Source organism: Bactrocera oleae, chromosome 3, assembly GCF_042242935.1.
Source record: "Bactrocera oleae isolate idBacOlea1 chromosome 3, idBacOlea1, whole genome shotgun sequence".
NCBI lineage: Eukaryota > Metazoa > Arthropoda > Insecta > Diptera > Tephritidae > Bactrocera > Bactrocera oleae.
The window spans coordinates 52238402-52724955 of NC_091537.1; the positions used below are offsets into that span (position 1 = coordinate 52238402).

Here is a 486554-nt window from a genome sequence, read left to right on the forward strand (position 1 = left end):
AGTAGACCTATATCACGCATATGCAGCACTAAACACGTGGACTCATATTATAAAATTTTTAAAAATCATATAACATAATAAAATAATATATGAATAAAAAAAAACTATATCAAAGAAACAATACAACTCATAATCAAATATCATGATTTTAACTTTTTAAATGCAAATATTGTGAATTTTAAACAAAGAATAGCAAACAAACTTTAGTTGCACGTTATTCAAAAGTATTTGTGTCGTTCCGTGAAATTTCGTTTCGAAGTGTTTTTGTCAGATAATTTTAGCAGGTTTATTTCTGGCAACCCGCCTTTTTTAAATCAGCCGTTCAAAATTCCCTCATCTTCATAATCAGGGAAAGAGATTGAGACCTTGCTTTAGGTGAACAAAACTATTATACGCTGTAGCAACATGCTGCAAGTGTATAAAAAGCAGCTATACTTGTAGTATTAAAAAAATAAGAAATGCAAAGATCATAAAAACAAGATCACACTCAACATTTTCATGAATAAATTCGTATTATGGACCATCAAGATCTGCTAAGATATCCATAGCAACAATTAAATTTTTGTAGAGCCTTTTGTGGGTGTACGATGCAGTACTAGATGCTTGACTTGAGCTCCCAGAAAACTCAGAAAACTTTAAACTGCCTCTATCAATATGAAACCACAAAGACAATGATATTAGACTAATTAAACTTATTAAGGTCGTTTAGAGCCACTACTCCTCCTCCGAGAGTAGTTACAACTCCCAATAAAGACTTAGATACAGGTATATTTTCAAAAGTACCAGCCTATAATGCTAAGGTTTTTTACGGAGGTTATGACCAAAAGGCCGTCCTTCCAGGACATGTTCGCTGTTTACATAAACCATCCTAAGTTTTCAGAAGCGCAAAAGCTTTTCAATCTCAGATACAAAACAAAGCGGAGGTAGGCAGTATCGTCAGGCGTTTCGCTTTGAATGACGAAAATAATCTGGCTTTAGATGCACTAATCGAAAGATACGATAATAATAAGAGTACTGGTAGATAACCAAATATCCATTTTAATTAATTTACCAAAAATTCAACAAGAAATCATGAGCAGTATACACAAGAGGGTATAAACTACAATCTTGAGAAAAGTTTAAACAATTAAAAATTATTGAAAGAAATAATTTTGTAGTCAGCAAACTGAGGTAATGGAGGTTCATCCAGAACTGCTTGCAAATACAGCATCCTACCAAAACGAGGGAAGATGAACGCGCGATAATGCTAAACACCTTAGACTAACAAGCCTCACCTTCTTGACATTTAAAATTCCAGAAAGGCTAATATATATACACATAATCAATCATAACGAAGAGCGGATATGGCAATCAACAGAAACAGCCATACACAAGATAATAAATGTAATCGAAAAGTCATAACATCAAAAAGAGTACACAATGGCTGTCTTACATATAGATGGCATGATTTGCAGATCAATACAATTGATGCTTATGAACAGAATGATTATAGCATTAAATGGCTCAGGGAAACAAACATGTTACATATGTAATTAGAGAGACTTCTCAAGGAAGTGTCCTTTCCGCGCTTTCTTTGTTAGTGGCGCTGAACGAAATACTGCTTCAACTCAACGGAGTAGAAGTGAAAGCAATACCACATTCAGACAACATAGTATTGATAGTATCAGGGCTATTTCAAAGATACTTCTATGGGCCACTAATAACCGACTAGGTGTTAACCCTAATAAAACGGTACTGATGTTATTCACTAGTAAAAGCAAAATACCTCAATGGTATAAAATATCACACATAACCTAACCCCACCAGATACCCTCTGAAGGTAACAACATAAACGGTTTATAATAATCTGGAAAGCTGGAAATCATTATACACGTCATATTCTGGGCTTATGGCATTAACCTTTGACGTTGTTAAGGTATACTCGAGAACATATATTCATGCAATTTTGTAAGAAAATAACTAACACACTGACCGATATATTCGGCATCATTCGATTTGATTTATTTTTAGCATTACTACATATTGCGGTTGTTTAAAAATCCTGATATTAGTTATATAAGGGCTGTGGCAATTTCTGACCCGATTTTAGCCATTTTAGGCACACTGATGCACTGTTATTAGAAAAACACGCCCACTCAATTTTATTAAGACAGTTCACATATTAGACGATATATGCAGTATAAAGTTAGCCGTTAGTTCGAAAAGACTTCAATTAGGTATACGGGGTCTAATAGACATATTGATCTGATTCAATCCATTTTTGACATACAGTAAACGATAATTTCAGAAAAAGTGAACAATGCTGTGAATTTAACAATTTTTAGACTTCAGATGGTATACTTAGAAGGCACTCTTGTTACAAAGTTTTATTTTAATGCATTCGTTAGTACTTGATTTGAGTACTGGTAAATCAAAAATCAGAGGGAATTTAAATTTGTATTATTGTGGGAAATAGGCTAGAATGCCGGTTTCACCCATTTTTGCATTGTCACATAAGCATGACAGGATAATATTACCAAATCTGGTTAAAATCGGTCTGGGATTTCACCTAAAGGTGGGCGGTACCACGCCTATTGTCCAATTTTTGTATTGGCTCCGATTAATACGAATTAAACCACCTTATGTGTAAAATTCAAAGTGCCTGACCCGTTTGTTTAATGAGTTATCGCACTTTTAGTAGTTTAAACAAGTAAGGAAGGGCTAAGTTCGGATGCAACCGAACATTTTATACTCTCGCAAAGTCGAATGGTATACTCGTTTAAGATTTATTTGTGGGTTGACTGATATTTTCGGTAGAAGGTCAACTATAGGCACTGGGGTCCACATATTTAGCACTTAGGGGCTTGAACAGTTTTGGTTCGATTTAGACAATTTTTGGTCACAAGGTGGCATACTTTAAACGTATTATTCACGCAAAGTTTTACGCCGATATAATCATTGTTGCTTGATATGCATAGTGGAAAGTGAAAGAATCAGATGGAATTGAAAATGGTGTTATATGGGAAATAGGCACTATAATATAGAAATATAAAAAGAACGTTATGCACCGAATTCGGTTGAAATCGGTTAAGCAGATCCCAAGGTATTGGTTTTCACCTAAAAGTGGGCGGTGCCACGCCCAATGACTAATTTTGAACGCGGTTTCTATAAAGTCATGCCATACCATCCCAGAGATAAATTTAATGTCTCTGGCGTGTTTAGTGCTTGGTTTATCGCGCTTTTAGTATTTTTTAACAGTACCGTTATACGGGGACTGGGCGGGGTTGCCACCCGATTTATTCCATTTTTATACCATGGATAGAGGTGCTAAAAACATTTGTTCTCAGTGACTTTTGTTATTATAGCCTAAGCGGTTTGGAAGATATGCAAATTAAACCTATTAGAGGCGGGACCACGCCCACTTTAAAAAAAAATTGTAACTGCAGATGCCCCTCCTTAATGTGATCCTGTGCACCAAATAACAGTCTTGTATCTTATTGCGGAGCTTAGTTATGCCAATTTATTTGTTTTTGATTAATTGTTGTTGTAACAGTTTTGTGGACGTGGCAGTGGTCCGATTACGCTCATCTGTAATACCAACCGTCTCACGGTACCAAGAAACATGTCTACCAAGTTTCATAAAGATATCTCAATTTTTACTCAAGTTACAGCTTGCACGGACGGACGGACAGACAGTCACCCGGATTTCAACTCGTCTCTTCATCCTGATCATTTATATATATTTAACCCTATATTAAACTCGATTAGTTTTAGGTGATTCAAACAACCGTTAGGTGAACAAAACTATTATACTCTGTAGCAACAGGTTGCGAGAGTATAATAAAAACCGTTATATGATGAGTATGCAGGGTTATCACCCATTTTCACACTGTCGGTAGGGATGCTAAGAGTTGTCTTGAGTGAATTTGATTATTATAGCTGTAGTGGATTAGTAGATATGCTCATTAAACCTCTTAGACTAACCGCGGCCACGTCCACCTTTTAACATTTTTTTAACTGTGAAGCGTAGTTATGTAAATATATTGGTTTTTGAATAATTTCGTTTTGTGGGCATGGCCTGGGTCCGATTACGCCTTTCTACAATACCAACCTTATGGCGCCAAGAAATTTGTGTACCAAGTTTCATCGAAAATTTTTTAATTTTTACGCAAGTTACAGCTTGCAGAAAGGGACGGACGGATGTAAGACATGGGCTGAAAAGTCCCGGGCCTAACAAAGAAAACACGGGTTTTTTTGTTCAAATTTTATAACATTTGTTAATCATGCCACTGTCGAGAGCAAATATTGATAGAGTATTTTTGCACTTTGATATTATTTTAAGTTCCTCGTTTCCCGAGTAGACCTATATCACGCATATGCAGCACTAAACACGTGGACTCATATTATAAAATTTTTAAAAATCATATAACATAATAAAATAATATATGAATAAAAAAAAACTATATCAAAGAAACAATACAACTCATAATCAAATATCATGATTTTAACTTTTTAAATGCAAATATTGTGAATTTTAAACAAAGAATAGCAAACAAACTTTAGTTGCACGTTATTCAAAAGTATTTGTGTCGTTCCGTGAAATTTCGTTTCGAAGTGCTTTTGTCAGATAATTTTAGCAGGTTTATTTCTGGCAACCCGCCTTTTTTAAATCAGCCGTTCAAAATTCCCTCATCTTCATAATCAGGGAAAGAGATTGAGACCTTCCTTTAGGTGAACAAAACTATTATACGCTGTAGCAACATGCTGCAAGTGTATAAAAAGCAGCTATACTTGTAGTATTAAAAAAATAAGAAATGCAAAGATCATAAAAACAAGATCACACTCAACATTTTCATGAATAAATTCGTATTATGGACCATCAAAATCTGCTAAGATATCCATAGCAACAATTAAATTTTTGTAGAGCCTTTTTACTTTTGTGGGCGTACGATGCAGTACTAGATGCTTGACTTGAGCTCCCAGAAAACTCAGAAAACTTAAAACTGCCTCTATCAATATGAAACCACAAAGACAATGATATTAGACTAATTAAACTTATTAAGGTCGTTTAGAGCCACTACTCCTCCTCCGAGAGTAGTTACAACTCCCAATAAAGACTTAGATACAGGTATATTTTCAAAAGTACCAGCCTATAATGCTAAGGTTTTTTACGGAGGTTATGACCAAAAGGCCGTCCTTCCAGGACATGTTCGCTGTTTACATAAACCATCCTAAGTTTTCAGAAGCGCAAAAGCTTTTCAATCTCAGATACAAAACAAAGCGGAGGTAGGCAGTATCGTCAGGCGTTTCGCTTTGAATGACGAAAATAATCTGGCTTTAGATGCACTAATCGAAAGATACGATAATAATAAGAGTACTGGTAGATAACCAAATATCCATTTTAATTAATTTACCAAAAATTCAACAAGAAATCATGAGCAGTATACACAAGAGGGTATAAACTACAATCTTGAGAAAAGTTTAAACAATTAAAAATTATTGAAAGAAATAATTTTGTAGTCAGCAAACTGAGGTAATGGAGGTTCATCCAGAACTGCTTGCAAATACAGCATCCTACCAAAACGAGGGAAGATGAACGCGCGATAATGCTAAACACCTTAGACTAACAAGCCTCACCTTCTTGACATTTAAAATTCCAGAAAGGCTAATATATATACACATAATCAATCATAACGAAGAGCGGATATGGCAATCAACAGAAACAGCCATACACAAGATAATAAATGTAATCGAAAAGTCATAACATCAAAAAGAGTACACAATGGCTGTCTTACATATAGATGGCATGATTTGCAGATCAATACAATTGATGCTTATGAACAGAATGATTATAGCATTAAATGGCTCAGGGAAACAAACATGTTACATATGTAATTAGAGAGACTTCTCAAGGAAGTGTCCTTTCCGCGCTTTCTTTGTTAGTGGCGCTGAACGAAATACTGCTTCAACTCAACGGAGTAGAAGTGAAAGCAATACCACATTCAGACAACATAGTATTGATAGTATCAGGGCTATTTCAAAGATACTTCTATGGGCCACTAATAACCGACTAGGTGTTAACCCTAATAAAACGGTACTGATGTTATTCACTAGTAAAAGCAAAATACCTCAATGGTATAAAATATCACACATAACCTAACCCCACCAGATACCCTCTGAAGGTAACAACATAAACGGTTTATAATAATCTGGAAAGCTGGAAATCATTATACACGTCATATTCTGGGCTTATGGCATTAACCTTTGACGTTGTTAAGGTATACTCGAGAACATATATTCATGCAATTTTGTAAGAAAATAACTAACACACTGACCGATATATTCGGCATCATTCGATTTGATTTATTTTTAGCATTACTACATATTGCGGTTGTTTAAAAATCCTGATATTAGTTATATAAGGGCTGTGGCAATTTCTGACCCGATTTTAGCCATTTTAGGCACACTGATGCACTGTTATTAGAAAAACACGCCCACTCAATTTTATTAAGACAGTTCACATATTAGACGATATATGCAGTATAAAGTTAGCCGTTAGTTCGAAAAGACTTCAATTAGGTATACGGGGTCTAATAGACATATTGATCTGATTCAATCCATTTTTGACATACAGTAAACGATAATTTCAGAAAAAGTGAACAATGGTGTGAATTTAACAATTTTTAGACTTCAGATGGTATACTTAGAAGGCACTCTTGTTACAAAGTTTTATTTTAATGCATTCGTTAGTACTTGATTTGAGTACTGGTAAATCAAAAATCAGAGGGAATTTAAATTTGTATTATTGTGGGAAATAGGCTAGAATGCCGGTTTCACCCATTTTTGCATTGTCACATAAGCATGACAGGATAATATTACCAAATCTGGTTAAAATCGGTCTGGGATTTCACCTAAAGGTGGGCGGTACCACGCCTATTGTCCAATTTTTGTATTGGCTCCGATTAATACGAATTAAACCACCTTATGTGTAAAATTCAAAGTGCCTGACCCGTTTGTTTAATGAGTTATCGCACTTTTAGTAGTTTAAACAAGTAAGGAAGGGCTAAGTTCGGATGCAACCGAACATTTTATACTCTCGCAAAGTCGAATGGTATACTCGTTTAAGATTTATTTGTGGGTTGACTGATATTTTCGGTAGAAGGTCAACTATAGGCACTGGGGTCCACATATTTAGCACTTAGGGGCTTGAACAGTTTTGGTTCGATTTAGACAATTTTTGGTCACAAGGTGGCATACTTTAAACGTATTATTCACGCAAAGTTTTACGCCGATATAATCATTGTTGCTTGATATGCATAGTGGAAAGTGAAAGAATCAGATGGAATTGAAAAGGGTGTTATATGGGAAATAGGCACTATAATATAGAAATATAAAAAGAACGTTATCCACCGAATTCGGTTGAAATCGGTTAAGCAGATCCCAAGGTATTGGTTTTCACCTAAAAGTGGGCGGTGCCACGCCCAATGACTAATTTTGAACGCGGTTTCTATAAAGTCATGCCATACCATCCCAGAGATAAATTTAATGTCTCTGGCGTGTTTAGTGCTTGGTTTATCGCGCTTTTAGTATTTTTTAACAGTACCGTTATACGGGGACTGGGCGGGGTTGCCACCCGATTTATTCCATTTTTATACCATGGATAGAGGTGCTAAAAACATTTGTTCTCAGTGACTTTTGTTATTATAGCCTAAGCGGTTTGGAAGATATGCAAATTAAACCTATTAGAGGCGGGACCACGCCCACTTTAAAAAAAAATTGTAACTGCAGATGCCCCTCCTTAATGTGATCCTGTGCACCAAATAACAGTCTTGTATCTTATTGCGGAGCTTAGTTATGCCAATTTATTTGTTTTTGATTAATTGTTGTTGTAACAGTTTTGTGGACGTGGCAGTGGTCCGATTACGCTCATCTGTAATACCAACCGTCTCACGGTACCAAGAAACATGTCTACCAAGTTTCATAAAGATATCTCAATTTTTACTCAAGTTACAGCTTGCACGGACGGACGGACAGACAGTCACCCGGATTTCAACTCGTCTCTTCATCCTGATCATTTATATATATTTAACCCTATATTAAACTCGATTAGTTTTAGGTGATTCAAACAACCGTTAGGTGAACAAAACTATTATACTCTGTAGCAACAGGTTGCGAGAGTATAATAAAAACCGTTATATGATGAGTATGCAGGGTTATCACCCATTTTCACACTGTCGGTAGGGATGCTAAGAGTTGTCTTGAGTGAATTTGATTATTATAGCTGTAGTGGATTAGTAGATATGCTCATTAAACCTCTTAGACTAACCGCGGCCACGTCCACCTTTTAACATTTTTTTAACTGTGAAGCGTAGTTATGTAAATATATTGGTTTTTGAATAATTTCGTTTTGTGGGCATGGCCTGGGTCCGATTACGCCTTTCTACAATACCAACCTTATGGCGCCAAGAAATTTGTGTACCAAGTTTCATCGAAAATTTTTTAATTTTTACGCAAGTTACAGCTTGCAGAAAGGGACGGACGGATGTAAGACATGGGCTGAAAAGTCCCGGGCCTAACAAAGAAAACACGGGTTTTTTTGTTCAAATTTTATAACATTTGTTAATCATGCCACTGTCGAGAGCAAATATTGATAGAGTATTTTTGCACTTTGATATTATTTTAAGTTCCTCGTTTCCCGAGTAGACCTATATCACGCATATGCAGCACTAAACACGTGGACTCATATTATAAAATTTTTAAAAATCATATAACATAATAAAATAATATATGAATAAAAAAAAACTATATCAAAGAAACAATACAACTCATAATCAAATATCATGATTTTAACTTTTTAAATGCAAATATTGTGAATTTTAAACAAAGAATAGCAAACAAACTTTAGTTGCACGTTATTCAAAAGTATTTGTGTCGTTCCGTGAAATTTCGTTTCGAAGTGCTTTTGTCAGATAATTTTAGCAGGTTTATTTCTGGCAACCCGCCTTTTTTAAATCAGCCGTTCAAAATTCCCTCATCTTCATAATCAGGGAAAGAGATTGAGACCTTCCTTTAGGTGAACAAAACTATTATACGCTGTAGCAACATGCTGCAAGTGTATAAAAAGCAGCTATACTTGTAGTATTAAAAAAATAAGAAATGCAAAGATCATAAAAACAAGATCACACTCAACATTTTCATGAATAAATTCGTATTATGGACCATCAAAATCTGCTAAGATATCCATAGCAACAATTAAATTTTTGTAGAGCCTTTTTACTTTTGTGGGCGTACGATGCAGTACTAGATGCTTGACTTGAGCTCCCAGAAAACTCAGAAAACTTAAAACTGCCTCTATCAATATGAAACCACAAAGACAATGATATTAGACTAATTAAACTTATTAAGGTCGTTTAGAGCCACTACTCCTCCTCCGAGAGTAGTTACAACTCCCAATAAAGACTTAGATACAGGTATATTTTCAAAAGTACCAGCCTATAATGCTAAGGTTTTTTACGGAGGTTATGACCAAAAGGCCGTCCTTCCAGGACATGTTCGCTGTTTACATAAACCATCCTAAGTTTTCAGAAGCGCAAAAGCTTTTCAATCTCAGATACAAAACAAAGCGGAGGTAGGCAGTATCGTCAGGCGTTTCGCTTTGAATGACGAAAATAATCTGGCTTTAGATGCACTAATCGAAAGATACGATAATAATAAGAGTACTGGTAGATAACCAAATATCCATTTTAATTAATTTACCAAAAATTCAACAAGAAATCATGAGCAGTATACACAAGAGGGTATAAACTACAATCTTGAGAAAAGTTTAAACAATTAAAAATTATTGAAAGAAATAATTTTGTAGTCAGCAAACTGAGGTAATGGAGGTTCATCCAGAACTGCTTGCAAATACAGCATCCTACCAAAACGAGGGAAGATGAACGCGCGATAATGCTAAACACCTTAGACTAACAAGCCTCACCTTCTTGACATTTAAAATTCCAGAAAGGCTAATATATATACACATAATCAATCATAACGAAGAGCGGATATGGCAATCAACAGAAACAGCCATACACAAGATAATAAATGTAATCGAAAAGTCATAACACCAAAAAGAGTACACAATGGCTGTCTTACATATAGATGGCATGATTTGCAGATCAATACAATTGATGCTTATGAACAGAATGATTATAGCATTAAATGGCTCAGGGAAACAAACATGTTACATATGTAATTAGAGAGACTTCTCAAGGAAGTGTCCTTTCCGCGCTTTCTTTGTTAGTGGCGCTGAACGAAATACTGCTTCAACTCAACGGAGTAGAAGTGAAAGCAATACCACATTCAGACAACATAGTATTGATAGTATCAGGGCTATTTCAAAGATACTTCTATGGGCCACTAATAACCGACTAGGTGTTAACCCTAATAAAACGGTACTGATGTTATTCACTAGTAAAAGCAAAATACCTCAATGGTATAAAATATCACACATAACCTAACCCCATCAGATACCCTCTGAAGGTAACAACATAAACGGTTTATAATAATCTGGAAAGCTGGAAATCATTATACACGTCATATTCTGGGCTTATGGCATTAACCTTTGACGTTGTTAAGGTATACTCGAGAACATATATTCATGCAATTTTGTAAGAAAATAACTAACACACTGACCGATATATTCGGCATCATTCGATTTGATTTATTTTTAGCATTACTACATAATGCGGTTGTTTAAAAATCCTGATATTAGTTATATAAGGGCTGTGGCAATTTCTGACCCGATTTTAGCCATTTTAGGCACACTGATGCACTGTTATTAGAAAAACACGCCCACTCAATTTTATTAAGACAGTTCACATATTAGACGATATAAGCAGTATAAAGTTAGCCGTTAGTTCGAAAAGACTTCAATTAGGTATACGGGGTCTAATAGACATATTGATCTGATTCAATCCATTTTTGACATACAGTAAACGATAATTTCAGAAAAAGTGAACAATGGTGTGAATTTAACAATTTTTAGACTTCAGATGGTATACTTAGAAGGCACTCTTGTTACAAAGTTTTATTTCAATGCATTCGTTAGTACTTGATTTGAGTACTGGTAAATCAAAAATCAGAGGGAATTTAAATTTGTATTATTGTGGGAAATAGGCTAGTATGCCGGTTTCCCCCATTTTTGCATTGTCACCTAAGCATGACAGGATAATATTACCAAATCTGGTTAAAATCGGTCTGGGATTTCACCTAAAGGTGGGCGGTACCACGCCTATTGTCCAATTTTTGTATTGGCTCCGATTAATACGAATTAAACCACCTTATGTGTAAAATTCAAAGTGCCTGACCCGTTTGTTTAATGAGTTATCGCACTTTTAGTAGTTTAAACAAGTAAGGAAGGGCTAAGTTCGGATGCAACCGAACATTTTATACTCTCGCAAAGTCAAATGGTATACTCGTTTAAGATTTCTTTGTGGGTTGACTGATATTTTCGGTAGAAGGTCAACTATAGGCACTGGGGTCCACATATTTAGCACTTAGGGGCTTGAACAGTTTTGGTTCGATTTAGACAATTTTTGGTCACAAGGTGGCATACTTTAAACGTATTATTCACGCAAAGTTTTACGCCGATATAATCATTGTTGCTTGATATGCATAGTGGAAAGTGAAAGAATCAGATGGAATTGAAAATGGTGTTATATGGGAAATAGGCACTATAATATAGAAATATAAAAAGAACGTTATGCACCGAATTCGGTTGAAATCGGTTAAGCAGATCCCAAGGTATTGGTTTTCACCTAAAAGTGGGCGGTGCCACGCCCAATGACTAATTTTGAACGCGGTTTCTATAAAGTCATGCCATACCATCCCAGAGATAAATTTAATGTCTCTGGCGTGTTTAGTGCTTGGTTTATCGCGCTTTTAGTATTTTTTAACAGTACCGTTATACGGGGACTGGGCGGGGTTGCCACCCGATTTATTCCATTTTTATACCATGGATAGAGGTGCTAAAAACATTTGTTCTCAGTGACTTTTGTTATTATAGCCTAAGCGGTTTGGAAGATATGCAAATTAAACCTATTAGAGGCGGGACCACGCCCACTTTAAAAAAAATTGTAACTGCAGATGCCCCTCCTTAATGTGATCCTGTGCACCAAATAACAGTCTTGTATCTTATTGCGGAGCTTAGTTATGCCAATTTATTTGTTTTTGATTAATTGTTGTTGTAACAGTTTTGTGGACGTGGCAGTGGTCCGATTACGCTCATCTGTAATACCAACCGTCTCACGGTACCAAGAAACATGTCTACCAAGTTTCATAAAGATATCTCAATTTTTACTCAAGTTACAGCTTGCACGGACGGACGGACAGACAGTCACCCGGATTTCAACTCGTCTCTTCATCCTGATCATTTATATATATTTAACCCTATATTAAACTCGATTAGTTTTAGGTGATTCAAACAACCGTTAGGTGAACAAAACTATTATACTCTGTAGCAACAGGTTGCGAGAGTATAATAAAAACCGTTATATGATGAGTATGCAGGGTTATCACCCATTTTCACACTGTCGGTAAGGGTGCTAAGAGTTGTTTTGAGTGAATTTGATTATTATAGCTGTAGTGGATTAGTAGATATGCTCATTAAACCTCTTAGACTAACCGCGGCCACGCCCACCTTTTAACATTTTTTTAACTGTGAAGCGTAGTTATGTAAATATATTGGTTTTTGAATAATTTCGTTATGTGGGCATGGCCTGGGTCCGATTACGCCTTTCTACAATACCAACCTTATGGCGCCAAGAAATTTGTGTACCAAGTTTCATCGAAAATTTTTTAATTTTTACGCAAGTTACAGCTTGCAGAAAGGGACGGACGGATGTAAGACATGGGCTGAAAAGTCCCGGGCCTAACAAAGAAAACACGGGTTTTTTTGTTCAAATTTTATAACATTTGTTAATCATGCCACTGTCGAGAGCAAATATTGATAGAGTATTTTTGCACTTTGATATTATTTTAAGTTCCTCGTTTCCCGAGTAGACCTATATCACGCATATGCAACACTAAACACGTGGACTCATATTATAAAATTTTTAAAAATCATATAACATAATAAATTAATATATGAATAAAAAAAAACTATATCAAAGAAACAATACAACTCATAATCAAATATCATGATTTTAACTTTTTAAATGCAAATATTGTGAATTTTAAACAAAGAATAGCAAACAAACTTTAGTTGCACGTTATTCAAAAGTATTTGTGTCGTTCCGTGAAATTTCGTTTCGAAGTGCTTTTGTCAGATAATTTTAGCAGGTTTATTTCTGGCAACCCGCCTTTTTTAAATCAGCCGTTCAAAATTCCCTCATCTTCATAATCAGGGAAAGAGATTGAGACCTTCCTTTAGGTGAACAAAACTATTATACGCTGTAGCAACATGCTGCAAGTGTATAAAAAGCAGCTATACTTGTAGTATTAAAAAAATAAGAAATGCAAAGATCATAAAAACAAGATCACACTCAACATTTTCATGAATAAATTCGTATTATGGACCATCAAAATCTGCTAAGATATCCATAGCAACAATTAAATTTTTGTAGAGCCTTTTTACTTTTGTGGGCGTACGATGCAGTACTAGATGCTTGACTTGAGCTCCCAGAAAACTCAGAAAACTTAAAACTGCCTCTATCAATATGAAACCACAAAGACAATGATATTAGACTAATTAAACTTATTAAGGTCGTTTAGAGCCACTACTCCTCCTCCGAGAGTAGTTACAACTCCCAATAAAGACTTAGATACAGGTATATTTTCAAAAGTACCAGCCTATAATGCTAAGGTTTTTTACGGAGGTTATGACCAAAAGGCCGTCCTTCCAGGACATGTTCGCTGTTTACATAAACCATCCTAAGTTTTCAGAAGCGCAAAAGCTTTTCAATCTCAGATACAAAACAAAGCGGAGGTAGGCAGTATCGTCAGGCGTTTCGCTTTGAATGACGAAAATAATCTGGCTTTAGATGCACTAATCGAAAGATACGATAATAATAAGAGTACTGGTAGATAACCAAATATCCATTTTAATTAATTTACCAAAAATTCAACAAGAAATCATGAGCAGTATACACAAGAGGGTATAAACTACAATCTTGAGAAAAGTTTAAACAATTAAAAATTATTGAAAGAAATAATTTTGTAGTCAGCAAACTGAGGTAATGGAGGTTCATCCAGAACTGCTTGCAAATACAGCATCCTACCAAAACGAGGGAAGATGAACGCGCGATAATGCTAAACACCTTAGACTAACAAGCCTCACCTTCTTGACATTTAAAATTCCAGGAAGGCTAATATATATACACATAATCAATCATAACGAAGAGCGGATATGGCAATCAACAGAAACAGCCATACACAAGATAATAAATGTAATCGAAAAGTCATAACACCAAAAAGAGTACACAATGGCTGTCTTACATATAGATGGCATGATTTGCAGATCAATACAATTGATGCTTATGAACAGAATGATTATAGCATTAAATGGCTCAGGGAAACAAACATGTTACATATGTAATTAGGAGACTTCTCAAGGAAGTGTCCTTTCCGCGCTTTCTTTGTTGGTGGCGCTGAACGAAATACTGCTTCAACTCAACGGAGTAGAAGTGAAAGCAATACCACATTCAGACAACATAGTATTGATGGTATCAGGGCTATTTCAAAGATACTTCTATGGGCCACTAATAACCGACTAGGTGTTAACCCTAATAAAACGGTACTGATGTTATTCACTAGTAAAAGCAAAATACCTCAATGGTATACCCTTCAGCATTACAATCTCTGTCTCTTACAGCTTAATACCTAGGGGGTAAGATCGATGCGATTGATATCGAATAATCAAAACTTATATGGCCTATTACACTTGCAAGAGTATAACCAATTTTTACATATGGAGCAGCATTAAAAAAACAATAAAATATCAGAAAATTAAATAGAATACATAGAGCAGCCTGTGCAGTCGCAAAAAAGTTATAGACATAACGATATCCTGAACCAGTTCATAACAAATTTTAATAAATTATATATCCTCCCAGGGTTAAATTTCTATGGTTGCTTCCAGGTGAGGATAGTGAATGGGAAGTCGTTTATTAGGGGAGGAGGATATTATCTCAATCTATATGAACGACATGACAAGAACTAAGCACTTATTAAAAAAGTCCATGAAAAGTATATACAGATATAATATACAATACAAGTATACATATGTACAATATATACAGCTAAATTAAAAGGGCATGCACTGTTTGGAGAACATTCGCTAAAAATACAACAGCAAACAAGCAGGGAATAAGAAAAGAGTTTTTCACTTACTCTGTGAATGCCCAGGTACCAAACTTTAAATGACTGTCTACAAAAGCATAACGAATATAAGTAGGCGGAGTAGAGTACCAAAGGGTTGAACGCAATGATGAAACAAGATAGGTAGAACATAAAGGTATTATGATAGTGCACGAAAATTCTGGAGCTAATTGAGCCCGAGGAGGCCACACTCATACGTTACTATCTACTTTTTGTGCTTAAACGCTGCAGTCTTATAAATTGATAGTGAATAAATTTTTAAATTCTTCAATCTTGTCAACAATAAAAAACTTGAAAAACTGTACGTTTGTTGTGAAATTACTAAATTTTAAACAGAGAATTTTAGTAATTTCTTACTTACAAATTAATTCAACTCTACTCATCATTAACTACTTCAAATTGTAATGAACAGAATTGTTCTCTGTCTCTTTACGTTTTATTTCACCATTTTAAGTAGAGTGGCTTCCAATGCAATCATAAAAGCAACTATAATCCACGCAATAGGGGTGTTGATTTAGCCAATTAGTTGAGTTTATATGACATATTGTATGCGATTGTAATGTTTCCGACGCGAAGCAAAATATGGTAATAAAACTAAATCAGTCGTTGTCCTATATTACAAGTTAATAAGATACGAAAGATGATTGTAATCGATTGATGGTTTCGCCCTTTAATGTGTGTTGAACTAATTTGCAAGATTTTGCCGCTCAATGCTCATAAGGCATTCTTGTATTTTAATCTCATAGAATTAATGGGTCGTGCTGTCGGAATGTGACTATTACCTAAATAAATAATTTTTATAAGTTATTAAGGACCACAGGTATAAAGTTGTGGTTTGTAAATTTTAAAATAAGTCATTATACTTTTTCACAGAGCTTATCAAAAAAACTTCGCCTAAAATGTTTAACACTTCGAACTAAAGTAGAAATTAAATATTTAATACTCGATTTCTTTTTTATTCCTTCAACACTTTAAATTGCGTAACATTATTATAATTGACTTAATAATATAAAACAATACTTCTATTTTATATTCAAAATTTATGGAGTAGTAATACTTTGTTTTCACAATTGGTATTTCTATGGTAAAGAAAGTACGGTAACTGCTACTTCCACTATTAGGAAATTTCGATCCACTGAAACTGCTACTGTTGTTGTCATTGTCAAAGTTACTGTGATTGGCATGTTGCATTGCAGCCGGAATTTCACCTGCAAGTAAAAATATAACATAAGATTTTATCATGTCTTATTTATAAGAAAAAGAAGAAAACATGCCTACGACGAACAGACTGGGCTGAAATCAGGAGAAATGATTTTCTTACTAAGCGGGACCACCACTGCTTAATCCTAATACAATACATAATACATATGTTTATGGCAGAGTCGGCGTACATGGGAATACAACATATAATGGGCAACAAAAGTATTCGTATGACCCATTTTTCTGAGTCTGTCTGAATACACAAATAATAGGGGAATAGTAGTGATGAAGTATCGTTTTAGTTACATTTTTATTGGGTAATTAAAAAAACGAACATTTTCTAATATAAGCTTAACAAACTAAACCTTGCCATATGAGTTATGCCGTACGTAGACTTTTATTTCGTCAATTTTTTGTTTATAGAATTTTTGTGAACAATTCGTTAAGATTGCATTGCATTGTTCGTAATAAAAATAACAAGTACTGCATTAATAGTGTTTTCTTGTTTCCAATTATTACCACTCACCGTTAAGGTTTTTCTTGAAATATTGCTTACTTTTATATTAAATTCAATAAATTCGGTATACCGCATAGAAAAATGGCTAATTGCCGCATATATGAATTTGAATTAAAAATAATGGAAGACGTGTACACGAGCTAAAGCAATCTGTCCGTATCCGTTAACGAATCGAAGAAAGAGGGAACGGGATCATTCGCTGATCCCTTTTATTCCTTTTTGTGTGGTGTGCAATAGGATGTCTTCATGGGTGATGTGATCGTGTTTGTTGTTGTATTTGTGTGCGAGTGTACCACGGTAGGGGGTAAACAATCACCATTTATGATGACACAACCTCCAAGTTTGGAGCTTGTTCAGGAGTCTTCCAAACGAGATCTTGTATGGAAGTGCTTTATGTATTCTTCTCTCCATCGGCGACTGAAATCGTGACAGAGAATTTTAATTCTTTCCCACCGATTTAATAAGAATATGACTCCGCGCCTGGCTCAGGTATGACCAGAATGGGTGTTCCTTTGGGAAAATGCCCTGGAGTTGAATGAGAGGCCGTGAATTGAGAACGGCTTCAATTCAAATTACTAATGTCGTGAATTCTTCATAATTGAGTTTTTTTTTTTCAGCTACATTTTTGAAATGGAATTTGAAGCTTTTTACAGCTGATTCCCATAAACCAACCATCTGAGTAGCGCTTTGGGGAATAAATTTGTATTTAAGGCTTTGGGGCGCGTACTTTTATGCAATCTCGGGTGAAAATTAATTGATAAAGTCCAAAAACTGTTTTTCGGTGGCTCTCTCGGCCAATAAAGGTTTTAACATTGTCGGTCACCATCAAGCTAACAAATGCCTCAAGGAAAGCCTCCTTTGTCAGATTAGTACAAAGCTCAAGGTGCACTGCTTTTCTCGTGAAACAGAAAAAGAAAGCCACAAAGCCCTTCATCAGAGTGGAGACCTAAGCATGGACGCATTTATCTGAAAAGGCCCAGCAAAATCGACACCTGTGATGGAGAAAGGCAGAGCGAAGTAGCAGCGTTCCGGTGGAAGTGCTGCCGTAATCTGTGTTCGCATCTTCTGCTTGTGCATAGGGCAGATTTTGCACATGAAAATGCACTTTTTTATTTTGGGCTTGAGTCGGGGAATATAAAATTATTGGCGGACTATATGTTGCATGAGGTGATGTTCGGCGTGAAGCATGAGTATGTGGATATAACTGATCAGTAATGTGGCAAGTCGAGACTTCTCTTCTACAATTATGGGATGGCGTTCGTTATACGTTAAGCTTGAATTCCATTCACACAAATAAGACCTTTCGTGTCTAGGTCTTGATTCTCTCAATAATGTTATATCGCGGCTGAAGTAGCGCGCTTGAGTACCTATATGCAGTAACAGTGACCTTTGCTTTTTGTAAGTCTAGGTGCGTCACTGTGTCGCACTGGAAGTTTGCTTCTCCGTTGACTTTAGTAATGAGTTGGTATATAAATTTGAACATGTAAGCTCGTACTCTGGAGGCTCGGGGAATGATGAAAATTTTTCAGGGATGTCGGTATCATCCAGTGTTGTATGAAAGGTGTCGATTTTTTGACTCTCTGTGTCAATTACGCAGCGCGTGGGCGATTGTGGCCAAGAATAGGGAGGGTGGTGGTGGCAAGGTGCAGGGTTTTGCTTCTTTTTGTACCTAAATCAGCTAGATTGTCAGCACTGGCTACGTGTTGCCAAGTGGCTGATCCCACTAGGTCAAGTGTTTGAGTCGTTCGATTGGAAATATTCGTCTTCCATGCATGTGGTGGTTTATATAATTTCAGAATCGGACCACAGATATAATTTGTAGTTTGCCATGTTTAAATACATTTGCGCCAAGGTTACTAGTTAAGAAAGTAGTAGTGCGCCACATAGTTCAAGTCGGGGTAGATTTATTGTATTTAGAGGAGCTACTTTTGCTTTTGCTACTAGTAAGTGGATTGTCGTCGCAGTGTCGCTTTGTGTGCGAATATATGTATATAGTGGCACAATATGCCTTTTCAGAGGCGTCACAGAAGCCGTGCAGTTCGACTTTGTGCTCTGGGCCATAGTTTACCCATCGTGGAATTTGTATCTGAGAAATGCCATCCAGATTGTTTGCGAACTTGAACCATTTTTCCAAGCGAAGAGGTTTCACTTATTCGTCCCAGTCGGTTCCGTCTAGCCATAATTTTGTATCAGTTTCAATTTAAAACGGATTTTTATGGTTTTAACAGAACAAACAAATATACATATGTATATATGTTTGTCTCCTAAAGGCCAGCTGATTCTATGCCTGTTGCTATTTGTTTGTGCGCAAGCCTCTTCATGTACTTTCGCTGCTGTAGGTGTATTATTGTTGTTGTGATCGCGCCCGCTTTTTTATTTTTATTTGTTATTTTTTTATATATTTTGTAGTTTTGCGCTTTTGTTTTTATGTTTTTGTAACACATGTAATATGTTTTGTCGTTTCACCTTTGCGTTTTTATGTCATATATATATATATGTACGAACATATGTTCGGTCACTCAATTTATTTGTGCATATGTATGTAAGTATATAAGCTAACTTATTTTTTGTTTAACTTAATTTTTAATTTTTCTTCAGTAAAGTACTCGTTCAATTAACAGCCGAATTAAAAGTGAAACTTAATCCAAACTTATCACCAACTTAATATTTTCGACGCATAGTACTTGTAATGTGTAGCGGTAAAGGCGACGCGATGCATTTGGCCGAATTTTATACCTGCATTCCTGAGCATTATTAAGCATAGCACAGTAAACTGTGTCCTCCCTTCTTAGTTTCGAACGTCCGCATTTGACAGCCAAGTGCTTGGAAAGTTTTAGTTTGGAGACTTCAACCAGAGAATGTTAATAAAGAAGGCGCAAGTGTTAAAAAATACTAATTTCAGCTTTTCACATGAGGGAACATGGAAATATATAACTTCTCATTTTTGCAGTGGCTCAGGTTGTAAGCGCGAAGAACCTAAGCCATTATGTATACAAACGCTTACGGGCGAATCCACTACATCATAAATTTACTATACTCTCGCAACATGTTGCTACAGAGTATAATAGTTTTGTTGACCTAACGTTTTTTTGTATCACCTAAAACTATTCTAGTTAGATATAAGGTTATGTACATATAAATCATCAGGATGAAGAGACGAGTTGAAATTCGGGTGACTGTCTGTCCTTCCGTCCGTCCGTCTGTGCAAGCTCTAACTTGAATAGAAATTTAGATATATTTATGAAACTTGGTACACATGTTTCTGGGTACCGTAAGACGGTTGGTAGTGCAGTTGGGCGTAATAGGTACCACTGCCACGCCCACAAAACGTAATTAATCAAAAATAAATAAAATGCCATAACTAAGCTCCACACTAAAATACAAAACTGTTATTTGCCACACAGGATCACATTAGAGAGGGGCATGTGTAGTTTTTACATTAGGTGAAAACTCATATCTTGAGATCTGCCTAACCGATTTCAACCAAATTCGATACATAACATTCTTCTCATACGTCTCTGTTATAATGCGAAAATGGGCGAAATCGGATTACAATCACGCCTAATTCCATCTGATTCTTTCACTTTCCACTATGGAAATCAAGCAAAATACCTCTTGACTTTGTGAGATTATAAAATATTCGGTTACATCCGAACTTAGAACATCCTTACTTGTTTTTATTTTATTTTATTATTTGACCTTTTAGCTGATCTCAATTCGTTTACTTAAATAGCATAGTTCATATATCAGGAAAATATGTTTATATGAGTAGGTTTTTTGAATATTCCCTTATTGATGCGTATTTACACAAATGTGACAATCACACATATAATATATTCACAAGTACAAGAACGCTGATGCTTTCTTCTCCTTGCCCCGCACAAAGACTCTTTTGACACTTTATGCTCTTCGCGAGAACAGCTAAAATGAAGCAAGTTGAACGATCGCAAGCAAAGAGGAGACAGGGGTAGTACGTAAATAGGACCGAAGATATCACTATTTCTCTATAAAAATACAGCAATATATTAATATGATATAAGTAGATCCTCCGTTGAAATGCCTCTGTTCATGGTGGCATGCCATGGAATTTAGGGCGAATTTGCGCCAAGACGGGGCGGAGCAAAAAACTGAGTTCTTACAAAACGTTGAAAAAACCAAATGACAATATGACGCATCGAAACCAAATGTGGTTGACCAGGCGCACAGAAAAAAGAGCGCAATGCAGAATTATAAACGATCGCACTTAGTGTTGTAGCATACGCGCGTTCCTAAGAATAAATTTGTTGTCGTTGTAATATGAAATATTTAGAAAATATTACGCGAGCTTGCTCGAATCTTATTGGCCGATGATGGTGCGTCTGCAATTTTTTTGTCGCTTACGTGAATGTTTGATTTTTTACAAAAGGCATATTGAGGGATATACATACATATGTACATACATATATGTAAATATATTTGGACATGTGAATGAAGGAAAGGTAATTTCAGGCTATCACAGAGTTATATTATATAAATCTTTTTCAATTTCTATTATTTCTTTTTGTTATTTTAATTTTCCTTAATACGCATACCAAAGAACATTTGCGCATACATACATTTGTCGTTCCCTTTTGAGGTGGTGAAAATTTGCTTGGTTCCTTCTTAGAGTGGTGTGGTTTGTTGAATTCCCTTATAAATAGAGGAATGCTCCGTTTTGAAGTGGTGTAATTTTATTTTCGAACTTGCGCATTTTCGATGTTCTCTTATAATAATTTACACTTTAGCACAGCTAACATTTTCCCCTTCACTATTCATTAACATTCTCTGGACATACTTGTAGTGTCATATCATTACCGATTGGCTTCATTCCATAGATTGATGCTAGGTGGTGGTTATTCGCCTCTGCGCAATTTTCCTATTATATTTCAACTATTAGAAATAAGAATTTTACAATTAATTTTAATTTTTGCAAGTGGTCACTAATTACACCCTGAACAGGGTATATTAATTTTGCCACGAAGTTTGTAACACCCAGAAGGAAACGTCGGAGACCATATAAAGTATATATATAAATGATCACCGTGACGAGCTGAGTTGATTTAGCCATGTCCGTCTGTCCGTCTGTATATACGCGAACTAGTCCCTCAGTTTTTGAGATATCGATCTGAAATTTTGAACACTTCTTTTTCTCCCCAAGAAGCTGCTCATTTGTCGGAACGGCCGATATCGGACCACTATAGCATATAGCTGCCATACAAACTGAACAATCGGAACGAAGTGCTTGTATGGAAAACTCTTTCATTTGACGAGGTATCTTCACGAAATTTGGCATGTATTATTATTTAAAGCATTAATCTAATCTCCGAAGAAATTGTATGGATCGGATGACTAAAGCATATAGCAGATCACTATATCATAGCTGCCATACAAATTGAACGTTCGGAATCAAGTTCTTGTAAGGGGCCTTTGTTTTTGTGAAGGGTATTATAGCTTCGGCGCAACCGAAGTTAACGTTTTTTCTTGTTTAAATTTTTTAAAGTATACGAAGTTATAATATTGGCTTTGGTTAGCAGCTTCCTCTTTCCATTTCAATTATAATCTTTTTCGTTCACGAATTGATTTATCTTAGAGTTCCACAAGCGATTCGTGCGTATTTTCTGATTTAAGGCAACGTATTATCAGAGAATGTTAATAAATAGAGAAGGAGCAAATGTTAAATGAAATCTTTTTGAGTACTAATTTGTAATTCCAGATGAGGGAACATCGAAAAATATAACCTCGAAAAAGAAAAATACACCACGCAATGTACGAAATGCTATAAATAGACACAACGAATATTAGTAAATGAAAAATCGTTGCGTATACCTAAAATTTATAATTATGAAAAGCCTTCTGAATTAAAAAGCTGTATTACCGGTAAAAACCGCAGAATTCATAATAAAATAAACATTTAATAGGCAACTTTTCCAACTTATGTATGGGCGTTGCGTGAGTAATTGCTTATTGAACAAAGGATAACAATAAAACGGTAGCTACGTTCGAATCCTAAAACTTATGTAAATTATATTTTATCAAATTTTTTTTATTTTATTAATTGGAATTAATTAGCATATCTCATTTCAATTACTTAAATAGCATATTTTACTTCCTGAGATAATTAAAATATTTCAGTAAAATATGTTCATATGTTTAGGTTTATTGAATATTTCCTTATTATAGGTATTTACACAAATGTGATAATCACACATACATTCTTAAATACATGTAGGCTGATGCTTGCTTCGTCTTGCCCCGCACAAACAAAGACTTTTGTCCACACTTTTTGCTTTTTGTGAGAAGCAAGCTGAACGATCGCAGGCAAGGAGAGGCCAGGGGCGAACTGCCACATAATTATTTCAGATATATCTTTATTAATCGAATTTATTTTAAAAACGATTATAAGTATGAATTTATGTGTATTTATATTTTTACGTATATTATTATTATATTACGAAAATAAATAAAAATCATATATGCAAAAGTATTTTTCAATTCAAATTAAGCAACATAATAATACACTATGAGCCCTCAGTTGAAACGCCTTTGTGTATGGTGTAAGCCAACGATATAACGGCGAGTTCGCGCGGACATTGTCTTGTTGAAAAAAACCAAATGCCGACAAACATACATATGTACATACATACATACAAACGAGCTCGCATACATATTGACGCCAAATTTTGCGCATCGTCGCGGAGTTGACAAAATTTGTTTCAATCGACAATTTTGCGACAATGTCGATCGGCTATGTTGTCTCGTTTGTCCTTTTTGCAGCGCTTTGCTATTGAAAGTTGACTTATGCTCTTTTAAAATATTGCAATTACCAATTGGGCTGCATTTTCATAGCGTCGTATTTGGATAAAATGGGCTAAATCGACAAACTATGAAATAATGATAATAAGTAAACATATAAAAGTACTATGTGCAGTGTGCTTAGAATATATAGAAGTAGTTAGTGATTTCATATGAATGGCAATTTTATATAAATTTTATAATTTAATGCCATAAATAGTGCATAATATGAAAAAATATAAATATTATTTCAACTCGCTAATAGGTCATGTTGCCAATTCTCCTTTCTGAAGTGAACATCAGACAAATTCTTCAATTTCTGATTTTTAGCAAATGTGTGAGGAAGCAGCTTGTGGGCAACATACAAATGCGAGGGGGATGGTAGGATTTTCAGTGGTGGCTGTCAAATTGTAAAATTGAATTTTTCTCGTTCATTACTTAATTTCGTATATGCGTAGGAATTCTATATGAAAACCAAATGTGGCTTACCAGGCGCACAGAAAAAATAGCGCGGCGCAGAGTTATTAACGAGCGCATTTTGCTTTGAAGCAGACGCACGTTCCTTATGAATGAATTAGTTGCCGTTGTAATATGAAATACTTAGAAAATATGCCGCGAGTTCGCTTGAATATTATTGGCCGATGATGGTGCGTCGACGTTGTTTTGTCACTTGCGCGATTGTTTGATTTTTTGCGAAAGACATATTGAGGGACATACATATGTACATATATGCAAATATATTTGGACATGCGAATGAAGGAAGGCAATTTCAAGAATATTCACATATAGACATATGAACATTGAAGCAAGTAAACAACAATAGCCGTTTGAGTTCACAGATTAGACTTAAGAGTTTGAATATTGTTTGTGGTGCTGCTTGTATGGCAGACTTCTTTATTGCAACGTGAAATATTTTGACTAAGTTCGAATCCTATCATATTTTTATATACTCTTTTTTTATTTTTATAACCCTTTTTTATAAAATGATATTTGAATTCTATTTTCATATTATTTCCCTGGTTATTAATATTTTCCTGTCAGAAGTCAATTCCTTTCGTTTTTATTATTTCAATTTTTGTTTATGCGCATATCAAAGAACATCTGTGCGGTGTAGTTCGTTTCGTACCCTGATAGTTGTGGTGAAATTTTATTTTCCAACTTGCGCGTTTTCGATGTTCCTTCATCGTAATTAACATTTTAGAACAGCTAACATTTGCTCCTTCATTTATATTATTTCGGTAAGAGTGGAGTGAAATCTTTCAACTTGATCGTCTGAAATTAGTTTTACAAGAGCGTATCTCGAATATTTATTCATGGCCGTAAGAATGAGCTGTTTGTATCTGTTTGTAACGAAGGGCAAAAATCTTTTGTAATATACCTAGTGTTCTTTAGTCTGTTTTGGGACCATTAATGACCGACGTGTTCAAATATGATTTAATGAGGGCTAATTTTCTTTGTCGAAAGTCACTTCAATTGATGGGTGGGGAAGGGAATTCGAACTCATAGTCAGTGCTATTTCCTACATTGACAATGATTTGGTTTTTGAATACCTGGAATACATGAACAATGGGCGAATGGTAATAAGATCTGTGAGGAGCTTTCGGCGCTGTCATAGAGTTGATAAGTGAGTTGCAGGTAGTTTCTAAGGCATTTCAGAGCCCAAATTATAGCTAACATTTCTCTCTCGTTCGTAATATAATATAATAGGTCTATTTTTCTTTGGTAATACCGCCCCAATGGCGTATTTCGATGCGTTCGTCGTTAGGTGAAATTTCTTGTTATAATCGGGATAAGATAGCATAACGTCTTCTGACAGTAGAGAATGTTTTACTTTTTGGAATGCATCGATCGCTTCTTCAGTAAGGTTAATGTAAAGTCTCTTGGATATACGAATTGTTTCCTATAATCAATAGCGAGACGATATTTTTTCCTTCCTGAAGCTTCAATTTTCTTCGGTACTGTCCATACCGTAGATTTGTAAGGAGACCGTGATGGTCGAATTATGTTATTATCAAGAAGTTTCTTTTCGTTTTTTAACTTCATCTTTTAGGGATATGGGATATTGGTAGTATGCTGAATATACTGAACTTTCGGTAGTATTTGGTTCGCAAATAATGTCGCGTATTGTCTTATTAATCTTTCGATATGAAGTTTTTCTTGTTCAGTCATGTGCTTTATTCTGATGTCAATATTATAATTTTGATTTTGTAGCTATTGCAAACAAGCATATAATTTTCTTTCGAGTGTCCTTTGGTTTAAATAAATTTACCATTGTATGGTATTGAATTTAGGTAGAATATATTATAATTAGGAATCGGTTTTGAACAAGTTTCGGTTGTATGTAATTTCTGTTCGAGTCAGTATCGATGAGAAATTTGAGCAATTCACCACTAGTGGTTTTGCATTCGAAATATTGTAGCGATGAATTACTTAACCTAAAAAATGTATATCTGTAAAATCTTCAGATTCGTTAGGAAATGTTCGTTAAGTTTTTTTCGGTCATATACTAATTTAATGTCTGTGCGTAATTATCTTCTTCGATATTTGGGTATTAGACTATTTTAGTTTCTGAACTATTGTTGTGAAAATTCATTGGTAATATCAGAGAATGTTGATGAGTAGAGAAGGAGCAAATGTTAGCAGTACTAAAATGTTAATTGCTAAGAAGGAACATCGAAAACGCGCAAGTTCGAAAATAAAATGTCACCACAGCTGTCAATTTACGCAACGAACTACACCACTCTATAGGCAAAATGTATATACATACATATGCACAGATGTTCTTTGATATGCGCATAAACAAAAATTGAAATAATAAAAACGAAAGAAATTGACTTCTGACAGGAAAATTTAATAATCAAGGAAATAATATTAAAATAGAATTCAAATATCAATTCATAAAAAAGGGTTATAAAAATAAAAAAGGACTATATAATATATGATTGGATTTGAACTTAGGCAAAATATTTCACGTTGCAATAAAGAAGTCTGCTATACAAGCAGCACCACAGACAATATTCAAACTCTTATGTCTAATTTGTGAACTCAAACGGCTATTGTTGTTTATTTGCTTCAATGTTCATATGTCTATATGTGAATATTCTTGAAATTGCCTTCCTTCATTCGCATGTCCAAATATATTTGCATATATGTACACATATGTACATATGTATGTCCCTCAATATGTCTTTCGCAAAAAATCAAACATTCGCGCAAGTGACAAAAAAAACGTAGACGCACCATCATCGGCCAATAATATTCAAGCGAACTCGCGGCTTATTTTCTAAGTATTTCATATTACAACGACAACAAATTCATTCATAAGCAACGTGCGTCTGCTTCAAAGCAAAGTGCGCTTGTTCATAACTCTGCGCCGCGCTATTTTTTCTGTGCGCCTGGTAAGCCACATTTGGTTTTCATATAGAATTTCTACGCATATGCGAAATAAATGAAATGAGTAAAACGAGAAAAATTCAATTTTACAATTTGACAGCCACCACTGAAAATCCTACCATCCCCCTCGCATTTGTATGTCCACAAGCTGCTTCCTCACCAGCACTTAGAATACACCTCTGGTAAAGCAAGCAAAATCCTCAACGCCTTATCAAGAATGATGGCAAATAAAGGCTGCGTGCGTTCCAGTCGGCGATTTTTACTCGCAAAGGTAATGAGATCGGTTGTATTATATGCGGCCCCAATATGGATCCAGGCGCTAAACGTTAAAGCATATGCCAAACTAATAAACTCAGTGCACCGGCTGTCGGCACTTAGAGTAATCAGTGCTTTCCGAATGATATCCAGCGAGGCTGCGGAAGTAATAGCCAGTATGATGCCCATTGACATCCAGGGTGACGAATTCGCGCGAGTATACGAGTTACCAGAGTCGTCTTTAGAAGCCAAAAGAGCAGAGAGAGTCAAAAGCTTATCAATATGGCAGCAGCGGTGGCAAACCTCACTCAAAGGACGGTGGACCCACAGACTTATACCGGACATCCACCCGTGGATAGACAGACGACATGGGGACCTGGATTTCCACCTTACCCAAATATTAAGCGGACATGGGTGCTTTAGAAGCTACCTGAACAGATTCCATCATGATGTTAGTCCGAACTGTCCGATGTGTACAGAGTGCATAGAAGACTCTGAGCATGTATTCTTTTATTGCCCTCGCTTTTCGAGTACAAGGGAAAAACTTAAAACTTCACTCGGTGGTAGTTTTATGGTGGAAAACTTGACGACACTTATGTGTCAGTCCAGTGAGAATTGGAAAGCTGTCAGCGAAGCGGCAGCTTCAATCATGACAAAACTAAGACATATGGAACAGATTCGGCGTTCGTCAGTCCGTACTATAGAGGAGACTTAAATGTCTTATCACTCCCCCGAACTAATACTTAATCAGGCGGTTCCGTGGGGAGAGTCTTGAGTTGGGAGTAGGTTAGGTTTAGCGGATTAAAGTTCCGCACTTCGGCTTTAGATGCTTCCCCCTACTTAAAAAAAAAAAAAAAAAAAAAAAAAAAAAAAAAAAAGCTGCTTCCTCACACATTTGCTAAAAATCAGAAATTGAAGAATTTGTCTGATGTTCACTTCAGAAAGGAGAATTGGCAACATGACCTATTCGAGTTTAAATAATATTTATATTTTTTCATATTATGCACTATTTATGGCATTAAATTATAAAATTTATATCAAATTGACATTCATATGAAATCATTAACTACTTCTATATATTCTAGGCACAGTCCATATAGTACTTTTATATATTTACTTATTATCATTGTTTCATAGTTTTTCGATTTAGCCCATTTTATTTAAATACGACGCTATGAAAATGCAGCCCAATTGGTAATCGCAATATTTCAAAAGAGCATAAGTCAACTTTCAATAGCAAACCACTGCAAAAAGGACAAACGAGACAACATAGCTGATCGACATTGTCACAAAATTGTCGATTGAAACAAATTTTGTCAACTCCGTGACGATGCGCAAAATTTGGCGTCAATATGTATGCGAGCTCGTTTGTATGTATGTATATAAATATGTATGTTTGTCGGCAAAGTCGTCATTTGGTTTTTTTCAACAACACAATGTCCGCGCGAACTCGCCGTTATTTCGTTGGCTTGCCACCATGCACATAGGCGTGTCAAGTGAGGGCTCATAATATATTGATATGTTGCTTAATTTGTATTGAAAAATACTGATGCATTTATGAATTATTTTCGTAATATAATATATATTATATATATATATATATATATATATATATATACCAATAAATTCATACCTATAATCGTTTTCAAACTGAATTCGATAAATCAAATATATATCTGAAATAATTATGTGGCGGTGCGCCCCAATCCCTCCTTGCCTGCGATCGTTCAACTCGCAAAAAGCAAAAAGCGTAGACAAAAGTCATTGCTTGTGCGGGGCAAGAAGAAGCAAGCATCAGCGTACGTGTATTTACGAATGTATGTGTGATTATCACATTTGTGTAAATACGCATAATAAGGAAATATTCAATAAACCTTAACATATGAACATATTATATTTTCCTGATATATTTTAATTATCTCAGGAAATAAAATATGCTATTAAAGAAATTGAATTATGATATGCTTAGACTCCAATTAATAAAATAAAAAAATTAAATAAAATTCGTTTTAGGATTCGAACGTATAGGCTCGTATTCGGATTGTGCTTAACCCCTTCCCGCTTACGACCTAAGCCACCACAAAAGTGGAAACGTGGCCGCTTAGCCACCGTTTTATTATTATCATTTGTTTGCACATACATAAGTTAGAAAACTAGCTTATTAAATGTTTATTTTATTATGAATTCTGGGGTTTTTACCGGTAATACAGATTTTTAATTCAAAAGGTTTTTCATAATTATAAATTTGTCATATCATAGAAATTGAAAACATAAATCTAAATAGGTATGCGCAACGATTTTTCATATAGGAATATTCGTTGTGTCTATTTATAGCATTTCGCATATTGTGTGGTGTATTTTTCTTTTTCGAAGTTATACTTTTCGATGTTCCCTCTTGTGGAATTACAAATTAGTACTCAAAAAGTTTTCATTTAACATTTGCTCCTTCTCTACTCATCAACATTCTCTGGTAATATTAATGGATTGTGATTATTGGAAAATCTACTTGTTGGTCTTTTCTCTGCGTATTTAGAAGCAACAGGTCTTTTCGCATAGTTAACATTAACTGTTTTTAGGCTTTAATCGATATCCATATTTTGCGGTGGTTTTTTGGCGGTTGGCCTAGGTGGTGGAAGTATATAATCATTATTTCCGTACTGGTATTGGTTGTTTCGTATGTTTGGTTGGAATACCCTTTACAAGGTGCTTTCCAAAGAAACATGACTTTAAAAAAAAGAAAAAAACAAATGGTTTTATCGGAAAAATCAATTAATTTAATTAATAAAATAGTCTCCTTCTGCTTTAATACAGGCTTTTGCACCGCCAGGAGTGTTTGATTGTTAAAATGTGATTTTTGGTCAAATAATCGGCCACAAGCGTCGATCGATGAGACGGCGCATTATCGTGCAACAAACGCCAACTTCCATCTTCGCGATATTCGAAGACTATCTGTGGTAGGTCTTCTGGTGCTTTCATTCCCAGTAATCGCGGCAGGTCTCCTTTAAGACTTCTAATAAAAGTATCTAAAGCTTTATCGCGGTATGTGCCTGTTAGGACATTCATGGACTCGCTACCATACACGGCTTGATAGAATTGTTCAACCGTTTTGTTGCCTTGTGCGAGAATAGTCATTTGGTATACAAGTGTGCCGAGATCGCAGACAGTTCCAGTTATTTTATTTCCCATAGTATTTATAATACCAAAATATTTGGATGTTCCTCTGGTAGGTTCATATAACATTAAAATTCAATCAACGTTCTTCTTCCAAAACTACAATATATTCGATTGGGTTCCCCGTGAATTCCCTACGGCAGCGAACTACTTTGGCTAGTTCACCAATATTTTGCCTATACTCGCTATTAATTATTTCATCTGTACAGCTAAGTTTACTATGTCTGGTGGGCCTGATGTCCTCGATAAGGCATACATGTATGACTATTCTTCTAATCAGAGCAGTTAATTCAGGTATCGCGTTTATATATTTATAGTCATTTTGAGTATTAAACTGTTAATATTCATATCGAAATGTATTTTAATTAATTAATTTATAAGGCTTTTATAGATTATATATTTTTATTTTATTTTTTTTGTTATACATTTTAGACACTTATATTTAATTTAATTTATTATAATATTTATATTATTATATGTTCTTTGTTTTGTTTGGTATACCGATCTCTGGAGAGTCCCCCCGAAGGTGATGAATCGCAGAGAGGTTTTATTTGTTATAAGAACCGTAGAGTTCAAATATTTTTGAGTTATAGCTGTACAAGCCATTAAAATTGTTATTATAAAATCGCAGAGGTATTTTTTAAAATTTTTATTTTAAGGCCTAGTCCCTTTTTTATATAAATTTGCTTTTATTTTATTTTTTTATTCAATTTAGATATAGTTTATCAAATGTAATATCTAAACAAGTAAGGAAGGGCTAAGTTCGGATGTAACCGAACATTTTATACTCTCGCAAAGTTAAATGGTATATTCGTTTGAGACTTATTTATATATTTTAATAATTAGAAGTAGGAACTGTTGCCTTAGTTATTTACGTTTCACTCACAGTGAAAATAATTAGAATTTAGTAAACTAAATTTACTCAAATTATGAGAAATCGTTCTTGTGCTTTTTGTATACGCTTATAATTGATTTTATATAGAATGCTTTACAACTGTATTGAGAAGTATGAAAAGAAATCGTTTTTGGACAATGAATAACATTTTTTATTTATTATATCGATATTATTATACATATTTAGCTTAAAAATAATAAATATTAACAACTTTAAAAATGATATAATATTACTATATTAATATATAATTAATTTGTATATAATATTTACAATATTAAACATAAATTTTTGTAGAGATTCTTATACATATATCCAAATTATATTTCTTTTTTCCTTATACTATTTAATTTCTATCATATATGTACACAATGATGTCATATATAATAACATATTCTATATAGAATTTAAATTTTCTTAATTAAATTATTTACATATTTTTCTTAAAATTGTCTTACAAACTACTGTCAAAATTCCTATACCTTTCCAATTCGATTATATTTGGGAAAAAAATGAAGAACTGTTGCACTAAGTCTGAAAACTTTAGTTCGAAATAGAGACACAAATACCGTCATGATAGCTGTGTACTGTCTCAAAAGTAATTGCATTTACAAGGGAAGGATCCATGTTTGAAAATGCCCAATCAATTTGTGTACCGGCAGGTGTAGTTGAATATTCTGCACCAAGCAGGGAACTAAAGTTTTTTCTTGGAGCAGATTTCTTATTGTAGTCCCTGTAGACATTAAACAAATGTTAAAATCTCCAACAATTAGCACATTTTGATTGCCTAGGTCAGAAGTAAGGACTTCCTGAAGTTCTACAATTAATTGTCAGACAGAGAAAGCTGAATTTCTATATAGAACCAGAATATTAATATTGAAACATTTAAACAAAACCGCTTGTAAAACTTTGCGGCCTGAATAAATTTTCTTTACAGCCTTTGATTCTATAGAGCAAGCAATACTATGCTTTGCATATATTATAATACCCCGTTTATTTCTGTTGGTTGTTTCCGTGCTATCTATCCTCAGCTCGTTAATTGGTGTAAATCAAAATATCAAAATTTTCGCACGGATAATTCCAAGTTTCTACAAAACATAAAATATCTGAAGATAGCATCAAACAGTCGCTTTTTATATCATTAATGTGAGCATGAAGATTCTGAACATGATGGAATAAAATTTGATGTCCTGATGTTCGGGAAGTCATAAAATTGAAACTTGTTGTCAAAGCTTTATTTGTGTTCAATTCGGTCAGTTCCCTAAATACGGGATCCGATTCAGAAAATTTTTTAGGAGGAATAAAATTTCCTATGATGAATAGAGCTTCTGCAGAAGTAGCTCGACTACAAGCGACATATATTGAAGCTCTAGGCATTCTGGGTCGAGTATGAACTACAACTTTATTATATGTGGCACCCTGACTTTTATGAATAGTTATTTCCTCAGCCGGAACAACTGGAAACTGATTTCTTTCAATTGAAATTTGTTCATTTCTTTTATATTAAAAAGATTTTAGAACTTTTTCAATTGGTGTCCAAGAACTTTTTAGAGGATGAGGCTTTTTTGATCGTGCTATCAAACCAACAGAAGGTTCCAAAAATTTAATCCACAGAATTGTTGGAAGAGAACAATGGAAATCAATTTGCATAAGTTGTCCAGCTGCCCCATTAACCAAGCCGTCACACGTGTTTATGTTCACTGTAATCATATATTTGGCGGAGGTTTTTAGTGTCAATTCATACGGCAGTCCCTGCGTTTCAGAAGTTTTGAAAAGTTTTACTCTTTCCAAAATATTATCATTTTCATTTATAACAATTCCTTTAACTAAGTCTTTTGCAGTTGAAAGGAAAGCTTCTGTTGGCATTCGACTGAGCTTAAGAGCATTGAAATTATTTGTCTCTTCATTGGACCAAAATAAATGTATGGCATCATCGGGAACTTCTTCGAAATTAACTACTCGAGTTTCAATGAGTGATATGTCCTCATTTGCCATAGTACCAGATGCCATATGATTTAATGCAATTGCAAAGGCCTGATCCTCCCGTTGTCTCATTATCTCTGTTAATTCAAAGTATTTAAATAACTCCCACAAAGAGGAACCAACTAAAGTGCTGTATGCATCATTGGGATAAGGAGAGAATATCCACCTATCTCTAACGGGTAAGAGTTGCTTCAAATCACCAAACACTATGATCGGTGTACCACCGAAGGGGCTGGCTTTTGAAAATTTGTTTTAATCTCGCATCAACAGAGCTAAACATACGAGCACCTACCATCGATATTTCATCAATTATGATTAATTTTAAATTGATAAGTCTGGAATACAATGAATTAACTGTGTCATTGCTAAGTGGTCTCAACTCTCTATTCAACTGATTAACAGGTAAAGAGAATATTGAATGAAGGGTCATTGCTCCTATTCCGAATGCTGCTTTACACGTAGGTGCGCAAAGAAGAACTTTTAAGGAACTTGGACTGGATCCAGGCGTAGAATTGTAACAATGGTTAAAGGCTTGATATATTGCAGATATCAAATGACTCTTTCCTACACCTGCACCGCCGCCAATGAACTCATAAAATGGGAGATTTGTTTTTAGGTGGTGCATCAAATGTGTCAAATAGGTTCTTTGCTTAGTATTTAGTAGAGAACTAAAGAAAATAATTCCTCAACTGGAATTAAAGGGGGTAGTTTAATAAGTCTAATATTGCAATCAGATTCAGTGCCATTATCTGTTGAATCTTCACCATGCAAGTCCAGCAAATTTATATTTGGGTTTATTTCTGAAGTGCCAACACTCTGAACTCACTTTTCACGATAGGTAGTTTATTTTGAGCACCGTCGTCCAAGTCTATTTCATTACAAAGACTTTCTAGAACATTTTCAAGTTCTCTTTTCTCAAAAACATCATATTTTCTTTGATTTTCCTCAATTATAATACGATGTGTTATGCAAGTCTGCTCATTATCGTTTTCAATGAGATCTTGCTGTTCATTCCGCCAAGAATAGTAAAGCATTAACATTTAGCGGAAATACTCAACTCTGGGCAAATCTGGGTTAAACCTTCTATTCCGAATAATACAAGGTTTGGTAAGTTTTTTCACAAAACCGCTACCGTCTTTAAGAGGCATGACAACCCCGCTTTCTGGTAAATTATCGTCTTCCCTCTCTTCTTCATCATGATCACTATCTTGTGCTCTTCTACTAGATTTAAAATATTTATACCTAGATGCAAAATCAGCTAAACAAAGAGTTTCTCACTGATCGGATCTTTCAACATAACGGTCTAAAATACCGGCTACGAATATTTCAGTCGAACCTGAAGGAAGGTTCTGAAGTTCTGCTCTAGGTTTTACCATTCGAACACGTTCCTCAGGTCGAGAGGTATTTATAAATATTTCTGCATTACTTGCTTCCGAAAGATGGAGTCCAATGCAGCAATATATTGCTTCTTGTGCAGATATTTCTGTGCCTGACATAAATTTGTGACCTATATGTTTAAGTTTTTGCTTAATAGTATAATTTCCAGCATTTACCTCTGATATAGCTTCATTTAAGAGCCTAGAAATTCCCCTGTTAGACTTGTCAATATAATTAATTATATATGATCATAAACATATTTTTGGAACGTTCTTTCTAACAATGGCATTTTTGCAAGTAGCACAAAAATTGTAATTTCCATCATCTGAAGGAAATTTTTGCATTAAAAAGGAGGCGGATGCAGCATTCGGGTGACCTTGCGCAATAGTTTCGAAATTTAATTTGCGAACTTGGTGTGAAAACCATAAGCCGCCGCAGCAAATACATATTTCAGTAGGGCCCTTATTTATATATTGGAAATAAATGTTTTTGAAATCTGTTAAATTGCCACTATTATCAGTTTCTATAACACTATTTTCTCTCGTTAATCGGATTCGTTGGGTCTGCCTTTGGTTTTCAATTTGTCTATTGAGTGGGTTATCTCAACGAAGGCGAACTTGACCTTGTCTAAGACGTCTCTGATTCAAAATTTCTTCCCTCATACCCTTCCTACTCAGCTGTCGACGTTGTGTTTCTCTATCACGCTCCTCTCTTCTTATTTCAGGATTTCTTCTTGCATGTTCCCTTTGCATTTGATCACGAATGCGCTCTAAATTCCTATACTCAGGATTTCTTGCGCGAAGTTCTCTATGATCCCCAGTATTTGCAACTTGCTCAACAGATCGAACCTCGGGGTCTTCACGCCGAGACCTATGACCTCGAGTATTTCTTATTTGCTCTTCAGAGCGAATTTGTGGATCTTGACGTCTTGTTCTATGTTGAACAGTATTTGCAACTTGCTCAACATATCGAACCTCGGGGTCTTCACGCCGAGACCTATAACCTCGAGTATCTCTTATTTGCTCTTCAGAGCGAATTTGGGGATCTTGCCGCCTTGTTCTATGTTGAACAGTATTTGCAACTTGCTCAACAGATCGAACCTCGGGGTCTTCACGCCGAGACCTATGACCTCGAGTATCTCTTATTTGCTCTTCAGAGCGAATTTGCGGATCTTGCCGCCTTGTTCTATGTTGAACAGTATTTGCAATTTGCTCAACAGATTGAACCTCGGAGTCTTCACGCTGAGACCTATGACCTCGAGTATTTCTTATTTGCTCTTCAGAGCGAATTTGCGGATCTTGCCGCCTTGTTCTATGTTGAACAGTATTTGCAATTTGCTCAACAGATCGAACCTCGGGGTCTTCACGCCAAGATCTATGACTTCGAGTATTTCTTATTTGCTCTTGCTCAACAGATCGAACCTCGGGGTCTTCACGCCGAGACCTATGACCTCGAGTATCTCTTATTTGCTCTTCAGAGCGAATTTGCGGATCATGCCGCCTTGTTCTATGTTGAACAGTATTAAAATTTTGTTCAAAAGACGGTACCTCGAGATTTTCCCGCCTGATTCTATGTTGATTTGTATTGATAATTTGTTCGGACAGACGTACATCGGAATCCAATCTACGATTAACGTGACTTACAGTATTTTGTGACTGCTCACTATTTCTATATAAAGAGTTTGCACGAAGAACACTCATACGTCTTCTATTCTGAAGACGACTTAGCAATATAGATTTTCTACTTAATCTAGGCATAATTAATTAATAATAAATGGATTAATATATAAAATACTTATATAATTCAGTACGTCCGGGTGTTAAAAGTTGGATCCTAGGTGCTGCTCTCTTTCACTGTAATTCTTTGTAAGTCCTTGCTATGACTCCTTTCCTGTTCCGTGTATAGGTACTATGGTATACTGGTGCACATATGTATATGTGTTTGCTCGCCACTGTATATAATACGGTTTTGCTCGTCACTGTATATAATAATACTTTAAACACTATATAACTAATACACTAAAATTAGTTCGAATAAAGTTTTGCTGGTAAAGACATCTAGTGAAACTGAAACTACAAACACAGTGTACTGATATTTATTATACTCTTGCAATATGTTGGTACAGCTTACGTACTTTTGTATACCTATATATTACTTAGCTATTCACTAACATAATAATACATAATATTTAGTTATATTTATATTTTAGAAATTAGTAGTTTATTTCATTGTTGTACCAGAGGAGCGGAAATCAGTATATTAGGGTTATAAGGTTTAAACAAAGGCTAGACCAATTTCATTCATATGCAGCGATATACATTATTTAAAAAAAAAAAACTGTCCATTTAATTTCATTAAATTATCAAATTGACGAAAAAAATTATACCATAAGTAGTACATGTGAGCTGGGAAAATCAAAGACCAGAAAATTCCTCCAAACCGTATATTAAAAAATGTTGAATTAAACATCCATTATTAAATGATATCGTGATTAAATTACAATCAAATTTGGTATCTTCTTGACTTATATATAAGGCCATAAACTTAGTCTCAGTTTTATTGCTTGAAGCGAGATATACATAAGTATGAATGTGATATTAACTCCACCAAAGTGGCTAAATTTTATATTATAAGCTTAGGTGGCAAACGTCAACCAGAGAATCGGAATTCATTATATGAAGGTGTGAGGTTTAGACTTAGTATATACTAATTTCATTCTAATTCAGCGTCAAACCACATAATTTTTAAGAAATTTTTTCCATTTAATTTCGTTAAAATATCACGTTGATCAACCGGAACGGTGTAAAGTCAGGTGGAAAGACGGAAATCATATATATATTGGGGATAGAGAAATATATTAATTTTGACATTGCTCAGCTATACTCGAGAACATATTTTGAAGCAATTTTATATATAAAAAAAAATATTAATACTCACTGACCGACATATTCGGCATAAAACTGGTTAGAATAACGAAAAGCATTATAAGTAGTATATGGAATGTGAGGGTAGTATTAACCCGATTTTATTAATTTTTTCCTATACCACATACTATAAACATGCCACAGACTAATAAAATGCTCCCACTGTTTCATTAAGGTACCTCACATACCATCACCAATCAAATGGAGTAAAGTCTGACGAATGTTTGAAAATCCTGATATTAGTTACATGGGGGCTCAGGAAAATTTTCACCAGACTTCATCTTGTTATGAGTAAAACACGCTCTCTCATTTTCATTGAGATAACTCACATATGCGGTATAAAGTCACGCGGAAGTTCAAAAATATTTATATTAGATATATGGAGCTACAAGAATTACTGATCCCATTCAACCCATTTTTGAAACAAAGACATACTATTATCGATAGTTTCATTTATTTATTCTATTATATGAATTTCAATTATAAATCTTACACAATGGTCGATATTTACGGTAAAAAGTCAACTATAGGTACTGGGGTCCACATATTCAGTACCTAGGGGCTTGAACAGTTTTGGTTCGATTTTTGGTCACAAGGTGGCATACTTTAATCGCATTATTCACGCAAAGTTTTACGCCGATATAATCATTGTTGCTTGATTTGCATAGTGGAAATTGAAAGAATCAAGTGGAATTTAAAATGGTGTCATATGGAAAATAGGCGTGGTTGTAATCCGATTTCGCCCATTTTCGCACCAAAAGAATGTTATGTACCAAATTTGGTTGAAATCGGTTAAAAAGATCCCAAGATATGGGTTTTCACCTAAAAGTGGGCGGTGTCACGCCCACTGTCTAATTTTGAACGAGGTTCCTATAAAGTCATCTCATATCCCTGAGATAAAATTTAATGTTTCTGGCGTGTTTAGTGCTTGATTTATCGCGCTTTTAGTAGTTTTTAACAGTACCGTTACATGGGGAGTGGGCGGGGTTGTCACCCGATTTCACCCATTTTCACATCGTAGGTAGAGGTGCTAAAAACATTTGCTTCCAGAGAATTTTGTTATTATAGCTTTAGTAGTTTAGGAGACATGCACATTAAACCTATTAGGGGCGGGACCACGCCCACTTAAAAAAATTTTTTAACTGCAGATGCCTGTCCCTAATGTGATCTCGTGTACCAAATAACAGTCTTGTATCTTATTGCGGAGCTTAGTTATGACAATTTATTTGTTTTTGATTAATTGTTGTTGTAAAAGTTTTGTGGACGTGGCAGTGGCCCGGTTACGCTCATCTGTAATACCAATCGTCTTACTGTACCAAGAAACATGTGTACCAAGTTTCATAAAGATATCTCAATTTTTACTCAAGTTACAGCTTGCACGGACGGACGGAGAGACAGTCACCCGGATTTCAACTCGTCTCTTCATCCTGATCATTTATATATACATAACCCTATATCTAACTCGATTTGGTTTAGGTGATACAAACAACCGTTAGGTGAACAAAACTATTATACTCTGTAGCAACATGTTTCGAGAGTATAATAACGACTTACATAAACTTATCACGTCCATGGCTGATGGAAGTGTCCTGTTTAATCCTTACCCTTAAGTTTTTACTTGGGTTCCCCGTGGCTAGGCTTCTCTTCCTCAGGAATGGGTAAGAGATCAACGATTAATTCGGCTGTAAGATCAGCTTGGAGAAAAATTAACAGCCGAATTTAAAGTGAAACTTAATTCTAAGCTTATAATATCACCAACTTTATATATTCGGCAATGGCAGCGCGAGACGTCAGCAGCGACGCATACTGTTGGAGTCGTGCTAGTAACGTCATGAAATTCCTTTCATTGTAGTTTGACATTCTTGAGGTTGGTAGCGGTAAAGGTGGCTTGATACATTTTGCCGAATTTTATTTCTGCATTCCTGAGCATCAATAAGCATAGCAGAGTATGTGTAACAAAATTCTTAACAATTCTCACCCTGCACAACAATTTTATCATACAACGGGAACAGATGCATTTCTACCCAAACAGAAATACGGACTGGTTAAAATACAAAATGTATCTAAGTTCCCAACTCTCACAGAACTTTACTCTGAGAAAAGCAGAAAATATTCAGTCAGCTATCGAGCACCTCACTGGAACCAAGACTTTGGCGGCGAAAGTGGCAACGCCGGTGAAGCTTGGTTTAAGGAAAAATTATGATCACTACTGTTCAGATATTCAGGGTCTTGTAAGAGAAAAAAGAATTCTTAGAAGGCAGTGGCGATACTCTCCTCTCCTGAAGGCCCAGTTGAATAGATGTATTACGTTAAACATACTGCAGCTGAAAAAAAATCCAGACTTATAAACTAACTTCAGAATTTCGATACAAGAAAGAATACAAATTATAGTCTGTGGAAGCCGTAAGACACATAAAATGTCCTATAACTCACGAATCTTCTTTGAGATTGAAAAACCACACTTGCGCCAAAACCCCGAGAGAAAAAGTTAACGCTTTTGCAAACAGTCTGGAGAAGGTCTTCACACCACATGACACAAATGCTCATATTAGCCCCCCAAACATAAGCAATATGGTTAACGCACCTATCAAATTTCGGCTTTCTTATGTACAGGTCGCTTTTAAAAGCCTTGACGTGGAAAAGTCGGCAGGGCCAGATGACATTACGGGCTTAATGATAATCAATTTTCCCACTTGTGCTATAAGCATTTTACTATTCATTTTAAACGCAATGTTAAGAATTGGTTACTTCCCACCATCTTGGAAGATTTCTACAATTGTTATAATTCTCACGCCGGGTAAAGACGCTAGTCAAATTACAACATATAGACCTATTAGCTTGCTACCAATATTATCAAAAGACAAATAACCGCTAACCTCCATTAGGCCCTCTTCTATATTTAATTCATACATCAGACATGCCCACAAACCCTAACACATACACATCAACAAGGATCTGAAGGAATATCAACACAACTGCAGTCGAACATATACGATTTAGAATAATGGTTAGAAGAGTGGAGATTAAAAGTTAATTCATCTGAGTGAGTTCATGTAACTTTCACACTCAGAAGACAAGATTGCCCACAAATAAAAATAGATAACATTGCTGTCCCTGTCGAACATCACTTCACATACCTAGGAGTCCATTTATACCGGCGTCTAACATGGTCACGTCATATCGAGGCCAAATTAGCGGCCATTAAGCTGAAATCCGCTGCTCAAATGCACTGGATTATTGGTCCTAATTCAACACTAGATCTTGAACACAAGGTTCTTCTAAGCAAGCGTATTATAAAGCCAATATTGACTTACGGCATTCAACTTTGGGGCAGTGCTTGCGCGTCTAATGTCCAGAAATTGCAAAGAAGACAGTCTAGGCTTTTACGGCAAATTGTGCTCCATGGTATACTCGTAACGAAAACATCAAGATCTCACCACTCTTACAATTCACGAAGAAATTAAAAAATACGCGATCAAATACGTCGGTAAGCTAACGACTCATCCAAGGCACCTGCTTCTATTCGAAGGCCTTCAGAGGTTAAAACGAAGTGACACATTGAGCCTCGCTCGATACCCACTCTAATCGTGATTATAGAAAATTTAGATATATTGTAAAATTTGAATACATAAAAGTTGACACGCTTGTGCTAACGCTACACAACACACAGTACAAAAATATCTGTCCTCGAAGCGGACGGCCCTTCTCTCAGCGACTGTCGACCAGCAAACATCGAGCTTTCCTTTGGCGCGTAACCGCATTTTCTTGGCGCGTTTTATTTTATCATCGATAACTTTTATTTTCTTTTAATCACCTCTCCACTGGTATGTGACCAGGGAGTGATTGCGTCCAGATAAGCTTTTTATAATTATCCATATTCAAATAAACCAATTTTGTGAACATTTTCGAAACAAAAAAAAACATTAAACTTTACTTTAATTTGCAAACGCAGAATTGAAAGTGGTAAGTAAGTGGTGGGCTTAACAGTGGCCCTTCGCGCCATTCAGAATGACACTATTGTGAAAAAAAAAAATTAATAAAAATAAGGGTGGAAAACCTTAAACCTTGATGGTGACAAACAAAAAAAAACAAAAAATATATTATATATACATATATATAAACAGCGGTCAAAAGTGATTTAGCAGTGTATACATACATATGTATATATAAACGGAGAAGTCAACAACAAAGTGTACTGCGACAAAAAAAAAAGGCAGTAGACAAAAAAGTGCAGTGACCACAACAAAAAAAATAAAAAAATAACATATATACATATATATATACATATGCTTTGGTGCATAAAACAGTGCAGTGGCCACAACAACAAAAAAAATATATATACATATGCTTTGGTGCATAATTAACAGTGCAGTGACCTAACAAAAAAAAAACGGGCGCGGAAAAACCAAATACAGTCAAATAAAAACGGGCGCGAATTAAAACCCATATATATGTATATATACATATTAACATATAAAACGGGCGCGAAAGTAATACAACAAAAACCTCAAGGAACATCCCAGGAAAGGATTGGATACACCTACAGGCAAATACAGGCTATAGTCCCCAAAATCCCTTGACAGATATTCAAGTGAGTTGTATCGATTCCGTTTTGTACCTCATTACTGCAGGGTATATGTATATTTATTACGGTTTTCAAAAACGGTTGCTAAACTATTGTATTTGCGGTATTTCGGGTTTTACCGAAAAAATGTATACATATATTATATATATACAATATATATATAATTTATATATATATATTTAAATATATATATATTTTTATTGCCTAGGAAAGCTTACCTTCGTGTTTAACACAAATATTCCAAATCCAAATCACAAATATATGATATATACATATATATGAAATTCAAGTACTCTACTTGCAAAAATATCCGGCAATACCCCTTATGCTTGATCAAGTAATAAGCAGGATTGCCTAAAACAAGTAAGCAAAGGCAGAAAAAAAACACATATACATATACCCACATAGCAACATATAACGAATAAAAAGAGATATAAGAACAATATTCTCAAAAAACAAAAAAAATTAAAGAATTTCTTACCTATATGCCAAATCTCTCATTACATGATTTTTAGCAACTTATAATTTTGAGCGCATGCAAATATATATTCGTAATATTATTAACATATTCTACCTACAAAAAAAAAAAAGAGAGAGAAAGGTAAAGAAAATATAAAAATTTTTAAACATATAAAATATACGTACATTATTTTACTTTTATACATACGTACATATTTACATTCATATACCGAGAGTGCATATTTACGAATCGTAGTGCGTATATTTCAAAGACCAATTTGGCACATACTCGGCAATACCCCTTGTTGTTTGGCAAACAAAAAACAAGTAGGATTGCATACATATGTATAAAGTACATTGATCTCTTATACGAGCTCTCATTGACACATACTAATTCGCTTATATGTAGGTATACCCTATAACACATACGAACACAAAAAAGATATAAAAACAAGTAAGGAAGGGCTAAGTCAAATGGTATACTCGTTTGAGATTTCTTTGTGGTTTGACTGATATTTTCGGTAGAAGGTCAACTATAGGCACTGGGGTCCACATATTTAGTACTTAGGGGTTTGAACAGTTTTGGTTCGATTTAGACAATTTTTGGCCGCAAGGTGGCATACTTTAATTGCATTATTCACGCCCTGATATAATCATTGTTACCTGATTTGCATAGTGGAAAGTGAAAGAATCAGATGGAATTGAAAATGGTGTTACATGGGAAGTAAGCGTGGTTGTAGTCCGATTTCGCCCATTTTCGCACTATGACATAGCAACATGAAAAGAACGTTATGCACCGAATTTGGTTGAAATCGGTTGAGCAGATCTCAAGATATGGGTTTTCACCTAAAAGTGGGCTGTGCCACGCCCACTGACTAATTTTGAACGCGGTTCCTATAAACCCCATTTATACCATCTCAGAGATAAAATTTAATGTCTCTGGCGTGTTTAGTGCTTGATTTATCGCGCTTTTAGTAGTTTTTAACAGTACCGTTATATGGGGAGTGGGCGGTTTAGGTGATACAAACAACCGTTAGGTGAACAAAACTATTATACTCTGTAGCAACATGTTTCGAGAGTATAATAACGACTTACATAAACTTATCACGTCCATGGCTGATGGAAGTGTCCTGTTTAATCCTTACCCTTAAGTTTTTACTTGGGTTCCCCGTGGCTAGGCTTCTCTTCCTCAGGAATGGGTAAGAGATCAACGATTAATTCGGCTGTAAGATCAGCTTGGAGAAAAATTAACAGCCGAATTTAAAGTGAAACTTAATTCTAAGCTTATAATATCACCAACTTTATATATTCGGCAATGGCAGCGCGAGACGTCAGCAGCGACGCATACTGTTGGAGTCGTGCTAGTAACGTCATGAAATTCCTTTCATTGTAGTTTGACATTCTTGAGGTTGGTAGCGGTAAAGGTGGCTTGATACATTTTGCCGAATTTTATTTCTGCATTCCTGAGCATCAATAAGCATAGCAGAGTATGTGTAACAAAATTCTTAACAATTCTCACCCTGCACAACAATTTTATCATACAACGGGAACAGATGCATTTCTACCCAAACAGAAATACGGACTGGTTAAAATACAAAATGTATCTAAGTTCCCAACTCTCACAGAACTTTACTCTGAGAAAAGCAGAAAATATTCAGTCAGCTATCGAGCACCTCACTGGAACCAAGACTTTGGCGGCGAAAGTGGCAACGCCGGTGAAGCTTGGTTTAAGGAAAAATTATGATCACTACTGTTCAGATATTCAGGGTCTTGTAAGAGAAAAAAGAATTCTTAGAAGGCAGTGGCGATACTCTCCTCTCCTGAAGGCCCAGTTGAATAGATGTATTACGTTAAACATACTGCAGCTGAAAAAAAATCCAGACTTATAAACTAACTTCAGAATTTCGATACAAGAAAGAATACAAATTATAGTCTGTGGAAGCCGTAAGACACATAAAATGTCCTATAACTCACGAATCTTCTTTGAGATTGAAAAACCACACTTGCGCCAAAACCCCGAGAGAAAAAGTTAACGCTTTTGCAAACAGTCTGGAGAAGGTCTTCACACCACATGACACAAATGCTCATATTAGCCCCCCAAACATAAGCAATATGGTTAACGCACCTATCAAATTTCGGCTTTCTTATGTACAGGTCGCTTTTAAAAGCCTTGACGTGGAAAAGTCGGCAGGGCCAGATGACATTACGGGCTTAATGATAATCAATTTTCCCACTTGTGCTATAAGCATTTTACTATTCATTTTAAACGCAATGTTAAGAATTGGTTACTTCCCACCATCTTGGAAGATTTCTACAATTGTTATAATTCTCACGCCGGGTAAAGACGCTAGTCAAATTACAACATATAGACCTATTAGCTTGCTACCAATATTATCAAAAGACAAATAACCGCTAACCTCCATTAGGCCCTCTTCTATATTTAATTCATACATCAGACATGCCCACAAACCCTAACACATACACATCAACAAGGATCTGAAGGAATATCAACACAACTGCAGTCGAACATATACGATTTAGAATAATGGTTAGAAGAGTGGAGATTAAAAGTTAATTCATCTGAGTGAGTTCATGTAACTTTCACACTCAGAAGACAAGATTGCCCACAAATAAAAATAGATAACATTGCTGTCCCTGTCGAACATCACTTCACATACCTAGGAGTCCATTTATACCGGCGTCTAACATGGTCACGTCATATCGAGGCCAAATTAGCGGCCATTAAGCTGAAATCCGCTGCTCAAATGCACTGGATTATTGGTCCTAATTCAACACTAGATCTTGAACACAAGGTTCTTCTAAGCAAGCGTATTATAAAGCCAATATTGACTTACGGCATTCAACTTTGGGGCAGTGCTTGCGCGTCTAATGTCCAGAAATTGCAAAGAAGACAGTCTAGGCTTTTACGGCAAATTGTGCTCCATGGTATACTCGTAACGAAAACATCAAGATCTCACCACTCTTACAATTCACGAAGAAATTAAAAAATACGCGATCAAATACGTCGGTAAGCTAACGACTCATCCAAGGCACCTGCTTCTATTCGAAGGCCTTCAGAGGTTAAAACGAAGTGACACATTGAGCCTCGCTCGATACCCACTCTAATCGTGATTATAGAAAATTTAGATATATTGTAAAATTTGAATACATAAAAGTTGACACGCTTGTGCTAACGCTACACAACACACAGTACAAAAATATCTGTCCTCGAAGCGGACGGCCCTTCTCTCAGCGACTGTCGACCAGCAAACATCGAGCTTTCCTTTGGCGCGTAACCGCATTTTCTTGGCGCGTTTTATTTTATCATCGATAACTTTTATTTTCTTTTAATCACCTCTCCACTGGTATGTGACCAGGGAGTGATTGCGTCCAGATAAGCTTTTTATAATTATCCATATTCAAATAAACCAATTTTGTGAACATTTTCGAAACAAAAAAAAACATTAAACTTTACTTTAATTTGCAAACGCAGAATTGAAAGTGGTAAGTAAGTGGTGGGCTTAACAGTGGCCCTTCGCGCCATTCAGAATGACACTATTGTGAAAAAAAAAAATTAATAAAAATAAGGGTGGAAAACCTTAAACCTTGATGGTGACAAACAAAAAAAAACAAAAAATATATTATATATACATATATATAAACAGCGGTCAAAAGTGATTTAGCAGTGTATACATACATATGTATATATAAACGGAGAAGTCAACAACAAAGTGTACTGCGACAAAAAAAAAAGGCAGTAGACAAAAAAGTGCAGTGACCACAACAAAAAAAATAAAAAAATAACATATATACATATATATATACATATGCTTTGGTGCATAAAACAGTGCAGTGGCCACAACAACAAAAAAAATATATATACATATGCTTTGGTGCATAATTAACAGTGCAGTGACCTAACAAAAAAAAAACGGGCGCGGAAAAACCAAATACAGTCAAATAAAAACGGGCGCGAATTAAAACCCATATATATGTATATATACATATTAACATATAAAACGGGCGCGAAAGTAATACAACAAAAACCTCAAGGAACATCCCAGGAAAGGATTGGATACACCTACAGGCAAATACAGGCTATAGTCCCCAAAATCCCTTGACAGATATTCAAGTGAGTTGTATCGATTCCGTTTTGTACCTCATTACTGCAGGGTATATGTATATTTATTACGGTTTTCAAAAACGGTTGCTAAACTATTGTATTTGCGGTATTTCGGGTTTTACCGAAAAAATGTATACATATATTATATATATACAATATATATATAATTTATATATATATATTTAAATATATATATATTTTTATTGCCTAGGAAAGCTTACCTTCGTGTTTAACACAAATATTCCAAATCCAAATCACAAATATATGATATATACATATATATGAAATTCAAGTACTCTACTTGCAAAAATATCCGGCAATACCCCTTATGCTTGATCAAGTAATAAGCAGGATTGCCTAAAACAAGTAAGCAAAGGCAGAAAAAAAACACATATACATATACCCACATAGCAACATATAACGAATAAAAAGAGATATAAGAACAATATTCTCAAAAAACAAAAAAAATTAAAGAATTTCTTACCTATATGCCAAATCTCTCATTACATGATTTTTAGCAACTTATAATTTTGAGCGCATGCAAATATATATTCGTAATATTATTAACATATTCTACCTACAAAAAAAAAAAAGAGAGAGAAAGGTAAAGAAAATATAAAAATTTTTAAACATATAAAATATACGTACATTATTTTACTTTTATACATACGTACATATTTACATTCATATACCGAGAGTGCATATTTACGAATCGTAGTGCGTATATTTCAAAGACCAATTTGGCACATACTCGGCAATACCCCTTGTTGTTTGGCAAACAAAAAACAAGTAGGATTGCATACATATGTATAAAGTACATTGATCTCTTATACGAGCTCTCATTGACACATACTAATTCGCTTATATGTAGGTATACCCTATAACACATACCAACACAAAAAAGATATAAAAACAAGTAAGGAAGGGCTAAGTCAAATGGTATACTCGTTTGAGATTTCTTTGTGGTTTGACTGATATTTTCGGTAGAAGGTCAACTATAGGCACTGGGGTCCACATATTTAGTACTTAGGGGTTTGAACAGTTTTGGTTCGATTTAGACAATTTTTGGCCGCAAGGTGGCATACTTTAATTGCATTATTCACGCCCTGATATAATCATTGTTACCTGATTTGCATAGTGGAAAGTGAAAGAATCAGATGGAATTGAAAATGGTGTTACATGGGAAGTAAGCGTGGTTGTAGTCCGATTTCGCCCATTTTCGCACTATGACATAGCAACATGAAAAGAACGTTATGCACCGAATTTGGTTGAAATCGGTTGAGCAGATCTCAAGATATGGGTTTTCACCTAAAAGTGGGCTGTGCCACGCCCACTGACTAATTTTGAACGCGGTTCCTATAAACCCCATTTATACCATCTCAGAGATAAAATTTAATGTCTCTGGCGTGTTTAGTGCTTGATTTATCGCGCTTTTAGTAGTTTTTAACAGTACCGTTATATGGGGAGTGGGCGGAGTTGCCGCCCGATTTCAACTATTTTCACACCGTCAATAGAAGTGCTAAAAACATTTGGTTCTAGTGAATTTTGTTATTATAGCATTAGCGGTTTAGGAGATTTGTACATTAAACCTATTAGAGGCGGGACCACGCCCACTTTTTAAAAAAAAGTTTTAATTGCAGATGCCCCTTTCTAATGTGATCCTGTGTACCAAATAACAGTCTTGTATCTTATTGCGGAGCTTAGTTATGGCAAGTTATTTGTTTTTGATTAATGGCGTTTTGTGGGCGTGGCAGTGGTCCGATTACGCCCATCTGCAATACCAACCGTCTCACGGTACCAAGAAACATGTCTACCAAGTTTCATAAAGATATCTCAATTTTTACTCAAGTTAGAGCTTGCACGGACGGACGGACGGACGGACGGACAGACAGTCACCCGGATTTCAACTCATCTCTTCATCCTGATCATTTATATATATATAACCCTATATCTAACTCGATTAGTTTTAGGTGATACAAACAATCGTTAGGTGAACAAAACTATTATACTCTGTAGCAACAGGTTGCGAGAGTATAAAAATATAGATATTGCAATTTTTGAATAATTGTTGAAATAAACAATACAATCCAGATAAATATTAAATAAATACCGTAATAACGAAACACCCTATCTTATTTAATCCGATTCAAAAAAATAAAAATAAAAATAAAAATAAACCGATTTACTAATTCTCTTATTTAGCTGAAAGAGATTACGAGTTACAATTACGAATTTCGCTTAAATTTAATCATTTGATTAATTGAATTTTTATTAAATGTACGCAGATTCTAAAGATTCTAAATTTACACAATTATTAAAAGTACCAATAATGATTTCGGACGAAAAAAGTCCATGTACACCTGCAGAAGCTACACGCTCAAAGCAAGGTGCTACAAAACAAAAAAGGGGGAAAGACATTACATACAGTAAATTCATTGTGGAGAGTGACAGTTTAATAAGGTACTGCACTCGTTTTTCATCTGCTCCGATTCAAGATAATTCTGAATCGGCATTAGAAATCAAAAAAAAAAAAATCTCGACAATTTTTGGATACGTCTCCAAGCTTCATATGACGCAATAGTAGAATCTGACGAATCAAATCTACCAGAAAATTTTAAGTCCTCGGCTTACGCCAAATAGGAAACCTGCTTAGACCAGTTAGAAGACACTAAAGCAATGATTTCCGATCAGCTGAGGCTAATAAAAGCAATTGCACCTACTCCACATCAGCGAGTAGAGCTGCCACAAGTACAAAGTCAACAGGCAAGTTCAGACATCCATCTCAAGGTGCCCGCATGTGACACAGAAATATTTCATGGTGGTTATGAACAATGACCGTCTTTCCGGGACATGTTTACAGCCGGTCAAAGGTCAAGCAGGCGTAATAGTAAAACAGTTCGCACTAAATGACGATAATTTCAATTTGGCTTGGAAAGCACTTAAATCTAGATATGAAAATGAGAGAATATTGGTCGATAAGCAAGGAACTATACTAATGAATTTGCCTAAGATTCAAACGGAAACAAGTGAAGAGATTATAAAACTGCAATCCACTGTTTCTAGTTGCTTGTTGGTTCTATCGACAAAAAATATTATCACAGACAACTGGGACCCTATACTGGTAAAAATATGCACTGCCGCATTACCAGAAAAATCATTACTTCTATGGGAGCAATCGCTCTCATAACTAAGAAAATGCCCCAACAAATGCTGGCAACAAATGAAAGATTTCCTAATTACCCAGTACGAAATCGCAGAAAGGGTAGATAAAAAAAATGGTCAGAATGAAAACTGTTCAACACGACCTAAATAGAAGCTTCCACAGACCATAAGCCAGTAGCAACAACAATTTAAATAGAAGCTTTTTCAGCAAGCAAACGTTCACATCCGAACAGTACAAACAAACGTCATGCGAACTATGTACAGGGGGGCATAAGCTCAAACCTTGGGAGAGATTTGAAAAATTGAATATTATCGACCGAAACAATTTTGTAAAAACAAAAAGACTTTGTACAAACTGCTTGTCATATGCGCATACACTTAAAGAGTGCGAAAACAAATTTAATTGCGTTTATTGTCATAAACGACATCATTATATACTTCATTATAATCATTTTTCCAGATCACCCCCAAATAGCACAAATATGAAAAGAGCCACGGGTTTAGTAGCAAATTTTGAAGTGCGAAATCCCGAAAATTGCCAAGAAGTACCATGCTGCTCAAAGGCAATAAAAACCCAAACGCTATACAGCGAAAATCAAAGTAGAGTACTACTACCTACAGCAGTCGTCTCCATCGAACACCGAGGAGAACTGTTTAAACTTAGGGCCTTAATAGACCAAGGATCACAACGATCTTTCATAGCGTCTAGGGCTCAAAATAGGGTACAACTGCCAACAAAACTAGCCATCTTTGAAATCACGGGAATGGGCGGAAGAGTAGCCCAAAACTCAAATAAAATCTGCCCCTTTACCTTAATTTCCCCCCAAACGGATAAGCACATACAAGCAGAAGCTATAGTCTTACCGCAACTTACAAATTTGCTTCCAAGCTATCACATTAATAGCAAGCATTGGCAAAAGGTTTCACACCTAAAACTAGCAGATCCCAACTGCAACACTCCTGCTCAAGTAGATCTTCTATTAGGCAGCGATCTCATACCACAGATAATACTCGAAGCTATTGAGAAAATTTCAAATACCCTATTGGCACAAAATACCATTTTCAGTTGGATCTTAAGTGGACTAGTTACGGAACCAGTTACCACTATGACCACTCAAGTTGAGGAAATCTCAAACGAATACCTCAATTCACTATTAAAAAAATTTTGGGAGTTAGAAGAACTCCCCTCCATTTCTATTACAACCCCAGAAGATCAGTATTGTGAAGACTTTTACAAAGCCACAACAACTAGATCAGATAATGGTCGGTACGTCGTACGACTACCACTAAAACAAGAATTTCCCAACACAATCGCCTTAGGTCACTCTCGCACCTCTGCAATACAGCCGTTTCAAAGTATGGAAAAAAACCACATGGAGGAAATAAGCCCATGCGAAAAAATTATCAATGGCAAATACTACGCATTATACTTGCCGCTCCATGCAGTAGTAAAGCCAGACAAAAAAACAACTAAAGTAAGAGTTGTCTTTAATGCATCAAGATTCACTAGTTCGGGAAATTCCCTAAATGATATTCTATTTACGGGACCCACGCTCCAACCAGATTTAATGCTCCTCATATTAAATTGGCGTATATTCAAATACGTATTTAACGGAGACGTCGAAAAAATGTATAGACAAATAGTCGTACATAAAGACGATCAAGATTTTTAGCGAATTATTTTCCGAAAATCTCCCAGTAGTCCACTCCGCGACTACAAATTGAGAACAGTTACGTTTGGCGTCAACTGTGCTACATATTTAGCCATTCGAACACTACACGATTTGGCAGAAAATACCAAGTCAGAATTTCCTCTGGCAACCCAAGTGTTAAAAACACAAACATATGTAGACGATATCTTGTCTGGAAGTCACAGTCTTCCACAAGCATACGAGTCACTATCACAAGTGGTAAAAGCCGTCAAAACCGCAGGGTTTCTGTTGAAAAAGATAACGGCGAACCACCCTAATATTTTAAAAAATATACCACATGAAAATTTGTTAGATACTAATTTCCTTAAATTCGAAAAGGAAAATACAACAAAAACTCTGGGGATCCAATGGAATGCGATATCTGACCAGTTTTCACACACGATAGAGTCAATATCTGCGTTATCCGCCATAACAAAGCGACAAATTCTATCCTCTGTGGCGAAACTTTTCGACCCCGCAGGATGGCTTTCGCCAGTTATAATACAAGCCAAAATCCTAATACAAGAATTATAGCTAGATGGAACCGACTGGGACGAACAAGTAAAACCACTTCTTTCAGAAAAGTGGTCCCAGTTTGCGAACAATCTAAACGATATCTCACAGATACAAATCCCACGATGGGTAAATTATGCCCCAGAGCACAAAGTCGAACTACACTGCTTCTGTGACGCTTCTGAAAAGGCATATTGCGCAACTATATATGTTCGCACACAAAACGACACTGCGACCACATGCCACTTACTAGTAGCAAAAGCAAAAGTGGCTCCTTTAAAAACAATAAGTCTGCCTCGACTTATGTGGAGCGCTACTACTAGCCAAACTCGTGTCCATCGTATAAACGCATTTATACATGGCACAATATAAATTATATCAATGGTCCGATTCCGAAATTGTACTAGCCTGGTAAGAAAAACCACCACATGCATGGAAGACGTATATTTCCAACCGAACGTCTCAAATACTTGACTTAGTAGGATCAGCCACTTGGCGACATGTAGCCAGTGCTGACAATCCTGCTGATATAGGTACAAGAGGGTGCAAACCCCTGCACCTTGTCACCACCACCCTCTGGTGGAATGGCCCCCGATGGTTAACAGAATCTCCTGATTCTTGGCCACAATCGTGCATGCGCAATATAATTGCCCCAGAAAGTCGAAAAATCGACTCCTTTCACGCAACATTGCAGGATAATGACATAATTGAGCGATTTTCCTCGTATCCCCGAGCCCTCAGGGCAATCGCTTACATGCTCAAGTTCATAGAGCGACTCAAAATTAAACTTAAGGGAGTGTCTTCATTACACTCCCAATGCGATACAGTGACGCACCTAGACTTACAAAAAGCAAAGGTCGCTCTTATCGCATCTACGCCAGCGCGCTACTTCAGCCGATAAATATCATTACTAAGATAATCGAAGCCGATAGATAAAAAGAGCTCACTCTTAGTCTTAAATCCATTCATTGACACGAAAGGAGTACTCCGTGCGAATGGTCGGCTTGCCAATTCAAGCCTGACGTATAACGAACGTCATCCCATAGTTATCCCAGAGAAATTGCAACTTGCTACCTTATACCTTAACTATGTCCACGTGCTATTGCTACACGCAGAATATCGCCTCATGCAACAAATCGTCCGTCAAGAGTTTTATATTCCAAGACTCAAGCCCAAAATAAAGAAATGCATTTTCATGTACAAGATCTGCACTATGCATAAGCAGAAGATGCAAACGCAGATTATGGCAGCACTTCCACCGGAACGCTGTAGCTTCACTCTGCCTTTCACCATTACAGTTGTCGACTTTGCTGGGCCTTTTCAGATAAAGGCATCCATGTTAAGGTCTCCCACCCTCATGAAAGGCTATGTGGCTGTCTTTGTCTGTTTCTCGACAAAAGCAGTGCACCTCGAGCTATGTACGAATATGACAAAGGAGGCTTTTCTCGCGGCATTTGCTCGCTTCGTCGGACGACGCGGTTTTCCATCAAAACTCATGAGCGACAATGGCAAGACATTTATAGGAGCTCAAAGAGCCACAGAAAAACAGTTCGTGAATTTTGTCAAACAAGTCTCACCTGAAATTGTACAAAAGTACGCTCCCCAAGGTATTAACTGGCAGTTTATCCCTCCAAGCGCTCCACATATGGGTGGTTTATGGGAATCAGCTGTAAAAAGCTTCAAATCCCACTTCAAAAAAGTAGCTGGAAATTACAAATTCATTTACGAAGAATTTACAACATTACTAATCCGTATCGAAGCCGTTCTCAATTCACGGCCACTTACGACACTGTCGCAGATCTCACAGCCCTAACTCCAGGGCACTTTCTAAAAGGAGCAACCATTCTGGCTATACCTGAGCCAGGCGTGGAGTCACTATCATTACAAAATAGATGAGAAAGAATTAAAATTCTCCATCATGATTTTAGCCGCCAATGGAAGGAGGAGTATATAAAGGACCTTCATAAAAGGTACCGCTGGAAAACTCCCAAAAAGGGGCCAAAGCTTGGAGATTTTGTCTTAATCCATGACGATTGTCTTCCCCCTACAGAATGGCGGCTTGGTTGCATAGAGAAGCTACATCATGGTTCCGATGGTCATATAAGAGTTGTTGACCTCCGTACTCGAAACGGAACGCTAACCAGACCGCTCGTTAAACTATGCTTCCTGCCAATCTCAAATAATAGCGAAAACGCAAGTAGTAAACCATCCGTTCAATAATACCTACAGGCAAAAATCGAAATATCCGTCTAAATAACCGAAAACAGAATTGAAAAACCGCAAATATAATAAGACAAATTACAGTCATATACAAATAAAATAATGGGTAGACTAATACGATCAGCAAACCAATTAAAGTTGGTCACATATAGAAAGATATCCATACTCTATACCAGTGAATCGTAACTAAACATGCCCTTTTCTCCATACAGGTAGATATGGATACAGAGATGCATTCCACCCCAACGCCAACAATGCGATCGGCCATCACTGTGCCTCGCCTTGGGGTTATTCCAACAGCGGCGCCCCGTACATCAGCCGCAACCGCACCGTCAACCACCGCTCGTAGCGGTACACGAGTATCTGCAGCCGTTCCGTCTCCTCCAGAGGCGCCTTATCGCATCCGATGCCCCCTTTGTCGACGTCCACACAAACTGCAGCACTGTAGTCTCTTCAAAGACATGACGCCGACACAACGCCAGCAAGTTGCCCAGGCGCATGGGCATTGTCACAATTGTCTGGCACATACCCACACGACTCAGGAATGCGACTCCGGGACTTTGTGCCAAATGTGTGGCAGGCAGCATCACACGTTGCTTCACCGAACCCCGAGGCGAGAGGTCAGTCGGCAGCCTGCCACACCAATCCGTGGCGCAAACCGACCGCAGCAAACCAATCGCGTGGCAACGTTGCAACAGTTACAACGACTGGTAGGATGAACATTCGCCTAGGGGGGCCGGGATGGCCTAATGAGTTAAGATTCCCGCCCCGAAGAACTCAAACACATCACACACAATGCAACACTGGCACACCCACCACACCTCACAAGGCTAGCTTATGCTACTGTGGGGGTCAGCAGGTGGCGGATAGCTGAACGGCCTCCAGATATGAAGGTTAGCTGCGAATATTTAATAAGCAGTCCCCGACCAAAGCAGCAGAGATGGAGGGTATAGCCTAAAAAGCTATATCTGCCCTACGAAGTTTCTGTGATGGGGTGAATCGACACCGCCCATAAATAAGTGTCAAACACAAAAACCCCGAAAGCGTCTGATTGAGCGGCTTACTGGGTAGCGTCTGCCTCCAGGTTAGGAGCGGCTGAGCAAACCACCTTCTAGTAGGTATAAAATGGTACGGGTAGGATCCAGAAAAAACAAAACATGTCTGGGAATAGTACAGGAAAATTAAAAATTACGGTGCAGGGTGTAAAAAGCCCAGTGCCGGCGGTTTCGGGGGGTGAGCAAGCAGGCTCCCGACCGTCGATATCCAACGACTGCAATGATGCGATGGGGGACCACTTGACCATTGCATCAGATACAACTACAAGTTTGAGTAAACCAGCAGAAACTGATCCATTCAGGCGAGCACCAAAACTTGCCCGATCGCCAGAGAAAACGCCCGTCGAAAAACAAGCACGAGCTCGGTCTTCTTCGCCCGCGCTACAAAAGGAAATCCCAACGCTGCTCCAAAAAAATGATGTCGTGCAAGATTACATGCACGAATTGGGAGAAAACATAAAGAAATTAACAGGTATGATGAGCCTCCCAGAACGCTTCATTAATAAACCCATGAGGGAGCTTCTAAACACGATTGTGAAGCTGCATGCAAGTGCACAGAAGGATCTCTTTAAACTGAAGATTTCCAGTACACAAAACCAGTCCATACGGAATGCTGTAGTAGCCACACCGAAAAGGCTACATGATGAGAGGCAAGCGACGCGAAACACCCCACCAAAAAGGACCAAAAGGTCGCAGGGTGAATACTTGCAAAAGGAAAAGGAGAGCGTAGAGGAAATATGCGAGAAGCCAGCTAGTGTAGGGAAAAAAGAAACACCAAGAGACGAAGCTTGGCTTACAGTAAAATACAAAACTCCCAAAAACAAAAAAGCGAAGAAGGAAAATGCCAAGCTACCGCAGCCATCACGACCGGATGCTCTAGTCATAGCAAAAACTGGAGATATGTCCTACAGTAACATACTGAGACCGGTCAAAAAGGATGGAAACATGAAACAGCTCGGAGAAAACGTGTCGAGGATAAGAAAAACTGCCAAGGGAGAGATGTTTCTCGAGCTAAGGAAATATACAGGATATTAGGACACCAAGCGCAGACTAGAGCTCTGACTCATGAGTTAACTATTGAAATTCGCGATTTGGACGAAATCACAACGAAGGATGACATAGTCGAGGCCATTCGCTCACAAATTAAAGAACTGAATCTCTTCTGCGTCGATTCAATAAAACATGTAAAGAAGGCATACGCAGGTACACAGAAGGCGGAGATAAGTCTCCCAGTGCAACAGGCAAGGCACCTACTAGGCGCACAAAAAATCAAGATTGGCTGGGTAGTATTTAGAGTTCGAGAAAAAGTAAACATAAAAAAGTGTTACCGATGCTTTGAATTCGGGCATGTCGCAAAAATGTGCACCAATCCTGATGACAGGAGTAAATGTTGCATGAAATGCGGAGAAACTGGACACTATGCGAAGGACAGTCGTAAAGAGCCACTCTGTGTCTTGTGTAAAAGCAAAGGAAGAGCGAGTACAAACCATCAAATTGGGAGCCGGAGATGTCCCATATTCTTAGAAGCCTGCCAAAAGAAGAGGAAATGAAAATATTACAGATCAACCTAAACCACTGCGAAGCCGCACAAGAACTGTTGACGCAAACCGTGTTCGAAAGGAACGTCGATGTTGTAATAATATGTGAGCGATACAAAAACCTGAGCTCTGATACGTGGGTTTCTGATAGCACCAAAAAGCAGCAATCTGGACCTGCGGTGATAAAATGATGCAGGACAAACCACTGACACATAAATCCTTCTACACGAGAGTAAAAATCACAATATACAATACACTTTTACAGTTGTTACTTGCCACCAAGCCTTCCACAATCGGTCTTCGAAAAGGTTCTCGATGAGTTGGTTGGGGATGCCCACGCAACCAAATCAAACATAATAGCAGGAGACTTCAATGCATGGGCCTTAGAATGGGGAAGCAGAAGCACAAACCAGCGAGGACATGCGTTACTGAAAGCCTTCGGGCTACTTGATATTGTCCTGTTAAACACAGGCTTTAGGAACACATTCGAAAAAAATGGTCGTGGTTCCATTATTGACATAACGTTTGCCAGTAAATCTCTGGCACGAACGGCAGAGTGGCAGGTGTGTGACACGTACACACACAGTGACCATTTCGCAATTATAATAGATGTAAGCAACTGCTCCGTAAGACAAAGAAGAGGTGCGCGTGTAAAAAAGGTACAAGCTAAAGGGTGGAAGGAAAACACAATCGATGAGGATTTATTCAAACTCGTATTGAATGAAGACATACCCGAATCAGAAGACACCAACCAACAGGCTAAGTTGCTTGTTCAACATATCTGGAGAGCCAGTGACGTCGCCATGATTCGAAGAAAACAACACCCCAATCGAAAGCCAGCATACTGGTGGAATAATAATATCCAACAATTGCGAGCTGATTGTAATAAAGCGAGGCGACAGTATCAGAGAAGTACAGGCACGGCAGGTCACGATGTTTTACGTGAAAACTTCAAGGCCAAACGCAAGCAACTGAAAAAAGCTATTAAAAATAGCAAAGTTGTGTGTTTCAAAGAGCTTTGTAACAAACTCGATGAAAATCCCTGGGGCGGTGCGTACAAGCTGGTCATGTCTAAAGTTCGAGGTCCTAAAGGAAAAGCGCCAACCTGCCCAGCCCTTCTGAAAAGTGTTGTGGAAACACTCTTTCCAACACAGCCCACGCGAGAAGAAGAGCGGTTTCTCCCCGAAGAATCAGACCGCATAGCTATACCAGTAGTTACCGATATGGAGGTTATAAATGCTGCTACACGTTTCGGCAATGCTAAAGCACCGGGGCTGGATGGCATCCCAAATCTTGCTCTGAAGATTGCACTAAAGCAAAACCTAAAATGCTTCACCCAGCTATATACGAAGTGCTTAACCGATGGTATTTTCCCAAAAATATGGAAAAAACAACGTTTGGTCTTATTACAGAAGCCAAACAAAACAGTTGGGGTTCCTAGTGCATATCGACCACTGTGCATGATAGACACAATAGGGAAAATTCTGGAGCGGTTGATCGGTGAACGTCTTGAAACACACCTGGAAGAAGTTGAAGATGGCGACGCAATCAAGAAGCTGACCGGAATAGCAGATAAGGCAATTGAAGGTACTAGGTGGATGCATGGCACAAAAGAATACTGCGCAATCATCACTTTCGACGTGAAAAATGCGTTTAATTCAGCATACTGGCCACACATAATACGAGCCTTAGAGAACCTCCATACTCCGGTATATCTATTGCGGATTATAAGATGCTACTTGTCCGACAGGCTGTTGTTATACGACACTGAGGAGGGGGTGAAAAGTTATGCAGTAACTGGTGGAGTTCCACAAGGCTCTGTTTTGGGCCCAATGTTATGGAATATCTTATACGATGGAATATTGCGCCTTGGATATATAATTGGATATGTGGATGATATTGCTGTGGCAATAGTAGCAAAAGAGCTGCACCAAATCCAAAGCGTTTGTGTAGCTACGTCTCAGAAAATTAAAAACTGGCTCGGCGCCTCAAAACTTCAGCTGGCGGGGCAGAAGACAGAAGCAGTCCTGATCTCGAGCAGAAAAAAACTAGAGACCATTACTCTGAACATTGACGGGCATGAAATTAGAACTCAGCTATCTCTAAAGTACCTGGGTGTCATAATCGATGCGAGACTCAACTACAAGATGCATATTGAAAAAACCTGCGAAAAAGCTGCCCGAGTGATTTCGGCACTAGCGCGAATTATGGCTAACATAGGTGGACCAAATCAAGCGAGAAGGTTACTTTTAGCAAAAGCCAGCCAATCAGTTATGTTGTATGTGGCACCTGTATGGGCACAAGCAGTGACCCATAAAATATATGCCAAAATGGTGATTTCAATGTTCAGACTAAGCGCCATCAGAGTAGCCAGTGCATTCCGCACAGTATCGCAAGAAGCTGTTAGCATTATATCCGGTATAATGCCACCAGATATAATGGCACTTGAGCTCAAACGAATATACGATACCAGCAAAATACTCGGCAGGTCATTGACAATAGAGGAACAAAAAAAGAAAGACAAAAGAGTCTAAACGAGTGGCAAAACCGTTGGGACGAAACAACCAAAGGGCGGTGAGCCGGTGCTTATCAAAAATGTGAAAACCTGGGTGGAAAGAAAGCACGGACAAACTGACTTTTATATGACGCAATTATTAACTGGCCATGGCTGCTTTAGAGAGTACCTGTACAAGTATGGCCATGATAACGGAGTGACGTGTTCCTTTTGTGGTAATAGTAATGAGAATGCTCTACACATCTATTGCCCGCGATATAATGTGGAAAGACCTTGCTAGAACAACAGATAGCAGAACCCGTATCACCGGATAACTTAGTACCACATATGCTGCGGTCTGAGCAGGTGTGGCTCGCCGTAAAAGACCTGGCCGCAAAAGTTCTAATAGAGCTGAGAAGAGCAGAACGGCTGCGAAAGAGAGAAATCAGAGCAATAGATAGAGTATAAGTACACTGAGATGGAAGAGCCCATAGGCTAAGCTAACCTTGCGAAGAAATACTTTACGGTAGTCCCGCAAGGTACATACGAAGCTGACGGAGTTAAGGGCTTAGCACGTAAGCGTACCGCTGCGCGAGTTCGGCATATTAAAAAATATGGACCGGGCGTGGTCCCGAAAGAGGTGCACTTAGCGGACGGTATGAATCGTGCATGCTGTCACTTGTGGCAGTATCTTTCAGAAGATTCCCACCACACCTGGAAACCGCAGAACACCCACACACCACACACAACTCATCATACAGCCGCACCCATACACACACCGACTAGGATCTCTACACAACACACAGTACAAAAATATCTGTCCTCGAAGCAGACGGCCCTTCTCTCAGCGACTGTCGACCAGCAAACACCGAGCTTTCCTTTGGCGCGTAACCTCAATTTCTTGGCGCGTTTTATTTTATCATCGATAACTTTTATTTTCTTTTAATCACCTCTCCACTGGTATGCGACCAGGGAGTGATTGCGTCCAGATAAGCTTTTTATAATTATCCATATTCAATTAAATCAATTTTGTGAACATTTTCGAAACAAAAAAAACATTCAACTTTACTTTAATATGCAAACGCGGAGTTTAAAGTGGCAAGTAAGTGGTGGGCTTAACAATAATATTGTAAATTTCTTAAGGAAAGATTCGATAAAAAAAGATAAAAAACACAAACACCGTTAAGGTTTTTCTTGAAATATTCTTTATTTTACTACTCGAGCGAAAGCGATCTGTCCGTATCCGTTCACGAATGGAAAAAATAGGGAACGGGATCCTTCGCTGGTCTCTTTTATTCCTTTTTGTGTGGTGTACAATATGATAACTTCGTGGGTGTGCTCGTGGTGTTGTTGTATTTGTGTGCGTGTTGGTGCACGGTGTACTGATGTGGAATGTATGGTAAGTAGGTGTGGTGAATGTGGTGTGGCAGTGTCTTATTGTGAAGAGTGACTGAGACTCACTAGCCAAATAGTTTCCTTCTAAATAAGGACATTTAACTCAGACAGATCTTGGAAATATGCGTCGTCCGTAGACTTTAATCGGCTACTGTATATTAGTCATCGCTAATTTTTAACACGACTTACGTCAATTACTTTAGCTACATTAGGAATAGTAATAATTGTAATATTTATAATTATCACTGAAGTGCCTTTCCAAGCGACTCACTGAAAGATGTCAAATAATGTATTCTTTTATATGAGTACGTTCACAAAAAAGAACTTTCGAAAATGTCGAGCAATTCTCATCAATACAATACAACAGTTTTTAGCAAATTTAAGATAAAAAATTTAAGATAAACAAGTAAGGAAGGGCTAAGTTCAGATGTAACCGAACATTTTATACTCTCGCAAAATCATATTTTATACTCGTTTAATATATCTTTGTGGATTGACCGATATTTTCGGTAAAAGGTTAACTATAGGCACTGAGGTCCACATATTCAGTACCTAGGGGTTTGAACAGCTTTGATTCGATTTAGACAATTTTGGTGATTCAAATGCGTTATTCACGCAAAGTTTTATCTGGATTTAATCATTGTTGCTTGCTTTGAATAGTGGAAAGTGAAAAAATCAGATGAAATTTAAAATGGTGTTATATGGAAAATAGGCGTGGTTGTTATCCGGTAAAATCGGTTAAGCAGATCCCAAGATATGGGGTTTCACCTAAAAGTGGGCGGTGCCATCAGTGAATTTTATTGTTATAGCTTCAGTGGTATAGGATATATGCACATTAAACTTATTAGGGGCGCCACACCCACTTTTAAAAAAATTTTAAACTACAGATGCCCCTTCCTAATATGATCCTGTATACCAAATAAGAGTCTTGTATCTTGTTGTGGAGCTTAGTTATGGCAATTTATTTGTTTTATTTGCAGTGGTCCGATTACGCCCATCTGCAATGCCAACCGTCTCACGGTATCAAGAAACATGTCTACCAAGTTTCATAAAGATATCTCAATTTTTACTCAAGTTACAGCTTGCACGGACGGACAGACGGACGGACGGACAGACAGTCACCCGGATTTCAACTCGTCTCTTCATCCTGATCATTTATATATACATAACCCTATATCTAACTCGATTACTTTTAGGTGATACAAACAACCGTTAGGTGAACAAAACTATTATACTCTGTAGCAACAAGTTGCGAGAAGTAAAAACATGTAAGACAAGTTAAGGCCATTAAGATTCACCCGTTCTTGTTGGACCAACGCGATTTGGCACATCGGCACAAAAAATGTACTCGCCCTTGAGGGACTATGGAGACGTTAAAAAGATTTTAAAAAAACAAGCAAGGAATGGCTAAGTTCGGATATAACGGAACATTTCATACAATGGCAACTTGCAAGGATCAAAGCCGGCTAAATACCTTCGGCAGAATGTTGAATTTTTTCAGAAGAAGGTGCTGTTGTACGAAATTGCTGATTCCTCTGCCGATAACTTTCCAATATCACCTGAAGAATAAATGTACTCAGCAGAAGACAAGTTAATTTCTTTGTTGAAAAGATTTCAAAACGGAGCACCAGTTTGAGACTTTATCGGTATTTCATTCAAACAATTCATCTATATTTTATACTGATTATTTTGGCATCCTTTCGCAGGTGTAATGTGATAATGTCATTATATACGTCACACCTATGGATATAGCTGAAAGGTTCATTTCGGCGATGGCTTCTATTAGACTCTGGAGAGCAGGGTACACGACATTCGCTGGACTGTTACTTCTTAGCGGACTCACCTGGGAAGTCGCTGGAGGAATAGTAAGATTTTTCAATACGAATCATAGCTTAGGGGAAAACTGGGAGGGGAATCTTCTGTTGGGAGGTTTTCATCAAAATTTGCTTCAGGCTACCTGACTACCGTTTCAAGCGGAGGAGGCTCCCAAGTGCAGCTTACTTCAAAGAGTTATGCGTTCACTCCGATAGCAAAGCTACAATACTTGCCGTGAGTTGCCGGACAGTGCGCTCAGGATTAGTCAAAAAGTGTTTGACCTCTTCACTAGAAGCATCAGGTTACTTTGTTACTCGACTTGTTTGAGTGCCGGATCACAGCAAATTTGCTTGAAAGTGCAAAGCTTATCAGCTTGATTGAACTTCGCTGCCCTGTTGTGCTCTAGCGGTGGATCTATGGAGTGCTAGTGAGATTGGCAAGACTTGGTTAACAACCAAACCTTACCTGCAAGTTTCTTGTGGAACAGGGTAGAAAGCAATATGTCTTCTAAACTAATGCTTTTAGCAAGGTTTATTTCGCCGCTATAATAATTGTTCTAATTGGGAACTATTCAATAGATCCACATCCGCTGAGACGAACTCTTTGTTCTCACCTGTGTAGGTTTTGTTAGGCGGAGATTGAAACATCTTGGTAGACATACATTCGGCAAAATGGCTGATCTTATTAAAACTTGATACATGCGTTTCTTAGCACTTTGAGATGGTTAGTAATTTAGAAGGGCGAAATCGCATCTCTCCCACGAACTGCTGTCGAGTGTGTTAGTTCTTAGTCACAAGACACAAAAATAATATACAAAACTTTCATTTGGTACAGGGCATCGAAGTAGGACGGACGATCTGTACTAGGTTTACGTAAAAAGCAACTAAACGTAATTAATATAAACGTAACTATATATAAGTACGCGACATAAGTCAGTAAAAGAAATTAATTTATTTCCATTTAATTAAATGTATGATCTAGCGATGTTAGAATGATCAGATTTATTTATTTGGTCAAAGATTGACCGTTTTGTTTTTCTTAACTTGTTATCATTTAAAATGTAAATTCATAATATCAAATTTGCTTGAAAGTGCAAAGCTTATCAGCTTGATTGAACTTCGCTGCCCTCTTGTGCTCCAGCGGTGGATCTATGGAGTGCTAGTGAGATTTGCAAGACTTGGTTAACAACCAAACCTTACCTGCAAGTTTCTTGTGGAACAGGGTAGAAAGCAATATGTCTTCTAAACTAATGCTTTTAGCAAGGTTTATTTCGCCGCTATAATAATTGTTCTAATTGGGAACTATTCAATAGATCCACATCCGCTGAGACGAACTCTTTGTTCTCACCTGTGTAGGTTTTGTTAGGCGGAGATTGAAACATCTTGGTAGACATACATTCGGCAAAATGGCTGATCTTATTAAAACTTGATACATGCGTTTCTTAGCACTTTGAGATGGTTAGTAATTTAGAAGGGCGAAATCGCATCTCTCCCACGAAATGCTGTCGAGTGTGTTAGTTCTTAGTCACAAGACACAAAAATAATATACAAAACTTTCATTTGGTACAGGGCACCGAAGTAGGACGGACGATCTGTACTAGGTTTACGTAAAAAGCAACTAAACGTAATTAATATAAACGTAACTATATATAAGTACGCGACATAAGTCAGTAAAAGAAATTAATTTATTTCCATTTAATTAAATGTATGATCTAGCGATGTTAGAATGATCAGATTTATTTATTTGGTCAAAGATTGACCGTTTTGTTTTTCTTAACTTGTTATCATTTAAAATGTAAATTCATAATATCGCTCTGATCGAAACCCTCGGTTCTATTAGCAAAAACTGGTAATATTAAGAAAACAGATTCCCTCGCATTTGTATGTTGCCCACAAGCTGCTTCCTCATGACTATGCTAAATTTTGAAGAAATTGTCTGATGTTCTCTTCAGAAAAGAGAATCGGCAACATGGCCTATTAGCTATTTAAAAATTTTATTAAAATTTGAGTAAAAACACGTCAAGTGGACCCCCCATTTTCCCCTTGATCATCGAATTTGAATGTGAGTATTTTTTCATAAAGTAGTCACCATTAACAAGTAATCCCCCGCTCAGTTTTTTATACTCTCGCAACATGCTGCTACACAGTATAATAGTTTTGTTCACCTAACGGTTGTTTGTATAACCTAAAACTAATTGAGTTAAATGTAGGGTTATGTATATATAAATGATCAGGATTAAGAGAGGAGTTGAAGTGCGTCCGTTTGTGCAAGCTGTAACTTGAGTAAAAATTGAGATATCTTTATGAAACTTGGTACACATGTTTCTTGATACCGTAAGACGGTTGATATTGCAGATGGGCGTAATCGAACCACTGCCACGCCCACAAAACGCAATTAATCAAAAACAAATAAATTGTCATAGCTAAGCTCCACAATAAGATACAAGGCTGGTATTTGCCACACAGGATTAGGAAGGGGCATGTGCGGTTAAAATTTGTTTTAAAAAGAGGGCGTGGTTCAACCACTAATAGGTTCTATGTACACATCTCCTAAACTGCTAAAGCTATAATAACAAAATTCACTGAGAACAAATTCTTTTAGCACTCCCCATATAACGGTACTTTTAAAAACTACTAAAAGCGCGATAAATCAAGCACTAAACACGCCAAAATCATTTAACACGGGGATCGTATGAGCTGACTTTATAGGAGCCGCCTTCTAAATTATACAATGGGCATGGCACCGCCCACATTTAGGTGAAAACCCATATCTTAGGATCTTTTTAACCAATTTCAACTAAATTCGGTACATAACATTATATTCATATTTCTATGCCATAGTGCGAAAATGAGCGAAATCGGATTACAACCACGCCTATTTCCCATATAACACCATTTTAAATTCCATCTGATTTTTTAACTTTCCACTATGCAAATCAAACAACAATGATTGCATCGGAGTAAAACTTTGCGTGAATAATGCGTTTGAATTATGCCATCTTGTGAACAAAAATTGTCTAAATCGAACCAAAACTATTCAAGTCCCTAGGTACGAAAATATCGGTCAATGTGTAAGACATTTAATTGAAATTCATTTAATAAAATAAATAAATAAAACTCTCGATAATAGTATGTTTGTGCCAAAAATGGGTTCAAGCGAATCAATACTTCCTATAGCCCTCATATACCTATTATAAAGATTTTTGAACTTCCGGGTGACTTTATACCGCATATATCGGTTATCTCAATGAAAATGAGAGCGCGTGTTTTACTCATAACAAAGTATTTTTATGCCTAAAATGGAAGAAATCGAGTGCCGTTTTACGGCCTCATGTAACTAATATCAGGATTTCCGAACCTTCGTCTGACTTTACTCTATATGATTGGTGATGGTATGTGAGGTACCTTAATGAAACAGTGGGAGCATTTTATTAGTCTGTGGCATGATAGTAGTATGTAGTATGTAAAAATTGATAAAATCAGGTTAATGCTACCCTCTACTTCCATACACTACTTCTCGTATGTCGGTCAGTGAGTATTAAAATTTTTTATATATATATATGATTTCCGTCTTTCCTCTTGACTTTAAACCGTTCCGGTTGATCAAAATTATATATTTTAATATAATTATATGATATGTGATATTATAATAGAATGAAAATAGTATATATGTACCTTGATCTAAATCTCACACCTTCATATAATAAGTTCCGATTCTCTGGTTGACGTTTTCCACACAAGCTTATAATATAAAATTTAACCACTTTTCAAGATGTTTTTTGTTTTTTTTTTATATAATTTTCGCTGACGCAAACTAAAATATAGCAATAAAACTAAGACTAAGTTTAGGCCTTTAATATAAGTCAAAAAGATATCAAATTTGATTGTAATTTAATCACGATTTCATTTACTAATGGATGTTTAATTCTTTCTCAACTTTGCCACACCTGAAGGAATTTCCTAGCCTTTGATTCTTGCGAATTACAAGAGTATAAAATTCTTGGTTCCGCCCTAGTACCCATTATCGGGTATATATTGACCCTAGCTCCAACATACTTAATGTAAAAAATTCAAACTTCCGTTTGACTTTATATAAACGTAAAATAATATATTAGATATACAACAGTTTAATGCCGAAAATGTGTGAAATCGATCCGCGAATTTCCCCAGCATACATGTACTACTTATGGTATAATTTATTTCGTTAATTTTATAATTTAATGAAATTAAATGGACAGTTTTTCTTAAAAATAATGTGGTTTATCGCTGCATATGAATGAAATTGGTCTAGACCTTTGTTTTCCTTTCCTTTCGTACAACAGCAACCTCATATACCCCACATATTAAATCTAACTCTTTTGGTTCAGTTTATATTACATATACCATGTTTGAGTTAAATAGCTTCTTTTTGTTAAAGTTAACATGTCGGAGAAAAAATAGTATCTATCTAAAATAGTAAATCTATGATCATTAACATAAGTTAATAAGATACCAAAAAATAATCGAATAATAAATGTTGAATTTTTTCGCAACATTTTTATACTTTCGCAACATGTTGCAACATAGTATAGTTTTGTTCACCAAACGGTTGTTTGCATCACCTAAAACTAATCGAGATAGATATAGATTTCTATATACAAATATTTTTCTAATATTTGGTGATAATCAGTGGATAGGTATATTTTCTCAGCCATCATGTTGAACAAAATATACCAGACAACAATGTAAAAAAGTTTCTTAGAGTGCTGGACTTTGTATAGAGCAAAAATATCTTTCTAGAAAAAATCGCATGAAATAAATATTAGGAGTTTAGTATCAAAAGGGCTAAAGACCCTTTTTACGTGGTTATAGATAAACTGTGACCCCATCGGTTTAAATGCTACTGTCTATTATTTCAGTTTTACGTCCCATTGGTTACATTTAATACGAAGGTCATGAGGTGAACTGTAGCTCAAGGAAATTACATTTTTACCAAGCGCCGTTGGCAGCTTATGAAATGTTTAGATATTAAGACAGAAAAAAGAAAATCTACATACCTGCTCTACATATGTGTGTACCATACTTAATTATATGTAAGTTATTGTTAATTTAACCTTCATGAGCAGACCTTTCAAAATAGGTACCATAGATCCCTGTTTTAAAAAGCGTTAGACAAAAGCACTTTACGGAGGGGTTTTCGGAGCACTTATTTTCAATACAATGAAATAAACTACTAATTTCTAAAATAAAAATATAGCTAAATAATCTGTATTATTATGTTAGTAAATACCTATTTAATATATAGGTTTAAAAAAGTACGTAAGCTGTGTGTAGAAAAATATACCATCACAAAACTATTATACAGTAGCAATATGTTGCAAGAGTGCAATAAATGTCAGTACACTGTGTTTGTAGTTTCAGTTACACTAGATTTCTTGACCAGCAAAGTGCTGTATTCAAACTAATTTCAGTGTATTATTTACATATATAGTGTTTAAACTATTGTTATATACAGTGGCAAGCAAAACCGTATTATATACAGTGGCGAGCAAACACATATACATACATATGTGCACCAGTATACCATAGTACCTATACACCGAACAGGAAAGGAGTCATAGCAAAGATTCAATTACATTGAAAGAGAGCAGCACCTAGGATCCAACTTTTTAGACCCGGACGGACGGAATTATATAAGTACTTTATATATTACGCCATGTATTATTTATTAATTATGTCTAGATTAAGTAGAAAATCTGTATTACTAAGTCGACTTCAGAATAGAAGACGGATGAGAGTTCTTCGTGCAAGCTCTTTATATAGAGAAAGTGAGCAGTCACAAAATACTCTAAGTCACGCTAATCGTAGGTTAGATTCTGATGCACGTCTGTCCGAACAAATTATCAATACAAATCAACATAGAACCAGGCCGGAAAATCTCGAGGTACAGTCTTTTGAACAAAATTTAAATACTGTTCAACATAGGCAAGACGTCTAAACCCCCAAATCCGCTCTGAAGAGCAAATAAGAAATACTTGAAGTCATAGATCTCGGCGCGAAAACCCCGAGGTTCGATCTGTTGAGCAAATTGCAAATACTGTTCAGCATAGAACAAGGCGGCAAGATCCACAAATTCGCTCTGAAGAGCAATTAAGAAATACTCGAGGTCATAGATCTCATCGCGAAGACTCCGAGGTTCGATCTGTTGAGCAAATGCGAAATACTGTTCAACATAGAACAAGACAGCAAGATCCACAAATTCGCTCTGAAGAGCAAATAAGAAATATCCGAAGTCGCAGGTCTCGTCGAGAAAGTCCAGAGGTACGTTGTGATGAGCAAAGTAGAAACACTGGGGATCATAGAGAATTTCGCGCAAAAAATCCTGAGTATAGGATTTTAGAGCGCATTCGTGATCAAATGCCAAGAGAACATGCAAGAACGAATCTTGAAATAAGGAGAGAGGAGCGTGATAGAGAATTACAACGTCTACAACTTAGTAGGAGGGGTATGCGGGAAGAAATTTTGAATCAGAGACGTCTTAGACAAAGTCAAGTTCGCCTCTGTAGAGATAACCCGATCAATAAGCAAAAAGAAAACGAAAGACAGTCCCAACTAATCTGATTGACGAGAGAAAATAATGTTATAGAAAATGATTGTTGTGGCAATTTAACAGATTTCAAAAACATTTATGTCCAACATATAAATAAGGGCCCTACTGAAATATGTATTTGCTGCGGCGGATTATGGTTTTCACACCAAGTTCACAAATTAAATTTCAAAACTATTGCGCAAGGTCCCCCGAATGCTGCATCCGCCTTCTTTTTAATGCAAAAATTTCCTTAAGAAGATGTAAATTACAATTTTTGTACTACTTAGATTAGATCCTCTCCTTTGCACTAAGAAGAAAAATTCGCCAATTTGGGCTTCCAACCATCTTTATCACTTTATCGGCTGCAGTATCTCAGCTTTTGGTCATCCTCTCTAAAACTGTTGATTCTAAAGATATTTCGGAAGAGGAAGCCAACAGTTTAACAACCCAAGATATATATCGCTTAATTCGGTCAGACGCGGTGCTAGATATTTTGACTAACGCTATCGACAAATTCTTAAGCTTTTTAAAGATAATGCCGGCATTTTTGGAGAGCATTTTGTCACAAATTTCTACTGGAGAGTGGAGTTTCAACAGAGAGGTTCCCCGCATGTACATGGCATGTATTGGCTTAATAATGCTCCCACCTTCAAGATCCTCAGACATTCCCTGATGTCATTAGTTTTACTGACAATTATATTTTTACAGATGGCTCGGTCAGTACCATATCCACCAATGCCCTCAACGCAAATACTGTTACCTCTTACAGAAACAAGTCAAAACTCAGAAAGACACAAGGAAAACTTTTTCAAAATTCAAAACCTTTTAAATTCAAATATGACTACAGAAGACATTTCTAATTTAATAGATTTTGAACATTTCCTGTCTGATAGTAGAATAAATATGTCTTTTGATGACTATTTGTTAGCCCTTAGATCAAGTTTAACAAAACCCAAAATTTTTCTAAAAAGAAAATTACAGGATCGTTTTATAAACGTATATAATCCTCTGATTTTGGAACTCCATAGAGCAAATATGGATATCCAATATATACTGGATGCATATGCTTGCTGTTCATATATAATTAATTATATTATCAAGTCTAACAGGGGAATTTCTAGGCTCTTAAATGAAGCTATATCAGAGGTAAATGCTGGAAACTATACTATTAAGCAAAAACTTAAACATATAGGTCACAAATTTATATCAGGCACAGAAATATCTGCACAAGAAACAGTATATTGCTGCATTGGACTCCATCTTTCGGAAGCAAGCAATGCAGAAATATTTATAAATACCTCCCGACCAGAGCAGAACTTCAGAACCTTCCTTCAGGTTCGACTGAAATATTCGTAGCCGGTAGTTTAGACCGTTATGTTCAACGATCCGATCAGTTAGAAACTCTTTGTTTAGCTGATTTTGCATCTAGGTATAAATATTTTAAATCTAGTAGAAGAGCACAAGATAGTGATCACGAAGAAGAAGAGAGGGAAGACGATAACTTACCAGAATGCGGGTATGGAAATGTACGGTAATGTTTAATTTAAGATAGAACTACATAGATAAATGTATTTATCATTTTTATTAAGTTTCACTATTCAAATAACTCATCGGCGAAAATTTTTCTAATTTGTGGACCAACAAAAATCCCAGCTTTAACCTTTGATTCTGATAATTTCGGAAAAAATTTTCTTAAGCATTCAAAAGCTTCTGAAGTTTGATCGAATTTTTTCACGAATTGTTTCATCAATCCCAACTTAATATGGAGAGGTGGTATTAACACTTTTTCTGCTTTCACAATAGAACTGAATTTTACGTTTTGTTTCCCGATACAAAATTCGGTTCTTTCAGGCCAAGACCGTTGAGTGTAGTGCCTAGCATCCGCTCTGCTGTCCCATAAGCACAGATAGCACTTGGTATATCCACTCATACTTTACTGCGTCAAGCAAAATTTTAACACTATCATAATTTTCTTTCATATGTACCGAGTGAGCAATTGGAAGGGATGGAAATTTATTTCCGTTGTGTAATAAAATGGCTTTCAAGATTTTGGTAGAGCGCCATTCGCTAGGAATGCAAGATATGCCAATTTCTTCAAACATACCTTTGATGTCATTGCAAAAACAAAGTCCATCTTCCTTTGTGAAAAACGTTGAAAATGTCTCATGCCTAGTTCGCTGATCTGTTATGTTAACATCATCAAGCAAATTTTACTGTTTTAACAGAGAGCCTAAAAGCTCTGCTTTATTTTTTGGTAAATTTAAATCTCTCATTAGGTCATCATAATCTTATGTAGTCATAAGATGGTAATTTGGTTGTTTTGCGGTAAGTAAAAACTCTTTATCGAAATTACTTTTATATGAACTCAGAGATGAGTTACTTTTTTGAGATAGATTCTTTGGTGGCACTGGTGGCATATGACTTTAACTCATATTTAGTGTCTCTAACTTTCATAAATTCACCACATATATAACAAAATGCATCAGCATCGTATTTACACTTTCTCGATGACATTTTAACGTTTTCTAGATTTGTACGAAACACCTGATCGTTATTTATCACTTGAGTGCCATCTGAAGGCACTCTCTGAATATAAAAACTCCATTCCAATCTCGGGGTATTTTTGAATGCATTAAAACTAATTAAAACTTTTAAAAAATTGAATAAAGTATATTATTATTATAACTATCGCAAAAGCAAACTTTATACCAAAAAAAAGTATTTTCTTTTCGTATTTTTGTCTAAATAATCGAAAATCATAGTATAAAGTTTAGGGCAAACAACAATTATTTTTTTGTTGACTCGTGTAATTAATTATATTAACAAGTCTAACAGGGGAGTTTCTAGGCTCTTAAATGAAGCTATATCAGAGGTAAATGCTGGAAATTATATTGTATTGCAAAAACTTAAACATATAGGTCACAAATTTATATCAGGCACAGAAATATCTGTCCAAGAAGCAGTATATTGCTGCATTGGGCTCCATCTTTCGGAAGCAAGTAATGCAGAAATCTTTATAAATACCTCCCGACCTGAGGAACGTGTTCGAATGGTGAAAGGAAGAGCAGGACTTTAAAACCTTTCTTTAGGTTCGACTGAAATATTCGTAGCCGGTATTTTGGACCGTTATGTTGAAAGATCCGATCAGTTAGAAACTCTTTGCTTAGCTGATTTTGCATCTATGTATAAATATGTTAAATCTAGTAGAAGACAGTGATCATGAAGAAGAAGAGAGAGAAAACGATAATTTACCACAAAACGGGGTTGTTATATACCTTGTATAATTCGGTATAGAAGGTTTAACCCAGATTTGGCCAGAGTTGAGTTTTTCCGCCAATAAACGTAAACGATAATGAGCAGACTTGCATAACACAGCGTATTCTAATTGAGGAAAATCAAAGAAAATATGATGTTTTTGAGCAAAGAGAACTTGAAAATGTTCTAGAAAGTCTTTATAATGAAATAAACTTAGAGGAAGATGCTCAAAATGAACTACCTATAGTGGAAAATGAGTTCAGAGTGCTTACACTTCCAGAAATAAATCCAAATATAAATTTGCTAGACTTGCATGGTGAAGATTCAACAGATAATGGCACTGAATCTGATTGCATTGTTAGACTTATTAAACTACCCCCTTTAATTCCAGTTGAGGAAATATTTTCTTTAGTTCAAAGTCTAAATACTAAGCAAAGAACCTATTTGACACATTTGACGCACCAGCTTAAAACAAGTCGCCCATTTGATGAGTTCATTGGCGGCGGTGCAGGTGTAGGAAAGGGTCGTTTGATATCTGCAATATATCAAGCTCTTAACCATCGTTACAATTCTACACCTGGATGCAATCCAAGTTCCTTAAAAGTTCTTATTTGCGCACCTACGGGCTAGGCAGCTTTCGCAATAGGTGGAATGACCCTTCATTCAATATTCTCTTTACCTGTTAATCAGTTGAATAGAGAGTTGAGGCCACTTAGCAATGACACAGTTAAGTCATTTTATTCCAGACTTATCGATTTAAAATTAATCATAATTGATGAAATATCGATGGTAGGTGCTCGTATGTTTAGCTCTGTTGATGCGAGATTAAAACAAATTTTCAAAACAGACAGCCTCTTCGGTGGTTTACTGATCATCGTGTTTGGTGATTTGAAGCAACTCTCACCTGTTGAAGATAGGTGGATATTCTCTCCTAATCCCAATGATGCATACAGCACTTTAGGTGGTTCCTCTTTGTGGAAGTTATTTAAATACTTTGAATTAACAGAAATAATGAGACAACGGGAGGATCAGGCCTTTGCAATTGCATTAAACCATATGGCATCTGGTACTATGACAAATGAGGACATATCACTCATTGAAACTCGAGTAGTTATTTTTTATTTATTCAATTTAGATATAGTATACAAATATAACATCTAAAAAAGAGAACACTGGCTGCCAGGGCCTACGGCTCAGCTTTTCGAAATGGTATTGTTATTATCATTATGTTACATTATGGTCTTTGTCACGTGCGCAATTTATTTATTTTGATTTATGTACATATATTTTTTAATTAGATTTTCTTGCTTAAGTCTAGTTCCTTGAAAAATTGGTTTATTAAATCGATGTAAGTTTTTGTGATGTTTGTAAGTAAATCACTTGGAGCAACTTGCCCGAAGATTCTTTTTCGCGTCGATTTTAATTTTTTGCAGTCGTGGATTAGGTGGTCTGTGGATAATAATCCTTTGCAGAAGGGACATGGTTTTTTGGGAGTCCCTGTCAAGAGGTGCTCGTGTGTCAATTTACTGTGGCCTATTCGTAAGCGAACCATTATTGTAGACTGCTGCCTTGGGGTTGTTCTTGGGTATGTTGCCCGTGTGCCCTTAGGGTTTAATGTGACGTATCGATGGGGGTCTTGCTGCCACCCTATTTTTTTTATTCAGCTAAACTGTGAGCAATGTAATTTGACAAATCTTTTGGTTCAGTTGTGTGAAAATTTAGCTACGCTGCTTTGCCTGCGGAACGTGCGGCGGAGTCGGCGAATTCATTTCCGCTGATACCTATATGACTTCGTGTCCATATAAGTTTTGTTTTTTTGCTGTATCTGAGAAGAAAATTTCTGATGTTGTTTAATAAGGGGTTGTTGTTGTAAATGTTTTTCACCGCTTCGATGACGGACATGCTATCAGTGCAGTTTGCAAATTTCCCTTTGTTCTGGCTTGCAAAATCCAATGCTTGTTTAATGGCTGTTGCTTCCGCTGTAAATATCGAACAATATGGTTCGAGTATGCCTTCGGCGATCAATGATCCGTCTTCATGTACTACAGCAAATGTTGTTGTAAACTCGGTTTTGGAGCCATCCGTGAATATCATATTCCAGTTTTGATTTTTATATGAAATCGATAAGTCGTGGAATAATTTTCTATGAATGACAGGGTTGACATCGTTTGAATTATTTTTGTGGAGTGTGATGTCGTAGCTCGATAACTCAAGCATCCACGGTGATTTTTGGGAGGTTTTTGCTTTTGTGCCGTGCTTACTGATTTGTAGCATTTCGCAATAACTGACACATCTGCGGATAGTTGATTTTTTTTTATAATTGCGTTTATGGGTAAAGGCGTTAATAAATTCCGTATTTAAGATTTTATTTTGTGAGTTAACCAGCTTTGGGATGAGCTTATAGGTGGCATCACGCAGTCTGTCTTTTATGGATGGTAGTCCGGCCTCCGCTAGGACCCATTTTACAGGAGATGTTGGAAAAGCGTTGATACTACAGCGCACTGCCTGGTGGTATGGGGCGTTTATTTGGTTTAGGTTGGTGTTTGCGCACCATCCGTAAATTGGGAGTCCATAATCAATTTTTGATAGTATTAGTGCTCTAGCGACGTTTATTAGTGTATGAATATTTATAAAAGTTTTATTTGATGTCAGATATTTGATGATGTTTAATCTGGCAGCCAGGTTTTTTCTTATGCTAATACATTGTTTTCTAAATGTAAATCTTTTATCGAAAATAATTCCTTATATTTTGAGATCATTTACAATTTCGATAGGTTTGTTTTTGAACATAAGATTAGTAGGGTGACAATTGGTTTTTTTGCAGATGTGTAATATTTTACATTTTTCTATAGAGAGGGACGCGCCAGAGTGCAGTCCCCACATTTATAGTTTTGTTAGTGAATATGTTTAAAAATATGTTATTTACAGTTTTTATATCTTTGATTTTAGTGAAAATTATAGCATCGTCTGCATAGAGCGAAAGGCTTATATTTTTATGTTTTAGTATTATATTTGATACTTTTTCAAATGATATGATAAATAGTACTACTGAAAGTGGTGATCATTGTGGAATACCATTGTATAGGTTGAAATGGTTTGACAAGGTATTATTTATCCTTACCCGAAAAGTGCGATTTGTCATGAAGGCCTTTATAATGTTAAAGGTTTTCTGACCAACGCCCCACTTTTCAAGCTGTGACAATATCGTATGAATTTCTACCCGATCAAACGCCTTTTCGAAGTCTGTCGATAATACAGTGACATGATTTTTTGTCGAAAGAGCGTTTGACGCGTAATGTTGGATGTAAAGCAGAGAGTCTATCGTGCTTTGCTTGCTTTTGAATGCCACTTGATTATGACTTATTAATTTGTTATTGGTTAAAAACCACATTAGTCTTTTAGCCAAGATTTTTTCGAAAATTTTACTCATGCATGGCAACAGAGAGATTGGGCGGTATCCGCAAATTTCATTTGTAGGTTTATTGGGTTTGGGTATAGGTAAAACAATTGCAGAGCGCCACGTGTGAGGGTAGCGGCCAGAATCGAATATATTGTTAAAGGTGTGTAGGAGTTGTATTTTTGCGTCGGTGGGAAGATGTTTGAGCATGGGGTAGGATATTCTGTCATATCCTGGGGTGTTCCCCTTTGAATGCTCTAGAGCTAGTTCCAATTCTATGAAAGTGATTTCAGAATCTAGATCGATTGCTGTTTTTGATGTTGGCTGAAAAATGTATAATTTGGCTATAGTAACGCTTTTCGCAGCCTTGTACTCTGACGAAAAATTTGAGTAATTTGAGTAATTTGACCACGTTTCTGCAAAAGAATTTGCTATTTCTATTGAAGAAGTAAGTAGGCTTTGATTGTAGTTGATTGACCTAATTGGTGTATAGGGAACTCCTGTTATCGATTTTATGTCAGCCCATAATTTCTTTTGTGTTGATGCCGGTGATATGGAGGCTGTAAATTTTTCAAAGCTTACTTTTTTTGCTTCCTTCACTGTGCGCCTGAAAATAGCATTGTCTCTTTTGTAGCATATAAGATTTTCGATTGTTTGGCAATTTTTGTAGTTATGCCAGCTGTTTTGCTTTTTTTGGCGTAATATATTTAATTTGGAATTCCACCAATGAGTGGAGTTTTTGTGGAAGGACGGACTTGTTTGGGGAATGGATTCGTTAGCAGATTTCTTTGTGAGATTTTTGAAGTGATTTTTGGATATTGATTGGTATAGGCTCCAGTTTGCTCGGTCAGTAATGAATTTTGGGGTAGGTTTGATTTTTCCAAAGTGAAAATTTGTTGAGACGTTAGTTTGTATCGGGAAGTGGTCACTGCCATACAAATTGCTATTGCTCCAGTGACATCTTGGCTGGAGGTATGCCGAGACTATGGTGAGATCGACGTGCGTGAATGTTTTGTGGGTGGAGAAATGAGTAGGGGATCCGTTGTTTAGGACTGCTAGGTTCTCCTTAAGTACTACGTTTTCAATATTGGTTCCTCTACTATTTGTTTTCTTCGATCCCCATAGTGGGCTCCACGCATTAAAGTCGCCTGTCAAGATTATATGGGAATTTACTTGGTAAATAATCGATGTTAAGTCATTTTCTGTGAAAGGTTGGCAAGGTGGAATGTATTGATTTATTACGGTAAAGTTTAGATTTAAATTAATTTTTATTGTTGGTGAGGGATATGGTTTTTCAGAAGAATGGCAATGCCTTGTTTTGCAGATGAAATGTTATTTAAATTAAAAAAGTAGCCAATGTATGGTTTTGGAGTTATTGTACTGCTTGTGTTTAGAGGTAAATGTGTTTCTTGGATGCAGATAATGTCAGGGTTTTTGTTTTTTATTAGTAGTATTAGTTCGTCGTAGTTGTTTATATAACCGTTTATGTTCCACTGAATTATTTTCAATGTCATTTTTTTAAGAGAAAATTAAGAGGAATATGTTGCTTTTTATTATTTTTTTTTTTATTTTATATTTTTTTTTTTGTGTTAAAAATTTTTGTATAAATTAGGTGAGTCTGATGCGTCGCTGTTAGGTGCGTATGTGTTATCTGTAAAATTTTTTCGTTTATTGTTTCTGTTTGGTTTCTAGTGATTATTCCTGTAAAATCTAATGAGTGTTTGTGTGTTTCGATTGAGTTTGGACTTTTGTTTTTGTGAATTTCTGTATTGAGAATTGATTTTGAAGTAGTTGGTTGAGGATTAACTAATTCGTTGCTTTGTTGTTGTCCATAATTGTATATGTTATGTTTTGTGAGAGTGACGTTTGCTGATTCAGCTATTGAATCTATTGTGTTTCTGTTTACTGCCGTAATTGAACGATTATCGTGAGTTGCTGATACCTGAGATTGCAGCTTACGCAGCTTGGATTATTTTTGCAGTGTTTGGTTGTATGGCCAAGAATCTTATCTTAAGAGAGTACCATGAAACGTCAATTTTACTTGGTAGTTTGTGAAGGTCAAATGATAGCAGCACTACTCCGCTAGGTAAAAGGGTACCATTTACGTTTTTTTTTTAATTTGTAGACATCTATTACGTTTTGGACCTTTAACTCTTTAATTATTTCTTCATCTGAGATATTTTTTAAGCAGGGGGAAAGATTGATCCCTTGACAGTATTTAGATTAGTATGTAACTTGCATGAGATAGAGCATATTCCCGGTAATTCTTTTGTACGCACAAAACGATCGGCAATTGCTTTTGATTTTACTAGCAGCAGAAGGTTTCCGTCTCTTATCGGTTGTATTTTTATAATCTCTTTGCTTATTGCGTACAGTGCTCTGTTCACAATGAAGCAAGAGTAATCGGACAATGACGTGTTCAGATCAGCTGCGTACACTACTATGAATTTTGGGGTTTGCTCTTTTACCACTGGCAATTCAGGGAATTCGAATTTTTCGTATGTTTTTCTCTTTTTCATTTTTGGGGTATTATCTAATATTGCAAACCTATTTTCGTTCAGGTTAGGGGGCCCTGGGGCCATTTTTTCCCAAAGAATCGATACGAATTAGATTAGCTAAAAGCGATGCGCGCACCTTAAGATAAACAAAGTAATGAAATAAGGTGGAAGCACGTGATACGCACTAAAGCACAGAAAACTAAATTAGGTTACACCGAGTTAATTATCAAACGTGTATTCGTCGCGAGTGATAGCCGATGACTGTCGAGTAGTTAATTTCGAAGAAGTTCCCGATGATGCCATACATTTATTTTGGTCCAATGAAGAGACAAATAATTTCAAAGTCGAATCCCAACTGAAGCTATCCTTTCAACTGCAAAAGACTCAGTTAAAGGAATTGTTATGTTAATAGTGAAAATGAGAATATTTTGGAAAGAGTTAAACTTTTCAAAACTTTTGAAACGCCGGGACTGCCCCATGAATATATATGAATATAAACACGTGTGATGGCTTGGTTAATGGGGCAGCTGGACAACTTATGCATATTGATTTCCAATGTTCTTTCCAACAATTCTGTGGATTAAATTTTTGGAACCCTCTGTTGGTTCGATAGCACGATCAAAAAAGCCTTATTTTCTAGAAAGTTCTTGGACACCAATTGAAAAAGTTTAAAATCTTTTCAATATAAAAGAAATGAACACATTTCAATTGAAAGAAATCAGTTTCCAGTTGTTCCGGTTGAGGGAATAACTATTCATAAAAGTCAGGGTGCCACATATTATATGATAAAGTTGTAGTTTATACTCGACCCAGAATGCCTAGAGCTTCAATATATGTCGCTTGCAAGCGAAGGTATATTCATAATAGGAAATTTTATTCCTCCTAACAAATTTTCTGAATCGGATCCTGTATTTAAGGAACTGAGGGAATTGAACACAAATAAAGCTCTGCCAACAAGTTTCAGTTTTATGAATTCCCGAATAAAAGGCGACTGTTTGATGCTATCTTCTGATATTTTATCTTTTGTAGAAACTTGGAATTATCCGTGCGAAAATTTTGATATACTAGGATTTACTCCAATTAACGACTTGAGGAGAGATAGCACGGAAACAAGCAACAGAAATAAACCGGGCATTATAATATATGCAAAGCATAGTATTGCTAGCTCTATAGAACCAAACGCTGTAAAACTTTAGTTATATCCACTCAGTAATCCTATTAAAAATCAGACCATTTTAAAATCACCAATCAACTGCCAATTGTACTCGTTATACTTTACTGCGTCAAGCAAAATTTTAACACTATCATAATTTTCTTTCATATGTACCGAGTGAGCAATTGGAAGGGATGGAAATTTATTTCTGTTGTGTAATAAAATGGCTTTCAAGCTTTTGGTAGAGCTGTCGATGAATAAGCCCCATTCGCTAGGAATGCAAGATATGCCAATTTCTTCAAAGATACCTTTGATGTCATTGCAAAAACAAAGTCCATCTTCCTTTGTGAAAAACGTTGAAAATGTCTCATGCCTAGTTCGCTGATCTGTTATGTTAACATCATCAAGCAAATTTTACTGTTTTAACAGAGAGCCTAAGAGCTCTGCTTTATTTTTTGTTAAATTTAAATCTCTCATTAGGTCATCATAATCGTCTGATGTCATAAGATGGTAATTTGGTTGTTTTGCGGTAGGTAAAAACTCTTTATCGGAATTACTTTTATATGAACTCAGAGATGAGTTACTTTTTTGAGATAGATTCTTTGGTGGCACTGGTCGAGTCAGGTCATGTGAAATTGGAGCAGAAGAAGATGCAAGGTCAGGATATTCGACAGGTTTTGCATTTTTACTTCTACGTCGTTTACTCGGGTTAACACTACAAAAGTAGCAATCATGGACATGGTTCCTTTGTTCACGCCAAATTCTTGGTGTCGCAAACTTCATAGACCTTTTTTCACCCCGATACCAGCCTAAACTATAGAATTTAAACCAATTTCTATTACAGTAGATTCGCCGCTCAATTAAAAATCGCTCACCTTCGAAACATCTTTTACAATAACCACAAGCAACATGTGGAGTCCATGATTTATCTTGATTTCGAACAGTACAGTCAAAATATTCTTCATAGGCATCGCAGAGAACTTGACATGACTTTAACTCATATTTAGTGTCTCTAACTTTTATAAATTCACCACATATATAACAAAATGCATCAGCATCGTATTTACACTTTCTCGATGACATTTTAACGTTTTCTAGATGTGTACGAAACACCTGATCCTTATTTATCACTTGAGTGCCATCTGGAGGCACTCTCTGACTATAAAAACTCCACTCCAATCTCGGAGTATTTTGGAATGCATTAAAACTAATTATAACTTTTAAAAAATTGAAAAAAGTATATTATTATTATAACTATCGCAAAAGCAAACTTTATGCCAAAAAAAAAGGATTTTCTTTTCGTATTTTTGTCAAAATAATCGAAAATCATAGTATAAAGTTTAGGGCAAACAACAATTATTTTTTTGTTGACTCGTGTAATTAATTATATTTACAAGTCTAACAGGGGAGTTTCTAGGCTCTTAAATGAAGCTATATCAGAGGTAAGTGCTGGAAAGTATACTGTTAAGCAAAAACTTAAACATATAGGTCACAAATTTATATCAGGCACAGAAATATCTGTCCAAGAAGCAGTATATTGCTGCATTGGGCTCCATCTTTCGGAAGCAAGTAATGCAGAAATATTTATAAATACCTCTCGACCTGAGGAACGTGTTCGAATGGTGAAACGAAGAGCAGGACTTTAGAACCTTTCTTCAGGTTCGACTGAAATATTCGTAGTCGGTATTTTAGACCGTTATGTTGAAAGATCCGATCAGTTAGAAACTCTTTGCTTAGCTGATTTTGCATCTATGTATAAAGATGTTAAGTCTAGTAGAAGACAGTGATCATGACGAAGAAGAGAGAGAAAACGATAATTTACCACAAAACGGGGTTGCTATATACCTTGTTTAATTCGGTATAGAAGGTTTAACCCAGATTTGGCCAGAGTTGAGTATTTCCGCGAATAAACGTAAACGATAATGAGCAGACTTGCATAACACATCGTATTCTAATTGAGGAAAATTAAAGAAAATATGATGTTTTTGAGCAAAGAGAACTTGAAAATGTTCTAGAAAGTCTTCATAATGAAATAAACTTAGAGGAGGGTGCTCACAATGAACTACCTATAGTGGAAAATGAGTTCAGAGTGTTTACACTTCCAGAAATAAATCCAAATATAAATTTGCTAGACTTGCATGGTGAAGATTCAACAGATAATGGCACTGAATCTGATTGCAATATTAGACTTATCAGAGAATGTAAATGAATAGAGAAGGAGCAAATGTTAGCTGTTTTAAAATGTTAATTACGATGAAGGAACATCGAAAACGCGCAAGTTCGAAAATAAAATTTCACCACAACTATCGTACCCTGAAACGAACTACACCACTTTATAAGCAAAATGTATACACATGCATATGCACAGATGTTCTTTGAAATGCGCATAAACAAAAATTGAATTGATAAAAATGAAAGTAATTGACTTCCGACAAGAAAATATAAATAATTAAGGAAATAATATGAAAATAGAATTAAAATATTATTTGATAAAAAAGGATTATAAAAATATTAAAATAGTATATAAAAATATGATAGGATTTGAACTTAGGCAAAATATTTCACGTTGCAATAAAGAAGTCTGCTATACAAGCAGCACCACAGACTACATATATTAGAGTAATTTTGTCTAATCTGTGAACTTAAACAGCTATTGTTGTTTACTTGCTTCAATGTTCATATGTCTATATGTGAATATTCTTGAAATTGCCTTCCTTCATTCGCATGTCCAAATATATTTGCATATATGTACACATATGTACAGATGTATGTCCCTCAATATGTCTTTCGCAAAAAATCAAACATTCGCGCAAGTGACAAAAAAACGTAGACGCCATCATCGGCCAATAATATTCAAGCGAACTCGCGGCATATTTTCTAAGTATTTCATATTACAACGACAACAAATTTATTCCTAACGAACGTGCGTCTGCTTCAAAGCAAAGTGCACTCGTTCATAACTCTGCGCCGCGCTAAATTTTCTGTGCGCCCTGGTAAACCACATTTGGTTTTCATATAGAATTCCTACGCAAATGCGAAATTTGAGTTTATAAAATGAATGAAATTGAATTTGAAGTAGTAGAAGTGAAGAAGTTTCAATTTTACAACTGATCCTACCATTCCCCTCGCATTTGTATTTTTCCCACAAGCTGCCTACTCGCAACGATGCTAAAAATCAGAAATTGAAGAATTTGTCTGATGTTCCTTTCAGAAAGGAGAATTTGGCAACATGGCCTATTAGCGAGTTAAAATAATATTTTAATTTTATTCATATTATGCACTATATATGGCATTAAATTAAAAAATTTACATAAAATTTACATGTATATGAAATCATTAACTACTTCTATATACTCTAAGCACACTCCATATAGTACTTTTATACGTTTACTTATTATCATTATTTCATAGTTTGTCGATTTATCCCATTTTATCTAAAAACGACGCTATGAAAATGCAGACCAATCGTTAATCGTAGCATTTCAAAAGAGCATAAGTGAATTTTCAACAGCAAAGCCCTGCAAAAAGGACAAACGAGACAACATAGCCAATCGACATTGTCGCAAAATTGTCCATTCAAACAAATTTTGTCAACTCCGCCACGATGCGTAAAATTCGGCGTTAATATGTATGCGAGCTCATATGTATATATGTATGTTTGTCGACAAAGTCGTCATTTGGTTTTTTTCAATAACACAATGTCCGCGAACTCGCCGTTATTTCGTTGGCTTGCCACCATGCACAGAGGCGTGTCAAGTGAGGGCTCATAATACCTATATTAATATGTTGCTTAATTTGTACTGAAAAATACTAATGCATTAATGACTTATTGACGTAATATAATTAATAGACACGTAAAAATATAAATACCAATAAATTCATACCTATAATCATTTTTAAAATAAATTCGATAAATAAAATATATATCTGATATAATTATGTGGCAGTGCGCCCCTGACCCCTTCTTGCTTGTGTCCGTTCAACTTGCTTCTCGCAAAAAGCAAAAAGTGTGGACAAAAGTCATTGCTTGTGCGGGGCAAGAAGAAGCAAGCATCAGCGTACGTGTACTTATGAATGTATGTGTGATTATCACATTTGTGTAAATACGCATAATAAGGGAATATGCAATAAACCCAAACATATGAACATATTTTACTGAAATATTTTAATTATCTCAGGAAGTAAAATATGCTATTAATGTAATTGAATTGTGATATGCTGAGACTCCAAAAACATTAAAATAAATTTAATTTACATGAGTTTTGTTTAAGATTCGAACTTATATACTCGTATTCGGATTGTGCTTAACCCCTTCCTGCTTACGACCTTAGCCACCACAAAAGTGGAAACGTGGTCGCTTAGCCATCGTTTTATTGATATCCTTTGCTCAATAACCAATTGCTCACGCAACGCCCATACATAAGTTGGAAAAATTGCCTATTAAATGTTTATTTTATTATGAATTCTGGGGTTTTTACCGATAATACAGATGTTTAATTCAGAAGGCTTTTCACAATTATAAATTTGTCATATCATAGAAATTGAAAACATAAATTTAAATAGGTATGCGCAACGATTTTTCATATAGGAATATTCGTTGTGTCTATTTATAGCATTTCGCACATTGCGTGATGTATTTTACTTTTTCGAAGTTATATATTTTTCGATGTTCCCTCATCTAGAACTACAAATTAGTACTCAAAAAGATTTCATTTAACATTTGCTCCTTCTCTATTCATTTACATTCTCTGGACTTATTAAACTACCCCCTTTAATTCCAGTTGAGGAAATATTTTCTTTAGTTCAAAGTCTAAATACTAAGCAAAGAACCTTTTTGACACATTTGACGCACCAGCTTAAAACAAATCGCCCATTTGATGAGTTCATTGGCGGCGGTGCAGTTGTAGGAAAGAGTCGTTTGATATCTGCAATATATCAAGCTCTTAACCATCGTTACAATTCTACGCCTGGATCCAGTCCAAGTTCCTTAAAAGTTCTTCTTTGCGCACCTACGGGTAACGCAGCATTCGGAATAGGTGGAATGACCCTTCATTCAATATGCTCTTTACCTGTTAATCAGTTGAATAGAGAGTTGAGGCCACTTAGCAACGACACAGTTAAGTCATTTTATTCCAGACTTATCGATTTAAAATTAATCATAATTGATGAAATATCGATGGAAGGTGCTCGTATGTTTAGCTCTGTTGATGCGAGATTAAAACAAATTTTCAAAACAGACAGCCCCTTCGGTGGTTTACTGATCATCGTGTTTGGTGATTTGAAGCAACTCTCACCTGTTGAAGATAGGTGGATATTCTCTCCTAACCCCAATGATGCATACAGCACTTTAGTTGGTTCCCCTTTGGGGAATTAACAGAAATAATGAGACAACGGGAGGATCAGGCCTTTGCAATTGCAATAAGCCATATGGCATCTGGTACTATGACAAATGAGGACATATCACTCATTGAAACTCGAGTAGTTAATTTCGAAGAAGTTCCCGATGATGCCATACATTTATTTCGGTGAAAGAGTTAAACTTTTCAAAACTTTTGAAACGCCGGGACTGCCCTATGAATATATATGAATATAATCACGTGTGATGGCTTGGTTAATGGGGCAGCTGGACAACTTATGCATATTGATTTCCAATGTTCTTTCCAACAATTCTGTGGATTAAATTTTTGGAACCCTCTGTTGGTTCGATAGCACGATCAAAAAAGCCTTATTTTCTAGAAAGTTCTTGGACACCAATTGAAAAAGTTTTAAAATATTTTCAATATAAAAGAAATGAACACATTTCAATTGAAAGAAATCAGTTTCCAGTTGTTCCGGTTGAGGGAATAACTATTCATAAAAGTCAGGGTGCCACATATTATATAATAAAGTTGTAGTTCATACTCGACCCAGAATGCCTAGAGCTTCAATATATGTCGCTTGCAAGCGAAGGTATATTCATCATAGGAAATTTTATTCCTCCTAACAAATTTTCTGAATCGGATCCTGTATTTAAGGAACTGAGAGAATTGAACACAAATAAAGCTCTGCCAACAAGTTTCAGTTTTATAAATTCCCGAATATCAGGTCATCAAATTTTATTACATAATGTTCAGAGTATTCATGCTCCCATTAATGATATAAAAAGCGACTGTTTGATGCTATCTTTAGATATTTTATGTTTTGTAGAAACTTGGAATTATCCGTGCGAACATTTTGATATACTAGGATTTACTCCAAATAACGACCTGAGGAGAGATAGCACGGAAACAAGCAACAGACATAAACGTGGCATTATAATATATGCAAAGGATAGTATTGCTAGCTCTATAGAACTAAACGCTGTAAAACTTTAGTTTCTTGCTCGGTGTAGAATATTCAACTACACCTAGCGGTACACAAATTGATTGGGCATTTTCAAACATGGATCCCTCCCATGTTAATGCAATTACTTTTGAGACAGTACACAGCTATCACGACAGTATTTGTGTCTCTATTTCCAACAAAAGTTTTCAGACTTATTGGAATAGTTCTTCATTTGTTTTTTCAAATATATATTCAAATAATATAAAAAATATAAATGGTATAGCAATTTGGACAGTAGTTTTTAAGACAATTTTAAAAAAAATGTGTAAATAATCGAATATAGAAAATTTAAATTAAATGTATAATTTTTTATTATATAAGACATTATTGTATAAATATAAGATAGAAATTAATTAGTATAAGGAGAAAGAAATATAATATAGAAAAGAAATAAGTATAAGAATCTATATACAAATTTTTGTTTAATATTGTAAATATTATATACAAATTAATATAATAATATAATTTTTAAAGTTGTTAATATTTATTATTTTTAAGCTAAACATGTATAATAATATCGATAAAATAAATAAAAAATTTTATTCACTGTCAAAAAACGATTTTTTTTCATACAAATACTTCTCAATACATTTGTTCTTCATTCTATATAAAATAAATTATAAGCGTATACAGCAAAACACAAGATCGATTGCTCTAATTATTAAAATATATAAAGAAATTTAAAACAGTATACCTTTTGACTATGCGAGAGTATCAAATGTTCGGTTGCATCCGAACTTAGGCCTTCCTTACTTTCTAAACTCTCGCAACCTGTTGCTACAGAGTATAATAGTTTTGTTCACCTAACGGTTGTTTGTATCACCTAAAAATAATCGAGTTAGATATAGGGTGATGTATATATAAATGATCAGGATGAAGATACGAGTTGAAATCCGGCTATTATCTGTCCGTCCGTCCGTCTGTCCGTCTGCGCCAGCTGTAACTTGAGTAAAAATTGAGATATCTTTATGAAACTTGGTACTCTGTTTCTTGATACCGTAAGACGATTGGTGTTGCAGATGGGCGTAATCGGACCACTGCCACGCCCACAAAACGCCATTAATCAAAAACAAATAAATTGCCATAACTAAGGTCCACAACAAGATACAAGACTCTTATTTGGTATACAGGATCACATTAGGGAGGGTCATCTGCAGTAAAAATTTTTTTTAAGTGGGCGTGGTCCCGCCCTCTAATTGGTTTAATGTGCATATTTCCTATACCACTGAAACCATAATAAAAGAATTTCACTGGGAACATAGCATTAAGCATCTCTATCGACGGTGTGTAAATGGGTGAAATCGGGTGACAACCCCGTCCACTCCCTATATAACGGTACTGTTAAAAACTAATAAAAGCGCGATAAAGCAGGCACTAAACAAGCCAGAGACATTAAGTGTTTATCTCTGGGATGGTATGAGATGACTTTGTAGGAACCACGTTCAAAATTAGACAGTGGGCGTGGCATAGCCCACTTTTAGGTGAAAACCCATATCTTGAGATGATGCTTAACCGATTTCAACCAAATTCGGTGCATAACGTTCCTTTCATGTTTCTATATCATAGTGCGATGAAATCTTTCACTTTCCACTATGTAAATCAGGCAACAATGACTGTATCGGGATAAAACTTTGCGTGAATAATGCGATTAAAGTATGCCACCTTGTGGCCAAAAATTGTCTAAATCGAACCAAAACTGTTTAAGCCCCTAAGTACTAAATATGTGGACCCCAGTGCCTATAGTTGACCTTCTACCGAAAGTATCAGTCAATCCACAAAGAAATCTCAAACGAGTATGCTATTTGACTTTGCGAGAGTATAAAATGTTCGGTTACATCCGAACTTAGCCCTTCCTTACTTGTTATTTCTAAAGTCGTTTTCCATGAGACACAATTTCTGTAGGTGTAGGTTTAATAGTAAATTTCTACAGGCCAATTAATTAAAGCATATCGATAACGATAACTGGATCTCAACAACAATAATATAAAGCAGGAACAGAAAAAATTCTTATAGGCAACAATACTGCATTGGTTGGATGGTTGGGTAAATGTATTCGATATAAAAATTTCATGGAATTTGACATAATATATTTGTATAATATTTTAAAGAAATTAGGATATATAAAACATTATATCTTAACTCAGATATGTTAAAGATGATTCAATTCAAATAATATTAGTAGACAATCACAAACATAAAATTGTCCTCAATTTCTCAACTTAGAAACTCATTTCCAACACCAAGAAAATATATATAGATAAAATAATTCGGTCGAACTACATTTAAGATATGAAACAAAATCTTATTTGCGGCAGCAAGCTAGGGTATGTTTGGGCGCCATCAGCTTTGGCATCCGACTGGAGTATACTGGAAACCACCCTTAGGAACTCATAACTTATGACTCTCTTGGTTTTGCTGAATCAGCGCTTGCCGATAAGGTTCCTCGGCTCTCCAAGCTTTATCCAATCATGCGTGGTTAGTGACGGGATACAATATTAAAGGTAAGGAATGGTTCTTCTGGCAATCAAACGTGAGCCCTAGGACAATGCGGTAGGTCCGCTTCGACCACAGCCTCCAATCTGGCTCCCCCTCACACTTTGCGTGGCCTCTCTGACCTTCTTCACGAATACTGCGGAAATAGCCGCCGTCACTCTCTTCCATTCTTTCTGGGAGATGGCTTCATCCTCCCTGCTGCGGTCGAACACGCCCAGCTCTATTAAGCAAGCGAGTTTCGCGATTTCGTCAAAGGTTGGCGCAGCTCCCGTTCGTGGTCTTTTACCAAGGAGGCTTCCACCTCATACGACCTGTGTAGTTTTCGCTCTCGCTCTGCACCTTCATGAAATACTCGAGTGTGTTAGTATGCTGCTCAAATACCAAACTAGCATTGGCATCATTTATCGCTATTCAGGATGCACCAACTCGGAGATCGCCTCCATCCCATTGTATATAGAATATTACACCAAAAATACCGAACCGACGGGACAGAAATAAGTTTGTTTGGAAAAATAAATATAAAAAAATTGTCTTTTTAGTATTATATTTTCCACGCAATTTTTCCATATTTTCTCACCATTTGAACCTTTCCTGGACTTCTACGAATATTTCAAGACTAAAATTAGCCAAATCGGTTCAGCTGTTCTTGAGTTTTATATATATATTGTATATAGAAGGTATTAGGTTCAGACACAAGCGTTTCGGAAATCATATACAATTAATTTCTGTAAATCATATCACATATTTTGACCAAAATGAACAGTTTGAAGTCAAGTAAAAAGTTAATACTTTATTCTTTTAAGTTTGCTAAAATTTCTTATATATTGGCAGATATACCATACGAGGTCTGTTTAAAGGAAAAGGTGAATTTTGGTTTTTCGCTGGCTGTGTACATTCGATTATTGACATTTTGTTTCGGACACATAAGGTTATCATGTGCTTGCATTAGGAGCCAATTTCGAAATTGCAGAGGATGTTGGCAAATTAATCGGCTCATGCCATTAAATTTTCTCGAATGTTTTCTTCATGAAACTTTGACAGCGAAGTTTGTACCAAAGGTGCTAAATTGTGAGCAAAAGCAATGTCGCAAAACTCAGGAGTTGTTGAATTACGTCAACAACAAAAGCGCATTTTAGAAGCGCTTCGAGGATTGGAAAAGCGTTGGCACAAGTGTATTATATCCGAGAGGGATTACTTTGAAGGGGACAAAATAAATATTGATGAATAAATAAGTACTTTTCAAAAAAGTTTGAAACTTTTATAGTAAGTATATGGAGGAAACACATTTAAGTTTCGTCGCGGAGTTGACAAAATTTGTTTGAATCCACAATTTTGAGACGATGTCGGTCAGCTATGTTGTCGTGTTTGTTCTTTTTACAATGCTTTGCTATTAAAAAATTGACTTATGCCCTTTGAAATACTACGATTACCGATTGGGCTGCATTTTCATGCCAATGAATTTAGACAAAATGGGCTCAATCGAAGCTTATAAAAACACTATATGAAGTGTGTTTAACACATATAAAAGTAATTAAAGATTTCATATGAATGGCAATTTTATATAAGTTGAATAATAAATTTTCATATAGGTATATTGCATAATATGAAATAAATGAGTAAAAACACGTCAAGTGGACCCCCCATTTTCCACTTGATCATCGAATTTGAATGTGAGTATTTTTTCATAAAGTAGTCACCATGAATAAGTAATCCGCCGCTCAGTTTTTTAAAATTTTAATTTTAACAACAATTTTTTTTTAATTAAAAAAGTTTACTACTTTTAGTTAAAAAATTGATAATTAGAAAATTTTAGTGATTTTTTAATGAAATTTTCAGGAGCTATAGTTCAATACTTGTACTTTAAGTAAATATGTATCAATTTAAATTTAAACAAGTAAGGAAGCGCTAAGTTGGGATGTAACCGAACATTTTATACTCTCGCAAAGTCAAATGGTATACTCGTTTTAGATTTCTTTGTGGATCTTGCCGCCTTGTTCTATGTTGACCGATATTTTCGGTAAAAAGTCAGCTATAGGCACTGGGGTCCATGTATTCAGTACCTAGGGGCTTGAACAGTTTTGATTCGATTTAGACAATTTTTGGTCACAAAGCGGCATACTTTAAACGTCTTATTTACGCAAAGTTTTGCGCGGATATAATCATTGTTGCTTGATTTGCATACTGGAAAGTGAAAACATCAGATGGAATTTAAAATGCTGTCATATGGAAAATAGGCGTGGTTCTAATCCGATTTCGCCAATTTTCGCACCATAACATAGAAAGGGTTTCACCTAAAAGTAGGCGGTTCCACGCCCACTGACATATTTTAAACGTGGTTCTTACAAAGTCATCTCATACCATCCCAGAGATAAACACTTAATGTCTCTGGCTTGTTTAGTGCTTGATTTATCGCGCTTTTATTAGTTTTTAACAGTACTGTTATATAGGGAGTGGACGGGGTTGTCACCCGATTTCACCCATTTACACACCGTCGATAGAGATGCTAAATGCTATGTTCCCAGTGAATTTCTTTTATTATGGTTTCAGTGGTATAGGAAATATGCACATTAAACCTATTAGAGGCGGGACCACGCCCACTTTAAAATAAAAACTTTAACTGCAGATGCCCCTCCCTAATGTGATCCTGTGTACCAAATAACAGTCTTGTATCTTATTGCGGAGCTTAGTTATGGCAATTTATTTGTTTTTGATTAATGGCGTTTTGTGGGCGTGGCAGTCGTCCGATTACGCCCATCTGCAATGCCAACCGTCTCACGGTATCAAGAAACATGTCTACCAAGTTTCATAAAGATATCTCAATTTTTACTCAAGTTACAGCTTGCACGGACGGACAGACGGACGGACGAACAGACAGTCACCCGGATTTCAACTCGTCTCTTCATCCTGATCATTTATATATATATAACCCTATATCTAACTCGATTAGTTTTAGGTGATACAAACAACCGTTAGGTGAACAAAACTAGTATACTCTGTAGCAACAGGTTGCGAGAGTATAATGAATAATAATCCCAAAGGCTCAACAACCTGATTAGGCACGTAATTTTCTCAAGATATTTAAATAATTTACAATCACGAGTTTTCATTTCATATTTTTCATACCACAAACCAGTTGTATCTTTTCTTGAACGGAAGCTTTGGAAGTTAATGACAAGATTTTTTATAAATGGAGGCGAAACATCAACTATCTTTATTCATTAACCTAACACCCTTAAAAATTCCAGAATAATGAGTAGTGGCTTCTGTTATCGGGGAAATATTTCTATCTCATAAAACTTGCTGGCTTCAGTTTAAGTACCCATCGAGATCCATGAAGTTTCACTTCTATCGGCTAGCTTTTTAGTCTGTTTGGTTTTTTTAATCAAGTTTTTGTACAAATTATAATTAATCGACCAGTTCTTTTAAGCTTAATAATATATATTGCAAATGAGGGGGTAGGCTTTTTATCTCTTTTGTAATATAAAAAATGGAAATTTTATATAACGTTGCCATATAATGATATTCATTGTGAAAAGGAAACGCTATAAGTCATTTGTATTTGATTTTGTAATTCCAAAAAAATCTTAAAATCAAAAAAGGTATATTTAAATGATATCCAGTTTTAACATTCGCATAATTCCAAGATTTTTAACACTTCAGCTAATATTAAGGAAACGTGGATTGACCAAGTGCGATGCAATAATAATAATTATCGTTTTCTACGTTTAGTTGATATGACCCTTGTGCACGAAACCTTACAGTCGCAGATAATTTTAATATCGTAGAAATCGATGTTTTTCTTACAAAGAAATTTGGTAAGTATCTTAAGTAATACCAAGATTGATAGAATACAAGATTACGACAAGTATTTACCGTTACTTTTTCAGCTTAGGCTGTGACAATTGTTACAAAAACAAATTGCACTATGTTGTCATAATCAATTCTTTTGAGATGAGAAGAAGAAGCATAGAACAGCATGTACATATATTGTAAACAAATGTAAATAATTTTGTAAGTTCGTGAGCATCACTACCACGCTCAAAAAATTAAGTTAATCGAAAAACTATAAATGGTAATAATTAAGCAACAAATTATATTCACATAAAAAAATCTGGGAGTGGCCTCTTTTGCTTTAATGCACATTTCTCAATAACCAACAAAATATTATGAAACAAACTTGATGGAGGCAGGTTCATAAATAATGTTGTGTTGAATATGTAGTAATAAAAGTGCGATAACTCACGAAATAAATACATCAGCAGAAATCAATTTCACAGCCAATATGGCACTTAAGGAATCCATCGGAATCGAAATAAGAATTGAACTACGTGCGTGGTACCATCAACCTTTAAGTGAAATCCTATATCTCAGTATGTACTCTATTCATTTCAATTAAATTTGGTGCATACATGAGGAATTATCTGCTATGAGCTGTTCCCATACGGCAAAACTCTTAACTCGGAACTGAACTGTTAACAATTGGAGCGTTTGAAGAAAGCAATCGTCCTGAAGCGGCCAACTTTGGCCAATAGGAGAGTAATTGTGTCGATAGTGACTCGCTAGAAGCTCCGGGAGCTTGGTTGGGAGGTTCTTATGCATGCGGTGGATTCTATAAGAGAAGCATAATGACATTATCTATAAAATGTCGGTTAATCTGTGAGATATCTCAATGAAACTTAAATGTGTTTCCTCCATATACTTACTATAAAAGTTTCAAACTTTTTTGAAAAGTACTTATTTATTCAGCAATATTTATTTTGTCCCCTTCAAAGTAATCCCTCTCGGATATAATACACTTGTGCCAACGCTTTTCCAATCCTCGAAGCACTTCTAAAATGCGCTTTTGTTGTTGACGTAATTCAACAACTCCTGAGCGATATTAATGCGACATTGCTTTTGCTCACAATTTAGCACTTTCGGTACAAACTTCCCTGTCAAAGTTTCATGAAGAAAACATTCGAGAAAATTTAATGGCATGAGCTGATTAATTTGCCAACATCCTCTGCAATTTCGAAATTGGCTCCTAATGCAAGCACATGATAACCTTATGTGTCCGAAACAAAATGTCAATAATCGAATGTACACAGCCAGCGAAAAACCAAAATTCACCTTTTCCTTTGAACAGACCTCGTATGGTATATCTGCCAATATAAGAAATCTTAGCAAACTTAAAAGAATAAAGTATTAACTTTTTACTTGACTTCAAACTGTTCATTTTGGTCAAAATATGTGATATGATTTACAGAAATTAATTGTATATGATTTCCGAAACGCTTGTGTCTGAACCTAATACCTTCTATATACAATATATATATAAAACTCAAGAACAGCTGAACCGATTTGGCTAATTTTAGTCTTGAAATATTCGTAGAAGTCTATGTATGGAAAAATTGCGTGGAAAATATAATACTAAAAAGACAATTTTTTTATATTTATTTTTCCAAACAAACTTATTTCTGTCCCGTCGGTTCGGTATTTTTGGTGTAATATTCTATATACAATGGGATGGAGGCGATCTCCGAGTTGGTGCATCCTGAATAGCGATAAATGATGCCAATGCTAGTTTGGTATTTGAGCAGCATACTAACACACTCGAGTATTTCATGAAGGTGCAGAGCGAGAGCGAAAACTACACAGGTCGCATGAGGTGGAAGCCTCCTTGGTAAAAGACCACGAACGGGAGCTGCGCCAACCTTTGACGAAATCGCGAAACTCGCTTGCTTAATAGAGCTGGGCGTGTTCGACCGCAGCAGGGAGGATGAAGCCATCTCCCAGAAAGAATGGAAGAGAGTGACGGCGGCTATTTCCGCAGTATTCGTGAAGAAGGTCAGAGAGGCCACGCAAAGTGTGAGGGGGAGCCAGATTGGAGGCTGTGGTCGAAGCGGACCTACCGCATTGTCCTATGGCTCACGTTTGATTGCCAGAAGAACCATTCCTTACCTTTAATATTGTATCCCGTCACTAACCACGCATGATTGGATAAAGCTTGGAGAGCCGAGGAACCTTATCGGCAAGCGCTGATTCAGCAAAACCAAGAGAGTCATAAGTTATGAGTTCCTAAGGATGGTTTCCAGTATACTCCAGTCGGATGCCAAAGCTGATGGCGCCCAAACATACCCTAAGCTTGCTGCCGCAAATAAGATTTTGTTTCATATCTTAAATGTAGTTCGACCGAATTATTTTATCTATATATATTTTCTTGGTGTTGGAAATGAGTTTCTAAGTTGAGAAATTGAGGACAATTTTATGTTTGTGATTGTCTACTAATATTATTTGAATTGAATCATCTTTAACATATCTGAGTTAAGATATAATGTTTTATATATCCTAATTTCTTTAAAATATTATACAAATATATTATGTCAAATTCCATGAAATTTTTATATCGAATACATTTACCCAACCATCCAACCAATGCAGTATTGTTGCCTATAAGAATTTTTTCTGTTCCTGCTTTATATTATTGTTGTTGAGATCCAGTTATCGTTATCGATATGCTTTAATTAATTGGCCTGTAGAAATTTACTATTAAACCTACACCTAGAGAAATTGTGTCTCATGGAAAACGACTTTAGAAATAACAAGTAAGGAAGGGCTAAGTTCGGATGTAACCGAACATTTTATACTCTCGCAAAGTCAAATAGCATACTCGTTTGAGATTTCTTTGTGGATTGACTGATACTTTCGGTAGAAGGTCAACTATAGGCACTGGGGTCCACATATTTAGTACTTAGGGGCTTAAACAGTTTTGGTTCGATTTAGACAATTTTTGGCCACAAGGTGGCATACTTTAATCGCATTATTCACGCAAAGTTTTATCTCGATACAGTCATTGTTGCCTGATTTACATAGTGGAAAGTGAAAGATTTCATCGCACTATGATATAGAAACATGAAAGGAACGTTATGCACCGAATTTGGTTGAAATCGGTTAAGCATCATCTCAAGATATGGGTTTTCACCTAAAAGTGGGCTATGCCACGCCCACTGTCTAATTTTGAACGCGGTTCCTATAAAGTCATCTCATACCATCCCAGAGATAAAATTTAATGTCTCTGGCGTGTTTAGTGCTTGATTTATCGCGCTTTTAGTAGTTTTAAACAGTACCGTTATATAGGGAATGGCGGAGTTGCCACCGGATTTCAACTATTTTCACACCGTCAATAGAAGTGCTAAAAACATTTGCTTCCAGTGAAGTTTGTTATTATAGCATTAGCGGGTTAGAAGATATGCACATTAAACCTATTAGAGGCGGGGCCACGCCCACTTAAAAAAAAAAATTTAACTGCAGATACCCCTTCCTAATGTGATCCTGTGTACCAAATAACAGTCTTGTATCTTATTGCGTGGCAGTGGTCCGATTACGCCCATCTGCAATACCAACCGTCTCACGGTACCAAGAAACATGTCTACCAAGTTTCATAAAGATATCTCAATTTTTACTCAAGTTAAAGCTTGCACGGACAGACGGACGGACGGACAGACAGTCACCCGGATTTCAACTGATCATTTATATATATATAACCCTACATCTAAGTCGATTAGTTTTAGGTGATACAAACAACCGTTAGGTGTATAAAACTATTATACTCTGTAGCAACAGGTTGCGAGAGTATAAAAAGCATGAGATTGGCTCAATCGTCGCGAGCGACTGGTTTCGATCACGTAGTATGATAGTGCACCGTGTATATTTCATCTTATTTATTCGAAGAAGTAAACTTACTTATTGCTGCGTGGCAAAAGAAAAACACAGATAACTTTTGATCAAGTGAAAGTTTTCAAATTTTTTACTTGTGTATGGTTCTTCATTCAATCAGGAATAATACGCTATGAAAACACAAATTGTAAAGCCATTGAGAAGTTAACTTTAATTGAATTTGTTTAAGAAAATTGTTTGTATTTTTCACAAACATTGCAAAAAATTAGTATGAAAGAAGACATTTTCACTCATAATCGTTCTGAATATAAGCCAAATCGGTTCAGCCTGTTTAGAGAGATAAATATTTTCAAAATTCTTGCAAAAAAATATGCATAGCAATAACTTTCGAAATTTTTCCTATTTAGAAAAACCGCCGAAGTTGTATTTTTTATTTATCTTTTAGAACCATCCACCTGACCATCGAAAAAAACAGGTAAACAAGTTAGATTTTGCCTGGTCATATGACCAGTTTCTATAATTTTCTTAAGAGCCTTGTGCAAAAATTGATGTAAACAAACGTATGTGTGTGAGTTTGCATCTCTCTTTAATGCGTGGGTATTCGGAATTGATTCACTATATATCTATACTGCTCACTCTCATATCTTTTTCTGAGTCATTGCTGACCATAAATCCATCATAGCTGAAAAATGACTGAAACGCTATCATAGCTGCAATTTGTCAGTTATGACTGTAAATCTATCGCAAGTGAAAAATTATTGTGCGCCGTAGATGAAAATTTTTTTATTTCTTTAATAAATTCAAAACTTTTAATTGAAATTAGTTATAATAATATACATAAATATAAAATAAGAGTGTAACAAAAATATAATTAAATAATAAAATATAAAAATAAATTTTCACTTGATGCCATCTCCTCCTTTCAATAGCTCTACGTACGTCTTCCTTCAATCAGTGGATATTTCTGAATTTAAAAATCCAAATGGAAATTAACTAAATATATAGTTTTATTCGAAACGTATTTAACTTACGTATGTAGTAAAGGATTTAGCAATTTCATTCATGTAAGCAATATGATTTGAAGATGTCTCTGTTTAATACTAACAGTGACGGTCAGCTGACAAGTGAACTGTCCGTCAGTACTGACATAATACATGTGAGTGTTTCGGTGAACCCATCAGCAGTTTCTTGTAGGATAGTTTCAAGTTTTACATACCATTGTAAAATCGTAACAAACCGTGTAATAGAAAGTCATACAAACATATACTTATATTTATTTCCAGTACTTATTATTTATATTATATATAATATTTACAACTAAATATTATTTTTTCATTATAACTATTGTGCCTAGCGCCGTGTGGATTTATTTCAAAAAAGTAAATAGTGGATCTAGTGTCCAGGGTAATAAATGTGCGAAGCAGCTGAAATATAATACGACTAGTTTGATTAGACATCTGAATAGAACACACAAAATTGATTTAACTTTTGCTAATTATAATCGCACTAGAACAACGAGTGAGAAAGACAGTAAGACTTAATAATTTTTGTGTTTTATTATTCAATAAATTTGAATTCCCCGTGGCATTGGGATTTTATATATAAATTTATTAACTATAAAAATCATTGATCTTTTAAATTATAATCGATTGAAAACGAAAGAAACGATTCTTGTGCTCGACTAATTGATTCTTAGGATCGCAAAATATAAAATTGAAATCAATAAATTAACGAATACAACATGAATTGATTCACTCGCTTAGGCGGCTTGTAAGAAACAATTTCAATCATAGGCACAAAAATTACTTACTTTGATTTGATTTGTTAATGTTATGTCATTCAGAAGAACGTAATATATGCTTCAATTAAGCAGGGGAGTAACAAACATAATCTTGATTTTGTTATTTCAATTTTCCTATATCTGTAATAGAACTCGACAGTAAGTATTTAAACAATCTTAATTGATATTTCTTCAGGAGTCCCAGTTCTAGACATTTAAGTTCGGTATGTCGGAACCATCGGCACCATCTCCCCGCGAATCGCTTATCTTTGAAAATCAGGTGAAGTGTCTTTTATTATAAAATATATATGTTTCTGTGCAATTTGTAATTACGTTTTTATACCCTGAACAGGGTATATTACTTTTGCCACGAAGTTTGTAACACCCAGAAGGGCATGGATGATGATTGTCCAAGATATCGCTACAATTTTCGAACGAATTGTTCATATCAGACCACTATATTAAACAGCTATCATTGAAACTGACCGATCAAAATAAATTTTTGTATGGAAGTTTTTAGTATGGATTATTGCTTAAGATGTGATTTCAATCTTCGAACGAATTGTTAAGATCGGACCACTATAGCATACAGCTGTCAGATTTAACCACTATACAAATAATATATTATAAACAAATCAGATTAATTAATTATTTATACTGTGTAATTTGAGCTTTCAATAAAAATTATCTTATATCTGCCAAAAACTGTTTTGCTTGTGCCAAAAGTAAGGTGTGACATGTAGCTAATTGGGACAATAAGTTGAAAAATGTGTTAAGAATAGATACATAAGGAGCAAAAATATTATTTAATTAACCATAAACAAACAAATCCCTAATTATTCAAGATATATTATTATTTATTAATAATAATAGAGAACTATCTAAAGATAATTATTCAGTTTTAAAACCCTAATTAACTGATGGATAGGTACAAACCAAATCTAGGTAGAATAATAGGTAGGAAATAAATAGTTCGAAACGTAGGTAGAAAACATAACCTAGGTAAAAAAAATCTCGATAATGCCCCTTTTGTAGTTAACGCCTTAATATTTCAACTCAAATTACTTGATCAAATTTGGCATGGATCATTGGCCACGGTAACAATAAAATATCCTAAGAAATTTTTCTGATCTGACTAATGTATCACATAGTTGCCGTACAAACTGATCGATCTAAATAAATTTGTAAAGTAGAAAATTATGTTAAGAATATATACATAAGAGTAAGGAGCAAAAATATTATTTAATTACCCATAAAATAAATAAATCCCTAATTATTCAAGTTATATTATTATTCATTAATAATAATAGAGAACTATCTAAGGATAATTATTCAGTTTTAAAACCCTAATTAACTGATGGGTAGGTACAAAACAAAACCTAGGTAGAAGAGTAGGTAGGAAGTAAACATAGTTTGCAAGTTAGGTAGAAAGTATAACCTAGGTAAAAAAGAACCTCTACAATGCACTTTCTGTAATTAACACATTAGTATTCCTACGAAAGTTGCTTGATGATACCAAGAAGGGCAAAAGAGTTTACAGATGTGAAGTCGGGCTCTAAAACATTCAATAAATAGGACCCAACGCATCGGATCACTTCAGTTTACGCGAGCAGCTTAAACTTTCAACAACGCAAATAACTTTCAAAATCAACGAAAAAATCCTTTTTTTAAATAATACGCATTCTTTTAATTATATTATTATTACTTAATTTATTAATATTTTTTAATAATTTTTGAAAATGGCAAGAATATCTAGGCAATCGCAGGAACAAAGACGTCGCAATGCTCTGAATCGAAGCCGACGACAATATAGTCAAAATTTGGAAAATAATAGACAAAGGAACGCTGACTATATTTCAGAATTACGCAGCTCAAATTTGGAGTACCGCAATGAGGAGAGAACTCGTGATAGTTCTGCACGTTCCACTAGACGACAGAACCTACTTCACAGAGCTGAAGAGCAGCAGCGTAATACAGTAGGTCATTCAAATAGACGTTTGAATCCAGAATATAGAGCAGCGGAGCAGGAGCGCAACACAATGGGTCATTCAAACAGGCGCTTGGATCCGAAATATAGAGCAGCGGAGCAGGAGCGCGACACAATAGGACATTCGGTCAGGCGCTTGGATCCGGAATATAGAACTGAAGAGCAGGAACGCAACACCGCGGAACATTTAAATAGGAGAACCAATCCGGAATATAGAGCAGCGCAGCAGGAGCGCAACACAATGGGTCATTCAAACAGGCGCTTGGATCCGGAATACAGAGCAGCGGAGCAGGAGCGCGACACAATGGAACGTTCTGTACGGCGCCAAAATGCAATAATAAGAGAAGAAGAGAGGCAACGAGATGCAGCATTGAGGAAAAGTCGTCGAGAAGATCCAATAAGAAGACGTCGTAAGCAAATTTTAAATTCTTTTCAAAGAAGAGTGACCCGCCAGCAAACCAGTCAACAACTAGCAAACGAGCAGGAATCAACGTTGGAAAGAGTACAATTGCATAGATCGAATCCCGCAAATCGTCAGTTAGAAAGCGAGAGGCAAACCAGGAGGAATATAAGAAGACGTCGTGAACTTTCTCCTGATGCACAGCTAGAAGAACAAGAACGTCAACGTCGAGCTGCCAATATCTTTGATATGTACGCATTGTTGATAAAGAAAGGACCCACTGAAATATGCGTCTGTTGCGGTGGCACTTGGTTCCCTCATCAAGTGAAAAAACTAGAAAAATGTCAGACTTCAACAAAATTTGCGCGCTCAGAAGATGCTAGAAAAGTGAAGAAAAAAAAAATATTGGAGGCACTAAACTATCTGCTGGGTACAGAGCTCTACGTCAAGCATAATATCCAAATGTCAAGTGATTGGCTGGCAAATGCTGGAAACGAGGAAACTGTGCCATTTATTGCGGATCCTGCAGATGAGGCAGAAGTAAGAGACCTTCTTAATGCCCGTCAGGAAAATGTACCGCTTGAAATGGACGAGGATTTAAATCCAGGTGGTCAGGAGACTTTAATGAAAAGACACCGATGAAAATCGATCCATTGAACGGGTTGCAATGGCACCAGGACAAGGTAGATACCCAAGAGACGTTACAACCGACGACGATGCTCAGGAATTGTCGTATCCAACGATTTACTGCGGAAAAAAGAGGACAACTACAACAACTTATAGTAAAATTGCACGTTCTAAAATTCGACGCTATGATCGGCGATGTGTGCGCGTGGACGTGCTCCTGTATATTTATAAGTTCTACGAGTTGGAGCGCATTAAAAATGCAATTTCCATTTGCCTGCGTAAAAGTCTGGATTGAGGAATATAACTGCAGCAAATGTGAGGGATGAAAATTTTGTCAGCAACCTTATCCAGCATGATGAAGGCTATCATGTACTCAAAGGACTTCGACCCTCACCTGCACATTGGGAGGCTGAAAAGAAGAAAGTTTTAGCCATGATCCGCCAGTTTGGTTTGCCAACATTTTTTATCACAATGTCTGCTGCAGAAACAAAATGGCCTGAGTTGTTAGTCATATTGAAGAAACTGGTGGATAAAGTAGACATTTCGGAAGAGGAAGCTACTGCTCTATCAAGCTCTGAAAAGGCGAGACTGATAAGGACAGATGCAGTTACATGTTCCAGGTATTTCGACAATCGATTCCGCCAAATGCTAAAATTATTACAAAACGGGCTATTTGGAGAGAATTTAGTAGTCCGTTACTACTACAGAATTGAATTCCAGCATAGGGGATCACCACATTGTCATGGCATGTACTGGCTAAGTAACGCATCACAATTGGAAAGTGATGGAATCACCAACACAAATGATGTTGAAACATTCATCGATCGACACATCACAACCGATGGGGATGATTTGGACTTACTGGAATTCATTCAGTATCAAAAACACAGACATGGTCGAGCTTGCCTAAGAGACCTACATGGAAAACAAGTGTGCCGATTCAACATGCCATATCCGCCGATGCCACGGACAGAAATACTTTTCCCTCTGGAGAATGAGGAAGGTATTGAGCAACACAAAGCTCAATTCCAAAAAATACAGGAACTATTAACTCTAACGGATCTCCCAGAGGAAGAAATAATACGGTTGAACTGCTTCGAAAATTTTTTGGCGGATGAGCGAATCAACACTGACTATGAAGGATACAAGCTTGCTCTTCGCTCATCTGTCAAAAAGCCACACATTTTCCTAAAGAGAAAATTTTCAGACAGGCTTCTAAATGCCTATAATAAAAATATCCTTAAATTATATAGAGCAAATATGGACATTCAATTCATTCTGGACGCATACGCTTGCTGCAGCTATATCATTAATTATATAAATAAATCCAATAGAGGAGTATCAATATTATTGAGACAAGCCATGGAGGAAATAAATGCAGGGAATTTCTCCATTAAAAGAAAACTGCAGCACATCGGAAACAAATTTGTAAATGGATCGGAAATAACGGCTCAAGAAGCAGCTTATAATATTTTGGGACTGCATCTATCAGAAGCCAGTAATGGGGAAATATTTATAAATACATCACATCCAAACAACCGAGTAAGGATGATAAAGCCCCGACTTGAATTGAATGCTTTACAGGAGGACTCTACGAACATATGTGTGCCGAGTGTGCTGGAGCACTACTCTCAAAGGCCCGATCAATTGGAAGAACTATGCTTAGCAGATTTTGCAGCATGGTTCAGATTTTGCAAAACAAGCAGAAATGTTTCTGATAATAACGAAGAATACAACGAAGTAGAGAACGAGGATGACACGACAGCTGCACTTCCAATGGCATTAAAGGATGGATCAGGATTTCTAAGGAAAAGGAAGCTAGCCCTTATTCTGCGTTGGAAACGTTTTAGCGTTGAAAGTTCAAGAGCCGATTTCTTCAGAGAAACCGCCATGATGTTTCACCCATGGAGAAATGAGGAAACAGACTTATTAAATAATGACGTCGAGAGTATTTGCAATTCACACAAGGAGCAAATTGAGCTGAATAAGCTTATATATGACAAATTTTCATCGAACGAACTAGAACGGATTTTGGAAAACCTTCATGTCACAGCGGAAGAAACAGCTGATGATCGAGCTGCCTCACAACTTTTAGATCCCGAATTTAGAGCTCTAGCCGTTCCAGAGCAAACAGGAGACATTAATGTTTTTCAAGAGCACAACAATACAGAGGAAGAGGAAGAGGCGGTTCGATTAATTAAACTCCCACCTCTAATATTAGAAGACCATTTAATGGCAATGGTGCAGTCACTTAGCAAACAGAGGGAATATTTTGCTCATGTAATGCACAATGTCAGTAAAAGGGAAATCTTCTTCGAATATGTCGGAGGCGGTGCTGGAGAGGGCAAGAGTCGGCTTATAACAACTATATATCAATCGTTGACATTGCGAGCTAATAGTGTGCCAGGAATCAACCCCGAAACAGCCAAGGTGTTACTCTGCGCACCCACTGGCAAAGCAGCATTTGGAATTGGGGGCCTAACCCTTCATTCGGTTTTTTCACTCCCCGTCAACCAGTCTTCCGGCGATCTTCGGCCACTAAATAGTGACACATTAAACACAATTCATGCCAATCTCATAGATATTAGGCTTATTATAATTGACGAAATTTCAATGGTTGCAGCGAAGATGTTTGCATATTTAGATTGCGGCCTAAAGCAAATTTTCAGGAGCACCGCTTACTTTGGAGGCATACCAATTATCGTGTTTGGTGACTTAAAGCAGCTGCCACCAGTAGGAGATCGATGGATATTTGCGCCGAATAGGAATGATCATTACAGTACAATTACAGGAACACCGCTTTGGGATCAATTTCGGTACTTTGAGCTCACTGAAATAATGCGCCAGCGTGAAGATCAAGCATTTGCTATCGCTTTAAATAACATGTCAGAGGGAAATATGACACACGCTGACATCCAATTAATCAAAAGCAGGGAAAAGACCTCTAATGAGATACCGAACGAAGCCATCCATCTATTTTATTCAAATGCTGGAGCAAATGATTTTAATTTAACTAAACTGGCGAACGCGATGACCGAGGAGTTCATTTCGACTGCGAAGGATACAATTAAGTCAAGTTCCCTAACAGAACGCAGCAGGGCAAACATTTTAGAAGCTGTGAAGTGTTTTAAGCCATCAGAAACACAAGGAATGCTTTATACATTGCAGCTCAAGACTTCGATCAAATATATGGTGACAGTCAACATAAGCATAAGTGATGGTCTCGTCAATGGTGCTACGGGGGAACTAATGCAGATTGATTCCGAATCACATAGATCTGAAAGTTCAGTGGTGCGACTATGGATAAAATTCGCAGAATCAAGAGTTGGAAGTTTTGCACGTTCCAAGCAGCCTCACAGTCGCAATGCAGATTGGACACCAATCATGAGCGTGGTCCGATCATTCCAATACAAGAGAAATGAGCAAATAACCATAGAACGCAGACAGTTTCCGGTCATTCCAGGTGAAGCCATCACGATACATAAAAGTCAAGGTGGAACATACACACAAGTTGCTGTTCATCTAGAGGGTAGAGTAAGCAGACCAGCTTTATATGTAGGATGTAGCAGAGCCACAAGTGCCAATGGATTGTATATAATCGGGACATTTTCTCCCTTGAACCCATTTGGACCGCAGGATCCAATTAAAACTCAACTTAATAGGTTGAAGACAGAAGGAGCATTGACGACATGCTACAGATTTTTGACTGAAAAATCGGAACAACGTCTAGATATTTATTATCAAAATGTAAGGAGCCTAAACAAGCATATTGAAGATATCAGATCAGACAAGCTGATTTGTTCTGCTGATATTCTGTGCTTTGCCGAGACATGGGCCTTACCTCAAGAAGAATTCCCAATAGAAGGCTACAGTGTTATTGCACGTCTTGATGGAGAAACAAGTTCATCCCGACGACGCCCTGCCAACGGCTTTATAATATACTACAAGCAAGATAGGTGCCCAGGTCTATCAGAAGGATCATTTTCAAGAAACGACACCGGTTCAACAAACGTTTACCAACTGTTAAACGTAAACAATTCAACAGTTTCCATATCACTTGTGTATAGGAACCCCCGCTATAGACTTCCGGAATTTAGAAACCAAGTGGAAAATAATATCCGTCAGATAACTGAACAGTATAATGGACCGTCAGTAGTCCTTGGTGACTTTAACATATGTCGCCTAACAGCAACTGATGATTTGGAGGCTCGATTGCAACAGTTAGGATTTCAATCTTCATTGGCTAAGGTCGCCACAACAAAACAGGAAACAGCAATAGATTGGGTATGGACAAACATGGATTCTGCAATGACCTCATGTATCACATATGAAACACCATATAGTGACCATGACGGAATATTTTTAAGCTTTAGAAAATAGATATATTATATTATATATATATATAAATTTAAGTTTGTATTATAATATAAAGTGTAAGTCATAGATGTAATTATTGTAATTTATATATCATATAAAAAAGTATTATAGAATAATAAATATTATTATATGTTATATATTTTCTAATTTCTATAAATATTATAATTTGTTTTGTTTTCCATTAATTTAATGTGAATAATCAATCAGCTTAAAAAATTAAAATTTATGTAAATGTCTGAAAGATCTATTTACCTCAATAACTAACTTTAATTCGAATAGAAGATTGTTTATAGCAAAGAACCTGGCTAGAAAGAACTGGGAAAATGCTTTCCGTTGCATGCAAACCGTTGGCAAGTCACGTTTTCAAATGTAGTCATACATATAGTAGTTACTAAAAGAAATGCACCTGTGAAGGGTATTATAGCTTCGGCGCAGCCGAAGATAACGTTTTCTCTTGTTTCTTTTAAGGATTTATCAACGTCGCTATCATGAGGTGATCGGAACAAGCTTATCAGCAACTTGATAGCTGCTATAGCGAAAAGGAATGCTGCTGAGGTGAAGAGGCAACAGCAACATCAGGAGATGATGCAGGCCATCCAAGCCCTAACTAATACCATGACGGAGTTCAAAAGTATTTAAAAAAAAAACAATTGTTCACAATAAAATAATTTATATGAAAATTTTTGATACTTTTTAATTGAAAAGTTTTAATGAATTTCAAAAATTTATTACATGATTTTGTATTACAGTAATTAAAAAATATTCTATTACAATTTTGGATTGTTTGGTTTTTATTCATCCCAATTCCTTTTACAGAGGTGTATTTAAAATTATTAAAATTTATATAAAAAACTAGTAATTCAAGTATTTCAAAAGTCTAATGTGAGAATATTTATATTTTTAAATTGACTTCTGATAAATTTAAAAACTAAAGAGTTGAAAAATATCTGGATCCCGTTCTCTCACCTTCACGTATGTACTGCGAAGAGTAAATATTACTGATTGAATAATTAAAGTCATCTTCAACCCCGTCATCTATTTCGGTCAAAATATTGCCCGCTTTCATCATTAAGTTATCTGAAGTTTCGTGAGAATAGGGTAGAAACTCAGTGCTTCGGCAAGCATCTTAAGCGGGATTTTAAAACACCAAACGCTCTCTCTGCACAGTTCTTTCAGAATTGTGCAATTTGTTGTATTTCTGCTCTTTAGGGGTATTAGGTGCTCCTACTCTTGCTAAAATCCACGTGTATTTTGTGTATTAAATTAATTTTATAAAGGATTCTTCTTCTGTTCAAAATTTTTTAATAAACGAACCCTCGCTTAACAAAAATGGATCGCTAGCATCCCGTAGAGTTTTTAAATGACCCGCGAGTGATTATATATATTTTTATATGTATTGTATATTGTTTTTTTCCAAATAATTAAAATTTAGTTTGAATAAAGTTTAAGAGAAACAAGACTTTATTCATTGAAGTTTGTCTTTAGACTATTTTTACAATAGTTTATTCTTAAAAATGACATGTTCAATTATAAATAGAAAGAATATACAAATAAACATAAGTGGCCGTTTAATACCTTTTCAAGTGTGTTTTTGTTAAGCATGCTATTGCTTATTTGGTTTGTCAGCATTTTTCAAGTGTCATAACAACAAATACCATGGTTCGTGCTTAATTGGTTATTACTTTGACTTTGCTTATGAGAGGAAAAGTAATAACATTCAATAAGGCTTACTCGTAACTTTGAGTTCGGTAACATTTATGTTTTTGAAATTTGACCCACTTCTGTTTTTGTTTTAATATATTTTCTGGATCAGTGACGTTTGTATTTTTGTTATACATGTGTCATGAAATTTGATTTATTTATGAAGTTGTCTTATGGTTTTGTTTTAATACTTTTATATGATATCCTCTACAAGGTGCATTCCAAAGTAAACATGGCTTTTAAAAAAAAGACAGAACAAATGGTTTTATCAGCAAAATCAATTAATTTTATTTAAAATAGTCTGCTTCTACTTTAATACAGCTTTTTGCACGGTCCAAAAGCATGTCAAACGAGTGTTTTAGCTCGTTGCCCGGTATGGCCGCCAGTATGCCGGTGCAAGCCTTTTGAATGGCCTCCACGTCTGCATAACGCTTTCCTTTCATCGGCAAATGCATTTTTCCGAAAAGGTAGAAGTCGCACGGTGACATATCAGGTGAATACGGGGAGTGGTTGATTGTTAAAAAGTGATTTTTGGTCAAATAATCGGCCACAAGCGTCGATCGATGAGACGGCGCATTATCGTGCAACAAACGCCAACTTCCATCTTCGCGATATTCGGGCCGAACACGTCGAATACGGCGCACCAAACGCTTCACAACTCCAAGCTAGAATACCGCATTAAAGATTTGGCCGGGTGGAACAAATTCTTTGTGGACAATACCCTTGGAATCATAAAAACAAATCAGCATTGTCTTCACTTTTGACTTCTCCAGGCGCGATTTTTTGGGTTTCGGCTCATTTCTCATTTACGTCCTCGCGACCACTTTGAAAACGTTGAAACCACTCGTGCACTCTGCTACGGGATAGGCAATCATCAATTGAAACGTTTCGGTAAAAGTTTTACCAATTTTAAAACAAAATTTAATGTTGGCTCTTTGTTCGAAGCTCATTTTCGCACCGATGACAAAAACATACTGACACTTAAAACGCAATAACTTCACTTCCAATATATGAAATGTCATGAAATTTTTACTGGAAGTCGATAAAGGATAGTAGATTCTAACGCACTTGTCGACATATAGTTGGCGCCACTAGAGTTTACTTTGTTACTTTTTTACTGTTTACTTTGGAACGCACCTTGTATATTGGAGATATCGGATTCATGTTTATATGTAAGTGTTTGGGGAAGTACATACGCAACTCCTCCATCCCTGGACAAAGGATTTTCCTGAATTCCTTAATAATTTATTTTGCAATGATTGCACAATTATGTTGTTAAAATAGCTATTGCTACTAGTACTACCTTTGTCGGTACACCGTATGTTACAATTTTATTAGTATATTTTATTTCTTTTAGATTTTGATTCGAAGTTAATTTTCATTCCTCTAATGTGAGAATAGCATTAAAAGTGATATTTTTATATTGTGGTAGTATATGTTTGTCAATAAATATTTTGAAATTGATTGAAAATTTCTGATTTCCTAATTCTATTGAGCAATTATTATATTTTATTACATAATTTCCATTTAATTGTAATGTTTCCAAGCTATAATTATTTTGAATTAGGTAATTTTTTGCATATTTAACATTTATGGTTTCATCAATATTATTAATTATTTCTCAGATTATATACATATATTTGTAATTATAATAATAATAATATCCCAACGATTACCCTCCTCCCGCCCAACCGACTCGAGGGGCACAATCCGCATACGTGCGGAATTAGCGAGTCAGAAAAGGCAAGAGAGTTTTTTAAGTGTAGAGATCCTGCTCAGCTACAGAAACAAAAATTTCAACAGCTAAGATTTATAGTTACGATATAATAAATTGTTACATTTTTATTTATTAAGAGAAAACAATAAAGTCTTTTTAATTTTGAAAAGTGAGTCAGTTAAGTCAAATGTGCTGGAATGAGAATTAAAATCATGACATATACGGCCAAATGGTTCGTTTAGTTCGAAATTTGATCTACAGGATTTTAACAGTAAAGGTCTAAACTGCCTCGAAAAGCGAACCGGGATATTAAATTTAATTTCAGACCGAAGAAAAGAACTGCAAACTGATTCAAGATTTTCACTAAGAATATTACAATATTATTATTTTCTTAAGAAAATTAACTCCACGACTGCGACAGTTATATTTATATAAGAAGTGTGTTCAAAGGAAAAGATGAATTTTTAATTCTTTCGGACAGTACTTATTTATTCATCAGTGTCAATGTCTCGATTAATAATAACATTAAAAGTAAAATATCTTCCATTGCAAATTTATTTCCGCAGTTATGCACAATCAGATGCTTTATTTGAACAGAGTCCTTCCAAGAGCATTTGACATCTGGATAATTTATCAAGAAAAGAGCATTTTATTTTTGACACAGAATTCGAAAATCTTGCTAATACTATGTTAGATTACATTTCAACTCTTCACGAATCAAGGCGGGTCTCACTGCCTTTGTAGATTTATCAAACAGCTGTTTTTGACATTCAATAAATCACATTGTGTCATATCATCATATTGTCTTATTTTTTTATGACTGTCATATCAACACTAATTGTTTCTCATGCAAAAATACGACAAATACAACACGGCGAGGTATATTTTTTGAGTGTGCAATTCTATCAGCTGTATCTGTTTACTTCATTTATTATTGACGTTTAAGTGTCTAAAATTAATAAATTAAATAAATTTCATCAATCTCTTTAATAATATGAAAGCCAGCCACGTTATTCACGTAAAATAAGTTGAAGAGTAGTTAAATATAACAAGTAAGAAAGTTTTACGTTCGTGTGTAACCGAACATTTTATACTCTCGCAACATGGATCAAAGCTCGGCCAATTACTTCAGGTGTTGGCAAAATTTTATATTAAAGAAGGTGTTGATCTGTTTCAACCAATTTTTGACACAAATACATACTATTATCGAGAGTTTCATTTATACATTTTATTATATAAATTTTAATTATATATCTTACGCATTGATCGATATTTTCGGTAAAAAGTCAGCTTTAGGCACTGGGATCCACATATTCAGTACCTAGGGACCGAACAGTTTTGATTCGATTTAGAAAATTTTTGTCCCTCCAATCGGCGAGGTCGCGGCGATGGGATGTAGTTAGTCGACCACTGTCGCGTCTCGCGGTGCGGTGAAGGAGTGGGTGATGTTGCTCACCGCATATCTGACAAAGGCCCCTTGACTCACATGCGGTTGTTGTATGGGTGTGCGCCAAACAATTCAGGCAGTGGCCATGTGCCTGGGCGATTTGCTGTCGTTGGACTGGTGACATACCTTTAAATATGCCGCAATGTTGCAACTGGTGTGGGCGACGACATAGCGGACATCCAAGGCGGTGCTGCTCCGCAGACAGCGATGTTGACGGGGTTAGTGGCCGCGTGCTACTACGAGGAGCGATTGGAGGGGCTGTGGTAGCCGTAGTTCGGGGTACAGGATTTGTCCCAGGGCGTGGCACATTAACGGCCGAACGTATTGCTGGCGTTGGTGTTGGTGCATTTCCGTCCATAATGATCTATATGGGGAAAAAGTTATTTAGATTATAAATTTGTCTCATGATTGAGTTGGAATGGTGGAATTTTGGGCCACGTTAAGTGGCATAATGGGTCGTTAGTCCGATCGACCTTTTACCGGATTTAGGTTTTTGTTTTTGATTTATTAATTTTAGCGGTTTTTGGTTCTTATCGGGTTATTATTTACGGTTGTTCGGTATTATCGGCTGTGGGTAAAAAGCATCGCTTTACGAGCGGTCTAGTTAGTGTTCCGGTTTGCGTACGGAGATTGACTACTCGGATGTGACCGTCGGAACCATGGTGAAGGTTTTCTATGCGGCCAAGCCGCCATTCGGTAAGGGGGAGACAATCATCGTGTACTAGCACGCAATCTCCAAGCTTCGGCGCCTTTTCTGGAGCTTTCCAGGGGTACCTCTTGTGGAGGTCCTTTAGATAATATTCTTTCCATCGGCGGCTAAAATTGTGATGGAGAATTTTGATTCTTTCCCATCGGTTTAATAAGGATAGCGACTCCACGTCTGGCTCAGGTATGGCCAGAATGGGTGCTCCTTTGAGAAAATGCCCAGGAGTTAGGGCGGTGAAATCGGAGGGATCTTGCGAGAGGATTGTGATTGGCCGTGAATTGAGTCCGGCTTCAATTCGAATTAATAAGGTCGTGAATTCTTCATAATTAAACTTGTAGTTTCCAGCTACTTTTTTGAAGTGGGATTTGAAGCTTTTTACAGCTGATTCCCATAAACCACCCATATGAGGAGCGCTTGGGGGGATAAACTGCCAATTAATGCCTTGAGGTGCGTACTTCTGTACAATCTCAGGTGAGACTTGTTTGATAAAGTCCACAAACTGTTTCTCAGTGGCTCCAATAAACGTTTTGCCGTTGTCACTCATTATTTTTGAAGGAAAACCACGCCGTCCGACGAAGCGAGCGAATGCCGCGAGAAAATCCTCTGTTGTCAGATTTATACATAGCTCAAGGTGAACAGCTTTTGTCGTAAAACAAAAAAAAACTGCCACATAGCCTTTCATTAAAGTGGGAGATCTTAACATTGAAGCCTTAACTGGAAAGGCCCAGCAAAATCGACACCTGTTGTTGTAAAGGGCAGAGCAAAGTTGCAGCGTTCAGGTAGAAGTACTGCTATTATCTGCGATCGCATTTTTTGCTTGCACATGTAAATGCACTTCTTTATTTGAGGCTTAAGACGGGGAATATAAAACTCTTAGCGGACTATTTGTTGCATGAGGGGGTGCTCGGCGTGTAGCATCAGTATGTGGACATAATGCAGATATAATGTGGCAAGCCGTGCTTTTTTTGGTATTATTATGGGATGTAGTTCGTGGTATGTCAGGCTGGAGTTGACAAGCCGACCATTCGCCCGAAGCAAACCCTTTGTGTCCAGAAATGGATTTAGTACTAAAAGTGAGCTCTTTTTATCGATTGGCTTCGAATCTTTTAGCAATGATATTTCTCGGCTGAAGTAGCGCGTTTGAGTAGATGCGCTAAGAGCGCCTTTTGCTTTTTGTAAGTGTAGGTGCGTTAATGTATCGCATTGGGGGTATATTGGAGGTGTTCCGTTAACTTTAGTTTTGAGCTGCTCTATAAATTTGATCATGTAGGCAACTACTATGAGGGCTCGGGGGAACGATGAGAATCGCTCAAGGATGTCAGTATCATCCGATGTTGCATGAAAGGAGTCGATTTTTCGATTTTCTGGGGCAATTATATTGCGCATGGGCGCTTGTGGCCAAGAATCGGGAGATTCTGTTAACCAGCAGGGGCCACTCCACCAGAGAGTGGTGGTGGCAAGATGCAGGGGTTTGCACCCTCTTGTACCTAGATCAGCAGGATTATCAGCACTGGCCACATGTCGCCAAGTGGCTGATCTTACTAGGTCAAGGATTTGAGACGTTCGGTTGGAAATATACGTCTTCCATGCATGTGGTGTTTTTTCTAACCAGGCTAGTACAATTTCGGAATCGGACCATAGATATAATTTATATTGTGCCATGTATAAATGCGTTTATACGATGGACACGAGTTTGGCTAGTAGTAGCGCTCCACATAAGTCGAGGCAGACTTATTGTTTTTAAAGGAGCCACTTTTGCTTTTGCTACTAGTAAGTGGCATGTGGTCGCAGTGTCGTTTTGTGTGCGAACATATATAGTTGCGCAATATGCCTTTTCAGAAGCGTCACAGAAGCAGTGTAGTTCGACTTTGTGCTCTGGGGCATAATTTACCCATCGTGGGATTTGTATCTGTGAGATGTCATGTAGATTGCTCGCAAACTGGGACCACTTTTCTAAACGCAGTGGTTTTACTTGTTCGTCCCAGTCGGTTCCATCTAGCCATAATTCTTGTATTAGGATTTTGACTTGTATTATAACTGGCGAAAGCCATCCTGCGGGGTCGAAAAGTTTCGCCACAGAGGATAGAACTTGTCGCTTTGTTATGGCGGATAACGCAGATATTGACTCTGTCGTGTATGAAAACTGGTCAGATATCGCATTCCATTGGATTCCCAGAGTTTTTGTTGTACTTTCCTTTTCGAATTTAAGGAAATTAGTATCTAACAAATTTTCATGTGGTATATTTTTTAAAATATTAGGGTGGTTCGCCGTTATCTTTTTCAACAGAAACCCTGCGGTTTTGAGGGCTTTTACCACTTGTGATAGTGACTCGTATGCTTGTGGAAGACTGTGACTTCCAGACAAGATATCGTCTACATATGTTTGTGTTTTTAACACTTGCGTTGCCAGAGGAAATTCTGACTTGGTATTTTCTGCCAAATCGTGTAGTGTTCGAATGGCTAAATATGTAGCACAGTAGACGCCAAAGGTAACTGTTCTCAATTTGTAGTCGCGGAGTGGACTACTGGGAGATTTTCGGAAAATAATTCACTAAAAATCTTGATCGTCTTTATGTATGACTATTTGTCTATACATTTTTTCGACGTCTCCGTTAAATACGTATTTGAATATACGCCAATTTAATATAAGCAGCATTAAATCTGGTTGGAGCGTGGGTCCCGTAAGTAGAATATCATTTAGGGAATTTCCCGAACTAGTGAATCTTGATGCATTAAAGACAACTCTTACTTTAGTTGTTTTTTTGTCTGGCTTTACTACTGCATGGTGCGGCAAGTAAAATGAGTAGTATTTGCCGTTGATGATTTTTCGCATGGGCTTATTTCCTTCATGTGGTCTAAATGGAGGTATTCTTCCAACACACCATCATATTCTGGTTTGAGTTCGCCTTTTTTAAGTAGGTTTTTTTCCATACTTTGAAACTGCTGTATTGCAGAGGTGCGAGAGTGGCCTAAGGCGATTGTGTTGGGAAATTGTTGTTTTAATGGTAGTCGTACGACGTACCGACCATTATCCGATCTAGTTGTTGTGTCTTTGTAAAAGTCTTCACAATACTGATTTTCTGGGGTTGTAATAGAAATGGAGGAGAGTTCTTCTAACTCCCAAAATTTTTTAAATTGTGAATTGAGGTATTCGTTTGAGATTTCCTCAACTTGAGTGGTCATAGTGATAACTGGTTCCGTAACTAGTCCACTTAAGATCCAACTGAAAATGGTATTTTGTGCCAATAGGGTATTTGAAATTTTCTCAATACCTTCGAGTATTATCTGTGGTATGAGATCGCTGCCTAATAGAAGATCTACTTGAGCAGGAGTGTTGCAGTTGGGATCTGCTAGTTTTAGGTGTGAAACCTTTTGCCAATGCTTGCTATTTATGTGATAGCTTGGAAGCAAATTTGTAAGTTGCGGTAAGACTATAGTTTCTGCTTGTATGTGCTTATCCGCTTGGGGGTAAATTAAGGTAAAGGGGCAGATTTTATTTGAGTTTGGGACTACTCTTCCGCCCATTCCCGTGATTTCAAAATTGGCTAGTTTTGTTGGCAATTGTAGCCTATTTTGAGTTCTAGACGCTATGAAAGATCGTTGTGATCCTCGGTCTATTAAGGCCCAGAGTTTAAACAGTTCTCCTCGGTGATCGATGGAGACGACTGCTGTTGGTAGTAGTACTCTACTTTGATTTTCGCTGTGTAGCGTTTGGGTTTTTAATGCCTTTGAGCAGCATGGTGCTTCTTGACAATTATCGGGATTTCGCACTTCGGGATTTGCTGTTGCAACTAAACCCGTCGCTCTTTTCATATTTGCGCTGTTTGGGGGTGAGCTGGAAAATGTGTTATAATGAAGCATAGAATGATGTCGTTTATGACAATAAACACAATTAAATTTGCTTTCGCACTCTTTAAGTGTATGTGCATGTGATAGGCAATTTGTACAAAGTCTTTTTGTTTTTACAAAATTGTTTCGGTCGATAATATTCAATTTTTTGAATCTCTCGCAAGATTTGAGCTTATGCCCTCCTGTACATAGTTCGCATGACGTTTGTTTGTACTGTTCGGATGTGAACGTTTGATTTCTGAAGAAGCTTCTATTTAAATTGTTGTTGCTACTGGCTTGGGGTCTGTGGAAGCTTCTATTTAGGTCGTGTTAAACAGTTTTCGTTCTGACCATTTTTTTATCTACCCTTTCTGCGATTTCTTACTGGGTAGTTAGGAAATCTTTCATTTGTTGCCACGTGGGGCATTTTCTTCGTGATGAGAGCGATTGCTCCCATAGAAGTAATGATTTTTCTGGTAATGTGGTAGTGCATATGTTTACATATTCCCACTATTGGATACAAGCTGTCAGTGGGAATATTTTGTGTCGATAAAACCGACAAACAATTTGAAACAGTGGATTGAAGTTTGATAAATTCTTCACTTGTTTCCTTTTGAATTTTTGGCAAGTTCATTAATATCGATATTTGCTTATCGACCAATATTTTTTCGTTTTCGAATCTTGATTTAAGAGCTTCCCAAGCCATATTGAAATTATCGTCATTTAGTGCGAACTGTTTTACTATTACGCCTGCTTGACCTTTTGTTTTGTATCGGAGGTGATACAATTTTTGTGCATTTGTTAATTTTGGATGGTTTATGCAAACGGCAGTAAACATGTTTCGGAAGGACGGCCATTGTTCATAACCACCATGAAATATTTCTGTATCACATGTGGGCACCTTGAGATGGATGCCTGAACTTGCCTCATGACTTTGTACTTGTGGCAGATCTACTCGCTGATGTGGAATAGGTGCAATTGTTTTTATTAGCTTAAGTTGATCGAAAATCATTGCTTTAGTTTCTTCGAACTGGTCTAACCAGTTTTCGTATTTGGCGTAAGCCGAAGATTTGAAATTTTCTGGTAAATCTGAGTCGTCAGATTCTACGATTGCGTCATACGCAGCTTGGAGACGTGTCCAAAAATTGTCAAGATTGTCTTTTTTGATTTCTAATACCGATTCAGAATATTCCTGAATCGGCGAAGATGAGAATCTAGTGCAGTATCTTATTAAACTGTCACTTTCCGAAATGAATTTAGTGTAAGAAATGTCTTTACCCCTCTTTTGCTTTGTAGCACCTTGCTTTGAGCGTGTAGCTTCTGCAGGTGTACATGGACTTTTATCATCTGAAATCATCTTTGGTACTTTTAACAATTGAGATGTTTTTGATTCTTTTGAGTCTGAGCTCATTTAAAAATTGTATAAAATAAATTAAAAATTCCTCAGTGTCGACTGATGGATAATTCAGGAAATTTTTTCGTATATAGAAATGTGTGACCGAAAGCTCTTTTTAGTGAATAGAGTTTTCCACTTTGAACAAAATTAAGATTAATTTTCGTATATATGTACAACCGTAAAAAATTTTTTTTTGGTAATTAAAGTTTTTAATTTAAAATAAATAACTGAAATACCCGGATTTAGATGTAATAGATACCGGTTCGTATTTATTTTTATACTCTCGCAACGTGTTGCTACAGAGTATAATAGTTTTGTTCGCCTAACGGTTGTTTGTATCACCTAAAACTAATCGAGTTAGATATAGGGTTATGTATATATAAATGATCAGGATGAAGAGACGAGTTGAAATCCGGGTGACTGTCTGTCCGTCCGTCTGTCTGTCCGTCCGTCCGTCCGTCCGTCCGTGCAAGCTCTAACTTGAGTAAAAATTGAGATATCTTTATGAAACTTGGTAGACATGTTTCTTGATACCGTAAGACGATTGGTGTTGCAGATGGGCGTAATCGGACCAAATTTTATCTCTGGGATGGTATGAGATGACTTTATAGGAACCGCGTTCAAAATTAGACAGTGGGCGTGGCATAGCCCACTTTTAGGTGAAAACCCATATCTTGAGATCTGCTCAACCGATTTCAACCAAATTCGGTGCATAACGTTCTTTTCATGTTTCTATGTCATAGTGCGAAAATGGGCGAAATCGGATTACAACCACGCTTACTTCCCATGTAACACCATTTTCAATTCCATCTGATTCTTTCACTTTCCACTATGCAAATCAGGTAACAATGATTATATCGGGGTAAAACTTTGCGTGAATAATGCAATTAAAGTATGCCACCTTGCGGCCAAAAATTGTCTAAATCGAACCAAAACTGTTGAAACCCCTAAGTACTAAATATATGGACCCCATTGCCTATAGTTGACCTTCTACCGAAAATATCAGTCAATCCACAAAGAAATCTCAAACGAGTATACCATTTGACTTTGCGAGAGTATAAAATGTTCGGTTACATCCGAACTTAGCCCTTCCTTACTTGTTTTTTTTTTCTTTTTTTTCCTTTAACTTCGTTTATTGTATATATGTATGTATATTTATTTTGCCTTTTATGCTTTAAGTTTGACTTTTCCTTTGCTCACATATATTTCGCAATCCTGCTTACTGCTTAATTAAGCGTAAGGGGTATTGCCGGAAAAATTTGTAAGTATTGAAATACTTAAATTTGGGATTTTTTTTGTTTTTGTATATTGTGTTTTAATACACGAAGGTAAGCAGGTAGTCAATTATTATATATTATATACATATATGTCTGTCGTATATATGTATGTGTATGAATGTACATATATAATACAATAAACGGTTTTTCGTTATTTTAACCCGCAATTTAAAACCGGTAAGTTAGACCAAATTGGCACCCGTTACCAAGATATTGAACGGTTTTTTAATGTTTTATTACAGTTTTTTGTACAAAATATAAACTGTAATTCGCAATGAATATACATATGTATGTGCATAAATATAAGAAAAGGAATCGAATGGACTCACTTTGATTTCCTCCAAGGGCTTTTGGGGAATATATGTATTGCGTGTATACTTGTATACAATAGTTACGTGTATGTACGTCTATGTGTTCTTCTGTGTTTCTTTCCAATTCCTTTGTCCTCTGTTGTTTCTGATTTTGCGTGCTAGGTGTTGCTTTTTGTGGTGTTTTTTGTTACTCCGCGCCCGAATGTATATTTGTATATGATATTAAATTTGTTGTTAGGATCGCGCCCGGTGGGATTATTTTCGCACCCGTTTTGTTTTTATTGTTGTTATTTAAATGTAATTTAAAATGTAATTTAAGCTTTTATCTCTTTTTTTTTTGGGTTTTGTCACACCAATTTTTAGCCACTTATTTTTTGTTGTTAATATGCACATAAGGGTTTTTTATTTTTTCTCAAGGAAAACACCGTGTATATGTGTATATATATAACTTTCTGTATATATGTGTTTAATACACTTCACCGCACTTTGTATGTTTTTTGTTTTTCCTCTTATTTTTTTTTTTTTTTTTGTAAACACTGACTGCAATTGTTCGTCTCTGTAGATATCTTTTTGTTTTCACTATCCCACTGCACTTTGCGTTTTGTTCACGTTATGAACGTTCAATATATATATATATATATATTTTTTTTTTTTTTGTTAAACACCCATAGTGCCGTCCACTAGGGCTCGAAGGACCATAGTTAATTCCAACCTTTTGGAATTATTGACTCACCACTCACTAAGTGTATAATAATAAAATGTGCTTAAAAAATAGGCGGGAATCTTCACGTTGACGAGGTGTCTGCTTCGAAACTGATACGCGGCGGGAATCTTCACGATGACGAGGTGTCTGCTTCGAACTTGATACGCAAAAGAGCGGCAGCCGCTTCCAGTGTTTTGGTTTTGTTGATGGTTGGAGGGGTGATCGGCCGGTGTGTTGGATATCCTGGGTAGTAGTGTCGTTATGTGAGGTGTATGTTGCGTAAGGTGAGGTGGTGAATGTTGCGAGAGGTGATGTGGTGAATGTTTCGGATGTGTGATGTAAATTGTGTTAGTTGATGTGTAGATTATGTTAGGTGTGTTGGTGTGTATGTTTTCGGACGACGTAGGCTCATTTAGCCACTTATAATGCTGTCCTCGACAACCGCGGCGGGTATAACCGAATACCGCTTGGTGGACCACAGCTTAGTGCTTCCATGTCGAAGGCGAGGGGCCTGCCTAAAAATATACAATTTATACTTAAAAATAATATTTAACTTTTAACCCACCTGTATTTATTTGTAAAGTTGTGTAATTTGATTTTTATTTCTGTGGCCGTATAATTGTGGCCCGCTGTTCTCATTTGTCTCGCCATCTTCTTGTAGAAGTGGCTGTTCTTCCTGGTCGGCCGAAGTTGTGGTATTTTTTCTTGCCACAACTGCGGCAAATCGACTTCGGCAGTCTCGTCCCACATTACTCTCCTTTTTTATTTAAAATTCCGGTAGCACCACCTTCCATTTTTGCTTGTTTTTTTTTAAAGCTAAATTGGTTGTTGCACGTTTATTTTTAAGTTTTTTCACTTTGACAGTTCATAGTGCTAAAATCAGCTTGATAATTTAACTACTGACAAACCGATGGCGATATCAGAGCATATAAATCAGAGTTACATACGGAGATTTCATGTTGATTAGTTTCAAATCACCTCGGTGAGATGATTAACAAGTGTAATTTTTGTATGTTTTTATTTTGCTAAATCCAGAGGATTAGTGAGATAAACCACTCAACAGCCTAAATCTAATGATTAAGGGTCGGTCGGAACATGGTATAAGATGGTCTATCTTGATAAATCAGTACGATGTTGAATTTGTCAAGTGCACAGAATAGGGGTGTAAGTATAAATAAAAACTATGAATATGTAATACAAGTATATACATATGTATGTTAAGTGATTTTGAATTTGCTTACCTCGTAGAACGTGCACAGTAATACTTACTGCTCTGGCATTTGAAGGAGCACAAGTATAGTTACCTGCATGATGAAAATTTACTACCTCTAAATTCAATATGCTGGATGTAGGTGATAATAAATATGGAAATAGCTGAGACTTAGACATCTTTGTTTTGTTAGTAATATGTTCTTTGTCCTTGCTTTCACTCCGTTCACTGTTAAGTTTTTTATTCGATAGAATTAAAGAGTTTTCTGAATTTTGAGTTCCTCTTGGTATAGCGGTATCCACCACTGCAGTCGAAGTAACAGAAAACCCCTCTTGTTCATCATAGTTAACCATTTTGTTGTTATGATACCTGTAATAAATCAAATGTATAAGCCAATTTAGTGCCGGTAAGGTCATTTATAATGTAAATTATGTATTCTAATAAATTCAATAAATATAATTTTGCCAACTTCTTATGTTGGCAGAATATGAAAATATTTGAAAAGGAAAAATTATGTAATGAAATTGAAAAGTAATGTACATATTTACGTTATTATATTTTATATCAAATTAATTTTTATTTACTTGCATCCGATTTATGAAAAAAAAAATACTTTTTTTGATAAATTAGGAAAACGATAATAAAAAAAACAGGTAAGGAAGTTCTAAGTTCGGGTGAAACCAAACATTTTATGCTCTTGCAAGGATAAAAGCAAAGAAAATACCCTCAGGTTTTTGAAAACTCCATAAATAAAACTTTTGCGAAACAATTCAACATTCATTATTCGACAAAATCGTCAATGGGTTACAGTCAAATTTGTATTTTAAAAAATTGCATTAAGATCTTCTTAAAAAGATATATATGGGATATACACTCAACTGAAGAAGCTGAATTAAATACAGGGTGGCTCACGAATCGTGCTACAAAAACAAACCCTAATAACTTTTTCTTAATCAATGCATTACATTTATTATTTTTTGCTGTTAAGCAAATTTTATTTTTAGACGACAGTGTGTCAAGTTATAGTCTTCTTCGGCCATTTCAATAATTTTTTGGCAGAATTCCAGACGAATAGGCGAATGTAGAGAGTTCAAACAGCTTGTTATTTGAACTTTGTACGGAAACAGGCTTAAGTCATCATACATTATTCGTTGTAATGACCGTCTGCTAACTCCAAGTTGCAAGTGGAAACTCTTGGATTTGCCTGAATTGACGATGCAACATCCGCCATTGTTTCTTGAATACGAACATACGGATTTAGATAGAACGATCTTCTTACGATACTTCCAGATTTAGCAAGCATGATTATTTCTAGATTTGATTCTCTCCATATAAGGCAATTTTGCTCGTTTACATTTCCGTTTAAATCCAAATGGGCCTCACCAGACATAAACAAACAATGTATCAAGTTATTGTCTTCTTCGGCCATTTCAATAATTTTTTGCCTGAATTGAATACACTTCTTGCAATACTTCCAGATTCAGAAAACATGTTTGCATAGTACCGCTGCACTATCCAAACGCTTTTTGTCCGGTATCCCAAGGATTCATTTTTAAAAACCTAAATAATAACCTGCTAAAGAAAAAAACAATTAAGTCGATTACTCACACAGAAAAAAAGTTATTACTGTTTGTTTTGTATATCACGGATTGACCGATATTTTCGGCATAAAGTCAGCCATAGGCCCTGGAGTTCACATTTCCAGTATCTGAGGGCTTCAATATTGCTCCGTTTGGAACATTTTTAGACCTGAGATGGCATACCTTAAAAGAAATATTCGTGCAAATTTTTATACCGATACATTTAGTGCTTGATTTGTATAGTGGAAAGTGAAAAAATCGGATGGAATTTGAAATTGTTTTATATAGGAAGTACGAGTGGTTACTGTCAAATTCCGCCAGTTTTCGCACTGTAAGATGGTAAGATTTGGTGGAAATTGCTAGAGTAGGTTCAGAAATATGTGGTATAACCTAAATGTTGGCGGTACCATGCCCATTGTCCAATTTTAACACTTGCTTCAATTAGGTCATTTTGTGTCCTCCTGGATGCAAAATTTAATGTCTCTGACGCACTTCGTGATCGTAATTTTAGTAGTTTTTAACAAAACACTTATATAGGGATTGGACGGGGTTATCATCCGAGATATAGATTGTTGAGATATATAGATTAAACATATTAGGGACAGAGTCACGCCCACTTTAAATATATATTTATTTTCAACCCACAGGTACTCCTCATTATTTCGATTCGTTGTACCGTGTTATTACGGTTTTGTATCTTAATTTTCGTCCTAGTGGTCCAATTACGCCCTTCTAAAAACTCGTCCTCACTTTTTTGTCAAGCAACACGTGTACAAAGTTTCATTAAGGTGTCTTAATTTTAACTCAATTTATCGCTTGCACGGACGGACAGACAGACAGTCACTCGGATTTCAACTCATCTCATGCTACTGATCATTCATATATATGGTATTTAACTCTATATCTTACTCGATTATTTTTAGGTGATACTTATAGCCATTAAGGTGAACAAAACAATAATACTCTGTAGCAATATGTTGCAAGAGTATACAAATTCCTTACATTGATTTTATACTTTAATATATAATATTTTATGGTTTAAATCAGGGTGATCACACTCTAACTCCATTTAGCTCTCAACAACATCAAGTGACTCCGTTTAACTCCGAACAACATCATTTACAGAAAGCCAGCATTTTTAGGAACAATACGCAAAACAATCACTGCAAGCAAGTGTCTTGCGATTGCGCCATGTGGTTGCTCACTCAAAACTAACTGGACAAAACCCGATCATTGACTTGCATTCATTTTGCCAGAGAATGTTAATGAATAGAGAAGGCGCAAATGTTAAATCAAATATTTTTGTGTACTAATTTTTAATTCCAGATGAGGGAACATTGAAAAACATAACTTCGAACAAGTAAGGAAGGGCTAAGTTCGGATGTAACCGAACATTTTATACTCTCGCAAAGTCAAATGGTATACTCGTTTGAGATTTCTTTGTGGATTGGCTGATATTTTCGGTAGAAGGTCAACTATAGGCACTGGGGTCCACATATTTAGTAATTAGGGGCTTTAACCATTTTTATTTCGATTTAGACAATTTTTGGTCACAAGGTGGCATACATTAAACGTATTATTCACGCAAAGTTTTACCCCGATATAATTATTGTTGCTTGATATGCATAATGGAAAGTGAAAGAATCAGATGGAACTGAAAATGGTGTTATATGGGAAATAGGCGTGGTTGTAGTCCGATTTAGATCCTTAATAAAAAAAAATTGTAAGACGGGTGTATATTCCCGCATAATAAACTGATCACATAAGCCGTATTAGTAAGAAACCAAACGCTGTGTCATCATAAACTGTCATCCAAAGAAATACTCAACGGCTGTGAATCGAGGCAGCAAGGTCAACAAGGCGACCAAATCAATATATAATATTATATACCTATTCTACTTGTATTAAGTTCTTTTTTTGAACTTACATACCTCACCTTAAATTACGATTTTTGAAAATAATTTCCCTAAAAATTAATCGATCTAACTCTAAATTCTAACCAAGATCTTTATACTATAGCTATATATATTAAACGCATTCGATCGCTGTGCTATAGGAAGAACCGCGGCCTCTAAAACATCAAAAATAACACTATTTCTCGACTATTTATTGGATGTTATTATACATAAAAATCATCCACTTCAATCACTCTATCTATTCAAAACAACCGCATCAAAATCGTTTGAGTGGTTATAAGATTTAAGCATACATAGGGATAGGGACAGACAAAGCTTATCATTAACTGATAGCTTGTTTACATATAATATAGGATGATCCATTTCGAGGATCTCTTTTTTTTAAAGAAAATTCAAATTTAAAGAGGAATGTTTATTATCATTCGAAAGCACATTCTTGGGCATTAATCCGTCCAATTTTCAATAACTCGTTCTAGCATTTCGACTGGTAATTGGAGGATGACACTCGTGCTGTTTTACTTCAAGGCCTGAATCGAAGCGGGATTGTCTACATAGACTTTAGACTTTATATATCTCCACAGGAAAAAGTCTAACGGTGTGATATCACACGATCTTGGTGGCCAATCGACCGTCTCAAATCGTGAAATTATCAGCTAATCGAATTCTCAATTAATCCAGCGATAGATGCGATGTGTGGGAAGTGGCGCCGTCTTGTTGAAACCAAATGTGGCCAAGACCACGAGTTTCAATTTTAGGCATTAATTAGTCGGTTATCATAGCGTAATAAGCGTCGCCACAGGCATCATTTTTGAAAAAATATGGACTAATTATTCCACCGATCCACAAACCACACCAAACCGTTGCTTTTTCTGAATGAAATGGCAGCTCTTGAATCTCTTAAGGTTGCTCTTCGTCGCAAATTCGGCATATTTTACTTGTTGACATACCCATTGGTCCAAAAATTGGTCTCATCGCTGACCAAAATTTGGCTCGAAAACGTCGGATCATCTTGGAACTTTTCAAGAGCCCATAGAGCGCAGCGATGTCGCTTGGGAAGGTCGAGCGGCTTCAGTTCTTGCACAAGCAGTATTTTGTACGCTTTCAATTTACAATATCAATGTAAAATGCGCCAAGTTATTCCATACGTCACTCCGAGTTGCTGCGAACGGAAATAAGCCGATGATCCTCATGGTATGTGTAGTGCTTCGGGAAAAGTAAATCTCCCGAATATGCAAGAGCTGCCTCAGCCAATAAAAAATATTTTAACAAATAATCATGTACTATCTGTACATTTAAATCTTTTAAAATAGAAACAAAGTCCGCAATACTTGCAAATATATTTCATATGTCGACGCAGATCAGCTATCGTAGCTCTCTTCATTAACGAAAAAAATGGATCAAAAGATTTAGTACTGCATGGTAGAGGCGGCCCAATTAAAAGGGTCTTTGAATTACACCGATCGTTTATTCCTCTACAGTATTACTTAATGTTTGCAATTTTTTGCATTTAAACTGAGTATTATTATTATTATTTATTGTCGAAATGATGGCAAAAATGATATCAGAAGGATTGAATTACATATATCGTAATCAACAGAGACTGAGGACTGACAAATACATTCTTCTCAGAGACGCTTTAAATCAATATGCAAGTGTAAAACCATGAAATATTGGCCAACGCGTAATCTTGCCATCTTCATTCACGCAAGATGCCATGTCCGAAATTTAGGAGGCTGGAGTTATTTGTCACCTTTACGTGTAACCCCAATGGCCCCAAAGTAAAATGGAAATATTATCTGGTCAGTGGCAGAGTTACAAAACTATCGATAGTCAGACCACACGTTAGTTTCGATAGTTTAAAAAAATACTATCAAAAATATCGCTAGTTTTTCCCCTTGAAATGTATTGACTTTTCGCTGGTAAATCAGGAGACCTTGGCTTTATACACTTCATTTTTATGAAATCATCTTTGGATTTATTAATGAAACAAAACATTAACAAACACTTAAAATACAAACAAAATTTTGCATGTTACTACAGTACCCCTTGCACAATTGATTGATTTAATTGGTTTTCCAGCAAAAGTATGTGTTATAAAAAAAAAATATACATTTAATTTTCCCCAGTTAATTGCCCGGAAACCTTTCATTAAAAAAATAATCTGGCATTGCCGTACATACATATTTCGCAACATTTGTGATAAGCAACAGTTAGCAGCTCTGCAAAGCAATTGAAAACATATGTATAAACATATGTACATATGTATATATGTTTATTGGTGATAATTTTGAAGCTGATGTTGAGGAGCAAAAGAAAGAAGATGATCCTCCAAAGCGTCCGTCAGTTACGAAGTTTTAAAATCCATACAAGAAAACTTACTTCAAACATATTATTATTCAGAAAACAAGTTTTTATGTGAATTCGGGTAAATGGAATAAATTAACATTTAAACAAGTAAGGGATAGTTATAGGATAGGATAGATAATTCCGGGTGCAACCGAACATTTTATACTCTTGCAACGTGCAAATATCACAGCCGGGGAAATGCCTTCAGATGTTGGCAAAACTTTATATAAAACAAGTAAGAAAGGGCTAAGTTCAGGTGTTCATTTAAGACTCTGACGCCTTGCAAGGATGAAAGCCGGCTAAATACCTTCAGGTGTTGACGGTATTAAAAAATTTAGTGAAAGGATTCAATTTCATTATTTGACGAAATAGTGAATGAATTACGACAGAGACTCACTTAGTTTTATTAGTATATTTTACTTCCCGTCGGCGAAAATTCTACTTAAAAGATATGTGATATAAACTCAACTGAAGAGGCTAAATTTAATATATTGATTTGATGTGAAAAACGTCAACCAAATAATCGAAATTCATTACATTAAGGATATGAGGATTAGACCAAGATCAATTTCATTTATATTGAGCGCCAAATAGTCCGGTCAATTTAGGCCTAAAATAAGGAGGATGGTTACAAAAAATCATAAGCAGCTGAAACTCGGCAAATTTGCTCAAAATATAATTATAAAAAAAATCTCAAAAGTCTTCATTTTTCCATTTCATTTTCATTTTGGAATTTACATGAGGTCAAAGGTCAAAAAATGAGTTTTTCGCGACTTTCAGCAAAACCGTCAGTCAGTAGATTACAAAATCTCTACAAACAATGTATAACACTTTAAAAAGTTGGATAATTTGTAATCCCTATCTTGCACACGTTTCCACGTATAAACATCGCTGAAGCTGTAAAGTAACCAAAATTAGTTTGCTATTGGTGATTGTAATTTGCCTATCGAAAATATAAGTTAAACTATAAGAATCTCAGGTATAATGAAACCCAGTTCCTAAATTTATTCTGCATTATGTTGGTATGCCCAATACATGAAATATATGCCGTTAGTTTTGTGCGCCACTCCGTTGTGAAAACATCTAACTTCTTTTTTAACCTATTTCGTGAAGTTTTTAATTTTATAACAAAAATGTCAAAAAATTGTTTTATTTGTACTCATCTTTACTGAAAGAGATGATGGGTATACAAAATTTAAAATTTTGGTGAAGATGTTGATTAATTTGTCTTACTTACTTACAACTGAACATATTATTTATATTTTTAAACCAGAAAAAGCTCAAAATCAATCGAAAATATATTCACCAAAAAGTTTATATACTTTTGCTAAGTGTCAAAATCATGTACTATTTGTACACGCAATAACTGGTTGCGAGACGACAATTGCTTTTTACAGGAGAGGAAAAACAACAGTTTTCGAATTGTATGAAAAAAAAAATTACTTCAATGTGCTGAATTTTTAAAAGCAATAATTCAACTCAACAAGAAGTTATTACCAACGGAATTCAATTTCTTCTTGCTATGTACGAAGCTTTTAAAACTAATTGTTTAGATAAGTTGCGATATGCGTATTTCGTTAAAAACACACGTAATAAAAAACAAGTTCAATTAGCTTGTCTTCCTCAAACCTCAGTAGCTGCACATCAACATCTGTTTCGGGTATACTATATATGAACTATACCTATAAGTAGTTCAACTGTGGCTTGGTAATCAGCCGGATCCTAAAGACTGGGGTTGGAAGTTGGTCGACAACACACTAGAGCCAGTTCAAACTTTACATCCACCAGCACCAGAGAAACTTCTTAACACGTTATTTTGCATTTGCAAAAATGTATGTAATGCCAAACGTGGTTGAAAAAAGTTGGACTGGTTTGTTCCCTGGCATGCACAAATTGTCAAGGCCGGTCGTGCTCTACTGTCGAGTCACCAATTGTTGATGACTCCTATGTAGAGTCCCTATGGGGGCAGTTTACTTGCAGCATGCAAAGTAAAATAGAAGAAGAAAAACAAGAGGAAAGAGAAGAAGAAAATTAAGAGGAAGCAGAATTATTTGAAAACTATGAATCCGAAGAATAAATTTAGCTATTTTTTTTGTATTACACTGTCTTCATTTTTACCAACCCTTAAGAATGATATTATTTTGCCATAGTTTTAATACAAATATAATCACGACATATATATCCCCAAAATTCTTGTTTCTAGAGAGTTTTTAGATCTATTATTTTCTTTGTTTTGCAAAAAAACTCACGGTTTTGCTGAAAATCGCAAAGAACTCTTTTTTTTTTAAATTTGACCTTGTGCAAACTTTGTACTTTTGAGACTTATTTTATAATTATGTTTTGAGCAATTTTGCCGAGTTTCAGCTTCTTATGAATTTTTGTAACCTTAAATGTATAAATTGGCCGGATTTAAACCGTTTATATAATTTTATAACTTTTAAGATAACGTGTTCACTTAATTTCATTTAAATATCACACATTTGGACCAACCTAAACGGTTTGAAGTCAGGTGGAAAGTCGAAAATCATTATAAAGGAAATATTGGGGGCAGAGAAATGGAAGGGCTGATTGCAATAATTTTTGACATTGTTCACGTATACTTGAGAACTTGTTTTGAAGCAATTTTATAGATATATATATAGTAAAGTTAGCCGGATGCTTCAAAATCCGGAATATCAGTTATATGGGGGCTAACGCAAGCTTTAGTCCGATTTTATCCATGTTAGGCACAAAGATACGCTGTTATAAGAAGGATACGTTCTCTCAATTTTGTAGTCTATTTTGGGCCCTAGACGCTAAAAATGATCGTTGTGATCCTTGGCCTATTAAGGCCCTAAGTTTAAACAGTTCTCCCCGGTGTTCGATTTGGACGACTGCTGTGGGTAGTAGTACTCTACTTTGGTTTTCGCTGTGCAGCGTTTGAGTTTTCAATGGCTTTGAGCAGCATGGAGATTCTTGACAATTTTCGAGATTTCGCACTTCGGGATTTGCTCTTGCAACTAAACCCATGTCTCTTTTCATATTCGCGCTGTTTGGGGAAAGCTGGAAAATGTGCTGTGATGAAGAATTGAATGATGTTTATGACAATAAACGCAATTAAATTTGCTTTCCACTCTTTAAGTGTATGCGCATACGACAAGCAGTTTGTACAAATTCTTTTTGTTTGTTTCTGTCGATAATATTCAAGTTTTTGAATCTTTCATAAGCTTTGAGCTTATGCCCAATGAACATAGTTCACATGACGTTTGTTTGTGCTGTTCGGATGTGAACGTTTGATTTTTGAAGAAGCTTCTATTTAAATTGTGGTTGTTACTAGCTTGGGGTCTATTGAAGCTACTGTTTAGGTCGTCTTGAACAATTTTTATTTTAACTCGTTTTTCTACCCATTTTCTGGTAATGCGGCGGTGCATATGTTTACCAGTATAGGGTTCCAGCTGTTTGTGGGAATATTTTGTGTCGATAGAACCGACAAACAATTAGAAACAGTGAATTGTAGTCTAGTAAATTCTTTACTTGCTTCTTTTTGAATCTTATGCAAGTTTATTAGTGTCGTTACTTCTTTATCGACCAATTTTCTTTCATTTTTATAACTTGCTTTTAAAGATTCCAAGCCAAATTGATATTATCGTCATTTAGTGCGAACGGTTTTACTATTACGCCTGCTTGACCTTTTGTTTTGTATCGGATTTTGTGCATTTGATAATTTAGGATGGTTTATGTAAACGGCTGTAAACATGTCACGGAAGGACGGCCATTCTTCATAACCTCGAGGTGGATGCCTGAACTTGCCTCTTGATTTTGTATTTGTGGCGGCTCTACTCTCGGATGTGGAGTAGGTGCAATTGCTTTAATTAGTTTCAGTTGATCAGAAATCATTGCTTGAGTTTCCTCAAACTGTAAGAAGAGGATTTGAAACTTTCCGGTAGATCTGAGCCGTCAGATTCTACGATTGCGTCATACGCAGCTTGGAGACGTGTCCGAACATTGTCAAGACTGTCGTTTTTGATTTCTAATACTGATTCCGAATTGTCTTGAATCGGCGAAGATGAAAATCGAGTGCAGTATCGCGTAAGACTGTCACTCTCAGCAATAAATTTAGTGTATGAAATGTCTTTACCCCTCTTTTGCTTTGTAGCACCTTGCTTTGAGCGTGTAGTTTCTACAGGTGTACATGGAATTTTATCATCTGAGATCATCTTTGGTACTTTTATCAACTGAGATATTTTTGATTCTTTTGAGTCTGAGCTCATTTAAAAAGGTTTGTCGAAATAAATTATAATATTTTCAATGTACGAAATATATGTATTTGAAAATTCCCTTTAAGAAAAGAAGATTTTGTGTTTTGTGAATAAAATTAGTAAATCAATGACTTTCTTAATCTTCGCATAGACTCGTATGAGTAACTGAACTCTTTTAAGATAATAAGAGTTTTTAATTTGATTAAGTTGGAAAATTTCGCGAATTTAGTTTTATATGAGTACCGTTTCGTATTACTTGCGATTTTTTTTTAATATTTTCCGCTTGTTTGTAATTTAGTTACTAATCCGCACTTTTTATTTATTAATATTTTTTATGTCTTATGTAGGCGTATATGGGTACACCCTAATTCGTGAACTTGTAGGTATGTATTTATGTTCTTGTGGAGAGCTCGTTGAAGAGATCAATGCACTTCGTACCTATGTATGCACGAATTGTTTGTACTTTGGTGTGTGTAAGCAACCCTGTTTGTTTTTGTAAGGGGTATTACGAATATATGCAATGTGGACTTTGAAAGTATAATAAACGCACTCCTACTTGTTCTTGTTTTCCAAAGGACCAGGAGTATTGCGGGATGTATGCCAATATGGACTTTGAATATAAAATGTACAAACGTATCTTGTATATGAACCAATATGTATGTATGTATATGATTCACAAAATTATTATAATATTTAATTTATTATTTTTAACTTTTGTTATTAATAATCCGTATATTATTTACCGCATTTGACGATCAATTTTTAGATTTTTTTATTTTTATTTAATTTTAAATGGAACCCTATGTAGGGTATTAAGCGATAGGCAGATTTTCTGCTTTATGTATTCCCAAATGTCCGTATATATCTATATATATACCGATATTTTACCGTATGCACTTATGTATATATGTATCAATTTATAATATTGTACAAGTATATTAAATAAAAAATGAATTTATGTATGTATATACAAATATTGCTCTTGACAATTATATAAAATATATTTTCAAATATATATGTGGTTGTTGTTAGATTAAGTATATTTATATGTAAAAAACAATGTTTATATGCATAAATAAAAATAAATTAATATGCATATATGTATGTACATAGGTAAATTTATGGTTTTGACGCAATCCTGCTTGTTGCTTTGTTAAGCATAAGTGGTATTGCCGAAAAAGTATGCAAGTAAATACTTGAAATATATTGGTATGTTGTTGGAAACGTAATGTGTGTTTTGAATACACAAACGTAAGCATATAAGGCAATCACTTTATGGAATATGTTTTTTTCGATATACGTATATACATCTATTTATATGCATATAGATGTGGAGATATATATATGTATATCTATAATATAAAGTTTGGTTGCCTTGTAATCCAGCTGTTGGTTTATGTGTGTGTATGTATTTTGTATCGCGCCCGCTTATTGGATTAATGTTTTGTATTAAGATTCGAGCCCGTACTGTGATTTTATTGTTATCACTGTGGGTAATATTTTTTGAAATTTGTCAAATATTTTAGCATTATTCGCCTTTGGTTCTATGTGTATGTGTGTATATGCATTATACTTCACTTATTTTATGCACTTATATTATATGTTAATGTATGTATAATTTTCCAGCACTTTGTTGGTTTTCTTTTATAGAACATTTAGAATAATGTTATATAGTATGTATTTATATATATTTTGTTTTTTTGTTTCTCGTAACGAGAATTCAGTTACGTTACTGTAATTTTGTTGTTTTAGGGGTAACTGCACTGTATTTATTATTATTTTTTTCCGTTGTTTGGGTTTTAACTGATTTTTGGCAATGTGTGTTTCACAGCATTTCATTTTAGTGTTTTTTTTTGTCTTTTTTTGTTTTTTAAACACCTATAGTGCCGGCTCGAAGGACCATATATAATTTGGTGCTAATTTGTACAAAACTACTATTTAATTTGGTCCCAATTTGAACAAATAACTTACCAACTTCAATTAAACTCTTGCTCCCGAATAAAAGTATAAAAAATAATGACGAAAAGGGTTTCCAAATTCGCAATTTTAATATCTTTAACAAAATCGTTTTATACAATTAAATGTAAGTTGAATTAATAAAATTATTAAAACAAAAACGATGTAGGTTACCGGGGTTGATTCGCTGAATCACTTTCGACGGCGATCGGTCGAAAAAAGAGGTCGTGTCCAGTCGTCGATCTTTTTTGTTGATTGGACAGATAGAGTGGTAAGATCGTGTGTGGTGTGTACCATCCCTCGGAGGATTGTGTTGAGTTGTATGTGTTGGCGTGTGGTGTTTTCGGGAGTGGATAGTATGTTGTGGTGTGTTGGATTGTGTCAGTGTTGCTTGTGGAGTGGTGTGTGGTGCTTGTAGAGGGACGTTCAATGGGAAGGCTTATAGCTCATTTAGCCAAACCTGTTAAGGAGCGGGACCACGCCAATTTTTTAAAAAAATTTGGGGAAACAGGAGCCCCTTGCTTCTGCGTTAACCTGTGCTAATTTACATTTTCATATTATAATTAAATGCTTTGTTATGATATTTTATATGTTTTCGATCAATGGCATTTTTCCAAGGAACACGTGTGCCAAGTTTCATTAAAATATCTTAATTTTTACTGAAATTATCGCTTGCACAGGCTCATCATCCTGATCTTATATACACTAGGTAGAAAAAGTCTCCACTCACTAATCCGTGGAATGTGTTTCAAAAAAAATATTAATAAAATATATGCGTTTGTGTAAATAATACAGATTTAGATAATCGAAGATAAAATCTGTACAATACTACATTCACCTCCTCAATCACCTGACCTCCAGCAAAGAAATGCTCAAGACCGTTATATTGGACGAATGGAGTAAAATGTCAGCCCATGATACTAGAAAATTAGTACATTCCATGCCTAATCGTCTAGCAGAAGCTCTAAAATTTCGAAGCTACCCCACCAGCTATTAAATTTTTTATAATTACTTGAGATTATTGTGTTCTGGTTGGTGAGCGGAGACATGTTCTGTTTAAGCTAATTGTTTTCAAAATGGAAATGAACTCTTTGGCTTTTGTTTATTGAATAATTTGAAAAAAAGTAAATTTTTTTACGCGAAAAGATATGATTTAATGACACAAAAAAAATTTCTTAATTGGTCAATTGGTCAAACTTTTATTTTAGTTAAAAATATTTTGTACCCAGTGAGCGGAGACTTTTTCTACCTGGTGTACGTATATATATGACACTACAAGTATATCTAACTCCATTATTTATAGGTGATACAAACAACCGTTAGGTGAACAAAACAAGTATACTCTGTACCAAAGTGTTGCAAAAGTATAAAAATGTTGTGAGAAAATTCAATATTCATGGTTTAACAAAATCTGAATGGATTACAATTATTCGCATGAACTAAAATTATAATAAAATAATTTTCAAATGTGATATATTTTATGTATGTGACATAAACTCAACCAAAAGACTAAATTCAATATATTGAGGTGATGTGGAAAACGTCAATCAAAGCATGGGAATTAATTATATTAGGGATACACAAGCATTTTTTTGCCAGTTGTCTTTAAAGAAAATTAACCTCCAAATTCGGATCGATATTCACCACGACAATACGAGCTTTCACACATCGACTGAAACAACTACATTTTTGAGCACTCGAAACATAGAGTAGATGAGTCATCCACATATGTATAGTCCTGATTTGGCACCGAATGACGTCTTTTTATTTCCTTACGTAAAAAAATAATTAAGAGGTCAACGATTTGCAACACCTGAAGAGGCGATTGATGCGTTCAGGACGCATGTTTTGAAATACCTCAATCAGAGTGGCAAAAGTGCTTCAAAGATTGGTTTAAACTTGTATATTATTTTGTAATATTTTGAAAAACAATAAAGCGATTTTCGATAAAAATAGTTTACTAAATCTACTCTAAGCTTACACACAATATCCGCTGACGCATAAGTTCAGTATCTCGGCCACAATGGTCCGCAGCAGTAACCTGACACTTGCTTATGTCGCGAGCGACTGTGCTATCGCTTATGATGAGTCGGCATAACGCAACTTTGTAGTTCAACGTGCTCAGCTTTAGGTTAAGCAGTTAGTCAATTTGTATTCCCAGTTCAGCTTGTATTTTGAAGTTAAAGTGTAACAATAAAATACTAGTTTCGGCACTAGCCGAATCACCTCTATTATTGTGACCTGTTGCTGCTCGTCGTTTTAATTGGAATCCGTTGCTATTCATCAGCTTAATTAAAACAACCAAGAATATAACTTAGTACAAAGACAGTTAATTTTTTTTTCTTTCTCAAATATCCATAAAATCAATATCTCAACTTTCTAGAAATAGTTAATAGGTGAGGGCATCAAAAAGACGCCGAAATGAAGAATCTTCATCAGAAACTGAAAATCGTCTTACACTTCAGAGAGAATGCAATTCGCAATCGCGTGCCAGAGAGTCGAGTATCGAGCGATCGCAGCGGCTTTCTGAACAAGATTATATATACAATATACCACCTCTCACTAGGAAATCGAGCTCTGAGTGTTCCCAACGCCTTCGCAACTAGACCAAGATACAGCTGAAGTCAATGACTAGAGTTCGTAATCGAGTTTTAGCTCATGGTAACAGATCGGCTCTCAGATACGACCCACAGATTAATTAAGCCCAAAAGTTTTCTGTCCAAATCGAAGCCATCAATAAGATCTGCTCAAAGAGTTCTGCAAAAAAACGTGCCGATGAACCTAATGGTATGTGCAGTGCTTTGGGAAAAGTTAGTCTCCCGAATATGCAGGAGCTGTAACAGACAATAAAAGATCTTTTAACAAATAATCATGTACTATTTGTACAATTTTGAAACAACATATGTACCTACGTATATATAGCTTTTTTCAAATGACAGTCGCTTGGCGAGTAAGAAATAAGAGAAGACAATTTTTTGTAGAGACTTGTCCCTCATCATCTTATGGGTATCCTTTTACCACCATCAAGTCAAAGTCATTTGGACCAACCTAAACGGTTTGAAGTCATTGGGAAAGCCTAAAATCATTATATAGGAAATATTGCATTAATTTTTGACATTGTTCAGGTGTACTTGATAACTTATTTTGAAGAAATTTTTTAGATATATATGTACTTGAAGTAAAGTTAGCCGGATGCTTGAAACACCTAAATATCAGTTACATGGGGACTGTGGCAAGTTTTCGCCCGATTCCAAAGATACACTGTTATTAGAAAGATACGCTCTCTTAATTTCATTGAAATAACTAGTACATTGGCCAATATACATATGTTATGTGGTATAAAGTCAATTGGAAATTCCAAAATCTTTAAAATAGGTACATGGGGGCTAAGGGACGCGCTTCAACAAATTTTTGGTGCAAGTAAATATTGATTTAAAAAAACATTTTTCAGTTTCAATCATATATCTCGAGTTGGCATATCTCTTACCTATTTGTGCACAGTTTTGTCCCGATATAGTATTTGGTGCTTGATTTATATTCTGGAAAGTGTAAGAATCATTTGGAATTTAAAATTATGCCATATGAGAAGTAGGAGTGGTTGTAGTCCGATTTCGCCCATTTTCGCATTGTAAAATATAATCGGCAGCATAATGTTATGTTTTACATTGATGAAGTAGGTTCGGAGATATGCGATTTTTCCAAAATATTTAATGTCTTTGATGTATTTACTTGTAGTTACTGATTTATTTCGCTTTTGGTAGTTTTTAACAAAACCGTTAAATGGGGACAGGGTGGGGTTATCACCCGATTTTATCCATTTTCACATTGCTAAAAAGATTTGTCCTGAGTGAATTGAATTACTAAAGCTTTAGTTGTAAAGGAGATATGCACATTAAACCTATTAGAGGTAGGGGCCACGACCAATATCAACCTTCTTACGATTTGAAGGAATATGTGTACCGAGTTTCATCTAGATATCTCAATAACTACTCAAGTTACAGCTTGCATAGACGGACGGACCGATAGTCACCCAGATTTCAAATCGTCTCTTCATCTTGATCATTTATATATGTATATATAACCCTATATCCAATTAGTTTTCTGTGATACAAACAAAAATAGTTTTGTTTTATGAAGTTTCTTACCCGATTTTGTATGATTTTGCCACGTTGATTCCAAATCTGTAATCAGCTTTTCTTTAGCAACCGTAGTTTTCGAAATATGAACATGTAAGATTTTTAGCCAAAAATACTATAATTTTATAATTAAAAAATATATTGCTCTTACTTAACATAAAAAAAACTTTCTTTTAGGTGCTTTTCTTGCATGAGTAGAAACAGTAGTTTTGTTTTGAATGCTCCAGAATCCAGAAATCAGCCATCATATTTGCTTTCCAACGACCCTGGTCTCGCTCTTCCATAGTACGTATATCCTAAGAAAGCGTTCTTCTTGTTCTTCGTTTAAGTTGCTTAAATTTCCTAAGAAGCAGTCTAAATGGCTGAAGTGGAAGTGCATCTTGATTCTCATGTTACATACTGGACTCTGGAAGTGCAACATGAGCTGCTCATATGTTGAATGAAGTCTGGAGACTTTTTATTTCCTAAGTAATTTTGCACAACCCAAATAAATTCAATCCATGCAGATTTATCCTTATCTGTCACACAATCAGTAAAATATTTGAGGAACGTCATAAATAGCCGTTTTAATTTTTCTGTGCTCAATTATGGAAATATTTTACTAATATTTAAACTAACTTTATAAAAAAAGGGGGTAATCTGCTACTAGAGAGGTATTCATCACATTTATACTACTCGGTACTTAATGCACTCCCAAAGGCCTTTTTTAGTTCTGTGTTCTGTCGTGACTCGGACATCCCATAAACACATGAAACAGGGGTATTTGGTATATCCTCCTTTTTGACCCAAAAGAGAGTTTACCATTTTAAGATCGACGCATATCAGACAGTTATGTTTAATTTATTTTATATTCTCCATTACAAATGGGCCCTCTTTATAGAATCAGACGCATTTAAACGGCATTCTCTAAACATATAGTCACCACAAACAGGAAAAAAATGTTTCGAATAATTTAAACAATTTCTTCTTAATGTAGACATAGCGGTTTACTTATGAAATTTAGTAATTTTTTTGCCCTAAAAATTAATTTAAGTAAGCCGAGCAACGATATTTCAAGAAGTACCTGTATCACTAAAACTAGAACTGCTAGAAAGAAACTGAGGTAGAAATCAGCGACGTCAAATCAGTTAGAAACTCTATAAAACAAAAAAGTGTAATTTTGTATATCAGTGTTATACTATGTAAAAACATGTTGTAAGAGTATAAAAATGTAAGCAACGATCTCTAAATATGTGAACGCAAATGCTGCATATATGCAATAATATGAATTTTTTTGTTATTTAAGGTTATTATACTCTTGCAACATGTTGCTCCAGAGTGAAGTTTTATCAACGATATCTAAACCGGAGAAGACGGATATTCAGTTTATCGTCGACGTGACACTGAAAACCGAGGACAGAGTGCTATACTAAATATAATAAAGTAGGTTCAAGTTAGATAATAGATGGATTGTCCCTTATTCTCCACTGTTATGTAGGAAATTTAACGCTCACATAAATGTAGAGTACTGTCTCATAGCCATCAAATACTAGTACATTTGCAAATATATCAACAAATGATCTGTCCAAACTACTTTCAGCGTCAGAAATCCAAATTAAAAGGGTAAAACTTTGTAAATGGCCGGTACATACATAAACACATTTAAGTTTGCCTGGCGAATATTCCGATCCAGGAGCGCATCCTACAATCCTGCAGTTAGCTGTTCACTTAGAAAAAAAGCCAAAGGATGTATTTCACTACAGAAGCGGCTGAACGAGTGGCCCAAAACCCACGTAAAACTGCTTTGATGGATTACTTTGAGCTCCGTAACGAAGATGAATGCGAATGCACAGACACTTCCATATCTCGAAATGACGCATGGAACAACAATACATTTACAAGAAGGTGGCATGGTGAGAACATAGTTGGCCATCCGGAGATAGAAACAGATGTCGCTTAAGGAAGAGTGTACGGAGTACATCCTTTTCAATCAGAGTGTTTTTATCTTAGGATATTGTTACATGACATATGCGGTCTAACCTCGTTCGAGTACTTAAAAACCGTTGTCGGAGTTCTCAAAGCATCACTTTTGCAACGGCCAGTACAAGTGAGGGATTATTTGTGGTTATACTTTTATTTTATAAGCCATCGAAACCATTAAAATTATAGGACAATTTCAAAAACGAATTATGTAATATGTGTTAAGATATTAGACATAAGCTACGACAACAAAATCAAGTCTTCGCCTTTCCGTACAGTGACGACATGTAATGGGTATTCCAATAGGGATGATATGATATCTAAGTGTCGTTTCGGCCATTTCTAATGTCATAATCATTAGTGCACAAATTATAAACAACTTTTTATGGACGCACTTGGGAGAAATTTATCTCGACAACATTTGGTTCCAACAAGACGAGGCTACGTGCCACACAGCACGTTCAACAACCGAATTATTGCGAGTAAAGTTTGGAGATTCGATAATTTCAAGAAATTGTGATATTGAATTGCCTATAAGAAGTTGTGCTTTAACACCATTGGATTACTTCTTGTTGGATTATTTGAAATCAGTGGTCGTTAGCAATAAGCCAGATTCTCGCCAAGCTTTAGAAGTCAATATTGAACGTGCTATTCATGGCATGCGGCTTGATTTAGTGGAAAAAGTACTCGAAAATTGGGTTCATCGAATTCGTTCCTGCAAAATTCCTTGTCTCTTAATATTAATTATGTGGGATGAATGTAACATGGGTCATAGAGTACATATAGAGGCCATGGACAGAACCTTAAAAGATCTTAGAAGCTCATCTGCTCTCATGGGCAGGATTATTTTTGTATTTGCCGGAAATTTGCGACAGACTCTTGTTGTCATTAACAGAGGATGTGTCATCAAAGCATGCTTAAAGTGGTCGCCGTAATGGACTTCGAATGAAAATATAAAACTCAAGACGAATATGAAAGCCTCTTTTTCATGGAAGCACATATAGTGATTTTTCACAGCAACTGCTTAAACTTGGAGAAAGAATTTGCCCACTCTATTTAAGTAAAACTGTAACATTCTTCTGGAATGAGTCTCTATACCAAATAGTTTATAGAATTTTTAATGCATGCAGTATACACTGACATAGAGAATTTAAAATTGTGTTATGTGGGAAGTAGACGCGTTTGTGTTCCGATTTTCCATATTTTCACAAGGTAACATCCGAATGCCAAAGTAATCTTGTACACGAAATTTGGTTAAATTTCCTGAGATAAAGGATTTCACTTTAAGTTTGGCGGAGGCATGGCAATTGTCGAATTTAATACTGGCTTCAATAAAGCTTTTCCGTACCATCTCGGTTGTGGAGTTCAATGGATCTAACATATTTGACTTATGAGTTATCTCACTCTCAGTAGTTTTCACCATACCTGTTATATGGAGAGTGGTCGAGGTTACTTTTCAAATATTTTTTGCCCATAGATACCTCATACCACTGCGATCCCCTACAACAAATTTCAATTTTGTATCTTAATTTGAAGCTTACTTATGCCTCTTTATAGGTTTTCATCATCATCTACAATACTATTCTTTCCATATTTCCAAGAAACACATGTACATAGTTTAATCTCGATGTTTCAATTCTTAATTAAGTTATCGTAGGCGGACGGACAAACAATCACCCGGATTTCAAATCGTCTCATCACCCTATACCTATCTCAGTTAGTTTTTGGTGGGGCAAACAATCGTTAGATGAACAAAATTATTGTATCCTGTATCAACATATTGTGTTTGTGTTTATACATCTACGGTATTTGTTTATCGAGTTATCGTACTTTAAGTAGTTTTCAACAAAATCGTTATATGAGTAGTGGCCGCGGTTCTGATCTGTTCCCAAAGATGCCCCTCTCTGCTATAATTCCCTGTACGAAATTAAAGCTTTGTGTCTTAGTTTAGAGCTTTGTTATATCTTTAATTAGCGGCATTTTGGGGGCGTGACCATAAACCGAGTCCGATCAACTGCAAGACCGACAGACAGTCACTAGAATAGAATTCGCCTCGTGGTCCTGATGACTTATATATATATATATATATATATATATATATATAACTTTATATCTAGGTTAGGTGAACAAAACTATTATACTCTGTTGTAATATTATATGTTGCGAAAGTACTAAAATGTTGCGTAAAAATTCAACAATCACTGTTCGATGAAACCGTGAATGCATTAAATTCATACTTGGATTCTTATTAAGTGACTCTGTAGGCCATAGCCTTACATACGTAGTTTCATTACTACATATATTTCGCTTTGTGTCAGAGATATTTACCTTTAAATCTACCTACTTAACTCAAATGAGAGATATGTATGTATAATATATGATTTATATAATCAAAGTAACAGCGGACTTGGCTCACGGCCGCCTTAAGCCAGGTCCGTTACGCCGCCCCTTTTGATCAACAAAATTCTATACATTTTGATTTAAAATATAATTTTTATATTCTGTTGTAATATGTTGCGAAAGTACTAAAATGTTGCGTAAAAATTCAACAATCATTGTTTGACGAAACCGTGAAAACATTAAATTCATACATGGATTCTTATTAAGTGACTCTGTAGGCCATAGCCTTACATACGTAGTTTCATTACTACATATATTTCGCTTTGTGTCAGAGATATTTACTTTTAAATCTACCTACTTAACTCAAATGAGAGATATGTATGTATAATATATGATTTATATAACCAAAGTAAAAGCGGAATTGGCTCACGGTCGCCTTAAGCCAGGTCCGATACGCCGCCCTTTTTGAGCAACAAAATTCTATACATTTTGATTTAAAATATAATTTTTATTATTTTGAAATATATTAATTATTGTTTAAAAATTACAAATAAATATTTATTAAACTCTTACAAAAAAATAATAGTAAGCATTTTTCTTGTTCGTGCAGAAATATCAACTATGTCATCGTAATCCATTTCTTCAATTAGTTGAGCTTCAATAGACAGCAATGCCAAAGAATTTAGACTATCTTGACTCGTATATTTTCTCAAACCCTTTGTTAAGGGGGGAAAAAAAACTTTCTCCTGAACAACTCAGAGCGGGAATACTCAAAAATATACGTAGAGCAATGTCTGCATTCTGATAAACATCTCGAAGATTTTACGTATGCAATACTTTGCTTATGAATTTTTGAGTTGAAATTGTAAAAGAATACATTAATTCCCTAATGTCTCTTCTAAATCATGAGAATACTTTTCGAGCCGACAACTTTAAATAATTTATTCCTTATTAAATTGTAAACAGTATGTTCAAAGAAAAAATTATTAACAATTGCATCAAAATACTTACGGCAGATGAACCTGATTCACAACTTATCATGACTGCTAAATTTTGTTGAGTTTGTCATAAAATTAGGTATTTATGGGATGTGTTGCAGCAAAATTTTTTTTTTTTGAAGATTCTTCTGCTTTCCACTTACGATAATCTGCACCGATAAGTTTTTTTCGATAGTAACTCACAGTTAATAGAAAATACTAAATTCAGAGCCTCAACAAATTAAAAAAAATGCCTTTTTCACTTCTTAGTTTGAAGTGCAGTCTCTTCTTTATTTTCTGAATATATATTTATTATTTTGTCACATGTGGTGTTCTTACTTTCTTTAAAGATGTGTTTGAGCAAATTTGTTATTCAAATGACCGATAGTTGATGCTTTGAGCTACATAGCTTTAGAGGCATTTCGTGTATTTTTTTTTATGGTGCCTCTCAAACTGTTAGTTCTTTTGTCACATGCCATTTAGTTTCAGTGCTACTAAAAAAAAAGTTAAAGGTGAATTTTTAATTTTTTTGAAAAGTACTTATTTGTTCATCAATATCTATTTTGTCCCTTCAAAGTAATCCCATCATCATCAGCTCTTTCTTCAATTCTGACTTGATCTTATTAATTGTGGCAAAACTCCTTCCTTTCGTTGGTTCGTTCAGTTTTGGGAATAGGAAAAAGGCACAAGGAGCCTGATCTGATGAATACGGTGGTTGAGACATGATTGCGGTTTTGTTTTTGGCCAAAAAATCACGAATAAAGAATATGAAGTTTGGTCCAAGGTCTGGAAAACTTATACAATTATATTGACCACCATAAAACATGTTCGTTTTTGGCAGTTGGAAAGGTTTAGCGCTTTAGGAAACTGTTTGCATTAACTTTTGGCATTGTTCAGGTATACTCAAGGACATGTTGTTTTCAGTACTGTATCGAAAGTTTCTTTGCCGAAATATCTGGAAATATATTAGTTTTCTTTTGTTCAATTTTTTTTTCCCTGCCTCATTAGTATATCTCTGCTACTCTACACTAAAAAAATTATTTGAAAAAAAATAATAATGCATCTGAGAAATCCTTAAAATTGTACACTTACAAAATTGGAAGAGTCGGGAAAATTTTCAAAATTAAATTCAAAATTATTGTAAAAAAACAAAGTAAGGAAGTATTAAGTTCGGAGGTAACCAAACATTTTATACTCTCGCAAGAAAAGCCGGGGAAATACCTTCAGGCGTTGGCAAAACTTTATTTTAAGGAATGTTGCGAAAGAATTCAAAATTCAATTTTATTCGACGAAAGTGTTAAGGATTACAATCATGTCTGATATTTTAAAAAATTCTTATTCTTATATAGGATATTGGTACTAAACTCAACTTACTCAAGTCACTGTGACCGACATTTGCGGCACAAAGTCTACTAAAGTATCGAAGATCATTAAATGTGGTATATGGTAGTATTATTCATTGGTCAATTTTATTAAATTGTAATGTATCCAATGTTATAAGTTAGATTCATTTTATATATACAGGCAAACGGGAATCTTTATATATGAGGTCTAGGGGTAGTACTGATCCGATTTTAGTTCTTCTTGACATTACAATATATTATTACCAGAATAACATATTCTATATATCGGTTAACAGAGATATGGGATTTAACCTAAAGGTGAGAATAATTTGTTGCTACATCTTAAAGCGGAGAAACGAAATAATAGAAACCATTAGGATTATTGGAACACTACTCTAATAGATACAAGGCAATGGAGAGTGTATCAAATCACTAAAAACGATGCCAAACCACTGAAAATGTCAATATCACGTGAGTTCAAGTCTTGCAATTTTCCAATTTTTTTTCAAATCCATCGAGTTATCGAATATAATATTAGTCCACAATAACGGTTTTCCAATAGTGATGATATGATTTCTAAGTGTCGTTTCGGCATGATCTGTAATTTCTTTCCATTATATTCAGCAATATTTACAATTTCATCATGGAAAGATATACTCAAGAACAACGTTTAGAAATTATTCAATTTTATTATCAAAATAATCCTTCCCCAATTGCAACTTTTTCTGATTCTTTTAAGAGAATTATCTTCTCCGATGAGACTCACTCTCATCTGAGTGGTGCGGGAAATAAACAAACTGTCGAATCTAGTGCGAAGAAAATCCATGAATTATTCATGAACATTGGAGGAAGTTGATTTTGACAACATCTGGTTCCAACAAGACGAGGCTACGTGCCGCACGGCATATGCAACAACCGAATTATTGCGAGAAAAAAAAGGGGATACGATAATTTCTAAAAATTGTGACATTGAATAGCCTCCAAGAAGCTTTGATTTAACACTTATTACATTAGATTACTTCTTTTTGGATTATTTGAAATCATTGGTCTTTAGCAATAAACCTGATTCTTTTCAAGCTCTAGAAGTCAATATTGAACGTGCTATTCATGACATACGGCTTGTTTTAGTGGAAAAAGTACTTGAAAATTGGGTTCGTCGAATTTGTTCCTGAAAAAGTAGTCGTGGAGTCCATTGGAATGATGTTATATTCAGAACTTCATTGCATCGTTTGTGCTTCATATTAAATAAAAAACATTTGAATTTCCATAATAATTAGTGTGTTTTTTCTTTTAATCATATCACCCTTATTGGAAAATCTGACTTGCTGAGTGCAAGTTGTTTAACGCGCAACACATAAATATAAGAATTCCGAACTTTCGGTTCGCTTTATACGATATATTATACTTACGAAACTTAGGGGAGCGTATAACACCGGGTATACCAAAGTTTAATGCCGAAAATATGTGAAATCGGTCCAGCTCCCATAGTAGTAATACATATAACGGTATTCTAGCAGACTTTATGTCGAAAATGTCGGTCAGTGTAAAAGTTATTTTCACAAAATTGGGTAAGAACAACTCCATAAATTGATGCGATCAGTTCAGACCTTCGTCTATTTGCAATACGTCCAAAATAGAGATTTTGACTTTTTAGCTGACATTAAACAGCTTTTGTTGATCAAGTGAGATATTTTTTGAGGTTAAGTGAATATGTTTTCATATACCACATATCGCAAACATGATGCAAAATAGAGTAAAGAAACTAGGTTATTTTATGACCTGTAATTTAAATCAGGTTGATACCAAATATGATTGCATTATTCGGTTTCCTCGAACAATGAATATTAAATTCTTGCGTAACATGTTTTAATATAAAGTTTTGCCAACACCTCAAAATATTACCCGGCTTTGATCATTACAAATTGATAGAGTGTAAAACGTTCGGTTCACCGAAATAAGCCCTTCCTATTTTGCGAGTAAAAATATAATATAAAAATTTTTAAAAACCGAAGTATCATACACATCTATTAAGTTTTAATTTGAATTACTTACCAGAAAACAAAAGCAGGATTTTCTGTTGCCTTCTTAAGTTTACATTCTAATCGAAGAGAGGATCCTTCATCAATATGCAAATCCGGTGCTCCGACGATTTCTGCAACAGCTTCTAAAATGTAAAAAAAAATCGTAATGTATAAATAGACAGTACTTAACAAGCAAATAACATACTTATGTACTTGTCTTTACATTGGAAAAGACTAGTTGCTAAGTGTATAGTACTACCATTTTATGAACTCAATGACTACTGACATATCTCTTATCATCTTAAATGGGTATTAAATAACCGCTAGAACAACAATCACAAAAAGTAATATACTTGTGTGATTCAAAAAGCATTGTAACTACACTACCATACATAAACAACACATAAATTTAGTTTAGTTTTTATTAAAATAAATAAGAACACAAGAACGGGTTACGTCACTGTCTTGAAACAGCTGGAACTAGAGATTCACCAAACAGTTCATTAACGCCCTTAAAAGAGACACGCCCCCAATGTATAACAGAAAGCTTTTCAAACTTTATTGTTGGTATAATGTATTGGGATTTTTCAAACCTTGCTTGGTTTATGGTAGAAATACATCATAATTTTAGTTTTGTCACAAAATTTTGTATAACATGGTCCGAATACTCTGCTAGTCTGCCTCTGGAGTGCTATAATTCTAAGCGATTTCCTATTTTCTTGCTGTTAATTACTTATACCTATATTATATGTAAATTGTTTTAAGTTGAATCGAAAACATTTAAGATAAGGTTTTAGGACACGACCTTTTGAGGTAGTTAAAATCAACCAACTGAATTTTATTTTCCTCAATTCGTTTCCCAGGAATTAAAGAATCGGCAAGGTATCGATGATATGCTCTGAACAGAATAGATACAATTTGTCCACTCATGAGAAAAACACACAAATTATATATAAAATTCATATCGCCTAAAAACGGTCCGCTAGGATTGTTCATAATTGTGACTTTTTTCGTGTTTTCGCCTTCTTTCTTGTACCACGGATTACAGATTAATAAAATATTTTTCGTTTGCATTTCAGATTATACTTACGGATGCTAGGACCTCCACTATGAGGACGGTCGCCGTCGCCCTACCTCCATTTTGGTACCCCTTCCCCCTTTACATGGATCACCAAAACAATATGTAAAGCTTCAATAAACTCAACAAGTGTGTTTAAATTTCATTTTTTATCTATTACGCTTACCGAGAAAACAGAACAGACGGTTTTTGGAGATATTAAAATAGAAGCCCCTTTAATGCATAAAATTTGTGAAATTGGTCAACGAATTAGCCCGACCCATTTTCCATGTTCTACATACAAATAATGATTTTCGTTATTCTAACAAACCATATACCGATTACCTGGGTCTGTGTATGAGTAATATACATATATACAAGGTGCGTTCCAAAGTAAACAGTAAAAAAGTAACAAAATAAACTCTAGTGGCGCCATCTATATGTCGACTAGTGCGTTAGAATCTGCTATACATTATCGACTCCCAGTAAAAATTTCATGACATTTCCTTTATTGGGAGTGAAGTTATTGCTTTTTAAGTGTCAGTATGTTTTTGTCATCGGTGCGAAAATGAGCTTCGAACAAAGAGCTAACATTAAATTTTGTTTTAAAATTGGTAAAACTTTTAGCGAAACGTTTCAATTGATGAGACAATTTTATGGTGATGATTGCCTATCTCGTAGCAGAGTGCTCGAGTGGTTTCAACGTTTTCAAAGTGGTCGCGAGGACGTAAATGAGAAATGAGCCGAAACCCAAAAAATCGCGCCTGGAGAAGTCAAAGGGAAGGACAATGCTGATTTGTTTTTATGATTCCAAGGGTATTGTCCAAAAAGAATTTGTTCCACTCGGCCAAAACGTTAATGCGGTATTCTACCTTGGAGTTTTCAAGCGTTTGGTGCTCCGTATTCGACGTGTTCGGCCCGAATATCGCGAAGATGGAAGTTGGCGTTTGTTGCACGATAATGCGCCGTCTAATCGATCGACGCTTGTAGCTGATTATTTGACCGAAAATCACGTTTTAACAATCAACCACTTCCCGTATTCACCTGATATGGCACCGTCCGACTTCTACCTTTTCGGAAAAATGCATTTGCCGATGAAAGGAAAGCGTTATGCAGACGCGGAGGCCATTCAAAAGGCTTGCACCGGCATACTGGCGGCCATACCGGGCAACGAGCTAAAACACTCGTTGGACATGCTCTTGGACCGTGCAGAAAGCTGTATTAAAGCAGAAGGAGACTACTTTGAATAGAATTAATTGATTTTGCCGATAAAACCATTTGTTCTGTCTTTTTTTTAAAAAGTCCTGTTTACTTCGGAACACACCTTGTATGATTGATTGAAAATATACTCTCAAGAATACCCGAGCAACATCAAAATTAGTGCAATCAGCTCAGACTATTTTCTGGGAGTAAGGAGTTGGTGTATACCTTGGTCTAAACCTCATATTCCTTATATTATGAGTTTTGATCCTTTGGTTAGCGTTTAACACATTAATTCATTATATTTAATTTAGCCTCTTCTGTTGCGTTTATATCACACATATTTTATTTGAAGAGGATGAAACTAAGCGTTTTGCCAGTACCCGAAGATATTCCTCCAGATTTTAATTTTGTAAGTTACGAGAGCATATTCTATTCCTATGCCATTCCTTACTTGTTTTGTTTTACAACATTTGGTTATATTTGCAAAAAAAAAAGTTTACAAATGGTCACAAAATACCGTGGTCAAATGATTGATGTTAACTTCGATCAATATCAATCACTTCAGGTGTAGGCAAAATCTTATATTAAAGGAAGTATTGATCCGATTCAACACATTTTTTAAATAAAAACATATTATTATCGAGTATGAATTTTTGTTATTCATTTATTTATTTTATTATCTGAATTTCAAATAAATATCTTACACATTGACCGATATTTTCGGAAAAAACTCAACTATAGGCACTGGGGTCCACATATTCCGTACCTAGGGGCTTGAACAGGTTTCGTTAAATTTAGAAAATTTTTGGTCACAAGGTGACATACTTTAAACGCATTAGTTGCGCAATGTTTAACCCCGCTACAATCATTGTTGCTTGATGTGCATAGTGGAAAGTGAAAGAATCAAATGGAATTTAAAATGGCGTTATATGGGAAATAGGCGTGATTGTAATCCGATTGCGACCATTTTCGCACTATAACATAGAAATATGAGAAGAATATTTTATACCGAATTTGATTGAAATCGGTTAAACAGCTCCTAAGGTATGAGTTTTCGCCTAAAAGTGGGCTGCGCCACGCCCACTTTATAATTTTAACGCCCACTTTATTTTATAACGCGGTTCCTATAAAGGCATATCATACCATCCCAGAGATAAAATAAAATTATCGCGCTTTTAGTAGTTTCTAACAGTACCGTTATATGGGGAGTGGGCGGGGTTGTAACCCGATTTCATCCACTTTCACATTGTCGATATTGCTAAAAACATTTTTCCCAGTGAACTTTTTTATTATTGCTTTAGCGGCTTACGAGATATTTGCATTAAACCTATTAGGGAGCAGTACCACGCCCACTTTTTAAAAAAAATTTTAAACTGCAAATGTGCCTCTGTGATCTTGTATACTAAATAACAGTATTGTATCTTATTGTGGAGCTTAGTTATGGCAATTTATTTGTTTTTATTAATGGCGTTTTTTGGGCGTGGCAGTGGATTACGCTCGTCTGCAATACCAACCGTCTTACGGTACCAAGAAACATGTGTACCAAGTTTCATAAAGATATCTGAATTTTACTTAAGTTATAGCTAGCACAGACGGACGGACGGAGGGAAGGACGTTCAGTCACCCGAATTTCAACTCGTCCCTTCGTCCTTCCTGATGATTTATATATATATAATGCTATATCTAACTCGATTAGGAGGGGTCGGACTACACCTCCGCCTACTTTCCATATAACACATCTTTTAATTTCATCAGACATATCCGGAGTTTTTTTACCATATCCGGAGTTGAGTTAGGCTTCCCAAACTTCTAAAAGCTATCTGTTTTTGAATTTTTGTGGTTTCAATAAACTTTTAATGGTTTCCGGTCCCAGGAAGCATCCAAATTAGAGATGACCGATTTAAGTGAATCATATTACCAAGCACTATTATTACGATATCTGTCTCATTGCCTCTAATAACAATATTGGACCAGTCTGGAATACTGAAAACAAAGCAAATTACTATAAAACGGGATTCATTTCGATGTTCCTCGTTAAAAAAAAAAACTAAATTTACCGTCCCAAAACGAAACAAATCAGCTCACCGAAGTGTTCTCTCAATAAATCCATTGATGTGTGGGAAATGGCGCCGACTTGTTGAAGTCGCCATTGACGGTTACGTTCTCACCAGAATCATTTTTGAAGATATATAGACCGATGATTATACTGGTCCACAAACCACACCAAACCATTGTTGACCATTGAGCCAGAAATGGTTCTCATCGCTAAACAAAATATGGCTCGAAAACGTCGGATCTTCTTAGAACTTTTCAAGAGCCCATAGAACACAACGATGGGAAGGTCGAGCGGCTTCATTTCCTCCACAAACTGTATTTTGTACGCTTTCAATTTAAGATCTCGACGTAAAATGCGCCAAGTCGTTTCATACGTCAGTCCGAATCACTGCGAACGGCGCTTAATTGACTCTCCACGGTCTTCGTGTACACTCTCAACTACGGCCGCTATATTTTCTTCACTGCGTGCTGGACGTGGTCTATTCGGTCAAATATTATCCAATAAGGAATGCTGGGTCTCAATATTGGTGTTGCGAATAGTACGCTAAGTAGGCCGATTAATTTAATCATATGTTGATTCTTTGCAGAACGTTAATGTTCGTAATAAGGTTAAACGATTTGTAAATGTTGTTCAGGCGTAAGTTCATGATGAAATGCGAAACAATACTGAAAAAAAGCAATATAACAGCATGAAACGGCTCACGCGGGATTTGCCAAAAAAAGGCTATTGGAAAGAGTAAATCTACCAGCCTTCTCTTTGTGCAAAGGACAGCAAAAATCATCTCTATCTCACGATTTATTAATTTATCGTTTGTAAGAATAACAGTCACGAAAGTTCAGATGTATTAATTTAGTGCCAAGGAACAGAATTACTTCGCATCTAGTCCAATGTATTATAAAAAATGTATTAAAGCTTTCTTAAATCGGATATTTTTCAACTCCTTGGGGAAATCTGTTGGTCTCACTTGTTTAGGTCCCGAAATTATATACGGCATTTGAACAGCTTCATGCCGTAAAGATCGTTCGTTATTATATTCTCACAACCTGTTGCTACAGAGTATAATAGTTTTGTTCACCTAACGGTTGTTTGTAACACCTAAAAGTAATCGAGTTAGATATAGGGTTATATAATATATATATATATGATCAGGATGAAGAGACGAGTTGAAATCCGGGTGACTGTCTGTCCTTCAGTCCGTACAGGCAAGCTATAACTTGAGTAAAAATTGAGATATGTTCATGAAACTTGGTACACATGTTTCCTGGTACCGTAAGACGGTTGGTATTGCAGATGGGTAATCGGATCACTGCCACGCCCACTAAAACAAATAAATTGCCATAACTAAGCTCCACAACAAGACACTAGACTGTTATTTCGTATACAGGATCACATTAGGGAGGGGCATCTGCACATAAAATAAAAGTATAAATAAGTAAGATACCTTAGCAAAATTTACTGGAAGTATAATATTGGGTATACTATAGTTTAATGCCGAAAATATGTCAAAGTGTTTCACAAATTACCCAAACTATATTATGCTACATATCTTTATTTTCTTTGTTCTAACAAACCATATGGATCTGAAGTTATTTCCCTGGCTTTGATTATTGCAAATTGCGAGAGTATAAAATGTTCGGTTACACCCGAACTTAGAACTTCCTTACTTTTTTTTTATTGATATTGATCGAAGTTAACATCAATCATTTGACCAGGATATTTTGTGACCATTTGTAAAATTTTTGTTTGCAAATATTACCAATGTTTTTGGCACATCTTTCATTGTTTGTAAAACAAAACAAGTAAAGAAAGACTAATTTCGGAAAGTGTTGCAAACACCTAAAAATATTTCCCCGTCTTTTATGCTCTTAAATTGTCAAAGTATAATATTAATTGTCTTGTCTTTATTTATGTTAGAAAAATGCTACAAATTCAGACGTTTGCTAATATCGTTTTAATTTTCTAAGCGGATATGACACTTATTCCTTGAAAAGGAAGGAAAAGGAAGTGAACTAAGAAACACGTACACATACGAGAACATACTAGATATATAAATTTTTTTTAATAATAGAATGCATACATACTTGTAGATCTATAAAAACTTACCAACAACTTTCAGTTCTACAAAAATTGATTCTGTAGGGTATATTGATAACTGACATTCATATAACCCCCGATCGCTGTCACGTACAGACTTTATTCTTAATGACCAGTGCCCCATATGACGCGTGTGCTCGACAAGAAATCTTTTATCACTACTATGGGTTGATAATCCAACTGTTAGTAATTGAAAGTCCTTACGACGAATCCATGAAACCTTAAAATATATTTATAAAGGTATAAGAAAAATATAGTAGTATCGTTGTAATCTGTATTTAAGCGTAAAAGTCTTTTAAATAAAAATACTACGCCTTTGATATACATGTGTATGTGTTTTTTTTGACAAAATTCTTCTCTCATAAAGAGTGCATCTTGATATTATCCCTATCCGGAAAAGTTGATGGCTTTTTCTGTGAACTTTTTGTATCTCAAAAGTAAAAACCTAGATTTGGCATTTCACATACATATGTATGTATGTATTTTATTTCATAAAATTTATTTATAAAGTGTTCATGCGACTTCTGATCCCGCGACATTTTGGAACTCAGCACACAACCCACTGTACAACCACAGAACTAAGAAGAACGAGAAGGTGCAGGTTCGATAGCGAACATTTGTAAAATTTTATCAAAGAGTTCACCTCACACACAGAAGAAACAAATAACATTTCTCGCTTTTATAACAGCGGTAAATTTGTACACATACGCTCTCTTAACATAACCAAACGGCGAATATTGAAGAGAACTATGTATGCCAAACACGGAACATTGATATGACACTTGAAATATATTCCCTTTTATTGAACTATTATTAATTATTTTTTTTAAATTATTTTATGTTAATTAATTTTTACTTTGTTATGAGTTATTAGTAATCAGTTAAAAGTATTTTGATACAATAAATTTCTTACAATAATTCATGTACTTAACATCATTATGGAGTCACAAAAGTACAGAATTGTGTTTTGCCATCGGCATTTTCATATCATGTGTAAAAATATTTGTAAATTTGTTTACAAACAACATATGTATGTAGATATGAACACTCATTACTTCATGTGAAATCTCCGTTTACACGGCCAACCAATGATCGAAATCTCACGTTTTTTGCTTTTATGTCAAAGAGTCAATCTGTCTGAAGGACTGAGGCGACGACAAAGCGTCACAACATTGTGTTGTTGGTAGAAAATCCGAGATGTGCCGAAAAATAAAAGAACGTTCGCCGATTGTCACCGCTTCCCTTGCCGCTCTAACAGCTTTGCCCACAAATCATTGTAAATATGTATGTTTATATATGAACATGCATACATATTGACGCAGATTTTTGCGAGTTACGGAAAAATATTTTAAAATTGTAAAATATTTAAAATCGACAAAAGCTTTGTTGCCACTTTTGTCATTGATTTCTGTGTTTTGTGGGCTTGCAAATTAACTTCCTTCTTTAAGGAAGTGTTAAAAAAATATTGTTTTCGGCAAACTAGCCAGTCTTAAGAATACAAATAAAGAGTACACATTTCACTGCAGCTCAAAGGTATTTTTAATAACTCATATCGTGTAAACGATATTAACTGGGGGCTCAACCGGGATAGCAAATTTTTACTTGCTATCAAAAAAGCCAGGAGACATCCTTGAAAAGACAGGAACTCCGCGATCCTAAAGAAGGATAAAATTAAAATACCACGGGAAGTAGGACTTCCAGCACTAGATTTTTGAAAAAAGTGCTTAAAAATTCAACAAAAAATTCCTGAAAAATTGGAATAACATCGTACTGGAATCGCGAAGCAAACGACAAGCATTCAATTCATCACGTGTATCGTTGGACATAAACTCCGATATGACAACACAGCAGATCGCAAGCCTGAGAGCACAAATCGCTGCTCTAACCACAACGCTCACCGAAACCCAACAAAGAGTGAATTCCTTCGCAACTCACCCATCACCTAACGTCACAGTCACCAACCAATACCAGGACTGTACACCAAACATTACCGACGCATCACAAATCAACCTAGAAGTGTTCAAAACGTTACCAATATTTACAGGTGACGCGAACCACTATAGGTCATGGAGAAAACGTGCCTGGACACACATGGAGAACATCAAGGATTACGTTACTACACCCACATATTACACGGCACTCTCAATTGTACATTCAAAAATTCAAGGAGAAGCGGCCGATATTTTAATAAACCACGACACAAAATTCAATTTTTATTCAATAATAAACCATCTTGATTACACCTATGCGGACCAGAGACCTCTGTATGTGTTGCTCGACGGAATGAAGAGATTAAAACAGGGAAAAAGGACCCTGGCAGAGTTCCATAGCGAAGTCAGCAAGTCACTTAATCTTGCACTCACTAAGGTTGAGATGGACAGCTCAGGAAATCCCTCAGCTATGAAAGAATATGCGAACCAGGAAGCTGTACGGACATTCATTCTCGGTCTGAACAGCAAATATACCAGTGGCACCCTCTATAGCCACAATCCAAAGGACCTAGAAACCGCTTACGCTATCGCAAGTACGATATATCATGACAATATGAACTCACAATTCGACGTTCGACAATACAATCAGCACAGACAACATAATACATCACAGTATCAATACACAAGCAGAAGATATCACGGGGAACCACAAAGGTACAAACCTAACGTGCAGGTGCAATACAATCAAACTGGACCCCGCCAACAACACCAACCAATGGATGTAGATTCATCACAGCAGTACATGAGATCCACAAATTACAACAGGAATCATCCCCCACCACAACAAAACAGCTACGACCGCCAAACACAAGGACTGCCTCCAAATAACCCATTTCGCGGGGATCCACAGAAAAGGGAAAGAAATTCTTCTTCTCTAAACGTACCACAGAAGGTGCAACGTGTCAACCAAACACGCGACGAAGAATTAACATCGCTTGTACCAGAATAAGAAAATGAGGAATACGAAACAGGCAGTGTTTTTTTAGGCGCATGAAAGATTTGCCGTGTCTGCAACGCCACTGCAGGGATACAGGCAAACTTATCAACATCCTAATCGATACCGGAGCAACGAACAATTATATTAGCACAAAGTGCAATATAGGTAAGCCAATTAAAATGAAGCCAGTAAAAGTGAAAACCCTTCATGGTTACTCTATAACCAAATAAAAAAAATTATTACATTATTAGAGCATAATCTTACATTTTTTGAAACAGATGCATTAGAAGAATTTGATATGCTTCTGGGTGAACAGGGACTTAGAAAAATTAAAGCAGAGATCAACCTTTTCGAGTACAAGCTCAGTTATAAATATAGGGCCAAGAAAGAAAGTAAATCTTTGCAAAAAATTAATTATACGGTTAATAGTGAAAATTATAGGGCAGAAGTCGAAGAAATTATGCAAAAAAATGAAATCACAAACGAAGTGCTACCTTATACTACCGCGATACAAGCTACCATTAGGACGAACTCCGAAGATCCTATTTGGACCAAGCAATATCCGTACCCTATGTCAGATAGCGATTTCATTAACGAAGAAATTAACAAACCTTTAGAAAATGAAATAATTCAACCCAGCAAAAGTCCGTACAACTCTCCCATTTGGACAGTCGCTAAAAAAGGTACCGATGAACAAGGGAAACCTAAGCGCAGAATGTTTGTAGACTTTCAAAAGCTAAACGCTCAAACTATTACAGATAGATACCCCATACCTGATGTGGCTATGACCATACAGAATTTAGGTAATGCAAAAGTATTTACAACTTTAGATTTAGAGTCTGGCTTCCATCAGATCCTTATTAAAGATTCTGACAGGGAAAAAACCGCCTTTAGTGTAAATGGAGCTAAATATGAATTCCTTCGTATGCCGTTCGGCCTGAAAAATGCTCCATCAATTTTTCAAAGATGTGTAGATGATATTTTGAGACCATATATCGGCAAGTTCGCATACGTTTATATAGACGACGTTCTCATTTATTCTTCCTCTCCCGAAGAACATATCGAGCACATCCGTATAATAATAAACGCGCTTCACCAGGCCAACATGAAGATCTCCAACGAGAAATCTCACTTTTTCCAGGACTCTGTAGAATATTTAGGTCATATAATTAAATATAACAGGATTACAGTTGATCCTTCAAAAATACAAACCATTAAAGATTTTCCTATTCCCATAACGCTTAAGGAACTCAGATCCTTTCTAGGCCTTGCGAGTTATTATCGAAAATTCATACAGAATTTCGCAGCCATAGTCAAGCCACTTACCACGTTCCTCAGAGGAGAGAACGGTGGCATATCCAAGAATCAAAGTGCAAAAATAAAAATCAGCTTAGACGAACGTGCACTAGAAGCATTAAACAAAATAAAAGAAGAATTAGTAGCCCAGGTTGAACTCTTCCAACCAAATTTTACCAAACCCTTCGAATTAACCACAGATGCTAGCAATTACGCTATAGGAGCCGTATTATCTCAAAATCAAAAACCCATATCATTTATTTCACGAACGCTCAACGAAACAGAACAGAATTACTCCACGAATGAGAAAGAGTTACTCGCAATTGTGTGGTCACTACAGAAACTACGTAATTACTTGTATGGTATAGCAGATTTAACAATTTACACTGACCATCAATCATTAATCTTTTCCATATCAGAAAAAAACCCCCATACAAAATTAAAAAGATGGAAAAATTTCATTGAAGAATATGGTGCAAAACTCGTTTACAAACCCGGACATCAGAACGTTGTCGCTGATGCACTTTCTCGCCAGCAAATAAACAACACTGTAAATTCTGATGACTCCCAACATTCAGCACAAAGCTCCCCAGCACAAAAACTCAAACGAGTAAAGAAGCCAATAAACTCCTTTAGAAATCAAATTATTGTGAATCAGTCAGATCAAAACTCCGCCGAAATATCGTCACAAAACATATTTTCGAACAGCCGACACACGCTTTTTTTTAACACAAAAACTGAATTACTAGACAGACTAAAAACTATAATTAGACCAAAGGTCACTAACGCACTTTTTATAGACGAACAAATATTATTTTACGTAGAAAACGAGATTATCGACACATTTCCGACTGTATCAATTGTACTAGCGCAAAAATTGGTAGACGACATCACCGAAACCGAACAACAACAACGAATCATACAAGACACACACAGACGTGCTCACAGAAACTACAAAAATAACGCACAGGAAATTTCGCTCAGATACTACTGGCCAAACATACGTGACGCTTGTAAAAAAGAAGTACAGGACTGCGAAATTTGTCTCACAAATAAGTATGAACGCCGACCAAATAAACAACCAATAGGTTCAGCACCAATACCGAACAAAGTAGGCGAATACATACACTTAGATTTATTTTTTATGAACAATAATATATACATTAGTTCAACCGACAAATACTCAAAATTCTGCCATTTGAGACAAATACCATCAAAGAAGGACACATACAAATACGTTGACGAAATACTATCGCAAATATACCCAAACGCAAAGTTTGTAATGACTGATAACGAGTCAACACTTACTGGCATATGTGCACAACAAATATACAGGCGGCTACAAATAACGCATACCAAAACTCCAGCCTATCATTCGACAACAAACGGGCAAGTTGAACGGACGCATAGCACGGTAATTGAATTCGCGAAAGTTTTGGCACATGAACACAGTTCGGCACCTGATGAACAGATATTCGAAGCAGTCCAACAATACAACAAAACAATCCATTCGGTAACCAACGAGAAACCCGAGGACATATTTTTCAATCAAAGAGAGTATCCTGACATCAAGGAGTGTCTTCAAAAAAACCAAGAGAGAGTTTTGCGATCCCATAACCGCAATCGCAAACAACTGACCTATAAAGAAGGAGCCGTAATATATTCCAAGACGCACAGAAGGAACAAAAACGTAAAAAAATACGCGAAACACATAGTTAAAGAAGATAACGGTAAGACAATAACAACCAATAAAAGAGTTATTATACATAAGGTCAATATCAGAGTAAAGGCATGTACGGAATAATATCTTATCTCTATCGTACTTTGCGATAGTATAATAGATTTAACCGATAGGAAATATGTACTTGTAGAAACAGATCCTGTTTACATATATCAGGACACAGCTTTCTTATATCACATATCTAACCTTACAAAAATAATCGCGCCGTACGAAAATATAATGAAATCATCATACAATCTAGAAAACCAACCTGAAACTCAAATATTGGTGAACAAAATAGAATCTCTGAAAAATCAACTCATCCCAAATATCTATAGACCCAAAAGATCACTTAACTTCCTTGGTTCCATGTTAAAATTCATCACTGGCACACCAGACCACGATGACCTTGTAGAGCAAAGAACAATTAATTCACAGTTCGAAAGAATTCTCGAAACCCTTGATCCCAAAGCAATAACCGAAAAAATTATTATATCAGAAGTTTATAATGAACTCCAATCAATAACGAACACTATAAATTTTACAAAAACTAATAATTTTTACTCTGGCACACTAAATTTAAAAGATGTATATGATTTAATAAAGCATGAAAAGTTGGATCTTCCATTAATTAATATATTAGAGTATGCAGACATTCATATCTGTTACCTACAAGAAGCAATTATAACCATATACAAATATCCTATCCTCGAAACTAAATGCAGCCTATTTAATGTATACCCTTTAGCACATAAGCATGGTAAAATTAATTTAGACCTTAAGATCGCAAAATGTAACAATTATCAAAGAGTATCTAAATGTAAAAATTATATGAGTACCTTTATTTGTAAATCAGAACCCTCTGACAATTGTACTATAAAAATATTAGAGGACAAATCAGCCCAATGCGATACAATCCATGAAAACAATGCTCCACTCCACATCTTAGAGAATGGATATATTTTGACAGATTACCAGCATACTTGGAACAACATACATATATCAGGCCCTAAATTGATACATTTTAATGAATCCACAAACATCGATAATATCACGTACTACAATCATCAAGGACAACTCAGAGAAATCATACACAATCAACACAGCGAAAAATTTGAAGTACTCCGTATCCTTTCCTCAAATTCAATCTACAAATTCAGTAATATCCAAAAACTCTCAACACTTTTCAAGCACTTAACAGACAAAGGCAAATTGACGAGTTATACGAAATCGAAATGAACCGTCTTCAACAGCAACTCGTAGCAGCAGCGTAGAAGCAGCGTAGCGAGGACGCTCCGTTTTAAGAGGGAGGGGAGTTAACGACATAGCCGCACACCGCATACATATCTGCATACAATATGTGATATCTACACTTCACATACACATCGTACATATACATATGTACATACATATAAGTGATATTGCATATCACTAGCATAAATACACAAAATCGAAATAAGAATATGTAAACATATCTATCAGCTAACACACATTGTTAAATATAAATACTAGAGATAAGAACACATAACAATAGAAATGCACTATGAATAACAACCTAAAGATAACAATAGAAACTAATAGTTTTATCTGTTAGTAAACAGATAACTATCGATACAGCTCAATAGTATAAATAGCACTAAGATTTATGTAAACTAGCCAGTCTTAAGAATACAAATAAAGAGTACACATTTCACTGCAGCTCAAAGGTATTTTTAATAACTCATATCGTGTAAACGATATTAACTCGCGCGGAAGAAATCAAATATGATGGTTTGAGTGATCATGATGGATAACTGAATTTCTTTATTTTAATTTACTCTTATTTATACAATTTTCTTATTTGCTTAATTCTTACAATAAGTGTCAGTTACAACATTCGCTTATGCATTAATTGGTTTTATTGTTTACATTGTATGGGTGGTCTTAGCTTAATGAAAAGAATATTGGTTGCTTAAATAAGCAAAGATGCTTATTAAGAAGCTGTGGTCGTAGCTTTAATGAAAAATAATATTGATTACTTAAATAAGCAAAGATGCTTATTAAAAAGCTGTATTATTGCTAAGTGCAAAGATACAGTTTTGTTTATAATGAGCGTACAGCTACTGTATGGAGGCTGCCGTTAACTTGCAGGGTTATCACTTTTCCCTTCTAGAGGGAACATAAAAAAGTTGTTCAATTTATGATTTCTAGCTTTGACCATCGTCGCGAAAAGACGCTTGTAGGCAAGCGCATGCTCGGTTCATGAATGAAAATGTTGTTGTTGTGTGATTTACTACAAATTTAGGATTTGTCAATTTGGCTGCCATATTGATTTCTGACGCTGCCCATGCTATTTGAGAGAATAGTTGTTTTTGTATAACAACGTTTGTATTTTTTCTAATGGCTCATGTACTCACATTTGTACGCATATAGGTACAAGGTGCAATTCAAAAGTTTCAGGACTTTTATTAAAAAACTAATATTATTTGTTTTTTTTTTTTAAATTTATTGGTCGCCTTCAAAATAGTTTCCTTCCGCCTGAATACAACGTTTTGCACGTTCAAGAAGGTTATCGAATGACTTTTTTAGGTCATTTGTCGGTATAGCGTTGAGGATGGCGGTCGTTGCCTTTTGGATGGCATCAACGTCAGCATAGCGGTTTCCTTTCATGGCCAAATGTAGTTTTCCGAACAAACAAAAATCGCAGGGTGCCATATCAGGCGAATAGGGTGAATGGTTGATGATTTGGTCAAATTGAATGTTGAATTCTGCGGTCTTCTTCGTGTTGTTTCAAAGTGTGTGGGACAAATCGGGCACAAACCTTTCTGAGGCCCGAATTTTCTGTCAAAATATTCCGATTCCATTTATTTAAGCGATGATTTCGGCTCTTTTTTAATGAATTCACGCACAATTTTGACATAAACTTGTTTCATCATTTGATGAGTTTTGGTAAAAGTTTTGCCAAGTTTAAAACAAAACTTAATGTTGGCTCTTTGTTCGATGCTCATTTTCCGACCGACACTACAAATGTAATGTCACATATATATATGTAGATTTGCGTATGCATTGCTTATTTTGCAATGTCATACGCATATATGTATATACATACTTACATATAGAGCAGTGCGCGCACATGTATTTATTGATAGGTGATAATATATTATTATATTATATAATATAACATACTGATGTTCATATGTACATACATAAATTATTAATTCTGTAACAATTGAAATTAGAAAATTATTAAAAAACTAAAATATATTTTGTTTTTTGCAAAATCTTTCGCATTTTATCATGCCTCATTTGTGCAAAAAAACTCATACTTTATCAATTTTTATCATAAAAATCGTTTATATGACAAAAAATAATCATGCATATGTGAAGTGGCATTTGTATTTTTTGTTTAGGGTATTTAATATGTAAGTATGTATGCACAAATATGCGTATGATATTGCAAAATAAGTAATGCATACGCAAATCTGCATATATAAACCAATGCGAACAGCTGATAACTTGATCGTAGTCAATCTGCTATCAACACAAAGCGACACTAAAACCGACCCCATCATAAACATGAGCGAAGGAGAGAACGTACTCACTGCATTGGGAGTGCTCATAGATGCACTAATCGCTCTCACACATGGCCAAAAACAAAGCCATGTGAACCAGAATATGAAAAATATCATATATAGGACATCGCAGCTACAAAAACAAGCACTAGCTGAATTCAAAGGGTCAACAACCCACTCAATCATTCAGACGAAAAGAGGCCGCACTATGCACACTGATGAACCAGTAGCAGATGAGCACACTCAGCATCAAATTAAGCGAACATGCACAAACTCGCCAAAATCTTGCGCAAATACAAATTTGATTGGTCAAACTAAGCGGTCAATAATAACAAATGACCGCGCTATACCTCACACTTTTGAAGGCGCTGTAAACCCACCATCAAAGAGACCTAAGGAAACCCAACAAAATAAAGGTAATCACCCAAATGACCCTCAAAGTTCAAAAACAATGCCGTGGAATATTGTAGCTAGAAAAGCTAAACCACAAATCGCAAAACCCCCAAAAACAAAACCCCAGGCGATATTAATTTCTAAGAATGGAAATCTTACTTATGCCGAAATTCTTAGGAAAATTAATTTCGATTCTACTCTCAGCGAATTCGAAAAGAAAGTTACCCGAATTCGTAAAACACAAGGCGGTGAAATGCTGCTGCAACTAAGTGGTTCAGCAATGTCAGCCGACTCGCAGGAAATAATGAGGAAATGCCTTGGCGACCAAGCAAATATAAAAGTTCTGACCCAGGAGACCAGTATCTTTACTATAGAGTGTAAAGACTTGGATGAAATTACAACCAAGGAAGAGGTACTTTATGCTCTACAGAGAGAGTTGGGTAACAACGATCTGACGATCTCAGCTATAAGGAGCCTAAGAAAATCCTACAGAGGCAGCCAAACAGCGCTTATTGAACTCCCAGTTGAGAATGCAAGGAAACTGCTTTAATCCAAGAAATTAAAAGTAGGGTGGGTAATATGCCGTATCAGAGAATACAGGCAGCCACAATGGTGCTACAGATGCCTCGATTATGGCCACACAGCGAAAAGCTGCGAAAACGAGGACTGGTCTAAACTATGTAGACGATGTGGTGATGTGAATGTAAAAACCAGGCTACGGACTGTACCAAGAAGCCAAAATGCATGCTTTGAAAGCTGGCTCTAGTGAAACCGATCACTTTACTGGGAGCGTCAGATGCCCGGTATACAAGAAAGCAGCTCAAACTCAAAAGTCAACATGAGGTGTTTACAACTTAACCTAAACCACGGTCAAGCAGCACATGACCTATTAAACCAGTCAGTGCTTGAGAAGCAGATCGATGTGGCCTTACTTAGTAAACCCTATAAAATCGTTGAGGTGCCTGGACGTGCGATTCGAGGAATAAAGCGGCGATATGGAAATGCAACCCTAACTCTCTACAGCAGGAAAACCCTTACCCTTCAAATGGCTTTGTTCGAGCAACAATTTGCTATTTGCCTCCCAGTATCAATGACGAAGAATTTCATCGACTGTCTAGTGACTGATGCCAGAAGTAAAACTAATCTAGTAATAGCCGGCGACTTTAATGCCTGGGCTATTGAATGAGGATGCAAAATAACTAATAGTAGGGGTAAAGCCTTTGCTGCCCTTGACCTTGTGCTTTTAAACACCAACCAACCCACATTCAACAAAGATGGGCGGCAGTCGGTGATAGATCTGACTTTCGTCAAATCAAATCTTGTCCATAGATTTAAATGGAAAATAAGTGATCATTATACTTTTAGCGATCACTGTGCCATTATATTTGAAATAAATATCGAACACATACGGCAGAATGTACCGACCCTAGTGAGATGTTCCTGGAGAACTAAAACGTTCGACCATGAGCTTTTTGAAGAGACCTTTAAGCCCACTGTGCTACACGAGAACCCGCTTTTGGCAAATAGTTCCGCCTCTATAATTATTTCCCATCTTAAAAAAGCATGTGACGCATCAATGTCCAAACATACACGACGCAATCATCACTGCGAAAAGCATGCCAGCTGGTAAGACGTTCATATCAAAGGTCACGTGGCACCCCTGACCATATACCCCTCCAAAGACTTTTCAAGGACAAGAGCTATTAAAGCAATCCATTAAGAAAAGCAAACGAGAACACTTTCTGAAACTCTGCGACGACGTTGAAGACAATGCCGTGGGGCTAGCATATAAGGTGGTAATGGCAAAACTCCGTTCTTGTGGGCAAATGCCGACCTCTCCCTCAATGCTGGAAAGAATAGTATCGGTACTCTTCCCAACCCGACCACTGCATTCCCAACTTCATCAAGCAATTATAGAAGTAGCCCCATATATACCGTCTGTTACGAACGAAGAGGTCTGAGAAGACCGATTAAACCCATCTAAAGCCCCGGGCCCAGACGGAATTCCACAGCGATAACTAAGAACACATACCCCTTCCGAGTTATGTATGGCACATGCATTAAAGAAGGTTGCTTCCCTAAGATATGAAAATAGCAGCATCTAATATTACTGCCAAAACCCAACAAGCCTTTGACAAACCTGTCCCATTTCCGGCCACTCTGCATGTTGGACTCCGCTGGAAAAATCCTTGAGCGAATTGTATACCGACGCCTAAACAAAGCAATCGATGACGCTGGCGGATTATCCCCGAATAAATTTGGATTCAGAAAAGCAAGATCCACCATCGACCATTCCTCCATACCTTTATATCATAATCGTAAGCTACTTTAATGAAAGAATTCTGAGCTACGATACAAGCGACGGCTATAGGGAATATAAAGTCACCGGTGGTGTACCACAAGGATCTCTACTCGGACCGTTACTCTGGAACATCATGTACGACTGAGCACTGCGACTAAAGGTACCCAAAAATGTTCACATCATAGGATTTGCAGATGACATTGCTGTTTTGGTGGCAGCTAAGCACATAGAACATATTGTTGCACTGGTTATTGCAACAATATCTTTAATTAATGACTGGCTTGAAACTAATGGACTTACCCTAACAGAGAGCAAAACGGAAGCCGTGCTTATTACTGGCAGAAAAACCCGAGAGAGTGCTACATTCAGAATAAAAGGTGCGTGCGGTAACTACACAACCAGCGCTGAGGTATGTAGGAATTGTTCTTGATGCAAGACTTTCCTTTAAAGAACATTTAGCCTATACCTGCGAAAAAGCTGCAAAAACATGTAGAGCCCGAACACGAATGATGCTCAATACCCGTGGACCGAAGCAAAATAGGAGAAGACTCCTGGCTGGAGTTCTGAAGTCCGTCACTCTCTATGGCGCCGAGGTTTGAGGAAAAACACTCTAAACAAAATCTTACCGACGTGGACCAAAAAGCCTGTAACGGACTTACCACCCAGAACCGTAAAAGGAAATACCCGAGCGGAGACGGTGGAGAGTTGGCAAAGACGATGGGAAGTTAGTCAAAAAGGACGTTGGCCGTTCCGACTGATTCCCAACATTGACCCATGGCTAAAAAGACCACACGGCGAGGTACGTTCTGACAGGGCATGGCTGTTTCCAAGCATATTTGAAACGCTTTCAACACGAAAATGATGATATATGTGATAAATGCGGTGGCGAGACAATTGAAAATGTATGGCATACGTTGTTCCATTGTCCGCAATACGAGCAAGAGAGACGATTCCTCAAGAGTGCATTCGGTATAGACCCAACCCCCGAAAGCTTAGTAGACCAAATGATGGAGTCAAAAGCTAAGTGGGATGCGGTGTGCGAAATAGCCACCAAAATCATGAAAACCCTCAGAAGAGAACTCTAAAACTTAACGGACCACTAGAACGCGGACCAAACAAACGCATTAAAACAAAAGTAAAAAATGCATAAGGGAAGGGTTTGGTGACAAACATTGCACGGGGCGGGTTTCATACCAACAGAGGTGGGGCCAAGTAAATGCAACTTGTAACTGAATGCATGGAGACTACTACAAACGTATGAGCACTCAACTCAACCATCCTCCCGACGGCATACTTGATGGTGGTACCGGGGGGAAAGGTACATGACGGTAGGAGTTTTAGTTGGATTAAAGTTTCACACTGACGTGGGGTTCAGGCTTTCGATGCTTCCTCCTCGTAAAAAACCAAAAAACACAAAACAAAATATATATACATGCGTACAAATGTAAGTATATGAGCCAATAGAAAAAATACAAACGTTGCTATACAAAAACAACTATTCTCTCAAATAGCCTGTGCAGCGTCAGAAATCAATATGGCAGCCAAATTGACAAATCCTAAATTTGTAGTAAATCACACAACAACAACCTTTTCATTCATGAACGCTAGCGCACATGCAATAAGCTAAGTCGTTTCATTCATAAAAGCAAACGCCTTACACATCTCCCCGAGCATGCGTTTGCCTACAACCGTCTTTTCGCGACGATAGCAAAAGCTTGAAATCATAAATTGAACAACTTTTTTATGTTTTCTTTAGAAGGAAAAGTGACAACCCTGCAAGCCCACAAAACACAGAAAAAATTGACAAAAGTGACAACAAAGCTTTTGTCGATTTTAAATATATTACAATTTTAAAATATTTTTCCGTGACTCGCAAAAATCTGCGTCAATATGTATGCATGCTCATATATAAACATACATATTTACAATAATTTGTGGGCAAAGCTGTTAGAGCGGCAAGGGAAGCGGTGACAATCGGCGAACGTTCGTTTATTACAACACAATGTTGTGACGCTTTGTCGTCGCCTCAGTCCTTCGACAGATTGACGCTTTGACATAAAAGCAAAAAACGTGAGCTTCGATCATTGGTTTGCCGTGTCAACGGAGATTTCACATGAAGTAATGAGTGTGCATATTTACATACATATGTTGGTTGTACACAAATTTACAAATATTTTTTTTGCATATTTCTTTACATGTACATATGATATGAAAATCATGGATAAAATGATCCGAAACTCTTTGATTCGAGAGAGCGCTGTCAAAGTCCACATTTTTTATAACATTTGACAGTGGTGCCATTAAGGAAAGAAATAAGTTTTGAGATTTAATGTATTTCTTGGGTATTTTTCGTTTACCATTTTCCAGAAAAATATACATAATTAAAATTAGTTTAACGAGCTAGATATCCTATATGACGTCTAAATATATGTACGTGTATATTTCAATCACAAAAGATTTTCAAAATTTACTTTTAAAACTAAATTTAACAAAATATTTTAATATTTAAAAACACACAAGTTTTAAATAACCTAAACATGATCCTTATTTCTTTTTTATATACTCAATTAACAAATATCTTTTGATAATTTATTGGGAAGTCAAAGTTTACATATCATTTGCTGGGAATTCTAACCAAAATAAGTATTATATATACGTTGACAACTGGTACTGCTAAACAAAACAATACTTTGCGAGAAAATACCCGCTTTTTCTTAAAAACAAAACTATATTAAAACTCTTTAAATAAAGATTACAAATATACATAAAAGTCAACAAAAAATCTGATCTCACAAATTACCCACTGATTTCGCAACTTTTTTCTGCGGGTTTCCACCAAAAATCGTGGAATAACACGAAATGAAAAACGAGTTGCGTAAATAATTTTGAAACCATTTGGGATCTCAAACGTCATATACTCGTTTATAGTTGCTATTTGCGTTCGGTTATTAATCACGTTCCCCTTAATTGTATCTCCAAGTATAAGATATGCTAGTTGAGATTATTAGTTAGTAGTAGAAGTAATATCCAAAATTTGCTTAGAATTTCGTTAACGAATATTTCATAATTTTGTACTTCAACACCTTGTATCCAAATATGAGTGGACGAGTGTGTACTTTGATAACGGCTTTGGCTTTACGCTCTTGTTTTGGTTGTCATCTGTTCAGTAGCTCATGAACTCGTGGTTTTTCTTGGCAGCACTGAAAGTTCATGAGCTCTCTCAGAAGGCGAAGAGAAGAGTTTCGGATCATTTTATCTATGATGAAAATGCCGACGGCAAAACACAATTCTGTACTTTTGTGACTCCATAATGGTGTTAAGTACATGAATTATTTTAAGAAATTTATTGTATCAAAATACTTTTAACTTATTACTAATAACTCATATTAAAGTAAAAATTTATTAACATAAAATAATTAAAAAATAATAATTAATAATAGTTCAATAAAAGGGGATTATATTTCAAATATCATATCAATATTCCGTGTTTGGCATACATAGTATATTCTCTTCAATATTCGGCGGTTGGTCATGTTAAGAGAGCATATGTGTACAGATTCACCGCTGTTATAAAAGCGAGAAATGTTATTTGTTTCTTCTGCGTGTGAGGTGAACTCATTGATAAAATTTTACAAATGTTCGCTATCGAACCTGCACCTTCTCGTTCTTCTAAGCAGAGAACTTAAAACAACGAGAAGGTGCGAATTGAATTTTGTATGATGCTCGATTGGTTGGCTGAAAAATTGAGATCAAGGAGTTCACCATTTTCTGTAATATTTGCTGTTATTTAACAGAAATGAGATTTTATAACAACGTTCTCTGACAAATTACGTATCTCCCAATGTAAAGAGAAAAATGAAGAGAAATGAATGAGAAAACAAATAATACAAATGCCACTTTACATATGCATGATTATTTTTTGCCATATAAACGATTTTTATGATGAAAAATTGATAAAATATGATTTTTTTGCACAAATTCTGCATTGATAAAATGTGAAAGATTATGCAAGAAATGATATTTTACTATTTTCATAATTTTCTAATTTCAGTTTTTACAGAATTAATAATTTATGTATGTACATATGTATATCAATATCTTATATTATATAATATACTTATATATTATTACAATATTATCAATTATCAATGAAAACATGTGAGCGCACTGCTCTATATGTAAGTATATATGTACAAATATGCGTACGACCGCGCAAAATATGTAATGCATGCACAAATCTACATACATTTAAGCGTACAAATGTAAGTACGTCAGCCAATAGGCAAAATACAAACATTGTTGTACAAAAACAACAATTGTCTCAAATAGTCGCAGAAATCAATATGGCAGCCAAATTGACAAATCCTAAATTCGTAGTAAATCACACACCAACAACATTTTCATTAATGAACGCTGGCGCACAATCAATAAGCTACTTAAGTCGTTTCATTCATAAAAGCAAACGACCTTCACATCTCCCCGAGCATGCGTTTGCCCACAAGCGTCTTTTCGCGACGATGGCAAAAGCTAGAAATCATAAATTGAACATCTTTCTGATGTTCCCTCTATAAAGGAAAAGTGACAACCCTGCAAATACAGAAAACACAGAAATCAATGACAAAAGTGGCAACAAAGCCACTGTTATGACTCAATAATGGTGTCAAGCACTTGAATTATTTTAAGAAATATATCAAAATATGTTTAAATTATTATTAATAACTCACAAGAAAGTAAAAATGAATTAACATAAAATAATTTAAAAATAATAATAAATAATAGTTCAATAAAAGGGAATATGTTTCAAATAGCATATCAATATTCCTAGTTTGGCATACATATATATTCTCTTCAATATTCGCCGTTTGGTTATGTTAAGAGAGCGTATGTTTACGGTTTTCCCGCTGTTATAAAAGCGGGAAATGTTATTTGTTTCTCGTGCATGTGAGGTGAACTCCTTGATAAAATCCTACAAATTGTTCGCTGTCGAACCTGCATCTACTCATTGTTTTAAGTTCTCTGCTTCCACTCTTAAGTAATTCCGCGAGCACAAGCGACTTACTTGTAGCAAAAACAAAAGTGGCTTCATAAAAAAACCTACCATGGCTTGAGCTCTGTGGCAGGCTACTACGCTCAAAATTGGTATCTATGGTGCAGGCCCATTTAAGCATGAAAATATATAGATTACAACTCAGGTCGGATTCCGAAATGGTACTAGTCGGATTCGAAAAACCACCATATGCATGGATGACGTACAGTAGGGAGCACAAATGAGTATATGTTGCTGATTCGTATATTTATTCCCGCATAATAGTAGAAGTAGCAAAGAAAACTTTAAAAGTTTTTTTTTCCCTTTAATTGATGTTCAATCATTTTTTGTTGTCGGAAGGGGAATCTTACATAGATACCGATATTTTTTAGTATGCGGTATTCACGATTCGTACTGTCCGCTAAGAGGTACACCTCTTTCGGGACCACGCCCAGTCAGGCGCAGTACGCCTACGTACTGAACCTTGAACTCCGTCACCTGCAGCTTTGGTGAAAGACCCTGCGGTACCGCCGTTAGGCATTTCATCGCAGGGTCAGCTTAGCCTTTTGCCTCACGTCATTTGTTCGCTATTCGCGGCTCAAGCTTCACTGCTTCTCTGTCTTTCGGCTCTTCTCAGCTCTTGGATTATTAGAGCTGTCGTCTTTTTCATAATGCTCCATACATGTCTCGATTCCAACATATAAGGCACTATATTATCTAGAGTTATTTGGTCTGCCACTTCTTTTTCCAGATTCTGTCTTTCTTTTGAAAATTTTGGGCAGTAAAAAAGAAAGATATGCATTGCATTTTCGTTACTGATACCACAAAAGGAGCAAGCGACTCCATTGTCATGTCCGTACTTAGGCAAGTACTCTCGGAAACACCCATGTTCTCTTAGGAACTGCGTCATATAGAAGTCAGTTTCTCCATGTTTTCTTTCCACCCATGCGTGTACATTACCAATTAATCGGTGCGTCCATCTCCCCTTGACTGATGCGTCCCAGCGATTCTGCCATTGTGTGCTGGCTTGTCTTTCCTCTTTGCGTTCTGCCAATGTTACTCCTACTTTATCGTAAATTCGTTTCAGTTCACAAGCCATTATATCTGGTGGCATTATTCCTGATATAATGCTAACAGCTTCATGTGACACCGTACGAAATGCACTGACGGTTCTGATGGCACTCAACCGGCATACCGTTTCTGCCATTCTGGCGTATGTTTTTTGTATTAACGCTGGTTCCATTACAGGTGCGGCATATATTATGATTGACTGGCTAACCTTAGCCAGGAGCGCTCTGCTGCTCTGTTTTGGTCCTCCAATGTTGGCCATTATTCTGTTTAGGGTCGCATTCACACGGGCGACTTTTTTCGCAGACTTTCTCGATATGGACTTTATGACTTAGTCGTGCGTCTGTCATTACCCCCCGATACTTCAAAGATGTTTGTGTCGAGATGTTATGCCCATCTATACTATTCTTTAGGCAACGGGAGACGCAGTATACCATCATACAGTACGTTCCACAGGATCGGACCCAATACGGAGACTTGTGGTACCCCACCCATGACTTTATATTTTTTTGGTCCTTCTTCTGTTTCATAGAGCAGCAAACTGTCAGATAAACAGCTCATTATGATTTTCAGCAGATAAGATGGTGTTCTCTTGTTTTCTAGTGCTTGCAGTATATGGGGCCAGCTGGCCGAATTAAACGTTTTTTTACATCGAAAGTAATGACAGCGCAGTATTGATTTTTGCCGTACATCCACCTATCTCCTTCAATAGCTTTTTCTGCTATCTCTGTCAGCTTCCTGACTGCATCAACGGTTGAGCGTTTTCTGCGAAAACCATATTGGTTGTCGGATAGGCTGCAAGTTTAACTTTCCAGGTGATCTTCTAAGCGGGCGCAGATTAGTCGCTCCAGGATTTTTCCCATTGTATCGATCATGCAGAGTGATCGATAAGAGCTCGGTTCCCCTGGCGGTTTGTTCGTCTTCTGCAGAAGTACGAGCCGTTGCATTTTCCATATCTTTGGGAAGACACCTTCTCGCAAGCATCGTGTATATAACGCCGTGAATGGATTTGTGTTAAGTTTAACTGCGAGTTTCAGAGCCCTGTTCGGAATACCATCCAGTCCTGGTGCTTTAGAATTTCCGAACCGCTCCACCGCTTGTAGTACTTCCATATCATTAACCTCTGGCGCATCTGTGGCTTCTGGCTCTTCAAGGCTTAGAGCTCTACTTTGCAGGTTTTGTGTAGGAAACAGTGTTTCAACTACCTTTTGGAGTAATGAAGGACAGGTAGGTGCTTGTCCTTTGCCCCCTCCAAACCTTGACATTACGATTTTATACGCTTCGCCCCAGGAGTTCTCGTCTACTTTGTCACATAGAGCTTTGAAGCAGCTATTTTTGCTCTGTTTCATCGCCTGTTTGAGCTTGCTTCGTTTTTTCTTGAAAATGTCACGAAGTACCGTATATTCGCCCCTTCCTTGGTTCCGCTGACATAGGCGCCGTGCTTTGTGACAATCGCTTCTCAGTATTTCGATTTCACTGATCCACCAATATGCCGGCTTTCTCCGAGCAGTATGTTTCTTTTTGATCATGGCGGCGTCGCAAGCTTTAGTAATATAATATGATGAACCAGAAGTTTGGTCTGCTGGTCTACGTCATTAGTTTCATTGAGGTTTTCGTCAAGAATAAATTGAAAAACATCCTCGTCCAGTGTTTTGATCCTCCATCCTTTGGCCTGTACTTTTTGTTGGCAGAGGTTCCTTCTTGGCCGTTCCATGTCCTTGTTGATATTTATCATTATTGCCAGATGATCATTCTGGGTATGTGTATCAGACACCCGCCAGTCTGTTGATCGCAATAACGATCTGCTGGCAAAAGATATATCAATAATGGAGCCACGTCCATTCTTCTCAAAAGTGTTTAGTGTCCCTGTGTTCAACAGTACAACGTCTAGCAGACCGACGGCTTTGAGCAATATACTGCCTCTGCGGTTAGTGGCTCTGCTTCCCCATTCTAGAGCCCAGGCATCAAAGTCCTCTGCAATTATGTTAGGTGTGGTGGTCATTGCTTCTTTCACAACTTCGTCCAGTATTTTTTCGTAGTCAGTATGCGATATACATGGCGGTATGTAGCAACTGTAAAAATAAATCCCACATATTTTACCTCGTGTGAAGTACGCATTTTGCGTGAGTGGTTTGTCTTGTATCACTTTATCTCCACATGCCCATAATGCAAACTTATTGGTGGTATCTGAGATCCACGTGTTAGTGCCTTTATTTTTATATTTTTCACAAATTATTGCTACGTCAATATTGTTTTTATAGGCCGTTTGCGTTAAGAGATCCTGAGCTGCCTCGCAGTGGCTCAAGTTTATTTGCAGGATCTTCCCTTCTTAGTTTTACTACATGCTGCTGGGTAGATGAGGCATCTTCGGCTTCCTATTTGGTGGTCAGTGTTCGGTCTCCCACTGTTTTTGCACGCAGTACAAAACGGTTTTTTAGTACAAGTTTTGGCCCGGTGACCCGCTTCTCCGCATTTAATACAGCACCGACTCCTGTCTTCCGTATTGTTGCGGCTTTTCTCTTATTGTGCATACTGTCTAGCCGATCTTTATCTTTTGCGCCTGCAATAGATATTTTGCTTCTTGCACCGGAAGATTTATCACTGCTTTTTGGGTGCCTGCGTAGGCCGCTCTGATGCTTTTATTGAAGTGTCGTTGAAAAGACTAAGCTCTTTAATTTGAAGACGGATCGCTTCTGCAATATCCTCTTTCGTAGTGATATCGTCCATGTCACTCACCTCCACTGTTATCTCCTGTTGCAGTGTTCTAATTTGCGCCTGGTCGCCTAGTATTTTTTCTATGTCCTCCTTGTACCCTTCAGTGCTTCCTGTTTGTGTCTTCTTTTGTTCAAGCAAAATCTCTCCTTTGGCTGTCTTCTTTACTCGGGCGACGTTTTTGCCAAGTTCTTGCAATGTTCCGTTATTTTTTACTGCTCGGAGTATGTCAGCGTACGTCATATCACCATTTTTTGCAATGACAATTGCATTAGGCCGTATGCGTGGTGCGGGGTTTGCATTCTTTTTATTTTTCTTCTTTTGCTCTTTCCGTTGGACCGTGGTCCAGTCCTCTTCCGTTGACGACTCCGTTCTTGAGTATTTACTATTGCTCTTTTCTTCCTCGCAACTCTTGTTAACCACCGTTTTCCCCGTCCGCTCTTCGTGGAAGGTTTTGGTCCTATTTGGTGGCGTCTTTCTGTTTATTTGGTTGTTCTCTCGTGGCCTTTTTGGCGTTACTTCAACAACCGTGTGCTGGCTTGCCACAATTCGATTCTTTGTCTCCTTTGTCTTATGTGATCCTCTTGCGCACATGCTTGGAGCTTTGAGATAGTGCTCAGCAATTCTCTCATAGCATTGTTGATGGAACGCTGTGGTGGCCGCATCATATCCGCTAATTTTTGGATAATTTCTCCCAATTCGTGTATATGTTCCCGTTTGGTTTGCCCCTTCTTTACCGCGATCGTGGATCCCTCCTGTAGCGTCGGTGGTGACGATTTTGCGCGCGTGGGTCTATCCGTAGAAAGCACCTTTACGGGAGATCTGGCCAGACGCGAAGCTTTCTTAAAGGGATCTACTTCTGAGAGGTCGCTCGTACTAGCAGTTCTATCTGCGCCATTTACTAGCTGCTCGCCCGGAGCAACGCAGTCTACTAGTTCTGCGCCCAATGGACACTTCCTGACCAAGGCCCGAACGGGCTGGTTACTGATTCGTGGTTAACACTTCGGCAAAGCAAGTTCACATCACCCTCTCCACAACACCAGCGGTATACAGCTGATGATATTTCGTGGGACTCCCCGTGCGCCCCGGTTTGGACCGGTCGTAGTTACAGCCGCACCTAACATGGTGGACAGACGCTGACCAGTAAGCCGCTCATTGTGAGTCCGTCGCGCCTGGATTTTTGTATTACTCACCACGCCCATGCATGGTGAGGGGGACACCTATTTTAGAGAGGCGGTATCGGCTCGCCTCTGTCGCAGGAGTTTCATCGGCTTAGCTGGCTTTTATACCGCATCCTCCACTCCTGCCGCTCTTCGTCGGGGATTGCTTATTCGTTGTTACTTATTTCGCAATTAACCTGCTACTACAGGCCGTCCAGCTATCCGCGACCTGCCGACCCCCCCGGTAGCTTAGAGCTCAGCTGGAAAAGCCCGATCCCTCATAGAATCAAAAACAACGTAAAAACATACATACCTACAATGATTTGTGGGCAAAGCTGTTAAAGCGGCAAGGGAAGCGATGACAATCGGCGAGCGTTCGATTATTTTTCGGCAAATCTCGGATTTTCTACCAACAACACAATGTTGTGACGCTTTGTCGTCGCGTCAGTCCTTCGACAGATTGACTCTTTGACATAAAAGCAAAGAACGTGATCTTCGATCATTGGTTGACCGTGTCAACGGAGATTTCACATGAAGTAATGAGTGTTCATATCTACATACATATGTTGTTTGTAGACAAATTTACAAATATTTTTACACATGATATGAAAATGCCGATGGCAAAACACAATTCTGTACTTTTATGACTCCATAATGGTGTCAAGCACTTGAATTATTTTAAGACATATATAAAAATATGTTTAAATTATTATTAATAACTCACAAGAAAGTTAAAATGATTTAACATAAAATAATTTAAAAATAATAGTTCAATAAAAGGGAATATGTTTCAAATAGCATATCAATATTCCCAGTTTGGCATACATATATATTCTCTTCAATATTCGCCGTCTCTATACTCCTTGATAAAATCCAACAAATTGTTCGCTGTCGAACCTGCAGCTTCTCATTGTTTTAAGTTCTCTGCTTCCACTCTTAAGTAATTCCGCGAGCACAAGCGACTTACTTGTAGCAAAAACAAAAGTGGCTTCATAAAAAAACCTACCATGGCTTGAGCTCTGTGGCGGGCTACTACTCTCAAAATTGGTATCTATGGTGCAGGCCCATTTAAGCATGAAAATATATAGATTACAACTCAGGTCGGATTCCGAAATGGTACTAGCCGGATTCGAAAAACCACCATATGCATGGATGACGTACAGTAGGGAGCACAAATGAGTATATATTGTTGATTCGTATATTTATTCCTGCATAATAGTAGAAGTAGCAAAGAAAACTTTAAAAGTTTTTTTTCCCTTTAATTGATGTTCAATCATTTTTTGTTGTCGGAGGGGGAATCTTACATAGATACCGATATTTATTAGTATGCAGTATTCACGATTCGTACTGGCCGCTAAGAGGTACACCTCTTTCGGGACCACGCCCAGTCAGGAGTATCGTCCCAAGTTGGACTTGCGGCGCAGTACGCCTACGTACTAAACCCTGAACTCCGTCACCTGCAGCTTTGGTGAAAGACCCTGCGGTACCGCCGTTAGGCATTTCATCGCAGGGTCAGCTTTGCCTTTTGGCTCACGTCATTTGTTCGCTATTCGCGGCTCAAGCTTCACTGCTTCTCTGTCTTTCGGCTCTTCTCAGCTCTTGGATTATTAGAGCTGTCGTCTTTTTCATAATGCTCCATACATGTCTCGATTCCAACATATAAGGCACTATATTATCTGGAGTTATTTGGTCTGCCACTTCTTTTTCCAGATTCTGTCTTTCTTTTGAAAATTTTGGGCAGTAAAAAAGAAAGATATGCATTGCATTTTCGTTACTGATACCACAAAAGGAGCAAGCGACTCCATTGTCATGTCCGTACTTAGGCAAGTACTCTCGGAAACACCCATGCCCTGTTAGGAACTGCGTCATATAGAAGTCAGTTTCTCCATGTTTTCTTTCCACCCATGCTTGTACATTACCAATTAATCGGTGCGTCCATCTCCCCTTGACTGATGCGTCCCAGCGATTCTGCCATTGTGTGCTGGCTTGTCTTTCCTCTTTGCGTTCTGCCAATGTTACTCCTACTTTTATCGTAAATTCGTTTCAGTTCACAAGCCATTATATCTGGTGGCATTATTCCTGATATAATGATAACAGCTTCATGTGACACCGTACGAAATGCACTGACGGTTCTGATGGAACTCAACCGGCATACCGTTTCTGCCATTCTGGCGTATGTTTTTTGTATTAACGCTGGTTCCCATACAGGTACGGCATACATTATGATTGACTGGCTAACCTTAGCCAGGAGCGCTCTGCTGCTCTGTTTTGGTCCTCCAATGTTGGCCATTATTCTGTTTAGGGTCGCATTCACACGGGCGACTTTTTTCGCAGACTTTCTCGATATGGACTTTATAACTTAGTCGTGCGTCTATCATTACCCCCCGATACTTCAAAGATGTTTGTGTCGAGATGTTGTGCCCATCTATACTAAGAGAAATCGTCTCCAGTTTTTTTCTGCTTGTAATAAGCACTGCCTCAGTTTTTTGTTCCGCAAGTTGAGGTTTTGCGCTTGCTAGCCACTGCTTTATCTGTTGTACTGTATCACTAAATATATTTTGGATTTGGTGTAGTTCTTTAGCTACTACTTGACTATAGGCATACAAATACAAAGTATAAGCAGCTCTAAAAAAAGACAACAAAGATAAAGAAATTATAGTAATTGAAGACCAGCTAATAATTCTATTTAATAAAGAGATTTATTGGGGGAAAGATTTATTGGGGGAAAGATTTATTGGGGGAAATCTCTTTATTAAATAGAATTATTAGCTGGTCTTCAATTACTATAATTTCTTTATCTTTGTTGTCTTTTTTTAGAGGGGGAAATCTCTTTATTAAATAGAATTATTAGCTGGTCTTCAATTACTATAATTTCTTTATCTTTGTTGTCTTTTTTTAGAGCTGCTTATACTTTGTATTTGTATGCCTATAGTCAACATGGTAGGGGGTTTTCAGGTATTTATTCATTTAGAGGGGGTAAGATTCGTGAATACTTTTTATTATTGTGACTGCAATGTCGTCGGCATATCCGATTATCTTTACTTCTTGAGGCAACGGGAGACGCAGTATACCATCATACAGTACGTTCCACAGGATCGGACCCAATACGGAGACTTGTGGTACCCCACCCGTGACTTTATATTTTTTTGGTCCTTCTTCTGTTTCATAGAGCAGCAACCTGTCAGATAAACAGCTCATTATGATTTTCAGCAGATAAGATGGTGTTCTCTTGTTTTCTAGTGCTTGCAGTATATGGGGCCAGCTGGCCGAATTAAACGCTTTTTTTACTTCGAAAGTAATGACAGCGCAGTATTGCTTTTTGCCGTACATCCACCTATCTCCTTCAATAGCTTTTTCTGCTATCTCTGTCAGCTTCTTGACTGCATCAACGGTTGAGCGTTTTCTGCGAAAACCATATTGGTTGTCGGATAGGCTGCAAGTTTCCCTTTCCAGGTGATCTTCTAAGCGGGCGCAGATTAGTCGCTCTAGGATTTTTCCCATTGTATCGATCATGCAGAGTGGTCGATAAGAGCTCGGTTCCCCTGGCGGTTTGTTCGTCTTCTGCAGAAGTACGAGCCATTGCATTTTCCATATCTTTGGGAAGACACCTTCTCGCAAGCATCGTGTATATAACGCCGTGAATGGATTTGTGTTAAGTTTAACTGCGAGTTTCAGAGCCCTGTTCGGAATACCATCCAGTCCTGGTGCTTTAGAATTTCCGAACCGCTCCACCGCTTGTAGTACTTCCATATCATTAACCTCTGGCGCATCTTACTTTGTAAGTTTTGTGTAGGAAACAGTGTTTCAACTACCTTTTGGAGTAATGAAGGACAGGTAGGTGCTTGTCCTTTGCCCCCTCCAAACCTTGACATTACGATTTTATACGCTTCGCCCCAGGAGTTCTCGTCTACTTTGTCACATAGAGCTTTGAAGCAGAAATTTTTGCTCTGTTTCATCGCCTTTTTGAGCTTGCTTCGTTTTTTCTTGAAAATGTCACGAAGTACCGTATATTCGCCCCTTCCTTGGTTCCGCTGACATAGGCGCCGTGCTTTGTGACAATCGCTTATCAGTATTTCGATTTCACTGATCCACCAATATGCCGGCTTTCTCCGAGCAGTATGTTTCTTTTTGATCATGGCGGCGTCGCAAGCTTTAGTAATATAATATGATGAACCAGAAGTTTGGCCTGCTGGTCTACGTCATTAGTTTCATTGAGGTTTTCGTCAAGAATAAATTGAAAAACATCCTCGTCCAGTGTTTCGATCCTCCATCCTTTGGCCTGTACTTTTTGTTGGCAGAGGTTCCTTCTTGGCCGTTCCATGTCCTTGTTGATATTTATCATTATTGCCAGATGATCATTCTGGGTATGTGTATCAGACACCCGCCAGTCTGTTGATCGCAATAACGATCTGCTGGCAAAAGATATATCAATAATGGAGCCACGTCCATTCTTCTCAAAAGTGTTTAGTGTCCCTGTGTTCAACAGTACAACGTCAAGCAGACCGACGGCTTTGAGCAATGTACTGCCTCTGCGGTTAGTGGCTCTGCTTCCCCATTCTAGAGCCCAGGCATCAAAGTCCCCTGCAATTATGTTAGGTGTGGTGGTCATTGCTTCTTTCACAACTTCGTCCAGTATTTTTTCGTAGTCAGTATGCGATATACTTGGCGGTATGTAGCAACTGTAAAAATAAATCCCACATATTTTACCTCGTGTGAAGTACGCATTTTCCGTGAGTGGTTTGTCTTGTATCACTTTATCTCCACATGCCCATATTGCAAACTTATTGGTGGTATCTGAGATCCACGTGTTAGTGTCTTTATTTTTATATTGTTCACAAATTATTGCTACGTCAATATTGTTTTTATAGGCCGTTTGCGTTAAGAGATCCTGAGCTGCCTCGCAGTGGCTCAAGTTTATTTGCAGGATCTTCACTTCTTAGTTTTACTACATGCTGCTGGGTAGATGAGGCATCTTCGGCTTCCTATTTGGTGGTCAGTGTTCGGTCTCCCACTGTTTTTGCACGCAGTACAAAAAGGTTTGTTAGTACAAGTTTTGGCATGGGGGCCCGCTTCTCCGCATTTAATACAGCACTGACTCCTGTCTTCCGTATTGTTGCATGCTTTCGCCATGTGTCCATATTCCAAGCATCTAAAACATTTCCTCAGTTGTGGCTTTTCTCTTATTGTGCATACTGTCTAGCCGATCTTTATCTTTTGCGCCTGCAATAGATATTTTGCTTCTTGCACCGGAAGATTTATCACTGCTTTTTGGGTGCCTGCGTAGGCCGCTCTGATGCTTTTTATTGAAGTGTCGTTGAAAAGACTAAGCTCTTTAATTTGAAGACGGATCGCTTCTGCAATATCCTCTTTCGTAGTGATATCGTCCATGTCACTCACCTCCACTGTTATCTCCTGTTGCAGTGTTCTAATTTGCGCCTGGTCGCCTAGTATTTTTTCTATGTCCTCCTTGTACCCTTCAGTGCTTCCTGTTTGTGTCTTCTTTAGTTCAAGCAAAATCTCTCCTTTGGCTGTCTTCTTTACTCGGGCGACGTTTTTGCAATGTTCCGTTATTTTTTACTGCTCGGAGTATGTCAGCGTACGTCATATCACCATTTTTTGCAATGACAATTGCATTAGGCCGTATGCGTGGTGCGGGGTTTGCATTCTTTTTATTTTTCTTCTTTTGCTCTTTCCGTTGGACCGTGGTCCAGTCCTCTTCCGTTGACGACTCCGTTCTTAAGTATTTACTATTGCTCTTTTCTTCCTCGCAACTCTTGTTAACCACCGTTTTCCCCGTCCGCTCTTCGTGGAAGGTTTGAGATTGTGCTCAGCAATTCTCTCATAGCATTGTTGATGGAACGCTGTGGTGGCCGCATCATATCCGCTAATTTTTGGATAATTTCTCCCAATTCGTGTATATGTTCCCGTTTGGTTTGCCCCTTCTTTACCGCGATCGTGGATCCCTCCTGTAGCTTCGGTGGTGACGATTTTGCGCGCGTGGGTCTATCCGTAGAAAGCACCTTTACGGGAGATCTGGCCAGACGAGAAGCTTTCTTAAAGGGATCTACTTCTGAGAGGTCGCTCGTACTAGCAGTTCTATCTGCGCCATTTACTAGCTGCTCGCCCGGAGCAACGCAGTCTACTAGTTCTGCGCCCAATGGACACTTCCTGACCAAGGCCCGAACGGGCTGGTTACTGATTCGTGGTTAACACTTCGGCAAAGCAAGTTCACATCACCCTCTCCACAACACCAGCGGTATACAGCTGATGATATTTCGTGGGACTCCCCGTGCGCCCCGGTTTGGACCGGTCGTAGTTACAGCCGCACCTAACATGGTGGACAGACGCTGACCAGTAAGCCGCTCATTGTGAGTCCGTCGCGCCTGGATTTTTGTATTACTAACCACGCCCATGCATGGTGAGGGGGACACCTATTTTAGAGAGGCGGTATCGGCTCGCCTCTGTCGCAGGAGTTTCATCGGCTTAGCTGGCTTTTATACCGCATCCTCCACTCCTGCCGCTCTTCGTCGGGGATTGCTTATTCGTTGTTACTTATTTCGCAATTAACCTGCTACTACAGGCCGTCCAGCTATCCGCGACCTGCCGACCCCCCCGGTAGCTTAGAGCTCAGCTGGAAAAGCCTGATCCCTCATAGAATCAAAAACAACGTAAAAACATACATACCTACAATGATTTGTGGGCAAAGCTGTTAAAGCGGCAAGGGAAGCGATGACAATCGGCGAGCGTTCGATTATTTTTCGGCACATCTCGGATTTTCTACCAACAACACAATGTTGTGACGCTTTGTCGTCGCGTCAGTCCTTCGACAGATTGACTCTTTGACATAAAAGCAAAGAACGTGATCTTCGATCATTGGTTGACCGTGTCAACGGAGATTTCACATGAAGTAATGAGTGTTCATATCTACATACATATGTTGTTTGTAGACAAATTTACAAATATTTTTACACATGATATGAAAATGCCGATGGCAAAACACAATTCTGTACTTTTATGACTCCATAATGGTGTCAAGCACTTGAATTATTTTAAGACATATATAAAAATATGTTTAAATTATTATTAATAACTCACAAGAGAGTTAAAATGATTTAACATAAAATAATTTAAAAATAATAATAAATAATAGTTCAATAAAAGGGAATATGTTTCAAATAGCATATCAATATTCCCAGTTTGGCATACATATATATTCTCTTCAATATTCGCCGTCTCTATACTCCTTAAATCCTACAAATTGTTCGCTGTCGAACCTACATCTTCTCATTGTTTTAAGTTCTCTGCTTCCACTCTTAAGTAATTCCGCGAGCACAAGCGACTTACTTGTAGCAAAAACAAAAGTGGCTTCATAAAAAAACCTACCATGGCTTGAGCTCTGTGGCGGGCTACTACTCTCAAAATTGGTATCTATGGTGCAGGCCCATTTAAGCATGAAAATATATAGATTACAACTCAGGTCGGATTCCGAAATGGTACTAGCCGGATTCGAAAAACCACCATATGCATGGATGACGTACAGTAGGGAGCACAAATGAGTATCTATTGTTGATTCGTATATTTATTCCTGCATAATAGTAGAAGTAGCAAAGAAAACTTTAAAAGTTTTTTTTCCCTTTAATTGATGTTCAATCATTTTTTGTTGTCGGAGGGGGAATCTTACATAGATACCGATATTTATTAGTATGCAGTATTCACGATTCGTACTGGCCGCTAAGAGGTACACCTCTTTCGGGACCACGCCCAGTCAGGAGTATCGTCTCAAGTTGGACTTGCGGCGCAGTACGCCTATGTACTAAACCCTGAACTCCGTCACCTGCAGCTTTGGTGAAAGACCCTGCGGTACCGCCGTTAGGCATTTCATCGCAGCGTCAGCTTAGCCTTTTGGCTCACGTCATTTGTTCGCTATTCGCGGCTCAAGCTTCACTGCTTCTCTGTCTTTCGGCTCTTCTCAGCTCTTGGATTATTAGAGCTGTCGTCTTTTTCATAATGCTCCATACATGTCTCGATTCCAACATATAAGGCACTATATTATCTGGAGTTATTCGAGCACAAGCGACTTACTTGTAGCAAAAACAAAAGTGGCTTCATAAAAAAACCTACCATGGCTTGAGCTCTGTGGCGGGCTACTACTCTCAAAATTGGTATCTATGGTGCAGGCCCATTTAAGCATGAAAATATATAGATTACAACTCAGGTCGGATTCCGAAATGGTACTAGCCGGATTCGAAAAACTACCATATGCATGGATGACGTACAGTAGGGAGCACAAATGAGTATATATTGTTGATTCGTATATTTATTCCTGCATAATAGTAGAAGTAGCAAAGAAAACTTTAAAAGTTTTTTTTCCCTTTAATTGATGTTCAATCATTTTTTGTTGTCGGAGGGGGAATCTTACATAGATACCGATATTTATTAGTATGCAGTATTCACGATTCGTACTGGCCGCTAAGAGGTACACCTCTTTCGGGACCACGCCCAGTCAGGAGTATCGTCCCAAGTTGGACTTGCGGCGCAGTACGCCTACGTACTAAACCCTGAACTCCGTCACCTGCAGCTTTGGTGAAAGACCCTGCGGTACCGCCGTTAGGCATTTCATCGCAGGGTCAGCTTTGCCTTTTGGCTCACGTCATTTGTTCGCTATTCGCGGCTCAAGCTTCACTGCTTCTCTGTCTTTCGGCTCTTCTCAGCTCTTGGATTATTAGAGCTGTCGTCTTTTTCATAATGCTCCATACATGTCTCGATTCCAACATATAAGGCACTATATTATCTGGAGTTATTTGGTCTGCCACTTCTTTTTCCAGATTCTGTCTTTCTTTTGAAAATTTTGGGCAGTAAAAAAGAAAGATATGCATTGCATTTTCGTTACTGAACTGCGTCATATAGAAGTCAGTTTCTCCATGTTTTCTTTCCACCCATGCTTGTACATTACCAATTAATCGGTGCGTCCATCTCCCCTTGACTGATGCGTCCCAGCGATTCTGCCATTGTGTGCTGGCTTGTCTTTCCTCTTTGCGTTCTGCCAATGTTACTCCTACTTTTATCGTAAATTCGTTTCAGTTCACAAGCCATTATATCTGGTGGCATTATTCCTGATATAATGCTAACAGCTTCATGTGACACCGTACGAAATGCACTGACGGTTCTGATGGCACTCAACCGGCATACCGTTTCTGCCATTCATGCGTATGTTTTTCCCATACAGGTACGGCATACATTATGATTGACTGGCTAACCTTAGCCAGGAGCGCTCTGCTGCTCTGTTTTGGTCCTCCAATGTTGGCCATTATTCTGTTTAGGGTCGCATTCACACGGGCGACTTTTTTCGCAGACTTTCTCGATATGGACTTTATAACTTAGTCGTGCGTCTATCATTACCCCCCGATACTTCAAAGATGTTTGTGTCGAGATGTTGTGCCCATCTATACTAAGAGAAATCGTCTCCATTTTTTTTCTGCTTGTAATAAGCCCTGCCTCAGTTTTTTGTTCCGCAAGTTGAGGTTTTGCGCTTACTAGCCACTGCTTTATCTGTTGTACTGTATCACTAAATATATTTTGGATTTGGTGTAGTTCTTTAGCTACTATTGTCACTGCAATGTCGTCGGCATATCCGATTATCTTTACTTCTTGAGGCAACGGGAGACGCAGTATACCATCATACAGTACGTTCCACAGGATCGGACCCAATACGGAGACTTGTGGTACCCCACCCATGACTTTATATTTTTTTGGTCCTTCTTCTGTTTCATAGAGCAGCAACCTGTCAGATAAACAGCTCATTATGATTTTCAGCAGATAAGATGGTGTTCTCTTGTTTTCTAGTGCTTGCAGTATATGGGGCCAGCTGGCCGAATTAAACGCTTTTTTTACATCGAAAGTAATGACAGCGCAGTATTGCTTTTTGCCGTACATCCACCTATCTCCTTCAATAGCTTTTTCTGCTATCTCTGTCAGCTTCTTGACTGCATCAACGGTTGAGCGTTTTCTGCGAAAACCATATTGGTTGTCGGATAGGCTGCAAGTTTCCCTTTCCAGGTGATCTTCTAAGCGGGCGCAGATTAGTCGCTCTAGGATTTTTCCCATTGTATCGATCATACAGAGTAGTCGATAAGAGCTCGGTTCCCCTGGCGGTTTGTTCGTCTTCTGCAGAAGTACGAGCCTTTGCATTTTCCATATCTTTGGGAAGACACCTTCTCGCAAGCATCGTGTATATAACGCCGTGAATGGATTTGTGTTAAGTTTAACTACGAGTTTCAGAGCCCTGTTCGGAATACCATCCAGTCCTGGTGCTTTAGAATTTCCGAACCGCTCCACCGCTTGTAGTACTTCCATATCATTAACCTCTGGCGCATCTGTGGCTTCTGGCTCTTCAAGGCTTAGAGCTCTACTTTGTAGGTTTTGTGTAGGAAACAGTGTTTCAACTACCTTTTGGAGTAATGAGGGACAGGTAGGTGCTTGTCCTTTGCCCCCTCCAAACCTTGACATTACGATTTTATACGCTTCGCCCCAGGGGTTCTCGTCTACTTTGTCACATAGAGATTTGAAGCGGGCATTTTTGCTCTGTTTCATCGCCTGTTTGAGCTTGCTTCGTTTTTTCTTGAAAATGTCACGAAGTAGCGTGTAATCGCCTCTTCCTTGGTTCCGCTGACATAGGCGCCGTGAATATGTTTCAAATAGCATATCAATATTCCTCGCTTGGCATACATATATATTATATTCTCTTCAATATTCGGCGGTTGGTCATGTTAAGAGAGCATATGTGTACAGATTCACCGCTGTTATAAAAGCGAGAAATGTTATTTGTTTCTTCTGCGTGTGAGGTGAACTCCTTGATAAAATTTTACAAATGTTCCCTATCGAACCTGCACCTTCTCGTTCTTCTAAGCAGAGAACTTAAAACAACGAGAAGGTGCAAATTGAATTTTGTATGATGCTCGATTGGTTGGCTGAAAAATTGAGATCAAGGAGTTCACCATTTTCTGTAATATTTGCCGTTATTTAACAGAAATGAGATTTTATAACAACGTTCTTTGACAAATTACGTATCTCCCAATATAAAGAGAAAAATAAATGAGAAAACAAAAAAAAAATGCCACTTTACATATGCATGATTATTTTACATATGCATGATTTGCCAATAGGCAAAATACAAACATTGTTGTACAAAAACAACAATTGTCTCAAATAGTCGCAGAAATCAATACGGCAGCCAAATTGACAAATCCTAAATTTGTAGTAAATCACACACCAACAACATTTTCATTCATGAACGCTGGCGCACAATCAATAAGCTACTTAAGTCGTTTCATTCATAAAAGCAAACGACTTACACATCTCCCCGAGCATGCGTTTGCCCACAAGCGTCTTTTCGCGACGATGGCGAAAGCTAGAAATCATAAATTGAACATCTTTCTGATGTTCCCTCTAGAAGGGAAAATTGACAACCCTGCAAACACAGAAAACGCAGAAATCAATGACAAAAGTGGCAACAAAGCCACTGTTATGACTCCATAATGGTGTCAAGCACTTGAATTATTTTAAGACATATATAAAAATATGTTTAAATTATTATTAATAACTCACAAGAGAGTTAAAATGATTTAACATAAAATAATTTAAAAATAATAATAAATAATAGTTCAATAAAAGGGAATATGTTTCAAATAGCATATCAATATTCCCAGTTTGGCATACATATATATTCTCTTCAATATTCGCCGTCTCTATACTCCTAAAATCCTACAAATTGTTCGCTGTCGAACCTGCATCTTCTCATTGTTTTAAGTTCTCTGCTTCCACTCTTAAGTAATTCCGCGAGCACAAGCGACTTACTTGTAGCAAAAACAAAAGTGGCTTCATAAAAAAACCTACCATGGCTTGAGCTCTGTGGCGGGCTACTACTCTCAAAATTGGTATCTATGGTGCAGGCCCATTTAAGCATGAAAATATATAGATTACAACTCAGGTCGGATTCCGAAATGGTACTAGCCGGATTCGAAAAACCACCATATGCATGGATGACGTACAGTAGGGAGCACAAATGAGTATATATTGTTGATTCGTATATTTATTCCTGCATAATAGTAGAAGTAGCAAAGAAAACTTTAAAAGTTTTTTTTCCCTTTAATTGATGTTCAATCATTTTTTGTTGTCGGAGGGGGAATCTTACATAGATACCGATATTTATTAGTATGCAGTATTCACGATTCGTACTGGCCGCTAAGAGGTACACCTCTTTCGGGACCACGCCCAGTCAGGAGTATCGTCTCAAGTTGGACTTGCGGCGCAGTACGCCTATGTACTAAACCCTGAACTCCGTCACCTGCAGCTTTGGTGAAAGACCCTGCGGTACCGCCGTTAGGCATTTCATCGCAGCGTCAGCTTAGCCTTTTGGCTCACGTCATTTGTTCGCTATTCGCGGCTCAAGCTTCACTGCTTCTCTGTCTTTCGGCTCTTCTCAGCTCTTGGATTATTAGAGCTGTCGTCTTTTTCATAATGCTCCATACATGTCTCGATTCCAACATATAAGGCACTATATTATCTGGAGTTATTCGAGCACAAGCGACTTACTTGTAGCAAAAACAAAAGTGGCTTCATAAAAAAACCTACCATGGCTTGAGCTCTGTGGCGGGCTACTACTCTCAAAATTGGTATCTATGGTGCAGGCCCATTTAAGCATGAAAATATATAGATTACAACTCAGGTCGGATTCCGAAATGGTACTAGCCGGATTCGAAAAACTACCATATGCATGGATGACGTACAGTAGGGAGCACAAATGAGTATATATTGTTGATTCGTATATTTATTCCTGCATAATAGTAGAAGTAGCAAAGAAAACTTTAAAAGTTTTTTTTCCCTTTAATTGATGTTCAATCATTTTTTGTTGTCGGAGGGGGAATCTTACATAGATACCGATATTTATTAGTATGCAGTATTCACGATTCGTACTGGCCGCTAAGAGGTACACCTCTTTCGGGACCACGCCCAGTCAGGAGTATCGTCCCAAGTTGGACTTGCGGCGCAGTACGCCTACGTACTAAACCCTGAACTCCGTCACCTGCAGCTTTGGTGAAAGACCCTGCGGTACCGCCGTTAGGCATTTCATCGCAGGGTCAGCTTTGCCTTTTGGCTCACGTCATTTGTTCGCTATTCGCGGCTCAAGCTTCACTGCTTCTCTGTATTTCGGCTCTTCTCAGCTCTTGGATTATTAGAACTGTCGTCTTTTTCATAATGCTCCATACATGTCTCGATTCCAACATATAAGGCACTATATTATCTGGAGTTATTTGGTCTGCCACTTCTTTTTCCAGATTCTGTCTTTCTTTTGAAAATTTTGGGCAGTAAAAAAGAAAGATATGCATTGCATTTTCGTTACTGAACTGCGTCATATAGAAGTCAGTTTCTCCATGTTTTCTTTCCACCCATGCTTGTACATTACCAATTAATCGGTGCGTCCATCTCCCCTTGACTGATGCGTCCCAGCGATTCTGCCATTGTGTGCTGGCTTGTCTTTCCTCTTTGCGTTCTGCCAATGTTACTCCTACTTTTATCGTAAATTCGTTTCAGTTCACAAGCCATTATATCTGGTGGCATTATTCCTGATATAATGCTAACAGCTTCATGTGACACCGTACGAAATGCACTGACGGTTCTGATGGCACTCAACCGGCATACCGTTTCTGCCATTCATGCGTATGTTTTTCCCATACAGGTACGGCATACATTATGATTGACTGGCTAACCTTAGCCAGGAGCGCTCTGCTGCTCTGTTTTGGTCCTCCAATGTTGGCCATTATTCTGTTTAGGGTCGCATTCACACGGGCGACTTTTTTCGCAGACTTTCTCGATATGGACTTTATAACTTAGTCGTGCGTCTATCATTACCCCCCGATACTTCAAAGATGTTTGTGTCGAGATGTTGTGCCCATCTATACTAAGAGAAATCGTCTCCATTTTTTTTTTGTTCCGCAAGTTGAGGTTTTGCGCTTACTAGCCACTGCTTTATCTGTTGTACTGTATCATTAAATATATTTTGGATTTGGTGTAGTTCTTTAGCTACTATTGTCACTGCAATGTCGTCGGCATATCCGATTATCTTTACTTCTTGAGGCAACGGGAGACGCAGTATACCATCATACAGTACGTTCCACAGGATCGGACCCAATACGGAGACTTGTGGTACCCCACCCATGACTTTATATTTTTTTGGTCCTTCTTCTGTTTCATAGAGCAGCAACCTGTCAGATAAACAGCTCATTATGATTTTCAGCAGATAAGATGGTGTTCTCTTGTTTTCTAGTGCTTGCAGTATATGGGGCCAGCTGGCCGAATTAAACGCTTTTTTTACATCGAAAGTAATGACAGCGCAGTATTGCTTTTTGCCGTACATCCACCTATCTCCTTCAATAGCTTTTTCTGCTATCTCTGTCAGCTTCTTGACTGCATCAACGGTTGAGCGTTTTCTGCGAAAACCATATTGGTTGTCGGATAGGCTGCAAGTTTCCCTTTCCAGGTGATCTTCTAAGCGGGCGCAGATTAGTCGCTCTAGGATTTTTCCCATTGTATCGATCATACAGAGTAGTCGATAAGAGCTCGGTTCCCCTGGCGGTTTGTTCGTCTTCTGCAGAAGTACGAGCCTTTGCATTTTCCATATCTTTGGGAAGACACCTTCTCGCAAGCATCGTGTATATAACGCCGTGAATGGATTTGTGTTAAGTTTAACTACGAGTTTCAGAGCCCTGTTCGGAATACCATCCAGTCCTGGTGCTTTAGAATTTCCGAACCGCTCCACCGCTTGTAGTACTTCCATATCATTAACCTCTGGCGCATCTGTGGCTTCTGGCTCTTCAAGGCTTAGAGCTCTACTTTGTAGGTTTTGTGTAGGAAACAGTGTTTCAACTACCTTTTGGAGTAATGAGGGACAGGTAGGTGCTTGTCCTTTGCCCCCTCCAAACCTTGACATTACGATTTTATACGCTTCGCCCCAGGGGTTCTCGTCTACTTTGTCACATAGAGATTTGAAGCGGGCATTTTTGCTCTGTTTCATCGCCTGTTTGAGCTTGCTTCGTTTTTTCTTGAAAATGTCACGAAGCTGCGTGTAATCGCCTCTTCCTTGGTTCCGCTGACATAGGCGCCGTGAATATGTTTCAAATAGCATATCAATATTCCTCGCTTGGCATACATATATATTATATTCTCTTCAATATTCGGCGGTTGGTCATGTTAAGAGAGCATATGTGTACAGATTCACCGCTGTTGTAAAAGCGAGAAATGTTATTTGTTTCTTCTGCGTGTGAGGTGAACTCCTTGATAAAATTTTACAAATGTTCCCTATCGAACCTGCACCTTCTCGTTCTTCTAAGCAGAGAACTTAAAACAACGAGAAGGTGCAAATTGAATTTTGTATGATGCTCGATTGGTTGGCTGAAAAATTGAGATCAAGGAGTTCACCATTTTCTGTAATATTTGCCGTTATTTAACAGAAATGAGATTTTATAACAACGTTCTTTGACAAATTACGTATCTCCCAATATAAAGAGAAAAATAAATGAGAAAACAAAAAAAAAATGCCACTTTACATATGCATGATTATTTTACATATGCATGATTTGCCAATAGGCAAAATACAAACATTGTTGTACAAAAACAACAATTGTCTCAAATAGTCGCAGAAATCAATACGGCAGCCAAATTGACAAATCCTAAATTTGTAGTAAATCACACACCAACAACATTTTCATTCATGAACGCTGGCGCACAATCAATAAGCTACTTAAGTCGTTTCATTCATAAAAGCAAACGACTTACACATCTCCCCGAGCATGCGTTTGCCCACAAGCGTCTTTTCGCGACGATGGCGAAAGCTAGAAATCATAAATTGAACATCTTTCTGATGTTCCCTCTAGAAGGGAAAATTGACAACCCTGCAAACACAGAAAACGCAGAAATCAATGACAAAAGTGGCAACAAAGCCACTGTTATGACTCCATAATGGTGTCAAGCACTTGAATTATTTTAAGACATATATAAAAATATGTTTAAATTATTATTAATAACTCACAAGAAAGTAAAAATTATTTAACATAAAATAATTTTAAAATAATAATAAATAATAGTTCAATAAAGGGGAATATGTTTCAAATAGCATAACAATATTCCCAGTTTGGCATACATATATATTCTCTTCAATATTCGCCGTTTGGTTATGTTAAGAGAGCGTATGTTTACAGTTTTCCCGCTGTTATAAAAGCGAGAAATGTTATTTGTTTCTCGTGCATGTGAGGTGAACTCCTTGATAAAATCCTACAAATTGTTCGCTGTCGAACCTGCACCTTCTCGTTGTTTTAAGTTCGCTGGTGGAAAAGGGGCAGAAGCCGTGCATCGTGTGATTTGTAGGTGCTAAATGTCGTTCAAAATATTTGTGAACTGGGACTATTTTTCTGAACGAAGTGGTTTCACTTTTCCGTCCCAGTCGGTTCTGTCTAGCCATAGTTCTTGTATAAGGATTGTCGAGGGCTTGTGTCAGTTGTGATAGTAACTCGTATGTTTGTGGAAGTCTGTGACTTCCAGACAGGATGTTTCTGTTTCTAACACCGCGATTGCCAGAGGAAATTCTGACCTTTTGGTTTCTGTCCATTCGTGGAGTGTTCGGCAATAGGGCACAGTTAAGGCCAAAGGTCACTGTTTTTAATCTGTAGTCACGTAGTGGTCTTGTGGGGGGTTTTCGGAAAATAGTTCGCTCAAAACCGTCTTTATGTACGATTATTTGTCCCGTCAATAAAATGTCAAATAGGGAATTTTGAGGCATTAAAGACAACTCTTGCTTTTGTGGTTTTTTGTCGGTGTTTTCTTCTGCATGATGTATCAGGTAAAATGTGTAGTATTTACTTTGTATGCTTATGTCGCCAGAGCCGATTTCCTCTATGTGGTATTCTTCTAAGACCCTATCATATTCTGGCTTCAGCTCACTTCTTTTAAGTAGGTTTTTGTTCATACTTAAAAACTACTGTATTCCAAATGCAAAAATTAAATGAGCTAAGCCTCCCATACGCATATATGTATGTATAAACCAATTAAACGAGTCCATTATTCGCAAACCCTAATAATACACACCACACCTGATAATATCACACAGGATGTCACCACACGCATAATATCACCACACACGAGAACGCCTCACACGTTTTGGATCATCGCTTCTACACACATTCGCCAAAACAATTCGTTTCGTCAACAGGCCTGAGCGCCACGTCAAACATTCGATACGACAGCTCCTGCGCGCTACTACTTGGTCACAACACCATTCCGAACGGGCCGACGTTACATCTAGCGACCCTTAATCCGAAAATTTGTTATAAAAATTTATATCTTTAGAACTTTATTAAATTAAACAAATTATGCAACCAAATAAACACGTATTTTCAGTTTCTTTTACAATTCTGCACGCTGTGAGTGCGGACAAAGTTTGGTGTGAACCTTTATACATTGGATACAATTTTAATCATGATCAGTAAATTAAAACAGTAGTAAAAAACCAAAAGAGTGCAGTTGAGTAAAAAACAAAGAAAGTGCAGTGTCTCGAAAAATGTATGCACACATACATATATGAGACCAAAATATAAATTACAGGTAAATTACCAAAAATAACACAAGCCTACCAATATATGTTACATATGTACATATGGATCTGTAATAAAAACAAGCAAAAACTCACACAAAAGGGCACGGAACCAAAAAATACCATAAACTAAAAAAATAAGGAAATTCAAAGTTCGGGTGTAATCGAATATTTTATACTCTCGTTACTTGCAAGGATCAAAGCCCGGGAAATCAATTAAGGTGTAGGCAAAATTTTATATTAAAGGAAGTATTGATCCGATTCAACACATTTTTTACACAAAAACATACTATTAACGAGTATGAATTTTTGTTATTCATTTATTTATTTTATTATATGAATTTCAAATATATAGCTTACACATTGACCGATATTTTCGGTAAAACGTCAACTATAGGCACTGGGGTCCACATATTCAGTACCTAGGGGCTTAAACTATTTTAGTTCGATTTAGACAATTTTCGGTCACAAGGTGGCATACCTTTAACGCATAATGCACGCAAAGGTTTACCCCGATATAATCATTGGTGTTTAATTTGCGTAGTTAAAAGCGAAAGTGTCAGATAAAATTTAAAATGGTGCTATATGGGAAATAGGCGGGGTTGTAATCCGATTTCGCCCATTTTCGCACTATAACATAGAAATATGAGAAGAATGTTACATACTGAATTTGGTTGAGATCGGTTAAGCATATCATAAGATATAGACTTACACCTAAAAGAGGGCGGTGCCACGCCCACTGTCTAATTTTGAACGCGTTTCCTATCATGTTGTCTCATACCATCCAAGAGTTATAATTTAATGTCTCTGGCGTGGTTAATGCTTGATTTATGGCGCGTTTAGTAGTTTTCAACAGTACCGTTATATGGGGAGTAAGCGGAGTTGTAATCCGATTTCACCCACTTTAACACAATCGATAGAGAGGCTAAAAACATTTCTTCTCAGTGAATTTTGTTATAATAGCTTAAGCGGTTTACGAGATATTTGCATTAAACCTATTAGGGTAGGTACCACGCCCACTGTCTAAAAAAATTTTAAACTACAAATGCCCCTCTGTAATGTGATTCTGTATACAAAATAACAGTCTTATATCTTGTTGTGGAGCTTAGTTATGGCAATTTATTTGATTTTGATTAATAGCGTTTTGTGGGCGTGGCAGTGGTCAGATTACGGCCGTCTAAAATACCAACGGTCTGACGGTAAAAAGAAGCAAGTTTTATAAAGATACCTCAATTTTTACTCAAGTTGCAGCTTGCATAGTCACCCGGATTTCAACTCGTCTCTTCATCCTATTTATTTATATTGTATATACATAACCCTACATCTAACTATTATACTCTGTAGCAACATGTTGCGGAAGTATAAAAAAAGGTATAAATTACCATTTTCCTACTACATTTAAATCAGTTTACATTTAAAACATTTTAATAAACTTTGACATATATATGTAAGCTTCGTGCGTATATTCAAGTATGCTGATAAGATATGCTGATAACTTGACTCGTGTCGGTGACAGTATAAGATATTCCATGAGCATTGACTCAAATGATAGAATTTAATAAAATTATATAAAACATAATAGTGTTTATTAAATATAAGTAAGATTGGTAAAAAGTTTGTCAGAATTGTTTATAACAATTCTGAATTTATAAAATATAATTAAACTCAGTGATTATTGAGAGATCCGTTAAGCAATAGTCTTGATTGTTGATTCTCTTTATTTTAGGTTAGTTGAAAACGTGCTTACTTGTAATCATTAAACATAGTTGTAATTAATAATAATAAAACTCTTTATTTTAGACGAATCTTATCGCTTTGCTAAACCGATTTATTGATAACCTTATAAATCAACAATCTTTTATTGGGAAAATGGAAAAATTAAGATTTGAGTTTGCAGTAATTCCAAAACCAGATGGTTCCAAAACCAACACTTATGGTCTAATCTCAATTGAAGACAGACAGAAAAATTATTACACAATACCAAAGGAATTTCAACCTATGAATCTACATGGAGAATTACAAAAAAATGAGGTATTTAACTTGATAAAAAATACTATAAAAAAAAGACATGAAAAGAGAGCAGTGTGGACAACTCTTACACCAGAATTAAAAAAAATTTATTTTGATAATGAAAATATGCAGTTTGAAGGGTTTTTACTTGAAAAAGTAGAAACTGAAACATTAAATCATACAGTGCAGACTCATCATGTCGAAAAAAAGCAAAATAAATTAAAACTGGTTGATAAATTCTCAATTGAAAAATTTTCCAAAACAACAACAAATTTTTCACAATGGTTGTATTTTTTTAATAAAGAGTGTCTTCGCTTGGATTTATATACAGACACTGAAAAAATTTAAATGCTAAGATTAATGTTAGATGATGTCTGTAAAGATTGGTACAGCTCAATGCTATTAAAGCACACAGTGGAGTCAGACTGGTCATTATGGGAACTGAGCTTAAAAGAAACATATGCGGATAAAGGATGATCACCAGTTAAGTATGCAATGAATTTTAAATATCTAAAAGGCTCTATATTGGATTACGCATTGAAAAAAGAGAGATTATTACTGGAAATAAATGATTCTATTGATAAGTTTCTATTGATAGATATAATAATAACAAAATTTAAAAAAACAAATCGGAAAGAAAGAAAAAATCCATGCAAAATATGTGAATCAAAAGGTAAAAAAAATAGATTTCATCCCGAAAATTTATGCTGGTATAACAAAGAAAAAAAAAGATGAAGCTTCATTAACAAATACACTTTTAAATGTACAATTATCTGATGAAGATCCAAAAAACTAGATTTGCCCCCGCTAATTGAAATAAAGACACTGTTAGAAGAATCTTTAGAGGTTAAAGGCCTTTATGATCCTAGCTCAAGAATAACAGTAATAAATTCAAAATTAATAAATAATACATTAAAAAAAGAAAAAAGAAAATTTAATATAAAAACAATTAGTGGGCAGGGCAAAAGCTATGGTCTGGTAAAATTAAACGCCGAAATAAATGGAATAAAAAAATATATACATGCCTTTGTTTCTGAAAATGAGAACTTCAAAGATGACCTAATTTTAGGCCTAGATAGTGTAAAAAAATTTGGGTTGACTCATGACGAGAATTTAAATATCCAATTCATAAACACAAAAGAGAAAACAGCATAAAATAATATAAAAATTAATGATAAATATGAAGTAAACTTTAATGAATTTATGGACACAAATAAATTTCAAATAGATACCGATCACTTAGATGATTATAAGAAAAGAAAGATATACGATATAATGAATAATTATAAAAGCATTTTTGCCAAAGACAAATATGATGTAGGAGAAGTGAAAAATTATGAAGCATTCATAGACCTACAAATTGATAAATATTGTTACAAAAGACCTTATAGATGTACAATTGAAGATAGAAAATAAATAGAAGAGCAAATCTCACAACTTTTAAAACATGGTCTGATTGAAGATTCATACAGCCCATTTGCAGCACCAGTAACACTAGCATTTAAAAAAGAAGAAAATAAAAAAAATAGACTATGTGTAGACTTCAGAGAACTGAATAATATAATTGTTCCACAAGCTCAACCTTTCCCGCTGATAGAGGACTTGATGACAAAAACGGTAGGTTGTAAATACTTTACAATACTAGACATAAATTCGGCTTTTTGGGCTATTCCCTTAAGAGTAAAAGACAGAGAAAAAACCGGCTTTGTTACTCAAGAGGGTCACTATCAGTGGAGATGCCTCCCTTATGGACTGAAGACATCCCCAGCGATCTTCCAAAGAATTTTGGTAAATATAATAAAAAAGTATAATCCACAAGGATTTTGTACAAATTATATAGATGATATAATAATTTTTTCAAGAATATTTAAGGAACATTTAAAACATATAGAACTATTATTAGATGCAATAAAAAAAGAAGGTTTGAAACTAAAATTTACAAAATGCAAATTTGCTAAAAATTAAGTAAAGTATTTGTCACCTAATAAAAAACGATACTATTACACCTCTCAAAGATAACATAAAATCCATAAGAGATTTTAAAACACCAGAAACTAAGAAAAACATAAGACAATTTTTGGGTAAAATTAATTTGGAAGAAAATATGTGCCAAAAATTACAGAAATACTTGAACCTCTACATGCCCAATTAAGAAAAACAGTGAAAAAAATGGATTGGTCAACAGACTGCCAAAACGCGTTCGACGAAATAAAAAGAATTTTAAGTTCAGAACCAGTCTTAGCTATTTTTAACCCGGAAGCAGAAACCACCATATACACAGACACTGACCATAAACCTCTAGAAAATTTAAATGTAAAAAATAGAACAGACGAAGAGCTGGGAGATATGGTACATTACATATCTCAATACAACTGCAATATTAAATATAATCCTGGAGTAAGTAATGAAGATCTTTTAAGCAGAAATCCAGTTCTAGAACCGAAAGAAAATTCAGATGATATTTTGGAAACGGTAAATAATGTAACCATAGATATAATAACCCTACAAGAAATACTGGACGACCAAAAACAAAACGAACTGATTATGCAACACACACACAAATTCTCACTAGAAAACGGAGTCTACTATAAAAAAAGTTAAGTCAAGAAAAAAAGTAATACTGAGTGAAGAATTTAGCAAAACTTTAATACAACGTGTACACAACAGCTACGCTCACGTAGGTATGAATCAAACTGCACATAAGAGAGTTACATTTTACATCCCACCAAATTTAAACAAAAATATTGAACACCTACGAAACTGTGAAGTATACATAAAGAATAAAACAAGACTGAACAGAAACTATGGTCTTATGTCACACCTGGGACCAGCAGAAAGACCGTTTCAGAAAATGTCACTGGACACCATCGGTGGATTCGGAGGGCAAAGATCAACGAAAAAATACCTACACTTACTGGAAGACCACTTCACTAGATATGCATACATCTTATGCTCAAAAAGCCAAACAGCAAAAGATTTCATAAACTTATTGAATAAAGTCCCACGCGAGGAAAAAATAGAAACTATACTGGCGGACCAATACCCTGGCATAAGTTCAAAAGAACTTGAAAATTATGTAAAGGAACGAGGCGCTGAAATGATCTTCACAGCCGTGGATGCCCCGTTTTCAAACGGGCTGAACGAGAGACTAAATCAAACACTGGTGAAAAAGATACGTTGCACAGTAAACGAAAAAACAATGAAAATAGCCTGGTCAACAGTGGCAGAGGAATGCAGAAAAAAATATAACGAAACAGACCATTCAGTCACAAGTTTCTCACCTAAATATTTACTGAATGGAGAATCAACCGATGTACTGCCACCAGAGCTGAAGAATAACGAGACATACAGAAGAAACTTGAAAGAAGACAGAAACCTAGCGCTATTGCGGACACGAATGTCTCATAATTACAATAAATCATTATATGATAAGAATAGAATAGACTACAAGTTTAAAGAGGGTGACATGGTCTACGTAATGAACAAGAATAAGCTGAACAGAAAAAAATTAGAAGAAATTAGAACCGGCCCCTTCAAAATAGAAAAGAAAATATCAGACTCGATATACAAGATAAAAACAGACAACAAGAAAACTACGAGAGGTTTATACCACCTCACGAAGCTCATCCCTATAGAGATGTGACCCGACATCAATTCTACAGAAGGAGAATTGACGTCTTAGGGAGGGAGATGTAAGCTTCGTGCGTATATTCAAGTATGCTGATAAGAAATGCTGATAACTTGACGTGAAATCGACGTGTCGGTGACAGTATAAGATATTCCATGAGCATTGACTCAAGTGATAGAATTTAATAAAATTATATAAAACAGTGTTTATTAAATATAAGTAAGATATAAGTTTATAACAATTCTGAATTTATAAAATATAATTAAACTCAGTGATTGTTGAGAGATCCGTTAAGCAATAGTCTTGATTGTTGATTCTCTGTATTTTAGGTTAGTTAAAAACGTGCTTACTTGTAATCATTCAACATAGTTGTAATTAATAGTAATAAAACTCTTTATTTTAGACGAATCTTATCGTTTTGCTAAACCGATTTATTGATAACCTTATATATATTAATACATAATATAACAAATATGATTAATGGCGACAAAAAGCAAACTTCACCTGCAGGAGCTACATGCTCAAAACAGTTTGGCAAATTTATTTCAGAAAGTGTCAGTTTATTAAGATATTGCACTAGATTTTTTCATCGCCTATTTAAAAAAATTTTGAATTGCTCTTAAAGATTAAAAATAAAACTCTCTACAATTATTGGACTCGTCTCCAAGCGGCGCATAACGCCATAATAAAAACCGGTTACTCAGACCTACCAGAAAATTTTAAAATCTCGGCTTATGTAAAATACGAAACCTGCTTAGACCTGTATGACTCTACAAAAGCTATGTTTTCCGATTAATTAAAGCCAATAAAAGCAATTGCACTTACTCCACATCCGAGAGTATAGCTGCCACAAAGACAAAGTCAAGAGGCAAGTTCAGGCATCCAACTCGAGCTGCCCACCTATGACTCAGAAACATTTTATGGAGGTTATGAAGAATGGCCGTCCTTAGGAAACATGTTTACAGCCGTATATATCAACCATCCAAAATTATCACAAGCACAAAAATTGTATCACCTCTTATACAAATCAAGGAGGCGTAATAGTCAAACAGTTCGCACTTTATGACGACAATTTCAATTTGACTTGGGAAGCTCTAATATCTAGATATGAAAACGAAAGAATATTGGTCCGTAAACAGGTAACGACACTAATAAAAATGCCTAAAATTCAAAAAGAAACAAGTGTGGAATTTGTTAAACTACTATCCACTGCTTCTAATTGTTTGTCGGTTCCATCGACACAAAATATTTGACAGACAGCTGGGACCCAATACTGGTGAGTATATGCACCGCCGTTTTACCAGAACCATCGTTACTTTTGTGGGAGCAATCGGTCTCATCTCGAAAAAAAATCCCAACGTGGCACCAAATGAAAGATTTTTTAACTGCCCAGTACCAAATTGCCGGAAGGGTAGATTAAAAACTAATTAAAACAAGTAAGGAAGGGCTAAGTTCGGATGTAACCGAACATTTTATACTCTCGCAAAGTCAAATGGTATACTCGTTTGAGATTTCTTTGTGGATTGGCTGATATTTTCGGTAGAAGGTCAACTATAGGCACTGGGGTCCACATATTTAGTACTTAGGGGCTTGAACAGTTTTGGTTCGATTTAGACAATTTTTTGTCACAAGGTGGCATACTTTAAACGTATTATTCACGCAAAGTTTTACCCCGATATAATCATTGTTGCTTGATATGCATAGTGGAAAGTGAAAGAATCAGATGGAATTTAAAATGGTGTTATATGAGAAATAGGCGTGGTTGTAGTCCGATTTCGCCCATTTTCGCCCATTTTCGCACTTAAACATAGAAATGTGAAAATAACGTTATGTACCGAATTTTGTTGAAATTGGTTCAGCAGATCTCGAGATATGGGTTTTCATTTAAAAGTGGGCTGTGCCACGCCCACTGTCTAACTTTGAACACGGTTCCTATAAAGTCATCTCATACCATCCCAGAGAGAAAATTTAATGTTTATTTATCGCGATTTTAGTAGTTTTTAACAGTACCGTTACATGGGGATTGGGCGGAGTTGCCACCCGATTTCAACTATTTTCACACCGTCAATAGAATCGCTAAAAACATTTGTTTCCAGTGGATTTTGTTAGTATAGCATTAGCGGTTTAGGAGATATGCATATTAAACCTATTAGAGGCGGGATTACGCCCACTTTTAAAAAAAAAATTTAATTGCAGATGCCCTCCCTAATGTGATCCTGTGTATCAAGTAACAGTCTTGTATCTTATTGCGGGGCGTGGCAGTGGTCCGATAACGCCCATCTGCAGTACCAACCGTCTCACGATACCAAGAAACATGTCCACCAAGTTTTATAAAGTTAACGAACAAAATAATATTATACTATAAATTTTGCAACCAAATAAAAGCCCATTTTTGGTTTCTTTTACTACTGTGCAAGCTGTGATTGCGGACAAAGTTTGGTGTGATCCTTAATATCTTGGGTACAATTTTAATCAGTGCGGGAATGATCTAAGGCAGAGAGTGGAACAATTCTGGTTGCTCATTCATTTAAGATCCAACCGAATATAGTGTTTTGGGCTAGAAGGGTAGTTGAAATTTCAACATCTTCAAATCTTATTTGCGGTATATGGTGTGAAATTCTTCCGAGTGTTTGCTATTTATATGATAGCTTGGAAACATGTTTGTAATCTGCGGAAAGACTATAGCTTCTGACTGAATGTGCTTATCGGTTTGGGGGAAATTAGGGTAATGGGCAGATTTTGTTGTGTTTTGGGCTACTCTTCCGCCCGACCCCGTAATTTCAAAATTGCCTCGTTAAGTTGGCACTTTTGTGTCTTAGACGCTATTAAAGATCATTGTAATCCTTGGTCTATTAAGAGCCTAAAGTTTAAACAGTTCTCTTCGATGTAGTAGAACCCTACTTTAATTTTCGCTGTGCAGAATTTAAGTTTTTAATGTCTCTGAGCAGCATGATGCATGGTACGTCGGGATTTCTTGTGGCTATCTTCATATTTGCGCTGTTTGGGAGTCAGCTGGAAAAATTTGTGATATGTAGCATTGAATAATGTTTTTTGTGGCTATATGCGCTATTGTATTTGCGATTCGATTTTTTAAAAATTATTGCTTGCGGTACCGAAAAAAGGGTCCAAAGGGAACTCAGACGGGATTTTGGCGGCAAAAGACAATCCCGGCTGTTGCATCGTCAATTCAGGCAAATCCAAGAGTTTACATTGCAACTTGGAGTTAGCAAATGGTCATTACAATGGATAATTCATGATGCTTTAAACCTGTTTCTGTATAATTTTCAAAAACAAATTTCCGTATATGGAGTGAACTAGTCCTGAAATAATCCACGAGATGGAACTTTACCCAGAACGAGTCACTGTGCGGTGCGCAGTTTCTCCAAGGTGTATTGTCGGGCCATATTTCTTTGAAGAAAGCGGTGTAACAGTAATTGTCAATGGGCACCGTTATTCAAAGATGTTGAATGAGTTTTTTTACCCAGAAATGCGCCGAAGACATATCCCTTTTAATAGCGTTTGGTTAAAGCATGGAGCAACTGCAAACATAGTCAGACCGGTTATTGCGGAGCTTCAACGAAAATTTAAAAACAAATTAATATCAAGAAACTCCACTTTTCGCTGACCCCCAAGTTCACCTGACCTGACTGCACCAGACTTTTTTAAGGGGGTTATGTTAAACAAGAGGTATACAAAACAAAACCCAGAAATTTGACTGAATGTAAGCATACCATTTAGTCGATAGTGAATAATTTCCTAATTAGGTTTCGCATATGTGTGGCTGAGCATGGAGGTCATTTACGGTCCATAAATTTTAAAAATAAATAATAATATAATATAAAATAAAATTGCTATACAATAAAAAAAGTGTAATCATTGATTAACAAAAAAGTTATTAGGGGTTTTTTTGTAGCACGATTCGTGAGCCACCCTGTATTAACCAGTACAAAGTCCCAATGGTCTGTGGGATTGTTTTATATCAATAGAACCGACGAACAGTTTGAAACAGTGGACTAAAGTTTCAGAAATTCTTCACTTGTTTTTTTCTGAATTTTAGGCAAGTTCTTTATTATAGTTACTTTTTTATTGAACAATATTCTTTTGTTTTCGTATCTTTAACTATTTGACTATGACGCCTGCTTGACCTTTTCTTTTTTATTGTAGGTGATAGAATTTGTGTGCTTGGGATATTTTGAATAGTTTATGAAAACGGCTGTAAACATGTCCCGGAAGGACAGCGATTGTTCATAACCACCATGAAAGATTTCTGAATTTGTGTCAGCTATACTATCGGATGTGTAGGTGCAATTGCTTTAATTAATTTTAAGTGATCAGAAATCATTGCCTTTGTTTCTTCATACTGGTCTAAGCAGTTTACGGATTTAGCGTAAACCGAGAATTTAAAATCTGAGTAGTCTGATTCTACTATTACGTCAGTGCAGCTTGGAGATGTGTCCAAAAATTGTCAAGATTTTCGCTTTTGATTTCTAATACCGATTCAGAATTGTCTTTGATTGGTGAGAATGAAAATCTAGTGCAGTATTATATTAAACTGTCACTTTCCGAAGTAAATTTAGTGTATGAAAATTTTTTTTTCTAAAATTGGGCGTGGTCCCGCCTCTAATAGGTTTAATGTGCGTATCTCCTAAACTGCTAAAGCTATAATAACAAAATTCACTGGAAGCAAGTTTTTTAGCACCTGTACCTACAGTGTGAAAAGGTACACTCCCCATATAAAGGCACTGTTAAAAAATCTAAAAGCGCGATAAACCAAGCACTAAACAAGTCAGAGACATTAAATTTTATCTCTAGGATGGTATGAGCCGCCCACTTTTAGCTGAAAACCCATATCTTGGGATCCGCTTAACCGATATCAACCAAATTCAGTACATAACATTATTTTCATATTTATATCTTATATTGCGAAAATGGAAAATCGGACTACAACCACGCCTATTTCCCATATAACACCATTTTAAATTCCATTTGATTTTTCACTTTTCAGTATGCAAATCAAGCAACAATGATTGTATCGGGATAAAACTTTGCGTGAATAATGCGTTTAAAGTATGCCACCTTGTGACCAAAAATTCTCTAAACTGTTCAAGCCTCTAGGTACTGAATATGTGGACCCCAGTGCCTATAGTTGACTTTTTATCGTAAATATCGGTATATGTCAATGTATAAGATATAATATAATATATAATTGAAATTCATATAATAAAATTCTCGATAATGGTATGTTTTTGTGCCAAAAATAGGTTGAATCGGATCAATACTTCCTATAGCCCTCATATACTTAATAAAAATATTTTTCCACTTCCGGGTGACTTTATACCGCGTATATCGGCCAGTATGTGAGTCATCTCAATGAAAATGAGACAGCGTGTTTTGCTCATAACAAGGGATCTTTGTGTCTAAAATGGATGAAATCGGGTGAAAATTTTACCTAGCCCCATGTAACTAATATCAGGACTTTCGAACATTCGTCTGACTTTACTGCTGGTATGTGAGGTACGTTAATGAAACAGTGGGAGCATTTTATTAGTCTGTGGCATGTTAGTAGTATGTAGTATTGGAAAAAATTATTAAATCGGGTTAATACTACCCTCAACTTCCACATACTACTTATAATGTTTTTCGTTATTCTAACCAGTTTGATGCCGAAAATGTCGGTCAGTGAGTATTAATATTTTTTTTTATATATATAATGGCTTCAAAATATGTACTCGAGTATACATATGATTTCCGTCTTTCCACTTGACTTTAAACCGTTCCGGTTGATCAAAATGAGATATTTTACCGAAATTAAGTCGATAAGATTTCGTAAAAATTATGTGGTTTGACGTTGAATTAGAATGAAATTAGTATATACCTTGGTCTAAACCTCATACCTTCATATAATGAATTCCGATTCTCTGGTAGACGTTTGTCACATAAGCTTATAATATAACTTTTAGCCACTTTGGTAGAGTTAATAAAACATTCATACTTATGCATATCTCACTTCAAGCAATAAAACTGAGACTAAGTTTATTCCCTTTTATATAAGGCAAAAATATACCAAATTTTATTGTAATTAAATCACTATTTCATTTAATAATACTTTCTCAACATTTTTTTTAAAATAAGATTTGGAGGAATTTCCTGGCCGTTGAATCTATCTCCAACATACTTTATGTATATAATTAAAACTTCCGTTTGGCGAAATCGGTCCATGAATTTTCCAGCTTACATATACTGCTTATAATAATAATAATAACCCAACGATTACCCTTCTCCCGCCCAACCGACGCGAGGGGCGCAATCCGCATACGTGCGGAATTAGCCGAGTCAGAAAAGACAAGAGAGTTTTTTAAGTGTTGAGATCTAAAACTGCTCAGCTACAGAAACAAAAATTTCATCAGCTAAGATCTAAAGTTACAATATAATAAATTGTTACATTTTCATTTATTAAGAGAAAACAATAAAGTCTTTTTAATTTTGAAAAGTGAGTCAGATAAGTCAAATGTGCTGGAATGAGAATTAAAATCATGACATATACGGCGGAATGGCTCATTTAGTTCAAAATTTGATCTACAGGATTTTAGCAGTAAAGGTCTAAACTGCCTCGAAAGGCGAACCGGGATATTAAATTTAATTTCAGACAGGAGAAAAGAACTGCAAACAGTTCCATTTATAAGTTTCACTAAGAATATTATGCCAGGCATTTCCCTACGACTAGAAAGTGTAGGTAGATTAATAAGTTTTAAACGACTAGTGTATGGAGGTAGACTTACCCTAGCATCCCATCGGAAATGCGCTAAAAGCAAAAAGTAAAAATTGTTTTTGAACCGACTCTAACTTGTCAGAATGGATTTGGTAGCTAGGGTTCCATACAACAGAGCCATATTCCCATATAGGTCTAACCAAAGTTGTATAAAGTGTTTTAGTAATATACGGATCTCTAAATTCTTTAGACCAACGTTTAACAAAACTGAGGACAGCTTTTGCTTTCAAGACCATGGTATCAATATGAAGACTGATATTAAGCTTAGGGTCCATATTAACTCCCAAATCAACATAGTTTAAAACTTGCTCTAGAATATGGTGTTTTATTACATAAGAAGAGTGGTGCACAGATCTACGGGAAAAGCACATCGTCTTACATTTATTGAGATTCAATGGCAAATCATTTCTATCACACCATGCTACCAAATTGTTTAAATCTGTTTGCAACAGACACCTTTCCTCAGTTGAAGTGTATGATTTAAAAAGCTTTACATCGTCAGCGTATAATAAAATTTTTGAGAATTCTATTACTGAAGAGATATCGTTAATAAAAAACAAGAACAGAATCGGGCCAAGATGACTACCTTGCGGAACACCAGAAGAAACATTAATTGTATCTGAAGGTGTATCCTCAAATATCACTCGTTGTGTTCTATTATAAAGATAGGAAGATACCCATTGAAGGAATCTTGGCTGAAAGCCCAGCAGATCAAGTTTATGTATGAGAATCGAGATATTTACTTTATCGAAAGCTTTGCTAAAGTCTGTGTATATAACATATATGCTTATGTTCCTTAAAACCCAATGATACATGGTTTACAAATTCAAGTAAGTTTGTTATAGTCGAATTCCCTTTACGAAATCCATGCTGAGATGAGGAAATTAACGGAGAAATCGAAATCGTTATAGGGTCAGTGATGATAGCTTCAAAAAGTTTTGGTATAACTGATAGTTTTGCGATACCTCTATAGTTTTCAATGTTGGATCTAAATCCACTTTTATGCAAAGGGATTATAAATGACTGTTTCTATATTGAAGGAAATATACCGTGTTTAAGAGAGGAATTAAATATCCTTGTCAAATGCAAGTAAATATATTTGGCACTATTTTTTATGAAGCATGAGGGTATCATGTCTGGGCCATAACTAAAATATGGTTTTAACTTATTTAAATTAAGTAGGACGTCTTCTTTAGAAATAATTGGAACGTTAATTAAAGTATTCGAACACAGCACTTGCTGATAAGAAAAAGTTTTGGAAGTATTATTACAGTAGTTTGACTTGAAAAGTTCTGCAAACATATTGGATATAATATCATTGTCACTTGAAATTATAGATTTGGAAATTTGGAAATCATGCGTTTGGAGTTGACGAAATCATAAAACGATTTTGGATTACTTACAATATTTTTTTTTTACTTTATTTAAGTAATTATTATAACATTTTTTGTTTAGGTCAAAATATTGTCGACGCAATAGAGAATATTTAGAATAGTCGACAAGTAAACCGGTTTTTTTTAAATGTTTAAAGGCTCGAGTTTTTCTGTTTTTCAATTTATATAACTCTTTCGAAAACCACAGACTTATACTTTTGCTTTTATTAACAACTACTATTGGAACATACTTCATAATAATGTTATTAAAATGAGAGACACTCAATTCAATGTCACCATTATAATCAGGCTATGTTATTGTAGAAAGTTCTGTATTTAACTTTTTATACTCTCGCAACCTGTTGCTACAGAGTATAATAGTTTTGTTCACCTAACGGTTGTTTGTATCACCTAAAACTAATCGAGTTAGATATAGGGTTATATATATATAAATGATCAGGATGAAGAGACGAGTTGAAATCCGGGTGACTGTCTGTCCGTCCGTGCAAGCTCTAACTTGAGTAAAAATTGAGATATCTTTATGAAACTTGGTAGACATGTTTCTTGGTACCGTGAGACGGTTGGTATAGCAGATGGGCGTAATCGGACCACTGCCACGCCCACAAAACGCCATTAATCAAAAACAAATAACTTGCCATAACTAAGCTCCGCAATAAGATACAAGACTGTTATTTGGTACACAGGATCACATTAGAGAGGGGCATCTGCAGTTAAAACTTTTTTTTAAAAAGTGGGCGTGGTCCCGCCTCTAATAGGTTTAATGTGCATATCTCCTAAACCCCTAAACCGCTAACGCTATAATAACAAAATTCACTAGAAGCAAATGTTTTTAGCACTTCTATTGACGGTGTGAAAATAGTTGAAATCGGGTGGCAACTCCGCCCACTCCCCATATAACGGTACTGTTAAAAACTACTAAAAGCGCGATAAATCAAGCACTAAACACGCCAGAGACATTAAATTTTATCTCTGAGATGGTATAAGATGACTTTATAGGAACCGCGTTAAAAATTAGACAGTGGGCGTGGCACAGCCCACTTTTAGGTGAAAACCCATATCTTGAGATCTGCTCAAACGATTTCAACCAAATTCGGTGCATAACGTTCTTTTCATGTTTCTATATCATAGTGCGAAAATGGGTGAAATCGGACTACAACCACGCTTACTTCCCATGTAACACCATTTTCAATTCCATCTGATTCTTTCACTTTCCACTATGCAAATCAGGTAACAATGATTATATCGGGGTAAAACTTTGCGTGAATAATGCAATTAAAGTATGCCACCTTGCGGAGAAAAATTGTCTAAATCGAACCAAAACTGTTCAAACCCCTAAGTACTAAATATGTGGACCCCAGTGCCAATAGTTGACCTTCTACCGAAAATATCAGTCAATCCACAAAGAAATCTCAAACGAGTATACCATTTGACTTTGCGAGAGTATAAAATGTTCGGTTACATCCGAACTTAGCCCTTCCTTACTTGTTGAAATTAGCTTTTGCAAAGTTAAACCGAGTACAGAAGCACGAAGTTTGATGATTTTTATCCCGTACATTGCCTGAGATTTCGACAGATATTTCCAAAGCAGGATGATTTGAGTCCTCTGGTAGAACAAGAGGATTACTCTGAATAACGGAACACTTTGCAGAGGTATCAAGGAGCACTTTGCAGAGGTATCTACGCATTTACCAAATTTATTCGGAATCAAATTAATTTGGTTCAGACCCAACTCGGACATTTTTTCGAAAAACTCATTAAATAAATAAAGCAACTATTAACGTATACTCTAATACATTTAAATTCAAATGAGTCGGTTCTGGAACAAGAATATTTTCAGATGGGATAGAGGAATGCACGGCAAATAGAACACCTCCACTGATTCTGTTCAGTCGATCACATCTAAAAATCTGTTTAAAATCTCATTATCAAAAATGTGAGGTTTTAACCAAGTCTCTGTAAATCCAATTATATGGAAATTAAAATTGGAATTGTTCAAATACAAGTCAGTTAATTTTGTATTAAGACCTCTAACATTTTGATAATAAATGCTTAGCGAATTTCTACCAATCAGTTTTTTATATCGGTGGTTGCTTTTGTTAATTTAACAATGTTTTCCTCAGTTTGACTTCTAAGTTTAGGTTTAAATTCGCGTACAAAAGCCCCAGGTGGCCAGAATGAACTATCTAAGATCTTTTTGAATGTTTCACGAGATACGTCTATTTTAAACGATGATATACTTCTATCATAAATGAAGTTAAATTTACGTATATTGATATCATCGATTTTTAAACGTGACGAAATGTAAGATTTAATGTCGTCCACCAAGGTATCTTTGGTATAATTTTTTTCGTTCATTTGCTTTGCGAGAGTATAAACTGTTCGGTTACATCCGAACTTAGCACTTCCTTACTTGTTTTCGTTGATTTGATAATTTAATGAATTTAAATGAACATTTTTTCTTACAAATAACGTGGTATATCGCTGCATATGAATGCAATTGGTCTAGACCTTTGTTTAAACCTTATAACCCTAATATACTGATTTCCGCTCCTTTGGTACAACAGGAACCTCATATACCCCACATATTAAATCTAACCCCTTTGGTTCAGTTTATACCACATATATTGTGTTTGAGTTAAATAGCTTCTTTTTATTAAAGTTAACATTTCGGAGAAATAAATAATATTGACACTAAATAAATCTATGATCAATCATAGAGAACTTCGCGAAAGAAATCCTAAGTATAGGACTTTAAAGCGCATTCGTGATCAAATGCAAAGAGAACCAGCAAGAATAAATCCTGAAAGGAAAGAGAGAGGAGCGTGATAGAGAAACACAACGTCGACAGCTTAGTAGGAGGGGTACGAGGGAAGAAAGCCTCACTGAAATATGTATTTGCTGAAGCGGCTTATGGTTTTCACACCAAGTTCGCAAATTAAATTTCGAAGCTATTGCGCAAGGCCAACCGAATGCTGCATCCGCCTTCTTTTTAATGCAAAAATTTCCTTCAGAAGATGTAAATTACAATTTTTGTACTACTTGCAAAAATGCAATTGTTAAAAAGAACATTCCAAAAATATGTTTAGCTAACGGTCTAGACTTTGATTACATGATCGATACCATACGCCCCGCAAAGATTATAGAAACCTTGCAGTTCTTAGTAAATACCCCTCTGTATCGTGAGCACAATATACATATTTATGAAAACTGGATTTCAGAATTTAATGACCAAGAAGAAGTTCCGTTTGTTGCATCTGTAGAGGATTCCCGATTGGTTCAATATTTTCAGGCAGCACAAACTTCTCATGAATAATATTCCCACGGGTCGTTTACCTTCAGAACTAAATCCAGGCGGTCAAGAAACTCTTTTGGGCAATATTCCTATAGAAAACTTAGACTATTGTATAACCATTTAGTTATAGCACCAGGGGAAGGACAAAGACCAATTGACATAATTCAAGATAATAATTCAGAAGAGTTGTCATTTGTAACAATATAAGTCGGGCAGAAGAGCGTGTACCATTCAAAAGTTGTTCTATGATTACAAAAAATTAGAACTGCTACAAATTAAGAATAGTACATCCATTTGCCTTAGAAAGTTTTCAGGTCACAACCGAGTTACGGCACAAAATCTATTAAGTGAACTCTGTTCAAAACAAGGATTAGATCCTCACCTGCTTACTGAGAAGCTGAGAAGAAAAAGGCAATCGCTATGATTCGCCAATTTGGGCTTCCAACCTTCTTTATCACTTTATCGGCTGCAGAATCTCAGTGGGCTGGGTGCTTTTGGTCATTCTCTCTAAAACTGTTGATTAGATATTTCGGAAGAGGAAGCCAACAGTTTAACAACCCAAGATAGATATCGCTTAATTCGGCCAGACGAGGTTACTTGTGCTAGATATTTTGACTACCGCTATCGACAAATTCTTAAGCTTTTTAAAGATAACGCCGGCATTTTGGAGAGCATTTTGTTACAAATATCTGCTGGAAAGTGGAGTTTCAACAGAGAGGTTTCCAGCATGTACATGGCATGTATTGACTTAATAATGCTCCCAGGATCAACCTTCAAGATCCTCAGACATTCCCTGATGTCATTAGTTTTACTGACAATTATATTTTTACAGATGGTTCGGTCAGTCACTTAGAAAATTGTTTGGGTTATAAAAAGCATAACCACAGTCGTTCTTGTACAAGGGAAATAAGAGGATAACAGTTTTGTCGTTTTGGTATACATATCCATCATCTTGCCCTCAACGCAAATACTGTTACCTTTTACAGAAACAAGTCAAAACTCAGAAAGACACAAGGAAAACTTTTTCAAAATTCAAAACCTTTTAAATTCAAATATGACTACAGAAGACATTTCTAATTTAAGAGATTTTGAACATTTCCTATCTGATAGTAGAATAAATATGTCTTTTGATGACTATTTGTTAGCCCTTAGATCAAGTTTAACAAAACCCAACATTTTTCTAAAAAGATAATTACAGGATCGTTTTATAAACGCAAATATGGATATCCAGTATATACTGGATGCATATGCTTGCTGTTCATATATAATATAATTAATTATATTAACAAGTCTAACAGGGGAGTTTCTAGGCTCTTAAATGAAGCTCTATCAGAGGTAAATGCTGGAAATTATACTGTTAAGCAAAAACTTAAACATATAGGTCACAAATTTATATCAGGCACGAAATATCTGCACAACAAGCAGTATATTGCTGCATTGGGCTCCACCTTTCGGAAGCAAGTAATGCAGAAATATTTATAAATACCTCTCGACCTGAGGAACGTGCTCGAATGGAAAAACCTAGAGCGGAACTCCAGAACCTTCCTTCAGGTTCGACTGAAATATTCGTAGCCGGTATTTTAGACCGTTATGTTGAAAGATCCGATCAGTTAGAAACTCTTTGTTTAGCTGATTTTGCATCTAGGTATAAATATGTTAAATCTAGTAGAAGAGCACAAGACAGTGATCATGAAGAAGAAGAGAGGAAGACGATAATTTGCCAGAGAGCGGGGTTGTCATGCCTTTTAAAGACGGTAGCGGTTTTGTTAAAAAATGTACCAAACCTTGTATAATTGGATATAGAAGGTTTAACCCAGATTTGATCGGAGTTGAGTATTTCCGCGAAATGGTAATGCTTTACTATCCATGGCGAAATGAACAGCAAGATCTCATTGAAAACGATAATGAGCATACTTGCATAACACGTCATATTTTATTTGAGGAAAATCAAAGAAAATATGATGTTTTTGAGCAAAGAGAACTTAAAAATGTTCTAGAAAGTCTTTATAATGAAATATACTTAGAGGCAGGCGCTCAAAATGAACTACTTATCGTGGAAAATGAGTTCACAGTGTTGGCACTTCCAGAAATATAAATTTGCTGGACTTGCATGGTGAAGATTCAGCAGATAATGGCACTGAATCTGATGGCAATATTAGACTTATTAAACTACCCCTTTTAATAACAGTTGAGGAAAAAAGTAAATACTGAGCAAAGAACCTATTTCACACATTTGATGCGCCACCTAAAAACAAATCGCTCATTTATGAGTTCATTGGCGGCGGTGCAGGTGTAGGAAAAAGTTGTTTGGTATCTGCAATATACAAGTATCAAGCTCTTAACCATCGCTACTATTCTACATCGGATCCAATCCAAGGATTCTTCTTTGCGCACCTACGGGTAAAGCAGCATTCGGAATAGGTGGAATGACCCTTCATTCGATATTCTCTTTACCTGTTAAACAGTTGAATAGAGAGTTGAGGCCACTTAGCAATGACACAGTTAATTCATTATATTCCAGACTTATCGATTTAAAATTAATCATAATTGATTAAATATCGATGGTAGGTGCTCTTATGTATAGCTCTGTTGATGCGAGATTAGAACAAATTTTCAAAACAGACAGCCCCTTCGGTGGTATACCGATCATAGTGTTTGGTGATTTGAAGCAACTCTCATTTGTTGGAGATAGGTGGATATTCTCTCCCAATCGCAATGATGCATACAGCCCGTTAGTTGGTTCCCCTTTGGGGAATTAACAGAAATAATGAGACAACGGGAAGATCAGGCCTTTGCAATTGCATTAAAGCGTATGGCATCTGGTACTATGACAAATGAGGACATATCACTCATTGAAACTCGAGTAGTTAATTTCGAAGAAGTTCCCGATGATGCCATACTTTTATTTTGGTCCAATGAAGAGACAAATAATTTCAATGCCCTTAAGCTTAGTCGAATCCCAACTGAAGCTATCCTTTCAACTGCAAAAGACTCAGTTAAAGGAATTGGTATAAGTGAAAATGATAATATTTTGCCAAATATATGAGAACAGTGAATATAAACAAGTGTCATGGCTTGGTTAATGGGGCAGCTGGACAACTTATGCAAATTGATTTCCATTGTTCTTTTTTAACAATTCTGCGGATGAAATTTTTGGAACCTTCTGTTGGTTTGATAGCACGATCAAAAAAGCCTCATTCTATAGAAAGTTCTTGGTCACCAATTGAAAAAGTTCGAGTCGAGCTACTACTGCAGAAGGTCTATTCATCATAGGAAATTTTATTCCTCCTAACCAATTTTCTGAATCGGATCCCGCATTTAGGGAACTGAGGGAATTAAACACAAATAAAGCTCTGACAACAAGTTTCAATTTTATGATTTCCCGAACATCAGGACATCAAATTTTATTTCATAATGTTCAGAATCTTCACGCTCACATTAATGATATAAAAAGCGACTGTTTGATGCTATCTTCAGATATTTTATGTTTTGTAGAAACTTGGAGTTATCCTATGAAAGTTTTGATGTACCAGGATTTATTCCAATTAACGAGCTGAGGATAGATAACAAGGAAACAAGCAACGGAAATAAACGGAGCATTATAATATATGCAAAGCATAGTATTGCCAGAGAACTTAAAACAATAAGAAGGTGCAGGTTCGACAGCGAACAATTTGTAGGAATTTATCAAGGAGTTCACCACAGATGCACGAGAAACAAATAACATTTTTCGCTTTTATAACAGCGGTGAATCTGTAAACATACGCTCTCTTAACATAACCAAACGGCGAATATTGAAGAGAATATAATATGTATGCCAAACTGGGAATATTGAAATGCTATTTGAAACATATTCCTTTTATTGAACTATTATTTATTATTTTTTAAATTATTTTATGTTAATTCATTTTTACTTTATTACGAGAAATATATCAAAATACTTTTAAATTATTACTAATAAAGTATTTTGATATATTTCTTAAAATAATTCATTAATTGTACTTGACACCATTATGGAGTCATAAAAGTACAGAATTGTGTTTTGCCGTCGGTATTTCAAATTCATGCTTCAATTTTTATTTTCAAATGCATGTGTAAACGTATGTAACAGGACATACATATATTATATTATGTCGTTTACACATTTGTATGTATTTTTATGTAGATATGTACACTCATTACTTCATGTGAAATCACACATTGTGTTGTTGGTAGAAAATCCGAGATGTGCCATACACACTCTTACAAACATACATCGCATATGGGCAAGTGCAAAGTCAATGCGTGTGGTTAAATGAGTAATTCAACATAGCATCCCACACACATTCCACACAAACCCTATCATCACGATCACACCACACATGAAGACACACTACACACCACACCGAAGGAGGTAAAAAGAGGACGACGAGCGACCACCAGCCTCTTTGCGCAACGTCATCAGTGATATCGCTATCTCCGCTACCAACCGTCAAGACTTTCGAATCTTAAAATCGTTGTGTTAAATTTTATCAAAAAAAGTTATAAGCTATATTTAAATTTCTAAATAAACAATATTATTACTTTTAGTGCTCAATTTACATTGATTTAGGTGTTAACCCAATAAAAGGATTGTGGACAATAACATTTAATAAAGAAAAAAAATAAAAAATTTTTAATTTAAACCTTAAAAAAAAGCGTTTTGTGAAGAAAGAAACAGGAAGTAATAATGTCATTGGTGAGTGCTAACCTGGTAACAAAATAATCATTGGTCCTTCGAGCCTTAAGGAAAGGCACTATTGGAAAAAAAAATTAATAAAATAAAATAATTATATTAAATAAAGTGCGGAGATCTTACTTACATATAAAATACATACCTAAAGCAAAAAACAGTGTACAGTGAAACAAGCAAGCGCGGTACAAGTGAATATACATCTTATATATATACAAAAAAAAAAGAAATTAAATAAAATAAAAAAAAGTACCGAAGACAAAACTATACATATATATACTTTCAGTGCCGTAAAAATAAATACATATATACAAATTGTGCGGAAAAATAGATAAAAAGATAAGATATAAATACACAAAAAAAAATGTATATAATAAAATACATAAAGAAGTGCAACAAACCTTTCACATACTGTCTGTGAACAAACATAAAACATATAAAAAACGGGCGCGAAACCTATATACAATAACACAAATTAAACGGGCGCGATTACTAAACATAATATATAATACATACCAACATAATTATATAGTAACCGGGCGCGAAATAAAAAATAAAAACACACAAATCTTCTACAACAAACTAAGGAACATACAAAGGACAACAACAGCAAGCTTGGACAGTGGAGAGAGAAACAGACTTTTCGGCATTGGCACACATACACACATCTAAAACCCCCAAAATACCCTTGAGGCGGTACAAAGTGAGTCGTATCGATTCCTTTTACTTATTTATAATTTATTGGCATATATGTATGTTAAAAGTAATAAAATCGGGTTATATTCAAATATAGCGGTTACGGCCAAACTGTTTTAACGTACGGTTAATTTCGAGAAAACCGAATACAGTTTGGTGCATTATATAGATCCATATATACAATATATATATATACTTACCACTTTTTCCGGCAATACCCCTTATGTTTAATAAATCATAAGCAGGATTGCGAAAAATAAGTAAGCAAGGCAAATTGGAAAAATAAATAAAATTCAAACGAAAAAAAAAAAAAGAAAAACATACATACATATATGCACGATTACTTGCCAAGTACTTACAAATATATGCTATATATATTTCATTTAATATACGTTTATATACGTAACTAACAAAGTTACGAAGAGAATAATTCTTAACATATATACACGAACGGTACGAACTATAAAGTGTGTACCTGCACATTGTTTATTTTCTTTTCCCGCGTCATTCCTCTAGCCAACCTAACAAGCATACATACATACACACGGCTTAAAATTTGCCTATGGCTGTATACCCTACACACATTGGGTACAATATTTAAAATTATTTTAATTAAAAATATTGCTAATAATAAAAGACTTTAAACAAAATAATCAGACTTTAAACAAAATAATCATAAACAAAATAATAACAAAATTTCCGAACACTAAGCGTTGCGGTCAATATGTAGGAATTATTAAATTTTTAGACAGAATTAAAATTTATTACAACAAAAAACAAAGACAAAGTTATACTTGGTGGGAATAGCGCATAACTAGCACACACACAGTTGTACATATATTCAAAGACCATATCGGCACTTTTCTTGCAATACCCCTTGTTCTTGTTAAAACACAAACAAGCAGGATTGCAAACAAAACTTTTAAGCATATTACATATGCACAAAAAAAACGCACATAACGTGCACGCTTATGTACAAAGGTTAATAACCTCATTTTTAAGGCGGTAATATACACAATTAAAATACATACAAACGAGTACATAACAATAAATTATAAAATATAAAGAGAAAAAAAAAACGGAACTAAATAAAACCCGATAATAATAAAAACGAAATACGCGTTTGTTATTGGCGAAGTCTGGATACAACAAAAAAAATATACTATTTATCTAAAAGGTAATCTCTTCACTGAGAGAAAGAATAGATAAAATATATCTAAACAAAAAAAAAATTTAATTTTTAATTTTACTTTCATCTTTTTAAATGAACGCAGATTCTAAGGAATCTAAAGCAATTCAACATCTAAAAGTACCAAAAATGATTTCGGACGAAAAGAGTCCATGTACGTACACCTGCAGAAGCTACACGCTCAAAGCAAGGTGCTACAAAACAAAAAAAGATAAAAGAAATTTCATATACTAAATTCATTGCAGAGAGTGATAGTCTAATACGATACTGCACTCGATTTTCATCTTCGCCGATTCAGGACAATTCTGAATCGGTATTAGAAATTAAAAAAGACAATCTTGACAATTTTTGGACACGTCTCCAAGCTGCATATGACGCAATCGTAGAATCTGACGACTCAGATCTACCGGAAAATTTCAAATCTTCGGCTTACGCCAAATACGAAAACTGTTTAGACCAGTTCGAAGAAACAAAAGCAATGATTTCTGACCAATTAAAATTAATCAAAGCAATTGCACCTACTCCACAGCCAAGAGTAGAGCTGCCACAAATCCAATGCCAAGAGGCAAGTTCAGGCACCCATCTCAAGGTGCCAACATGTGATACAGAAATCTTTCATGGTGGTTATGAACAATGGCCGTCCTTCCGGGACATGTTTACAGCCGTTTACATAAACCACCCAAAATTAACAAATGCGCAAAAATTGTATCACCTCCGATACAAAACAAAAGGTCAAGCAGGCGTCATAGTAAAACAGTTCGCACTAAATGACGATAATTTCAATTTGGCTTGAGAAGCTCTTAAATCAAGATTCGAAAACGAAAGAATATTGGTCGATAAACAAATATCGATATTAATGAACTTGCCAAAAATTCAAAAGGAAACAAGTGAAGAATTTATCAAACTTCAATCCACTGTTTCAAATTGTTTGTCGGTTTTATCGACACAAAATATCCCCACAGACAGCTGGGACCCTATACTGGTAAACATATGCACTGCCGCATTACCAGAAAAATCATTACTTCTATGGGAGCAATCGCTCTCATCATGAAGAAAATGCCCCACGTGGCAACAAATGAAAGATTTCCTAACTACCCAGTACGAAATCGCAGAAAGGGTAGATAAAAAAATGGTCAGAACGAAAACTGTTTAACACGACCTAAATAGAAGCTTCCACAGGCCACCAGCCAGTAGCAACAACAATTTAAATAGAAGCTTCTTCAGAAATCAAACGTTCACATCCGAACAGTACAAACAAACGTCATGCGAACTGTGTACAGGGGGGCATAAGCTCAAATCTTGCGAGAAATTCAAAAAAATTAATATTACCGATCGAAACAATTATGTACGAACAAAAAGGCTTTGTACAAATTGCCTATCAAATGTACATACACTTAAAGAGTGCAAAAGCAAATTTAATTGCGTTTATTGTCATAAACGACATCATTCTATGCTTCATTATAACACATTTTCCAGCTCACCCCCAAACAGCGCAAATATGAAAAGGGCGACGGGTTTAGTTGCAAAAGCAAATCCCGAAGTGCGAAATCCCGATAATTGCCAAGAAGCACCATGCTGCTCAAAAGCATTAAAAACCCAAACGCTACACAGCGAAAATCAAAGTAGAGTACTACTACCAACAGCAGTCGTCTCCATCGAACATCGAGGAGAGCTGTTTAAACTTAGAGCCTTAATAGACCAAGGATCACAACGATCTTTCATAGCGTCTAGGGCTCAAAATAGGCTACAACTGCCAACAAAACAAGCCAACTTTGAAATTACAGGAATGGGCGGAAGAGTAGTTCAAAACTCTAATAAAATCTGCCCCATTACCTTAATTTCCCCCCAAGCGGATAGGCACATACAAGCAGAAGCTATAGTCTTACCGCAACTTACAAATATGCTTCCAAGCTATCACATAAATAGCAAGCATTGGCAAAAGGTTTCACACCTAAAGCTAGCAGATCCCAACTGCCACACTCCCGCTCAAATAGACCTTCTATTAGGCAGCGATCTCCTACCACAGATAATACTCGAAGGTATTGAGAAAATTTCAAATACACTTCTGGCACAAAACACTATTTTTGGGTGGATCCTAAGTGGACTAGTTTCGGAACCAGTTACCACCATGACCACTCAGGTTGAGGAAATCTCAAACGAATACCTCAATTCACAATTGAAAAAATTTTGGGAGTTAGAAGAACTCCCCCCCCATATCAATCACAACCCCTGAAGATCAGTATTGTGAAGACTTTTACAAAGCCACAACTACTAGATCAGATAATGGTCGGTACGTCGTACGACTACCACTAAAACAACAATTTCCCAACACCATCGCCTTAGGTCACTCTCGCACCTCTGCAATACAGCAGTTTCAAAGTATGGAAAAAAACCTACTTAAAAAAGGCGAACTCAAACCAGAATATGATGGTGTGTTGGAAGAATATCTCCATTTAGACCACATGGAGGAAGTAAGTCCATGCGAAAAAATCATAAATGGCAAATATTACTCATTTTACTTGCCTCATCACGCAGTTGTAAAGCCAGACAAAAAAACAACTAAAGTAAGAGTTGTTTTTAATGCATCAAGATCTACTAGCTCGGGGAATTCCCTAAATGATATCCTATTTACGGGACCCACGCTCCAACCAGATTTAATGCTACTAATTTTAAATTGGCGTATATTCAAATACGTATATAACGGAGACGTCGAAAAAATGTATAGACAAATAGTCGAACATAAAGACGATCAAGATTTTCAGCGAATTATTTTCCGAAAATCTCCCAATAGTCCACTACGCGACTATAAACTTAAAACAGTTACCTTTGGCGTCAACTGTGGCCTATATGTAGCCATTCGAACACTCCACGAACTGGCAGAAAACACCAAGTCAGAATTTCCTCTGGCAACCCAGGTGTTAAAAACACAAACGTATGTAGACGATATCCTGTCTGGAAGTCACAGTCTTCCACAAGCATACGAGTCACTATCACAAGTGATACAAGCCCTAAATACCGCAGGGTTTCCGTTGAAAAAGATAACGGCGAACCACCCTAATATTCTAAAAAATATACCACATGAATATTTGGTAGATACTAATTTCCTTAAATTCGAAAAGGAAAGTACAACAAAAACTCTGGGGATCCAATGGAATGCGATATCTGACCAGTTTTCATACACTACAGAGTCAATATCTGCATTATCTGCCATAACAAAGCAGCAAATTCTATCCTCTGTGGCGAAACTTTTCGACCCCGCAGGATGGCTTTCGCCAGTTATGATACAAGCCAAAATTCTAATACAAGAATTATGGTTAGATGGTACCGACTGGGACGAACAAGTAAAACCACTTCTTTCAGAAAAGTGGTACCAGTTTGCGAACAATCTAAACGATATCTCACAGATTCAAATCCCACGATGGGTAAATTATGCCCCAGAGCACGAAGTCGAACTACACGGCTTCTGTGACGCTTCTGAAAAGGCATATTGCGCAACTATATATGTTCGCACACAAAGCGACACTGCGACCACAAGCCACTTATTAGTAGCAAAAGCAAAAGTGGCTCCTTTAAAAACAATAAGTCTACCACGACTTGAACTATGTGGAGCGCTACTACTAGCCAAACTCGTGTCCATCGTACAAACGCATTTAAACATGGCACAATATAAATTATATCTATGGTCCGATTCTGAAATTGTACTAGCCTGGTTAGAAAAACCACCACATGCATGGAAGACGTATATTTCCAATCGAACGTCTCAAATACTTGACCTAGTGGGATCAGCCACTTGGCGACACGTAGCCAGTGCTGACAATCCTGCCGATCTAGGTACAAGAGGGTGCAAACCCCTGCACCTTGTCACCACCACCCTCTGGTGGAATGGCCCCCGATGGTTAACAGAATCTCCCGACTCTTGGCCACAATCGCCCATGCGCAATATAATTGCCCCAGAAAGTCGAAAAATCGATTCTTTTCACACAACAGTGGATGATACTGACATCCTCGAACGATTTTCATCGTATCCCCGAGCACTCAGGGTAATCGCTTACATGCTCAAGTTCATAGAGCGCTCTTATCGCATCTACGCAAGCGCGCTACTTCAGCCGCGATATATCACTTTTGAGAGAATCAAAACCTATTGACAAGAGAAGTCCCCTCTTAGTTCTAAACCCATTCCTCGACACGAAAGGTCTTCTTCGTGTGAATGGTCGGCTTGCCAATTCAAGCCTAACGTATAACGAACGCCATCCCATAATTGTTCAAGAGAAGTCTCGATTTGCCACACTACTCATCAATTATATCCACATATTAATGCTTCATGCCGAACATCGCCTCATGCAACATATGGTCCGCCAGGAATTTTACATTCCCCGACTTAAGCCCCAAATAAAGAAGTGCATTTTCTTTTGCAAAATCTGTACCACGCACAAGCAAAAGATGAGAACACAGATTATGGCAGCACTTCCTCCGGAACGCTGCAACTTCGCTCTGCCTTTCTCCATCACAGGTGTCGACTTTGCTGGGCCTTTTCAAATAAAGGCGTCCATGTTAAGGTCTCCCACTCTGATGAAAGGCTATGTGGCTGTTTTTGTCTGTTTTACGACAAAAGCAGTGCACCTTGAGCTTTGTACTAATCTGACGAAGGAGGCTTTTCTTGCGGCATTTGCTCGCTTTGTCGGTCGACGCGGCTTTCCATCGAAGATCATGAGCGATAATGGTAAAACATTTATCGGCGCTCAAAGAGCCACCGAAAAACAATTTGTGGACTTTATCAAACAAGTCTCACCTGAAATTGTACAAAAGTACGCGCCCCAAGGCATTAATTGGCAATTCATCCCCCCATGCGCTCCTCATATGGGTGGTTTATGGGAATCGGCTGTAAAAAGCTTCAAATCCCACTTCAAAAAAGTAGCTGGAAATTACAAATTCAATTACGAAGAATTTACAACATTACTAATCCGTATCGAAGCCGTTCTCAATTCACGGCCACTAACGACACTCTCGCAAGATCCCTCAGATTTGACAGCCCTAACTCCAGGGCATTTTCTCAAAGGAACACCCATTCTGGCCATACCTGAGCTAGGCGTGGAGTCGCTATCATTATTAAATCGATGGGAAAGAATCAAAATTCTCCATCATGACTTTAGCCGTCGATGGAAAGAAGAATATTTAAAGGACCTCCACAAGAGGTACCGCTGGAAAACTCCAGAAAAAGCGCCAAAGCATGGAGATTGCGTCCTAATCCATGATGATTGTCTCCCCCCCACAGAATGGCGGCTTGGCCGCATAGAAAAGCTTCATTCTGGGTCCGACGGTCATATCCGAATAGTAGATCTCCGCACGCAATCGGGAACGCTAACCAGACCGCTCGTAAAACTATGCTTCCTGCCCACCGACCGTACTACCGAAACTAAAATGGTAATAAATTCAAATAAATCGAATCAATAAACCCGCAAATAAATAAAAATAAAAAACGTTAACAACAATTCCAAACCAAACAGAAATGGTCGATCAATATGCCGACCCACGCGTGCCACATCACGTGGCACAATTGCCCATATTCAATTATATGCCACAAACATATACTAAATCGAATCTTTTCATCCAGATTAATATGGACGTGGAAATGCCGACAAATCCAACGCCAACCGTTCGATCGGCTATCAACGAGCCACGCACTGGGCCGATTCCAGCGCCTCGAGCCACCGCTGCAACAACTGTCACAGCTGTCGCGCGGAACACAGCACAACCACCGCCAGCGTCGCCATTGGTGCCACCGGAGCCGCACCGCACCCGATGGCCGCTGTGTCGCCGCTCACACCGGCTATAGCACTGTAGCATCTTCAAATCCATGCAACCCAGTCAACGTCAGCGGGTAGCCCAGTCGCATGGACACTGCCTCAATTGCCTGAGTCTCACCCATACGACGCAAGAGTGTGACTCGGAGTGTTCATGTCAATTGTGCGGAAGGCTACACCATACGTTCCTTCACCGCACCTCCAGGCGCGATGTTCGGCGACCACCCGCACCACGCAGTCACGGCGCTGTCAGGCGACCGCCGCCCAGCCCAGCTGCCGCTCCACAGTATCGTCCAAGGAATGTAAGGAACGAAACACCTGCACGGCGCCGACGGCCGAGACCATCATCCCGCCGCCCCACTGGCCTCAGCAGTGTTGTAGCAACGTTGCAACAACTGCAGAATTTGCTAGGCTAAATATTTGCCTAGGTGGGCCGGGATGGTTAAATGAGTAATTCAACATAGCATCCCACACACATTCCACACCAACCCTATCATCACGATCACACCACACATGAAGACACACTACACACCACACCGAAGGAGGTAAAAAGGGGACGACGAGCGACCACCAGCCTCTTTGCGCAACGTCATCAGTGAAATCGCTATCTCCGCTACCAACCGTCAAGACTTTCGAATCTTAAAATCGTTGTGTTAAATTTTATCAAAAAAAGTTATAAGCTATATTTAAATTTCTAAATAAACAATATTATTACTTTTAGTGCTCAATTTACATTGATTTAGGTGTTAACCCAATAAAAGGATTGTGGACAATAACATTTAATAAAGAAAAAAAATAAAAAAATTTTAATTTAAACCTTAAAAAAAAGCGTTTTGTGAAGAAAGAAAAAGGAAGTAATAATGTCATTGGTGAGTGCTAACCTGGTAACAAAATAATCAGTGTGTACAAAAAATTCGAACGTATTTACGTAAATTCTTCGACAAATACAGTCAATCCCGGTTAAGTGCCAAAACCAAAGATGCAGATTTTTTGTGCTTTGTAGTACATAAGCGATTGTGGCACTTAAGCGAGTGATACCAAAAAAAATTATTTCTATGTATTTAAAAAAAAAATTACCGTTTTCTTTAAAAAATTAAGAAAAAAAAAGTGAGATGCAGCAAGACACCGGCAGATAAGAGGGATTGGAGGAGTGATACTTAACCGGGGTTTACTGTATACATAAATCAGAGGAATATTGAATATTTTCTTTAAAAAGTTTCTTGAATTGTAAATCGACAAATTTACTATGTAGTCACTTTTATTCTAAAATATTTTAATACTCATATTTGAGGGGTTGTCACTTTTCCCTTCTAGAGGGAATATCAGAAATTTGTTCAATTTATGATTTTTAGCTTTTGCCATCGTCGCGAAAAGACGCTTGTAGGCAAACGCATGCTCGGGGAGATGTGTAAGGCGTTTGCTTTTATGAATGAAACGACTTAGCTTATTGCTTGTGCGCCAGCGTTCATGAATGAAAATGTTGTTGGTGTGTGATTTACTACAAATTTAGGATTTGTCAATTTGGCTGCCATATTGATTTCTGGTGCTGATGCTATTTGAGACAATTGTTGTTTTTGTACAACAATGTTTGTATTTTTCCTATTGGCTGACGTACTTACATTTGTACGCTTAAATGTATGTAGATTTGTGTATGCATTACTTATTTTGTGCGGTCATATGCATATTTGTACATGTATTTATTAATAATTGATAATATATTATTATATTATATAATATAACATATTGATGTACATACATAAATTATTAATTCTGTAAAAATTGAAATTAGAAAATTATGAAAATAGTAAAATATCATTTTTTGCATAATCTTTCACATTTTATCAATGTAGCATTTGCAAAAAATAATCATGCATATGTGAAGTGGCATTTGTATTTCTTGTTTTCTCATTCATTTCATTTCATTTTTCTCTTTATATTGGTAGATACGTATTTTGTCAGAGAACGTTGTTAAAAATTCTCATTTCTGTTAAATAACAGGAAAACTATACAGAAAGTGGTGAACTAGTTGATCTCAAATTTTCAGCCAACCAATCGATACGATCATACAAAATTCAATTTGCACCTTCTCATTGTTTTAAGTTCTCTGGTATTGCTTGCTCTATAGAATCAAAGGCTGTAAAGAAAATTTATACAGGCCGCAAAGTTTTATAAGCGGTTTTGTTTAAATGTTTCAATATTCATATTCTGGTTCTATATAGAAATTCAGCTTTCTCTGTCAAACATTTAATTGCAGAACTTCAGGAAGTCCTTACTTCTGAGTTAGGCAATCAAAATGAGCTAATTGTTGGAGATTTTAACATTTGTTTAATGTCTACAGGGACTGCAATAAGAAATTAAAAAATTTAAATTATATGTATAATTTGTTATTATATATGACATTAGTGTATAAATATAATATATGATAGAAATTAAATAGTATAAGGAGAAAAGAAATATAATTTGGATATATGTATAAGAATCTCTACAAAAATTTATGTTTAATATTGTAAATATTATATACAAACTAATATAATAATATAATTTTCAAAGTTGTTAATATATATTATTTTTAAACTAAACATGTATAATAATATCGATATAATAAATAAAAAATGTTATTCATTGTCCAAAAACGATTTCTATTCATACTTCTCAATACAATTGTAATGCATTCTATATAAAATCAATTATAAGCGTATACAAAAACACAAGAACGATTTTTCATAATTTGAGTAAATTTAGTTTACAAATTGCTCTAATTATTTTCACTGTGAGTGAAAAGTAAATAACTAAGGCAACAGTTCCTTCTTCTAATTATTAAAATATATAAAGAAATCTCAAAAGAGTATACCATTTAACTTTGCGAGAGTATAAAATGTTCGGTTACATCCGAACTTAGCCTAATCAGATGCTTCGTGTTCGCCCGGAGTAATGCAAACGTATCTTAGAATTAATTTAAAAATACGCAGTTTTTAAAACAAGTTCAAGTGCTACACTACTTCCAATCAAGTTGCAACTCAAAATATTGCTGTATCGGTTGGGACTCTCCGGCGATGGACAATATGTTCGCAAAGTAGCTTCCTTATTCTGTGTGGGTGATGGAGGCACTATTAAAAATGTAACACAACGAATTTTTAAAGCCATTTTGCGATTAAAAAATGAGTTTTTATACTGGCCCAATGAAAGAGAAAGGCTGAAGATTGCGTCCGCAACTGCGAAAGAAATGCCAGTACAATGCAATATCGACTGAAACCATATTTAATAACGACTTTCCGGCAAAACAGAGTTGAACATACAAAAGAAGAAAGTTATTCATTTAATGCGTATTTTTCCAAATACCGCGTACGAATTGAGAATTCTTTTGGTCGTTTGAAAGAGAAGTTCGTTAGCTTGAAGGAGCTAAAATTTATAATGCTTTCAACGTCAATTAAGAAGGAATGCAATGACTGGATTAAGGTGTGTTGTATTCTTCACAACATGTTAATAAATTTCGAAATAGATAATACAATAGAAACAACAATGAAGTTTCGATGTTAGGTACATTCATTGTAACATGGTTTTCATTGTATTTTCATTTATATACTTCAAAATGTACACACTATTAATATTACAACAAAATTTATAACAACATAAAAAAATATCTTCATAACAAATGTGAACTAAAAATGTAATCAATAATAAATTTACTAATATTTGAGTCTGAGTTCCTTCATGGCCAACCTCTCCTGCAGTTGCAATTTTATATTTTTTATTTCTTTCTTATCGTCAATTTCTCTTTCTTTTAGCTCTATTTAATTTTCCTGCTCTTCCTAACTCTAGTTCTTTTTCTTCAATTGACTTTTCTCTTATCCTTGCTGCCACATTCATCTCTAACTTAACCTTATCTTCACACTCTCGTCATGAACCTCTAAAATATCCGACAAGGCAGTTTTGAAATAAATTCCCTTCTGCCTTCGAATGTGCACATTATTGTTTAGAACATGAATTTGTGTTTGTACCACATCGTCAGCTTCAGCTGAACTGCCCGCTTCAACCACATATTCTTCACCCAATGGACTTGTCGAATCGCTTTCTATCAACGTCATCACTGTCTGTCACTACTGCAGAACTATTCAATCTGCTGCCGAAAATTTCCTCCAACTCCTCATAGAAGAAACACATTTTTTATAAAGTATCTAAAGAAAAAATTATGATCACAACTAAAAAAATGAGATTTCATTCAAGAATTTACTTTTTATTGTGTCGCTTTCCATACTTCCTGGACCTGTCGACCCTTCCCACGCCTATGCTTTATTATAACTAGTGCGCATATTGCGAACTTTTGCGCGCACTACTTTCCATCCTACCGTCACTTGCGTTTCTTCGATTAACCGACCATAAAAGTTTTGAGCCGTTGGTTTTTTTTCAATGAAATTGATTTAACTTTGTTTTTTGTTTAAAAATAGAAATAATAAACCTCAAAACTTCAATTTTCCACTAGGAACTCCACAACCGCTTTTTCTTCTACTGCACTCCACTCATGCACCGGGTTGAAACGGCGGCGTTTTGATTTACACTGCAATAAAATCATTTGCTACCACATAAACAACAAAATATTTTTAGATTTCCCTTATATTCAACTTAATTTACCTGAATATCGTGGCTTGTTTCCATATTACTACAGAAATTAATGAAATTTATTAATTTTAGACACTTAAGCGTCAACAATAAAAACGTAAACAGATACAGCTGATAGAATAGCACACTCAAAAAACATACCTCGCCGTGTTGTATTTGTCGTATTTCAATTTTGCAACAACAACAATGTTGATATGACAGTCGACGATATGACACCTTGTGAATCTATTAGGGTATTCACAAGGTGTCATATTGTGTCATATCGTCGTATTGTGTTATTTTTTTATGACTTATTTCAACATAAAGAAGCTTTAATTTAGTTTTGTCACTTTCCCGTGGGATTTTTGTATTCGTAATTTTTCCTTACCAGCTGGTGAAGTGTAGAAATATTACATAATATGGCATACAACAATTAAGAGGTGCTCACAAGGGTCGTATTTTTTAAACTATTGAAATACATAAGACAAAAAGACGAAGATTTCGAATCGCCTATATATAAATTGAGCAACTCATTGTTGTAATAATTATTACAAATAAAATTTTTGTTACAGAAGGGCTTTCTGTATATATATTTATATATAATATAATAGAGGAAAGTGCCGACAGAAGCATTGACTTCAGGAATCATAGGAAAACGAACTGGCAGGTGCACATTCAAAAGCTGGAAAAATATATCCCTATGATTCTGCCGTTTTAGCCCAATAACAAGGTGTTTAAATGACTATAAACTCCCCTTCCAACTACACCGCTTCATCAGGGTAAATAATGTCACACCCTAATAAAACACACCACACCTTGGAACACAACTCGCACTCACAACATACACGACCACACTGCACACGATGTCACCACAGAAGTTACCACCATACACGATGACTCCCCACACAATCAAAAAAAAGAGGAATTGGATCATCAATTCAACACATTCGAAGTAGTAGCGATCCTGCGCGCATACCATACTTTTCGCAAACCCAAACTCGTTTCGCGAACGTAGTTTTGGATCTTCACCGCCTCCAGTTTTCGGCACGAACATTTGTAGCGTCAATTTAATATTTTAATAGATTAATAAATAATTTAAAGTTTGTACTCGTTACTCGGACATTTTTATTTACGATGGTTTGTGCAAGTGTCTGATTTATTCATGGTCCTTCGAGCCATAGTGAGCGGCACTATGGATTAAAAAAAAAAAAAAATCCACAAAGTTCGGTGACCCAAAACTATATAATATTATATATAGTGGTACAAACAACATACATACAGATAAGTAAACAAGCATATATATAACAAAAATAATACAAAAAAGCGGTGCAAAATAATAGTTACATATTGACAAATATACATACATAGTTAAAAAAGGGTGAAGAGACAAAACCAAAGTGCATGTGAAAAACAAAATATACAAAACTGTATAAGCAAAAAACAAAAAACAACTAAAACACAGATCGGGCGCGAAACCTAAAAGCACCTAAACACAAAACATAAATAAAAACAACTTAAACGGGCGCGATCCCTCAAACATATATACATGAAAGTGTGTGCATCAAAAACAAAATACAAACAATTATAAAGCGATTTTAATGAACAAGAACAACTTAAGGAGGTCGCGAAACTAAAATAATCGGACGCGATCATAAAAACAACAATTTAACACGCATAAGGAGCTAGCCAGCTGGATGCCGAAGAGGACAGACACTGGAACAAAACGCAGAAGGCATAAAGGCAGCATATATATATACATAAGCGCTCCACAAAATACCCTACAGAATCAAAGTGAGCGTATTCATTTCACTTTTATTTATTTTTGCACATATGTTTATCGAAAGGATACAGTTTATCTTTATATAAACTTTTATATTATATGTATATGTATCCACATACATATTCTGAAACATTAATAACAATAAATAATAATTTTTTGTTAATATACGCTTACCTTCGTATATTTAACCACACAAAATTAAACAACAAAAAAATATATAAATACAAGTAAACATACAAACATATATGCATACTTTAGTGCAAAAATATATGTACTTATTCATAATCCGTACATATATTCTTTATACATATAATTGCCAAGCGCAATATATACCATATATGTACTTATATACATTTCAGATATATTCATAACTGAAATTTAGAAACTGCAAAACTATATGGTACATACGTGATAAATACAAATTTGCACAATAAAATATTTACCTATAGCCAAGACGGTAAACTACCTGCGCATTATCAATTCTCTGTTTTCGCTTTATTCGTACCGGGAAAATAATACATATTTACCATATTTATACATACGGCATAGAATCTATGCCTATGCTTATATACCTTACATACATTGGGTCAATTACACTATGAAAATTTAGAAAATTATATAAAAAGTTGTAAAATTACAAAAAATAAAATAATAAACGTTGTAGTAAAATTAACACTATCAGAAATAAAAAATAAATAAATAAATTTGTACTTAATACATTAAAACATATACAATTGTAGTTGTACAAATTTTCTAAGTCCACATTGGCATACATCCCGCAATACCCCTTGTAACAAACAAGCAGGATTGCGTACATAAAAAACTAAAAGCACATTGATCTCTTCAACGAGCTCTCAATTGCATTAGAGAATATACATACATACGCTCAAACAATCCGTGCATACTTATGTACAAAGTGTATTGATCTCTTCAACGAGCTCTCAATTTCACGAGCACATAAATATATACTAACAAGTCCGTGTATTAGGGTGTACCTAAACACATCAACATAAGGACATAATTAGTATTATTAAATTAAAAGTGACATTCTTAATAACTAAATGAAGAAAATTTAAATTACGCTCACAAATATATATTTAAAATAAAATTCATATTAAAAAATTATTTCGCAAGTAAATATTTATCTAGTCCGAAAAAAAATCGTATATACGTAAAATAGTATTCGGTATTAATTATCATTTATTGCTGCATTTAAATCAGTTTACACTGAGAAAATTTTAATTAACTTTGACACATATAGTAATAAATAACAAAACAAAAATGGTTAATGACGATAAAAATCAAATTACACCTGCAGAAGCTACACGCGCAAGACAGGTTACCACAAAGCACATAAAAAGCAAAAATATTTGTGTTGCCAAATTCATTTCCGAGAGTGACAGATTAACACGATACTGCACTCGATTTTCATTTTCACCTATTCAAGACATTTCTGAATCATTATTGGAAATAAAAAAACAAAATATTGACAATTTTTGGACTCGTCTCCAAACGGCTCATGACGCCATAGTAGATTATGACAATTCAGATCTACCACACGATTTTAAATCATCGGCTTACGCACTATACGAAAACTGCTTAGACCAGTACGAAGCTACAAAAGCTATGATCTCCGATCAACTAAAGCTAATAAAAGCAATTGCACCTACTCCACAACAGCGAGTAGAGCTGCCACAAGTTCAAAGTCAAGAGGCAAGTTCGGGCATCCATCTCGAGGTGCCCGCATGTGACACAGAAATATTTTATGGAGGTTATGAAGAATGGCCGTCCTTCCGGGACATGTTCACTGCCGTATACATCAACAATCCAAAATTATCACAAGCGCAAAAATTGTATCACCTCCGATACAAAGCTAAAGGTCAAGCAGGCGCAATAGTAAAACAGTTCGCACTAAATGACGACAATTTCAATTTGGCTTGGGAAGCTCTAAAAGCAAGATATGAAAATGAAAGAATATTGGTCGATAACCAAGTAACGACACTAATAAACTTGCCAAAAATTCAAAAAGAAACCAGTGAAGAGTTTATAAGACTACAATCCACTGTTTCAAACTGTTTGTCGGTTTTATCGACACAAAATATTCCCACAGACAGCTGGGACCCTATACTGGTAAACATATGCACCGCCGCATTACCAAAAAAATCTTTACTTTTATGGGAGCAATCGCTCTCATCACGAAAGAAATGCCCCACGTGGCAACAAATGAAAGACTTTCTTACTACCCAGTACGAAATCGCTGAAAGGGTAGACAAAAAGCTAATTAAAACAAAAAATGTACAACACGACCAAAAAAGAAGCTTCAATAGACCCCAAGCTAGTAGCAAAAATAAATTAAACAGAAGCTTTTACAAATCTCAATCGTTCACATCCGAACAAAATAATCATACGTCATGCGAACTATGCACGAGAGGGCATAAACTACAATCTTGCGAGAAATTCAAAAAATTAAATATTATAGAAAAAAACTATTTCGTGAGATCAAAAAAATTATGTACAAATTGCTTGTCACATGCGCATACATATAAAAATTGCAAAAGCAAATTCAATTGCCTATATTGTCACAAAAGACACCACTCAATGCTTCATTACAGCAAATTTCCCATATCACCTCAAAGAAGCGCTTATACAAAAAGAACCACAGGTTTAGTGGTAACAACAACTCCCAAAAACCGAAATCCCAAAAATTGCCAAAAGACACCATGTTGCTCAAAGGCACAAAAAACTCAAACGCTACACAGCGAAATACAAAATAGGGTATTACTACCCACAGCAGTCATCTCCATCGAACACCGAGGAGAACTGTTTAAACTTAGGGCCTGAATAGACCAAGGATCACAACGATCTTTCATAGCGTCTAGGGCTCAAAAAAGGCTACAACTGCCAACAAAACAAGCCAACTTTGAAATTACAGGAATGGGCGGAAGAGTAGTTCAAAACTCTAATAAAATCTGCCCCATTACCTTAATTTCCCCCCAAGCGGATAAGCACATACAAGCAGAAGCTATAGTCTTACCGCAACTTACAAATATGCTTCCAAGCTATCACATAAATAGCAAGCATTGGCAAAAGGTTTCACACCTAAAGCTAGCAGATCCCAACTGCAACACTCCCGCTCAAATAGACCTTCTATTAGGCAGCGATCTCATACCACAGATAATACTCGAAGGTATTGAGAAAATTTCAAATACACTTCTGGCACAAAACACTATTTTTGGGTGGATCCTAAGTGGACTAGTTTCGGAACCAGTTACCACCATGACCACTCAAGTTGAGGAAATCTCAAACAAATACCTCAATTCACAATTGAAAAAATTTTGGGAGTTAGAAAAATGCCACCTCATATCAATTACAACCCCAGAAGATCAGTATTGTGAAGACTTCCACAAAGCCACAACTACTCGATCAAATAATGGCCGGTACGTCGTACGACTACCACTAAAGCCACAACTTTCCAACACTCCACAAATTGGCACAAGAAACCAAGTCAGAGCTTCTTCTGACACCCCTAGTGTTAACAACACAAATATTTATAAAACAACTAAATCATCCAAATATATAACTAAATATACCAAAAGAAAATAATTTCCAACAATATAAAAATACAGGGGATCCACTAGAATGCAATATCTGACTAGTTTTCATATCGTACTGAGTCAATATCCGCATTATTCGCAATAATAATTTCGACCCCGCAGGATGGCTTTCGCCAATTATGATACAAGCGAAAATCCTAATCACAATTCTCAAATAATCTAAACGATATTCGAATCTCCCGATTCTTGGCCGCAATCGCCCACGCCCATACATAATATCGTTCGCAGTATAGTTGTCCTAGAAAGTCGAAATATCGACACCTATCTTACTATAGTGGCTCATAGTTGCCTCAATTTTCATAATTATAAATAATTCAAAAATCAAGTTAAGGGAGCACCATACTCCCAATGTGAAACAGTGACGCACCTAGATGTACAAAAAGCAAAGGTCGCACTTATCCCAAATATCTAAGCGCTCAGTAGTTTATGGGAAACACTTGTAAAAGTTGTAAACCTCACTTTAAAAAGTGGGCGAAAATCTTAAATCTCACTCTCGCAAGATCCCTCTTCAAAGGTTTCAAAGGAGCATCCATTCTGGCCATATCTGAGCCAGGCGTGGAGTCGCTAACCGTAATAAACCGATGGTAAAGAAGTTTTAAACAAACAAATCGAATAAATGCAAAACAACGTTGCTTGCTTAACGCACTAACTTCCAAATCAAAAAACATAATACCCATTTCAAAATCAAGATTCCATCCTACACGTACAGGTAAATATGGATCTACCACTACTGCATTATCATGCATACCGCGCCCTCGGCTACTCCAACTGCAGTACGCCGTGATACCTGGGACATTCACAGCATATCTGTACTACTAGGCAAAATATTCGCCTAGGGGGCCCAGGATGTTTAAATGACTATAAATTCCCCTTCCAACTACACCGCTTCATCAGGGTAAATAATGTCACACCCTAATAAAACACACCACACCTTGGAACACAACTCGCACTCACAACATACACGACCACACTGCACACGATGTCACCACAGAAGTTACCACCATACACGATGACTCCCCACACAATCAACAAAAAGAGGAATTGGATCATCAATTCAACACATTCGAAGTAGTAGCGATCCTGCGCGCATACCATACTTTTCGCAAACCCAAACTCGTTTCGCGAACGTAGTTTTGGATCTTCACCGCCTCCAGTTTTCGGCACGAACATTTGTAGCGTCAATTTAATATTTTAATAGATTAATAAATAATTTAAAGTTTGTACTCGTTACTCGGACATTTTTATTTACGATGGTTTGTGCAAGTGTCTGATTTATTCATGGTCCTTCGAGCCATAGTGAGCGGCACTATGGATTAAAAAAAAAAAAAAATCCACAAAGTTCGGTGACCCAAAACTATATAATATTATATATAGTGGTACAAACAACATACATACAGATAAGTAAACAAACATATATATAACAAAAATAATACAAAAAAGCGGTGCAAAATAATAGTTACATATTGACAAATATACATACATAGTTAAAAAAGGGTGAAGAGACAAAACCAAAGTGCATGTGAAAAACAAAATATACAAAACTGTATAAGCAAAAAACAAAAAACAACTAAAACACAGATCGGGCGCGAAACCTAAAAGCACCTAAACACAAAACATAAATAAAAACAACTTAAACGGGCGCGATCCCTCAAACATATATACATGAAAGTGTGTGCATCAAAAACAAAATACAAACAATTATAAAGCGATTTTAATGAACAAGAACAACTTAAGGAGGTCGCGAAACTAAAATAATCGGACGCGATCATAAAAACAACAATTTAACACGCATAAGGAGCTAGCCAGCTGGATGCCGAAGAGGACAGACACTGGAACAAAACGCAGAAGGCATAAAGGCAGCATATATATATACATAAGCGCTCCACAAAATACCCTACAGAATCAAAGTGAGCGTATTCATTTCACTTTTATTTATTTTTGCACATATGTTTATCGAAAGGATACAGTTTATCTTTATATAAACTTTTATATTATATGTATATGTATCCACATACATATTCTGAAACATTAATAACAATAAATAATAATTTTTTGTTAATATACGCTTACCTTCGTATATTTAACCACACAAAATTAAACAACAAAAAAATATATAAATACAAGTAAACATACAAACATATATGCATACTTTAGTGCAAAAATATATGTACTTATTCATAATCCGTACATATATTCTTTATACATATAATTGCCAAGCGCAATATATACCATATATGTACTTATATACATTTCAGATATATTCATAACTGAAATTTAGAAACTGCAAAACTATATGGTACATACGTGATAAATACAAATTTGCACAATAAAATATTTACCTATAGCCAAGACGGTAAACTACCTGCGCATTATCAATTCTCTGTTTTCGCTTTATTCGTACCGGGAAAATAATACATATTTACCATATTTATACATACGGCATAGAATCTATGCCTATGCTTATATACCTTACATACATTGGGTCAATTACACTATGAAAATTTAGAAAATTATATAAAAAGTTGTAAAATTACAAAAAATAAAATAATAAACGTTGTAGTAAAATTAACACTATCAGAAATAAAAAATAAATAAATAAATTTGTACTTAATACATTAAAACATATACAATTGTAGTTGTACAAATTTTCTAAGTCCACATTGGCATACATCCCGCAATACCCCTTGTAACAAACAAGCAGGATTGCGTACATAAAAAACTAAAAGCACATTGATCTCTTCAACGAGCTCTCAATTGCATTAGAGAATATACATACATACGCTCAAACAATCCGTGCATACTTATGTACAAAGTGTATTGATCTCTTCAACGAGCTCTCAATTTCACGAGCACATAAATATATACTAACAAGTCCGTGTATTAGGGTGTACCTAAACACATCAACATAAGGACATAATTAGTATTATTAAATTAAAAGTGACATTCTTAATAACTAAATGAAGAAAATTTAAATTACGCTCACAAATATATATTTAAAATAAAATTCATATTAAAAAATTATTTCGCAAGTAAATATTTATCTAGTCCGAAAAAAAATCGTATATACGTAAAATAGTATTCGGTATTAATTATCATTTATTGCTGCATTTAAATCAGTTTACACTGAGAAAATTTTAATTAACTTTGACACATATAGTAATAAATAACAAAACAAAAATGGTTAATGACGATAAAAATCAAATTACACCTGCAGAAGCTACACGCGCAAGACAGGTTACCACAAAGCACATAAAAAGCAAAAATATTTGTGTTGCCAAATTCATTTCCGAGAGTGACAGATTAACACGATACTGCACTCGATTTTCATTTTCACCTATTCAAGACATTTCTGAATCGTTATTGGAAATAAAAAAACAAAATATTGACAATTTTTGGACTCGTCTCCAAACGGCTCATGACGCCATAGTAGATTATGACAATTCAGATCTACCACACGATTTTAAATCATCGGCTTACGCACTATACGAAAACTGCTTAGACCAGTACGAAGCTACAAAAGCTATGATCTCCGATCAACTAAAGCTAATAAAAGCAATTGCACCTACTCCACAACAGCGAGTAGAGCTGCCACAAGTTCAAAGTCAAGAGGCAAGTTCGGGCATCCATCTCGAGGTGCCCGCATGTGACACAGAAATATTTTATGGAGGTTATGAAGAATGGCCGTCCTTCCGGGACATGTTCACTGCCGTATACATCAACAATCCAAAATTATCACAAGCGCAAAAATTGTATCACCTCCGATACAAGGCTAAAGGTCAAGCAGGCGCAATAGTAAAACAGTTCGCACTAAATGACGACAATTTCAATTTGGCTTGGGAAGCTCTAAAAGCAAGATATGAAAATGAAAGAATATTGGTCGATAACCAAGTAACGACACTAATAAACTTGCCAAAAATTCAAAAAGAAACCAGTGAAGAGTTTATAAGACTACAATCCACTGTTTCAAACTGTTTGTCGGTTTTATCGACACAAAATATTCCCACAGACAGCTGGGACCCTATACTGGTAAACATATGCACCGCCGCATTACCAAAAAAATCTTTACTTTTATGGGAGCAATCGCTCTCATCACGAAAGAAATGCCCCACGTGGCAACAAATGAAAGACTTTCTTACTACCCAGTACGAAATCGCTGAAAGGGTAGACAAAAAGCTAATTAAAACAAAAAATGTACAACACGACCAAAAAAGAAGCTTCAATAGACCCCAAGCTAGTAGCAAAAATAAATTAAACAGAAGCTTTTACAAATCTCAATCGTTCACATCCGAACAAAATAATCATACGTCATGCGAACTATGCACGAGAGGGCATAAACTACAATCTTGCGAGAAATTCAAAAAATTAAATATTATAGAAAAAAACTATTTCGTCCCAAAAACCGAAATCCCAAAAATTGCCAAAAGACACCATGTTGCTCAAAGGCACAAAAAACTCAAACGCTACACAGCGAAATACAAAATAGGGTATTACTACCCACAGCAGTCATCTCCATCGAACACCGAGGAGAACTGTTTAAACTTAGGGCCTTAATAGACCAAGGATCACAACGATCTTTCATAGCGTCTAGGGCTCAAAAAAGGCTACAACTGCCAACAAAACAAGCCAACTTTGAAATTACAGGAATGGGCGGAAGAGTAGTTCAAAACTCTAATAAAATCTGCCCCATTACCTTATTTTCCCCCCAAGCGGATAAGCACATACAAGCAGAAGCTATAGTCTTACCGCAACTTACAAATATGCTTCCAAGCTATCACATAAATAGCAAGCATTGGCAAAAGGTTTCACACCTAAAGCTAGCAGATCCCAACTGCAACACTCCCGCTCAAATAGACCTTCTATTAGGCAGCGATCTCATACCACAGATAATACTCGAAGGTATTGAGAAAATTTCAAATACACTTCTGGCACAAAACACTATTTTTGGGTGGATCCTAAGTGGACTAGTTTCGGAACCAGTTACCACCATGACCACTCAAGTTGAGGAAATCTCAAACAAATACCTCAATTCACAATTGAAAAAATTTTGGGAGTTAGAAAAATGCCACCTCATATCAATTACAACCCCAGAAGATCAGTATTGTGAAGACTTCCACAAAGCCACAACTACTCGATCAAATAATGGCCGGTACGTCGTACGACTACCACTAAAGCCACAACTTTCCAACACTCCACAAATTGGCACAAGAAACCATTATTATTCGCAATAATAATTTCGACCCCGCAGGATGGCTTTCGCCAATTATGATACAAGCGAAAATCCTAATCACAATTCTCAAATAATCTAAACGATATTCGAATCTCCCGATTCTTGGCCGCAATCGCCCACGCCCATACATAATATCGTTCGCAGTATAGTTGTCCTAGAAAGTCGAAATATCGACACCTATCTTACTATAGTGGCTCATAGTTGCCTCAATTTTCATAATTATAAATAATTCAAAAATCAAGTTAAGGGAGCACCATACTCCCAATGTGAAACAGTGACGCACCTAGATGTACAAAAAGCAAAGGTCGCACTTATCCCAAATATCTAAGCGCTCAGTAGTTTATGGGAAACACTTGTAAAAGTTGTAAACCTCACTTTAAAAAGTGGGCGAAAATCTTAAATCTCACTCTCGCAAGATCCCTCTTCAAAGGTTTCAAATGAGCATCCATTCTGGCCATATCTGAGCCAGGCGTGGAGTCGCTAACCGTAATAAACCGATGGTAAAGAAGTTTTAAACAAACAAATCGAATAAATGCAAAACAACGTTGCTTGCTTAACGCACTAACTTCCAAATCAAAAAACATAATACCCATTTCAAAATCAAGATTCCATCCTACACGTACAGGTAAATATGGATCTACCACTACTGCATTATCATGCATACCGCGCCCTCGGCTACTCCAACTGCAGTACGCCGTGATACCTGGGACATTCACAGCATATCTGTACTACTAGGCAAAATATTCGCCTAGGGGGCCCAGGATGTTTAAATGACTATAAATTCCCCTTCCAACTACACCGCTTCATCAGGGTAAATAATGTCACACCCTAATAAAACACACCACACCTTGGAACACAACTCGCACTCACAACATACACGACCACACTGCACACGATGTCACCACAGAAGTTACCACCATACACGATGACTCCCCACACAATCAACAAAAAGAGGAATTGGATCATCAATTCAACACATTCGAAGTAATAGCGATCCTGCGCGCATACCATAGTTTTCGCAAACCCAAACTCATTTCGCGAACGTAGTTTTGGATCTTCACCGCCTCCAGTTTTCGGCACGAACATTTGTAGCGTCAATTTAATATTTTAATATATTAATAAATAATTTAAAGTTTGTACTCGTTACTCGGACATTTTTATTTACGATGGTTTGTGCAAGTGTCTGATTTATTCACAAGGAGAATCTCGAAATTCTTGTTGATCGATTCACAGAATCTTACCGGCAAGCATTAGAAGTGACGTGTCCAATAACACGAAGTAGGCCTAGAATTAGGCCCCCCTGGGGGTCTCCCGAACTTAAAAGATTACAGAAAGAATGCAGAAAGCAATTCAATTTAGCTAAGCAATCCCAAGGCGAGTCAGACTGGGATTATTATTACAACCTCCTTAGGTCATACAAAAAGGAAATTAGGAGTGCATAGTATCGGTTATCTTCAGAAGCCAGACCGCGGTTGGACGGTATCCAGTGAAGAGTCACTGGGACTAATGCATACCCACTTCCCAGATATCTCTGAAAGCCATACTGTTGAATATACTCAAGACGGTGGGGCAGAAATATACTACACTCCTATAAACATAGTGTCAGAAAGTACGCTGGGCAATAAATAGCTTCAAGCCCTTCAAGTCGCCGGGAACAGACGGTCTATGCCCGGCTCAATTACAGCAGTCGCAGAATTACATAATTGGCCAGAAACCATTCTTAAGAGGGCGCTTCAATTAAACTATATCCCTTCGCTTTGGAGGGAAGTCAAGGTAATATACATACCTAAGGCAGACAAAAGCTCGCATACAAGTCCAAAGGACTTCAGACCAATTAGCCTTTCTTCATTCCTTCTGAAAACGTTGGAAAGGCTAATAGAACTACATATAAGAAACGAATTAAAACCAGAAAAGTTGGCTGGTTCGCAGTATGCGTATTCTTAAGAAAAATCTGTGGTAGCGGAGATTGAAAAATCTTTGGAAGTTAAAGAATACATTCTAATTGCCTTCTTAGATATAGAAGGAGCCTTCAATAATATCCAGCCTTGGGCCATACTGAGTGCGCTTAAGGATCTGGACATTCTTTGCTTAACTCTATTAGAATTTTTAGTTTTGTAGGAATTTTCTGTACTATCCTTTGATTCCAAGAAAATTTCTTAGTTCCTTAATCTCGAAATCCTTGTTTGGAGCGGGATATTTTATGATAATTTCTACTTTACTCGGAAAAGTTTTTATGACTTTATAAGATACCATGTAGCCTATAAATTCTATTTCAGTTTCGGAAAACTTTGATTTTTCACATAAAATTTTCATGTTAGCCTTTCAAAAAATAGCTACGAGTGTGATTCGCTCTAGGACATTGAGATCTTGTTCATATAAACATGACATATTGTTCCTATGTGTAGCCGTAGGATATTGTCCATAGCCCTTTAAAAAATACAAAGAGCGTTTTTTAAGCCGAAAGGCATACGGAGAAATTTGAATTTACCGTTGTTGGCGGAAAAAGTAGTTTTTTCAATATCATTTTGTTTCATAAGAATTTGGTGAAACCCTGATTCCAAATCTATAGTCAAGAAATATTTTGACTTTACTAAATTGGATAGAATTATGCTGGTATCAGGGATAGGATACCTGTCAAGTATTGTTGGCTCATTTAGTTTTTATAGTCAATGGATTTTGATCTTTTTTGGATACTACCCAGATAGGGGAATTGTAAGGACTGTTGCTAGATCTTATTATGTTGTATTGAAACATTCCAGATATTTGATTTTTACAAAAGAATTTACTGTAAATGGATAGGGATATTACCTACCACATATAGGATTTTCAGTTTCTTTTCTAATTTCAGCCAGTACATCTGTACGGAAAGGTAAGCCAACATCGATTTTCCACTGGATTTTCCATATTTTCTTTTCTATTTATAATAGTTTTTAAAATTTCTTTACGATTTTCATCATTTTAGTTAAAATTAAGTTTAAAATATTCACACTTTAGTCTGGCAGAATATCGAGTCCCCATGCGATATTTTTATTTAATATGTTAGATACTTCAACGACGCATTTTTAGGATTTTTTCCCAAACTTTTATTATACCCTGAAAAGGGTGTATTAGGTTTGCCACGAAGTTTGTAACACCCACAAGGAAACGTCGGAGACCCTATAAAATATATACATATACATGATAAGCTGAGTTGATTTAGCCATGTCTGTCGGTATGTCTGTATATATACAAACTAGCTCCTCAGTTTATAAGCTATCGATCTAAAATTTTGCACCTGTCCTTTTCTTACTAAGAGACTGCTTTTGTCAATTTCATAATGGTTTTTGTCCAAAAATATGAACATAGTGATAATGGGTTTATTATATTAGTGCATGGGATATAATAGTATATCGCGTTTCTTTATTGCCAGATCGTTTTTATTTTTGTAGCTGCCTGTTTTAACAAAGCTGGCAGTGGCTCCTGTATCGATAAGGATATTAAAAGTTTTATTTATTCGGTCGATAGATGAATACAAGGTGCGTTCCAAAGTAAACAGGAATTTAAAAAAAAAAGACAGAACAAATGGTTTTATCGGCAAAATCAATTAATTTTATTCAAAATAGTCTCCTTCTGTTTTAATACAGCTTTTTGCACGGTCCAAGCCTTTTGAATGGCCTCCACGTCTGCATAACGCTTTCCTTTCATCGGCAAATGCATTTTTCCGAAAAGGTAGAAGTCGCCCGGTGCGATGTCAGGTGAATACGGGGAGTGGTAAATTGTTAAAATGTGATTTGTGGTCAAATATCGATGAGACGGCGCGTTATCTTGCAACAAACACCAACTTCCATCTTCGCAATATTCGGGCCGAACACGTAGAATACGGCTCACCAAACGCTTCAAAACTCCAAGGTAGAATACCGCATTAACGTTTTGGTCGGGAGAAACAAATTCTTTGTGGACAATGCCCTTGGAATCATAAAAACAAATCAGCATTGTCTACACTTTTGACTTCTCCAGGCGCGATTTTTTGGGTTTCGACTCATTTCTCATTTATGTCCTCACGACCGCATTGAAACCACATGTGCACTCTGCTACGGCATAGGCAATCATCGCCATAAGCTTGTTTTATCAATTGAAACGTTTCAGTAAAAGTTTTACCAATTTTAAAACAAAATTTAATGTTGGCTCTTTGTTCGAAGCTCATTTTCCCACGGATGACAAAAACATACTGACACTTCACCCAATAACTTCACTTCCAATTGATGAAATGTCATGAAATTTTTACTGGAAGTCGATAAAGGATAGCAGATTCTAACGCACTAGTCGACATATAGATGGCGCTACTAGAGTTTACTTTGTTACTGTTTACTTTGGAACGCACCTTGTATATATTTCTGTTGATCCCATTGATTTTTATTGAACTTATTTGCGTTAGTTTGGTAAAGTTTGGTTTTTTTTTTTAAAGATTAAGTGTGTTGATGGATTTGACGATGAATTGACGATGGACTCAATTTTTGGTTCGCCTTAATTTGGGTTGTTTCCTTTGAGGTACCGCAAATGATTTGTATTAAAGTTTAAATTTGAATTTTTATTAGACGTTGGTTTACGCGTTTGTTCGTTAAAATGTGAGCAAATTTTACCCTTAAATTGTTTGACTCAAGCTCTTGGGATTTGGAGGGTGCGTTTGGTCAGTCAGCTGGTTCTAAAGAAAAAATTTTCAAATAATCATTTTGTTGATAAGTAGTGTTAATTATACCCTGAACAAGGTGTATTAAGTTTGCCACGAAGTTTGTAACACCCAGAAGGAAATGTCGGAAACCCTATAAAATACAATAAATACATAAAGGTCAGCAAGATGAGCTGAGTTGATTTAGAAATATCCGTCTGTCTGTCCATATATACGCGAACTAGTCTCTCAGTTTTTGAGATATCGATCTTAAATTTAGGATTTGACCGTTTCTCACCAAGAAGCTACTCATGTGCTACTCTGCCATACAAACTGAACAATCGAAAGCAAGTTCTTATATGGAAAATTTTTTTATTTGACGAGATCACAAAATTAGGAATGGATTATTATCTAAGGCAATAATGGAATCTCCGAAAAAATTGTTCAGATCGGATCCCTATGCTATATTGTTGTCATTCAAGCTCAAGGATTGGAATCAAGTTCTTCTAACGAACCTTTTGTATTTGTAAAGCTACAATTCATATTAATGTTATTAAAATGAGAGACACTCAATTCAATGTCACCATTATAATTAGGCTATGTTATTGTAGAAAGTTCTGTATTTAATTTTTTTAAATTAGCTTTTGCAAAGTTAAACCGAGTACAAAAGCACGAAGTTTGATGATTATTATCCCGTACAATGCCTGAGATTTCGACAGATATTTCCAAAGCAGGATGATATGAGTCCTCTGGTAGAACAAAAGGATTACTTTGAATAACGGAACACTTTGCAGAGGTATCAACGTATACTACATCTAAGCATTTACCAAATTTATTCGGAATCAAATTAATTTGGTTCAGACCCAACTCGGGCATTTTTTCGAAAAACTCATTAAAACATGACCGATTGCAAATCGGCACGATATAGTCATCGAAAGGTTTCCACGAAGCACACGGTAAATTGAAATCACCTAATACAATTATTGAATCTGCATTATTTGCCATCGAGGTAGCACTATTTATTAAAGAAGCATGCTGCATGTATACAGATAAGTCCGAATTGGGTGGTATATGAGATAGGGTTAAATAAATAAAGCAACTATTAACGTATACTCTAATACATTTAAATTCAAATGAGTCGGTCCCTGGAACAAGAATATTTTCAGATGGGATAGAGGAATGCACGGCAAATAGAACACCTCCACCGATTCTGTTCAGTCGATCACATCTAAAAATTTGAAATTCGCTGTTTAAAATCTCATTATCAAAAATGTGAGGTTTTAACCAAGTTTCTGTAAATCCAATTATATGGAAATTAAAATTGGAACTGTTCAAATACAAGTCAGTTAATTTTGTATTAAGACCTCTAACATTTTGATAATAAATGCTTAGCGAATTTCTACCAATCAGTTTTTTATATCGGTGGTTGCTTTTGTTAATTTAACAATGTTTTCCTCAGTTTGACTTCTAAGTTTAGGTTTAAATTCGCGCACAAAAGCCCCAGGTGGCCAGAATTAACTATCTAAGATCTTTTTGAATGTTTCACGAGATACGTCTATTTTAAACGATGATATACTTCTATCATAATTGAAGTTAAATTTACGTATATTGATATCATCGATTTTTAAACGTGACGAAATGTAAGATTTAATGTCCTCCACCAAGGTATCTTTGGCAAGTCTCGAAATAAATATAGACTTTTTAGGCGGAATAACTATCAAATTATTAACTGATGTTACTAAGTTAATAGGGGGAGCATCTGGAATTGTGAGACACTTATTACTATTAGATAGAGCTTTAGGGGAATTGAGCTCTTTGGAAGTTGACGGCTTATCACCTTGAGGGCAAGGAGAAGAGAGATTTATTAGGTCATTGGGAGGAGACGTTCTTTTCTGAACAGAAGAACTAAGTGTTACTTCATCGGAAGGACGTTTACGCTTAGGAGCAGGTTTGGAGGATTCGTGAGAATCATTCAGGCACTTAAAAGATTTGAACAATTTTTCATAGTGCCTAAATTTTTCAGTGAGGGTTACAAGATCACGACCGATTTCGTTAAAGCCATTGCGTGTCTCCCTATAAACTTTAAATAGATCGATTTCAATAGATCTACAATTTAAACAGGACCAACGCAATCCCTTACAGTCGAAAATAGAATCTAAGATTCTACCAGTCAGTCCAGCACATTTAATATGGGCAAGCCCATCACAAAGCCAGCATGAAACGTAGCGATCTGACTCGCCTTTAATGTTACAATTGGGGAAGTTACAAGACATAATAAACCACAAGAATGAAGATCAAATAAAAGAGTAAGTAGAACAAAATTTAATAGATAAATAATAAATTAGTGTGTTAATAAAATATTAATAATAATAAATTCAATTAAGAACAATTTTTTTTTATCAAAGATTAAAACCAAGACAATTTGAAGAAGCAATATAGCGAGCAGTTTTAGAAGCACTGTAACAAATAAAAAGCTAAACGCAACACAGCTGTGAATAAAGAAGTAAATAAGATAAACAAAGAGAGAAAATAGAATAAAATAAAACAAAATGAAACAAAAGGCTGACTCGGCACCAAAAATTGGAAAGTTTAAACCTTTTAATACCGAACAAAACAGAACATTTAATACTTATCATAAAACTGAGAGTTTAATCACTAAAAATTTGTATTAACTCGGTAATAAAAATCAATTAAACTTCAAGAATTTTTTAAAATAAAAGCACAAATGTACACAGCTAAAAAATTACAGCTTAAGAGCTTGAAGTGTTGCCAGAATATACTATAGCTGACTTTTTACCGAAAATATCGGTCAACATAGCAGGCGGCAAGATCCACAAAGAAATCTAAAACGAATATGCCGTTTGAATTTGCGAGAGTATAAAATGTTCGGTTACATCCGAACTTAGCCCTTCCTCACTTGTTTCTTATAATTCCGTTTATGCGGTAGCGACGGCGTTGTCCACTACCCAGTTACTTTTAGTTTTTATTCTGTTTATGCGGTAGCGACGGTGTTGTTGACTACCCTGTCATTTATGTTATAATTATGTGTGAACAAATTTGTATTTAATACGTTAGGGAGCACATCCTTTAGCAGCACTATCACTTGTATAATGATCCAAAAACAGTTGACGAATCGATTGTGTGTTGCGCGCAGGATCGCTTTCGTATCGATAAGTTAATGTCAAAATGATTGCGCTGTCCAATTGTATATAGCGAATGATGATTTACCGATGTTCCCGTCCTTTTTGTTAGGTGTCTTCGTGCATGTTTTACTCAGGGATTGAGTGTGGTGGTGTCATCATGTGTAGTGTTCTCAATGTTGAGTGCAGTGTGGTGTATTTCATTAGGGTGTGCCAGTTTTACCCGAGTAGAGTGGTGTGTATATGTAGGGGTGGCTTATCTCATTTAAACATCCTGGGCCCCCTAGGCGAATACTTTGCCTAGTATTACACATATATGCTTATATTGCATGTATGTACTTCGGCGTGCTGCTGGTTGCGTAGCCGAGGGCGCGGCATACATCGTGATCCATATATATGTATGAATTTTGGTATGCATTTTGCTGTGCATGCAAAAGATATGTAACTTTATTTTGCGGATTTTGAGGTTGTATTTGCTTTTCGTACTTATTGAATTTGCGGTTGCTTCTTTTATAATTTTATTATTTGTATTGTTTATTTAAAATTTCTTTACCATGGGTGTATTACGGTTAGCGATTCCACGCCTGGCCCAGATATGGCCAGAATGGGTGCTCCTTTGAAACCTTTGAAGAGGGATCTTGCGATAGTGAGATTTGTGATTTTTTGAAGTGAGATTTGCAACTTTCACAAGTGTTTCCCATAACCTACACATTGGAAGTATGGTGACCTTTAATTTTGAATTGTATTTGATTATGAAAATTTAGGTAAGAGATGTTTCGATTTTTGGACTTTCTAGGACAATTACTCGTATGTTGCGGACGATATTATGTATGGAAGTGGGCGATTGTAGCCAAGAATCGGTAGATTTGGATATCCATAAGATTGTTTGAGGATTGTGACCATTTTTCTAATTGAAGAAGAATTAGGATTTTCGCTTGTATCATAATTGGCGAAAGCCATCCTGCGAGGTCAAAATTGTTATTGCGGATAATGCGGATATTGGCTCAGTGAGACATGAAAACTGGTCAGATATCGCATTCCATTGGATCCCCTGTATTTTTGTTTTACTGCCATTTTCAAGTTTAAGGAAATTAGAGTACAACAAATTTTCTTTTAAAATATTTAGTAATACAATATATCTTATATTTGGTTGAATTATATATATTTGTGTTTTTAACACTGGGGTTGTCAGAAGAAGCTCTAACTTGGTCTTTTGTTCCAATTTGTGGAGTGTTGGAAAGTTGTGGCTTTAGTGGTAGTCTTCACAATACTGATCTTTAACGGTTGTAACTGATATAAGGGGGCGTTTTTCTAACTCCCGAAATTTAATTAATTGTAAATTAAGGTATTCTTTTGAATTTTCGTCAACTTAAGTTGTTGATGTGGAAACTGGGTCTGTAACTAGTCCACTTAGAATCCAACCGAATTTAGTATTTTGGGCTAGAAGGGTCGTTGAAATTTTTTCAACCCCTTTAAGCATTATTTTCGATATAAGGTCGCTGCCTACTATTATATCTATTTGAGCGGGGGATTGCAGTTGGGATCTACTAGCTTCAGGTGTGAAACCTTTTGCCAATGCTTGCTATTTTTATGATAGCTTGCATATTTGCAAGTTGCGGTAAAACTATGGCTTCTGTTTGAATATGCTTATCCGCTTGGAGGTAAATTGGGGTAATGGGGCAGATTTGGTTTGAGTTTTGGACTACTCTTCCGCCCATTCCCGTAATTTCAAAATTCGATTGTTTTGATGGCAATTTTAGCCTATTTTGTGCCCTAGACACTACGAAGGATCGTTGAGATCCTTGGTCTATTAAGGCTCTAAGTTTGTAGAGTTCTCCTCGATGTTCGATGGAGATGACTGCTGTGGGTAGTAATACCCTATTTTGTATTTCGCTGTGTAGCGTTTGAGTGTTTTGTGACTTTCAGCAACATGGTGTCATTTGGCAATTTTCGGTATTGTGGTTTTCGGGATTTGTAGTTGAAACTAAACCCGTGGTTCTTTTTGTACTAATATATGTGCTCTTTTGGGGTGAGCTGTAAAATGTGCTGTAGTGAAGCTTTGTGTGATGTCTTTTCCGACAGTAGATGCAATTGAATTTGCTTTTGCAATTTTTATGAGTATGCCTATGTGACAAGCAATTTGTACATAATCTTTTCCATCTTATAAAATTGTTTCTTTCGTGAATTTTTAATTTTTTAAATATTTTGCGAGATTGTAGTATATGCCCTCTTGTGCATAGTTCGCATGACGTATGTTTATTCTGTTCGGATGTGAACGAATTCGTTTTGTAAAGGCTTCTGTTTAATTTGTTTTTGCTAGCTTGGTGTTTATTGAAGCTTCTTTTTAGGTCGTGTTGTACAATTTGTGTTTTAATTAGTTTTTTGTCTACCCTTTCAGCGATTTCGTACTGGGTAGTTAGAAAGTCTTTCATTTGTTGCCACGTGGGGCATTTCTTTCGTGATGAGAGCGCTTGCTTCCATAAAAGTAACTTAAAGTAAAAATAAAAGTTCTTCGGGTAATGCGGCAGTGGATATGTTTACCAGTATAGGGTCCCAGCTGTTTGTGGGCATATTTTGCGTCGATAAAACTGACAAACAATAAGAAACAGTGGATTGTGGTCTAATAAATTCTTCACTTGTTTCTTTTTGAATTTTAGGCAAGTTTATAGTGTCGTTACTTGTTTATCGACTAATAATCTTTCCTTTTCATATCTGAATTTTGTGATAATTTTGGATGGTTGATGTATAGGGCTGTAAATACATCAACCATCCAAAATTATCACAAAATTCAGATATGAAAAGGAAAGATGTCCCGGAAGGACGACCATTCTTCATAACCTCCATAAATGTTTCTGTGTCACTTGCCGGCACCTGGAGTTGGATGCCTGAACTTATCTATTGATTTTGTACTTGTAGCAGCTATACTCTCAGATGTGGAGTAGGTGCAATAGCTTTTATTAGCTTTAACTGATCGGAGATCATAGCTTTTGTAGATTCTTACTGGTCTAAGCAGTTTTCATATTTGGCGTAAGGCAATGATTTAAAATTTAGTGGTTCTACTATGACGTCATGAGCCGCTTGGAGGCGAGTCCAAAAATTGTTAAGATTTTGCTTTTTCGTATATATTAATCTGTCACTCTCGGAAATGAATTTGGCAACCTGTTTTAAACGTATAGTTCCTGTAGGTGTATTTTGATTTTTGTCGTCATTAACCATTTTTATTATGTTATTTATTACTATATGTGTCAAAGTTAATTAAAATTTTCTCAGTATAAACTTATTTAAACGCAGCGATAAATGATAATTAATACCGAATACTCTTTTACGTATATAAGAGTTTTTTTTCCTATTAGATAAATATTTACTTACGAAATAATTATTTATTTTGTATATTATTTTAAATATTTTGTTGTGAGTGTAATTTTAATTTTCTTAATTTAATTATTAAGAATCGCACTTTTAATTTAACAATACTTTTTATGTCCTTATTGATGTATTTAAGTACACCTTAATACACGGACTTGTATGTATATATTTATGTATTATATGTGCTCGTGAATTGAGAACTCGTTGAAGAGATCAATACACTTTTATACATAAGTATGCACGGATTGTTTATGTGTATGTATGTTTATTTTCTATTGCAATTGAGAGCTCGTTGAAGAGATCAATGTGCTTTTAGTAGTACACAATCCTGCGTATTTTGTTTGCCAAAGAACAAGGGGTATTGCCGGATAGTTGCCAATGTGGACTTTAAAAGTTTGTATATATTTATAAATATGTAGCTTTATTTTGAGGGATTTTTTGTGTTTGTTTCTTAATAGTTTAATTTTTAATAAATTCGTTTATCATATATTTGTTTTATCGCCGTTTGATAATTTTCGAAATTTATGATATTAAATAATTTTATTAGCTCCCAAAGTAGGGTACAAAGTTACAGGTATATTAATGGCCGTTTGTTTACATAAATGTGTATACGTATGTATGTTTGTTAGCACAGCGAAGAGAGCGGGAAAGCGAAGTGAATATTATATTATGGTATTCTTCCGTATGCACTTTGGATATAGTATGCAATCCTGCTTATTGTTTTTTTTTTCCAAACATAAGGGGTATTGCTGGAAAATATTAGAAAGTAAATGCTTTATTGTTTTTATACCCTGAACAGGGTATATTAAGTTTGCCACGAAGTTTGTAACACTCAGAAGGAAACGTCGGAGACCCTATAAAATATATACATAAATGATCAGCATGATGAGCTATCGATCTAAAATTTTGCACCTGTCCTTTTCTCACTAAGAAGCTGCTCATTTGTCGGAACGGCCGATATCGGACCACTATAGCATATACATAGCTGCCATACAAACTGAACAATCGGAATGAAGTGCTTGTATGGAAAACTCTTTCATTTGACGAGGTATCTTCACGAAACTTGGCATGGATTATTATTTAAGGCAATAATCTAATCGCCAAAGAAATTGTATAGATCGGATGACTATAGCATTTAGCTGTAATATTAACTGAACGATCGGAGTAAAGTGCTTGCATGGAAGATTTGTTAATTTGACGAGGTATGTTCACGAAATTAAGCACGAGTTATCGCTAAAGGCAACAAATTATTCTCCGTGGAAATTTGTCAGATCAGATCACTATATCATATAGCTACCATACAAATTGAACGTTCGGAATAAAGTTCTTGTAAGGGGCCTTTGTATTTGTGAAGGGTATTATAGCTTCGGTGCAACCGAAGTTAACGTTTTTTCTTGTTTTTATTTATGTTTTGTCTTTGGTTTTCGCACCCGGTTTTTGTTCTAGTTGGTTAAAATATTTGTATTTTTTGCTTTTTAACACGCACTTTATGTATGCTTGTTTTTGTTTGTTATTTTCTCTTCACATTATTACTTTGTATATACATATATATTTTACATACCAATATACAAGTATGTTAAAGCACTGTGTGTTTGTCACCACTTTTTGTTTCACTGCACTCTTTTCGTTGGTTTTTTATACTCTCGCAACCTGTTGCTACAGAGCATAATAGTTTTATTCACCTAACGGTTGTTTGTATCACCTAAAACTAATCGAGTTAGATATAGGGTTATATATATATAAATGATCAGGAGCAAGCTCTAACCTTTGTAAAAATTGAGATATCTTTATACAACTTGGTAGACATGTTTCTTGGTACCGTGAGACGCTTGGTATTGCAGATAGGCGTAATTGGACCACTGCCACGCCCACAAAACGCCATGAATCAAAAACAAATAAATTGCCATAACTAAGCTCCGCAATAAGATACAAGACTGTTATTTGGTACACAGAATCCCATTAAGGAGGGGCATCTGCGTGGTCCCGCCTCTAATAGGTTTAATGTGCATATCTCCTAAACCGCTAATGCTATAATAACAAAATTCACCGGAAGCAAATGTTTTTAGCACTTCTTTTGACGGTGTAAAAATAGTTGACATCGGGTGGCAACTCCGCCCACTACCCATATAACGGTACTGTTAAAAACTACTAAAAGCGCAATAAATCAAGCACTAAACACGCCAGAGACATTAAATTTTATCTCTGGGATGGTATGAGATAACTTTATAGGAACCGTGTTCAAAATTAGACAGTGGGCGTGGCACAGCCCACTTTTAGGTGAAAACCCTTATCTTGAGATCTGCTTAACCGATTTCAACCAAATTCGGTGCATGGCGTTCTTTTAATGTTTCTATGTCATAGTACGAAAATGGGCGAAATCGGTTTACAACCACGCCTACTTCTCATATAACACCATTTTTAATTTCATCTGATTCTTTGACTTTCCACTATGCAAATCAAGCAAAAATGACTGTATCGGGATAAAACTTTGCGTGAATAATGCGATTAAAGCATGCCACCTTGTGGCCAAAAATTGTCTGAATCGAACCAAAACTGTTTAAGCCCCTAAGTACTAAATATGTGTCAATCCACAAAGAAATCTCAAACGAGTATACTATTTGACTTTGCGAGAGTATAAAATGTTCGGTTACATCCGAACTTTGCCCTTCCTTACTTGTTTTTGTTATATATTCTGACACTATAGCTTAGCTTGTTGTATGCATGTTGTTTCTTCTTGTTTTTTTTTTGGGGAGGTCACTGAACTTTGTGCTAAGTATGGGTATACATAATTGTGTATATTATTTTCGCTATGGATATTTGATCGATGTTAAATTGAAACAAGAACGTTTAAAGTGGACTGAAGCTAGTTGTTTAGCTCCAAAGCAGGTGAAGTCTCAACGATCAGCAAAGAAGATTATGGCATCAGTTTTTTGGGATGCAAAAAAAAATTTGTTAATTGATTATCTGCAGAAAAATAAAACAATCAATCTGAACATTATTGCAATCTTTTGGAACAGCTAGAGGAAAAAATTAATGAGAAAAGACCTAGTTTGCAGCACAAAAAAATCATTTTTCATCAAGACTATTAACCTGCTCACAAAGGGTTTTAACAATGACAAAATTAAACGAATTAAAGTACGAATTGCTTGGGCATTCACCAGTTTTGGATCTCAGCGAGAGGTAGTACTCATCAGAAACCTGAAACAATTCCTTCGTGGAAAGCATTTTTCGTAAAATGAAGAAGTTATTACAGCCGTGGACGGGTATTTTGCAGAGCTTCAGAAAGTCATTAAAGGAAAGGCATAAAATTATTGAAGGATCATTGGAATAAGTGTATTGAAGTTAAGGGAGATTATGTTGAATACAAAAATATACTTCGTACCAAAAACAGTATATTTTTATTGCAAACGTCGACACTTTTCAACTAACCGGTATACACAGCTGTATACATTAAACCAAACTGTTTTTGGGTTTTCCGGTATATTATTAACACAGTTTGGTGAACGTTCTATTTAAGTATTTAGTTAATTTTATTTTAAAAAAGCCGCAATTTAACATATTGTATATATGTACATTAAGGTATCCCAAAAATATTAAATTTTTTGAAGTCAATGAGGAAAAATCGATACAATGGTCTTGAAAGCTGCTTTACAGAAATAAGTCCACAAAATATGGTATGTAGGTATGTACCGACGAAATAGCTGTCTGTAAACTAAGAAATTATATGACAAATGGTTAAAAATATCCGTCAATCCGGGGTAAACGCTAAATTCCATCTAAAGAACAACTCTGTAGTTAATTTTAGTTTCAGTAAATAATAAATGTAGTTTCTTATATCTTCCTGTTTTTAATAAATAAATAATTTCCATTTCACTCCGTTTCGGTAATTTCCGTTTTACAAAAGGAAAAAACATCGAAGACTTCGTATCAGTACAAATTAAGCGTCGTTCACCCGGCTTCAAATTGATGATTGTTTTCAAATATGCTACGTACAAAAACACCCGAAAATACACCGACTATAAAAAACAAGCTTAAAAAGAAAATTTTTAGAACAATGTTTTTTTATGTATAATATTGTGTTTTATGTATAATATTAAATAGTAATAAGTTCGAATTTCTAAAAATCTTCTGTATTTATCCGGTACAAAATTTCTTATTTTATGTTCAGCATCAAGTCGGCGGGTTGTTATGATTCAATCGTAACAAAAACAAGTTTAAGTTTTTATGTAACACAACCTTTCATCATTAATTTCACGCCTCTCATAGTACCTACATTCTCACATGTATCGATTAGTCGATACATTTTTTTATCATTACTTGATTTTATTTATTGTGTACTTCAGATCGCATTATTGTCAAGAAATGAGGTTCAATCTTTTTATTAAAATATCTAACAAAATTGCTAATATTTTGTATAAAATCAGGCTACGACCGACGACCTTATATTCGGTACTTGGGGGCTTTAAAAGGTATAGTCCGATTTCATATACGAAGTAGGTTTTGTGACTCAACTTAGTTACAAACTTCATATTCCTCCGATGAAATTACGTGGGATTTGGTCCTCTTTTGCTCACCTCCAACACAATCATTTTAGGTCTGTTGTCGTGTAAAATTAATCAATGTTTTATGTAATAGTTCGAATACTTCTTTGTAATTCCCCAATAGCCTAAAAAAACTTTCTATATCTACGTTTCAAGCCATAAAATATTTCCAAATTTGCGTTGAATTTATAATCAAAATTTCTTAATAATTGGTATGAACAACTTTCATGCTGCACAACACATTGAAAAGTCTTTGGCCTGGCCTACAAATCGCGCAATAAAAAGGTCTCAAGATGACGGTGCCTCTGCTATTTTTTATTTATTCCGTATTTTGATTAAAAAAACCTGTTAAGAAAAAACACCGTTGATGCAACGCATTGGCAAATGTTACATCAATTCCATCACAGCATATTCAATGGTTAAGTACTTTGGCGTCGTAACCGTGCCAGCACAAATGATCCACTCTGCTTAAGAAAACATCGTCATGTTAGCGTGTGCTTGAAATTAAATTTTCGCATCTTATTCACGTATTTTGATAAATCAAAAAATTTTTTGTAGGTTAACTCGAAGATGATATACAATATTACAGTTACAGTGATCGTTATTGGATCGATCTGACTTCCAAATCAAAATTAGGCCAAAAGCTTTTCAGTTCGTTTGCATATACATACATACTTGTATGTTAAAGTATAATAATATAATATAATATAATATAAGTAAGTAATAAATACAATACTTACTGTTGCTGGAGAATTTAGTTTGACGACACATGGTAAAACAGCCAAACCACCTTTCTGTGCTATAACACGAGTGCTATTCTTTGTAGTAAAATGAGATTGACTAGATTCCATGAAATGGTTTTTTATAGGTGACATTTTACTGACGTCTGCAAAAACACAATACGTAAATAGTACAATAAAGTAAAGTTCGCTTAAGGATAAAATTTAAACAGCGAATTTAATATTGGCACGTCTAACTAGTAAGAAAAGACTAAACTGAGACTAATAAAATACTCGAAGAAATTCTCATTCACACTGCACAAGCTTTTATCTGTCAAACTATAAATTTGTAACAGAGCAAAAAAGAGGTATTCTCTACAAAAAGGTTGCTTTAAAGTTTTTTTAAGTGTGCACTGCTCCACCATATTTTTTTGAAGTGAAACTTCTAATGGGAGTTCGGAAAATGTTGCGTTAAACGTTTAACGCGCAGTGGCTAGGGTGTATGAGGCAGAGAGAAAGCTTCGCAACTTGGTGGTTTAGGGAGTGAAGAACCTAATACAAACATACAGGGTGGCGCACGAATCATAATACAAAAAACTTAAAAACTTTAATAACTTTTTTTAAATCAATGCATTATATTTTTTTTTCTTTAGTGTATAGCAAATTTTATTTTATTTTATGTAATTAATTATTTTTAAAATTTTTGGCCGTAAATGACCTCGATACCACGAATATACGACACCTAAATAGAAAATTATACGATATAAAGTATACGTCTTTGGCGCAGTTCGGGGGAAAAAAGATTCATAAATTTGACATCGTTTTTTTCAAAGAAGTATGGCCCGACAATACACCTTGATGAAACTGCTCCCGTCACAGTGACTCGTTCTGGGGGAAGCTCCATCTCGTGGAGCAGAGCAAGAAATTCTAAATCACCACTACAATTTTCGGTCCGTTATTCTATTAATATCTTGTTACTGGGAAATTCTCTGCTTTTTTAAACAAGTTGTAGTTCAAGAGTCAAGCTTGTATGCTGAACAAATCATACTTATCTGGCGTAGAGTTTACCGTGATCATGAAGGCGGTTCGTCCTTAGCAAGACTTGGCAATTGCACTTCAGCTGAGTTGACCTTCACGATAATTCCTAATGCGAATAACTTGTGTGTGTAATTTTTCGTATTATTAATGTGAATACAGCGCTCGCTTAAAGTGAGAATTATATTTAAAACAATACAATTTTGTGTTTGCCAAAAATATCAGGTTTTCCAATCTAATAGTCATGATCTGTAATTATTGTATTCAGTAACGTTTACAGTTTATAGTGGGAAGATATACGCAAGAACAACGATTATAAATTATTCAATTTAATTATCAAAATAATAGTTCTCCAATTGCAACTTTTCGTGCGCTTTTGTCGTTATGGTTATGTTGAGTGGTGCGGTAAATAAACAAAACTGTCGGTTCTGGTGCAAAAAAAATCCACAAATAATTCATAAACAGCCAATACATTCACCTATATTGAGAGTTTGGTGTGGTTTTTGGTCTGGTGGAATCATCAGTCTGCACTTCTTTCGAAATGATGGTGGTGATACCATTATTGTCGGTATTGAATATATGATAAAGAACTTTTTGTGGTCGCAATTTGAAGAAGTTTATCTTGACAACATCTGGTTCCAACAAGACGGGACTACGTGCCACACAGAACGATAAGGTGCAAATTGAATTTTGCATGATGCTCGATTGGACGGCTAACAGAGCTGAAAAACACCGAGTAGGTGTTCTAATGTATTCGCTATTTAGCAGAAATGAGAACTTTAAACAACATTCTCTGGCAGAAATACGTATCTACCAATATAAAGAGAAATATGAAAATTTTTGAAGAAAACATACAAATGCCACTTCACATACATATGTATGCGTGATTATTTTTTGTTATAAAGGATGTTTTTTTTAGAGATATAGAACTTTAAATTGCAATAAAACAACGTTGGATTATTCGATTGACGTGAATTTTATTTATCCGAAAGAAAATCTTGTGGCATTACGTTTTAAATATGATTTCTGGCATATGACCGCCACGGCTGGCTTGGATGTAGTCCAATCTGGACGTCCAATTTTCGTTGACATTTTCCAACATTTGTGGCCGTATATTGGCAACAACACGGCGAATGTCGTCATAGACCAATGACTTAAATAACCCCACAGAAAGTAGTCTAGCGGTGTTAAATCACAAGATCTTGGAGGTCAATTCACAGGTCTAAAACGTGAAATTAGGCGGTCACCAAACGTGTCTTTTAATAAATAGATTGTGGCACGAGCTGTGTGACATAGTGCGCGATACGTATTCCGCACAGAACCATTATTTTCGAAATAAATTGCATTATTTGCCAGCGTTGTTCAGGCGTGAGTTTATTCATGATGAATTGCCAAGCCAAACTGAGAATAAATCACTTGACAACTGTTAAATCGGTCGCCATCTGGAACAGTAATGCCAACTTAAAGTTCTATCCTCGAAAAAAAACCACCCAATATAAGCGATTTTTATGATGAAAAATTGATAAATTTTGATATTTTTTTTGCACAAATATGGAAAGATAAAATGTGAAAGATTCTGCAAAAAATGATTATTTTCTAATTTAAATTATTACAAAATTAATAATTTATCTATCTCCATATTGATGTACATACATATGGAGTCAAACATTGGTTTACAGTCGGCAATTTTGATGTCTTTTGTGTGTATGTATGTATATACTTGTATGTATGTACACATAGAGGAACAAACGTTGTTGTACAAAAATAACTCTCTCTCAAATAGCATGAGCAGCACAGAAATCAATATGACAGCCAAATTGACAAGTCCTAAATTGGTAATAAATCACACAACAACAACATTTGCGTAAAGCAAACGTCTTACACATCGCTTGCTTACTAGCATCTTTTCGCGACGTTGGGAAAAGGTAGAAATCATAAATTGAACAGCTTTCTGATGTTCCCCCAAAAGGAAAAGTGACAACCCCGCAAGCCCACAAAACACAGAAAAAAGTGGCAACAAAACTTTTGTCGATTTAAAATATGTTACAATTCCGATATATTTTTCCGTGGCTTGCAAAAATCTGCTCCAATATGTATGCACGGTTTTTTTTCGAAAATTAAGACTTTATTGTGAAAAAATTGTTATACATTTAATGTTCAAAGTATTACCCATCGGAAGCTACGATGTTTCCCATCTTTCTGGTAGTTTGTGGATTCCATCCCAAAAGAAGCCAATTTCTGATACCCTGTTCTGAAGTGAAACGTACTCCGGTGAGGTCATTCTGCATTGATCTGAACAAGTGGTAACCGAAAGGTGCTATGTCTGGGCTATAAGGCGGGTGAAGTAGAACTTCCCACCCACAGTTTTTCAAATAGTTTTTAACTGGCCTTGCAACATGTGGCGGAGCGTTGTCTTGATGAAAAACTATTGCTTCGTGTCTGGTTGCATATTCTGGTCGCTTTTCCGCGATGGCCCTGTTCAAACGAGTCAATTGTTTTCGATAGAGGTCCCCATTGATCGTCTGACCCGATTTCAATAGCTTATAATAGAGCACACCCTTGTGATCCCACCAAATACATAGCATAACCTTGGCACCATGGATATTCGGCTTTGCTGTAGATGTCGATGGTTGGCCGGGCTTCACATACGATCTCTTGCGCTTTGGGTTACCATAATGAATCCATTTTTCATCGCCAGTGACAATCCGATGCAAAAATTACTTCTTTTGGTGGCGTTGAACCAACGTTTCCGACTTGCAGAATCGACACTCGACGTCTCTTGGCTTTAATTCATAAGGCACCCAATTTCCAAGCTTCGAATATAGCCACAGATGAACACGACGCGAAATAATACTAGTAGAGCCCTCTCTTAGAAAACCGCACGAATTAATGTATACACCCACCCATAACCATAAACATACATATTTACAATGATTTGTAGGCAAAGCTGTTAGAGCGGCAAGGAAAGCGGTGACAATCGGAGAGCGTTCGTTTATTTTTTCGACGCATCTTGAACGCCTTAAATTTCGCGTCAGTCCTTCGACACATTTAGGGGTGTTGTAGAATCTGATAGTTGTCGGAATTGAAACCGATAAAAAATGTAGTAGGTGTAATGAATTCAGATATTATTGGTTTGACGTTCGAAACAGAAATTGTATCGGTTTAGGGTGTCACGGAAACCAATTTTATTGGTTTTGTTATCAGAAACTAAGCAAGAGGATAATCGCTGACAGTTGCGAAATCTAAGTTAAGAAATTACTTTACATTATTGTTACGATTTAAATCATATATATTTTTATATGGTTTATTGGAAAAAATCAAGATAATTTAAGAGGATTTACAAAACGTAATAAACCTAATTTAACACCCAAATACGTCTTTATTTAGTCGATAATGTGATATAAATCTGTAAACATGTAAATATACAAGCATACAAATTAATGTAAGCCAAATTTCACGTGCTGTGATCTATTAGTATCTATCTTTTAATATATCGTTGCTTTCTTTTATATAAAATAAAAGCTTAAATAGCGCAACTTACTGTAAACTTTTGTAGATTTTATTCAGTATTTTAAATTTATCAAACTCTTCCAAATTAATTCATTTGCAAGTTTTGTCACATTAATAAACAACTGCAGTCTTCGACTATCTCTCTTATTGAGCGGACGTGTTTTCTTGACTACGGTTTTCTTATGTGCCTTTGGCTTTGTTTTCGTAATTCACCTTGCATATAAGTGAACGTACTTTTGGTTTGTTTGGTTCGTACGGTAACTCGCGTTGCTAGTGCACAAGGAAAATAGGTTTGCTTTGCTTGCCTTAAATACCTTCAATGGAAAAATATTTTAAAAATAGAAACAGAAAATATTGTTCAATGCGAGAAGCACTAAGGTAATACAAAGTGCAATTACTCCCCACAACCACAAATACAACTACTGACCTTCTTCCACAACAAAAGCAAACTTCAAAAGAGAGCAATAACTGCTATGTAATTCATACCCACCAAAATTCACCAATTGAAACTACAAAAGAAACAACAAACAGCAATTCTAACTAAACGTTTCCCCAAACACAGACAAACTCAAACCAAAAAATTATTATTTTAGCAACCAAACTCTCTCTCTCTGTCTCTTCAGACAAATTCAATCTCTCTTCACCTACTTACTCGTGGAATATCTCTCCTCACATAATTCCTTCTCACTTTTTTCTCATATCGCCAAGAAATGTTCAAATTTCTGCAATGGAATATGAATGGTTTTTACAACAATTACACTGACCTAGAATTACTGATAAAAGAACAATCTCCAAGTGTAATACCATTGCAAGAGACACACCTTTCCTGTAACACCACAGCTGCAAGGAGTTGCTACTCTAATAAAAAAAAGATATCCCACACAAACTTCTTCCTACATGTTTTAATATCGCTACAATAGCAATGAAATTTTTTTTTTGGATTTAAATTAACCATCCTAACAGCTTATATCCCACCACTTCAAAACTTCAATATGAAAGAACTCCGCGATATAATCAGACCCATTCAAACACCCGTAATTATACTTCGCGATTTTAACTACTGGAGTCTTCTTTGGGGCTCCGAATGTACTAACCAAAGAGGTAAAGTCCTAGAAGATCTTATATTAGTGGAGAATTTAACTATTTTCTCCCACACATTTTTCCACTCACAATTCGTTTACGAATGTATACCTGGCCCTTTGTTCTTCTGCTATCGCCCCCAAACTAAACTTCTAAACTTTAACTGAACTATATAACAGTGATAATTTTCCTATTATAACTCATCTATCAACCCCCTTATCCAACAAAGGTTCAAAAAAGCCGAAATTTCTGCTGAACAAGGCGGATTGGTCTAAATTTCAACAACTTTGCGAAAGTTATTCTGCTGCACATTTAAATGAGAATACTATAAATAAAGAAAAAGCTACGATTACCAAAATAATTAAAACCTCTGTCCACGTTTCTATCCCTCAAACGGGTAAAACAAACCTTCAATAGTCATTTGCCTTATTGGTCTACCGAGATTTCCAAACTCAGAGAATAAAAACAATCACTATATAATTTGATAAAATATAAAAAAGCCAATGCAGTGTTTCGAAAAAATATTAAAGAAGCTAAGAGGGCTTGCCTACAAAAACTTACCGAAAGTATGGGCCGACAAAAATGTTCTATCAGGCTCCTATTCGCAATTTAACCTTAAATGTATCAATAGCCCGATTGGCCCAATTTTCGACTCAAAAGACATATCTAATTATCGCATCTGTAGGATCCGACTACTCGAGCGACTCAAATTTCCAGTCCTTGTTTGCATTAAATAAAAACGAACTTCTCAGATATAGTAAAGACACCCCAACTGTATATATTACCGAAATAGACATAACCATTGACGAGTCCGATTTCACAATATCAGGCAAGACTCCCGGTGCAGACAGAATTTCATATCCCATGCTTAAAAACTGACCTACAAGTCTGAAAAATAGATTTATTAAATTATACAACAACATTCTATGTCAAATTGTCTACCCCCAAAGCTGGAAAAATGCAGTGGCAGTAGACATTCCCAAATCCAATAATGTCTCAACAGATGTACTTGGTTACAGACCTATATCACTCCTCTGCTGCAAGGGCAAGGTGTTAGAAAAACTTTTATCAAAACGAATCTCTGGGTTTGCATTAAAAAACAACCTTTTCAGCCGAAACTAATTGGCAGGGCAAGGCACTATAGATGCTTTACTTTATTTCGAAGACTTCGCCGAAACTTCCTTATCGAAAAAAATCACGTATCTACTCTTAGTTTGGATTTAGAAAAAGCTTTCGACAGAGTCGGTTTACACGTTATCTTACGGCAGCTTGAGATTTGACAAAATGGTGAAAAAATATTTAATTTTGTTAAATCTTTCCTAATTAATCGTAAAATCACGGCCAAAATGAGTAATACTTTTTCAAATATGTAAAATATTTACAACGGGATTCCGCAAGGCTCACCATTATCTGTTTATAATCGCATATAACGAAATCAGTGTGATCATTTCTAAACATAAGCCCATCTATATATTATTATGTGATATTATTTATCCGGATGATGTGCTCCTTTTCTCCAAACAAAACAATCTTAATAATGTAAAACAAACTTTCTTAAACATCCTAACTGAAATTTTAAATTGGGCTAATGGTTCAGGTGCGAATGTCTCTATAAACAAATGTCAATTAGTCCATATTTGCAGCAAATACAAATGTAATAACTTCAATCTACAGTAAAATAATGTAAATATTGTAAATACTACTAGACTCAAATTTCTAGGTTTAATATTCGATAAGAGACTTACTTTTAAGGAACATTGTCCACATCTTCGTAAGCAACTAGCTTCTAGGCTTAATATACTTGTAATTAAGTATTTATCGTCAATATATTGTTTAATATATATCACATCACTTATCAATATCCAAGAGCTTTAATTTTATCTAGATAGATAGATTATGGTCTCCCTATCTACGGCAATTGTGCAAAAAGCAAACTCAAGCAAGTCTTTGTACCATATCATGCAGCTGTTAGAAGAAGTATTCGAGCTTTTCCAACATCACCATGTAGTAAAAACCAAAGGGACTGATGAAACAAACTCTAAAATTTGTTCCACTATCTCTAGATGCATCAAACTCGCTACTGATCTAGGTATTGCAACTGTACCGATAGAAAACTCTATTTCAGCCGCACCATGGTTACTTAGAAAAACCTCGTTTGAGCTTCAACTTTAAATACTTCAAAAGAAGAACTTTAACTCCAGGGTATACGAAAGCTTGTTTAAAGAACTCATTGTACAACACTACGCAGCACTTTTATTGCGATTTATATATGCTGCTTTAGCAGAATCGTATTTAAAGCTAAGTAAGCTTTTAAAAGATTTTGAATCCGGAACTTTATAAAGTGGGGCAATTTGCTAAAGTCTAAGAAAACATTCATCTGCGTAAAATAATTAGATATGCAAGTAATTGACAGATTTTCATAAGAATTGCAAACTTTATAACCCGTTTTTTTATAAAAAATTGGGTATGTAATTTAAAAGTAATCTAGTGGTAGAAATACTTTTAAATATAGTAAAAAACAAGTAAGGAAGGGCTAAGTTCGGATTAAACCGAACATTTTATACTCTCGCAAAGTCAAATGGTATACTCGTTTGAGATTTCTTTGTGGATTCACTGATATTTTCGGTAGAAGGTCAACTATAGGCACTGGGGTCCACATATTTAGTACTTAGGGGCTTGAACAGTTTTGGTTCGATTTAGACAATTTTTGGTCACAAGGTGGCATACTTTAAACGTATTATTCACGCAAAGTTTTACCCCGATATAATCATTGTTGCTTGATATGCATAGTGGAAAGTGAAAGAATCAGTGGGAATTGAAAATGGTGTTATATGGGAAATAGGCGTGGTTGTAGTCCGATTTCGCCCATTTTCGTAATATTACATAGAAATATGAAAAGAACGTTATGCACCGAATTTTTAAGCAGATCTCAAGATATGGGTTTTCACTTAAAAGTGGGCTGTGCCCGCCCACAGTCTAATTTTGAACGCGGTTCCTATAAAGTCATCTCATTCCATCCCAGAGATAAACTTTAATGTCTCTGGCGTGTTTAGTGCTTGATTTATCGCGCTTTTAGTAGTTTTTAACAGTACCGTTATATGGGGATTGGGCGGGCTTGTCACTCGATTTCACCCATTTTCACACCGTCAATTGAATTTCTAAAAAGATTTGCTTCCATTTATTTTTTCGACGCATCTTGAACGCCTTAAATTTCGCGTCAGTCCTTCGACACATTTAGGGGTGTTGTAGAATCTGATAGTTGTCGGAATTGAAACCGATAAAAAATGTAGTAGGTGTAATGAATTCAGATATTATTGGTTTGACGTTCGAAACAGAAATTGTATCGGTTTAGGGTGTCACGGAAACCAATTTTATTGGTTTTGTTATCAGAAACTAAGCAAGAGGATAATCGCTGACAGTTGCGAAATCTAAGTTAAGAAATTACTTTACATTATTGTTACGATTTAAATCATATATATTTTTATATGGTTTATTGGAAAAAATCAAGATAATTTAAGAGGATTTACAAAACGTAATAAACCTAATTTAACACCCAAATACGTCTTTATTTAGTCGATAATGTGATATAAATCTGTAAACATGTAAATATACAAGCATACAAATTAATGTAAGCCAAATTTCACGTGCTGTGATCTATTAGTATCTATCTTTTAATATATCGTTGCTTTCTTTTATATAAAATAAAAGCTTAAATAGCGCAACTTACTGTAAACTTTTGTAGATTTTATTCAGTATTTTAAATTTATCAAACTCTTCCAAATTAATTCATTTGCAAGTTTTGTCACATTAATAAACAACTGCAGTCTTCGACTATCTCTCTTATTGAGCGGACGTGTTTTCTTGACTACGGTTTTCTTATGTGCCTTTGGCTTTGTTTTCGTAATTCACCTTGCATATAAGTGAACGTACTTTTGGTTTGTTTGGTTCGTACGGTAACTCGCGTTGCTAGTGCACAAGGAAAATAGGTTTGCTTTGCTTGCCTTAAATACCTTCAATGGAAAAATATTTTAAAAATAGAAACAGAAAATATTGTTCAATGCGAGAAGCACTAAGGTAATACAAAGTGCAATTACTCCCCACAACCACAAATACAACTACTGACCTTCTTCCACAACAAAAGCAAACTTCAAAAGAGAGCAATAACTGCTATGTAATTCATACCCACCAAAATTCACCAATTGAAACTACAAAAGAAACAACAAACAGCAATTCTAACTAAACGTTTCCCCAAACACAGACAAACTCAAACCAAAAAATTATTATTTTAGCAACCAAACTCTCTCTCTCTGTCTCTTCAGACAAATTCAATCTCTCTTCACCTACTTACTCGTGGAATATCTCTCCTCACATAATTCCTTCTCACTTTTTTCTCATATCGCCAAGAAATGTTCAAATTTCTGCAATGGAATATGAATGGTTTTTACAACAATTACACTGACCTAGAATTACTGATAAAAGAACAATCTCCAAGTGTAATACCATTGCAAGAGACACACCTTTCCTGTAACACCACAGCTGCAAGGAGTTGCTACTCTAATAAAAAAAAGATATCCCACACAAACTTCTTCCTACATGTTTTAATATCGCTACAATAGCAATGAAATTTTTTTTTTGGATTTAAATTAACCATCCTAACAGCTTATATCCCACCACTTCAAAACTTCAATATGAAAGAACTCCGCGATATAATCAGACCCATTCAAACACCCGTAATTATACTTCGCGATTTTAACTACTGGAGTCTTCTTTGGGGCTCCGAATGTACTAACCAAAGAGGTAAAGTCCTAGAAGATCTTATATTAGTGGAGAATTTAACTATTTTCTCCCACACATTTTTCCACTCACAATTCGTTTACGAATGTATACCTGGCCCTTTGTTCTTCTGCTATCGCCCCCAAACTAAACTTCTAAACTTTAACTGAACTATATAACAGTGATAATTTTCCTATTATAACTCATCTATCAACCCCCTTATCCAACAAAGGTTCAAAAAAGCCGAAATTTCTGCTGAACAAGGCGGATTGGTCTAAATTTCAACAACTTTGCGAAAGTTATTCTGCTGCACATTTCAATGAGAATACTATAAATAAAGAAAAAGCTACGATTACCAAAATAATTAAAACCTCTGTCCACGTTTCTATCCCTCAAACGGGTAAAACAAACCTTCAATAGTCATTTGCCTTATTGGTCTACCGAGATTTCCAAACTCAGAGAATAAAAACAATCACTATATAATTTGATAAAATATAAAAAAGCCAATGCAGTGTTTCGAAAAAATATTAAAGAAGCTAAGAGGGCTTGCCTACAAAAACTTACCGAAAGTATGGGCCGACAAAAATGTTCTATCAGGCTCCTATTCGCAATTTAACCTTAAATGTATCAATAGCCCGATTGGCCCAATTTTCGACTCAAAAGACATATCTAATTATCGCATCTGTAGGATCCGACTACTCGAGCGACTCAAATTTCCAGTCCTTGTTTGCATTAAATAAAAACGAACTTCTCAGATATAGTAAAGACACCCCAACTGTATATATTACCGAAATAGACATAACCATTGACGAGTCCGATTTCACAATATCAGGCAAGACTCCCGGTGCAGACAGAATTTCATATCCCATGCTTAAAAACTGACCTACAAGTCTGAAAAATAGATTTATTAAATTATACAACAACATTCTATGTCAAATTGTCTACCCCCAAAGCTGGAAAAATGCAGTGGCAGTAGACATTCCCAAATCCAATAATGTCTCAACAGATGTACTTGGTTACAGACCTATATCACTCCTCTGCTGCAAGGGCAAGGTGTTAGAAAAACTTTTATCAAAACGAATCTCTGGGTTTGCATTAAAAAACAACCTTTTCAGCCGAAACTAATTGGCAGGGCAAGGCACTATAGATGCTTTACTTTATTTCGAAGACTTCGCCGAAACTTCCTTATCGAAAAAAATCACGTATCTACTCTTAGTTTGGATTTAGAAAAAGCTTTCGACAGAGTCGGTTTACACGTTATCTTACGGCAGCTTGAGATTTGACAAAATGGTGCAAAAATATTTAATTTTGTTAAATCTTTCCTAATTAATCGTAAAATCACGGCCAAAATGAGTAATACTTTTTCAAATATGTAAAATATTTACAACGGGATTCCGCAAGGCTCACCATTATCTGTTTGTAATCGCATATAACGAAATCAGTGTGATCATTTCTAAACATAAGCCCATCTATATATTATTATGTGATATTATTTATCCGGATGATGTGCTCCTTTTCTCCAAACAAAACAATCTTAATAATGTAAAACAAACTTTCTTCAACATCCTAACTGAAATTTTAAATTGGGCTAATGGTTCAGGTGCGAATGTCTCTATAAACAAATGTCAATTAGTCCATATTTGCAGCAAATACAAATGTAATAACTTCAATCTACAGTAAAATAATGTAAATATTGTAAATACTACTAGACTCAAATTTCTAGGTTTAATATTCGATAAGAGACTTACTTTTAAGGAACATTGTCCACATCTTCGTAAGCAACTAGCTTCTAGGCTTAATATACTTGTAATTAAGTATTTATCGTCAATATATTGTTTAATATATATCACATCACTTATCAATATCACAAGAGCTTTAATTTTATCTAGATAGATAGATTATGGTCTCCCTATCTACGGCAATTGTGCAAAAAGCAAACTCAAGCAAGTCTTTGTACCATATCATGCAGCTGTTAGAAGAAGTATTCGAGCATTTCCAACATCACCATGTAGTAAAAACCAAAGGGACTGATGAAACATACTCTAAAATTTGTTCCACTATCTCTAGATGCATCAAACTCGCTACTGATCTAGGTATTGCAACTGTACCGATAGAAAACTCTATTTCAGCCGCACCATGGTTACTTAGAAAAACCTCGTTTGAGCTTCAACTTTAAATACTTCAAAAGAAGAACTTTAACTCCAGGGTATACGAAAGCTTGTTTAAAGAACTCATTGTACAACACTACGCAGCACTTTTATTGCGATTTATATATGCTGCTTTAGCAGAATCGTATTTAAAGCTAAGTAAGCTTTTAAAAGATTTTGAATCCGGAACTTTATAAAGTGGGGCAATTTGCTAAAGTCTAAGAAAACATTCATCTGCGTAAAATAATTAGATATGCAAGTAATTGACAGATTTTCATAAGAATTGCAAACTTTATAACCCGTTTTTTTATAAAAAATTGGGTATGTAATTTAAAAGTAATCTAGTGGTAGAAATACTTTTAAATATAGTAAAAAACAAGTAAGGAAGGGCTAAGTTCGGATGTAACCGAACATTTTATACTCTCGCAAAGTCAAATGGTATACTCGTTTGAGATTTCTTTGTGGATTCACTGATATTTTCGGTAGAAGGTCAACTATAGGCACTGGGGTCCACATATTTAGTACTTAGGGGCTTGAACAGTTTTGGTTCGATTTAGACAATTTTTGGTCACAAGGTGGCATACTTTAAACGTATTATTCACGCAAAGTTTTACCCCGATATAATCATTGTTGCTTGATATGCATAGTGGAAAGTGAAAGAATCAGTGGGAATTGAAAATGGTGTTATATGGGAAATAGGCGTGGTTGTAGTCCGATTTCGCCCATTTTCGTAATATTACATAGAAATATGAAAAGAACGTTATGCACCGAATTTTTAAGCAGATCTCAAGATATGGGTTTTCACTTAAAAGTGGGCTGTGCCCGCCCACAGTCTAATTTTGAACGCGGTTCCTATAAAGTCATCTCATTCCATCCCAGAGATAAACTTTAATGTCTCTGGCGTGTTTAGTGCTTGATTTATCGCGCTTTTAGTAGTTTTTAACAGTACCGTTATATGGGGATTGGGCGGGCTTGTCACTCGATTTCACCCATTTTCACACCGTCAATTGAATTTCTAAAAAGATTTGCTTCCAGTGAATTTTGTTATTGAGAGATATGCACATCAAACCTATTAGGGGCGGGACCACGCCCACTTTAAACCAATTTTTTTTAACTGCAGATGCCCCTCCCTAACGTTATTCTGTGTACCAAATAACAGTGTTGAATCTTAATGCGGAGCTTAGTTATGGCAATTTATTTGTTTTTGATAAATGGCGTTTTGTGGGCGTGGCAGTGGTCCGATTACGCCCATCTGCAATACCAACCGTCTCACGGTATCAAGAAACATGTCTACCATGTTTCATAAATATATCTCAATTTTTACTCAAGTTAGAGCTTGCACGGACGGACAGACGGACGGACGGACAGACAGTCACCCGGATTTCAACTCGTCTCTTCATCCTGATCATTTATATATACATAACCCTATATCTAACTCGATTAGTTTTAGGTGATACAAACAACCGTTAGGTGAACAAAACTATTATACTCTGTAGCAACAGGTTGCGAGAGTATAAAAATGATGCGAAACAATTCAGTATTCATATTCTATGAAATTTTTAATGAATTACAATCAAATTTGGTATTTTATTAAGTTATATTATAGGTCATAGACACACTTAGTTTTATTACTACAATAAATTTTACTTCCCGTCAGCTAATATTGTATTACAATCATCTCCAAATGAGATATATGGGATGTAAACTCAACTGAAGAAGCTAAATTTAATATAATGAGTTGATGTGAAAACGTCAACCAGAGGATCGCAATTCATTATATATAAGGTTTGGACCGCTGTTTAAGCCAATTTCATTCATATTCCCTCACAGTTTTTTAAGAAAACTTCTTAATTTAATTTTATTAAGGGGGGAAACCAGTTAAGATGATTCAAAAAAGACGATTTTTTATTATTGCATAAATTGTATCACACATTTTGTCAAGTGGAAAGGTAGATATTATTATACAGGCTATATTGGAGACAGAGACAGGGATGGGATAATTGAGTTTATTTTGACATTGTTGAGGTATACTTTGAAATTTTAGAACTTCTGGTAGACGTTTAGGCATGGAATGTACTAATTTCCTCGTATCTTCAGCCGAAATTTTACTCCATTCATTCAATAAAACGGTCTTGAGCATTTCTTTGTTGGTAACCCTATGTGTGCGAATACTGCGCTCCAATAGAGCCCATAAATGCTCAATTGGATTGTCGATTTAAATATATTTATTTATATTATCAAATTTATTCATTATATTTTCGATAAACTCGATGCCACCAACTCCACTTGCTGCCATACACCCCCACAAAATATAATAGAACTCGAACCCCACCATGTTTTACGGTTGAAGTAAGAATTCGTGCTTTAAAAGTCGTACCAGTTTTTTGTCACACCATCTGTCTTCCTTTTATTCCAAATATACAATATTTGGTCTCATCCGACCATAAAACCGATTCCCAGAAAGATATAGGCTTGGTTATATGTTCGTTTGTGAAATAATTGCGCTTCATACGATGATATCCAGCTCTTTTTAATCTTTTTCTTGCTGTGTCGCTGCATATTGTTTTTTTAAATCGTATTTTTACATCTTCTGCTATTTGGGAAGCGGTTAAACGCGGATTAACCTTTACAAGAGATACAACTTTGCGTGTTTCCCGATCAGTCGGACGTCCAGATCGAGGCTTTTAATAATAATTCCCGTTTTTTTGAAAGTCTGGATGACGTATCGCACTGATGATTCCGTTCTGTTGACAACTCGTCCAATTCCACGAAAGCTTTTACCGTCCACCCTTAATTTGAATATTATTTTCCGCTCATCAACACTTATTTCTTTGCCTTTTGCACTCATTTCGATTAAAGCTGAATAGTTCGAAAAATTTACTCACAAATTGAGGATTTTTCCTTCGATTATCTAAATCTGAATTATTGACAACAACGCACAAAAAATTATCAGGCCTTAGACGCGTAGAAACTACAATAAACTATTGTGAGTAGCAGTGAGTGGATACTTTTTTTGCTTATTCTCCATTAGTAGAATTCAAAAAACGCCATTAACTTTGCAAACGCACATAGGAATTCCATAAAATTTGGCGACTGTAATGCTATTAGCATGCGCATTTGATATTCTCAAAAGAACTTCAAAAACGCATATATTTTATTAATATTTTTATTGAAACACGTTCCACGGATTGGTGAGCGGAGACTTTTTTTACCTAGTGTATTAAAAATGGACGAAACGACACTTAGAAATCATATCATCCCTTTTAGAAAAAACGATATAAGCAATTTTTTCAAAAGCACTGCCGTTACAGCTTTATGAACCGTATATACCGGTATAAATTGAGCGCTAAGATACAAATGTGTTGGTAGGGGATTTTTGTTGTGAACGAGTCTTAATTTTTTTTTCTGTTTGGTTGACATGATAACTGATATCTGTCAAACATTTTCAACAAACAACGTCATATTTTTTCATTGTTTTGAAAATTACAAATTTTGTACCGGAAAGTAATGATTTGCGGAAAGCATTAAGAGTCGCATCGAATGCTTGTTGAGGCATATGGTGATCATGCTCTATCAGAAGCAACATGCAAAAGATAGTTTCAACGAATAAAAGAATGATTTTAATGTGAAAAATTAAAAATGTGGAAAACCACCAAAAAAGTTTGAAGACGTCGAACTGCAAGCAATATCGGATGAAGATGATACTTGAGTCAAAAGCAAACTAAATTTTGAGAATCCTAGACGGAGAAAGTCGTCGGTTAATCCGTGACATATCAACATCGACAGCAAAGCAGATCGATTCGGTAATAAGGCAATGCTCCGTGTTTGGTGGGATCAAAAGGGTGTGGTATATCATGAACTTCTAAAACCTGGTGATACTGTTAATATCAATTATACCATGCATCGATCGAAAAACGACTAGAAAGAACCAGAAGACCACCGCAAAGTAATTTTGTTACACGACAATGCACCTGCAAATTCGGTTCAGGTTATAATCAAAGTAATTGGCTGGGGGCTGCAACCCCACCCGCCGTATTCACCAGATTTGGTACCTTCCGATTACCATTTGTTTTCATAGATGGGACACGCATTGGCTGATCAGCACTTCGATTCCTACTCAGAAGTCGAAAATTGGGTGTATGATTGGTTTGCATCTAAAGGCAAACATTTCTACTGGCATGGTATCCACAAATTACCAAAAAGGTGGTCAAAAAGTGTAAAAAGCCATGGTCAATATTTTGAATAACTTTTTTTTTTACTTTCCAATTTAAAACTAGTAGTTTATTATCACAAAAAAAAAAACTTAAGTTGAGGAAACCTCAAACGAATACCTCAAATATAGTAAATTTTGAGAGTTAGAAGAACTATACGAGCTTTTGTTTTAATACATTCTGTGGGGCAGCAATTGGAATGTAAACATTTAGTGGTGTGCTTCCCGTTCAATTGGCTTCCTATTTAACTTTATTTGCTATTCGATGTTCTTGCAGATCTGCCCGGTTTTCGCGCAATATAGCTGGTTTTGTTGTTGTTGTTGCAGCGGCAGAATTCTCCTTGGCCTGTTAAAATGCGGGTTCGTTCCCGTTACGTAGACCCGGCTATCTTTGGAACGGTATAGCTGGTTTATAACAAACTACCTTATTCTCAAATTTGTGCAGGGTATTGTAATTATTAAAGATGTATGCTATATTACATTGCAATTATCTAAATTTCATCACATAAATTTACTTCTGCCGCCAAGTTGTCATGGAACATGTAGCTACTGGAAAATGGATTATAAAATCGAAATATCTCTGACTCAATTTTTGTGAAAGTAGGGAAAATGGAAACAAAGGAAAGACCGAACATTTTATACTATTACAATTTGCACGGAGTTAATCCGAGGTCCCATTTGGGCATAAGTCCATAAGCAGGGGTCGGTGGATAAAATATACTACACATTTTCACGCTTTATCTGGGAGAGAAAGTTTCCAGTCACACTAAAAGAGGATAAAGTGTGAAGGGGTACGCCGCCCACCAGCGAAACTTTCAACTTTTACACGGATCAATGATGGACTGGGTGCCGTGATCTATTGTGCGGAGCTAGATCTCAGGCGCCCCTTCGAGCTACCGGAATACTGCAGTATCTTCCAGGCAGATATATATTTAGAAAATCGAATGTACACAGCCTGCGAAAAAATCAAAATTCACCACTTTCTTCACACACCTCGCTCGTATATACTGGGTTCCAGGCCACAAGGGCGCTCCGGAAATTGAAATAGTTGATGAGATTGCCAAAAGTGCTATTCGTTTGGCTACCGAACTAGTTCAAGAAATACGCAAGTCGCTAAAAAAGATACACAATGAAATTTCAGAAAATGTTGACGGACAGCTCAGGGTGAGGTGCCTTGGGGCATGCAGGATCGCCAAGATCATGTGCAAAGGAGCTACGATCGATCAGTTTCTATGGCAGCTATATGCTATATTGTCCAATCTTAACAATATATTCGGAGATTGTGGCGCTATCTTGGACGTTAACCTATGTATGTCAAACTTCTTGTACATATCTGGCTAAATCAAAAAGGTTTTATAGAACAGCTTGATTTTGATCGGTTAGTTTGTATATCAAGTAAATATATGCTATATTAGTCCGATTTCTTTGATTCCGACAAATGAACCTAGGGGAGCAAGAGCGTGTACAAAATGATATATTGATATCACAAAAACTAAATTTACCCTGTTCAGGATACAAAAATATTGCGTAAGAATTCAACATTCATCTGGGATCAATTACGTGAAAGTATTACAATCATATTTAGGATCTAATTAATTTATATTGAGGTCATATACTCAATTTCATTACTGTAGCTTGTTTCCTGTCTGCGATATTTATATTAAAATCAACCTAATTAACTGAACTGAGGGATGTGTGATATAAGCTGAGCGAAAAAAAATTATTATATTGAGAATACGACAAAAGTCAATCAATATATTGCAATTATATAATATATAATGGGGTCTAGACCGATTTTATTCAATGAAATCATATAAATATATGGGGAATGACAGGACTCGATTTTACCGTGTGGGAAGAAATGCCAAAAAGATTTGTCCTGAGCGAATTTGGTTTACCCTTTTGTTAATGACCAAATTATCCGACGTCTTTTAGCAAGCTGGAGCCCGGGTACCCAATGACCTTATTACTGTAAATATTGTTTGTTGTTGCTAAATATAAGCTTAAGTTTTTCTTAGTATAGTTTGATTTTGGCAAGATTAAATGCCAAATGCCGCAGCTCGTAATACGCTGGAGCAAATAACTCAAATACTGATCTCGTTTTTAATATTTGGCATACCAATTCTTATCCACTGTGTAGCGTAACAATGGGAATATATATTTTCCATAATACTGAAAACTTGACAATCGATGAACAGCTTAATCCTTACCGTGGCAGTACTGGATTTATTCAGTGCATACCGTCAAAATCAGCTAAGTATGGTAACAAAATTTGGTGGCTTTGTGATGCGGAAAAATCAAATCAATTAAACGGTATTATATAAACTGGTAAAACAAATAATACTCGCGAAAAAAGCAATGGTGAAAGAGTGAAGCAATTGGCGGCTCCGTACCGAGGAGGTGGGAGGAAGATCTGTATAGATAACTTTTTTACTACCCTACCCGGCATTCCTTGCTGGCACACTAAAAAAAAAAAAATAAACCATGCAGCAAATAAGTCGCGGGAGCAATATTCATATTATATGTTTTTGGAAAGGTGCCTATGTTTTCTTATGTACATAAAAAAACCAAACTGTCATCGTATTATCGACTATGCATTCAGATGCATCAGTTAGTGATGATACCAGACGGAAACCTGATATGATTATTATTATAATAAATATAAAACTGGTGTTAATGCTATGGATCAAATTGTTCGAAGATACGCAAGTCAACGACGAGATGGCCAATGGCAATGTTTTTCAACATGCTAGACATTTCTTCACTGACATCATATCTGATATAATATGCAAATAATAAAATGAAAGCCAGAAAATATACAGAACGTCGTATTTTTGCGTAAATTGAGAGACGAACTGGCTCTACAATTGATAGAGAAACGCACAGCGAATCCTCAAGTGATGCGACATTTTACTACGAAGATTGTCATAGCGAGTATTTTGGCCATGCAGGAACTCTCGCCTCAAATCCTGGTTCAGTGGTTCATCTAGATAAAACTGCACAATGTTTTAAATGTTATAATTAACATCATATCATATTATTTTATTTTTTTTTATTAAAATTTAATTGGATCCTTTTATAAAACCATTTTCAGTTTAATTTCTATGCTTACTACCGAAGATACCAGGGTACCCGGTTGCTAATGAATAGCTTCAGCTAATTTTAATAATATAATTAAAATTAAAGAAATAAAATGCACTCACATTTAGCTAGTTTTCGAGTTAAATAACTATGAAACGCGAGCTTAAGCTGAAATATTATTTTATTTTACATTCACACTGAATAATTGGGGTGCCAACTATATTCCCCTATTGAACTTTCACAAAGAACAATGACAGCGCTTTAGACGTATACACTTTATTTGACTTAATTTAACTTAAAATTAATTTTACAAAAGTAAAGGTATCGAGTAAGTGTATAATTGTTCAAAGTAGCGCATCGGTGTCGTATTAAATTGACCGGAGCGCGCGGGATTGTTGTCGTGACGTTTATATCCAAAAATTAAGTTGATGAAGGCGAAGGTTACTCTTACGGTGGAACGATATCTATCGGAATCGTTGATATGTTGAATAAGGTTGCGGAACGAGTCTGGTTTTGCGAAAAATATCATGCGCTCAGCACCGTGGATCGCTGTACTAACGGTCTAATAAGCGAATGTGAGGTGTTGACGCGGCGCAGTGTACGAAACGAGTCGGATGGGTAGAGTTGCGCGCAGGATCGCTATTCCGTCGAAAGAGGTGAAAAAGCTGCGCTGATCATCCCTTTTGTTAGCTGGTGATGTACACGCGCGGTGTTGTGGTGTGTTGTACTATCCTATGTGGTGTCATCTGGTGTGGTGTATTGGTGAGTATGTGGTGGGCATTATTAGGGGGAGCCAGTTTTTTCCGAGTAGAGTGGTGTACTTGGAGGAGGGAGTTTAAACTCATTTAAACGTCCTGGGCCCCCTAGGCGAATATTTAGCCTAGCATTACACGTATGTGCTGTTGATTGTATTTCGGCGTACTGCTGATGGAGTAGCTGAGGGCACGGTGATGAAGTAGTGATATCTCCATATTCTGTATACACACAAACGGCTTTGGTTTTAAGAACATATTTTGTACGCATTTTGATGTGCATTTAAGTGCTTTAAGGTAAGCAACTTTATTTTGCGGGTATGTAAGGTTGTAGATGCATTTCGTACTTATTGTATTTTCCGTTGTTTCTTTTATAATTTTATTATGTGTATTGTTTATTTAATATTTCTTTACCATCGGCTAATTAAGGTTAGCGACTCCACTCCTGGCTCAGATATGGCCAGAATGAGTGCTTCTTTGAGAAAATGCCCTGGTGTTAGGACAGAGAAATTAGAGGGGTCTTGCACAGTGATTGTTACAGTGATTGACCGTGAATTGACGGCTTCTTTTCAAGTTAGTAATGTGATAAATTCGATATATTTATATTTGCAGTATACATCTACTTTTTTGAAGTAGGAGGATAGCTTTTTATAGCTGATTCCTATTAACCACCCATATGAGGAGCGCTTACATCGATGCGATAACTGCGACCTTTGCTTTCTGTAAGTCTAGGTGCGTCAATGTATCACATTGGGAGTATGGTGATCCCTTTCCTTTATTTTATAGTTGTTTCATAATTATGAAAATTTAGGCAACTATAAGCCACTATAGTAAGATAAGTGTCGATTTTACGACTTTCTAGGACAACTATGCTGCGAACGATATTATGTATGGACGTGGGCGATTGTGGTCAAGAATCGGGAGATTCGAATATCGTTTAGATTGTTTGAGAATTGTGACCAGGATTTTCGCTTGTATCATAATTGGCGAGAGCCATCCTGCGGGGTCAAAAATGCTATTGCGGATAATGCGGATATTAACTCAGTGGGATATGAAAGCTGATCAGATATCGCATTCCATTGAATCCCCTGTATTTTTATGTTGTACTGCCTTTTTAAAATTAAGGAAATTAGTGTACAACAAATTTTCTTTTCGAAGATTTAGTAATATATCTCGATGATTTGGTTGAATTATATATATTTGTCTTTTTAACACTGGGGTTGTAAGAAGAAACTCTGACAAGGTTTTTGGTGCCAATTTGTAGAGTGTTGGAAGATTGTTTGATCGAGTAGTTGTGGCTTTGTAGAAGTATTCACAATACTGATCTTCTGGGGTTGTTATGAGGGGGCGTTTTTCTAACTCCCGAAATTTCCTTAATTGTAAATTAAGCGATTCTTTGGAATATTCGTCAACTTGAGTTGTTGATGTGGAAACTGGTTCTGTAACTAGTCCACTTAGGATCCAACCGAAAATGGTATTTTGCGCCAATAGTGTGTTTGAAACTTTCTCAACACCATCGAGTATTATCTGAGGTATGAGATCGCTGCCTAATAGAATGTCTATTTGAGCGTTGCAGTTGGGATCTGCTAGTTTAAGGTGTGAAACCTTTTCTAAATGTTTGCTATTTATATGATAGCTTGGAAGCATATTTGTGAGCTGCGTTAAGACTATAGCTTCTGCTTCAATTCTCTTATCCGCTTGGGGGGAAATTAGGGTAATAGGGCAGATTTTATTAGAGTTTTGAACTACTCTTCCGCCCATTCCTGTAATTTCAAAGTTGGCTTGTTTTGTTGGCAGTTGTAGCCAATTTTGTGCCCTAGAGGCTATGAGAGATCGTTGTGGACCTTGGTCTATTAGGGTTCTAAGTTTGTAGAGTTCTCCTCGATGTTCGATGGAGATGACTGCTGTGGGTAGTAATACCCTATTTTGTATTTCGCTGTGTAGCGTTTGAGTGTTTTGTGCCTTTGAGCAACTTGGTGTCTTTTGGCAATTTTCGGGATTTCGGTTTTTGGAAGTTGTTGTTACCACTAAACCTGTGGTTCTTTTTGTATAAGCGCTTATTTGGGGTGATATGGGACATTTGCTGTAATGAAGCATTAAGTGGTGTGTTTTGTGACAATATAAGCAATTGAATTTGCTTTTGCAATTTTTATATGTATGCGCATGTGACAAGCAATTTGTTTATAATTGTTTTGATCTCACGAAATAGTTTCATTCTATAATTTTTAATTTTTTGAATTTCTCGCACGATTGTAGTTTATGCCCTCTCGTGCATAGTTCGCATGACTGTTCGGATGTGAACGATTGAGATTTGTAGAAGCTTCTGTTTAATTTATTTTTGCTACTAGCTTGGGGTCTATTAAAGCTTCTTTTTAGGTCGTGTTGTACAATTTTTGTTTTAATTAGATTTTTGTCTACCCTTTCACCGATTTCGTACTGGGTAGTTAGAAAGTCTTTCATTTGTTGCCACGTGGGGCATTTTTTTCGTGATGAGAGCGATTGCTCCCATAAAAGTAACGATTTTTGTGGTAATGCGGCAGTGCATATGTTTACCAGTATAGGGTCCCAGCTGTCTGTGAGAATAATTTGTGTCGATAAAACCGACAAACAGTTTGAAACAGTGGGTTGTAGTCTTATAACCTCTTCACTGGTTTGTTTTTGAATCTTAGGCAAGTTTATTAGTGTCGTTACTTGTTTATCGACCAATATTTTTTCATTTTCATATCTGGATTTTAGAGCTTCCCAAGCCAAATTAAAATTGTCGTCATTTAGTGCGAACTGTTTTCCTATTGCGCCTGCTTGACCGTTAGTTTTGTATCGGAGGTGATACAATTTTTGCGCTTTTGATAATTTTGGATGGTTGATATATACGGCAGTGAACATGTAGGACGGCTATTCTTCATAACCTTCATAAAATATTTCTGTGTCACATGCGGGCACCTCGAGATGGATGCCTGAACCTGCCTCTTGACTTTGAATTTGTGGCTCTACTCTCGGATGTGGAGTAGGTGCAATCGCTTTTATTAGCTTTAATTGATCAGAAATCATAGCTTTTGTTTCTTCGTACTGGTCTTAGCAGTTTTCGTATAGTGCGTAAGCCGATGATTTAAAATCTTGTGGTAGATCTGAATTGTCATAATCTACTATGGCGTCATTGAGCCATTCCAATAATGATTCAGAGATGTCTTGAATCGGTGAAGATGAAAATCGAGTGCAGTATCGTGTCTCGTAGCTCCTACAGGTGTAGTTTGACCTTTGTCGCCATTAACCATTTTTGTTATGTTATTTATATAATGTTTCAATGAATTATTAATATATAACTTTTATTTATTCTTTCAGTGTCAACTGCATTTACTTGCGATATTATTTTGTTGTGGTTTTATTTTGAATATAATGCTTTATTTAATTTAATTGATAAAAATCGCACTTTTAATTCAATAATATTTTTTATGTCCTTATGTTGATGTATTTAGGTACACCCCAATACACGGACTTGTTAGTATATATTTATGTGCTTGTGAAATTGAGAGCTCGTTGAAGCAGAGAACTTAAAACAACGAGAAGGTGCAGGTTCGACAGCGAACAATTTGTAGGATTTTATCAAGGAGTTCACCTCACATGCACGAGAAACAAATAACATTTCTCGCTTTTATAACAGCGGTGAATCTGTAAACATACGCTCTCTTAACATAACCAAACGGCGAATATTAAAGAGAATATATATGTATGCCAAACTGGGAATATTGACATGTTATTTGAAATATATTCCGTTTTATTGAACTATTATTTATTATTATTTTTAAATTATTTTATGTTGATTCATTTTTACTTTCTTGTGAGTTATTAATAATAATTTAAACATATTTTGATATATTTCTTAAAATAATTCAAGTGCTTGACACCATTATGGAGTCATAAAAGTACAGAATTGTGTTTTGCCATCGGCATTTTCATATCATGTGTAAAAATATTTGTAAATTTGTCTACAAACAACATATGTATGTAGATATGAACACTCATTACTTCATGTGAAATCTCCGTTGACACGGTCAACCAATGATCGAAGCTCACGTTCTTTGCTTTTATGTCAAAGAGTCAATCTGTCGAAGGACTGTCGCGACGACAAAGCGTCACAACATTGTGTTGTTGGTAGAAAATCCGAGAATAGTCCGAGGTAGAAAATATAGATATATCCGAAAAATAAACGAACGCTCGCCGATTGTCATCGCTTCCCTTGCCGCTCTAACAGCTTTGCCAACAAACTATTGTAAATATGTATGTTTATATATGAACATGCATACATATTGACGCAGGTTTTTGCGAGTCACGGAAAAATATTTTAAAATTGTAAAATATTTAAAATCGACAAAAGCTTTGTTGCCACTTTTTCTGTGTTTTGTGGGCTTGCAAATTAACTTCCTTCGTTTATCAAGTGTTAAAAAAATATTGTTTTCGGCAAACGCGCGGAAGAAATCAAATATGATGGTTTGAGTGATCATGATGGATAACTGAATTTCTTTATTTCAATTTACTCTTATTCATACAATTTTCTTATTTGCTTAATTCTTACAATAAGTGTCAGTTACAACATTCGCTTATACAGTAATTGGTTTTATTGTTTAGATTGTATGGGTGGTCTTAGCTTAATAAAAAGTAATATTGATTACTTAAATAAGCAAAGATGCTTATTAAGAAGCTGTATTATTGCTAAGTGCAAAGATACAGTTTTGTTTTTAATGAGCGTACAGCTACTGTATGGAGGCTGCCGTTAACTTGCAGGGTTGTCACTTTTCCCTTCTAGAGGGAACATAAAAAAGTTGTTCAATTTATGATTTCTAGCTTTGACCATCGTCGCGAAAAGACGCTTGTTGGCAAGCGCATGCTCGGGGAGATGTGTAAGGCGTTTGCTTATATGAATGAAACGACTTAGCTTATTGCATGTGCGCCAGCGTTTATGAATGAAAAGGTTGTTGTTGTGTGACTTACTACAAATTTAGGATTTGTCAATTTGGCTGCCATATTGATTTCTGACGCTGCCCATGCTATTTGAGAGAATAGTTGTTTTTGTATAATGTAAGTATGTATGCACAAATATGCGTATGATATTGCAAAATAAGTAATGCATACGCAAATCTGCATATGTATATACATATATAAACCAATGCGAACAGCTGATAACTTGATCGTAGTCAATCTGCTATCAACAAAAAGCGACACTAAAACCGACCCCATCATAAACATGAGCGAAGGAGAGAATGTGCTCACTGCATTGGGAGTGCTCATAGATGCACTAATCGCTCTCACACATGGCCAAAAACAAAGCCATGTGAACCAGAATATGAAAAATATCATAGATAGGACATCGTAGCTACAAAAACAAGCACTAGCTGAATTCAAAGGGTCAACAACCCACTCAATCATTCAGACGAAAAGAGGCCGCACTATGCACACTGATGAACCAGTAGCAGATGAGCACACTCAGCATCAAATTAAGCGAACATGCACAAACTCGCCAAAATCTTGCGCAAATACAAATTTGATTGGTCAAACTAAGCGGTCAATAATAACAAATGACCGCGCTATACCTCACACTTTTCAAGGCGCTGTAAACCCACCATCAAAGAGACCCAAGGAAACCCAACAAAATAAAGGTAATCACCCAAATGACCCTCAAAGTTCAAAAACAACGCCGTGGAATATTGTAGCTAGAAAAGCTAAACCACAAATCACAAAACCCCCAAAAACAAAACCCCAGGCGATATTAATTTCTAAGAATGGAAATCTTACTTATGCCGAAATTCTTAGGAAAATTAATTTCGATTCTACTCTCAGCGAATTCGAAAAGAAAGTTACCCGAATTCGTAAAACACAAGGCGGTGAAATGCTGCTGCAACTAAGTGGTTCAGCAATGTCAGCCGACTCGCAGGAAATAATGAGGAAATGCCTTCTTTACTATAGAGTGTAAAGACTTGGATGAAATTACAACCAAGGAAGAGGTACTTTATGCTCTACAGAGAGAGTTGGGTAACAACGATCTGACGATCTCAGCTATAAAGAGCCTGAGAAAATCCTACAGAGGCAGCCAAACAGCGCTTATTGAACTCCCAGTTGAGAATGCAAGGAAACTGCTTTAATCCAAGAAATTAAAAGTAGGGTGGGTAATAGGCCGTATCAGAGAATACAGGCAGCCGCAATTTTGCTACAGATGCCTCGATTATGGCCACACAGCGAAAAGCTGCGAAAACGAGGACAGGTCTAAGCTATGTAGAAGATGTGGTAATGTGAATGTAAAAACCAGGCTACGGACTGTACCAAGAAGCCAAAATGCATGCTTTGCTTGAAAGCTGGCTCTAGTGAAACTGATCACTTTACTGGGAGCGTCAGATGCCCGGTATACAAGAAGGCGGCTCAAACTCAAAAAATAATATTAGGTGTTTACAACCTAACCTAAACCACGGTCAAGCAGCACATGACCTATTAAACCAGTCAGTGCTTGAGAAGCAGATCGATGTGGCCTTACTTAGTGAACCCTATAAAATCGTTGAAGGTGCCTGGACGTGCGATTCGAGGAATAAAGCGGCGATATGGAAATGCAACCCTAACTCTCTACAGCAGGAAAACCCTTACCCTTCAAATGGCTTTGTTCGAGCAACAATTTGCTATTTGCCTCCCAGTATCAATGACGAAGAATTTCATCGACTGTCTAGTGACTGATGCCAGAAGTAAAACTAATCTAGTAATAGCCGGCGACTTTAATGCCTGGGCTATTGAATGAGGATGCAAAATAACTAATAGTAGGGGTAAAGCCTTTGCTGCCCTTGACCTTGTGCTTTTAAACACCAACCAACCCACATTCAACAAAGATGGGCGTCATTCGGTGATAGATCTGACTTTCGTCAAATCAAATCTTGTCCATAGATTTAAATTGAAAATAAGTGATCATTATACTTTTAGCACTGTGCCATTATATTTGAAATAAATATCGCACACATACGGCAGAATGAACCGACCCTAGTGAGATGTTCCTGGAGAACTAAAACGGTCGACCATGAGCTCTTTGAAGAAACCTTTAAGCCCACTGTGCTACACGAGAACCCGCTTTTGGCAAATAGTTCAGCCTCTATAATTATCTCCCATCTTAAAAAAGCATGTGACGCATCAATGTCCAAACATACACGACGCAATCATCACTGCGAAAAGCATGCCAGCAGGTAAGACGTTCATATCAAAGGTCACGTGGCACCCCTGACCATATACCCCTCCAAAGACTTTTCAAGGACAAGAGCTATTAAAGCAGTCCATTAAGAAAAGCAAACGAGAACACTTTCTGGAACTCTGCGACGACGTTGAAGACAATGCCGGAGGGCTAGCATATAAGGTGGTAATGGCAAAACTCCGTTCTCGTGGGCAAATGCCGACCTACTCTTCCCAACCCGACCACTGCATTCCCAACTTCATCAAGCAATTATAGAACTAGCCCCATATATACCGTCTGTTACGAACGAAGAGGTCCGAGAAGACCGATTAAACCCATCTAAAGCCCCGGGCCCAGACGGAATTCCACAGCGATAACTAAGAACACATACCCCTTCCGAGTTATGTATGACACATGCATTAAGGAAGGTTGCTTCCCTAAGATATGGAAATAGCAGCATCTAATATTACTGGCAAAACCCAACAAGCCTTTGACAAACCTGTCCCATTTCCGGCCACTCTGCATGTTGGACTCCACTGGAAAAATCCTTGAGCGAATTGTATACCGACGCCTAAACAAAGCAATCGATGACGCTGGCGGATTATCCCCGAATCAATTTGGATTCAGAAAAGCAAGATCCACCATCGACCATGCCTCTTTACCTTTATATCATAATCGTAAGCTACTTTAATGAAAGAATTCTGAGCTACGATACAAGCGACGGCTATAGGGAATATAAAGTCACCGGTGGTGTACCACAAGGATCTCTACTCGGACCGTTACTCTGGAACATCATGTACGACTGAGCACTGCGACTAAAGGTACCCAAAAATGTTCACATCATAGGATTTGCAGATGACATTGCTGTTTTGGTGGCAGCTAAGCACATAGAACATATTGTTGCACTGGTTATTGCAACAATATCTTTAATTAATGATTGGCTTAAAACTAATGGACTTACCCTAACAGAGAGCAAAACGGAAGCCGTGCTTATTACTGGCAGAAAAACCCGAGAGACTGCTACATTCAGAATAAAAGGTGCGTGTATAACTACACAACCAGCGCTGAGGTACGTAGGAATTGTTCTTGATGCAAGACTTTCCTTTAAAGAACATTTAGCCTATACCTGCGAAAAAGCTGCAAAAACATGTAGAGCCCGAACACGAATGATGCTCAATACCCGTGGACCGAAGCAAAATAGGAGAAGACTCCTGGCTGGAGTTCTGAAGTCCGTCACTCTCTATGGCGCCGAGGTTTGAGGAAAAACACTCTAAACAAAATCTTACCGACGTGGACCAAAAAGCCTGTAACGGACTTACCACCCAGAACCGTAAAAGGAAATGCCCGAGCGGAGACGGTGGAGAGTTGGCAAAGACGATGGGAAGTTAGTCAAAAAGGACGTTGGCCGTTCCGACTGATTCCCAACATTGACCCATGGCTAAAAAGACCACACGGCGAGGTACGTTCTGACAGGGCTGATAAATGCGGTGGCGAGACAATTGAAAATGTAGAGCATACCTTGTTCCATTGTCGGCAATACGAGCAAAAGAGACGATTCCTCAAGAGTGCATTCGGTATAGACCCAACCCCCGAAAGCTTAGTAGACCAAATGATGGAGTCAAAAGCTAAGTGGGATGCGATATGCGAAATAGCCGCCAAAATCATGAAAACCCTCAGAAGAGAACTACAAAACTTAACGGACCACTAGAACGCGGACCAAACAAACGCATTAAAACAAAAGTAAAAAAAGCATAAGGGAAGGGTTTGGCGACAAACATTGCACGGGGCGGGTTTAATACCAACAGAGGTGGGGCCAAGTAAATGCAACTTGTAACTGAATGCATGGAGACTACTACAAACGTATGAGCACTCAACTCAACCATCCTCCCGACGGCATACTTGATGGTGGTACCGGGGGGAAAGGTACATGACGGTAGGAGTTTTAGTTGGATTAAAGTTTCACACTGACGTAGGGTTCAGGCTTTCGATGCTTCCTCCTCGTAAAAAACCAAAAAACAAAAAACAAAACAAAATATATATATACATGCGTACAAATGTAAGTATATGAGCCAATAGAAAAAATACAAACGTTGTTATACAAAAACAACTATTCTCTCAAATAGCCTGTGCAGCGTCAGAAATCAATATGGCAGCCAAATTGACAAATCCTAAATTTGTAGTAAATCACACAACAACAACCTTTTCATTCATGAACGCTAGCGCACATGCAATAAGCTAAGTCGTTCATAAAAGCAAACGCCTTACACATCTCCCCGAGCATGCGTTTGCCTACAACCGTCTTTTCGCGACGATAGCAAAAGCTTGAAATCATAAATTGAACAACTTTTTTATGTTTTCTTTAGAAGGAAAAGTGACAACCCTGCAAGCCCACAAAACACAGAAAAAATTGACAAAAGTGACAACAAAGCTTTTGTCGATTTTAAATATATTACAATTTTAAAATATTTTTCCGTGACTCGCAAAAATCTGCGTCAATATGTATGCATGCTCATATATAAACATACATATTTACAATAATTTGTGGGCAAAGCTGTTAGAGCGGCAAGGGAAGCGGTGACAATCGGCGAACGTTCGTTTATTTTTTGGCACATCTCGGATTTTCTACTAACAACACAATGTTGTGACGCTTTGTCGTCGCCTCAGTCCTTCGACAGATTGACGCTTTGACATAAAAGCAAAAAACGTGAGCTTCGATCATTGGTTTGCCGTGTCAACGGAGATTTCACATGAAGTAATGAGTGTGCATATTTACATACATATGTTGGTTGTACACAAATTTACAAATATTTTATTTTCATATTTCTTTACATGTACATATGATATGAAAATCATGGATAAAATGATCCGAAACTCTTTGATTCGAGAGAGCGCTGTCAAAGTCCACATTTTTTATGACATTTGACAGTGGTGCCATTAAGGAAAGAAATACGTTTTGATATTTTTTATGTATTTCTGGGGTATTTTTCGTTTTCCATTTTCCAGAAAAATATACATAATTAAAATTAGTTTAACGAGCTAGATATCCTATATGACGTCTAAATATATGTACGTGTATATTTCAATCACAAAAGATTTTCAAAATTTACTTTTAAAACTAAATTTAACAAAATATTTTAATATTTAAAAACACACAAGTTTTAAATAACCTAAACATGATCCTTATTTCTTTTTTATATACTCAATTAACAAATATCTTTTGATAATTTATTGGGAAGTCAAAGTTTACTTAACATTTGCTGGGAATTCTAACTAAAATAAGTATTATATATACGTTGCCAATTGGTACTGCTAAACAAAACAATACTTTGCGAGAAAATACCCGCTTTTTCTTAAAAACAAAACTATATTAAAACTCTTTAAATAAAGATTACAAATATACGTAAAAGTCAACAAAAAATCTGATCTCACAAATTACGCACTGATTTCGCAATTTTTTTCTGCGTTATTCTTAGTGGTAGTTCATTGTTTTGGTTGTCATCTGTTCAGTAGCTCATGAACTCGTGGTTTTTCTTGGCAGTACTGAAAGTTCATGAGCTCTCTCAGAAGGCAAAGAGATGAGTTTCGGATCATTTTATCTATGATGAAAATGCCGACGGCAAAACACAATTCTGTACTTTTGTGACTCCATAATGGTGTTAGGTACATGAATTATTTTAAGAAATTTATTGTATCAAAATACTTTTAACTTATTACTAATAACTCATATTAAAGTAAAAATTTATTGACATAAAATTATTAAAAAATAATAATTAATAATAGTTCAATAAAAGGGGATTATATTTCAAATATCATATCAATATTCTGTGTTTGGCATACATAGTATATTCTCTTCAATATTCGGCGGTTGGTCTTGTTGAGAGAGCATATGTGTACAGATTCACCGCTGTTATAAAAGCGAGAAATGTTATTTGTTTCTTCTGCGAGAAATGTTATTTGTTTCTTCTGCGTGTGAGGTGAACTCCTTGATAAAATTTTACAAATGTTCGCTATCGAACCTGCGCCTTCTCGTTCTTTTAAGCAGAGAACTTAAAACAACGAGAAGGTGCAAATTGAATTTTGTATGATGCTCGATTGGTTGGCTGAAAAATTGAGATCAAGGAGTTCACCATTTTCTGTAATATTTGCTGTTATTTAACAGAAATGAGATTTTATAACAACGTTCTTTGACAAATTACGTATCTCCCAATATAAATGAATAATGAAGCTAAATGAATGAGAAAACAAAAAATACAAATGCCACTACACATATGTATGATTATTTTTTGTCATATAAACGATTTTTATGATGAAAAATTGATAAAATATGATTTTTTTGCACAAATGCTACATTGATAAAATGTGAAAGATTATGCAAGAAATGATATTTTACTATTTTCATAATTTTCTAATTTCAGTTGTTACAGAATTAATAATTTATGTATGTACATCAATATGTTATATTATATAATATACTTGTAATAATATATTACCAATTATCAATGAAAACAAGTGGGCGCACTGCTCTATATGTAAGTATGTATATACAAATATGAGTACGACCGCGCAAAATAAGTAATGCATACACAAATCTACATACATTTAAGCGTACAAATGTAAGTACGTCAGCCAATAGGCAAAATACAAACATTGTTGTACAAAACAACAATTGTCTCAAATAGTCGCAGAAATCAATATGGCAGCCAAATTAACAAATCCTAAATTTGTAGTAAATCGCACACCAACAACATTTTCATTCATGAACGCTGGGGCACAATCAATAAGCTACTTAAGTCGTCTCATTCATAAAAGCAAACGACTTACACATCTCCCCGAGCATGCGTTTGCCCACAAGCGTTTTTCGCGACGATGCCAAAAGCTAGAAATCATAAATTAAACATATTTCTGATGTTCCCTCTAGAAGGGAAAAGTGACAACCCTGCAAACACAGAAAACACAGAAATCAATGACAAAAGTGGCAACAAAGCTTTTGTCGATTTAAAATATTGCACAATTCTAAAATATTTTTACGTGGCTTGCAAAAATCTTCGTCAATATGTATGCATGTTCATATAAAAACATACATACCTACAATGATTTGTGGGCAAAGCTGTTAGAGCGGCAAGGGAAGTGATGACAATCGGCGAGCGTTCGGTTATTTTTCGGCACATCTCGGATTTTCTACCAACAACACAATGTTGTGACGCTTTGTCGTCGCGTCAGTCCTTCGACAGATTGACTCTTTGACATAAAAGCAAAGAACGTGAGCTTCGATCATTGGTTGACCGTGTTAACGCAGATTTCACATGAATTAATGAGTGTTCATATCTACATACATATGTTGTTTGTAGACAAATTTACAAATATTTTTACACATGATATGAAAATGCCGATGGCAAAACACAATTCTGTACTTTTATGACTCCATAATGGTGTCAAGCACTTGAATTATTTTAAGAAATATATCAAAATATGTTTAAATTATTATTAATAACTCACAAGAAAGTAAAAATGAATTAACATAAAATAATTTAAAAATAATAATAAATAATAGTTCAATAAAACGGAATATATTTCAAATAACATATCAATATTCCCAGTTTGGCATACATATATATTCTCTTTAATATTCGCCGTTTGGTTATGTTAAGAGAGCGTATGTTTACAGATTCACCGCTGTTATAAAAGCGAGAAATGTTATTTGTTTCTCGTGCATGTGAGGTGAACTCCTTGATAAAATCCTACAAATTGTTCGCTGTCGAACCTGCACCTTCTCGTTGTTTTAAGTTCTCTGGCGTAACTACAGAAGACAGATTTCCAATGCCAATATTTTTCAACACTTGATTTAGCCAAAGGTTTTCATCAAATTGAATTGGACGAACGGGACATACATAAAACAGCGTTCTCCACTGCAAACGGACATTATGAATTTCTTAGAATGCCCTTTGGATTGCGAAATGCACCAGCAACGTTCCAGAAGCTAATGAACGAAATACTAAAAGAATATATCGGAAAATTTGCATTGTATACATGGATGATATCCTAGTGTTATGTTTTCTACAAGCGTAGAAGAGCACCTGGAATCGTTGAGTAAAATTGTACTCAGATTAAAAGAGAAAAACTTAAAGATACAAATAAATAAATGCGATTTCTTAAAACAAGAATCAAAATTCTTAGGCCATATGATTACAAGAAAAGGTATTAAACCAAACCCAGAAAAAATTGAAGCAATAGTAGAAAAGATTTTACTTCCAAGAAGTGTCAAAGAGATAAAAGCATTTTTAGGAATTACAGGATATTATAGAAGGTTTATCAAATATAACTCGAAAGTTGCATATCACATTATTAAGTATTTGAAGAAAGATACGAAAATTAATCAAAATGATAAAGATTATATAAAAGCATTTACTAAATTAAAAGAGCTAATAATAGCAGATCCAATTTTTATCCACCCAGATTTTTATAAAGCTTTGACACTAGTGACAGATGCCAGCATTTTTGCTTAAGGAGCAGCATTATTACAAAGTGATAAAGTTATTTGTTATGCAAGTAGATCACTAAACGGGCATGAAAAAAAGAGTTACTTGCAATAGTTTGGGCAATAAACAGATCATAGACCAATAGTTTGACTGAACAACCTAGAAGAACTAAAAACTAAACTCCAAAGATGGAAAATAAAGCTGAATGAGTTCGATTTTGATATTAACTACATAAAAAGAAGAGAAATTGTAATTGCAGATGGTATAAGCAGACTAAATTATGTAAATAATAATATTATGGAATTGAATTTTAAATTGCAAAAAAACAACGTTAGATTATTCGATTGCCATGAATTTTATTTATCCGAAAGATAACCTTGTGGCATTACATTTTAAATATGATTGCTGGCATATGACCGCCACGGCTGGCTCGGATGTAGCCCAATGTGGACGTCCAATTTTCGATGCCTTTTTCCAACATTTGTTGGCATGTGTGCACAGAACAATGCCTTTACATAACCCCACAGAAAGTAGTCTAGCGGTGTTAAATCACAAGATCTTGGAGGCCAATTCACAGCTCCAAAACGTGAAATTATAATTAATTATAGTAAATATTATAAATTGTGGCACGAGCTGTGTGACATTTTGCGTCGTCTTTTTGGAACCAAAGCTCTTGGACATCATGGTTGTTCAATTCACATACATACTTCATAAAAATTACGGAAAATGCAATCAATATATATATAAATCAACTTATAATTCAAAGAGCGCATAGACAATCAATATCAAAGAAAATAATACATCAAAAGAAAATAAGAAACATAATAAAGGTAACAAATGAAAGCGATATTTGAAAAATAATGCGAGAGAATCTACCAGAAAAAGGATTATTCGTAATCTACTGCCCAGATGGCAAATTATTTCTTCTTGTACAATTTCAAGAGTTATATATAAAATGTTTCGCAAATAATGCAAGCCTAAAAATAATGAAAGGAAACATAATTTTAAAAGATATAACAGACAACTTTTAACATTGATAGAAGAGAAACACCTAGAAAATAATCACAGGGGAATAAATGAAATATTAGAAGGAATAAAGAAAACCCACTATTACCCTAAATTACAAAAATAAATACAGAAACGCATCAATAAGTTCGATAGAAACCCCATCAAACACAATTTAAATATTACTTAGACTTCTAAAAAACATAACGAAATTGTTAAACAAATTCATAAATAAAATTGAAATTAACTTAGAAAATAATTTCAACAAATACAACAGGAATGACAGGGAAATGTTATATGAGGAAATAAATAAACACTTTATTGCCAATAGAAAAAAACAGAAAACGTAGAGGATTACTGAATATTGTAGGGACTACACAAAAATGGCTTTTCGGAACAATGGACAATGAAAATGGGGAAAACATATTACAATATCTAGAAGTAATAGCAATAAATAACCATAATATAATAAGAGCAGTAAATCAACAAATATACATAAATGACGACAGGATAGAAATACTAAAAACCTTTGAAAAACTAGACAAATCAAACGAACAAAATTATAAAACACATGCTCTACTCCAATCAAATGCTTAGACTTAAGCGCTTAGAAAGAAAAATAGAACAAATTCAGGACAACATAGCTTCAGCAAAGCACAATATATTACACCCTAGTATATTATCAACAGAGGGAATTGAAAGATTCAATATTGATGTTTATAAATTAAAACACGTAGAGACAGGATTCCTCTCATATAAAGATGATACATTACTCTTAGCTATAAAAATATCGATTACATACATTAAAGCAGATCTAACACTAATAACCCCATTACCTAATAGGCAATATTTTGAAATGATAGGAGAACAGAAATACTCAATTACAATAGGAAATAAAACATATTAATATACATAAGGGACACATTTCAAAAATCTGAAAGAAATGAACACTTGTCCGTTCAACCAACGTAAATTTAAATAAAATAATGAAACAATAATCGATGATATCGAAGACGATACAATCCTAATAAAAAAAGCATATAAAATATGAAGGAAATGCACTAATAAATTTTAAAATTTGTAAAACTGAGATACGAAAATCAAAACAATTAAGTTATTGTAGCAGAAAAATATATTCACAATGAAAAAGAAACCGATGTATTACAGTTTAAAAAATTAATAAATTTCATAGAAATAATAATAAACCAAGAGAAAACAAGTTAGGAAGGGCTAAGTTCGGATGTATTCGAACATGTTATACTCTCGCAAAGTTAAATGGTATACTCGTTTCAGATAGGAAGTAGGAACTGTTGCCTCAGTTATTTACATTCACAATGAAATTAATTAGAGCAATTTGTAAACTAAATTTACTCAAATTATGCGAAATCGCACTAACAATACTATTAATAGCAATTGGAATCTTGGTAATAGGTATAATATTATATATAATAAAATGAAAATACAAATGTAAACGTAGAATTGCTAATTCAATCTCCTTCAAATAAAAAAGGCACGTAGGAAAGAAACAATATAATTGGCCCTGGAACGTAGCGTTTGAGGTGGTACCGCCCGGCCGGGGCGGCGGGAGCGTGCCTATAAATAGCTCGTCGGAGGCCGCGGTTCTCCCTATATCACTTTGAATTTAGTAGCGATCGACAGCGTTTATTATCGGAGCTTTCTAGCGAGAAAAATAACAGTACTTAATGAAAACGTGCTTTTCAGTGCGACAACGTATCAATAATTGTAAGTAAGTTACGATAAATAATTGTATGATAGAAGTTTTTAATATAAATGATATTCTATTCTAAGGTTAATTTTTAAATCGGACTTATAGTAATTATAAGTACATAAGATTGGATAAGATTAGATTAAATAAAACCATAATTAATGGATCAGAATTTTCTGTTAAGATCTTGGTTCAAATTTAGAGTTAGATCAATTTAATATTAGGGAAATTATTTTCAAAAATCGTAACTTAAAGTGAGGTATGTAAGTCCAGAAAAACAACTTAATATAATAGGTATCTTTTGTTGTTGATGATTGTTGATTATCTTTGGTTTTTAGTCGCACGAATAGCAAATTATTTTTTAAGTATTTTTAATTTAATTAAATTCGTAGTTTAACTTGAGGTAAATCATTTATATAGATCTGAGTAAATTTTGTACAGAAATTATAAAGTAATGTCTGGAAGACGTCGTCGTTCGAACATAGGTCGTAGTACAGTAAATGCAAGAAGAGTACGTTTGGGATAGGTATAGAGCTGAAAGAGAGAGAGAATCTTCAGTAGAGCATGAGGTTCGTCACAGCTGGGATCGAGATGGGCATACGGTTCAGAGGGACGGAGAATCGTCAGTAAAGCGTGAGCCTAGACTCAGTCAGCTTCGGGATAAATATAGAGCTAAGAGAGAGAAATAAAGAATCTTCAGTAGAGCGTGATATTCACCGAATCCGAGATAGGGATAGACATCGAATACAGAGAGCCAGAGAATCATCAACACGAGTTTCTAATTCATGGATAAATAAAGAAATTCTGCCATGAATTACGATCCTTCGATTTCTTACAAGGACGATTGTATAGTATCAATAGGAACTATGTCAGTAGTGTGTGAACATTGCTTGGCATGGAAATTCAAGGAAGAATCGAAAGACATGTGTTGCTTACGAGGAAAAATTAAATTAGAAGAAATTCTCCCTCCACCTAAGCCACTCCACTCTCCTCTTACGGGTGATCATCAGAAATTCAAACAATTCATGCGCAACATACGCCATTATAATCACCTCTTTTAAGAGTAAGCAAGTCGTTGCGCGTGGGTTCATACCTACATTTAAAACTCAAGGTCAAGTGTACTACTTATCTGGGAGCTACCACTTCGAAATGATGATCACAAATTCCAGCAAATATATTTTATTGCAGATCCAGATACACTGCGATTGAGAGTGTTCCAGCAGATACTCCTGACTTTAATAGCAGTGGTGATAGATGGGCAGCAATTTGACAAAAGAGATATTGTATTGCATAATCGTGATGATAATTTGCAAAAAAATTTCAGAGTAACACAGATCTTATAACAGCTTACAATATCCTTTGATGCTATGTCGTGGGGAAAATGGTTATGCCATTAATATTTCTAATGTTGACCCAATCAGTGGTACACCTCTGAGTAAAACAGAGTGCTGTATGAACTACTATTGCTACCGTATAATGACAAGACGTAACAAATTAAACACCTTGCTTAGATATGGAATGTTAACAAACCAATTTCTATTTGAATCTGAGAAATTGGCCTACATCCGTAATAATCAAACTATAGTGAGAGCCGAAAATAGCATTCATCTTCAGAATGCGTTACAGACGAATGAACACCGCAACGGCATTGGGCAGTTGGTTATACTACCTTCATCATTTCCAGGTGGACCGTCAGAAATTACGGCAAACCTGATTTATTTATAACTGCAACATGTAACCCAATTTGGCCGGAAATAAAAGAAAATATTAACACCAATTTAACTCCCCAAGACAGACACGATATAGTTAAGAGAGTCTTCCATTTAAAAGTACAGAAACTCCTGCACCCCATTTACAAGCCTCATATATTCGGTCCGCCGCGCTGTCATATGTATATAATATAATATAATGACAGAAACGTGGATTGCAACCTGTACACCAGCTGGTGTGTTAGTGAACAATATTAGACCCAACCAAATTGACGGAGTTATTTCAGCTGAATTATCAGATAAAGATGAAGATCCAATCCTGTACGAAATCGTAAAAAAACATATGGTACATAGCCTTTGCGGGACTTTAAACCCGAACTCTCTATGTATACCAAATTCTAAATGCAGCAAAAAATTTCCGAAGTGTGCCAAACTCAACAAGTACTAAAGATGACGGATATCCAAAATATCGTCGACGATCGCCAGAACAGGATGGGCTATCGTTCCCTATAATCCGCTCCTTTTGAAAATGTTTGATGCCCACATCAACATAGAGTTGTGCAATTCAATATGTTACTAAGTACATTAATAAAGGCAGTGATCAAGCCACTTTCAGCATACAATCACCAAATGAAGTGGAAAAATATCAGTCTGGACGTTACATTCGAAGTGCACGACCGGGCTCCCATAATTGTCCACCTTGCAATTCATTTAGAAAATGAGCAAAGGGTATGGTTAATAACCCAAGGGATACAACATGGACAGCATTTTCAAGGTATGTGCTCAAGATGATTTCGCCAAAACACTGGCACATGACAGAGTTCGTCGCTACTATTCATGGAGAGTTCTAAAACTTTTTAACGGCGAAAACAAAGGTTCTGTGGGTGATGGTTTCCCTGAAGTAAAAAAACGGATGCTCCTGGCAGAGTCTACGTGATTCATCCAACAACAGCGAATACTTTATCATTAAGATATTTAGTTGCCGTCATAGTAGCGTTTTGTCAAGTAATTGATTCTGTTAATCTATGGAATAAATTTAAAGAAAATATGGCCAGTGATGTTCAGATTCGGCGGCGGCGAGAATTAAACTAAGATGATGTACAATATAATTAAAACATATTTGACGAAGCATTATTTGAATTGAAAAAAGTAGTGCAATTACTTTCATGTAAATCGATCAAGGATTTTGGGCTGTTGATGCCAGCTTATACTACTAACTCAGATTTAACTAACAGTGCCGAATACACAAGAGAAACATCATATGATCAAACAGGACTTTTACGAAATATAGCTCAAAAGAGCCACGATTAAACATTGATCAGAAAAAAGTATTCAATGCAATAAAGGAAAATGGATTTTGCTTGATGCCCCAGGAGGTACAAGAAAAACATGTTTAATCAATCTGTGAGATCTACCGGAATTGTTAGCTGTTGTGTCATCCGGCACTGCCGCTACGCTTTTGGAAGGAGGCCGAGCCGCACACTCTACACTCAAGTTCCCGCTGAAAACCGCAACCAATGATAATAACAGCATCTGTAGTGTTTCTAAACAGAGCAATACAGGAAAATTGATACGTGACTGCTCATTAATAGTTTGGAACGAAGCTACCATGTCAAACAAGACATCTGTCCTCAGGAGATTTCCGTCATATCCTACCAGTTGTGATTCGAGGAACGCGTGCTGACAAAATAAATGCTATCTTCCCTAAAAAGATCCAGCCTTTGGCCACATGTCAATAAATTAGAGCTTGAAACTAATATGAGAGTTTCGTCATCTTCACGTGGAGCTATTGAGATGCTGATAAAAGTTCGCAACGGAGAGTTAACACAAAGTAAGAGTTAGTCAGCAATGTCTATCCTGACATTGATAACATAAGTTATAAGACAACATCTTGGTTAAAATAAAGAACGTTTCTGTCACCAACTAACGAAAAGGAGATAAGGTAAATAACTTGATTACTTCAAAGATTGATGCGTCGACGAAAGTATACTATTCGGTCGATATTGTTCTCGATTTAGAAAAAGCTGTTCATTTTCCTACAGAAATTCTAAACTCTTCGAACACGTCTGGATTTCCAGCTCACAAAATGGTGTTGAAAGAAGGTTGTCCTATTATTTTATTAATAAACATGAATCCACCGTAACTTTGCAATGGCACGCGCTTTCTGGTAAAATCACTGAAAACTTTCATAATAGAGTGCACAGTACTCACAGAATGTGTTACCAGAAAAGATGTATTGATTCCCCGAATCCCTCAGATACCATTGGATTTACCCTTCCAATTTAAACGTTTACAGTTTCCGGTATAGACATCTTTTGCAATGTCCATTATTAAATCGGAGGTTCAAACCCTCAACGTTGCAGGCTTAGATTTAAGCGTTGACTGATTTTCACATGACCAACTGTATGTCTCTCTTTCATGAGTACCCTCTAGAGAAAACATGTTTGTATTGTCTAATGACAAGAAAGTTTTGAACGTTGTATATAATGACAATCTGTAATATAAATATTAATTGCTGTAAAAATCAAATAAATAGGTAAAAATTTAAAAAGTAAATAAGTAAGAATGTTGTGTATGAATTTAGATATTCCAAAGATAGCAGAAAATATTCTTGGTATAGGGAAAGGGGAATTGTTTTACTCCAAATTTAACACGTGTGGGCCACGGGCAGTAATGAATAAATCAAAACTACTGGTTCGATTTTAATAATTTTTCAGTGAGTGACATAGGCTATATATTGTATACCCCTGCGAATCCGGAACGTTCAAAGTTTTTTGTAGTGTATTTATGATCAGCATTCTACCCGTGCTAAGCCGGGGCGTGTCGCTAGTAATAAAGATAACTAAACATATATACAAATGTCACCGTGCACATACTCAGTTTTATCCAAATTAAAAAATAAAAGTTCAGTCTAAATGAAGATCTGAGCATAGAAGCGTGTTGCTTTTATTTCAAATCAGGATCAGTTACCCAGGATTGTTATAAGATTATCATCCTAAACTGACAACAACACTAAGTTGCGCGACAAAATGATAAGGTCACTTCGTAGTTAGTACAGTGTAAGAAAACGGGAATTCCTTGTAAATGGTAACCATATCAAAAAAAATGTATATCTAAATAAGAGTGAAAAAACTGTTTTGGGATGTATAAAGATACCGTTAAATTTAAGAAAGGTGCGTTTATTTAAATAAGTGCACAATACATTGCGACAAAATGATAAGGTCAGTCTTTAAAAAGCTGTTGATTAGTGCGCTCGATATTAGTTTCGATACAGAAAGCTTTTGTATTTAAAATTTGAGTATTATAAAGAGGAAATGGAACGTGGTAAGTCGCTCTCTAGCTATGAACAAGAACAAATTTTTGCTTTGTATACTCTGCAAATAAGAATGATAGAAATTGCCAAAAGTTTGTGCAGATCTTTATACGTCGTACAAAATTTTGTCAAAAACAGAGAAAATTACCGGAAATTAAAAAGTACAGGTCGGCCAAAGATTCTAATTACGCGTGAAATCCGTGCTATTTCACGAATGGCATCGAACTCTATGAAACGTGCGACAACAATTAAGAAAGATCTTTTGTCTTAAAGCATCCATTAGGACAATTCAGATATCTATCAATGCACAACCACACATTGTACGATCTAAAACAATGTGCCGTATTTAACTTTAAGTTCACTGAAAGAAATATGAGGACCAACTGGCATCAGGTAAGCAATTTATAAACACAAGTACGTTTAATTTAATGCACATATTAAAACAACCTGTACGGATTAATTGAAGAACTAAATGTGGCAATTTGCAACATTTGCTGACAAATTCGCTCTGACGTAATGTAAAACCTTATAAATTCCACGCCCAATAAAGTTTATACAAGAATTGAAAATAATGGAAATTGAATAAATTAATAACTTAAAAATGTTACAATTGTATTAAAATTTTCGTTACCAAAATTACCGACCTTATCATTTTGTCGCAATGCATTGTGCACTTATTTAAATAAACGCACTTTTTGGTATGTATATAGAATTTTTGTAATATTTTTAAAGAATTTCCGTTTGCTTATATTGTACTAACTGCGATGTGATCTTATCATTTTGTCGCGCACCTTATATGCGATGTAGAAATAAAACCCCACCATAACCTTAACTACACAAAAGGAACAATTTACGCAAATTTGTCTTAATGAAATACCAAACGATGAAATCATTGAACATATAAAAGAACAGGGTGTAGTAACAAGGAATTGCAATTTTCATTGAGAAATCCGTAAATTATAAGCAAATTCCTATCGTTCGCCACATCTCTTGCCTAGCTATCGAAATAGAAATTGGATTTAAATTCACAATTCTTAATTGCTACGTCCCATCTCATCAAAATTTTGCAAATAGAGAATTTGACAATATTCTAAATCATTGTTATGGGAGACTTTAATGCATGGAGTTCACTGTGGGGATCACTGACAGTGAATTAAAGAGGCGAAATCATCGAATATATAGTCCTTTCTCTACACTTAGTACCTTTACACCTCTCGATATTATCTTTGCCTCATCCACAATAGCACCCAATTTCTCATCTCATACAATCGATGACCTTCTCTATCATTGGAAAAGCTAACAGCCAATATAAACCTCAGCACTAATCCGAAACAAATATGGTCCGATATAAAGATACTAGCAGGATCCATACATAGGTTTAGTATATCAAATATTAACACGCTATCAGCATCCATTTACACACCTCAATAAATCTCCGAACAATTTGCAGAGACCTGGTTATCATACTCCTCCGATACAAACTTTCCTACTACATTTAACGCAATCAAAAAACGAATAGAAAATTAAACCTATTTAACTCAACCTTCTCCAAATGCACTTCAAGGTGAAGCCGATATTACACTTAACGAGTTCGAAACCACACTTTAGACCCTGAAAGGAAAAACACCCAGGGCAGACAAAATATCCTACGACAAACACCAAATATATAAAAAATCTTCTTTACAGTTTGATTTAAAAGTGATACCTCCACCACACTTGCTCTGACAAACAAGATCGGTCTCACCATACCTGCCTTTGTTTTGCCATTATACTGCTCGGTATTTACAGCTGAAACAGCTTCCATATTGAAAGCGATATTTTTTGCCTCTAGCAATGGAAAGAAAACAGCGACAGCAAATCCACCATAGATGCCATTTTTAACCAATCAAACTATGATCACAAAAATAAAACCCTTATTTATAAATACAACGAAATAATCAAAATTATGTGGATACCAGGGCATGCCGGGATCCAAGGCAATGAAATGGCCGACAAACCAGCGAAAGAAGCAAACAAAGAACCTCTGCATACGTCTCCATACTTTACCACAAAATATATTAGGAATAATGTTAAACAACACATCACCGACTGTTGTCTAAACGATTTGAGACACATCAATCATCACTATAAACTCCCAAACCCTTCCCAGTATTCTAAGAATATAAAAACATTCATACGCACCAGGATACACATACCACATACACTTGCTACACATGGACATCTCATGAATGGTACAAACAAACCTATGTTCTTCTTGTAGTTCGGAAGACTTCACAATACCTCATATCTTCGATAGCTGCCCACACTTACAACAACACAGAGTCTCGATATATGGCGACAACAAACCATCTGATTTACTCAATCGGACAGATGACAATAACATTAACTTTTTTGTAAAATACTTTTAAATCTGCAAGTTAAATAAATATAGTACAAATTATATACTTATATTTGCCTTAGACTTAAGTAATATATTTGGAATATTTTAATCTTTTAATTTAAATTAAGTCGAAGGCCCAGCAGTAAGTGCCTTATATATAAATAAGTGTAATAATTATTTATAATTGTTTCGTTTTTAAATAAATAAATAAAAAGTATGTCTATGTAAATACGAGCATGCAAATTAATACAATAGTCTGGCCATTGTTGCTGAAATTACATTTCGTTGGTTTAAATAACAAACATCAGCGACTTCACTTTTGCCGAAACTAACGGGTGTAACCTAACATTTTATGCTCTTGCATTTTCAAAGGATCAAAGCCGGCGATATATAATATGTATTATATGTACTTATACATAGGTGTTGGCAAAACTTTGTAGTAAGAAATGTTGCGAAAATATTCAACATTCATTATTCGACGAAATCGTGAATGAATCGAAATAAAATTCGGTATCTTATCAATTTATATTAAACTAGTGACATAAACTCAACCGAAGAGGCTAAATTGAGTTGATGTGGAAAACGTCAACCAGAGGATCGAAACTATTTGTATGATATTAGGGATATGAGGTTTAGACCAATTTCATTCATATTCAGTGGTAACCCAAATTATTTTAATTTAATTAAAATATCACACATTTTACCAACCTGTACGGTTTAAAGTCAGGTGGAAAGTGGTAAATGGGGACAGAGAAAGGGACAGACTGATTACATTAATTTGGACATTGCTGAGGTATACTTGGGAACATACTTTCGTGCAAATCTATAAATATATAACTCACGCTGAACGACATATTCGTCATAAGGCTTGTAATATAATAACATATCTCACAGATTGACCGCTATTTTCGATAAATTTCCCTAAAAGCTCACCATTTAAGCCTCATACATAAAAAACAAGCTATTGTGGCAAAAGAGCTTAACGCTGCCGAAAGAAATCAAATATTTAATAAAAATATCCAAATGCGACCTTCACAACAGGTGATATACCCAGGAAACAAGAAAAAAATTTTAATCATCAAACAGAAGGCGAAGAAAATGAGGAAACTGAACAGGTAAATTTTTAGATGGGCCAGTTTCTAGCATACTCTACTTAGAACTTTACTTAAAAATGGAGATGCCCTGAAGTTCCTAATACAGGGAATAATAATAATTTTGTTTGCGAAATCTTAGGGAAAAGTGTAAGCAAACTAAAAAATTTATTTAAGGTGCAATCAGCCACAGGTCAATTACAAATAGCTCACAAAATTCGACGGAAATTACTTAAAAGTATAGGTATCGAACATACTTGTAGTATTAATATCTTCATTTTACCAAAATTAATATCCTTTGAAGTTATCATAGGTGATGATACTTTAAAAGAATTAGGAGATCATAAGCCGGAAAAATTATACACTGACCCTCAGAAATGTGGTACCGCCACTAAAACAACTACAACTCACCCTTGTGGATAGTTCCAAAAAAGACTGGGCCTTCGAGGGAGAGACGATAATGGCTAAGTGCCGTAACCATTCCCGATGTTTACAGTATTCCTGACATATGCAAAGAACACGCTGGCTAGTTTGGAACAGAGTAAGTACTTCACTATCCTTGATCTTACTTCTGGATTTCACAAAATCAGAATGAAGGATTTTATCATAATAGTAGGAAGGGGTAGGGGAGAACACTTGGAAGATGTATTTCACACCTTCAGAAAACAGGTTTGATAGTTAATTTGGAAAAATTCAAATTTTTTAAAGCACAAGTAGAATTTTTATGCCATATTATAACGCAAGAAAGCAGACCCGGACCTAAAAAAAATGTCTGCCATAAAAACATTTTCGGTTCCAGTAAACCTAAAAGGACTGAAAAGCTTACTCGGGCAAGTCTCACACTACAGGAGATTTATCATGGACTTTGCAAAAAAAACTAAGCCGTTCACAAACCTGACTAGAGCCGCAAATGCACAAATAAAAGAAAGCCATCAAAAAAAAGGTATACATTTCATTGACAGATGAAAGGCTTAAAATATTCAGCGACCTTAAACAATTTCTAATGTCTTCAAAAGTCCTGGCATTTCCAGACTTCGATAAATCTTTTAAATCTGTGATTGCTTCAAATACAGCCCTTGGAGCCGTCCTTCTAAAAGTGAAATTGGAGTGGACAGACCAATCCCTTGTGTTTCCAGATCTTTAAACAAAACGGAAGAGAACTATTCGACAGTAGGAAAAGAAATGCTAGCGATAGTATGGGCTCTCGATAAATTGAGAATCTATTTGTACGAAGCAAATGAAATTATTATTAATTCTCACGGACCACCATTCGTTAACGTTCGAGTTGAGCAACAGCAACAATAATGCTAAGCTCAAAAGGTGGAAGGCCCGTATAGAGGATTATAATCATAAACTATTAAAAAAACCAGGAAAGATCAATTTTGTCCCGGATGCGTCTTCAGACTTCCTATTGAAATTAGCGTACTGACATCATCAACTTCTAACTCATAGCACAGTGCCGAACAGGATAGCTAACGGGTGATCCAAGAAGCACTTTTTTCAATAGTATTTTACGTCACCGCAACGTCCCAAAACCAAAATAAGTAATAATGACAAACTACAAGATTGTTGGAGCCAATGACCCAATTGCACCAATAATTCCGATTTCGTCAGAATGACTACAAATGCATTTTCGGCAACGTAAACAAAAAGTGTCAGCAACCCGTATTGCCTAATTAGTTAAGTAAGCATTATTGTAGAATATAAGCGAATAATTGTAATAACAAAACGGGAGAATGTAAAATAAAGCATAACCATTAACAACAAACGAATAATTGTTTTTTTTTTTTGGTTTACGGAGTACATTCGACTTAATTGGAGCAGTCGGTTAAAAAATAATGTATCTAAACATACATAAGAAAGGACAATAGCTGAAGTTATGTCCAGTGCGGAAAATATATCCTAAGATATACAAAAGGACTACAATCAAAATTTAGTCCGAGTGGAAAAACATAGCGAAAGGACAATAATCAAAATTATGTCCTAGTGAATCACAAAATAAAAATAAAGAATATATATAAAAATAAAATTAATATAAATAATATATATACATACATGTATGTATAAATAAAATATACATAAAATATGTAAAAAAAAGCCAAATAAGTGATATATAATATAATATATAACGAAAAATGGCCAACCAAGTCCCGGCAACAGAAGTAATAAAGGAAGCCGCAAGGATAAAACCTTACTATGGCATAAACAAGGGATACGATCTCTCATCCTTCTTGAGAGAAGTCGAAATTATTCTTTCTCTGTTTGATGACAACCCGGCGCTTGAACAATTCATCTGGACTAAAATTCAAGGAGCAGCGCTTCATGTCATCAGGACACTGGGTCCATCTGCAACTTGGAACGAAATTAAAGCGGAATTAATAAAAAGCTATGGAGTCAAGAAAACCTATCATGTCCTTTATAACCAAGCCATTCTCCCCACATATACCAACGTGAGTTATTACTACAATAGTTTAAAGTCTATATTAGATAAATTAAATAATAACTATGAATTCGACCAAACAAAACCTGTAGAATTTTCTCCTAGCGTCAACGAATCATTCATTTAAAAACATTTCTGAACGGCATAGAACAGGTTTACTTTCACGATACGATAATAACAACAAAAGACAGTCACGTACCCCAATACAATATGGGCGGAATTTTAGACCTTCAGGCCATCAAGATCAGTCCCAAGGGCAACACAGCCAACACTACTATAATTCAGGACAACGGGACCGATAAATATTTTTACATTTAATACCTTAAGCGGGCAAACACAAGTTAAACACGAAATTATAACGAAAGAATTTAATGAAGAAACCTAATGAGCTGGAAGCTCACAGATTTCAAAGCAAAAAATTTTGAAGGGATAATAGGTAATAATATCCTTACACCCTTAAAGGCACATATAAACCTTTAGGACGAATACCTCGTAATCAATAACATACGAACGAAATTCGTTGGTACATGCCCATTTAATATGAACGAAGTACATGCACTAGAAACAATTAATGCCGACGAAGATCTTTATAAAAGGCTAATTAGAGAGGATACGAATTCCGAGGAAGCAGAATACATCAAATCTATCATATAAAAAAATAGCGATTTATTCTTTTAGGAAGGGCAAACTCACACAATACAACACGAAATCGTTACAACCATCGATAAACCCATATATTCCTACATATACAGGTATCCCCAAATACACGAGCAGGAAATAAAAAGGCAAATAGCCGAAATGCTTGATCACGGTATAATCACAGAGAGTAACTCACCTTACAATTCACCCTTGTGGATTGTGCCTAAAAAAATAGATAATTCAACACAAAGAAAGTGGCGCATCGTTATTGATTACAGGAAACTGAACGAAGCTACAGTAGGTGATAATTTTCCAATGCCAAATATAGAAAATATTCTCGAAAAATTAGGCCGAGCTCAGTACTTCACTTCACTCGACTTAGCAAAAGGACTTCACCAAATCCTAATAAACGAAAATTACCGAAAGAAAACGGCATTTTCCACACCATTTGGGCATTAGGAGTTCAAAAGGATGCCTTTCGGATTAAAGAATGCCCCGCGAACCTTTCAACGATTAATGAATTTAATATTAAGAGATTTAATTGGCATGATATGCGTCGTATACCTAGACGATATCCTAATATTGTAGGTATTTAGCACTTCTATAGAAGAGCATGTAACAAGCATAAATAAAGTTTTCGAAAGGTTGAGAAAATATAATTTAAAATTACAAATAGATAAATGTAAATTCTTCGCTAAAACAACAGAATTTTTAGGGCACCTATTGACTACAGAGGGAGTTAAACCAGACACAACAAAAACACAGGCTATTCAAAAACTCTAATTGCCAAAAGCACAAAGGCAAATAAACTCTATTCTAGGTATCACGGAATATTTTAGGAAATTCGTAAAGGACTATGCAAAAATTGCCTACGTCTTGACTAGATATCTAAAGAAAGACATCAAAATAAATTTGAAAGACCCACAATATGTCGACTCATTTGAAAAATTAAAAACCCTTTTAGTAAACGAACCAATATTAAAATATCCAGATTTTCATTAAAAGTTTAAAATATCCACCGAGGCAAGTAATCATGCTATCGGAGCTGTCTTACTCCAAGATAATCACCCAGTCAATTTCGCTAGTGAACTGAATGAACATGAAAAAAGATATGCCACCATAGAAAAAGAACTCCTAGCAATAGTTTGAGCAGTAAATTACTTTAGGCCTTTCGTTTATGGCAGAAAATTCGAATTGGATACAGATCATCAACCGCTGGATTGGCTTAAGTCCAAATACATTAATATAAGTTATGTCAAAGGAAAACAAAATAAAGTAACAGACTTTTTGAGCAGAATAGACGTAAACACTGGCGAAATTAATGCAATATCTGATAACACAACTCATAACAATACCATTCAGGGTCCCTCAATAGAAGAGGACAACATTAGTACCAATGCCACTATACATTCGCAAGCCGAGGAGCAAAACCACCATTTCCCCATCCTAGACACAGTAGTAAATCGTTTGCAAACACAAATAATATTGTACTTACGCAACACAAAAGTCAAGATATAAAAATCATAAATTTAAAACGCAAAATTTTCTTTAATCAAGAAGATATAGATGAGAGCAATATACTATAAGGATCTGAAGAAACTGATAGTAGGGCAAAATATGACAGAAGGCCGATTAAACCAAAATTTAAGTATACAGAGACGCCAAGTGAATGCTATCAGATAGTTCACGTAGACGTTTATATTAACAAAAAACACAGTTTCCTAACGTTCATTGACAAATTTTCTAAATACGCTGTAACTGGATGATCGAAATCATATTACCATAATAGAAAAACTACGGCTATATTTTTCACTAAAAGGAAAGCTAAGAAAGTTTATAATGGACAACGAATCCATTAGATAAATTATGATCAAATCTTCCCCCCAACGTTCTCTGATAATAATTTTTTTCATTTAAAAATTTTTGGCGGCTATTTAAAGTGTATACTGTAACTTAAAGATTTTTTAAACGAACAATCAATTGAGGTACACTATACAAAACCAAATAGTCATACAGGGAACGCCGACATTGAAAGATTTCACAAATCAAGAGGAAATGTACTTAAGCTTAGAATGGTACAACAATTCCTTTCACTCAACTATAAAATGCAAACCAACCGAGGTTATAGATGAAAAAGTAAGCAAAGAAAATTCAAAACCTTATAGAAGACACAAAAAAATGTATAATTGATAATAGAAAAAAAAAAAAAATAAGAGTACAATCGAACAGATGAAGAAGGATATGTTATGAACTACAAAGCACTTAGGCAAAAAAATGAACCCAAATATAGGAAATTACACTTAGATAATATACACCCAGCAAATATTATATAAAAAGACCAACTAAATTTTCAGGTACTCTGGACATGAATGCTTTTCACACTAATAACACCACCACAGATAATTAAGGCTACACTCATCGTAGAGAAAATTGAAAACAATGAAGGCCACACAGAAATCTTTTTGGAAAACATAAATTTAATTCATAATTACAACACAATATTACACATCATAGACCTATCCGAAATAAAAAATATCATAAACACTTTAGAATCAAACATTGAAATTTTGACACACAATGAAAACTACGACTATCTTCATAATAAAATGAACACACTTATTTGCAAAATTCAAACACTCGTAACACATAGAAACAAAAGATTACTTGTCAATATATTATTAGTAATATAATATTATAGTAGGAACAGGAATGAAATGGTTATATGGCACAATGGACGACCAGGACAGAATGGAAATAGAGGAACATCTTACAGTAATAGACGAAAACAACCATAGAGACATTAAAAAGACAATAAAAGACGATAGAAAAAAAAATTGAAGCTAGTATACCTTCTGCTCAAATATAAACGAGACTGGCTCAAACAACAAAAACGGTTAATTATTCTTCAATATTTATTTTATCCCCTTTAAAATAGTCACCATTAGAGGCGATACACATATGCCACCTTTTTTTCCAATCTTCCTAACACTTCTGGTAGGCCGCTTTAGGTATGGCTTTCAGTTCCTTCTTCGAATTCTCTTTTATGACTTCAATCGACTGAAAATGCTTTCCACGAAGCGGCAATTTGAGTTTTGGGAAAAGAAAAAAGTCACACGGTGCCATGTCGGGTGAATACGGTGCTTGCGGAACAATATTTACGTTGTTTTTGGTCAAATAATCGCGTACAAGACTAGACGTATGAGCTGGATTTTGGAACAAGTCGAGCAGACACACGTCCCATGCCCAAAACATCGTGAATAATGCTATGAGCGGATCCATTTGATATGTTGAGCTCACTAGCTATCTCTCTTTCAGTCACACGACGATTTTTCAACACAATTTTCTTTACTTTTTCGACGTTTTCTTCGTTTATTGACGTTGCTGGACGACGATCATGGGGCAAGTTCTCCAGCGATGTACGGCCGTCCTTGAACGACTTATACCAATCAAAAATACGTGCACGTGATAGGCAAGACTCCCCATATGCCTTCTGCAACATTTTCATTTCGTCTGTCGCACTTATTCCATTGGAATAACAAAATTTCAAACAAACACTTTTTGCTCAACGTTAATTTCCATAGTAAAATTCGAAAAACACACTCGAGGTTGACTTGTTTATAGAGCCTTAAAAAAAATGTGGAAAACGGTTGGCCTCAAGGGCCATCCCTGCAACTTCCCTCTAATTTCATACGCTAACGTTCAAATTTCGCTTTTTTCACTGCTTTTGAGCTCTTCGAAATTTTTCGTTTTCGATATCTAGCTAGTAAATCAACCGATTTCGACCCGGTTTGCGGCAAACGATGTGTTTCTTCAAGGTTTAGAACTGATTAGTTTTTGGTGTTGATCGGTCAAGTCGTTTGGAAGAAATTCGATTGATTAATAATACTATTCGACCGATTTTGACCCGGTTTGCGGCAAACGATTTATTTTTGAGATTTCTCAAAATCTACTGGTCCGATTGGGTCCAAACTCACACGAAATTCAAGTGCAATGAAACCCTTTGGAATGCCGTTTAGTTTATTCAAATCGGTTGAGCCGTTTAAAAGTTATAAGAGGGTCACATACATCCACACACACACACATACATCCACACATACATACAGACATACGGACATCATCGTAGAAATGTTCGGGGAAGCTTCCTCGACCCTAAAAACGTCGAGATCTGTTGAGAACTCGATTTTTGCAAAATGGGGTGAAACCAATATCTTCCCGATTTTTAGAAAATTTTCAATTTTCTTAGCGGGAAGTTAAAAACTATGTGACAGATTGCGCTCAAATTTGATATGTAAACATATAACAGTCCTGCCAACCTAAGCAAAAAAAGTATGGCCATATGTCATGTCCTTGTCGAGTTATGGATAAAGTCTAGTTTTGCGTTGAGCAGAAGGTAAACGGACTAGGCGTAGAAAATAGCCGCTTGGAGAAGCATATCATATATTCCGATTTATTGTTAAAAGTAAAAATATTAAAAGATAAAACTGATCAATTGCAAAATAATATTGCCGCTTCTAGGCTCAATATAATGAATCAAAATATTTTAACAAAAGATGAAATAAGATATGATATAGACATGTTTAAATTACAAAATATAAAGCTACACACAGCACAGTATAAAAATAGAAAATAATTTCTGTTATTCAAATACCAAACGAAATCACAAGAGTTAGTATTCAGTACAGAAGAAGTTGTAAAAATAGATAATACATACTATTCATTTCAAGAAAATATAAATGTAAAGAAATTAAAAGAATCAAATCTTTATATGCTAAGAAACAATTGTGAAAGCATAAGAAATAATAAAGCAGAGTTAATTGCAATAAAAAACGGATTATTGTAATCAAAAAATGATGAAAAAACATTCATTAATAGTACATGGGATCAAAGAACTCTGCATATATCAGACCACAATTTAATAATATTTAACAATTGCAATGTAAAAATAATGAAAATATTTTTTGAAAATACGAGAATTCAATTGGAAGAACATTTTATAATACTACTAGTTTCAAAGATAATAACGTAAAAACCAAACCGATATTCAAAGAATCAATGGTGCAACATATAGAAAATATAATATAAACAAAATAAAATAATTGGAATATCACAGAAATACACATAAGGCAATAATTTGGACAACATTCGCTACTACTATCATTATCGTTGCAATAATTTTTGCCGTAATAATTTACTTCTACATTTTTAAAAATCGTAAAGTTTCAGTCATTAATATACTTATGGAAACTCAGGGGAGTCTCCAATCAGAGATCGTCAGAATGACTAAAAATGCATTTTCAGCAACGTAAACACAAAGTGTCAGCAACCCGTATTGCCTAATTGTATTCTCAACTTTTAAATTCATTTACATTACCAAATCGCATATTTACCTAAGTAAGCATTATTGTAGAATATAAGCGAATAATTGTAATAACAAAACGGAAGAATGTAAAATAAAGTATAACCATTAACAACAAACGAATAATTGTTGTTTTTTGGTTTACGCCATTTTGTTCAGTATTGTTTGGCATTTTCTTATGGACAGACTGACGCCTAAACAACATGTACAAATTGCTCAACTTTATTACGAAAATTCATGTTCGGTAAAGAATGTGTTTCGCGCGCGCTCAACTTATGGTCAACATAATCGAACTACTGAGCGTACTGTATGCAACACCATCACCATTGGATAATATTCATAGATAACGTCCAGCACGCAATGAAGAAATTATAGCGGCCTAGCTGAGAGTGTACACGAAGACCGTGGAGAGTCGATTCGGTGCCGTTAGCAGCAACTCAGACTGACGTATGAAATGACTTGGCGCATTTTACATCGAGCTCTTAAATTGAAAGCATACACAAGCAACATCGCTTCGCTCTATGGGCTCTTTAAAAGTTCCAAGAAGATCCGACGTTTTCGAGCCAAATTTTGTTCAGCGATGAGGCCTATTTCTGGCTTAATGGGTATGTGAATAAGCAAAATTGACGCATTTGGGATGAAGAGCAACTTGAAGAGTTTGAAGATCTGCCATTTAATCCAGAAAATAACAACGGTTTGGTGTGATTGTTCGCTGGTGGAATCATCGGTCCACATTTCTTTAAAAATGATTCCGGTGAGAATGTAACCGTGAACGGCGGCCGTTATTGCACCATGATAACCGACTTTTTGATGCCTGAAATTGAAGCTCGTGGTCTTGGCGACATTTGGTTTCAAAAAGCCACACATCGCATTAGTCAATGCATGTATTGAGAGAAACTTTCGGTAAGCAGATAGTTTCACGTTTTGGCGGGTCGATTGGCTACCAAGATCGTGTGATATCACACCGTTAGACTTTTTTCTGTGGGAATATGTAAAGTCTAAAGTATATGCGGACAATCTCGCTTCAATTCAGGCCTTGGAGCAAAATATCACGCTTGTCATTCTCCAGTTACCAGTCAAAATGCTCGAACGAGTCATCGAAAATTTAACTCAGCAGATGGACCATCTGAGACGTAGCCGCGGCCAAGATTTGAAAGAGATAATCTTCAAAAAATAAATGCCAAAGAATGTTCTTTTGAATGGTAATAAACATTTCCCATTAAATTTAAATTTTCTGTGTTTTTTTCCTCAAAAAAGTAGGGAACCTCGAAATGGATCATCCTATATAAGCTTATTTCTCATTGCGAAGCATCGCTAAATGTATTTAAGAATCAAATCAATCGAAGGGAAAGAAGAAACAAGCCAACTTTGCTACTGAAACCTTAATAGAATTACTAAAAAACTTCTTAATCCGAACATACTACCGTAAATGGAATCAAAATTCCTGAAAAATACCTTCCGTTACTGCAAGAAGTATACCAAGACCATTTTTCGAAGTTTCGTATCTGAATCGTTCAGAGACTTGTGACAGATATTTTGGGCGAAGAACTTAAGAAATAGTATGGAAAACAAAAAACAAAGACCAGATCTTAGATAAATAATATTTTCCTCAATTGGCAAAGCTTATAAAAAACTACACAAAAGCGTGTGAAATCTTTGGCATCAATAAATATGACCGACATTCACAGAAACCCGAGATACAGGCCACTCCTATACCATTAAATCTCACAGAAATATTACATATCGACATACTCGAAATGGCAGACAAATTTGTAAAATCTTTTAGAATTAAAATAAATCAGTACTGCATATTAGAGATATATTAATGAAAATTTTCCACTACTTCTCTGTTCCAAAAATGCTGGTTATGGACAATGAACGCAGCTTAAGCACTATTTAGAAGGCATAGGGATCGATATATATATCACCACCTCAAAGGAAAGAAGTTAACGGTGCAATAGAGTCCGTTCATTCAACCAGTGATCGCAATAGTCTGGCTATGTAGAATTGTTGCAAAAATAAATTACATTTCGCTGATGGATAAGTTCAATTATAAGTAAGCAGTTTTGTTTAAATAACAAACATCAGCGACTTTAAGTAATAAGAGCATTGTTCGACATAATAACAGTCAGCACAAATTCAGCATTGCGCAAGCTCAATTCGCTGAGAAAGTTCGATCATGTTAAAGTAACACACATCCGCGACTTCACTTTTTGCCGACACTAATCCTAAACAGAAGTGGTGCCGCAACAAAATGAGGCCGCATGAGCCAGAGCTGAGTAGCGTAAATCTGCAGTGCGTTGTGCGTAGAAATAAGTAAATATGTAATCTAGAATAAGCATTATATTAAGAAAGTTGTATAAAATGGGAATTGAAATAAAATGTTTAAGTTCAGTAGACAATCCGACGTGTTACCTAATCCTTTGGTGGGACGCAGCGATAATTTGCACACATATCGAGCCACGCAAAATTTTTTTAGAATAGACAATTTTTTTAAATCGACGTGAGTCACTCAGGGTTGTCACTTTTTCTTTCTCCAAAGAACATGAGAAAGTTGTACAATTTATAGTTTTAATACTCTTTTAACATGTTGCTACAGAGTATAATAGTTTTGTTCACCTAACAGTTGTTTGTATCAACTAAAACTAATCGAGTTAGATATGGGGTTATTATATGCATAAATTATCAGGATGAAGAGACGAGTTGAAATCCTGGTGACTGTCTGCCCGTACATCCGTGCGTCTGTGCAAGCTGTAATTATAGCAAAAATTAAGATAAGACTGTTGGTATTGTAGATGGGCTTAATCGGACAATTGCCAAGCCCACAAAACGCCATTAATCGAAAACCGATAAATTGCCATAACTAAGCTACACAATAAAATATAAGGCTGATATTTGGTGAAAGGAATTTCATTAGGGAGGGGCAGCTGCAGTTAAATTTTTTATAAAAAGTGGGCGTGGCCCCGCCTTCTCATAGGTTTAATGTACATATCTCCTTAACCTCTAAAGCTGTAATAATTAAATTCGTAAGGGCAAATGTAAAATATGTGCAATGGGATGATAACCCCGCTCTCTCCCCATATAACGGTTTTGTTAAAAAGTACTAAAGGTGCGATAAATCTATAAATAAAAGCGTCAGAAGCAAACAAACACCAGTTCCTACTGCGAACTTTTTAGCAAACATATCGGTCAATCTCTATGTTATATTATAGAAATTCTGAGAGAATCCTTTCTTGATTATAGTATACCTGTATGTCGAAAATGGTGAATCGGTGTCCTTAGTCTCCATATACCTAATTGACACATTTTCGAGTTTCCGGCTGAATTTTTACGCATATGTCGGTCAATATCTGAATTATCTTATTGGTATTGAAAAATCATGTTTCTCTTTTGATAATTTATTTTTGTAGTAAAAATAGATTAAATTGGGTGAGAACTTGCCTTAGCCCCCATATTACTCATATCAAAATTTTCAAAAATCTAGTTGACTTAATAAGTTAATAAGATACAAATTTCATTGTAATCTATTAACGATTTCGTGTAACATCGAATGTTGAATTCTTTCGCAATATTATATATTAAGTTTTCCCAACACCTGAAGGTATTTATCCAGCTTTGATCCTTTCAAATTGCAAGAGTATAAAATTTTTGGTTAGGCCCGAACTTAGCTTTTCCTTATTTGTTAGTTTTTGCCATCGTCGCGAAAAGGCACTTGTAGGTAATCGCATGCGGCATGCCAGGGCATATATCGTACAAAATTTCACTTAATATATTGTAGCTACATAATGATATAGTCTGGTAATATTAGATATGAAGTTCAATTTTAAATCCAGATCCAGGTCCAAAATCATCATTTATTTCATTCTTGGCTCGTAACACGTGGTCTTAAATACGTATTAAGATAAATTATTAAAATAATATAAAATTTATTGAAATTAACTATTTTATACAATACCATTAGGTGTAGTTAAAATCATCCGTTCAGCCTTGGATTGGTGTTAAATCGCCCTTTCATCCTAACTTTGGTTGCGCACACGTGGTATTGAATTATATTGTTAGGGAATAATTTTAAAATAATATAAAAGTTATAAAATATAACTATTTTATACACTTTCATTAGGTGTGGTGAGAGCCACTCAAACCATAGTGCCTATTTTATGGTGAAAAGTGTTTTAGAAACTCATGACTCAATTTCGAAAGTACTACTTTGTACGTCTAAGACTCAATAATCTTTCACAAAGTTTTTAAATGTTCGCTGTCGAACCTGCACTTTCTCATTATGGGCGTCAGGGATAAAGGAATAATTTATTCCAGTGTGAAAGCGCCTAAAAAATTAGCATTTTTATAACATATTCCAATGAAGTCATCTCGGACAAAATAATAATTTCGATTAAAAATTATTACATATTGGACGTTTCATAAATGAAGAAACTATTTAAATCTTTTTTATGATTCTATGGTGGTATTAAATAAACTGACTTTTGAACTTTCAATGCTTAATAAAGTGATTGAAGCTTCTTAGCTCTTAATTAATGAATGTTTTTAGTCTTTTAATTGAAAATTTATACTATGATGCATCACATCGCAAAACATTTAAAAAGTTTATCAAATACTTTTAAATTTCGTGTTTTCTTTCGTTTTCATTGTTTTATATTTTTTATTAGTAATCGAGTACGGCGGCAGCAACTGTTCCAGTCGTTTCAATTGCGAAACATCAAAACCTACCCGATCCAAATAAGTTGGATAGGTGAGTTGCTCTCTCATTTCCACTGACAGGAGATTTTGCCCATTTCCAATATGTAACATAAGATTGTCGGAGTAATGTTATGCACCAAATTTGGTTCAAATAAGTCAGGTAGATCCCTCGTTGCCACTTCCGTTGTCCAATTTTGATACGAGGTCCAATGAAATCCTACTGTATTGTGAGGTATGTTTTAGTCTATAACAGCCTCAACCCGTTTTAGGTGTTATATAGAATTAGTAGATGAAAAAACTATTATACTCTTTTTTACAACATGTCACTTGTGTATAAAAATATTGTCCCGGTTAAAATTTCACTTGCACTAAATAATAATATACGAGAAGTATTACTTAAAATAAACAAATCATTAGAAAAATCAAAATAGATTATTAGTTAGAAAAAGTTATAAACTCAAATGTGCAAAAGCAATAAGATAATACGTGCATATTTAATGTTCAAAAATGGGTCATTTGACCGATAAAGTTATGTTTAGTGTTAACATTTACAGCTAATTTTCTTTTTGCGTCAAGTTGGTAAAATTGAAGTTTTATGAAATAGATGTGAGCAATTCTATATAAAAGTTTCTTGAGTTTACAATTGTGAAACTTACCTGATTTTATACCAGTTGATATAGATGAAATAATTAAAACTATATACCAAATAGTATTTAATTTTGCATGTAGCTCAATCATTATACACTAACAAGCAGCCTCGGTTATATGCCATGATTTAAACACACATTGATCCCTTTTTAGTTTTTGACCATATTGCTGAAAAGGGAAAAGTTTAATTTGAATTCTATGAATTAACTAAAAAACGAGAATTTAAAATATTCACATAGCATATTATTCTGTTTCTGGTTCCCTTTTCAAAATTCCCCGGTTAAGAATATTAAAAACAGAAATTGCACAACTTTTACTGACTTCTTTCTGCTAAAAACTAAATATTTTTAATATACTTGTATAACGAAACCTCAACCTAACTGCGAGGTCACCAATCACTTGGGCCCTTTTCGCATAGATAGAAAAAGGAATAAAAAGTGTCAAATATTTACTTTCCGACAATTTTCTTTATATTTAATAAAGCCTATCTGCTTTTTTACATAATTAAGAGAACAAACGCAAAATAGCAAATAAAAAATAAAACAAGTAAGAATTCAAATTGCGCTATTCGAAGAAACCGTATGGATTAGAATCATATTTGGAATATACATATGAGGAAAAAGCTAACTAAATAACCCGAAACCGGAAGTTTGAAATACCAATAATACTCATATATCTAATGGTGGCTAGGGGGAGTATTGTAATATAAATTTTTGGCTTCACGACATATTATTACCAAAAATAAATGATCTCTGAGTTTCATTAAGATGACTCACAGATTTACCGATATATGTATATGATAAATCAACCGGAAGGGAATAATTTACCCGATTTTACCCATTTTAGGGATAAAGACACACGGTTTTTAGATAAAGATGCTATCTTAATTTCTGTAAAATATCTCACATACTATAGACCGCTATATACGTTTAAAAGTCCAGCGGAGGTTCGAAAACTTTTATATTGGGTAAATGAGGAATTCCTATATGAAGTATTGATCCGATTTTATTCAGTTTTTGCCACAAGTACACACTATTATCTGGAAAAGATTCTCTCTGAACTTCACTAAATATATCTCAGAGGTGCACATATTCGGTATATTCGGAATTGAGGTGAAATTGGTCGATTAATTCCTATAATGTAGGATTTCACTAAAAGGTGGGAGGTGCCATGTCCAATGTCCAATTTTTACACCGTCTCCTTTTAAGCGAGAAAATAAAAAATAAGAGAAACAAAAAAAAAACATACATATAAATATTTACAGTACTTTCTTAGCACATATAGTATATGTATAGATATTAGATATACATGTTTATAGGAACATGAAAACATTGCTAAATTAAATACAAAATATTTCAAATTTATATATATATAAGTTAGCGAGTATGGTATATTATCAAAAAGTAAACTCAGGGTTTGCAACAAAGCCACTAAAGAATGAGACCTGGATCGTCGGAAGGAAAAGTCAGGTCGTAGTAATGTAAGACCAATTGCTTATTACAAACTATTATAGCAAAGCAAACTGACAGTTTCACAAATCACTGGTTAACGATTTAATTTTTAATTTTAAATATAAGGAAATAACCTTCCATAACCATATATAAGATAGTACACTATACGATATAATTTTTGATATCAAATAATTTACCTATTCTCTGATTTTATGGCAAGGAAACGCCAAAAGGCACAAATTAGAAATACTTGTGGTTTAAAACGTATTAGTGAAATACTAGTGCAACAACTGCTAATGTTATTAAGTCGGCAGAATTCACCGGTAAATGTAGCCGATCGGGTGGTTGTTTCAGAACATGTCAGGAGTTTCGGTGACCAATATAGGGTACTAGATCTAGTAGATAAATAGATAAAGAGGAAGAGGATATGCACCACGACCATAGATCTAATGTGACCTTTGATTCGTTCACATTATTTCATTAATCTAGCAGGCTGAAGGATTGATTGAATAAATGTGACTTTGCCGTCTGCATGACCCTTAGATGCCACAGTTTTCTTCTAACAATAGCATTGCATTGCCAACATTAAGGGCGCTTCATCTGACTATCGCTGATGTATAGGGTTTTAGCTCACAGGAACGTCAAGTTTCGTCAACATCTTCGTTCGGGTTTTTATTGATTTTTCAAAAGATGACTTTGTGTACATTTGTCCGATTTAAGTCAAATATGCGCCGTTTGTTCGTAGATTTTTTGCCAACGAGATGCCAATTTTCACAGACCTCTCTTGTGGCCAACTTCTCACCATTAAGCGCGTTCGCCATGGACAGGAAAAGATGGTAATCAGGCCATCAGGCCAGGTCCGGACTATAAGGTGGGTGCATTAGGACCTCCCATCCGAGCTCCCGGAGCTTCTGGCGCGTCACCAAAGACGTGTGGGCCTGGCGTTGTCCTGATAGAGATGATGAGCGTTTGGCAATAAAAGATGTTCCTAAACGTATAAAATGTGTAACTAAAAGTAACAACTAATGTTGCTACCATATGCACACATTCCCCTAAAAGCAAGTGGAAGAACGGAATTTAGTTATTAATAAGGTCATTTATATTTCAATGCAAAATTCGCAATCGTGTAGTTTAGTTCATTTTATAAACCTACCAGTTACAAAAGAATCGGCTGGTTTTCAAGAATTTTACACATCTGAGATCACCTGATCGAAATCTACCTTTTTTGACATACAGATATAAATAAAAGAAATGTACTGCAAAAACTTTTTTATGTTGCAAATACCATAGCAATGAAAAACATTAAAGAAAACTTTCAAAAATATTATCGAAACAAAAGTTAGCATACTTATTCCTTTTCTTTATCCCTTCTGAGGATGCAATGTAGGCGCGTTACCGATCTTATTTGGGTGTTCGGTTCCCCAGGAGGCCTATATTCACCCATATACAATAATATGTTATATATGTTACAGTTCTAAATCAATCTACTTGTACAAATACAACTACACAAAAATATATATATTTACCTATAAAGTCAGGTACACTACATGAATATTAATTACATTAATAATATAAGTCAGTTACAATAAAACTAAACTTAAATTTTCTAAAAATTTCCGAAGCTTCTTAAGCTTGAAAAATGTCACTTGAAATGACATTTGACATCATACGGTTGTACGAAATACAATGATTTTACAAACCGTGACACAAATATTCTATAAATATTTTTGATAAAATTGGAGCCATCTAATACTATTTTGATACAATTAATAATAATAATATAGACAAAACTATGTAAATTAAATCTTTTGGAATTTTAATAATCCAAAAATATTTGAATATGTAATAAACACATTCTCAAAGTTATAAATTTTGAAACATAACACGGCAACACACTATAGCAGCTTTGAGGTATTAAGACGTTTAAGGAGTCGAATATTAAGAAGCAACCCGTACCAAGCGTGATATTAGTAGTAGAATATTTGGGGGCAATCCGTACCAAGTGTGACATATTTGCGTATGTGTTTGTGAAAAACTAAGGATTGGTTACTTGCAGATTTATAAAGGGTTTTCCAGTAAGAGGGATATGGTATTTTCAAAAAGAAATAAAACCAACTAATTGTTAAGGGAATTTAAATGTTTAAATTTAATGGGAATTACAATCGATACAATTCAGTTCTGAACATAACATCATTCGAATGGCCTTCACGACCACTTTTTCAGAAACGAATTCGATGAACCCAATTTTTGAGTACTTTTTTCACTAAATCGAGTCGTATGTCATGAATAGCACGTTCAATACTAACTTCTTAAACTTGGAAAAAATCTGTTTTTTGCTAAAGATCAAAGATTTCAAATAATTCCACAAGAAGTAATATAATGGTGTTAAATCACAACTCCTTGGAGGCCATTCAATGTCACAAGTTTTTGAAATTATCGTATCCCCAAACTTTTCTCACAATAATTTAGTTGTTGCACATGCCGTGCGGCACGAAGCCTCGTCTTGTTGGAACCAGAAGTGGTTAAGATCAACTTCTTCCAATTGCGCCAATAAAAAGTTGTTTATCGCTCTCCATTTAAAGTAACGGTATCACCAGCTTCATTTCGAAAGAAGTACGGACAGATGATTCCATCAGACTAAAAACGACATCAAACTGTCAATTAAGGGTAATGTAATGGTTGTTCACGAATAATTTGTGAATTTTCTTCGCAACAGAATCGACCGTTTTGTTTATTTACCGCACCACTCAGATCAAAGTGAGCCTCGAAAATCACACGAAAAGTTGCAATTGCAGAACGATTATTTGGATATTAAAATTTAATCATTTGGAAGCGTTGTTCCTGCGTATATCTTTCCACGCTGAAATTGTAAACATTACTGAATACAAGGGAAAAACATTACAGATCACGAAATATTAAAAATGTTCGAAACGACACTTAGAAATCACATCATCCCTATTGGAGAATCCGATATATCTCGTATACAAATTTTTCAAAAAAAAAAAAAAAACGGACGAATTTTTTCCTGTCTCTCCGAGTTTTTAATTAAAATTTATAATTCATAATTTATAATTCATTGAAAGTAATCCAAAATCGTTTTATGATTTCGTCAACTCCAAACGCAGGATTTCCAAATTTCCGTCCGCAATGAAATACAAATCTATCATTTCAAGTGACAATGATATTATATCCAATATGTTTGCAGAATTTTTCAAGTCAAACTACTGTTATAATTCCTCCAAAACTTTTTCTGATCAGAAAGTGCTGTGTTCGAATACTTTAATTAACACTCCAATTATTTCTGAAGGAGACGTCCTATTTAATTTAAATAAGTTAAAACCATCTTTTAGTTATGGCCCAGACATGATACCCTCATGCTTCCTAAAAAATAGTGCCAAATATATTTACTTGCCTTTGACAAGTATATTTAATTCCTCTCTTAAACACGGTATATTTCCTTCAATATGGAAACAGTCATTTATAATTCCTTTGCATAAAAGTGGATTTAGATCCAACATTGAAAACTATAGAGGTATCGCAAAACTATCAGTTATACCAAAACATTTTGAAGCTATCATCACTGACCCTTTAACGTTTTCGATTTCTCCGTTAATTTCCCCATCTCAGCATGGATTTCGTAAACCATGTATCATTGGGTTTAAGGGAACATAAGCATACGGATGTTATATACACAGACTTTAACAAAGCTTTCGATAAAGTAAATATCTCGATTCTCATACATAAACTTGATCTGCTGGGCTTTCAGCCAAGATTCCTTCAATGGTTATCTTCCTATCTTTATAATAGAACACAACGAGTGATATTTGAGGATACACCTTCAGATACAAGTAATGTCAACATCTTCGTTCGGTTTTTTATTGATTTTTCAAAAGATGATTTTGTGTACATTTGTCCGATTTAAGTCAAATATGCGCCGTTTGTTCGTAAATTTCATGGCGCGTTCGCCATGGACAGGAAAAGATGGTAATCAGGCCATCAGGCCAGGTCCGGACTATAAGGTGGGTGCATTAGGACCTCCCATCCGAGCTCCCGGAGCTTCTGGCGCGTCACCAAAGACGTGTGTGGCCTGGCGTTGTCCTGATAGAGATGATGAGCGTTTGGCAATAAAAGATGTTCCTAAACGTATAAAATGTGTAACTAAAAGTAACAACTAATGTTGCTACCATATGCACACATTCCCCTAAAAGACACATTCCAAGTGGAAGAACGGAATTTAGTTATTAATAAGGTCATTTATATTTCAATGCAAAATTCGCAATCGTGTAGTTTAGTTCATTTTATAAACCTACCAGTTACAAAAGAATCGGCTGGTTTTCAAGAATTTTACACATCTGAGATCACCTGATCGAAATCTACCTTTTTTGCCATACAGATATAAATAAAAGAAATGTACTGCAATAACTTTTTTATGTTGCAAATACCATAGCAATGAAAAACATTAAAGAAAACTTTCAAGAATATTATCGAAACAAAAGTTAGCATACTTATTCCTTTTCTTTATCCCTTCTGAGGATGCAATGTAGGCGCGTTACCGATCTTATTTGGGTGTTCGGTTCCCCAGGAGGCCTATATTCACCCATATACAATAATATGTTATATATGTTACAGTTCTAAATCAATCTACTTGTACAAATACAACTACACAAAAATATATATATTTACCTATAAAGTCAGGTACACTACATGAATATTAATTACATTAATAATATAAGTCAGTTACAATAAAACTAAACTTAAATTTTCTAAAAATTTCCGAAGCTTCTTAAGCTTGAAACATGTCACTTGAAATGACATTTGACATCATACGGTTGTACGAAATACAATGATTTTACAAACCGTGACACAAATATTCTATAAATATTTTTGATAAAATTGGAGCCATCTAATACTATTTTGATACAATTAATAATAATAATATAGACAAAACTATGTAAATTAAATCTTTTGGAATTTTAATAATCCAAAAATATTTGAATATGTAAAAAACACATTCTCAAAGTTATAAATTTTGAAACATAACACGGCAACACACTATAGCAGCTTTGAGGTATTAAGACGTTTAAGGAGTCGAATATTAAGAAGCAACCCGTACCAAGCGTGATATTAGTAGTAGAATATTTGGGGGCAATCCGTACCAAGTGTGACATTTTTGCGTATGTGTTTGTGAAAAACTAAGGATTGGTTACTTGCAGATTTATAAAGGGTTTTCCAGTAAGAGGGATATGGTATTTTCAAAAAGAAATAAAACCAACTAATTGTTAAGGGAATTTAAATGTTTAAATTTAATGGGAATTACAATCGATACAATTCAGTTCTGAACATAACATCATTCGAATGGCCTTCACGACCACTTTTTCAGAAACGAATTCGATGAACCCAATTTTTGAGTACTTTTTTCACTAAATCGAGTCGTATGTCATGAATAGCACGTTCAATACTAACTTCTTAAACTTGGAAAAAATCTGTTTTTTGCTAAAGATCAAAGATTTCAAATAATTCCACAAGAAGTAATATAATGGTGTTAAATCACAACTCCTTGGAGGCCATTCAATGTCACAAGTTTTTGAAATTATCGTATCCCCAAACTTTTCTCACAATAATTTAGTTGTTGCACATGCCGTGCGGCACGAAGCCTCGTCTTGTTGGAACCAGAAGTGGTTAAGATCAACTTCTTCCAATTGCGGCCATAAAAAGTTGTTTATCGCTCTCCATTTAAAGTAACGGTATCACCAGCTTCATTTCGAAAGAAGTACGGACAGATGATTCCATCAGACTAAAAACGACATCAAACTGTCAATTAAGGTGAATGTAATGGTTGTTCACGAATAATTTGTGAATTTTCTTCTTTTCAGAATCGACCGTTTTGTTTATTTACCGCACCACTCAGATCAAAGTGAGCCTCGAAAATCACACGAAAAGTTGCAATTGCAGAACGATTATCTGGATATTAAAATTTAATCATTTGGAAGCGTTGTTCCTGCGTATATCTTTCCACGATGAAATTGTAAACATTACTGAATACAATGGAAAAACATTACAGATCACGAAATATTAAAAATGTTCGAAACGACACTTAGAAATCACATCATCCCTATTGGAGAATCCGATATATCTCGTATACAAATTTTTCAAAAAAAAAAAAAAACGGACGACTTTTTTCCTGTCTCTTCGAGTTTTTAATTAAAATTTATAATTCATAATTTATAATTCATTGAAAGTAATCCAAAATCGTTTTATGCTTTCGTCAACTCCAAACGCAGGATTTCCAAATTTCCGTCCGCAATGAAATACAAATCTATCATTTCAAGTGACAATGATATTATATCCAATATGTTTGCAGAATTTTTCAAGTCAAACTACTGTAATAATTCCTCCAAAACTTTTTCTGATCAGAAAGTGCTGTGTTCGAATACTTTAATTAACACTCCAATTATTTCTGAAGGAGACGTCCTATTTAATTTAAATAAGTTAAAACCATCTTTTAGTTATGGCCCAGACATGATACCCTCATGCTTCCTAAAAAATAGTGCCAAATATATTTACTTGCCTTTGACAAGTATATTTAATTCCTCTCTTAAACACGGAAATACCTTCAATATGGAAACAGTCATTTATAATTCCTTTGCATAAAAGTGGATTTAGATCCAACATTGAAAACTATAGAGGTATCGCAAAACTATCAGTTATACCAAAACTTTTTGAAGCTATCATCACTGACCCTATAACATTTTCGATTTCTCCGTTAATTTCCCCATCTCAGCATGGATTTCGTAAACAATGTATCATTGGGTTTTAGGAACATAAGCATACGGATGTTATATACACAGACTTTAACAAAGCTTTCGATAAAGTAAATATCTCGATTCTCATACATAAACTTGATCTGCTGGGCTTTCAGCCAAGATTCCGTCAATGGTTATCTTCCTATCTTTATAATAGAACACAACGAGTGATATTTGAGGATACACCTTCAGATACAATTAATGTTTCTTCAGGTGTTCCGCAAGGTAGTCATCTTGGCCCGATTCTGTTCTTGTTGTTTATTAACGATATCTCTTCAGCAATAGAATTCTGAAAAATTTTATTATACGCTGACGACGTAAAGCTTTTTAAAGCATACACTTCAACTGAGGAAAGATGTCCGTTGCAAACAGACTTAAACAATTTGGTTGCATGGTGTGATAGAAATTATTTGCCATTGAATCTCAATAAATGTAAGATGATGTGCTTTCCCGTAGATGTGTGCTCCCATCTTCTTATGTAATAAAACACCATATTCTGGAGCAAGTTTTTAACTATGTTGATTTGGGAGTTAATATGGACCCTAAGTTTAAATTTCGCTTCCATATTGATACCATGATCTTGAAAGCAAAAGCTGTCCTCAGTTTTGGTAAACGTTGGTCTTAGAGATCCGTATATTACTAAAACACTTTATACAACTTTGTTTAGACCTATATTGGAATATAGCTCTGCTGTATGGAACCCTAGCTACCAAATCCATTCTAACAAGTTAGAGTCTGTTAAAAAACAATTTTTACTTTTCGCCTTACCACATTTCCGATGGGACTCTAGGGAAAGTCTACCTCCATATACTAGTCTGCTAGTTCTTTTCTCCTGTCTGAAATTAAATTTAATATCCCGGTTCGCTTTTCGAGGCAATTTAGACCTTTACTGTTAAAATCCTGTAGACCAAATTTTGAACTAAACGAACCATTCCGCTGTATATGTCATGATTTTAATTCTAATTCCAGCACATTTGACTTATCTGACTCACTTTTCAAACCCAAAAAGACTTTATTGTTTTCTCTTAATAAATGAAAATGTAACAATTTATTATATTGTAACTTTAGATCTTGGCTGTTGAAATTTTTGTTTCTGTACCTGAGCAGTTTTAGATCTCAACACTTAAAAACTATCTTGACTTTTCTGACTCGACTAATTCCGCAACGTATGCGGATTGCGCCCCTCGCGTCGGTTAGACGGGAGGAGAGTAATCGTAGGGTTATTATTAAAAAAAGGCTTTATATAGGAAAAGAATCGTAACTGTGATATATAAAACTTTTTGTATTGATTAACTTCATCAGAAGCACAGAGTGGTTCAGAGAGGATACAATTTTTTCATCATCTCCAAATATTTTCCTGCCTTTGATTATTGCAAACGGCGAGAGTAAGAAATTTTCGGTACATAGATAAGTATTATAGAAAGTATTCCTTCAGCTTCTGAACCTTTACCTTAATTCTTTCAATATTTTAAAATGCTGGACAATTGATACAACTTTCACTTTAATGACATAAACCGAAGATGGTTATCTATACTTTTGTAATTCAATCTCTACCTATATTGGGCAAAAGTCTGTCAGTGTAATTTTAAAGTACCTTGTTAAAAATTTACGTCTAAAAGTAATATGAAAGGTATCGAATTGAATTGATACAAAAGAATGGTGCAAGTGGTATAACAGATACCTTATATGCTATCAATATGAACTCATATTACTCTCATAAGGCAGGGCTAAGTTCGGATGTAACCGATCATTTAATACAAATGTTGCAAAACTTTATATTAAATAAAAAATGTTGCGTAAGAATTCAACATTCATTCAGTGTTGCAACTTGAGAAATTCTCTGGGTACCAAAATGCCTATTGTTGCACAACTACAAAAGTTTCTTACCATCAAAACATTGGGTTTTTAGATCACATTTGGAAAATATGTAAGAACATACAAATAAACCTTAGAGATCAATTACATTTTGCTACATGCACACACTTTCTTTTCTTCAAGCCTATCAAATAGTTTTAACAATTCCCTACGAAATTTTCGTTTTGAAGGTCAGGTTTTTACAAAAATTCTATATTTCGAAACTCGCTCAACCATCAGAGGGAATTACTATCATCTTATATGCAGATGATTGTACGATATTGACGTCAGGCAATGAAATCGCTGACATGTGTTTAAATAGCTATCTTACCGTTTTTTCTCGCTTCTTCTCTGCAAAGAGCCTGACACTCGCCCCCACTAAATCCATAGAAACACAATCAAGAATGGGTCTTAATATCACAGTCGATGGCGTTAAAATTTTGGCTGTCAACAGCCCTAATATTTTATTCGTTACATTTGACAGTCAGTAGCAGCAGCTTCTAGGGAAAGGACAATTAAACATTGTCGGCAGCCTGCGGGCAATCGGCCTGCCGGTAATCAACTACGCTGCACTCATATGGTCACCTGGATATAGTGAAACGCGGAATACTCCTCTCCGTACAATTACAAGATGATACTTGTTTTCTCCTGTCTCCTATATATTGAGGTCTGCATGTTTCTGGTTAAGGAGCACAATGCACTCCACTCCAAGCAGTTTCTGTAGCTGAGCAGTTTTAGATCTCAACACTTAAAAAACTCTCTTGCCTTTTCTGACTCGGCTAATTCCGCACGTATGCGGATTGCGCCCCTCGCGTCGGTTGGGCGGGAGGAGGGTAATCGTTGGGTTATTATTATAAATCGAAAAATATTTTTCGAATGCGGAATCAGCTTTAAACATGTGTATGAAAATACACTTAAAACTGATGTGATGTGTATTTTTTTTATGAGGGATATATGTTATGTTATACATACATACTTTCCGATTTTCATTTTTTTCACTCTCATTGTTAAGTATATATTAGAGGACTTTCTGCAAAATTACGAGCTCTTAGCTTTTTAAGGACGGCAAAAATCCCCGCTGAACCCTCCCGACTGGTAATAGATACAACAGTTTCACGACGTAAGCAGGGGCGGACTGGCATACGACAATGTCGAGGGTCAACCTGGCTGGGGGCCCTTAAATAGCCCAGTCCCGAACGGAGCTTACGGATACCTGGCGCCCTCCCTGATAAGATAGCCTTACTTACATTGTAGAGTCTTCACTTCATTTAGATCAGTTTACACTGAAAAACATTTTAATGACTAAAAAAAAATAGCACCTGCAGCAGCTACACGTTCCAAACAGGTCGCTACAAAGCAAAAGAAATTCGAATATTTTTTAACCACTACAAATCATATAAGAAAATCTTGACAATTTTTGGACACGTCTCCAAGCCGTATATATAATAATAGAATCTTGAGACACAGATCTACTACAAAATTTTAAAATCTGGCTTACGCAAAATACAAAACCTGCTTAGACCAGTATGAATCTACAAAATCATAGACCATAGATCTACTAAAACTTTTAAAATTTATTTCATCTACTTGACATCCGAGCGTAGAGCTGCCACAAATACAAAGTGAAGGGGCAAATTTAAGCATCCACCTCAAGGTGCCCGCATGTAACACAGAAACATTTCACGGTATTATGAACGATGGCCGTCCTTCTGGAAAATTTTTACAGCTGTTGACATCAACCATCCGAAAATACAAAACTAAAGGTCAAGTGAAAGGTCAATCGGCATTTAATGACGATAATTTCAATTTGGCTTGGCGAGCCTTAAAAGCAAGATATGAAAATGAAAGAATGTTGAATATTGTTCGATAAACAAGTAACGACACTAATAAACTTGCCTAAAATTCAAAAAGAAACAAGATAAGAACTGTTTGTCGGTTTTATCGACACAAAATGTTCCCACAGACAGCTGGGACCTGCACAGCTGGGAATTTGCACCGCCGCATAATCAGAAAAATTGTAACATTTGTGGGAGCAATCCAGAGTAATCCTCTTGTTCTACCAGAGGACTCATATCATCCTGCTTTGGAAATATCTGTCGAAATATCAGGCATTGTACGGGATAATAATCATCAAACTTCGTGCTTCTGTACTCGGTTTAACTTTGCAAAAGCTAATTTAAAAAAATTAAATACAGAACTTTCTACAATAACATGGCCTAATTATAATGGTGACATTGAATTGAGTGTCTCTCATTTTAATAACATTATTATGAAATTATTTGAAAAGTATGTTCCAATAGTAATTGTTAATAATTGCAAAAGTATAAGTCCGTGGTTCTCGAAAGAGTTATATAAATTGAAAAACAGAAAAACTCGAGCCTTTAAACATTTTAAAAAAACCGGTTTACTTGTCGACTATTCTAAATATTCTCTATTGCGTCGACAATATTTTGACCTAAACAAAAAATGTTATAATAATTACTTAAATAAAGTAAAAAATATTGTAAGTAATCCAAAATCGTTTTATGATTTCGTCAACTCCAAACGCAGGATTTCCAAATTTCCGTCCGCAATGAAATACAAATCTATAATTTCAAGTAACAATGATATTATATCCAATATGTTTGCAGAATTTTTCAAGTCAAACTACTGTAATAATTCTTCCAAAACTTTTTCTTATCAGCAAGTGCTGTGTTCGAATACTTTAATTAACGCTCCAATTATTTTTGAAGAAGACGTCCTATTTAATTTAAATAAGTTAAAACCATCTTTTAGTTATGGCCCAGACATGATACCCTCATGCTTCCTAAAAAATAGTGCCAAATATATTTACTTGCCTTTGACAAGTATATTTAATTCCTCTCTTAAACACGGTATATTTCCTTCAATATGGAAACAGTCATTTATAATTCCTTTGCATAAAAGTGGATTTAGATCCAACATTAAAAACTAAAGAGGTATCGCAAAACTATCAGTTATACCTAAACTTTTTGAAGCTATCATCACTGACCATATAACCTTTTCGATTTCTCCGTTAATTTCCCCATCTCAGCATGGATTTCGTAAACCATGTATCATTGGGTTTTAGGGAACATAAGCATACGGATGTTATATACACAGACTTTAGCAAAGCTTTCGATAAAGTAAATATCTCGATTCTCATACATAAACTTGATCTGCTGGGCTTTCAGCCAAGATTCCTTCAATGGGTATCTTCCTATCTTTATAATAGAACACAACGAGTGATATTTGAGGATTCACCTTCAGATACAATTAATGTTTCTTCTGGTGTTCCGCAAGGTAGTCATCTTGGCCCGATTCTGTTCTTGTTGTTTATTAACGATATCTCTTCAGTAATAGAATTCTCAAACATTTTATTATTCGCTGACGATGTAAAGCTTTTTAAATCATACACTTCCACTGAGGAAAGATGTCCGTTGCAAACAGACTTAAACAATTTGGTTGCATGGTGTGATAGAAATTATTTGCCATTGAATCTCAATAAATGTAAGACGATGTGCTTTTCCCGTAGATCTGTGCACCCCTCTTCTTATGTAATGAAACACCATATTCTAGCGCAAGTTTTAAACTATGTAGATTTGGGAGTTAATATGGACCCTAAGCTTAATTTCAGTCTTCATATTGATACCATGGTCTTGAAAGCAAAAGCTGTCCTCAGTTTTGTTAAACGTTGGTCTAAAGAATTTAGAGATCCGTATATTACTAAAACACTTTATACAACTTTGGTTAGACCTATATTGGAATATGGTCCTCTGTGGTATGGAACCCTAGCTACCAAATCCATTCTGATAAGTTAGAGTCGGTTCAAAAACAATTTTTACTTTTCGCCTTAGCGCATTTCCGATGGGATGCTAGGGTAAGTCTACCTCCATACACTAGTCGTTTAAAACTTATTAATCTACCTACACTTTCTAGTCGTAGGGAAATGCTTGGCATAACATTCTTAGTGAAACTTTTGAATGGAACTGTTTGCAGTTCTTTTCTCCTGTCTGAAATTAAATTTAATATCCCGGTTCGCCTTTCGAGGCAGTTTAGACCTTTACTGCTAAAATCCTGTAGATCAAATTTTGTACTAAACGAGCCATTCCGCCATATATGTCATGATTTTAATTCACATTCCAGCACATTTGACTTATCTGACTCACTTTTCAAAATTAAAAAGACTTTATTGTTTTCTCTTAATAAATGAAAATGTAACAATTTATTATATTGTAACTTTAGACCTTAGCTGTTGAAATTTTTGTTTCTGTAGCTGAGCAGTTTTAGATCTCACCACTTAAAAACTCTCTTGCCTTTTCTGACTCGGCTAATTCCGCATGTATGCGGATTGCGCCCCTCGCGTCGGTTGGGCGGAGGAGGATAATCGTTGGGTTATTAAAAAAAAAAAAAAATCGCTCCCATCTCGAAAAACATGTCAAGAAATGAAAGACTCTCTTACTACCTAATACGAAATTGCAAAAAGGGTAGACAAAAAAATAGTCACAACGAATAACGTCAAAACGACCTAAATTATGTCTTAAATAGACCCCAAGCCGGTAGCAACAACAATTTTTTCAAACTTCTATCGTTCACATCCAAACAGTACAAACATATGACATTTGAACTATGCACAAGAGGATCATAAACTTAGATCTTACGAGAAGTTTAAACAAATAAAGGTTACCGAAACAAACAATTTCGTCAGAACAAAATTGCACAAATTGCTTGTCACATGCGCATGATCATCAAAAATGACATAATTCAATCCTTCATTACAGATATGTGCTGTACCCCAAAATCCAGCTTACATTTGTGCAAAGCGAACTAAGGGTTTAATTTTAACAACAAATCCCGAAAACCAATTACTGAAAATTGCCAAGGGACGCCATGTTGCTCAAAGGCATAATAAAACTCAATCGCTACACAGCGACAAAGTACAAGTAGTGTAACACTACCCACAGTAGTAGTATCCATCAAACACAGAGAAAAACTGTTCAAGCCTTGAGCCATAAAAGACCAAGGACATTCATAGCGTCTCGGGCACAAAATAGGCAAAACTGCCAACAAAACAATCAAATTTTCAAGTAAAGAGAATGGGCGGAAGAGTAGTACAAAACTCGAATAAAATCTGCCCAATTACCCAAATTTTCCCAAGCAGATAAACGAGTTAAAACAGAAGCTATAGTCCTACCGCAACTAAATAAAATGTTTCTAAGCTGTCACATAACTAGCAAGCAACGGCAAAAGGTTTCACACCTTAAACTAAGAGCTCCCAACTGCAACACCCCACTCAAATAGACGCTCTATTAGGCAGCGACCTTATACCAAAAATAATACCTGGTGATGTTGAAAAAATTTCAACCACCTTTCTTGCTCAAAACAATAATTTGGCCTGGTTACAAAGTGGACAGGTCAAAGAAAGTTTCCACGTTAACAATTCAAGTTGAGGAAATTTTATACAAACATCTTAATTCACAATTAAAAAAATTTTGAGAGTTAAAAGAACTCTCCCCCCACCACATAACAATTTAAACCTAAAAAGATCAGTATTGTGACGGCTTCTACAAAGCCGCAACTGCTCGATCTGATAATGTTCGGTACGTCGTACGACTACCACTTGGGCCGCAATTTTCCTCAATTATCCACAATAATAATAACAACAAGTAAGGAAGGGATAATTTCGGGTGAAACCGAACATTTTATACTCCTGCAACTTGCATGGATCAAAGCCGAAAAAATACTCATAGGTTTGGCGAAACTTTACATATATTAAACAAGAAAAAACTAACTTCGATTGCACCGAAGATATAATATCCTTCACAAAGATTCCTTACAAGAACTTGACTTTTGTCTAAATCGGACTAAAACTGTTCAACCCACCATATATTGAGTATGTGGACCCCAGTTCCTATAGCGAACATATGATCGAAAATATCGGTCAATCTGTGAGATATGTTATAGGAATTCGAAGATAATCCTTTTCTCTGGTAATATGCCTGTATGTCAAAAATGGTTTGTATCGGGTCAATAATTCCTTTAGCCTCCATATACCTAATGAAATGAATTTCGAACTACTGGCTGACTTTATATCGCAAATTTCAGCAAATAAGTAAGATACCTTAGCAAAATTTACTGGAAGTGTAATATTGGATATGCTATAGTTTAATGCCAAAAATATGTGAAATTGGTTCACAAATTGCCCAAACTATCCTATACTACAATACATATTATATATTGATTTTCGCACCTAAAGATATTTCCCTGGCTTTGATCTTGACAAGTTGCAAGAGTATGAAATGTTCACCCGAACTCTACCTTACTTCTTATATATAAAATTGCTTCAAAATATGTTTTCGAGTATAGCTGAGCAATGTCAAATTAATATCTTGCTCTATCACCACTTGACTGACTTCAAACCGTTCCGGTTGATCAAAATGTGATATTTTAATGAAATTATGTGGATAGTTTTCTTAAAAGTTACGAGGTTTGGCACTGATTTAGAATAAAATTAGTATATACCTTGGTCTAAACCTCACATCTTCATATAATAAATTCAGATTCTCTGATTGACGTTTTCCACAAAAGCTTATAATATAAAATTTAGTCACTTTCGTAGAGTTAATATCACATTCATATTTATGTATATCTCACTTCAAGCAATAAAACTGAGACTAAGTTTATGGCCTTTTATATAAGTAAAGAAGATACCAAATTTGATTGTAATTAAATCACTATTTCATTTAATAATGCATGTTTAATACTTTCTCAAAATTTTTTTAATATAAGATTTGGAGGAATTTCCTGGCCTTTGAATCTATCTCCAACATACTTTATGTATAAAATTAAAACTTCCGTTTGGCGAAATCGGTCCACGAATTTTCCAGCTCACATATTTTACTTATGGTATACTTTTTTTTCGTTAATTTGATAATTTAATGAATTTAAATAAACAGTTTTTCTTACAAATAACGTGGTATATCGCTGCATATGAATGAAATTGGTCTAGACCTTTGTTTAAACCTTATAACCCTAATATACTGATTTCCGCTCCTTTGGTACAACAACTACTTCATATACCCCACATATTAAATCTAACCCTATTGGTTCAGTTTATACCACATATATTGTGTTTGAGTTAAATAGCTTCTTTTTATTAAAGTTAACATTTCGGAGAAAAAAATAATATTGACACTAAATAAATCTATGATCAATAACATAAGTTAATAAGATACCAAATAATAATCGAATAATGAATTTTGAATTCTTTTGCAACATTTGTGTACTTTCGCAACATGTTGCAACAGAGTATAGTTTTGTTGTTGGTTGTTTGCATCACCTAAAACTAATCGAGATAGATATAGATTTCTATAATATATATATTATATGCATATACATATATTTCTTCTAATATTTGGTGGTAATCAGTGGATAGGTATATTTTCTCAGCCAAAAAGAAGAAAATCTACATACCTGCTCTACATATGTGTATACCATACTTAATTATATGTAGTTATTGTTATATATGTATATAAGTTATTGTTAATTTAGCCTACATGGGCAGACCCTTCAAAATAGGTACTATTTTAAAAGTGTTAGACAAAAGCAATTTACGGAGGGGTTTTCCGAGTACTTAATATCAATACAATGAAATAAACTACTAATTTCTAAAATATAAATATAACTAAATATGTATTCTGTATTTTATGTTAGTGAATATCTAAGTGATATATAGGTATACCAAAGTACTACTACAGTAGTATACTATTATACTGTAGCAATATGTTGCAAGAGTATAATAAATATCAGTACACTGTGTTTGTAGTTTCAGTTACACTAGATTTCTTTACCAGCAAAGTGCTTTACTCAAACTAATTTTAGTGGATTAGTTATATAGTGTTTAAAGTATTTTTATATACAGTGGCGAGCAAAACCGTATTAAATGTGGCGAGCAAACACATATACATATGTGCACCAGTATACCATAGTACCTATACATCGAACAGGAAAGGAGTCATAGCAAGGACTTACAAGGAAATGCAGTGAAAGAGAGCAGCACCTAGAATCCAACTTTTTACACCCGGACGGACTGAATAATGTAAGTTTTATCTATAAGTATTTTATACAATAATTCATTTATTATTAATTAATTATGCCTAGATTAAGTAGAAAATCTGTATTTCTAAGTCGTTTTCAAAATAGAAGACGGATGAGAGTTCTTCGTGCAAGCTCTTTATATAAAGATAGTGAGCTAAGTCACGCTAATCGTAGGTTAAATTCTGATGCACGTCTGTCTGAACAAATTATCAATACAAATCAACATAGAACCAGGCGGGAAAATCTCGAAGTATAGTCTTTTGGACAAAATTTAAATACTGTTCAACATAGGGCAAGACGTCTAAATCTCTAAATCCGCTCTGAAAAGCAAAGCAGAAATACTCGGGGACATAGATTTCGGCGCGACAATCTCCTGGTTCGATCTTTTGAGCAAGTGTAAATACTGTTCAGCATAGGACAAGGCGGCAAGATCCACAAATTCGCTGTGAAGAGCAAATAAGAAATACTCGAGGTCATAGATCTCGGCGTGAAGACCGCGAGGTTCGATCTGTTGAGCAAGTATTGTAGTAAATACTGTTCAATATAGAACAAGGCGGCAAGATCCACAAATTCGCTCTGAAGTCCAAATAAGAAATACTCGAGGTCATAGATCTCGTTCGCGCAAGAAATCCTGAGTACAGGACTTTAGAGCGCATTCGTGATCAAATGCAAAGGGAACATGCAAGAAGAAATCCTGAAATAAGGAGACACGAACGTGATAGAGAGACACAACGTCGGCAGCTTAGTAGGAGAGGTATGAGGGAAGAAATTTTGAATCAGAGACCGCTTCGACATGGTCAAGTTCGCCTTCGAAGGAATAACCCACTCAATAGACAAATTGAAAACCAAAGGCAGTCCCAACGAATCCGATTAACGAGAGAAAATAATGTTATAGAAACTTATAATAGTGGCAATTTAACAGAATTCAAAAACATTTATTTCCAAAATATAAATAAGGGCCCCAATTAAATATGTATATGCTAAGGCGGCTTATGATTTTCACACCAAGTTCGCAAATTAAATTTCGAAACTATTGCGCAAGGTCATCCGGTTCTTTTTAATGCAAAAATTTCCTTCAGAAGATGGAAATTACAATTTTTGTACTACTCGCAAAAATGTGATTGTTAAAAAGAACGTTCCAAAAATATGTTTAGCTAACGGTCTAGACTTTCCTGAAATACCGGATTGTTTGAAAGGTTTACCTCCAATTGAAGAACGTCTCATAATGAATAGATTGCCTTTTATGACAATCCGTCTGTTAGGATATCAAGGTCAGAGTTTGCTCAAAGGTGCTGTTGTTAATATACCAATTTCTGTTAACAATATTGTGACATCTCTACCAAGGTCCTTCGATGGGACTTATGTTCTACAAATTCACTTAAGAAGGCGTTTGGAATACTATCATGATTACATGATCGATACCATACGCCCCGCAAAGATTATAGAAGCTTTGCAGTTCTTAGTGAATACCTCTTTGTATCGTGAGTACAATATACATATTAATAAAAACTGGATTTCAGAATTTAATAATTAAGAATAAGTTCCGTTTGTTGCATCTGCAGAGAATTCCCGATTGGTTCAATCTTTTCATGCTTCACAAACAAGCAGATAAACGAGTTAAAACAGAAGCTATAGTCCTACCGCAACTAAATAAAATGTTTCTAAGCTGTCACATAACTAGCAAGCAACGGCAAAAGGTTTCACACCTTAAACTAAGAGCTCCCAACTGCAACACCCCACTCAAATAGACGCTCTATTAGGCAGCGACCTTATACCAAAAATAATACCTGGTGATGTTGAAAAAATTTCAACCACCTTTCTTGCTCAAAACAATAATTTGGCCTGGTTACAAAGTGGACAGGTCAAAGAAAGTTTCCACGTTAACAATTCAAGTTGAGGAAATTTTATACAAACATCTTAATTCACAATTAAAAAAATTTTGAGAGTTAAAAGAACTCTCCCCCCACCACATAACAATTTAAACCTAAAAAGATCAGTATTGTGACGGCTTCTACAAAGCCGCAACTGCTCGATCTGATAATGTTCGGTACGTCGTACGACTACCACTTGGGGCCGCAATTTTCCTCAATTATCCACAATAATAATAGCAACAAGTAAGGAAGGGATAATTTCGGGTGAAACCGAACATTTTATACTCCTGCAACTTGCATGGATCAAAGCCGAAAAAATACTCATAGGTTTGGCGAAACTTTACATATATTAAACAAGAAAAAACTAACTTCGATTGCACCGAAGATATAATATCCTTCACAAAGATTCCTTACAAGAACTTGACTTTTGTCTAAATCGGACTAAAACTGTTCAACCCACCATATATTGAATATGTGGACCCCAGTTCCTATAGCGAACATATGATCGAAAATATCGGTCAATCTGTGAGATATGTTATAGGAATTCGAAGATAATCCTTTTCTCTGGTAATATGCCTGTATGTCAAAAATGGTTTGTATCGGGTCAATAATTCCTTTAGCCTCCATATACCTAATGAAATGAATTTCGAACTACTGGCTGACTTTATATCGCAAATTTCAGCAAATAAGTAAGATACCTTAGCAAAATTTACTGGAAGTGTAATATTGGATATGCTATAGTTTAATGCCAAAAATATGTGAAATTGGTTCACAAATTGCCCAAACTATCCTATACTACAATACATATTATATATTGATTTTCGCACCTAAAGATATTTCCCTGGCTTTGATCTTGACAAGTTGCAAGAGTATGAAATGTTCACCCGAACTCTACCTTACTTCTTATATATAAAATTGCTTCAAAATATGTTTTCGAGTATAGCTGAGCAATGTCAAATTAATATCTTGCTCTATCACCACTTGACTGACTTCAAACCGTTCCGGTTGATCAAAATGTGATATTTTAATGAAATTATGTGGATAGTTTTCTTAAAAGTTACGAGGTTTGGCACTGATTTAGAATAAAATTAGTATATACCTTGGTCTAAACCTCACATCTTCATATAATAAATTCAGATTCTCTGATTGACGTTTTCCACAAAAGCTTATAATATAAAATTTAGTCACTTTCGTAGAGTTAATATCACATTCATATTTATGTATATCTCACTTCAAGCAATAAAACTGAGACTAAGTTTATGGCCTTTTATATAAGTAAAGAAGATACCAAATTTGATTGTAATTAAATCACTATTTCATTTAATAATGCATGTTTAATACTTTCTCAAAATTTTTTTAATATAAGATTTGGAGGAATTTCCTGGCCTTTGAATCTATCTCCAACATATTTTATGTATAAAATTAAAACTTCCGTTTGGCGAAATCGGTCCACGAATTTTCCAGCTCACATATTTTACTTATGGTATACTTTTTTTTCGTTAATTTGATAATTTAATGAATTTAAATAAACAGTTTTTCTTACAAATAACGTGGTATATCGCTGCATATGAATGAAATTGGTCTAGACCTTTGTTTAAACCTTATAACCCTAATATACTGATTTCCGCTCCTTTGGTACAACAACTACTTCATATACCCCACATATTAAATCTAACCCTATTGGTTCAGTTTATACCACATATATTGTGTTTGAGTTAAATAGCTTCTTTTTATTAAAGTTAACATTTCGGAGAAAAAAATAATATTGACACTAAATAAATCTATGATCAATAACATAAGTTAATAAGATACCAAATAATAATCGAATAATGAATTTTGAATTCTTTTGCAACATTTGTGTACTTTCGCAACATGTTGCAACAGAGTATAGTTTTGTTGTTGGTTGTTTGCATCACCTAAAACTAATCGAGATAGATATAGATTTCTATAATATATATATTATATGCATATACATATATTTCTTCTAATATTTGGTGGTAATCAGTGGATAGGTATATTTTCTCAGCCAAAAAGAAGAAAATCTACATACCTGCTCTACATATGTGTATACCATACTTAATTATATGTAGTTATTGTTATATATGTATATAAGTTATTGTTAATTTAGCCTACATGGGCAGACCCTTCAAAATAGGTACTATTTTAAAAGTGTTAGACAAAAGCAATTTACGGAGGGGTTTTCCGAGTACTTAATATCAATACAATGAAATAAACTACTCATTTCTAAAATATAAATATAACTAAATATGTATTCTGTATTTTATGTTAGTGAATATCTAAGTGATATATAGGTATACCAAAGTACTACTACAGTAGTATACTATTATACTGTAGCAATATGTTGCAAGAGTATAATAAATATCAGTACACTGTGTTTGTAGTTTCAGTTACACTAGATTTCTTTACCAGCAAAGTGCTTTACTCAAACTAATTTTAGTGGATTAGTTATATAGTGTTTAAAGTATTTTTATATACAGTGGCGAGCAAAACCGTATTAAATGTGGCGAGCAAACACATATACATATGTGCACCAGTATACCATAGTACCTATACATCGAACAGGAAAGGAGTCATAGCAAGGACTTACAAGGAAATGCAGTGAAAGAGAGCAGCACCTAGAATCCAACTTTTTACACCCGGACGGACTGAATAATGTAAGTTTTATCTATAAGTATTTTATACAATAATTCATTTATTATTAATTAATTATGCCTAGATTAAGTAGAAAATCTGTATTTCTAAGTCGTTTTCAAAATAGAAGACGGATGAGAGTTCTTCGTGCAAGCTCTTTATATAAAGATAGTGAGCTAAGTCACGCTAATCGTAGGTTAAATTCTGATGCACGTCTGTCTGAACAAATTATCAATACAAATCAACATAGAACCAGGCGGGAAAATCTCGAAGTATAGTCTTTTGGACAAAATTTAAATACTGTTCAACATAGGGCAAGACGTCTAAATCTCTAAATCCGCTCTGAAAAGCAAAGCAGAAATACTCGGGGACATAGATTTCGGCGCGACAATCTCCTGGTTCGATCTTTTGAGCAAGTGTAAATACTGTTCAGCATAGGACAAGGCGGCAAGATCCACAAATTCGCTGTGAAGAGCAAATAAGAAATACTCGAGGTCATAGATCTCGGCGTGAAGACCGCGAGGTTCGATCTGTTGAGCAAGTATTGTAGTAAATACTGTTCAATATATAACAAGGCGGCAAGATCCACAAATTCGCTCTGAAGTCCAAATAAGAAATACTCGAGGTCATAGATCTCGTTCGCGCAAGAAATCCTGAGTACAGGACTTTAGAGCGCATTCGTGATCAAATGCAAAGGGAACATGCAAGAAGAAATCCTGAAATAAGGAGACACGAACGTGATAGAGAGACACAACGTCGGCAGCTTAGTAGGAGAGGTATGAGGGAAGAAATTTTGAATCAGAGACCGCTTCGACATGGTCAAGTTCGCCTTCGAAGGAATAACCCACTCAATAGACAAATTGAAAACCAAAGGCAGTCCCAACGAATCCGATTAACGAGAGAAAATAATGTTATAGAAACTTATAATAGTGGCAATTTAACAGAATTCAAAAACATTTATTTCCAAAATATAAATAAGGGCCCCAATTAAATATGTATATGCTAAGGCGGCTTATGATTTTCACACCAAGTTCGCAAATTAAATTTCGAAACTATTGCGCAAGGTCATCCGGTTCTTTTTAATGCAAAAATTTCCTTCAGAAGATGGAAATTACAATTTTTGTACTACTCGCAAAAATGTGATTGTTAAAAAGAACGTTCCAAAAATATGTTTAGCTAACGGTCTAGACTTTCCTGAAATACCGGATTGTTTGAAAGGTTTACCTCCAATTGAAGAACGTCTCATAATGAATAGATTGCCTTTTATGACAATCCGTCTGTTAGGATATCAAGGTCAGAGTTTGCTCAAAGGTGCTGTTGTTAATATACCAATTTCTGTTAACAATATTGTGACATCTCTACCAAGGTCCTTCGATGGGACTTATGTTCTACAAATTCACTTAAGAAGGCGTTTGGAATACTATCATGATTACATGATCGATACCATACGCCCCGCAAAGATTATAGAAGCTTTGCATTCTTAGTGAATACCTCTTTGTATCGTGAGTACAATATACATATTAATAAAAACTGGATTTCAGAATTTAATAATTAAGAATAAGTTCCGTTTGTTGCATCTGCAGAGAATTCCCGATTGGTTCAATCTTTTCATGCTTCACAAACTTCTCATGATAATGCCTCAGGTAATAATATTCCCACAGGTCTTTTATCGTCAGAGCTAAATCCAGGCGGTCAAGAAACTCTTTTGGACAATATTCCTGTAGAATACTTAGGCTATTGTATAACCGTTTAGTTATAGCGCCAGGTGAAGGGCAAAGACCAATTGACATAATTGAAGATAATAATTCAGAAGAGTTGTCATTTGAAACAATATAAGTTGGGCAGAAGCGTACATGCTCTAAAACGTATAGCAAGATAATACGTTCTGAAATTCGCCGAGAAATTGACAGAAGAGCATGTACCATTCGAAAGTTGTTCTACAAGTATGATTACAAAAAATTAGAACTGCTACAAATTAAGAATAGTACATCCATTTGCTTTAGAAAGTTTTCAGGTCGCAACCGAGTTACGGCCCAAAATCTATTAAACGAAAACTTTGTTCAAAACTTGATGCAACACGATAATGGTTACAAGGTTTTGAAAACCGTAAAGTCCTCACCTGCACACTGGAAAGCTGAGTAGAAAAAGGCAATCGCTATGATTCGCCAATTTGGGCTTGTATATCGCACTCCAAGCTGTTTTTTTATACTCTCGCAACATGTAGCTACTAAATATTATATAATAGTTTTGTTGACCTAACGGTTGTTTGTATCACCTAAAATAAATCAAGTAAGATAAAGGGTTATGTATATATAAAAAACAACTAAATTCCATAGCTAAGCTCCACAATAAGTTACAATACTGTTATTTGGTATACAGGATCACATTACAAAGGGGCATCCGCAGTTTAAACTTTTTTAAAAGTTGGCGTGGTCCCGCCCCTCATAGATTTAATGTGCATATCTCCTAAACCATTAAAACTATAAAAATAGAATTCACTGAGAGCAAAGCAGCTCTATCGACGGTGTGAAAATGGGTGAAATCGGGTGACAACCTCCCCATTCCCCATATAACGGTACTGTTAAAAACTACTAAAAGCGCGATAAATCAAGCACTAAACACACCAGAGACATTAAATTTTATCTCTGTGATGGTATGAGATGACTGTTTAGGAACCGCGCTATGCTAAAGTGATCTGATCTAAACAATTACTTCAGTCATGCCAAATTTCTTGAAGATATCTCGTCAAATGAAAAAGTTTTCAATACAAGCACTTGATTCTGATGGTTCAGTTTCTAAGGCAGCTATATGCTATAGTAATCTGATCTGAACTATTTTCTTAGAGACTACATCATTGCCTTAGATAATAATCCATGCAAATTTTCTTGAAGCTAGCTTTGCAAATGAAAAAGTTCTCAATACAAGCCGATCGTTCAGTTTGTAAAGCAGCTGTATGCTATAGTGATCCGATCTAAACTATTTCCCGGGAAATTGCATACAGGCCAAGTTTCGTGAAGATAGCTCCTGAGTTCAGTTTGTGTGGCAGCTATATGCTATACTAGTCCGATATAGGCGGTTCTGACAAATGAGCAGCTTCTTAAGGTGAAAATGACGTGTGCAAAATTTCAGATCGATTTCTCACAAACTGAGGCACAAGTTCGCGTATGAACAGGCAGACAGACAGACGGACACGGCTAAATCGACTTTGCTCGTCATGTTCATCATTTAGATACATATTTTATAGGATCACCGACGTTTCCCCCTGGGTGTTACAAACATCGCGACAAATTTAATATACCCTGTTCAGGGTATAAAAAACACTCATATTCCAAAGGTTTAACATTATTGTTAAAAAAAAATTATAATTAGTAGTACAATAAAAAAAGTAAATTACAAGTATTTTAATATTTTAAAGCCTTTAATTTAGAGAGATCATACACAACTGTTTTAAGCGTTTATGCCACTTCATTTTCTTTGATAATGTTGCCAAGCATGTCAGTCTTAACACCTTGTTATAAATAAATTTAGAACGAAATCTATTAATTCATTTGAACAAATATAATTTTAAAGCCCAATGGTGTACTTTTATGATACATTTTTCTGCCAATAGCTTGTACTTCGTTGCACAAATCTGTTGCATCTACTCATATCCGTCAATTCAACGTGAGTCAGTGATATTTATAATCTAATATCTATCTAATCTTAACTTTCTTTATAATGTTAAAAATCGCTGTGTATCAGTATTGCCCTTCAGAAGTTTGCATCTGATCAATATTAAATAAGAATCCAAAAGTTTTGGTAACTTGTTCCAACTGATCGCATCTTTCATCGACTAAGGACAATGCAGTATCAATAATGGCAAAATAGAAATTAATTTTAAAATTTTGCTTAACATCGCGAATTGGCTCATTTTCTCCCTTATAATTGAACTGTCTTTTCTGTTTTTCAAGCGAACTTTGGTGCCATTTCTGATTCGAATGTTCATACATACATACATACATGAATATGTGTTAGCACGGCAAAGAACATCAACTCCTTAAGGGTCTTGTATAAAAACTGATGTAAACAAACATATGTGTGTGTATATGCATCTCTCTTTAACGTTTGAGTATTCCGAATTGATTCACTATATATCTAACCTGACATTTTGTTTTGACACAAAGGTTCGATGTACGCTTTTATATGAGTACGTTTAGATAAAAAGTTCTCGACGCGTAGCCAAGAAAAATATGGGACAGCTCTCATCTTTTTACGCTTTGCCAAGCAACAGTCAAGTTTTATGTGAATGGGCGTTTATGACTAATAGCCTATGTACATAGAACTTTTGCTTAGCTTCGCGTCAGGCATTTGTTTTGAGTGCCTACAAAGATTCCAGCTTTTCTTTCGCCTCTGAAAGCTTTGGAAAAAAAATTTTCAAATATTGGAAAGACGATTAGGGAACCAGATGATCCCTCCAAATCCTCGGAACTGCAAACTCATTGCTCTTTTTTTCACCGCGATACCACCCTACAATAAAACGTAGCATTATAACCTCATTAATGTTATCATAATAGTTAATAATTATTATAAACAAGTAAGGAAGGGCTAAGTTCGGATGTAACCGAACATTTTATACTCTCGCAAAGTCAAATAATATACTCGTTTTAGATTTCTTTGTGGATCTTGCCGCCTTGCAGATGCCCCTCCCTAATGCGATCCTGTATACTAAATAAGAGTCCTGTATCTTGTTGTGGAGCTTAGTTATGGCAATTTATTTGCTTTTGATTAATGGCGTTTTGTGGGCGTGGCAGTAGTCCGATTACGCCCATCTGCAATGCCAACCGTCTTAAGGTACCCAGAAACATGTGTACCAAGTTTAATAAAGATATCTCAATTTTTACTTAAGTTACAGCTTGCACAGACGGACGGACAGACAGTCACAGGGATTTCAACTCGTCTCTTCATTCTGATCATTTATATATATATAACCCTATATCTAACTCTGTTAGATTTAGGTGATACAAACAACCGTTAGGTGAACAAAACTATTATACTCTGTAGCAACAAGTTGCGAGAGCATAAAAAATAGGAAAGAAGTGCAAAATCCAGAATATTTTTGGTCCGAATTTTTAACAGGTACCTTATAGTAAGCTTAATATGTGTCGCAAATTTTTAAATTTTTACTTAATTCATATAAATATAGCAAAACGAGTCAGCGTCTTGTTTACAACTTCTCGAAGACATTTTGTATTGGTTGTTACAGGAAACAAAATTATGAAATACATTATTCTTCCGCAATTTGAAAACACATACTGTCGTACACAATGAGCGATGCAAACGATACTATCTCCCGTGGTCTTCCCTCTCTTATAACGGCCGGGAAGGCCGACATTATGTGCGCGCGAAAATCAAAAATGATTAAACGATATAATTTCTTAAAAAGGTAATATTTTCGGTTTGTAATCGTCCTTTCTTAATTATATTTGCTTATATAACCAGAATATATTAAGTAAAACCCATGTAAAAAAAATTTTTTGTTGTTGACCTGAGTTATTCTGTTTTATAACAGAAAACGTAAAAAATGTGCTCACTAGTGTCTTTCTTAAGAAGAAAAATTTAATTCAGTTGATATTTTCTACCGAACTTTAATACGATATTTAGGATTTTAATTTCTGTTTAAATAATATATAGGTACATTCGTTATTTGATATCTATCAGCTAATATTCAGCCAGCTGTAAACACTGATAAGGAGAAATATACAAATTTCCACGAAAAGAAACCTCGGAATATTATTGTTAATATTTTTTGTACCCATCAGCTATTATCTAATTCTTAATATAATATGTAAACCTTAAGCTCAAATGAAGAGAAATATACGTTCGACGGAAGGAAACCTCCGAATATTTTTGTTTATATTATTTGTACCTAATAAAACAAGTTTAGTCCTCTTATATACCCTATTACGAAAACATTTCATGTTGAAATAATAACACTTTTGGGACACTTTACTAGAGGACAAGCTTTTTAAAATTGTTTGTATTATTTTGACAACTTTGGCAGAGTGGCATTACAGACATTGACTTTAGACGTCAATAAAATAGTATTGTCATCTTGTCGCTTATACGAAAACGGCAACAGGTGTTAATCTAATCTGTGGTAATTCAACCTTTACTTACAATAACAACCACGACCAATGTAAAACTCAATTCATAATAGTAGAAGCGGGCGCAATGAGCCATCTATTACTTGTTAAGAAATGTTATTGCAATCGGTGCACAAGTGAATTTTCAGTAAAATTTCTTGTTTTCTTTTCGATTATCCATTTCTTTATATTGACTTTGTGAAACTTCCTTCTCTTATTCAAAGGTTTAAACTCACACTCATTGGGTTAGCTCAATAGACGCGATTGTTGAGAATGCGCAATTTAAACACAATTTTATATATTATATATTTGATCATCTCAACAATTGACGAAATCTGTACTCAAATTATTTATTGTTATTAATTGAGGCAATTCGGAAAATTTAGACAAAAATTTGGTATACTTTTGACACCCGAATATTTAATACTTTTATTATTAAAATGTTCTCAATATACAAAATTACAACTTTTTAACTTTTATTTCTGATTTGCTTGATTATTTTTGTAAACTAACTTTTTTGAATTAAGCCTAAAATTCACTTGCAGTACTCAGTGCCTCATGGTTTGTAATATTGAAGAATTGTCTTTGTATGTATATGTATCATGTATGTATGTACATTTTGAAGTAGGGTAATGAAAAAATATTGTTGGTTTCTAATTTTTAGCCTCGAAGAAAAATAACAATTTTTACTCAATTATATGTACATTTATGTATGTACGCACTTAAATGAATGTGTTTTATATACATATATACATATGTATCTGTATACTCTTTTATATTATCCAAGATAAACTTTACACAATATGCTTTTTTCTAATCATTGTGTGCAAATTATTGTATTATTATCTGAAAATGCTGAGAACGCTACAAGTTGCGAGAGCATAAAAAATAGGAAAGAAGTGCAAAATCCAGAATATTTTTGGTCCGAATTTTTAACAGGTACCTTATAGTAAGCTTAATATGTGTCGCAAATTTTTAAATTTTTACTTAATTCATATAAATATAGCAAAACGAGTCAGCGTCTTGTTTACAACTTTTCGAAGACATTTTGTATTGGTTGTTACAGGAAACAAAATTATGAAATACATTATTCTTCCGCAATTTGAAAACACATACTGTCGTACACAATGAGCGATGCAAACGATACTATCTCACGTGGTTTTCCGTCTCTTATAACGGCCGGGAAGGCCGACATTATGTGCGCGCGAAAATCAAAAATGATTAAACGATATAATTTCTTAAAAAGGTAATATTTTCGGTTTGTAATCGTCCTTTCTTAATTATATTTGCTTATATAACCAGAATATATTAAGTAAAACCCATGTAAAAAAAATTTTTTGTTGTTGACCTGAGTTATTCTGTTTTATAACAGAAAACGTAAAAAATGTGCTCACTAGTGTCTTTCTTAAGAAGAAAAATTTAATTCAGTTGATATTTTCTACCGAACTTTAATACGATATTTAGGATTTTAATTTCTGTTTAAATAATATATAGGTACATTCGTTATTTGATATCTATCAGCTAATATTCAGCCAGCTGTAAACACTGATAAGGAGAAATATACAAATTTCCACGAAAAGAAACCTCGGAATATTATTGTTAATATTTTTTGTACCCATCAGCTATTATCTAATTCTTAATATAATATGTAAACCTTAAGCTCAAATGAAGAGAAATATACGTTCGACGGAAGGAAACCTCCGAATATTTTTGTTTATATTATTTGTACCTAATAAAACAAGTTTAGTCCTCTTATATACCCTATTACGAAAACATTTCATGTTGAAATAATAACACTTTTGGGACACTTTACTAGAGGACAAGCTTTTTAAAATTGTTTGTATTATTTTGACAACTTTGGCAGAGTGGCATTATAGACATTGACTTTAGACGTCAATAAAATAGTATTGTCATCTTGTCGCTTATACGAAAACGGCAACAGGTGTTAATCTAATCTGTGGTAATTCAACCTTTACTTACAATAACAACCACGACCAATGTAAAACTCAATTCATAATAGTAGAAGCGGGCGCAATGAGCCATCTATTACTTGTTAAGAAATGTTATTGCAATCGGTGCACAAGTGAATTTTCAGTAAAATTTCTTGTTTTCTTTTCGATTATCCATTTCTTTATATTGACTTTGTGAAACTTTCCTTCTCTTATTCAAAGGTTTAAACTCACACTCATTGGGTTAGCTCAATAGACGCGATTGTTGAGAATTGAAAACCAAAGGCAGTCCCAACGAATCCGATTAACGAGAGAAAATAATGTTATAGAAACTTATAATAGTGGCAATTTAACAGAATTCAAAAACATTTATTTCCAAAATATAAATAAGGGCCCCAATTAAATATGTATATGCTAAGGCGGCTTATGATTTTCACACCAAGTTCGCAAATTAAATTTCGAAACTATTGCGCAAGGTCATCCGGTTCTTTTTAATGCAAAAATTTCCTTCAGAAGATGGAAATTACAATTTTTGTACTACTCGCAAAAATGTGATTGTTAAAAAGAACGTTCCAAAAATATGTTTAGCTAACGGTCTAGACTTTCCTGAAATACCGGATTGTTTGAAAGGTTTACCTCCAATTGAAGAACGTCTCATAATGAATAGATTGCCTTTTATGACAATCCGTCTGTTAGGATATCAAGGTCAGAGTTTGCTCAAAGGTGCTGTTGTTAATATACCAATTTCTGTTAACAATATTGTGACATCTCTACCAAGGTCCTTCGATGGGACTTATGTTCTACAAATTCACTTAAGAAGGCGTTTGGAATACTATCATGATTACATGATCGATACCATACGCCCCGCAAAGATTATAGAAGCTTTGCAGTTCTTAGTGAATACCTCTTTGTATCGTGAGTACAATATACATATTAATAAAAACTGGATTTCAGAATTTAATAATTAAGAATAAGTTCCGTTTGTTGCATCTGCAGAGAATTCCCGATTGGTTCAATCTTTTCATGCTTCACAAACTTCTCATGATAATGCCTCAGGTAATAATATTCCCACAGGTCTTTTATCGTCAGAGCTAAATCCAGGCGGTCAAGAAACTCTTTTGGACAATATTCCTGTAGAATACTTAGGCTATTGTATAACCGTTTAGTTATAGCGCCAGGTGAAGGGCAAAGACCAATTGACATAATTGAAGATAATAATTCAGAAGAGTTGTCATTTGAAACAATATAAGTTGGGCAGAAGCGTACATGCTCTAAAACGTATAGCAAGATAATACGTTCTGAAATTCGCCGAGAAATTGACAGAAGAGCATGTACCATTCGAAAGTTGTTCTACAAGTATGATTACAAAAAATTAGAACTGCTACAAATTAAGAATAGTACATCCATTTGCTTTAGAAAGTTTTCAGGTCGCAACCGAGTTACGGCCCAAAATCTATTAAACGAAAACTTTGTTCAAAACTTGATGCAACACGATAATGGTTACAAGGTTTTGAAAACCGTAAAGTCCTCACCTGCACACTGGAAAGCTGAGTAGAAAAAGGCAATCGCTATGATTCGCCAATTTGGGCTTGTATATCGCACTCCAAGCTGTTTTTTTATACTCTCGCAACATGTAGCTACTAAATATTATATAATAGTTTTGTTGACCTAACGGTTGTTTGTATCACCTAAAATAAATCAAGTAAGATAAAGGGTTATGTATATATAAAAAACAACTAAATTCCATAGCTAAGCTCCACAATAAGTTACAATACTGTTATTTGGTATACAGGATCACATTACAAAGGGGCATCCGCAGTTTAAACTTTTTTAAAAGTTGGCGTGGTCCCGCCCCTCATAGATTTAATGTGCATATCTCCTAAACCATTAAAACTATAAAAATAGAATTCACTGAGAGCAAAGCAGCTCTATCGACGGTGTGAAAATGGGTGAAATCGGGTGACAACCTCCCCATTCCCCATATAACGGTACTGTTAAAAACTACTAAAAGCGCGATAAATCAAGCACTAAACACACCAGAGACATTAAATTTTATCTCTGTGATGGTATGAGATGACTGTTTAGGAACCGCGCTATGCTAAAGTGATCTGATCTAAACAATTACTTCAGTCATGCCAAATTTCTTGAAGATATCTCGTCAAATGAAAAAGTTTTCAATACAAGCACTTGATTCTGATGGTTCAGTTTCTAAGGCAGCTATATGCTATAGTAATCTGATCTGAACTATTTTCTTAGAGACTACATCATTGCCTTAGATAATAATCCATGCAAATTTTCTTGAAGCTAGCTTTGCAAATGAAAAAGTTCTCAATACAAGCCGATCGTTCAGTTTGTAAAGCAGCTGTATGCTATAGTGATCCGATCTAAACTATTTCCCGGGAAATTGCATACAGGCCAAGTTTCGTGAAGATAGCTCCTGAGTTCAGTTTGTGTGGCAGCTATATGCTATACTAGTCCGATATAGGCGGTTCTGACAAATGAGCAGCTTCTTAAGGTGAAAATGACGTGTGCAAAATTTCAGATCGATTTCTCACAAACTGAGGCACAAGTTCGCGTATGAACAGGCAGACAGACAGACGGACACGGCTAAATCGACTTTGCTCGTCATGTTCATCATTTAGATACATATTTTATAGGATCACCGACGTTTCCCCCTGGGTGTTACAAACATCGCGACAAATTTAATATACCCTGTTCAGGGTATAAAAAACACTCATATTCCAAAGGTTTAACATTATTGTTAAAAAAAAATTATAATTAGTAGTACAATAAAAAAAGTAAATTACAAGTATTTTAATATTTTAAAGCCTTTAATTTAGAGAGATCATACACAACTGTTTTAAGCGTTTATGCCACTTCATTTTCTTTGATAATGTTGCCAAGCATGTCAGTCTTAACACCTTGTTATAAATAAATTTAGAACGAAATCTATTAATTCATTTGAACAAATATAATTTTAAAGCCCAATGGTGTACTTTTATGATACATTTTTCTGCCAATAGCTTGTACTTCGTTGCACAAATCTGTTGCATCTACTCATATCCGTCAATTCAACGTGAGTCAGTGATATTTATAATCTAATATCTATCTAATCTTAACTTTCTTTATAATGTTAAAAATCGCTGTGTATCAGTATTGCCCTTCAGAAGTTTGCATCTGATCAATATTAAATAAGAATCCAAAAGTTTTGGTAACTTGTTCCAACTGATCGCATCTTTCATCGACTAAGGACAATGCAGTATCAATAATGGCAAAATAGAAATTAATTTTAAAATTTTGCTTAACATCGCGAATTGGCTCATTTTCTCCCTTATAATTGAACTGTCTTTTCTGTTTTTCAAGCGAACTTTGGTGCCATTTCTGATTCGAATGTTCATACATACATACATACATGAATATGTGTTAGCACGGCAAAGAACATCAACTCCTTAAGGGTCTTGTATAAAAACTGATGTAAACAAACATATGTGTGTGTATATGCATCTCTCTTTAACGTTTGAGTATTCCGAATTGATTCACTATATATCTAACCTGACATTTTGTTTTGACACAAAGGTTCGATGTACGCTTTTATATGAGTACGTTTAGATAAAAAGTTCTCGACGCGTAGCCAAGAAAAATATGGGACAGCTCTCATCTTTTTACGCTTTGCCAAGCAACAGTCAAGTTTTATGTGAATGGGCGTTTATGACTAATAGCCTATGTACATAGAACTTTTGCTTAGCTTCGCGTCAGGCATTTGTTTTGAGTGCCTACAAAGATTCCAGCTTTTCTTTCGCCTCTGAAAGCTTTGGAAAAAAAATTTTCAAATATTGGAAAGACGATTAGGGAACCAGATGATCCCTCCAAATCCTCGGAACTGCAAACTCATTGCTCTTTTTTTCACCGCGATACCACCCTACAATAAAACGTAGCATTATAACCTCATTAATGTTATCATAATAGTTAATAATTATTATAAACAAGTAAGGAAGGGCTAAGTTCGGATGTAACCGAACATTTTATACTCTCGCAAAGTCAAATAATATACTCGTTTTAGATTTCTTTGTGGATCTTGCCGCCTTGCAGATGCCCCTCCCTAATGCGATCCTGTATACTAAATAAGAGTCCTGTATCTTGTTGTGGAGCTTAGTTATGGCAATTTATTTGCTTTTGATTAATGGCGTTTTGTGGGCGTGGCAGTAGTCCGATTACGCCCATCTGCAATGCCAACCGTCTTAAGGTACCCAGAAACATGTGTACCAAGTTTAATAAAGATATCTCAATTTTTACTTAAGTTACAGCTTGCACAGACGGACGGACAGACAGTCACAGGGATTTCAACTCGTCTCTTCATTCTGATCATTTATATATATATAACCCTATATCTAACTCTGTTAGATTTAGGTGATACAAACAACCGTTAGGTGAACAAAACTATTATACTCTGTAGCAACAAGTTGCGAGAGCATAAAAAATAGGAAAGAAGTGCAAAATCCAGAATATTTTTGGTCCGAATTTTTAACAGGTACCTTATAGTAAGCTTAATATGTGTCGCAAATTTTTAAATTTTTACTTAATTCATATAAATATAGCAAAACGAGTCAGCGTCTTGTTTACAACTTCTCGAAGACATTTTGTATTGGTTGTTACAGGAAACAAAATTATGAAATACATTATTCTTCCGCAATTTGAAAACACATACTGTCGTACACAATGAGCGATGCAAACGATACTATCTCCCGTGGTCTTCCCTCTCTTATAACGGCCGGGAAGGCCGACATTATGTGCGCGCGAAAATCAAAAATGATTAAACGATATAATTTCTTAAAAAGGTAATATTTTCGGTTTGTAATCGTCCTTTCTTAATTATATTTGCTTATATAACCAGAATATATTAAGTAAAACCCATGTAAAAAAAATTTTTTGTTGTTGACCTGAGTTATTCTGTTTTATAACAGAAAACGTAAAAAATGTGCTCACTAGTGTCTTTCTTAAGAAGAAAAATTTAATTCAGTTGATATTTTCTACCGAACTTTAATACGATATTTAGGATTTTAATTTCTGTTTAAATAATATATAGGTACATTCGTTATTTGATATCTATCAGCTAATATTCAGCCAGCTGTAAACACTGATAAGGAGAAATATACAAATTTCCACGAAAAGAAACCTCGGAATATTATTGTTAATATTTTTTGTACCCATCAGCTATTATCTAATTCTTAATATAATATGTAAACCTTAAGCTCAAATGAAGAGAAATATACGTTCGACGGAAGGAAACCTCCGAATATTTTTGTTTATATTATTTGTACCTAATAAAACAAGTTTAGTCCTCTTATATACCCTATTACGAAAACATTTCATGTTGAAATAATAACACTTTTGGGACACTTTACTAGAGGACAAGCTTTTTAAAATTGTTTGTATTATTTTGACAACTTTGGCAGAGTGGCATTACAGACATTGACTTTAGACGTCAATAAAATAGTATTGTCATCTTGTCGCTTATACGAAAACGGCAACAGGTGTTAATCTAATCTGTGGTAATTCAACCTTTACTTACAATAACAACCACGACCAATGTAAAACTCAATTCATAATAGTAGAAGCGGGCGCAATGAGCCATCTATTACTTGTTAAGAAATGTTATTGCAATCGGTGCACAAGTGAATTTTCAGTAAAATTTCTTGTTTTCTTTTCGATTATCCATTTCTTTATATTGACTTTGTGAAACTTCCTTCTCTTATTCAAAGGTTTAAACTCACACTCATTGGGTTAGCTCAATAGACGCGATTGTTGAGAATGCGCAATTTAAACACAATTTTATATATTATATATTTGATCATCTCAACAATTGACGAAATCTGTACTCAAATTATTTATTGTTATTAATTGAGGCAATTCGGAAAATTTAGACAAAAATTTGGTATACTTTTGACACCCGAATATTTAATACTTTTATTATTAAAATGTTCTCAATATACAAAATTACAACTTTTTAACTTTTATTTCTGATTTGCTTGATTATTTTTGTAAACTAACTTTTTTGAATTAAGCCTAAAATTCACTTGCAGTACTCAGTGCCTCATGGTTTGTAATATTGAAGAATTGTCTTTGTATGTATATGTATCATGTATGTATGTACATTTTGAAGTAGGGTAATGAAAAAATATTGTTGGTTTCTAATTTTTAGCCTCGAAGAAAAATAACAATTTTTACTCAATTATATGTACATTTATGTATGTACGCACTTAAATGAATGTGTTTTATATACATATATACATATGTATCTGTATACTCTTTTATATTATCCAAGATAAACTTTACACAATATGCTTTTTTCTAATCATTGTGTGCAAATTATTGTATTATTATCTGAAAATGCTGAGAACGCTACAAGTTGCGAGAGCATAAAAAATAGGAAAGAAGTGCAAAATCCAGAATATTTTTGGTCCGAATTTTTAACAGGTACCTTATAGTAAGCTTAATATGTGTCGCAAATTTTTAAATTTTTACTTAATTCATATAAATATAGCAAAACGAGTCAGCGTCTTGTTTACAACTTTTCGAAGACATTTTGTATTGGTTGTTACAGGAAACAAAATTATGAAATACATTATTCTTCCGCAATTTGAAAACACATACTGTCGTACACAATGAGCGATGCAAACGATACTATCTCCCGTGGTCTTCCCTCTCTTATAACGGCCGGGAAGGCCGACATTATGTGCGCGCGAAAATCAAAAATGATTAAACGATATAATTTCTTAAAAAGGTAATATTTTCGGTTTGTAATCGTCCTTTCTTAATTATATTTGCTTATATAACCAGAATATATTAAGTAAAACCCATGTAAAAAAAATTTTTTGTTGTTGACCTGAGTTATTCTGTTTTATAACAGAAAACGTAAAAAATGTGCTCACTAGTGTCTTTCTTAAGAAGAAAAATTTAATTCAGTTGATATTTTCTACCGAACTTTAATACGATATTTAGGATTTTAATTTCTGTTTAAATAATATATAGGTACATTCGTTATTTGATATCTATCAGCTAATATTCAGCCAGCTGTAAACACTGATAAGGAGAAATATACAAATTTCCACGAAAAGAAACCTCGGAATATTATTGTTAATATTTTTTGTACCCATCAGCTATTATCTAATTCTTAATATAATATGTAAACCTTAAGCTCAAATGAAGAGAAATATACGTTCGACGGAAGGAAACCTCCGAATATTTTTGTTTATATTATTTGTACCTAATAAAACAAGTTTAGTCCTCTTATATACCCTATTACGAAAACATTTCATGTTGAAATAATAACACTTTTGGGACACTTTACTAGAGGACAAGCTTTTTAAAATTGTTTGTATTATTTTGACAACTTTGGCAGAGTGGCATTATAGACATTGACTTTAGACGTCAATAAAATAGTATTGTCATCTTGTCGCTTATACGAAAACGGCAACAGGTGTTAATCTAATCTGTGGTAATTCAACCTTTACTTACAATAACAACCACGACCAATGTAAAACTCAATTCATAATAGTAGAAGCGGGCGCAATGAGCCATCTATTACTTGTTAAGAAATGTTATTGCAATCGGTGCACAAGTGAATTTTCAGTAAAATTTCTTGTTTTCTTTTCGATTATCCATTTCTTTATATTGACTTTGTGAAACTTTCCTTCTCTTATTCAAAGGTTTAAACTCACACTCATTGGGTTAGCTCAATAGACGCGATTGTTGAGAATGCGCAATCTAAACACAATTTTATATATTATATATTTGATCATCTCAACAATTGACGAAATCTGTACTCAAATTATTTATTGTTATTAATTGAGGCAATTCGGAAAATTTAGACAAAAATTTGGTATACTTTTGACACCCGAATATTTAATACTTTTATTATTAAAATGTTCTCAATATACAAAATTACAACTTTTTAACTTTTATTTCTGATTTGCTTGATTATTTTTGTAAACTAACTTTTTTGAATTAAGCCTAAAATTCACTTGCAGTACTCAGTGCCTCATGGTTTGTAATATTGAAGAATTGTCTTTGTATGTATATGTATCATGTATGTATGTACATTTTGAAGTAGGGTAATGAAAAAATATTGTTGGTTTCTAATTTTTAGCCTCGAAGAAAAATAACAATTTTTACTCAATTATATGTACATTTATGTATGTACGCACTTAAATGAATGTGTTTTATATACATATATACATATGTATCTGTATACTCTTTTATATTATCCAAGATAAACTTTACACAATATGCTTTTTTCTAATCATTGTGTGCAAATTATTGTATTATTATCTGAAAATGCTGAGAACGCTATCATGGATAAGTGTAACAACATATCTATATATATATTTTCATTTACCTCACTTTCTCTTAATGTAGGATTTGTTTATACACTTAAGACGGGCACATTACACATCCAGCACACCATATTCCGACAGAACATTTTTATAACATTTACCTAAAAATACAAATATAGCCAGTCCGACATTTTATTGAACGTTCAACCTAAACAACATAAAACCACAAATAATAAGAATTTTCGCGCAAGCGCTAATAATTGATATCTTAAATGCCCATACTTATCGAACGCATTTAAGACGACATAGAATTACTACGGGTTGTACCATTAGAATGGATAACGGCTTTTACTTTTAGAAAAATTAGCACAGTTAATTATAATCTCACAACCAAGCAAAGCTATATCGATCAAGTTTACCAAACAAATTTATGTATAGCATGTGTAAAGAACATATAACAGTAATAATGAAGATATCGGTGTAACACTTTGTATGGCAGCTATAGCATATATACATAGTGGTCCTATCTCAACTATTTGTTCAGAGACAGTACTGTTGACTCGGATAATAATCCTTGTCCAATTTCGAAAAGATAACTTTAAAATAAAATAGTTTTCCATAAAAGGATTTGGTTTTGATCGGGTAGTTTAAATAACAGTTGTATGCTATAGTGGTCCGATATAGGCTGTTTCGACAAATGACCGTAATGAAGAAGGCGTACAAAATTTTAGACCGATATCTTAAAAACTGAAGAACTAGTTCACGTATATATAGACAAACGCACAAAGCGAAATCGATTCAGCTCATCAAGATAATCATTTATATACTTTATACCGACGTTTCCTTCTTAGGGTTACAAACTTCGTGGCAAACTTGATATACCCTGTTTAGGACATAATTAAGATATGTTGATAAAACTTGGTATACATATTCCTTGCCACCATGAGAAAGAGACGTAAAATTTTATTCGAAATGGTCACCTTTTGTTTTCACACAAGTCCTCAAACGATTCGGCCATTGATCTATAGCAGTGCGCACAGTTTCTAGTGATAATGCCAAAGCCTTTTTGAGACAATTCAAATTTCTGGTACTGGGTACCTACCCATGTAGTGGGTATTCAACAGGCCATGTCCTTCAACTAGCTAGGAAACCTGGTGTATTGCTTTTAAGCCACTGCTGGGGAGGTTGTGCCTTGTGTACTTGTGTACTGGAACAGAATCTAGCTGGAAGATCCACCGATTACCCGAAAATGTAAAGCGATAAGAAGGTGCAAGATCGACAGTGAAAATTTTTAATCGGGGAATTCACCTCACTACAAAGGAATTCACTTCGTGAAATACAAGCATTGTTTTGCTTTTAAGAGAAAAAAATCTGTTGAGGTTAGGCAACTTCTGTTGTTAACATTATCAACCAGAGAATTTTGATGAGGAAACCAGATAATGAATAATATGTCATATGCATTTCTATACTCTCGCAAGCTGATGCTATAGAGAATAATAGTTTTGTTCACCTAACGGTTGTTTGTATCACCTAAAACTAATCGAGTTAGATATGTTGTTATGTATATATAAATGATCAGGATGAAGAGACGAGTTGAAATCCGGGTGACTGTCTGTCCGTCCGTCGGTCCGTCTGTGCAGGCTGTAACTTGAGTAAAATTTGAGATATCTTTATGAAACTTTTTACACATGTTTCTGGGTACCTTAAGACGGTTGGTATTGCAGATGGACGTAATCGGATCACTGCCACGCCCACAAAACGCCATTAATCAAAAACAAATAAATTGTCATAACTAAGCTCCGCAATAAGATACAATACTGTTATTTGGTATACAGGATCCCATTAGGGAGGGGCCTATGCAGTAAAAAAATTTTTTTTAGTGGGCGTGGTCCCGCTCCTAAACCGCAAAAGCTATATTAACAAACTTCACTACTAATAGCGCGATAAATCAAGCACTAAACACGCCAGAGACATTAAATTTTATTCCTGGGATGGATTAATATGATTTAATAGGAACCGCGTTCAAAATTGGACAGTGGCCGTGACACCGCCCACTTTTAGGTGAAAACTCATATCTTGGGATCTGCTTAACCGATTTCAATTAAATTCTGTACATAACATTTTTTTCATAACTCTTTGTATGTGCGAAAATGGTGCGAAATCGGATTACAACCTCGCCTATTTCCCATATAACAACTATTTAAATTCCTTCTGATTCGTTCACTTTCCACTGTACAAATCAAGCAACAATGATTGTATCGGGGTAAAAATTTGCGTGAAGAGTGTGTTTAAAGTATGCCACCTTGTGACCAAAAATTGTCCACATCGTACTAAATATGTGGACCCGAGTGCCTATAGTTACCTTTTTACCGAAAATATCGGTCAATGTGTAAGATATATAATTGAAATTCATATAATAAAATAAATAAATGAAACTCTTAATAATTTTGCCAACACCTGAAGTAACTTCCCGGGCTTTGATCCTTGCAAGTTGCAAGAGTATAAAATGTTCGGTTACACCCGAACTTAAAACTTTCTTACTTGTTTAAATTTGTATTTAACTAAGTAAATGTATACTAACTTATGAATTAAGAACTATTTTGAAGCAATTAAGTATTTCAAAATTTATGTACATATGTATTGTATGTATTTACATATGTAAATGAGTTTATTCATTACATTAGGAAATATAGCTACATAACTAATATTCATATGTATATCTATGTATGTATGTATAAACTTATATACATATATGCAATATACAAAATACATGGCATCAAAATTGACGAGCTAAGACGCTTCATTAATAAAAGAAATCGTCACACACATCTCTCCTGGCATGCCCGTGCCAGCAATCATTGCATAAACCTATAAGCAGAGAATGTAAAATCAGAGAACGTAAATGAATAGAGAAGGAGCAAATGTTAAATGAAAACTTTTTGAGTACTAATTTGTAATTCCACATGAAGGAACATCGAAAAATATAACTTCGAAAAAGAAAAATACACCACACAATATGCGAAATGCTATAAATAGACACAACGAATATTCCTATAAGAAAAAACGTTGCGCATACCTATTTAGATTTATGTTTTCAATTTCTATGATATGACAAATTTATAATTATGAAAAGCCTTCTGAATTAAAAATCTGTATTACCGGTAAAAACCCCAGATTTCATAATAAAATAAACATTTAGTAGGCTATTTTTCCAACTTATGTATGTGCGTTATGTGAGCAATTGCTTATTAAACAAAGAATAACAATAAAACGGTGGCTAAGCGGCCACATTTCCACTTTTGTGGTGGCTGAGGTCGTAAGCGGGAAGAGGTTAAGCACAATCCGAATACGAACCTATACGTTCGAATCCTAAAACTCATGTAACTGACATTTTATTTAATTTTTATTTTATTAATTGGAATCTAAGCATATCATAATTCAATTACTTTAATAGCATATTTAACTTCCTGAGATAATTAAAATATTTCAGGAAAATATATTCATATGTTTGGGTTTATTGCATATTCCTTTATTTATGCGTATTTACACAAATGTGATAATCACACATACATTCATGAGTACACGTACGCTGATGCTTGCTTCTTCTTGCCCCGCACAAGCAATGACTTTTGTCCACACTTTTTGCTTTTTGCGAGTGGAAAGATCGCAGGCAAGGAGGGATTGGGGCGCACTGCCACATAATTATTTCAGATATATTTTTATTAATCGAATTTATTTTAAAAACGATTATAAGTATGAATATATGTGTATTTATATTTTTACGTATATTAATATTATAATTCGAAAATAAGTAATTTATGCATCAGTATTTTTCAATTCAAATTAAGCAGCATATTAATATACTATGAGCCCTCAGTTGAAACGCCTTTGTGTATGATGGCAAGCCAACGAAATAACGGCGAGTTCGCGCGGACATTGTGTTGTTGAAAAAAACCAAATGACGATTTTGTCGACAAACATACATATATACATATGAGCTCGCATACATATTGACGCCGAATTTTGCGCATCGTGGTGGAGTTGACAAAATTTGTTTCAATCGACAATTTTACGACAATGTCGATCGGCTATGTTGTCTCGTTTGTCCTTTTTGCAGGGCTTTGCTGTTGAAAATTGACTTATGCTCTTTTGAAATATTGTGATTACCGATTGGGCTGCATTTTCATAGCGTCGTATTTAGATAAAATGAGCTAAATCGACAAACTATGAAATAATAATAATAAGTAAACATATAAAAGTACTATATGGACTGTGCTTAGAATATATAGAAGAAGTTAATGATTTCATATGAATGGCAATTTTATATAAATTTTTTAATTTAATGCCATATATAGTGCATAATATGCAAAAATATAAATATTATTTAAACTCGCTAATAGGTCATGTTGCCAATTCTCCTTTTTGAAGTGAACATCAGACAAATTCTTCAATTTCTGATTTTTAGCATCGTTGCGAGTAGGCAGCTTGTGGGAAAAATACAAATGCGAGGGGAATGGTAGGATCAGTTGTAAAATTGAAACTTCTTCACTTCCACTACTTCAAATTCAATTCATCATCAATCATTTTATAAACTTAAATTTCGCATTTGCGTAGGAATTCTATACGAAAACCAAATGTGGCTTACCAGGCGCACAGAAAAAATAGCGCGGCGCAGAGTTATGAACGAGTGCACTTTGCTTTGAAGCAGACGCACGTTCCTTAGGAATAAATTTATTGTCGTTGTAATATGAAATACTTAGAAAATATGCCGCGAGTTCGCTTGAATATTATTGGCCGATGATGGCGTCTACGTTTTTTTGTCACTTGCGCGAATGTTTGATTTTTTGCGAAAGACATATTGAGGGACATACATCTGTACATATGTGTACATATATGCAAATATATTTGGACATCCGAATGAAGGAAGGCAATTTCAAGAATATTCACATATAGACATATGAACATTGAAGCAAGTAAACAACAATAGCTGTTTGAGTTCACAGATTAGACAAAATTACTCTAATATATGTAGTCTGTGGTGCTGCTTGTATAGCAGACTTCTTTATTGCAACGTGAAATATTTTGTCTAAGTTCAAATCCTATCATATTTTTATATACTATTTCAATATTTTTATAATCCTTTATTATCGAATAATATTTTATTTCTATTTTCATATTATTTCCTTATTGATTTATATTTTCTTGTCGGAAGTCAATTACTTTCATTTTTATTATTTCAATTTTTGTTTATGCGCATTTCAAAGAACATCTGTGCATATGCATGTGTATACATTTTGCTTATAGAGTGGTGTAGTTCGTTTCAGGGTACGATAGTTGTGGTGAAATTTTATTTTCGAACTTGCGCGTTTTCGATGTTCCTTCATCGTAATTAACATTTTAGAACAGCTAACAGTTGCTCCTTCTCTATTCATTTACATTCTCTGGTACTGCTAACATTTGCTCCTTCTCTATTCATATACGTTCTCTGACTACACCACTCTATAAGCAAAATGTATATACATACATATGCGCAGATGTTCTTTGATATGCGCATAAACAAAAATTGAAATAATAAAAACGAAAGAAATTGACTTCTGACAGGAAAATTTAATAATCAGGGAAATAATATTAAAATAGAATTCAAATATCAATTCATAAAAAAGGGTTATAAAAATAAAAAAGGACTATATAATATATGATTGGATTTGAACTTAGGCAAAATATTTCACGTTGCAATAAAGAAGTCTGCTATACAAGCAGCACCACAGACAATAACCAAACTCTTAAGTCTAATCTGTGAACTCAAACGGCTATTGTTGTTTACTTGCTTCAATGTTCATATGTCTATATGTGAATATTCTTGAAATTGCCTTCGTTCATTCGCATGTCCAAATATATTTGCATATATGTACACATATGTACATATGTATGTCCCTCAATATGTCTTTCGCAAAAAATCAAACATTCGCGCAAGTGACAAAAAAACGTAGACGCACCATTATCGGCCAATAATATTCAAGCGAACTCGCGGCTTATGTTCTAAGTATTTCGTATTACAACGACAACAAATTCATTCATAAGGAACGTGCGTCTGCTTCAAAGCAAAGTGCGCTCGTTCATAACTCTGCGCCGCGCTATTTTTTCTGTGCGCCTGGTAAGCCACATTTGGTTTTCATATAGAATTCCTATCGCAAATGCGCGATATGAATGAAATTGAATTTGAATGTCTTCAGTAAAATTGGAGAATCAGCCAAATTTCAATTTTACAATTTGTATCACTGAAAATCCTACCATCCCCCTCGCATTTGTATGTCCACAAGCTGCTTCCTCACAACATTTGCTAAAAATCAGAAATTGAAGAATTTGTCTGATGTTCACTTCAGAAAGGAGAATTGGCAACATGACCTATTCGAGTTTGAATAATATTTATATTTTTTCATATTATGCACTATTTATGGCATTAAATTATAAAATTTATATCAAATTGACATTCATATGAAATCATTAACTACTTCTATATATTCTAAGCACAGTCCATATAGTACTTTTATATGTTTACTTATTATCATTGTTTCATAGTTTTTCGAGTTAGCCCATTTTATCTAAATACGACGCTATGAAAATGCAGCCCAATTGGTAATCGCAATATTTCAAACGAGCATAAGTCAACTTTCAATAGCAAACCACTGCAAAAAGGACAAACGAGACAACATAGCCGATCGACATTGTCGTAAAATTGTCGATTGAAACAAATTTTGTCAACTCCGCGACGATGCGCAAAATTTGGCGTCAATATGTATGCGAGCTCGTTTGTATGTATGTATATAAATATGTATGTTTGTCGGCAAAGTCGTCATTTGGGTTTTTTCAACAACATAATGTCCGCGCGAACTCGCCGTTATTTCGTTGGCTTGCCACCATGCACATAGGCGTGTCAAGTGTGGGCTCATAATATATTGATATGTTGCTTAATTTGTATTGAAAAATACTGATGCATTTATGAATTATTTTCGTAATATAATATATATTATATATATATATATATATACCAATAAATTCATACCTGTAATCGTTTTCAAACTGAATTCGATAAATAAAATATATATCTGAAATAATTATGTGGCGGTGCGCCCCAATCCCTCCTTGCCTGCGATCGTTCAACTCGCAAAAAGCAAAAAGCGTAGACAAAAGTCATTGCTTGTGCGGGGCAAGAAGAAGCAAGCATCAGCGTACGTGTATTTAAGAATGTATGTGTGATTATCACATTTGTGTAAATACGCATAATAAGGAAATATTCAATAAACCTAAACATATGAACATATTCTCCTGATATATTTTAATTATATCAGGAAGTAAAATATGCTATTAAAGTAATTGAATTATGATATGCTTAGATTCCAATTAATAAAATAAAAAAATTAAATACAATTTTAATTTTATGTATTTTACGATTCGAACGTATATGCTCGTATTCGGATTGTGCTTAACCCCTTCCCGCTTACGCCCTAAGCCACCACAAAAGTGGAAACGTGGCCGCTTAGCCACCGTTTTATTATTATCATTTGTTTAATAAGTATATTGCTTACGCAACGCACATACATAAGTTAGAAAACAAGTAAGGAAGGGCTAAGTTCGGATGTAACCGAACATTTTATACTCTCGCAAAGTCAAATGGTATACTCGTTTGAGATCTCTTTGTGGATTGACTGATATTTTCGGTAGAAGGTCAACTATAGGCACTGGGGTCCACATATTTAGTACTTAGGGGCTTAAAAAGTTTTGGTTCGATTTAGACAATTTTTGGCCACAAGGTGGCATACTTTAATCGCATTATTCACGCAAAGTTTTATCCCGACACAGTCATTGTTGCCTGATTTGCATAGTGGAAAGTGAAAAAATCAAGTGGTATTTAAAATGGTGTCATATGGAAAATAGGCGTGGTTGTAATCCGATTTCGCCCATTTTCGCACTATGACATAGAAACATGAAAAGAACGTTACGCACCGAATTTGGTTGAAATCGGTTAAGCAGATCTCAAGATATGGGTTTTCACCTAAAAGTGGGCTGTGCCACGCCCACTGTCTAATTTTGAACGCGGTTCCTATAAAGTCATCTTATACCATCTCAGAGATAAAATTTAATGTCTCTGGCGTGTTTAGTGCTTGATTTATCGCGCTTTTAGTAGTTTTTAACAGTACCGTTATATGGGGAGTGGGCGGAGCTGCCACCCGATTTCAACTATTTTCACACCGTCAATAGAAGTGCTAAAAACATTTGCTTCCAGTGAATTTTGTTATTATAGCATTAGCGGTTTAGGAGATATGCACATTAAACCTATTAGAGGCGGGCACGCCCACTTTAAAAAAAAAAATTTTAACTGCAGATGCCCCTCCCTAATGTGATCATGTGTACCAAATAACAGTCTTGTATCTTATTGCGGAGCTTAGTTATGGCAAGTTATTTGTTTTTGATTAATGGCGTTTTGTGGGCGTGGCAGTGGTCCGATTACGCCCATCTGCAATACCAACCGTCTCACGGTACCATGAAACATGTCTACCAAGTTTCATAAAGATATCTCAATTTTTACTCAAGTTAGAGCTTGCACGGACGGACGGACAGACGGACGGACAGACGGACGGACGGACAGACAGTCACCCGGATTTCAACTCGTCTCTTCATCCTGATCATTTATATATATATAACCCTATATCTAACTCGATTAGTTTTAGGTGATACAAACAACCGTTAGGTGAACAAAACTATTATACTCTGTAGCAACAGGTTGCGAGAGTATAACTAGCTTATTAAATGTTTATTTTATTATGAATTCTGATGTTTTTACCGGTAATACAGATTTTTAATTCAAAAGGTTTTTCATAATTATAAATTTGTCATATTATAGAAATTGAAAACATAAATCTAAATAGGTATGCGCAACGATTTTTCATATAGGAATATTCGTTGTATCTATTTATAGCATTTCGCATATTGTGTGGTGTATTTTTCTTTTTCGAAGTTATACTTTTCGATGTTCCCTCTTGTGGAATTACAAATTAGTACTCAAAAAGTTTTCATTTAACATTTGCTCCTTCTCTACTCATCAACATTCTCTGATTTAACATTTGCTCCTTCTCTATTCATTTACATTCTCTGATTTTATCGGGGAGTTCACCTCACATGCACGAGAAACAAATAACATTCCTTTATAACAGCGGTGAATCTGTAAACTTACACTCTCTTAACATAACCAGAGAATGTAAATGAATAGAGAAGGAGCAACTGTTAGCTGTTCTAAAATGTTAATTACGATGAAGGAACATCGAAAACGCGCAAGTTCGAAAATAAAATTTCACCACAACTATCGTAGCCTGAAACGAACTACACCACTCTATAAGCAAAATGTATACACATGCATATGCACAGATGTTCTTTGAAATGCGCATAAACAAAAATTGAAATAATAAAAATGAAAGTAATTGACTTCCGACAAGAAAATATAAATCAATAAGGAAATAATATGAAAATAGAAATAAAATATTATTCGATAATAAAGGATTATAAAAATATTGAAATAGTATATAAAAATATGATAGGATTTGAACTTAGACAAAATATTTCACGTTGCAATAAAGAAGTCTGCTATACAAGCAGCACCACAGACTACATATATTAGAGTAATTTTGTCTAATCTGTGAACTCAAACAGCTATTGTTGTTTACTTGCTTCAATGTTCATATGTCTATATGTGAATATTCTTGAAATTGCCTTCCTTCATTCGGATGTCCAAATATATTTGCATATATGTACACATATGTACAGATGTATGTCCCTCAATATGTCTTTCGCAAAAAATCAAACATTCGCGCAAGTGACAAAAAAACGTAGACGCCATCATCGGCCAATAATATTCAAGCGAACTCGCGGCATATTTTCTAAGTATTTCATATTACAACGACAATAAATTTATTCCTAAGGAACGTGCGTCTGCTTCAAAGCAAAGTGCACTCGTTCATAACTCTGCGCCGCGCTATTTTTTCTGTGCGCCTGGTAAGCCACATTTGGTTTTCGTATAGAATTCCTACGCAAATGCGAAATTTAAGTTTATAAAATGATTGATGATGAATTGAATTTGAAGTAGTGGAAGTGAAGAAGTTTCAATTTTACAACTGATCCTACCATTCACCTCGCATTTGTATTTTTCCCACAAGCTGCCTACTCGCAACGATGCTAAAAATCAGAAATTGAAGAATTTGTCTGATGTTCACTTCAAAAAGGAGAATTGGCAACATGACCTATTAGCGAGTTTAAATAATATTTATATTTTTGCATATTATGCACTATATATGGCATTAAATTAAAAAATTTATATAAAATTGCCATTCATATGAAATCATTAACTTCTTCTATATATTCTAAGCACAGTCCATATAGTACTTTTATATGTTTACTTATTATTATTATTTCATAGTTTGTCGATTTAGCTCATTTTATCTAAATACGACGCTATGAAAATGCAGCCCAATCGGTAATCACAATATTTCAAAAGAGCATAAGTCAATTTTCAACAGCAAAGCCCTGCAAAAAGGACAAACGAGACAACATAGCCGATCGACATTGTCGTAAAATTGTCGATTGAAACAAATTTTGTCAACTCCACCACGATGCGCAAAATTCGGCGTCAATATGTATGCGAGCTCATATGTATATATGTATGTTTGTCGACAAAATCGTCATTTGGTTTTTTTCAACAACACAATGTCCGCGCGAACTCGCCGTTATTTCGTTGGCTTGCCATCATACACAAAGGCGTTTCAACTGAGGGCTCATAGTATATTAATATGCTGCTTAATTTGAATTGAAAAATACTGATGCATAAATTACTTATTTTCGAATTATAATATTAATATACGTAAAAATATAAATACACATATATTCATACTTATAATCGTTTTTAAAATAAATTCGATTAATAAAAATATATCTGAAATAATTATGTGGCAGTGCGCCCCAATCCCTCCTTGCCTGCGATCGTTCAACTCGCAAAAAGCAAAAAGTGTGGACAAAAGTCATTGCTTGTGCGGGGCAAGAAGAAGCAAGCATCAGCGTACGTGTACTCATGAATGTATGTGTGATTATCACATTTGTGTAAATACGCATAAATAAAGGAATATGCAATAAACCCAAACATATGAATATATTTTCCTGAAATATTTTAATTATCTCAGGAAGTTAAATATGCTATTAAAGTAATTGAATTATGATATGCTTAGATTCCAATTAATAAAATAAAAATTAAATAAAATGTCAGTTACATGAGTTTTAGGATTCGAACGTATAGGTTCGTATTCGGATTGTGCTTAACCTCTTCCCGCTTACGACCTCAGCCACCACAAAAGTGGAAATGTGGCCGCTTAGCCACCGTTTTATTGTTATTCTTTGTTTAATAAGCAATTGCTCACATAACGCACATACATAAGTTGGAAAAATAGCCTACTAAATGTTTATTTTATTATGAAATCTGGGGTTTTTACCGGTAATACAGATTTTTAATTCAGAAGGCTTTTCATAATTATAAATTTGTCATATCATAGAAATTGAAAACATAAATCTAAATAGGTATGCGCAACGTTTTTTCTTATAGGAATATTCGTTGTGTCTATTTATAGCATTTCGCATATTGTGTGGTGTATTTTTCTTTTTCGAAGTTATATTTTTCGATGTTCCTTCATGTGGAATTACAAATTAGTACTCAAAAAGTTTTCATTTAACATTTGCTCCTTCTCTATTCATTTACGTTCTCTGACATAACCAAACGGCGAATATTGAAGAAAATATATGTATATGTATGCCAAACTGGGAATATTGATATGCGATTTGAAACATATTCCCTTTTATTGAACTATTATTTATTATTATTTTTAAATTATTTTATGTTAATTCATTTTTACTTTCTTCTGAGTTATTAATAATAATTTAAACATATTTTGATATATATTTTTTAAAATAATTCAAGGGCTTGACACCATTATGGAGTCATAAAAGTACAGAATTGTGTTTTGCCGTCGGCATTTTCATATCATGTGTAAAAATATTTGTAAACTAGCATTTGCCCGCGACTTCGTCCGCGTGAAATAGTGACTTCCGGCAGATTTTTGGTTCTTCCCACATAGTTCCCGTTCTTGCGGGATTTTCGGAATGGTCGAGTTCCCGCAGAATTTTCAGGATAAAACCTATGTTTTTTTTCGAGTTCCAAACTATATCTGTACAATTTTTAAAGTAAATTTTATTATTTTAAAGAACTTCTGCATATACTACATTTTTTGTTTTATTATCTTGTGGCAGAAGAACATATTGATTTTCGCCACAACCCGATCTTGATAACGCGACATATAACTGGCCGTGCGAAAAACAGTCTTGGCGTAAATCGATCCCCACGTGTTTGAATGTTTGCCCCTGTGATTTATTTATTGTGACTGCGAAAGATAATTTAAGCGGAAATTGTATTCTTTTAAAATTGAAAGGTAAGTCGTTGAGTATCATTGGGATGCGGGGTATGAGGACTGTTTGACCAACTGCTGGACCAGTCAAAACTATTGCAACGATGACGTTATTGCGCAGAAATTTTACTTGAAGTCGGGTCCCGTTGCATAAATTTGGTGGTTTGAGATTTCTTAGTAAAATTATTGGGGCACCTATTTTTAACTTAAGAGAATGTGGGGGAAGGCCGCTTGGGTTCAAGGAATTGAGGAACTCTTGTGGGTAATGAACTACATCTTCTTGATCCATCACGGTATCAATGGATGTGTAGGTTACAATATCTCCTGGGAGTTTACTCAAAATGATATCATTTATTTCGTCAACGCTACTATTTCTTGCCGTCCTTGTTTTCTATTTGGCTGATGTCAGGGTATACCTTAGTTACTAATTCCTCGATGTTACCCACTTTTACTCCTAAATCGCAATCAATTTCAATTTTAATATTAGAATGAGGTATTTTCCCGTCTCCTACAGAAAGTAATTTTGAAGGGAAAGGTATACTACCTCCCCCCAAATGTGCTCTCATATTTGTCGATAATTTTAAAATATTTACAAATTTCCATAATGGAGAACTTTTAAGGCAAGCCTTCACAATGTCTGCTCTAGTTCCCCTTACTATTACCGGTAAAGTTTGGCGAAAGTCCCCAGCAAACATAACAGTAATCCCACCCATGATTTTATCACAGCTTCTAAGATCTCTAAGAGTTCTGTCTAGAGCTTCTACGTGAGCTCTATGTATCATGGTACATTCGTCCCAGATTATTAGACTGACGTCTTGTAAAATTTTCCCCAAAGGGCCATTTTTGCGTATAGAGCACACGCTATCTTTCTCTAAAGACACAGTTAGGGGCAGTTTAAAAGTGGAATGAGCTGTGCGTCCACCTGCTAATAAGGTTGCAGCAATACCTGACGACGCTACTGCCAAGGCTAGCTTTCCTAGAGACCTTACTTTTGCTAATATAAGATTAGTGATAAATGTCTTGCCGGTCCCACCGGGAGCATCCAAAAAGAAAATTCTTCCTTCATTAAAACGAACACTTTTCATGACACAAGTATACGTTGTCACCTGGTCATTAACTAATCTTGGTTCATTTTGTGATATACTCATTTAATTCATTTATGTTATATGGTTTTCGCAACGCTACTTCTAACGGGTCCAGAAGCGAATTATTTCTTTTTGCTGCAGGAAGCCCAAAGTCGGTTAGGGATTTATCTGAAATCTCATGAATTTTATCTTCAATTATGATTAGTCCATCATTGTATATATCATCATAATATGCTAATGTCATATCCTGATTCTCATTACGCATTCTGTTTAATATATCTTCAAATAAAGCATCACGAAATTTATTCCATAACTCTAAGGGGTCAGATGGTTGGCAAAATATAAGGATAGTGGTAAATAATTCTCTTAATTTTGTAGCTGGCTCGGATATGATAGCATCGGGTATGGTATTTTGCCAATGTTCATCTCCCTCCAGTAAACCTAATTCCTTGCAAGCGCCTTGGTACGTTTGGAAAATAACACCATTCACGGTTCTTAGATGTTGAAATGACATTGAAATGACAAACATTAAGTTTGAGTTGGATGAATGTTATAAACACGGCCTAAATTTGTGTCTTTTTTTACACCGGGATATCTCTCAACATCTTGTCCGCGTCTTCTTCTAGAAAATGAATTTCTTTGCCAAACGTAATACTGGGGAACTTAGTGAAAATCGTCGCTTTTGCAGAGATCAAAGAACGCTGTAAGTGTCGTTGATGAAGGATTGTTCACACGATCTTGGAGATTTTCATTATTATAAAAATATACTCTTTGTCCATTTTCCAAATGAACGGCTAAATGAACTACTTTTGGAAAACGTTCATGATTAGAAAATTGGAAAATTCTCCAAAACGCCTCCGAGAAACTTATATAGCGACCATATAGATATTTTTCTACTTCATCGTTATTACTTTGTAACGAAAATGTGGCTTGATCAGAACCTTTATGAATATACTTACAGATGTATTTAATAGCTTTGACCGATTGACAAAACTCTACGTTAATGTACGCATTGAAAATTCGTGATAGCAGTGGATTATAGGCAACCACCCAACGATTATCCACGCTCATTTCTGTACCTTTTACACGAATTATAGCTGTGTTTCCACCATTATCTGGAGACCTGCGTCTGTAGGTTGGATAACCGTCATCTCCCGTTTGTGTTTCCGAAATAAAATGCCTAGGGAACTTTTTAGAACAAACGTTTTCTTTCATACATGGTGATGTAGGATTATGAAATCCGCAAGGACCATGTATCATATTTTTTATGACAATATTATGAAGAATCGGATCTTGTTGTATGTCAGGTATTTCAGCCGATATTATTGCATCTATAGAATCTGGTTGAACTTTGTTAGCCAGCCACAATAAAATGTGGGCGTGAGGTAAACCTCTTTTTTGCCATTCTACACTGTAAACAAAGGCTTTCGATGGGCCAAAAATATTTTTCTTCGTTAATAGGTCTATCATTTTCTTAAGTTTTAAATGAAATACCCTAGAAATTAAATCATGTCTATCATAAGAATGTTGATTGGGCAATAACTCACTTTTTATTTCTGGCCATTCGGGGTTACATGTAAATGTAATGAAGAGGTCAGGTCTTACAAATTTCCTGACATATGTCATGGCATCTTGACTTTTTTCATTCATGAATCTGGGGGATCCTTTAAATGACGACGGCAATATAACGTGCTGGTCAATATTAGAAGCGTTTATATGTCCATCATTTACGACGGCATCTGTAAATGAATGTACTCTTCTGCTCTCAATTTTTTTTGATTTCTTTTGATGAAGTCTAGCCTCTCAGAGATCATTTTTGCCGCCATATCAACACAATATTGGTTGATTAATCCTTTGAAATAATGTATACTGTTAAAGTCATTTATTCACATCATGAATCTAAATGCATAAAACTGCATACATGAAACAGTTTTAAATGTAGCCGTAGTATTCTGCTGTGGAATATTAATACAGTATCCGTCGTTTCCAAAGGAAACAGTAAGGGATATTGAAGCGGGTCATAAGATCTATGAATTTCAGAAACTCGTTGAAGTCGACCATCTCTCGCAGTCAATACAATATCACGGGGACCTTTGTCTTCATCTATCATAAGAACAGCTACTTCATCTACTACCGGCGCATTATACCGACCTCTATGCTCATTAGGAGGTTTTACATCAGCACTAATGATAAGTTTTAAATCATTCGGTGGTCTATTTTCTAGATTGTACTTAAAACTTTTATAATACTTTTATACGTATTATGATCATGAAGATATGTTTGGAGAACGTCGATAAGATCGATTTGCAAGCTTGGGTTTAAATTTGAGCGCAAGGATACCTGATCTGCATTAGAAACAAAATATATTTGCAGGAATTCGGGTTGTGCCCCTACAGCTGGAAGTAAGTCACCGATTAAATGATAAACTTGCCCTTGGACTTTAAAAGTGGGCATAAAGTTTTCCCCACCAAATGAAGTCATCTGAAATAATGTTTTATATTGTCTTGAGTGATTTAAGAAATGCTTAGATGATGGATGTGAGCCTGATATCAGTTCCTTTAAAACAGATGTTGGTTCCGGAATTATATGTATTTTTACTTTGCCACCACTACAACACAGTCCAGGAGTTTCAGCTGCCCATTTTTTGCTTGGCATAAGTTGCATATTTTATCCATTCTACCAATATCAATATCATTTAGCTCCGAATAGTCAACGGTACAATCATAAGCAAAAGCAGCATTTAATAAATTATGTTGTCTGCGAGTTCAATTCCTAGTTGATCGGGCATTTTGCTGTGCTAATCGATGGGATCGTTCAGCGCTTGATTCCCGATCGCGGTTAGCCAATGTTCGGGCATTCTGTGAGGCCAAACGTTGAGACCGTTCAGCACTCGATTCCCGATCGCGGTTAGCCAATGTTCGGGCATTCTGTGAAGCCAAACGTTGAGAACGATCAGCACTCGATTCCCGTTGCCGGTTCGCCAAAGTTCGGAAATTTTGTGAGGCTAAACGCTGCGAACGTTCAACGCTTGATTCCCTTGCACGGTTTTGTTCAGTAATTGCTCGTTGTGTAGCCACCCTGTGCATATTTTCATCCTTAGTTTCATTGCTGCGCAAAACTCGCAGCCGCTTTGCAGTAGCAGTCTGCCGAGAAAGCTGAGTTCTTTTTCGCGGCATTATAGTGATGAAGAAAAAACATAGAAAATGAAAACTTAACTAAAGCGTATCTCGTAATAAAAAAAAGAAACGTAAGATTAAGAAGATTAATAATTAGGAACCTAATTACTTTTATTTTTAACGATTATTGCAAAAGAACAACCGTAAAATGAAAATAAGGTAAACTAACTTTATGCTTAAACTTAACCCTAATCTAATGAGAATACCTACAGGTATTATGTACCACAAAAAAAAATATTAGAAACTAAATACTATTTTTAAAACAAACAATACTATACTTATAGAAAACACATACTTATAAATTAATAATCTACATGAAAACAAAAAAGTGTTATTATTGTGTAACTAAATACTATCCTAAAACAAATAAAGTACCTACTATATAGAAAACAACTACAAAATGAAACTGTGTTTAAAAAGTAATATTACGATGGTAATTATATCGCATAAACAAATTAGCGCAATCATACTTTATTTCTCTGATATTATATTTCTTTCGTTTATCCTGGACGCCATTACGCTTCGATATTTGCTTACGACTGGAAAAATATACTGCGTGCATTAGCCCTTTTAAACAAATACTCTTTTAAATCCCAAAAATATGGAGTAAAGAAATTATGAATTTTTGATACATAAATATTAGGAAATTCCTGTTATAAATTTGGCCTTGAAAATATTGAGCAGGTAGGTATTATGCATATTCATGCTAATTCATTGCAAGCAAAATGTGGGACCACCATCCCAACATACAAATGAAATATGCAACATACTCTAAGTGTTGCGCATTCGAACGGCACAAACAGACAGAAAAACTATACTCGAGTCGCTGGACTCTTTTTGCTCGTGTGAAAGCAGAGCATGATGCAAGCGTTTACACCATAAAACATGTTCATAACAACATCATGTTTTTAAAATTTTTTAAAAACCATCACATATGTATGACATACACGAATTTATTATGTTTACACGCTCATTCTTCTCATCACGCCGCACATGCTTGCATACAAAAATGACCGTGTAAAGGCCGCTTACAGGAAAAATCCAATTTTCGCGGATATCATACCGTACGGTCTGTTGTAGCGGACGGTAGAAGCGGTGGTGACTGATCATTTACATTGCGCTCTCATAAGATAGGTCGCATCAGCTGATGCGGGACGCGGTTTTGCGTTGGTGACTGTTTGTGCCTTGAGCCGCGCGGCATGGTATCTCGTTGAGCTACACCCCCCTCCCGGCTTGTCCGCAAGTATCGCCTCTCTCCCGCCGCGCCGGCCAGCGCAGAGAGCGAGTTGGTTTTGTTTCGGAGTTATTTATCATTGTAATCTTTAAAGTTTTTTGTTGAAATTAAGTTATGTCAAAGACAATTTTATTCACAATGAAGTACTCTTAACCAACAACATATTTATTTGAATAAAGATTAATATTATTATGTTGATACAACTTAAACAAATTATTTCGACCAAATTAGGTACCATAAAAACGGTTTTTGTGAATTAATCTTAAAAGATAGACATATACTATCGGTGACTGTTTTTTAGATCATTATTCTTTAATACATATTTTTGTGTATCTTGAACCGTTTTCACGGCGCACGCAACGGAAGGCTTCAAAGATGAAATAATTTCTCCCGTTTTTTTACACATTTACCACTATATCTTTGTTCCTATTCCTTCTGGTCGTAGCGTGATGTTATATAGCTTATAGCCTTCCTCGATAACTGGACTATCCAACACAAAAAGAATTATTCAATTCGAACCAGTAGTTTCGGAGATTAGCGCGTTCAAACAAACAAACAAACTCTTCAGCTTTATAATATTAGTATAGATTTGTATACAAACAGCATATGTATGTAGATATGAACACTCATTACTTCATGTGAAATCTCCGTTAACACGGTCAACCAATGATCGAAGCTCACGTTCTTTGCTTTTATGTCAAAGAGTCAATCTGTCGAAGGACTGACGCGACGACAAAGCGTCACAACATTGTGTTGTTGGTAGAAAATCCGAGATGTTCCGAAAAATAACCGAACGCTCGCCGATTGTCATCGCATCCCTTGCCGCTCTAACAGCTTTGCCCACAAATCATTGTAGGTATGTATGTTTTTATATGAACATGCATACATATTGACGAAGATTTTTGCAAGCCACGGAAAAATATTTTAGAATTGTGAAATATTTTAAATCGACAAAAGTTTTGTTGCCACTTTTGTCATTGATTTCTGTGTTTGCAGGGTTGTCAATTTTCCCTTCTAGAGGGAACATCAGAAAGATCTTCAATTTATGATTTCTAGCTTTTGCCATCGTCGCGAAAAGACGCTTGTGGGCAAACGCATGCTCGGGTAGATGTGTAAGTCGTTTGCTTTTATGAATGAAACGACTTAAGTAGCTTATTGATTGTGCGCCAGCGTTCATGAATGAAAATGTTGTTGGTGTGTGATTTACTACAAATTTAGGATTTGTCAATTTGGCTGCCATATTGATTTCTGGTGCTAATGCTATTTCAGACAATTGTTGTTTTTGTACAACAATGTTTGTATTTTGCCTATTTGCTGACGTACTTACATTTGTACGCTTAAATGTATGTAGATTTGTGTATGCATTACTTATTTTGCGCGGTCATACGCATATTTGTACATATATACTTACATATAGAGCAGTGCGCTCACATGTTTTTATTGATAATTGGTAATATATTATTACAAGTATATTATATAATATAACATATTGATGTACATATGTACATACATAAATTATTAATTCTGTAACAACTGAAATTAGAAAATTATGAAAATCATTTCTTGCATAATCTTTCACATTTTATCAATGTAGCATTTGTGCAAAAAAATCATATTTTATCAATTTTTCATCATAAAAATCGTTTATATGGCAAAAAATAATCATACATATGTAAAGTGGAATTTGTATTTTTTGTTTTCTCATTCATTTCATTTCATTTTTCTCTTTATGTTGGGAGTTACGTAATTTGTCAGAGAACGCTGTTATAAATTCTCATTTCTGTTAAATAACAGAAAATATTACAGAAAATGGTGAACTCCTTGATCTCAAATTTTCAGCCAACCAATCGAGCATCATACAAAATTCAATTTGCACATTCTTGTTGTTTTAAGTTCTCTGGTTATGCCGACATGAAATGAGGTCGTTGTAGCCAAAGCTGAGTAGTCTAAATCTGCAAAGTATGCGTAGTTTATGAAATTCATAGAAATAAGTAAATATGTTTGGGCAAATGAGTTAAGCTTCCCGCCCCGAAAAACTCAACTACACCGCACAACATACTACTCCTGGAAACAGCAGAACACCCACACACCACACAACACATACAAATGCATAACACTACTGGAAGCAGCCGCATACACACACACACTGTAGGTATTATTAACTATTGTATTTTGTTTCATTAAATTTTGATGTTTATAAGTATATTTTTATTATCGTGCTTTTATTTAATTAATATTATCATTATTATTAATTTTCTTATATTAGGTATATATGTAATTATTATTGTGGGTTTCTTTTGATATGTTTTATTTATGATTTAGTTTTTATAAATCATTTTTTCAAAATTAGTTGTGATATTTTTACCAAAAGCGATTTCAGAAAAATCTTTGCTTTTCCTAAGTTTTCAATAGTCGTATTGATCTCGGGAATTTCGTAGCTTAATCGTATGAGCGTCCATTTTCCCTTTTTGGTTTCCCTTGTTTTCGGTACCTTTTTTTGGAACTATTGGTTGGATAATTCCGCCATTTAACAATTTTTCAATTTCTTTCTTGCTGTTTAGTCGAGGTGTAAACATGTAATCTTGTTTCTTAGATTACTGTTGTTTCGTTATTGTTGGATTCGGCGCTGTCCGCTTTTTCAGGATCTGCTTTGGAGTTTGGTGAAAGTATTATCCGCTATTTCAGGATCTATACTTTCTTTTTTGCTTTATTCCACCTTTTTTCAGATCTTTGCAGGATTGCACGTTGTCCGCTAATTCAGGGTCTTTTGTGAACCCTGGTGAAGTCGCCGCTGTCCATTTTTTCAGGATCTGCTGGTGGTTCATTTCTTGAAGTATTATCCGCTGTATCGGATAAGTACTTCTAAGTATTGCCGTTTATTTTCACACTTTTTTCAGGCTTTTAGTGCTGGAAGTCCTACTTCCTGTGGAATTTATTATTTTATTCCTTTCGGAATATGGCTTTGGATAGCATTTATATTAGCCATCCCGGTTGAGCCCCTAGTTAATATCGTTTACACGATATGAGTCGAAAGAAATATACTTTTGAGCTGCACCGGAATGTGTACTCTTTATTGATATTCTTAAGACTAACTTGTTACATAAATCTTACTGCTATTTATATTAACTAGTGTTACTTATTACTAGTTGATAGTTTCTTTACATATAACATATTGTTTGTTTAAATACATTTGCATTGTTCTTAGACAAGGTTGTTTTGTTTAATGTTGTTTTCATACATTCTGTTCATTCAGAGATAAGGTTGTTTTGACGTTTGTTTGTTTAGGATAAGTAAACGCTCCTTAACGCGCGCGTGTCACCTCATTTCTTTCATCAACGATGTTTTATACTCTCGCAACTTGTTACATACATTTTTATTACCTCTCCACTGGTATGCGACTACGGAGTGCGTTGAGATAATCTTTGTGTAATTATTTAAAATAAATAAATTTTGTGAACATTAAAAAAAAAGGAAAAAAAACATATAATCCGAATTTCATTTGAATATACGTGAGGCGTGTAAGTGGCAAGTAAGTGGTGGCGTTAACATTAGTCCTTCGAGCCATTCAGAATGGCATTAAAAACAAAAAATAAAGGTGGAAAAAAACACTTTAACATTTTTTATACAAAAAACAATCAAGTGACAAACAAATATCAGTATACCTATATATGCATATGTAGGGCTACAAAGCTTTGTAACAGCGCACATATCGAAGAAGCGAAAAGTTTAAGCAAAGTTGTAACAGCGATAAAATACAAAGAACCGCGTAATGATGTTATGTGTGGTCAGCTATTAGACTAACTTTATTTGCAAAATTCTTCTCCTTAAATAATATTCTAAGCAATATTTCAATACCGTTAAATACATAGTTTCGTTTTGTATTAATGCATATATACATAAGTATGTAAGTTATATACCCTTAACAGTTCATAAAAGGAGAATAACCCAAGTACATATTTTACGCTATTGCTCCTTGGTATATAATATATTATTGTTATTAAGAAAAAGAGAGATATAAACAAGTAAGGAAGGGCTAAGTTCGGATGTAACCGAAAATTTTATACTCTCGAAAAATCAAATGGTATACTCGTTTGAGATTTCTTAGTGGATTGACTGATATTTTCGGTAGAAGGTCAACTATAGGCACTGGGGTCCACATATTTAGTACTTAGGGGCTTGACCAGTTTTGGTTCGATTTAGACAATTTTTGGTCACAAGGTGGCATACTTTAAACGTATTATTCACGCAAAGTTTTACCCCGATATAATCGCTGTTGCTTGATATGCATAGTGGAAAGTGAAAGAATCAGATGGAATGGAAAATGGTGTTATATAGGCAATAGGCGTGATTGTGGTCCAATTACGTCCATTTTCGACCATAGCATAGAAATATAAAAAGAACGTTGCTCACCGAATTTGGTTGAAATCGGTTAAGCAAATCCCAAGATATGGGGTTTCACTTAAAAGTGGGCGGTGCCACGCCCACTGACTAATTTTGAACGCGGTTCCTATAAAGTCATCTCATACAATTTCAGAGATGAAATTTAATGTCTCTGCCGTGTTTAGTGCTTGGTTTATCGCGCTTTTAGCACTTTTTAACGCTACCGTTATATGGGGAGTGGGCGGGCTTGTCACTCGATTTCACCCATTTTCACACCGTCAATTGAATTTCTAAAAAGATTTGCTTCCAGTGAATTTTGTTATTGAGAGATATGCACATCAAACCTATTAGGGGCGGGACCACGCCCACTTTAAACCAATTTTTTTAACTGCAGATGCCCCTCCCTAACGTTATTCTGTGTACCAAATAACAGTCTTGTATCTTAATGCGGAGCTTAGTTATGGCAATTTATTTGTTTTTGATAAATGGCGTTTTGTGGGCGTGGCAGTGGTCCGATTACGCCCATCTGCAATACCAACCGTCTCACGGTATCAAGAAACATGTCTACCAAGTTTCATAAAGATATCTTAATTTTTACTCAAGTTAGAGCTTGTAAGGAAGGACGGACGGACGGACAGACAGTCACGCGGATTTCAACTCGTCTCTTCATCCTGATCAATTATATATACATAACCCTATATCTAACTCATTTAGTTTTAGGTGATACAAGTAACCGTTAGGTGAACAAAACTATTATACTCTGTAGCAACAGGTTGCGAGAGTATACAAATGGGAACGCAGCATTGCAAGAGGCTGCTTACATATTAAGCTTAGTACATGTTTAATGGGACTAGATATTGTGCACAAACATATATTGATGTAATTGCGTGGATGAAAACATAGCGGTAGCATAAATATACAAAGCAAGAGCAAGCAAGCAAATAAATATGTAAGAATGTACACAATGCAAATACAATTATTAACTGCATTGAGGTGAATTACTACTAATGCTTGCCCTTGAATATTTTAATCAAATAAATAGAGAACAAGAAACACAAAAAGTGTATTAGAACATATGACCGTATAATGCATTGGTTCTCAATCGGTTACCCAACATCCCGGCCCCGTTGAAAGGCATTTCAAACAGGTAGAAGTGCTAGCTTGTGAAATGGTCGCCGAATGATTCCTTTCGTTGTTCGAATGTCCACCACACGCACTTTAGAGCCCTTCCCTGGAATACAGTTTATAACTCTTCCAATGTGCCATTTTTTAGGTGGTAGGTTGTCTTCATGGATGATAACTATTGAGTTGTTGTTGATATTTGGTCGCTCCGAAAACCACTTTGATCGTTCTTGAAGTTCGTTGATGTATACATTTGACCATCTGTTTCAATCATCTGTTTAATGCTTGTGACCTGATTCCATCGTTGTACGTTGCTGATGTTAGCTGACAGTCTCCGCTCTGAGAGCGGATCAATAATAAAGTTAATACTTCATAATCGTTTGGATCCGATGACATTGGTGTTGTTGACCGAGAATTTAACACAGCTTCTATCTCAACCAGGACTGTTGTTAGTTCCTTGGCTGTGAGTCTTGCATTTTTGATGGTGCGATTGAGGTGACCCTTAGCCGATTTGACTGCTGCCTCCCAAATAACGCCGAAATGAGGTGATTTTAATTCAGCTAGTTTGTTGCAAGCACCCACAAAATTTGTTGCGTTATCGTAAAAGATGTCAGAGGGTAGGCCTTTTCTTCCAATCATGCGCTTCAACGCTAAGAATGCGTCCGTGGATAGATCCGATACTAGTTCGATGTGAACCGCCTTTGTCGCTAGACAAACGAAGATCCCAATGTACGCTTTATAAGGTGTTTTGCCTCAAATACGCTGACTGGTCTGCAGAAATCAATTCCGCACCGCGCAAAAGGGCAAGATGGAGTTAATCGCTCCACAGGTAACTGTCCCATTACTTGGTTCATCAGCTTCGGCTTGTAACGTATACAATGGGTGCTGCATCTTGCTAAATCGCGCGCATTGACTATCCAAATCTGAAGTCTTATCAGTGTGACGAGTGCCTTTGGTCCTGCATGGTAGTGTTTCCGATGTAGATGGCGAACGTAATGCACAACAAATTCGCATTTGCCTGACAACAGCATGGGGTGCGTCCTTTCTTCTGGAATATCTGCTGATTCCAATCGACCCCCAACTTTGAGTATTTGAAATCCTTCGGTATACTCGATAAAAGAATTCAAATAACGTAACGGGCCATTTATCGTAAGCTCTTTTGTAAAAGATGAATTTCATTAGCGAAATGTATGTGTTGAATATTCCAAATTATGCAAAGAAAGGCGTGATGTAACTCTCATGGGGAAAGTGTTAACGAGTCATTAAGACTGGCACCGTGTCGAAATTTATTGATGAAGCGGAACATCTAAGCTATTAATCGAAGGCTGCAGGTGTAGTCACTCCGCTGATTCACAATTTCCAAAATGTAATTGGTGCTAACAATTGTATTGAATGCTGATTTTCGTTTCGCCCTATTGACAACTTCCATGTCGATATCGTCTAAGTTTTCCTATAGAATCTTTGGTCCGATGTACCATATTGAATTAACAAGTCCGTACTGTAGTCCGTTGGAACATGTTTTCAATGGACACCTTTGGTTAAATCTTGAATTTCCGAAATTCGATTACCAACAAAAGTCGAAAGTGTTGCAGAATGCATCTTAAGTTAATGTAATACTATTTGTGAGTCTGTCCAAGGAAAAATGTTAAAATATTTGTTAGAAATTGTTGGTAATTTGGGTAACGATTGCTTTTTGGTAGGTGCCACTTTGGACTTCGCAGTGAGTAGACGAATGGTAGTAGTAGTGCAACATTTGTTGATAACTCGAGTATATATTGCGCAGCCATATGCACGAATGGATGCGTCACAAAATCCATGTATCCGAAGAGATTCCACATCTGTCGAAAAACAGTGTTTCGGCACTTTAATAAGTGAAGGATCCGATAAGCAGTTAAGAAACTTTTTCCAAACAAATTCAATGTTCTAGGGCACAGATTTATCCCAATCCAACTTTAGTAGCCATATTTATTGCAACAAAACTTTTGATGTTATAATAACAGGAACCAAAAGTCCAAGCGGGTCAGTGCTAGTTTTGCTTCAAATGAAAAAATAAAGCAATCAAGATTTTGGTTCCATTTTAGTCCAAGTGCACAAGTGATGGATGTACCTACGTTTAGTTCCTTTATAGAGTCGTCTTCTCTGAACTGATGATGATTGGAATGCCATTTTATTAATTTAAATTGTCCTAATTCTAACAGTTGTATTACCTCTTGCTTTATCTGTACAAGTTCGGTTAACGTATCAGCACCACAGAGTAGGTCATCTACGTAGAATGATGACTTCACGATTTTTGGGCCAATTGTAAATTGTTCTGAATGCTGCTCAGCTAAATAGAACAATCTCCGTATAGCAATATATGGTGCAGCAGCCATTCCTTACGTTACAGTATTTAGTGAGTACGTGCGAATATCTTCAGTTGGTGAACTCCTATACAGAATATACTGGAACTTTCGGTAATCTTCATGGATTAATACTTGGCGATACATTTTGACTATGTCGGCAGTGAGTGCAAATCTGTGGAATCGAAAACGAAGAAGAAGAAGAAAAAGTTTGCATTGAATTGTAGGGCCAACCATCTGAACACGTTTAATGATTTTTGTGATGTGGTTCGACAGGGAGCGTCAAATAAAACTCGAAGCTTTGTTGTTGCACTTGTTGGTTTTAGCACACAATGATGTGGTATATAATAATGCGGTTCGCTGAGATGTGGATTTTTTACAACGCTCATATGCCCCAAACTCGCGTAGTCGCTCATAAATTCAACGTATTGTGCTTTCAATTGTGGTGATTTGGCTAATCGACGTTCTTGTGCATTGAATCGTCCCAATGCCGTAGTATATGACTCGCCCAAACACGTCGGATCATACTTGAAGCGTAATTTGACAACTATTCTGCCGCAAGGTCTTCTTGACACAGTTGAATTGTATATGTGATCGCAACTCTGTTGCTCAAGAGTCCATGCCTCTGGTATGGTAGTGTTTTTTTTCCAATTTCCACAAATTTTACATTTTGGCATCTAAAGATTCATTGGCTAAAAATAAACAAGATGGTTTAGATATGTTGTTACTGCCCATCTTGTAGCGCCCCGAAACAATCCAGCCTAAGAGTGTTTTTTGCAAGATGGGTAAATTAGATCCAAGATTGATTTGGATCCCACAGATAGAAGACTGAACAACCAGAACCCAGAACATGTCGATTTTCTTGGTATATAAAATTCATTATCCATGAGCGCTATATTGTGTGGAATATTCCATGTTGAAATATTGCATTCAGGATCTGGTTGATAAGCAAGGTGCGATGTAATAAAAAAAGTCAATGGAAGTTCGAAGCCAGTGACTTGCGACTTGATGTTAGTTGAGGTTTTGAATTTAATATTTGTTGACGATGAACCGATGCTTTGAATCTGTATGTTTTGCCTATTTCTTGGCAGAAGAAACTTTTGCGAAAAAGCATCTGTCATAAAATTTACCTGTGAACAGGAATCTAGCAGTGCTGTACCCAATCTGTAGCTCCCCGAAGCATCACGAACATTTCATTTTTGCTGTTGCAAGGATGAAGTTATCCAACGATGAATTATTCCTGTGTGTATGCGTGACTGCCTCTTGTTTTGTAAATACCTGAGTAGGTGTTTGTTGGCCTGAAGTATAGCCGCAGTGGAGTAAACTGTGGTGTTGTCGTGCACAAACCTTGCACCTGTGTGATGATGGACAATTGGCTACACGATGTCCCTTTGATAGGCAATTGATGCAAAGTCTGATTTTCTTTGCATGATCGAAACGTTGAGTTATGTTCAGTGACTTAAAGCGATCGCAATTAAAAACCTGATGGTTGTTACTGGAACAGAAGGTACAAGTTATGTTGGAGCAGGAAAATGTATACCCTCGTGGTTGATTCCTTGATTTCGAAGTGGAGAATTTATTTGCACCTTGACTTGACGAAATACTAACATGCTTGTTGTCCAGTGATTCCAGGTATTGGCAGTGCCTTTCCAAAACTGTTGTGCAATCCTCCCATGACAGCAGCGTTCTGAAATAGCGACTCCTTCCACCTTTTGTTGGTCTGTTCATCACACTTCTGCAAAATTAAGTGAATAAGCAGAGCTTGCGATATTTGGCTATCGGTAGCGATGTCAAGGAACCATAAATAGCTGAAGACTTATTAATTAAACTTCTTAGCTGAATGTCATTTGGATTCAAAACTGCTGGTTAATCAAATAACGAATTTATTCCTTCCAAAAAAATTAGTGCTTTGTTGCCATACCGTACCTTCAACCGTTTTAACGCCTTCGGAAAGTTTTCATTTGTCACTTGAAATGCATTTACAGTTTCTAAGCCTTGACCTTGGAGCCAATTTCGCAAACGGTTGAATTTTTTAATATTAGTTAAATTGAACTCACGATCAATTATTTGCTTGAACGAGGTGATAAAATTTTGATAATTTGAATACTTGCCATCAAACGTAGGAAGCTTAAGTGGTGGCAGTTTTTAACTTGATTGTACCACGCAAGTTGTGTACGAAAGTGAAACGTTGTTATCTTCTGCCAGTTGCGATTGGATAATCAATTTGGTTGTGATTTAAAGTTCTTCCAGGTCAGCACTCCTCCATCATCAGCATCCAATCTTTCGATGTCAGTTTGAATTGAGAGAATTTGCTTAAAATAGGACTACAGGATGCCCACGCTGCATTTGTATTTCGCAGTTAAAAGAGTCTTTCCACCTGGTCGCAAGCTGGCGTCGACGATATTTTTAATGCACGTAATATTTTTCTTGGTGCTGGCGCGTTGTTGACTTAGCTCATCCAAAGACATTGCAGAACAGGATTTTGCATGTGCTTTATAGAGGCTTTAAAATTATCTTAAATAACAATACTTCTACTTCTAGTGAGTAGTTAAGCAATAAGTGATTAGTTAATATTACCGCACAAAATGTATTAAACCAAGTTATACTTATGTATGGGTATGCAACGATCATACAAATATGAGCTGCAGGAAGTGGTAACGACGAGACTTAGCGGAAGAAAACTGGTGTGCTGTGCTGTGTGCGAGCAATGCTGGTGACTCCAATTGTAAAGATTTCCAACCGTGACTATGTTTAATGGTGACAAAGTCCAATGTCGGTAATTTCCAATGACGATAATGTCCAACGATGCAGTCTAATACTAACCACACTCCGAAATGATGTGCGAAAGAACAAAAAACAAAAGAAATACTTATACAAAAGAAAACGAGCGCGGAAAAACAAAAAATACAATCAACTCAGAACGGACTCAGAATCCATAAATATGTGTATGTACATATTAACACATAAAAGGGGCGCGAAATTAACACAACAAAAAACAACCAAAAACCCCTACGAACATCCCAGGAAAGGAGTTGGATGCATCTAGCGCAAGTCCACATATATACAAGCTATAGTCCCCAAAATTCCTTGACGGATATTCAAGTGAGTTGTATCGATTCCGTTTTGTATTTATATTTCATTACTGCAGAGTATATGTATATTTATTACGGTTTACATTTAATTTCAAGCCGGTTTGAATAACAAAAACAAACACAAAAAAAACGGTAGCCAAGCGGTTTAATTTTTTCGATAAAAACCGAAATACCGCAACTACAACAGTTTGGCATAATACATATAATATTAGATTAGATTAGATTAATTTTGAGGTATGCACCGCGACCTATGGACTAGCTTGCCCTCCCCTAAGTCATATCGTATCATCTAGGCCCAGCATGTTGATAAATTCCAAAATTCTGCTGGGTGCTAGTGAGGCGATACAATCCCTGTGTGGAAACATGGATCCCAGGGCCTTGATTCTGCGTCTGCAGACTGCTGTGCAGTTCATCAGAATATGTTCAGGGGTTTCCGGCTCTATGTCGCAGAACCGGCAGCTTCCAGAAGAGGCTATACCCATGTTGAAGACGTGCTTCTTGAGCCTGCAGTGGCCGGTGTAGAACGCGACAAGTAGCCGGAATTTGTTCCTTGGGAGATTAATTATGGCTTCGAAGCGTTTGAGGTCGTAAACCCCCATTAGCAGTCTGGCATGATACATGCCCTGGAGTTGTTGCCAATGTATCTCCCTGCCTGCTCTTTCCTCCCTACGGAGGAGCTCTTTGATGGTATGTGGACCAACCGCTATGAAAGGTTCCGGTCCTACCATTTTTGGAGAGGCCGCAGAGCGGGCCAACTCGTCAGCTAGTTCGTTCCCAGCTATACCCCTATGGCCAGCCACCCAAATTAGGTGCACTCGGTTGTGCTCTGATATGCTGTTCAGCCGTTCTATACACTCCAGCACTAGAAGAGATCTGACCTCATAGGCAGACATCGCTCGTAGTGCCGCCTGACTATCGCTGAGTATAGCAATACTTTTATTGCGATAGTTGCGTTGGAAGTTTATCCCTGCACAGCGACTTTTAGCATAGACCTCGCCTTGAAAATGCTAGGGAAACTTCCCATGGGAATGGAGAGTTTGGAGTTTCCACTTGATAATGCTTCTCCTTAGCAGCAGGTCCAGTGAAGAGTCATTCCATTCAGACTTGCTGCCAAGGGTAACTTTGAACTTCCTGCTGAAGTTTACTATTTTAGTAATGCTGTCCCTTGGGAGAAGGGCTGTGGTATTTCCTCACTTAGCTCTTTCATCTGCTGGGATGAGATTACCTTCCCTTTGCCAGCTCCCTCTGATGTCATTTGGAGCAGAGTTCGTTTTGTAGTCTGTTTGATTACCAGGTGTAGCGGTGAAAGTTCTAGCATGACTTCCAGTGCTGCGGTCGGACACGTTCGCATTGCTCCCGACGCGCAGATGCAGACAAGTCCTTGCAGCTTCGACAGTTTAAGTCCTACCGAAGTCTGCGATGCTTTAGAACCCCACAATACCGCTCCATACGTGATAATCGGTCTCACGATCATGATGTACATCCACCTGATTGTCCTTGGGGAGCACCCCCAGGATTTTCCAGCAAGTCGGTTGCACACCATGAGCATTGTAGCTTCGGTGAGGGTCTGGTCCATGTGCTGATTCCATCGTAGAGTGGAATCCAGCGTGAGGCTCAGATACTTGACCGTGCTGGCCATCTCCTCCACTCTGCCATCCAGGGATATATTTCTGAGCCCTGGCAGTGACCTCCGTCTAGTGAAGGAAATGATTGTAGTTTTAGCGGGGTTGATGTTTAAGCCAACCCCACTACACCATCCCTTTGCCAGTCACAGTCCCCTCTGTACGATATCGCAGAGTGTGTCTTCGAATTTTCCCCTAGCTAAGATAACAATGTCATCCGCATATCCCTGACAGCGGATTCCATTGCTAGTCAGCCGCTCAAGGAGATCGTCCACAACCAGGCTCCAAAGTAGGGGAGATAGCACTCCACCCTGTTGGCAACCTCTTGTTGTGCCCAGACGGATTTTAGTGTCTTCTACTGCGGTTTCCGCAACCCTAGTGCGCAGTACGGCTGCAATCCAATTGCGCACTGGTGCTGCCACACTTCTTTTCTCCAGTGCTCTTGACACGCTCTCATGAGACGTGTTGTCAAAGGCACCTTCGATGTCGAGGAAGGCGGATAACATCACCTCGCCCCATCTAACGAATTCTGGATCTCCTGGTTAGCTGGTATAGAGCAGTGTTTGTTGGTTTGCCTGCTCTGTAAGCATGTTGCTTCGCATGAAGCGGTGAAGCCTTCAGCACCTTCGATCGTAGTTCGTGGTCTATGATCTTTTCCATACTTTTAAGTAGGAAGGAAGTAAGACTGCTTGGCCTGAATGATTTCGCCAATGAGTAGTCTTTCCTCCCTACTTTGGGTATGAAGATCACCCTTGCAGTGCACCATGGTTCTGGGATATATGCCAGCGCTAGGCTGTCCCTCATCAGCCGAACAAGGTGGAGCAGTAGTACCTGCTCCCCCTGTTGCAGAAAAGCTGGAAAGATACCATTCGCACCCGGGGACTTATATTTTTCAAAGGAGGCCAGAGCCCACTTGATGGAGTCTGCAGTGAAGAGCTGTTTTGCGACTGTCCAGTCCAAGCGTGATGGCTTTCGTTCGACCATAGGTCGGATCTGGTCTTCTTGAATCGTCTCCGGGAAATGCGCTAGTAGGAGAGCCGTAGCTCTTTCTTCTGCGCTGGACGTATAGGTCTCATCAGATCTTTTAATCGCTAGTACTGTGTCCGTCTTGGCTCTAGCCAGAGCCTTATGCAGTCTAGCTGCCTCTGGGGTTGAGGAGACGCCCTCACAGAACTTCCTGAAGCTGTTCTGCTTTGCGGTCCTAATCTCCTTATTATAAGCAGTTAGGCGGCATCTGTAATCCTCCCAGTTTCTGGTGCACTTAGCCTTATTGAATAGCTTGCGTACCGTTTTTCTTAGTACTGAGAGCTTACTAGACCACCAGGAGCAGTTACGGCTCATGGTGGTTGTCTTTAGGGGCCAGCTGCTGTGAGATGCCCCTATAATGGATTGGTTTAGGGCAGACAATCTGCTCTCCAATCAAGAAGCCGTTGCGCTTCTATCCAGCTGCTTCCTACTGCTAACATTTGTTACGAGCGAGTCTCTGAAAGCGGCCCAGTCCGTGTTCCTAGGGATACGCTTGGGAGGGAGTTATTTGACCTCCATCCCCAGCACGAATCTTATGATACGGTGATCCGACATGGAGGGTTCCGATGATACCCTAAATTGTGAGATCAGCCCTGTCTGAGGCTCGTTACTGAGAGCGATGTCAACCACCTCCCTTCTGACACTAGTTACAAAGGTGGGTTCGCACCCCACGTTTGCTATACTTAAACTCATACTGGCTATAAACGCGTCGCAGCCCATGATGAGGGGCAGCTTATTCCGCCTGCAGTACTCTACCAGGTTGCCGACTGCCTCTGGGGTGTGTCGGAGTCTCCCCCGGAAAATAGGCCGCTGCCACGACGAAGTCCGCTCCTTCGTCGTTCCTAGCTTGCACAGCGACCACAACCTGTGTTAGGAACTCTGAAATACAGAAGAAATCAATACCGTTCCTAAGTACTATGCAGGTTCTAGGTCTCTCACTTGAGAGATCCCAGATTACCTTATTTGACTCCATTTTGAGGCTCCTGACCTCTCCTTTATTAACCCATGGCTCCTGGATCAGAAGTATGGCCAGTCCATCCATCGTGAACCTGCAGCTTCTATGCTCGGCCCCACTACAGGATCGGCTCCATGAGGAACTGGTCCTCATTCCCACCGTCCTCCGCGATGTCTCCCGCCAGGTTCGTGAGCCCTCCTGAAGCTCCTGAGCGGAGGGTAGAGCCCCCCCTTGCTCGCCCGTCTTCTCGGAAGGGACCTTCCCTGATGTCTCAGCAGTTGCCGCTAGCTTCTACGTACTTGCGCAGGGATGAGTCGCAACCTCATCCACCTGCATTTTTCCTTCTGCGTCGCCCTCGGTCATCGTTTTAGGCTTGAATGGCCTCAGGACCACCGAGCTGAACCTATAGTTCAGACGGAAGCTCACCTTCCTGACGAATTTGTACGATTCGTCGTCTATGGAGAGGTTGAGCATCCACCCTGAATCCTCCGTATTGCTGCTGGTCACCCGCCAGGCCGAGGTATTAAGGCCATCGTTTTGATTGCAGATGAGCCCGAAAGCAAACTCGTATGGCTTGCCTGCGCATCTGGGGAGGAATACCGTCGTGCTATGCATGGGCGGAATTTCGTCCCTCTTTTTTGCGCAGAGGATGGGTCCATTCCAGCCTGCCAGCTTGGGAGCGATCTCCCTCAGCCAACACGCCGACCTTTCATCCTTGCAGTCAACCTGCAACATGCCTCCCTTAAAATAAACCCCATGGAAGGAGGCTTTGTATCCAGACCCTCTAAATACTTCCTCCATGAGCAAATTTGGAGCACGGTGAGCTCCTCCGACCTCAGCACCTCCGCCGGGTAGTTCAGCGGCAGCACCGCCATACGAATGCCTTTGAGGGCATCCGCATACTTGCGCTGTCCCTCCGCTACCCGGGGGGATTTGGGGCGGAGCGGTGGCCACCAGTCGCCTGTGCAACGTTGCCCCTCTGCCGCTTGGTGTTGGGCGGCTCCTGTGGCGTCAGCTGTCCGGTGGTCGAGGGAGCTGCCCTTTCGCAACATCGGCCTGCGGGCTGAGTACCACTTCAGGCTGGCACCGCTCATACCTTTTCTTCTGGGATCGTCCTGTCCTCCCGGATATCCCGTTGGTGGCAGGGGGGGTAGTCTGCCTCCCCTCTTCCTTTTTCGTTTTCGAGCCCCACCGGAGGTCGCCCGTTGCGACTCCTCTGCATCCGAGCAGTTACTCCTGCTCGAGAGAGTCTCCGTGGGGTTCTCTTTTTCTTTTACCGCAGCGGCCGCAGTCGAAATCGCCTGCTGAACGCCGCTGCACGAGGGCATGTCATCGTCGTCGTCCCTGGCATGCTCCTCGAACAGCGCTCGCTCCTCTGGCGAAAGGGCGTCCAGGAAGCTGAACTTGCGTTTAGCCCCTGATTCGCCCTTACCAGCACCGCTGCCCTTGTCGTTACCATTGTCCAAAGTCGTTTTCTGTTGTTGTTGCCGGGTTCCGATTGCTGTGGTTTTGGTTTTTGTTTTTGTTGTTGTATTCATCCTTTTCTTACGACCCGACGGCTCGCCCTGTCGAGCTATTGTATAGGGGAACAGAGAGTCCGCCACGCCAGAGCCCCTTGACGCGATAAGGCCACCGTTACTTCCCAATGTGTTGGGAAGGCTCCGTTATACTACAGCCGAATTTACCTCCTTGCTGCAAATCATCCAATGGGCACGGGAGTCGCATAACACCCTGGATTAGGAGATGGCAGTTCTTGGTTGTCGCACTTATGCGGCTTCTGACAACCAGTGAGAGGGTGCAAGCACCGCTCCCACCAGTTGGGAGCTGCCGAGAATGCCTTGCGACTTAAGCCCCTGCACCACGGCAAGGTGCCTGCCACTCGCAGAGGATACATACCTATAATATACATACATATATTATATATATATATATATCTAAATATATACATATTTTTATTGCTTATGAAAGCTTACCTTCGTGTACTTAAACACAAAATATTCCAAATACTTAAAACAAATATATAATATAAATATATATAAAATTCAAGTACTCTACTTGCACAAATATCCGGCAATACCCCTATGCTTGATGAGAAATAAGCAGGATTGCCTTAAACAAGTAAGCAAAGGTAAATAAAAAAGAAAAAAACAAAAAGAAAACAAGTAAGGAAGGGCTAAGTTCAGATGTAACCGAACATTTTATACTTTAGCAAAGTCAAATGGTATACTCGTTTGAGATTTCTTTGTGGATTGGCTGATATTTGCTGTAGAGGGTCAACTATAGGCACTGGGGTCCACATATTTAGTACTTAGGGGCTTGAACAGTTTTGGTTCAATTTAGTGAAAGAATCAGATGGAATTTAAAATGGTGTTATATGGGAAGTAGGCGTGGTTGTAGTCCATTTTCGCACTATGACATAGAAATATGAAAAAAACGTTATGCACCGAATTTGGTTGAAATCGGTTAAGCAGATCCCAAGATATGGGTTTTCACCAAAAAGTGGGTTGTGCCACGCCCACTGTTTAATTTTGAACGCGGTTCCTATAAAGTCATCTCATACCATCCCAGAGATAAAATTTTATGTCTCTGGCGTGTTTAGTGCTTGATTTATCGCGCTTTTAGTAGTTTTTAACAGTACCGTTATATGGGGATTGGGAGGAGTTGCCACCCGATTTCAACTATTTTCACACCGTCAATAGAAGTGCTAAAAACATTTGCTTCCAGTGAATTTTGTTATTATAGCATAAGCGGTTTAGGATATATGCACATTAAACCTATTAAAGGCGGGATCACGCCCACTTAAAAAAAAAAAATTTAACTGCAGATGCCCCTCCCTAATGTGATAATGTATACCAAATAACAATCTTGTATCTTATTGCGGAGCTTAGTTATGGCAATTTATTTGTTTTTCATTAATGGCGTTTTGTGAGCGTGGCAGTTGTCCGATTACGCCTATCTGCAATACCAACCGTCTCACATTACCAAGAAACATGTCTACCAAGTTTCATAAAGATACCTCAATTTTTACTCAAGTTACAGCTTGCAAGGGCGGACAGACAGTCACCCGGATTTCAACTCGTCTCTTCATCCTGATCATTTATATATATATAACCCTATATCTAACTCGATTAGTTTTAGGTGATACAAACAACCGTTAGGTGAACAAAACTATTATACTCTGTAGCAACAGGTTGCGAGAGTATAAAAAAACATATACAATACATATACCCATAGCAACATATAACGAATAAAAAGAAATAGAAAGGACAATATTCTCAAAAAGTAAAAAAAAATAAAAGAATTTCTTACCTACGTATATGCCAAATCTCTCATTATATACATATATACTTACAAAAGCAAAAATTTTAAACATATACAATATACCTACATACATTATCTTACTCTCATACATACGTACACATTTACTTTATATACCGAGAGTGAACATCACGAATCGTAGTGCACATACGATTACTTTGTTTCTAATTACGTTTATGCGCTCTTTCTTAATAGAGAAACAACGTCCGCTCGCTTACATACGTACTGATACAAGTACGTACGGGACATATTATTATACCCTACTAGGGTACCACTCAAAGTAAAAGAATTTCTAAAAGCGCATTCAAAAAAAAAAACACCACTTCAAAAGAAAAGACGAATTCTTAAACAATATATATAATACTTATAAATAAAAAAAGAAAAATAACAAGAAATTGTGAGCAATATTATACATATTGCTTTATATACAATTTAATCTAATATATTCAAAGTCCAAATTAGCACATATTCGGCAATACATACCCCTTGTTTCTTGGCAACAAAAAAATACATATGTATAAAGTGCATTGATCTCTTATACGAGCTCTCATTGACACATACTAATTCGCTTATAGGTATACCCTATAACGCATACGAACACAAAAAAGATATTAAAAATTAAATATTGCAATTTTCTAGTAATTATTGAAATAAAAAATAAAATCGAGAAAATAATAAATAAATACCGTAACAACGAAACACGCTATCCTATTTAATCCGGTTTCCAAAAAAAAAAAAATAATAAACCGATTTACTAATTCTCTTATTTATATAAAAGAGAATACGCGTTAAAACTACGAATTTTGCTTAAATTTAATCAGTTTACACTGAGAGAATTCATTTCATTTATTGAACTTTTTTAAATGAACGCAGATTCTAAAGATTCTAAATCTACACAACTATTAAAAGTACCAAAAATGATTTCGGACGAAAAAAGTCCATGTACGCTCAAAGCAAGGTGCTACAAAACAAAAAAGGGGAAAGACATTACATACAGTAAATTCATTGCTGAGAGTGACAGTTTAATAAGATACTGCATTCGATTTTTATCCTCTCCAATTCAAGATAAATCTGAATCGGCATTAGAAATCAAAAAACAAAATCTCGACAATTTTTGGATACGTCTCCAGTTCGAAGAAACTAAAGCAATGATTTCTGTTCAGCTAAAACTATTTAAAGCAATTGCACCTACTCCACCTAAGCGAGTAGAGCTGCCACAAGTACAAAGTCAAGACGAAAGTTCAGGCATCCATCTCAAGGTGCCCGCATGTGACACAGAAATATTTCATGGTGGTTATGAACAATGGCCGTCTTTCCGAGACATGTTTACAGCCGTTTACATGAACCACCCAAAATGATCAAATGCACAAAAATTGTATCACCTCCGATACAAAACAAAAGGTTAAGCAGGCGTAATAGTAAACCAGTTCGCACTAAATGACGATAGTTTCAATTTGGTTTGGGAAGCTGTAAAATCTAGATATTACGCTTAAAACTGCAATCCACTATTTTTATTTGCTTGTCGGTTCTATCGACACAAACTATTCCCACAGACAGCTTGGTCCCAATACTGGTAAATATATGCAACGCCGCTTTACCAGAAAAATCGTTACTTTTGTGGGAGGAATCGCTTTCATCTCGAAAAAAATGCGTGGCAACAGATGAAAGACTTTTGAATAACCCAATACGAAATCGCTGAAAGGGTAGTTAAAAAAATGGTCAAAACGAAAACCGTTCAACATGACCTAAATAGAAGCTTCCACAGACCCCAAGCCAGTAGCAACCACAATTTAAATAGAAGCTTCTTCAGAAATCAAACGTTCACATCCGAACAGTACAAACAAACGTCATGCGAACTATGTATAGCGGGGCATAAGCTCAAATCTTGCGAGAGATTCAAAAAATTTAATATTATCGACCTAAGCAAACTTTTTTGTAAAAACCAAAAGACTTTGTAAAAACTGCTTGTCACATGCGCATACACTTAAAGAGTGCGAAAGCAAATTTAATTGCGTTTATTGTCACAAACGACATAATGCTATGCTTCATAAAAACAATTTTTAAAGCTCACCTCTAAATAGCGCAAATATGAAAAGAGCCACGGGTTTACAGCAAATCCCGAAGTGCAAAATTCCGAAAATTGCCAAGAAGCACCATGCTGCTCAAAGGCACTAAAAACTCAAACGCTACACAGCGAAAACCAATAAAGGGTACTACCAGAGAACTTAAAACAACGAGAATGTATAAATTGAATCAGAGAACTTAAAACAACGAGAAGGTGCAGGTTCGACAGCGAACAATTTGTAGAATTTTATCAAGGAGTTCACCTCACATGCACGAGAAACAAATAACATTTCTCGCTTTTATAACAGCGGTGAATCTGTAAACATACGCTCTCTTAACATAACCAAACGGCGAATATTAAAGAGAATATATATGTATGCCAAACTGGGAATATTGATATGTTATTTGAAATATATTCCGTTTTATTGAACTATTATTTATTATTATTTTTAAATTATTTTATGTTAATTCATTTTTACTTTCTTGTGAGTTATTAATAATAATTTAAACATATTTTGATATATTTCTTAAAATAATTCAAGTGCTTGACACCATTATGGAGTCATAAAAGTACAGAATTGTGTTTTGCCATCGGCATTTTCATATCATGTGTAAAAATATTTGTAAATTTGTCTACAAACAACATATGTATGTAGATATGAACACTCATTACTTCATGTGAAATCTCCGTTAACACGGTCAACCAATGATCGAAGCTCACGTTCTTTGCTTTTATGCCAAAGAGTCAATCTGTCGAAGGACTGACGCGACGACAAAGCGTCACAACATTGTGTTGTTGGTAGAAAATCCGAGATGTGCCGAAAAATAACCGAACGCTCGCCGATTGTCATCACTTCCCTTGCCGCTCTAACAGCTTTGCCCACAAATCATTGTAGGTATGTATGTTTTTATATGAACATGCATACATATTCACGAAGATTTTTGCAAGCCACGAAAAAATATTTTAGAATTGTGCAATATTTTAAATCGACAAAAGCTTTGTTGCCACTTTTGTCATTGATTTCTGTGTTTTCTGTGTTTGCAGGGTTGTCACTTTTCCCTTCTAGAGGGAACATCAGAAATATGTTTAATTTATGATTTCTAGCTTTTGGCATCGTCGCGAAAAACGCTTGTGGGCAAACGCATGCTCGGGGAGATGTGTAAGTCGTTTGCTTTTTTGAATGAGACGACTTAAGTAGCTTATTGATTGTGCCCCAGCGTTCATGAATGAAAATGTTGTTGGTGTGTGATTTACTACAAATTTAGGATTTGTCAATTTGGCTGCCATATTGATTTCTGGTGCTAATGCTATTTGAGACAATTGTTGTTTTTGTACAACAATGTTTGTATTTTGCCTATTGGCTGACGTACTTACATTTGTACGCTTAAATGTATGTAGATTTGTGTATGCATTACTTATTTTGCGCGGTCGTACGCATATTTGTACATACATACTTACATATAGAGCAGTGCGCCCACATGTTGGTATTTGGTAATATATTATTACAAGTATATTATATAATATAACATATTGATGTACATACATAAATTATTAATTCTGTAACAACTGAAATTAGAAAATTATGAAAATAGTAAAATATCATTTCATGCATAATCTTTCACATTTTATCAATGTAGCATTTGTGCAAAGAAATCATATTTTATCAATTTTTCATCATAAAAATCGTTTATATGACAAAAAATAATCATACATATGTGTAGTGGCATTTGTATTTTTTGTTTTCTCATTCATTAAGCTTCATTATTCATTTATATTGGGAGATACGTAATTTGTCAAAGAACGTTGTTATAAAATCTCATTTCTGTTAAATAACAGCAAATATTACAGAAAATGGTGAACTCCTTGATCTCAATTTTTCAGCCAACCAATCGAGCATCATACAAAATTCAATTTGCACCTTCTCGTTGTTTTAAGTTCTCTGATTGAATTATGTATGGTGCTCGATTGGTTGGCTGAAAATTTGAGATCAAGGAGTTCACCATTTTCTGTAATATTTTCTGTTATTTAACAGAAATGAGAATTTATGACAGCGTTCTCTGACAAATTACGTATCTCCCAACATAAAGAGAAAAGTGAAATGAAATGAATGAGAAAACAAAAAATACAAATGCCACTTTACATATGCATGATTATTTTTCGCCATATAAACGATTTTTGTGATGAAAAATTGATAAAATATGATTTTTTTGCACAAATGCTACATTGATAAAATGTGAAAGATTATGCAAGAAATGATTTTCATAATTTTCTAATTTCAGTTGTTACAGAATTAATAATTTATGTATGTACATATGTACATCAATATGTTATATTATATAATATACTTGTAATAATATATTACCAATTATCAATAAAAACATGTGAGCGCACTGCTCTATATGTAAGTATGTATGTACAAATATGCGTATGACCACGCAAAATAAGTAATGCATACACAAATCTACATACATTTAAGCGTACAAATGTAAGTACGTCAGCAAATAGGCAAAATAAAAACATTGTTGTACAAAAACAACAATTGCCTCAAATAGCATTAGCACCAGAAATCAATATGGCAGCCAAATTGACAAATCCTAAATTTGTAGTAAATCACTCACCAAAAACATTTTCATTCATGAACGCTGGCGCACAATCAATAAGCTACTTAAGTCGTTTCATTCATAAAGCGTCTTTTCGCGATGATGGCAAAAACTAGAAATCATAAATTGAACATATTTCTGATGTTCCCTCTAGAAGGGAAAAGTGACAGCCCTGCAAACACAGAAAACACAGAAATCAGTGATAAAAGTGGCAACAAAGCTTTTGTCGATTTAAAATATTTTTCCGTGACTCGCAAAAATCTTCGTCAATATGTATGCATGTTCATATAAAAACATACATACCTACAATGATTTGTGGGCAAAGCTGTTAGAGCGGCAAGGGAAGTGATGACAATCGGCGAGCGTTCGGTTATTTTTCGGTTACATCTCGGATTTTCTACCAACAACACAATGTTGTGACGCTTTGTCGTCGCCTCAGTCCTTCAGACAGATTGACCCTTTGACATTAAAGCAAAGAACGTGAGTTTCGATCATTGGTTGACCGTGTCAACGGAGATTTCACATGAAGTAATGAGTGTTCATATCTACATACATATGATGTTTGTAGACAAATTTACAAATATTTTTACACATGATATGAAAATGCCGACGGCAAAACACAATTCTGTACTTTTATGACTCCATAATAGTGTCAAGCACTTGAATTCTTTTAAGAAATATATCAAAATATGTTTAAATTATTATTAATAACTCACAAGAAAGTAAAAATGAATTAACATAAAATAATTTAAAAATAATAATATATAATAGTTCAATAAAAGGGAATATGTTTCAAATAGCATATCAATATTCCCAGTTTGGGATACATATACATATATTCTCTTCAATATTCGACGTTTGGTTATGTTAAGAGAGTGTATGTTTACAGATTCACCGCTGTTATAAAAGCGAGAAATGTTATTTGTTTCTTGTGCATGTGAGGTGAACTCCTTGATAAAATCCTACAAATTGTTCGCTGTCGAACCTGCACCTTCTCGTTGTTTTAAGTTCTCTGGTACTACAACAGTCGTCTCCATCGAACACCTAGGAGAACTGTTTAAACTTAGTGCCTTAATAGACAACGATCTTTCATAGCGTCTAGAGCACAAAATAGGCTACAAGTGCTAACAACACAAGCCAAATTTGAAATTACAGGAATGGGCGGAAGAGTAGTTCAAAACTCTTTTAAAATCTGTCCCATTACCCCAATTTCTCCCCAAGCGGATAGGAGAATTAAAGCAGAAGCTAACAAATATGCTTCCAAGCTTTTATATAAATAGCAAACATTGGGAAAAGGTTTCACACCTCAAATTAGCGGATCTTTACTGCAACACCCCCGTTGAAATAGGCATTCTATTAGGCATCGAGCTCATACCTCAGATAATACTCGAGGGTGTTGAGAAAATTTCAAACACACTATTGGCACAAAATACCATTTTCGGTTGGAGCCTAAGTGGACTAGTTACAGAACCAGTTACCACTATGACAACTCAAGTTGAGGAGATCTCAAATGAATACCTCAATTCACAATTGAAAAAATTTTGGGAGTTAGAAGAACTTCCCCCCATTTCAATTACAACTCCAGAAGATCAGTATTGTGAAGACTTTTACAAAGCCACAACTACTAGATCAGATAATGGTCGGTATGTCGTACGACTATCAATAAAACAACAATTTCCCAACACAATCGCCTTAGGTCACTCTCCCACCTCTGGAATACAGCAGTTTCAAAGTATGGAAAAAAACCTACTTAAAAAAGGCGAACTCAAACCTGTTGGAATAATACCTCCAGTTAGACCACATGGAGGAAGTAAGCCCATGCGAAAACCTCATCAACGGCAAATACTACTTTTACTTGCCGCATCATGCAGTATCAAAAAAAAAAACAACTAAAGTAAGAGTTGTCTTTAATGCATCAAGATGCACTAGCTCGGGGAATTCCCTAAATGATATCGTATTTACGGCACCCTACTCATTTTATTTTGGCGTATATTAAAATACGTATTTAACGGAGACGTCGAAAAAACGTATAGACAAATAGTCGTACATAAAGACGATCAGGATTTTCAGCGAATTATTTTTCGAAAATCCCCTAATAGTCCCCTAAGCGACTATAAAATAAAAACAGTTACCTTTGGCGGGTACTTTGCTCCATATCTAGCCATTCGAACACTGCACGAATTGGCAGAAAACACCAAGTCAGAATTTCCTCTGGCAACCAAGTTGTTGAAAACACAAACGTATGTAGACGATATCTTGTCTGGAAGTCACAGTCTTCCACAAGCATACGAGTCACTATCACAAGTGGTACGAGCCCTCAAAACCGCAAGGTTTCCATTGAAGAAGATAACGGCGAACCACCCTAACATTTTAAAAAATATACCTAATGAAAATTTGTTAGATACTAATTTCCTAAAATTCGAAAAGGAAAGAACAACAAAAACTCTGTGTATCCAATGGAATGCGATATCTGACCAGTTTTCATACACGATAGAGTCAATATCTGCATTATCCGCCATAACAAAGCGACAAATTCTATCCTGTGTGGCAAAACTTTTCGACCCCGCAGAATGGCTTTCGCCAATTATGATACAAGCCAAAATCCTAATACAAGAATTATGGTTAGATGGAACCGACTGGGACGAACAAGTAAAACCATTTCTTTTAGAAAAGTGGTCCCAGTTTTCGAGCAATCTAAATGATAGCTCACAGATACAAATCCCACGATGGGTAAATTATGCTCCAGAGCACAAAGTCGAACTACACGGCTTCTGTGACACAAAGCGACACTGCAAAAGTGGCTCTTTTAAAAACAATAACTCTTCCACGACTTGAATTATGTGGAGCGCTACTACTAGCCAAACTCGGGTCCATCGTACAAACGCATTTAAACATGGCACAAATTATAAAACTCCAAAGCGCCTGGAATAGACGGTATACCAAATAGAGCCTTAAAAGAAGCCATGACTCTGAGACCCAGTTTGTTCGCTAAAATGTACAATGCGTGTATATTGGAAGGCGTGTTTCCCGACCCGTGGAAGGTGCAGCATTTGGTTCTACTTCCAAAACCTAAAAAGCCACCGGACGAACCTTCATCTTATCGACCATTGTGCATGCTCGACACGATTGGTAAAGTGTTCGAAAGCATTGTAAGAAACCGCTTGGAGTTAGCAATCCAAAAAGCCGGCGGATTATCAGAAATACAATACGGCTTTATAAAAAAGAGGTCCGCTATTGACGCACTAAGAGAGGTCGTTGATACTGCGAAATGTGCAGTAAGTGGCAAAAGATGGAAAGGTGGCACAAAAAAGTATTGCGCGCTAGTTACACTGGACGTGAAGAATGCGTTCAACTCCGCAAAGTGGGCAAATATAATCAAAGCTCTATACGAAATACGCGCTCCCCAATATCTCGTAAATATTATAATGAGCTATCTTAAAAGTCGCATATTGTTATTCGACTCTGACGAGGGCACCCAGAGCTACGCTATCTCGAGTGGAGTACCGCAAGGCTCGGTCTTAGGTCCTCTACTATGGAACTTGATGTACGACGGGGTACTAAGAATACATCAACCAAAAAGCGTGAAAACAATAGCGTATGCGGATGATCTCATAGTGGTAGCAGTGGCTAAACACCTAGATGACCTCAGGCTCAAATGCAATGATTGCATAAACGGTCTGCGCCAATGGTTTGCTACCATGAGCTTAGAGCTGGCTGAGCAGAAAACGGAAGTCTTGCTCATAAGCACAAGGAAGGTGGAAGAAAGGTTATCACTCACCATAGGGGGGTGCGAGATTACTTTACAGCCGCAGCTGAAGTATCTGGGAGTAATACTAGACTCCAAATTAAAATTTAAAGAACACCTGGTGTATACTTCCGGCAAAGCAAACAAAATGTATAATGCGCTATCTAGAATGATGGCCAATAGAGGCTGCGTGCTCTCCAGCCGGCGGTTTTTAATATCAAAAGCAATGAGTTCAGTAATATTGTATGCAGCACCAATATGGATACAAGCGCTAGACATAAAATCATATGCTAGACAAATAAGCGCAGTACATAGGCTTTCTGCAATCCGAGTAATAAGTGCTTTCCGAACGATATCAAGTGATGCTGCTGAAGTACTAGCCAGCATGCCGCCTATTGACATTCAGGGGGACGAATTCGCGCGACTGTACCAGCTGTCAGCGTTGTCTTCAGGAGTAAAAAAAGAAGAGAGAACCAAGAGCCTAACAATGTGGCAGCAACGGTGGCAAACCTCACCTAAAGGACGATGGACTCATAGACTGATTCCGGACATTCATTCGTGGATAGACAGACGACATGGGGACCTGAATTTCCACCTTACCCAAATACTGAGTGGGCACGGATGCTTTAGAAAGTATCTATTCCAAATAAATCATGATGTTAGCCCGTATTGTCCGACGTGTACAGAGTGCATAGAAGACTCTGAACACGTATTTTTTCAGTGCCCCCGCTTTTTAAATATTAGGGAAAAGTTAAAATCTACTCTCGGCGGTTGTGTAACGGTGGAAACTCTGACAACACATATGTGTCAGTGTTCTGAAAAATGGAAAGCTGTCAGCGAAGCGGCAGCTCTAATTATGATAAAACTGAGATACTTGCAACAGATTAGGAGTCAGTCAGTCCGTGCCGTAGAGGAGACTTAAATGTCCTTTTCTCTCCCATGAAGTAATACTTAATCCGGCGGTTCCGTGGGAGAGATATAAGATGGGAGTAGGTTAGGTTTAGCGGTTAAAGTTCCGCACTTCGGCTTTCGATGCTTCCCCCTACTATAAAAAAAAAAAAATAAAAAATAAAAAAAATAAAAAATGGCACAAATTGTACTAGCCTGGTTAGAAAAACCACCACATGCATGGAAGACGTATATTTCCAATCAAACGTCTAAAATACTTGACCTATCCTGCTGATCTAGCTACAAGAGGGTGCAAACCCCTGCACCTTGTCACCACCACCCTCTGGTAGAATGGCCCCCGATGGTTAACAGAATCTTCTGATTCTTGGCCACAATCGCCCATGCGCAGTATAATTGCCCTAGAAAGTCGAAAAATCGACTCCTTTCACACAGCAGTGGAGGATACTGACATCCTTGAACGATTTTCATCGTTCTCCCGAGCCCTCAGAGTAATCGCCTATATGTTAAAGTTCATAGAGCGACTTAAAATTAAAGTTAAGGGAGTTCCCTCAGATTATCCCCAATGCGGTACATTGACGCACCTAGAATTGCAAAAGGCAAAGGTCGCTCAAATCGTATCCACTCAAATGCGCTACTTCAGCCGCGATATAATATTATTAAGAGAATCAAAACCCATTGACAAAAGGAGTTCACTCTTAGTTCTTAACCCATTCCTAGGCACGAAAAGTCTGCTTCGTGCGAATGGTCAGCTTGCCAATTCAAGCCTCACGTACAACGAACGCCACCCTCTAATCACACCAGAGAAATCTCGACTTGCCACTTTATTCCTCAATTATATCCACTTTCTTATGCTCCACGCAGAACATCGCCTAATGCAACATATAGTCCGCCAAGAGTTCTATATTCCCCGACTTAAGCCCCAAATAAAAAATGGCATTTTCGAGTGCAAGATCTGCACTCTGCATAAGCAGAAGTTGCGAACGCAGATTATGGCAGCACTTTCACCGGAACGCTGCAACTTCGCTCTGCCTTACCTCACAGGTGTCGATTTTGCTGGGCCTTTTAAAATAAAGACGACAAAAGCAGTGCACCTCGAGCTATGTACGAATCTGACTAAGGAGGCTTTTCTCGCGGCATTTGTCCGCTTCGTCGGACGACGCGGCTTCCCCTCAAAACCAATGAGCGATAACAGCAAAATCTTCATTGGAGCCCAAAGAGCCACTCAAAAAAGAACAACAAAAACTCTGTGTATCCAATGGAATGCGATATCTGACCAGTTTTCATACACGATAGAGTCAATATCTGCATTATCCGCCATAACAAAGCGACAAATTCTATCCTGTGTGGCAAAACTTTTCGACCCCGCAGAATGGCTTTCGCCAATTATGATACAAGCCAAAATCCTAATACAAGAATTATGGTTAGATGGAACCGACTGGGACGAACAAGTAAAACCATTTCTTTTAGAAAAGTGGTCCCAGTTTTCGAGCAATCTAAATGATAGCTCACAGATACAAATCCCACGATGGGTAAATTATGCTCCAGAGCACAAAGTCGAACTACACGGCTTCTGTGACACAAAGCGACACTGCAAAAGTGGCTCTTTTAAAAACAATAACTCTTCCACGACTTGAATTATGTGGAGCGCTACTACTAGCCAAACTCGGGTCCATCGTACAAACGCATTTAAACATGGCACAAATTATAAAACTCCAAAGCGCCTGGAATAGACGGTATACCAAATAGAGCCTTAAAAGAAGCCATGACTCTGAGACCCAGTTTGTTCGCTAAAATGTACAATGCGTGTATATTGGAAGGCGTGTTTCCCGACCCGTGGAAGGTGCAGCATTTGGTTCTACTTCCAAAACCTAAAAAGCCACCGGACGAACCTTCATCTTATCGACCATTGTGCATGCTCGACACGATTGGTAAAGTGTTCGAAAGCATTGTAAGAAACCGCTTGGAGTTAGCAATCCAAAAAGCCGGCGGATTATCAGAAATACAATACGGCTTTATAAAAAAGAGGTCCGCTATTGACGCACTAAGAGAGGTCGTTGATACTGCGAAATGTGCAGTAAGTGGCAAAAGATGGAAAGGTGGCACAAAAAAGTATTGCGCGCTAGTTACACTGGACGTGAAGAATGCGTTCAACTCCGCAAAGTGGGCAAATATAATCAAAGCTCTATACGAAATACGCGCTCCCCAATATCTCGTAAATATTATAATGAGCTATCTTAAAAGTCGCATATTGTTATTCGACTCTGACGAGGGCACCCAGAGCTACGCTATCTCGAGTGGAGTACCGCAAGGCTCGGTCTTAGGTCCTCTACTATGGAACTTGATGTACGACGGGGTACTAAGAATACATCAACCAAAAAGCGTGAAAACAATAGCGTATGCGGATGATCTCATAGTGGTAGCAGTGGCTAAACACCTAGATGACCTCAGGCTCAAATGCAATGATTGCATAAACGGTCTGCGCCAATGGTTTGCTACCATGAGCTTAGAGCTGGCTGAGCAGAAAACGGAAGTCTTGCTCATAAGCACAAGGAAGGTGGAAGAAAGGTTATCACTCACCATAGGGGGGTGCGAGATTACTTTACAGCCGCAGCTGAAGTATCTGGGAGTAATACTAGACTCCAAATTAAAATTTAAAGAACACCTGGTGTATACTTCCGGCAAAGCAAACAAAATGTATAATGCGCTATCTAGAATGATGGCCAATAGAGGCTGCGTGCTCTCCAGCCGGCGGTTTTTAATATCAAAAGCAATGAGTTCAGTAATATTGTATGCAGCACCAATATGGATACAAGCGCTAGACATAAAATCATATGCTAGACAAATAAGCGCAGTACATAGGCTTTCTGCAATCCGAGTAATAAGTGCTTTCCGAACGATATCAAGTGATGCTGCTGAAGTACTAGCCAGCATGCCGCCTATTGACATTCAGGGGGACGAATTCGCGCGACTGTACCAGCTGTCAGCGTTGTCTTCAGGAGTAAAAAAAGAAGAGAGAACCAAGAGCCTAACAATGTGGCAGCAACGGTGGCAAACCTCACCTAAAGGACGATGGACTCATAGACTGATTCCGGACATTCATTCGTGGATAGACAGACGACATGGGGACCTGAATTTCCACCTTACCCAAATACTGAGTGGGCACGGATGCTTTAGAAAGTATCTATTCCAAATAAATCATGATGTTAGCCCGTATTGTCCGACGTGTACAGAGTGCATAGAAGACTCTGAACACGTATTTTTTCAGTGCCCCCGCTTTTTAAATATTAGGGAAAAGTTAAAATCTACTCTCGGCGGTTGTGTAACGGTGGAAACTCTGACAACACATATGTGTCAGTGTTCTGAAAAATGGAAAGCTGTCAGCGAAGCGGCAGCTCTAATTATGATAAAACTGAGATACTTGCAACAGATTAGGAGTCAGTCAGTCCGTGCCGTAGAGGAGACTTAAATGTCCTTTTCTCTCCCATGAAGTAATACTTAATCCGGCGGTTCCGTGGGAGAGATATAAGATGGGAGTAGGTTAGGTTTAGCGGTTAAAGTTCCGCACTTCGGCTTTCGATGCTTCCCCCTACTATAAAAAAAAAAAAATAAAAAATAAAAAAAATAAAAAATGGCACAAATTGTACTAGCCTGGTTAGAAAAACCACCACATGCATGGAAGACGTATATTTCCAATCAAACGTCTAAAATACTTGACCTATCCTGCTGATCTAGCTACAAGAGGGTGCAAACCCCTGCACCTTGTCACCACCACCCTCTGGTAGAATGGCCCCCGATGGTTAACAGAATCTTCTGATTCTTGGCCACAATCGCCCATGCGCAGTATAATTGCCCTAGAAAGTCGAAAAATCGACTCCTTTCACACAGCAGTGGAGGATACTGACATCCTTGAACGATTTTCATCGTTCTCCCGAGCCCTCAGAGTAATCGCCTATATGTTAAAGTTCATAGAGCGACTTAAAATTAAAGTTAAGGGAGTTCCCTCAGATTATCCCCAATGCGGTACATTGACGCACCTAGAATTGCAAAAGGCAAAGGTCGCTCAAATCGTATCCACTCAAATGCGCTACTTCAGCCGCGATATAATATTATTAAGAGAATCAAAACCCATTGACAAAAGGAGTTCACTCTTAGTTCTTAACCCATTCCTAGGCACGAAAAGTCTGCTTCGTGCGAATGGTCAGCTTGCCAATTCAAGCCTCACGTACAACGAACGCCACCCTCTAATCACACCAGAGAAATCTCGACTTGCCACTTTATTCCTCAATTATATCCACTTTCTTATGCTCCACGCAGAACATCGCCTAATGCAACATATAGTCCGCCAAGAGTTCTATATTCCCCGACTTAAGCCCCAAATAAAAAATGGCATTTTCGAGTGCAAGATCTGCACTCTGCATAAGCAGAAGTTGCGAACGCAGATTATGGCAGCACTTTCACCGGAACGCTGCAACTTCGCTCTGCCTTACCTCACAGGTGTCGATTTTGCTGGGCCTTTTAAAATAAAGACGACAAAAGCAGTGCACCTCGAGCTATGTACGAATCTGACTAAGGAGGCTTTTCTCGCGGCATTTGTCCGCTTCGTCGGACGACGCGGCTTCCCCTCAAAACCAATGAGCGATAACAGCAAAATCTTCATTGGAGCCCAAAGAGCCACTCAAAAACAGTTTGTGGATTTTATTAGACAAGTATCCCCTGAAATTGTTCAGAAGTATGCCCCCCAAGCCATTAATTGGCAGTTTATCCCGCCAAGCGCTCTTCAACGCCAACAAAGCGATCGGCCATCAGTGTGGCTCGCCCTGGGGTTATGCCAACAGCGGTGCCTCGAACACCAGCCGCAAACGCACCGTTAACCACCGCTCGTAATGGTATTCGAGCATCCGAAGCCGTTCCGTCTCCACCAGAGGCGCTCCATCGCATCCGATGCCCCCTTTGTCGCCGTCCACACAGGTTGCAGCACATCCAAATGAATTACACTTCTGGAAGTAGCATACACACACACACAGTAGGATCTCTACACCGCTCAACATACAAAACATCTGTACTCAAAGCGGACAGCCCCTTCTCTCAGCGACTTTCGAGTAACAAGCAACGGACTTTCTTTTGGCGCGCGAGTCACTTCGTTTTCTTCCATCGATTTTTTATATAAATTTACACCGTCTCCACTGGTATGTGACTAGGGAGTGAGTGCGTTGAAATAATTTTTTTTATAATTATTCAAAAATAAATAAATTATGTGAACTTTTTGAAAAAACAAAAACCATTTATTCCGGATATTAATTTAATCTCAGTGGTGAAAGTGTCAAGTAACTGTTGGTGTTAACAATGTTATCTAGAATAAACATTATATTTAAGCACAATTGTACGAAAAGGGAATTTAAGTTGACAATCCAACGAGTCATTTATTGTATAGTGCACTACTACTAGAGTGAATTAACATCAAAAATAAAAGTACGCAAAAAGACACTCCCGGTCAATCTTTAAAATATAGAGACAAGATTCCGAAACACACTATTTAAAAATGCCCGATCATTAAAGTTATAGAAACGAGATTTCGAAAAACACTAAAAAAAGTGTGCGGAAATTAGACTTAGATTCGTACAATATATTCGACGAGCAAAATACTTGAAGACACGTATAGAAATAGAGCCTTAGACGTATTTAAAAGGGCTTGAACTGTAAATTGTCCAGGATGCTAGTGATTCAATGGCCACAAAATCTATCTGAAGCATATGCTCTCGTCTGAAAATACAGAACCTCTATCTGAAAAACAAGCTATTGTGGCAAAAGAGCTTAACGCTGCCGAAATCAAATATATAATAAAAATAACCAAATGCGACGTTTACAACAGGTGCCTCCTCCTAGACCAACTCAGTTGAAGCCTCCAGTCCCGATGGGCGTAGACCCATCAATCAATTTACGAAAGGTTAATTACATTAATAGACTGGAAAACATACCCGTAACAAGACAGAGAATAGCTCTTCAACTATACCCAGGAAACAAGAAAGAATTTTTAATATTTAAACAGAAGGCGAAGAAAATGCGGAAACTGAACAGGTAAATTTTTTGATTGGCCAGTTTCTAGCCCTCTCTACTTCAAACTTTACTTAAAAAATGAAGATGCCCTGAAGCTCGTAATAGACACAGGGGCTAATAAAAATTGTATTTGCGAAAACTTAGCAAAAAGCGTAAGCAAAATAAAAAAATTATTAAAGGTGCAATCAGCCGCAGGTCAAATACAAATAGTATGAGCTATTCGATGGAAATTCTTTAAAAGTATAGGTATCAACAAAGTATTGATATCTTCGTTTTACCAAAATTCACATCTTTTGAAGTTATCATAGGTGATGATACACTAAGAGAATTAGGACCGATTATAAACCAGAAAAATGATACAGTGATCATCGCAGATGTGGTACTGCCACTAAAACAACTATAACTCACCCTTGGGGATAGTTCAAAAAAAGACTGGGCTTTCGGGGGAGAAACGATATAGGGTTGTTATTAATTAAACCCCTTATAGGAAAAACGTGCTATGTGTATATAGATGATATCATACTAGTAGGAAGGAGTAGGGGGGAACATTTGGAAGGTGTAATTTCACACCTTCAGAAAACAGGTTTGAGAGTTAATTTGGAAAAATTAAAATTTTATAAAACACAGGTAGAATTTTTATGTCATATTATAACCCTAGAAAGCATATTACCAAACCCAGAAAAAATTACTACCACAATTTAGGTTCCAGTACACATAAAAAAAACTGAAAAGTTTCCTCGGGCTAGCATCATACTACAGGAGATTTATCACGGACTTTGCAAAAGTATCTAAGCCGCTCACAAACCTGACGAGAGGCGCAAATGTACAAGAACTTAAGAAATGGTATGGAAAACAAAGACCAGATCTTAGAAAAATACTATTTCCTTTAATTGGCAAAGCTTATAAAATGCTAAACAAAAACATTTGAAATCTTCGGCATCAATATATATGACCGTCTACCACAAAAACCCGAGGTACAGGCGACTTCTATATAATCAAATCCCACTGAAGTATTACATATCGACATACTCGAAATGACCGACGAAAAGTAGACAAATTTTATAAAATTTTTTAGAATTTAAAATAAATTAGTACTGCATATTAGAGTCAAATTAATAAAACTTATCCACTACTTCCCTGTTCCAAAAATGTTGGTTATGGACAATGAAGGCAGTTTTATAAGTCCTATAGCACTTAACGATTTAGAAGGCTTAGGGATCGAGAAATATCTAGCATCAACTCAAAAGAGCGAAATTAACGGTTTAATAGACCGCGTTCACTTAACAATTATTGAACTAATTAGATGCCTTCAAGCGGAGTACCCTGACTCTTCACTCAAAGAAATAATTCATATAGCAGTTCACAGGTATAATAACACAATACACTCAGTGACTAAAAGAAAGCCCGTCGACATTTTCTTTGGAAGAATTAACTACCAAAATCTGACAGGCTTTAGGTATAGTGAATCCTGACCTACGAAACGAAATCGCCAGAAATCAAAAATATATATTCAACTATCATAACTGAAAACGATCTCAAGCAAAATGCTACGAGCAGGTGATGCGGTCTTTAAAAAGGACAAACAAAACAACCACATTACTATAACCACAACGAACAATAAAAAGATTCACAAATCTCATTTAAAGACCTAACGATTTTTCACCTTCTAGACTTTTATCGAACTTGACAACCGCGACAATGAACACTTGCGAGAACCACCACCCACATATCACTATCAAACAAGAAATAAGAAAATACGAAACAGTTGTTCATGACACCAGGCGTACTGTGCGCTACTGGGGACTGGGACCAAATTCTTTCTAAAATAAACGAACTAACCAATATATAATCAATACAGGTAATTAAATCATAGATGGTGTATAAATGAGCTTAGCCTCCCATACCTATATAGGTACATCACTCTACTCGAGAAAAACTAGCGCACCCTAATGAAAGACACCATACTTGCGACCACTCAAGGAATTTCACACCACACGACGACACCACCACACTCAACCTCAGAGAGCAACTTGCACGAAGACACCTAACAACAAGTAAGGAAGGGCTAAGTTCGAATGTAACCGAACATTTTATACTCTCGTAAAGTCATATGGTATACTCGTTTGAGATTTCTTTGTGGATTGACTGATATTTTCGATAGAAGGACAACTATAGGTACTGGGGTCCACATATTTAGTACTTAGGGGCTTGAACATTTTTGGTTCGACTTAGACAATTTTTGGTCAGAAGGTGGCACACTTTAAACGTATTATTCACGCAAAGTTTTACCCCGATATAATCATTGTTGCTTGATATGCATAGTGGAAAGTGAAAGAATCAGATGGAATTGAAAATGGTGTTATATGGGAAATAGGCGTGGTTGTAGTGCAATTTCGCCCATTTTCGCATCATAACATAGAAATATAAAAAAAAAGTTATGTACCAAATTTGGTTGAAATCGGTTAAAAAGATCCCAAGATATGGGGTTTCACCTAAAAGTGGGCGGTGCCACGCCCACTGTCTAATTGTGAACGCGGTTCCTATAAAGTAATCTCATACCATCCCAGAGAAAAAATTTAATGTCTCTGGCGTGTTTAGTGCTTGATTTATCGCGCTTTTAGTAGTTTTTAACAGTATCGTGGGGGGAGTTGCGACCGGATTTCAACTATTTTCACACTGTAGGTAGAGGTTCTAAAAACATTTACTTCCAGTGATTTTTGTTATTATAGCATTAGCGGTTTAGGAAATATGCACATTAAACCTGTTAGGGATGGGACCACGACCACTTAAAAAAAAATTTAAACTGCAGATGCTCTCCCTAATGTGATTCTGTGTACTAAATAACAGTCTTGTATCTTATTGCGGAGCTTAGTTATGGCAATTTATTTGTTTTTGATATGTCCTTATTTTTCAGGATGACTCTGCGCCCTGCCATCGTGCTAAAATAGTAAGTATAAATTTTTTTGTACAACTAGAGTTTATTGCTATAATTTTAATTTCAAATTTTACACTTGTTCTTTCTTCTTTCTTTCAGGTGAAGAATTGTTTATCGAAAATCGGGGTCTCGTCTTTGGAGTGGCCAGGTAACAGTCCGGATCTCAACCCCATTGAGAACCTTTGGTTTGTAATGAAGGCTCAGGTCGCACAGAAGAGACCAAAAACTTTAGCGGAGTTGGGCAGAATTCTCGAAGAAGTGTGGTATAACGGTATCGCAGCAGGAATTTTAAAAATCTTATTAAGTCAATGCCCGAGCGTGTAAAAGCCGTTATTAAAAGGAGAGGAGGTTCGACAAAATATTAATGAGTTTGTTTTTTATCGATTAGTGTTTAATTTAACTTAAACTATAAAATCATTTCTATAGTGTAAATAAAAAAGAATTTACCACTGTTTATATTGTTAGCTACCAAAATGAAAAATTATCTAAAATGAAAAATATAAAAAATTATGAGTACAATGCACAACACTGACTTTGTTTACACTTAATACTCGTGTATTAACCATATATTATTGTTTAAAAAAGTTTAAAAAAAACATTTAACCAATACAATAAGGAAAAACTATGATTTTTTAGTTGTCCGGATTTCACTGTCCGCTACTGTATATAACTCGATTAGTTTTAGGTGATACAAACAACCGTTAGGTGAACAAAACTATTATACTCTGTATCACAATTCGTTTCGCCAACGGGCTTGAGCGCCACATTATTTTCGTTCGTATTATTACACAATTCGACAGCTAATTCGATGGACATCGTTCCGCTGGCCCGACTCTCAACGATCCTGCGCAATTGTACTTTAAAAACTTTTTTTCTATAATTAATTATTTAAAAAAGAAATTACCATTTATATTAATTATAATAACGGCTATCAATAATAAACTTTTGTATACGTATACGAAACACATCGACTTTTATCTAAATTATTCACGCGATTTTAAGTGTTAATATATCGGTGGGTATAATAAAATGGATATAATAAAATTATAGACGATATAGGAAAGGATAATCATCAACTACAAGTATTTACGCAAACATTATATTATATAATGAGTAAGATATAATTTAGGATGAATTTGAATAATCGTAATGGCAATTTAGTTAGCAAAAGTCATAGTACATTTCCAGATTTCAAATAAAATAGACATCGTCAACCAATTTTTTTTACGAATTTCATTGGAAATAATACTTACAACAATACATCTCTAGAATTAGTCGGTACATTTCTTATAAATTTGTCATTGAAACAATAGCACTAAACAATGTTAGTTACTCAAACTAGCAAGCAAGTTCCTACCAAATCGTACCCGCAATGCTACAAAACAATCTTACAGAAAACGAATTTAAATTAGAAGCCAAAAGAGCCAAAGGACATCACTTACTCGATGCGCCTCAGCATAGATAATATTTATTAGCTTTAGTGTTAGTGTTTCTTCTGCGTTTTGGTTAGTTATAATTAATTGCCTATCTTGCTCTACTATTGTTTTTAAATATTTAATGGCCTTTGAAAAATACTCATTTAATTTTACTTGTTGATTTAGAATGTTGCTATCTAAGTATGTCCCGAACAATTATTTGTGAACCGTACCAACTATGTTAATTAATCCTCTTTTGATTCATTAGATTTTGGGCTTGGCTTTTAATATTGCAAGGTCATTTGTAAGCATAATCTTATGTTTTTGTATCTATTCTCGTTTTAATGGTGTAATGCTTTAAAATTGTTTACTCTTTCAATTTTTTTATTATGTATTTTTGCTCAAGCCTATTCAAATATTCGTAAATCGTTTTTGCATTAATTTTTCTGCTATCATCATCTCTTGGCCTTGCGTTTGTTGCTGAATGGAATGACCTTTTGTAGTATTCTATGTCCTTGAACATTTTTTCTTATACTGATAGTTCTTTATCCTCTATTTCGGCTATTCTTAACCTTTCGCTAATTGTGTTGTGAAAACATTATATGTCTGATATGCCTGTGTGGCTGTTTAGTTTTGTAAATTAGACTTTGATATTTTCTATTCCAAGGAATTCCCTGACGTTTACACAGTTAAACTCATTATCGGCCACAATTTGCTTCGGTTTGCTTTTATGGAATTATTAGCTTAGTTTTTCTACGAGAGTTTAGCTATTACTATTTTCTAGTGGTGAAGCTGTCGAAAATTTCGAAAATTTATTGATGAATATTAAAAAATTATGTTTTAAAATGGTATAAGTGTCTACATGAGCAGTGTGACTTATGTCTTTAGTGTAACTTTTTAAAGGTTTCTTATCATTATTTAATTAACTCCTTAAGATTTTTTAAATATATTTTTAAGCTTTTTGAGACCATTGTAATTTTCATTAATCCCATTATGTCCAGTTTCATTTTTAAAACGCTTTTTTTAGCTTGGATAGTATGAACATATGTATGTCTGATCAGCTTGAAACTATGCACACGTGTAAAGAACCGATGACAATGCAATAACTTGATAACAGTTTCCCATTGTCCTTATTGTATAACGCTTTTATTAGCTTCACATGTGCCCTTTTTTCAGTGGCTCTGAAATTGAATAGTACTGACAAAACAATCAATAGCCACGGCAAAAAAAAACAAAAAAAAAACAAAAAAACTATCCGGGAACTATGCAGCTAAAAACTTCAACTATTCATCCTGCAAAAAAATTGCCCATTAACTATGCAGCTAAAAGCATCAACTTTCATGCTGTCATTTGAGCAAGGAACTTATTATATACGTTCTTTGATTTGAGTAACAAATTTACTCAAACATATCCTTAAAGAAATATATGTCCATGCTTTGGCATTTCTGTCTATTGAAGCTCAACTAGTTCAAGAAATTAGTTACGATGACATAGTTATTATTTCTGCACGAAGAAGAAATAGCTTAAAATGCTTATTATTATTTTTTTGTAAGAGTGTAGTAAATATTTCTTTGTATACTTATTAAACAATAATTATAATAATTATTATATTTAAAACAAATAAAAATTATATTTTAAATCAAAATGTATAGAATTTCGTTGATCTAAAGAGGGCGGCGTATTCGACCTGGCCTAGGGCGGCAGTGAGCCTAAGTCCGCTGCTGAATATGGTTTAACAAACCAAAAAACATACTTTTAAAGCACATTAAACTAAAAAATAAATTTAAAAAAATATAGTTTAAAAAATATATATATTTATATAATCGGACCATTCGTCAGTCTAGACAAAATCTAAACACAGTCGGGCCAAATCCAGAGCATTTTAAACAACAATCCTGACAGCAAAGAACAAAAAGCATAGAAAATTTAAAAGAGCAGTTCCTATAAATGTAGATCTCATGTGAAGATCTTTCACTTTCACTGGGATACCCAAACTCAAATTTTGCCACAGCTAATGGTATTACTTCTTTATTAACTAAATCCGATCGAATAATGGAATCTGATGCGTCCGTATCCACAGTCACTATGCGCTTTTTACTGTCTACACATCTAATAACGGTTACATTACTCGTATTCCTGCTCACTTGTGAAATGGAGATTACAGGGCATTCGCTTGCAGGATTCGACATTTGCTTGATCTTCCTCAGCTTAGCGTTTACTTCCAACTGAATTATTGAACTGGTTACAATTGCGTGCAATATGGCCACACCAAAATTTTTATTACGCGCTTCTGTAGATTTTTCCTGTGCTTTCTGCATGTTATTTTTTCAAATTTTTGGTACACTGTGTCAGAGCATACTAAATGGTTTCCTCAAACGTCAATTTTGGACAAGCTAACGCAGCGTAGAGTCTAGTGTTACCTCGTATTCCATTGACGAAGGCTTTAGTTATCGTGTCCTCGATGTATTCCACGGATTTATGTGCTTATGCTAAGTGAGCTAACCTCTCAATCTCTGTTGAAAACTCCTGCAGAGACTCTTTGGATTTCTGGCGACGATTTGGCAACTCGATTTGGAAGGTCTGCTTCCTGTGCTCACTGCCATACCGTCTTTCTAATGCACTCATCAATGTTTCATAACAACTAGCCTCGCAGTTTGTAATCCTGCTTTCCCGAATCTCCGCTGCAGATCCTTTTAATACAACGAACAACTTTATCTTCAACGTTTCAATTATTTTCAGATGCCGTCTTTACGAACTGAAGCTTAAAAACATGAAACGGAACTATGCCATCAAAGGATGGAGGTTTTACCTTGGCAGAGGCTGTTGACATAATTTGTCGATTTAATAGTAGCTCGCGGAGATGATTTGTCAATTCATTCACTTCACTTCATCCACCGCGTTTCTAACGAGGATAATTGGAATTATTGTTCCAATATTTGCGATGACACCTCTGCTATTTTTAGGTCATACGTGGATCCTGCTCTTTGAAGTGTGTCGATATTTGCGTTGACATTTGTGTTAACGTATGCTTTGACATCTGCGACATTGCAGCCAAAATCATGTATATAAATTAAGATATCTTTATGAAACTTGGTAGACATGTTTCTTGGTACCGTGAGACGGTTGGTAAAACACAAATAAATTGCCATAACTAAGCTCAACAATAAGATACAATACTGTTATTTGGTATACAGGATCACATTATAAATGCTTTTGGCACCTCTATCGACTGTGTAAAAATGGGTGAAATCGGGTGACAACCCCGCACACTCCTCATATAACGGTACGTTTAAAAACTACTAAAAGTGCGATAAACCAAGCACTAAACACGCCAGAGACATTTAATTTTATCTCTGGGATGGTATGAGATGACTTTATAAGAACCGCGTTCAAAATAAGATAATGGGCGTGGCATCGCACACTTTTAGGTGAATACACATATCTTGGGATCTGCTTAACCAAATTCAACTAAATTCGGTACATTCCTCTCATATTTCTATGTTATGGTGCGAAAATGGACGAAATCGGATTATGTCTCCGTCTATTTCCCAGATAACACCATTTTAAATTCCATCTGATTCTTTCACTTTCCGCTATGCACATCAAGCAACAATGATTATATCGGGGTAAAACTTTGGGTGAATAATGCATTTCAAGTATCCCACCTTGTGACCAAAAATTGTAAATCGAACTAAAACTGTTCAAACCAGTGCCTATAGTTGACGTTTTGCCGAAAATATCGGCCAATGTGTAAGATATATAATTGAAACTTAACTAAATAAATGAATAGATAAATTCATACTCCATAATAGTATGTTTTGTGTCAAAAATGTGTTAAATCGGATCAATACTTCCTTTAGTATAAAATTTTGCCAACACCTGAAGTAATTTCCCGGGCTTTGATCCGTGCAAGTTGCGAGAGTTTACAATGTTCGGTTCCACCCGAATATAGAACTCCCTTACTTCTTTAATTATGGAATCTTCAGGTCGTTAAACTTGGTCATTTTCAAATAATTATTTCCTTAGAAATTTACTTGACAATCCCACTACTGACACCATTTGTAACGGATTTCTCGATAAATCGTCTACCTTGTAACTCACTCTTGAGTTTGTTCACTAGGTTGTTTAATAAAAGCCAAAATACAATGGATATAACCTAATGTTTATTTCTAATCCAAACAACTTAACGCTTTATTTGTTTTTATTGTTCTTAACACGGCAACACTCTAACTAGAACTGTGTGTGCTGCACCATCCGGCAGCCCTTCTATACCACTAGAACATTCTGGCAACTACGAATTCGCTGTCTAGTTGCTGGTAATTTGTCGTCGGTTCGATTTTGATCTATCATCCGTATTCGTAACAATTTTATTTTAATCAATTGTCAATCAATTGGCTTTCACATTAAAAGTGAAGTGAACTATAAAAGCAAACGTTCGTCTTTCTTCAGTGCAGTGTGGTCTGAGTACTCTTGCTCTTTTTTGAATATGTATGCATGCTGGATAAAATAACGAATCTTTTTTCGACCTTCGAAGACCCCGCAGCGGAATCTGGCGTAGAGTCGAAACTGGCCATGATGTAGATTGCTATTAACAAAATAATTTATAAAGTCCGCTGACGAAGAGTGGCGAAGAGATTAACTATGGATCCACGAAGGAGAAAGTCATGACCTACAACTCAGACGCCGATGCTGTAGACCACTTTGCATCGGAATATGAGATGGGTGAAATCGAGAGAGATCTTATGGAGTACTCGAGTGACGTAGAAAGCACTGAGCAGAGTGAGTGTTCTTCGAGGTCTGAGCTTGCAGACATCCTCTCTAAACTATATACTTAGGGAGATCTTCTGAGCAAATTTCAAGCAGACGCAGATAAGAAATTAGTTAATACGTCTTCTTCAAATTAATCTGCACTCCAGAAAATTTGCTTCTCTAGCCATAATTGCCACACACACACACCACACATTATATGGCAAAGGGACATCAACGAAAGGGGTGAGTTGCTCTTTAACTATTTACTAGGTACTAAACTTTTGTTATGCAACAAAGGTAATGTGCAATATAATATTTAAAATATAAAACCGACATGAGATATTAGATATAACACTTGTGTTGAAAAAATTACTAAATAAGTTAACCCAATGGAGAGTTTCGAAGAGCACTCATTTTCGGATCACTGCTAAATTGAATGTATAATTGAAGGGAATGTAGACAGTGTCAAAAATTTCAGGAATCTTAGGAAAACGAACTAGAAATAGAACTTGCAAGAGCTAAAAAACGTAATCCTATGATTCCGCAATTTCAACCAGAGGGCAAAGAAGATTTGGACATAATTTGCGGCAAGTATTAGAGATGGCTTGTTCAACAACACGTAGTAGGGGGAGAATAAGGCTACCATGGCGGTCTGCCCAACTTAAGAGCTTACAGAAAGACTGTAAGAAAGCAATTTAATTTAGCTAAACTTTCCCAAGAAGAAGAGTACTGGCATAGCTATTATAACCACCCAAGGTCATTCAAAAAAGAAATAAAGCGAGCAAAGAAAAATTCGTGGAAATTGTTGAAATTAATGATATCTAGAATACGGCAGAAGCGTCTCAAATTAGGAAATATTGGCACAATCGTTTCATAACATTGGATACCTTCAGAACTCAGACCACTGCTGGCAGATATATAGTCAGATAATAATGTATACTGGGCGATAAGCAATTTCAAGCCCTTCAAATCGCCAGGACCCGACGGTTTATACCTGGCTCAGTTACAGCAGTCCCAGAGCTATATAATAACCTGGTTAACAATCATACTTAAAAGAGCGTTGCAATTAGACTATATTCCCTCGTTATGGAGGAATGCCAAAGTAATATACAATATATACTAAAGGCGAGCAATAGCTCACACACTAGCCCAAAGGATTTCAGACCACTTAGTCTTTCCTCATTCTTCTTAAAAAAGTTGAAAAGATTAATAGAATTACGCATAAGAAACAACTTAAACTCAAAAAAAAAACAAGTGGTTTCACAGCATGCATATTCTAAAGGAAAGTCCAAAGGGAGAGCACTAAAGTCAATGGTAGCAGAGATAGAAAAATCTTTAGAAGAAAAATAAACACCCATGTATCTTTCCTAGACATAGAAGGGGCTTTCAATTACATCTATTGTAGCTTAAGGCCATACTCAGCGGTTAAAGTTTTGGGCACCTCTGAACTTCTCGGGAATTTAATTGAACAGATGCTCATGTGCAGGTCGATAATTTCAACGCTGGGAGCTTCAGCGATGTGCAGATCTGTCCAAAGGGCTACACCTCAAGGAGGCGTGTTATCTCCACCCCTCTGGATCTAAAATGAATAAAATATTGGTAGATCTAAAAAAGAAGAGGGTACGTGTTGTGGCAGTTTAAGTTAGAGGTAAATTCTAGAATACCCTTTCGAATATACCTTACTCTAATAGGGATTAATGCCTCGGGTAGCTCATTGGCACCGCAGTTGTAAGAACTTTCCAGAACAGGCACTACACTATATGCCTATGACTACTTTGGAATCAATCCGTGATTTGCTTAACACGCAGTCAAACGTGGCATAAATTGAAAAAATAGCGGCCGCACATGCCGACAATAAAATTTAAAAGCTATGATATAAGATCTCTAGTAGGAGTGTTAACAGGTCACTGACAAGCCAGTAGACTAGGAATGTCATACAATGACTATTGTAGAAGTTGTCAGGCGATAGAAGAGAAGAATACTATAAAATATCTTCTATGCGAACTTATATTGGAAAAGAATCGCAACTATCGGTCGAGGTATTCTTGACGACGTCTCAGAGGTTGCACAGATAAAACATTTCGTATTGATTATCTTCATTAGAAGCACAGGGTGGTTCAGAGAGGAAACAATATAGTGAGGGGGCTTCAGTAGCGGCGGTATTACAATGGGCCTCCTTAAGACCTAGGTGCGTCGTTAGACAGCCACTCTTTTCTATTTTATATAACAAATTTATATATCGCTTTCAACTACTTGAAACATATTTCGCTTTATGGATTTTGTAGAAAATTTAATGCTTTTGAAAAAAGGTCTATTAGACAGAATTACATTAATATGAATGTATGCGCAAACGTTTGGCTCAAATTCGCTTAGGATCAATCCTTTAAGAACATCTACTGACAGTGGGAAAATGAATTAAATAGGGACTCTTTCCGTTTAACGGTTTTGTTAAAAACTTCTAGAAGTGCGATAAACAATAACCCAGGATGATACAAAAGGGCTCGGGTTGAAACTGGACTATGGGTGTGGTACCACCCACATTTAGGAGAAATCACATATCTCCGGATTTACTCGACCAAATTCAATACAAAACATTATTCTGCAATCGGACTACAATCACGCCAATTTCCCATATAGCACAACTTTAAATTAGATTCTTTCAATTTGCAGTACAAAAATCCAGTACCAATGAATATCTCAAGTCTGAAAATTGTCAAAATCAGGCTATAACTGTTCAAGCCGTGAGATATATGATTCAAATTCGGGAAAATGTTGTTTTTGATAGTAGTTTACCCTTAACAAGTAGATTCGGGTCAATACATTCCTTAGCCCCCATATACCTGATGCCACATATATTGGCCAATGTTGGAGCAGTTTTAAGGAAATGGAGAGAGGGTATTTTTTATAACAGTGTTTTTGTGTCCAAAATGGATAAAATCGGACGAAAACTTGCCTTAGCCCCCATAAAGTTGATATTCAGGATTTTAAAACAAACGTCAAACTTTACTCCATATACATATGTATTATATGTTCTCAAGCATACCTGAACAATGTCAAAAATTAATGCAATCAGCCATTCCATTTCTCTGCCCCTAATATTATATATCATATACACGGTGGCTATTATTTATTCACTTTTTATTGTATAGCAAATTTTATTTTATTTTACACAATTAATTATTTTTAAAAATTATGGACCGTAAATGACCTCCATGCTCAGCCACGCATATTTTATTAGAAAATTATTCATTGCAGCCTGAAGGTTTGAAGTCAGAATTGCCTCAATTATCGATTTAATGGACTGCTTCAATTCAGTCAGATTTTAGGGTTTTGTTTGTACACCTCTTGTTTGACATTACCCCATTAAAAAAGTCGGGTGCAGTCAGGTTAGCGTAGGAGGCCAGCGGAAAGTGGAGTTTCTTGATAGTAATTTCTTTTCTAATTTTCGTTGGAGCTCCGCAATAACCGGCTTGATTATGTGTGCAGTTGCTTCATCTTGTTGGAACCAAACGCTATTGAAAGGGATACGTCTTCGGCTCAGTTCTATGTAAAAAAACTCATTTATTATCTTTAAATAACGGTCACACCGTTTTCTTCAAAGTAGTTTGGCCCGACAATACACCTTGATGAAACTGCGCACTACACAATGATTCATTCTGGGTGAAGTTCTGTCTCGTGGATTACTTCTGAATTTGATTCACTTCATATAGGGCAATTTGGCTTGTTTACATCAGACGTAACCAATCAATTTTTCAAGTTTTTGTCTTTTTCGGCCATTGCAATCTTTTTTTGACAAAATTCCAGACGAATAGGCAAATCTAGAGGGTTTAATCGGCTTGTTATTTGAACTTTGTACGGAAACAGGCTTAAGTCATCATGAATTATCCGTTGTAACTCCAAGTAGGCCGTCTGCTAACTCCAAGTAGCGCCGATAAGTTGCTAGTCGAAACTCTTGGATTTGTCTGAATTGACGATGCAGCAGCCGCGATTCTTTCTTGAACACTAACATACGGATCTCGATGGTACGGTCTTCTTGCGATACTTCCAGATTCGGTTCCTTTGGTTGCCGTTTTTCACATCAACTCAATATATTAATTTTAGCCTCTTCATTTGAGTTTATATCGCATATATCTCATTTGAGGATAAAACTAAGTGGGCCAATGACCCTCAAAATAACTTAATATGATACCAAATTTGATTGTAATCCATTCTCGCTTACGTCGAACAATGAAGATAAACCTTTTCGCTACATTTTATAATATAAAGTTTTGCCAATATCTGAAGGTATTTGTCGGCTTTGATCCTTGCAATTTACAAGAGTATAAAATGTTCGATCACATTTGAACTTAGCCCTTTCTTACTTGTTAATTTCTTGTTTTATTATTTTAACTTTTTTTACACTTTAAACTAAGTATTAAAATTGATTAGCAGCTTAAAGACATATTTAAAAAATAAGTTTAAAATAAAATATTGGCAGTTAAAATATATCCTTTTCAACAAATTAACACGAAGGAAAATAATTTGCTTATTACATATATCCAATTTTGTAATATTATGGTTAGTTCTTCATAACTCAGATAATTACAAATGTAATTTATCAATAAATAAACAATTATGTATATATTAACTGTAAAAAACTAATTTAACATTATAATTATTTCCATTAATAAAAGATACATTTATATACAAATACATGATTAGGTGCTGCTCACGCTGGTTCTTTTGAAATTTGCTTGTACAATTTTCTCACCCATATTTTCCTGCAAGGATAAGAAATTGTTTTAGATTAGAGGCTGCACTTGGTCATGCTGTGATAAATTATTAATCTAAAATCAAGCTTAATAGGAAAATATTATATACAATATTAAAGTGATTATTGACGGTCACATTATTCCAATATTACATATACTACAATTCTGTGGTCCAAGCCGCACATTTAGTTTATATTAAATGCGCACAATTCGTTTTTAGCTTGCAAAGTTTTAAACATCCTGCATACCATGGAAAATTTACGTTCAAACATTTTTTTCGTACAAAACATTTTTTGGTGTTCTTTGAGGCAAAATATTGGCCACGTTTTTTTATTTCGACTCAATATGAAAAATTTTGGACTTGTGAATTTTCAAAATTTCAACGCTCGAAAAAAGTACCTCTCAACATTTGCGTATAAGTTAACACATAATAAATTGTCACAGTTAAAATACCTAAAATTTAATCAGATGCCGGGAATTCGCTCAGTTAATTCAACTCTTTGATATTTCATACAAATAAAACAGCTGAATCCGATTCGAGGAATACTGTTAATTGCGCTAAAGTGCTGACCTTGAGTATTGCACTACTGCCATACTGCAATAGCCAATGCTCGCTTTGCTGCCTTGGCTGAATAAAGCAATTAAAGAAACATTTTTGGCTAAAGCATATAAAATTAATTTTGTAAAATCACTATCTGTTTCGTAGTGTCGGGGTCCAGTCCAAAAAATTTAAAAAGCGTATTTTTATTTAATTTATACAAAGAAAATTACTTCATTATAAAAATAACTAGTTACCCATATTTTCTCAACTTTGCTATGAGATATAATTTTATCGACGGTTATTTTATAAGCAAAAAGTACATATTTGACGGTAAATATTTTTTTTCCATTTTGAACTTTTCAGTTTATTCAACTTTTTTTTTTAAGAAAAATTTACATTAGGCTTTTAGTCACTAATTTATACATTTCGAAATGGAAAGTACTAAATTGTAATTTTGACGAATTTTCGAAACTATATTTCTCGCGTTTGTGGCTAGCGCAGTAAGCTCTTTCCACGCGCGCAGCACAAGAACAGCGGCATGCGGGATCAAACATGCTTCGCCTCGATAGAGTACGAACAAGTGCGGATGTTGAAGATTAAAAATTTATTGCAGACAGAGGTTTTAACGGTCCATTCTCAAACTTATACATTCGTGATATATCCATTTGGCAAGACTTTGAATATTTGATGCTGACGAAACAAAAACACTTTGTCACCTTCCCCGAATGGCATATGAAAATGCTACTTGACTTTGACGTTGCCTACATAAAAACGCGAGCACACTAGTGGTGGATCCACAGACAAGCCAGGAATAAATCTTCTGGGAACTGCTGTGAAAGTTGTTGCGTCTACCACGTCTACTTCCCATATAACACAATTTTAAATTCCATCTGATTATTTCTCTTCAAACATCAAGTAATATATCGAAATAAACCTTTGCTCAAATAGAGCCTTTAAGGTATGCCGTGTCAAGTCTAAAAATTGTCAAGCTCGGACCACGAGTCAATCGGGTCAACACATCCCCTAGCAACCTATAACTTAATTTTAATTCTAATTAGAATATTGTTTATCCAGATTTATGTTGCAAACAGAACAGTTAGGCTCTGATCCAAAAGAAAATAAAAAACGATAAAACAATACGCTTAAATTTTACTTATATTAGTGATGGTATATGAGGTACCTTACGTGCTTCGATTAATGCACAGTCAGCGATAATTATTGCTTTCTATTTTTATTAAACATATTGTTGAGTGCATTCATACAAACGGTGAGTCTTGAATTGTTTAAATGTACTATGTATATGTGTGCGTATACTTTTCTCACTCTTTTAGCGAACCGTTAGTGTTTCATTACAGCGTCGATTTAAAAATTAATTATTTAATGACATTTTTATATACATTGACGTATGCAGTCATATATATTTCCATTCACACATATACGCACATAGATAAATATTGTAACACCACTATTAATGTAGCAGTTTGTTTTTAATTTGATAAACCTATTGACGCTGGTTCTGTACTTGAACGACGATCACGAATATGTCGTACTGGTTTGGCTGAAATTATGTGTGATGTTATAGTATCTACGGATACATTGGAATGATGGACGCGATATGTCCACATTGTGATGCGGCTAACATTCCAAGGGAACGCCCGGCATGTGTTATGCTATTGCCAGCATTAGAAACTCCGCCCGAACCATTGATTTAATTTATTTTTGGAACATTTCAACCGCACTTGTGAGTCATATTCAACAATACAATTCGACATTTCAAATGACATCTTTTGGTGCTAATAAAATGATTGGAGATAATTTTATGCCGACGTTTAAGGTAAATAAACAAGGTAAATCAACTTCAACAGCAAAATCCCATGTTTATCAAGTATTTAATAGCTTTAAAAATTCTCACTGATCAAACATCTACCTAAAATTGCATAAATTTTACAGATTCAGGGCCAGATTTATCATCAAGCTGATGAACATGGGGAATTTGATCAACGTTGTGCAATTGTTTCGAATACAATACGAGAAATTATTCGTGAGTTACAAAGGTTTTTCTATCAGCATAACGCATTAGTTCAATTGTTCAAAATTGTTTCCGACCGTATGCCATCTGATAATAACAAAATCGTAATAAGGACTGATAGAACACCTTTTGGAGAGTATGCAAGGCGATTCAATTCACCGACAATTGATGAGGTTGCAAATGTAATTTGTGGTGATCAGTTTCAATCCCGTGATATTGTACTTCATCGCATAAATGCGCAATTGCACCGTGTTTCGGAACTACATCGTAGTTACGATGCATTACCATACCCAATATTGTATTGTAAAGGTGACGATGGCTACCATATCAATATACTAATGATTGATCCACCAACAGGTAAATAATTTACCTATTTTCAGTGTGATAACAATGCATTTGTATACTTTTCTAAAGTCACATTATTTCAGGTCTACATGTACAGAAAAACGTTATTGCCATGAATTTTTATTCGTATCGAGTGAGATGTGGTAAACTAGGTATTTCATCAGTACATCGTTGATATGTCTGCCAAAATTGAAAATGAACGACTTAATTTTATTCGTTTTAACCAAGCAAAATTAAGATCCGAAGAATATATTAATTTGCAAGATGCGATAGCGAATAACGTTAATATTAATGGCATCGGTCGTTTATATATTGGTAGGCCACGGCATATGAACGAATATGCACAACACGCAATGTCTTATGAACGAAAATACGGTCGACCGGATCTGTTCGTTACATTTTCATGTGATCCGCAGTGGGATGGGATCAAAAATAATTTATTTGAAAGACAGGCGCCAACTAGCCGTCATGACATTACAGCACGTGTTTTTGGGCAAAAATTGAAAGCACTTATGGATTTAATTGTGAAATTATGTGTATTTGGAGAGGTACGTTGCCATATCTACTCCATCGAATGGCAACAAGGGGATTGCCGCACGCACAGATATTAATTTGCTGGAACATAAAATAACTCCGGATCAAATCGATAACGTTATATCAGCTAAAATTCATGATCAAACTGTTTATCCTAGTTATTTTACGTTGTCGTTAAAAACATGATAGATGGTCCGTGCGGGGAGCTAGATATGGATTCGCCAAATATAATTGATAGAAACTATGCCAACAACATGAAACAATGCCCGAGGCAATCAACTTCAGACACAATAACAGGCAATGACGGATATCCGTTGTATCATCGTAGATCACCTAATGATAATGGCAAAACGGCAACTATTAGAATGCGTAACCAGGACGTTGAAATTGATTATCGTTGGGGGTTCCTATTGTCCATTATTATCGAAAATTGTTAATCCTCATATGTGGAGCATTGTAATTCAGTCAAATCCATTAAATATATTTGCAATATGGCTGTTTTCGGTGTTGCTGGTGATAATAGATATGATGAAAATACTCAGTATCAAATGGGGCGCTATATTAGTAGTAACGAAGCTGGCTGAAGTATTATGTCGTTTCCAATGCACGAAAGACATCCTGCGGTTGTTCACTTGGTTGTGCATCTTGAGTATGGCTAACGTGTTCATTTTAATGAAGCAAATGTATTGGCAAGAGCAGCGCAACCATCAGCGACTACGTTGACCGCTTTTTTCCGATTATGCGAAATGTTTGTTATATAAATTTATAATATTCTGAAGTGCATCAGTATTACCAATGGACTGTGTTTTTGGAAAAATTTCAAAGACGTAAACAAGGAACAGAAGTCAATGGGCATCTAGGCATTTTCCAAACAGATGAGAGAATATACAGTACATCCAAACATTATATTATATAAATATTAGTTAACGTCAATGACCTAAATCTTTGCATCTACTTCAGCTCATCCACAACAAATGCGGATGCTATTTGCAAATTTATTATCAACATGTATAACATCAAATCCACTTGAATTATGGAACAAATATAAAAGTTATATGGCACAAGATATTTTAATTCGTATGCATCATCATGCAAGAAAACCTGATTTGTTGATTACCTTAGAAATATACAACGAAGCTTTAATAATAATTGAAGATATTTGTCTAACGATTGCAAATAAAGCATTAGTATAATTGGGTATGACCGGACCATGATGTGTTTGATCATGAAATGCAACGTGAGCAGGAATTCAATTCTAATGATTTGCGTTTATTTGCACAACAGAATATAACCAAAAAGAATATTCAGCAACCACCGCGCACACTGCATTAAAATTGCCATTGAATGTACAGGTGATTGAAACTCCAACTTGCAATAAGAATAAAAAATGTTAATTTGTCGGTTATTCAGAGAATTCGAATTGATTAATCTATAACTATTTCTCGCGTCGTTATCTTTTTTAAAAATCATTTTCATATCAGAATGCAGCTGGTGAAACTGGTGAAGAGTTCGTATAGTCCAGTCATTATAGTAAGTTCACCTCGGAATTCAGATACCCAGCTGTAAGTCTGTAAATACTTGTATATTGACACCCTAAAAGTTGTCTCAAAACCTACATACGGTAGGGTGTACGTAACTATTAAATTTCAAGGTCAAAGGTCACAAAAATCGCGCTTTTTTTTTTGTAAATATCTCATTTCCTATGGGTTTTTTGCTATTGGTATTTATTATCAATATTGTAGAATACAAAATTCTCTACAAATTTTGTTTAAAAAATTTTTTCATACGGTGAACCGTTTTCGAGATAGAGGGCTTAGAGCGCGCGGTCACAGCATCACTTCAGGTCAACCGGTGCCTCCGATCAAAAACGCGCCATATATAGTTGATGAACTATCCATAAATCAATGATTATAAATATTTGTCAATTTTTATTAACTATTATATTATATTTTATAATTTTTTCCTAACCTATCCACTTTTTATTCAGTATAAATTTATTTAACAACTCTTACCTGCCCCTGAAATTGCAGTAATGTTAATGAAAATATAGGAATTATATTTGAATTTAAACCTTATTAATATTAATAACTTCTTACATGATAAAAAAAAAATATAAAAAAAATATTAAAAAATATCATTCAATACATTTATTTTTATTAAAAGTAAAAAAATGGAATAAAGGGTACAAAAACTACAATTTATAATTTTAATCATCTTCATCGTCGTCTTCCGGCTGCTGGTAAATTTCAAACTGGTCTTCATTATCGTCTTCAACGACATTTGTTTCAAGTTCTTCCATGATTTCGGGGTCAAAAGTTCCATCTTCGTTAATGTCGCTCTGATATGGTAGAGCATTGAGACAAGCTTGCCCATTACATTGGCCACAAGCTAAAGAGCATTGCAAGCCCGCTTTCCTGCATCCGCATCGCGAACCACAACCACTCTTGCAGTTGCAGAAAATTGTATTTAGCAAATGTTCAGGAGCAGGTGGTAAAATTGTCATGATAGGCTCCAGAAAATCGTTTCGCATTGCCCAACCCCATACCTGGGGTTCCAAATCATGCCCTAACCAAGTTTGAACTTGATAATATACACGTTCGAAATGTTGATGAGCAGCTGCACTTGTTGGTGGAATATGTGAAAGCTGCACAGGTTTATTAAGTTTTGTAGACTTGACGTAATGCATATAACGAAGATGATCGAGACTTTTCACAGATTTCGGAGCATTATAGACTGCCAATAAGGTTTGAATTCCACTCTCTAATAATCTCTGGGCCGAACAATTTTCTTCCTCAAATGCTGCAGCTAGTTCATCCAAATTGGTCAGTTTCTCAAAAACTTTTAAAAATGTTCTTTTTCCTTTTTTGAAAGCGCAGAAGTTGTGTCACATCCACTTAATGCGTGCAGAAATAAAATATGTGTTTTGGAATGAGGATAATTATCAAAACTTTTAGTCGAGTATATCTCCGTTTTTACATTGCCTTTCCCAACTTTTTTAAAGAAAATTTCTTGTTCGTAAGACAGTGTACGCCCAATTAAATTGATGAGTAAATCAATATCTTGTCCTATTATTTACAAATTTACAGATTTTAAAGCAGATGCACTTAATTACTTTCTAATTAAAATGTCATAAGTGTTAATGGGAATATAATTATAGTAAGATTTAAGTTTTTCCCTTCATTATTTTTTAATTTTAGGAAACGGTGATCAGTATTATTGAATAGATAAAGATTTAAGGCATGAAGAAAATGATAAAATATAATATAATAGTTAATAAAAATTGACAAATATTTATAATCATTGATTTATGGATAGTTCATCAACTATATATGGCGCGTTTTTGATCGGAGGCACCGGTTGACCTGAAGTGATGCTGTGACCGCGCGCTCTAAGCCCTCTATCTCGAAAACGGTTCACCGTATGAAAAAATTTTTTAAACAAAATTTGTAGAGAATTTTGTATTCTACAATATTGATAATAAATACCAATAGCAAAAAACCCATAGGAAATGAGATATTTACAAAAAAAGCGCAAAAACCGATTTTTGTGACCTTTGGCCTTGAAATTTAATAGTTGCGTACACCCTACCATATGTAGGTTTTGAGACAACTTTTAGGGTGTCAATATACAAGTATTTACAGACTTACAGCTGGGTATCTGAATTCCGAGATTCTTACCTAATTTAAGCTTAAATGACTGGACTAGTAAGCTTTAACGTTAAAGCAGGTGATACCAGCGCGGGTTCATATACTAACACAAGCAAACAAGTTAATTCTGAGCGAAGTATAGTGGGAAGTGATGCAGATTCAGTTTCAAGTTATGAAGAAGAAGCTTATGTTCCAACAGCTGATGTTAAACGCAAGAGAGGTCGTCCAAAACTTATGAGAGGGGGCAAAGTCGGCAGGCCGCGAAAAAGCGAGTGAACAGTCACAAGAGTTGTTAAGTCAGGTAAGAACTTGTGCACATGATCCTAAAACTGTGGCAGAAGCAATGTCAGATGACTATTCTCAGTTTTGGAAAGACGCGATGAAGTTGGAATATGATTCTTTAATAAAAAACAATACGTGGGAGTTAGTAAATAAACCTAAATCAAAGAATATTATTGGGAGCAGTACAAAACGGGTGTTCAGTACAAAACGACACGCTGATGGAACTGTGGAGAAACACAAAGCGCGTTTAGTTGCCCAAGGCTATGCCCAAAAATACAATGTTGACTATAGTAATACTTACTCACCAGTAGCACGGTACTCTACAATCAGGCTAATTTTGGCATTATCAGCGCAGCATAAATTAATCGTCAACCACATTGATATTGTGGCAGACTAGAAGAAAAAGTTTTTATACGGCAGCCGGAGATGTTTGTAAATAAAGCTAATCCACACAAAATATGTAAGCTCAAAAAAGCATTGTACGGGCTAAAACAAGCAGGTCGTGAATGGAATCGTAAAATCGACGACATTTTACGGAGTATTGGCTTTGAAAGTTTCACCGACGGTTGCGTATATCATCGTATAAAAGCTGATAACATCGCCATTATAGTATTATAGGTTGATGACATGTTGATAGCATCCTCTTCAGAAAAACTGATAGAAGGCATAGTATCCGATCTCAATGCAAATGTGGAAGTCGTAGATCGAGGCCCAATCCAGTATTTTTTAGGCATGGAAATTTCGAGAGACTACATGCGGGAATATTCAGCTTCACCAATCTCGTTTTACAGAGAAGCTATTGAAAGAATGGGGTATGTTCGATTGTAAATCGTCACCAACTCCGTTGCATGTGGAAAAGTCTTGAATAAGTGCGAAAATAAAAACTGCAGTAAAGTTTTCGACACACAGACATATCAGAGACTCAATGGATCATTGACTTACTTAGCCATGATATCTAGACCTGATATCGCTCACACTGTGTTAAAATTATCTCAATTCAATTCACATCCCCACATTGATCATTTCGGAGCAGCAAAGCATGTACTTCGTTATCTAAAAAGCACAACGAAAGGTATATTGCCCTATATTTCTAATAATGATTACTTAATTTGTTTCACAGATGCCGATTGGGGGTCCGATGCTACGGATCGAAAATCATATAGAGGCTATGCAGTCTTCTGTGAAAAAAACAGTAGTATCATTGAGTTCAAAGGAAGCAGAATATGTAGCCATGTGCCAGGGATCCAAGGAAGTTGCCTTCTTAGGGAGTCTATTTAAGAAAATTGGCTTCCTTTCATACATAAATTCTGCTACTAAATTTTTCTCGGGCAACCAAGGTGCGCAATTTGCAGTGAAAAATCCAATAGTCCACAAAAGGAGCAAACATATGGAAATGGAGAAAATATATCTCGATTGCAGAAAATGTAGCTGATATTTTCACGAAATCTCTTCCAAAAAAGAAACATAAACGTTTTTGTAAATTGCTCAACATAAGGTTCTGTTAAATATCTATGTAATTAGAGTTTGTTTTCTCATATGTAATTAATAATGTGGATTCAAATGTTAAATGTTGTTTGAAGATAATTTGGTTTGAGTCGGAGTATGTTACTTCTAGTTGGCAAAACATTTCGTATCGAACGGACGTCTTTGAATTAAATATTCTAACAATATCTAACGCATTGACCGATATTTTCGGTAAAAAGTCAACTTTAGGCACCGGTGTCCAGTACCTAGGGGCTTGAAAAGTTCTAGTTCGATTTAGACAATTTTTGGTCACAAGGTGACATACCTTAAATACATTGTTCACGCAAAGTTTTACCCCGATACAATTACTGTTGCTTGATTTGATTAGTGGAAAGTGAAAGAATCAGATGGAATTTAAAATGGGGTTACATGGGAAATAGGCGTGGTTGTAATCCGCTTTCGCCCATTTTCGCACTATAACATAGAAATATGAGTAGAATATTATGCACCGAATTTGGTTGAAATCAGTTAAGCGATATGGGTTTTCACCTAAAAGTAGGCGGTGCCACGCCCATCGTCTAATTTTGAACGCGGTTTAATGTCTCTGGCGTGTTTAGTGCTTGATTTATCGCGCTTTTAGTAGTTGTTAACCCATTTTGACACTGATAAAAGTGCCAAAACATTTGTTCTCAGTTAATTTGGTTATTATAGCTTTGGCGGTTTAGGAGATATGCATATTAAACTTATTAGGTGGCGGGACTACGCAGATGTCCCTCTCTAATGTGCTCCTGTATACGAAATAAGAGTCTTGTATCTTGTTGTGGAGCTTAGATATGGCAATTTATTTGTTTTTGATTAATGGCGTTTTGTGGTTGTGGCAGTGGTCCGATTACCCCCATTTTCAATACCAACCGTCTTACGGTACCAAAAAACATGTGTACCAAGTTTCATAAAGATATCTCAATTTTTACTCAAGTTACAGCTTGCACGGACGGACGGACAGACAGTCACCCGGATTTCAACTCGTCTCTTCATCCTGATCATTTATATATATATAACCCTATATCTAACTCGATTAGTTTTAGGTGATACAAACAACCGTTAGGTGAACGAAACTATTATACTCTGTAGCAACAGGTTGCGAGAGTATAAAAATTGACACTGAACATTAACACTAGAACTACCAAGGGGGGTCAAAATGACTTGTTTGACATTTCTTATAATTATAACTCATTTCAGGTCCAGCTTGTTCTGAAAATTTTGAATGACTTTTTCTAAAACATACAAATAATTAATTCTGTAAAACAGTTTTCTTTTTTTATTATTTTGTTGTAAAATTGTATGCAGTATACCTACATATACCGAGATGAGTCATTTTGACCCCCACGGAACAAGGTTTCGGTGCTGTTCTATTGTATCGTGGAAACTATTTGTGGCATGTAGCCTGAAAGATACACAGAGAAACCGTTATTTTGTCATAATACCTCTAAAAAATTGAAAGTTTGTAATTTTATTATCGATGAGTGTGCGCTTAGCCTCAGCCGATCAGAAACACTGCCATATACAACTCAGTCGTCTATCAGAAACATTGAAACACAGCTCTCAGTACAAAAATTGTTCCGATACAGAGTATGATGAAAGTGATCTAGTTGAAAATGAAAATGAATACCTCCCATCAAACAACGAAAGTCCAAGCGATTCATCCGATACTGACAGTGAAGATGAAATACTTCGACGTTTGTGTAGAAAAAGTAAAAGAATCTAAGTTTTTTCTAATTCTTAAAGTGAAAGTGATCAGGGTGTTGAAATGTCTGAAATCGATCAAGATACCGAAATATCTGTTGACGGCACTATATGGAAAAAACTGCAAGAGGGCTCAACACCAGGAAGATTATCAGTATACAACATTTTCAAAGAAATGTCAGACCCAACGGCATATTATGAAAGGTAGTGTAAGAACAGCATTTTCTTTGATACTCTGCAATACTGTTATGAGACATATAAAAGTTTGCACTGATGCAGAAGCTCATCGAATTCTGAACAACCATGATTGGACTGTATCGCTAGCAGAGTTGAATGCGTTTATATGAATTTTATATGCTCATGGTGCATACGAAGCAAAAAATTTAAAACTTCCATATTTATGGTCCGAAAAATGGGGTTTCTAAGACAATGAGCAGAAATAAATTTACCGAAATTCTTCGGCTAATTCGGTTTGATAAGAAAAATTAAAAGAAGCCAAAGATTGCAAGCAGATAAATTTGCATTAGTTTCAGAGGTATGGAATAAATTAATTGAAAATAGTCAAATGTGTTATAAACCAGGTGCTGCCATTACAATTGATGAGCAGTTATTCCCAACCAAAAACAGATGTAGATTTACGCAGTAAATGCCGAACAAGCCGAAAAAGTTTGGTATAAAATTCTGGTTGGCGTCGGATGTAAAAGGTAAATACTTGTATGTTGTAAACTTATAGATCGACATATTTGGTTGCGAAAGAAGAGTTACAACAGATAATTTCTTTACAAGTTTCCCATTAGCAACAAAACTAATAACTAAAAAAACTTCCTTAGTTGGCACTATTAAACAAAATAAGAGAGAACTACCTAAACTTGCAAAAACAAAAAAGGATAAAATGCCTCGTTTCTCGACAGTACTCTATAAAAAAGAAAAATGTACTCTGACCATATATAAGAGTAAACCCAATAAAAAAGTATTAGTGCTCAGTTCAAAACATAAGTCAGTGAAAATTGAAAAAGATGACAAGCTTTTACCTGAAACGATTACATTTTATAAAACGTAAACGGTGTCAAATAGCACAATGTACTAATAATAAAGCGAACAACATTTGTGGCATATGCCATAAACGAGTCTGTGGTAAATGTTCTGCTAAAATATCTATAACTTGCAAAAAAGTTTTTAACTTTTATGCATAATCATTTAAAAAATTACTGCTATTATTATTCAGATTATATTCAAGTTTTGTTCATAAAATTACAAAATATATAAAAACGTAAAAATTTCTGTCTTTTCTTATATTTCTCTTAGTAATTTAAGAAACAAGTAATTTTGACCCCTCTGGTAGAAGTAGGTATACGTCAATCGTCGGTAGTTCTAGTGTTAATACCAAAAACTCATTCAATACCATCGATAAATCAACGTATACACTGGATTTGGCCCCATGCGACTTTTTTTGTTTCCAAAACTCACGTTACCACTCTGTGGAACCCGTTTCGACTCGATAAACCACATAATTTTTAAGAAAATTTGTCCATTTAATTTCATTAAAATATTACATTTTGACCAAGCTGAACGGTTTAAAGTCAGGTGAAAAAACAGAAATCATTATGAGGGGTATATTGGGACAAAGAAAAGGATGGCATTAATTTGGACGTTGCTCAAGTATATTTGAGAATATATTCGCCATAAAACTTGTTAGAAAAACGAAAATCATTATATGTAGTATGTAGGATTTATGGGTAGTATTGATCCGATTTAATCAATTTTTATCACATATTATTAACATGCCACGTACAAATAAAATGCTCGCTGAGTTTCACTAAGGCACCTCACATACCATCACCAATCAATATGGAGTAAAGTCAACCAGATGTTTGAAAACCCTGATATTACTGATATGGAGGCTAGAGCAAATTTTCACGAAATTTATCCATTTTAGGTACAAAGATATACTGTTAATAGAACTTACCCATTTATATTAAGATAGCTCATATATTGGCCGATATATGCGGTATAAAGTCACCCGGAAGTTCAAAAATCTTAATAATAGGTATAGGGGGCTAAGGGAAGTATTGACCCGATTCAACCAATTTTTGCCATTCAGACAGACTATCGACAGGAAAGGATCCACTCTAAATTTCAATAATATATCTCACACATTAACTGCTACTTTCGGTAATAATTGAATTATAGGCACTGGGATCCAGTACCTAGGGGCTTGAACAGCACACTTCAAATGCACTATTCGTGCATAGTTATATTCCATTATATTAATTTGTGATTTATTTGTCTGGAATGTGAAAGAATCAGATGGAATTTAAAATTGTGTTATACGGAAAATAGGCGTGGCCGTAGTTCAATTTCCTCCATTTTTGCACTGTAACATTAGAATAGTCCGATTTTGACGATGGCTCCTAATGAGCCTTCTTGTGCCATCGTAGTAGTAAAATTTAATGTTTCGGACGCATTTAGTTATTGATTTATGGCACTTTTAGTAGTTTTTAACAAAACCGTTATGTGAAAAGTGGGAGGGGTAATCCCCGTAAAAAGGGTTGAAAAAATTTTACCTGTGGTGCGCAAGTGCCCCTCCTTAATGTGATTCGTTTCCAAGCTTAGTTATGGCACTTTTTACGTTTTCGAATAATGACAATATGTGGGTGTGGCAGTGGTCCGATTACGTCCATCTACGACCTCGTTCTTACTTTTTTTCCAAGGTAAAAGGTGTACTAAGTTTCATCAAGATATCTTGATTTTTACTCAAGTTATCGCATGCACAGACGGACAGATGGACGGACGGACAGACAGTCACCGCGATCTCAACTCTTCTCTTCATCCTGTTCATTTATACATATACCTATATATAATCCTATATCTAACTTGATTATTAGGTGAAATAAACAAACGTTTGATGAACAAAACTTTTATACTCTGTAGTAGCACATGTTGCAAGAGTATAATCATGTTCCTAAATACTTCTCAGTGGTCAACGTCAACTAAAGAGAACATATTTTCAGATCTTCATCAATGTTCCTTCTGTGTACTTTACCCAAACATTTTTAAGTTATCATATGTGTACTCCAGCACATGTTATAGGAACAAAAAATACCCACATAACATATCCTCCCCGGGCTCCGATTTGTTCTCAACGGCCCTGTATGTACATGTGGATAGCTTTAGTTATAGAATGAAATATAGTTTTATGAAAAATTAACAAAAGCATGCCTGCATTCTGAATGCAACAAATACCTTGGCTGCTTTTCATTACAATCGTAGGTTGAAAATTTAAAAACAACACATAAACAAAAAACTAGTTAAAGTATAAAGGGTCTACCAACAAGAACGACGTGATGTTAAAAAGAAATAAAACACTAAAATTTGGTCAAAATGGATTATGTTTTTTGTTATGCAAATTAACTTCCTTCTTTATGGAAGTATTAAAAAATTTTAGTTTCCGCGCGAACGCGCGGAATGAATCAAACGATTAAGTTGAGTGGTCCTGATGGAAGACTGAATCTCTTTATTTCAATTTGCTCTTACTTATACATTATTCTTATATGCTTAAGTCTTACAATAAGTGTCAATTTACAATATTCGCTTATTCAGCAATTAGTTTTATTGTTTACATTGTATCGGTGGTCTTAGCTTTATTGAAAAGAGTATTGATTACTTGAATAAGCAAAGATGCTTATTAAAGAGTTGTATTATTGCTGAGTGCAAAGAAATAGTTTTGTTTATTATGAGCGTAAAGCTACTTTGTGGAGGCTGCCGTTAACTCCCTCCTCTCTAAGATTAATCGTCCCCGATTCAATATCATTTTTTGATAAGTTATTTATTTTATCCAAAATATCGTTATATGATATTTTTTGAGATTCTAAATTTCTATTTATTTTAGAATTTCTATAAGATTTTTTAAATTTTACAATCCTATAAATTATGTACATTATTAACAAAATTAAAAGTATGTACCATAAAAATGAATAATGTTTAAAAACTTTCATTCGTTCAGCTAAAATATTTATGTTTTCAAGGTACATTTCTTTATTTTTTGTTTCAATATATTCTATAATTTCAAAATTATTAATTTGATTGTTCTTTAAATATTTCCAAATTGTTCAATCGACATTTTCATATATAACATTGTTAATATTTGTATAATTCTCAAAAGTAACAAGTAAATTCCATTTATGGCATAGCCATCAACTGTGTTATTTCCGGAGACTAATATTGCTCCCTCTTTAATTACATCTATTTCTTTATTATACTCTCGCAACCTGTTGCTACAGAGTATAATAGTTTTGTTCACCTAACGGTTGTGTGTATCACTTAAAACTAATCGAGTTAGATATAGGGTTATGTATATATAAATGATCAGGATGAAGAGACGAGTTGAAATCCGGGTGACTGCCTGTCCGTCCGTCCCTGCAACCTCTAACTTGAGTAAAAATTGAGATATCTTTATGAAACTTGGTACACATGTTTCTTGATACCGGGAGACGGTTGGTATTGCAGATGGACGTTATCGGACCCCTGCCACGCCCACAAAACGCCATTATTCAAAAACAAATAAATTGCCATAACTAAGCTCCACAATTAGATACAAGACTCTTATTTGGTATACAGGATCACAATAGGGAGGGGCATCTGGGGGCAGTGGGCGTGGTCCCGCCCCTAATAGGTTTAATGTGCATATCTCCTAAACCGCTAATGCTATAATAACAAAATTTACTGGAAGCAAATGTTTTTTTAACCTCTATTTACAGCGTGAGAATGGGTGAAATCGGGTGGCAACTCCGCCCACTTCCCATATAACGGTATTGTTAAAAACTACTAAAAGCGCGATAAATCAAGCACTTAACACGCCAGAGACAATAAATTTTATCTCTGGGATGGTATGAGATGACTTTATAGGAACCGCGTTCAAAATTAGACAGTGGGCGTGGCACAGCCCACTTTAAGGTGAAAACCCATATCTTGAGATCTGCCTAACCGATTTCAACTAAATTCGGTGCATAACGTTCTTTTCATATTTCTATGTCATAGTTCGAAAATGGGCGAAATCGGACTACAACCACGCTTACTTCCTATATAACACCATTTTAAATTCCATCTGATTCTTTCACTTGCCACTATGGAAATCAGGCAACAATAATTGTATCGGGATAAAACTTTGCGTGAATAATGCGATTAAAGTATGCCACTTTGTGGTTAAAAATTGTCTAAATCGAACCAAAACTGTTCAAGCCCCTAAGTACTAAATATGTGGACCCCAGTGCCTGTAGTTGACCTTCTACCGAAAGTATCAGTCAATCCACAAAGAAATCTCAAACGAGTATACTATTTGACTTTGCGAGAGTATAAAATGTTCGGTTACATCCGAATTTAGCGCTTCCTTACTTGTTTTCTTTAATTTTTTTACATTTACCTTTTTTTCTGGACAAAATATCTGATAGGCAGGTATTTGTATTATTAATTTTATAATACGTATTTAGTTTTCCTTTTTTACAATTTTTTATATTAATATATTCTTTTTTGCATTTTGCAATTTCTTTGTCAATTACTAATTTACCGTCTTCTTGTGAGACAGCTCTTACTTTATAATATTTGCAATCATTTATAATTTTTGGATACTTAATATATATAACAACAATTACATCTATATTTTGTAATATCTTAAAGTTAGAAATGTCGATTAAATCAGTTATAGTCACATGTCCGTGTTCATTTTGTATTATATTTTTTATCAATTAACTTCCTTCTTTATGGAAGTACTAAAAAATATAAATTCAAGATTTAATATTATCTTTATGTACTATTCTATTTCTGTAGTTAATTTTAACCTTATTCCCTAAATCTTCTTTTATTACTTGTTTCTTGTATCTAGGCTTTAGCTTATTTCTTTCCCCTATTATTTTTTCATATATTACATATCATCTTCACATAAATATGTTTTGTTAAATCTATTTTTATCTTTCTAGCATCTTAGTTTGTGCTAATAAAAGTTTGTCTGGTAAATTATCTTTAGAGACCTTATTATAAAGGACTTCGAATGGCTTCTTATCAGTAACCGAATGTATACTTTTATTGTATTGGTGAGCGGCTCTATATATTGATTCTGAACAGCTGATTAAATTATATTCTTGTTTTATATATCGTGATATTTCAATTATTGTTGAATGTACCCTCTCTATCTGACCATTTGTGGTGCTAAGATTTGGGTTGCAGTAATAAATTTCAATCTGAAGTCTCTGCATCAGGGATTTAAATTGTCCTGTAGTAAATCCTGGTTCATTATCAATTGTTATTCTCTTTACATTAGGGAAACTTTGTAATATATCTAACACTTTATCTTCTAAATTAATCTTATCTTCAATTTGTTTAATAACCAAAAACTTTGAATAACTATCGATACATGTAATGAATTTTAATGATTGTGCATAAAATATATCTATGTGTATTTGAATTCCCTCCTCTTTAGGTATAGGGACCTCTCCCTGTATTCTTTAAATTGTTTATGCATTTCTGGCCAATAGTAAAAAGTTGAGATTTGTTTAATATTTTAGTCAAAGCCCCTGTGCGCTCTGTTATGAGTTTGCTCTATTATTGTTCCCTGGTTTTCTTTGTTTGGTATATCCATGGGAAAATTTTTTGTGAATAAAAACTTGTTAGTAAATGTTTCTTTTAATTTAACCTTTATTTCATATAAGTCTTCAGGTGTACAATATATTGCAGTTACAAGATTTGGTTGTAAAAATTCTTTTAGAATAGTCATTAAATTTTCAAGTGTATCATATTCAATAATATGCCTAGTTTTATTAAAATTATTAATAGATTCGTGAATGGTAAAGCGACCTTTACTAAGAAGTATTTGTTGCTTGAATTGATTCAATGGTTTTTTAGTTTCTTGAACTTGTGTATTATCAGAACTCTCTGCTGAATGCTGTGTGTCCATTTCTGATGAATCATCAGTTATATTATTTAAGTTTTGTCGAGATAATGCATCCGCGACTATATTAATTTTTCCCGGTTTATAAATCATTTTTGGAGCATATTCCTCAATAATGGTAGGATTTCTTGAAGAGACTGCAAAAGTCAAAGGTTGGTGATCTGTATGTATTTCTAAATCTGATACTCCATAAAGGTAGTTTCTTAAAGTTTTTAATGCCCAAACTATGGCATAAAGTTCTTTTTCATTCGTTGCATAATTCTTTTCTGTGGAATTCAATGTGTTAGAGATTAATGTAATAGGTTTTCCATCTTGGCTTAATACACCACCTAATGCATCATTTGAGGCATCGGTTGCTAATATAAATTTGTTATTAAAAATGGTTGCGTTAATTCTACAACCTGTTCTAATCGAACTTCAATTTTCTTTGACATATGCTGAGATACATGTCCATTTGCTCCAGATAAATGTTTGTTTAGTGGTTTAGCTATTGCTGCGAAATCCTTGATAAATTTCCTATAATATCATTCCCATGAAACTTCGAAGTTGTCATACTGTTTTTGGAAATGGAAAATTACAAATCTTTTGCAACTATACATCTTTTGCAACTATATATCCCAAAAATCAACTTCATTTTCAAAAAATTTTGACTTTTCTAATGATATTTTCATATTCGATATTTTAAGTAAGTTGATTACTTGATTCAAATGTTTTATATGATCGACTAAATTGCGTGAAAAAACAATTATATCATCAATATAAACGTGACAGAATTTTCCAATAAATTCTCTTAATACATTATCCATAGCTCGTTTGAAAATACTTGTTGCATTCTTTAAACCAAATGGCATTCTTAAAAATTTGTATTTTCCATTATTTACTGAAAATGCAGTTTTCTCGATGTCCTCAGGCTTCATTAAAATTTCGTGAAATCCTGATTCTAAATCTATAAATCGAGAAATACTGTGATCCTCTTAGATTTGAAAGTATAACATTTGTATCTGGTATCGGATATGTATCCGAAATAGTAATTTCATAGTTTTTTAAAATCCACTACCATTCTTTATTTTGCTGTGCCATCATCATTGATACCCTTTTTTGGTACCACCCAGATTGGAGAATTATAAGGACTTTTACTTGGTCGTAGAACTTCGTTTTTCAAAAGATTATCGATCTCTTTATTCACAAAAGCATTTGATGGATGATTGGAGTATTTACCGAGGTTCTTATTTCCGGATGAATATCCGTTCGAAACGGTAAATTCATGTTTATTGAAGAATGTATTTCATTTATTTTATTTCTTATTTTTTCCCTTAAATATTTAATTCTTTCTTCATTTATGCCGGTATTTCCTTCGGCTGATGCTTCAGAGAATTCTTCCTCTAAATTTATTTTGTTTATATAATCTTCTTTATTGTCGGTAAGTACGTCGACTGGCGTTGTAGAACTTTCTTGTTCCACAGTAAATTTTATTTTTTTGTGGCCGGTATTATCATCGGCTGTCGTTGTAGAACTTTTTTGTTCCACATTATATTTTTTATAATTGAATTCTTTACTTTGGTTGCCGGTATTACTATCGGCTGGCGTTGTAGAACTTTTTTGTTTCACATTATATTTTTTATTATTGATATATAAATTGTGGTGGTATAAATCTTCAGCTGGCGCTTTAGGACTCTCTGCTCCCTAAGTAATTATATTTCCTTTAATGCTTTCATCTTTCAAATTTCCTTTAATACCATGTTGCTCAGATTCATCTCCTAAGCTAAATATGTCTTCTTCCTTTTCATTATTTATTATCAACTTTTTTTCTTTCAAGTTGATCACTGCATTAATTTCTTTCAGGAATTTGTATCCAATTAAAAAGTCTGCTTCTAAATTTTCGATTTCGTAAAAAAATTGTCTTTTACCAAATAGAGTAATAAAATGATAATATCGTATTATCAAAAATCCATTAATTGTTTTTACTCTTTTATATATATTTAATTCGTTTTTATTCTTATAAATTCCTGATTTTATATAGCAACTCGTTGCTCTCGTATCTACTAAAATTTTAAAGTTTTGGCCATTAACCCTGTCATGTAAGAAAATTTAGTTTTGATCTAAAAATGATCCTCTTTAATATTATTTATCCTTTGTGTTTTATTTGGTGGTTGATTACTTATTTGTGCGCTGGCATATGGTCGTTTATCTGTAGTATGTATTCCTGTATTCTGTACATTACTTGTATTATTTACATTATAATGTGGTCGATTTTGGATTCGAGTACTTGGATCGACATCCATTGGGATAGGTCTTGCCTGAATGTTTTGTTGTAAGGGCGTTTGGTTGTAGCCTCTTTGAAGTTGGGTTTGTGGAAACCGTAAATTATTATTAAAATTTCCGTTATTGAAGTTAGTACGTTGTCTGTAATAATTCGGATTTTTCCCGAATTGTGATGCGAAAATTGCTCGCATATTATGCGATTCTAATTCTTGTGCTTTTGCCAACGCATTCGGTAAATCACTTGGTGATAATGAAAATATTATATTGGCTAAATTCTGTTATAAATACCTATACGCAACGCATTCCGACTATTTTTTGCGTTTAATTCTTTAGTTACGGCACTATCCGATCCGTAAGTCATTATCGTTTTTTTAATAAGTAAAGTTAATTTTTCATTAACCTTATTATAGTATTCTATAATTGAAGAAGTGCCCTGTCGCAAAATGCTCATCTCCTGTTCGATAATATGAGCTGGTTGCTTATCCGCGTAAGCAAAATCGAGTCGTGCCAAAATGGCATCGAAATTAAGAACCGTCCCGTGATTGGATAAAATGTCGTTAGCGTCGTTTGTAATTTTAGTATAGTTAATGCAGCAAAATATCTACGGCTGCCCCTTACATACAAACTCATTGCGTTATTGACTGATTCCCTCCAGCTAACGTATTTAGTTTGTTTTCCATAAAATTCTGGTAGTGACTTGACCACCTGAAGTGACTCATCACAATTGAGACGTGGATCGATCACTTCTATTTTATAATCAACTACTGTAGTTGACTGTGTTAAGTCCTGTAGTTGCCTTCGCAACTCCTCTACCTCTAATCTAAGAGAAGCATTTGTTGCAGTTATTAGTCTAGCAACAAGATTCTCGTTCTCACTATTTAGATCCATTTTTTATTATTTTAGTTTTAAATATGGGCAAGTTTCAGTTCTATGGTTGCCCTTGCAATGATTACAATAGTACAGCCTTTCGTATTTTAGTGTACTGGAATTATTTCCCTTTAAAAAAAATATTTTCTTCTAGGAAAGAATGCTTTTTATTTTTTCCTATATGATCCTTATCTGCTTTTGTTTTTCTACTATAACCATTTAAGATTTTTCTTTTTAATTTTATTTCTTTTTTGATAATCTCCAATTGTGGCTTTTTACTTTTCCCTATATGATCCTTATCTTGTTTTGTTTCTACTACAACCTTTTAAAATTTTAATAAGATTTATCTGACCTACATTTGCCTGAGTCAGTTGGTAAAGCGTCTGTCATTTTTGTCAAAGTTTTTATATACACATATTTTTTTTTCTGTCGTTATAACGTGGTGGTGGTGTCTTCATCGCCTGTAAACGTAGTCTCCATACAGAACAAATTGCAATAAGAAACAATGATTTAGAGCAAATATTCATCCGTGTCAAGGGAGCTTCTCGCGATATGATCATCGGCTGCATCTACATACCTCCTCAATCAACTCTTGAGATCTTCGAGTGCCACATAGCTACCGTTTCATTTATAATGGACAAAACTCCAACGTCATGATTGTCGGCGACTTCAATATTCCTAGCAGCTTGCCTCGTGTCGACTGTGAAAAGCAACTTTATGATGGATTTGCCTCATTAAACTGCACTCAACAAAATTACATTCAAAATGCCTGGAACTCAACACTTGACCTTTGTTTCAGTGACATTGACTCTTCTCCGGAACACGCAGTTGCTCTTGTCCCGGAAAAATCTTTGAAGGTGTAAACCAGTTTGTTCCAGTACACGTACACAAGCCAAGTAACTATCCATCTTGGTTCCCACATGATCTCATTCACAAAGTCAAACAGAAGAAATCTGCACACCTGATATATAAAATTCGGAAAACTAAGCCAAATTATTTACGATTTAGCAGGTTAAGATTGGAATGCAAAAAGTTAAATATCGAATACTACAAAAGTTATGTCGACAAGGTAGAGGACAAACTACAATCGGAGATCAAAGTATTCTGGAAGGTCAGGACAAAAACCGTTGCACTGGTGACATACCATCTTCCGTAGCCTGGAATGACCGCTCAGCAGATACGGGACCAGGTATCAGTAACCTCTTTGCGTCCTTCTTCCACAGCATCTACGCGCAACGACCCAGGTATTGCAACATTCAATCCTGGTACACAGCGCACACATTTGGATGCCCTGACAGTAACTTACGATGCAGTACTCAAAGAACTCCTTGCTCTCGACCCCAGCAAAGGTGCAGGGCCCGATGGTTTGCCTAACATATTCATCAAAAACTGTGCGGTAGGCCTATGTGAGCCCTTGACACATATATTTGGCGAATCTCTTCACCATGGTACCTTCCCGACCTACTGGAAACTGTCATACATCTCACCGATTCATAAAGAGGGGCCCAAGACCTTGGTTACCAACTACCGTCCTATCTGCATATAGTCTGCACTTGCAAAACTATTTGAGAGGTTAGTGTTTCCACAGATACGTCAGGCATTTGAAAACATCATAACAACCAAACAACATGGCTTTACTGGTGGCAGATCCACCACTACCAATTTGTTCATATACGTCGACAAACTGCTGAACTCCATGGATTCCGGCAACTGCACACACAGCATTTACACAGACTTCAGCAAGGCTTTCGACCGTGTTGACTACGAAATACTTTTAGATAAGCTACGCAAATATGGTGTGGCTGGACGTGCATTAGCTTGGATACGTACATACCTCACAGACAGACGCTTGCTAGTCAGAGTAGATGGCCGCTTATCCAGTAAATATGAAGTAATCTCTGGTGTGCCACAAGGATCTCACCTTGGTCCTGTACTGTTTAACATCTTCGTCAACGACATTGGTAATAACTTTGCTTCTGATTTCCTTCTGTATGCTGATGACCTCAAAATATTTAGACCGATTACTTGTGAGACAGACATCATAATCTTGCAACAAGACATAAATACCCTCAGTGACTGTTGTCGAGTGAACAAGCTGGATCTCAACGTAAACAAATGTGCGGCCGTATGTTTAGCTCGCTCACACTCACCGATCCGCACAAACTACAAACTTGATGGGATTGAGATAGCTGAGGTCGAGAACATATAAGACTTAGGTATCATTGTTGATAATAAGCTCACCTTCTCATACCACGTAGACAAAATTACATCAAAGGCGTTCAAATCCCTTGGATTTATACTGAGGAGTGGTAAAGATTTCAAAAACACTTGGACACTCATTAGACTATTCAAGTCACTTGTACTACCTATTTTGGAATATGGTTCGGTAATCTGGTCTCCCTACACTAACACGACAATCGATAAAGTTGAAAAGGTGCAGCGTAAATTCTGTAAGTCACTGGCCTATAAACTATCTTCACCAAGTCACATCTGCTCTACTGATGAGGTCTACCAGTGCTACTGTATAAACAAACTGTCTTATCGTCGACAGGTCGCTGACCACTGCTTTTTCTACAATGAGATCCTAAACAGTTTTGAACTCGCCCCTGTTGGTCTTACCCTGAGGCGAAATAGATTACTAAAAACATCGAAATCCAAGAAAAATTATGTTATCCATGGTCCTCAGAATAGACTGGCTAATTTAGTAAATTCACTTCAAGGTGAAATTGATTTCTATGGAGGAACATACGCTGCTTTTACCGAAAACACCAAGAGACACCTGCTCGTCTAAATTACATCTAAATCAAGTCTAAATTACATATTAACTTACAATTATTTAAATATTTTCCAGATATTACACTAATATACCCTAGCTACTTTTGTATAATACTTTGATTCTTTATTATATCTATGTATATTGCCGATTGGCGTTTAAATAAATAAATAAATAACCTTCGGCTCGATTTGTGGAAACTTCCTGTTCCTCTTTTTAACAATAAATTTTTTTGATCCTTTCTAGGAAAGGAAACCTTTATATTCTGGAGGGTCTGGAGTTCAGAATCGCAGAAATGAGTTTATGTTATAAACCGGAGGGTCCCCTTGCGGTGGTGAATCGTGGTTTTTAAATATTTTGTTATATGGCTGGTCGAGCCTTCATTTACAAGATGCTTTTTTATAATTTTTGATCCTTTCTAGGAAAGGAAACTCTTTTATTCTGGAGGGTCTGAAGTACAGAATCGCAGAATTGAGTTTATGTTATAAACCGGAGGGTCCCCCTTGCGGTGGTGAATCGCGGTTTCAAAATATTTGTTATATGGCTGGTCGAGCCTTGATTTATAACATGCTTTTTTATAAATTTGAGTACTTATACTTAAAATATTTTATATTACTAGGATTATTACAATAATACAATTTTATTGTTATAAATTTAATATATTATATATAAAAATATTAGCTTACTAGTTTTTCGTCCTTCTCTAAAGGGGTTTGTTGATTGGTGTTATAATTTCTTTGCTTCTGTTGATTCCTGTTTAATTGCTTCGCTTATGCTGATTGCTGTTTAATTGTTTCGCTACTGTTGATTTCTCGCACGGGGTTTGTATGCCTTTGGCCGCTGAAGTTTTTTTGTACTATTCTTTTGTTCTGACTCTTCGATTGTTAATATTTGATGTTATGTTTTATATTTTTTACACATTTTATTCAATTTGAATTGCTTCGAAATTGGCGTAGTTATAGAGCAACACTTTTGTTATAGTTTGCTTGCTGTTGTTGTTATTTCACTACATACACGCTTGTTGCATTTTTTGCAGATTCGTTTGTTGCAACACTTGTTTGCTTGCAATCGCTCTACCCATAAAACAATACTATATTAGTAAGAACAAATTGATTTCTTACTTCACGCGAAAATATTTTCCACAATTCTTACTCTTCAAACTATAAAAATCTTTAGTATTAGAACTTTTTGATTTTTTGATATTTGAATCGGTTTTTGTGGTTTTTTTAATTTTATTTGCGCACTTACTTTTCTCGAGAGGATACTTGATTGCTATATTTTGTGGTTTCGACACACGTCACTATGATTATCCTTTCGGCTAGGGATACTTGTTTTTTTCACCCTTTTTTTACCGAGGATATCACTAATACATGCCCCACGCGTTGGGCGCCAATTAACTTCCTTCTTTATGGAAGTATTAAAACATATAAGTTTCCGCGCGAACGCGCGGAATAAATCAAACGATTAAGTTGAGTGGTCCTGATGGAAGACTGAATCTCTTTATTTCAATTTGCTCTTAATTATACATTTTTCTTATATGCTTAAGTCTTACAATAAGTGTCAATTTACAATATTCGCTTATTCAGCAATTAGTTTTATTGTTTACAGTGCATGGGTGGTCTCAGCTTAATAAAAAGAATATTGGTTGCTTAAATAAGCAAAGATGCTTATTTAAGAAGCTGTGGTCTTAGCTTTATTGAAAAGAGTATTGATTACTTAAATAAGCAAAGATGCTTATTAAAGAGTTGTATTATTGCTGAGTGCAAAGAAATAGTTTTGTTTATAATGAGCGTAAAGCTACTTTGTGGAGGCTGCCGTTAACTTGCATATAATTTTATGAAATTTATGATTTGAACAAAATTTCGACTAAATGGCCACCACGACTCCGTTTGCATTAACGCCAATTTCTGATGACCCGTAAACCTTTGATTTAACATACTTCCAAAGAAAATAATTTAAAGGCGTTAAATCTCATGATCTTGGCGGGATTTTGACTGGGCCATTTCTCGAAATTAACTAGTCGCCAAACTTCGCACGCAATAAGAATGTTTATGCGGGTGCAAAGTTAGCCTGTCATCATGTTGATAGTTGTGATTATACGGAACTGGAATTAAACAGCTGAAGCGCCGAAGGAAATCGTGGTTATGGTACATCCCTGTCGTTTAAACAAAGATCAGCGGGGCTCTTTTGCTTTAGTAAATAATGGGCTTCGTCTGGAAGGTAAAAACTGGTACTGATATTATTTGCGTATGAATGAATACCAGTTTAAAATGCTTTTAAGTTTTTTGGAGGATGCTTTGAGCAAGATACAGCAATGAGGGCAGCAATAGGACCGGAGCAATGCCTCGCTGTTACGCTAAGATTTTTAGCTACAAGGGAAAGCTATCGCAGATTGGACATTCAAACAGTTCGCTCTCAGGCTTATCTGTCATCGGCCATAGTTTTTTGCTTTGACATTATTTAAAAAAAAAATAGAAGCTACTATTTGAAGGTATACATACTCAAACATGCTATTTGTATGTACATACAAACATATAATACATATGTACATATATGTGTCTAATAATTTTATTAATTACTTTATTATTACTTTTTCCAGAAAATTAATCCGCTTGGCGGGAAATCTAAGTTGGTTTCAACAACCGTGGGCAATATCCTAATTTAATACATTGTATCGGTGCTACTGAAGGAAAGCATGTTGCTATTAGAGCATCAAAAGTCGACGGAGTTTTATGCTATAACTATAAGGATTTAACAGTATTGTCTTATTAGCGATGTGCGATGCTAACTATAAATTTACATTACATGATGTTGGATACAATGGACGCATCAGCGATATCGCTGTTCTGAATAGAAGCGCATTGCGCGATGTACTTAATAAAGCTGTCCAACACTTTCCAACTAATGAGACAATTGGTAATAATCGCAATCTGCCATACTGTGTTATAGGAAACCGTATAAATATTCAACAACCGTACCAGAAGAAAACTGTTTAATTTTCGACTACCAGCCCCATTCTGAAAGAGAAAACCTCACAACTATTTTGTGAGGAAAAGTTTGTGAGGTTATTCTTGCACATGAGGTGAAAAGCATTTTGCGGTTTTATAAAAATAAACAAAGCAAAATAAAGAAATGGATAGCTAAGAAAGGTAAGTAGTTTCGAAATTTAATAATTTTGATGTAAATGTAATAATTTCATTTATTTGTAGGCTTACAAAATGTGATTTTATTTCATTTGAGCTCTTGAATTTTCGCCAGCATAAGGTAAACCTCACACAATTCAAAACCTATTCAATCCCATGTGGGGCACTACATTTGGTATTAATTTATGTTGATGTAACCGTTAAACCGTCTAAAAATCTTCGCTACCAAACGTAAGAGCCAAACCATCGTCCAAAATGCTTGTTTTCTTTTAATTGCTTTTTGAGCATCGCAAATAATGTCCAAAATTCTCCATTTGTGTTGCGGAGTATAGGAACGAAAAGTTCTTGCATCTCACTTCCGACATGCAGAAAAAAGAAGTCAGTTTTGATATCACTTTTCTTCACTGTATTAATCAACTGCAATGCGCTTTCTATTAAACAATCTGCCATAAGTTCTAGTCCGGACTTTTTGCCTGCATAAAAGACATACAAAAAAAGGCAATTCGAAATGACTTTTAACAAACATATATGTATTTAGAAAACACATATTTAATAGGATTTCAATTCGTCACATTCTACATGCTCATTTTCACCAGATGTGGCATCCAAAGAAGAAATATTTGATTCACCTGCAATGTCATCATCCACTCCAGCGCAATACTGAAGTTCTTTGTAGCACCACAACTTGGGGACATAATCATCAGCTGCGCTACATGTACTTTTTTTGAGTTTAGTAACCATAGAAACTTCTTAAGCTATTTTATTTAAACTTTCTACTTTTTTATTCTGTTTTTATACTCGGAGTGTTTGCAATCATACAAATTTGGATAAAGTTGATGGAATTGTATTTAAGCTTCAGTTTTATTCGTGTCCATGTAGTAATTTTTAACACCGCGACTAGTTAGCTACAGAAATTCAAAATTAATATGAACAATTTTACCATTTGTGAAACATTTGGTAATACAACACTCAACTTCGCACCGAGATGTATCTTTACAAAGTGAATTTCAGCGCAAAATTTACTGTCCTCCTCTAAGTCTCAGATTTTTTCATCAAATTCCGAAAAAAAGTCAGTCAACATCGTGTTATCACGCTCGTTATTGATGGTAACGCACCAAACAGCAAACAATAGATACAGTTTTATACAAATCCGTAAACAAACATGGCCGCTACGAGCTGTCAAAATCATGTCATCCTTATTGGTAGATGCTGTACATGACTTTCTTGAAATGAAATCACTCCTTGGTTTACAAAATATGGTACTCTGCCAAAAGGTCCCTTAAACGGAATGCGCTTTTTAATACATTGCTTCGAGATATTAATTATTATTGAAGCAGTTAAGTATCAAAAATGTTTTCTATTACTCGCCAAACTCGCGATAACCGATAATTGAAAACTTACGAAAAGGTCGCATTAATTTTTCCTTCAATGAGAACGTTGCGTCGCCCAAAAAAAGTAGAAACTCTGTTGTGGATTCCTTCCATAAATTAGTTCTTAGTAGTAGTGGTAATCTGTTTTTAAAGAGTGCTGGACCAAAGGTAGCTTGCTGGAAAACACCTTGAAATAAAATTAAAATAAACAAATATGAAATGTTTTAAATTATTTAATATTACCTCCATCAGCGCCATGAATATATCCCGACGTTTTACCAATATGTATACTAACACTTTTCCCTTATACTAGATGAAATTTTATGTTTCGATCTAAGTGACGAGTGCATAAGGACAATGACTAATTCATACAGGGACAAATCATTCGAGACCTTCATTAGAGGACTAAACGGCGATTTATCTCGTCTCCTTAGCATACGAGAACCAACAACCTTGACCCACATCTGTGTCCAAGATTAGACAATGTGACCTAGAGAATTAATCATGCTCTTAATATTCATAAACCAATTAACCAACCATCGTTATGACCTCCTCAACATACTTTTTATATAGCAGAGTCTTTTACCCCGAACTTATGTATTCTTAGTTGCCTAAACAAAATTTCGACCAAATTTTTAAATAAATTTAAGATCAATATTTCTCTTTTTGTATTTGTACATTTGATACATTCTATGCAATCTACAGTCAGCGAGGTCTGCATTTTGCTTTTAGAAGGGTTTATGGAGTGGCGAACACCGTATACTTCATCGAACTGTTCGTAAAATGACGATACCGTGGCGTTTCGCTAAGTCGACTGATTCATCTGCTTAATTCTCTTGTAAGTTGATAAACGGTTTAAAATTTTTCTGGAAATTTATTCTTGTCTGATTAAATTTTGGCTTGACCTTTTAAATTTCTGGAAGCCTTTAGTCCTTTATAAATTATTTATTTTTGCGCCCAGCATAAAACTGCCCCTCCATGTCCAGGCGGACTCTCACTAGTAACTTTAGTGCACTTGTCGCAATCTCCTCTTCGTCTATCTATTAAATTAAAAAAAAAACACAACTATAATAAAAAAATAATATTAAAATTATATTTAACATAAACCACTTACAAGGGAATTTTAGTTGGCACAGTTGGTTTTGATGTAGTTTCTTGCGCAACTACTTTTCAAATGTTGCAATTTTGCGCAGCAGCTACGACTAGAACCTTCTTTGTGATATTACATCACTATCAACACAATGGCGGCGGACAGGTAGCATCTGACAAAAATTAAAATATACGCGTTCTTATGGGCACTGTTATTTAGAAAACAGAACGACTTTACGACAGTAGGCTTGCAGTTGTCGCTGTCACTAAAATAAACAATTTCTAATTTTACCAACGCCAATGGGCAGCTGTAGTGCTGACATTATATATGAAACGTAAAATTATTCAAAGCTCTAACAAGTCTTCCGTTATTTTACCAAGAGAAGCATAAAATAGCTCTGATATATCATTTGCAATAACTATCGATAACTTAAAAAAATGAATCGACTTATTTTTTGCACAAAATATTTCACTTTGAACAAAATATTTAAATTTCATTCAAGTGAGATATTTTAGTACGACAACAACGAAGTTGTGTATATCAGCTGTTTGGTATGTCGCTGCCGTCACCAAAACCACCGATCTCGATGGAGGTGGACCAGTCACTACATTCAAATCAAGTTAATTACCAAAATAGACCTGGTGCCCTCCAAGACAATTGACTACCGATCAGCTTCCCACACAACTAGCTCACTCTCCAAATGAAATACAACGAAATTTCAACACTAACACGGAAGCAACAAACCCAAACGATTACCAAGAAGAATCAGATCCCAACGGAATTTATGACGACGTTTCTCACCATAACAATTATGATACTGCAAAACAAGATGATCTTGATACCATTTCTTTTGTAGATTAGCCCCGTTTTCGTTGCTTATTGCGAATTACAACAAGGAGCGAAGTCACGATAGTTTTTTTTTGATTGACACTGAATCTATTAAGAATTATATCCAATCAACTAGAATTAGGAATCCAATTTAAAATGAAAAACCCTTTACGATAAAATCAGTTGCCGGAATGATAGAAATTACGCACCATTTATTTTTGGACCACAAGTAGGAAAAAGAAAGTTATTAACTTAACTTTTAAGTCACTCCATGGCATAGTAGATAAGGACACTCTCAACCAGTTAAAAGCAATTATCTATACTGATAAAAACTTAATGACAATTTATAAATATACCGCTAAAGTAACTAATATCGCACGAAATTGACAATGTCCGAGTCAACATTCCACATTTTTCACTTATACTACTCTAGTAAAAGGTGAAATCAGGACAACCAACGAAACGTCTGTTTATTCAAAATATGTATTTGCAATGATATTAAAAGAAAAAATCGAACGCCAGGTCGGAGGACTTATCACTAACGGTAAAATAAGGAGATAAAAATCTGCATATAACTCCCCAGTATTGATCGTTAAGAAAAAACTAGTAGTATCCAGGTGAATAGAAGTATCAATTGGTAATCGATTACAATAAACTTAATTTAATTACAATTTGTAGTAAAGCTGTCATGTTATTTTTGTTCAGAATTACCTGGCTTTTTATCATGGAAATACTTGCGCCTAAATAACGTTTACAATCTTTCAACTTTACAACTACAAATCGCTTAATAGGTTTTTGGGCCGTTGAAATTATCAGTCCATATTTCTTCAAAAATGATGCCGGTAAGAACGTCACCGTCAATGGCGACTGTTACCGCGCCATGATAACCGAATATTTGATGTCTGAAATTGACGCTCGTGATCTGGGAGACATTTGGTTTCAACAAGACGGCGCCACTGTGTCAACCCTGCGTTGCAAGAGATTGCTCTATCACTCTCAGCTCCCTCGTTTCTTCGAGAAAAATCCAATTTTCGTATATAGTACGGGCTGTTGAAGCGGACGATAGAAGCGGTGATGACTGTTCATTTACATTGCGCTCTCATAAGATAGGTCGTATCAGCTGATTTGAGACACGGTTTTACGTCGGTGACTGTTTGTGCCTTGAGATTTCGTAATTAATCTTTTCATTTGATTAATCTTGCCATCCCTATGTAAACGTACATTTGCAACAAAAGTAGAGTTCTTAGGATATGTAATCAGCTTGGCGGGAAAAAAAAACGACTACCAACAAGTAAGGAAGGGCTAAGTTCGGATTTAACTGAACATTTTATACTCTCGCAAAGTTAAATGGTATATTCGTTTGAGACTTCTTTATATATTTTAATAATTAGAAGTAGGAACTGTTGCCTTAGTTATTTACTTTTCTCTCACAGTGAAAATAATTAGAGCAATTTGTAAACTAACTTTACTCAAATTATGAGAAATCGTTCTTGTGCTTTTTGTATACGCTTATAATTGATTTTATATAGAATGCATTACAACTGTATTGAGATGTATGAAAAGAAATCGTTTTTGGACAATGAATAACATTTTTTATTTATTATATCGATATTATTATACATGTTTAGCTTAAAAATAATAAATATTAACAACTTTAAAAATGATATAATATTATTATATTAATTTGTATATAATATTTACAATATTAAATATAAATTTTTGTAGAGATTCTTATACATATACCCAAATTATATTTCTTTTTTCCTTATACTATTTAATTTCTATCATATATTTATAAAATAATGTCATATATAATAACAAATTATATATATAATTTAAAGTTTCTTAATTAGATTATTTACATATTTTTCTTAAAATTGTCTTAAAAACTACTGTCAAAATTCCTATACTATTCCAATTCGATTATATTTGGAAAAAAAAAATTAAGAACTATTGCACTAAGTCTGAAAAATTTAGTTCGAAATAGAGACACAAATACTGTCATGATAGCTGTGTACTGTCTCAAAAGTAATTGCATTTACACGGGAAGGATCCATGTTTGAAATTGCCCAATCAATTTATGTACCGGCAGGTGTAGTTGAATATTCTGCACCAAGCAGGGAACTAAAGTTTTTTTCTTGGAGCAGATTTCTTATTGCAGTCCCTGTAGACATTAAACAAATGTTAAAATCTCCAACAATTAGCACATTTTGATTGCCTAACACAGAAGTAAGGACTTCCTGAAGTTTTACAATTAATTGTCTGACAGAGAAAGCTGAATTTCTATATAGAACCAGAATATTAATATTGAAACATTTAAACAAAACCGCTTCTAAAACTTTGCGGCCTGAATAAATTTTCTTTACAGCCTTTGATTCTATAGAGCAAGCAATACTATGCTTTGCATATATTATAATGCCCCGTTTATTTCTGTTGGTTGTTTCCGTGCTATCTATCCTCAGCTCGTTAATTGGAGTAAATCCTGGTATATCAAAACTTTCGCAAGGATAACTCCAAGTTTCTACAAAACATAAAATATCTGAAGATAGCATCAAACAGTCGCTTTTTATATCATTAATGTGAGCGTGAAGACTCTGAACATTATGGAATAAAATTTGATGTCCTGATGTTCGGGAAATCATAAAATTGAAACTTGTTGTCAAAGCTTTATTTCCCTTTTATTCCCTCAGTTCCCTAAATACGGGATCCGATTCAGAAAATTTGTTAGGAGGAATAAAATTTCCTATGACGAATAGACCTTCTGCAGAAGTAGCTTGACTACAAGCGACTTATATTGAAGCTCTAGGCATTCTGGGTCGAGTATGAACTACAACTTTATTATATGTGGCTGGAAACTGATTTCTTTCAATTGAAATTTGTTAATTTCTTTTATATTGAAAAGATTTTAGAACTTTTTCAATTGGTGTCCAAGAACTTTCTAGAGGATGAGACTTTTTTGATCGTGCTATCAAACCAACAGAAGGTTCCAAAAATTTAATCCACAGAATTGTTGGAAAAGAAGAATGGAAATCAATTTGCATAAGCTGTCCAGCTGCCCCATTAACCAAGCCATCACACGTGTTTATGTTCACTGTAATCATATATTTGGCGGAGGTTTTTAGTGTCAATTCATAGGGCAGTCCCTGCGTTTCAGAAGTTTTGAAAAGTTTAACTCTTTCTAAAATATTATCATTTTCATTTATACCAATTCCTTTAACTGAGTCTTTTGCAGTTGAAAGGAAAGCTACTGTTGGGATTCGATTGAACTTAAGGGCATTGAAATTATTTGTCTCTTCATAAATGTATGGCATCATTGGGAACTTCTTCGAAATTAACTACTCGAGTTTCAATGAGTGATATGTCCTCATTTGTCATAGTACCAGATGCCATATGGTTTAATGCAATTGCAAAGGCCTGATCCTCCCGTTGTCTCATTATTTCTGTTAATTCCCTAAAGGAGAACCAACTAAAGGGATGTATGCATCATTGGGATTAGGAGAGAATATCCACCTATCTTCAACAGGTGAGAGTTGCTTCAAATCACCAAACGCTATGATCAGTAAACCACCGAAGGGGCTGTCTGTTTTGAAAATTTGTTTTAATCTCGCATCAACAGAGCTAAACATACGAGCACCTACCATCGATATTTAATCAATTATGATTAATTTTAAATCGATAAGTCTGGAATAAAATGACTTAACTGTGTCATTGCTAAGTGACTTCAACTCTCCATTCAACTGATTAACAGGTAAAGAGAATATTGAATGAAGGGTCATTCCACCTATTGCGAAAGCTGCTTAGCCCGTAGGTGCGCAAATAAGAACTTTTAAGGAACTTGGATTGGATCCAGGTGTAGAATTGTAACGATGGTTAAGAGCTTGATATATTGCAGATATCAAACGACTCTTTCCTACACCTGCACCGCCGCCAATGAACTCATCAAATGGGCGATTTGTTTTAAGCTGGTGCGTCAAATGTGCCAAATAGGTTCTTTGCTTAGTATTTAGACTTTGAAGTAAAGAAAATATTTCCTCAACTGGAATTAAAGGGAGTAGTTTAATAAGTCTAATATTGCAATCAGATTCAGTACCATTATTTGTTGAATCTTCACCATGCAAGTCTAGCAAATTTATATTTGGATTTTTTTCTGGAAGTGTACTCAACTCTGGCCAAATCTGGGTTAAACCTTCTATACCGAATTATACAAGGTATATAACAACCCCGTTTTGTGGTAAATTATCGTTTTCTCTCTCTTCTTCTTCATGATCACTGTCTTCTACTAGATTTAACATATTTAGACATAGATGCAAAATCAGCTAAGCAAAGAGTTTCTAACTGATCGGATCTTTCAACATAACGGTCTAAAATACCGGCTACGAATATTTCAGTCCAACCTGAAGAAAGGTTTTAAAGTCCTGCTCTTCGTTTCACCATTTGAACACGTTCCTCAGGTCGGGAGGTATTTATAAATATTTCTGCATTACTTGCTTCCGAAAGATGGAACCCAATGCAGCAATATACTGCTTCTTGGACAGATATTTCTGTGCCTGATATAAATTTGTGACCTATATGTTTAAGTTTTTGCTTAACAGTATAATTTCCAGCATTTACCTCTGATATAGCTTCATTTAAGAGCCTAGAAACTCCCCTGTTAGACTTGTTAATATAATTAATTACACGAGTCAACAAAAAAATAATTGTTGTTTGTCCTAAACTTTATACTATGATTTTTCGATTATTTAGACAAAAATACGAAAAGAAAATACTTTTTTTTAGTATAAAGTTTGCTTTTGCGATAGTTATAATAATAATATACTTTATTCAATTTTTTAAAAGTTTTAATTAGTTTTAATGCATTCAAAAATACCCCAAGATTGAAGTGGAGTTTTTATATTCAGAGAGTGCATCCAGATGGCACTCAAGTGATAAATAACGATCAGGTGTTTCGTACACATCTACAAAACGTTAAAATGTCATCGAGAAAGTGTAAATACGATGCTGACGCATTTTGTTATATATGTGGTGAATTTATGAAAGTTAGAGACACTAAATATGAGTTAAAGTCATGTCAAGTTCTCTGCGATGCCTATGAAGCATATTTTGACTGTACTGTTCGAAATCAAGATAAATCATGGACTCCAGATGTTGCTTGTGGTTATTGTAAAAGATGTTTGGAAGGTGAGGGATTTTTAATTGAGCGGCGAATCTACTGTAATAGAAATTGGTTTAAATTCTATAGTTTAGGCTGGTATCAGGGTAAAAAAAGGACTATGAAGTTTGCGACACCAAGAATTTGGCGTGACAAAGGAACCATGTCCATGATTGCTACTTTTGTAGTGTTAACCCGAGTAAACGACGTAGAAGTAAAAATGCAAAATCTGTCGAATATCCTGACCTTGTATCTTCTTCTGCTCCAATTTCACATGACCTGACTCGACCAGTGCCACCAAAGAATCTATCTCAAAAAAGTAACTCATCTCTGAGTTCATATAAAAGTAATTCCGATAAAAAGTTTTGACCTACCGCAAAACAACCAAATTACCATCTTGACTACAGAAGATTATGATGACCTAATGAGAGATTTAAATTTACCAAAAAATAAACCAGAGCTTTTAGGCTCTCTGTTAAAACAGTGAAATTTGCTTGATGATGTTAACATAACAGATCAGCGAACTAGGCATGAGACGTTTTCAACGTTTTTCACAAAAGAAGATGGACTTTGTTTTTGCAATGACATCAAAGGTATGTTTGAAGAAATTGGCATATCTTGCATTCCTAGCGAATGGCGCTTATTCATCGACAGCTCTACCAAAAGCTTGAAAGCCATTTTATTACACAACGGAAATAAATTTCCATCCCTTCCAATTGCTCACTCGGTACATATGAAAGAAAATTATGATAGTGTTAAAATTTTGCTTGACACAGTAAAGTATGACGAGTACAATTGGCAGTTGATTGGTGATTTTAAAATGGTCGGATTTTTAATAGGATTACTGAGTGGATATACCAAGTTTCCGTGCTATCTGTGCTTATGGGACAGCAGAGCGGATGCTAAGCACTACACTCAACGGTCTTGGCCTGAAAGAACCGAACTTTGTATCGGGAAACAAAACGTAAAATTCAGTTCTATTGCGAAAGCAGAAAAAGTGGTAATACCACTTCTCCATATTAAGTTGGGATTGATGAGAAGCTTAAGAAGCTTTTGAATACTTAAGAAAATTTTTTCCGAAATTATCAGAATCAAAGGTTAAAGCTGGGATTTTTGTTGGTCCACAAATTAGAAAAATTTTCGCCGATGAGTTATTTGAATAGTGAAACTTAATAAAAATGATAAATACATTTATCTATGTAGTTCTATCTAGAATTAAACATTAAAACCACAGATTTTGAGAAAATTCGTTAAGTTAGTTTCCTGACCACATAAGCAAACTTTTGAAGGTCATATATTTTTTTTTCGTGTATTTGTGATCTAAACTAAAGAAATTTTACACTTTCAAGTCGAGGTCGAATTTCGTGTTGACCCGTGTTATATTATATATAAACAGCAAGCATATGCATACAGTATATATTGGATATCCATATTTGCTCTATGGAGTTCCAAAATCAGAGGATTATAAGCGTTTATAAAACGATCCTGTACTTTTCTTTTTAGAAAAATTTTGGGTTTTGTTAAACTTGGCCTAAGGGCTAACAAATAGTCATCAAAAGACATATTTATTCTACTATCAGACAGGAAGTGTTCAAAATCGTTTAAATTAGAAATGTCTTCTGTAGTCATATTTGAATTTTGAAAAAGTTTTCCTTGTGTCTTTCTGAGTTTTAACTTATTTCTGTTAGAGGTAACAGTGCGTTGAAGGCATTGGTGGATATGGTAAACGACAAAACTGTTGACCTCTTATTTCCCTAGTACAAGACCGACTTAGGTTATGCCTTTGATAACCCAAATAATTTTCTAAGGCTGATCGAACTATCGGTAGAAATATAATTGTCAATAAAACTAATGACATCAGGGAATGTCTGAGGATCTTGAAGGTTGAACCTGGGAGCATTATTAAGCCAATACATGCCATGTACATGCGGGGAACCTCTCTGTTGAAACTCCACTCTCCAGTAGAAATTTGTAACAATATGCTCTCCAAAAATGCCGGCGTTATCTTTAAAAAGCTTAAGAATTTGTCGATAGCGGTAGTCAAAATATCTAGCAAAAGGAACCGCGTCTGACCGAATTAAGCGATATCTATCTTAGGTTGTTAAGCTGTTATCTTCCTCTTCCGAAATATATTTAGAATCAACAGTTTTAGAGAGGATGACCAAAAGCTCAACCCACTGAGATTCTGCAGCCGATAAAGTGATAAAGAAGATTGGAAGCCCAAATTGGCGAATCATAGCGATTGCCTTTTTCTTCTCAGCTTCCCAGTGCGCAGGTGAGGATCTAACGCCTTTCAAAACCTTGTAACCATCATCGTGTTGAATCAAGTTTTGAACAAAGTTTTTGTTTAATAGATTTTGGGCCGTAACTCGGTTGCGACCTGAAAACTTTTTAAGGCAAATGGATGTACTATTCTTAATTTGTAGCAGTTCTAATTTTTTTGTAATCATAGAACAACTTTGGAATGGTACACGCTCTTCTGTCAAAACGGCGAATTTCAGACCGTATTATCTTGCTATACGTTTCAGAGCATGTACGCTTCTGCCCAACGTATATTGTTCCAAATGACAACTCTTCTGAATTATTATGAAAAGATTGAACCAATCGGGAATCCTCTGCAGATGCAACAAACGGAACTTCTTCTTGGTTGTTAAATTCTGAAATCCAGTTTTCATTAATATGTATATTGTGCTCACGATACAGAGGGGTTTTCACTAAGAACTGCAAAGCTTCCATAATCTTTGCAGGGCGTATGGTATCGATCATGTAATCATGATTGTATTCCTAATGCCTTCTTAAGTGAATGCCTCTGCGAATGGCAGGCACCTTGCCGTGGTGCAGGGGCTTAAGTCGCAGGCATTCTCGGCAGCTCCCAACTGGTGCGAGTGGTGCTTGCACCCTCACACTGGTTGTCAGAGGCCGTATGCGTGCGACAACCAAGAGCTGCCACCTCCTAATCCAGGGTGTTATGCGACTCCCGTGCCCATTGGATGATTTGCAGCCAGGAGGTAAATTCGGCTGTATTCTAACGGAGCCTTCCCAACACCGGGCCGCAGTGGGAAGTAACGGTGGTCTTACCGCGTCAAGGGGCTCTGGCGCGGCGGACTATTTGTTCCCCTTTCCAACAGCTGACCCGACGGCTCGACAAAAACAATAACAAAACCACAACAAACGGATCTCGGCAACAACAACAGCAAACGACGATGGACAATGGTAACGACAAGGGCAGCGGTGCAGGTAAGGGCGAATCAGGGGCTAAACGCAAGTTCAGCTTCCTGGACGCCCTTTCGCCAGAGGAGCGAGCGCTGTTCGAGGAGCATGCCAGGGACGACGACGATGACATGCCCTCGTGCAGCGGCGTTCAGCAGGCGATTTCGACTGCGGCCGCTGCGGTAAAAGAAAAAGAGAACCCCACGGAGACTCTCTCGAGCAGGAGCAACTGCTCGGATGCAGAGGAGTCGCAACGGGCGACCTCCGGTGGGGCTCGAAAACGAAAAAGGAAGAGGGGAGGCAGACTACCCCCCCTGCCATCCACGGGATATCCGGGAGGACAGGACGATCCCAGAAGAAAAGGTATGAGCGGTGCCAGCCTGAAGTGGTACCTGAGGCACCTCCAGGAGGGAAGAACTCCGGAGGTAGCAGAAAGCCTAGCGCGGAACAGGGTGAGAGGTGACAGCACGTCCCCAGCTTCCGAAAAACAAACGGGTGGTAATACCGTGGCCATTAGGAAGCGCAATGGCAACAATCGAGGCCACTGCCCAGTAAGCGCAACTCAGCCCGCAGGCCGATGTTGCGAAAGGGCAGCTCCCTCGACCACCCAAGCGGCGAAGCGGAAAAGCGGACAGCTGACGCCACAGGAGCCGCCCAACACCAAGCGGCAGAGGGGCAACGTTGCACAGGCGACTGGTGGCCACCGCTCCGCCCCAAATCCCCCCGGGTAGCGGAGGGACAGCGCAAGTATGCGGATGCCCTCAAAGGCATTCGTATGGCGGTGCTGCCGCTGAACTACCGGGCGGAGGTGCTGAGGTCGGAGGAGCTCACCGTGCTCCAAGATTTGCTCATGGAGAAGGTATTCAGGGGGTCTGGATACAAAGCCTCCTTCCATGGGGTGTATTTCAAGAAGGGCATGTTGCAGGTTGACTGCAAGGATGAGAGGTCGGCTTGTTGGCTGAGGGAGATCGCTCCCAAGCTGGCAGGCTGGAATGGACCCATCCTCTGCGCAAAAAAGGGAGACGAAATTCCGCCCACGCATAGCATGACGGTATTCCTCCACAGATGCGCAGGCAAGCCATACGAATTTGCTCTCGGGCTCATCCGCAATCAAAACGATGGCCTCAATACATCGGCTTGGCGGGTGACCAGCAGCACTGCGGAGGATTCAGGGTGGAGGCTCAACCTCTCCATAGACGACGAATCGTACAAATTCGTCAGGAAGGTGAGCTTCCGTCTGAACTATAGGTTCAGCTCGGTGGTCCTGAGGCCATTCAGGCCTAAAACGAGCACCGAGGGCGATGTAGAAGGAAAAATGCAGGTGGACGAGGCTGCGACTCATCCCTGCGCAAGTACGTCGAAGCAGGCGGCAACTGCCGAGACATCGGTGAAGGTCCCTTCCGAGAAGACGGGCGGCGGCAGCCTCGGCGGTTTCGCGAGCAGGTTTACGACTGATGGTCTGGGCATACTACTGATCCAGGAGCCATGGGTCAGAAAAGGAGAGGTCAGGGGAGGGAAAAGGGAGGTGCTTGACATCACTCTCAGTAGCGAGTCTGAGATAGGGCTGATCTCACAATGGAGGGTATCATCGGAACCCTCCATGTCGGATCACCGTATCATAAGATTCGTGCTGAGGATGGGGGTCAAGCAACTCCCTCCCAAGCGTATCCCTAGGAACACGGACTGGGCCGTTTTTAGGGACTCGCTTAAAACAAACGTTAGCAGTAGGGAGCAGCTGGATAGAAGCGCAACGGCTTCTGGATTGGAGAGCAGACTGTAAACTCTCAGTACTAAGAAAAACGATGCGCAAGCTATTCAATAAAGCTAAGCGCACCGGAAACTGGGAGGATTACAGATGCAGCCTAACTGCTTATAATAAGGAGATTAGGACCGCGAAACAGAAGAGCTTTAGGAAGTTCTGTGAGAGCGTCTCCTCATCCCCAGAGGCAGCTAGACTGCATAAGCCTCTGGCTAGAGGCGGGACGGACACAGTACTAGCGATTAAACGATCGGATGGGACCTATACGTCCAGCGCAGAAGAAAGAGCTACTGCTCTTCTACTAGCGCATTTCCCGGAGACGATTCAAGAAGACCAGGTCGAACGAAGGCCGTGACGCTTGGACTGGACAGTCGCAAAACAGCTCTTCACTGCAGACTCCATCAAGTGGGCTCTGGCCTCCTTTGAAAAATATAAGTCACCGGGTGCGGATGGTATCCTTCCAGCTTTTCTGCAACAGGGGGAGCAGGTGCTACTGCCTCATCTTGTTCGGCTGATGAGGGATAGCCGAGCGCTGGCATATATCCCGGAACCATGGCGCACTGCAAAGGTGATCTTCATACCCAAAGTAGGGAGGAAAGACTACTCATTGGCGAAATCGTTCAGGCTAATCAGTCTTACTTCCTTCCTACTCAAAAGTATGGAAAAGATCATAGACCACGAATTACGATCGAAGGTGCTGAAGGCTTCACCGCTTCATGAGAAGCAACATGCTTACCGAGCAGGCAGGTCAACAAACACTGCTCTGTACAAGCTAACCTCAGAGATCCAGAATTCGGTAGATGGGGGCGAGGTGAGATTATGCGCCTTCCTCGACATAGAAGGTGCCTTTGACAACACGTCTCACGAGAGGGTGTCAAGAGCACTGGAGAAAAGGAGTGTGGCAGCACTAGTACGCAGATGGATTGAAGCCGTACTGCGCACTAAGGTGGCGGAAACCGCAGTAGGAGAAACGAAAATTCGTCTGGGAACAACAAGAGGCTGCCCACAGGGTGGAGTGCTATCCCCCCTACTTTGGAGCCTAGTTGTGGACGATCTCCTTGAGCGGCTGACTAGCAATGGAATCCGCTGTCAGGGATATGCGGATGACATTGTTATCTTAGCTAGGGGAGAATTTGAAGACACACTCTGCGATATCGTTCAGAGGGGATTGGTACTGGCAAGGGATGGTGTAGTGGGGTTGGCTTAAACATCAACCCCGCCAAAACTACAATCATTCCCTTCATCAGACGGAGGTCACTCCCGGGCTTCAGAAATATATCCCTGGACGGCAGAGTGGTTGATATGGTCAGCACGGTCAAGTATCTGGGCCTCACGCTGGATTCCACACTGCGATGGAATCAGCACGTGGACCGTACCCTAAGCAAAGCTCCAAACTCACTCATGGTGTGCAACCGACTTGCTGGAAAATCCTGGGGGTGCTCCCCAAGGACTATCAGGTGGATGTACACCATGATCGTGAGACCGATTATCACGTATGGAGCGGTATTGTGGGGTTCGAAAGCATCGCAGACTTCGGTAGGACTTAAACTGTCGAAGCTGCAAAGACTTGCCTGCATCTGCGCGTCGGGAGCAATGCGAACGTGTCCGACCGCAGCACTGGAAGTCATGCTAGAGCTTTCACCGCTACACCTGGTAATCAAACAGACTGCCAGACGAACTCTGCTACAAATGACAGCAGAGGGAGCAGGCAAAGGGAAGGTAATCTCATCCCAGTAGATGAAATAGCTAAGTGAGGAAATACCACTAGCCCTTCTCCCAAGGGATAGCATTACCAAATTAGTAAACTTCAGCAGGAAGTTCCAAGTAACCCTTGGCAGCAAATCTGAGTGGAATGACTCTTCACTGGACCTACTGCTGAGGGGTAGCACCATCACGTGGTACACCGACGGGTCGAAAACGGAGGAGGGGATTGGTGCAGGGGTCGCTGGGCCAAGCACCAAACTCTCCATTCCCATGGGAAGTTTCCCTAGCATTTTCCAAGCCGAGGTCTATACTATAAGTCGGTGTGTAGAAATAAACCTCCAACGCAACTATCGCAATAAAAGTATCGCTATACTCAGCGATAGTCAGGCGCCACTAAGAGCAATTTCTGCTTATGAGGTCAGATCTCTTCTAGTGATGGAGTGTATAGAGCGGCTGAACAGCCTATCTGAGCACAACCGAGTGCACCTTATTTGGGTGCCTGGCCATAGGGGTATAGCTGGGAACGAACTAGCTGACGAGTTAGCTCGCTCTGCAGCCTCTACAAAAATGGTAGGGCCGGAACCATACATAGCGGTTGGTCCACATACCATCAAAGAGCTCCTCCGAAGGGAGGAAAGAGCAGGCAGGGAGATAAATTGGCAACAACTCCAGGGCATGTACCATGCCAGACTGCTAATGGGGGGTTACGACCTCAAGCGGTTCAAAGCCATAATAAATCTCCCAAGAAACAAATTCCGGCTACTGGTAGCGTTCTACACCGGCCACTGCAGGCTCAAGAAGCACCTCTTTGACATGGGCAAAGCCTCTTCTGCAAACTGCCGGTTCTGCGACATAGAGCCGGAAACCCCTGAACATCTGCTGATGAACTGCACAGCAGTCTGCAGACGCAGAATCAAGGCCCTGGGATCCATGTTTCCACACAGGGATTGTATCGCCTCACTAGCACCCAGCAGAATTTTGGAATTTATGAACATGCTGGGCCTAGATGACACGATATGACTTAGGGGAGGGCACAATAGACCGTAGGTCGCGGTGCATCTCTCAAAATTAATCTAATATAATCTAATCTAAGTGAATTTGAATAACATGAGCCTCATCAAAGGACCTTGGTAGAGATGTCACAATATTGTTAACAGAACCTTTGAACAAACTCTGACCTTGATATCCTTACGGACGGATTGTCATAAAAGGCAATCTAGGCATTAAGAGACGTTCTTCAATTGGGGTTAAACCTTTCAAACAATCCGGTATTTCAAGGAAGTCTAGACCGTTAGCTAAATATATTTTTGGAACGTTCTTTTCAACAATCGCATTTTTTCAAGTAGCACAAAAATTGTAATTTCCATCTTCTGAAGGAAATTTTTGCATTAAAAAGAAGGCGGATGCAGCATTCGGGTGACCTTGCGCAATAGTTTTGAAATTTAATTTGCGAACTTGGTAAGAAAACCATAAGCCGCCGCAGCAAATACATATTTCAGTAGGGCCCTTATTTATATTTTGGAAAAAAATGTTTTTAAAATCTGTTAAATTGCCACTATTATCAGTTTCTATAACATTATTTTCTCTCGTTAATCGGATTCGTTGGGACTGCCTTTGGTTTTCAATTTGTCTATTGAGTGGGTTATCTCTACGAAAGCGAACTTGACCTTGTCTAAGACGTCTCTGATTCAAAATTTCTTCCCTCATACCTCTTCTACTAAGCTGTCGACGTTGTGTTTCTCTATCACGCTCCTCTCTCCTTATTTCAGGATTTCTTCTTGCATGTTCCCTTTGCATTTGATCACGAATACGCTCTAAATTCCTATACTCAGGATTTCTTGCGCGAAGTTCTCTATGATCCTTAGTGTTCCTACTTTGTTCATCATAACGTACCTCAGGATTTTCTCGACGAGATCTATGACCTCGAATATTTCTTATTTGCTCTTCAGAGCGAATTTGTGGATATTGCCGCCTTGTTCTATGTTGAACAGTATTTGCAACTTGCTCAACAGATCGAACCTCGGGGTCTTCACGCCGAGACCTATGACCTCGAGTATCTCTTATTTGCTCTTCAGAGCGAATTTGGGGATCTTGCCAGCTTGTTATATGTTGAACAGTATTTGAAACTTGCTCAACAGATCGAACCTCGAGCGCTTCACGCCGAGACCTATGACCACGAGTATCTCTTATTTGCTGTTCAAAACGAATTTGCGGAATTTGCCGCCTTGTTCTATGTTGGACAGTATTTGCAATTTGCTTAACAGATCGAACCTCGGGGTCTTCACGCCGAGACCTATGACCTCGAGTATCTCTTATTTGCTCTTCAGAGCGAATTTGGGGATCTTGCCGCCTGGTCCTATGTTGAACAGTATTTGCAACTTGCTCAACAGATCGAACCTCGGGGTCTTCACGCTGAGACCTATGACCTCGAGTATCTCTTATTTGATCTTCAGAGCGAATTTGCGGATCTTGCCGCCTTGTTCTATGCTGATCAGTAGTTACATTTTGTTCAAAAGACCGTACATCGGAATATAATCTACGATTAGTGTGACTTACAGTATTTTGTGACTGCTCACTATCTCTATATAAAGAGTTCTATTCTGAAGACGACTTAGTAATGTAGATTTTCTACTTAATCTAGGCATAATTAATTAATAATAAATGAAGTATAATATAAAATACTTATAGATAATACTTATATAATTCAGTCCGTCCGGGTGTTAAAAGTTGGATCCTAGGTGCTGCTCTCTTTCACTGTAATTCCTTGTAAGTCTTTGCTATGACTCCTTTCCTGTTCCGTGTATAGGTACTATGGTATACTGGTGCACATATGTATATGTGTTTGCTCGCCACTGTATATAATACGGTTTTGCTCGTCACTGTATATAATAATACTTTAAACACTATATAGCTAATACACTAAAATTAGTTTGAATAAAGCACTTTGCTGGTAAAGACATCTAGTGAAACTGAAAGTACAAACACAGTGTACTGATATTTATTATACTCTTGCAACATGTTGGTACAGCTTACGTACTTTTGTATACCTATATATTACTTAACTTCACTAACATAATAATACATAATATTTAGTTAGATTTATATTTTAGAAATTAGTAGTTTATTTCATTGTATTGAAATTAAGTTCTCGGAAAATCCCTCCGTAAATTACTTTTGTTAAACGCTTTCTAAAACAGGAGGATCTATGGTACCTATTTTGAAGGGTCTACCCATGAAGGCTAAATTAACAATAACTTACATATATGTAAGTATGGTATACACATATCTAGAGCAGGTATGTAGATTTTCTTCTTTCTGTCTTAATATCTAAACCTTTCATAAGCTGCCAACGGCGCTAGGTAAAAATGTAATTTTCTTGAGTTTACAGTTCACCTCATGACCTTCATATTAAAATGTGTCGCAAAACTGAAATAATAGACAGTAGCATGTAAACCGATAGTCGCAGTTTATCCATAACCACATAAAAAGGGTCTTTAGCCCTTTTGATACTACATTACTAATATTTATTTCATGCGATTTTTTCTAGAAAGATATTTTTGCTCTATACAAAGTCCAGCACTCTAAGAAACTTTTTTAGCATTGTTGACTGGTATATTTTGTAATAAGTTCAACATGATGGCTGAGAAAATATACCTAACCACTGATTATCAACAAATATTAGAAGAAATATTATATATGTATATAGAAATCTATATCTATCACTTTAGGTGATGCAAACAACTCTTTGGTGAACAAAACTGTACTCTGTTGCAACATGTTGCGAAAGTATAGAATTCAACATTCATTACTCGATTATTATTTGGTATCTTATTAACTTATGTTATTGATCATATATTTATTTTGTGTCATTACTATTTTTTTCTCCGAAATGTTAACTTTTATAAAAAGAAGCTATTTAACTCAAACATGGTATATGTGATATAAACTGAACCAAAGGGGTTAGATTTAATATGTGCTGTTGTACCAGAGGAGCGGAAATCAGTATATTAGGGTTATAAGGTTTAAACAAAGTCTAGACCAATTTCATTCATATGCAGCGATATACATTATCTTTAAGAAAAACTGTCCATTTAATTTCATTAAATTATCAAATTGACGAAAAAAATTATACCATAAGTAGTACATGTGAGCTGGGAAAGTCAAAGACCAGAAAATTCCTCCAAACCGTATATTAAAAAATGTTGAATTAAACATCCATTATCAAATGATATCGTGATTAAATTACAATCAAATTTGGTATCTTCTTGACTTATATCAAAGGCCATAAACTTAGTCTCAGTTTTATTGCTTGAAGTGAGATATACATAAGTATGAATGTGATATTAACTCCACCAAAGTGGCTAAATTTTATATTATAAGCTTAGGTGGCAAACGTCAACCAGAGAATCGGAATTCATTATATGAAGGTGTGAGGTTTAGACTTAGTATATACTAATTTCATTCTAATTCAGCGTCAAACCACATAATTTTTAAGAAATCTTTTCCACTTAATTTCGTTAAAATATCACGTTGATCAACCGGAACGGTGTAAAGTCAGGTGGAAAGACGGAAATCATATATATATTGGGGATAGAGAAATATATTAATTTTGACATTGCTCAGCTATACTCGAGAACATATTTTGAAGCAATTTTATATATAAAAAAAAAATATTAATACTCACTGACCGACATATTCGGCATAAAACTGGTTAGAATAACGAAAAGCATTATAAGTAGTATATGGAATTTGAGGGTAGTATTAACCCGATTTTATTAATTTTTTCCAATACCACATACTACTAACATGCCACAGACTAATAAAATGCTCCCACTGTTTCATTAAGGTACCTCACATACCATCACCAATCAAATGGAGTAACGTCAGACGAATGTTCGAAAATCCTGATATTAGTTACATGGGGGCTAAGGAAAATTTTCACCCGATTTGATCTTGTTATGAGTAAAACACGCTCTCTCATTTTCATTGAGATAACTCACACATGCGGTATAAAGTCACGCGGAAGTTCAAAAATATTTATATTAGATATATGCGGGCTACAAGAACTATTGATCCGACTCAACCCATTTTTAAAACAAAGACATACTATTATCGATAGTTTCATTTATTTATTCTATTATATGAATTTCAATTATATATCTTACACAATGGCCGATATTTACGGTAAAAAGTCAACTATAGGTATTGGGGTCCACATATTCAGTACCTAGGGACTTGAACAGTTTTGGTTCGATTTAGAGAATTTTTAGTCACAAGGTGGCATACTTTAAACGTATTATTCACGCAAAGTTTGACGCCGATATAATCATTGTTGCTTGATTTGCGTAGTGGAAAGTGAAAGAATCAAGTGGAATTTAAAATGGTATCATATGGAAAATAGGCGTGGTTGTAATCCGATTTCGCCCATTTTCGCACCATAACATAGAAATATAAAAAGAAAGTTATGTGCGAAAAGATCCCAAGATATGGGTTTTCACCTAAAAGTGGGCGGTGTCACGCCCACTGTCTAATTTTGAACGCGATTCCTATAAAGTCATCTCATACCATCCTTGAGATAAAATTTAATGTCTCTGGCGTTTTTAGTGCTTGATTTATCGCGCTTTTAGTAGTTTTTAACAGTACCGTTACATAGGGAGTGGGCGGGGTTGTCACCCGATTTCACCCATTTTCACACCGTAGGTAGAAGTGCTAAAAACATTTGCTTCCAGTGAATTATGTTATTATAGCTTTAGTTTAGTTTAGGAGATATGCACATTAAACCTATTACGGGCAGGACCACGCCCACTTAAAAAAAATTTTAACTGCAGATGCCCCTCCCTAATGTGATCTTGTGTACCAAATAACAGTATTGTATCTTATTGCGGAGCTTAGTTATGACAATTTATTTGTTTTTGATTAATTGCGTTTTGTGGGCGTGGCAGTGGTCCGATTACGCCTATCTGCAATACCAACCGTCTTACTGTACCAAGAAACATGTGTACCAAGTTTCATAAAGATATCTCAATTTTTACTCAAGTTACAGCTTGCACGGACGGACGGACAGACGGACGGATGGACAGACAGGCACCCGGATTTCAACTCGTCTCTTCATCCTGATCATTTATATATACATAACCCTATATCTAACTCGATTAGTTGTAGGTGATACAAACAACCGTTAGGTGAACGAAACTATTATACTCTGTAGCAACATGTTGCGAGAGTATAAAAAGGTACCAGCGGTAGCTAGCTAAGATCCTTCTTAGGAAAGTCGGGTTACTACCGACGATTTATCAAAGACTATTCGCACATAGCTAAACCATTAACAAAATTTAGCTCGAAAACGTCGGATCTTCTTGGAACTTTTCTAGAGCCCATAGACCCAGCGATGTCGCTTGGGAATGTCCAACAACTTTAGTTTTTGCACAAGCTGTATTTTATACGCTTTCGATTTAAGATGTCGGCGTAAAATGTGCCAAGTCGTTCCATACGTCAGTCTGAGTTGCTGTGAACGGCGCCGAATTGATTCTACACGGTCTTTGTGTACACTCTCAGCTATGGCGGCTATATTTTCTATATAACGTGCTGGACGTGGTCTATTCGGTCGAATATTATCCAATAATGAATGGGTGATGGTGTTGCGAATAGTACGCTCAGTAGGCCAATTATGTTGACCATAAGTTGAGCACATTCTTTACAGAACCTGAATTTCCGTAATAAAATTGTAGATTTGTGAACGTTGTTCAGGCGTAAGTCTTTTCGTGATGAAATGACAAACAATACTGAAAAAAAATAACATGACAGCTTGTCACGACTCACTGGTGATCTGTCAAAAAAAGGCTATTGAAAAAAGTACCTCTACTTAGATCACCCGTTAGTGAGAATGCAAATTAGAGATAATTAAAGAAGTTTTAAATATCGCATACACAATTGCGAGATGATATTCCATATATAAATTTACATGAAGCTCTAGAATTTTCTGAAAAACAAATTGCAACTAATGGCAAAATCATAATTTATATTGTAAACCTTGCAATCGTGGATAAACAAATTTGTAAAACAATAAATATTACAGCTGTAATAAATATTGAAAAAAATAATATATAAAATTAATTTTAATACAATTCTTAATTGTGAAAAAAATTTATGGAATTAAAAACTATTAACTAAAAACTAAAAATCCTTACAGATATGTCTAAGTAATACTGTACAATACAAGAATTATATAATAATACATGTATCAAGTCTTTTAAAAAGCCGTTTGTCAAACTGTATGGCGATCAGTAACTAATTAACATATCCCAAGCCTAGAGGAAATGGGACCAGGAATACTTTTTCTAAATAAATTCAACGGCGAAGTTGTTATCAACAAGGAATCCGCAGAACTAAATGGTGTATTTATATTTTTCTACACCAACGCAACTATTCAAATCATCGAAAAAAACATCTTACAACGAAGAAAGGACACTAAGTAAACCATTACCAACAACTCTATAACTTTCATCCCCACCAACCAATATTGAATAAAATCTCTCTCTGAATATTCTAAAACAACTTAACTCAAACAACACAGAAGAAGTAAGCTTGATAGGAAGATTAAAAATAACTACAATAGTAAGGAAGTATTTAAAGCGGATGTACTGAACATTTCATACTCTAGCAACTTACAAGGATCAAATACGGGAAAATAACTTCTGGTGTTGGCAAAATTTATTTCCAAAAAATGTTGCGAAAAAATTCAACACTCATTGTTCCACGAAACTGATAGGAGATTGTACCTTCTTAACTTATATTATTAGTCTTAGATTCAATTAGTTTTATAACTATATTTCACTTCCCGTCAGCGAAAATTAAATTAAAATCATTTTTAAATAAGATACATATGTCTGACATAAGCTCAACCGAAAAAGTTAAATTAAATATAATATATTGAGTTGATATACAAAACGACATCCAGAGGATCGGAATTGATTATATTAAGAATAAGGTTTGAACCAAGGTCTAAATCAATTCCATTAATTTGTATTTCCATTTGTAAAAAAGATTGTCCACTTAAATTTTTTTAAATATCACACATTTTGACAAACCTGAACGGTTTAAGGATACATACATAGGTGGAAAGTTGGAAATCACTACATAAAGTATATTGGGGCGAGAAAATGTCTAAGCTCATTACACTAACTTTTGACATTGCTCAAATATACTTTAGAATACATTTTCAAGCAATTTCATCAATATATGACTCACGCACTGACCTACATATTCGGCATAAGGTTTGCTAAAATACAATATAACATCACTTTTTGTGGTAAATAGTAGTTGGGGTAGTTCGTGGTTCAATATCACATATTTTTGGCATTAAACTATAGTATGTCCGATATTATACGTTCCGGTAAATGTGTTTAGATATTTTATATATTGACCGATATTTATGGTATAAAGCCAACTGGAAGTTTGAAAATCTTATATTAGGTATATGAGAGATAGAGGTAGTATTGAACCGCTTTTATCTGTTGTATTTGTGTCATTACCTCATATTCAGGGGTGTTATAGAATCTGATAGTTGTCGTAATCAGAATTGAAACCGATAAAAAAATGTAGCAGGTGTCATTAATTTAGATATTATTGGTTGGTGTCACGGAAACCAGTTTTATCGGTTTTTTTATATGAGAAACAAAGCAAGAAGTTGCTGACAGATTTGAAATGTAAGTTAAGAAATTAATTTTTATTATTGTTACGATTTAATTTATCATTATTTCTATAGGGAAAAATATAAGAATAATAAACAAAATGTCATAGAAAAAGTTTAGATAGTTTAAAAGTTTTTACAAAACATAATAAACGTATTTCAACACCCAATGCGTCTTTATTAGTCGATAATGTGATATAAATCTGTAAAGTAAGTCAAATTTCACATGCGATTCCCCTGATTTCTCAAGTGGGTTAATGTAATCTTTTAATAGCTTCCTTTTAATATTTTCGTTTCTATTTTCTTCCAATAAAATAAAAGCTAAAATAGCGGAACTAATTGTAAACTATAGTAGACTATATTCAGTATTTTAAATTTATTCATTTGCAAGTTTTGTCACAGCAGTAAACAGCTGATTCAAAACTTGGTTTTGTGTATGATCGAAAAGACGAAAATCTAGATTCTGTGACACAATAATTTTCAATGAAAATCAGAATTGGTTTGCAATTCTGTTAACTACGCAAATCTGTCTTGGATTTTACAATACCCCTAATTATTAACAAAAGAAAAGATGATCTCAGAGTTTCATTAAGGTACCTCACTTATCATCATCAATATACGCGGGATAAAGTAAGCAGAATATTTTAAAATCCGGGTATTAGTTATATGGCGGCTATGGCGAGTTTTTCACCTGATTTTATCAATTTTATGAACAAAAGTACATTGTAATTAGAAAAACACGCTCTTTTAAGTTCATTACCATAACTTATATATTGATCGATGTTTGCGGTATTAAGTCAGCCGGAAGTTCGAAAAATTTTCTATTAGGTATGTGGAAACTAAGGGAATTGTTGATCCGATTCAACCCACACATTTGGCACACGGACATATTATTATCAGATGAGGATTCTCTCTGAGTTTCTATAATATATCTTGCTGATTGACCGACATTTTTGATAAAAAGTTTGTGATTGGAACTAGGGTCCATATATTCGGTTCCTGGGGGCTTAAATTTTTTGTTCGATTTAGAAAATTGTTGGTCATAAGCTGACACACGTCAAAGGTAGTATTTTGTGCAAAGTTGTTACCCGATACATGCATTGGTGCCTAATTTGTATACTGGAAAGTGAAAGAATCAGATGAAATTTACAATCGTGATAATGGAAGTGTGGTTGAAGTTCGATTTCACCCATTTTTGTACTGCGATATAGGAATGTCAAAATAACCTACCGAACCTATCTACCGAATTTGGTTGAAATCGGTCCAGCAGGTCCCGGGATATGGGTTTTCACAAATGTGGGCAACGCCACGCCCGTCGGCAAATTTTAATAGCGGCTCCTACAAGGCCTCCTATGATCTCGTGTGCAAATTTTATATTTCTGAAGTGTCTATTTATGGATTTATCTAGTTTTTAGTAGTTTTTAACAAAACCGTAAAATGGGAAGTGGGCGGATTTAACCTCCGAATTCAACCATTTTTAACAGTGTCGGAAGGGGTTTGTCTTAAACGAATTCGGTTAAAATAGCTTTAGTAGTTTAGGAGATATGTACATTCAACTTTTTGGAAGGCGTAACCACGCCTAGTTGGCCAATTAGAGCAGTAAAATATGTGTAGCATTTGCGCAAAAGCAATGAGAGAGATCGAGTGAGATAATAACACCGACGTGTGGTGAAATGGGAGAAAAAGTTACTGTTTTCCCGAGGCTAGAACAAAAGTAACCTCTCGAATAACAATATAATAACTTTTATCCGTGTTGTAAGGATCACGTTATCACCTGAATAAAGACACATTTTTTATGGTGTTAAATTATGTTTATTACGTTATGTAAATCCAATGAAAATATCTGAGTTTTTTTCATAAACTCAATAGTTATGGCATTTTATGTTTTATTCTTATGTTTTCGACTATAGAAATAAAGAAGAGTTAATTCGTAGCAATAAAATAAATTAATTTCTAAACTTACATTTCAAATCTGTCAGCGACTATCCTCTTGCTTTGTTTCTGATAACAAAACCGATAGTATTGGTTTACGTGACCCCCTAAAATGTTGCAATTTTTGTTTCGACCGTCAAACCAGAGAACGTATATCATAGAGAAGGTTCAATTGCGGACCAGCGTGCGAATTGTCAAAACCTAACAAGATTTTATTAGTGAATTTTACCACATCTGGCTCGGAAGGAGAAATTCTAACAGTAGCGAGTGAACAGAGCTGAGCATTCAATGAAAATTATGCTCAGAGTCTTGCTTTGATATTACAGCTGCATGTTAGCCTTTTGGCTTATATTTTTATACGTTTATATGCAATCATATTTATTGATATGAATATCATTTTGCGAATTTTTATGAATGTATGTAAAACTGATAAAATCTATTAAAATATGGAATTTCGAAATAATATTTATAGTCAATTTGGGCATTTAATGATTTTATTTAGTTTTTACCTAATTTACATTCCTAATAAATATTTTATATTATAATAATTTATCATATTAATCTTATATAGTCATATGCATGTACGTATGTATTTGAATGTACGCACTCAGAAATTCAAATCATGATTTTATCACCTATCAATACACTATATATGCGCGCATTGATTTATATGTACACGCATATATGTATGTATACATGAAATTGCCGAAAAATAATGCATACACAAACCAACATACATACATATGTATATGCGTACACATGTAAATATGTCACCCGCAAAAACTCCAAACATTGTTCTACAAAAACAACAAGTCACAAGTCAGCCAAATAGGTTAAGCCCAAATTTATAGTAAATTACACAACAACAACATTTTCATTCATGAACGCAGGCGTACTTTTAACAAGCAACCTCGCTTCATTCATAAAAACAGATACCCCCACATCTCCCCGAACATGCTTTTGCCTACAAGCGTCTTTTCGCGACAAAGGCAAAACCTAAAAATCATAAATTGAACAAATTTCTGATATTCCCTCTAGAAGGGAAAAGTGACAACCCCGCAAATATGAGTATTAAAATATTTTAGAATAAAAGTGACAACATAGGTTATTTGTCGATTTACAATTTAAGAAACTTTTTAAAGAAAATATTCAATATTCCTCTGATTTATGTATAGAGTAAGCCCCGGTTAAGTATCACTCTTATCTACCTGTGCCTTGCTGCATCTCACGGTATTTTTTTTTTAAATACATAAAAATTATTTTTTTGGTACCACTCGCTTAAGTACCACAATCGCTTATGTACTACAAAGTACAAAAAATCTGCATCTTTGGTTTTGGCACTCAACCGGGATTGACTGTATTTGTCAAAGAATGTGCGTATGTACGTATGTAAATATTCGAATTTTCTGTACACACATCTGTCCGTATATATGCAAATGACTTGTTGAATTTGTTTCCATTTACGCATGCCACGTTGTATATGAATAGGGGTTGATTTTGCACTTGCACATATGCGATGTTATTTGTAAAAGTGTGTATGGTTCTGTTGGTCAAATTTATGTAAGTTTTTTTTTTGGCATATTGGCATATGCACGAAATTGAATTGAATTCAATCCAAAATGATTATTCCTTCTAAAGTAAAGACAAATCTATTGTTTTAAAATAAAATATGTAACTTTTATTACTTATATTTTTACTTAAAACTAACAATTGAAAGATTTTTATAAAATTGTAGGATTTAAATAAAAACTAAATAAAATTTTAAAAAATAAAAACTGATTTACGAAATTTTCCATTTAAAATGGAAATTTCTCACACGACTTAATAATTAAATTAAGTCATTTAATTTCACCCGCTTTTTTAAACACAATTTAATCCACCTTGATTAAGTGCAATATTAGTGTTTAAAAAAGCTAGGCTCAGTTGAAACACTAATAAAAAGAAAAATGAAAAAAAAACCTGGAAATATAAAATAAAACTGAAATTAGAAGAAAAATTGGAAATATAAAGGAGCTGAAAATAAAAAAGAACCTGTAAATAGAATAAATAACAAAACATTAAAAAAACGTAAATATTCTTTTCATTTGGTTACTCATCCGAAAGTAGGATGTTCGTTAATGAACAAGCCCTGACTTGCAACTTATTAAAGTTTTTTTTATTTAATCATCGCGCTTCCGATGTCGTTCCCTATTTATTTCGTCCTTCACCAACCATTTTGAATTTTTAAACAGAAGAACGGTCACTAAATATTCTAAAAGTTTGGTTTTATGAGCATAACACTCATCGGACTTATTAAACCATTCAGGAAAAACCTTTTCGGTTTTTTGTTGTATAGCAGATAACATCAGACAACGAACATTAGAATAATGAGCATATTCGTTGAAGAGCTTGACGTACCACATCATTCGCAGTCGACACACGTCGAAGACCCTATCTCTAGGATTGACCAGCCTTAAATCGCTGTCATCCTTATAGTTTTTTGCTCTGATTAGGGCCTCCGAATAGAGCGTTAAATCGCTCTGTGTCTTTGTCATTGCCTCAGTAGATTTATCGCAATGAATTTTACACAAAATTTTCTGGTAGATGCCATAGCCTGTGTAATACCGCTTGACTTGGAAGTCAGCTTCGTCGTCCTCTTCAACGAAATTTTCGTCTGGAATAACTAAATTTTCCAAACCGAGTTGCTCATATTCCTGATCGCTTTCCGGCACATCTAGATGACGATCTTCGGGACCTAGGTTCCAATCTAAATTTACATCGTCATCATCCTCACAATTAGCCCCCTTATTTTCGAAGTTCTGCCTTAAAATTTTCATCGATATTAATCGTCCTACTATATATTGAATTACATGGGCAGTGGGATGGGTATTGATCCCCAGACTGGCTCGGACTCTATAAAAAAAAATTTCCAACGCATCCTGATTCAATTTCCCAAGGAATATATATTTTAATTCCTTTTGATCACTAAATAGCTCATTAGACAACATCATCATAGCTCTAATAGTTTTAACAAAACCGTCCACACATTTGACGCGATTACTATTAGGAAGATTAATTGACTTTAAAAACTGTATATGATCATAGAGGCGTTGGACCTTCCCGGAATCATTTCTTAAAAGATGATATTTAAATGGATTTTTCGATGCAAAATTTTTGCAGTCTAAATCATCGAAGAGATCGTTCATTCTCTTCACAAATAACTGCGTAGGCTTGACACATTTTTTTAAATATTCGTCAGAGCCGAATAGATTTTGGCTATTGGCCATTTCTATGCCAGCCGCGACCGAATTACTCAGAACTTGAGTTGCACGTTTTGCAGACATTTTTTCAAAGGTGCTGGGATATATGTGGGACTCTGTTAGTTTCGGACAAATCTTAAAATGTGTACTGCTCTGATCGATAGAGTATAATTTTTTAATAATATTGAAACTGACTATTCCATCGGGACTTGAAATATCATATTTCATTAACGTATTGCGGACAGACTTAAATAGGTGGCAATATAAGCAATACACTTTAGAACCAACTATATGTATGTAATATATTAAATTGCTACCATACTAATGTTATATTATAAATTATACACATGTTTCTAACTAAAAAAAGTTTTCAAGTTTTTCTAATCCTAATAAAGTTATACAGTATGTATATTTATATAAACTACTCTATATAATTTTATATTATTGAAAGAAAAAGAACTTACCAAGGTTGAAGGTTGGCACAGCATGTGCCATCAATTTTCTCACACCCACTGCACTTCGCTCGAAGTGTTTAATGCAAACGAATGCATTGTGGTGGGATTTTGAGGTTTTCACCCACTTTTGGAGGTCCTCCTCGTTTTTTGGAAAGAAAAACAATCCTTCCAATTCTGCAATACACTCGCGAACGTGACACTTCCTTTTATCTGACATTTTAATATTTTTTAAGTTTTATACAAATTTATAAGCCAACACTCAACAATACTCGCGTTGAAAGTCTTTTAAAACAAAAATTCCGTTGACAATTTCCTTCTTTCCTTTCATTTTGGCGTAATTTCCCCACTAAAACATATATTAACTACAATTAGAAAAAAATCTAACTACTTGCGTTTTGGCGCAATTTCTCCACTAAAACATATATAATATACAAGTACTTTTCCAATCAAAAACCACCTACATATATTGTAAATACACATGTATTAGCTTCTGTGGTACATTTTGGCAGGATTTCCCCACTAAAACATATATAATATTAGAAAGTTAGAAAGAAGCACCTGCATATATGGTAATACATATATTATATATATATTAGTTTTTCCCTACATTCATATGAGAGACATATATATTTTTCATTTATTAGCATTATTTTTCTCATTTAACACTCAAAATGCTCTATTCTGTTATTTTTCGATCCGCAAGGGTAAAATTCTGGTGAAATCCGCTTATAATTTGTTTGTGGTGAGATCCTCTTAAGTCGGCGAGTAATCCTCCGTCAAGAGGAACATTTTGACAATCGGCACACCATGAACCAGAGAATGTAAATGAACGAGAAGGTGCAGGTTCGACAGCGAACAATTTGTAGGAATTTATCAAGGAGTTCACCACACATGCACGAGAAGCAAATAACATTTCTCGCATTTATAACAGCGGTGAATCTGTAAACATACGCTCTCTTAACATAACCAACCGACGAATATTGAAGAGAATATAATATGTAAGCAAAACTGGGAATATTGATATGCCAATTGAAATTATTCCCTTTTATTGAACTATTATTTATTATTATTTTTAAATTATTTTATGTTAATTAATTTTTACTTTATTGTGAGTTATTAATAATAATTTAAACATATTTTGATATATTTCTTAAAATAATTCATTTACTTGTGTTGTAGATTCAGGCCCACCCTAATATAATATTTAATTTCTATGTTTATTTTACAGTTGTATGTTTTAATTCCAATTTCTTTATATGCTCTTGAATTGTCTCGCATTCCATTTACATACATACATTTCCCGCTATACAGTTTCTGTTTCCTTGTTTGTGCGATTTATATGTTTGCCATTCTCCCTTCGCATAAACAGGTAGGCACAAACTACATATGTTAAGTTATCTACATGCTTGTTGTTTGTAAACTGCAGTGTGCAGTTCCCCTATTCTCCTGTGCTGATCTGTACGGTAAATGACAATATTTGTGCATATAAGTTCTGGCAAATCATATTCGAGCTTTGTCATCGATCAGCCAGCCAGGAAGGTGGAAGGACACACTGCGGTAAGTGAAATATATTATAATTCTTTGTAAGTCAATAACTTAAATGCTTGTGTATTTAGAAATAAACCATAAACCAAATATGCGTTAAATTCGCCCCACCTCATCGGTGACAAATTCTTTATTTCGCATGACCAAACGTTTGCGTGTTTGGGTTGTGAAATTAATTTTCGATGCGTAAGTCACCCCGCCGCCAGACTACAACCAGTTCGCCAGGCATGGATGGCAGTGCTCCTATATCATCTGCAGCATCGTCAAAACCTAGCCAGGGTAACAATGCATCAGCCACCGCCAACATAGCCACTGATTTACCAGCCGCTCCTACAGCCACCGGAGCCACCACTAGATCATCATCAAAACCCAGCCAGGGTAGTAATACATCCGCCGCCAATGTATCCAGTGATTTACCAGCCGCTCCTACAGCCACCGGGGCCATCACTCGAGGATCATCAGCTGCCTTCGCACGTCAAGAAAATCTTATTGCCGCTCTACAGAAACGCATTGCCATGCTAGAGAGTAGTTTGTGTGATATTAGGGAGCACCAATCGCGTGGTGAAGCGTCTAATTTGGATACATCCAACAACAATATTGCCGCCGAGGTTCCATTATCGCAAACATCGAGAACAACAGTACAATTGGGAACCGTTCAATTAACGGAACAACATTCGCCGGCTATAGTGAACTGTACAGTACCGTTGTCGCAGCCTACCGATTCCCGTTACACTCCGCCAAACTTTGGAATAGGTACAGCTGCTACAAACCACATGTACAGTACAACTCATTTGGGAATGGATACACCTTCGATCCAGTCTAATTCAACGACAATGCCTACATTCGCCAATATAAGTTCTACTGCCGCTCAGTCATCGAGTTTGCCCAGGAAATTGCAGGATTTGCCAGACTTTTCTGGACAGCCGGAAGATTGGCCAATATTTTATACGGCTTTCATCGAGTCAACCGCGATTTATAAGTACAGCAACTACGAAAATAACCAACGGTTATTGAAGAGCCTGAAGGGTTACGCGCGTGAAGCAGTCAAGTCACTGCTGATCCACCCGAACAATGTCGGTAATATAATTGAGTTGTTGAAATTTAGATTTGGGCGCCCGGAGCAGTTGATCCGTAGCCAACTGGCCCACGTAAAGGAAATCGCACCTATTTCAGAGAATGCAATGTCGAAAATCATACCATTTGCAACAAATGTATGTAACATCTGTGTCTTTTTGCAATCTGCACATGGTGGTGAATTACATTTGTCAAACCCTACATTACTCGACGAACTTGTGTCAAAATTGCCTATGAGCAAACGCGTTGAGTGGGCAAGTTTCGCAGCGCTTATACAGCCATATGCAACAGTGAAACATTTCAGTGAGTGGTTATCGAAATTAGCCAATATAATTTGTACGGTTTGTGTTGATAGTTCGTCCAAGGAATGGAAGTACCGCCCGGTTCTGCACACAGTACAGCAGCAACGATCAGTGAGATGTCCAATTTGTCAAGGGCATCATAAGCCAGCAGAGTGTGCGCGTTTTCTAGAATATTCAGTGCCAAACAGATGGATAGAGGCGAAACGACATCGCTTGTGTTTTGCTTGCCTCAATTTGGGTCATAATACACGAAATTGTCAACGTCGCAAGCTATGTTCAATTGAAGGTTGCCGGAGAGTTCATCATAAGCTCCTACATGAAGCCGTGGGGAATACTACAAATTCGTCAAGTCAATCAACCACGCTTTTCTCTCCTGCGTATACCGAAGCAAATCGTAGGCCTACATCAACGCAGCATACACTCGACAGCCAGCAACCATCAAAAGATGCTGGGCCAGCAGTCTTAAGTTGCAGTTCCACTGATAGTAAACTCCTGTTCCGTATTTTGCCGGTCACCCTATACGGAAACCAAAGGCGTGTGGACACTTACGCACTCCTGGACGAAGGTTCATCTATCACAATGATAGACAGTGCTCTTGTTCGAGACTTGGGAATGCGTGGATGTGAGCAGCATCTGAATGTTCAGTGGTTTGGAGGACATGCCGCGCAGGAGTCAACGTTTGTGGTAGACTTGCTTATTAGTGGTGCCGGTATGCAGAAACAACATAAACTCCGCAATGTGTATGCTGTATCAAACTTGCAGCTTCCTCTACAGAGTTTAAGCAAGGACGATTTGGATCACAACTTTAAACATATAAGCCGGCTTCCAGTACAATCTTATGCCCAGGTCAGGCCCAGACTCTTGATTGGTCTTGATCATTGCCATTTGGGATTGCCATCGACAACTATGAAGGTAAACACGCACGGTCCATTTATTGCCAATACGGAACTGGGTTGGGTGGTGTTTGACCCAACTTCGACTACGCTACCATCTACAGCATCGTGTTTGTTTATGAACCGCCAAGCTGATCAGTCTCTCCACAATATGGTAGCTGACTTCTTCAAGACCGAGAATTTCGGTGTCAGAGCCGCACCTCCTATAGAGAGTGAAGTGGACACTCGGGCCAGAGCTATCCTGAAGTCCGCCACATGCCGCGTTGATGGACGGTTTGAAACAGGTCTCATATGGAGAACTGACAACATAAGGTTACCTGACAGCTACGACATGGCGTTGAAACGTCTAGTTAGCGTAGAGCAAAGAATGCGTCGAGATGCGATTTTCGCCACTCAATACAAGAACATCATGAACGCCTACGTCAGAAAGAAATATGCCCGTAAATTGTCACCAGCAGAAGCAGCTATATCTACTCCTAAGACTTGGTATTTGCCGCACTTTGCCGTTGCCAATCCCAACAAACCCGGAAAGCTACGCATGGTATTTGACGCCGCTGCTGAGGTAAGTGGAATCTCCCTCAATTCACAGCTCCTGAAGGGTCCACAAGAATATCGGCCTTTGCCGTCGATATTATTCCACTTTCGTGAAGGCGCGATCGCCGTATGTGGAGACATCAAGGAGATGTTCCACCAAGTTCGTATACGAAAAGACGATAGATGCGCACAGCGGTTTCTCTGGCGTGGTGGGGACGTCTCTCAACCCCCGGACGTTTACGAAATGTGCGTGATGACGTTTGGTGCTGCCTGTTCACCATGTGCCGCAGATTATGTGAAAAAAGTAAACGCATTGGAGCACCAAGATGATCGCAGAACCACTGCCCGTGCGGTTAAGGCGATTTTGGACCACCACTATGTCGATGACTTCGTTGATAGCTTCTGCTCGGAAGAGGAGGCCATTTCTATATCCCAAGAGGTCCGAGCGATTCATATGGATGCTGGGTTTGAGCTTCGCAATTTTACATCCAATGCATCGAAAGTAGTTGACGCGCTCAACGGTACTGATGTCTCACGTCCAATTGATAATAAAGAAGGTTTCGTTGGAGAGCGGGTACTTGGTTTGTTTTGGCAGTCATCGTCAGATTGTTTCGGTTTTAAATTGAAATTCCATAACGTTGGTGAAGCAGTGGTAAATGGAGAAAGACGTCCTACTAAAAGAGAACTCCTAAGCATTGTTATGTCGATTTTCGACCCTCTAGGATTTCTGAGCAACTTCGTCATTGGCGCCAAACTACTTATGCGTGAGTCATGGAAACACGACATCCAGTGGAACGACCCGTTGCCAAACGACATTAACGCTGTCTGGGAGAAGTGGCGTAAACAACTACCAGAGGTTGTGAAATACGCCATACCTCGTTTTTATTTTGGAAATGGTATACCTCAAATACTTCAGCTCCACGTATTTGTCGACGCTAGTGAAGATGCCTTCGCTGCTGTTGCCTATCTTCGATCGCAAACTTCATCGGGTAAAATTGATGTTACATTCGTTTCTTCTAAGTCAAAATGCGCGCCAATGAAAACTCTTACCGTGCCACGGCTTGAACTTCAGGCAGCTGTTTTAGGCACTCGTCTCATGCAGTGCATCCGCGACGAACACTCTCTTGACATCACAGACTGCATTCTGTGGAGTGACTCCAAAACGGCTATCAAATGGATTCGAAGTGTGCACCGTCGTTACAAGCCTTTCGTACAGCATAGAATAGCAGAGATATTGGCCACTACAAACGTTTCCAATTGGAGATGGCTGCCCACAAAGCTCAACGTAGCCGACGAAGCTACTCGTATAAATGATTGTATCAATTTTAGTCCAGTGACGCGTTGGTCACGTGGTCCCCCATTCCTACAGCAGGATGAGCAATTTTGGCCCTCTGAAGATGTCATAACCGTTGGAAATGATGAACCTGATGAAGAACTACAGTCTAAATTTGCTTTAGTCATCGTGAGTCGTAATTTTTTGAACTTTAATAATTTCTCTTCATTTAAAAGATTGGTAAGAGCTGTTGCCTGGATTTTACGCTTTATCAACAATTGTCGCCGCCGCGGACAGCTAGACCAATGCTATGGTTTAACCGCTAAAGAAGTAGAGAATGCCAAACGCCTCTTATGCCGCCTTGTACAACGTGAAGTGTATACAACAGAAACCCAGTCCATCGAAAACGGTCAGGAAATTTCCACCAACAGCCCGTTATTACAACTTTCGCCATACATAGACGAGGAAGGTGTCCTCCGAGTGCAGGGACGCATTGACGCAGCTAGCTGGCTACCAATTAGCGCGCGGCGTCCTATTATTCTTCCGCCAAATCATGCATTTACAAGGCTGTTAGTGTTACATCATCACAGCCTCATGAACCACCAGAACTTAGAAGCTACCATTGGAGATATCCGTCGCAATTATTGGGTGCCGCGACTAAGAAGTTTGTTGCGTAATGTGATTGCCAGTTGTGGTGTATGCCGTTTAAATAAAGCTGCCCCGGTAGCTCCAAAGATGGGACTGCTTCCTGTGGACAGACTCACTCCCTATGTGAGACCGTTTAGCTACACAGGACTCGATTACTTTGGGCCACTAACTGTCACTGTTCGACGCAGCACTGAGAAGAGATGGGTGGCACTATTTACGTGCCTTACTGTGCGAGCTGTGCACCTAGAACTGGCTCATGACTTGAGTACCGACTCTTGTATCATTGCTATACGTAATTTTGTGAACCGACGAGGTACGCCCTTAAGGATTAGGTCGGACAATGGAAAGAATTTCGTTGGTGCTGACCGAGAAGCCAAGCGATTCAAAGAAGTATTCGACTGCGTACGTCTACAAAGTGAATTATCACAGAAAAATATCCAGTGGGTATTTAATTCACCATTTAATCCATCGGAAGGTGGTGCATGGGAGAGAATGGTACAGTGTGTCAAGCGAGTTTTATGTCACACTTTGAAAGAAGTTGCACCAAGGGAGCATACCCTGAATAGTTTTCTTATTGAAGCTGAGAACATCGTTAATTCTCGGCCACTAACGCATTTGCCCATCACCGCGGACCAGGAGCAGCCGATAACTCCTAATGATTTCATTCTGGGAGCCGCAAATGTAGCACACACTCCGATAGTAGACACCGACTTGGGAAAAACTTGTGTGTCACGCAAGCAGTGGCGCATCGCTCGTCAATTGAGGGATCATTTTTGGAACAGGTGGATTACTGAATATCTTCCTACATTGACTCGCCGAGTAAAATGGTGCCAACGAACAAAGCCAATGAAAGCAGGGGACTTGGTGTTCATATGCGACCCTAATGTTCCACGGCGAGAATGGTGCCGAGGGAAGGTAGAGCGAGTGTACCCTGGGCTTGATGGAGAGGTGCGACGAGCAGACATACGAACTTCCAGAGGTGTGAAACGACGCGCAGTCTCAAAGCTTGCTGTTCTGGACGTTGATGGTGGTGAATCAGGTTGATTCACGGGGGCGGGGATGTTGTAGATTCAGGCCCACCCTAATATAATATTTAATTTCTATGTTTATTTTACAGTTGTATGTTTCAATTCCAATTTCTTTATATGCTCTTGAATTGTCTCGCATTCCATTTACATACATACATTTCCCGCTATACAGTTTCTGTTTCCTTGTTTGTGCGATTTATATGTTTGCCATTCTCCCTTCGCATAAACAGGTAGGCACAAACTACATATGTTAAGTTATCTACATGCTTGTTGTTTGTAAACTGCAGTGTGCAGTTCCCCTATTCTCCTGTGCTGATCTGTACGGTAAATGACAATATTTGTGCATATAAGTTCTGGCAAATCATATTCGAGCTTTGTCATCGATCAGCCAGCCAGGAAGGTGGAAGGACACACTGCGGTAAGTGAAATATATTATAATTCTTTGTAAGTCAATAACTTAAATGCTTGTGTATTTAGAAATAAACCATAAACCAAATATGCGTTAAATTCGCCCCACCTCATCGGTGACAACTTGACACCATTATGGAGTCACAAAAGTACAGAATTGTGTTTTGCCGTCGGCATTTCACATTTATGCTTCAATTTTTCTTTTCAAATGCATGTGTAAAAGTAATTATGTACGTAAATATGTAATTCTTTTTCGTTTTGGCCCATTTTACATATGTATTTATTAAAGCAAGTGTCAGTTATTGCGCCAAACAATATATTCTTGCTCAAAAGTCTATTTTATTTCAATATTAATTTCAGTTGATTTTCCTACAGAAATTTGACTGGCGTAGAAGCAAATGTACAACAGGACATACATATATTATGTCGTTTGCACATTTGTATGTATATATGTACACTCATTACTTCATGTGAAATCTCCGTTGACACGTTTTTTGCTTTTATGTCAAAGAGTCAATCTGTCGAAGGACTGACGCGACGACAAAACGTCACAACATTGTGTTGTTGTTAGAAACTCCGAGATGTGCCGAAAAATAAACGAACGCTCGCCGATTGTCACCGTTTCCCTTGCCGCTCTAACAGCTTTGCCCACAAATCATTGTAAATATGTATGTTTATATATGAGCATGAATACATATTGACGCAGATTTTTGCGAGTCACGGAAAAATATTTTAGAATTGTAAAATATTTTAAATCGACAAAAGCTTTGTTGCCACTTTTTTCTGTGTTTTGTGGGCTTGCAGAGTTGTCACTTTTTCGTCGCGAAAAGACGCTTGTAGGCAAACGCATGCTCGCGGAGATGTGTAAGGCGTTTGCTTTTATGAATGAAACGACTTAGCTTATTGCTTGTGCGCCAGCGTTCATGAATGAAAATGTTGTTGGTGTGTGATTTACTACTGTTTAAATGAGCTAAGCCTCAGTACCACCACTCTCTCCGGTAACAACTGGCGCACCCTAATGCAACACACCACACCAGAGAACAATCACAGGTTCTCACCACTCGATGAAAACACACCATAACACGGCACCTGTACATCTAACAAAAGGGACGGGATCATCGCTCTCAAATCATCATCATCGTTATCGTCTACGGCCCTGAGCGCCACATCATCTTTCGCTTTCATACCTTCGCTAAAACAATTCGTTCGGACACCAGTTCCTGCGCGCTACCGCATCATTTCAAGACGACGTTCGATTCCAACAATTATTATATTATATATATTTAATTTCGTTTCGGAATAAACTAAAATTATTGATTTACCAAGTCACTTGCGTTTGTTTTATTTTGAATCGAGTGTTAGTGTTGAACTGTGTATAGATCTATTCATGGTCCTTCGAGCCATACCGAATGGCACCTTTGGTTTTAACATCAAATTAACTTACAAACATAATAACAGTGCAGTTTCATAAAAGTGCAAAAAACAAAAAGTGCTATGTAGTGACAAATAAAAATGAAAAGATACAATTAAAAATATAAAAAAGAAAAGAAATTCAAATATACATACATATGTATGTATACATATATAGAATAAGAACGGGCTAAACAAAATACAAAAAGGAGAGAACATTTTCACTAAAAGTAAAACAAAACCCAAATCCATAAAGCGGGCGCGAAACTATAATAAAAACAAAATAATATATAAAAACCGGTCGCGACTAAACAGAAAACATACATAGGTATATACAACAAATATGTTCAACAAATCAAGAACAAATAACACACACAAGGAATAAGAAGTAAACTCTCGCGGAGGCGAAGGAAGAATTGGCAACTACAACGCCAACATAGACATCAAATTTGCCCTAAAAACCCTTGAGGCGTTACAAAGTGAGTCGTATTGATTCCACTTATTGTTATATTTAATATGCACTTATTTATACTGAAAACTACAGTTTATCCTTATAAAAACTGTATTAAAAATAAATAATGACTAATTTGTATCTAATACTGGGGAAACCCACCGAGATATTTGGACCTCTAAACACCTCACTTTGAATCGTATGAACTCCCGAACAAAATGTATTTTTTTTCTTTGGTTAAAACGAGTTAAGTTTTATTGTATTAAACTAACCAATGAAGGTGATACTTATTTAATTAATTTAAGCGTAGCCGCTCGTAAAGATTCGATAGTGGGTGAAATGACTGGGGATGCGATGAAACAACCGGCTTCCAACATGTCATGCAGGACCGTTGAAGTATCGCAGAAGAATCCGGAGCGGTGTCGATCGAATGCAGTTGCGCGCAGGAGGTTTCGTATCAACGAAAAAAGGGAAGCAATTCGCTTAGGTCTGTTGACGAGACGGATGTGATTTTGCGAAAAAAGCCCGAAACTGTTCGATATAAGAATATTTATATACATTTATACACATTTACATATGTATATAAGGACAAAATAAAAATAATAAAAATCAACCATACATGCACACACATTATGCATAAAAATACATTCTATACATAGTAAAAATAATTATTTGCTATATATAAAATTACAAATTTACATACATATGTACATATAAGTGCATACGGAGAATACCCGCACATTATCAATTCCTTTTTCGCGCTCTGTTTCTATTGCAAAATATAGAAGCCAGGTTTATACATACATACGGCATACAACCTATATTTTTATACCATACTCAACATTGGGTAATATTAATTTATTAAAATTTTAAACATTCACTAAAAAGTGATTTTCAAATTGCGAATGAATAAACAAAGTGAAATAAAATTTCCTTAATTTTATTTTTTATTAAAACGCAAACAAACAAACTCTTAAAAAAAAAAAAAAAATATATATATATATATATGTAATAAAATATTCTTTTAACAAGAACTAAAGTACATACGCATATGTAGGTACATCTATTCAAGCAAAACCTCTTGTTCTTGTTAAAACACAAGCAAACAGGATTGCGAACCACACAAAAACGCATTGATCTCTCTAACGAGCTCTCAATTGCACACAAACAAAAATAATATTTAAATATACACATATTAAAAAATATACAATTATAGTTGTACATATTTTCAAAGTCCACATTGGCATACACCCCGCAATACCCCTTGTATCAAACAAGCAGGATTGCGTACATAAAAAACTAAAAGCACATTGATCTCTTCAACGAGCTCTCAATTGCATTAGAAAGTATACATACATACGCACAACCAATTGATCTCTTCAACGAGCTCTCAATTTTACGAGCACATAAATATATACTAACAAGTCCGTTTATTAGGGTGTACCTAAATACATCAATATAAGGACATAAAAAGTATTATTGAATTAAAAATGCGATTTTTAATAATTAAATAAATTAAAGCAATACATTCAAAATAAAACCACAACAAAATCATATTGCTAGCAAATACAGTTTACACTGAGAAAATTTTAATAAATTTTGACAAATATTTTAACATACAAAAAAAAAAAGATGAATGTGGATAAAATTCAAATTACACCTGCAGAAGCTACACGCGCAAGACAGGTTACCACAAAGCAAACAAAAGGCAAAAATATTTATGCCACCAAATTCATTTCTGAGAGTGACAGATTAACACGATACTGCACTCGATTTTCATCTTCACCGATTCAAGACATCTCTGAATCGTTATTGGAAATAAAAAAACAAAATATTGACAATTTTTGGACTCGTCTCCAAACGGCTCATGACGCCATAGTAGATTATGACAATTCAGATCTACCACACGATTTTAAATCATCGGCTTACGCACTATACGAAAACTGCTTAGACCAGTACGAAGAAACAAAAGCTATGATTTCTGATCAATTAAAGCTAATAAAAGCGATTGCACCTACTCCACATCCGAGAGTAGAGCTGCCACAAATTCAAAGTCAAGAGGCAAGTTCGGACATCCATCTCGAGGTGCCCGCATGTGACACAGAAATATTTTATGGAGGTTATGAAGAATGGCCGTCCTTCCGGGACATGTTCACTGCCGTATACATCAACCATCCAAAATTATCAAAAGCGCAAAAATTGTATCACCTCCGATACAAAACTAAAGGTCAAGCAGGCGCAATAGTAAAACAGTTCGCACTAAATGACGACAATTTTAATTTGGCTTAGAAAGCTCTAAAATCCAGATATGAAAATGAAAGAATATTGGTCGATAACCAAGTAACGACACTATTAAACTTGCCTAAGATTCAAAAAGAAACCAGTGAAGAGTTTATAAGACTACAATCCACTGTTTCAAACTGTTTGTCGGTTTTATCGACACAAAATATTCCCACAGACAGCTGGGACCCGATACTGGTAAACATATGCACTGCCGCATTACCAGAAAAATCGTTACTTTTATGGGAGCAATCGCTCTCATCACGAAAGAAATGCCCCACGTGGCAACAAATGAAAGACTTTCTAACTACCCAGTACGAAATCGCTGAAAGGGTAGATAAAAAACTAATTAAAACAAAAATTGTTCAAAACGACCTAAAAAGAAGCTTCAATAGACCCCAAGCTAGTAGCAAAAATAAATTAAACAGAAGCTTTTACAAAACGCAATCGTTCACATCCGAACAGAATAAGCATACGTCATGCGAACTATGCACAAGAGGGCATAAACTACAATCTTGCGAGATATTTAAAAAATTAAAAATTCACGAAAGAAACAATTTTATAAGAACAAAAAGATTATGTACAAATTGCTTGTCACATACGCATACTCATAAAAATTGTAAAAGCAAATTCAATTGCATCTACTGTCGAAAATGACATCATACAATGCTTCACTACAGCACATTTCCCAGCTCACCCCAAAAGAGTGCATATATTAGTATAAAAAGAACCACTGGTTTAGTTGCAAAAACAAATCCCGAAGTGCGAAATCCAGAAAATTGCCAAGAAGCACCATGCTGCTCAAAGGCATTAAAAACTCAAACGCTACACAGCGAAAACCAAAGTAGGGTACTATTATCCACAGCAGTCGTCTCCATCGAACACCGAGGTGAGCTGTTTAAACTTAGGGCCTTAATAGACCAAGGATCACAACGATCTTTCATAGCGTCTAGGGCACAAAATAGGCTACAACTGCCAACAAAACAAGCCAACTTTGAAATCACGGGAATGGGCCCCATCTGCCCCATTACCCTAATTTCCCCCCAAGCGGATAAGAGAATTAAATCAGAAGCTATAGTCTTACCGCAGCTAACAAATATGCTTCCAAGCTATCATACAAATAGCACGCATTGGCAAAAGGTTTCACACCTGAAGCTAGCAGATCCCAACTGCAATACCCCCGCTCAAATAGATATAATAGTAGGCAGCGACCTTATACCGCAAATAATGCTTGAAGGTGTTGAAAAAATTTCAACGACCCTTCTAGCCCAAAATACTATATTCGGTTGGATTCTAAGTGGACTAGTTACTGAACCAGTTTCCACATCAACAACTCAAGTTGACGAAAATTCAAAAGAATACCTTAATTCACAATTAAGGAAATTTGAGGAGTTAGAAAAATGCCCCCTCATATCAATTACAACCCCAAAGGATCAGTATTGTGAAGACTTCCACAAAGCCACAACTACTCGATCAAATAAGGGCCGGTACGTCATACGACTACCACTAAACTCCCAATGTTCCAACACTCCACTAATTGGCAGAAAAAACCAAGTTAGAGTCCCTTCTGACAAGATCAGGTTTATAAACACAAATATGTAACTTTTCGACCCCGCAGGATGGCTTCTGCCAATAATGATACAAAAATCCTGCTTCAAAAATCTTGAGTTATGTGGCGCGCTACTGCTTGCCAAAATCGCACTTAACATAACATATAACAAAATTGTCCAAAGATTGTCAAAAATCGACACCTCTCTTACTATAGTGCCTGATAGTAGTAGTTGACAACATTTTCATAATGTATAAAACTTCAAAAATAAAGTTAAGGGATCACCATATTTACAATGTGATACAGTGACGCACCCAGACTTACAAAAAGCAAAGGTCGCACTTATCGCAACTATCTAAGCGCTCATCAAACGGGTAGTTTATGGGAAACACTTGTAAAAGTTGTAAGTCTCAGTTCAAAAAAGTGAGGGAAACTCACAAATCTCACTCTCGCAAGATCCCTCTTCAAAAGTTTGAAAGAAGCACCCATTCTGGCCATATCTGAGCCAGGCGTGGAGTCGCTATCCTCATAAGCCGATAATAAAGAGATTGCAAATAATTGCTGATAATACAGAAAGGGCAAATCATAAACAATCGGCATAAAAAATCGATACAAGAAAAAAATCGTAAATACAATCACTCCTTATTGTATTGCCAACTATAAAACCAAAAAAATTGTCAGAATATAGTTGCGTATCTCAAGTCTATACCACAATACAAATCGCAAGCAAAACCACTTGTTCTTGATAAGTTGATTAAAACCAAAATTGCTTCTTACAGCTAATATTCGCGCCTCGGCTACTCCATCAACAGTACGCCGAAATACATTCAACAGCACATATGTGTAATATGCAACACACCACACCAGAGAACAATCACAGGTTCTCACCACTCGATGAAAACACACCATAACACGGCACCTGTACATCTAACAAAAGGGACGGGATCATCGCTCTCACATCATCATTCGTTATCGTCTACGGGCCTGAGTGCCACATCATCTTTCGCTTACATACCTTCGCTAAAACAATTCGTTCGGACACCAGTTCCTGCGCGCTACCGCATCATTTCAAGACGACCCCCACGACGTTCGATTCCAACAATTATTATATTATATATATTTAATTTCGTTTCGGAATAAACTAAAATTATTGATTTACCAAGTCACTTGCGTTTGTTTTATTTTGAATCGAGTGTTAGTGTTGAACTGTGTATAGATCTATTCAACTACAAATTTAGGATTTGTCAATTAGATTGCCATATTGATTTCTGGTGCTGATGCTATTTGAGACAATTTTTGTTTTTGTACAACAATGTTTGTATTTTGCCTATTGGCTGACGTACCTACATTTGTGCGCTTATATGTATGTAGTTTTGTGTATGCATTACTTATTTTGCGTGGTCATACGCATATCTGTACATACATACTTACATATAGAGCAGTGCGCTAACATGTATTTATTGATAATTGATAATATATTATTATACTATATAATATAACATATTGATGTACATATGTACATACATAAATTATTAATTCTGTAACAATTCAAATTTGAAAATTATGAAAATAGTAAAATATCATTTTTTGCATAATCCTTCACATTTTATCAATGTAGCAATTGTGCAAAAAAAATCATATTTTATCAATTTTTCATCATAAAAATCGTTTATATGGCAAAAAATAATCATGCATGTGTGAAGTGGCATTTGTATTTTTTGTTTTCTCATTCATTTCATTTCACTTTTCTCTTTATGTTGGGAGATACGTAATTTGTCAGAGAACGTTGTTATAAATTCTCATTTCTG

General features: G+C 36.0%; 3 protein-coding genes, 7 long non-coding RNA genes, 1 other non-coding gene and 2 pseudogenes across 14 annotated transcripts; 8 read left to right on the forward strand and 5 right to left on the reverse strand.

Moving 5' to 3' along the window:
- Positions 1 to 16274: 16274 nt before the first annotated feature.
- dpr19 (defective proboscis extension response 19) lies at positions 16275 to 350523 on the reverse strand. Of its 2 annotated transcripts, none has more exons than XM_070106627.1 (7): positions 350350 to 350523; positions 311167 to 311326; positions 251919 to 252064; positions 150992 to 151202; positions 144604 to 144715; positions 119792 to 120129; positions 16275 to 16547 (listed from the first exon to the last, which is right to left on the reverse strand). In XM_070106627.1, the coding sequence occupies exons 2-7, from the start codon at positions 311246 to 311248 to the stop codon at positions 16303 to 16305; spliced, it is 1134 nt and encodes a 377-aa protein (XP_069962728.1). In that variant the 5' UTR covers positions 311249 to 311326; positions 350350 to 350523; the 3' UTR covers positions 16275 to 16302. The 2 variants fall into 2 exon arrangements, with proteins under 2 accessions (XP_069962728.1, XP_069962729.1); XM_070106628.1 differs by lacking the exon at positions 350350 to 350523 and adding an exon at positions 292808 to 293090 and having other exon boundaries at positions 311167 to 311258.
- On the forward strand, positions 55772 to 57265 carry LOC138856422 (uncharacterized; annotated as a pseudogene).
- Positions 134107 to 134872, reverse strand: LOC118682082 (uncharacterized). Its single transcript, XR_004977744.2, has 2 exons — positions 134705 to 134872; positions 134107 to 134630 (listed from the first exon to the last, which is right to left on the reverse strand). It is a non-coding gene; the product is annotated as an uncharacterized lncRNA (long non-coding RNA).
- On the reverse strand, positions 178068 to 182246 carry LOC138856423 (uncharacterized; annotated as a pseudogene).
- Positions 252942 to 253107, forward strand: LOC118681963 (U1 spliceosomal RNA). The gene has a single exon (XR_004977672.1). It is a non-coding gene; the product is annotated as a U1 spliceosomal RNA (small nuclear RNA).
- Positions 337384 to 339764, forward strand: LOC138855904 (uncharacterized). The gene is made up of 4 exons (XR_011395046.1): positions 337384 to 337546; positions 338531 to 338713; positions 338775 to 338998; positions 339066 to 339764. It is a non-coding gene; the product is annotated as an uncharacterized lncRNA (long non-coding RNA).
- Positions 344868 to 347248, forward strand: LOC138856192 (uncharacterized). The gene is made up of 4 exons (XR_011395279.1): positions 344868 to 345030; positions 346015 to 346197; positions 346259 to 346482; positions 346550 to 347248. It is a non-coding gene; the product is annotated as an uncharacterized lncRNA (long non-coding RNA).
- Positions 350524 to 402814: 52291 nt separating the features above from the next.
- LOC138856193 (uncharacterized) lies at positions 402815 to 404967 on the forward strand. The gene is made up of 4 exons (XR_011395280.1): positions 402815 to 403364; positions 403419 to 403560; positions 404421 to 404453; positions 404541 to 404967. It is a non-coding gene; the product is annotated as an uncharacterized lncRNA (long non-coding RNA).
- Positions 404968 to 413726: 8759 nt separating this feature from the next.
- On the reverse strand, positions 413727 to 417064 carry LOC118680755 (uncharacterized). 3 transcript variants are annotated; one of them, XR_004976360.2, is made up of 3 exons: positions 416152 to 417064; positions 415810 to 415984; positions 413727 to 415365 (listed from the first exon to the last, which is right to left on the reverse strand). It is a non-coding gene; the product is annotated as an uncharacterized lncRNA (long non-coding RNA). The 3 variants fall into 3 exon arrangements; XR_011395277.1 differs by lacking the exon at positions 415810 to 415984; XR_011395276.1 differs by lacking the exon at positions 416152 to 417064 and having other exon boundaries at positions 415810 to 416145.
- Positions 417065 to 417171: 107 nt separating this feature from the next.
- On the forward strand, positions 417172 to 424282 carry LOC118680754 (uncharacterized). The gene is made up of 5 exons (XR_011395278.1): positions 417172 to 417744; positions 417848 to 418283; positions 418355 to 420335; positions 422532 to 423806; positions 423855 to 424282. It is a non-coding gene; the product is annotated as an uncharacterized lncRNA (long non-coding RNA).
- Positions 424283 to 443940: 19658 nt separating this feature from the next.
- Positions 443941 to 444721, reverse strand: LOC138855905 (uncharacterized). Its single transcript, XR_011395047.1, has 2 exons — positions 444411 to 444721; positions 443941 to 444336 (listed from the first exon to the last, which is right to left on the reverse strand). It is a non-coding gene; the product is annotated as an uncharacterized lncRNA (long non-coding RNA).
- Positions 444722 to 472591: 27870 nt separating this feature from the next.
- LOC118680756 (uncharacterized) lies at positions 472592 to 477298 on the forward strand. Its single transcript, XM_036362053.2, has 3 exons — positions 472592 to 472908; positions 472968 to 477161; positions 477209 to 477298. Exons 2-3 carry the CDS (start codon positions 473079 to 473081, stop codon positions 477296 to 477298), a joined length of 4173 nt encoding a protein of 1390 aa, XP_036217946.2. The 5' UTR covers positions 472592 to 472908; positions 472968 to 473078.
- On the forward strand, positions 476876 to 479155 carry LOC138856191 (uncharacterized). Its single transcript, XM_070106621.1, has one exon. The coding sequence runs from the start codon at positions 477567 to 477569 to the stop codon at positions 478662 to 478664; it is 1098 nt and encodes a 365-aa protein (XP_069962722.1). The 5' UTR covers positions 476876 to 477566; the 3' UTR covers positions 478665 to 479155.
- Positions 479156 to 486554: the final 7399 nt, after the last annotated feature.

Excerpts from the sequence above, each read along its gene's own strand:
- dpr19 (XM_070106627.1), bottom strand. The coding sequence starts at position 311,248 with ATGATTGAGCTACATGCAAAATTAAATACTATTTGGTATATAGTTTTA. Across the intron at positions 144,716-150,991 it reads TGTAGAACTGAAAGTTGTTG|AAGCTGTTGCAGAAATCGTC; the intron begins GTAAGTTTTTAT and ends TTTACATTTTAG. Across the intron at positions 120,130-144,603 it reads AATCCTGCTTTTGTTTTCTG|GTATCATAACAACAAAATGG; the intron begins GTAAGTAATTCA and ends GATTTATTACAG.
- LOC118680756 (XM_036362053.2), top strand. The coding sequence starts at position 473,079 with ATGCGTAAGTCACCCCGCCGCCAGACTACAACCAGTTCGCCAGGCATG. Across the intron at positions 477,162-477,208 it reads CTAAATTTGCTTTAGTCATC|ATTGGTAAGAGCTGTTGCCT; the intron begins GTGAGTCGTAAT and ends TTCATTTAAAAG.
- LOC138856191 (XM_070106621.1), top strand. The coding sequence starts at position 477,567 with ATGAACCACCAGAACTTAGAAGCTACCATTGGAGATATCCGTCGCAAT.